This window comes from Rhinoraja longicauda, chromosome 15 (genome assembly GCF_053455715.1).
Source record: "Rhinoraja longicauda isolate Sanriku21f chromosome 15, sRhiLon1.1, whole genome shotgun sequence".
NCBI lineage: Eukaryota > Metazoa > Chordata > Chondrichthyes > Rajiformes > Arhynchobatidae > Rhinoraja > Rhinoraja longicauda.
The window spans coordinates 30,984,319-31,561,034 of NC_135967.1; the positions used below are offsets into that span (position 1 = coordinate 30,984,319).

At 41.6% G+C, this 576,716-nt stretch overlaps 11 protein-coding genes and 2 long non-coding RNA genes across 28 annotated transcripts in view; 6 read left to right on the forward strand and 7 right to left on the reverse strand.

The window, feature by feature from the left end:
- The first annotated feature begins 52,572 nt into the window (after positions 1 to 52,572).
- Positions 52,573 to 112,492, forward strand: ocrl (OCRL inositol polyphosphate-5-phosphatase). 4 transcript variants are annotated; one of them, XM_078412414.1, is made up of 24 exons: positions 52,573 to 52,736; positions 57,284 to 57,364; positions 74,137 to 74,228; positions 75,546 to 75,584; positions 77,620 to 77,727; positions 78,239 to 78,355; positions 80,158 to 80,266; positions 81,071 to 81,235; positions 86,610 to 86,711; positions 86,839 to 86,953; positions 87,770 to 87,886; positions 88,186 to 88,373; positions 89,669 to 89,780; positions 90,633 to 90,742; positions 93,389 to 93,524; positions 95,081 to 95,191; positions 95,575 to 95,740; positions 98,257 to 98,387; positions 98,929 to 98,952; positions 102,937 to 103,053; positions 104,234 to 104,318; positions 105,065 to 105,192; positions 106,098 to 106,209; positions 107,638 to 112,492. In XM_078412414.1, the coding sequence occupies exons 1-24, from the start codon at positions 52,687 to 52,689 to the stop codon at positions 107,754 to 107,756; spliced, it is 2,634 nt and encodes an 877-aa protein (XP_078268540.1). In that variant the 5' UTR covers positions 52,573 to 52,686; the 3' UTR covers positions 107,757 to 112,492. The 4 variants fall into 4 exon arrangements, with proteins under 4 accessions (XP_078268540.1, XP_078268537.1, XP_078268538.1 ...); XM_078412411.1 differs by having other exon boundaries at positions 98,152 to 98,387; positions 107,638 to 112,491; XM_078412412.1 differs by having other exon boundaries at positions 78,239 to 78,346; positions 98,152 to 98,387; positions 107,638 to 112,491.
- Positions 112,493 to 115,375: 2,883 nt separating this feature from the next.
- Positions 115,376 to 142,947, reverse strand: LOC144600615 (protein eva-1 homolog C). Of its 4 annotated transcripts, XM_078412415.1 has the most exons (8): positions 142,665 to 142,934; positions 131,765 to 131,964; positions 130,022 to 130,145; positions 126,448 to 126,600; positions 120,411 to 120,554; positions 120,248 to 120,319; positions 119,759 to 119,851; positions 117,270 to 118,391 (listed from the first exon to the last, which is right to left on the reverse strand). In XM_078412415.1, exons 1-8 carry the CDS (start codon positions 142,765 to 142,767, stop codon positions 118,024 to 118,026), a joined length of 1,257 nt encoding a protein of 418 aa, XP_078268541.1. In that variant the 5' UTR covers positions 142,768 to 142,934; the 3' UTR covers positions 117,270 to 118,023. The 4 variants fall into 4 exon arrangements, with proteins under 4 accessions (XP_078268543.1, XP_078268544.1, XP_078268541.1 ...); XM_078412417.1 differs by lacking the exon at positions 120,411 to 120,554 and having other exon boundaries at positions 115,376 to 118,391; positions 142,665 to 142,947; XM_078412416.1 differs by lacking the exon at positions 119,759 to 119,851 and having other exon boundaries at positions 117,272 to 118,391; positions 142,665 to 142,929.
- Positions 142,948 to 146,280: 3,333 nt separating this feature from the next.
- rab33a (RAB33A, member RAS oncogene family) lies at positions 146,281 to 157,685 on the reverse strand. The gene is made up of 2 exons (XM_078412419.1): positions 156,740 to 157,685; positions 146,281 to 148,450 (listed from the first exon to the last, which is right to left on the reverse strand). Exons 1-2 carry the CDS (start codon positions 156,992 to 156,994, stop codon positions 148,007 to 148,009), a joined length of 699 nt encoding a protein of 232 aa, XP_078268545.1. The 5' UTR covers positions 156,995 to 157,685; the 3' UTR covers positions 146,281 to 148,006.
- Positions 157,686 to 161,639: 3,954 nt separating this feature from the next.
- mars2 (methionyl-tRNA synthetase 2, mitochondrial) lies at positions 161,640 to 174,653 on the reverse strand. Its single transcript, XM_078412421.1, has 4 exons — positions 174,301 to 174,653; positions 169,384 to 169,718; positions 165,854 to 167,110; positions 161,640 to 165,756 (listed from the first exon to the last, which is right to left on the reverse strand). Exons 1-3 carry the CDS (start codon positions 174,626 to 174,628, stop codon positions 165,908 to 165,910), a joined length of 1,866 nt encoding a protein of 621 aa, XP_078268547.1. The 5' UTR covers positions 174,629 to 174,653; the 3' UTR covers positions 161,640 to 165,756; positions 165,854 to 165,907.
- Positions 174,654 to 179,354: 4,701 nt separating this feature from the next.
- Positions 179,355 to 266,759, reverse strand: ccnb3 (cyclin B3). Of its 2 annotated transcripts, XM_078412423.1 has the most exons (13): positions 266,598 to 266,759; positions 205,071 to 205,166; positions 196,198 to 196,292; positions 193,839 to 193,922; positions 193,585 to 193,706; positions 189,858 to 189,972; positions 188,594 to 188,692; positions 187,030 to 187,122; positions 184,901 to 185,038; positions 183,383 to 183,538; positions 182,154 to 182,303; positions 180,903 to 181,033; positions 179,355 to 179,649 (listed from the first exon to the last, which is right to left on the reverse strand). In XM_078412423.1, the coding sequence occupies exons 3-13, from the start codon at positions 196,267 to 196,269 to the stop codon at positions 179,571 to 179,573; spliced, it is 1,239 nt and encodes a 412-aa protein (XP_078268549.1). In that variant the 5' UTR covers positions 196,270 to 196,292; positions 205,071 to 205,166; positions 266,598 to 266,759; the 3' UTR covers positions 179,355 to 179,570. The 2 variants fall into 2 exon arrangements, with proteins under 2 accessions (XP_078268549.1, XP_078268548.1); XM_078412422.1 differs by lacking the exons at positions 205,071 to 205,166; positions 266,598 to 266,759 and adding an exon at positions 197,266 to 197,480.
- On the forward strand, positions 229,707 to 240,280 carry LOC144600398 (uncharacterized). The gene is made up of 2 exons (XM_078411983.1): positions 229,707 to 231,004; positions 235,819 to 240,280. Exons 1-2 carry the CDS (start codon positions 229,829 to 229,831, stop codon positions 235,984 to 235,986), a joined length of 1,344 nt encoding a protein of 447 aa, XP_078268109.1. The 5' UTR covers positions 229,707 to 229,828; the 3' UTR covers positions 235,987 to 240,280.
- On the forward strand, positions 256,235 to 271,555 carry tnfsf10l (TNF superfamily member 10, like). Its single transcript, XM_078412424.1, has 5 exons — positions 256,235 to 256,506; positions 264,243 to 264,398; positions 266,110 to 266,146; positions 266,229 to 266,339; positions 270,171 to 271,555. Exons 1-5 carry the CDS (start codon positions 256,321 to 256,323, stop codon positions 270,620 to 270,622), a joined length of 942 nt encoding a protein of 313 aa, XP_078268550.1. The 5' UTR covers positions 256,235 to 256,320; the 3' UTR covers positions 270,623 to 271,555.
- A 1,201-nt stretch (positions 271,556 to 272,756) lies between these two features.
- LOC144600621 (H(+)/Cl(-) exchange transporter 5-like) lies at positions 272,757 to 344,660 on the reverse strand. Of its 8 annotated transcripts, none has more exons than XM_078412426.1 (14): positions 344,451 to 344,660; positions 328,115 to 328,189; positions 315,544 to 315,697; positions 308,222 to 308,373; positions 302,952 to 303,051; positions 299,805 to 299,992; positions 298,701 to 298,823; positions 294,259 to 294,465; positions 290,961 to 291,041; positions 289,029 to 289,574; positions 281,975 to 282,161; positions 278,071 to 278,469; positions 276,611 to 276,827; positions 272,757 to 275,691 (listed from the first exon to the last, which is right to left on the reverse strand). In XM_078412426.1, exons 3-14 carry the CDS (start codon positions 315,689 to 315,691, stop codon positions 275,601 to 275,603), a joined length of 2,439 nt encoding a protein of 812 aa, XP_078268552.1. In that variant the 5' UTR covers positions 315,692 to 315,697; positions 328,115 to 328,189; positions 344,451 to 344,660; the 3' UTR covers positions 272,757 to 275,600. The 8 variants fall into 8 exon arrangements, with proteins under 8 accessions (XP_078268552.1, XP_078268557.1, XP_078268554.1 ...); XM_078412431.1 differs by having other exon boundaries at positions 315,544 to 315,705; positions 328,113 to 328,189; XM_078412428.1 differs by lacking the exon at positions 344,451 to 344,660 and adding an exon at positions 344,317 to 344,354.
- An 18,831-nt stretch (positions 344,661 to 363,491) lies between these two features.
- Positions 363,492 to 450,616, reverse strand: LOC144600620 (protein Shroom4-like). Its single transcript, XM_078412425.1, has 10 exons — positions 450,491 to 450,616; positions 428,171 to 428,322; positions 393,711 to 393,842; positions 386,176 to 388,606; positions 380,104 to 380,168; positions 376,792 to 378,759; positions 372,316 to 372,834; positions 366,921 to 367,098; positions 366,447 to 366,719; positions 363,492 to 363,857 (listed from the first exon to the last, which is right to left on the reverse strand). Exons 1-10 carry the CDS (start codon positions 450,614 to 450,616, stop codon positions 363,582 to 363,584), a joined length of 6,120 nt encoding a protein of 2,039 aa, XP_078268551.1. The 3' UTR covers positions 363,492 to 363,581.
- Positions 450,617 to 475,948: 25,332 nt separating this feature from the next.
- Positions 475,949 to 477,344, forward strand: bmp15 (bone morphogenetic protein 15). The gene is made up of 2 exons (XM_078411848.1): positions 475,949 to 476,069; positions 476,479 to 477,344. The coding sequence occupies exons 1-2, from the start codon at positions 475,949 to 475,951 to the stop codon at positions 477,342 to 477,344; spliced, it is 987 nt and encodes a 328-aa protein (XP_078267974.1).
- Positions 477,345 to 484,247: 6,903 nt separating this feature from the next.
- On the forward strand, positions 484,248 to 496,003 carry nek12 (NIMA-related kinase 12). Of its 2 annotated transcripts, none has more exons than XM_078411984.1 (4): positions 484,248 to 484,326; positions 487,240 to 488,409; positions 490,402 to 490,599; positions 494,346 to 496,003. In XM_078411984.1, the coding sequence occupies exons 1-4, from the start codon at positions 484,311 to 484,313 to the stop codon at positions 494,498 to 494,500; spliced, it is 1,539 nt and encodes a 512-aa protein (XP_078268110.1). In that variant the 5' UTR covers positions 484,248 to 484,310; the 3' UTR covers positions 494,501 to 496,003. The 2 variants fall into 2 exon arrangements, with proteins under 2 accessions (XP_078268110.1, XP_078268111.1); XM_078411985.1 differs by having other exon boundaries at positions 490,402 to 490,533.
- A 42,381-nt stretch (positions 496,004 to 538,384) lies between these two features.
- LOC144600625 (uncharacterized) lies at positions 538,385 to 555,265 on the reverse strand. The gene is made up of 3 exons (XR_013548162.1): positions 555,121 to 555,265; positions 542,634 to 542,814; positions 538,385 to 538,768 (listed from the first exon to the last, which is right to left on the reverse strand). It is a non-coding gene; the product is annotated as an uncharacterized LOC144600625 (long non-coding RNA).
- Positions 554,916 to 576,716, forward strand: part of LOC144600624 (uncharacterized) — a 68,833-nt gene continuing 47,032 nt past the window's right edge. Inside the window, exons 1-2 of the long non-coding RNA XR_013548161.1 lie at positions 554,916 to 554,958; positions 560,209 to 560,299. This is a non-coding gene — a long non-coding RNA (uncharacterized LOC144600624). The remainder of the gene's footprint in view (positions 554,959 to 560,208; positions 560,300 to 576,716) is intronic.

Here is a 576,716-nt window from a genome sequence, read left to right on the forward strand (position 1 = left end):
CTAGGAGAACATTAGAATAGCCAGGGCTAGATATAACAATGACTGGATGCTGTTTGCATTCCTCCCTGTGACTGGGTTTTCCCAGGGTGCTTTGGTTCCTACCATGTCCCAAAGATTGGCAAGTTAGCTGGCTGCTGTAAATTCCTCCTCAGGTATGTTAGTGGCAGGAGAGCTGAGTGAAGCCATGCGTTTATGAGAGAGGATAGGTTACAGGGAGTGGGACTGAAGGGCCTCTACAGCTCCTCTATTTGGACCCAAATTTCCTGTTCTAAATTATGTCTTCCAAAGGCATTGGAATTCCTTACCCGACAATGACCTCTCAACCTCCATTGAAGGATAGATTTAAGAACTTTTTCTTGACTACAACTTCACTGATAATTAATAAAGCATCAAGCGTCAGTTCTCACTCTGTGCCCTGAAAGTAATTTTAGAGCTGGTTTAATTTGCAGCAATGTCATGAATTTTATGATTCTAATATAACTGTTACATTCCCCTGGTGTTCTCATTACAGATTTATGCTTTACCTGCTCTTTCACTGATCTGACTTCATGGCTATGAGATTTTCCTCTAAGCTATTGTGCTAAACATGGAGGATTAATGAAAAGGCCTATAGCTCCTTTGGAATCTTTCAAATTAGTCATAGTATCCATCTCACCTTATGCACCGTATAAATCCAGGTTTAGATTTTTACAGATCCAGTTCTTGATATTACTGAGTCTCAAATTCCCTCTGTTGTACTGTATTCCCTGTGTGGGCATTAATGCCTGTACACATCCTCTAACTTCATGGGACCTCAAAAGATTTGAGTTGATTTCAGGTATTTGTTGTTGGACTGACGGGGCTGTGCAGTTCAGTTTGTGTTACCATCTGGGATCATAAAAAGTATACACATGGAGGATCATTTTGTGTTTAGAAATGGCATTAAATGGCACTAAACATACAATTTTGGAATTAACTGTGATTTATTCTTCCCTCTTTGCAGAAGTGGTGCCACAAATCCCTCTGATAGCCTGCAATAATGAACAATTGATGATAGCTATGAATTTACCTCAGCAATATATGTTATTAATCAATGCACTGAAGCACTGGAGTTGGAGCATATGACTATGTTTCATTGAACTGTGATAAATACGTGCACATGAACTAATCTACAGGACTATTTTAAGTACTGGCATATCACTGTCAAGAAACAAATCAAGGATTTGAGCACAAGAAGTGAGGAGGATTGATGGAATAACTGCCATACAGCAGCAGTTTAGGATTGAAGACAAGGAACTGCAGATGTTGGTTTACAAAAAAAGACACAAAATGCAGCAGTTAAGACATCACTGGATATTATGGTAGGCGACATTTCGGTCCTGGACCCTTCTTCAGATTGATTGTGGTGGAGGGTGAAGAGAAAATTGGAAGGAAGATTGGGGCAGAACAAAGCCTGGCAAGTGGATGCAGGTGAGAGGGGTTTCTGATTAACATTTGGCAATATCACCAATTTAAAATTACCTGGTTCATACTCATAAAGACATGAAGAACAGATGGAAATTGGCAGCATTAGGATGATCATGGAGTTCTTACTGTGGGATTGGCAAGGAAAGGCCCAGATATATCTGTGCTAAAGAAGCTGATTTCAGCCAAAGTGAAAGAAGTGATATACTTAAATGCTGCATTCCTGGGGAAAGGAAGTAAATAAACAAACAGAATGTCCTTATTGTAGCCAGAAAACTAAGCTGAAAATAAGGACGTCAGGTGAGGACAGGATTAGCCTAGTCCAAACTCACAATAATACGGATGTTGTAAATCTGAAATAATGCAGAAAATTATTGAAACACGCAACAGGTCATGGAACAGCTGTGTCGAGTTAACACTCTAGGTTGATGACCATTCATCAGAGCTTCTCTGAGGCTCTGATTTAAGGTCATTGACCTGAAACCGAAATATTTTTTGGTTTCACCGCAGCAAACTTCAGTAGTGCCACTCGAACTGCTGTTACAGGTTTTCCTTTGTGATGGGGTGTCAGCCCCTAGATCAATCAAGAACTCAAGAGTTGGAACTGGGGTGATCACAGGGTCGATGGTCATAACCCAGGACTGTTAAGAGGCTGAGGCTAAAACAAATAGCACCGGTATCATGGGAGGGGTTTAGAAAGCTTGGAAAGTAAATATGTTTTTTTGGATTAATGGGGTGTAAGCCTGGAGTAGAGCTATTAAAAACTGGTTGTGACATGAATGTCCAGGTATGGCAGCTCGCCTGTTCACAATGTTTATAATGGTCTCGGTTTGGTTTACCAGGGAAGTCAGACTGCTTCTGGGAATTTGCCTTGGAGAAATGCCCGGGCAACATCATGAACTATTCAATTTCTTTCATAGTTTAGGAACGTTTCAATTGGATTGCAGAATATAGTAGTCTTTCCCTGGGAAGGTAGTCTCATTGTAGTATAGTGCAGTCATCAATGTTACCTTTATAATAAAAAATTTACCATTTTGTGGCCGAGGAAATCTGTTCTTTCTCTTTAATTTCTTGTTAAGTTGTTCATATATTAGATTAGATGCATTTCTCAATGTCAAATTTGTTCAACAGAAAGATTTCAGAATAGGGAGACGCGGTGGCACAGCGGTAGAATTGCTGCCTTACAGCACTTGCAGTGTCGAAGACCCGGGTTCGATCCCGACCACGGATGCGGTCTGTACGGATTTTGTACCTTCTCCCCGTGACCGCATAGATTTTCTCCGAGATTTTCGGTTTCCTCCCGCAATCCAAAGACGTACAGGTTTGTCGGTTAATTGGCTTGGTAAATGTAAAAAATTGGCCCTAGTGTGTGTAGGATAGTGTTAATGTGCGGGGATCGCTGGTCAGTGCAGACCTAGTGGGCCGAACGGCCTGTTTTCACACTGTATCTCTAAAAAAAACTAATAATACTTTCAGCTGGGACCCAAATTCCTGCTGATGCAACAAATTGGTTGAATTTGACAACGGGTGAGTATTGCATTTTGCAGCTAAGTCGTGTCAATAAAAAATAAATCGAAACAGTGCATAAAACCAGTTTTCCACTCCAAGTACTGCCAATTGATGTTTTGCATCCTAAAAAAAGATTTGTCAACACATTCCAGAATATTTCTGGAATTTCCTGCCACCTGCTGAAGGCACGAAGCTGAGAAATCTTATGGCTAATATGTCACAAACAAAATCTGGTTATCAGCTTATTAACTCTTTCCATGTTTTATTGTCACTTTGTGAGGACAAGTAAACATTTTTTCATCATCAAAGTGACAAATGTATTAATATTCATTCTATTACAATCATGCAGATTGCTAGCTAAATATTGATTAACTCAACTATAGCCAAATTACATAATTCCAAGTATTTGCATTAAAAGAGAGAAAAATAATAGATACAATGGTCAAAATGCAGCTCATCAATGTACAATTATGTAAATTGTATAGTCAATGCCAAATTAGAAAGTACTTAGCCACACGTGAATAATAATAACTATGCATTGTGTGGGTCACAGTGACACTTTGTGCTTAAAAAGTGATAGCTTCAACTGGTGGTCCATAAAACAGCACTGCCTAGTTTCCCTTTGTGATGGCAGGCAGAAATTCTTCAGCACAGTCTTCCCATTCGAGGTGTTGCAAGTTCTCACAGCCCTCCAGGTTCGATCTGTATGGCCAGCTCCTGAAGACAAATACCACAGTGCACACAAAACTCTTCCAGATACAGGGATGCATGGATGTTGCAATCATAGGTGGGGGTGGAAGCGTGCTGCTGGGGAAGTCTGAGGGACCTGGTCAGGCTGGCAGAGAGAATGACCTGTCAGAAGTCTGCAACCACACTGACTCATTATAGAATAATTTTAAAGATTATTCTTTTATTAGAATTTTTTTTTTAAATAAATTAATTCACACGAATACAATAGAAACAGCATTGTGCTGTGAAAAATCAGCTCATTCTGAAGTAATGCAATTTTGCATATATTTCTGCCATTCATGATATTTATCTCTTCATTCTTCACTGGGATTTTCATTCTTTGGGATTTTTTCATGGCATAAAACCCCCTCAAAGCAACATCAACTGCCAGGAACACTAGTCAAAAATTTGCAAAGGTGACAAACGAGTGCAGTCTTTGAATGTCTGCATGTTCTAGAAGCCTGCAACGGATTCACTCTGCCTGCTCCTATGGACTGGGGAAACAGTAGGTAAACTCCCGTTTCCCCAAGTATAGAATTTGATAACCTCCCCAATGTGGCAGTAAGCAGAAAGCTATGAGATGCGGCAAACATCAGCAGCCTGGTCGGAACCAAGCAAAGATAGCAAGCCAAGAATGATGGTGACCCTATCCTCAATGGGAAATGCTTTAAAGCACATGTGTGAGGTTGTATTTGAAATTATAGGAGATATGGATCTCAGTGAAGATAGAAAATACTGTCTGAGTATTGACTCTGAGTAAACTCTGGTTGTTCTGTAAGTAAATAAAAAGTAGCATTTTTCCGAGGAATGTGATTGTTTTTTTTTACAAAACACACTGACAATTGATTTGCACATATATTGAGGTCTTTGGGGGAGTTTCATGCAGGAAAATATAGTGTTTGGAAGAATGAAAATCCCAATGAGAAATTAAAAAATCAATTTCATATTTGTCAATAAGATACACAGAAATATATAAAATATTGCCTCTTTTCAATGGCTCTATGCAGTGCCTCTGCATTCCTGGATGAGAGTGAAGGAATTTCCAGACTGAAACATTTCTCTTTTGTATCTCCTCCCAATATTATCCTTTCATGATATATTCACGCCCAGATCAAAGTCGTCATCATTTCTACATTGAAGAATTAAATAATTATAAAATATTATTAACTTTAACCTTCTTTTGCTAAAAACGCAGATGCTAATATATCAGCACCTAAGGCTGATTATGGGTGTTATTAATGGTGGCACCATGAAGTCGAAGCATTATCAGCAGAAATACAAAGATTTGTCTTTACTTGTGTGATAATCCCAGGACCAGTCTCACAATGAAAGAAAATGCAGATTTCAGAACTAGGAATCTTTTGGGTGGAATTACTGGCATGCTAAGATTTTTAAGGATTAAAGCTGTTGAATTTAAATCTTATTAAGCATATTGAAGAGGGAAAACATTTACAAAAGCAGATTTGCCAATTTAAAACATTATTAACTCCACCAGACACGTACCTTCAATTGCAACAGGTTTTACATTTGTAGCATGAAGAATGTTCACAAAATATGCCTGTTGCATTTAAACATTGTAATTTAAAGTATATGTCTGTAAATGTTGCCCATTTTTTCTTACCTTTGGGGTAGTAGGATAGAATCTTAACTTGTACTTCTCATTCGAACAGGAAGGAAACCTGATTGAAAAATATCCCCAATTAAGTATAGTGACTTTCAAGAGCTATTGGCCCTAGAATACAAGTGTTCTTGTTAACTGAGCACTTAGTTCTTTCTGCTATATTCAGCACTCAGAATTTTCTAGACAAACCAAATAATTTTATAGATCTATGGAAACTTTGCAAAATAAATAAATCCCAATATGCCAACATCGTCAATTAGTTTATCCATTGATTGACCATACTAATTAGCATAATGAGAAAATTCAATATGAAGAGAATTACATATCATTTCTTGTTATTATCTGCAACAATTATATTCATAAAATTAATAGACAAGATGAATGACAATCTATGTATTTTAGCACTTCCATTAGAAATGTCTATAATCTAAGCTCATGGTACTCAATTGTTGCATAAATATTTCCAAGATCTATGTATTCCACTCTACTTCCTTAGGAAACGAAGGAAGTCCCTGTGTCATCACAGGTCCATCATAGAAAACATACCATTGGGATGCATCACAGCTATTAGTGGTGATAAATTCCTGGGCAATCAGATTAACTAAATAAAAAATCACCAAGCCTTTGGAAATATTGAAAAGAATTTGAGAGGAAAATACAACAGGGACTACTCAGAACCTCGAGTGATAGCGATGATGTTAACTAGGTAGGGTAGTTTTGTGTATGTGCAAGGCAAGACATAAAATGCTGGAGTATCTCAGCGGGTTAGGCAGCATCCCTGGAGAGCATGGATAGGTGACATCACAGGTCGAGACCTTTCTTCAGATCTGAAATGTCACCGATCCATGCTCTCAGGGTTGCAGCCTGACCTGCTGAATTACGCCAGCATTTTGTGTCTTTCCTTGGTAAACCAGCTTCTGCAGTTCCTTGTTTCTACACTTTGTGCGTGTGCATGTGTTTGTGGTGGAGAGTTTACAGAGTGGAAGGTACAGGATGAAGGGTAAAAATGGATGGAGAGACCCATTGTTACAAAGGAAAATGAAATATTATGTCTAGAAATTATAAACCATTAGATCCTGTCTTGCTTCTGTCAAATTACAGGAGTAAATTATCTTTGGGATTAACTGTTGGTAAAATCCCTTTCTAATCAATAATCAATCATTCACGTGACTCCAATCTCAGAATTGAAATCATTCCAGTTTCATTTCTTATAGTTAACAACTTATATGCAAATGATGAAGCCCATTTGTGTCATCTCAATTTATCTTTCCAGGAGACAGTCAGCAGCCCTCCTCTCACATCTGAATGTCCTTCAGAACCCCCCAACCCACTAAATAAGTGTTACATATAATATAACAATATCTGACTCCCCATGGATGCTTCTTTTCTCCTATGATTGGTTTGGATATGGTTTAGTCTTCATTACTTCACACAGAAGACCATTTTGTGCAATAATTATTCAGGTAAAGAAAAAGTACATCTGATCAAACTTCAATTTTCCTACAGATTATTAATCTGAATAGACTGAAAGTGTAAATTCCTGCAATTCAAGAGTAATTAAAATCATAATGAAATGCTGACTCTAAAAACCTGAAACAAGGGGCACCACAGTGGTGCCGTGTTAGAGTTGCTGCCTTACAGCATCGGAGACTCATGTTTAATTCTGTCTACGGGTGCTGTTTGTACGGAGTTTGGACATTCTCCGTGTGACCGAATTAGACAATAGACAATAGACAATAGGTACAGGAGTAGGCCATTCGGCCCTTCGAGCCAGCACCGCCATTCAATGTGATCATGGCTGATCATTCTCAATCAGTACCCCGTTCCTGCTTTCTCCCCATACCCCCTGACTCCGCTATCCTTAAGAGCTCTATCTAGCTCTCTCTTGAATGTATTCAGAGAATTGGCCTCCACTGCCCTCTGAGGCAGAGAATTCCACAGATTCACAACTCTCTGACTAAAAAAGCTTTTCCTCATCTCTGTTCTAAATGGCCTACCACTTATTCTTAAACTGTGGCCCCTGGTTCTGGACTCCCCCAACATTGGGAACATGTTTCCTGCCTCTAACATGTCCAACCCCTTAATAATCTTATACGTTTCGATAAGATCCCCTCTCATCCTTCTAAATTCCAGTGTATACAAACCTAGTCGCTCCAGTCTTTCAACATATGACAGTCCCGCCATTCCGGGAATTAACCTAGTAAACCTACGCTGCACGCCCTCAATAGCAAGAATATCCTTCCTCAAATTTGGAGACCAAAACTGCACACAGTACTCCAGGTGCGGTCTCACTAGGGCCCTGTACAACTGCAGAAGGACCTCTTTGCTCCTGTACTCAACTCCTCTTGTTATGAAGGCCAACATTCCATTGGCTTTCTTCACTGCCTGCTGTACCTGCATGCTTCCTTTCAGTCACTGATGCACTAAGACACACAGATCACGTTGTACGTCCCCTTTTCCTAACTTGACACCATTCAAATAATAATCTGCCTTCCTATTCTTACCACCAAAGTGGATAACCTCACACTTATCTACATTAAACTGCATCTGCCATGCATCCGCCCACTCACACAACCTGTCCAAGTCACCCTGCAACCTCATAGCATCTTCCTCACAGTTCACACTGCCACCTAGCTTTGTATCATCGGCAAATTTGCTAATGGTACTTTTAATCCCTTCATCCAAGTCATTGATGTATATTGTAAATAGCTGCGGTCCCAACACCGAGCCTTGCGGTACCCCACTAGTCACTGCCTGCCATTCTGAAAGGGACCCATTTATCCCCACTCTTTGCTATCTGTCTGTCAACCAACTTTCTATCCATGTCAGTACCCTACCTCCAATACCATGTGCTCTAATTTTGCCCACCAATCTCCTATGTGCGACCTTGTCGAAGGCTTTCTGAAAGTTGAGGTACACCACATCCACCGGCTCTCCCCTGTCAATTTTCCTAGTTACATCCTCAAAAAATTCCAGTAGATTAGTCAAGCATGATTTCTCCTTCGTAAATCCATGCTGACTCGGAACGATCCTGTTACTGCGATCCAAATGCTCCGCAATTTCGTCTTTTATAATTGACTCCAGCATCTTCCCCACCACTGATGTCAGACTAACTGGTCTATAATTTCCCGTTTTCTCTCTCCCTCCTTTCTTGAAAAGTGGGATAACATTAGCTACCCTCCAGGTGCTTTGGTTCCCTCCCACATTCCAAAGTCCTGCAGGTTTAGAAAATTACATCTGTAAATTGTGCCCAGTGTGTAGGATAGAACTAGTGTACGGGTGATCACTTTTTCGGCGCGGACTTGGTGGGCCGAAGGGTCTGTTTTCGCGCTATATCTCAAAAATAAATCTAAACCACAGTAAGAGAGAAAATGCTGGAATCAGTGGGCAAGTTAAGAAGCATCCATGAAAAATAGAGACGAAACTGAAGCTCTAACAATTTATGTTTTTCACAAATGTTTATCTTTTCTTAGCCTGGCCTGTTGAGTGGTTCCAGAATTCAGTTTGTTTTCAGATTATTACAGAATGAATGGAGCTCAAGGAAATTGTGAGTCTGAATTTGCAATTAACTGCAGTATGCCACTTGTGGGTTTAAAGAATTTGCTAGTCCTCAGTGAATTATAACTTCAATTATCTTGGTTCATTCCATCCAGTCAGGGGTCTGCCCCAGTGAGAGCAGTGAAGTGACTCACTCATGACATCCCTCCTGAACCTTCTCAGTCTACCTGCAGCCCGTTGACCCAATATATTATATTCAGCTACTCCGTTATATGCCTCACAAAAAATGAAGCAAGTTATTTTTCTTCCGCAGCTGTGATTCAAGTAACAGACATGATACATGCGTCACTATAAACTTCCTGTTTTTGTTTGTACACAGGTGAATCCGTAAACCGCTAAAGTGTACGTTCCCTTCTAATTCCGACATTGGGGGGTTGTTTAACTGAACAATAAAACTTCTGCTGCAGTTGCTGACAAAGCTATGTGACTACAGTATTGGTGATACAATTTTTTATGTACCGCATTAAACCAGTTGTATCCAACATTAGGAATAAAGAGTTAAAGACCTTGATATTTCCAGAATGACTGATTCATCTTTCATCTTATAGTTAATAATATGCCAACAACTTCCAAACACCAAAGTACTTGTTTATTATATCTTATAAATTCATTGAAAATTTTAGGAAATAATTGATATTGCATGGTACCACAGCTAGGGGTATTAATTTTAAGAATATCACTAGACCAAGTGGACCCGTTGGGCCCAAACCACTCCCCCACTCCTCCCTCCCTTCTCCCCCCCACTCCCCCCTCCCACTCCCCTCTCCCCTCCTCCCCCTCCCCTCCCTTCCCCCTCCCTCTCTCCCCCCCTACCTCCCTCTCTCTCTGCCCCCAGCTCCCCCTCCCTTCTCCCCTTCCTCGCCCCCCCTCCCTTCCCCTTCCCTCTCCTCCCTCCCCCCTCCCTCCCCCCAGCCCCCTCCCCCCTACCGCTCAGCTCCCTCCCTCCCCTCCCAACCCCCAGCTCCCTTCCCCCTCCCTCCCCCCTCCCTCCCCCCAATGCCCTCCTTCCCCTCCCTCCCCTCCCCCCTCTATCCCCCTCCCCCCTTCCTCTCCCCCTCCTCTCCTCCCCCCTCCCTTGGGTTGCAGATTGCCCCACTCTCAGCCCGAGTCTGTTTCTGTCCCAGTTTCAGTGAGAGGTCACTGCCCCACCCCACACTGTAGAGTGAAAGAGCAGCCAGTGGACACACACCGCGGGTGGGCATGGTTCCCCACGGCACAGCTCTCGGCGCCGCTCACCCGCACTTCACTGTCCCCACACCCATAGACAGCACCCGTGTGACTGACTGACTGACCGGCTCACAGGAGCCCTGACATGGAGCGACAATCTGGTGGCATTCCACGCTCTGCGCACACAGCTTCCTGGCTCACCCACGCTCTTAAGTCGTATCTCACCAACACAGCACTCCACAACACCCCCCCTCCTCCCTCCCCCATCCATTCCACTTCTGGCCAGCACGCGTTAATCGATACAGGCAGCTGTTTAACTCACAGTGGTGCTCGCTCACTTCAAAATTCCCTTTAAACATTTACAACCAAAGCTCCAAATAACAAACATGGATAGAATAACTGACATGGATAGAAAATTGGTTGGCAGACAGAAAGCAAAGAGTGGGGATAAATGGGTCCCTTTCAGAATGGCAGGCAATAACTAGTGGGGTACCGCAAGGCTCGGTGCTGGGACCGCAGCTATTTACAATATACATTAATGACTTAGATGAAGGGATTAAAAGTACCATTAGCAAATTTGCAGATGATACAAAGCTGGGTGGTAGTGTGAACTGTGAGGAAGATGCTATGAGGTTGCAGGGTGACTTGGACAGGTTGTGTGAGTGGGCGGATGCATGGCAGATGCAGTTTAATGTGGATAAGTGTGAGGTTATCCACTTTGGTGGTAAGAATAGGAAGGCAGATTATTATCTGAATGGTGTCAAGTTAGGAAAAGGGGACGTACAATGAGATCTGGGTGTCCTAGTGCATCAGTCACTGAAAGGAAGCATGCAGGTACAGTAGGCAGTGAAGAAAGCCAATGGAATGTTGACCTTCATAACAAGAGGAGTTGAGTATAGGAGCAAAGAGGTCCTTCTGAAGTTGTATAGGGCCCTAGTGAGACCGCACCTGGAGTACTCTGGGCAGTTTTGGTCTCCAAATTTGAGAAAGGATATTCTTGCTATTGAGGGCATGTAGCGTAGGTTTACTAGGTTAATTCCCGAAATGGCGGGACTGTCATATGTTGAAAGACTGGAGCGACTAGGATTGTATACACTGGAATTTAGAAGGATGCGAAGGGATCTTATCGAAACGTATAAGATTATTATGGGGTTGGACACGTTAGAGGCAGGAAACATGTTCAGGGGCCACAGTTTAAGAATAAGGCAGAAGGCAGTGGAGGCCAGTTCTCCGAATGCATTCAAGAGAGAGCTAGATAGAGCTCTTAAGGATAGCGGAGTCAGGGGGTATGGGGAGAAGGCAGGAACGGGGTACTGATTGAGAATGATCAGCCATGATCACATTGAATGGTGGTGCTGGCTCGAAGGGCCGAATGGCCTACTCCAGCATCTATTGTCTATTGTCTATTGTCTAAACCCATCAACCCACAATCTCCGTGCTTGAAACTCTTGTGCGCGCCCATCTCACGTATCAGATCGCATGTGCGTTTTTTTAAACTTTAAAATGTGAATGACTTTAAAAATATAACACCGATTTCAGTGAAACTTCTTCCATTAGGACCATGGGACGACGGTGAGTAAGGTGGGTCTAAAATTGTCACGCTATCGTGTACCGTTTTGGCTGTAGTTCAGGAACAAGCAAACAAACGAGAGTTTTAGTATATAGATTACCCAACATATGCCACCAGGGCTTTATTAATATAATTGCATTGGTGTATCCAGCAGTTGTAATGTTATTTCTCAACAAGATCTTAATTGGGTGACACGTCATCAATGGTATCTGTGAAATATTTATCCCAGCAACATTACCAGTAGGCCAGGATGTTTTGTCTTGCTCTAGAATTTAGAACAGGAGCTTTTAAAGGCCCTGTCCCAGTTAGGCGTTTTTTAAGGCGACTGTCGGCGACTGTCATAGTTGTAGCAAGTCGCCGAAAAAATGGTGACTGGACCCCCCCTACGACAATGTCTACGACAAGCTACAACAACCGACCACCTAGTCGACGTCAAGCTACGGCAAGCTACCGAAAACCGGCAACCCAATCAACCCAATTGTAAATTTCCCCGGTGTGGGACGAATAAAGGAATATATTATTATTATTATTATTATTATTATTAAAAGGGGGTGTACGGTAGGGTTTCCAATCATTCTGCATCATGACTATTTGAAAGTGATGCCATGAGAAACTACTCTGAAATACAATAACTTCATACATCAATTTTCCTTCAAAATGTCAAGAATTTCCTTTTTTGATATTCAAACAAATTTTTTTTAAAGGTTGATAAGAACATACAAAAATATTGTAATAAACTTCAATAAATTTCAATAAACTTCAAACTTCAAACTTTAAAATTCAAACTTTAAACAGAATACAAGTGCAAACACATACAAAACCTAACATCCTTTATGGACACATTACACTGAAGGATGATCAGATCAAGTCCACACTTGGAATTAGCCGAAGTCAGCACCAGCGACAACCTTAATCACCTGGCGACAACCTGGTGACAACCTGGCGACAACCTACGACAGCGCCCACGTCAGGAGAAGTCAAGCTACGCTCATTGGCATCAAACCAACAGTCGCCGAAAAATTTCAAGCCTTCACAAAATCCAGCGATGACCAGAAAAACGCTACGACTCTTTGGAGACGACTCACGACCATGCACCCCACACCCCGGCGACCGTGTGGTGACAGCCTAGTCGCCTGTAGTCGCCTAAAAAATCGCCGAACTGGGACAGGACCTCAAGACAGAGATGAAGAGGATTGTTTTTCTCTCTCTGAGGAGTGTGAATCTTTGCAATTATCTAGCCAGAGAGCTGTGGAGATTGGAGATTGAATTATTCAAAGCCAACGTAGATTTTTGGCCTGAAGCATAATCAAGGTTTAGAGGATTTGGAAGGAAAGAGGAGTAGAGGCTAAAATTGGTTCAGCCGGGGTCTTACTGAATGGCACAGCAAGTTTGAGGAAACATTTTTGCCTTTTCTTCTTCCTATGAGTTATTTTCTTGAATTTACAGTAGGAATGGATAATTCGAACAATCTTTATATGTGCTATTGTAACAAAATTAGGCCTGTATTGACAATGTGCTCAAAATAATCTATTTGGTGTGATATGGGATTATTCATCTCAGCAAATCTTTTATTACAGGATATGTTCAAGTTACCTGATATGAAAGCATGATACAAAGTAAGAAATAACATAATGGAGAAACCCATTAACCTGAAGTGACTGTTGAAATAAATAATCATGTAGGGAAGATGGGCTGGGAACAGCTAAATGTACAACTCCAACTTAAAGAGCAATTCACAGGAGTGCCCTCTGGAGGTAGCAGCAAGGGTCAGTTTTGTCTGTATTTTGGAATACAGTGGTTTAACAATCCAGATATCATTCAGTGGTTTAACATTCCTAGATTGGTAGACCACATTCGGTCACCTTGCATCGCGTTCTCCCTTGGTCATACATTAGGAGCAGCACAAACTCAATTTGCTCTATGGCAAGTATGCCAGTGAGTAATTGGTTGAAAATTACTACATCCTAATTAATCGACAAGCATGAAATTAATTCAGTCACTGTAACCTCGTCCTCTGTTCCCATATTGCATTGATATGCTGTTAAGTAATTAATTTTTTTGCATGAACACACATTTGAACACATTACAAAGCCTCGTTATTAAAAAAAATCTACTTCAAAGTTTGTAAGAATCAAGAAAGGGCCAAGAAAACTAATGAAAATCTTGCCAATGTACTAAACTTGATTTCAGTTTTTCAGTAAATAAATTGTAAGCTTCTGCTGCATTGGAACATCATCCTCCAAATACAAGTTGATGGGGAAATACATTAACTATCAACAATAGGCAATTATTGAAGTACATTAACTATCAACAATAGGCAAAACATGTCTTGGAACTCGTTGGGTTTGACCAGGAATTTCCATTGATTTCTGAAAATTACAACTTCTCCAGAGATATCAGACAAGGCACCCAATCAGCTAAACTCAGGCATATGTATTTGCAATTAAACTCACCCAAATTTGAGCCTGGACTTCCGCGGCTGAACGCTGTTTTTCAGATCATGGACTTGGGAGTCCGCATCACAGAGGATCTGACGTGGGCAACGCACATTTCCGCACTGGTGGGTAAGGCAAAGCAGCGCCTTTACCACCTTAGACAACTGAGGAAATTCAGAGTGTCTCTGAGGATCCTTCATTGCTTCTACTCTGGGGCTGTAGAGAGCATCCTGTCCGGCAACATTACAGTCTGGTTTGGGAACAGCTCTGCCCAGGACAGGATGGCCCTGCAGAGAGTAGTGCGTTCGACAGAACGCACCATGGGAACTACACTCGTCCCCCTGCAGGACCTATACATCAGGAGGTGCAGATCCAGAGCAAGCAAGATCATGAGGGACCCCTGCCACCCCAGTAACGGACTGTTCCAGATGCTACGATCAGGCAAACGCCTCCGCTGTCACGCTGTGAAAACGAAGGGGATGAGACGGAGTTTCTTCCCACAGGCCATCAGGACTGTCAACTTTTATAACCCCAGAGACTAAAGTTTTGTCTACACTATAGTAACTTATTAACTTTATTTATATGCTGTAACTGTAATTCTTTTTTGTGCACAATCCGCAGGCATTGCCACTTTCATTTCACTGCACATCATGTATGTGTATGTGACAAATAAATTTGACTTGACTTGACTTGGACAAACACTCAACAAGGAGGGTGGAACTGGCCAATTGCAGCCTGAAAGAAGCACAACTCCCAGGAAATTTTCGTTTAGTTTAGAGATACAACGCGAAAACAGGCCCTTCGTTCCACCGAGTCCACGCCGACCAGCGATCGCCACACATTAACACTATCCTGCACACTCTAGGGACAATTTTACATTTATACCAAGCCAATTAACCTACACACCTGTACATCTTTGGAGTGTGGGAGGAAACCGAAGATCTCGGAGAAAACCCACGCAGGTCACGGGGAGAACATACAAACTCCATACAGACAAGCACCCGTAGTCAAGATTGAACACGGAACTCTGGTGCTGTATGGAAGTAGCCCTGCTGCTATGCCACAGTGCCACCCAGTATTTTTTTATCCACCACCATCCCCCACTCCACCGACTCCCACACTCTCTGTTGTATGAAATGGTGTAGCTGTTCGTCAAAGCTGATCTCGCTGGTAGGCTGAGCCTGGGATGGCAGGCACCCCATTAACAGGAGAGTCAAATGTACCATCCAACCAAAACTCACTGCCCATCTGAGGGCCAGAGTTATGGATTAACTTTTGAGTCATCTACTGCCCCAACAGAAAGACTTGCTGGCTCTCCACTCTCTGCTGGACCAGATGGACAACAAGAAGACGTATGATGAAGGGTCTCGACCTGAAATGTCACCCATTCCTTCTCTCCAGAGATGCTGCCTGTCTCGCTGAGTTACTCCAGCATTTTGTGTCTACCTTCGATTTAAACCAGCATTTGCAGTTCTTTCCTACACAAGAAGACATATGTCAGGTGGTTGTGCATTGACAATAGTTTAGCATTCAACATCATCCCTTCGAAACTCACCATCAATCTCAAGGAACTTGGTCTCTTTTCCTCCCTGGATCCTTGACTTCCTGATCCGTCCACCTCAGTTATTTTGGATTGGCAACTACTCCTCTTCCTTACTGACCATTAAGTTAAGGTTGCGTGTTCAGTCCCCTGTTCTACGTTCTCTATACCTATGACTGTGAAGCCAGATACAGCTCCATCTCTGATGATCCATTCTGAGACCAGCACATTGATGTAATCACAAAGGAAACTCCCCATCGATTCTATTTCCTCAGAAGTTTGAGGAAACTCAGCATGTCATCAAATAATCTATAGAACTTCTACGTGTATGCGGTGGAGAGCATTATGACTCGTTCCACCACAGCTTAGTTTGACAATTCAAATGCTCAAGAACGAAGGAAGCTGCAGAAAGTGATGGGCATTGCCCAGTCCATCACAGGTATTAACTTCCCCACACCATCAAAGGGATCCATAGGAAGCACTGCCTCAAGAAGGTAACTAATATTGAAATCCCATACCACCCAGCCCACATTCTCAACTCACTGCTGCCATCAGGAAGACAGTACTGGATCCCAAGAACTGTTACCTCCAGCTTCTTCCCGTGAACAATCAGATTCTTGAACCTCCCTGCACAGCCCAGACCACAACCCCACCTCAATCCTACTGAACCATTACATGTTCCATGTAATAAGGTATTTGCACTATGGTCTAGTTTACTTAGAATTACTGATAATTTATTGCATATTGATTATTGCCATATATGCCTGCAACACTGTAGCAAATAAGAATTTCATTTTTCCAGTTCATATCTGTGGCAGACAAGCAATTTTCCTCTTGGTTACACCAGGCCAGGGATCACACCAGGCCCAGGAACATGAGCAGGAACATAAGGATTATGTTTTGTTTATGGAGTTTCCTGGGACATACAAATGCCTCAGGAGAAGGAAAAACTAGGACACGCACCTCCTCACAGGTGCAGTATATCACGTGGGCGATGCACCAGTCTTTGTTTTTAAAATGTAGAATCCTGTTAAGTGCTGATATTCATGCCTACAGCCATAAAAGTAACACTGGCATCTGCTCAGCTAAATTACAGCACCATAATGTGTGAAATGCAAATGATATGAAATATACCCAGTGACCCAAAATGCTTACATTTCCCTTTGGTTGTTTTTAATTGTATTCAGCTAATTTTGAATTTAATACCTCTTGATTTTTATGAAAAATTAGAAAATAAATCTGCAAGTAAATCCATTTATGCAGAAGAGTGAAACAGGCACAACACAGTACTCTGTGAGAACAGCATTACATGTGTGAAAAGCCGTCATTCAAGACTATATCTAAAAGCTGATTGGGTTTATTTATAATTGCTTAGCTACTTATACAGTTACATACATGAAGCACTGTTGTGAAATTATCTCTTTATCTTATTGGAAACAATGTCCTCTTTATTTGTTATTCTTTCCCTTCTATCTTAGCATTAACTACCAACTCAGCTACTTTAACAAATATGAAAGATTAACTCGACCATTGAGAGTGCAGGAATTTCAGGAATTCTTAGCTGTGAATGTGTGAATTTGTCAAATCAAGCGCATTTTGAAATGTGAAAAACATTGAACAGACAAATTATATTAGCTATTGCTATGTCTGGATCACATTTGAGCTATTTAACACTTGGGGATAATACAGCTATGTACTGTTCTGCTACTGTTATGTTGGAGGCTGGATACATTTTATGGCCAACATGGTGTTTGATAGATTTACAAAACCATTATCATAGATAAATCTTAAAAACAAATAACTAAATAAACACAGCACAGTCACCCTTTCCCCCCCCCCACATTTTTTCCCATGTTCTCAGGATGTACTGAACAGCACAGGTATTTATTGTGCATTCCTTGTGATCCTAAAATAATATTAGCACTTTATCCTTAACGTGCTGCATATGGTGGTTAAAGAGGGAGTTCCAGAAGTTTCCCTCAAATGATAAAGAAATAGTTCAATGGAATAAATGCTATCAATAACAAGCGCATTGGATACTGATGTTAATAGACTTTTCTAATCTCAATGACACCAGAGACCTGCATTTTCATGAGTCCTGGAATCAGCCAACAAACCACTCCTAACTCCCACCACTTTAACTCTGAGAGAAATAAAAGTGAATCCCATTGCTGTTCAACGAGCCATTGTAGGTCTCTTGCCTCGAATTGCTTTTGATTTATCACAGCAGATGGAAAGAACATGAAGGGAGGAAATGACAGTGTGAGGTTGTTGGACACCATTTGAAAAGTATTCTTGTGACACCTTAATCCAAATTGGGATATGTTAATATTTTATAACGATTAATTTTAAACTGAGGTGTTCTGTGTGGATTGTGACACCCTGTAAAGATACAAATAAGCCCACAAAGCTATTAATAACATTAATTCATTGAAGACTATGGAGTAACCTACGCATTAAAAAGACCAAAGCAAAATTAAGTGATTTGTCATTTCATGCCAATGAGCTTTCAACAGCTAATTTTGATGCAAAATCATATGCATTAACTCAATTTCTCTCTCTGCTTGACGAGAGTTAGGGAAGTATTTTTAGCAGTTTTTGTTTTTATATTTCAGATTTCCAAACTTCTGCGTATTGTATATTTGTCTGAAATATATAAATTCAGATTCAGTCTTATGTATTGTTACATGCTGTTGGGTATTTAATCTACATAGGGCAGTACAGTGGCCCAGTGGTAGAGTTGCTGCCTTACAGCGCTGGAGACCCGGGTTCAATCCTGAATAAGGATTCTGTCAGTACGTTCTCACGGTGACCGCGTGGGTTTTCTTCAGGTGCTCCGGTTTCCTTCCACACTCCAAAGAAGTACAGGTTTGTAAGTTAATATGCTTCTGTAAGTTGTAAATTGTCCCTAGTGCGTAGGACAGGCCTAGTGTACAGGGTGATCACAGGTCGGTGGGGACACAGTTGGTCGAACGGCCTGATTCCACGCAATATGTCTAAAGTCTAAGGTCTAATATAAAGTCTACATAGAATTGTTCTTCTACCAGATTATCTAGTATGTATATTTCAATTTCCAGAAATTAACACGTATGAAATTCTCAATGCCTTATAAAAGCTTCCTTGTCACCAAGTACAATCTTAATTTCAATTTATTCAATGATTTATTTGAGAGCTACAGTAATCCCTTGAATTATAAATATTCAATTTATGAATTTTCATTATACATCCTTGGAATCTTTGGAGTATGTATCTTTTTCAAATCTATTTTTTGCTTAAACAAAGAGAGAACCAGTCTCCACCTGTCGGAATGCAGTGTACCAAAATATTCAAAAAGGACTTTGCTCAGCCTGAACAATTTATTGAACAAAATGTTTTCCAGGAACATATTTTTTTCATAAATCAAGGTATTCTGCCCATATTATACAGACAACCTGGAATGTGTCCGTCTATTTCCCTCCGCAGATGCTGCCTGACCTCCAGATATCCTTCAGTGCATTATTTTTTCATCATTGCACTCTCTTGTGTCTTTATATAATTTACCTCTACTACTTATTCAATTGTATGCTTTTATTCTTATTTAATTAGTATTAGTTGTCCTTGTTTATTTAATAGCTTCTAACCACTTATATAGGATTTAGCTCTTACATATGCTAAACACCATATTAAATGAAGTGGGCCCAGGGCCGGATTAACATAGTAGCAAAAGTAGCATTTGCTACGGGCCCCGCGCTTTCGAGGGCCCCGTGCTGTGTTGTGCGTGCCGCTCCCCAACCGGCGCGGTTAGAATGTGTTACCAACGCCACGATTATAATGTGTTGGCGGCGGGGCTGCGTGGACCAATGGACAGCCAACGAGTCACCGCCCAATCGCCAACCCCGAGCCACAGACCGTCACCCCACCTCCCCCTCTCCCCATCAGGGGTGCGGTGCTGCCGGCACTCACCTGAGCACCGCTCCGGCACCTCTGGTTTGAAGAAAGGTCTCGAACCAAAACATCACCCATTCCTTCGCTCCAGAGATCCCGCTGAGTTACTCCAGCATTCTGTGTCTATCTTCGGTGTAAATCAGGACATATGACAATAAAGCACTTTTGACTCTTAACTCTTGAAATAAGCTCCTCAAACTCTTAGATGGACACCAAATGCTGCAGTAACTCAGCGGAACAGGCAGCATCTTTGGAGAGAAGAAATGGGTGACTTTTCAGGTTGAGACCCTTCTTCAGACCCGAAACGTCACCCATTCCTTCTATCCAGAGATGCTGCCTGTCCCGCTGAGTTACTCCAGCATTTTTCGTCTGTCTTCGGTTTAAACCAGCATCTGCAGTTCCTTCCTACACCGCAAACTCTTACATGGTTACATGGATAGGAAAGGTTTAGAGGGATATGTAACAAACACGGGCAAATGGGACTAGCTTAGATGGGGCATCTTGGTCAACTTCATCAGTATGGAGAAGTTGGGACAATAGACCTGTTTCTTTGCTGAATGACTCTACAACTCCATTATTCAATGACATTCTAATTTTTAATCCCTGTCCTGGGACCCAGGGTTCCTTCCTCTGGCAGTCATTTTGGTGACTCCCAGATGTGATACACATTTCAGAAAGAACAACATTTGTTTGGCTGACCTACGCTTACTGACCTGGGTCCATTCGTGAACCAGTTTTTGGTCCATTTGTGAACAATGGACATTTCAGAGTGTGCTGGAGGGTTATGGTCCATCAACCAGTACAAGAAAGAGGGGAGATGGAAAATAGGGGGACATTTTATAAAAAAATATGTTAATTGGCTTTTCCTACCATTTTCAAATTGACCATATATCTGTTAAACTGAAATGTTTTTACAGTATATTTACTCCTTATGTACGTTTGTTCCTCTTGGGTTAAAATTATTTATTCATTCGGAGCCTGTGTGTGTCTCTGTCAAGGCCAGTATCTATTATCTATTTTTAATTACACTGCTTCGTAAACTGCCTCAGGCCTTGTGATGAAGATATTCTCTCAATGCTGTTAACAGGAGTTACGGTATTTTGACCCAGTAACGATGCATCTGCAATCTTTTTCCAAGTCCAATGCTGTGTGAATTGCTAGGGTGGTGAGGGAACGTAGTCTGTGGATTACCCATGTGTTTGCTGCCATTGTCCTTGGTATTAGAAATTGCTTTGTGTGAAGACTGCTAATTTTGAGGTCACTTCGCAGCTCTTCCATGAACTACAAGGCACAATTCAGAACACAATGGAATAATTTCCACGGGAGATTTTGTCAAAGAAACCTTGGTGAAATGTTACAGTGCATTTTGCAGAGTATGCATACTTCAGCCACAGTGAAGAGAGCAAATGAAGGAGTTGGTGGAATGGAAACCAATAAATTTGGTTACTCTGTCCCACATGACGTCAAGATGATGTTGGAGCTGCTTGTCATTATTACATTATGTTCTGAATTGTGCCTTGTAAATAATGGAAGGGTTGCAAAGAAATCTCAAAATTAGCAGTCTTCACACAAAGCAAACCACTTTCACGAGAGAGTTATTGGTGCTAATTGATAGCACTGTGGACAATCCATCCTTCAGCCTAGGATGTAACTAGGAAAATTGACAGGGGAGAGTCAGTGGATGTGGTGTACCTCGACTTTCAGAAAGCCTTCGACAAGATCCCACATAGGAGATTAGTGGGCAAAATTAGGGCACATGGTATTGGGGGTAGGGTACTGACATGGATAGAAAATTGGTTGACAGACAGAAAGCAAAGAGTGGGGATAAATGGGGCCCTTTCGGAATGGCAGGCAGTGACCAGTGGGGTACCGCAAGGTTCGGTGCTGGGACCCCAGCTATTTACGATATACATTAATGACTTAGACGAAGGGATTAAAAGTACCATTAGCAAATTTGCAGATGATACTAAGCTGGGGGGTAGTGTGAATTGTGAGGAAGATGCAATAAGGCTGCAGGGTGACTTGGACAGGTTGTGTGAGTGGGCGGATACATGGCAGATGCAGTTTAATGTAGATAAGTGTGAGGTTATTCATTTTGGAAGTAAGAATAGAAAGGCAGATTATTATCTGAATGGTGTCAAGTTAGGAGGAGGGGGAGTTCAACGAGATCTGGGTGTCCTAGTGCATCAGTCAATGAAAGGAAGCATGCAGGTACAGCAGGCAGTGAAGAAAGCCAATGGAATGTTGGCCTTCGTAACAAGAGGAGTTGAGTATAGGAGCAAAGAGGTCCTTCTACAGTTGTACCGGGCCCTGGTGAGACCGCACCTGGAGTACTGTGTGCAGTTTTGGTCTCCAAATTTGAGGAAGGATATTCTTGCTATGGAGGGCGTGCAGCGTAGGTTCACTAGGTTAATTCCCGGAATGGCGGGACTGTCGTATGTTGAAAGGCTGGAGCGATTGGGCTTGTATACACTGGAATTTAGAAGGATGAGGGGGTATCTTATTGAAACATATAAGATAATTAGGGGATTGGACACATTAGAGGCAGGAAACATGTTCCCAATGTTGGGGGAGTCCAGAACAAGGGGCCACAGTTTAAGAATAAGGGGTAGGCCATTTAGAACGGAGATGAGGAAGAACTTTTTCAGTCAGAGAGTGGTGAAGGTGTGGAATTCTCTGCCTCAGAAGGCAGTGGAGGCCAGTTCGTTGGATGCTTTCAAGAGAGAGCTGGATAGAGCTCTTAAGGATAGCGGAGTGAGGGGGTATGGGGAGAAGGCAGGAACGGGGTACTGATTGAGAGTGATCAGCCATGATCGCATTGAATGGCGGTGCTGGCTCGAAGGGCTGAATGGCCTACTCCTGCACCTATTGTCTATTGTCTATTGAAACTAGACTGAAGGATGGAAATCATCCACATTGGATTAATTTAGCTATTTTGTGAGTACGTCCTACTTTGGCATTGTTTCTTCTTTGTTGAGTATATGCCATTGTCAAAGCTTTGATTGTCGTGTTGGATAAATCTGGAGCAATACTTCAGTAATGCGGTAATGTATTCAACACATTCAGATGTGTATGGATATCACCTGGAGTGAATCAAATTAGCTGAAAACTGGCTTTGGTGATGGTGCAACTTTAGAAGGCCAAGATAAATACTTTCACTTGGTATTTGAGGCTGAAGAGGATTGAAAACATTTCAGATTTGACTTTAACTGTCATGTGTTGGGCTCTGGTATTATTCAGGACAGCACCTGCTCTCATTAGCAGTTTACATTTCCACCAACATTCACAGTTGGATATGGTTGGACTGCAAAGCTTTGATTTGATCCATTCGTTGCGGGATTGCTTAATTATGTTCAAGGCATGCTATTCCACATAGCTTGCATAATAGTAGCAGCAGTTTTGGACACTTAAAGCTGCCTTTGAGTCAGTTGTGCCCTAGTTTGTACAGAGAATTCAGTGGATGTTCTCCAGTCAAAGTTGCTATGGTTACCCTTGGTTGCCTGTTGCTAGGCACTAGTGCACAGCAGCTTGATGCTGATTGTCAAACTGCAGTGGTTTGTGGCAAATCAGTTGCTTTGGGTGGTTGATAAAAAAACAAAATGGATTCCACAGGGCTTATAATAGCTATTTATCGCGAAGCTTTTTATTACTTTTATTTGAAATTAGTATCACTTTATATACTATAACAGCTTGACACAAACCACTTGAGTAAAAGGTTTCTGTTGCTCTTTACAGTTGAAATATGGAGTAATGTAAATCTGCAATTCACCTAAACACATCCTTTGCCTTAAATAGAATATTTTGAGGTCTTCCTTATGGAGGACATTTTTGCATTTGAACTTTACATAAGAATATAAGGAGTAGGAGCAGAGGTAATTTGTGCCCCTCGTGCCTGCTCTACCATTCAGTAATGGCTGATCAAAACTTGGCCTTGGCTCCACATTCCCGCTTGTCCCTCAAAACTCTTGACTCCCCTCCAGTCCAAAAATCTGTCCATCATAGACTTCAGCTCTCTGGGAGGGAAAATTCCAAAGAATTCACAGTTCTCTGAAAAAATAAGTTCCTCCTCACCTTCAGCTGAAATAGACGATTCCTTATTCTGAAATTATGGTTAGAACATATTTCTAGGTTACACTGCAGGGAAATATCCTCCCAAGGAACTGCAGATGCTGGTTTAAACCAAAGATAGACACAATATCCTCCCAATATCTGCCCTGTCCAGTTCCTTGGGAAGCTTATGTTTCAATAAGATCACTCTGAATTGCCTTCAATAGGAGAATGTCCACCCTTAACGAGGAGACTAAAAGTCAAGGTATCACAAAATGCTGGAATAACTCAGCAGGTCAGGCAGCATCTAGGAGAGAGGGAATGGGTGACGTTTCGGGTCGAGACCCTTCTTCAGACTGAAGAATACTCCAGCATTTTGTGATACCTTCGATTTGTTCCAGCATCTGCAGTTATTTTCCTAAACTAAAAGTCAATGCATTTTCCAGCTGAGTTCTTAACATTGACATATAAAATTGTAGCAAGATTTCCCTTCCTTTGTACTCAGTCCGCCTTACAATAAAAGCCACAGGATTCTGCAGTCCCTTTCAAATAACGCTCTGCTTTTTTATTCATTTTGCTAAAGTTGTTGATTTCCCCACATTACGCCCATGTTTGCTCTGTTATTTAGCGCATCTGTTCCCTTTGCAGACTTTTTCCTCATAGTTTGCTATCCCAACTATCTTTGCATCATCGACATATTTGACTATAATATTGTTGGTCACTTCAGCCAAGCCATCATTGTAAATTGTAAATAGGTGAGACTTCATCACTGACCTCTGTGGCGTCTCATTGGCCAATGGGAAAACAATCTATTTATCCTGGGTTTCGGTTTTCTATTAGTTAGTTTGCAGACCTGACTTTCTCCAAACTAATATACTACACTAATTATTTGCAATGCCATGAGCTCTACATCTACAGACGCTCCTTTATCCACCCTGCTTTTTTAATCTTTAGAGCTCTGATATATATATATATATATATATATATATTGGAATTCATTAGAGTAAAAATAGAAACAGGACATTGCGAAAACTGTAATTCAACAGAGACAACATGGTTTAAGGTAGTCTATTTCATATATATATATATATATATATATACATTGTGACATTGTGGAGAAGGGAAGTTGAAAGTAGGAGCTGTTTGTGTCACATTTGCCTATAGGAAACTATTGGAATTCATTAGAGTGAACATAGAAACCGGACATTGTGAAAACTAACTCAACAGAGACAACGTTTAAGTAGTCTATTTCATATATATATATATATATATATACAGTTTTCACAATGTCCGGTTTCTATGTTCACTCTAATGAATTCCAACAGTTTCCTATAGGCAAATGTGACACAAACAGCTCCTGCTTTCAATCTCCCTTCTTTCTTAAATAGAATATGGTGGGATATTGTGTGAGCATGAATGCCACAAGAATCACCCTGACATGCAACCCTGTTACCATTGCAATGAGAATCAATCAATACAATATTTCAGTTCAGAGCAAAATTAAAGTGCAATTGTAGAAAGTAGAATCGGACTCTGTTTGCACAACTAAAGGGCACAGCAAGCAATCAGATATTATTCCAGTAGAGGAGTTAAAAATAAAGGTAGAAAACCACCGAAGAGGTTGTTTATAAAACATTGAAGAGTACGACCAAAGAGAAAAGCATATATGAAAATGAAACTTTCGATTTTCAAATCAAAGATTAATAATCGAGACCTGAATATGGATATTGACTGCTCAGTCATGGGAAAAGATGCATATTGCCAAGAATCCAAGAAGGTGGCATTAGCAGGAAGCGCATTAAAGCTGAAAACATAATCTGGCAAGATCCTGAGAAAGGGCAAATGGAATGTACAAAAGGCTCTGCTACTGATTACAGTGGCTGCTAGGTAGAGATTAGATGAAAGTGTTGAGAATGGATTGGAAAAATGCATTGAGCATGAAAACATCACAACCATGGGCTTTGAAGAACACAAATTGCACACAATTTCAAGACTAACACCAAACTGATCTGTTGTAAATCTAGACAGGTATCATATGCACTAAAAGCACTGGTAGGAAAAGAGCTGAACAAAGTGGAGGGATATAGTATATTGGAGAAAGTATAACAGTATAGTCAATAGTCAATTTATTTGTCACATAAATGTGCAGTGAAATGAAAAATTACCCGCAGTTCAACAATAAGACCAATAAAAATAAGCAATAAAAATGCAATAACACATACAATCATAAACCAACACCAAACAAAAGAAACATCCATCACAGTGAGCCTCCTCCAGTCACCTCCTCACTGTGATGAAAGGCCAGAATGTCTTTTTCTCTTCCCCTGCCATCTTCTCCCGCGGTCAGGCTGTTGGAGTTGCCACATCGGGGCGGTCGGGGCTCCCGACATTGAAGCGCCGCGCCGGACGGTGAAAGGTCCGCGGCGGGCCGACCCAAGCCCCGCGATTCGGGGCGGGCAAAGACGCTGTCGCTGCCGCTGCAGGAGCTCCCGATGTTGGCCCCCACCCAGGGCAGGGCCTGCGGGCTTCCGACGTCATTGGTGATCTGTGGAAATTATTAAATGATCATGCTGGATGATCAACATTTCCCTCTCCCCACTTCTCAACATTCGTACGCCAATTCATACCTGCCTCCATCTGCACCAAGCTTAGTGCAGATCTATATTAACAAGCCTACTCCCATAAGGATGCTCTGTGCTGTACCATTTCTGAGGATGATCCAATACCACATCAGATTTCTGTTGGACCTTGCCGCACTATTGATTTCACTTCACCAACAATTAAATTAACATAGAAACATAGAAAATAGGTGCAGGAGGAGACCATTTGGCCCTTCGAGACAGCACCGCCATTCATTGTGATCATGGCTGATCATCTACAATCAGTAACATGTGCCTGCCTTTTCCCCATATTCCTTGATTCCACTAGCCACTAGAGCTCTATCTAACTCTCTTTTAAATTCATCCAATGAATTGGCCTCCACTGCCTTCTGTGGCAGAGAATTCCACAAATTCACAACTCTCTGGGTGAAAAAGTTCCTTCTCACCTCCGTTTTAAATGGTCTCCCCTTTATTCTTAGACTGTGTCCCCTGGTTCTGGACTCCCCCAACATTGGGAATTTTTTTCCTGCATCTAGCTTGTCTAATCCTTTTATAATTTTATACGTCTCTATAAGATCCCCTCTCATCCTTCTAAACTACAGTGAATACAAGCCTAGTCTTTCCAATCTTTCCTCATATGACAGTCCCTCCATCCCAGGGATTAACCTCGTGAACCTACGCTGCACTGCCTCAATAGCAAGGACGTCCTTCCTCAAATTAGGAGACCAAAACTGCACACAATACTCCAGATGTGGTCTCACCAGGGCTCTATACAACTGCAGAAGGACTTCTTTGCTCCTGTACTCATATCCTCTCGTTATGAAGACCAACATGCCATTAGCTTTGTTCACTGCCTGCTGTACCTGCACGGCCCAAGAGTCAAGAGAATCAAGAGTGTTTAATTGTCATGTACACCAAAACAGAACAATGACATTCTTACATGCAGCAGCATAACAGGTCTGTAAACACAGTACTCAATAGGTTACATTATAAAAAAAAATTAAATTAAGGTTTAAATTAAAAAATTATATATATTAGAGCAAAACAAAACAAAACCCCAAAGTCCCTAGTGCAACCAGGATAGTTTGTAATTCAAAGTTAAGCTGGTATTTGTAATGTTCAATGGCCTGATGGTTGTTGGGAATAAGCTGTTTCTGAAAGTGGAGGTCAGTTTTCAGACCCCTATATCTTCTTCCCGATGGCAGGAATGAAATGAGAACGTGGCTAGGGTGGTGTAGCTCCTTGATGATGATGGCTGGTCCATTGCGTGAGGATAAGATCAGCAAAATATTGTTACTATAAGACTGTTCATCCTCCATGCAATGTGTCATGTTACTAATTGCACTCTGGGCTTCAAGAATATTCAAAGGAAGCTCCAGAGATAGTCTATGAAGACCTTTTGAATAGTGTCTAGTGTTGCTTCAGATACCCATGCCTCACATCAGTTAGTCTGTAGACTCCAATGGACGATGCTCACAGTTATGAATTCATTCAATATGCATTCTTTACAATGAGGAAGATGACTGAATACTGTACACATGAACCAAGCTTTGCACTTTTCAGGAGCAATCCAATTTCTAGACATTTGCTTTTATTTAACGCTTTTCAGTGATGTAACTTTCAGCAGCAAATTATCAAATGTGAGAAGTAGGATAATAACTGCAGATGCTGGTACAAATCGAAGGTATCACAAAATGCTGGAGTAACTCAGCAGGTCAGGCAGCATCTCTGGAGAGAAGGAATGGGTGACGTTTCGGGTCGAGACCCTTCTTCAGACTGATGACGGGGGGGCGGGACAAAGAAAGGATATAGGTGGAGACAGGCAGACAGTGGGAGAAATGGGAAGGGGAGGGGGGGACTCTCTTCCCCCCCCCTTGATGGTTTAACCATCCGCAGTCGCCGCTGCCGACGATCCGATGTCCAAGCCCTCACGTCGGGATGATCGAAACTCCGGCGTTGGGACAGATTGAAACTCCAAGGAAGATCTGAGTGCTTGTTCTTATTGTTTACCTTGGAAAACCATTGGAATGTACCTCCCTTTTCAATGGAATTCAACACATCTACTTTACGTGCTTAATCTCTGACTGAACACTAACTGAAATCCCCTAATTACTCTTCCAAATTATTCCTTTGGAAAAAAACAAGTTGCCTCTGGAATGTTCCTTTTTTATTCCATTTTCCATAGGTCAGTTGGTTATAACTGTAATAATTTTGAAACTCTGCAGCAAATATCAGTGCATGTCCTGCTGTCAAAGTGAAACATCAGGGTGAATTTCTCCTGTCAAAATCCTGAGCTGAAATGTGCCTAAAAACTAGGTTTCATCACGGCAATAGATAACTGAAATTCAAAATTTCTCTCAAGCCTGTAAACGATTCTGCTTATCTTCGTCACATTTTGGATGTGTTTCTAGCGTAAGGCAGTATCAAAATTAAATTTCATTAAAATCCATGAAACAGCAGCATTTTGAGATCATTCTGTCACTGCACTGCACCGCTGGTAGGAGACTAGTTACTGAGAAGCACAAAGTGCAGACATCAGTATTACACTTGGCATTGTGCCAACTCCAATCGCTATATGGATCAGAAGGGCCTGGCATTTTTCTGAAGTGGCGATGGCGGTAGTGGTGGGGGGGTAGGGGAGGTGGGGGGGCAGTGACTTACAAACTATTGCTGCACTTTATCCAACTCATGTAGAGTTGGAATTCCTATCAGGAAGCCTATTGAAACAGTTTAAAAAAAATAAAGCTGGTAAAGTCTTCCTGAATGCAGGAATCTATGAATAGAATGCTATTCCCAGGAGATGAGGGGTATGCTAGGACTGAAAAAGGGTGGAGGATATTGGGGTTGGTAGCTGGTATAGGGGTTTCCAGCATGGAATAGACCCTGTGGAGATTCAGTGGTTGCAGCCAATTTTACACAGTATTATTTTACACAGTAAAATCAGCTAGGCTTTGGTTGAGTAGGAAGGAACTGCAGTTGCTGGTTTAAACCAAAGATAGACACAAAAAGCTGGAGTAATTCAGTGGGTCAGGCAGCATCTCTGGAGAAAAGGAATGGGTGACATTTCGGGTCGAGACCCTCCTTCAGACTGCTTTCCAGTTCATACCTGAACAGCCTACATTCAGATTTTATTGCTATCCTGCAATGCATTTATATCTGCATTTCTATAAAAGACAGGTTTAACATCGCCAAGGAAAAAACCCTGCTGTTGTTGGGGCAGCACAATGTCACAGCTATTGGTGCCTCAGACCTCCAGGGACTGGTTTGGGATCTTGACCTTGGTGCATGTTCTTCCTACGATTCTGTGGGTTCCCTCCAACTGGTCCAATTTATGCCCACAACCCAAAGTAACACTCGTTGGTAGGTTAATGGACCCGACATGGGGTGACCAACGTGAGCGAGGGGGAAGAACAATGAACAATGGAGGGGTTCTTTGTAAATTTGTCAGTGCCGATGATGTGGTGGCTATTTGCATACCTTGGGTATGAAAGCAAAGAATTTCAGTGTGCCTTGTCACATCTGACAAAAAAAAGTACTCCATTCCATTCCATTCTTATTGTAAATGCCTTTCGTGTGTTGGCAAGTGGTAGAATCCAGAGGGAGTTTGGGAGTGAAGAGAGGATAAGTTACAAGGAAAATTAATAGGACAGGATTGCTTTCTGAGCCGGCATTGACTCAATGGACCAAAATAGCCTCCTTCCATGTAGTAAGAAAATATGATTGGTTTTCAAGGCTAAAACAATCAATCTAGATAGCTAACATACTTCTTTTGAACAAAGAGCCTCCTGTCTGAAAAATGATGAATAGATTAGGAGACAGGAAGTGAAGGTTAGGAAGTTAAGAGATTCCACCTGCATAAAAATGTGACTTGGTGATAGAGGGAAAATGAGAAGATATAAAGAAAACAATTGTCACAGAAATGCTATTGATTAAGCATCAATTTATTAAACATTGGCCACACCACAGCTGGAATATTGAATGCAAGTTCATCAACAAAGAAAGGGAGGTCAACTGCAAAAAACAAAGCGCTGGAGGAACTCAACAGGTCAGGCAGCATCTATGGAAGGGTAGGCTGTGTATAAATATATTCATATTGCACAGAAACACGTCCTTTGACCCACCAACCAAGTCTGTACCAACCATCAAGTACCTATCTCATACTAATCCAACTTACCTGTTGGTCTATAGCCTTCTATGCCTTGGTGATTCAAATACTCATCAAGATACTTCTTAAACTTTCTGAGAGTACCTGCCCTCACCACTTTCTCAGACGAGCGTACCAGACTTCATCCATTCTCTGGGTAAAAGAATTCTTCTTCAAATTCCACCCAAAATTCACCTTCAACCTATGATCTCTAAATTGGACAATTCTGGCGTTAAGGGCAGCACGGTGGCGCAGCGGTAGAGTTGCTGCCTTACAGCACTGGCAGCGCTGGAGACCCGGGTTCACCACGACTATGGGTGCTGTCTGTACAGAGTTTGTATGTTCTACCCGTGACCGTGTGGGTTTTCTCTGAGATCTTCGGTTCAGAATCAGAATCAGAATAACCTTTATTGTCATCCAAAAAAACAAGTCTTTTGGACGAAATTCCGTTACCCACAGTCCAACAATAAGAGCAATAAAAATAAGCAATAACACACACAATCACAAACCAACACAAAACAAAAAAAAAAAATATCCATCACAGTGAGTCTCCTCCAGTCACCACCTCACTGTGATGGAAGGCCAGAATGTATTTTCTCTTCCCCTGCCATCTTCTCCCGCGGTCAGGCTGTTGAAGTTGCCACGTTCCAGGCCGCGCCGGACGGTGAAAGGTCCGCAGCGGGCCAACCCAAGCCCCGCGATTTGGGGCAGGCGAAGACGCTGCCGCTGCATGTCGGGGCGGTCGTGGCTCCCGACATTGAAGCCCCGGCCGGGCAATGAAAAATCCCACGGCCTATTCCAGGCCGCGCCGGACGGTGAAAGGTCCTCCCACACTCCAAAGACGTACAGGTATGTAGGTTAATTGTCTTGGTGTATGTGTAAATTGTCCCTCATGTGTGTTGGGTAGTGTTAATATGCAGGGTGATAGCTGATCGGTGGACTGAGGGGCCTGTTTCCACGCGGTATCTCTAAAACTAAAAAAAACTAAAACTCTACCACAGAGGAAGAGTTTCTCATTAACTATCCTATCTATACGTGTCATAATTTTGTATGCCACAATCAGGTCGCCCAATCAGCCACCTCTGCTCAAAGGTAAACAAACCCAGCCTATCCAGTCCCCCCCTCATAACTTCCCAGGCAACATCCTGGTGAACCTCCTCTCCAGTGTAATCATGTCCTTCCTATAACGTGGTCATCAGAATTGCATACAATATTCCAGCAGTGGTGTGGCCAATGTTTAATAAATTGATACTTAATCAATATCTCCCTATTCTTATATTCCATGCCCTGCTAATGAAGGCCAAGCATCCAGTAGGCCTCTTTCACCATCCTTCCTATCTGTGCAGCCACCTTCATGGATCTTTGAATTTGTTCACTCCTGGAGCCTTACTGCTCATGATATATGTCCTACACATTTGATAACTCCCCACCCCATCCCCACATACAGCACCTCGCACTTATCAGGATTAAAATCCTTCTGCAGTTACTCCAAAGAATATTCTACTCGCTATCAACTCCACCATCATTTTTTGTGTCCCTTACATCAGAACTACAAATAGTTAGAAGGCCAAAGTCGAGGCTGGTAGATTGTTGGTTGGGATGCAAGCAGGGAGATAGATAGATCGGTTTATGTGGGACAGTGACAATTCCAGGTGTAGGGTTCTTTGTAAAAGTGTGATCATTGACAAATGATTCGAATTGAAGGCAATAAGTGTTTTATTCCCAGCCTCAGCTCTGCTGCGAAAGGGAGTGTCTCCTCCTTCCAAACATTCCCAGCCTCAGCTCTGCTGCGAAAGGGAGTGTCTCCTCCTTCCAAACATTCCCAGCCTCAGCTCTGCTGCGAAAGGGAGTGTCTCCTCCTTCCAAACATTTATCCTGTATTGCCACCTGGTGAATTTTAGGAGAACTGCTTAACTTTAAATAATTACTATAAAAATTAAGATAGAGACACAAGAAACTACAGATGCTAGAATCTTGAGCAACAAAAGTTGAGCTGGTGGGTCAGGAGCAATCAGTGCAGGGAATGGACTGACGGCATTTCGGGTCGGAAATTAGTTTGGTGATAAGATCAAGTGGCAGGCTCTTTAACTTGCAACGTGATGGAGTAACTCCGTGGGTTAGGCAGCCTCAGGAGAACACGAATCGGTGATAGGTGTGTTTCTACATTTTGACAGTTCTCCAACGTTACAAGTTTCCCCCACGTTACATGGGTTCTTCCTTAAAAATGGTCCACATCACGATTTTCCAGAACGCAAAGGCAAGTCATCTGTCCATTATCAAAAACTGTCATAGCACAGGGGTCAAATTATTGTGGGGATGGGGAGAAGGCAGGAACGGGGTACTGATTGAGACTGATCAGCCATGATCAAATTGAATGGCGGTGCTGGCTCGAAGAGCCGAATGGCCTACTCCTGCACCTATTGTCTATTGTCTATTGTCTATCAATAAATATCAATTGTAGCATCTGTGGGTAATTTTTTTTTTAAAGGGTATATTAATTGATGTCGCCTGAAATGGTTATCAGCATTTTTCAAGAAAGAAATTTCTGACCCACCCAACATTCTTATTATATTATAGATTGCGCAATGCTATTTAACAAAATAAATCCACCTCTTTCCCTTTACTGGTGATCCTTTTCAAGGTATTCCTTATTTGCACAGGGAATTTATGCTTTTGTTTTCCAGTTAATCATTCCTTGTGTTGAATCAATTCAACCACACAGGATGCACATTTAGCAATAGACAATAGACAATAGGTGCAGGAGTAGGCCATTCGTCCCTTCGAGCCAGCACCACCATTCAATGTGATCATGGCTGGTCATTCTCAATCAGCAACCTGCCATCAAGTGGGAATAAACTGCAGGAACCCTCGTCAATTCATCTTTTCCTTTTCCCTCCCTTATACCAACAAAGGAGCACAGTTTGGTATCATTGTTGTTAAAGAAGGAATGTAATGTAACAATGTAATGTAAAAAATCATAGACAGCTAGTTTGAAACAAAGAAAAACTATATTTAGCTTCTCCACAACTATATTTAGCTTCTCCACAGCTTAAGACAAAATATTTCAAGAAATTATCCTGATTCAATCACGCTTTGCTCAGTTTATTAAAATATTATAATTCTTAATTTCCATAGATTTGTAATGGCGGCACAGTGGCGCAGCAGTAGAGTTGCTGCCTTTCAGCGCCAGAGACCCGGGTTTGATCCCGACCGCGGGTGCTGTCTGTACAGAGGTTGTTCGTTCTCCCTGTGACCGCATGGGTTTTGTCCGTGTGCTCCAGATTCCTCCAACACTCCAAAGCCGTAAAGGATTATAGGTTAATTGGCTTTAGTAAATTGTCCCCAGTGTGTAGGATGGTACTAGTGTACATCGGCTAGTGGCCAGGGTGATCACCAGTCGGCGTGGACTCGGTGGGTCGAAGGGCCTGTTTCCACATTGTATCTCTAAACTAAACAAAACTAAACTAAACTAAACCTGTTCTAAAGCCAATTGCACTTGCTTATTATAACACTGTGCATTACAGATATAGTTATTTCAAACTCTGCTGAAAACATGGGATTGCATGGTTTGTAACCAAGTGGGTAGCTGTTACTTACATTACTGGAAAGAAGGCAGAGGGGGATTGTTTCACCAAACCTCCCTGCAATCCCATCTCCTACTTTCCTCAGTCTCTCCTGAACATCTGCACCTGGTTCTTCAGTTTCTTCACATTTTTGGATTGTTCCTAAATACATTGGTCCTGCAATTATCCCACTTTGATGAAAACAAAATATAACATTTCCATCTTAAAACAAACAAAGTCACATCTTGGTTGCATTCCAATACCTCAATGCTCTATTTTAGGAAAATGGATTTAATATTTAAAATATATAAAATTAATATGAAACCATTCCATTCTCAGGAGATTCAATGACTTTTAATATTTCCAAATATTGTTGAACCCTTCCTGAGTACTAATACCATAGAATAGAACTAAATACATAGTCCCGAGAGAACTGACTTTCACTTAACAGCACTTTGCACACACGCACATATACACAGACTGAATGCTCGCCCACACACACACAATTGCACACATTCACCCACGCACTCACAGACTAAGACACTGTGACTCCAATAATATATTGATATGCAGACAGAAATGTAAACAGATATTCCTTTAAGGAGCTGAATACCCAAATGCAATCAAATGAACATCAAATGTCTCTAAACATCTTCTGATGGTCTAGGGGTGTAATGTTGAGGCTCTATAAGGCGCTGGTAAGGTTGCATTTGGAATATTGTGAGCAATTTTGGGCACCATATTTGAGGAAGGATATGCTGGCTCTGGAGAGGGTTCAGAGGAGGTTTACAGGAATTATCACAGGAATGAGTAGGTTAACCGATGATGAGTGTTTGTCGGTACTGGGTCTGTACTCGCATGAGGTTAGAAGAGTGAGGGGGGACCTCATTAAAATATACAGAATAGTGAAAGGCTTGGCTAGAGTGGATGTGGAGAGGATGTTTCCACTAGTGGGAGAGTCTATGACTAGAGGTCATAGCCTCAGAATTAAAGTACATTCTTTTAGGAAGGAGATGAGGAAAAATTATTTAGTCAGAGGGTGGTGAATCTATGGAATTCTTTGCTACAAAAGGCTGTGGAGGCCAAGTCAGTGGATATTCTTATGGCAGAGTTAAATAGATTCTTGATTAGTATAGGTGTCAGAGGTTATGGGGAGAAGGCAGGAGAATGGGGCTAGGAGGGAGAGATAGATCAGCCATGATTGAATGGCGGAGTGGACATGGGCCGAATGGCTTAATTCTACTCCTATTCATTACGACCTGATGACCTTATGAACACATATATAGGCTGTTGGTGTGTGTACTGTAGCTCATAATTATAAAGACTTTACACCATAACTATCAGAAGTCACATGTTTTATGTTTCAAAAAAGTTCAAACAATTGAATTTCGAAAGTAAAATGCATCTCTGCACAAAATTCATTGTAAATTAATTACAATAGCATTTTCCAACATTTTGGCCTGAATGTATTTCTAAATTGTCAATTGAACTGCATTAAATAGCTAATTTGTTCTCAAATGGAAAAATTGCAGTCTGTTAATACCTGTCTCTGTGTCCCATGATATAGATAGTGTAATTCTGTTTGTAATAGATAGTACTGACCACTATTTGTGTGATCCACTGTTTGGATATTTAGTTTCATGCTAGTTGAGTGGTCTAGGTGTGAATTCAATTCCAACTCTCCACAATCAGTTTATGGAAAGAATTCAGAAAGGAGTACTGGAGCAATACGTCATAGAACTAACACGAGAATAAGCTGTTTTGGGGCTTATCTTGTGAAACAAGACAGGATTAATTAGTAATTGCAGGAGACCTCTCGGGAAAAATGATCAGAATGCGATAAAGCATGATTAGGCAAAGTTAACATTATTTTATGAAAGGAAATTCATGCCTTGCAAATCTATTCATTTTTTAAAATATATTGTAACTGATAGTGTATGGAAGAAGGGTCAAAGTGTGCAGAATAATCATTTTCACAAAAGGCTTTTGGTATGTTACATGGATAGAGGAGGATTGGTTACTAGATAGAAAGCAGATAGCAAGAAAATTGGTCATTTTTGTCAGAGGGCTAAGTGCTGGGCCCTTTACTGATCAGTTTGGGTTAAAGGTTCAGAGGAAAAGGTTATGTGTACAGAACGAGGCTTGAAAGTGATATACGAGGAATTAGCAACAAAAAAAATCGATAGGGAGTGACCAAGCAAGTGTACAGGGAAATGGGAACTGAAGAATAAAATGAGGAAACTGATGTTACTTACTTTAAATGGAAGATCTAAAAAAGGAGCAAGTTTTGAGATGGTGAGAAACTATTAACTATGACTTGGATGACGGGATTAAAAGTACCATTAGCAAATTTGCAGATGATACAAAGCTGGGTGGTAGTGTGAACTGTGAGGAAGATGCTATGAGGTTGCAGGGTGACTTGGACAGGTTGTGTGAGTGGGCGGATGCATGGCAGATGCAGTTTAATGTGGATAAGTGTGAGGTTATCCACTTTGGTAGTAAGAATAGGAAGGCAGAGTATTATCTGAATGGTGTCAAGTTAGGAAAAGGGGATGTACAACGAGATCTGGGTGTCCTAGTGCATCAGTCACTGAAAGGAAGCATGCAGGTACAGCAGGCAGTGAAGAAAGCCAATGGAATGTTGGCCTTCATAACAAGAGGAGTTGAGTATAGGAGCAAAGAGGTCCTTCTGCAGTTGTACAGGGCCCTAGTGAGACCGCATCTGGAGTACTGTGTGCAGTTTTGGTCTCCAAATTTGAGGAAGGATATTCTTGCTATTGAGGGCGTGCAGCGTAGCTTTACTAGGTTAATTCCCGGAATGGTGGGTCTGTCATATGTTGAAAGACTGGAGCGACTAGGCTTGTATACACTGCAATTTAAAAGGATGAGAGGAGATCATAAGGTTATTAAGGGGTTGGACACGTTAGAGGCAGGAAACATGTTCCCAATGTTGGGTGACTCCAGAACCAGGGGCCACAGTTTAAGAATATGGGGTAGGCCATTTAGAACTGAGATGAAGAAAAACTTTTTCAGTCAGAGAGTTGTGAATCTGTGGAATTCTCTGCCTCAGAAGGCAGTGGAGGCCAATTATCTGAGGCCATTCAAGAGAGAGCTAGATAGAGCTCTTAAGGATAGCGGAGTCAGGGGGTATGGGGAGAAGGCAGGAACGGGGTACTGATTGAGAATGATCAGCCATGATCACATTGAATGGCGGTGCTGCCTCGAAGGGCTGAATGGCCTCCTCCTGCACCTATTGTCTATTGTCTATTGTCAATTAAGTATTGGTGCATTGAGGGATCTGGGTGTGCTGGTTCTTAAGATTTAAAAATAAACATGTAGTAAGGAAGACACCCGAAACTACAGATGTTGAAATCTTGAACATAACACAAAGTGTTGGAAGAATATAGCGGGTCATCCAGCATCTGGGGAAAGAATGGACTTGAGACGTTTCAGGTCTGAACCCTTCTTCCGAACCCCATATTCCAAGGAAAGATGTGCTGGCACTGGAGAGGGTCCAGAGGAGGATTATGAGAATGATCCCAGGAATGAGTGGGCATTTGGGAGGATGGGGACCTCATTGAAATTTACCAAATAGTGAAAGGCCTGGATAGAGTGGATGTGGAGAAAATGTTTCCACTAGTGGGAGATTCCCAGATCAGAGGTCATAGCCTCAAAATTAAAGGACGTTCTTTTAGGAAGATGATGAGGAGAAATTTCTTTAGTTAGAGGGTGATGAATCTGTGGAATTCATTGCCACAGAAGGCTGTGGAGGCTGTCAATGGATATTTTTAAGGCAGAGATAGATAGATTCTTGATTGACCGAATGGCCTAATTCTATTCCTATCACTTATGAACGTACGAATTTATGAACCCAAAATGTTGCCTGTCCATTCCCTCTTCAGATGCTACCTGTCCCACTGAGTTCCTCCAGCACTTTGTGTGCAGTAAAGGAATTCTTGCTGCAAATGTAGACTATTGGCGAGTCCCGCACAAGTTGCTCATGATATTTACTCCTAGGAACCTGAAGCTTTCAACCATCTCTACTTTCACACCATCAATGTATACCAGGGTGTGTGTACCTCTACGCTTCCTGAAGTTATTCAATATCTCCTTTGTCTTGCTGACATTGAGAGATTGACTGGGGAAGGATCCCATCCCAAAATATCACCCATCCTTTTCTCCAGAGATGCTGCCTGACCTGTTCTTTGTTTCTACATTTTGTTCATTTTCCTCCATAGATGCTGCCTGACCCACTGTGTCGCCAACACTTTATTTCTTTTGCTCAAGATTCCAGCATCTGTGTCTCAGAATTATCTTGTTTAGTCACACATATATGAATGGTGATGTTGCACAATGTGGGATTTCTGAGAGCTGAAGGTGCAAATTCAACAGCCTCATTTCCAGAAGGTAGTGAAATTTTATAACAGCTGTCAGTATTTCATTTGTGCTGACAAACACCCAGCAGAATTAATTCCAAGGTTAGGTAGCTCAACCCACTCTATATTGGAAACAGCTGAAGAAACATCATTAAAACACCATAATGGTTTTGCCATGCACTAATTATGAAAATTATTGCTTTCATTGCAATATTCAATTCCCACCTGGTAACAACCAAGTTGTAAGGTTTGAAATGGCAAATATTGCCTCAATAGCACAATGAATATGTGTAGACACAAAATGCTGGAGTAACTCAGCGGGTCAGGCAGCTAATTGAGCCATCAGCTGATTCCCTTGCAAAAGCATGCACAGTCCTTTATGGGGCACAGAGTAGGCCGGGCATAAGATACTTCTCTCTTCAACTATCAATGTACTTTTAAAAATGTAGACAAGCATAAAAGAGATGCAGCTTCCTAATAGGAGTAAGAGGAAGGGGAAGTACTGGTGAGTTTTATGATAATAAAGATCCAAGCTACTTTGATAATCTGAGATCATGGATATCCCTGCTGCAATCAAAGTCACATGTGGTGCAAAGGATGAGCAGCTAGAATCTAGAGAAGTGTCTCACAATGAGATTGCAGTGTCTTACAGCTAGATAGACAGGCCGAGGATTGGTAAATGGCATTCAATTCAGTAAGTGTGAGGTGTAGCATTTTGAGAAGTCACTCTATAGCAATAATGTCCTTCCTCAAATTAAGAGACCAAAATGGCACACAATACTCAAGGTGCGGTCTCACCAGGGCCCTGTACAACTGCAGTATGACCTCCTTGCTCTTAAACCCAACCTATCCAAGTCACCCTGCAGCCTCATAGCATCCTCCTCACAGCTCACAATGTCACCCAGCTTTGTGTCATCCGCAAACTTGGAGATGTCAAGTTTAATTCCTTCATCTAAATTGTTAATATATATTGTAAATAGCTGGGGTCCCATCACCGAGCCAAAAGATGATGGTGATATCCTGTAAATAGATTATGTTTAACACTTCTCAAAGCCTGTAGACCTTCAGTGCAGTTTTGCCTTTCTCTAAATTAAACCATCCACTTCACTCAATACATTTCTGTACTCAGTTTGAATAGCAAAGTGTTATAAGGGGCTCAACAATATCTGTACACAAGAAATGTCCTTTACTCCAATATGCACAGAATATCCTTGTTTGAACAAATAACTGTGAATTTTCTTTTAAATGACTTGGAAATGTTGGTATAATATGACAAAGAAAAGATTTTTTTAATTTCCAAAAATAGACATTTCTACGCAAGTCCTCTTGCCAACCAGAAGATAGCACCTGGCAATATTTCAAAAGGTATAGCCAAGCCTCCATGTCTCGACGTACTTGGCAGGTTATTTTATCAAGGGTATAAACAGAAAATTCCACAACACTGTTGCCTTGTTCCTTTAATTAACCCTGCATTCTATCAAAAATGGTGAGGCTTTGCTTATTTTCAGAATGTAGCATTTAGTTTCGTTTAGTTCAGAGATACAGGGCGGAAATAGGCCCTTCGGCCCATCGAGTCCGCGCCAACTGGTGAACCCGCATATTAACACTATTCTACACGCACTAGGGACAATTTACAATTATACCATGCCAATTAACCTATAAATCTAAATGCCTTTGGAGTGTGGGAGGAAAGCAGGGGAATTATAGACCAGTTAGTTTTACATCAGAAGTGGGGAAGATGTTTGAGTCGATTATTAAAGTTGTTATAACAGTGCATTTTGAAAGCAGTGACAGGACCGATCAAAATCATCATGGATTTATGAAGGGGAAATCATGCTTGACTAATCTTCTGAATTTTTTTAAGGATGTAACAAGTAGAATGGATAAGGAAGAGGCAGTGGATGTGGTGTATCTGGACTTTCAAAAAGCCTTTGACAAAGTCCCACACAAGAGATTGGTGTGCAAAATTAGAGCATCTGGTATTGGGGGTAGGGTATTTACATGGATAGAGAACTGGTTGGTAGACAGGAAGCAAAGAGTAGGAATTGACAGGTCCTTTTCAGAGTGTGACTAGTGAGGTGCGGCAAGGTTCGATGCTGGGACCCCAGTTATTTACAATATATATTAACGATTTAGACGAGGGAATTAAATGTAACATCACCAAGTTTGCGGATGACACAAAGCTGGGTAGCAGTGTGAGCTGCGATGACAATAGACAATAGGTGCAGGAGTGGGCCATTCGGCCCTTCGAGCCAGCACCGCCATTCAATGTGATCATGGCTGATTATTCTCAATCAGTACCCCGTTCCTGCTTTCTCCCCATACCCACTGACTCCGCTATCCTTAAGAGCTCTATCTAGCTCTCTCTTGAATGTATTCAGAGAATTGGCCTCCACTGCCCTCTGAGGTAGAGAATTCCACAGACTCACAACGCTGACTAAAAAAGTTTTTCCTCATCTCTGTTCTAAATGGCCTACCCCTTATTCTTAAACTGTGGCCCCTGGTTCTGGACTCCCCCAACATTGGGAACATGTTTCCTGCCTCTAATATGTCCAACCCCTTAATAATCTTATATGTTTCGATAAGATCCCCTCTCATCCTTCTAAATTCCAGTGTATACAAACCTAGTCGCTCTAGTCTTTCAACATATGACAGTCCCGCCATTCCGGGAATTAGCCTAGTAAACCTACGCTGCACGCCCTCAATAGCAAGAATATCCAACCTCAAATTTGGAGACCAAAACTGCACACAGTACTCCAGGTGCGTCTCATTAGGGCCCTGTACAACTGCAGAAGGACCTCTTTGCTCCTATACTCAACTCCTCTCGTTATGAATGCCAACATTCCATTGGCTTTCTTCACTGCCAGCTGTACCTGCATGCTTCCTTTCAGTGACTGATGCACTAAGACACCCAGATCCCGTTGTACGTCCCCTTTTCCTAACTTGACACCATTCAAATAATAATCTGCCTTCCTATTCTTACCACCAAAGTGGATAACCTCACACTTATCCACATTAAACTGCATCTGCCATGCATCCGCCCACTCACACAACCTGTCCTGCAACCTCACAGCATCTTCCTCACAGTTCACACTGCCACCTAGCTTTGTATCATCGGCAAATTTGCTAATGGTACTTTTAATCCCTTCATCCAAGTCATTGATGTATATTGTAAATAGCTGCAGTCCCAACACCGAGCCTTGCGGTACCCCACTAGTCACTGCCTGCCATTCTGAAAGGGACCCATTTATCCCCACTCTTTGCTTTCTGTCTGTCAACCAACTTTCTATCCATGTCAGTACCCTACCTCCAATACCATGTGCTCTAATTTTGCCCACCAATCTCCTATGTGGGACCTTGTCGAAGGCTTTCTGAAAGTCAAGGTACACCACATCCACCGGCTCTCCCCTGTCAATTTTCCTAGTTACATCCTCAAAAAATTCCAGTAGATTAGTCAAGCACGATTTCCCCTTCGTAAATCCATGCTGACTCGGAACGATCCTGTTACTGCGATCCAAATGCTCCGCAATTTCTTCTTTTATAATTGACTCCAGCATTTTCCCCACCACTGATGTCAGACTAACTGGTCTATAATTTCTTGTTTTCTCTCTCCCTCCTTTCTTGAAAAGTGGGATAACATTAGCTACCCTCCAATCCACAGGAACTGACCCGGAATCTATAGAACATTGGAAAATAATCACTAATGCGTCCACAATTTCTAGAACCACCTCCTTAAGCACCCTGGGATGCAGACCATCAGGCCCTGGGGATTTATCAGCCTCGAGTGTCATCAGTCTACCCAAAACTTTTTCCTGCCTAATGTGGATTTCCTCCAGTTCCTCTGTCACCCTAGGATCTCTGGCCACTAGAACATCTGGGAGATTGTTTGTATCCTCCTCAGTGAAGACAGATCCAAAGTACCGGTTCAACTCTTCTGCCATTTCCTTGTTCCCCATAATAAATTCCCCTGCTTCTGTCTTCAAGGGACCCACATTTGCCTTGACTATTTTTTTCCTCTTCACATACCTAAAAAAGCTTTTACTATCCTCCTTTATATTATTGGCTAGTTTACCCTCGTGCCTCATCTTTTCTCCCCGTATTGCCTTTTTAGTTATCTTCTGTTGCTCTTTAAAAGAGTCCCAATCCTCTGGCTTCCCACTCTTCTTTGCTATGTTATACTTCTTCCCTTTTATTTTTATGTTGTCCTTGACTTCCCTTGTCAGCCACAGGTGCCTCTTACTCCCCTTAGAACCTTTCCTCCTCTTTGGGATAAATTGATCCTGCAACTTCTGCATTATTCCCAGGAATACCTGCCATTGCTGTTCCACAGTCTTCCCTGCTAGGGCCTCCTTCCAGTCAATTTTGGCCAACTCCTGCCTCTGTAATCCCCTTTGCTATACTGTAATACTGACATCTCCGATTTTCCCTTCTCCCTCTCCATTTGTAGAGTAAAACTTATCATATTGCGGTCACTGCCTCCTAATGGCTCATTTACCTCGAGTCCCCTTATCAGGTCAGGTTCATTATATAACACTAAATCCAGAATTGCCTTCTTCCTGGTGGGCTCCAGTACAAACTGTTCTAAGAATCCATCTCGGAGGCACTCCACAAACTCTCTTTCCTGGGGTCCATTACCAACCTGATTTTCCCAGTCTACCTGCAAGTTGAAATCTCCCATGACCACCACAGCATTACATTTGTGACATGCCAATTTTAGCTCCTGATTCAACTTGCACCCTATGTCGAGGCTACTGTTTGGGGGCCTGTAGATGACTCCCATTAGGGTCTTTTTACCCTTACAATTCCTCATCTCTATCCATACTGATTCTACATCTCCTGATTCTATGTCACTCCTTGCAAGGGAGTGAATATCATTCCTTACCAACAGAGCTACCCCGCCCCCTCTCCCCACCTGCCTGTTTTTTCTGTACGTTGTGTACCCCTGAATAGTCAGCTCCCAGCCCTGGTCCTCTTGTAGCCATGTCTCCGTGATTCCCACAACATCATACTTGCCAATGTCTAACTGAGCCTCAAGCTCATCCACTTTATTTCTTATACTTCGCGCATTTAAATACAACACTTTAACTTCGGTATTTACCTCCCCTCTCACACCGGTCACCATTGGCCCTGACCTTACTCTCATATCCCTTCTAGAACTTCCCTTCCCATTCATACAAGAGTCCTTTACAGTTTCTCCTGTATTCGCTTCCCCTTTAACTCCATCTCCATATTCCCAATTTGTCAACCCCTCCCCCCCACTACTTAGTTTAAAGCCACACTTGTAGCATTAGCAAACCTGCCTGCCAGAACGTTGGTCCCCCTGCTGTTAAGGTGCAACCCGTCCCTTTTGTACAGGTCACCCCTACCCCAGAAGAGATCCCAGTGGTCCAGAAATCTAAATCCCTGTTCCCTGCACCAGCCCCTCAGCCATACATTCATATCCCCGATCTCTCTGTTCCTGCCTTCACCAGCACGAGGTACAGGTAATCTACTGTCCAGAGATAACCAACCTGGACGTCCTACTTCTCAGTCTTCTTCCTAACTCCCTAAACTCACGCTGCAGTATCTCCTTCCTCTTCCTCCCGACGTCGTTTGTGCCCACATGCACAACTACTTCCGGTTGATCACCTTCCCTCGCTAGGATGTTCTGAAGCCGCTCCGTGATGTCTTGAACCCTGGCACCAGGGAGGCAACAAACCATCCTCGACTCCCGCCTGTCGCCACAGAATCTCCTGTCCGTACCTCGGACAATGGAGTCACCGACTACTATGGCTCTTCCTGACTTCGGTCTCCCCGGTCGAGTTTCCTTGCCTGGGATAGAACCGCCAACGCGACTGCCGCTCGGACTGGAAGCGTCTTCTGCCCCAACAGTTCCCAATAGGGTGTACCTGTTTGCAATAGGCACAGCCCCCAGGGTCTCCTGTAGTCCACGTTCGCTCCCCCCTGAAACGGTCTCCCACCTTCGCTCGACCTGGACCCTTGGCGTGACAGCCTCACAGTAGGTCCTGTCCAGGAAACTCTCACATTCCCGGATGGCCCCGAGGTCAACCAGCTGCTTTTCCAACTCTGCCACACGTCCAGTCAGGAGATGCACCTGGACACAGTTCTTGCAGGTGTAGCTCCCAGAAGCTCCAGCAGTGTCTCTACCTTCCCACATCCTGCAGGAAACACATTGCACCAACTTGTGCGCCATCACTTCGGTGTCAAAAACAATTCCGGCTCAAAAAACAAGCGTAACCTCCTCACCTCAGCCTCCTCACCGCAGACTCGCAGCCAAAGACTGGCACTTTTCTCGCAGCCAAAGACTGGCACTTTTCTCGCAGCCAAAGACTGGCACTTTTCTCGCAGCCAAAGACTGGCACTTTTCTCGCAGCCAAAGACTGGCACTTTTCTCGCAGCCAAAGACTGGCACTTTTCTCGCAGCCAAAGACTGGCACTTTTCTCGCAGCCAAAGACTGGCACTTTTCTCGCAGCCAAAGACTGGCACTTTTCTCGCAGCCAAAGACTGGCACTTCCCTCGCAGCCAAAGACGGGCACTTCCCTCGCAGCCAAAGACGGGCACTTCCCTCGACAGGGCTGCACCCCTTGTGCAAGCCTTGCTTATATCAGTCACTAAATTACTTAAATGGCCAATTTACCAATTGTCTGCTTTAATTGATCAACCAATTTCACTTCTCTGCTGCCTTCCTGACCAGCTTGGAGTAATGCTCTCTTATTAATCTGCCTTTTCCACTGCAATTGCCACTTACTTTTCTTCTCAGCCAACGGGCGTCCTTGCTCTGCTCCCGGACTTTTCAAACTGACTACTAGCGTCCTCTTGGCGCTCTTTTTAAACTGCCTTTTCCACTGCAATTAACACTTACTTTTCTTCTCAGCCAACGGGCGTCCCGTTGAGGATGCTATGAGGCTGCAGGGTGACTTGGATAGGTTGGGTGAGTGAGCAGATGCATGGCAGATGCAATAAAATGTGGATAAATGTGAGGATATCCACTTTGGTAGCAAGAACAGGAAGGCAGATTATTATCTGAATGGTGTCAGATTAGGAAAAGGGGCGGTGCAACGAGACCTGGGCGTGCTTGTACATCAGTCAATGAAAGTAAGCATGCAGGTACAACAGGCAGTGAAGAAAGCTAATGGTATGTTGGCCTTCATTGCAAGAGGATTTGAGTTTAGGAGCAAGGAGGTCCTACTGCAGTTGTACAGGGCTCTAATGAGACCGCACCTGAAGTATTGTGTGCAATTTTGGTCTCCTAATTTAAGGAAGGACATTATTGCCATTGAGGGAATGCAGCGTAGGTTCACCAGGTTAATTCCCGGGATGGCGGGACTGACATATGATGAAAGAATGGGTCAACTGGGCTTGTATTGACTGGAATTTAGAAGGATGAGTGGGGTTCTTATAGAAACATATACAATTCTTAAAGGATTGGACAGGCTAGGTGCAGGAAGAATGTTCCTGATGTTGGGGGAATACAGAATTCCTCCAAAATCAGGGGTCACGAATAAGGGGTAGGTCATTTAGGACTGAGATGAAGAAAAGCTTTTTCACCTAGAGAGTTGTGAATCTGTGGAACTCTGCCACAGAAGGCAGTGGAGGCCAATTCACTGGATGTTTTCAAGAGAGAGTTAGATTTAGCTCAGGGCTAATGGAATCAAGGGATATGGGGAAAAAGGCAGGAATGGTGTACTGATTTTAGATGATCAGCCATGATCATATTGAATGGCAGTGCTGGCTCAAAGGGGCGAATGGCCTACTCCTGCACCTATTTTCCTATGTTTCTATAGTTTTCTAAAAGTACCTTATTACCAAGACCAAAGAGATTCCTTGTCCTTTGGCTGTATAATTCTTGGCCAGGATGCAAAATGATTTGAATTTATAATACTTTGTTTGTAATGAAGTGTAACATCATGTCAAAAAATATTTATTTTAATGATTCTCTGCTTTTATCGTTAGCTGTTGCAATCTCTTTTGTAACAGTTGGTTGAACAGCTGCATTGGCAGCATTAATTTTAGCTCTTTTATCTCATGGCCAGAAAAAAACAAGTTACTACCAAAACTGTTATGGTAGTAGCCAAACAATGTATTAAAGAACGTCTGAAAATGGAAATCTTAGGCTTTTCTAAGTTTGGCTATAGTCAGCAATATAATCAAACCTTGCTTTTCCAAAGAAATATTTATTTTGAGCTTGTTCAATATTGTCAGAAATTTGATTCCTTTTAGTTTAGTGTGGAAACCACTTCACTTTTTTACTAATGGTTGCTTCATAACATGGGCAGGAGGACAGCCAAATAGCTGAGTCCCAGTTCTTTGCCAAAGTTTTCCTGCACCTGTACACTGAGAAGTGTACATTAACTTGAAATGGCTTCATTATCCCTCGCTGATTTAAAATGCCCTCGGACTCAGCAATGCCCATGAAGGCTTCACAAGTTTGATAGATATTATGACCTTAAATCTGCACGCCAGTTGTACTCGGTTCTTCGTGATGCTCACATAATCACAGCAGAGATTGCTCTGTAAAACCCATGCAACTTCCAGAGAGATTTCCACGTCCCCAGATTCACAGAATGGTTGTGGCATGGAACAAGATACTTGTGCATGTGATGATAAACTTGGACTTGACAGCAAGGGAGTGCATTCCTCGTACATGGAGAGGCTACATATTTAAAGGGCTGAATGATCTCATTCCCTGCTATACCAGGAAGTAATTGAGGTAGGTAGTAGGAGGTAGTTGAGGCAGATAGTATCGCAATATTTAAGACATTTTCAGATGGGTATATGGATAGGACAGGTTTAGTGGGGTATGGGCCAAATGCAGACAGGTGGGACTTGTGTAGATGGGAAATGTTGATTGGTGTGGATAAGTTGGGCCGAAGGGCCTATTTCCACACTAGATCACTCTATGCCTCTACGACCAAAGTCATGACGATTCTTGCATTTCAGATACATAGCCAGCTCCTTTATAAATGTTACAACTGAATATACCTCCACTGCTACTCAACAGAGCATTCCAGATCCTAATCACATACACATTTATTTCAGATCTCTCTATTCTTGTCACTTTTTTGAACTGTGCCCACCAGTTTGTATTATTTCTTCTCATTCTTCCTTTCATAACCTCCTCTCTCTCCCCTCTTCCCCCCCCCCCCAACCCCCCTTCCCTCCCTCCCTCCCCTACCCTAGTTGTCCGATTAGTTCCTCTGTTCGCGTCCTTGTATCCCTTTGTTAATCACCTCTTCCCCAGCCAACAATGGGCCATTTCAGCCTCCACCCTTTCTTGGTCATCTGTTGCCGGCCCTGCTTTGTTTTTGCCTTTTCCTACCTCCAGTTCCCTCCTCTCTTTTTCAGTCTGAAGAAGGGTCCCGACCTGAATTGTCACCCATCCTTTTCTCCAGAGATGGTGCATCACAGGGATTTATTTGTTTGACAAATCTGTTAGAATTTTTTTGAGGTAGTATTTAGTAGGATTAAAAAGGGGAACAGATGAATGTGGTTCATTTGGACTTTCAGAGGGCCTTTGATATGATGCCTAGTAAGAAATTATTAAGAAAATGCAGGGCACATGCGATTGGGGGTTACCATCTTTTATAAGATGAACATTAATTAACAGATAGAAAACAGGATAAGAAAAAAACAATTTTTCTGGTTGGAAACTGCAACCAAAGTGGCGTCTCAGGGTTGACAGATGGGCTTTTAGCTCTATGCAATCTATAGCAATGATTTGTATAAAAAGACCAAGTGTAAAATGTCCAAATTTGCTGATGTTAAAGAGCTGTTAAAGAGATATGAGTATCAAAAGGATACAGAAAATGTTCTGGAGGCTATAGACAAGGTTAGTGAATGGAAGTGAATGTCGTTGATAAAATATAGTGTTGAATCTGAAGTAAATAACATCAGATGCAGGTGGCATATTGCCACAGACATAGTGTGAATTCAGTGATGAAGCAAAAAAACAACATAATCAACACACTGATGCATCAGTCAACATACCAAAAGAATAGTTTACTTGAGGCACAGATTGCAAAGGAATAGTTGAAACATTTCAACTAAACAAGAAATGCTGCATTTTTGGAAGTGTGGCCTTCAGATGAGATATTAATCCAAGGTCATGTCTACATGTTTTGCTATTCTGGTATATATTCAAAGAAGAACAGGGAGTCCAGAGTGATTAATTGGTAATGCACTCCATTGTTGTTTGTCAAGTCCTGCTGCACACAAAAAAAAGATGCAAAAATTGTTACTTTATGTGAGTCACTTCAATATATTTAAAGATGTGCGATAAGGAGCTTGAGAAACTTAACCTAATTTTGCTTCAGTGACCAATCTTTCAAAATGTAACCATTCAGTTTAACCCACAAAATACATCACCACATAATTTTAAAAAATAATTTGAGAAAATCAAAATGGTTTGAAAATGAATGAATCCATTTTGAAAAATCATTCGAAGGATGAAGACCAATGTGAAGAATTTATTTATGTAATAAAAAGGAACTGCAAATGCTGGTTTCTTCAATAGATAGACACAAAATGCTGGAGTAACTCAGCGGATCAGGCAGCATCTCGGGAGAGAATGGATATGTGATGCTTTGAGTTCATGAAGCATTTCTGTGATACTACTGGTCCTTCAATAATGACCGGTTACAAACCTGGCAGCTCTTCTCTGGACCTTCTCAAGGTTGTTAATGTGGGTCGCTTGGTAGGGATCCCAAATGGCACTACAGTATTCCAGTCTTGGACGTACTAGCATTTTGTAAGCAATGTCCTTTGTGGATTTTGTACAGTTCCAGAAATTTCGTCGCAGGAAACCAAGGATTTTGTTTGAGCTTGAGATAGTTTGGTTAATATGTTTTGCCCAACTGAGGTTGTCTAACAGTTCGATACCCAAATAGGGGTGATGTTTTACCTCCTGGAGTGCAGAGTTTCCCATGAAGTACTGATAATGATGAAAATTCTTCTTGTGTGTCATTCTCATGACATAGCACTTGGATTTGTTGAATTTCATCTGCCAAGAAGATTCCCACTTGCGGAGTGAATTGATAATAATAATAATAATAATAATGCATTACATTTATATAGCGCTTTTCAAACACTCAAAGACGCTTTACAGGGATTACTAGAACATAGAGAAGAAAATAAATAGATAAATAAGTAAGCGAACAGAAAAAGGAGACAGAAGGTGAGGTGACGGTCAGTGGTTGAAGGCAGTGCTGAACAGGTGAGACTTCAGTGATGTTTTGAATGTGGTGAGTGAGGAGGAGTCTCTGACGGTTTGCGGTAGTGAGTTCCAGAGGGTGGGAGCAGCGATGGAGAAAGCCCTGTCCCCCCAGGATCTGAGTTTGGTCCGGATGGGGGGGGACAGAAGGTTGGCAGCAGCAGAGCGGAGCGTGCAGGTGGGAGTGCGCCTGAGGATGTCTTGAGGAATGTCTTGTTGAAGGAATGTGAGGATGTCTTGTTGAAGGGTATCACAGCCATTTAGAGAGTGTATGGGTCTGTAGAGAATCAGATCATCTGCGAATAATCTGACCTCAGATGTTACACAAGTTGAAAGGTCATTTAAGTAGGTTAGAAAGAGCAGGGGGCACAGGACAGTACCCTGGGCTACTACTGAAGACACTGGATGAAGATTGACCGTCGACTAATATCTTCTGGTGTTGTTTGGTTAGAAGGTTTTCGATCCATTTCTTGATAGGACCTCGGATGCCAAGATGGTCGTTTTGCTAACAGGTGTTGGTGGGGCACCACATCAAAAGCTTTACTAAAATCCATAATGCAAAGGTCGATTTGACCCTTTGCATCCAATACTTGGGCTAGGTCATTAACCAGTCCAGCTAGCTGAGTTTCACAAGATCGTCCTCTCCTAAATCCGTGCTGTCTGTCACAGAGAAGTGAGAATCTCTCCAGATGCCCCATAATGTTGCTGTGCATAATATGTTCCAATTGCTTGCTCGCAATACAAGTAAGTGACACTGGACGGTAGTTAGATGGTGAAGACCTGTCCTCTTTCTTAAAGATTGGGGTGACATTTGCATAGAGCCAGTCTTTAGGTAAGGTTCCAGTAATTAACGTCTTGTGGTAGATCTTTTGGAGTGTTGGAGCAGCACTAGTAGCACATTCTTTGAGGCCACGAGCCGGCACATTATCAGGTCCCGTGGATTTATGAGCTTGGAGGTTTTTCAATAATTTATCGACACCTGCTGTGGTAACATTGATGCTCGGTATATCTGGAACATTGCAATGTCCCAAGTCCGGTACTGACGAAATGTCTTCTTTCGTAAAGACAGAACAGAAATGTTGGTTGAGTGCTTCTGCTTTATTCTTCGCAACAGACACAATCTTGCTCATTGATAATAATGGAGATACACCAAACACTTCTCGACATATAGCTTTCATGTAGTTCCAGAAAGGTTTGGCGTTTTCACTCTGAAGGCTTTTACCAATATCATGCGCATAATCACGATGAAGATTTCTCATTTACCTGTCGATCTGGCGCCAGAGAGTTTTAAACTCGTCCCACATAGAAAAATCACCTGTGCTTCTTGCCCGGTCATATGCTTGCGTTTCTTCCTATTCCTCCTCCTAAGCGAAACATTAACCCATGGTAAGCTTGGTTTGGATAGAGGTAATTTTGTGAGGAATATTGGCCTTCGTAGATTTTGGTATTGTGCTGGTAAATTTTGTCCATAAACTGTCAATGTCAGAGGTCAAAACAACGTCATCAGTGAGTTGACTATTGAGGATGTTGAGGTCCTCAGATATATTCTATTCATTGTTGCCGGAGGGCGGGGTCATGTTGCCGGAGGGCGGAGTCATGTTGCCGAAGGGCGAGGTCATGTTGCCGGAGGGCGGGGTCATGTTGCCGGAGGGCGGGGTCATGTTGCTGGAGGGCGGGGTCATGCTGCCAGAGGGCAGGGCCATGTTGCCGGAGGGCGGGGCCATGTTGCCGGAGGGTGGGGTCATGTTGCCGCGCCGTCAACAAAGGAGACCCGGTGGGGCGGGACCATGATGCCGGGGGGTGGGGCTACGCTGCCAACAGAGGAAAGCTGGTGGGGCGGGATCGTTTTGCCAGAGGGTGGGGCCACACTGCCGACAAGGGGGTGGGGCTATGGCGTGAGGGCCGTGGATGTGTTGCCGAGGGGCAGGGCCGCGTTGCAGTCAACGGAGGAGGGGCGATGCTGCCGACATAGGGGGCGGGGTTGTGTAAGAAAATAACTGCAGATGCTGGTACAAATCAAAGGTATTTATTCACAAAATGCTGGAGTAACTCAGCAGGTCAGGCAGCATCTTGGAGAGAAGGAATGGGTGACATTTCGGTCGCGACCCTTCTTCAGACTGATGTCAGGGGGCGGGACAAAGGAAGGATATAGGTGGAGACAGGAAGACAGTGGGAGATCTGGGAAGGGGAGGGCTAGAGAGGGACAGAGGAACTATCTAAAGTTGGAGAAGTCGATGTTCATACCGCTGGGCTGCAAGCTGAGGTGCTGTTCCTCCAATTTCCAGTGGGCCTCACTATGGCACTGTAGGAGCCCCATGACAGAAAGGTCAGACTGGGAGTGGGAGGGGGAGTTGAAGTTTCTTGGCCACCGGGAGATCAGTTTGGTTAAGGCGGACTGAGCAAAAGTGTTGAGCGAAACGATCGCCGAGCCTGCGTTTGGTTTCGCCGATGTAAAGAAGTTGACATCTAGAGCAGCGGATAAAATAGATGAGGTTGGAGGAGGTGCAGGTGAACCTCTGTCTCACCTGGAAAGACTGTTTGGGTCCTTGGATGGAGTTGAGGGGGCGGTAAAGGGACAGGTGTTGCATCTCCTGCGGTTGCAGGGGAAAGTGCCCAGAGATGGGGTGCTTTGGGTAGGAAGGGACGAGTGGACCAGGGAGTTACGGAGGAGACGGTCTCTGCGGAACGCAGAAAGGGGAGGGGATGGGAAGATGTGGCCAGTGGTGGGGTCGTTGTAGGTGACGGAAATGTTGGAGGATGATTTATTGGATCCGCTGGCTGATGGAGTGGAAGGTGAGAACGAGGGGGATTCTGTCCTTGTTACGAATGGGGGGAGGGGGAGCAAGAGCGGAGCTGCGGGATGTAGAAGAGATTTATTCACAAAATGCTGGAGTAACTCAGCAGGTCAGGCAGCATCTCGGGAGAGAAGGAATGGGTGACGTTTCGGGTCGAGACCCTTCTTCAGACGTAGATGTAGAAGAGACCCTAGTGAGAGCCTCATCTACAAATGGGCGGAGCTATGTGGCCGGAGCGGGGCTGCGTTGCCGTCAAAGGGGCGGGGTTCCGCAAAGAGGCGACGCGACGTTGCCGGGGGCGGGGCAATGCTCGTTACGTTACGCTGCGGTGGGCGGGGCGACCTCGATGACGTCGGGCCGAGCGGAGTGATGGCGCCGAGGTGAAGGTAGGGCGCTCCGTTGTACACAGTAACAGAGGTAGTAGGAGTTCAGCAGTGGTTCGCGCTGTCGCCAGCATGGACAATACGGCTGAGATCGCGAAGGGCATCGAGGAGAAGTCTACGATAATATCCTTTTAACCCGGAGGGAGGAAGCAAACTGACAAGCGGGTGTAGGATGGGGCTGGGATCCTGACCTGGCAACCGAGGATCACAGCACAGCAGCACACCCGGGGCAGAGCCGGGATGGGCCGGTTAGTCCGCTGGCTAAAGTCCGACCCGGCCCAGCCAGGGATCTCCTGCCGCTCGACTGCGCGGAGCCCCGAACAGGCCCTAGACCTACACTTGCCCCCACTCCCCGCCTTGTGAGACGTGCCGAGACGGTCCCTTCTTGTCGCTCTTGGTCTTTTTTTTTGTTCTCTGCTTGTTTAAGCAACATCTAGATTTGCTGAACCGACTTATTGCAAGCTTGTTATTACAGGGAGTGCTAAGCTTGCAGATTATGTAAAAAACATTTATTATAAACGGGTGTTTTATTTCAGTTGGAGTCTGCCCTTTTCAGGGAGTTGATGTTAATTAACTTGATGTTGATTAACTTGTGTTGATTGTAATAACATGCATGTAGCAATCTGCCCAAGATGAAACAGATATTTCCTAGCTCGATTTCTAAACATAGCTCGATCTCGATAACCAATTTGTGTTGTGTACATCAATGTGAATTTGCATACTATGTACAAAACAAATGTGCGGGATTCCACTCCTGTCACAATTATTTATTTGTGCACAAGGGGTAGATCAGCTCCGATGCAGGACCAGATGACAATTCTCTATGCGTCCCAAAGTAAATAGCCCATTGGCCTGTAGTGGGCATCAGTTAGAACGTGTTTTCGCTTGATGTTAGCATGTATATTTGGATGCAGTGGAAAGGAAACATCATTGGGATTCCCTTCGCGTTCTTTTTCCGCCCTTTCCACAATAACAAAAGTGTTGAGACCGATTATACTCGTCTAAATACTGTGTCACCTTAGAGCAGAACATGAATGGGTACATGGAATATCACACGGTGCATTTGTTCAGTGATACATAAAATGAACTGGAATGCTTATTTACTGCTTGCTGTTGGAGATATTGATAAGAAATCTAGGTCAGGAGTTTATGCATTCCATCTTAATGTAATTTTGTCAAAATGTTCAGATCAAATATTTCTAAATAATTCTGATAATTAAGATTTTGTTATACAGTTCTTACAGGGGTAAACTGAATATTTTAAATGGTTTCAGGCTTTGAAACCATTCCATTTTACAAATTAAAATATTGGAAATGTATTAAATGCTTTTGAAACAACATTTTTGCGCTCAAAAGCAAAAATATTTTCAATTACTGAAGGTGCAAATAAGTTGTTATGTAGCTACCATGTATTTCACAACTTTTGCACATTTGTGCATCTCCCATAAAATTATAAGCAGCATCGTTATTTGAGGCATAAAATCACAGAAGGAACTGTAAGTCAGTAAACTGGAGCTAGCAGTGTCATTGAAAGTGGTTACATAATCAGTAGATCGCATTATGATATCCCATTGTTTCTTGGGTGTTTGAACTTTTTTTGTAGACGTTTTGTTTGTTTTGGTTTTGATTGTGCAGTGTTATAGCTGCTCTTTACCACATGTCCTTAAATGCTGCAAAGTTATTTGAAAGTCAAAAAACTTCCCTGTTGTATTAAATGCAGATGGAGCAAATCAAGCAGATGTTTGAAATCTGAAACACAAATGTTTGAAAATACTCAATGGGTCAAATGGAAGAGAAAGTATTGACTCCCAAACTTACATTAGACATAAGCATATGCACAAGAACAGGAGTACTCTGCCATTACAATGGTAGACACATTTTTTCAGCCTTGTCTTGTCCGAAGAATCAATTCTTCCAAACTTGTCTATTTTCTCCCCCTTTGACCAGTACCTTCCAACATACATTTGAACTCGTCTGATGTCCTACACCACAACACAAACATCACCCATCCTTTTTCTTCAGAGATGCTGCCTGGCCCACTTGGTTACTCCAAAACCTTGTGCCTATCTACCATTACAGGTGTTGCTTATAGTTCTTTGGGAAGCCATAGAAAAGTTCCTCTGCTTTTTGTAAGGAACCTATTCCTTTCTTCTAGTTTCTCCACCTCCATCATATCTGCTCTAATGAAACTTTCCACACCAATGCTTTTTAAAATGTCTGCAGTTTTCCTTAGCAATGGCTTCATACGTTCATAAATTCGAGGAGCAGAATTAGGCCTTTTGGCCAATCAAGTCTACTCCGCCCATTCAATCATGGCTGATCTATCTTTCTCTCTCAACCCCATTCTCCTGCCTTCTCCCCATAACCCCTGACACTTTCACTAATCATTACTAATCAAGAATCTGTCAATCTGTCCGCTTCCCCCTGCAATAGTTCCCAAGGAACAATAATAGAATTCTCCTTGTTTTCAACATCTACTTTTACTAGGAATATGTGTATCATAAGCATCAAACTGTTCATAAATTCTGCCACCTCCATTGGGATTGCACCAGAAGGAACATCTTCCCTTTCCCACTTCCTTGAGCATTGCAAAGAGACCATTACTTCTACTACTTGATTTAATCTTCACGTCTAACAACCATTTCCTGTGCAGACACGAGAGATGTAACCTACCCTTTTACCTCTTTCTTTTCCCATTGTCCAAGGACCCAAACAGTCCTTGCAGGTGGAGCAGCAAGTCATTTGCACTACTACCAATTCATTGTATTACCTTCGGTCCTCTTAAAATAATCTCCCCAATATTGAAGAAATTATTTGGGTGACTACATTGCCGAGCACCTCAGCTTAGTGCGCAAAGCAAAATCGTCATCTGTCACTTTAATTCTCTATCCCACTCTCACTCTCACAGATCTTCGGATGCCTTTGATCTCCTACACTGGTCAAACGATACCTGATATAAGCTTGAACAGACAGTAGTGTTCATAGTCTCCAGATTCAATTTACAAATAATGTAGGGGAAAAAAACTGCAGGTGCTGGTTTAAATTGAAGGTAGACACAAAATGCTGGCGTAACTCAGCGGATCAGGCAGCATCTTGGGAGAGAAGGAATGGGTGACGTCACCCATTCCTTCTCTCCCGAGATGCTTCCTGACCTGCTGAGTTACTCCATCATTTTGTGTCTACCTGGTGAGTCTTTAGCTTGATTTCTACCATAGATCATAGAAAAGAGCAGCTGGAATGGGCCCTTTGGTCCACAATGTCTGTGCTGAGCATGCTGCTAAAATGAACTAACCTGCACATGATCCATTCCCCGCATATCCCTATGCCTTTTTGAAAACCTCTTAACCAGCACTATTGCATCTGCCTCAACATCCATCCCTGGCAGTGCGTTCTAGGCACCCACCACCCTCTGTGGGAGAGAAACCTGCCCAGCATATCTTCTTTAATCTTTGCCACTCATGCCAAAGCTAAACTCAGTAATCCTTGGCATTGCCACCCTGAGGAAAAGATTCTATCTATGCCTCTCATTTTTTATACTTTTACTTCTCCCCATAATCTTTCTGTAACCCCCTGATCCAGACACATTGTGGCAAACCACTTCTGCACCTTCTCTAAAACCTCCACATCCTTCTTGTAATGAGGTGACCAGGGCTGCATACACACACTAAATATGGTTAGCTAAAGTCTTATGTTCCTTTCACACCTTACATACCCTTTAAAGTCTGCATAAAGTTAGACTACAAACTAAAGATCCAATCAGAGACCACTGTGCACTTTTTCTTTTTGTCCTGTTACAATTTTCATGATCGCACAAATTAGTATTGCTGTCTATGCCATTATCAGATATACTTTCACTGCTTAATATATGATAAAGTTGCTTTAAAGTTACAACTATATTGTTAGTGATTCTGTATCCATTGCCAGTCTCCTTTTAATTGAGATAAGAAATCGATAGAGGATGTACTGGAAAGGCAAACAGCACTTCGTCATTGATCAAGTGGGAATATCCAAGTTTGTTTTGAGAATAAGGGGCAAAATTGTAGAAGTGATGACTGTGATATTCCAAACATCTATATAATCTTGTATGGTGTCTTTGAGAACTTGAAAATTGATAAAATATCACATGGGCAAACTTGTTGGAATAAATCTAGTAACCACACCAGCCAGTTTAACATTGGTGGGGAAAGTTCTAGAAACAGTAATTGGGATGGAATTAACAGTTACTTGGACAAGTGTGGATTGATTAGAAAAGCTAGTGTGGATTTGTTGCAAATAATGTCTGTTTAACTTGAAAGCCAATCTCCCTAATGTATGTGTGGGTTGTACTGAAGTTGGATTAGCTGGGGAGGACTTGCACCACTGCTTTAATATATCAATAATTTGGACTTGGGTATGAAGAGTATAATTTCCATCATTGCAGGTGATGGAAACTATGGAGATGTTTAAAAATCTAAAGAGAACATTTAAAATAGACTTCGGTAACTAAAAAGAACAGCCATTGTAGTCTTCGGGTATTTGCTGGTGCGATTGATGGGGAAGTGCAATTATAAACAGGTGAACCCTTCATTCAAAAGGCTGTTAATCAAGGATTGTTCCCCAGTTACAAACAATTATGTCAATGTTTATGTTTACCTTTACCTTTGTCATTTTGTTCCTTAACAATTTGAAAAGCTGTCAAAGGCTCTGCATTAAAAGATGGACAGAAAGTGCCAATAGTTTTGTACCTCAATGAAAACCATGGTGACTATAAGTAAGTATTGTGTGCTTTTATTTGTTTTTGTGTGTTTGCTGAAACATTGACATTTGTTTTGTTTGGACAGAAGCATCTCCTGCTGAGATGTGATTATAAAGAGAAATGTATTTTCAACAGTGAGTTTAACATTTGGAGTTAGTGTTTGAATCCTATTGTCACTGAATTTCCTATTTTAATTCCTTTCAAGCAAAGGATGTGACATTGGTCTCTCTTCAAGCATTCTGATCAGGTAGACTGGATTCTACTTGCATTTGTATTGTTGGAAAGTCACCAAAGTGTAACAGACTACCCCCAACAGGAGGCATTGGGCACTTTCCATATCCCATGATAGACCAAAGGCTGCCTCAGGAGGAAATTTGACTGATTATAGCTGCTCGCATGAGATGAAAATTTTAACTGATTGTATGCCACAAAACAATTGCCTCAACAGTTGTCTATCTGCAGTTATGTGTTACATTTTGTATTGCACTTATTTTCTTTTAGTCATACCTAACATTTTGTCCATTGAAAGTAATTATTTTTAAATAATAATGGTTTTATAACACACAATGTAGCCAATAGAATGTTAGTGATTTAAGGATTTCTACTACAGCGTATATTGGAATAAGAATTCCCATCTGCTTCAGAATGATCACTTTTAAAATTTACCAATTAAAAAATTCCATATGATTTTGTGACCAGTACTAATCTTGAACATAATTTTTCTGAAATCAACCATCACATAATTCTTCCATTATGGTCAAATACTAACAAGCAAAAGGAAAAATGAAATTTTGGTTTAACAGTAATAAAGTTGCGTAAAAACAAATTGTACTTTATATTAACAAATGCTGGGCTTTATTGTTAGCCTAATTGTAACACCATTTTCTCATAAATGTATTATTCATCTTTAGGGACATGGATAGTGCTGGCAAAGCCAGCATTTATTTCCCTGCCCTAATTATCCCTAAATGTGGTGAGCCACCTTGCTGGCACTCCACAATGCTGTTCAATGAGGAGTTCCAGGATTTGGATGTGAAGGAACAGTGGTATTGTGTCCAATTCTAGACTTCACATTCAACAAAGAATGTCCTAATCTTGTGGGAGGTGCAGTGGAGACTTGGTTTTGACATTAATGTATTAGAAACCTCAGTGCAGTCATATCACCGTACAATCCAGAATGGCTAAACATTCCACATCTTATTCTTCTTATTTCCAGTAGGCATTGGTCAAATTTAGTCTTTTCGTAGAATAGCTCTCATCACCTTGGTATTAATGTGGTGAGTACAAATCAAGCATATTCTCCAAGCAAGAGAACCAAACATCACTGTGTCCCACATTAGGTCTTGTCAATTAGATCTTGGCTACGTTTGTATTGCATTAACCCTCCCTCATAATAGAGGCTAATATAATATTTGACATATTAAATGCTCACCTGCATACTTCCTTTTCTAATGAACCACAGAACAAAATCCATTCATTCACCAACATTTGATAGTTGCAAACCATTTAAATTGCTATTCAAAGTGTATAATCTCAGATTTTTCCCTCATTTTGTTCGTTGGATACTTGTTCATTCGCTTAACTATCTATATCATTTCACAAACTCTGTGCATTACTTTCAATTTGGTTTTCCATTTAGTTTTATCATCAATTAACTTGGATGCATTACATACTTTTCATGTAAATCATTCATTTAGATTGTAAATGGAAGAGGAAGCAGGGTTGATGCCAATGGCAAAAGCACAACAGGCCATCAATCTTTCCAGCTTTTTGTCTTTTAGCTAATCCTCTGACTATACTAATGTTCACGCTGGCCTATATTATTAAGCTCTAATTGTACATGGCAATCGTTTGCATAATACCTTTATCAATTGCCCTTTGAAAATCCACATATACCATATTCACTTATTTAGCCTTCAACTTCCTTGTTATTTACATCTGTAGAAAATCTATGAAATTTATTAAATGCAGTCTTACCTTCGAGAAACCAAGTTGGCTTTGCTCAAATATGTAGTGTGATATTTTTTTATTTAATGCTCTATTACCATCCTTATTAAAGGATTGCAACTTTTCTCAACAATCAGGTTAAATAGCATATCGGTCTATTTTTTTACCCCTCTTCTGTCTTACATTTGCTTCCCTTCAGAATCGACAGTGTTTTGTAAGATTGTTACTAATGACTAATGCCTGGTTTGTTTTTCTCTCCAAATACCGAGATAAAATTCAGTCATGTTATTTATGGTTACTTTTTGCAACATGCTTTCTTCAGATTGTTACAGTACTAATGTAATTCATTATGGTTTGTTTCTTTAATTTACTTTTAAAACATTGAAAACTAATTACATTTTACAAATTAATCAACACTTGAGCTGTTCTTTTAGTTGCAGTATGAAAATTGAAGGCTAACGATGACCATTAAGTAATTTGGCCAATAGTTTTTTCTGTTTGTTCCAGTTCAATGAAAATGATTTTCAAATAATAATTGACCTTGCTGTAAGGAAAAAAGTTAAGATTAGCTATATTTAATGCAGGACAACATACAGCAAGTGGTGGCAATCCAAAATAAAAACAGGAAATGGAGATCTGTGAAGAGAAACAGAGTTGATGTTTCCAGTTTATATCTTTCTTTGAAAATGGTAAAAGTTAGAAATAAAACAATTCCTCAATTGCAGCAAGAATTAAAATAAAATATTAGAGACCGAGAGATTGAAGGGTACAATTTCTGGTAGGAAAGCCTAAATGAAGGAACAAATTAAATTGAATATACAAAAGGAGAGGTGTATTTGGAGACAGGGGTTAGGTATGTGTGAAGGTGGGTGTGTCTGAATGACTGAATGAAATTTGATTGTAGATTGGATGATTACCTGAAGAATTCATTGTTGAATTGTGACGGCTATGATGTAGAAATTTAGAGCAGGAGTAAGCCACTGTGTGGCCCCTCAAGCCTGCTCCGCCATTTACAAAAGTCATGGCTGATCTGATTTTAATCTTAACTCCACATTCCTGACCACCTGCAGCTGTTTTTTGTCCCATTGTTTATCAAGTAGACATGTCTAAAATATTTGTAGATTCTATTTCCACCATCCTCGGAGGAAGAGAATTCCAAAGGCTCCCAACCTGGGGGAAAATTTCACCTTGCCTGTCCAAATTCAGGTAGATACAAACCTAGCCTATACAAGCTTCTCTCCCATTTCAGACACGAGTCTACCAAACCTCCTCTGAATTGCTTCAAACACATCAACATTTATGCTTAAATGAAGGGATCCTTGCTTTACCAAGTACTCCAGATGTGGTTTTATTGATTCCCTATATAAATGCACAACCTTCTGTCTTTTGATTGCAGTTCCCCTAGCAATAAATGCAAGTATTCTACTAGCTTTCCTAATTGCTTGCTGTACTTGAAAATGAGCACTTTGTGAAACATGCACTAAGGCTCACATACACACATCTCAGAGTTCTGTAATCACTTCCCATCTGGATAATGTGCTTTTTTCATTCTTCCTCCCAAAATGGACAATTAAAGATGTTCATATTTCACTTCATATATCACATCTTTGCCGATTTACTTAATCTGTCTTCATCTGCGTTAGATGAGATATTATAACCTGTTAGACAAGGCAATACTATTTCACAAGGTCATGTTGAGATTTGTTGGAATAATGTAGGAGCACAATGATGCAAATCACTGTGGGATGGACAGTTCAAGGCAGGTGGAAGCTCGGGATCACCGTTGTATATGAATAGAGATGTTTTGCAAAACAGTTATGCGATCTGTATTAGAAGGGATTGTATGATGAGCATCAAACTCAAAAACTCAATGAGATGGAGAAAAAGAAAATCACTGCTATACCTGAAAGTGTCCCTGAATGACTGGAAGGGACAAAGTATTGTGATGTACAGAGTGATCTTGAGGTGCAAATTGGCAGCCTCCTGAAAGTGGCAATGTAAGTGGATGGGGTGGTAAAGAAAGTGTATGACATGCTTGCTTTCATCAATCAGGACATAGAGGATAAAAGTCCGCAAGTTGCATTACAACTGAATAAAACTTTAATTAGGCCACATTTGGAGTTTTGTATGCAGGTGTGGCCACCATATGGTGGAAAGGACGTAGAGGCTTTGGAGATGCTGCAAAGGAGTTTCATCAGGATGTTGCCTGGACTGGAGAGTGTTAACTAGAAGGAGAGATTGGACAAACGTGGACTATATTTTTCTGGAGCCTCGGATGGGTTAGTTAGATTGGCATCATGGTGTCGATGGGATGGGATGTGCTGCACTCTTCTATATATTATTGTATCTTGTGGTTGACAATAGACAATAGGTGCAGGAGTAGGCCATTCAGCCCTTCGTGCCAGCACCGCCATTCAATGCGATCATGGCTGATCACTCTCAATCAGTACCCCGTTCCTGCCTTCTCCCCATACCCCCTCACTCCGCTATCCTTAAGAGCTCTATCCAGCTCTCTCTTGAAAGCATCCAACGAACTGGCCTCCACTGCCTTCTGAGGCAGAGAATTCCACACCTTCACCACTCTCTGACTGAAAAAGTTATTCCTCATCTCTGTTCTAAATGGCCTACCCCTTATTCTTAAACTGTGGCCCCTTGTTCTGGACTCCCCCAACATTGGGAACATGTTTCCTGCCTCTAATGTGTCCAATCCCCTAATTATCTTATACGTTTCAATAAGATCCCCCCTCATCCTTCTAAATTCCAGTGTATACAAGCCTAATTGCTCCAGCCTTTCAACATACGACAGTCCCGCCATTCCGGGAATCAACCTAGTGAACCTACGCTGCACGCCACAAGAAGGTGCCACTAGAAGAGGATTGGGTATTGGTGCAGAGTGAACGAGACCATCACAATGTCTGGACTAGGCTGCCAAGGTGCATTTCAAGTATTTTGTGTTTTTTAGATAGTTTAATGTGTGCACTGTTACTGATGTTACAGTAGTTTACTAAAAACAAACAAAGGAACTTAAAAATATTTTAAAACTCTGCAATTTGCATTTAAATTGTGGAATAACCACCTGGATTGCTTTGGATTACAAATTATTAGAAATAGTAGATTACTTCAGATCTCCCAAAATGGACATTTTTTTTTCATCTTGGTTTTGCACTCAATTGAAAACATTGAAGGGAAGATTTGATCTTGCTGTAATAGTTGCACTGATGTTGATGTACATTATTGAGTATCATTTAATTTCCCAACTCTAGATAAGTGTCTTTTATTTCAATCTCATTTTAAATTTCTAATATAAGTTTTGGGTATTTTTCCATTCTGTTTTCAAGTACTAATTTCTTAAATTATGTTAAAATGTTACCTAGAATATGCAAAGAGTTCATTGTAAAGATTATAAACTGCTGTCCTCCAATCAACTAACTTGTATGAAGTGATTATAATAAAGCTGTTATGGGCCGACCGGCATTAATTAGTAGCTATGTAACACAAAGTGGCTTCTGCCTGCCATGATATTTCAGGAGACAGCAATAAAATATTGAAAATAGAATGAAGCTGATTTGTGGTGTATTTTTGCCGAGATTCTGAGGAGTATTTTTCATGACCTGAGCCATTTCTCAAATTAAGTTAGGAAGTCTCAGTTGAGTTCCTCATCAATGTATCATAGCAAGAAAGTTTTGTTTTTAACATAGTATAGGCAAAGATTGCCTAGATGAGGAATTTGTAGTGCTTTGGGAATTTTCTTAGAATGGCAAGTTCGCAAGCCAAGAATGTAACAGGATTTAAGAGACCTGGTATTGTGCAGTTTGTTAGGATTAATTAATGACCACATTATGGAAACGCAGCGAAAGCTGCTTTGGAGGAAGAAAAGAATTGAATTGTGTCTAATATTTTTCAAACCTGTTGCTGAGTATGAAAGCATTAAAATAGAACTACTTGAAGTAATCTGACAAGTAAGATTAAAGGATTGATGATGCAAGGCTGACATTTAAGGGAATCCTTCAGAATACACTGAGTAGTCGTGCACCAATGAGATATAAAATAATTACAATGGGAAACTTTACTGTAATAACAGTGGGAGTTTTGAGAAGTAAAATGTGAGTCCCTCTGAGACTGTCTGCTCAGTCTAAATACAACAAGGCAGGGTGGCTGTTCAGAAAGATTGTACAGAGTATTAACAGAAAAATCACGACTAAAAATTTAAAGGGAAGGAAAATTGAGTACGACAAAGTTAGACAAATGTAAAAACAGATGGTAAGAGTCTCTAAAGATATTTTTTAAATAACGAATTTCAGCATTGGTCCTTCAACATGTTTAGTAAATTAATATTGAAAAATAATGGGATGCTAGATGAGTGAAGCATGTATTTTTACATTAATCTTCACTGCAGAGAATACAAATGACATCGCAGATGTAGATATAAAATAGGAATTTGGAAAAAGGAGGTGATTAAGAGAACTATTGGTTGAAGTTGTGGTGTAATGTACCTGGGTCCTGATAAAACATTGAGTTCTTGAGCCAAACACACCGTAGGCCTTACAAGACCTGGTTTGTGCAGAGATGGAATTAATTAATGATCTCGTAGTGAAAGCTATCCTGGAAGGAGAGAAGAATGTGTTCAAGTCTAGTATTTTAAATGTAAGTCTAGTGTGATGGTTAATATGTTGGTTTGAATTTTCTAAAATTATCTTGATTTGTGGAAGGTTCCATTAGATTGAAAAAAAGCAAATGTAACTAGTTGAAAAAGGAGGGAGATTAAAATGTAGGAAGCCACAGAGGCTACTATTGAAGGCTAATTTGATGGGCATTTAGAAGAATTCGCATTAATTAGGCACGGTCATTGTGGTTTTGTCATTTCCTTCCTCAATTCTCCGGTCAACAATTTTTGCAAGCTAATTTACATTTACCTAATAACTGCCAACTTCTGTGGAATGTGGAAGGAAACCGGAGCATTCGGGGAAAAGCCACATGGTCCCAGGGACAACACGCAAATGTCACACATCCGAGGTGAAACCTGGGTTGCAAGAGTTGTGAGGTAACAACACTGCCTGCCGCACCACCGTGCCACCCATCTATCAATATGATCTGAATAAAAAGGATCCAGTGGATGTCCTATGCGTATTTTCAGAAGGCATTTGATATGTGATATCTCAAAAGTAATTGGGCAAAAATTGAAGCTATTATCCGTTCAATGCAGTTGTTATGATGCAACTGCGAGCCCTTTGCTAAGCCATTTCAGAAATCAATTTAAAGTTGACACATTGGAGTTGCATGTGAACTCAGGATAGCACATTTCCTCCTCTTGAAGGAAATTAGTGATGCAAATGTTTTATGGAATCCACTCTATTTTTGCAGCCACTTGTAAGTCAAGTATGATTTTGTCCATTATACTTGAAGAAAATAGTTTGTTGGTTCAATGGTACCTTATTGTGATATGTACCCAGATACAGTGATATTCCTTGTTTTGCATACAATTTAGTAAAAATAATACTATACATAAGTAGAGTCGTGTACAAGAGTGCAACATTGGAAGTGTAAGAATAGTAGGTTTTACTGAGGCAGTATGCAAAGAATTGGCATGTTTCTGACGTCATCTTGTACCCTTCTAGCTTGAAATTCTTAAATCTATAGTGTCATATATATATATATATTATATATATATATATATTATATATATATATGGTCTTAAAGGCCATAGTCTAGGTGGGTTGTTGTTGCAGAGGCCAGCCTGGTCTGGCAATGCTGTCAATGTGCTCTGCTGCTATAGAGTATTCAGAGCCACATCACCTCCCGGCTGCTGTAGGGCATCCAGGAGCCAACACCGACCCTGGTCCCACTCGGCCAGCGCTCCAACTCTGTGCGCTGTGGCCCCTCCCACAACCTACCTTGGAATCCCCACAGCACCTCTGAGGACACGGGCAACAATGATACTTTAAATACCGGGAATTATGGCTGAGAATTTGGACTGAGGAATTAATTCTTTTTTCTGATCAATGAGAAACGATGATTAAGCTTTGAACATTCATGTGAACATTCATTATAGTAGAAAGATAAAATCTTGATTATTTTTCCTTTTCACTTCACTTCTCTTTAAAAGCTGATTTATGTTTAGCTGCTGTATTCAACCCTGCTTAACTTGAACATGGTTTGAATTTTCAGATCCATTTTATTTGCGATTTTGCTTAAATGGTCTGGACATTGCTGGCAATGCTGATAAGTATTGTACATAAAAATACAGTTTTGTAGTTTGAAATGTCGACTATTCCCTTTGCCTCCACAGTTGCTGCTCAACCCGCTGAGTTTCTCTTACAATTTTATTGTTCCAGATACCAACGGTTTCTGCCTCTTGTCTACTTATTGTCTAACCCTAATTATCCCTATTTCGAGGAGATGATTATGAGTCTGTCATATTGGTGGGTCTATAAAACAGATGAGATTAAGAAGGACATCAGTGAACGAGATGACATTTAAAAATTTACCTAGTGATTTCACAATTATTATCGAGACTGGCTTTTTAAATTCTTATTTAATTCATTCAATTTAAATTCCACAGGTGAAATGGTGGGATTCACATTCATGCCTCTATCATTAGTTCAGACCTCTGATTGATAATGGATATTTAGGATGTAATTTTAATATTCAGGTTCACATGTTTAGGTATTAGTGTTAAAAATATGACTATTTTTGCCAGTGGCAATGTTTTGATTTTGTAGAAATTTGTGCTGCAATAATTCTAGCTCAAGAGGAAAATAATGCATTCTTAATATGACAGGAACCGGGCAAAGCAGGAGGCAGCTAACATGCTTGATGTAATCCTCATTCTTCAGAGGTTATAGATTCGGTAGGAAGAGGGGTAGGTGACTTAGTGGTAACACATCTATACACTTCAATTGTTACTGGCATGAAGTTGTCCCTCAACTGTTCCTGTATTTCTAGATTTTATGGGTCCTGTGAGTTAGATGCAATGTTCCCTATTTCATTCAAGTCCTGGATGTTGCATATTAGAATAGAAAAATGTGTGGGTTCTAAATATGTGTATATGCATTTTCTGCAAATGCTCAAAATGTGCAGTTCGTTCACCAGGGTTAACGAACTACATATTTTGAGCATTTGTAGAAAAATGCATTGCTTAATATGGTAAGCAGGTATTTGTGCATCTGGAATTGTCATGCAGCTGGACACAGTTTCTAAGATAGTAAACTGTTTTTATTTAACATTTTCAGAATCTTAAATTTGAATTTGGTAAGCTGGCGTCCGATGCAATTTTGTTCATTTGCTGGTTCCCATTAGCCTTTGACACAGCAGTGCACTGTTAGTCTGTCGCATGTGTTTACATGTGGCGATTGGTTCCAGTTGTGTTCCAGCAACTGTTGCATTTTTACCACCTATGCACAATGTTGGTAAGAATACTCAAGGCAGAAGTGCAAAGCAGAAACGTGTTCTAATGTTGAAACAGAAAATGGAAATATAAAAAAACTAGAAAAGAGTGAAAATCATAATGTTCTTATAAAAGAATTTAACATAGGTTCCTCAATAATTTACAACATTATATTCCAATGTGCAAAGCTTAACAGATCGTCCTGAACTCTGAAAGCAAATGTTGAAAAGTGCCATAAATGCAGACTGTATTTTCTGTAATACTGTTTAGCCTTAAAATGTAGAATTGCAGTGTAAATTATTATTAAAAGAGCAAATTTATTAAATAAAGTTCGGCAATCAATTTAAAGATTTTTGCACAAAATGTAAGAGTGATGTGCAAAAATGTTTGTTTCATGAATTCTCTTACCACCAGCACCCCTTTCCCATTCCTCATGGATCCTGATGGCCAGGAATATGCTATAAATAGTTGAAATAAAGGAACATTTGGCAAAGCGGCAAATAAAGCATAGTTTTCAACCTGCATTCCATGAACTTTATCAGTGTTTAATTGGATCTTCCTGAGATGAAACATCTTCTTTCATCTGTTGGTTATCCATGAAAGACAGTATATATAGAGGAAAGATTCTGGTGATGGACTTTTGAGAAGGCAGTAGAACATGAGCTACATTGTCCTGGGATTGACCATGATTGGACACGCCTTTTAAATTAAGATACTTAGTGTTAACTATTTTGTGTTTCAAATGTAGAGTTGCATAAGATATATGGCACATTGGGTTCAGCTAGCCTATGCTGGTATGTATGCTCCATTCAAGCCTTCTCTAATCCTTCCTCATTTGAATCTATCAATTGAATCCTCTCTTCCCTTCTCCTTCATAACTTCTTTAGCCTCTCCTTAAAGGTGTCTTCAGGATTTGTTTTAACCACTCTCATTGATAGCATGTTTCATATTCTCACCTCTCTGGGTAAGGAGGTTTCCTCTGAGTTTCCTGTTGGATTTCTTGGTGACTGTCCTATATAAATGGCCTTTAGTTATGCTCCTCAATAATATTCTCTCTATATCTAACAATGTCATAATTGTAAATGCCTTGATAAGATCTTGTTTCAAAAGAAGTGATCCAGCATTTTCAGTGGCCTGGTAAGTTTATTGTGTAAAAGTAAAAAACATGGCTATCATGACTGGAATCTGATTTTATATTCATTTATAATTGTATAACTTCAGTAGTATGAAGCATGATGTACCTAAATGCATGAAATTTATAGAACAAGGGATTAAACATGTGTACCCTTTTATTCTATATGCTGTGGAAAATGTTTGCTTTCTGAAACAAGAGGGGGAACTGTACATTTTATGATCTTTGTTTCACAAAGCATTTGTACTATGTTGAGGCAGTTGTGCCAAAGGAACCTTTGTATGGCAAGAATAGCCAATTGAACCTTTGTTTGACATCATTAGTGAAAGAAGCCCCAGAAATGTTGAAAAAATGAAATTTATAGCAACTTCCCGAGCCCCACCATTAATACTACTCGACCGATGAAAGTGTTTTAAACTGTTATAACAAAGGAAAAAACAGCTGTCAAATAACCTATATTGTTTTATTATTTAACAGCATGTGGAAATTACCATCAATCATTGCCCATCCCAAATTGCCTGAGAGCTTTTAAATGATAACCACATTAGTGGGCTCGAGTCTCACAAAGGCCAAACAGAAAAGCATGATAGATTTAATTCCGTGAAAACATTAACTAGTTTGTGATATTTTCATAATTTTGTGGCTACCTTTAATATTTTTCTTAATTCAGAATTTATTTTAACTGATATTTATTGAGGGATAAATGTTGCCCCTGACAATTCTCTTGATCTTCAGTGCTTATCAGAAGATAAATATGGTTCAATTTAATCTCTTGTCCAAAGATTCCTGGTGCTAGCATCTTCCTTGCTCCTCTCCAGTTGATGATGATGTCTACCTCACTTTCCCATTGAGCAACACCATGCCCCAATACCAAATTTCAGAATGACATTGTTCTCCCCATTCATCCTCCACTTCAACATATTGTCAACATACTTTATCCCATTTATTTACTATTAAAGTTCTAAAAGAGTTTTTATACATGAATAAGATTGACGAATATCAAAATATTTTTAGGAAAAAAATACAAGTAAATGTTTTTCTTTCAGGTTTGTATTCTGACTAGTTGCATTTGTTTTTTGACAAAAGTCCTGTTGTAAGACCTGCCCGTTTTTAAAACTTTTTTTGCCCTCGGAGGAAGTGGTGGAGACCGACCGATACAAGTACAATGTTTAAAAGTTATTTGGATAGGTACTTTGATAGGAAAGGCATTTTGGAACATGAGCTTCTTGTAGGCAAATGAAATTAGTGCAGATTTGCATCACAGTCGACGTGAATGAGTTGGACCAAAATTCTGTTTCTGTGCTTTACGTTTTTATGATTATATTAAGATGGCAGATGACCACCACTGTAACCCCCTAGTAACACATCACAAATCACATTGTTCACGCAATTATTTTTCCAATTATTCTGGTTTGTGGTTCCACACTAAACTGCAATTCTTTTTTTTCTGATTTTCTCTTTCACCTGTCTCTCACTCTTTCTCTCTTCCCACCCCTCCCTGTCTTTTTCTGCAGGATCTAGAACTTTCTGGCCCCTTCTGTCTGCTTGTCATAGTTGCAAGGTACAGACAATTGCCTTGTTACATTTCATTCAAGCATCTGGATTCTCTGGCAACAAGTGACTTTCCCAGCTTGGGTTGGTGGCTGCTAAGTCTGCCTTTCTGAGGAAACCTAGTAAAGATTTCTAACATTAACCCACCGACTCCATGGGTAAGGTATAGTGACTTTTTTCATGCGAGTTAAATGTTATTTCTTTATCTCCATAGTTAACTTGGTGAAAAAGAAATATTCAACCAAACTTAGATATTTTGTAGGCTTTGTTGTATCTCCTACTTGGATAAACGTTAGTGTTTTAATCATAAATTTTGCATAATCATTTCATTCTGCTGATTAGCAAATGAATCAAATCTCTTTAGAGGTAATCTGTTAAGTATTGTACTTCAACATTATCAATCATTAATTTTCATGCAATAGACAATTGACATGCTTAAATTTAAGAGTTCCAAATCAAAATACTGCAGATATGAGAAATCTGAAATGAAACAAGTTGCTGGATGATAATAAGAAAGAAAGTAATAAAATCATAGTCTTGTAATGTAAATGATAAATAAGGCTCAATCTAGAGATAGTAATGCATTTGGGTATTAGGCCGTGTTCCCTTTAAGCTTAGACTTGGAATGAGATCATAATGGAAATACAGTGTAATTTAAAGAATACGGAATACACTTCTGGTCAGTGCTTACAAAAAAGGGGTTTTCACGAAAATTGTAAGAATATTGCCAGGGAGGTCTTCTAAGAATAAGTATTGGCGATTTCCTGCAGAAAGGAGACCGAGGGGAGTTTAAAACAATAAATAAATGCTTTGTTTAGGTCAGGCGGATCGAAGCGGCCTTTATTTCCTTTGGGGGCATAGATTTAAGATAATTGGAGCAGGGATCAATGCTTGGGCCCTAGCGGCTAGTGATCTATGACAATAGTTGAGTGAGGGGATCAAGTATCGAGTTTTCACATTTGCTGATGATGTAAGACTTCATAGGGGCAGGATGTAAAGAGGCATCATGGCAATGTAGACATGCTGAGTTAATGATCTGGAACATGATAAATGCAATATAATGTGAAAAATAAGTTATCCACTTTGGCACAAAAAGTAAAAAATGGTGAGAGATTGGGAATGCTGATATTCAAAATGAACAGATAACTTATTTAACCAGTATGGATGTTGTGGGGCAAATGGCTTTCTCCTCCGCCTCAAATATCTATGATAATCCTGGAAGGTGATAGGTAAATTACAAATAGGTCAATGGCAATCCATGCTGTTGGTTGTAAACATTTCAAGGTTGAAATTGTTTCTAACAATTTCTGTAGCTCAAAAAAAAGTTTTGCAGTGAAAATTGATGCTCTCCAATTGGATGTTCACTATTTGATTGGGGCCAAATAATGTTACAAAACAACTTTACATTGAAATGCTGACTTTACTGGTAGCTACATTTTATCCTCGTCTTTTCTTTAAGTATCATCCACATTGCTTACTTTGAGCTTTAATTTGGTTGTATTTAGGAACACAGGAGTAGTTAATAAAACAAAAAATAGTGTTTGTCAAAAATGGTTGAAGTAGCCCATGTTGTTTGTACTGACCATGATGCCAATCTAAACTAATCCGACCCATCTGCACTCGGTCAACATCCTTCCATTGCCTGCCTGTTCATGTGCCATTCAAACATTGCTGATGTATCTGTTTTCGCCACCTCCCCTGGCAAAACTTTCCAGGCAGCCACCACTCGCTGTAAAAACAAAAATTATCCTTCTATACTCTCCTTTAAACCTTCCCTCTCTCGTTTTAAATCTATGACTTCTACTATTTAACATTTCAACCCTGGGGAAATAGACTGGCTAGGCTATCCATGCCTCTCATAATTTTATGCTACTTTCTATCGAGTCCCCCCTCAGTCTCTGATGCTCTAGAGAAAACTATCCAAATTTGTCCATTCTCTGTTGATAGCTAATACTCTTTAATCCAGGAAACGTCGTGGTGAACCTAATCTGCACCCTCTTCAAAGTCGGCACATCTTTAAAGTGGTATCATTCTCCTTGACAGTACAAAATAAGGGAAAAGACATCTTAATAAGCTCTTCCATCCATTTTTTTCTGTTCATTATATAAACAAGACATATTTCTAATTATTTCCTGATACCCTTGTCCTTAGTAGTTATTCAATTTGACAAGCTTGATGTGTTGACAAATACCGATGACTATAACTATGGAGGTCATTTGATTCCCTTTGTCCCAGGTTTGGGACAAACTGGAATTGGTGCTTTAAGAAGCAAAAGTCGCTGATTCAAGTCAATTTTGACAAATAGCACAGAAGAAACAAAATTGCTGGTTGCCAGTTTACATTTTCTGTAGATTACCATATTAGATCACCTCACTTATTATGCATGCTGCACATTCCACATGTGATCCAGTCCGGATCTTCATCCCTACCTAGACTATGTAAGCTGCCTGACGCTGTCTCACACAAGACTAGATGCTGACTACGGAGATGATAGCATGTAATGTTTCCTCCGCTTGGGTTACAATAAAACTATGAGTTGTTACTCCTGTGTATGGGTTTGATTCCAACAACAATTTGTAAAGCTTTGTCCACCATCACTAGAAGCGAACAAAGTCAATTGGTAATTCTGCTACTGTGTGTTTCTGTGACGCTAATTGGATGCAATGTGAGGAGCGAATTTAGGAAGGCTCTCTGCATTAAGAGGGCTGAATTGGTTATACCATAATTTCCTTAAGGAATTGGAGAATCACCTAAAAGTTGCTTTGAAAATTGACATACAAAAAAACTGTCAATGTTTCCACGTAACTTCCCCACAACGATTGGAAACCATTGTTTCATAAGCTGCAATTTGGTTACGGCTATTGAAATTTGCAAGCAATCTCCTCTGACACTTGTTAAACAGTGTAAAATGCAGCCTTTAGTATATTTAACTTGCAATAATACATTTATAGCTATTGAAAAGACTTGTTTTTGACAATAGTGCAGATACATAACTTTATGCTTGTGAGTTTGAAATCTCTAGCCCTGAAGCCTCTTTCTGCCATTGGTGTAAATGTTTCTATAACACAATTTTCTATAATTCTTAGAAACGTATCTATCATATTATTGAATTACTTGTATGCAAAGCTTCACAACCGATCTAACATGCAGCAATTGTATGTTCAATGTAATTGGTATGGGAAAGCACTCTATTCTCTTCCATTTGGGTATATGCTCTCAAGACACTCTCCTTTGAACATGAATTGCTTGAAGATCATTGTTCCATTTTTTTATTGTACAATTTAATCTTATCGATAAGGAATATCTATAATAATTTTGAGTGCGCTTGGATATCACAATATAAAAACCAAATTGCTGAAGTGTAATGCCAATTTATTTTGTGATACATTATCAAGATATTATAAATGTTACTGTACTGTGAAGAATGGCTCCGTTTCAAGAAATTTAAACTCCACTGATAAATATATTTGGAAATGGCAAACAATATTAGACCTCTATTTGCAGCAAACAAAGTTATAGGTCATCTATGGCCAATCTGGTTCTATCACATGAGAATAATTTACTCTTCAGTATTCTAATGGACTGCAGGCTGAATATGTTTCAGTGGAGCAGAAGATGAATGAAAACTATTTCTCAATGCAAGACGATGCAAGAGCACTTCCAACTGAGGTTTCAGGTTAGAGCGCCAGTCTGCAGGGCTGGTGCATTGATCGCTTTGCTTAATAGTTGAATTTCCCACCTGACTTGCAATTATATTAGATGTTTTTCTATTTGTAGTTCTGTTTAAACTATTTCTTCTGAAAGGTTTTCCATGTCATTCCAAAATAGAAAACTCAAGATAGTTTCATTATGTAATTAGCCTATGCTGCTATTTTCATAATTATTTAGGCTGCAGATTTATTATGCTAGTTCAGAAACCTTAAATAGTTTCAAATCAAATAGTAAATATATATCATCTAAGAAACAATGTGTAGACTCTATTCACCCGTTGGTACTTTAATACTCGTCAATACCCTGAAAATTAATCTTTAGTTGCAACTTGGTACTCGCGTATATTTTAAATCTTAATATTAAACTTGGTCTGACAGACAGATACATTAACTACATCCTATCCACCTAAATGACTGTTCTACAATTCCTCTTGCATTTCTCCTTTTGCATTGGGTGAAGTTCTGGATTTATTTCAAATCTAACTTTTTTGAGAAATTGTTCCACAACAGCTGCTCAGCGATCAGTTATGAATAAAACTGTCTTGACCCAGAGTGCGAACATTGAGTTTTAGTGGTTATCAATGGCATTTATATGCCAGAACACTTTGGTGATTTTCAAAGTAAATAAATGAAGTCTACTAATGCCAGAGTCCTGCTGTGGTCAATTTCTATAAGTGATTGTAAGATGATATAGCATCATCTTCATCAACAAACAGTCCATTTGTTTTCTCCTATAAACTAGTTGTAGTTATTAATAAATAGTTAAATAATGTTTTTCTGCCAAGAGTCTAAATCAAAGATCTTTTCCTTGCCATCTTTGAAATGATGAGAACAGGTCCCTATCTATACATCTCTATCGTTAAATAATTGACCGTATGTTTTACAATATTTTACTTTTTCATTTTATGTTTGTAGAAAATGGTAATGAATGCATTTAAGAGGGCGATCAATAGATATTCTGGTATTGCAGATTAAAAACTTGTTTTATGATGCTGTATGTTTGTTTTCTCTTATAATTGGAATTATTAAATGGTTTATTTAGTGGTGAATGTTGTTATTACAGTTTATGCATCTCTACAATTCCGGAAGCAAATGCTGGAACAACCGGTTGCCAGACTGTGATCCCCATTAATAACCAGTTCTGCATTATTCAAGGTATAAGAAATAGAAACCGTGAGATCTCTTTATACTGCATGTTCCTTTTACATTTGGATATTTATGCAATTTATATCTCTAATAATTTTGATGAGCTTGACTCTCTATATATTCTATAACATTCTAAATTGTTAAATTATTGGGAAATTATGTTATTTGTATGATGCTGTGTACCATGATGTGGAGAATACAAAATGAGCTATCTTGGCTTCAGCTAAGTTGTTGAGTAGCTGTGGCACAAAAACCAAACCCTGACTTCATCAGTAAAAAGGATTTTTATTTTTTTTAAATCACGGTTGGCATCGGACCACTAGTTTAGATCCTACAAGTATCATAACACTTCAGCTGAAAGGGAGAATTATTTGAGTACAGCAAACACCTTTCCTTTTAAAACAACTCTGTCTTGGCTCACTACAGAAAATCTAATTTAATCCTTTTTGTTCACTTTGACCATCAGCCCAAATCTAATCTTTTGACATTTCCAAGCTCTCTCAAAGTATTATGTTCACTTTCTTGCTTTCTGCTGTACCTGATTGTGTCCATGGTTAATTGTCTTTTATTTTCCTTGCTGTTTTCTTCCATTGTTCTTGAGCTGCATCTATGTAATTCAACTTGTATAAACTAGTATGCAGTTGGCATGGTGACTTTTCTTAATCTCGTTGTCTCCAGGCTACCTCTTTCATGCATCCGGGAATCAAGTTGATAATATGAACTTTACTCTTAACCCAAGCATTGTATTTATTAATAGACTACTTGTTATGAATTTTTTATGTGACTTTTATAAATGAGTCAAAAGGTCTTGAACTGGAAATTAGGAAGATTAACACACAGCTTTCGCTACCTAGCATAACATCTGTTCTTTTGTTATTCAATTGTTTTGTCCTACCATATCCACTTCTCCCTTGTTGCGCTCCACACACCGATACCTCAATTAACTACAGGAAACTCCACTGCCTCTCTTCCTTCAATTCTCCCAAGACATATTTGCTCATTGACTTGCGTTGACTCCTCGTCCTCCAGTACATTGAGTATAAACATTCTGTCCCTGCCACATTTCTTCATGGTCATTGATGGCCTATCCCTCTAATCTCTTTCATCCTCTCCAGCATTGATTAACTTTCCAGCTATGGTCTTTTATGCAACACCTCTTCCGATTGATGGAAATGACCTGAGATACCTTGTATCAGTGATATCCTTCCTTCAGCACTTTTTTAGTTTAAACAGTTGTCACTGTACATTACTATAATATAAGAATTTGAGTCCAATGCTGCAAACTTTCAGATTCTTCTCCATAACCTGAGAATATTTCACTTTCAGAGGCAGAAGAGGCTCTTTTGATTGATGATCCTTTTACACGTGAGTACCTAATTTTTGTTTCATTGTAAGAATGGAAGTATGGCCATTGGTTGAATGAATAATCCTTGCAATTTCTAACAAGTAAAATTTCTAGAGGATTTCATGGTTTTTGTTTATCTATCAACCTACCAGTGCGAGCTCCCTCTTGCACCTTCTGTATGTGTTTATATTCCTGTCAAGGTTAAAGAGCATTGATACATGAAAGCTCAATTCTTTAAGTTTCTTCTAGGTTAATTCTTCTGCTTGTATACTCTGGAATTTAGAAGGATGAGAGGCGATGTTATTGAAACATAAGATTATTAAGGGATTGGACATTAGAGGCAGGAAACATGTTCCCGATGTTGGGGGTGTCCCGAACCAGGGGTCACAGTTTAAGATAAGGGGTAGGCCATTTAGAATGTAGATGAGGAAAAACTATTTCACTCAGAGTTGTGAAGCTGTGGAAGTCTCTGCCTCAGAAGGAAGGTTGTGGAGGCCAATTCTCTGGCTGCTTTCAAGAGAGATTTAGATAGAGCTCTTAATGATAGCGGAGTCAATGGATATGGGGAGAAGGCAGGAACGGGTTCTGATTGTGGATGATCAGCCATGATCACGATGAATGGCGGTGCTGGCTCGAAGGGCTGAATGGCTTACTCCTACACCTATTGTCTATTGTTTAGAAGCTTCTCTGAATTCTCAGCTTCCCATTATTTTAATAAATTTAAGTTGAAGATAATGTAGTACAACCTCTTTTTCTGTCAGGGATTACCGTGGCTGGTTCTCAAAATCAGTATATCTGAATGCTTGCCTTAGTCATTCTTGGCAACTTTGGTTTAGCTTTACCAAAATAGTGAAAATTCAGCCACGCTGAAGTATTCAAGGCATCTTCTTTCCTCTGGAGAAGAAGATGTTGTTTTGAAGATTTTTGTCAATCTGAACGCTGAATTGCTCCTATCTGTGGGGAAAGGAGATGGTTTCCAACTGAGGTGGATTGACTTTCCACAAGTTAGAAGATTTTTTTTTTTTCCATTTACCTGTAAGCATGCTGCTAAATCAGCTGATTCATTTATATCAATGTCTGAAGAAGGGTCTCAACCTGAAAAGTCACCCATTCCTTCTCTCCAGAGATGATGCCTGTCCCGGAGTTACTCCAGCATTTTGTGTCTACCTTCCATTTAATATCAATTTTTTCTACCATTAATGTTTTGCCCGTTTTCCTAGGACAAAGCACTTGATTGCAATTTCATGGGGAATTCTTGCCATGTAATTCATCACAGAGTCAGCTTGCTTTCTTGGGTAGTGTAGTTCGGTTGTGAGTTGCAGTTGATGACTTAAATGTGTAATTAAGTTTGAGGGTCCAAGGCGCAAGAAGAGCCTTTACACATTTGTGCTTAGAAGAGCCTTTACACATTTAATTGCTAGTTCAGTGAAAAATTGAATATTACCGAAGGATAACTTGCAGCAGAACTGACCAGTTACGATACCAACAGAGAAAATTAATTAACTGAAATTGTTGCTTTCGAGGTTTGGACCCAAGGAACAGAATGTCTTAGAACAGTGCAGGAAGCCACATGTCAGATTGAGAATGGTATGGAGAATTAAAATAATGGGCAAGTGGACTAAATGGGTTGCCCCTGCAGACAGTGCAGGTGCTCTGCAAAGATATCACTCAATCTGCATTTGGTTTCTACGGGGTAGAGTAGATCATTTAAAAGTTCTGAATGCAATATACTAGATTGGAATAAATGCAAGTGCATCGCCAGAAAGTCCCTGGATGGGTGGGAAGCAATGAAGTCAGTGGGCAGGTGCTGTATCTCCTGCATTTACACCAAAGTAATTTAGTTTCCTTTTGTAGATTACATCAGACCTTTGTACAAAAGAGCTTATTGCAAAACCTCTCCCTATTTTACTGCCATTACAGCCACAACGTGCTTTTTGTTATCTACAAATCTAATTTTGAAATGCTAACTTTGTTAGCCTCGCAAGTTTCAATCTCTTTAAAGTTCTATTATACTGTGTCAAATATGCCTAATATTATTGCATTGTATTGTTTTAGGCTTATGTAGGATCCGTGTACAAGGTGATCAGGCTAATTGCAACTTTGAACTACCAGATGACGAGCTCTGCCTCAACTTCCTCACTGAAGTAAAAAGGATTCAGCAAGGTAGACGAGCTTTGAATTTAAAATCAAAGAAAGGGAAAAATATATATATTTTTTGCAAATTAAGACCCTCCCCCCCCCCCCCCCCCCCAACAGTGAACAGTCCAGTAAAATGCTCCAAAAAGCACTGTTTAAATGTAAGATATAATTGTCAAGAAGATACTATAATGACTTGCTTGGAGTTCTTCCACCAGTTTGTTTTTTGCTCTATTATAATGGTCCTAACTTGTGAGTGATAGAAATTAAATTGCCTTTGTTCTATAAATAAGATATTCTATCCCTCGAGCCTCCCTACTGATGTACTTTGACCACCCTGCTGTTTATAACTTCCCTGCAGTTAGGTGATCTTCAAAGTGGATATCAGTTGAATTAATTCAATTGCATGAAGTTAACTTACAGCTCTTGCCCATTATAATCTTTATGTGATTGATGTCACACTGCATATTTATTTTGTGCACTGTAACATCTTGGTAATCCTAGTACTTCCCTGTTGGTCTTTGTTATTCAAAAACAGCTACATTTAAAAACACTGGTGTTGATAAAGTAACGATGGATCCATTTGGCGTGGAATCAGCCGACTGGCCCCAGATTGGCATGCTAAATAGCAAAGGCAGCGGAGCAGGTAAATCAGGTAAAGTCCAAGTTTCTATGAGGTAAATGTCTAGAAAATGAAGGGTTGGTTAAGTACCAGTGCGGAATCTGAATTTATCTTCTCAGAATAATTGGGGGGGAGGGGGGAGCTTAAATAGCTGGATGTTCTCATTTGACTTAAGAATTGTTTGTTGTTTTGTTGCTAAACCCAAACGGAAGTTAAATATTTTACCTACCTGCACGTATGCTTTTCAGTCACCTTCATGTAGATATTCAAATTGGAGGTTAATGTTCAAAAATAAATAAGGCAAATGCCCCATGTTGGTTGACCATGTATTGAACAGTGAAATGGGGAAGTTCCACCTTCAAAGCACCCTTTGTGAGCAACTGAAATATCTCGGGCTTCCAGAAAGATTTGAAAACTGCTGAAAATGAAATTAACGCTTTTTCACTGAAATGAATTAAAACACTTAAATAATTAAATGTATCAAACCAAAGAAATAATTTGTGAAAACAGATTTGCAGCCATACTTTTCTTCCTGCAACTCTGTCAAATTGCACTATCCCACCCTCCCCATTTAACATTAGTGGGGTCCTAACGTTATGTGGGATCCATGAGATGATCAACAGGATCCTGTTCTATTGATGAACTGCATGGGAAGTCCAGCAACAGAGACATATGGTCCAACTAATGGAAAGTAATTTTTGGACTTCAGTGACTACTGTATGTACTGCTATTTGAAAATACCAGCTGTTCCAACCAGCAGAATCAGGGCCATTGTTAGGGAGAGTGACTGAGTGGAAGACAAATGAGATGTCATAAGTCAAAATAAAAGGAATCTGAAGAGCTACAAATAGGTTTTGCACATTTTACCATTACTAACTCCCTTCCCATACCCATACTAAGCTTTATGTCCTTGGTCTCCTCCATTTCCAGAGTGAGGCCACACACAAACTGGAGGAACAGCACATCATATCTGTGTGGTTAACTTACAACCCAATGGTTTGAACATTGAATTCTCCAATTTCCAAGTAATACCTCCCCTAACTGCAATGTACAGACTTTTCTCCCATCCTCCTAGTCATCCTGCTCCTTCCTCCGCCTCCCAGTGCTGGTCCCGCATGTCCGAGACCCCCAATTCCCCTCTATACGACCTCTTTCTTTCCCCTTCCTGCACTCCTATCCACTTTCATCTCTATCCTTCCCTCTCGCTTTATGCTGCACTCCCCCTCTTCTCCATATGCCCTTTTGTCTCCTTTTCACCTCCAGCCTATGTCACTTATTCTTCCCATCTGTCAAACAACTCCCTCTCACCTGCATCTATTACTTGCCAAACTTTGCCCAGCTTTGCCTCTTTTCTAGCTTTCTCCTCACTAATCCAATCAGTCTGAAGAAGTCTCCCGACCCGAAATGTCATCTGTCTATTTCCACCATAGATGCTACCTGACCTGCAGAGTTCCTCCAGCCCTTTGTGGTTTGCTCGTGAGTTTTACACCATTCTCCAACCTGCTGTACCCTAATCTTCTTTGGCGATTAACTCCACTGCAGCTGTCTGATGCTTATTGCCTCTGCAGTCAACCAGCCTCTCAGTTGCCAGACATAAAACAGAATAATATCAGGTTCCAATTGAATTCTTTTAAAATCTGCAGTGATTTTGTGTTTTGGCATTTCCAGGTTTCCTAGCTATAATTATGATCTCTTGCTTGCTCAACATATGGTCATTAACCATCTTGGTTAAATCTGCCGGATTCTCACAGCCTTCTAGAAACATTGGTAAACATGCGTGAGTGTTTAAGGAAAACTTTGAAAATAGTTTACATTGCAATTTTCTTCTCCATTAGAGTTTGGGTTTGATGATGATTTCATTGATGTTTTAAATCTGGAAAAGAAGAATCAACAGAATCAAGCTGGAAGCAAAGTTGCACCTGCGGCAATCTCTTCTCGTACCAAGTAAATAACTCATTTATTAATTGACCACTGAGATTGGAGCAATAGTTGACCTACTGTTGGTCTTGGCATAATTGGACTAGGGTGAGAAAAGAAATCAACTAAGATTTCATGCTGTTGTCCTGTTGGTGTAAGAGAATTAAATCAAATTCAACCGCAATAATTTTTATTGTTAGGAATTTACAAAATCAAGCAAATTTCCTCCTCGACACCTGAAATTCTTGGCTCCTTGCAGCTGATCAGCATATGATGTCTTGCTCTAGTCAGCTATTCGTGCCTGAGCAGAAAATGTGATTGTTATGGTCAACTGACAACAAGAAAAGATATAAACAGTTCGATACACTTTCAATAGACAATAGGTGCAGGAGGAGGCCATTCGGCCCTTCGAGCCAGCACCGCCATTCAATGTGATCATGGCTGATCATTCTCAAAAAGACTTGATATATTTTTCCAGGATTTGTAGGTTATTGGAGTTTTTATCAGCTCTTGCATCATAAGCTATCTGCAGCAAAAAGGGACTGTAAGCAGTCATAACACTTTCTTTGCCATCCAACAGAAATTGAGTGAAGAAGTGGGTGAGGGGTCTTTGATCCATCATGTCGGTTCTGGATTCAGGATTAGTTTTGTCAGATTTTCTTGGCATGCCGACACTATCAAAAAGCCATTTGCAGTATTTTTTAGACAATTTTCTTTTACACAGAGGGTGGTGGGGGTTGTTATGGAGGTAGATATAATAGTGACGTTAAAGAGACTTTGGTTTTTCCCATCTGCACTTTAAAACAGCACTTATCTTTTTTTTTATTGTAGCAAACCATTAACTGAAAAAGACGGGTCATGGAATGGACAGCCAAGAGTATCCAACACAATGCGGAAGCTATTTGAACCAAGTAATCAGTCGTTAGCCAGAGAAGGTCTGATTAAACATTGTCTAGCAAAACGTGAAAAAGACTTTGTCGACTTTCAGGATTTTAGGTCTGTACAAATCACCTTATCATATGGAATTGTATGGTTGTAACGCATAAGTTCAGAGTTGGTTAGATAATTTCAATCAATTTCCCTAATGTTCATTGTGGTGTGTAGATTTTTATCCCTCTAGTTTTGTTTTCTTTTGAGAACTCAAGCAAATGTAATGTTTCATGTTTATTATCTTGGGAAGTGAGAAATCACAGTTAAACAACTTTGATTTGAAGGAAAACATTCAACCAAATGTTGCTAAAGAGGACTTTTTGGTCTTGTTGATATTCATTGATTTCTTTCTATGGCACCGTTCCTGTTAATTCAGCCATTGAATAAAAACAGTTTTGTACTTTCATAAGGATTTAGGACCTTTATAGAAATCTTAATCCTTCATAGATCAGTATTTTAATTCCTTTTTTAAGACAATTCTATATTTTATCAGCTGTAGGCTCTTGATCCTTAATTTGTTCTAAATTTTGCAGTACCTTTCTCTAAGTAGAAACTACCTATAGTCCAGTAATGTACTAGCTCATTGTCTATAATGTTTAATGCTTTTATTCAAAAAAAAAGTTCTATTGTTTGGTCTTCCTATCTATCCTAACCTTAAAGTTTGAAATGGATGAATTTGGCACAACACTTATAGAGCTATTGTAGCGACCATAGAGAGTGGTCCTAGATGTCGAACCCTCAGATTGGCCAGCGAGGTCACGTGTGGGTGCGACCGAAGGGATTGGTCCAGGGAGTGAGATCGCTGATTGGACAGCGTGGTCACATGCGGCTTTGGCGCCTAAAGGAGTCAGTTGAGAGACTTCTTCGAAGAGAACAGTTAGTTTTAATGGTTGTCTGTAATCTTGTTATGTAAACTTTGTGATCGAATATTGCTGTCGCAATAAACTTCTTCAACAAAGAACGAGCCTCCAGACTCGCCATATTGGTGACCCCGACGTGATCCAGCCGATCACCGACCATGAGTGAACACGACGCCTCGTTTTTGGCTTCTATGCCCGGCGCACCGGAGCTAAGCGCGGTCAGCGTTCACCTGTCATTTTGGACACATCAACCACAATCTTGGTTTGTCCATACCGAAGCCCAGTTTCACTTAAGAAACATCTCGGCAGATGCGACGAAATACCACTACCTCGTCAGCGCTCTACCGCCGGAGACGACCACACGGGTGATGCGGTTCATCATCAACCCTCCCGCAGAAGACAAGTACGAGGCCATGAAGGCCATGTTACTACGAACCTTCGGGTTCAGTAAGCATGACCGAGCTAAGAGGCTTATGCACCTGCAGGATCTCGGAGATCGGCTGCCGTCAGTTCTCATGGCTGAAATGTTAACGCTAGTAGGTGAACACACGGATTGCCTCATGTTCGAGCAGGCATTCCGAGAGAAGCTTCCCGAAGATGTCAAACTCATGCTCACGGATTGTTCTTTTAAGGACCCCGTGGCATATGCAGAAAAAGCTGATGCGCTCATGGCGTCCAAATCAAAAAGAAGCAGTTCGATCAGCAATGTCTCGACATCAGCGGCCGCGCCACAGCGGCATAAAGATGGCGCCGTGTCTCCCGCCAATTCTCCAAAAGCCCGTCAAAAGGATCTGCACAAGCGCGGTTGGTGCTATTACCATCTACGATGGGGTGGAGAATCCCGCAACTGCCGCTCACCTTGTACCTTCTCGGGAAATGCCTCGGCCGATCGTACATAGAGGCGGTTGCGATTGGCCAGAACCGACGTCTCTACGTCCGAGACTGATTCACGGACACAGAATTTTTGGTGGACACGGGAGCCATAGTCAGTATCGTACCGCCGACCGGCCTCGAGACCAGATCGGGTAAGACAGGTCCTACCCTCATCGCGGTAAACGGCAGCCCCATCCGCACGTACGGTACGCGGACAATGTCCCTGGTTTTAGGCATCCGCACGTACGAATGGCCATTCATTATCGCGGACGTCGGCCAGGCGATCCTAGGTGCAGATTTCCTCTGGGCCTTTTCACTAGTCCCTGATATCCGTGGTAACGACCTCCGACCATCCGCCAGCAGCGATGAGCCCGCCGCTCCGCCGGCAGCCACCCCGCCCAGCCCGACTGTCCAGGCCGTCATCGCGGCCCCCGACCCGTATGCTGAGGTCCTGGCGGAGTTTCCAGAGCTGCTCGTCCAACGGTTCGACGCCCCTTCGGCCAGGCACGGCGTGGTCCACCACATCCGCACCGAGGGCCCACCCGTTTTCGCTCGGGCCCGGAGGTTACCGCCCGACAAGCTGGTGGTGGCGCGGGCAGAATTCAGGAAGATGGAAGAAATGGGCATTGTCCGTCAGTCCGACAGCCCGTGGGCCTCGCCATTGCATATGGTCTCCAAAGCATCTGGGGGGTGGAGACCATGCGGCGATTACCGACGCCTCAATGCCGTCACCACGGCCGACCGCTACCCCATACCGCACCTCCAGGATTTCTCGTCTGGGCTGGAAGGTGCCGTGGTGTTCTCCAAGATCGATTTGGTGCGAGGCTACCACCAGATCTCTGTGCGTCCGAGAGACATACCAAAAATTGCCACGATTACTCCGTTCGGGTTGTTCGAATGGTTGCGTATGCCTTTCGGTTTAAAGAATGCGGCACAGGCCTTCCAGCGACTCATGGACCGTGTTGGTCGAGGTTTGCCTTTTGTGTTCATTTATTTAGATGATATCCTGGTCGCCAGCCCCTCGGAGCAGGAACATCTGGTCCACTTGCGGACTGTATTCCAGCGGCTCCAAGACCATGGGCTCATCATCCAACCCTCCAAGTGTCAATTTGGCCTCCCTTCTCTCGATTTTTCAGGGCACAGAATCACCCCTGCCGGCGCCACCCCTTTGCCCGAGAAGGTGGAGGCTATCCGTGCATTCCCGCGGCCCACCACTGTGAAGGGTCTGCAAGAGTTCGTGGGCATAGTAAACTTCTACCATAGGTTCGTCCCGGCAGCTGCACGGGTCATGCGCCCGCTCTTCCAGTGCCTCGCGTGTAAACCTGTAGAGCTGGTATGGTCCTCGGCCGCGGAGTCGGCTTTTACAGCAGCTAAGGCGGCTTTGGCAGACGCCACCATGCTGGTCCACCCAAGCCCCTCCGCCCCCACGTCCCTGACAGTTGATGCGTCTGACGTGGCGGTGGGCGGTGTTTTGGAACAGCAAGTCGGTGGCCTTTGGCAGCCCTTGGTGTTTTTCAGCCGGCAACTGAGTTTGGCTGAGCTGAAATATAGCGCCTTTGACCGAGAGCTTCTGGATCTCTACTTAGCTGTCCGTCACTTTAGGTATTTCCTAGAAGGCCGCCCGTTTGTGGCCTTTACGGACCATAAACCGTTAACTTTTGCTTTTTCCAAATTGTCCGACCCATGGTCGGCCCGCCAGCAGCGGCACCTGACTGCCATCTCGGAGTTTACAACCGACGTCCGTCATGTTGCGGGTAAGCTTAATGCCGTTGCTGACGCCCTGTCTCGGCCTGCTGTCCCCCCATTTCAGCGGTGGACTGCGAGGTGGATCCCCAGGAACTTGCGGAGGCACAGCTCCTGGCGGACACCGCCTCGGCATACCAGTCCGCCACTTCAGGGTTGAAGTTGGCTCAGGTGGCCTGCGGGCCGGCGGGCACAAAAGTCTGGTGTGAATGTTCCCTCCCCCGTCCCAGGCCGGTGGTGCCGCCCTCCCTTCAGCGCCATTCACGGGCTGGCGCACCCATCCATTCGCTCCACCTCTGCCTTAGTGGCCGCTCGGTTTGTGTGGCATGGCCTGCGAAAGCAGGTAGCTGCTTGGGCCCGTTCCTGCATTCCCTGCCAGACCGCTAAAGTCCAACGCCATGTCCAGCCTCCAGTACAAGAGTTCGAGGTCCCAGCGGTCCGTTTTTTCCACATTCATGTGGATTTAGTCGGGCCTTTGCCTTCCTCCTGGGGCTACACCCATCTGCTCACGGTGGTGGATAGGTTCACCCGGTGGCCGGAAGCTTTCCCATTGTCAGATACCTCCGCTACCTCTTGTGCCAGGGTCTTGGCCCTCCAGGGGGTGGCCCGTTTTGGGGTTCCGTCTGTTATCACCACCGACAGGGGGCCACAGTTCACCTCTACCCTCTGGGCCACGCTAGCAGAGCTGTACGGCTCCCGGTTGCAACACACCATGGCGTACCACCCTCAGGCTAATGGGCTCGTGGAGAGGTTCCACCGACAACTCAAGGCGGCCCTCAGTGCGCGGCTGGAGGGCCCGGACTGGGTAGACCAACTTCCCTGGGTCCTTTTGGGCATCCGGACCGCTCCTAAGCAGGATCTCGGTGCTTCGTCCGCGGAGCTAATATATGGCTCGCCACTTCGAGTACCCAGAGATTTGCCGCCGGAGTCCTCTGGCCAGCTGCCCTCAGTTCCCTCAGTGTTAGCATCACTCCGGGCACGCGTAGGTTCCCTGGCCCCGGTTCCGACTTCGCGTCACGGGTGTCTCATGGTGCATGAACCCCCTGCCTTGAAGGACTGTGAGTTTGTACTTCTGCGTAGGGATGCCCATCGTGCCCCGTTGCAGAGGGTCTATGAAGGGCCGTTCTGGGTTTTGCGTAAAGGGACGGTCACCTTCACCTTAGACGTGGGTGGCAGAAGTGAACTCGTCTCGGTGTCCAGGTTTAAACCTGCGCACTTGGATCCGGACAGCCCTGTCCTGGTCGGTCAACCACCTCGGCGAGGCTGTCCTCCTGCAGCTCCACCCGGTCCCGGACCCCCCGCTCCTGCATTTCCACCCAGTCCAGGACCCCCTGCTCCTGTGGTTCCGGCTGCCCCTCTCCTTACTCGTTCTGGTCGCGAAATCCGGCTCCCTGCTAGGTTCCGTACCTCGGGTTCTGGGGGAGGTCATGTAGCGACCATAGAGAGTGGTCCTAGATGTCGAACCCTCAGATTGGCCAGCGAGGTCACGTGTGGGTGCGACCGAAGGGATTGGTCCAGGAGTGAGATCGCTGATTGGACAGCGTGGTCACGTGCGGCTTTGGCGCCTAAAGGAGTCAGTTGAGAGACTTCTTCGAAGAGAACAGTTAGTTTTAATGGTTGTCTGTAATCTCGTTATGTAAACTTTGTGATCAAATATTGATGTCGCAATAAACTTCTTCAACAAAGAACGAGCCTCCAGACTCGCCGTACTATAGTATATTTTTGCAAATCTCACCGTAGTAACCTTTTAACCGGTTTAGTAAAAATGTTTTAAGACTTATTAGGCTTTAACATAATTCAGAATCTTAGTATCTTAGCCATATTTAAAACTTGAGGATTTAATTATCACAAGCTTCGGTATGGTGAAAGAATTGTTTATTTTGAAACAAAACATCAAATTCCTATTTGGGAAGTTCACTTGTACATTTTAACTGAGAATGGTATGAATGGTTATCTGACTGCAGGTTTTTTGTTGGTACCTGGAATGTAAATGGACAGTCTCCAGATTGTAGTTTGGATCCCTGGTTATCTGCTGATGCACATGCACCTGATGTGTACTGCCTGGGGTAAGAGATGTCTTAACTAAATTATTACAATCCTTCTTGCAACTTCTAAATAAAAACACAAGTTACTATAACTTGATTGATTTTGATTGGGTTGTTAACTTGAATTACTATTTAAATTGATGTTCAGCTTTCAGGAATTGGATCTCAGTACTGAAGCCTTCTTTTACATGGATTCTGGGAAGGAGAATGAATGGTTGAGTGCAGCAGAAAAAAGTTTGCATCGTAAATCTAAATATAGCAAAGTAAGTTAATATCTTCACAAAATTAGATAAAGTTTGATGCCTGTTTAAGTTTCAAATGGGAGTACAGTAAAACTCTGATTATCCACTATCAGACTATTTGTAAATCTGAATCTTTGGGGTATGGCTGACATTTGGGGAGAAACAGGTGTCTGTTATTGTCTGTTGACCCATTGTTAACAAATAAGTTGTAAAGAGCAGCCTTGAAAGTCAATCTGCAGTAAAGTTGCTTTAAATTATTAATGTCAAAACGTTTTTTAAATAAGTACGTTTTTTTTCCCACAATGGAAAGTGGGTGTGTGGAATAAGCTACCGGAGGAGGTAGTTGAGGCAGGTACTATTGCAACGTTTAAGAAACATTTAGACAGGTACATGGATAGGGTAGGTTTAGAGGGATACGGGCCAAAAGCGGTCAGGTGGGACTAGTTTAGATATAGCATTTTGGCCGGTGGGCAAGTTGGGCCATCGGGCCTGTTTCCATGCTGTATTACTGAGAATCTCAATGTGCAGAGCTTTTTAAAGCATTTTATGACTGATTTTAAAAATTGAATTGATATATAAGTAAGAGAATTACACACATCAGCATGGTAAGAAAACTGTAGAAATATTGCAGCATGAATTGATGCTGTTTGGCCTGTCAAGATCCTGTAGTTCTAGAGAAAAGCAATTCACATGGTCCCACTGCCTTACCTTTTTGATTATCCCTGCAATTCTTTTAGATACTTCTCCTGTTGACTTTGCATTTCAGATCATACAACTATTGGTTGTATAAAGTTTTAACTCTTTTGGGTCTTTTGTTGATATTCCCTCTCTTTTTAGGTAAAGCTGATTCGATTAGTTGGAATGATGTTGATCGTGTTCGTGAAAAAGGAACACGAAAGGCACTTAAAAGATGTGGCAGCAGAGTCTGTAGGAACAGGAATTATGGGAAAGATGGTAAGAACAAAGTTGACAGTATCCGAGAGGATACACAGGCTGTCTTTTCTCCAGCTATAATAGTCTATCTGTCTGCACTCCAATGAAAAAAATTCTGTTTGTAAAGAGCAACCATCCACAATTTTTTTAATTTTATCATTTAGAGAAGACGTATTGGACGGAGTTTAATGGACTAACTGCTTCATCAAAAGGAATGCAAGGCATACTACCGGTTTATAAAAGATTTCATAACATGGCCAAAAGGATTTCCTTGTGGTTTCAAGCTCTGAACAAAGCATTATTTGTGTCCAAATTCTCAGGGTAATAAAGGCGGAGTAGCAGTCCGGTTTGTCTTTCACCACACAAGTTTCTGCATTGTGAACTCTCACCTTGCTGCTCACGTGGAAGATTTTGAGAGAAGGAATCAAGATTATAAAGATATATGTGCTCGCATGAGTTTCCAAGGATCTGAACATAATCAGCCTTCAATAAACATTAGTAAACACGAGTGAGTATGGAAGAGGGCTTGGGGAATGTGGGCCAAGTGTTGGGGTTGATTAATCCTATGCTGTCTGGTAGTGTAAAAACAGTCTGTGTCTGTCTGAGCTGTATGGGATATGCACACTCGATTACCTCCATCACATTTATTGCACCAATTTATACTGTTTCCACTGAACTGGAATGACACTGCCCAAAGCTGGTTTTATTTTAGGACCAGAGGATTTTTAAAGAGGTTTTTTTTTTTTGTCACTTTAGAATGAACAGTTGAAAATATTGTATATTTTGCATTTTAACTACTTAAATTGTTGTTGATTATTTTAATTAGATTGTTTTTGTGTTTAGCGCAATAATTTTGCTTCCATAATAACTCACTTAAATATACTTTATAATGTTCATAGAATGCAGACAACTGAAAAAAACAAACATTTACTTTTTGGGTTTCCAGTCTTTCTGCAATGTTCGGTCTTAGGAAGTGCTATTCACAATTTCACATGCACTGAAGCAGTCTGATTGCTGGAAGCTAAACATTAAATGTGTTTAAGATTCTCATTCAGATGCCATCATGTCAAATGCCCACTATCAACGTCTCAGTTCACCATTCATCAGAAACATAGCCACCAATTGCTGCCTAAAATTATGACTCAAAGAGCAGATTGGAGACGTGGGGAGTAACTGATCCATGTTTACTCAAAATTTATCATCAAGGTTTTCCATCAAAGCACATTGCTAGTGATGGAATCCTCTCTATTAATAATGCAGGTCAGACCACCCTTAAGTTCTGTGCTAACATCATAAAGCTTGTGTCCAGGTGCCACACTATTCACCATCGTAAATCTTCAATACCCACTATGGACCATGTACAAGATGTGTTGCAGCAACTTGCCAAGGCTTCTTTGGTACTTACTAAACTGTGACCTCTGCAGTCCAAAATGACATATTAGGCAACTATGTGAAACACTACCACCTGTTAATTCCCCTCAAAGTCAGACACAGAAATACTTCTTGAGTACTAAATCAAAATCCTGCTGTTACCTGTCACCTAGAACTTTCAGTGCTTTCACCTTGGGATGCTATCTTCTCAATACCATTTTGAATGGACAATAAATGCTGAGCTTGCTGGTGATTGCTATATCCCCATAATTAATAAAAACAAGTTTTGTCTTTGAATCTAACACTCTTTTTATGGTGGTTATAAGGTTACCCTGTGCATTAAGGAAAGTTTTTATAGGTAAAGTTTCCACATCTTCCGAAAGCAGTTGCAGCATTTTCTAACCTTTCTCACTTTGTTCACATTTCTGTTAGTGTTGTTCTTTGGCTTGGAGACCTGAATTACAGACTCTGCCTCCCAGATGCCAGTGAAGTGAAGGCATTGATAGAAAAGCAAGATTTAAGGAAACTATTGGAATATGACCAGGTTGGAAAATACTTGTGCTTGCAATTCATTATGTGAAAACAAGTTGAATGCTTTCCTTCAAATCTGATTTCAGTGAATCAATAAACCTATAATTTTGTGGTATTTTAATAGGTTCTGATTTTGGTTGGTACCAATAATATTACATATACGAACTACAAAAATAACATGGTATGGGGGGGTGGGGGCTGCACTACAACCAATCTCAATGTTTAAATGAAGTATTGGGAGTATAAATAGAAAAGTTAAAGTTTGGCAGTTAAATTAATTTCAAATTTGTGTATGATTACCATATTCAGTCAATTGAAGTTATTATATTTTTGCCTCCTGAGTATTTCAATGTTAATCTTTTTGGGTTTAAGAAATTTGTTTTATGTCAGCTTTGAGAACTATCCGGCTGTAGATATATGATATGATATGATATGATAAGAGATGAATTTGGAACTTTAATTCAAGATAGCATTTTGGTCTAATAAGAATAAGAACAAGGGAAAACTTTTGATGAAACGATGGGAAGAACTAAAATTTAGTTCTATGTGTTATGAAAATTTAAAATTTTTAATACTTTGTGTAATTGCCTAATTGGTGTCTCGGTTGCTCCAAGAACCTGTGTACATTTTTAAGGGTTTAAGGGAGAAGCTCATTCGACAAAGCACTATTAAATCTTTATCATTTCCCTGAACAGAAACCCTAGATTTGTTTCTTGGCAAATAGTTGTGAAGTTCAATATTTTACCATATCAGTAATGTACAGCGTGTTACATGCCTAACTCATTTTGGCTTTCTCCAGAAATGTGACTTTTAAAATATGGATAATATTTGATTATTATACAATTGGTTTCTATCTTATTTTCAGCTGAATATTCAACGCATGACTAAAAGATCCTTTGCAGACTTTAATGAGGGGGAAATTCATTTCAAACCCACTTACAAATATGATACTAAATCAGACCGATGGGACTCGAGGTAAATAACCTTGATAAATGAATTTATTAATGGAAATATGTACAAATGGTGTATTTCTTATACAAAACTTTATGGAGCATTGATTAATTGTAGCCTGCAATTTTCACCTTGCTTTCAGGATCTGAATGCAAATTGAGTTAATTTTACAAAGTACATTGGTTGTTTCTGCTCTCATACATGTTTTTTACAACTGGCACTGACCTTCTGTAAACCAGTCCAATTGGGTAGATTTTTATAACATTTTAAAATGCAAAATTTACTAAACAAAAATAGTATTTACTACAGTTTGATTACTGGAGCTGAAGATTAGTTTACCACTGTGTCACTTTTTCTAAAGAAAGCTTTGTTTATTATTGTCACGTTTACCAAAGTAGAGTGAAATTTTTTGTTGTTGCGTACTATCCAGTCAATGAAAACACTATACATGATTACAATCAAGCCACCCACAGATACAGGATTAAGGGTATAACATTTAGTGCAAGATAAAATCCAATTAAAGATAGTTCAAAGGTCTCCAATGAAGTAGATGGGTGGTCAAGACTGCACTCTGGTTGGAGTTGTTCCCAAACAATTCTGTGATTCATCCTGATAAAATGCTTTTTATGGTGCATCTGTAGAAGTTGGTAAAGGTTGTTGGGGTCATGCCGGTTGCTTGGTAGGCTGGATTTAATGTATGCCATAACCAATGCCTCTAAGCACTTCATGATGGTGGATGTCAAGGGCGCTGGACAATAGTCATTCAGGCATAATTTCTTGCCTTTCACTTGAATTGAAATGATATGAGTTTTAACCCCATGGCTCCGGGATGATAGTGTTCTTCTTGAAGCAGGAGGGTACCTCCGAACAGAATAGGGAGAGATTAAAGATGTCCGTGAACATTCTCACGAGTGCAGCTCTCAGGAACGCGGCCAGGGACTCCGTCCAGACGAGTTGGTTTCCATAAATTCACCCTCTGGAAGGCCAATCTAACTTCTGCAACAGACCCTGTGAAAATCCACACACAAATCTGATGGGATGGATGTCACCTCCCTGTTGGTCTTCTGCTCAAAGCGACCATAGAATGCTTTAATTTGATCAGGGCGTGCTGCGTTATCACCAGCGATGCTGCCTGACTTCGCTTTGCAGTCATTTACAGTATTCAGGCCTTGCCACAGTCGTCGGATGTCAAAGTGATTCTACTGGGACTCAAGTTTGGCCTGGTACTATCTCTTGGTGGAATTTCTGATGGAATAAAGAATGGAGAGGAGGGAACTAAACTAGACAGAATAATGTACAATCATCTGCTTTGGTTAATTCACAATCTTTAAAAAGCTTTAAAACAAGCTTAATTGAGCCCATGATGTTCCAATCCAATGATCACTGTTGTGGAAACTTGCCTTGGTTTTTAATCTGGTAGTATTAATTTCATAGTTAAGGCCTTCTGTTTGAACATTTTTTTAAACTAGTCAGAAGGTTACAGGAATTGCTTGAAATTCATTGCCACCAAACAATGCCATTTTCCCTTTTGCAATTCGAGTTGGGATTATTGGCTTGTCATAAGTCTATCGCCCTGATAATATCCTGCACTCTCATTACTGATATTTTCATTCCGAACTACTACTATAGAAATAGAATTGAAATGATATGAGTTTTAACCCAAGTCCTAAAACGAGCTATTAATTAAAAGTTAGTTATTTTTTCTCACTTTGAGAGGATAAAAAGCAAGAGGATGAAACAATTCTCAAAAGGATATAACTTCCAGAATTCTCAGGTAATGTTTCTTAGCTTTAACTTTGTATTGCTTTGTATTATCCATACATAGAAGTAGTGGATTTTACTTTAGACTTTACAGAAGCTGGTCCTTTGGCCCACCAGGTCTGCACCGACCAGTGATCACCTTGTACACTAGCATTATCCTATGCAATTTTAACGGCCAATTAACCTACAAACCTGTATGTCTTTGGAGTGTGGGAGTAAACTGGACGCCCGGAGAAAACACACCTGGTCACAGGGATAACGTACAAACTCCGTACAGACAGCAGGATTAAATCTGGGTCTCTGTAAGGCAGCAATTCTACCACTGTGCCACCTATGGATAGTGCCATTTTGTGCTATTGTGTGCTCATTGAAGCAAATATATCACATTTAATGCAAATCTCAGCAGATATTCTATTTAACAAAAAAATAATTGTACATAGGTTTTGCAAATGCATATAACTTACCTTTTCGTTCTATTCCTGTTTAATTACCTGTTTCCACTACCTTTGTCGGAGTCCTCCACTAAAAGGAAAATGAAATTGAATAATTCCTAATTACGGTTGATCTCCATTCAGGTGTTTTTCCCTCAGCTGACCAGAGACCCTGCAGTTTATGTGGAGTTAATTGTGCCATAACTAGGTTTTGCCAATTTTAGAAAAGCTTTTAAATCTTTAAATTGATCTTTCCGCACTTTGCTGATAAATTAGCATTCTATTTATTCATCTCTTCATAAATTGCACCACATGCAAAAAAATACAAAAAACTGTGGGCAGCAGAATCATCAAAGTGTAATGAAACAGATAGGTAAAGGTAATCACTTTGAATGTTCCCTTTGATTAGTCTATCTTATATTTTATTACATGATTGCTATTACACAGCCCTATCATGTTCATTGTTTCTTCCTGGCAGTGGCAAATGCCGTGTCCCAGCATGGTGTGATCGAGTTCTCTGGAGAGGTGAAAGTGTTCAGCAAAAATGTTATCGAAGTCATATGGAGCTTCGAACCAGTGATCACAAACCTGTCAGCTCGCTCTTGGATATTGGGGTATGACCTCTCTTTCTTACAGTACTTAACATAGAACATGCACAGGCCATTTGGCCCCCAATGGCCGTGCTGAATATGATGACAACTAAAACTAATCCTTTTTGCCTGAATTATGTTCCGTACCCCTCCATTCTCTACATTTTTGCCTACCTTAAACCATCTAAAAATTCTCTTGGATGCCACTGTTGTATCTGCTTTCATCACCAGTACCAGTGTGCTCATTGCACTTACCGATCTGCATGGTTTTTTTAAAGTTTCCTTCTCACTTTAAACCTATGTCCTCCACTGTCGGGAATAGATTCTAACTGTCTACTCAATTCTATGCATCTCATAATTTTATAAACTTCTGTTGAGTCTCTCCTTGGACTCTGTTCGAGAGAAAGTAATCCAAGTTTGTTCAACCTCTCCTCCGAACTGATGCACACCAATCCAGCATCCTGCACCACTTCCGCACCCTCTCCAAAGCTTTCTTGTAATGGGCTGACTAGAACTGCACACAGTACTCCAAAAATTGAATCACAGGTGATTGCAGATTATGGAACGAGCAAAAATCCAACTGCTGGAGGAATTTGGTGGATCAAGCAAGTAGTTGTAGAGGGAAATGAATGGAATAAGGGGTAGGCCATTTAGAACGGAGATGAGGAAGAACTTTTTCAGTCAGAGAGTGGTGAAGGTGTGGAATTCTCTGCCTCAGAAGGCAGTGGAGGCCAGTTTGTTGGATGCTTTCAAGAGAGAGCTGGATAGAGCTCTTAAGGATAGCGGAGTGAGGGGGTATGGGGAGAAGGCAGGAACGGGGAGAGTGATCAGCCATGATCGCATTGAATGGCGGTGCTGGCTCGAAGGGCTGAATGGCCTACTCCTGCACCTATTGTCTATTGTCTATTGACAATACCTTGGTTGGGACTTTCTTCAGACTGCACAAGTGATGTTTGAGTCTGGATCCTTCAGATTGAAGAAGAGTCCTGAATCAACATGCTATCTTCCATTTCCCTCCACAGATGTTGACTGACTTGCTGTGTTCTTCCTCCAACAGGTTTTTTGGCACAATATGCTAAATATGGCCTAACCAAACTTTTATGTCTGTTTTTCTCTCTAAAATGATTGCACATTTGCTTGCACATGCATATTATGGCATCCTTTTAAATTTACTGAATGTGATCCCAACACCTATATGGTGATTATTATTATTAAAAACTGGAGCACCAGTTCCAACACAGATCTATCTATAGCTGCTTTCTGCTTCCCACGCAGTTCTCAGTCTAATTCTGTATATTGCTCTACACTGGAAGTTTTGATCTTGTGAAGATGAGACATCTGTCCAATCGGGAATCTTGCTTTTGAAGAACAAGAGAGATCTCCCTGTGATTTATATTTATGTATAGTCATCTCTGTGGATGTAAAATATTGCTGTAAACCAGATCATGTTTTAATTGTATTGGATTGACTGCAAAATATTGAGATTGAAAAGGAGAGTTTGTTCTTCATGATTAATATATAATGCATATAGATTTTGTTTCCAAATGAAAGATGAAATTGTTAATTTCTTTCTCCAATAGGTGAAAATTGTAGATGAGCGTAGGTACAAGAAGGTATTTGAAGATATTGTTCGGGTGATGGATCGAATGGAAAATGAGTTCTTGCCTTCTTTATCTCTTAGTGGGAGAGATGTAAGTGCATTGTGACTTCTCTGATTTGGCATTTCCTTAAAAATACAATATTGCAATTGACAATGTTTTATCCTAACACTTGATTTTTGTCACATGATTTTTGCCTTTCCTTTATAATAGTATATGCATACACTCTTAAGCTGGTTATCAGAGTGCTGCAACAAAAGAGCGTTAGTTTTAGATTATTAACAGTTAGCCACTTCATAAAATACCGAAATAGTTATGTGAAAGCAAATAAGACAATTAGGTGATGAGCCTACAATGCAATTTATACAGTATCTTTGAGCTAATTAATATTGTTGTTCCAAGTTTAATTTTTAAGAATGCTCCAGAATAATTGTATGAAAATGAAGAATAAACAATCTGCTCCTATTTACTTACAGTTCACATTTGAGGATGTTAAGTTCCGACAGCTACAAAAGAAATGGTTTCAGATTACGAATGATGGACAGGTTCCATGTCATTTCTCCTTTATCCCAAAATTGAATGATAGCCATTACAGCAAGCAGTGGCTACGGGCAGAACCTTGTGAAGGATATCTCGAACCTGGTAAGTAAATTAAAGTTAACATACCATGTACTATATTAATGGTGTTGTCACAGATCACTGACTTGATTTTTGCCTCAAGGTCATTGTGCTTTTGTCCTTGGATTCTTCACCCGACATTGCATTATTTTTGTTATCTATATACTATTAAAACTCAGATCTTGTTTGTATATATATATATTCCACTGATGTCGGCTGAATACGGCAATTCCGGCAAAACGGTGAACCGTAGCGCCACGATTTTTGTACCGCCTTAATCAGCACGCGGTTCGCTGCTGGAAAATGATATTTTTATTTAATTCGGACGCATATTTTTTAAGTTACAGAGGTTTAAAAGTGCTGCCCCCCCTCATTTATCGAAGTTTTGACAGAAGGGGCGCTGCGGTGCGGCAGTGCTCAGTACGCATGCGCGGAATCTCCTCACTCTGTACTCAGCACGCATGCGCGGCATCTCCTCACTTGCACCAAAACAATGGACGCCGTTAGCGGCGCCAGCCCGCGATCACCGGCTCACCTCTCCTCTCTCCCCTTGCTTCTCTCCTCTCTCCCACACCCGGGAGAACATCTCCCCGCTATCCCCCCCCCCCCCCCCCCCCCGGGCCTTTGAATGATGCGATCTCCCGAAGCCCCCCCCCACCGGACTTTTCACCCCCCCCCCCGGGCCTTTAACTGATGCTAAGAGTGTGTCTGGGGGAGAGAAAATGGGGGGGGGGGGGCTGAGAATGGGGAATGGGACAACAGGGGTAGTGCGGAGGGGAATTGGTGGTGGGGGAAAGAGGGGTACTGGGAAAAGGGGAGGTCCATATCCCTCCCCTCCCCCCCATCCCTCTCTCCCCCCCCCTCCCTCCCTCCACAAATACCACCCCATCTCTCATCACCCTCCCCCCCTCCCTCCACCCTCCATCCTCATCACATCCCTCCCTCCACCACTCCCTCCCCCTCGATCACTCCACACCTCCCTCCCCCAAACCTCACTCTCCCTCCCTCCCCCCTTCACTCCCTCACCCCCTCCCGGATACAATGGACGGGCCAAAGGGGAGAGTGTGGGGAGAGTAAGAGTGGGGATGGGGGACGAGAGAATGGGGGAGTGGGGAATGGGCCCAACGGGCCCACTTTGTCTAGTATATATATATATATATATATATATATATATTAGACCAAGTGGACCCATTGGGCTCCTGCATTGGTGCAGCACCCTCTCCTCCCACCCTCCCTCCCTCTCCTCTCTCCCCTCCCTCCCCCTCCCATCTCACCCCCGTCCTCCCCCACTCCATCCTCCTCAATCCCCCTTATCCTCCCTGCTCCCCCCTCCCTCCCTAGGAGTTAGATTTAAACTTTAAAATGTGAATAACTTTAAAAATATAACACCGATTTCAATGAAATTTCCATTGGCACCAAAGGGACGACGGTGGGCCTAAGATTGTCGTGCTATCGTGTACCATTTTGGCTGCAGTTCAGGGACAAACAAACAAACAAGAGTTTTAGTATATAGATATATGATGTATATGTGTCCTCATTTCAGATGTCTTTTGTTTCCAGGTTTTAATTATATAGTTACATTTGTCACATTGTGTGAGTTGAGACCAAATACTGTACAGTTTTCCCATGGCCATGCCTGTTTTCCCTTCATTAATATTTTAGCACTGATCTAAAAAAACATTTACTCCCTTTATTTTTCCAATGTATGCTACAATGAAGAGCCTTGATTTTTCTTTCATTGTCCTCTATTTTCAGCACAACGCCCTTCACATTCAATTAATTATTTCCACTATTTCGAGCACCTCCAAAGTAATCCCACCACCAGGTAGATCACCTCTTCAGCATTCTAGAGGAACCCAATGCTGTATGTTGTTTTGGTTCACTCATTTACCTCCACAAATATCCATATCAGTTGCATGCAACATCTCCACATTTGATCTTTGCCCTCCACCCTCCAGAACCAGGGTTTCAGACAGATTTTACATGTTCTACCTCCTCCACCATTTTGCAGTTCTGCAAGACTTGTTTTATCTCCGAGCAATCTGAATTCTGATGAAAAAAATATGATGAATGAATAAGTTTATTGGCCAAGTATGTGCATATACAAGGAATGTGCCTTGGTGCTCTGCTCACAAATGACAACACAAACATACAGTTAACAATTAAGAATAAAGCATAAACACATAAACATATAAGCTTGGAATGTCGATGCTATGCACAGAAACTACCTGGCCTGATTTTTGTTCTGATTTTATTTTAAATGCTGTTTTCAGATGTCATGCCACATTCTGATTGCCTACTGAACATATTGAATTTTTCAACCTTGGAAATATTGCCTTTGGGGATTAAAAAAAAGAAAGGCACCACAATTAATGCTGCATTTTCTATCTGACTGTTTCTATTTTAAAGGTTTGAAAATACTCTTTCCCTTTCAGATGAGTCTGTGGATATTGCACTGGAAGTTTATGTTAGCAAGGGCAGTGTGACATTATTAAACTCTGCCGAAGACAAGATTGAAGATATCTTGGTTTTGCATCTAGATCGAGGAAAGGACTATTTTCTTACAATCGGGGGGAATTACCTGCCAAGCTGCTTTGGGACATCACTTGACACACTCTGTCGAATGAAAAAGCCAATCAGGGATGTGCCTATCACTAAACTCATTGACCTGGTAAGAATTTGACCAGCTGTTCCTGTATAGTTTAGATATGGAAAGTAGAGTGACACAGTGAGAATGTGCTTTATGTGCCAAAGACATTTTCAAATTTGTCACTTTGATTAACATACGAAAGTTAACATATGAAAGTTAAAGATATCGTAATCTTCATTATATTTGCACAAGATTTTAGATAATCGATCTTAGAGTTGGCAGTTGGTAACTCTTCTAATTTCCATAATGGTGCAAGAGAAAATATTTTCTCGACTGGAGCTAATTTTTTTTGGAAAATAGAAAAAAAATCATCTATCACACTTGAGGGGTGCTTGAATTTTCTGTTTCTGAATGCACATTTCTTTTTTAATTAATTGCATCTTGTAGTTACCAAATTGCACTGGTTCTTTTCCAATTTCAAAAAGGGCATGTTTTGAAACAAGGGATGGAAATAATTATTGTCAATGATCTTGATTCTGTCGTTTCTGCATGTGACTTATTTTTCACAAATCTTTCTCTGATGCTTTTTTCCCATTTCTTTCTCCTCTTCTGCTCTGTTCAGGATGATGACTGCTTGTTTACAAAGGTAATAGTGCATTTGGAAAGTTAGACTAACAATATCTGACTACCTTTTAATCCCTTAAATCACATATTGTGATGTTTAGGAGTGTTTAGCGTTTACCTTATGCATAAAGTCACTGGTGTTGTGATTAATTAAATCAGGGGTGGGCAACCTTTTTGTTACTGCGGGCCACATCATGAATTAATGAACAAGCAGCGGGCCGGTTAGAGGAGAGGGAGACGCTGCCTGGCCCATGGAGTTACACCAGCATATTGAGTCTATCTGCTCTGTTTACATATTCTGTATGCTGCTGCAAGTCAGAATTTCATTGTTCTATCTGGGACATATGAGAATAAAACACTCTTGACTTGACCCTTTTTCATTGTTGGCTGAGAGGAAGATGGCAACGAAGCATACAAAATCAGTAAAATTAATCAGGAGGACAATGAAACGTGGGAGAACTTGGGTGGAGGAGGGACGGAGATAGAGGGAAAGCAAGTGTTATTTGAAGATAGAGAAATCAATATTGATACCACTAGGTTGTAAGCTGCCTAAGCAAAGTATGAGGTGCTGTTCCTCCTCAGACTGGTTTCACTGTCCTGATTAATTTTACAGTTTGTATACCTCGTTGTTAACTTCCCTTCAGCCAACAATGAACCATTCTACATTTCCTTGAGCAGTGATTGGTTTGATCTGTCGTTTTCACACCTTACCCTTCCATATCTCTGGTCTCCCTCTCCCCTGACTCTGAGTCTGAAGAAGGGTCTCGTCTTGGAAGCGTCACTCATTCCTTCTCTCCAGAGATGCTGCCTGTCCCGCTGAGTTACTCCAGCATTTTGTGTCTAGTCGGAGAGCTAGGGAGGGAGGGACAGGCAGAGGGAAAGCAAGGGTTACTGGAGGATGGTTGGGTGTGAGTGGCTGTGATCATGCAGGATGGACCTGGAGGGCCCGGAGCAACAGATGGGCAGGAGCGAGCGAGCGGGCACCTATCACGCAGCCGGGTTTGAATCTTCCACAAGGAGTGTGGCTGCGAGTGTAAGCAGTCGGCGGTTAATGCGCCTCCACTTTCCCACTTGGAGCCCCGCTACAAACGAGCAGGAAGCAATCCCCCCACCCCGCCGTCACAAGCCATCTTGTACTTGGATTGCCGGTGCTTCTCCGGGCAGGCTGACTGCCGGGCCCGGCACTGTTGCTAGGGCTGCTCGGCTTCACCCGACCGTGTAGACTCCACGCAAAAAATCATTATTAACTCACGGGCCGTACAAAAACAGGCGACGGGCCGGATTAGGCGCGTTAACCGCCGACTGCTTACACTCGCGGCCACCACTCCTTGTGGAAGATTCAAACACGGCTGTGTGAGTAGGTTGCTGACCCCTGAATTAAATGATGCAAAGAAAACACCAGTCTTGATTACTAACTTACTGAGTTGGTTCACTCCACTCGCTACCCTGCTGTCGTTCTTAGATTTCACTTCTAAGTTGAGGGTGATTTCCTTCCACTCTGGCTTAAGGGCACAGGCTGCCTCTGTGTGCATTCATTTGACAGTGAGTGGCTCTTCTGTATGCTTGATTAATGGTTTCAAGGCAGCTGCAATTCTTGGTCCATATTACTCTGATTTCTGTTGAAGAGTGCATCTATAGAAAGTTTATCTCCAATATATCAACATCATCATCATCTCTCTTCTCCAGTTGAATTCAGCACTTCCTTTCTCAGGCCTTAATGTACTTTGATTGCTGTGGTGTAATGATCTAACTCAATTTTTCTACTTATCCTTGGATTTAAATGACTCTCATATATTTGCCTGAAAGAGTAATCGGTTGCAATCTGTTAACGGCATGGTTTTTTGCCTTCTAGATTTCTCAAGGAGCTTCATAGGCGTTGCAGTGCACAATAAGGTGCAATAAAGGTCCTTAGTAAAATATAGTTAGAGTACATGAACTGAATTCAGTTCACCAGTAATGAGCAAATAATACTGCTGTAGTCTTACCTTGTGAAATTTTAAAATAGAATATTTCTATTTTGAATCCATGGGAGGCAGATGAATTTTTAGTTTATCATCCAATAGTATCAGCTAATAAGTGTGTATTTATGGCTTAATGTTGCTATTTCACAAAAGATGATCTAATTCATCATCTGAAATATCACAGGTTGGTTGACTAAGTGCTGTTACCATTTGTTCTAACAATTTAACACCGCGCAGAACTCTTTGTTCTCTAATATGATACTCTGTTAACAAATCCCTTTAAGTGTTCACATTTATATTATTTCTCATGGTTTGTTGTGTTTAATCATTCGCTCTAATTAAGAGCCAGCAAACCTAGCTGTCTGCCTCAAAATACCCCAAGATCATCCTCTATCCAGGATCCACTCCATAGAATAAGATGAAACAGGCTTGCCTTTCCACTTCCAAAAGCTTCTCGGGGGGAAGCTTTATGGTTGGCAGCCTTAAGAGGACGACACAGTTTTAAGAATATGGAAATTCTTCCATTCTGGGCTGTCTCGTTTGAATGCCACAAACCGCACAACTTCCCAAAACACTCCATTGCAGGGCTTGGAGGTTTAACTTTTTCATTTTAGTTTACAGTGCGGAAACAGGCCCTTCGGCCCACCGAGTCAGCACCAACCAGCGATCACCCCATACACTAGCACCATCCTATGCACACTAGGGACAATTTACAATTTTTACTGAAGCCATTGAACCTATAAACCTGTACGTCTTTGGAGTGTGGGAGGAAACCGGAGCACCCTGAGAACCCATGCAGGTCACGGGGAGAATGTACAAACTCCGTACAGACAGCACCCATAGTCGGGATCAAACCCGGGTCTCCAACGCTAAAAGCGCTGTAAGGCAGCAACTCTACTGCTGTGCCGCCTAATTAGTTTAAGAAGTGGGAGAATCTGGACCAGCCATTGACGAGCTGACAAGGTTTTTCCATTAAGACAAATTAAACTCCCAGAAGTGATGTTTTGTTGACTTGGCTTTGTGGGACAGGATCAGCCGAGATCTGCTGGAACTGTATAGCCCCACTCTTCTAGCAGGCAGCATGTCAGGATCGAAGGGGATGGGCAGCATTATTCTCCTGCAAAAGTAGAAGGGAATAAGACAAGATCAGAAATTGGCAATCCATCTCAACTGTAAAATGCTAGTTAGATGATTCTATTCGAGGACATTGCTAATTGTGTCGAGTCTGCTCTGGGACAGGTCATTCATCTGGATCGGACCTGCACCATACCTGGTACAAATATCTCTGACAACCTTGTAGTACCTGTGGAATATGGTTCCCTTGGTGTGGGAGTGCTGATGAGCATTTGCCCTATGAGTTTTGGGCAGGATAAGGCCATTTGATAGAATATTCTAAACATATGTGATGAAAGTCCTCTCCAAAACGAGGGACTCTATAATTCGATACAGCTGCTCTGCACAGGTGGCATTAGTGCTGCCCAAATAATCAGGTGAAGAATGGGGACTTTTCCAAGCAGATCTGGCATCGGGCAACTCTTGTTGTAATGTAGAACTGAGCTTTTGTTGAGTCCTCGATGCTGGGTAGTGAAAGCACTCAGATCAAAGTCTTCCTATGAATATCCAAAATACGGATCTTCTGCTTGGATACACTGTCGCTCTACAGGTTGATCCGCATCTGGCCCTAGTGCCAGGGACAGTTGGAAGAGATGAAGTGCTTTATCAAAGCCTTTTACAGACAATAACTTTTTGCACAATTTCTGAAAATGGCATTCTGCCAAAGATTGCCATTATCTTCCAGTATCAGAAACTTGGCTTTGGAGTTTGTTTACTTCAGTTACTCTGCTTTTCTCTAAAATTAAACCACTCCTTTTCCCAAACATTTGAATTTCGAGCAAATCATTGTTATAATTGCTTCAAAAAAATAAACTGATGCACTGTATTTTATCAATAGATGTTAAGTACCTGGTTTGGGCTTTGAGTTGTCCAATTATGAACGATGTAATAAAATCTTTCTGATTCGGCTCATTTCTCAATATGTTCAACAGGAGAAATCACGGTTAGATCTTGTCGTGGATAATATAGGAAGTGACAAACAACCTCTGCAAATTCCAAAGGAAATTTGGTTGTTAGTTGATCATCTCTTTAAAAATGCAAGTCATCAGGTAATTGTACTAAATTTTCTTTTGTTTCACCTGCTAAATGCGAATCACATAATTCTTCCTTAATTTCACAGCACTCAACTAATGAGAGTTAAGAAAGTGACCTTGCAGATTGCATCGATGAAGTGCAAAGAATATGAATGCTTATTTTGGCCAATAAGAAGAATTCTATATTAAAAACTGATTTGGCAAAACTGATTATGGCAATGTTAACCATTGATTGCTGTGATGCGATTCCATGCACCGCTAATCAATCTTAGGAACCAATGCACTATTGTCAGGAAATAAGACTGCAAAGGATCCCATAGTCATCCTTCATCTTTATCCCATTTGCACACATCAGAAGGGAAAACAGGAGGGAGTCAGAATTGAGAATCTGTTACAGATTTTTCATTCCAACATCAAGCCCCATTTTCTAACTCTACTAAGTGGGCGGGGAATTGAATCTAGTACCTACTAATCCATATACCTTGCTCACCATGGTTGCAAACGTATGATTCAGTGACTACCCAATATCACAGACACACAAAACAGGCCCTTCAGCCAACTGAATCTGCACTCACCATTAGGCCCCTTTTACACTAATCCTTCCCTAACCCATTGCATTCTCTCCCATATTCCCATTAACTCACCCCTAGATTCTACCTGTCATCCCCACACTAGGAGCAATTTACAGCGATCAATTAACCTGCCAACCCGCATGTTTTTGGGATATGGGGGGGAAACTGGAGCACCCAAGGGGCCCATGTAGTCACAGAAAGACTGCAAATCCTGAACAGATTGCATTAGCGGTCAGGATTGAAGGGTTGCTGGAGATCTGTGGCAGCAACTGCACCACTATGTCAGTCCTGCAGATAATCCACTTTAAGAGGCCTGAAGTGAAATATTATTGCTTTCACTTAACAAGTAATGTTTGAGTAACTGGGTACTGTACTTCTGAGGATAGGCTCCAGTGACATTGAACCTTGGAATCCGTATAATGCATAGCTGCTGTTGTGGATTTGGAACATGGGCAGATTACACTGTAAAATCTTGTGACATCCTTTTTTATTCTCAATAAGTAATTCTGATCCAATTTCTAAGCAGTGGTACCTAATGTTAAATAGAAAAGTGAATTCCCATTACTGCTGAGAAAATAACATTTCGAGGAGGTCTTCATTTCATCCTTTTGATCTTTTTGAAGGAGGACCTATTTCAGACTCCTGGCATGCAAGAAGAACTTCAACAGATTTTTGACAGCTTGGACACAAGTATACCACAAACTATTCGTATCCTTTGCATTATAAATGGAGCCAAAACAAATTGCACTTTGGTTTCACAGGCAGAGAACAGAACTCGCTCAAAAATATGAGCATCTCTAGTTTGAGATGCATCGCTGTCAGGTAACAGTAGGTTTAAGGAGCTTGGTACTTTGGAAGGCATGGCATCCAAGTGTAGATTATTTTTAAATGCACAATCAAATGCTTATGCTGCTTTTATGAAGTTTGAGAGCTAATTGGAAATTAAGCAAGTCAGTAATATGAATTCCTAAAGTAATTTTGCAGCTTTTCCTGAAAATATCATTATTTTCCATTCATCAAGAGTCAGAGACCATAGATCAGGGTTATCTGGCAGCACAAGGACCAGGCACTGCAGTCCCCAGCAATGCCCAACTTGTCATGCCAGCCAGAGTACAGCTGAACAAATGCACCGCTCATTCCAGCTGGTGTCAGATTCCCAGCATAGCAGTGATATCAACAATGCATCTACATTCAAATATATATAACTTTGTAATGATTCCTAGTGGTGATACAATGAACTTTTTTATTCCTGGGAATATATCCTGAGCGCTGCGCAAGATGCAAGAATGTAAATGTAAAATCAGGTACTGCACATGTTGCAATATTGGTCATATTACATGAATGAATCGGTGTACCTCAACTGTACAAGTGGAAATCAGCTGGGTACATGTAAAGTCAAAGGGCCACCTATTGTTTTATACTCCATTTGACATTTTCCTGATTATGTGTACTAGCTGGCAGTAATCATTCAGTGGCTGAAGCTCTACTCATCTTCCTTGAAGCCCTCCCAGAGCCTGTGATATGTTATGAGCTTCATCAACGGTGTTTAGAAACATCATACGATCACCGCAACTGTCAACATGTAAGAATTGCTTGTCAATTCATTAATCATACACATTGTGTCTGAAGAAGGGTTTCGACTCAAAACGTCACCCATTCCTTCTCTCTAAAGATGCTGCCTGATCTGCTGAGTTACTCCAGCTTTTTGTGTCAATCCATACACATGATCCTGTTCCACACAGTTGTGCTATGCATCACACCAAAATAATTTGATATTGTGGGAAAGGTCAGTGCAATTTTGGGGGCAAATTACAGGAAAACTCTATGTAGTTAAAATCCCAAAGATCATTCCGACCCTAAATTTTCCAAATCTTGCATAAGGGAAGTCTGTCTAATCGCAAACAGATTCAGCTCTTGCTTAAAAGGGTTTAGCAAATTCAAATACATTGCACAAGATACCAACCTGTTCCAGAGGTGTACCATTCTCTGAGCAAAGAGCGTCTGGCACCTGGTCTAGATATGGCTGGACCAACTCAAAAATGTGATCCTCTTTAACCCCCATTCCCATTTGGCCTTCTGAGTCCATACTGACCATTGATCATCCATTCACACTACTACAATGTTATCCCACTTTCGCATCTACTCCCTACACAGTAGGGACAATTTACAGAAGCCTATTATCCTACAAACCCACACGTCTTTGGGATGTGGGTGAAAACCAGAGCACCCGGAGAAAACCAACATGGTCACTGGGAGAACGTGCAAACTCCACGGAAAAAAGCACCCAAGATCTCGATTGAACCCAGATCTCTGGCTCTGAGGCAGCAGCCTTATTCAAGATTGCAGGATCTGCAATTCCTTGTGTCTCTGATGTACAATGTTTCATTGTTTTTGTGATTTGCACTATACCACGCCACACGGCCTCTACACAATCAAGTAATCACATTGAACGATCTTTGACCAAAACATTTCTTTCTTTCTCACTAGTTGATATCCCAACTGCCTCGGAATCACAAAAATGTGTTTCGGTACTTGATGTCATTTCTGCGAGAATTGCTGAAGTATTCGGAAGACAACAAGCTTGATGCCAAGATGTTAGGTAAGAACGTTTGCATCATTTTGTTTCAAAACTTCCTCCTTATTAATATCATAGATCATTCAGTGATCTTATTCTCCTGTAAAGGGCTTTTATTTGGATATCCTGAATGCATTTCCCTCAACCGGATGAAACTACATATTAAGAAAATTCTTTACTTTGAGGTTGTTGCATCTGTTTTAACAGAATTTTAAAGATTGTATTCTAGGTGAAGATAACTGCAATCTTTTGGTATATTTAAACTGCAGTTGATCTAACTGGAAATGTTTTCATTAATTTATGTATTTTAATTCATGTGTGTTTCAGGTAGTTTTGTTTTAACAAGTATTTCCTTAACGCAAATTGGATATTACGCGATTGATAAATTAGGGGAAAGTATCTGTATTGCACAGGCCGAATTGGTTGTAGCGCAACTTTGATTTGGAACTAGAGAACCACATTGGAAATATGCAAACATCATAATTGCCTGGGGGGCTGCTTCTATGTAACTTCCCCACAGTAATTTGACACTGTTGTCTCAAGAACACAGCCTCTACTTTAACTGTGGGTGACCATAGAAAATGACAAGCAATAGCTTCTATTGACACGTGCAATTATGCCTCCATTAAACAATGTAAAATGTAGCCTTTAGTATTTTTAATTTGCAATAACAAAAATAAGGTTACAGCTATTAAAAAGACATTTTTGAAAATCTTGCGGGTAAAATAACTAATGTTTAATAACTTCTTGCGTTTGAGGCAGCAGAAATTATGTAACACCCTCCAGGCGCTGTAGCCAGTGCAATGTGCTGTTGTCAAGGGCCGTGAGGTCTACCCCTCCACCAGGGGGACGGAGGACAGTGCAGTCGAAAATGACGTGCTGCACTATTTGGAGGTCTGCTCCACGCACGCAGGCTGCTGATGGACACAACCCCCAACGATGTATGTTGGCATTGAACCGGCCGACCCCTTTGCGGAGAGCCAGTTCAGGGCGACCCACTCTTTGCGGGGCATGTCCGAGCCGGGTGGGGCAGTGGTGTTCGGTGCAACAGTGAATTGAGGAGGTCTGAATAACTAAAGAACAGGATGGAATTGACTGTAGTTTGAAATGGTAAAGGGCAGTGGGGTGACCACTTGTATGTCATGGGGCTGCTTCCACTGACTGCTTTATATCTAGAGATCCTAATTGATTGTTAACTCTAAATGAGAATGTAGAAGATTTTTATTTTTAAAATTGATTTGATTTTTTCTGCAGAAAGTTACAAAGCGTTATCATTTTTCCAAAGTAGAAGAGCATTCTAATGTGTGAACTTAATTATTTATTTAACTTTGATGATTGTTACTACTAGTATGTTTACAGACCTGGTTTTTAACTAATTGAAGCAAACGTGTCTTGAGAAATTGGCATTTCATTTCTGTTGTATGCATAAATCTTTTTTTCTGTAATCCACAGCTACTCTCTTTGCAAGTCTACTTTTGAGACCACCACCAAACCTAGTTGGGCGGCAAACCCAGAACGATAGACAACGTGCTGTGAACTTTATCTATGGCTTCCTATTAGAAGACAACTAATTTTTGGACATACTTCTGATAATATCTTTGCTGCACTGACTGTATTGCAAATGCTACATCAAAACAGTGATCGATAGGAACAGATACTTGAGCCTTTTTCCAGTATTTGTTAGTATCCACTTGAATAATAGTAGGTCTCAAAGCCTTTCTTGCCAAGTAGCTCAGAATGCTTGTCACAGACTGGCTCCATGTGACCATATGCACTTCCATCCCTTGTACAAGTGTTTTTGATCCAAATTTGCATTATCCAATTATTGCATGACATTTTTCAGCAAAGTACGCAAAGTCTGTTTTCATTACCAGATTGGTGTAGGTTGGACTCGTTTAATACGTATATTTATGCATGACAGGTTGATACTGAGAGGGTACTTTCATCAAATTGAATAGAAAATCCAATGATTTATCACAGAATGGAATGTCCACAAATCTCTCTCAATGCCCTACCATTTAAGCAAATTTATAAATTATAATTGAAATAACTGAACAGAAATTAGTGGAGTAAATGAGCAGTGACTTGTTTTCTATTCAGTAGATGTATTTTCAGGTCCTACAATTGTGATGGAACGTGTTTACTCAAGCCAGTTGAGTTTTCCGGCTAGTTTTAGGAAAGGGCATCACTTATAAGTATTCTACTTCTGAAATTTGTTTGCCAAGATTACCAATGAAAATAGGAGAGACAGTGGATTTGACTGTAGTGTCGCACGGTGCAATGGGTTAATGTTCAGAGAGACACAAATTTAATGGATGCGTCGAAACAAAATTACAAGCTATCTGAAATATTATGACTGTAAACTTCAAAATTGCTATAGTTCTAGATGATCAAAACATAATTAGATCACCAATTTAGTCTGTGTACTGAATTCATTCATATTATATTGTACATGTTGCAAAATTCTATTCACATGATGCTACAAAGTTTTTGAATTTCTTGTATTTATTAAAGATTAGATTTGTTCTACAAACCATTTTATTATACATGTATGCTATTGCTGTACATTCTGGTTTATGTGATAACGTACAAGTTAATGTTATGTAAAAGGAAAAGCGCCAGTGCTAATGCAATAATAAGCTCCAATTGTGGAGCCCATACGTTTTCTCCAGTGCATTGGGATTCGATTGAGTTCTGTCTTGCTTTGCTGTGGTGCTGCAGCTAACTGCCTTTCCAGAAATGCTACCCATCAGCCAGTTGTGTTACAGTATAAGGGGTGAATGGTGTCCATTATTGACGATTGTTATAACAGAGTACGGTATTATCATTGTATGTAGTTGAAACAAAGAACTGCAGATGATGGTTAATACATAAGAGACACAAAGCGCTGGAGTAACTCAGCGGGTCATGCAATATCGCTGGAGAACACAGGTAAATGATGTTGGGACCCTCCTTCAGACTGATTCAGTCCTTATTCACCAGCTGTTGCGGCTCATGTTCTAGCCCCCGAAAGGACTCTTCCTTCAGAGCCAATGACAGGGCGAGCTCGGTCACTGAGGCTCCCTCCCCTCACCTGCTACTGATTCCAAGGTGGAGGATGTCGCCGAATCCGGGAAAGACAGTGGTAGCGGTGGGGGGAAGAGGGAAAGAGGCCGAGTGGACAGCGCAACGGGAAGAGGAGGCAGTGGAGTAGGGAGATGACAAAGCAGCCACCGACTGCAAGAAGCAGCAACTGGTGAGAAGGGAGGGAGCCCCACGATGCCTGAGCGAGTCCTGTCGCTGGCAATGGCCCAAATAAAGCACTGTCCCTAGGGGCTATATCGTGAGCCGCAAAAACAGCCATTGCAGTGGATGAAGAAGAACTGGCTGGTGTACCTAATAAGTCGTGAGTGGGATCGGAAACTGGGGTTCTAAATGGTTAGAGAGACGGTGTGATCTGTTCATCCGTTATATCTGAAATCCATTATAATGGGTTCCGTTAAAACAAGTGTTTCCTGTATTGCAGCACCGCAGAAAGAGCCTGTAGTTCAATCAGTATTGCACAAATTACAAGATAGGTAAGCGGATGAGAAATTTCACTTTAATGTTTTTATTCTACTGGAATTCTTGGGTTGAATTCTTGTATTTTTTGATCATTACTAAAAGCCATGTGATCAGTTTTGTATGATTTATTCTTGCCACATCCCAGCCCTGGGGAGACGTATGTGCGTGTAAATATATTTAAAAGAAAACTATGACATTGAATTAGTGTAGAACAGAGTATTTTCAATATAATGTATGCTCCTAGGTAGGGTACAGAAATCATTTTTACATAAACCACAGCCTCTCCTGATATGACATGCTTCTAAATGTCTGTAAAAGCATCTTGTATTGAACATCCTCACTTAGCAACTCCAACACTAAAGATCTTTTGGCAATTTTAAATGATGTGTTCCCTTCGGGTCAGACTGCCCAAATGAGTAAAATAATGTACTTTTACACATTTTTTAATACAATTTAGCATAAATTGAACAGTTAAAATTAGTTAAATAATCCAGATTACACACAATTTAAAGATAAATATATAAATCAAGCAGTTTGATTTAGAAATTCACTGGTACCAAGAAAGGCAGAAACAGCTGTTGGGTGAACATTTTTTAATCAGCCAGTGCTGATCAATGAATATCCATTGAAACCAGGAAGAAAATGAAAATAATAAGTTCCTGTCCAAGAATGTGTTGATTGATTGAAATGCCTTCTGTTATTTAAAGTTTTTATCTTCATTGTTTTATCAGTTATGCCAGCTGTAACTCAAATAACATGATACGTTTCTTAAAGATATCATTTAAAGGACCTGATACAAGAATTATTCAATGTCATTGATGTGGTAAGAAATTAAAACGATTAGATACCAGACTATGGTTCATAATTGCTGTCCAATACACTACAATGTATATTTCGGTCTCTGGTTTATTTCATTATCTTACTAGTTACTTTTTTCAATTAAATCCATTTAATTCTATCCACATTTCATTGTCATTTATTTTTAAATGTATTATTTTTGGGTTCTTGGGGCATCTGAGTTTGCATAATCTTTTTGGTTGTGAAAATTAAGCTTCTGTCAGATTGTGATTCAGATCTATTCCTGTATTGTGCCATAGCTATTGTGTGTATTTATATGAAATGTTGGTGTTTGTGTAGCCATTTTAGTTTGGGCGGCACAGTGGTGTAGCGGTAGAGTTGCTGCCTTGCAGCGCCGGAGACCCGGATTTGATCTCAACTACAGGTGTTGTCTGTACGGAGTTTGCACGTTCTCCCTGTGACCTGCATGGGTTTTCTCCGAGATCTTCGTTTTTTCCCCCACACTCCAAAGAATTACAGGTTTGTAAGATAATTGGCTTGGGTTTGTATATTTGGTATAAGTGTAAATTGTCCCTAGTGTGTGTGGGCATGTGTTAATGTGCGGGGATCGCTGGTCGGTGCGGACTCGGTGGGCTGAAGAGCCTATTTCCACACAGTATCTCAAAAGTAAACTACAGTAAAACTCCGACTTGGAAATGCTGATGGTTTGGCATCAGGCTCACCAGCTCCTGGTTCCTGTGCACTCTTGAAACCTCACTTGAAACTTCTCTAATTGAATTGCGGTGGGATATAGTCTAGATAATTTGCCAGTCTGGCACCATCATATTGTTCAGGTTAGCCTGTTTTGTTACCAGCAGCTAGTTCATTATACAAATCCTGTATGTGTGGTCTCTTCAATTTTAAGATTGGACCATAAGAAATGTTACTTATATAATACTTTAACACGTTTAAAAAGCCTTGATTATTTTTTGGGTGGGATTTAATTGGATTCTATGATATTGCAGCTGTTCAAAACATTTCATGTTAGCTTTATTGCCAAATGCAACTCCTACTGACTGACTGTGGTTTAGGCAATAAAAGAGGCTTCTGTTCACTTCTGATATTTGATCATTGAAATGGTGTTGATTTTTTGTTTTCATTGGTCCACATTTAAGAAGCTTTTAATTGCATGTTAAAATCAGAATTATTTATTCCTGATAATGGCCCATCTGGCAGTGACGTCTTGATTCTGTACTTAACTAGCTGTCCTGAGTCTTTGCAGTACCAGTGGGTCACCATTTAGTTGTCTAGTATGTATTGTGGAATTTCAGAGCTGTGTTGAGAGAGATTTGTTTCATGTTTTAAACTGAAATATCTACTATAGATGGAAGTTTGCAGTGTGCTTTAAACTTGACATTAATTATCCTTAAATCTAAAGACATCCAATATTTCATTTTCAGAATGTATATTTTTCACAATATCTGGCCTGCTGAATGCAGAGGATTTCCCTTGATTCACAGTATAACAATTGGTTAAGATGCAAATGGGTGCAGCTGTGTTTTGCAGTCGTAGTTTTGGCTTGACTTTTATTTTAATTGGTGGAGACAGTTGCTTTCAGTTTGTTCTACACTTGGTAAATTATTAAAACTCTGCCTTTTTCATTGGAAAGGCATGATCAGTGGCCAGCCATCAGTTGTTTGCCGAATGCTTTCATTGACACCCAAATGTATCACCCTTCCATGTCATTATCCCTTCCCCTTTGCACTCTCTGCTAACTTTACAACCTCTGCTAACTTAGAAATGCACAGAGCTGAGAACCAAATTTGCATACTTCTAGGCATTGTGAGCTACAGTTCCAATGTCAGATATTATTGTGGAGGCTGCCTTCAGGACTTTGTTCAAAATTTGTGCTTGGCTTTGTTCAGTCTGGAGCTTATTGTAAATGGGTTATGTCCGTATTATTAGTGAGCTGCATTGATAATAAATTATTTTGCTTTAAATGTTTTAAAAGTTTACTGATTTTTTTTAAAAATGCAGTTCCACTGTCGCTGAATTTATTTTGGTCTTTCTAGAAAATGTGTACATTTAAGTCAATAAGTCAGTTACCCAAGCGGAATGTGAGGTGCTGTTCCTCCAGTTTGCGTGTGGCTTCACTCTGGTAATGAAAGAGGCTCTGGACAGGAAAATCTGTATGGGAAGGGAAGTTCAAATGGTTTGCAGCAGATCCAGCAGGCCTTGGAAGACATTTTGTAGTTGTTTGGCAAAACAGTCATCCAGTCTACCCTTTGTCTCATCAATGTAAAGGAGGCCACAATAGTTTGAGTATCACTGTACCTTAATTGGTACACGTGACAATAAACTGACCTTTGAATAGTTGAGGGTAGACTCCTCTAACTCAAGTCTCATCTACTACATTCTGTGCTCTCAATGTGGCCTCCTTTATATCTTCTTCCCATTCCCATACTGACCTTTGTCTTGTGCTTCCTCCATTGCCAGAGTGAGTCCACACACAAACTGGAGGAACGGCACCTCGCATTCCATTTTGGCAGGTTACAGCCCAACAGTCTGAATGCTAAATTCTTCAATTTTTTACCTCTTCTCTCCTAGTATCACTACCCTTTTTGTCTTTTCATCTCTGGCATTTGTCCAGCTATATGCCAATTAAACTCCTCCCTCAACTGCAGCCACCGGCCAGGCTTTGTCCCACCCCCACCTCTCCCAGCTTTCTCCCCCCTACTACACTCGGTCTGAAGAAGAGTCCCGAGTCAAAACGTCACTTATCCACATTCTCCAGACATGCTGCCTGACCTGCTGAGTAACTTCAGCACGTTTGAGTCTACTTCTGAAGTGTCTTCCATCACTAATTGCAGCAGCAGTACAATTTCCCTTTGAGAGTCTTGCAGTGTTTTTAAATAGCACTTGGCCCTTGCGGTACATGCAGCCAAAGAGTGCACACTACAATTGGGGAAAAATAGCAGGCAACGCATGTTTATTTTTCTGCAATGCAATGAACAGGCATGGGTTAATTGTGCCTATGCTTTCTCCCAAATTTGAAGAGGCATCTTAACAAATTGGTTTCCTTGCCTACATGACAACCAATTGGCGTTTATCCAGTAGAGCCTTTTAATTGACTGATCTGTTGTGTTCTCACCAAGGGGGAAGTAAAGAGACACAATGTTTTTTGATACGATGAGGGCTTTGACAGAAAGTGTTATTGTACATAAGAGTGTAATTCAAAGGACAAACAGCAGTTAACAATGGAAAGCAGATTTTTTCAAAGTGACAAACACCACCCAGGTGATAACATTGAATGAATTAATGTTTGCTGAGAAAATTCATCACGATGATGCTTTGTACAAAGCATAATAGAATAATAAAATGTGTGCTGCTGAATGATGGAGCAATTCATTATTATGACTGTATTTACAAATTGAATTTTGCTCTACATATATAAAATAGAGCAGAGGAACAAGCCCTTTGGTCTACAATGTTGTGCTGAACATGATGTCAAGTTAAATTAATCTCATCTACCTGTATATGATCCATACCCCTCCATTCCCTGCATGTCCATGTGTCCATCTTAAAGCCTCTTAAATGCCAGTTGTGGGTGTGCATCAATTCACCATCCTCGGCAGCAAGTTTCAGGCACCCACTACCCTATGTGTTGGTAGGTAGGAAATAAAAACTTGCCCTGCACATCTTCCTTTAAACTGCCCTTTTCACCTTAAAGTTATGCCCTCTAGTCTTTGACATTTCCACCCTGGGCTAAAAATACTGATTGTCTACCCAATCTGTGCCTCATAATTTTATACTCCTCTCAGCCTCCGACGCTACAAAGAAAACAATCCAAGTTTGTTCTATCCTTTTCGCTAATGCCCTCTAATTTGTGGAACATTCTGGTAAGCCTCTTCTGCACCCTTTCCAAAGCCTCCACATCCTTCCTGTAATGGGGTGAACAGAACTGTCCACAATATTCCAAATATGTTCTAACTGCAGTCCTATAAAAATGCATCTTGACTTCCTGACTCTGACCCCAAAAATGAAGGAATGCATACCATATGCTTCTTTACCACTCTATCTACTTGTGTTGCCACTTTCAGGGCACATTTGCTTGGACCCGCAAAGATCCCTCGTAACATCAATGCTGTGAAGGGTCTTTTGACCTGCCAAAGTGCAACACTTCACACTTGCTCCATCTTTAAACTCCATCTTCCATTTCTTCACCCATTTCTGTAGCTGATCTATATCCCGCTCCTCACTTTGACATCCTTCTTAACAGTACACAACTCTACCAATCTTGGTATTGTCTGCAAACTCACTAACCACCCCGTCTATATACATGTACAATGTATATGTCTAATATACATTGATGTCTACTACAAACCTAACAACTCCCATAGTTATCTTGACTACATTTTCTCCCACCCTGCCTCTTGCAAAGATGCTATTCTCTATCTCAATTCCTCCGTCTCCACGGCATCTGCTCTCAAGATGAAGCTTTCAATACAAGAACACCCTAGATATCTTCATTCTTTAGTGAACATGCTGTCATAGATGGATCCCTCAACCACGTCCCTTCTGTGTCATAGAGGATGCTGCCTGTCCCGCTGAGTTACTCCTGCATTTTGTGTCTACCTTTGCAGTTCTTTGCTACATACTTCATTTGGGAAGAATCAGTCCAGCAAATAAATGATATTTTTTCCTCTTATCAGAGACATCAGAAACTTACAAATTGTGGGGTGTAAATTTTCATTCTTGTTTAAATAAACCCGAACTTGGCTGTTCATTGACAATATCAGACAGAAATGTTTTATTATTTAAAAGAGAAAGAATTTATGCAATGTTTCACAAAAATGTGTCCAAACATGCAACACAAATCATGATTGCCAGTAGAACAAACATCAGTACGGTGAGTGAATAGGTTAATTTATTTTGGCCAAGATGAATATTGGAGCACATGGCATATCTCCCAGAGTTGCTAGGCAGGGTTTTTAACTTGATCACTTCATCCTAAGGTAGCTCACTTTAATTACTGTTATTTGTTTTTATACATGCATTTTGGAAGTGCAGCTTGAACCACTTTTGGCTCTAAAGCAAGTATAATAAATTGAACCAAGTTGACACAAAGTTAAAATATGGTTCCATATTATAATGCACAGACTACAATTAATTCTGTATCATATACCCTAGTGAATATATACTCGAGAAGTACTTGGCACTGAGGCTTGACATGTTTGGTCATCATGATAAGGCTAAAGTGCTGGATGTAACACTAAAAATAATGCATAAAACAAGTGTTATGTTCAAACTTTGTGATACCTCTTGACATTCCTAGTTAAAGATTTTGCTGGGAAAAGGTCTTTACAATACCAATGATTTAGAATCTGTAACCCCCTCGGGTATTAGCCATATATTAATGAAGTTTATAACACATTTTGTTTTGCAGGAAGGAGAGGCTGGTTTAGAAACATTGATTTCAGTCTGAGCCGGGTGCTCATTGAGCTCAATATAAAGTGCTGACCTATACCCCTGTCACAATGTGAGATGGAGTCGGCCTTTCACGCTTGAAGAGTTATCGAGAGTGAAGACTTAGCCCGTGCATTAAGAATAGAAAGAGTAAAGCCATATTTAATATTGATTTAGCGACATTTAATCTGAGAACCTGTGAATTATCTCAAACTCAGCACATGTGCTTGGAAAAAAAGTCCAGTAAACCGTGTAATGAGATGTGTCTATGTAATGAGTCATTCAGAAGGTCATGATTAAGATTTATCGAAAACCTTTCGTGTGTTTTCAGAATGCATTGGCATAAATTACAGGGAATATTACCAAGGTGCGATTTAAATTTTAAATCATACCTTATGCATTTGATACTGTATATAATTAATATTAACTGTATTCATGACTGGATGTCTCGACTCCAAAGCAGGTAACAGACACTTTATTATATTATAGAATGCTAGAATGAAGAATCAAATAGGATTTTACCCACTAAATGTGCAAGGCAGGCCCCATGCTTGAAAGCGCATTCATTAGCCACAGAGATCTCCAGATCCAGACATAATTTTGCACCAGATTTAGTCCTGCATCCCTTTAAACAGACTGATTTTAATAGCCCAGTGAATCCTAAACAAAAATCGTCAAAATGCTGCATCCTTAACAATCACTAGATGGAGAAAGTACCATCACTTTTTTCCTTATCCAAATGCTACTTACAAAAGGCAATTAGCAGATTTGACTCAATCAATAAATTGTTTGTCTTCACTCCATGTAAAAGGGGAGATTTTTTTACAAAACAATATGATGACCATTTTTAGTTTAATATCCAATGCCGTTCATTCAGGCGATGCATAGACTATTAATGCTTCTAGTTCTGTTCTTGCCACTAGCTCCACTTTCTGCATTATTCCCATGTTACTCAATTGCATTTGTATTGGTAAAAGTGATTTCAGCCAAGTATTACCTTCCATTTAAATGACCCCTGACATTTCAATGTTACAACATGCTTGTAAGAGTTACATTTTGATGTAGGATTCTGATGCCAAGGATATTAATGCTGCACTGAATCAATGCAGGGCCCGTCATTGTGTTCAATTCTCCAGTGGGAGAGTAATGGGTGCATTTGGGGATAAATTATTGTAAAAGTATAATTGCAACAAATATAGCCACTCTGCGACTGGGTTTCCTGCTCTTCAGGGTTCTTCTGGTGTGACCTGAAATTAAAGATTAACCAGCAGAACACAACGTAGGCAACTCTGCAATAAAAAAATTATAAAGCTGGGGTTTTATCAATTTTCTTTTTACACCTGCTTTATTAAGCAGAAAAAAATATCTGATAAGAAGGTAGAGGCTGTCTAACTGGCTATGCCAGTCAGACGTGAGTTGGGAGTTGATTGTATAACACTCCAAGAATATTTTCAATCTTAGCTTAAAATTCTGCTGCAGAAAGAGAGGGTTGAAAATTAGCTTTGGACAGGCAGAAATGACACATAACCAAAGGATCCTTGCACCCATGAAAGAAACTGACAGCAGTAAAGAGCAACGCAGTTTAGTTTAATTTAATTTACAATGTGGAATCTGGCTCTTCGGCCCACTGAGTTCACACTGACCAACGATCACCCGTACACTAATTTATTCTACACATTAGGAACAATTTACAGAAGCCATTTAACCTGCAAAACGGCATGTCTTTGGAGTGTAGGAGGAAACCAGGGCACCTGGAGAAATCCCACACGGTCACAATGAGAACGTACAAACTCCGTACAAACAGCACCCGCAATCAGAATCTGGTTGGCAGCTGCCTCCGCTGCAGATGTCCTGATGTGGTTTCTTTGCTTCTATTCCCAGTGAATTCATTCCTGTTTTACAGGCAACAGGAATTTTCCCTTGGGGTTTTTTATATTGTATTTTCCATATACCCTCATCATTCAACCCATTTCCTTTGTATAGTGCACTCAAGCTTTACTTATCAATTTGACTTCAACCTTTTAATCTTTTTATTTTGTTACTCTGACCTTATTACTGATGAGGATTCAGGTTCTGGATTGCATAGGGGCTGGGCTCCTTGTTCAGCCACATTTCCCTGTCTCTTAGATCATTCTGTTCCCCTCTGTCTACCATCACAGCTGCCATCTCTGGGCTGAAGATATTGTCTGACACCCTATACTGTCTGGTCAACTGTCGAAATGAGATGTCAGAGGAGCCATCGTCCTCATCGTCTGAAATCTTGATGTGCCCATTTTCACTTTCTTGGTTGTCTTCTGCCTCACTTTGAAGCTTGCTGATGTCTTGTCTCAGTAACATGTGAAATCCAAAAGTGCAGAGGATAAACACTAAGCCAGAACATACGCCAGACAAGAAGAACAGGGCTACTTTCTCTGGGAGACCTGAGAGGGAACAGATCAGACACAAATTTAATGATGACCACCCAGCCTGTTTTGTGTGGCTTTATTGCAATTTTCTGAGACATAAACCATAGAGCAAGCTGAGGTCTAGGGAAGGAGTAGATTTTAATCCCCACGCCCAACCCACCAACAAATTTATGGATATCTCCAGGATATGATATTAAAATGATAACCCCACCTCAAAATGTCTCACATATGCTCATTTTCTCATTTAACGTAGTGCAGGGAATGGTTGAAGCATTTAAATGAAGAAGCAACTTGCCTCACAGCCAGCTGGCTTTCCTCAACACTGGAAAACCTGGCATAAATAAGATCCGACTGCTGCAAGCCTTTCCTGTCTAGGGGTGCCAAGGCCAAGTTGCCAGCACACCACAGTCCAAATTGCAACTCCTGCCTTCAACTAAGATCCTCCACCTACTCGGTCTACAATATTCCTGGTTCCTGTCTCTCCCTGCTCTGCTATCCTCCATTGCAACCCCCTGATTTCTACCCACCCTTCCAACATCTTACTGTCCCCACACATTCCTAGCAGCAACCTCTCCTCTTTTGGCATTTTCCTCCCTCCTCTCCACTTCCCAACTTGAGCTTGCCACTGATGGTGTTATAGCTCAATGAGGGCAGCCAGCCTCTTGGTCTGCAACTGTGGGGGATGGACACCATCCACAAGATGTGGATGTCACTGGTAATACCAGCATGTAATGTCTCTCTCTAACTGCCCACAATTCAGGTGACAGGTAAGAGTCAACTGGTGGTTTGCAATCACATGTGGACCAGATTGGTAAAGGTAGTAGTTTCTTCCCAAAAAGAACATTTGTGCACCAAACGTTCTTCAGGTCCTGCAGTTACAAGGGACCAAGAGGATCTTTGCAAGTTAAAATATCCCAAAATGCTTCCCATCTCTCGAATAATAGAGATTAAAATGTCATTAATAATTACGATTCTTGCTTCACCCAGCAAAAAGAAAACAATGAAAATCAAAGCAAATCCAATGCATTATTACTAGGAGGCATGTACTGTAGCTATTATGTTCTCTTAGCTCATGAGAGTAAAAATTCAAACAGCAAAGTTTATCCCAAAGAGATTACAAACTAGTTAGTTGCTTCAAATGTTACCTTTTGTATTGAGACATGAGTTTAATGAGACAGCAGCAAAACAGTTGTGATTATTGTGGGAAAGGATTTTTTTAATGAAATAAGTGATGTGTGAGTTGAACCAAGTTAGTGTGAAACATGTTAGTGTGAGTTGAACCACTCAAATTGTTAACAAATTATACTTATTGAATATGTTTAGTCTATTTTTTTTCATTTACAACAATATTAGAGGCACATTGGCAGCATGCAGAGACATACCCCTAATGTGGGCAAGAGTGGCCAGGGAACTGCTAATAATTGCGACATCTTTGGCGTAAAGCATAGATATTCTTGGGCCATTATACCAGCCACCTGCAGCAAATAAGGACAAACTAACTGAGTTCTTTCAAAACTGTCTCTATTTTCCTGTACTGTACAAAGCCTCAAGAGAGAGCCTCAGGCAATTTTTTTAATGAAGATTCTGAAAAATGGTAGAAGAAAATGCATGAAATTATGCTTTCCATAAAGATGTTAGTATATGCATCCGCTAGGTAAAAAAGCATTATAATAAATATAATAGGAATGGGTTCGTTTGTTCTTTCCGGAGGACATTACTAGCATATGTGCCTTAATTTTAAGGTGGAAGCATTTTAAAGGTAATGGGTTAACAGAATTTGGCCATTTCTTCCAAAAGCAACAACTAAGTTAGTTAGTAAACCCTTTCCTTTGCTCAGTTGTGTTGACAAAGACAAATGTTAGAAACCCTACCGTGAGTATAATCTGATATTAAGAAGGGCTTTACTGGTCCTTGACCAGCCTCCTCAAAGAGCTTCTTGGGAACTGAAATTTAAAAAAAGACACATTATTATAGAAATTTGAAATCTTTTACTCAGTGTCACTAATTAAAATGATCAGTCTGTGATTTAGTTACCACATGTATACGAGACATTGAGTTGTTTACGGACTCCAGGGATGCAGGGGTCACCAAAGCTCAAAACACTGGCAGTGATCGAACAGTTTGCTTTGCTGTGGCAGCTTGAGGAGACTATCCTTAGAGTTGTGGGCGATAAACACTCTGAAAGGAAAGGAAGTTATTCAAAGCATTGTGCCACCTGTTCTATCTGCCCCATTTCCACACCTCCTTCCTCCTTGTCATCTCTCGCCATGACATTCCACAAGTACCAGCCAAGTCCCACTTTTTGCACTCAGCAACTATTCTTCACATGTGAATGTTACAAAGTGATATTTGCAAGCTGCGTGGTGATAGTGATTAAGTAGAAATTCTACACCCATCTGCAACATCCACGGATCACTATATTTAAAATATTTCCTGCAGTATCTCAAACTACGCTCGCAGATTAATTCTACCTCCCTATAAAATTTAGCCTTTTGATATACAGCGCGGAAACAGGCCCTTCAGTCCACCGAGTCGGTGCCGACCAGCGATCATCCCATACACCAGCATCATCTGACACACCAGGGACAATTTACAATTTTACCAAAACCAATTAACCTACAAACCTGCACATCTTTGGACTGTGGGAGGAAACCAGAGCACCCAGAGAAAACCCACGCAGTCAGGGAGATCGTGCAAACTCCATACAGACAGCACCCGTTGTCAGGATCGAACCTGGGTTTCTGGCGCTGTAAGGCAGCAACTCTATCTTGTCCAGTATATCACTGACAAAGCCATTGCCTAGAAAATTTTATTACATGGTCTGTGAATGAAGGAACTGCAGATACTGGTTTAAACCGAAGACAGACATAAAATGCTGGAGTAACTCAGCGGGACAGGCATCATCTCTGGAGAGAAGGAATGAGTGAAGTTTCGAGTCGAGACCCTTCAGAATGATTACATGCTCTGTCCAGTATCATTAATTCTTCAGAAATCGAGAAGCCTTCAAAGGCTACCGAAGACATGAATTGGTTTTAAAAGTGCAAGCCAACAACCTCCTCTCAAACAATTGTCAGGGCTTTGTAAATTTACACAGTTCACTGTTGACCAAACACAGATCTGAAGCAGCACATTTGTGGTTGAGTTGGATAGTTTACTTTCTTACCAACATTAATTGCCTGAGGATACAATATTTCATCACTGAGACATTGCATTCGATCTCTACTATGATCACTGTGTGAATCTATATATTTTTTGAGTTTTTCCAACTAGATTAAAGGAACATGAATCAAGCCAAAATAAAGACAAAAATGATTTGCGTTATTCTCAAGCAAAATCCAGACAAGTAGATTTTGCAGCAAAGATCACTGGATAATAGAAATAAGATTTTTTGTTGTTTCTTTAGTTATTCCTTAGCCTTGGATATTAGAAACATAGAAAATAGGTGTAGGAGTAGGCCATTCGGCCCTTCGAGTCAGCACCGCTGTTCAATATGATCATGGCTGATCATCCAAAATCAGTACCCCGTTCCTGCTTTTTCCCCATATCCCTTGATTCCATTAATCCCAATGGCTATATATAACTCTCTCTTGGAAACATCCAGTGAATTGGCCTCCACCGCCTTCTGTGGCAGAGATTTCCACAGATTCACAACTCTCTGGGTGAAAAGGTTTTTCCTTATCTCAGTATTAATGGCCTACCCCTTAGTCTTAAACTGTGATATTGAGTTTAGTCTGAGTTTATTGATTCAGTATGAACTATTTATAATCCTTAATTCTACATGGTGTTGAAGTTCAAATGTATCAGCCACAGTATTGGAGAAAACTAAGAAATGGCTGCAAGCTATAAATGACAAAAGAATGGCAAAAATAATATATGAAAATAGACTGTGCCAAAAAGGCTTATATTGACTAGAGTTTAGATGAGAGAGAATCTTATGAAAATCAATAAAATTCCAAAGGGACTTGACAGTTGAAACAGAAAGGATAGTGGGGGAATCTAGGACTAGAAGCACAGTGTACGAATAAACCTTATTAGGTTTACCTTGAGATTAGAAGAAATTTCTTCTTCAGTGGTTGGTGAGCCTGCTGATTTTTTTACCACAGAAAGCAGCTGAAACAAAATCATTAAATATATTCAAGAAGGAGTTAGGTGTTGCTCTTTGAGCTAGTGGGATCAGGGAATATGGGGAGAAAGTTGGGAAAAGGTATTACATTTGGGTATAAGAAGGAACTGCAGATGTTGGTTTAAACCAAAGATGATAACACAAAAAGTTGGAGCAACTCAGTGGGACAGGCAGCATCTCTGGAGAGAAGGAATGGATGACTTTTCGGGTCGAGACCCTTCTTCAGACTAGTTAGGGAAAAGGAAACGAGAAATACAGACAATGATCTACAGAGATATAGAACAATGAATGAAAGATATGCAAAAAAGTAACAATGATAAAGGAAACAGGCCATTGTTATGTGTTTGTTGGGCGAAAACGAGAAGCTGGGGTAACATGGGTGGGGGGGGGGATAGATAGAGGGAATGCCAGGTTACTTGAAGTTGGAGAAATCAATACTCATAGCACTGGGCTGTAAACTGCCCAAGCAAAATATGAAACTTGAATTTGCTGTTACTCCAATTTACGTTCGGCATCACACTGACAATAGAGGAGACCTAGGACAGAAAGGTCAATGTGGGAATGGGAAGGAGAATTAAAGTGGCCAGCAACCGGGAGATCAGGTTGGTTCAGGCGGGCTGAAAAAAGGTGTTCAGCAAAACAATCACCCAGTCTACGTTTGTTCTCACCGATGTATAAGAATCCACATCTTGAACAACGGATGCAGTAGATGAAGTTGGAGGAGGTGCAAGTGAACCTCTGCCTAACCTGAAAGGACTGTCGGGGTCCCTGAACAGAGTTGAGGAAGAAGGTATAGGGAAAGGTGTTGCATCTCCTGCAGTTGCTGGGGAAGGAACCTGGGGAGGGGCTGGTGTGGTGGGGAGGGATGAGTTAACCAGGAAGTTGGAGAGGGAACGGTCTGTGCGGACGGCGCAAGGGGTGGAGATGGGAAAATGTGGCTGGTGGTGGGATCCCATTGGAGGTGGCGAAAATGTTGGAGGATTATGTGTTGTGTGCGACGGCTGGTGGGGTGGAAGGTAAGGACAAGGGGGACTCTGTCCCTGTGCGATTTGGGGGAAGGGGAGCAAGGAGGGCCTCGTCTATGATGGGAGAGAGAAACTGTCGTTCCTTAAAGAATGAGGACATCTCAGGTGTTGGTATGGAACACCTCATCTTGGGCGCAGATGTGGCGTAGATGGAGGAATTGGGAGTAGGGGATAGAGTCTTTGCATGAAGTAGGGTGGGAAGAAGTGTAGGCAATATAGTTGTGGGAGTCAGTGGGTTTGTAAATTTGGGTGATCGGCCATGATCATATTGAGCAGCAGAGCAGGCTTAAAGGACTAAATGGCCTGCTCTTGGTCCTCTTTTCTATGTTTCTGTGGATCTCCACTCTCTGACTGGACAGGCTGAATGTCGTAGCAATACTGAATTAGCAGATTATCTCACTGGCAATGATGTGTAAACAGCTTGCTCATTTTCACAGAATATTATACACTCACCTAGTCTGACACACTCTTTTTAACTACTGTACATGTCAGTGGGAGACCCTCTGTTTAATTGAACATCTATTTAATTGCCCCGACATTACAGCCACCAGCTATGATATGATGCAACAAAAGAATTAAAGAATGAATTTTAAATAAAACTAGCCGGGCATGGACCCATTGGCCCCAAACCTCTCCTGCAGGCCCAGCAACCCCCATTGGGCCCAAACCTCTCCTGCAGGCCCGGCAACCCTCCGTGTAAATCTCTCCTGTGGGCCCGGCAACTTTCCCCCAACTGACGACCTGTGGACCCTTTGCCGACGGGGGACTCTCCCCCAGGGCCGGGGGCGGGCGAAGGGGAAAAGGAAACGGGAGGGTCCAGGTCCCATGGTCCAGGTCGCCCAGGTCCCATGCGGCCAGCAGCAGGAGAGCTCTCCTCACCACAACCCCCCACATTGGCCACAACTCCCATAACTCGGGCGGGTCCTGCCCCTCTCCGAGTGGCAACCCTCCCCCAAATGTGCACGCGCGGATCCGGCGGCCATCTTACGTAAGTATTAGATCAATGGGCCCCAACTGCGCAGGTGTGGACCCGTTTGTTCTGCGCACGCACGGATCCAGTGGCCATCTTACATAAGTATTAGATGAACAGGCCCCAACTGCACAGGCACAGAGCCGTTGGGTTCCCATTGTGACGTCGAACACGCGGACCTGTTGGGTTCCCATTGTGACATCGAACACGGCTGACGGGCAGGGTAAGTGGAAAAGGGATTTAATTAAAGTTTAAAAAGTGATTTATTAAAGTTTAAAAAGTAAAAAACTTTTAAAATATAACAGCCATTTGAACCACAGGACAATGGTGAGTAAGGAGGTTCTAACATTGTTACGCTATCGTGTACCGTTTTGGCTGTATTTCGACCATGTACAAACATGCAATATATATATACGCACAAATATATATACAAGATGAGAGTTTTAGTAATATACTAGACAAAGTGGGCCCATTCCTCATAGGGAGGGGGGGGGAGGGAAGGGGAGAGGGTGTGACTGAGGAGGCCACTCTCTCCTCCCCCACCCCCTCTCTAACTCTCCCCCACCTCCCCTTTCCCCATGACCCCCCCATTTCCCCCACTCTCTCTTCCCCCCCACCCCCCACCCCCCATTCTCTCCTCCCCAGCCCCACTCTTACTCTCCCCCACCCCCTTTCCCCACCACCCCACTTTCCCCCACTCTCTCTTCCTCCCACCACCAACCCCCCTCCCCCCCACCCCCGCTTTCCCCCTCCCCAGTCGCACTCTTCCCCCCCCCCCCACCCCAACTCTCTCCTCCTCCCACCCTCCCTGTCCCCTCCACTTTTACTCTCCTGGAGCAGCGGACCACTGGACACGGGCAGTGCGGCGGCGGCTGTGGCCTAGCCGAGCTGTGATTACTCGCGGCGGTTATGGGGGAGAGAGGAGAGGGGAGAGAGAAGCTAGGGGAGAGAGGAGAGGGGAGCTTCTGATTGCGGGCGGGCGGCTCCGCTAAAGGCATCCATCTTGTTTGTGCGAGTGAAGAGAGAGGCTGTGCGTGACCTATGGTGACGTCATACGCACAGCAGCCCTTGGAGAAATGTGTTTAGAAATGAGATTTTTGAAATTTAATATGTCTGTAACTTAAAAAATACGAGACCAATTTAAATAAAACTTGTTATAAAGAGTTGCCGCGAGAGTGGTGATGAAAGTGGCGCAAAACATTGTGGCGCTATGGTTAACCGTTTTGGCAAAATCACAGAAAAACATATATTTACATACGGATATATATACAAGATCTGAGTTTTAGTAGTAAAATAAATATATATATATATAGATAAGATATATATATATATAGATAAGAATATAGATATCGTAGTATATATATATAGATGATTAATTGCTCTTCTAAAAATCGATGAACTCTCCAATGACCCTGTGGGTAAATATGGGCAATGGATCAGAAGAACTCCGAGACTCTGCCCTCCAAGCTTGTTGTGATAACATGTCTTAGTAAGGTGGTGCAGCAGTAGAGTTGCTGCCTTACAGCGCCAGAGACCCAGGTGCTGTCTGTACAGAGTTTGTACCTTCTCCCTATGATCGTGTGGGTTTTGTCCAGGTGCTCTGGTTTCCTCCCTCACTCCAAAGTAGTACAGGTTTGTAGGTTTTTTTGCTTCTGTAAATTGTAAAATGTCCCTAGAGTGTGTGATGGTGCTGGTGTACCAGGTGATTGCTGATCGGCATGGACTCCGTGGGCCGAAGAGCCTGTTTCCACATTGTGTATCTAAAGTCGAAAGTAAGGATGGCAACAGAGCCAAATAATCCTGATGAACATTAAGTAATTTTTCTACTAGAAAGTGATTGTGATCAACTAAACTGAAATAAAACTAAAATTCTGCACAAGATGGGAATCAGAAACAGAAACCATTGATGCTGGGAAGTAGTTGTTGAATTTCATCTTCTGTCTGTAGACTCACCAATATCTGGTGTCGAGCTGTTCGTTGAGGGGCACTCCATATTCCCATAAAGGGCTCGTCCATAACTTGCAGTGTAAATGACAAGGACAGTTTGGTTTTTACACTGGAGGTGTAACGTCTCATTCTCACATACTAGATTGCTCTGGTGTCCGTCTGAAAAATAAACATACTAAACAACATTAGGATCTGAAAATGTTCTGCAAGTGATCCAAGCTCATTTTTCAGTAGCAGAAGTAGTGGGTCTGTCGGCCAGATGCACCGAAACAATTTTGAGAATGTTAAAAGGACTGCATCTCCATGGATTGAAAAGGTTTAGAGGGATAAGGGCCAAATTGTTTCCCGGTTCTGTTCTGAAACAGAGGAAGGAGGTTCCACCAGTCCTCAACCAAAAAACATTAAATCAGGACTTTTTTTGTTATAATTAGCTGACAATATGGTTGTCATGTTTTCCACAATACTGCATTCATTGTGAAATACCGTGAAGGTGCAAATAAACCCAAGTCTTTCTTATCAGGCAAGAAGAGCAGGTCCTCAGGATTAAATGAATCCAGTCAATCTCAATGGAAAATGGTTTTCAGGCGTCCTGTGAAAGAATTACACATAACTGTCAAATGGCTTCACCTCATTCCATAGTTTCCTTATTAACTCTAAAACCGTGCAAGTCGCAGCAGTGATGAAGGAGCTGGTGAATTTATCCATCCTGTCATTGCTAGGAAATAACAGTGAATGGGCTCCTTTATCGACCAACTTTGCAATATTTCTCCCATAAACTGTAAATACATTTTCAAGATAATAATAATAATAATAATAATAATAATAATAATAATAATAATAATAATAATAATAATAATAATAATAATAATAATAATAATAATAATAATAATAATAATAATAATAATAATAATAATAATAATAATAATAATTAAAAAAAAATGTTTTGTGGTATTTATTTTTAAAACTGAATACAACATATATCCCATAGTTTAATTATGAGTAGTCTTAGGGTGAATATTCAATGAAATTAGTATTTTTGGATGTGCATGCAGAGTAATTTGACATGGTAGACTATGAAAAATGGATGTTAGAACTTTACAGAAAAATTGACTAACAGACAGTTCTCAGGAATGAACCCCTTGTATCCCCCTTGGAGCATCTGCATTGGCTCCTCTTCCCAGGCAATAATTACCTTTGGTATCCTCTCATTCATCCCTGCCAGTTTCTCATCTACATGCTGTGTGCCAGCACATGTGCATTGATGACAACGAGCCACCACACCATTACAGTTCATCCTTATAAATAGCAAATTTGGTTGATTTGGCATTCATTGCAGGATGAGCAGTAATTTTTGTCTATTAAATATTGGGTGACCAACCAAGCCATTGACTTTAGCCCAATTATTATCTCTGATACCCAGTCACTGATGACCAATGGAAAATCAACCAGTATGTTCACAGTCAATAACATTGCACAAATGCAGTCTTTTAAATTTTTTTAGAGATACTCGCCCACCGAGTCCACGCTGACCAACAATCACCCATACACTAGTTCAATCCTACATTCGAGGGATAATTTATAGAAGCCAATTAACCTCCTAACAGAAAACTCCTGAATTTAATAAGTCCACATTAGCAGCTAAGCCTTTGATTTTCAAGGTCTTATGTTTGAGAAGTATCTCTCAAAACATCCACCTCTCTTCTTTAATTTAAGATACCTGCATTTTTTACCTTTAAATCTTTCACCAGCTACACAAATGGAATATCATTTATTTTTGTAGCCCTCCAGAAAAATACCTTCACAGAGTTGGATTGAACTATACTAATAGCAATTGCTGTTGCTAAATTTCATCTTTCATCCCCTGAGTGAGACACAGCATCAAGAAGGGAAAAAAACACGTGTACGAAAAGCCAAACATGATATCCCTCAAATGTAAATAATTTAAATTGTGCTCAAGTGGACTAGCTAAAGCTGGTCCTGTCACTGGCCCAGCTACGTTCATCTCATCCACTCCATGAATACCCAATGTCCCCTTCATCAAACTCTGTTTATAAAAATGATTTTCCAATCCACATAAACAGGGCTTTAAAAATACATCTACTTCTGTGGCCTTCCGCAGTGCTTGCAACATCTAAGCAACCATGGCAATACTTTACCGGTTCTAACTTTGGTATCAAACTTCACCACATGTACTTGACTCTAGCCTTTGTCTCCTACTCTGCCGATCACCCCCCCCCCCCCCATCTCTTACCACCTATCACTCGCGAGGCTTTATCCCACTCACATCTCTTTCTTTCACCTTTCTCCCCTCTTACCCCATCAGTGTGAAATAGGATCCCAACCAGAAGTGACGTCTGTCCATTCCCTCCACAGATCACCTGCTCTTCCTCCAGCAATTTGTATTTCCCAGAATCTGCAGTTTCTCATGTCTCCACAAATAATCTAACTTCTGGCAAGCAAGTCCATCAAAATTGCAAAATTGCAACTATTTGCTAACAATCTGTTACGAAACTACCTACTCTCAGTTAACTGTAATAAAAATGGTAACGTTCAACTGTTCCATTTCTAGGCTCATTGCAACACATTTGTGATGCATCTGGTGTCTTCTCCGGGATCTCAACAGAAAGTTTTACGGTGAGGTATAATTCCTCCCTTTGTGATCCGGAAGATTCCATTACTTTTATCAAAATCGTGTTTGTCTACTCTGGCCTATCTTCCAAAGCGAAGTCATGTACAGTGTGGACTCTGCGCTCTCTCCTGTTCTTTTGATGGGATATCTTTATTCGCAAAATCATTAACTCTCAATCTCTCGGTGCATGTCCACATATTATGAAGGTATTCACATTGAATGGCGGTGCTGGCTCGAAGGGCCGAATGGCCTACTCCTGCACCTATTGTCTATTGTCTATTGTCTATTGCAAAATCATTAACTCTCAATCTCTCGGTGCATGTCCACATATTATCTTAGTTGGCAGAAACCACACCCAGTTTTCATTATTGCCGTTCCAAACCCAGTATTTAAATATTAATTTTTCCTCAAGCAACACTCAGAATTTCTCAGTACCTCTATAAGATACTGGATAATACCTGTAGCTGGTTGTGTAAATTAACAAAGATACTTAAATACAGTAGATAGACACAAAATGCTGGAGCAACTCAGCGGGCCAGGCAGCATCTCTGGAGAAAACGGATGGGTGATGTTTCGGGTTGGGCCCCTTCTTCATACATGTCCACATACCAGACACGTCACCCATCCTTTTTCTCCAGAGATGCTGCCTGACCCGTTGAGTTATGCCAGCACTTTGTGTCTATCTTTGGTATAAACAAGCATCTGCAATTCTTTGTTTCTACTCTAATACAGTGCTTGACAACTACTAGTGTGGCTTAATCCCATATAGACTGTCCAGAATTTTCTACAGACACTTGCCACAGAACATTTGCACACATTTTGTAAACTGATGACAGTATTGCAGTAATTATCACTAACCAATGTTACATACAGTATGACACAATGAATCCGAGGATGGATCTATGTGAAATCAGACAGAATCATCCACCCACACATTGGTTATCCACTCACCAGGTTTGCACTTGAATGAAACAATTAGATATTTACTGGTCCCAGGGCAAGGATCAGGACCAAAAACCCGCCTGTTGACTGAAAACTGGCAGGAGTGCTGTTCTTGACACTCATCATATACTTTCTGTTAAAAAAATATATAGAGTTAATGTTGGAAAACAAATCTGATCCTCATGCACTGAGCTCCAATTGGAATGTTATAAATAGATATTTCTCAAGTTCTCTTTTTCCTAAGTTCTCTGCTGCAGTAAATCAGACCACATTAGCAAAGCATATGAATCCTTGTCTTTCCCTGTTAGATTATGTTGTCTGAGTCCTCAGGAGTATCCTGCACATTCTGAGATATCTTCGCAAGTTGGTAAGACGGAGCTAATGCATTAGATTTTTTTAACGTAATACTCCTTATAATAACTCTAACTTGTGCGCCTGAGATTATAATGTTTGTTAATGGCCAAATATTGCTGCAAAAGTATTGGTTTCTCCAAGCATTGAACTCATACTCAGGGGCACCTTGCATCCCAACACATGGGACTATCCTAGTTGGGGCATCTTGGTTGGTCAACGTGGACCATGAGTTGGGACCAAGGGCCTGTTTATATGCTATGTGACTTTGTGACTTTATGACTCTCTGACATGCCATTAATGAGACATGGCGTCAGGGCCAAGTAAAGAATAAAGGAGATTTAGCACCGTTTTGCAGACTTGAAAGGAACATGAGAACCCCCCAGAAATAGAACCGAGCAGAGCCCGGCGGGTGGCACGGTGGCGCAGCGGTAGAGTTGCTGCCTTACAGTGCTTGCAGCGCCAGAGATCCGGGTTTGATCCTGACTACGGGTTCTGTTTGTACGGAGTTTGTACATTCTCCCCGTGACCTGCTTGGGGATTCTCCGAGATCTTCGGTCTCCTCCCACACTCCAAAGACGTACAGGTTTGCAGGTTAATAGGCTTGGTGTATGTGTAAATTGTACCTGGTGTTGGTAGGATAATGTTAGTGTGCAGGGATCGCTGGTCGGTGCAGACTCAGTGGGCCGAAGGGCCTGTTTCTGCGCTGTATGTCTACAACTAAAACAGAGCCAGTTTGCACAATCCCTGTGACCATATCCTACCCCCCCCCCCCTCCCCTCCCCTCCCCACACTCCCCCACCCCTCCCTTCCACCTCTCCACCTCCTGGCACCTGACTCAGTGTGAGCACGTCAAACCTGGAGCCAGACAGCCTGGCAAATATAATTCCATCTACCTGCCCTGTAATTGAGGTCCAGCTGCAAACAAATAAAAATAGAAAAAAGGAACTGCTGATTTACAAAAAAATAAATCAAGTGCTGGAGTAACTCAGCGGGTCAGGCAGCATCTCTGGAGAACATGGATATGTACCGTTTCGGGTCAGAGGGCCTGTTTACATGTTATTTGACTCTATGGCTCTACAACATGCCATTAATCAGGTGCTGATTATCCCAACCTGAAATTTCACCAAACCATTTTCTCCAGAGATGTTGCCTGTCCTGCTGAGTTACTCCAGCTTTTTGTGTCTATCTTCGGATTAAACCAGCACCTGCAGTTCCTTCTCACACAACAACTACATTTGGCCTTTTTAAACCTTTGTCACAGTGCAAATCCCTTTCCACTGTGTAAAAGGTAGCCGTGCTCGGACACAGCACAATATAACTCAGTAACCGCGTTGCGTAAATTGTACTGAGGCATCCTTTTGATCCGCCGCATCGCCACACAGGGTGGGACTCACGCACCGGTACAGCGGTGACAGCCGCACAGTTGATGCTCTCAGCTGACGTATTCACCCCACTTGGGCATAAATGTTCACTGGGAACGCGGCGACCGTAGAAGGCTGACAGAATGCTGATGGATGTCTGAGGTGGACAGCTTATTGAGAACCGATCCCCGTCACAGGCGTGCACTGTGTGGTTTTGCAGAATCTTCAGGAGGTAACCTGGTCAATGGAAGCATAATCACTGAAGGATTGGGAGCATGTCTTACCTTTGAACCTGTGAAAAGCCTGGCATATATACTATTCTTCAACAAAAGTCATCTTTCAGTGTATAACGACCTCAACCTGAGTTTCCCCAAACATCACCCAACTGTACCTCTGACACATTTGTACATGCATCAAATAAGTTATAATTTTGAACAACCCTATGTCCCTCGTAAACTAACACTTGCTGTAAGTTATGGAAGTGTTTTTCAATTATTACAGTCACGGATGGATCTGTTTTTCATACCCACGCAGATATATGTTTATTTAACAGGCCAAAGACTGCTAAGCAATGGTCTTTACAAAGCAAACATAGAGGATAGAACCTAGATATAGAACAATAAACATAGAACAGTGCAGCTCAGCATCAGGCCCTTTGGCCAACAATGTTTGCGCCGAACATGATGCTAAGTTAAACTGATCGCATCTGTCTGTGCGCGATCAATATCCCTCTATTCTTGCATCTCCATGTGCTTTTTTAAAAGCCTCTTAAACACCTCTATCATATCTGCCTCCACGACAATGTGCTCCAGGCTCACACTTAATGCACATCTCCTCTCACCTTATAGCTATGCCCTCTAGTGTTGTACATTTTAACTCCGGAGAAAAAAAAAGTTCTGACTGTCAACGTACGAATTTAAACCGTATATGAACTTAATTACTGTACTTAGTTAGCAGACCTTGAACTTTTAATTCCCCTGCCCCTAGCTTGAGATTTGCAAAATGTTAATATTTTTATATCAACAGGGTATGGAAATGTCGTTAAATGAGTGCCAAGCACATTTGCAGTTGTCCTACTAAAGCCAGCAGATTACAGGAGAAGGCTCTCATCCTTTGCCACACAATGTTTGCCTTTCATTCCCTGAGCAGCTGCAGCTGCAGCTGCCTCGTGTTGTGCCCAGGCAAACACACTCTACTGTGCCAGCCTCCTGGTGACAATGGACTTTTGTGCCTCTCGTGTGACCTACTGGTGGGTAGGTGGCAGCAATCTGATATTTGCCCAGGACAGTTACTTTCTTTTTAATTTCCTTCTTGGTGATCCATCTACCAAAAATGTTACTATAGGAAGATCATCTATCCTCTGTCTGTTCTCCTCTTACTAGTTCTGTCACAAATTCTTTAACATATTTTCTTAAAAACTATTAACTTACTTTCCATGGTTGTATTGCTCTCTACATTCCCCTTAAGTCTCACACATGTAAGATTTGAGAAGTTTTCCCTCATTTGGAAAGCAACACCAAACCAAAGAGCTGCAGTTTGGACATTTTAAACGGGAGACTGGGGCTGATAGCGGAGAAAGGCTGCGGTCAGATTAACAAAGGATGTCACAATCCGTGGGTCCTAAAATGGCCGCAGGACCTCGTGACCAGCCACAAAAAGTAAAAACCTTACATCCCAGTCTCTAGGTTTTCTGCAAAATCATGGCCAGAACAAAGGATGGGTATTGGCCATGCAGAAACCTACGAAACCAGGTCGGAGTCCAGACACTGGGGCGCTGACATCAGCATACTCACAATGCCCCAAGCCGACTTAAACAGTTCATCTCAGTGAGGGGGCACAATAGCCCATAGAAAACTACCTGGTAGGTGATGGGAAACCAGTTAACACCCATCACCTCACAACTAAATCCCAATTAACACCGTCTGGCCATCCCCGGTATCCCCGAACATAAGCGCAGATCAGAAGAAAACCTCATACATATCTTTTTGAACAAAGAGATTCCAAGATCTGGCGGGAGATAGGACGGGTCAGAAACAGTATAACTGGCCACTACTTTTGGGTGAAGAAGTTAAGTCAACTCAAGAAGAAAACCTGCAAGGAACGCAAGCAGGCAAGTCAACTGAAGTCTAGCACAGTCAAGAAGCGCAGAGAAAACCGAGTTCGAAGTCAACTGAAGTCAAGAAGAGAGTCGGAAGGAAGTCAAACGAATACAGGAGGAAGAAACGACAGGCAAGAAGAACGGATGCAAGAGAAAGGAACGGGCACGCAACTCGAGAAGAAATACTACAAAACGAACAGCCAGTAACCCCAGTAATAGTCCCATGGTGAGCATGTACTCCAAATCCTACATATCCTGGACATAGTTTAGTGTAGAGGGGAGGGTGGTTGTGAATAAACGTTGGGTGTGTATTAAAATATGTGTTGGTCAAGGTTGCGATGCGTCGTACGTTCCCCATCTTACAGTCGTGTGTATGTCTTGTAGAACTGTGTGTCTAAGAATTCATAAGTAAAAGGGTATTCGTGTATATGTTTTGTGGAACTGTGTGTTTCAAGAAATCAGCGAAAAGGCATTCGGGTATCTGTCCTGTGGAACTGTGTGTGTTTAATGATTCATAGGTATAAGTATTCGTGTGATTCGGTACGTATTTATTAAGTATGTCATACAGCAATGTATAAATATTCGTGGACAATAGTCCCAAGCACTGAATAAAAGCCTTTTCATTTAAACCCTGGTTTTCAAATCTGGTCTGGTTGAATTTTTCTGCACTATAAGAGCTCCTGCATCTAAGTCCAGTGTCTAGAACCGTAAGGGGTGAGTGGGTCGAACCACTCACGGGGAACCAGTGTGCACGGCCTGGTCAAGGGATCAGAGCAAGGCACGGGGACCTTAGGTCGGGCGAAAGCTCGGCGCAGAAACCCCCCAGAAACCCCTTACAGATAATGGCGACCACTAAGGGATACTGGCAGCAGGATGATAGTGTGCCGGAAAAGGATTTGAAAACTAGGGACATAATGGACGAGCGCATTGCGGACTATGTGTTTAGTAAGGTGAATATCACCAGTAAAGCCCACAAGAAATCTGTAGAGAAGGCGGTCTGGCTGACCTGCTATAAAAAGCAGGTCCAGCTTTTGGACCGCGTGGTTGTGGCACAGGCAGCCCAGATCAGGGACCTTCAGGAGGAGGTAGAGGAGAATGCTGCGGGTGGGAACCAGTTGATTGAGGCTTTGGACTCTTTAAACAAGGAGCGCCGGGTCGTGACCAACTGCCACGAAGCCAGGGTAGAGCTGATGGAGTGTCAGGCTACTGAGGCTATGCGCAGTAAGGGCAAGCTCAGGGAGCAGTGCGCTTCCCTGAGCCACCAGCTGGAGACCCAGGAAGAGAACCTTAAGGGAGTTAGGGCAGCATATAAGATGGTTTTAGAGGACAGGTCGGAAGGGGCCGACCACGGGGCCTGCCTGCAGGAGATAAAGGGTCTGCGGGGTGCTTTAAATAAAGCAAGCGGGCTGGTCTGTTTGATGAACCCCCCCGCGGGCCAGTCACTAGCGGGAGCGAAGGTCCCGGTTCCGATCCCTAGAAAGACCATGGTGGCTTCAACCCCCAGACTCCACAATTCCCCTAGCTACGAGGCATCCTGGAAAAGGGGTAGTGTAGGGGAGAGAGAGAGAGAGGAGCTCCCGGTCGAGGACTCGGCACCGGCGCCCATGTGCCCGGTCCTGGAAACCAGACGGGGACCCACCATGCAGAATGGGGATGCCGGACCCATTCAGAGCGAGATCGTGGTGCCCCACAGCTCCCAGCAGTTAAGAGCTATGATCGGGCATGTAATGAAATTGTCCGAATCAGGGGACCCTTCGCTGCATTTTAGGGAGATAGAACAGACCGCCGCAATCAACGGTTGCGACGAGGGAGAACGGGCAAAAATGTTGCTGTTCTCCCTGGACAGCTCGATCCTCCAATGCCTCTCAGATGAGAGTAAAAGAGGGACCAGGACCTACGATCTCCTACGGGATGAGGTCCTGGACGTCTTGGGGATGGGCGATGAGGGTCCATTTGCCCGATTGGAGAGGACCCTCCAGATGGAGGGAGAACCCCCAAGGGTTTTTGCGGCGCGACTGTGGACAGTATACCAGAGCAGTTGCCCACACGTCCCCGCGCGGGATGACCTGGCCGGGAATGGGAGAGCCCAGTGACTCCGATGCTTGGTGTCAAACAGCCTGGCAGCCGTCAGGGAACAGGCGAAAGCCTGGTTTGATCCCACAAATAGCACAGAGGGGGCAGTTTTAGACCGACTCACGGTAGGGTATAGAAACACCCAGAGCACGTCTACCCGACTCGTAACAGGGAAGGTGCACGTAGCGGAGGCTACTGCACTGGCCCAAAAGGAGTGGCGACAGGAGGGTAACCCTACCACACAGTCCAAGTGTTTTAAGTGCGGTAAGGTGGGGCACTGGCGGAAGGATTGCAGGGCCCACACCAAGGAAGATAGGGTTGGCACCACCCTGCGCGCCGATATCCCAGTTAAGCCCGAGATCATCGAAACGATGATCGAGGTGATGCGGTCCCTCATGGCCGCACAGGGGAAGGTGGCAGTCGCTACCGGCTCCCCGGGTGCGGGGGGGGCACTGGACATTCCCCAATGACATCAGCCCGTGCAGCCTGCCTATCTGTGTCCTCTGCGCTACGATGCGTGGAAGAGGCCGCTTGTGGAGATGGTAGTGGAGAGGCAAAGGGGCAATTATCTGTCGGACATGGGGGCTTCATGCACCGTGGTCCACACAGAGGAACCCTTTGACTCTCCCCGGGGGTCCCTTTCGCACTGGCGGGGTTCACAGGGAAGGAACAGGCTGGCGCGCGTTCACAGCCAAGGATGAGGCAGGTCACGCAGACAGGCAAGGTTGCCTGCGTGAGGGGGGAGGACATTCTCCAGGAATGGAGAGTCTCGCGTTTTGGGTGGGATTCGGACGAGGAAGAGCCTGATCAGCCCGACCAGGGGCTGGATCCCATTATGGAGGAAGAGGAGTCGGAGGGGGACGACAGTAACGTCCCCGACTCAAGCACCAGGAAGGCGGGGGTAGCGGGCGGAGGCTCACCACCTGTAGGTACAGGCAGGGTGAGGCCGGATGCCGCGGGTATACCCAGCACCAAGGGGGCAGAGCTGGATGAGGAGGGGCCAGGGTCGGCAGCTGCGGGGGGTACCCGAGCTGCGGCACGGCAGGAACCGGTCCTCAGCCAGGCTGTCCAGGGGGCAGTGCCTAAGGTAATCCTCCGTAGGTCCAGCAGGAAACCCCAACTTAGAAAGTTTTGGCCAGAGGTCAATCACGCCCCGAGGTACGGGAGCCAAGTAGGGAGGAGGGAGCTTACGTCCCGGAGGGGACCTAGCCCCCGCCAGGCAGCGACAGGCTGCGGAGGATCAAAGGTGGGAGACAGCGTGGTGCAGCCGCAGGAGACGACCCGCTGCAGCCCTGACAGGGATTAGATGAGCCGCCCGGGGAAGGCGGCACTGTATTATATTTTAGATAATATAAATAAGGATAGGTATTTTAGATAAGGATAAGCTATTTTAGATAAGGATAAGCTATTTAAGATATTTTAGGTAATATAGATAAAGATAGGTATTTTAGATAAGGATAAGCTATTTTTGATAAGTTTTGTGGGGATAGTTAGCGTTTAAATAAAGTTGATGCGTCCAGGATGTGTGGGTGTGGGGTGCAGGCTGGGGGTCAAGAGACCCGCCCGCAGAGGCGTTTAACAAAGCCAAGCGCTCCCCAAGAGGCTGGCTATACCATTCTTCTTTATCTGTTTTCTGGAGTGGAAGGAGGCACTCGTATGGTGGATCTTTGCCACGGCGATCGGATGTGGGTGGACCTATCGGGGCCACACCAAGGACATCATCGTCTACGGCTGCTCCGGGGACACGGCTCCCATCGCGACCGATGGGACTGGAAGGAGAGAAGCGGAGGAGACCGCAGTTTACTTCCATGAAGGCCGGTGGCCGGGGTGGCTGGGATCGAACTCTTCAGAGTATTCCAGCGCCCCAGGTTTTGCTTATCGGGACCCTTCATTATTGTGCCCGAGAATCAAGATCATCGCCCAAAAGATCAGCGCCACCGTTGGCAAAAGGATCTGCCTGGTATGCACGGGGAAGGTCCCCGCGAGCAGGCGGTGGTGGCTGAGGAAAACGAGCAGGACAATGTCCAACTCCACTGTTGAGTGGGAGAGACTTAACAACAACACTCACAGAACTATTTCTGGAACTAAAGAACAGTTGAGTGTGTGTTGGGACAAATAGTGGGAACCGGATGAGGGGATTTATATGTGTATGTGGGGTTCGAGGTATCGTTGCCCCACGGGCAACAGCATATTTTTCCAGAGACAGTGGCAGGATGACGGTAAGGGGATGAGGTGGAATGTTAGCTCGCGGGCTTGTGGGGTCCCCCTTTTCCCCGATCCCGGTAAACGCCACTGAACTCATCACCAGACCACGCATAACACCTCCCACAGTTCCACTGGCAGTAGCACAGGAGGGTGAGTGCCCACAAACCACTAAGGGGCCCGGGAATGGCCTGGTACTGATACCGACTGACCAGGTATTGTACCAGGGGGTGCACTACGCGGTAGCCTCGGTGATCTTAAACCTCACCGAGGTGCGGTTGCCGGGGTGGTGCCCCAAGGAAACTGAAAGATTGTACCAGGTGCTACTGACCAACATGTTCCGGCAATTTTACGAGTTCGACCTTGCCAGTGTGGACAAGGAGAGCTTGTATAGCCAAGAGCTGGAGGACTGGGGTCAGACGGGGAGGCATAGGAGAGGTGTAGTAAATGATGTATTTATATCAAGGAGAATGGAGAGACCATTACGTGCGGGTGGGCGAGCAGGACCCAGCCGCAAGCTGCTTGGAGGACGTGCCCCCCTCCACACCGAGTAGACTGTGTTTTATATTGTCCCCTTTAAAATTTGTATAAACTGTGTTTTTGTATTGTCTTCTTCAAATTTGTATCAAGAGTGATTGTGAAGAAATGTACAAAATGTATCGTTTTGCTGTTGTGTTGTTTTCATGTCCTACATTACAGCTGACACCAGTAGGAGGATGGCGGAGGCATCGGCCTGGGACAAGGTGTAGGTATATATGTCCGACATGAAAATGTACATACTTGTAATATAGTTTTGCCCGGGACACGGGCAGTAAAGGTCAGCCTAAGAGATGGGGACTGTACGTTCGCAATGAAACACTAGTTTAGTTAAAACCTCAGGGGTCTGGATATGGAGAATCGGGAAAACATTGCTCAACCACATTATTTAATTGATTCGATAAGCTGGGGTTATGCAAATCAACAGGAGGGACTGTAAGATTTGAGAAGTTTTCCCTCGTTTGGAAAGCAACACCAAACCAAAGAGCTGCAGTTTGGACATTTTAAACGGGAGACTGGGGCTGATAGCGGAGAAAGGCTGCGGTCAGATTAACAAAGGATGTCACAATCCGTGGGTCCTAAAATGGCCGCAGGACCTCGTGACCAGCCACAAAAAGTAAAAACCTTACATCCCAGTCTCTAGGTTTTCTGCAAAATCATGGCCAGAACAAAGGATGGGTATTGGCCATGCAGAAACCTACGAAACCAGGTCGGAGTCCAGACACTGGGGCGCTGACATCAGCATACTCACAATGCCCCAAGCCGACCTAAACAGTTCATCTCAGTGAGGGGGCACAATAGCCCATAGAAAACTACCTGGTAGGTGATGGGAAACCAGTTAACACCCATCACCTCACAACTAAATCCCAATTAACACCGTCTGGCCATCCCCGGTATCCCCGAACATAAGCGCAGATCAGAAGAAAACCTCATACATATCTTTTTGAACAAAGAGATTCCAAGATCTGGCGGGAGATAGGACGGGTCAGAAACAGTATAACTGGCCACTACTTTTGGGTGAAGAAGTTAAGTCAACTCGAGAAGAAAACCTGCAAGGAACGCAAGCAGGCAAGTCAACTGAAGTCTAGCACAGTCAAGAAGCGCAGAGAAAACCGGGTTCGAAGTCAACTGAAGTCAAGAAGAGAGTCGGAAGGAAGTCAAACGAATACAGGAGGAAGAAACGACAGGCAAGAAGAACGGATGCAAGAGAGAGGAGCGGGCACGCAACTCGAGAAGAAATACTACAAAACGAACAGCCAGTAACCCCAGTAATAGTCCCATGGTGAGCATGTACTCCAAATCCTACATATCCTGGACATAGTTTAGTGTAGAGGGGAGGGTGGTTGTGAATAAACGTTGGGTGTGTATTAAAATATGTGTTGGTCAAGGTTGCGATGCGTCGTACGTTCCCCATCTTACAGTCGTGTGTATGTCTTGTAGAACTGTGTGTCTAAGAATTCATAAGTAAAAGGGTATTCGTGTATATGTTTTGTGGAACTGTGTGTTTCAAGAAATCAGCGAAAAGGCATTCGGGTATCTGTCCTGTGGAACTGTGTGTGTTTAATGATTCATAGGTATAAGTATTCGTGTGATTCGGTACGTATTTAATAAGTATGTCATACAGCAATGTATAAATATTCGTGGACAATAGTCCCAAGCGCTGAATAAAAGCCTTTTCATTTAAACCCTGGTTTTCAAATCTGGTCTGGTTGAATTTTTCTGCACTATAAGAGCTCCTGCATCTAAGTCCAGTGTCTAGAACCGTAAGGGGTGAGTGGGTCGAACCACTCACGGGGAACCAGTGTGCACGGCCTGGTCAAGGGATCAGAGCAAGGCACGGGGACCTTAGGTCGGGCGAAAGCTCAGCGCAGAAACCCCTTACACACATGAAATCCCTTCTAACTTTGCTTTTGGTCCTAACCCTACAGTGATGCCTCCTTATTGTGTAGGAACTAAATGTAGATGCTGGTTTATAATGAATGTTGGACATAAAATGCTGGAGTAACTCAGCGGGTCAGGCAGCATCTCTGGAGAACATGGATACAGAGTGCTGGAGTAACTCAGCAGGTCAGGCAGCATCTCTGGAGAAAAGGATTAGGCGATGTTTTGGGTTGGAAACCTTGTACCACTTTATTTAGGTTTGATCACCTGTGAAAATAATGTCTCTATTTTATTCTCCCAAAGCCTTTCAAGGATTTGAACAGGTATTTTAGGTCCACATGCTGCATAAAAGTATATGAATTAGGAACAGGAATTGCTCATTTGGCGACTAAACCATTCCCTGCATTTAATAAGATCATGGCAGATCAGGTTGTAACCTTAGCTCTCTATTCCATTGTGAGAGTAATGAATAAATGTATTCATCATACAGCATGAAAATAGGCCCTTTGGCACAACATGTCCATGCTGACAAAGAAGCTCCACCTACGCTAGTTCCACCTGCCCGTGTATGGCCCATAGCCATCTAAACCTTTCCTATTCATGTGAAAACGTTGTACCTCAGGTTCCTATTAAATCTTTTCCCTCTCACCTAAAACTGTGTCCTCTAGTTTAGCTTAGAGATACAGCATGGAAGCAGACCCTTTGGCCCATTGAGTCCGCACCGACCAGTGATTCCTGTCCATTAACACTATCCTACACACACTAGGGACAATTTACACTTATACCAAGCCAATTTACCTACATACCTGTAAGTCTTCGGATGAAACTGAAAACCCACATGGTCACGGGGAGAACTTACAAACTCCGTACAGACAGCACCCGAAGTCAGGATCGAACCCGGGTCTCTGGCATGGTAAGTGCTGTAAGGCTGCAACTCTTCCGCTATGCCACATCTTTAGTTCTTAAAAGACCTTGTGCATTCGCCCTATCTATTCCCCCCATGATTTTAAATGGCTCTGTAAGATCACGTGGCAGCCTCACGAACTCCAAGGAATGAAATCCTAGTCAGTCCAATCTCTCCCTATAGCTCAGGCCCTCTAGTCCTGCTAACATCCTCTATAAGGTGCTGGTAAGACCGCATTTGGAAAATCCTGAGCAATTTTGGGCACCATATCTGAGGAAGGATGTGCTGGCTCTGGAGAGGGTCCAGAGGAGGTTAACAAGAATTATCCCAGGAATGAGTAGGTTAACCTATGATGAGCATTTGTTGGCACTGGGCCTGCACTCGCTGGTGATTAGAAGAATGAGGGGAGACTTCATTGAAACACGCGGAATAGTGAAAGGCTTGGATAGAGTGGATGTGGAGACGATGTTTCCACTAGAGGGTGAGTCTAGGACTAGAGGTCATAGCCTCAGAATTAAAGGGCGTTCTTTTAGGAAGGAGATGAGGAGAACTTTCTTTAGTCAGAGGGCGGTGACTACAGGTGTCAGAGGTTATGGGGAAAAGGCAGGAGAATGGGGTTAGGAGGGAGAGATAGACCAGCTATGATTGAATACTACTCCTATTCCTTATGACCTTATGAACTTCCCATATTAATCTCAGGGATATGCACAGCCAGGCATGTGCCACCCCTGCACTTTCCCCTCCCCATCCCAATAATTATTAAGCACATTCAGGACAAAGGCAAACGTGCATGTGGACCAAGTTTCTGCTTAAAGTGTCCCTCCACAAGCTGTCACATTTATGCTGTAAATTCTAATGGCATTCCAAGGATTGGAAACAAACTACAAAATTGATCAATGTTTCAGATGCAAGCATTTCAGCTCATTGCCTCATTACAGCAACGACTCCAGTGTTCTGATGTCAACGATCTTTTCAAGAGCCTTTTCCAACTATTGTTAACCCTTTTACATGAAGTCTGGGAATCCAGTCACTGACCAGGAACTTTCCTTTCTCATCCACGAACTAGGCTGACCTTTCGGGAAGTACTGGATTTGCCTGCACTATCATTTTAACCATGTCATTCACCTCTGAGACGTCTTTCTTCAAAGATGCAGATAACTACCTTACCTGGTATAAAATCTAAACAGAAATATCCACAATCAAACATAATTGTAATGTTCATATGTCCAAGCAAACACTTACCTGAGAAATCTGGAGCAGCTTCAAACTGGGCCCAAAGGTAAAACCAAACCACTGTGGCAAATGAAAATCCCACGTCACATCTAAACCATTTCAATGCAACCATACCGAAGGCTTGATCAGAGAGAGCTTGTAAATGCTCATTCTGACTGGTGAATAATCATTCCAGTTTTTCTATCACATTTGGTGTCAGGCTCCCAGCAGATGAGATGTGATCACGGGTAAACTGATGAGTTGGCAGCCTTCTATTGCATTCTATATACATTAGATTCAACAACGACTTTTTGTTAGATATTAGATAATGACAGCTGTTGGTAAACACTGTCACAAGGCAGTTGTGCAAACACATTCGGTGCAGCCCTTTCCTGAAGGCACTCCTTCTCCCTGAGACAGAGTACATTGGACAAAGGCAATCCTCGTGTACGCAGTCTGAGCTTCTGTCTGTGTGACCGTCAGCATTAGCTGCTACTCAATCATAAAGAGCAACAACTGAGCCTTGGTCCCTCACTATTCACATTCCCCACCACCATCCCTCCCCTCCCCTCCTAAATGTTCATATGCATTTTTTAAGCATCTGTAACCACAGCTAATTTAATGTGATGAGAATGTGTGTCTTGATGAATAACATGGAACTCTATGAGTACAGGAGCCACTATTTTCTATTTTTGTGATTTTTCTTTTCTTTTTGTCGCATGTTCTTGGAGTTTTCTTCTAATTCATGTGCCCACAATTGTGACGGATTTCAAACTATCCTAGATTCCCAATCTGTTGCAAATGCTCCTGAGGCTCTGAGCTGAATGAAGGTCAAGTAATAGTTCCTTGCAAGCCCAGGTAAGCTGGGAATGTAGCTGAGCTCAGAAATCCTGGTCAATCCAAGGAAAGAGACTAAAGCAGAACAAATTTCAGTGACTCGTTATTAACAATAGATCAAATTGTTGGAGGAACAGTGGGTCAGTCAGCATCAGGGGAGGGAAATGGATAGACAACGTTTCAGATTGGGACCCTTCTTCATACTGATAGAGTACAGTAGAGACAACTGATAGAAAGAGGTGAGGGAATGGATGGGGGAACTGCTTGTGATAGGTGGAATTATTTTCTTAAGCCTCTAAATATTTTGAAGGGTTTTCTCATGTTAAAATTCCTTTTGTGAATCTGAAACCCATGTCCAGATTTGATTCACAGTATATTTACGTGGTATGATTCTTATGTATAAATTGGTTTTGAACTAAGTTCAGCTTCCACAAAATGAATCTCCCTGGGGGGGGGGGAATGCAGCAATATTTTAAAATTGTTTCGTGACATCCAATACTTATTACGACAATATCCTGTGCTCAAAAGGAAATGAACAACGAGAAAGCTTGGTTATATTGTGGACACAATCTCCCAAGAGGAATCTCCTGCAAATTATTTTTTTACAAACTAATATGCTGATCAAGCATCATGTAATGACTTACAACAGGCATTTATTGATCTGGATCCTGGATAGGAGGTCGGCTACTTTAAACCATTAAGCCTTTTACCCAACAGCAATTTTGAGAAGTCAGAAAATTGATAGATTTACCGAGGAATAATTGCATATTACATTTTATGTTGATACGAGGTGCTGACCGTTGAATTCCCACTCTACCCCAATCCCCATCCTCATTCTGTTTAGTACATTACTGCGTTTAGGGATGTGCCCAGCTAAATCCCTAATCAGCCATGTAAGCGCCCTAGCACTGCTATATCGTCCTTCAGCCTCAAACATCTGTATTTAGGCCAGCAAAAGGAGGCGTGTAATTTAGAAAAGGGGAATTTGGAAAAAGATAATTCACCTATCGCATACCCGGCTTTGTCCCACCCCACTTTACTTTTCTAGCTCCTGCCCCCAGTCCATCAGTCTGAGGAAGGACTCTGCCTCGGAGAGTTGTCTGTCCATTCCGTCCACAGATGCTACCTGACCTGCTGAGTTCCTCCAGCACTTTGTGATTTGCTCAGGAGCCAAAGAACATGGCTTTACAGTAAATACCAAAGAGTCAGCATTGACACGAGGAGAAAATAAGCAGCATGTTATGTTCTGGAATGATCTTCCTGAATGATGATGAAAGAACATTCAGAAGTAATTTACTGAAAACTTGGATAAATATAGGGAAGTTTAAAAAAAAATAGCAGCAGTGCAGTGGTTTTAGACTAGATGTGAAATTAATTGGATAGCCCTCTCAAATAATTAGCAAAAACATGACAATGTCCCACTGCATTATAAGGTTCATTGATTGTACCAAGACTGGGCACTAAATCCTTAAATCAAAGCTATAATTCTTTGTTACTAACTTTCAATTGATGTCTGCATGTATGATGTCTGAAGAAGGGTCTCGACCCGAAACGTCACCCATTCCTTCTCTCCTGAGATGCTGCCTGACCTGCTGAGTTACTCCAGCATTTTGTGATATCTGCACGTATGATGATTGACACCAGGGAATTCCACCTTCAGACCAGTGCATAGGAAGGAACTGCAGATGCTGGTTTAAACCGAAGATAGACACAAAAAGTTGGAGTAACTCAGCGGGCCAGGCAGCATCTCTGGAGAGAAGGAATGGGTGACGATTCGGGTCCAGATCCTTCTTCAGACTAGTTACGGATAAGGGAAATGAGAGATATTGACGATGATGTAGAGAGATAAAGCACAATGAATGAAAGATATGCAAAAATGTAACGATGATAAAAGAAACAGGCCATTGTTAGCTGTTTGTTGGGTGAAAACGAGAACAAGTGCAACATATTGATCTAACATTGACACAAAGTGCTGGAGTAACTCAGTGGGTCAGGCAGAATCTCTGGAGAAAAAGGACGGGTGACGTTTCGGGTCGAGACCCTTCTTCAGATTGCTATTGATCTAACAAGTGAACACACGGGATTGCCACACATATGGAGATTCCATTTTCAATCATGCCATGTGGATAATTCTTGAAATAAAGATATTCTTTGCCACACAAAAATAACTTTAAGATGTAATGTCTTACCATTTAAGAGTATCGTTACAATAGTTAAACGGAGACCACCCTCTAGGCATCCTTCTGTCTTCTTTCCCCATTTAGCAAAAGAGGGAAGGTAAAATGGTGACTCCTAACAATCAATATCAAAACAATGTAGTATTTTTGCAAGGATACAGTTGAAGCGTTGTGTGTAATGTTGCCCTCATATTGTGGGGTGGATGTAAACCAATGAAGAAACTGTGCAGCGTTGGTTTATGAAATGTCAGTATCTATGCATCATTTGCAAAAAGAAATTGAATAGCCCGCCTCTTAGATGCTTACTCTGAATGCCGTTGACAAGGTCAGCATCTAATGTTTGTCCTAATTGTCTTTGAGAATGTGAGATGCTTTCTCAACCTACTGGAGTGAAAATATTTCCACTGTGTTGATAAATGGTGTCTTTCAGGGTTTTGACACAATAATGGCAATGGATCTGCAATATATTTCCACTTACAGATAGTATGTGACAGAGTGGAACCTGTAAGTGGGGAATTTCCCATCTGGGAACACTTTCCATTACAACTCTTACCATGATTATTTCCTCATCCCCAAGACCGAAGAAGAATGGTTTTCAAATTGATTGTATTATATTTTATTTTCTTAATTCTTAATTTTCTTTTAAATTAGAAACAGATTACATTGTATTAAGTTACAAGATTTACACACTGGTTTCACAGTGCATATCAGTAATAAAGAATTTCCACAAACTACAGTACAATACTTTCATCAGCACAACATCCCCTAACATATACTTTAGATTCAGTTCCAGCACCATCGTCTGTGCCAAATATTCAGTAAATAGCAGTCCTGTTTGGTCTAATCCATGTACAGTCTAATGCAAATTCTTGACATGTTGCCAAATATTGGTAGCACTGAAATGTAAAGATATATTTCATACCAGAGGTTGAAATAGTCTGCAAGCATGCATGGGTCTTGGGGAAAAGAGGACTAGAGAAGAGAAAAACTTCCACTGCTCTTCTAAATTCGCCAGTCATTTGTTTGTTCCCAGAATAGATTAGTGGTGCGTTATGCTTTTCGGAGATTTAACGCTTGATTCTCAAGAGAAAAGTAACTGCTGGATTAAATCCTGCCAATATTAAGTAACTGCTGGATTAAAACTGCAAATATTACAGTTTAACACATAAGAAGGGGAAGGGAAGCTTGTGACACATGCAAAGGTGTTGAGTCCAGGCCTTTGTTAAGAGAACTCGGTACCATGCTTTTAAATTTCTTGAATTTTATAAAAAGCTGGAATCAAATTGTTCTTGGATAATTTTTCCCCTTCCTTATGCTCCATCCCGTTTTCTGTGACAGAAGCTTAGTTTTGGAATTCCCAACAAAGCTAAAACGTGAGACGTTCTTTTGTAATGTCTCATTCAGTCAAAGCTCGGATTACCGTGAATTGCTATCACCAGTAATAATCTGATCACTGCCTTTCAGTCAAATATTATGGAAAAGCATTTGCGTTTCTTGAAATTATAATTAATTTTCTAAAAGGTTTGTCAAATTCAAGATTAGACCAATGAAATACCTCCTTCATTATCATGTCTATCTTTAGTTGCTTTTGCTTCACCCATGGTTTATTCGAATTTTCCTATGCTTTTGGACCAGGCTTCTACCAAATCAATAGAAGACGCTTAATCTGAGAGATTGAAAAGAACTCAAAGTTAGAAATCTCACCAGAGATCCATTGAGGGACCTCATCAGATAAAATACTCTCGTGTAAAAGCATTTTAACATAAAATGAAAAAATGATCAACTGATTGCAACATTTATCCACTTATAAATTGAGAAAGAATCAAGAATCCCTGTTCTTCGAACAGCATGCTTCAAAACTCTAACCATTGGCAACATGAAAGCATAGACTTGCACTAATTCCACAATACAATGCACCTGACTGGGAGCACAGATTGAAACTCCAGGGCTGCAATGCTATTGCCTTATCTCTAACCTGTATACCTGTATTAAATGTAGTATTCCATAGATAGCTTACAATTATGGGAATAGCCCTTATATTTCATGCATCCAGAACTTTAACAATACATTTGTGAAGGCAATCTATCAACTTGCACATCACTGCATATTTACAAACTTGGCAGTGTTTCACAAGATATATTTTTCAAATGGCAATGTTTATTTGAAAATTAGCTTAAATCATTGAAAGGTTATAGATATGTTATAAAACAAATTTACTTAATTGAAATCTTTTGGTCTTAGGAAATCCAAATTTGTTGTCTCAAATGTTGTATACATTAAAGTACAAGCAAATAGTTTTAACAAACTGACACAGGCACAGTCCAATAGCTTCCATTCTCACCACTGCACGCTAAACACTCAACATGGACACGTACTCCGAGCACTTGACTGTGAAACTTGAACTTTACTATCTTTTTTCTGCACCGCTTGGAACGTCAATGTTTTTTGTGCCTTCAGCTTGCATGCAAGAGACATAAAAATGGATTCCACGTGGTCGCTTTCTTTTGGATCTTTTGCTGACGTCTCAAACAAAAGCATGTTGTTGGCATCTGCAAAGCGGAGCGCGACATTGGAAGATACCTGGATCTCGTTGGTGAGATCGCATTTGTTGCCGACCAGCACCCGTGGCACACTGGGTGAGACTGAGTGGTTGTTGCATTCTTGAATCCAAGCTTTCAGGTTTTCAAAGGAGTTCTGTTTTGTTACATCGTACACAAATACCACAGCGTGTACATTTCTGTAGTAGTGTTGAACCATACTTTTCCTGAATCGTTCTTGTCCAGCGGTATCCCAGACTTGAATCTGAACAGAAGAAGAAATACGTTATAGGACATGATGGTGGGAGTAATGCTACAACGTTCTCTCCTCTTTTGAAAGAAGTGTTTCATTTCCACAGAAACCTTCTAGTAGTAGATGTGAATGTGTGGAAGAAGATGCTAGTGGGGTCAGTTCATAAGTTCATAAGTTACAGGAACAGAATTAGGCCATTCGCCCCAGCAAGTCTACTCCGCCATTCAATCATGGCTGATCTATCTTTCCCTCTCAACCCCATTCCCTGCCTTCTCTCCATAACCCCTGACAGCCATACTAATGAAGAATCAGTCAATCTCCACCTTAAAAATAAATGATGTGTAGCACAAAGAGATGGACCCTATAAATGCACAACACTTTTACTGATATCTCCTTACTGGCCGTGGTGAGAGAGATGAAATGTAACAAATACCATGTCAATGGAAACCAAAAAATCAAAGTCTAAATGCTTTTCCAAAGCTGCCCAAAGAATGTAAACTCAAATGATTTTGAAAGTTAATGGTGGTTAAGTAAGAAAAGATAGCAATTATTTTACACTTCATAAAGACTCTACAAAAGAGCAATGAGGTGACATTAAGATAGATGATGCTGAAAATAATGGGCAAGTCAGTCAGCATTTGCAAAAAAAGAAACAGAATTAACATTGTATATCAATAGAAGATAGACACAAAATGGTGGAGTAACTCAGCGAGACAGGCAGCATCTCTGGAGAGAAGGAATGGGTGATGTTTCGGGTTGAGACCCCACACATTGCATATCAATAACCTGGCATCAGAACTTGAAGATGTTGCGGAAAACCGCTTTTAAGCAAATGTTGAGCCAATAAATGAAAGAAATAACCGGCTTTTATTGGTACTGGCTTAGAAACAGCTAGTGGATAAACCAATAAGAAACCCTATTGTTTGTCAACCTCCATCAAAATAATAAACATAGCACAGAGAGAAGTTCAAAATGTGACCTTCCCTATATTATGTGAATTTTTTGTTTGTTGTTGTTTCAAAGCAACGATTATGAACTTCCTAAAGCTGGAAACCATACTGTCTTAACTGGAAATCCTTGAAGATTAGCACTTTAAAAGCAATAAAATCTAATATATATAGATTGTAAAAGCAATGATACATTACTTTTAGAGTGTTTTGTACAGTTTTTACTCTCCAATATAGCAAGGTATTAAAGCAATTGAGTACCTGACAAAAAATTACCAGAGTGACATCAATAGGAAACATAAATATATAAGGAATGACTAAAGATATGAGAATACAGGGGGATAAAAAAAGTATATTTAATGAAAAAAGAAGTGTGGCTGGATTTAATGGAGAATGGGTGTTACGTCTTCTGAGAGCACCAGTGATGAGCAATCATTAACTTAATACAATTAGAGAGCATAGAAGTTGGTACAAGCTTCATTGAAGAATTGTCAAATCAAAATCCGAATACCCTGTCATGCTGCAAGACAGTATTGAGTAATATGAATGATTATCTTTAAGAGATCCCGCAAGATGAAGAATCCAATGACAGGTTCACCAATGACATTTATGGAGGGTGAACACATTAATTGTTCAGCATCATCCATGATATTTACATATTGAGTAATGAGGAGCATCGTATCTTAAAAGCCTTATATTTTTTCAAAAGGGTAAATGAAAGATCCCCATGTTTAATTCAAGGGTTTTGATGCAACAACACAAAAACACCACAATACCGCTATTCTCTAGGTTACTGAATTAACTATATAGAGTTTTTTGATCACTTGGCTTAAATGACTGCATCAACTTATTTCTCTGAGAGATGGCAGGGTGCCTGTAATAGTGAGAGGGAAGATATCCAAAAGACAAAAATGTGAAGTGCTGTCCAAAGTGGAAGCAATATGTCGCCATTTTGTAGTGACAAATCTGCAGTAACAGCAGTTAGCTTTTGGCTTTGTCAGAATGCACTTCTTGGCTCTGCTTTGGTTCGAAGAGTTGTTATATAACGTTCTAGTATCCTCATCATTCCCATGTCCTTTTCTGGATTCTCCAAATACAATTGAACTTGTAGACATTTATAAAAGATAAAATGATTTACTGCACAATTCTCTCCCTTCAGTAATCAAGGCAAGGAACTGCTTGCATGGTCTGAAGATACAAACTGGAATATTACTGTCTCTTACCACAGTTTCCAGTGCAAGGCTGGATGCATTCCATCACTGAGCTTTTGGATGAGATCAACGTGTTAATTTTCTACTGAAAATTGTGTTATGTTTTAATTTTGTTTTGAAAAGTCAACAAATCAGTAAATGGTTATGGCGATAAAATTATTCTTAAATTTAAATTTAAGATATAACATAAATTTAAACATAAATACATACTCTATATACACATAAATACATAAATACACAAAAACATAAATTTAAATATCATTTAAACAGTTGTATGAATAGTCGAATACTAGATACTAGAATGAAATACTAGATGGGAAGGTTTTAAGGTGAGAGGGGCAAAGTTTAAAGGATATGTGCAGGGTATTTTTGTAAACAGTGGGTGGTGAGTGCCTGGAACATGTTGCCAGGGAAGATGGTTGAAGCAGATATGTTATTTGCATTGCTTTTGGATAGGCATATGGTTATGCGGTGAATGGAGGAATATGGGTTGTGTGCATGTAGTTAAGAGATGATGTTTGACACAGACATTGTGGGCCAAAAGGCCTGTTCTTGTGTTGTACTGTTCTATGTTTTATGCTTTAAGGCATATCTTAGTCAAACACATGGTTAACATTCTGGTTTCCTATGTCCGGGATTTTATTCCTCACTAAATAACAGTGCATGGTACAACAAACCTGGCACAATATTCTAGTGGCTAGGCTATTGATACAACTGCTTAAATAATATTTAAATTTAAGAATAATTGTATCACCACAATTAATTATTGATTTGTTGACTTAAAAAAAAAAGTTAACTTAACACCAGTATCAGTAGAAAATTAGCAAGCTGATCTCGTCCAAATATTTAGTGATGGAATGAATCACATCTACTGCAGTGAAGCTACTGTATCACACAGTTGAAAAGCAATAAATTGCAGAAATCTGGAATAATCATGGCAAACGTTGATGAGGTAGCAAATGTGGTGAGGGAAATATTTCAAGTTGATGACCCTCCTTCAGAACTCAGTAACATTTTAAAAACAGCCATGCATAAAGGCCCAGGGTAAGGGGTTGTGGGAGGGTATGTGGATATGGACATATGGATATGCAGAGAATGGAGGGATATGTAGTATGTGCAGGCAGATAGAATTTGGTCTAGGCATCATGTTCAGCACAGACATTGTGAGCTGAAGTGTTTGTTCCTGTGCTGTACTATTTCATGTTCTATGTTCTATTGCCATGTGTTTAAGCTGCATCAGCAAGTGGCAGAGAAACCATTTTTTTCCTGCTGGTTCTTGAATTCTCTGCCACCTTGTACTGTGCTTAGTGATCATCCTTGCCCAATGCTGCACATATGCAGGATCTCAGGAGGTTGTTTTATGTTAAATATGCAAAGTAAATGCTTTGTGTAATAATGCACAGACTTTTGACCAAAATACAAATTGTGTTGTTCGAATTATCCCAGGTAAATTTAACACAGACACAAGGTGATCTCAACAATAACCATGCCTTCCCCTGTCCACAAAAGAGATCACCTTCATTCAAAATAAACAATAGTTGAATTGTTCCCACATTTGTTTGGTAATACAGCCCATAAGAATAGTTGAGAAGACACGAAGTGCTGGAGTAACTCAGTGGCCCAGGCAGCACCACAGGAGAACATGGAACAAATCCATGATGCTGCCTGACCTGCTGAGTGCTGCCTGACCAGCACTTTGTGACTTATTTTGTAAACCAGCATCTGCAGTTCCTTGTTTCTCCAAAAAAAAATAGCTGTTGCTGAGACTAGCCAATACTTTTAAATCAAAACAAAATCATAGCAAACGAGTCTTTAACGATTCAAAGTTATAAATCTCAGCAGAATTCGGCAGGTCCATGTACTCTAAAGCAGCTGCCAGGTTTAGTTAGCCAGTCCTCTCACTAATGATAGAGAAAGCTCTATGCGCAAAAACATAGGAAATTACATTTCAAATGATGAGCATTTTCTGTTAGTAATTGAATCTAACAGATGGTTAATGCTATTGAGCCTCCAGGGGATACAGCACATGAGGGTGGTCTGGCAAAGATCTCGCTCAACCAGCACGTGCAGCATCCATTCAAACGCAGGTGACCTGTAACTAACCCAGAGGGAGATTGGTTGTTCGGTCACCAGGGACGCCGGGAAAACAACTCTTCATTCCACAAGCGCTATTTCTTTCATCAGACCTTGTGCTGGTCTGCCAGCTCCATTAACACCAGCCTCAAGAGTCAAGGATAACGAATGCTGACAACACAAAAGGCAGCCTTCCCTGCAGCAGCAGCAGCTTCGGCAGGAGTGCTATGTGATTAATTAAGGTGGTTGAAAGGGTAAAAATGGGTGTAAAAATGGTTTAAATTCTTTCTTATAAGATAATACAATCTCATTAAATAAATTGATTTTAATTTTGTTTAATTTAGTTTATTATTATCACGGTATAGTGAAAAACTTTTGTTCGCCTGCTTTCCAGTCAAAAAGACTATAAGAATACAATCAAGCCGTCTAAACTGTACTGATAAAGGATAAAAGGTACAATATTTAGTGCAAAATAAAGTCCGATAAAGTCCGAGTTAAGATATTTCAAAGGCCTCCAATGAGAGATGAAAAGGCCAGGACCATATTGTAGCTGATGGGAGGACCATTCAGTTGTCTGATAACAACTGGGAAGAAACTGTCCCTAAATCCGGAGGTATGCGTTTTCAAACCTCTGTTCCTCTTGCCTGATGGGAGAGAGGAGAAGAGGGAGTGACCAATAGGAGACTGGTCCTCTGTTACGCTGGACCAGTAACAGCATTACTGAGGCAGTGTGGTGTAGATGGAGTTTACTCTTAATGATGGTCATTCAACATCATATGACTGGGGTTACAACCATCAATCTTTCAAATCAACGTTTCTTTAACTCTATTCTGTCTGTGCAGCTGGCAATCTGGGGGAAGAAAGCTTTGTGCTCAAGCTGTATGGGCACTCGTGTACTTTCTTCAACTGTTCACGGTCAGGATTTTCTGCATGGAACCTACTAACACACAACCAGGAGTAAAGACAGTCAACCACAAGGGTTCATATTTATAAGGCAAACTCAACAGTGGCCATATTTCATGTAACTGTACACCATGTGAACGATTCTCCAATAAGAGAGAGCTGCCAAGCAGACAATTGGCTTTCTTGTTTCTTGTTTCAGTATTGCTGAGAGGTGTTGAAAAAAAATCTTTTATTTTGCTTTCAATTTTCCACCTAACTACCATCCAAGATCTCATCACACTTTTTCTCAGCACAGTTCATCGCAAAACAATTCTGCATATTTTAGTTTCATTGGAGCATGATTTCAATAAAATCATTCTGTTGTTTGGCCTCTACCTAATCGCTGTCTACTACTATTGCTATCTGGTCTGTTAGCAAACAGTGATTCCTGGCAAACTCCAGCTTCTCCCCAAGACGGCAACCAACTATTTACTCTGTCCCCCCAGGAAGCACATCACAGAGTGCTGAAGAGCACAAATCCATGCTATAACCAAACAGTACAGCATGTAATCACATCAAACCTCTCTTTATGTGATGTTAAAACTGAAAATCTCTGCCTCAGTAGGTGGAATTCTGCCTCAGAAGGTGGAATTCTCTGCCTCAGAAGGCAGTGGAGGCCAATTCTCTGAATGCATTCAAGAGAGAGCTAGATAGAGCTCTTAAGGATAGCGGAGTCAGGGGGTATGGGAAAAAGGCAGGAACGGGGTACTGAGTGAGAATGATCAGCCATGATCACATTGAATGGCGGTGCTGGCTCGAAGGGCCGAATGGCCTCCTCCTGCACCTATTGTCTATAAAATCGAATAAAACAGAACAGCAAAGGGAACTATTTATGGAGAACATTGCGCACGTGCAAATAATCTAATTTACTGATTCCAGCATTCCAGTGTTGTAAACAATATCTTTAAGGAACCTTTATAATAGTTGCCATTGAGGGAAAAATGAAGGACTCAAAATTCTGCACACAAATTAAGTTATTGTCGATACTTTTTATTTATCCAAAGGGAAATTCAGTACTATATGCTGGAATTCTGAAATAGAAAACAGAAAAATTGGAAACACTCAGCCGATCATGTAGCGTATGTAGACAAAGAAAAAGAGTTAATACTTCATGCAAAGAAGGTCGTCAATCTGAAATGATCAATCTGTTTGTCCCTCCACAGATGCTGCCTGACCTACTGAGCAGCAGTTTGGACATTTCCTATCTTTATGCTACATCTACTGATATTTATAACTGTGAAGAAATTGCTAGTTGAGTCTACAATGTTGTGCCCTATGTGCACAACGTCATTGGTGTGTTTGGTTACTTACCTGTCACATGAGAAACTTCTTAACAATAGAATTACAACCAGGACCTCATGTCCTGCTGCTATGGAATGTATAATAATTGGTATCTAGTATTCTGTTTCATATTTTTCCTTACCTTAAAATATCTTTGATTCCTCACGTCTCATTTTTCTTCAGAACTCAAGACTCTGAAACCATAAATCAGGCCTTGTCTGCTCTGTTGCCTAGCTGTAAATATCCCTTATTTATCTCAGTAAACAAACACTTGCCAAAGAATGCAACATGTAACTTCACCAGAAGGCAAGGTAGTTTCAGTGTGGACACAAAGTGCTGGAGTAACTCAGTGGGTCAGGCAGCATCTTTTGAGAACATGGATAGTTGACGTTTTGGATCAGGACCCTTCTTACAAAAGGACACAAAGTGCTGGAGTAACTCAGTGGGTCAGGCAGCATCTCTGGAGAACATGAATAGGTGATGCTTCGGGTATGGACCCTTCTTCTACCTCTAGTTTCAGTGTGGCATTCTTTGACGCACTCTACCGACTTACAGTACATTTCAGCATTGCGTTTAATCAAAATCTGTAGAAAATACATTTTGAGTTGAATCAACCCAGATATTATTTTCAAGTTTTACTTGATATTTAGATCATGCTGCCCCTGTGAAGCACATTGAGGAAAATATTATCTTTCCTCTGGTGAATTCCTATTACACTGATGAGGATTGGATGAATCCCTGAGCATGGCTCCAACAGCAATCGCTTATTTTCTGAAAACACTGGCTGACCATTTATTATTATTGTGCACATTCAGGATTGATTTATTCAATCAAATGAGAAATAAAAATCCCTCTATGTTATCTTGAAGTGTCACCTTCTTAACTATTTTTTTTTCCAAATGCTACCACTTAACCTATTTACCTCAAAGTAAAATGAAATCTTTTGGAGTCTGAAGTTCCTCATCAGTTAAACGAATGGGTAATGGTATGGTTCGGTGCAGCAATATGCCAGCCACACCAGTAAATTATTGGGCTATAGGGGTGCAGTGTTGCCCGAGCTAGCCGGAGCGCCGCTTCGGCACCTCTGTGAGAAAAAAAAGCCAAAATAAACAACAGGGAATTTTAACTAGCGGGGAATTTAACAGCGGCCGCTCCGGTAACAGTGACAGCTCCAGCACCTAAAAATTAGCACTGCAACACTGGCTATAGTTAGTTCTTTCTGGTTTGAGAGGGGCAGTCTGAAGTGGAAGAGAAAAAGAGAGATGACCCCCAAAATTCACATCCACGAATTAGATGATCAGATTATAAATATCGAACATAAATTCATCATGTTTAACATTATGTTGATCACAAATCTGGATTAGTTAAGGGATCTCAGGGATTAACTTGCGCAGAGTATTAATTACTGATCTGAACAATGTAAAAGGATCCAACGCTGGAAATTGGCCTGGGGCCTCTCAGCAGAGCATTATCCTGAGAAGCCTTGTGGAAAATTGGAAACGTAGGCAAGGTTGCCATAATCTCCACGGTTCAGCAGACTGTCGACACCTGCCAGCATAACATGTTGGAGCATTTACACAGACTGGGGCCAGGCCTCCAGTCTCAGCGTGGACATGCCAAATGGGTTCTCATTTTGGGAGAGGGTTGGAATGAAGATATCCCTGGGGAAAGCTGGCATGCCTCCTTGTGACTGCTCCCAGAAAGATGGGAATCGACACAAATGCAGGAATACTGGGCTGGGTGGTTATTTTTTTCCATTTTAGAGTATCAACTGGCAGATGCAAGGGACGGCATTAATCGATTCATATCACGACCGACCTTGGACAATCTATTACATTGATGGTTACCTTGATCGTTTCTCCTTCGATAGTCACGGGCTTCTCTCGGAAATCCACCCCGATGGTGGCCTCGGTCTTGTCGGGAAACGTTCCCCCGCAGAATCTGAAGGTCAGGCACGTCTTACCGACATTGGAGTCCCCGATTACAATGATTTTAAATATCCGCGTTTGCACGGACAGTTCCAAAGACGATTCGTAGTCCCTGGTCGCCTTCTTGGATGTGAAGCCCCGGGTCTCGCCATTCACCGCCACTTGATTTGCCATATTGGAATCTTCTTTGTGTTAACGAAAGTGCAACCAATCTTCAGGGGGAAAAAAAAATCTTGCTTCAGGGTAAAAGGGAGCTCACATCCATCGATATAAACAGAATTGACCGTCAAAAGAATGGTCGTTAAAAACTAAACACATAACATTTGGATTGTTTCCATTAGCATCCTTACAATCGGGGCGATCCTTGTGTATTTTTTTCTTCTTCAGTTTGTGTGGACAGAATAGGGTTGAGGATAAAACTAGGAACAATTTCCGAAAGCTGCTCCTTTATCCCTCCTCTCGCTCCCGGCGCGTTGTGTTTTTTTTGTGGTGCTGATTAATGTGGCCACGCAGTAATTGATCAGGTGAAACTGACGCAGTGATGGGAGCAGAGCGCTGGCAATAAGACAAAGCACAGCCTGTACAGCAAGCAGACACCCGGTCACTTACAGCAGACTTTAAAGCTAGCCGTGCATTGACTGCAGCTCCGACGCTCTGTTAAATCTCTCTGTACCTAAAGCAATCAGAATTAATTGCTGAAGTGCATATTCGATACTTGGTTTTCAAATGTAAATAGCAATTGGCCCTGTCACAGGAAAACAGTATGTCTACTGATCCTCGGAGTTGCCTGTTCTGGATGAGCAATCATGCGTCGCTCACGTCTCGAACTCTGTATGCTGTAACCTCTGCTCTGCTCGCCTCTACCCTCATCACTAACCCGAGTCGCCTCTACCCTCATCACTAACCCGAGAAGGGCAGATATTAAAAAGGAAGTCCGATGGCAAAATGACCATCCAATCCCGACAGATGATAAGACATGCCCCGGGAGATTCTGACTCTTGGGTGTCTTTAAGGTGTCTGATGTGCTTTGTCCAAAAATGCACCTCGCATATTCTGGGCAATGAGAAAGTGGCTTCAATTGTATTAACCAACCAAGTTATTTGTAAATTGAATCTGGAGACCATGAACATTACTTAAATCATAATGACACCAGGAGTTAAAAATACACGAAAATTGTATTACATTTTAAATGTAGTTTTCTAATGAAAGGAATGGCAGATGACCGGACGTAGATCCACCGAATACTCGGATGACTTGAAAAATTGGAGGTGATGTAAGCTTGAGCTATGAATAAAGCTATGTATCATTCTAGGGCCGCACTCCCTCCACCCCTTTCCGTCCTTTCATTTAAATTTGTAAGATGGCAGGGCTGAAGGCAAATAAAGTTAAAACAAATAACTAATATTGATTTTAGTTCCCTAATGAAAACACCAATTGGTGTTGGGATGCAATTCTAAGTCCAGTCAGTTCATGTACATCGTGTAGGCTGATAAACTAGCCTTCTTCTGCAAGACTTTGGCAATTATAGGTTTATTTTCCAGAATTAACTTTAATCTTACATGGCTTGTTTGCAATTATAACAAAACACTGCCTATCCGGGTATATTAAATTAATTATATTTAGTACAAAGAAATAGTGATTATAATCGCATTGTGTTCTTTGAGATTTCATGAGTGACCCTCCAATCCAATGCGGTGCACGCTCTTTTCCTCTTGCGTTTCCGTGTGGTTTCTCTTCCCCTTGGTCCTGCTGTGTGTTTATAAGATTTTTCTCTTTGACTTCACATGGCAGCTAACAGCCAGAGTTATCTTACCCGTTGTCATTTCAAATTCTCGACAACACGTTTAACTTGTTATCAGTGAAATTCCTTTTTGTTTTCAAACTGTGCCATTCCTTAGGATCTTTGATATTTCTTACGCAGACTGAACTGTTCTTTTCACTGTTTTTTTCACATAACCAACCTTGTACTCTCACAATTATTTAGCTGTAGCGGTAAGGGTACCATTGTTTGCATTCTCCCATTTCACTTGCTTCGGGCACCATATTCCATTAACACATTATTTGTACCTAACAGAAGATAGACACAAAATGCTGGACCTGAAGCAGTGCCTCGAACCGAAACGCCACCCATTCCTTCTCCCCAGAGATGCTGCCTGTCCGGCTGAGTTACTCCAGCATTTTGTGTCAATCATCGGTGTAAACCAGCATCTGCAGTTCCGTCCTACACATTTGCACCTAACGTTCTGTCTCTAGTTAATTGTTGCTTGAAGTACATCGTCGCTTTGATACTTTATTTTGTGGCCTGGTCGTCACGTAATGCAAGTTTTAAATGTACTCATACAACAAGCGTTATCAGGGGTAGTGTATTCGCTGATTTCCCTGGCATTTACTCCCTCCACAAGGAACCAAATGCAAAATAAATTGATAAAGTCTAAATAATGAATATACTACAAAAATGTTAAAGTTTCAGATAGTCAGATAGTGGGAGATCTTAGGATTGGTTAGATATTTTCACGACAATGTTTACATGAAGGGGTTTGTGGTTAAACAGCAGTTAAACTGCACAGCCAGTAGTTCAAGTAATCCTGCAGAGGAATGAAGAGCAGCTTGTTTAGTCAGGCTACATTAGGCTTGAAGAGTATTATAAACTGGATGGATGGCTGCTGTTTAGATGAGCAGACCCACGGAGATACCTTGTTACTATAAGGTATTTATTCACAAAATGCTGGAGTAACGCAGCAGGTCAGGCAGCATCTCAGGAGAGAAGGAATGGGTGACGTTTCGGGTCGAGACCCTTCTTCAGACTGATGTCAGGGAAGCGGGACAAAGGAAGGATATAGGTGGAGACAGGAAGATAGAGGGAGAACTGGGAAGGGGGAGAGGAAGAGAGGGAGAAACTTCTAAAGTTGGAGAAGTCAATGTTCATACTGCTGGGCTGCAAGCTGCCCAAGCGAAATATGAGGTGCTGTTCCTCCAATTTCCAATTGCCACTATGGCACTGGAAGAGGCCCATGACAGAAAGGTCAGACTGGGAGTGGGAGAGGGAGTTGAAGTGCTCAGCCACCGGAAGATCAGGTTGGTTAAGGCGGACTGAGCGAAGGTGTTGAGCGAAACGATCGCCGAACCTGGGTTTGGTTTGGCTGATGTAAAGAAGTTGACATCTAGAGCAGCGGATGCAATAGATGAGGTTGGAGGAGGTGCAGGTGAACCTCTGTCTCACCTGGAAACACTGTTTGGATCCTTGGATGGAGTTGAGGGGGGAGGTAAAGGGACAGGTGTTGCATCTCCAGCGGTTGCAGGGGAAAGTGCCCGGGGAATGGGGTGGTTTGGGTAGGAAGGGACGAGTGGACCAGGGAGTTACGGAGGGAGCGGTCTCTGCGGAACGCAGAAAGGGGAAAGGATGGGAAGATATGGCCAGTGGTGGGGTCCCGTTGTAGGTGGCGGAAATGTTGGCGGATGATTTGTTGGATACACTGGCTGGTGGGGTGGAAGGTGAGAACGAGGGGGATTCTGTCCTTGTTACGAATAGGGGGAGGGGGAGCAAGACCGATGCTGCGGGATGTAGAAGAGACCCTAGTGAGAGCCTCATCTATAATGGGAAGCCCCGTTTCCTGAAGAATGAGGACATCTCTGATGCCCTAGTGCAGGCGCAGATGCGGCATAGACGGAGGAATTGGGAGTAGGGGATAGACTTTTTGCAGGACACAGGGTGGGAAGAAGTGTCGTCCAGATAGCTGTGCGAGTCAGTGGGTTTATAGTAGATGTCAGTCACTAGTCTGTCTCCTGTGATGGAGATGGTGAGGTCCAGAATCGGGAGGGAGATGTCGGAGATAGTCCAAGTATATTTAAGGGCAGGATCGAAATTGGAAGTGAAGTGTATGAAGTCAGTGAGTTCTGCATGGGTACAAGAGGTAGCACCAATGCAGTCATCGATGTAACGGAGGTAGAGTTCAGGGATGGGGCCAGTGTACGTCCAGAACAGGGATTGTTCGACGTACCTGACAAAGAGGCAGGCATAGCTAGGGCCCATAGCTACGCCTCTGGTTTGGAGGAAAGTGGGGGGAGTCAAAGGAGTTGTTAAGGGTAAGAACCAGCTCTGCTCGGCGGAGGAGGATGTTAGTAGATGGGGATTGGCTGGTTCTACGGTCGAGGAAGAAACGGAGGGCTTCGAGACCATCCTTGTGGGGGATGGAAGTGTAGGGTGACTGGACACTTCGAGCAGGCCCTTGTTACTATAAAGCGCTCCAGAGAAACCAGTAAACTGCTTAACTGGAGATCGACTCCTTGAGTGCCTAAAGAATCCAGTCAGTCAGGAGTCATGGAATACTCGGCCATCGCTAATGTCTCCTCGTCAATTATTCCTCTAATCAGTTATTTTATGGGTGTTGATTCACTCATAAGTCATAGAGCACGGAAACAGGCCCTTTGGCCCAACTTGCCTATGCTGACCAACATGTCTCTACGCTACTCCCTCCTGCCTGCTTTTGACCCATATCTAAACCTTTCTTATCCTTGTACCTCTTCAAATGTCTTTTAAATGTTGCCACAGTACCTGCCTCAACTACCTCCTCTGGCAGCTTGTTCCATGTACCCAACCACCCTCTGAGTGGAAAAAGTCGTTCCTCGAGTTCCTATGAAATATTTACCCTCACCTTAAACCTATGTCTTCTAGTTCTTGATTCCGCTACTTTGGGTAAAAATACTGTGTGTTCACCCTGTCTATTCCCCTCATGATCTTACACACCTCTGTAAGATCACCTCTTATCCTCCTGTGCTCCAAGGAATAACTCCCTCCCGGTACAATCATGTAATCCATGGATACAACACACATTGGCCTGAGATCTGAACTAAATACTTGTCTTATTTGTTTAAAACAATGACATATTTCTGAACGTACAGCATACATCATCTTAAATGAGAATAAAGGCTGATATGATCTACAATAAACGAGACATTCAGTCATTATGGCTGGATTGAATTATTTCAAATAGTATAACTTGATAACGTGATTTACATAACTTCAGAAAGACAATATGTGGAAAGAGAAAAGAACAATAATGTCCCACAATGAACTTGCATTGCAATGATTCCACTCAATGTCAAATCACAAGGTGAATGCTTAGAAAGCTATTCCATCAGTATCGGTTCACTTGTTCAAAAATATCATGTTTTACTGCTCAGCATTCAGCAGGAGTTCTAAATATAACTAAATCATTTGTTTTAAGAAATCTTAGTTTTAATACAATTATACTTCATGTCTCTTTAAATATGAGAAATAAATTTACAGCCTTAAATTTCCATTGTGTTTGAACCTGGGTTTGTTTCATTTTCATGCTTACTTTTCAGTACCTTTCTCTATTTACTTTTATCAGGCCACTTCGGCATTGCTAAGGTTCTACATGAAGGTTAGAATTCAAACATTATTCCAAATGAGCAAGAAGTCCTCCTCTTCTATATTTGCTTAACATTGTATCAATTTGGTGTTGGATCATATAAAATTCTGAAGGGACTTGAGATCATCGATAATGGGAGAATGTTTCCCCCTTGTGTGTGAATCTGGAATTGGGATCAGAATATGGTGTCATCCATTTAGGAGGGAGATGAAGAGGGATTTCTCTCAAGAGGTCCGAGACTGAGCAACTGAATGCATTTATAAAGTAATAGCCACATTTTAGGTTTATAACGAAGTCAATAATTAAGGGATCCAAGAAAGAAAGTGCATTTTTTATCAAGATAATACCACCATCAAACTTACTGAATGACAGATCAGACCTTCTCAAACTTTAACTCAATCTGTACCAAACCGTTCACAACTTCATAGCCCTATTTTACCTTGATTTACCTTGATTGACCGTGACATTGTGATAACATTGATGAATCTAGACTGCCAACATTTTCAGGCTTTTATCTGTATCTCTCTTAACACTGCATCTATTAAAACAAGTCACAGGAGAAAATGTTTGTCCTGTGGCCAGGTTTGTTACTTTACTTGAAAGCTATTCAACAGTTCAGGAAACAGTAATGGAGTCAAACGCAGAATTATTTCAGTACGATGACTTTGCACCAGAACTGTGAAGAACTGAAGATATGACATTTTTAAATAGTTTCCTCATGACTCTAATTCCCTCACATTTCCTATTTTTAATTGGTGAAACCAAAAATGAGTGAATACTCATAACATTGGCAGCTGATTTAATTTTAAACAATTAGGATCTAAAAATTACATTGATTGTACATGACCACAAATTCCTTTGGGATGGCACCGTAGCACTAGTGGTGCCACCATCTCATGGCACTGGAGACCTATGTTCAAACCTGACTTTAGGTAGTGTGTTTAGTTTGCAAGTGATGTATGAGTTTCCTCTGGGTGCTCTATTTTCCTCCCAACATGTAGATTGGCAGATTACTTGACCATTGTTATGTAGTGTGTTGTCTGTGTACAAAGGGGAAATTGGTGAGGAGTAATCCAGAATTAGGATTTTGTAGAATTAGTGCAAATTGGACTGGACTCAGTGGGCTGAAGGGCCTGTTTCTGTGCTGTATATTTGTATGACTTTAGTAAACATTTTGACAATGCACCCATGATAGGCTGGTCGTGAAGACAAAGATATGGGATCTAGGATGACCAGCCATCTGGATACAAAATTGGCCTGGTGGTAGGAGGCAGAGTGGTAGAAGAGGGATATTTTCACACTGATGCCTGTGACCAGCCGCAGTGGTGGGTCCAAGATCCTTTGTTATTTGTTATTTATATCAAAGATTCAGATGAGAATGAAGCTAGCACGATCAGTAACTTTGCAACTGATACCAAAATAGCGGACAGTGAAGAAGGTTGTCCAAGTTATTGACCAACTGGAAAAGCTGGCAAAAGAAGCTTAACACATTTTGGGAAATTAACCCAGAGCAGGACATACATGATCAGGGGTAATGACTTGGGAAGTGCTGCTGACAGCAGATCTAGCGATGCAAGCATCCAAGCATAAGGGATGCAAGGTCACAACCCTTTCTCAGACTCCTTTTTAGTGGCGGTCAAGTAAGTGAAGAAGCAGTGATTGAAGAAGGGTCCCAATTCAAACTGTCACCTATCCATTGTTCTCCAGAGATGCTGCCTGACTCGTTGAGATATTCCAGCAGTCTTTTTTTGGATTGATAAAATCTGTATTCCATGGCTGTCATGTCCAAAATGATCGGGCATAGGCTTAGGGTGAAAGGGAGCAGGTTTAAAGGATATCCGAGGACTTCTACAGATGCGTCGTAGAAAGCATTTTATCGGGATGCATCGCAGCTTAGTTTGGGAACAGCTCCATCCGAGACCCCTAGAAATTGCAGCAAATTGTGAACGCAGCCCAGACCATCACACAAACCAACCTCCCTTCCATTTACTCAATTTATACCTCATGCTGCCTCGGCAAGGCCAGCAGCATAATCAAGGACGAGTCACACCCTCGCCACTCTCTCTTCTCCCTCTCCCATCGTGCAAAAGGTCCAGATTCAGGGACAGTTTCTTCCCAGTTGTTATCAGGCAATTGAAGCATCCCATTGCAACCAGAGAGTAGTAACTACTAACTACCTCATCGGGGACCCTTGGACTATCTTTGATTGGACTTTCCTGGCTTTACCTTGCACTAAACGCTATTCCCTTATCATGTATCTGTACACTGCGAATAGCTTGATTGTAGTCATATATTGTCTTTCTGTTGGTTGGTTAGAATGCAACAAAAGCTTTTCACTGTACCACTTTTCATGTGCCAATAAACTAAATTAAACGAAATGAGCTGTCAGAGGTGGTGGTGGAGGCACAAACATTAGCAACATTTACGAGGCCTCTGGACAGATACTTGAATGAGCAAGGCATAGAGATGAAATTAATGCAAGAAAACAGGATTAATATAGATAGACATAAAGTGGGCATACATGCAGGGTGCTGAAGGACTTGCTTATTTTATGCTGTACCATTTGACTGTATAATTCAGTGCACATAGGCAGAAATCATTTAATTCTTGATTAAACTGCAGGATCTATAATATTCCTCTTCTTATTGACCTTAATTTTTATCATTCTAAAGATAAAAATGATCATAATTTGAGTATAATTTTCACAATTCCAGCTATTGGTTTGAAGCCTTTTCCTTCTAGAATAGTAAATCGTCAACTTGAAGCAATCAAAAAGAATGAGGCATCAAAAGAGGGGGAAATATATTTCCATCAGCTCCAGTTATAGAACCTTTTACACTTTATGCTGCACACATGACCTGCAAATACCAAATTTAGGCCAATAATGTGGCTGAGAAACTGCACATATTGTGGTATTTTCAGCCTTTCTGAATCAAGATATTTTTTCAATTTACAATTTAAATGGCAAACAGAATTAATACCCTAAAGTATACATAATATATTGAAAATCAAACGTTCTGTACCTTTGATTGAATACCGGGTTTTATTTTATTCCATTTGTCTAGTGTGTTATGGTATATTTGATAAAACTGGAAAATTTATGGCAGCATTATAAAGATGTGTCATAACCAAGGGTGAGTGTAGCTTTGAAGCAAATCAATTTCCAAAATGAACCATACTAAGCTGGCAGAGACAGATTCATAAGACTGTTTGAATAAAAACCTGCAAATACTTGACCATACTGAGGGAAGCAAAAGCAGAAAAGAACGAGTTTTCCATACAACATACGAGTTATTCTGACATAAGAGAATAAATTAACCCGAAAACCTAAAATGCTGCCCAAAGAGTATGAATTTGGTTTAGAACTAAATTCAATTCTGTACAAAAATACATTACTGCTCTTGGTGGTTAGATATTAAGAACAATTTGTAAATTAAATTATATCAGACTTAAAGGTGAATTCGTACAGGTCAGTTACATGTAGCTTGTAGCAGTCATAAACCAATGTTCATAAATTTTTCCAGTCAGAGCTGACATCATTACCTAAAAAAGAGGAAAAACGCATTTATAATGCAAGTTGAAATAACATACGAACAAATGAAAAAATATTAATCTACTGTTCAATAACTTTAATACGTACAATATCTTCAGGATTCATTATTCACACAGGACTGAGTGACTCAACATCTCAGATTTACTTCAGAATATGGTGCATCTTTATCTCCTGATTGCCTTGAGATTTGCTTGGTGCTTTATGTATCCTCTCCAATCTGTTAAACAAGAGTCCTGTATCTGGCCCTAACTTTCTTCCTTCAAATATGCAAATATTATTGTGGTATCTGGCCAAGAAGTTCAAATGTTCCCAGTCTCGTTCATGTGGGCCAACAGCTAACCGTGAAAGCAGTTGATTTGCAATTGTTGGGACCACTGGTTGCAATAGGATCCCATAAACACGTAGGCACTCTAAAGTAATGTGAAGTACTGTTTCCAGCCAGCAGCAATCCTCAGCAATTTTTCGATCAAGTTTCCAGGGAGCGTGTCTTTGGAAAAAGCCATTTGTTAATCGAACACAAAAATTAATGGCTTCTAAGGCCTTATAAATTTGTAGATTTTCGAAGCTGTCCTTGACATTCATCGGTAGCTGCTCAACCGACTGAATCATTTTATAATCTTCAGTTGTTGCTCTGCCTTTCAGGGGCCTGTTGTCTTCAGGTCGTCTTTCAGGAAAGCAGTGATTGGAAAATGTGGTGTAAATTTGATCAGGATTTATGCTTGTGCCTGTACAACGGTTAAGGAGACCTCCCAAGGAATCTGCAAGGTCTGCATTTAAAACTTTCACCACTTTATCATCATAATAGTTACAGTCTGCATCTGGCACACCTTGCCGCAGCAAAAAATATCTGAAGCCATCAACAGTGTATACAGAAAATCTTTCCATTGGGTCAACAACATTTCCAAGGCTCTTGGACATCTTTTGGCCATTGACTGTCCAATGGGAGTGAACATAGATTTGCTTTGGTAGCTGCAAACCGGCTGCCAACAGGAAAGCAGGCCAATAGATAGCATGGAACTTGAGAATATCCTTCCCAATAATGTGATGTAGGCCAGGCAGATTTTGATCCTCTGGATAACCTGCTACAGTCAAGTAATTAACTAAAGCATCTAACCACACATAAATAGTTTGTGTTGAATCTGCAGGCACTGGAATGCCCCACTTTAAACGGCTCCTTGGTCGTGACACAGATATATCTGGTATTTCTTCCTGAAGCCAGTGGAGAACAATGTGATAGAATTTTTCAGGGATTATTACTTCTGGGTTCTTCTTTAACCACTCTAACAACTTGGGTTTAAACTCAGACAATTTGAACATGTAATTTTCTTCTTTAGTCCATTCTACCTGTTGGTTAAAAGTAAAAGTTAGAATAAACCAAAGTAAAGGTAAAGCATCAATTTTCTCCAGGTGAAAACATGTGTGCAACTAGAGCATACTTACTGAAACACGAAGTGCAACATAATTGCATAAGTGAGAAATACTAAAAAAGTGAAGCTATTATCAGGAAATACTCAGTGCCAAATAGGATTGACAATATGTTACGTAGAAACATAGAAAATAGGTGCAGGAGGAGGACATTCGGCTCTTCGAGCCACCACCGCCATTCATTGTGATCATGGCTGATCATCCACAATCAATACCCCGTGTCTGCCTTCTCCCCATATCCCTTGATTCCACTAGCCCCTAGAGCTCTATCTAACTCTCTCTTAAATCCACCCAGTGATTTGGCTTCCACTGCCCTCTGTGGCAGAGAATTCCACAAATTCACAACTCTCTGGGTGAAAAAGTTCCTTCTCACCTCAGTTTTAAATGGCCTCCCCTTTATTCTAAGACTGTGGCCCCTGGTTCTGGACTCGTCCAATATTGGGAACATTTTTCCTGCATCTAGCTTGTCCAGTCCTTTTATAATTTTATATGTTTCTATAAGATCCCCTCTCATCCTTCTAAACTCCAGTAAATACAAGCCTAGTCTTTTCAATCTTTCCTCATATGTCAGTCCCGCCACCCCAGGGATCAATCTCGTGAACCTACACTGCACTGCCTCAATTACAAGGATGTCCTTCCTCAAATTAGGAGACCAAAACTGTACATAATACTCCAGATGTGGTCTTACCAGGGCCCTATACAACTGCAGAAGAACCTCTTTACTCCTATACTGAAATCCTCTTGTTATGAAGGCCAACATTCCATTAGCTTTCTTCACTCCCTGCTGTACCTGCACGCCAACTTTCAGTGACTGGTGTACAAGGACACCCAGGTCTTGCTGCACCTCCCCCTTACCTAACCTAACTCCATTGAGATAATAGTGAATACAGCAGCTGGTGATCTTTTGAGGTTGAATCAAGCTACAGTAGACGGAAAGGTTCGACAAGGTCACTTTCAGCAGGGCTAATGTGCAAACCACATTACATTGAGCTATGTGCTAATGGAAAACAAAATTTCATTTTTTCCAACCTTTAGTCCACACAAAAAAAAAAACTAATGAATGTTAAACTCCACCCCCTTCTCTTCACCCCTACTTGATGAGAATTTAAAAAAAGGAAAATGCTGGAATTACAGACAGAACAAGTGGAGAAAACAGAGTTAATGTGTCAGTTTACTGCACTATATGCTCTGATGAAAGACCAATAATCTGAAACATTAACTTTCTCCATATCTGCTGCTTGACTGGAGTACTACCAACATTTTCTTTTTTTTGTCACAAGCAAACAAATCTTTCCACCATGGAAAAATTCAGATCATGCACACAGCAGCGTGATGAGCAATCATATCTATTGCTCTTTTCAATTATCGTGAAAATTAACTCAAGGTACTAATCACATTTAATGCTCCTGATCAATATTGTATATAAACATAGCACAAAAAGTAAGGAAATTTGTGTTTGGTAGATTATTTCTTTGTTGTAACAATGCTTCTTGGCAATAAATCTTATACGGTTGGAAAGCCTGTTTATTTCCCTTTTAAATGGTGCCACATTTGTAAGGAACATGCATTTGTGGGATGAGCAGCAGAGCTGAGTATATGGGATGCGCCCATGAAAAATTTGCCAAATCTCTGCCAATGCCAAACAGCTTATTCTGCTGTTGCTATTGACTCTTGTTTTGAGCTTCTGGTACCCCCAGGTGCTGACAAGAATGGGATGCCATCCCACAACAGTGTGTGACCAGGCTGGTGACCAGCATGAGGAGGAGGTGCCAGGCTGTTGTGGCTGTGTATGGTTCTTCCACACGCTACTGTGGCTCCTGTTTATTAAATGAATAAATTGTTAAATTGCCAATATGTCTTGTTTCTTCAGACCAATCATCCAATCCACCAAACAACACCGAACAAGAGTCAATGGCAGAATAAGCTGTTTGGCATTGGCAGAGAAGATTTGGCAAATTTTTCATGGGTGCATCCCATATACTCAGCTCTGCTGCTCATCCCACAAATGCATGTTCCTTACAAATGTGGCACCATTTAAAAGGGAAATAAACAGGCTTTCCAACGGTATAAGATTTATTGCCAAGAAGCATTGTTACAACAAAGAAATAATCTACCAAACACAAATTTCCTTACTTTTTGTGCTATGTTTAGTATAAATGCACTCCCCAACACAGTTTCAGGCGCAGGCTTACCTTGTGACCACTTTCCAAAGATACTTTAATAATGTTCCCATTTTCGTCTTTTCTTTCTGAAACTTGTGAATCAGAAAGGAAAGTCTCATCTGGAGTGGAATACCAGCCCTCATATGCTGCTTGGTAGAGGTAGCCCTTTTGACGCAGAACACACCAAAAATATTGTACTGCAGTTTTGTGACGCTCCTCTGTAGTTCGAATGTAATCTGTATATGAAACCAGGGACTTGTGGAACAATTTCTTGAACTTCTCAGACACACTGGCACAGAACTCCAATGGGTTCTTAGCTGCTGCATCTGCAGCTTGTTGAATCTTCAGGCCATGTTCATCTGTCCCTGAGATGAATGAAACAGCTGTGTTATAGAATGAAATCTGACAACAAAAATATAAATATTTCAATCAAATGAGAAAATGAGTAGACATAGTTGAAACGAGAGTAGAAATGAGCAAGTGACATAGTTGACTGCAGTAACAACAATGACTCCAGGATAGATGATCAGAGGACACACAAGTGCATAGCTCTTCAGCTCAACCATGGTAGGTTATGTAAAATACAAAGTGCTGGAGGCACTCAGCGGGTCAGGCAACATTTGTGGAAGAAATGGATAGACAATGTTTCGAGTCGTATAAGCCATGATAAATTATTAACCAAAAATAGTAAATATTGAAAACACCGAGTACGACTGACCTGAAGCAAAGATCAATTAACTTTCCACATATATAGCCAGGCCTGCTAAGTGCATCCAGCATTTTCCATTATTCTTTCATATTTCCAACACCTGCAGTTTGTTCTGATTTTCTGTTGCTTTGTCATTGGTATGAAACATGGCAAAATGACAATCACCATGGGGAGAGGAGGATGCAAGCATGCTTTGTTAAAAAAACTATGCTATACTTAAACTGTAAGGAAACGAGAGTATACAAACATTGTTGACCCACATGTGGAGGGAAAAGGTGGAGATTTGTAATTTCCAATTTCACTTGCATTTATTAAAATGAGATGACTTTGATTTGTTAAAAAGGCCTGATGAGCTTTTTAATTTTAATTATACTTGTGATTAATCTTCCAATGCTCCTCCACTAAAGGCACCATGCAGGTCATGTCTACATGATTGTGTCTCAGTGGCATGGTAGGCTAATTGGCTTTTATACATTTCCCCTATTGTACCAGATGAATGATAGGAAGATGGTAAGGGGTGGGGGGGAATAATGTGAATACAATATGGAGGAATGGGATAGAGAAAATGGGTGCAGAATTGGAAGTAATAGGATTACTCTGTGAGCCAACAATGGCCGGGCCAAATGTGTGCTCCTATGTTTCAAGGAGCATAATATAATGTGGGTATTAAAAAGTGAAATGCTTTTACTGCTTTTGCAAAATGTTAAATAAATAGCTGTAGCAACTCAAATATACCTTGGAGTAACATAACAGCACATTTCTTAGAAGTTAACTGTTTTCTCCTTGCAATCCCAACAAGATTTAAGAGAAAATATTTTCACACAGAGGGTGGTGGATATATGGAACGAGCTGCCAGAAATAGTTGAGGCAGTACTATAACAACATTTAAAATACATTTGGACAGGTACATGGATAGAAAAGAGGAGATAGGGGAGATGGGCCAAACATAAGTTGGGCCGAAGGGCCTGTTTCCATGCTGCATGACTGGCTCTGTAATCACAGAAGAAAGTTTGATTTACTCTATCTTCAGGAACCAGCCGAGAGCATTGGATGTTGCAACAGTCAAGGGAGCAAATAACAGCCTGATGTTAATGGAAAACCTGCATTTGAGAACCAGCTGTGACTTTGGTCAAATCAATAACAAATTAATAATACAGGCATCTACCCACCAAACTGGAAAATCAGCCAGGTATGTTTTGTCTTCAAAATCCAGGAGAAATCCAATCTGCTAATTACCATTCTCAATCAGCAGTGATGGAAATATCAGAAGCAGTACCAACATTTATTCACCAATAACTGTATTCTACAAGCAGTACAGTAAACCCTTGTCTATGGACCTCTTTATAATGGATTTTGGTTATAGTGGACTGACCTACTGACATTCACTGCCACAGTGGGCTGCCGCCACTACCACGGCCCGTGCCGCCTCTCTGGCTGGGCTGCTCCCGTCACCCCTGCCTCCCGCAGGAGCCACTACCACCTCCGACAACACTATCATCACAGCCGCCTCTGTCACCACCAGTCGCCGCATCCATCACAATCACCACCACCACCGATCCTTACCTGCACTCCAGCCACCTGTGAGTGACGACCAACAAATGCGCGAATCCTCGTCTCTCCCCCGGCCACCAACTCACCTGGATTCCAGGACCAGTTCTAACCAAGAGTTTGAAGAAGAGTCTGGACCCGAGACATCACCAATTCATGTTCTCCAGAGATGCTGCCTGACCAGCTGAGTTACTCCAGCACATTGTGTCCTTTTGTGTATTAACCCACAACTGGAGTTGTTTGTTCCAACTATTTATACAATAATCCCTTACACGGTTTTAGCGGAAAATCGGCAATAAAAGACACCCCCCACATGGTTCGTTATAACATGCGTTTACTGTAATTAGTTTGTATGGTATTCAGTCCATTGGCAAATACACAGAATTCTCTTGAAACTGCATTTATCTACATGCTTAAAAATTATAAAAACTTACACTCCAAGACAGCCCTAGTCTGCCCAACCACTCCGTTGCTCAGACCCTCAACTCTTGGCAACATTCACGTAAATCTTCTCTGCACTCTTTCCAGCTTAGCAACATCTTTCCTATAGCAAGGTGACCAAAATTGAACACAATACTCCAACTGTGGCCTCACCAATGTCTTGTATGACTGTAACATGACCTCCCAACTTCTATACTCAATACCCAGACTGATGAAGGCCAATGTGCCGAAAGCTTTCTTGAGCATCCTATCTATCTGTGAATTTAAAGTGTACTCATTTCAATTACAAGAGCGTTCAATCCTGTCTTGTTATTTTTCAAGGAACTATATACCTGTACTCATAGACCCTCCACTCTTCAACGCTCCCCAGAGACCTGCCATTCACTGTGAAGATCACTGGGCAGCACGGTAGCGCAGCGGTAGAGTTGCTGCTTTACAGCGCCGGAGACTCAGGTTCGATCCTGACTACGGGCGCTGCACTGTAAGGAGTTTGTACGTTCTCCCCGTGACCTGCGTGGGTTTTCTCCGAGATCTTCGGTTTCCTCCCACACTCCAAAGACGTACAGGTATGTAGGTTAATTGGCTGGGTAAAGGTAAAAATTGTCCCTAGTGGGTGTAGGATAGTGTTAATGTGCGGGGATCGCTGGGCGGCACGGACTTGGTGGGCCGAAAAGGCCTGTTTCCGGCTGTATATATATGATATGATATGATCCTGTCCTGATTAGTCTTCCCAAACTGCAACACCTCAGGTTTATCCACATTAAACTGCATTAACCATTCCTTAACTAGTCTGAAGAAGGGTCTCGACCACAAATGTCACCCATTCCTTCTCTCCTGAGATGCTGCCTGACCCGCTGAGTTACTCCAGCATTTTGTGATACCTTCGATTAACCATTCCTCTGCCCAATTGATCAAGATCTTGCTGTAACCATTGATAACTATCTTCGCTATCTGCAATACCATGCACTTTAGTGTCATCCACAAACTCGCTAATCCTGCCTTGTACGTTCTCAGCCAAATCTGCGATGCTAACCACAAACAGCCATGGGTCATTTGTCTTTGTGTAACTCTAGGATAAGGAACTATTGGACACTGATTTGACTGTATAAAGTTCAGATAGAGTACTGGTAGGGAAAGATCGCTCTCTCCTTATCACTGCTCCCAGAGGGCCGCCGCGGAAGATACTTCCCGGACAGCTGCAGAGAAAGGCGGGCCGGGTCTCGCGTGTTGCGTCGACGGAGCCGCGCAAGTCGACGGTTGGCGGAGCCCAAGATTGGGGCCTGAGTCGGCGTCACGGCAGGGATAGTGGAGAGGTTGGTCTACGGACGGACCACGTGGCAGTAAGGACGCCGCTGCCAGGGGGAGGAACAAAGTAAAACCCGGCATGGGGGGGGGGGACCAGTGAGAGAGGGGGAAAAGCAATGGGGACCTGGTATGGGGGGACCGCCGTGAGGGAGAGGGAAGGGCAATGGGGTCCCAGTGTGGGGGGATCACCGTGATGGAGGGGGAAAGAGGAATGGGGACCCAGCGTGGGAGGACCACCGTGAGGAAGGGGGGAGAGCAATGGGGATCCGGCATGGGGGGACCACCGTCAGGGAGGGGGGAGAGCAATGGGGTCCCGGCATGGGGGGACCGTCGTGAGGGAGGGGGAAAGAGGAATGGGGACCCAGCGTGGGGGGACCACCGTGAAGGAGGGGGAAGGGCAATGGGGTCCCAGTGTGGGGGGATCGCCGTGATGGAGGGGGAAAGAGGAATGGGGACCCAGCGTGGGAGGACCACCGTGAGGAAGGGGGTAGAGCAATGGGGATCCGGCATGGGGGGACCACCGTCAGGGAGGGGGGAGAGCAATGGGGTCCCGGCATGGGGGGACCACCGTCAGGGAGGGGGAAAGAGGAATGGGGACCCAGCGTGGGAGGACCACCGTGAGGGGGGGGGGGGTGGAGTAGAAGAACAATGGCGGACCTGGCACAGATACTTTGTAACTTTGTCAGAACCCTTTATGTGGCGACTATTTATACCAAGCAAAGAATTTCACTGTGACTTGTCACATGTGACAATATAGCATTCATTCATTCTGGTAATTTTGTGGTCAGATTCCTTTCCTTTCCTACAATTTCATGACTCACTTCACTCAGCCCCTCCGCCATACACAGAGTGATTCCCTTTCCAGGGGAAGGTTTTGGACCCGACACATGAACTCTCCCCACAGGCAGCTGCTGCCTGCCTGACCTACAGCCGCCAGTCAGTACCTGTTGTGAACTTTGCGTCGGTCCCCAGTAAGACCTTGAGCCGATACATGGCGTCGGCCAGCACCGCCGAGTACAGGTGGCCGATGTGAGGGGCCGCGTTCACGTAGAAAATGGGAGTGGTGATGAAGAAGGGGCCGGGAGCGGGAGCGGGAGCTGGAGCTCGAGCGGCCGCCGGGCCTGCTGAGGCTGAGCGGGGACGGTGTCCACACGCCTTACCCGCGGCCAAGCGGCATCCGAAGGCCCGACCACTCCGGGCCGCCAGCCGGAGGGAGCCGGTGCCCAAAGACGGGAGGTGGCGGGACAGGTGCGGTCTGACGAAGCCCCACATTGACGGAGCGGCCTCCTGCAGCGCCGCTCACCGCGCCTGCGCACTCACCTTCCCCCCTCCCGTGCCCTCGGAGTACGCGTGCGCGTGATGTCAGGGGGGGGGGGGGGGGGAAGGAGGGGGCCACGGTGGCGCCGCGGGAGAGTTGCTGCCTCACAGGGCTCACAGCATGGGAGACTCGAGTTCGATCCCGACCAAAGATAATAGAGCAGAGCAAGATAGACCACTCGACCCGGGTTTGTAGATGAATTGGCCGAGAGTCATACAGTGATACAATGTGGAAACAGGCCCTTCGGCCCAACTTGCCCACAACAGCCAACATGTCCCAGCTACACCAGACCCATCTGCCTCCGCTTTGTGCATATCCCTCCAAACCTATCCTAAACATGTACCTGTCTAACTGTTTCTTAAATGATGGGATAGTCCCAGTCTCAACTACCTCCTTTGGCAGCTTGTTCCATACACCCAGCACCCTTTGTGTGAAAAAGTTACCCCTTGAATTCCTATTAAATCTTTTCCCCTTCATCTTGAACTTTTGTCGTTTGGTCCTCTGGGCAAGAGACTTTCTGCATCTACCCGATCTATTCCTCTCATGATTTTGGACACCTCTATAAGATCACTCCTCATCCCCTTGCGCTCCAAGGAATAGAGAACCAGCCTACTCAACCTCTCCCTATAGCTCACACCCTCTAGTCCTGGCAACATCCTCGTAAATCTTTTCTGAACCCTTTCAAGCTTGACAATATCTTTCCTATAACATGGAACCCAGATCTGAACACAATATTCTAAATAAAGTCTCACCAACGTCTTATACAACTGCAACATGACCTCCCAATTTCTACACTCAGTACTCTGACTGATGAAGGCCAATGCGCCAAAAGCCTTTTTGACCACCTTATCTATCTGTGACTTAACCTTCAAGGAACCTGCACTCCCAGATCCCTCCCCATCACTCCCCAGAGGCCTGCCATTCACTGTGCAGGTCCTGCCCTTGCTAGACGTCCCAAAATAGTCCCTGGTCAACTTGTCCCTTCCTACCCAAACCACCCCCTCCCCAGGTACTTTCTGTTGCATCCACAGGAGATGCAACACCTGTCCCTTTACCTCCCCCCTTGACTCCATCCAAGGACCCAAACAGTCTTTCTAGGTGAGGCAGAGGTTCACTTGCAACTCTATCAACCTCATCTACTGTATCCGCTGTTCCAGGTGCCAACTTCTCTACATCGGGGAGACTAAGCGCAGGCTCGCTGATCGTTTCGCTGAACACTTCCGCTCTGTCCGTCTTAACCTACCTGATCTCTCAGTGGCTCAGCACTTCAACTCCCCCTCCCATTCCCAATCTGACCTTTCTGTCCTGGGTCTCCTCCATTGTCAGAATGAGGCCCAGCACAAATTGGAGAAAGCACGTCATATTTTGCTTGGGTAGTTTACACCCCAGCGGTATGAACATTGACTTCTCCAACTTCAGATAGCTCTTGCTTTCTCTCTCCATCCCCTCCTCCTTCGCAGTTCTCCCACTAGTCCACTGTCTCCGACTACATTCTATCTCTATCCCACCCACTCCCCTGACATCAGACTGAAGAGTCTCGACTCGAAACGTCACCCATTCCTTCTCTCCAACCCATTCCTTTGCTTCAGAGATGCTGCCTGAACCGCTGAGTTACTCTAGCAATGTCTACCTTTGATTTGACTCCACAATCAAAAAGACCCAACGGAGGATGTACTTCCTGTGGCAGATGAGGAAACACAATTTGCCACAGGCTATGATGGTCCAATTATATACTGCCATCATAGAGTCTGTCCTCACCTTCTCCATCATGCTCAGCCATCAAGCACGACATCCAGATGCTGCAACAAATCATTCGATCAGCTGAGAAGGTTGTTGGCTGCAACCTTCCCCCCATAGACAAACTGTACATTACAAGGGCCAGGAAGCTAGCGGGCAAGATCATCTCTGACCCCTCTCACCCTGGCCAGAAACTCTTTGAAGCACTTCCCTCTGGAAGGCGACTCCGGACTGTCAAAGCCGCCACAGCCAGACATAAAAACAGCATTTTTCCACGAGTAGTAGCTCTACTCAATAAGCAAAAGTCTGTTGCCTCTTTCTGCTCTGGTTTATTTCACTCACATGTTTAAACTAATGTTTTACTCTTAATGTTTTAATGTTTTATGCTTTATTCTTACTTGTTTACTGTATGTTCATGTTGTTATTGTGAGCAGAGCACCAAGTCACATTCCTGTACATGTACATACTTGGCCAATAAACTTATTCAATTCAATTTAATCTCCAATCACCGACTCTTCAAAAATTGTAATCATGTTTTAGATTCAAATTTGGATTATGGATTTAGTCATACAGCATGGAATCTGTCCCTTCAGCCCAACTTCCCCACGCCGACCAAGAAGCTCCATCTACATTAGTTCTACCTGCCTTCATTTGGCACATCTATATACTCTTGTTTGTTTGTTCCTGAACTACAGCCAAAACGGTACACGATAGCGCGACAATTTTAGGCCCACCTTACTCACCGTAAGGAAGGGGCGGGGGGGGGGGGGGGGAGGGAGGGGACTGCACCAATGCAAGAAAGGTTTGGGCCCAACGGGTCCACTTGGTCTAGTATCCTTCTAAACCTTTCCTATCCATGTACCTGTACAAATGTATTTTAAATGCTGAGATACCTCTGGCAACTTGTTCCATATAGCCATCACCCTTTGCATGAAAAGTTGCCCCTCAGTCAGATTGCTATTACATATTTCCCTTTGCACCTTAACCCTATGTCCTCTGGCCCTATTCCAGGTAAAAGACTGCAATTACTTTATCTATTCCTTGATATTCATATTAAGCACCCAAACAATACAAATTTTTGTTTGAGTCTGTCTGAAAGTCAGCATTCAATTTAGAGTACATCCTGCACCTGCTTCACATTAACAATGATTTCAGAAAATAAAATTATTAGGAGAGACTAGGATTTCTATTTTAGATTTGCTGTGCCAGATTAGAGTTCTCTGGGTGGTTTATGCCTGCCACCAACACCAGGAAGCTGTTCAACCTTGATATCCTCAAATTTCAACAAAATCCATTACATAACAACCAAATCCACTGGGCAAAGTATCTTTAACTCTTCTGCTTAAATCATTTTCAGATTACAGGTGGCTCTGCTATAACAAAAAAGATGAATTACATGAATAGGTGACGTTTTGGGTCTGGACCCTTCTTGACATGTTTCCATGACACATATTGGATATAATGTAAGTGTTGAATTAGGGAACATTTGCATTACACAGGGCAGATTGGTTATAATGCAATTTTGACCAGGAATTGGAAAAACACTTATTTACTTTGGACATTGGCAAGAAAAAAACTGTTTTGGATTAAAGCAGTATTTATGACAAACTCAAAACCTGAAGACCTCACCCCTTTTTCCCCATTGACACAATCATCTTTACAAACATAATTTATAAAAGATTGGTATCTTAGGAATACTACTATCGCGTTACAACACAACTACCGACAATGATCAGTTTTTAAAAAAGACCAATTTTTAAACGTGATAGAAAGTGAAATTTATTACAAATAAAATCTACCACAATAGTACATTTAATTTATTTTACAAGAGAAGTTAGACACACTTGGACATGAAAATAGAGAGGACTCAAAGTGTGGATCAAAAAAGTACTCAAACATATATATTTATACACATCATATTCTTTTTTTTCCGTGACAAAATCTTTAAACACATTTAAATACTTGACAAATAGCTTCCAAAGCATAATTTAAATTGTTTCAAATACACATAATATATACATTCTTACAATTGGTAATTAACAGCAACATTGAAAAACTGTATGATCAATAAGTTCCTGTACATTAATAACAGTAGTTTCTAAAACATCAGGTCATTGTTTATAATTAAGATTTTAAAAACTAACCAATAGTCATAGAATTAGCTATTATAGTACACTTCCCTCCCACCACCCCCAAAAGTAGCAAAGCAATATTTTCTTTCCCCTCTTAACAAAAGTCATGACATTTAGCATATATCAGGTGTATCTTAAATAAAAAGTCATATGCAATTGGCAAAATACACAAGCTCCTGGATCTGTTCGACAGGATAGTGGAACAACTGAGCTGCATTAAAGCAGTGGTAAGGCCACTTTCACAGCAGCAGAGATAACTACAAACGGGAGGATTGGGTAATATCTGAAGAAATTAAAATGGGTTTATATTAGTTTGCGCCAATCTTCAACATTTTTTTGCCAATTGAGAAAAAAAGTTCAGCTGTTTTTGCAAGTTGGGATTTTTTTAACCAAATAAACAAGAATCAGTGGGGGAAGCAAAACAAAAAGAATCAGGGTTGCCTAGGAGAATGGATTTTTTCTTTCACTGCAGTATTGCTACATAATGCTATATAATGGGATTTCTGGGAAAGACTTAAAACAAGCAAAGTTCCCCAATAGCCTATTTTAACAAAACAATATTTTTTTTGTAATAACAATATGCTCTTTTAGTCTGCAAATTTAGGAATAATTATTTTATCTCCAAAAATATTCAGATGTGAAAGATAAGGAATCAATTTTGTGGTAATTAATTCTTGCTTCTGATCTTGTGGTAAAAATACATAGTTGCTTTTCATGGTATATTTGCAATTTAAGATTATAAAATGTTTACAACCCCAGCTCTCCCCCCCCCCCTCCCCCCCACCCACCCTACTATAATTTAAAATGGCCCATTCTACTCTTAATTTAAGAATTCAGATACTGTATTTCAATGTTTGCAGTATTCGAGTTACCAGATCATCCACAATTATTTCTGCTTAGCAGAGATATCATCGTGAAGAAATATTAAGCAAATGCTACAAGTATTTACACCTACAAACACAGCAAGCCACACACACAAGTGCAATGAAATACAATATCATTTCCCCCAATAGCCAGGATCTCTGATTTAGATGGTGTTCAATTTCAGTTGTTCTTCAAGCTTCAGAACATCTAAGGGTGGAATTTTTGCCACTTCAAAGAACACCCTAATTTTAAAAAAAATCAAAATGCAATTAAAAACACTCAAGGACAATGCATTTATAGGAAAAGATTATAGATCTTATGAAGACTCAGAAATGCCTGAACAATTTACAATTCAGTGTCCCACTTGCTCTCACAACATAGTTCTTAAGCTAGGGCCACAAATCAGGCAGGTCTTGTGAACAGGTTTTCGACTTTTTCTGTGTCAGATTTTAGTTACAATGCAAAGGACTCAGATGCCATCTTCCGATTACCTATTTTTTATTGGTATCACCATCAAAGCCAAAAAAAGACAGTGCTGGAGTAACTCAGCGGGTCAAACAGCATCTCCGGAGAACATGGATAAGTGACTTTTCAGGTCAGGACCCATCTTCAGGCCCAAACCCAAAATGTCACCTATCCATCCTCGCTAGAGATACTGTCTGACCCACTCAGTTATTCTAGCACTGTCTTTTTTGTAAACCAGCATCTGCAGTTTCTTGTAGCCACCAATAAAGACAAAGTGGAACATCAAAAAAGATGAGAAAATTAGGATTAAGATTTGGATGCCCAAATTCACAAAAAGGCGATGGGTGGATATAAAATGCAAAATGACCAGCGACACATTGACACTGACTGTTGAATCTTGTATTCAGCATTGTTGCCAATTATGTGTCCTCCTGACCTATTCGACACTTAAAGCAGTTTTCTGGAAATTCACTTTGTCCTTGTACAAGGCCAAAATATGGAAGGTATATTTCCACAATACAGTCGTTATCTGCTCCATCTAGCATAGGGTGTTGGGCATTCAAGCTCAAAAAGGATATTGGTTTTAAAGAAGGCGCAATACAGCATCATGAGAATATGGGGGAAGTGGGGATGAGAGCAGAAGGAGATATAATTTAATTAAGGTCTTTAAAATACAGAGGTACATATTTTATCAGAGCACAGCCATGCAGACAAGAGTTTGAGAACCTTTTATAATGCAAAGGGCAGTGCAGATCTGAACCTGTGTGCAGGCTAGGTCAATAGTCTGGTTCAGGCTAGGTCAATAGTCTGGTTCTGAATAAGGTCCCAAAATATACCAATGATCCACAATCTAATTGACCCAGGGAGCTTATTGGCTTCCTTCTGTAGCTATAAAACTAGAAATCATAATAACCTTTTATTAATTGAAAGAGTTAGCAATGCCTTGATCTTCGACTATCACCAGGTGAGATGCTTCATTTCCACCACGAAATATATTGGGAGGAATACTTATAGACAGTTAGATTCTTACTTGTGAGCATACTTGTACTGCACAGCCTTCAGCCTTTCATCGTGCTTATTGTAAAGTAAAAGGTTCAGTCTCCTCATCAGCGAGTGCAGATCAGTGAACTGGTATCCGGTGTAATGTTGCAGTGTTGGAGTCTGAAACACAAAGCCACATTTCCCAAATTCACTGTTTTTTAAAAACTGCAGCAGATTTTGTGAATTTATTACCTTATCTTGTCCTCAAATGCATACTTCAAAACTAAATGGCAAGTCAGATACATAGGAATCATAGCACATCTGTTGTTGAATCTGATCTTTTCAACAGTACTAATTATAGAAAAATATTAGATAGAAGCCAACTGCACTTCCCGAAAGGGAAGGAAAAAAATGAAATTGGGAATTTTAATCCAGCAAGCTCATAGCTCCAATGACAGACCACCACGAGAGTTTTGGAAGCACAGAGGAGATCATGGTGCACCAGTCATTGAAAGCAAGCATGCAGGTGCAGCAGGCAGTGAAGAAAGCGAATGGTATGTTGGCATTCATAGCAAGAGGATTTGAGTTTAGGAGCAGGGAGGTTCTGCTGCAGTTGTACAGGGCCTTGGTGAGACCGCACCTGGAGTATTGTGTGCAGTTTTGGTCTCCTAACCTGAGGAAAGACGTTCTTGCCTTAGAGGGAGTACAGAGAAGGTTCACCAGATTGATCCCTGGGATGGCGGGACTTACATATGAGGAAAGACTAGATAGACTGGGCTTGTACTCGCTGGAATTTAGAAGACTGAGGGGGGATCTTATAGAAACATATAAAATTCTTAAGGGGTTGGAGAGGCTAGATGCGGGAAAATTGTTCCCGATGTTGGGGGAGTCCAGAACCAGGGGTCACAGCTTAAGGATAAGGGGGAAGTCTTTTAGGACCGAGATGAGAAAACATTTCTTCACACAGAGAGTGGTGAGTCTGTGGAATTCTCTGCCACAGAAGGTAGTTGAGGCCAGTTCATTGGCTATATTTAAGAGGGAGTTAGATGTGGCCCTTTTTGCTAAAGGGATCAGGGGGTATGGAGAGAAGGCAGGTACAGGCTACTGAGCTGAATGATCAGCCATGATCATATTGAATGGCGGTGCAGGCTCGAAGGGCCGAATGGCCTACTCCTGCACCTATTTTCTATGTTTCTATGTTTCTATCTATGTATTTGGTCGAAGATGACAACAAAAAATATGTTGAGAAATAGAAAGTTACACCGTCTGTGACTAATAATATACAGTAACCACCACTTACCCATCCTCCAAGATCTTTCATTTTGAGGGCCAATAGCAGGCAGGATGAGGCCAGTTTGGAAGCACTTTCCCAAATAAACTCATATTCCTGCAGAGTTAACTCACAGATGTAGCGGGCAAGAGTCAGTGTCTCAAGGTTGGCTCTGGCACACTGCAAACATCAATATTCAGATTGTGAGATGGTATACATAGATTAGTCCAATAAAGTATAACAAACTAAGTACAAGCAGCTGTGCAGATCCTTTGACAACAAAAAAGGAGTATGGAAGGAAGCCCATTTGCCCAAATGATGCTGCTTAGATTTGCTTTGTGTCAAAGTCAGAGATGTACAGACCAAATAGATCTGGAAACAGGCTCTTTGACCCACCTTTTCACGCTGACCAAGTGGGCATTCTGATCTAGTTCCATTTGACCCGTGGCCCTCAAAACCCTCCCTATCCATGTAACTGTGCAAATGTCTTTTAGAAGTCACAATTGTAAATGCGTGGGAAGGAAATGCAGATGCTGGTTTAAACCAAAGAGACACACAATCCTGGAGTAACTCTGCGGGACAGGCAGCATCTCTGAAGAGAAGGAATAAGAGACGTGTCAGGACGAGACCCATCTCCAGTCTGAAGAAGGGTCTCAACCCAAAACATCACCCATTGCTTCTCTCCAGAGATGCTGCCTGCCCCGCTGAGTTACTCCAGCATGGTGTGCCTACCACAATTGTAAATGCTTCTTTAGCTTCCTCTGGCAGCTCATTGCAGATTTGTGCAACCTTCTGAGTGATAAGTTTGCTCCCAACATCCCTCTCAAATCTGATTAAATCTTTATGTAAACCATCTACATTTATGTCCAAGTTTTTATTTATATAGACCCCATATCCCCAAGGAACTCCAATGATCACAATAGTATTTTCAGACTATATATATTTATTTTGTATAATATATTTTGTGACCAGTCAAGTTCTTCAGGGATATATAGTATCCTCAGGAATGGTCTTCATACACCAAAGTGTCAGCTGGAGCTCAATCTATTAGACCTACATTGAGTCTCTACTCTTCACATCTGCCATTCTTCTCAAAATAATTACATCTTATCTCCCCAACCATGGAAATAGAAATAGTTTTGACAAGATAACTGGACAATCACATCCCAGAAGCAGCCAGTTCTTCAAGAAGGGGATAAGTAAACAATAATATCGTATTTAGGGTCAAATAACATTCTCATTGATATGAAGCAATCAACCTTTGCATATCTCCTCAAGAATCGATAGGCCACTGGAACATTGATGTCAAACTTCAGTGTTCGCAGAATGTTCACTTCCATTGAAAGCAGCTCTTCTCTTTGGTATGCATCATCACAAATGTATAGGAAGTCATCCACGCAGGGAGGGCAACGCTCCTAAAAGAATTACACCATTTAAAGAGCACAGAACCAGTTCACAGTAGCTAATGTTGTAGGAAGGAACTGCAGATGCTTGTTTCAACCGAAGATAAGACACAAAATGCTGGAGTAATTCAGTGGGGCAGGCAGGATCTCTGGATGGATGCTATGGGTGATGTTTCGGGTCGAGACCCTTCTTCAGACTGAATCAGGAGATAGGGAGATACAGAGATAAGGAAAGTTCAGGTGTGAAAACGAATCAAAGGAGATGAGGATTCAAGGAAAATGTATAATAGATCATTGTTAGCTAGGAGAAGGTAACAACAAAGCAAACAGCGATAAGATGTAAACAAGGACAGTCAGAAAATTAGGAAAGGGGAGGGATGGAGAGAGAGGCAGTAGCTAATGTTCCACCAAGCCTCCTTCAGTCTTTCTTCATTCTAATCTATCAGCGTAACCCTCCAATTCCCTCATTTCTTGAGCTTGTCCAGGCTCCCCTGAAACACACTTACATTATTTACTTCAACCTCCCAGTAGTAATTTCGTACCACTCTTTAGGTAAATGGGTTCTCATTGATTTTTTCTTTCTAAAATTCCATTCAGCTACTTTGGTTCAGCCCCTCCCCAACTCCACATTCACCCTTCATATTTAAGAGTTCAAGCATATCTATCATTGTGTACCTCAGTCAAAGGCCTTTTGGAAATCTAAATAAAGTAAAATTGTATTATTATTTGTCTATTGTTATCTTAGAAAATAATAGCTTTAATCCAGTAAAGCCTCTTGAAATACATGCCAACTGCTCATCGTTCATTCCCTCCACAAATACTGCCTGACCCTACAGTTACTCCAGCACCTTATTTTTGTTCAAGATCCCAGCAATTTCCTGTGTCACATTTGTACTCCAAACTCTAGAATATGGGTCAAGAATTCTTCATCGCTCTTCAACGGGCAACTCTTCCACCCCCATCCAAGGAATCACCTGGTGAACAATATTTTTTGCATATACTCTTATCCCAAATAGTGAACCGTGGCAACCTGAGCATTGATCCCTACAATATGCAGTCACAGTCTCCCAATCCAAACAAAAAATCCTAGTTTTCTGTCAGTTAATCAATTCTGAAACCACACCAATACACAGCCTTTGACGAGCTTGAAAGTGAACTGAAAATCCAAATACACCACATTAACCGATTCCCATTGTCCATGCTGCTTGGTACATCCTCAGAAAAGCTAGCAGATTTGTTACACATTTCCCTGTCATTAAGTGGTGCCCTGCTACCTGTTTCTTAACAATTAGCATTTTCTCCCAAGCTCCATGCAGGATAGGGAAAAGGATCAGGAAGAACAAAATCCGTACAAAAATGAAGTAGTATGCTTACGTCGAACTTTGCAGCAATCAGGATTGCTGTAGAACCAAGCAACTGTAACGTTTCCCTCATACACACCACCTTGGACAAGAAATGATCCACCAGCTTCACTGCCAGGTACAGAGTCTCATGATTCAACTCAAAATTTTCCTAAACAGAAAGAAGGGCTTCACATCAATGAATTATTTTGGGAGATAATCAACATAATGCAAAATTATACAGTTTGCCACAGCATGGCCTGGTATACGATAGTAAAGAGCCTCTTAAAATGACCTTCAGATGTACTATTTTAAGAAAGGAGCTGACCACAATACCGTTACCACAGCAACTGAATTGTCTGTTCAGATCTAAATAAAATCACTGGTACATGTGCCAGAGAAACCAGCAATAGACATCTGTTGGTTTAACATGGTTCAAAACCTCTTGGAATCCATAGATATTGAGTATAGAACTTGGGAGATCATGTTATAGTTGTACAACACATTGGTGAAGCCATATTCAAAGTACTGCGTTCAATTTTGGTCACCCTGTTATAGGAAAGCTGGAAAAGGTGCAGACAGGATTTACGAGGATGTTGCCAGGACTTGTGGGCCTGACATGGCGAGGACTTTCTTGCTTGGGGCACGGGAGGAAGACAGGTGCTCTCACAGAGGTATACAAGATCATGAGGGGAATAGATTGGGTAAATGCACAGAATCTTTAACCCAGAGTAGGGGAAATCGAGAAACAGGGGGCAGAGATTTAAGATGAGGGGGAAAGATTTTAATAGGAACCTGTGGGGCAACTCTTTTTTTTTAAAATCACAAAGAGTGATAGGTGTATGGAATGATCTGCCAGAGGAGGTAGTTACTATCACACGCATAAGACACATTTAGACAGGTGCATGAAAGGATAGATTTTGGAGGCATATTGACCAAATGCAGGCAGGTGCGACTAATGTTGATGGGGCATGTTGGTCGGCATGGGAAAGTTGGGCCAAAGGGTCTGTTTTTACATGGTTTAACTGTTTATGACAATATATGGATGCGATATGGATGAGCCAATCTGGTGTTTGTGTTTACATACATACAGGTCATGTCAAGAAAACCAATTCAACAAGGAATGTCAATTGGCATTGCTTCTTTGGACTACTAAAAGGCATTTAACAAGGTTCCATACTAGTAAATTAAAGTTAAATTTCAGGGGATTAACTAATTTTTACGATTGTTGAGGCAGTGGAAAACATTAGGGTTATTGGATATAAAGAAATCGGAAAGGGGGCAACTGGCGGTGACTCCCACGGATCTGCCCAGAGGCATCAAATTACCTAAATGGCAATGTTGCGTCAGGGTAAAGGGTATTGAATGTCCCAGGTTACGAAAGCGTTCAGTTCCTCACAACTGTTCTTAACCCAAACAGTCATAAATTCAGCTGCCCAGCAATATATTTAAATAAAAATGTAGCCCATTCAAGAGCTACACATAGTCAAACCAGGACGTGTAGCTCAGGCATTCAAATATTGCCATGAACCAAGTCACGCACGGCAGACTATGCCTGCAGCCCCAGCAACCGGCAAATTCATCCTACCGGGCATCCAAATGTTTACTTGTATCTATGGGCTGTACACAAATCAGACATTCATAACCTTGGAAAGTCCCATACCTCTCCGATCACACGACTAACTTTAGCCCCTCTTTTTCACCATATACAAATTTGTGAATGAATAGAGATTCATTTTGCTGTGCACCATTCATGATCCCCAGATGTCCCGTACTTTAAAGCTGCATTTATCAGTAATGTGACCTCATTACAGTCAAATGCAAATAAAGGAGTCCACAAACTGCAGTGATCTGATGTGTTTTTCTTGGTAGTCCGTGTGTGGATTGAGAGGTAAATATTGGACAGGACACTGGAGAACACTGTGAGAAAGAGTTATCATTGGATGTTTTAAATTTACCCGAGAGAACAATTGCTGCAGTCTTTTATTTGAAAGACTGCAGCATGTCATCAGTTTGGCACTGGAGTCTTAGTCCAAAGGTGCGTCTTCATTATAGGGCTGTGGGCCAAATGTGGGATATCTTCGTCAGCATGGACTTTGGGATAAAGGGACTGTTTCTGTGCTGTATGACTCTATGACTAGTGAATGTGAATACCATACCAACCTGTATTTCAACCATCCAGTCCACCAAAATGGCTCTCATCTCAATATTCAGGTCAGGCTGCTTTTCCATGTAGCCTTTCAGAACAAATTTCTTCTGCCAGGCCCAAAAATAATATTGTCATGAAATGGATCACAGCAATGATTAATTTTAAACACACACACACGCAACCAAATTCTTACAAGATGTAAATAAAAGTGAACCTAGCACCATTTCTTGTACAACTCAATAAGATCACCCCCTGGCCTTCTACACTAAAAAAAAAGGCTCCTGCCTATTCAACCTCTCCAACTGAAGCCCACGTTGCATCCAGGTGAATGTCTTTTGCATCCATCTGTCCTGTAGCTGGGTGACCGGGACTACAAATTGTACTCCCAAGTGTGGTCTCGCCACCAACCTGCACAGCTGCATAACGACGTCCCAACTTTTATACTCAATATCTTTCCCAATGAAGCAAGTGTGGCAGACTGAAGGGTTGCAAACCCAAAACACCACCTTTCCATGTATACCAGAGATGCTGTCTGACCAGCTGAGTTATTCCAGCATTTTATCTTTTTGTGCCAAATGCCTTCTTCACCACAATGTCCCAATGAACTGCCACATTCAGGGAACCATTCTCAGATCTCTGTGGTGCAACACTCTCCAGAGCTCTGACTGTGCAAGTCCTGCCCTGGGGGTTTGACATGCCAAAGTGCAACATCTCACACTTGTCAGAGTTAAAATCCAATTGCCATACCTTGATCCACTTTGCCAACTAATCTTGACTTTGACGTAAACTCAGATAAGGATAAAAAAAGAAAAACATATTCCAGCTTCCCTTATCGCCATCTCCTACTGCTTGACTGATAGGTGATAACAGAATCTATTATTTCTTTCCTCCCAACAAACCTCAATCCCGGCTAGCACTTCGCAGTACCAGCTTGGATTACATAAGTGCCATGCATAGGAGCATTTGCCCCGTCTATCAAACAGTCACAAACTCAATCAAATCCATTTATTCATCCCAAAAATAAGTTGCCAGCATATATATTTTTTTAATCAGCAAACACCAGTTTTCAACTATTTAAATCTAGTACGACAAATTTTCCATGTTCGCAGCAAGTCACCAACAGAAGCTTAGATTATTATCATAATTTACAGCACCAGCAGCCATATTGCAATCCAGTTATTTACCAGGATTGTATTTATTTTTTTAAAAGACCAAATGTTAAAACAAAAAGCACACAACGTTTGATCACTAAACCCGAGGGGCACAAGAGCTTTTGAGTGGAGGCTATAGCGTGCTTCTGTCACATATTTCCAAATTCAAAATGATCGTTCAATGATAAAATAACAGCAATGAGCTTTATCATGTAATTGTACACTATGGATGATGGCACGATTATAATCATGCATGGTCTTTCCGCCGATTGGTTAGCATGCACCAAAAACTTTTCACTGCACTTGGCACACGTGACAATAAACTAAACACTACATGCATAATCAGGAACCTAACATTCTTGCTGCAAAATCTAAAATATTAATAGTTTTTGAAACAGGAAGTTATAAATATTACCAGAAAACCTACCTCCCGCTCTTTCATGTAATCAAATATATCCTTTGCATAGATTGCATTTAGGAACGGGTCCATCAGATTCTCCTCATCAACGTCTTCATAAGGAGAAGACTACAAAATAAATCCAGATTAGCAAAAGATAGCACTCATGAACTCGGCAAGAGCATAACACTGTAGTTGTTCCCCCCAATTAGCCATCAAAATAAACAATATTCAATAAACCCAGGCATTGGTTATGTTAGAAATTATTATGAACTATCTAATTCAATGGGTACTGAACGCATTTGTCAACTCCAATAAACTTCACAGACATGGGTTATCATGTTCGATTACAATAAAGAGTAACCCTATTGTGACAATATGCTTTGTTTTAAAAATTCAGCTGGCTGCTTGTGTTTTTAAAAATAAATCCCATATTTTATAAAGCTGCATCGTGACTTCCTGACTCTTATACTCAATGCCCTAAATGATGAAGGCAAATATACCATATGGTTTATTTATTACTCTGTCTACTTGTGCTACTACTTTCAGAGAACTAAAGACATTGATCCTAATAAAATCATGAGGAATTGTTAGCAGATGTGAAAGCCCAGTAAGCTGGTGGCCAGTCAGAATTTCAGAATGTAAGAACATCCAAGAGAGTTTTAAAAATGTCAATATCTTTGGCATTAAAAGGTATTTGGCTCTTCAGTTTGATTACTAGAATTTCCGAGGCAAGAAACTGGTCCTATGCTTCAATATTATCTAGATATCATTAATACCCAGCAATGGTGCGTAAGATACAGAATTTATTCAAAGCGTTCAGGTCAAATAAAAAATTAAGCAGAACTTCAAGATTAAATCGGTTTTTTTGCTCTTTATCGACAACACAACTTCTTTTGTTCTGGGGCCTGAAGAGCATACTTAAAAGTAATCTAATGTTGAACAAAAGCACACAATGACAGTATGAATAAAATTTAAATGTGTAGAACATGTGCCACACATCACAAACATTGCCCTTTTAGTATTCAGTCTGAAGAAAGGTGCCGACCCTAAATGCCACCTGGTCCATGTCCTCCAGAGATGCTGCCTGACCCGCTGAGTTACTCCAGCACTGCGTTCTTTTATTTTACTCTCCTTTTTACCGAGCCTGTTTGAGAAGTCTCTGGTGCAGAATGGTCAGTGTGTGAATTCCACATGGCCCATCACTTCACTTAAATTTACTGGGGCCAATAATTTGTAATGTGGCAGTGGCCTCTGCCATTAGATTCTCTGGAAAAATGTGCATCATGATTACCTGTACTTCTGCTGATTTAGCAACATCATCTGCTTTTTCCACAGGTGCTTCTGGTGTCTTGGGCGATTTCTCTTTTGCGCTGTCAAGACGTTCCTGAGAAGCTTTAAACCCTGTGCTAAAAGGAGAAAGGGAAAATGAAAGATGTATTTAGCACCATCAGGGCTTTGCCATTAATTATACAGCCTGTCTGACATAGTCTGGAAAGGAAGTCATTAGTGCTAGAAGGACTGCACCCACAGCTTCCCTTCAAGCACAAAATTCCACCATTCAACTCCTTTTACAAGTAATTACATCACAATTATATCACATACAAGATCCTTTATGCAATGAGTTTAGCTTAGTTTAGAGAGAGACAGCATTGAAACTGGCCCTTCGGCCCACCGACCATTGAACACCCATCCACACTAGTTGTAGGTTATCCCATTTTCGCGATTACTCCCTGCACACTAGGGACAATTCAGAGGTCAATTAACCCACAAACCTGCAGGTCGTCAGGATATGGAGGCACGGTGGCGCAGAGGACATGGTGCTGCCCTACAGTGCCAGAGACCAGGTTCGATCCCGACCATGGGTGCTGCCTGTATGGAGTTTGTACGTTCTCCCTGTGACCGCATGGGTTTTCTCAGAGATCTTTGATTTCCACCCACACCAAAGACGTACAGGTTTATAGGTTAATTGGCTTGGTATAAATGTAAATTGTCCCTAGTGTGTATAGGATAGTGTTGATGTACAGGGATCGCTGGTCGGTGCGGACTTGGTGGGCCGAAGAGACTGTTTCCGCACTGTATCTCTAAACTAAACTTCAGCACCCAGAGGAAACATATGTGGTCATAGGGAGAATGTGAAAACTCCACACAGACGTCAGGATGAAACCAATGAGAGCCAAAGTTTAAGAGTTACTCAACTAAACAAAAACAATTTTAGAAAGCAATCCTCAGATACAAACTGTATTAGCATTTGCAAATAAGGACTAATAGAATTTATAGTGGATATTTTTATGCAATGGATAGAGTACAGTATACATTCTCAATATACTGTGCATTCAGATTGAGAGGAAAAGGATAGAGTAATCTACTTTCACTGAGATATTTAACAAAAGGCAATTTGTAATTATTGCATCTCAATTATTGTTTAGCAACAAATTATTGGAGGCAATTTAACAATGGACCCAAACTTGATGTCAGCAGCAAGCCATCCAGAGTAGCCGCTAACAAATGTGGCATGTACGAACTTGCCTTCCAGCAATCTGTTGTCAGCCTAAGGACGGGGCTGGCTTGAGAGCTGAAGGCCCTGAATGGCAGCAAGATCTCTTCACAAGGAACCGGGCAAAATCCCCACAGCACCCACCTCACCTCCAGACCAGCTTGTCAAAAATGGCATGGAATCTAATGTCAGGAACTCAATTTAAAATCCAAAACATTCACAATCACCAAGAACCCAAATATTTAACTAAAATCGATAAATAAGGTCAGCACGGTGGCATAGAGCTACTTCCTTACAGCGCCAGCGATCCGGGTTCAATCTTGACTACTGGTGTTGTCAGTACATTCTCCCCGTGACCTGCATGGGTTTTCTCAGAGACCTTTGGTCTCCCCCCACACTCTAAAGATGTACAGGTTTGTGGGTTAATTGGCTTGGCATAAAAAATGTGAATCATCGCTAGTGTGTGCAGGATGCCGTTAATGTGCGGGGATCGCTGGTTGGTTTCCGCACTGTATCTTTAAACTAAACTAAATAGAAAAACACTCATACTTTTCTTGCAGATCCTGTATGATGTCCATTTGGGACAGGTTCAATGGACTGATTCCCAAGCAGAAGTGTTGGAAACTGGACTGTTTGGCACTGCGATTGGAGGAATGCAATCTCAGAGCAGCAAGTTTTCAACTTTTACATTTTCACCGGAATCAGAATCTGGGAGGTAGTTACCTAGAGAAATGCTCATGGTTCCAAGATAGAATTGCTGATATTTCCTTACAAGGTCTAGCAATGAATGGAATAAAGTCCTAGCCTGCCCAACTTCTCCCTGGTGAGTATTGTGGAAGTGTATCTGGGAGTATATAGTTCCCTGAAAGTGGCATCACAGCTAGATAGGTTGGTGAAAAAAGCTTTTGGCATATTGCCCCCCATGAGTCAGAGAAATTAGTACAGAAGTTGGAATGTTATGTTACAGCTATACAAGACATTGGCCAGTGGTATTGTGTTGAGTTTTGGTCATCTTGCTATGTGAAAGATGCTAGTCAGCTGGAATGGGTGCAGAAAAGATTTACGCGAATGTTGCCAGGTCTCAAGGTCCTGAGCTAGAGAGTGAGGTTGGGCAGGCTATAACATCATTCCTTGGAGGGCAGGAGGGAATGGGATAATCTTATAGAGATGTATAAAACTATACGGGGAATAGATAGAGATATTTGTCAGCTCCACCCATGTAGCCTCCACCTGCCTTGCTATTGCATTGGATCCCGTCCACCTGCCATTCTAGTTGAAACATTCCCGAGCAGCACTAGCAAACTTGCCCACCAGGATATTGGTTCTACTCCAGTTAAATGCAACCCATCCCTCTTGTACAGGTCACCTCTGCCCCAGATAGGTTATAGGTAAGTTGGGGCACAGTGAACTATCAAAATGGATGCTTCCTAAATTTGGAGGGTTATGTGTGTTTGCAGGAAAGTTACTCAATTCATTTTTAGTGCACAGTTTTCAAAGAACCTAGGAACTAGTTAACATTAAGGAAAAACTGCAAAGACATAAAATACTTTCACAAGATAAATAAAGTTACTTAAACCAAGAGAAATAACTGTGGAAAACTCGGTTGAAATAACACTTTTGGATCAGAAGCCTGTTGATTTGAACACATTTGAGTGCTGAAGAAGGGTCTTGACCTGAAACGTCACCCATTCCTTCTCTCCAGAGGTGTTGCCTGTCCCACTCAGTTACTCCAGCTTTTTGTGTCCCTCTTCAGTTTAAACCAGCATCTGCAGTTCCTTCTTCCACATTAGAGTGCATCACTATGTAATTGAAGCATTCAGGTTGAAGCAGCAAGACCCCAAACAACTGCTGTGGTGAAGCATGCCAATATTAAAACAACATACTGTATTTCAAAAGGGGAAACAAATTTCCCCCAGTCAAACCACTCGGAGGAAACATAACCAACCACAGGTCCATTCAATACCGCAAGAAATTGCTGAGACTTGTGGATGCAGTCCAGTCCATCACGCAAACCAACCACCCTTCGATTGAGTCCATCAACCCTTCATGCTGCCTCGGCAAGATCACCAGCATAATCAAGGACTAGTAACACCCTTTCTTCTCCCCTCTGGCAAGAGGTACAGAAGTTTGAAAACGCATACCTCCAGATTCAGGGACAATTTCTTCCTAGCTGTTATCAGGCCACCAAACCATCCTCTCACTAACTAGAGAGCAGTCCGGACCTCCCATCTACCCCACTGGGGACCTTCAAACTGTCTTTAATCGGACTTTACCTAAATGTTATACACTGTATCTGTACACCGTGGACCGCTTGATAGTAATCATGTATGGTCCTTTAGTGCACAAAAAAGCTTTTCACTGTACCTCAGTACACATGACAAAAGTAAAAATAAACACATTCCTGTTATTGCAGCAACTAATTAGTTAAAAAACAAATCATTGAGAAATTTTTTAAAGAACTTTCATCATGATATACAATTGCAAGCAGACACGTATGAACACAAATACACAGAAGAATATTCACCTTTTTAGATTCTCATTGTTTTGCAGTGCTTCTTGTCCACCGCCACCCTTTTGAGTTTTCTTACTCACCACCTTCCCACCTTTTCTCTTTGTAATCAGGATTTGTGCTTGGCTTTGCTTAGCCTATGACGGGTGCAAAGGAAAAGATCAGGTTTAAACAGAACTTTCAGTTTTTCAAATTTCCAGAAGCTTTTTGGTTAAAGAAGGGATGCCATTCATTTATTTTGTGACAGAAGAACATGGTTGCAAACATACATTTGTGAGGTCTTCAAAAGCTGATCTTTTTTTAGGACCACCTTGGGGTGATGAGGGAGATCTTTTGATTTGAAGATCGCCATCCTAAAGAGGAACAAAGCCAAAATTATGCATTTCAAAGCATTAGCTATGATGATTATTCAAATATTCCACATGAATTATACAGCAGGAAATATCAAGATATTAATAAAGCGTTTATTACAGCCAAGTTATTCAATTTGCATGGTTATTAATTCTGCCGTGGCTTACCTCAGGTTCCTCAGACTGATTTTGCAGTGGCAGCAGTCAAAATGTAGTAACAAGGAATCCTTCTGAAGGGTCCAGACCTGAAATGCCACCTATCCATGTTCTCCAGAGTTGCTACCTGACCCACTGAGTTACTCCAGCATTTTGTGTCTTTCTTTGGTGAACTAGCATCAGCAGTTTCTTGTTACTAGTCTTTGAAGCGACATCCATAATATCAGTGCCCAAGAAAACCAAGGCGGCAAGCTTCAGTGACTACCGACTGGTGGCACTAATGTCTATGGTAATTAAGTGCTTTGAGAGGTTGGTTAAGAGACACATCAACTTCTGCCCTAGCAAGGACCTGGAGCCAATTCAATTTGCCTACCATCAAAACAAATCAACTAGGGATGTGATTTGTAGGAAAGAACTGCAGATGCTGGTTTAAATCGAAGGTAGACACAAAATGTTGGAGTAACTCGGCAGAACAGGCAGCATCTCTGGAGAGAAGGAATGGGTGACGTTTTGGGTCAAGACCCTTCTTCAGACTGATGTCAGGGGAGGGGGCGGGACAGAGACAGAATGTAGTTGGAGACAGCAAGACTAGTGGGAGAACTGGGAAGGGGGAGGGGATGGAAAGCAAGGGCTATCTGAAGTTAGACATGTGATGTCACTGGCCTCTACTCAGAACTGGTTCTCTTGTACAAGAAGTATAAGAAAATAATTGCAGATGCTGGTACAAATCGATTTATTCACAAAATGCTGGAGTAACTCAGCAGGTCAGGCAGCATCTCGGGAGAGAAGGAATAGGTGACGTTTCGGGTCGAGACCCTTCTTCAGACTGACCTGCTGAGTTACTCCAGCATTTTGTGAATAAATCTCTTGTACAAGAACATGTACGACAGGCTGTGATCAGCGACCACAGCTGTGCTCAATACCATCATCCACTCCAAACTCATTGTCAACTCAGGGGACCAGGACTTTTTGTTTCTCTTCTTTTTTTCCTTCTCTCTCGTTTATCATATTGTTTAGTGTACTATGTTTACATATTCTGTTGTGCTGCAGCAAGTAAAAATCTCATTGTACTATCTGGAACATATGACAATAAAACACTCATGACTCTTCTTATCCCTATGCAATTGGATCCTTGACTCCCTCATCAGCAGATCACAGCACGTACAAACGGGCAACACTTCCTCCTCACTGACAATTAACTCAGGGGCACCTCAAGGCGGCATGCTCAGTTCCCTCCTCTACTCTCTTAATAGCCATGACTGCTTATCCAGACACAGCTCCAATGCCACCTTTAAATCCGATGACAATACTACCGCGATTGGACAAATAAAAGGTAATGATGAGCGATAACAGATGACTGGATGGTGCCAGAACAACAATCTTGCTCTCAATGTTGCAAGACCAAGGAGCTGATTGCCGAGTTCAGGAAGGGAAAACCGAGCTCCCCAAGCCCATCTTCATCAGTGGAAGGGCGATGAAAAATCAATAGCCTCAAGTAGTACTTCTCTACTACTTTGGACGTATGAAGAGATTTGGCATGCTGCCAAATATTACATTGAAAGTCTACAGATGCAAGGTGAAGAGTATTATTTGTTGAATCACAGTCTGGTTTGTTAAGTTGTGCCCAGGAACGAGAGATTTTGGAAAATGGTAGAGATTGCCCTGTCCATCTTGGGAATATTGAACTCCCTGACATCGAAGGGATCTACAAGAAGTGCAGCCTCAAGAAGGCAACTAAAATCATCAAAGGCTCACACATTCTGGCCATGCTCTCATCTTGCTGCTACAACTGGGAATGAGGCACAGGAGCTTGTAAACCGTTACCTTCAGGTTCAAGAACTGCTTCTTCCGATCAACCATCAGGCTTTTGAACCACACTGCATAGTTCTAACCACAACCCTATCTCAGCAATGGACGTCTTATGGGTTGCACAATGTATTTTAGCTTACTCTCTTCTGGTCTGATAACCCAGTATGTGTTGTTTCGTTGCATCCATGAGCTTGTAAACCTGCAGCAAGCAAGAATTTCATTGCTCCATTCCATGCATATGACAATTAAACACTTGACTTGTATGTTCACTATATTAAATGTAAGGGCATCTTCACTATATTATTCACCTTACCTTTTCTATTATAGATGGCTCCTTTCCAAATGTTTCATGTAGAAGGCTCTTTGATTTTGAAACTGGAGGCATTGCTTGGACAACCTGAATTGTCTCTATGAAAGGAGGGGCGAAGATAGAAAGCAGAGCAGGTAAACACATAGATGAACTAGAGCAAGAGATCCAATGTGCCATTAAGAACACAAGAGCATCATCGTGCCAAAGAACTCCAGTCAGCTAATCAAACACAACTTTTGTTGCAAAATTCATGTTGACTGTGCTCAATTATATGACTCTTTCCAAGGTGTTCCATTATTTCATTCTTGACCTCAGACCAGTATTTCCCAATTACTGTCATCAGGTCAGGAATTCCTCTTTCTCTTTCCCTCCATTCTCACCAGGGTTACATTTTCTATAGTCCAATCGATATCCAGAATCTAGAGAACATTGGAAATCAATGACTGTGCATTTGCTCTACTTCTCCCTCAAAGTTCTCGGCCCATCCCACATACTCCTTCTCCCTTAGCAACAGCTTTAGTAATGGACCAGAGATTGCAGGAATCAGAACTCCATTTCAAGGAGGTTTTGAGCACATCCTTGATTGTCTTCCCATGTCCACCAAGCATTCTCTTCTCATGATAGAGATCAAATAAGAATGTCTATTTTGGGAATTTGGTGTCAGGCAAGTACATGATATGGCCCTTAGCTAAGATCTTAAACCAGATATTGGTTGACCTGAGACAGGATACTTGCATAGGGTCACCGATATTCCAAAGAACGTGAAGGATTTTGCGGAGACAGCAATGATGGTATTTTCCCAGTGCTTCGAAGTAACCGCTGTTGGCAATCTTGGTCTCAGCCACAAAGGAGAGCAGGGATGGGCTCTTTTTTAAAAAACGTTACGTGTCGCGGCACCAGACACAAAACGTCATTAATGTTGCAGCTCCTCCAGTGCGCCCCCTCACTCATTGTGATTTAACGCCCCACTATCGCACGCACTGGTGGAAGCTGAGCTCACTCCACATCTTCCAAGTAAATGCATCTTCACGAATGCAATAAAATCGAGAGGAATTTAAACAATTTACGAACCTGGCAAGCTTCAGGGAACGACGGAGAAACGCTTTAAAGCAGGGGTTCAATGTTCAGACTAGAGGGGAAGGGGGGGTTAGCAACTTAGCACCGCTCTCCGGCGGGCCGTGCTCGGGGTGAAAGGGAGCACAGGGCAGAGCCTGGGGATGTGGGCTCTTGACTTCGGCTCGAATGCCCGTACTGGTCTAGTGTGGTCCGCTCTCCACTGCTGGCAGGCGACGCGCACTCAAACCTCTCATCCGGACGCGGGCCCCGCAGCAGATTGATTTTTGAAAAGTGCGGCTAGCGCGCTGCCCCCTCCGCCATTGGCCGAGGCGTTCGCCAATCAGCGCGCCCTCCATCCGCCGTCAGCCGTGGCCTACACCAATCAACGCCATTGGCTGTGAACGCCGAGGCGCTGGCCAATCAACGCGCCCCCCTCCGCCATTGGCTGGGAGCGCCAAAGCGCTGGCCAATCGGCGTGACCCCCTTCGCCATTGGCTGGGAGCGCCAAAGCGCTGGCCAATCGGCGTGCCGCCAGGAATGCGTTGCGAACCCGCAGTTGCTATGGGAGGGGCCTATTCGAATTGAACCCGCCAGGCCAATGGGGAGGAGGTGGGCGGGGTCAGGCCCGGTGACGCCTATTTAAAGAGAAACTCAGGAGACAATGGGGAATGTGTCGGTGGCAACTGCAGATTCCAAGCAGGGAAGGGTGAACAGGTCCCCCAAGTAACGAGAAAACGGGATAAAGTGCCAAATGATATTTCTTAAAACTGCAACAATTGCATTCACTAATTTAGTTTATTATTGTCACGAGTACCGAGGTACAGTGAAAAACTGCTATTTGGCCTCATTTGCTATCCAATCAATAGACAATAGACAATAGACAATAGGTGCAGGAGTAGGCCATTCAGCCCTTCGAGTCAGCACCGCCATTCAATGCGATCATGGCTGATCACTCTCAATCAGTACCCCGTTCCTGCCCTCTCCCCATACCCCCCCACTCCGCTATCCTTAAGAGCTCTATCCAGCTCTCTCTTGAAAGCATCCAACGAACTGGCCTCCACTGCCTTCTGAGGCAGAGAATTCCACACCTTCAACACTCGCTGACTGAAAAAGTTCTTCCTCATCTCCGTTCTAAATGGCCTACCCCTTATTCTTAAACTGTGGGCCCTTGTTCTGGACTCCCCCAACATTGGGAACATGTTTCCTGCCTCTAATGTGTCCAATCCCCTAATTATCTTATATGTTTCAATAAGATCCCCCCTCATCCTTCTAAATTCCAGTGTATACAAGCCTAATTGCTCCAGCCTTTCAACATACGACAGTCCCGCCATTCCGGGAATTAACCTAGTGAACCTACGCTGCACGCCCTCAATAGCAAGAATATCCTTCCTCAAATTTGGAGACCAAAACTGCACACAGTACTCCAGGTGCGGTCTCACCAGGGCCCGGTACAACTGTAGAAGGACCTCTTTGCTCCTAAACTCAACTCCTCTTGTTACGAAGGCCAACATTCCATTGGCTTTCTTCACTGCCTGCTGTACCTGCATGCTTCCTTTCAGTGACTGATGCACTAGGACACCCAGATCTCGTTGAACATCCCCTCTTCCTAACTTGACACCATTCAGATAATAATCTGCCTTTCCATTCTTACTTCCAAAGTGAATAACCTGACACTTATCTACATTAAACTGCATCTGCCATGTATCCGCCCACCCACACAACCTGTCCAAGTCACCCTGCAGCCTTATTGCATCTTCCTCACAATTCACACTACCCCCCAGCTTAGTATCATCTGCAAATTTGCTAATGGTACTTTTAATCCCTTCATCTAAGTCATTAATGTATATCGTAAATAGCTGGGGTCCCAGCACCGAACCTTGCGGTACCCCACTGGTCACTGCCTGCCATTCCGAAAGGGACCCATTTATCCCCACTCTTTGCTTTCTGTCTGTCAACCAATTTTCTATCCATGTCAGTACCCTACCCCCAATACCATGTGCTCTAATTTTGCCCACTAATCTCCTATGTGGGACCTTGTCGAAGGCTTTCTGAAAGTCGAGGTACACCACATCCACCGACTCTCCCCTGTCAATTTTCCTAGTTACATCCTCAAAAAATTCCAGTAGATTTGTCAAGCATGATTTCCCCTTCGTAAATCCATGCTGACTCAGAATGATCCTGTTACTGCTATCCAAATGCTCAGCAATTTCGTCTTTTATAATTGACTCCAGCATCTTCCCCACCACTGATGTCAGACTAACTGGTCTATAATTACCCGTTTTCTCTCTCCCTCCTTTCTTAAAAAGTGGGATAACATTTGCTATCCTCCAATCCACAGGAACTGATCCTGAATCTATAGAACATTGAAAAATGATCTCCAATGCTTCCACTATTTCTAGATCCACCTCCTTAAGTACCCTGGGATGCAGACCATCAGGCCCTGGGGATTTATCAGCCTTCAGTCCCATCAGTCTACCCAAAACCATTTCTTGCCTAATGTGGATTTCCTTCAGTTCCTCCATCACCCTAGGTTCTCCGGCCCCTAGAACATTTGGGAGATTGTGTGTATCTTCCTCAGTGAAGACAGATCCAAAGTAATGGTTTAACTCGTCTGCCATTTCTTTGTTCCCCATAATAAATTCCCCTGCTTCTGTCTTCAAGGGACCCACATTTGCCTTGACTATTTTTTTCCTCTTCACGTACCTAAAAAAACTTTTGCTATCCTCCTTTATATTATTGGCTAGTTTACCCTCGTACCTCATCTTTTCTCCCCGTATTGCCTTTTTAGTTAACTTTTGTTGCTCTTTAAAAGAGTCCCAATCCTCTGTCTTCCCACTCTTCTTTGCTATGTTATACTTCCTCTCCTTAATTTTTATGCTGTCCTTGACTTCCCTTGTCAGCCACAGGTGTCTCTTACTCCCCTTAGAGTCTTTCCGCCTCTTTGGGATAAATTGATCCTGCAACCTCTGCATTAATAATAATAATAATACATTTTATTTATATAGCGCTTTTCATATACTCAAAGACGCTTTACAGAGATTTTGAGAACATAGGGAAATGAATAAATAGATAAATAAGTAAATAAATAAATGAACAGAGAAAGGAGACAGAAGGTGAGGTGACCTTCAGTGGTTGAAGGCAATACTGAACAGGTGAGACTTCAGCGATGTTTTGAATGTGGTGAGTGTGGGGGAGTCTCTAACGGTTTGGGGTAGTGAGTTCCATAGGGTGGGAGCAGCGATGGAGAAAGCCCTGTCCCCCCAGGATCTGAGTTTAGTCCGGATGTGGGGGGATAGGAGATTGGCAGCGGCAGAGCGGAGGGTGCAGGTGGGAGTGTGCCTGTGGAGGAGGTCGGTCAGGTAGGATGGGGCCAGGTTATGGAGGGCTTTGTAGGTTATGAGGAGGATTTTGTACTGGATTCTCTGGGGGATGGGGAGCCAGTGGAGTTTATAAAGGACGGGGGTGATATGGAAGGAATTATTATTCCCAGGAATTATTCCCATTCCCAGGAATACCTGCCATTGCTGTTCTACCGTCTTCCCTGCAAGGGCCTCCTTCCAGTCAATTTTGGCCAGCTCCCGCCTCATGCCTCTGTAATTCCCTTTGCTATACTGTAATACTGACACTTCCGATTTTCCCTTCTGCCTTTCCATTTGCAGAGTAAAACTTATCATGTTGTGATCACTGCCTCCTAATGGCTCTTTTACCTCTAGTCACCTTATCAGATCAGGATCATTACACAACACTAAATCCAGAATTGCCTTCTCCCTGGTAGGCTCCAGTACAAGCTGTTCTAAGAATCCATCTCGAAGGCACTCTACAAACTCTCTTTCCTGGGGTCCATTTCCAACCTGATTTTCCCAGTCTACCTGCATGTTGAAATCTCCCATAACCACCGTAGCATTACATTTGTGACACGCCAATTTTATCTCCTGGTTCAACTTGCACCCTATGTCGAGGCTACTGTTTGGGGGCCTATAGATAACTCCCATTAGGGTCTTTTTACCCTTACAATTCCTCATTTCTATCCATACTGATTCAACATCTCCTGATTCTATGTCACCCCTTGCAAGGGAATGAATATCATTCCTTACCAGCAGAGCAACCCCACCCCCTCTGCCCACCTGTCTGTCTTTTCTATACGTTGTGTACCCGTCAAAGAAAAGACTGCATGAATACAATCATGCAGTCCACGCTACACAAATAAAGGATAAAGGGTGCAATAATCAGTGCAAGATAGTTTAGTTAGTTTATTGTCATGTGTCCAGAGGTACAGTGAAAAGGTATCACTGAAAGATCAATTTCCCTCCTGGGGTAAATAAAGTTCTATTGGATCGTATAATATTGAAGTCTGATAAATTCTATTTGCAAACTACAAAATATATATCATGTAAAAATCACGAAGATTCCATAGATGGTAGATAGATAAGATTTGTTTTAGAGACATAATGAAAGTGAAAATTCAAGGTTCAATGTTTGTTTCTTGTCAAATGTACCAATTAAGGTACAGTGAAGTTTCTGTTCTTAAGAAAATATTTTAAATATTCAGTTTTGATCATGGAGTTATACAGCTTGGAAACAGGCCTTTTGGCATGTTGCCAAAAAAAAAACAGGCCTTTTGGCATGTTGCCAAAAAAAACAGGCCTTTTGGCATGTTGCCAAAAAAAACAGGCCTTTTGGCATGTTGCCAAAAAAACCAGGCCAAGGTGCCCCATCTATAATAGCTCCATTCAACTACCAACACCTGCCCCATGTCCCTCTAAATCCTTGCTTTCCATGTCCCTTTCCAAATGTCTTTTAAACATTGTTTTAGTTCCCTCCTCAACTATCTCCTCTGGCATCTTGTTCTGTATACCAACCATCTTCTGTGTGGAAATGTTGCCCCTCAGCTTTCCCCTCTCACCTTAAACCTATGAACCCTGGTTTTTGATTCCACTACTCTGGGTAAAATACTCTGCATTTATTGTGTATTTACAACATCCTTGTAAATCTTCTCTGCACTCTTTCCTGTATAACAACATCCTTCCTGTAGCAGGGTGACCAAAACTGAATACAATACTCCAAATGCAATCTCACCAATATCTTATGCAATATTTTTTTATTCTTAATTATTAGATATTATAGATATATTGATGTCTGGGCTCTTAATTCACAGAAATGAGAGTCAGCTGTAATTTTATTTTTGGGTACATGATAAGATGAAGCAATTTCATAAAACTATATGGATGCATATAGTTTGTTTTAGTATATGTAAACATTCTAACAGCATACTTTTCAGTGTTGCTACTAAATGTGTCTGTTTTAATAATGAAAGGAGTGAACTGTATGGAAATAGAGAGAAGCAGGTGTGAGAGTGGTTGCAGAGAGGTCTGAATGTTTAATAGCTGATAGTTTCATAGTTTAGAAAGGAACTGCAGATGCTGGTTTAAACCAAAGACAGACACAAAAAGCTGGAGTAACTTAGCAGGACAGACAGCTTCTCTGGAGAGAAGGAATGGGTGACATTTTGGGTCGAGACCCTTCTTCAGAACCTTTTACAGTCCGAAGATGGGTTTCGACCCGAAACGTCACCCATTCCTTCTCTCCAGTTATGCTGCCTGTCCCGCTGAGTTACTCCAGCTTATTGTGTCTATCTTCAGTTTGATGGTTTAGTTTATTGTCATGTGTATGGTACGGTGAAAAGCTTTTTGTTGCGTGCTATACATTCAGCGAAAATACTATACATGATTACAATCAGGACGTCACAGGGTGCAGATACAGGTTAAAGGATAGAGGCCCTTGTTAGGAGTTCCTTGTTAGGATCGAGTTCCTTGTTTGTGGTAACAAGCACCTCAATAATTCTTAATCCTGCTCTGCGGGAAGATAGATATCCTGGTATTTAATGCAATTCTATTCTGGTGCAACCTCCCTCCCTCCAGTTAACTTATTTTCTTTGGTTGGAACCTTATGTAACTGGTCAGAGGTATTTAGAGAATCATTTATTAGAGCATCCCAAAGACATTTTCGCACAATGGGCCTTGGTTTAGTTTTCTTCTTCACATGTACCTTATGAACCACAATTTGCTGATCCTTTGAGTGAGGATCTCACTCTCTCCTGCACTCTCTATCTCATCAGTGGTGTGTGGTTGCCACCAGAGTGTGGCTTCAAGGGTTCGTGCCTTTATTAGATGTTGTGTAGCAAAGTGATGGGGGATGTATCAGATTACACAAGATCCCTTTATGAATGCTTGCCTCCCTTTTTAACACTTGTTTCCGGGTGCAAACCACTTTCACCCATTTCCAACTGGCTATGGGTCAATCTTGTGATTTCCTTTTATCAATGATGTAATTGAGCATTCACAGTAAATTAACTACAATGCATCCTATTTCTCACCTGTGATTTCTTCAGCAGATATAAACAAAGGTGGAAAATGCTCAGGGGTTAAATGGTTCACCCCCATGTCTGAAGGAAGTTGCAGAAGGGTCTAATGATTGGGCAAGAAGATGGCAAATGGAGTAAGTACACTATAAGGAAATGTGAAACTATGCACTTTTATGTGAAGCATAACATGTGGAGCATAGTGTGATGGAATGGGAGATTATTCATGTGGCCAGGAAGAATAGAAAGTAGCAATAAATGAATATAAATAATGCTGGAAATCTGGAACATAACCAAAATATGTTGAAAACACTCAGCATGCAGTCAGCATCTATGGAAAAAGAAACAGATTTAATGTTTCAACAAAATGAGTCCTTGGCCTGAAACATTAACTCTGTTTCTCTTTCCAGAGATGCTCCTGACCAGCTGAGTGTTTCCGACACTTTTTGTGTTTGTGTTTCAGAATTGGAAGCAGTATTTTTTTTAATGAGTCAAGAGTCAAGAATGTTTTATTGGCATGTGTTCCGAAACAGAACAATGAAATTTTTAATTGCTGCAGCACAACAGATATGTAAACATAGTACTCTGTAAAACCGGTAATAAACAACAAAGAAAGTTCAGTATCTAAATAAGATTTAATTGAAGTACCTATGGAGTTTTTGAAGACTGAGAAAGCAGAGTTACTTTGAATTGAGGTGGATTGTTTCTGAAACAGTGCATTGCCTCAAACTAGGGACCATATTATCATATTGGACTTAGATGAGAAACATTTCTTGATTCTACATTATGGCGTGGGTCTCCTCCAGAAGCTCTGGCTTCCTCTCACACCCCAAAGGCAATCCAGTAGTTTATTGGTACGTAAATTATCCCTTAGTGTAGGTTATTGGAACAGAGATCAATACGCGTTAGAGTGATATTAAGTTTCAGGTGGAGATGGAAATAAACAGAGGGCAGGGAGGGGCACCGCCCATGGACTAGCATGGACCCTATATGTTTAATGGCCACCTCCTGTATTATTATCAGTTAAGATATACATGCCTGATATTGAGAGATTTTTGGACAAAAGGAATCGAGATTTGGAAGATAAGCACAAAAGCTGGAGCAACTCTGCGGGACAGGCAGCAACTCTGGAGAGAAGAAATTAGAGAAATTTCAGGTTGAGAGCCTTCATCAGTCTCGATCCAAAATGTCATCCATTCCTTCTCTCCAGAGCTGTTGCCTGTCCCGCTGAGTTACTCTAACATTCTGTGCCTATCTTTGGTGTAAGCCAGCATCTGCAGTTCCTTCCAACATAAGAGATATGAAGTTGGAATGCAAAGTGGACAAATTAGGTCATCAGCCTTGATGTATTGAAAGGGCAGGCTTCAGAGACTTAGGATCTTTGCTTCTCAGTGTAAGGGCATGTAGGTGTTACGACAAAACGTTTTCATTCAGAGCAATGCAAAACTTCAGAATACTCTACCACAATATTCTTGAGTGAGATCAGTTGATCTTGAGGCAATTGAGATATTGAGGTGCAAGTTCAGCCATGGTGAATCGAGCCTCGCGGGCTTGTGTCCTGTTAATTAAAGCAGATCTATAAATAAGGTTGTGTTCTTTCTCCAATTGCCAACATATTATGAATAATTTCACCATTTCCTTTACTTGGGTCTCTGTAAAGATAAGGTTCTGCATTAACGAACGAAGCATTAAGAACAGACAGGAAACGTGATAATCCTATAAAGGCAGATGAGCGCAGTGCAGATCTCTAGAGTATTCTGAAGCACAACACATCCAACATTTGCACTCGACTCCAACCGACCAGTTCCGTTTTGATACCACAGATGTTAGTTTGAAGGAGGGCGGTTCCAATGCTGTTTGTCCCACCTCAGCACCACTCCCATTGGTGAGCGTGTCTGCCACAGCCCCAGTCGCCAATTGTCCAGCAGTCAATCTCGGTGTGAACCCAGGAACCGGGTGTCAATCAGCATTGAAGAAACGCCGAAGATTCAGCGGTACTGCAGAGCAGCCTCATACCATCTATAACCCCTCAGCAAAAGTTTAGCCAACAGTTAGAATCTAACTTGAAAGCACCAGTGCTACAGAGGTAAGCGGCACCTGCCTGTTGTAAGCACACTCAATGTGTATTGATGCTAATTTCAAAGGTGAATTTCAGATTTTTGTGGTTCATATCCCGCGGTTGTGTAAATGCAGTTTTACCTTAATAATCTAAGGTTATCATTTATAAGCTACAATGTTAATATTATTTTATAAAAAAATTCGGACACAGTTACTGCCTTGTCAGGCTTACCCCGACATTACATTAACAGCGTGCGCCAACTCCCACCATACCCAATATGCAGGTGCTGAAAGTAACTTCTGCTACTCTGAGATGGCGGTTTGTTAAATATGTGTCTTAGGACGTGAGTCACAATCTTGTATCTTCCTTCACTGTTTACATCAAAGGCTCATTAGTAAATCATTTCCTTTTTCTCTTCCAAAAATCATTTTGATTAAACTTTCCTTCCCACGCCCATTCCGAGTTCACATTTGTGGCTTATCATTTGTTGAGGACAATTGACTAATTTACTAAATCAATAAAAGTCTTGAAGTAAATCATGTTATCACTAAATATGTAACTGGTTGTATGAAGGAAATATGTGCACGATGTCCAAACTGTTAACTCATTAGCTGGGTAACTGTATTAAGTGTAGCAGGTTGCTTTATCTCTCCATTGAGAAAGAGAGAATTGCTGTTACTGTCAGTAATAAAATGCTAAAGAACAATCTTTTTAAATACTTGCATTGCATGTGACATCTGGTATTGTTTTTTTACCACTTATTCCACTTTTAATTTTTTTATTTTAAATTTTTAACTTAAATGTATTTGTCTTAAAATGACAAACTCTAATCAGGTTTCACAGTTTAAATTCGGATTGAAAGTCACTCATAATTTTGAAGAGCGACACAGGAAGGAAATCATCTTAAAAATGAGAGACTACTTATTATGAATGTCATTTGTATAAGCTTTGTTGTTTCGTCTCAGGCAAGACCAAATATTTTAATGGAGCAAAATTAAATTTAATGTGCTATTATAATAGAGAATTTATAACCTTAATATACCCATGAGTTAACAGCATAATAACAGTATAACATATAACGGTATAACAGTAATGGAAGTTGACCTTAATTTTCATAGTAATTGCATAATGTACCATTTCAACCAAGAACATGGAGGATTTTGAAATATTTGGCAGATACAGTTACAAAAGCTACTCTATGTAGAGTACCAATAGGCATTTAGAGAATTGAGAGCTGGAACTGCCATACTCGCTGCTGTTCCTCCAAATAAACCCTGGTGGTCAAAATTGCGTGGTTTTACACTGTGGAAATAATCACGGAGATAAATTATCTCAGCCTTCAGTAAGTGACGAACAGGCATTAACATCTATAAAATGATTGCTGAGTTGACAAAATGCCGACAGTTGTGGGTATAATTGGAATTTTGAACATCTTTCAAACGACCGCTCTTAAAATGTTAACTCTTAAAAAGAAACCCCTGCACTATTCTTTATACCATCCTTTTGGCTGACAATGGTTAATATCAATCGATGGTTAATATGATTTTTTTTAAATTAGGTTGCAAAGGAACGAAGTACAAAGCTGTTAATAAAACTAGGGTAGAATTTATACATACCAACATTGTATATGTGGTTACACATATTCTGCCATTTTAATATTGCTATGAAAGTACAAGCAGGATTTTGCAATGTCTCTGGAAATGTTGAAGATCATATACTTTAGAATAAAGTTGTAATGTCAGAAAACATATCCAAACATTTCACCTCTTATGGATAGCAATTTAAGATATTGAATATTTGTAATTATCAATTTGCAATATTGTTATTTTAATGTTTTACAGAGGAAGTAGTAGCATTAGAATTCTCCACCACAGAGGTGCAGCCCAGACAATGAATTAATTCTTAACAGAGATTCATAGATTTCTGGATTTTATGGAAATCAGTGGATACAGGGATAGTGCAGGAAAATAGCACTGAGGTAGAAAATAGCTACGGACTAGATGAATGATGGATTAAGCTCAAAGGCCCAAATCACCTGCCCTTCCTCCTATTTTCAGTGTTCCTATATGTATGCGGTCATACATGTACTTGTATTTTTTTAATGAATGTCATGTATGTATTATGTAGGTAGTTTGTGTAGGTTGCATCTTATGACTGAATCTGTTGTATTTGCAACGCTTCAATTTGAAAAGCAGAAGTTCTGCAATGTATTGTTGAAAGTGACGATTCAGACATTTTAATCAGTCTGGGTAACCAACAGTTAAAAGTTGAAATTCTAATTATTGTTGGTCATTGTCCTCTGAATATATTGTTAACAAAGGAGGAAAGGGCTACATGCTTGAAAATTAAATACAGAGTGATCTTGATACCACATATTATAGTTATCTGTATCTCCTTTGACTGCAGGCAGTTGCTGTACTTTCCAACTGCTTATTCAACACTGAACTGCTCTTGACTCTTAACATTCTACGTTTAAAAGTGTCAAAGTCAATGATCAGCGGAATCCACGGACTTCAGGCGATGAGGGCATGAATCTTCCCAACGGATAGCTTAGGGTTCGGTCCGTGTAAATTAGTTCAGTTCAGCCTTAAACTGAGCTTTCTTCCCACTTCTGGTCCTTCTTGTCTACTATGTGGTGCACTCCTGCCTCAATGTACTGCTGAAACTTGTATGCATGGCTTTATTATTTCAAGGATCATATGCTTCTTACTAAAGAAGGGTCCCGAACTGAAACATCACCCATCCTTTTTCTCCAGAGATGCTATCTGACCCGCTAAGTTACTTCAGCACTTTGTGTCTATCTTCAGTATAAACTAGCATCTGCAGTTCCTTTCTACACACATATGCTTATAGTCCAGCTTTCCTGTTCTTTACAAATTCCAGCTGATCTAAAAATCTACAAGCTTCCTGAGGATTAGCTATTCTTGCACTGACATAACTTTCAAATCAGTTTCGTAATATATCTAAAATATTTCTTGTTTAATATCTCATCTTTCTGAAATTTTGAGTATAGTTTAGTTTAGGAATACACATGGAAACTGGCCCATTGGCCCATCAAATCGGCCTATCGATCACTCGTTCACTCTAATTCTATGTTATCCCATTTGCTCATTCATTCCCTATACACCAGGGACAATTTACTGAGGCCAATTAACCCACAAACCTACATTGTGGTTTAATTTCTCCTTCCTCCCTACCTATTCCATCTTTGTACCCAGATTGAGAATGATAAGATGTGTTGGCATAATCATTCAATTAGTTTTCCATTATGATATTAAATAGTAAATTTAGAACACGGGGAATTATGTGGTAGAATAACACAATTAAGGTCATAACAACTTGGCAGATTCAACTATATTAAGCCTCCATTGCAATGGGCTGGATCATTTCACCTGGTCTGGCTTCTAAAATCACTGGGGTCCAGCCCAATTGCTCTCTTCTCATCTGATCTGGGAGCTTGTGGTCTGCCCACCCAATCCAAGACGGCTGTATCTGCTGCAAACCTCACCCTGGATGGTGCAATGAACTGCAGTATGGCAAATGAAATGTATGTGAAAGGATTGTAGCTGCAGTACAATATTTGACTAACATGAATTGAATGTTTTTAGAAAAGTGTCTATGTAGTTTAAACTGTATCTTCTCCCAGAAATGAACATACCCAGTTAACATTATCAATAAAAGTATTATTCTTCTGCAGTTTGGTTTATCTTGTCTGCAACTCAGCAAGGATATTTTGAACTTCATCTCACAATTTAAGTAGGACCTTGAGTATAATTTTAACATCCAGAATCCAAAATGGGTGTTTTACAATTTAAAATTATTAAAAGTTCCAGGTTCACAAAACCAGATTAAGCTGGATATTCTCTTAATTGCCTACTTCACTCTTCAGTATGAAGGAAATGTGTTGATGTACTGTGATGTACTGAGAGCAGAATAGTTGAGTATTCAGTCAAGTGATTTTCCCCTGTTACAGGTGGGCTAAAATGGCACCAGATCCCAAACCCGATTGAGACTCCTTGTCCTTTCCCCACTTTTCTATATGTCCTCACCAGAAATACTTTGGCCTCAGAGGTTGCCTACCTGACGCATCCTTTCATTTATAAGTTAGGATGGTGAAATCTGCTTTTCATGGTGTTACCAGTTAACTCAAATCTTGTTTGGGATCATTTTTCTGTAATTGAAACTGGAAATGTAAGATGGTAAAACATTTGCCCTTTCACAGTTCCTTGCAGAAAAATCCCCTAACCTTAAGCCAAGCCCTTGAAGAAACTGTTGATGAGTGTTCTGAAATCAATTTTTGGAAAGGACCCAAGAGCTCATTAAACTTTGTATGACTTTAATTCAAAGGGTTCCAGTTCAAAGGTCCAACTGTGAAGACAAACCCAAACCCAGTTTCTGAGCTGGCAAAGAGACTACCTGGGTGCAATGCACTAGGCAAGGCTGCTCCATTTTTCCTGTTTGCATCCTTTCCACGCCCACTCGGAGCATGTTTGACCAACTATTCAACAGAATGGAGCATAACACCAAAATCGTTCCCTGGAAATTTTGTATTAAGCACTCTGTGAGCAAGACCGTGGGCTCTACTTGAATTTCCTGCATGATCCTTCATGTGGTTATTGCTTTACTGTCAGAAGATGTGGAGCATCTGAGGCACTGCCTTACTCCCGTTTTACAGTCACAATCTGCACCGGATACAGAAGCTTTCACTGGCAAGTTATCACCCAGCCCCCAGAACCAACAGTATTCTCTGACTATAATTAGCTGTGGAACTTCTTCCCAATTACAGCGTGCTTTTGCTGATATGGTGTGGAGGTTGAACAGAGAGGCATTTAACTTACAATTATAAATACAGCTTTACTAAAATAATAAAGTGGCAACAACTATTTTCCATTCCTGTGAAAATCTTTTGAGAATAAAAATGAGCCATTTGTTGTGGATTGGCTGAAGGTGGAAGTGAACTAAAATGAATTTACTCGCAGCAACATAATGAGAAGTGAAGCATAAAATAAAAGCCAGCAGCAGCAAAGCAGAGCCCACAGAATGGAGACACACGCAACTGCATATGCTGGAATCTTGAGTAATCAGGAGTTGAGCAATCTTGGAACCAGAGCCCATGGAAATGATGTGAGAAATAAAGTAGTGGAAAAAGAAAGGGAGAAAAAAACCTAACTTGCTTTTGCCTCTTATTTATCCTGATAGGGTACAAAGTAGGCTATTCAACTAAAACACTGAAGGCAAGATCTTACTGGCATTGGGCCAACATCCCTGGTCATTGACAGCTGCCTCTACTGAGGATAGTTTAGAGATGCGGTGTGGAAGCAGGCCCTTCGGCCCACCAAGTCCATGCCGACCATCTATCACCCGTACACTAGTTCGAAATTATCCCACTTTCACCGCCCACACACTAGGGGCAATTTACAGAGGCCAATTAACCTACAAACCTGGACATATTCAGAATGTGGAAGGAAACCAGAGCACCCAGAGCAAACCAGAGAAAACCCATGACCTCATGGGGAGAATGTGCAAACTCCGCACAGACAGCACCCATGGTCAGGATCGAACCCGGGTCTCTGGCGCTGTGATGCAGCAACTCTACCGCTGTGCCACCGTATCGCTCTTGTACTTGTACTTGTTGAATACAATACAATACAATACAATATATATTTAGTACCCCTGTACAATGACAATAAAGATGTATTGTATTGTATTGTATTGAAACTGTCAGAGCTTTTGGATGTTTTTAAATGACTCTGACATAAAACATCATCAAAAATTCAATAAATAATATTTTAAACAAAAATGAGCTAAAATAGGCCTAGATATTCTTCCACGCTACATTGATAATATGGCATTGGCCACATGAAAGTCCCATTAACAAGGCATCAACTGATTTTATGCATGTTTCTGGAAGATACACCGCCAATTGTTTGTTTCATGCGCTTTTCTTTTATGTGTGTGATTTTTGTGCCCCAGCACTGTTCTTTCAGTATCCAGCTCATGTGAATGTTTAGTTTAGTTTACTATTGTCACATCTACTAAGGTACAGTGAAAAGCTTTTTTGTTGCGTGTTATCCAGGCAACAGAAAGACTATACATGATTACAATCAAGCCGTTCACTGTACAGAAAAAGGATAAAAGGTATATCATTTAGTGCAAGATGAAGTCAGTTTAAAGATAGTTCAATGGTCTCCAATGAGGTAGTCGAGGAGCAATATCACAGGCTCTGCTGCCACAAAATAGCTGTTAATGACAAAAAGACACAAATTGCTGGAGTAACTCTGGGTCACGCAGCATCTCTGGAGAACATGGATACTACAGTTACTTGTGTAGTAATTACTGATATCTATGAATTCATAAAACCTTGAAACAAGTTCACACTTTCTCGTGCTGATCTCATTGTCAAAGTCAAGCAGGAGATAGATACTTTTTGGAAAGTTTGGAGAATTCAGGGTCATGAGGAACTGACATGGAAATGGAGTTTATCCTGGGGCAGATCAGCATGATTATATTTAATGATGGTGCAAGTTTGAAGAACAAGATAGCCTATTCCTGTTCACATTTTCTGATATTCTACGAAGAGCTTAGTGGAGATGAGAACCTGGCTTCTTAAAATGTGATGGATGCCACCCCACATTACATTCGTTCTACAAAGTTATTTAGCTTCAATTGGATGTAAACTCTCTTGTCAGGCTGATGCTATCTCTTAGTCTTGACCAGATATTTCAATAACAGCTTTCTCAGGGAAAAATAAATTTATAGGACAAGGCACATTGTCATCATGGAACCACCTTGCAAGAATATGAATCTAATTCATCATAGCACACCCTGCGTTCACACTTTAAACATAATGCCACATGAATCTAGATTTAATCTCAACTAAGTTGTCTGATAGCAAGCAATGTTTCCCATTTCCAAATATTTCAGGCCTTCCTCGACTCTCCCACTTTAGGACTAGATCACAGCAAAGTTCCAGGACTAATTCATGAGGTGAGAAGGCACTTAATTACATCTTGTGTAATTATATCAATGAACTACTGAGGTCATAAGGTCATAAAGACAAATTTTCATTTTCTAATTTCTTCAAGATACCTTCAGCAATCTGATGATTTCACATGAAATTGTGGCCAAGTCTCTCACAAAGCAGCTCATATGAGATTTTTTTTTTAAATGCAGCAAATGGTATGGTTCTGGAATGTACTGGAAAGTTCTGGAAGGGGTAGTAGTGGTAGAAGTATATTCAATTGTAAATTCAAAACGAAACTGAAAGAATTTGGAGGGCTATGGGAGAGGATGGGAACGTAAGATTGTCTAGATTGCTCTTACATTGAGTCAGTGTAGATTCAAGAAATTGAATGGCTTCTTTCCATGCTGTAGCCTTTTGTCAACCTCTAAGTGCTCCCATTAGGATCAGCAAACACAAAAAGTTATTTATCTCTCAGGTAGACATAAAAAGCAGGATTGACTCAGTGGGTCACACAGCATGTCTGGAGAAAAGGAATAAGTGACGTTTCTGGTCACCTATTCCTTTTCTCCAGAGATGCTGCCTGACCCGCTGAGTTATTCCAGCTTTTTCTGTCTATCTTCGGTTTAAAAGCATAGAAACATAGAAAATAGGTGCAGGAGTAGGCCATTCTACCATTCAAGGCCATTTAAAAGCATAGAAACAGAAAATAGGTGCAGGAGTAGGCCATTCTACCATTCAAGGCCATTCAGACGTGGAGAATGTGCAAACTCCATACCTAAAGCACTGGAGGTTGGATTGAATCTAGACACTGGGGCTGTGAGGCAGGGCTCAACTAACTCTGCCACTGTGCCACCCTTCCTCCTTTAGAAAAGCGCAAGAGGAAAATTAATGTTTTTGGCTGGCCCTGCAGCCAGGGTGACACACTATTATACAATCTCATTATAAACCATGCTTCCTGCTTTTAGATGCAGTTCCTACTGCAAGAGACACCTGTTTAGATGAATGGGTGTGTACAAAGTTTGAATGAATGCACTCTGCACATTGCAATCAAACTGAACATCTCCTGGTGCCTTGGGCTATTTGTCACATCCAGGAGAGTTCAAGCACTCTCTGCTCCAGAGCTGTTAAGCCTAGCACTGGATGATCCCCACCCAGTTTGTAGAGCTTAATGCTGGTTACTGGTTATTTTGCCAACAGTTGTGAGAGGTTGTTCTGTAAATGTGACGTGCCCATGAGCGCTTGTGTGGAATGGCCATGGGACTGAATTGACGGCTTATGGGTGATGGGGGAATTAATGGAGTGAGGGACAAGATGCTGAAGTAATGCCGGAGGGCTGGTGCTTCAATGGATTTGTGGAGAGGAGAGAGACAGAGACATGGCAAGGGAGATAGTCAGAGGACAACTGGGGGAGAGGGGAGAAAGCCAGCAGAAACTGATGTGTTTGTTTTGGTATCGGAGTGAAAGATGCTAGCCCCATTTGAATGGAAATGACACCAAGAGCTGTAATGAAGAAGTCTCAAACTATGACTTGCGGGTGTCAGAGGTTCTGGGGAGAAGGCAGGAGAATGGGGTTAGGAGGGAGAGATAGATCAGCCATGATTGAATGGCGGAGTAGACTTGATGGCCTAATTCTACTCCTATCACTTCCGATCTTATAATCTTACCTTGGGTGTTCATGATATTTCTTGCAGCACCATTCAGTATGGAGAATATTGCTCATGCAAGAAACCTCCCTAGTGGTAACTTTACAACAATGCCTGCCTGCACAGTGTCCTGGTGTATCTCTGTTGTCCCCTCACACAGAGCTTGTTGTCGTTTCAGTAAAATGGTCTAACTGTCTCTCCAGTTCCCAGTCAGTGAATCTGGTACAATGCTTCCTGCCCTCCAGTACACCAACAGCAGCCATGACTTAAAGTATGTGGAGGAATGTTCATGGTGTTGTGAAGGTCTTACTTTAGGGGCTGGCTTTACTTTAGATGAGTTCAAAGCTCTTCCGAAGAACTAAAAACCAAAATAATTCAATTAAAAAGCTCCAACCACATGCTCCTGAAACCAGAGAGAAACCTCTAACACTGTTTTGTAAATGGTAGTAACACATTCTTTTGCCATCTTTTTAAAGATTTCCAGGACAGAATTTGGGAGGATGCTAAAATGTTTTAATATTGAAAAAAAAAACATGATAATTTCAAGGCCATTATATAAAAACAGTAAACATATCCCCCCCCCCCCCCCCCCAAATTCTTCCTCCTTTCTCTGCTGCAGCCTTAAAATCACCCGCCTTTTTCCCTGGGTCGGGGAGTCTAAACCTAGAGGGCAGGGATGTGAGGTCAGAGGGGGAATATTTTTTTTTAAAAACCTGGGAGGCAACTTTTCATGCACAGGGCAATGGTTCTGTGGAATGAGTTGTTAGAGGAACCTATCGAGGTAGATACAATTATAATGTATAAAAGTTATTTGTGCAAGTGTATGGAGAGGAAAGGTTTAGAGCGATGTAGGCCAAATGCATGGACAATTGGGACCAATTGCCCTGTTTCCACGCTGTGTGACTCCGAGTCAGATCAATTGGATTTCAGATCATGAGCTGGGTCTAACATATTTTCTTTACTCCTGTGTAAGTAGCCAAAGAAGCTCAGCAAGGTTGGGCTCAACTGTTGTTCTCCACCACGTTTAGTGATGGAGTGCAGTGAACCATCCATTAGCCACTTCGCTTGATTTAATGTAGAAAGAAATTCCAGTATCACTAGCATTTAATTATGTAAATACTGGTAGACACATGGGTAACACTGACATTTATTCCCAAAATATGGGTCATCTTAATGAGGGGAGAGGACTTGGTTGATTTTTAACCAACAGATGAACTAATTGGAAACTTAAGGGATCTAATGTAGAGATAACCTTTTATGTTGTCTGCGTTTCCGAGGCAGCATAAAGTGTAGACAGAGTCTGTAGTGGGAGTCTGGTCTCTGTGATGGACTGGGCTGTCACCATCTCTCTGCAATTTTAGCAGTCTTAGGCACAGCTGCTCCTAAATGGATTGGTCAACAAGTACTAGTCTTCCTAGTAGCATCCACCTCCCTTGAATACATTTGTTTTTTTTAAAAGATGCATTCCAATGTTATTATTACACTGGGAAGTATAGAGCTATGATCCAAAATCGCTACTGATTGGTCATCACCACTTTCCCTTCATTAAATTTCTCACTCTTAGGGAAATAGACAGGATAAATGCATCAAGGCTTTTACCCAGAGTAGAGAAATCAAGAGCGAGAAGACATAGATTTAAGGTGAGCGGGAAAAGATTTAATAGGAATGTGAGGGGCAACGTTTTCACTCAGAGGATGGTGGGAATATGGAATGAGCTGCCAGCAGAGGTAGTTGAGGCAGGTACTATAACAACATTTAAAAGATATTTGGACACGTACATGAATAGGAAAGGTTTAGAGGGATATGGGCCAAATGTGGGCAGGTGAGACTAGCACAGATGGGGCATTGTGATCAGCATGGACGAGTTGGGCAAAATGGCCTGTTTCCCTGCTGCATAACCAAGACTTTACTCTAGTAAATATCACATGTACTACATCAATTTTTTTGTGGTGGATTTGATGGGAGTTCTTGATAAGATCAAAATAACCATGGCATGTGCCGCTTACTGCAACTTTATCAGCATTGCTGAAGTATGGAAATGTGAAGAGAGAGAGAGAGAGAGAGAGAGAGAGAGAGAGAGAGAGAGAGAGAGAGAGAGAGAGAGAGAGAGAGAGAGAGAGAGAGAGAGAGAGAGAGAGAGAGAGAGAGAGAGAGAGAGAGAGAGAGAGAGAGAGAGAGAGAGAGAGAGAGAGAGAGAGAGAGAGAGAGAGAGAGAGAGAGAGAGAGAGAGAGAGAGAGAGAGAGAGAGAGAGAGATTGAGATTAAGATTATTATCACATTGCAGATAGTTGGTGAGGATTAGTCCTGTTCACATGAAGTGGTTTTTTTTTTTTTACAGAGAATATCCTTTACATGTGAATTTAGTCTTCCAAAGTGAGAATGTTTGATAAGTTATGTTATGTAGTTTTCCTTACTGTGTTTTTTTTTCTGCTGTATTTTCATACTTTACTGGCTGTCCAGAGAAGGGAAATAAATTGATCAAGATTTGAACATGCATCACCTATCTGAATGATGCAAACTGGGTAATCAAACTTTATTTTTGCTGAGCGTGTTAATCAGAAATTCCCTTTAAGTACTACAGCACTTCCTGTCTGCAGAGGGGTTTATGGTGCAGCACTGTTATCTCTTTTCCTGTTACGGGCCACAGTGTACTTTACAGATTGAAATCAAACTTTCTGACCGCAAGATCACGAGAACCATTACTGCCCTTGTCACAGTCTTTACACGAAGTCCAGAACATTTGAAAAAATCCAACAGCTTCACTGTTCAAATGAGCTTTTATGGTGGGCTGAGTGGGGTGCAGGTTTGTTACTCTCAACTGCTTTAATGTGAACTTAACGTTAATTATATCTGCTGATATGTGGACTGGTCTGTGTACGTTTGCGCTCATTAGCACTTATGTTTTACAACTGATGATGGCAGTGGATTTAACAGAGCTAGATGTAAAAAATCTGCCAATTGCTTTATTTCTAATTTTTTCTTCTCTCCCATGGTGGAGTTGCTTGATATTACAGCATGGATCCGTGGCCAGACTGGCATTTGGATCATTGGGCCACACTTGTTGGACTTTAGACTTTACAGCGTGGAAACACGGAGTCCACGCCGACCAACGATTACCCCACACACTAGCCCTATCCCACACACACTAGGGATAATTTACAATTTTATAGAAGCCAATTAACCGACAAACTTGTGAGTCTTTGGAGTGTGGGAAGAAACCGGATCACCTGGAGAAAACCCACACAGTCACATGGTGAACGTACAAACTCCGTACAGAAAGCACCCCTAGTCAGGATTGAACCCAGGTCTCTGGCACTGTAAGACAGCAACTCTACTGCTGCGCCACCGTGATGCCTACTTCTTGTTCAGTGTGAATCGGCGGACTCATCGGCTCTAGTATAGCTGGGATGGGAGAGGGTTCAGAGATCAACGCAAACTTGTCCTGCATACCACCTGTGATTCCAGTAAGATTCCACACATTATGATTGGAAATAGGAATCCAGTCAAATTGTTCTACCCTTCCCACCCACCCGACACCCAAGCGTGACTGTGGCATGAACAGGAGAAGCCGGCGAGACAGTAAATGACTGCAATCTGGAGATTGAACCCAACATCTTCTTGCTCTCTGCAGCTCAGCTTCAGACAATGCATTTTCCCAGGAAACTATTACAAATTGCTTCCTAGGCTTGAGTACAAGAGTCTTATACATAGGACATATATATCAACGAGACCAAATGTAGACTGCGCAATCGTTTTGCTGAAGACCTTCACTCAGTCCACCTGGACCCACTTGATCTCCCGGTTGCTAAACACTTTAATTCCCCTTCCCATTCCCACACTGACCTTTCTGTCCTAGGCCTCCTCCATTGTCAGTGTGGCTAAATGCAAATTGGAAGAACAGCATCTCATATTTCGCTTGGGCAACTTACAACCCAGGGGTATGAATTATGATTTCTCTAACTTCAAGTAACCCCTGCATTCCCTCTCTCTCCATCCCTCCCCCGCCCAAGTCACACCAGCTTTTTGTTCTCACCTAGCAAACAGCTAACAATGGCCTGTTTCCTTTATCATTGTTACTTTTTTGCATATCTTTCATTCATTTCTATATCTCTCTACATCATTGTCTATATTTCTTGTTTCCTTTTTCCATGACTTTCAGTCTGAAGAAGGGTCTCGACCTCAAACGTCACCCATTCCTTCTCTCCAGAGATGCTGCCTGTTCCGCTGAGTTACTCCAACATTTTGTGTCTATCTTCGGTTTAAACCAGCATTTGCAGTTCCTTCCTACAGATATAAGAGATACCATCTTTGAAAGAAACACCGTAAATGTTTTTCTTTTGGTTAGAGAGAAAACCAGAACCAAAAAATAATTGTATGACAATGTCACATGCATCCTGATGACAATAGTTGTTTCTGTTATTTTTTTGCCCGATTTCAACAAAAAAACAACTTGCGTAACATGTTGAAATTATGTTGGTTCTGAGTGTAGACACAAGGAACTGCAGGTGCAGGTTTACCAGAAAAGACAAAGTACTGGAGTAGCACAGAGTGTCAGGCAGTATCTCTGGAGAACATTTATAGGAGATGGGTACTGGGGGAAGAAAGCTAGCTGAGAGGTTGGGGTGAGACAAAGCCTGGCAAGTGATGGGTGGATGCAGGTGAGGGGGATTTGTGATTGGCACGTGACTCGACAGAAGCCAGAGATGAAAAGACCAAAAGGATGAGATAAGAATAGAAGAGGCATGAAATGTGAAGCCAGAGGAAGGAATATTGGTAAAATGGAATGAAGGGGGAATTCAAAGGTCTGTCTATTATCACGTGTACCAATTAAGGTACAGTGAAACTCGAATTGAGGGGAAAGGGAGGAATGAGTGTGCATCCAGGTGAGGAACGGGGAAGAGAGGGGGGGAAATGGGAAAGTGGGGGTGAGGGCGAAGGATTATTTACCCAAAATTGGAGGCTTCAATGTTCGTACTATTGGGATGCAAGTTCCCCACATGGAATATGAGGTGCTGTTCCTCCAGTTTGGATGTAGCCTCACTCTGGCAATAGAGGTGTCCCAGGACAGAAAAGTCAGAATGGGAATGGGAAGAGGAGTAAAAATGGTTAGCAAACGGGAGATACAGCAAAGCTTGGCAGAACGAGTGCGAGTGTTCGGCAAAATAGCACGTAGTCTATTTCTCTCATCTCTCAACTTTTGTCTTTGCATCTCTAGTGTTTGTCCAACCATCTGATTATCACCCCCCCCCCCCCCCACCCCCTCACCTGTAACCACCTTTCACTTACTTTGTCTCACCTCACCTCTTTCCTAGCTTTCTTCTCCATAATCAATCAGATTGAAGAAGGGTCCAGACTTGAAACATTATTTATCCATGTTCTCCGGAGATGTTGCCTAACCACTGAGTTACTCCAACACTCTGCCTTTTTTTGAAATCCTGAGTGTTTGGTAACATGGCTATTGTTTGTGGCTAGAGGTCTGCTTTGCAAGTGTGTAAATGATGGATCTAGAGTCCGATAGGAAAGGCTATTGGAATGCTGGAGGAAACTGGCCTAGTATTGTTGTTGAATTATATGGATATTCTGCAACGATTAATAACTTAATTAACTGTTTTTGTACAGGCAGCAGCAAAATAAGATGAATACTGACAGACTATGTTTATTTTTTAGTTATTTCCAGATGATTTAACCCCACTAACCCCACTTAAGGATAGCGGAGTCAGGGGGTATGGGGAGAAAGCAGGAACGGGGTACTGATTGAGAATGATCAGCCATGATCACATTGAATGGCGGTGCTGGCTCGAAGGGCCGAATGGCCTACTCCTGCGTCTATTGTCTATTGTCTATTGTCTAATTGGACAATTTAGCAAGATACTAATAACTAATGTCCCAGGGCAAATTTGCTGTCATAATTATTGGCCGAAACCCTCTTTATTCCTCAAATACATTGGGATAAATTGGCTGTCATGATTCAGTGGCTAAGTAAGTAGCAGCCAGTGCCCTAAATTAGTGTTCCAGAGATCACATCCACTATGGCATCTGGAGAATTTAAATTGAACTATTTAAGGAAAGCCTGGAATTTAAAAATAAAAGCAAGTTACAAACACAAGTCTGTAAATTGGCTTGGTAAATGTAAAAATTGTCCCTAGTGGGTGTAGGGTGGTGTTAAAATGCGGGGATCGCTGGTCAGCGTGAGCCCAGTGGGCCGAAGGGCCTGTTTCAGCGCTGTATCTCTAAACTAAACTAAAGTCGTGGAGCTACTGCAAAAATCCATCTGGTTGACTAATATTTTTTTAGGGAAGGAAATCTGCAATCTTAACCCTTTCTGACCTACATGTGTCTCTGGACACACCAATGTGAATGTCTCTCAACTATTTCTGCAGTTTGGGGGTCAATAAGCGATGGACAATGAAATACCAGTGATATCTACATCCAAATAACTTTAAGTTTGAGATACTTTTTCTGTTCATCTGACATTTTTTCTTTCATGTACCTTTTCCCTCAGATGTCAGATCCAACCAACTGGCTGCAAAGCACCAAGAAACTATGTCAGGTGGTGATTGAAAACCGTGAGCAAAGAATTGCAGTACCTGTCAAGGAAGTAAGTGACCAGGACACCAAGAACTCATCACTACTGAGTGCAGCACCCCTAAAAACAGCCTGTGGACGTGTGCTGCATGATTAGAGTTACATCTGGGAAGTATTGCCCAGACAGGGAAACAAGGAACTGATAGGAAAGATTTGTATTTATAGTGTCATCCACATACTTTCCTAAGGTTTTCCAAAGTGCTTTCTGTCTTTTGAAATATTTCCGAAGTGTAATCCTTGTAAAGGAACAACTGCCGCACGCAATTCGAACTGGGTAATTGGACGAAAAGCTGACATATTTTCGGTAGACATTGATTGTGGAATAGATATTGGCCAAGTGACTAAGAGTGGCTCCACTACTTTGAACTAATGCCGTGAAATATTTTATGTCCACCAGAAAGAGGACATGTGATCAGAAAGCGATCTCCTCCAACGTGGCAGCTTTCCCTCCTTGCATCCATACTTTTCCTGGGCTGGTGCCTTTCCCCACTCCGTTGTTGGACTCGCTTAGGAGGATTTGTTTGTTTCTCTCTGGGATGTGGAGCAGGGTTTATTTCCCCCAAGGCCTGAGTACAAGTCCTTGTTGGCCTCATCCATAACTTCCAGCATTGGGGCACAAGCACTGATGACCAGAGTTTATTGTTTCCGTGTTAGAATGAGCCAAAGGATCATAGGCATTCTAGTCTGAAGAAGGGTCTCGACCTGAAGCGTCACCCATTCCTTCCATTCAGAGATGCTGCCTGTCCCGCTGAGTTACTCCAGCTTTTTGTGTCTTTCATGGGCATTCTCTAACCACACTAGAGACACAACTCCTGCTCATTCTTAATGATGAAGCACATTTATGAAGACTACATTCTTCTTCCAGATTGTGCTGGAAGAGGAATCCAGAAAGCATGCCCACTGCCTTGTTCTTCGATTTGGCTAGCTCCTCTCCATTGCGACTACTTCAAATGTCAATCTAAAATCTTCTGAGCTCCTGAGCAATGATGGTGGAGCAGCATTCAGATCTGTCACTGAATGTTGAGATTGCCCATGAAGACAAAGTTTCCCCAGTGCTATCCAAACAACCTACATCCAAAGCTCCTCTCCACAGCTGAGCATGGAGGTGAATTTATCAAGGACAAAGACACAGCCAATAAACATAAGCGAACCAGTCAGCTATTTGTGGGACTTGGCTATTTACAGATTAGTTGGCATGTTTCCCACAGTATACATAGGTTAACTATACTTCAAAACGACATCATTGGCTATGAAGGAAAATAACTGCAGATGCTGGTTCAAATCGGAGGTAGACACAAAATGCTGGAGTAACTCAGCGGGTCAGGCAGCATCTCGGGACTGAAGAAGGGTCTCACCCTGAAACGTCACCCATTCCTTCTCTCCTGAGATGCTGCCTGACCCGCTGAGTTACTCCAGCATTTTGTGTCTACCTTCATTGGCTGTGATACATTTTGGACTGTTGGAATTTTATATGGAAAGAGGTTGAAAAGTGAGAGTTCTCTCAACGTTCAGCTTTTCAATTATGAAATAGGAATCAAAATGAAATTGAAAACCAAATTCCTATCCCAGTCTTTCCAATCAATTTTGACTATGATTGTAATTTCATAATTGTTTCCGTCATTTCTTTGGTGCACAGACCGGGTTATCTTGCTTGTACTTTTAGGAAGTGGCAACCACTTACCCTGAACTTCACGGCCTGATGGAATCTATCCAAATGCGTCACCTAAAAGAAGATGATGTAATTTTAATCAAAGGCTTACAGCAGCATTCTGAGACCATGGAGGATGAGTTACAGGTAAAGCACAAAGTCATTGTTATGCTTCCCTCCTTACAGAAGTGTCAAATTATGTAGCTATTTGTGATGTGATTTTCTCCAATTAGGGGATGGGCAGTTTTCCAATTTGTTGTTCCTCAGCAAAACTACTTAGAGTTATATGGTGTGGAAACAGGCCTTTTGGTTCAACACCCCACTGACCAACATGTTCCATCCATACTTCGAGATCAGAAGAAATCAGAAAACCCCTCTCGTTTGGAATTTCTTCTGTTCCTGTAAGAGCACGTTGGATTTGTGGCTTGTGATGGGACAATGAATGTTTCTTTCAAAGAGATTATGAAAAATGGAATTGTGCGAGAATAAATCACCTCCCATTAATGTTCTGAGTGGTTACTATTGACCAGAAATGTAAATTGATTTACCAGAGTAATCTGACTAAATTATGGCACAAACCAGGTGTGTGACAGAAAACCTTCCACTTCTTTAGATGAATGTTGCTCCAGCAACACTCAAGAAATTCAACACAATCCAGGAGTGATCATCTCACTTATTTGTTACCTATTGCATCATCCTAAATTTTAGTTCTGCCCCTCCCTTAACCATCTAGTTTGACTCTAGTGGATACCATTTACAAAATGTGCTGCTGTATCTTGCCAAGACTCACTTGATAGCACTTTCCAAACCCACAACTTCAGCCACCAAGAAAGGTCAAATGAAGACACTGCTGACAACCCAGAATGTATTGCCCATCCCTACTAGCCTTTAAGAACTGCACCATTCTATGGAACCTCTGCGAATGATAATGTAATTGCTCTCCCATCACTGTTGGAGAGTCTAACTGTTGAGTATCAGTGGTGGAAGTTTGGAAATATCCCATGAATATCTTCACAACAAGGATTGTAGCAGGTCAAGAGGATGGCAAGCTATTATGTTCTGGAGGACAATTAGGGATAAGCAAAAAATGCTGATATACGTAGTGGTACACACACCCAATGTGTATATAGGAACATTAAAATTAATGGTAGTCATAAATGTGCTACATTTTAGTGTCTTCATGGTACAACCACTAACCATTCAAAATATTTTGCAGCCAATTCAAACCAAATTGTTCTACTGGTCATTAAAATTCTAAGTCATTTGCAATACATTTTTGTAATACTATTAAAGATCCATTTTGAAATTGGATCTTGTATCATATTCTTTCTCGGAAATGTTAAAGAAACCAGCTGAACTGGTTTAGCTGAATTAGCTCCTTCAAAATAGACTCAGGAAAGCCAATGGCAGGATAGGTGCCACTGACTGTTTCCGTCTCCCTTTACTGAAAAAGCACTCAAAAATTAGATTGACTCAATAAATGCTCATAGTTAAGTTTGTAAACTTCCACAATGCTTCACTGGTTTAAGCAGCAACTGGGGAAACCAATTTCACTCCTGACCCTGACAGTGAAATAATTAAATTGCAGCTTAGAACTAGATCAGGTTGGGGGTGGTTTACATGGTTGGAATCTAATCAGGTGAGTCAAAAATTCAAATATTTGGAAACATGTAATCCAAACTCATTGATTAAATATCAGAGACTCAAAAATCTGCAGATGCAGGAATCTTGAGCAAAGAAAACCAAAAGGTTGGAGGAACTCAGCAGTTTGGACAGCATCTGTAGAGGAAAAGGATAGGTGGCATTTCAGGTCAGGACCCTTCTTCAGATTGATGGGAGTAGGGGGAGAAAGCTAAAAGAGAGGTGAGGGTGGAGCAAAGCCTGGCAAGTGATAGGTGGATAAAGGTGAGGGAGGGGAGGGTGAATGGTGAATGTGCAGTGTACGTGTCAAAGGCTAGAGGTGAAAAGGAGGGAAAGGGGTGTCAGATGAGGGAAGGAAAAATGAAATGTAAAGCCACAGGGACGGAATGGGGATGGAAGAGGGAAAAGAGGGTGGGGAATGAATAAAATGGATATGGGACTGACAATGGGATATCTGGGTAAAGCGATGGGGAATGGAGCAGGTTGTCTAGGTGGTGGGGAGGTGGAAGGAGAAGTTTGTGCACTGGAGTAGTAAGCAGGATAAGAGAAGAGGGTTAGGAGGTATTACTTGAACTTGGAGAATTCACTGATCATAGTGATGGGTTGCCAGCTGTCCAAGTGGAATCTAAGATGCTGTTCTTCCAGTTTGCATGTGGTCTCACTTTGGCAATGACGGAGGCCCAAGCTATCTAGATACCAGCATCTGCATTTTCCTGTGTGACCCCCTTTTGTCTCCTCACCTGCAGCCATTGTCACTTGCTCTATCCATCTGCCAGTCATATCTGTCTTGCATGTATCAACCTATCACTTGCTAGAGTTTGCCGTACCCCCACCTTTATATTCCAGTGTTACCCCCCCCCCCCCCCGCCCACACAACCCTGAAGAGAAGGGTCCTGACCCAAATTGTTGTCTCTCCATTCCCTCCACAGATGCTGCCTGATCCTCCAGCAATGTGTCTTTGAGTCCTTTGTTTTTAATCACACCAGACTTCCTACCCCCACCTCTCTTTTCCAGTTTTCGTATACGCCTCCCCCCTCAGTCTGAAGAAGGGTCCTAACCCAAATCGTCTGTCTATTCCCTCCACAGATGCTGCTTGACAGTTTATCATTTTGTCTTTTTTTAAATCACTTGCCAGACTTTGTCCACCCTACCTCTCTTTTCCAGCTTTCTCCCCAATCTCCATTAGTCTGAAGAAGAGTACTGATCTGAAACATCGTCTGTCCATTCCTACCACTGACTGATGCCACCTGACCCGTTGAGTTACTCCAGCCATTTGGTTTTTTTTGTTCAGTCATTTTGTGTCCCTTTGAGTCACACTTTGTGATTGCTGAACATCATATCCAAGAGAGACACAAAATACTGGAGTAACTCAGCAGGACAGACAGGCAGCATCTCTGGAGAGAAGGAATGGGTGACTTTTTGGGTTGAGACCCTTCTTGAAGGCTTTTTGTGTCTCGACCTGAAACGTCACCCATTCCTTCTCTCCAGAGATGCTGCCTGCCCCCCCGCTGAGTTACTCCAGCATTTCGTGTCTATCTTCGATTTAAACCAGCATCTGCAGTTTTTTTCCTGCACATCATATCCAAGATGATGCCATCTACAGAGTTTGTATGGCATGTGCAAGCAGCAATGCTTCTCTTTAAACAATAGGATTGAGAACGCTGACAACGGAGACTGCGGGAATCGTAAGCAAAACACAAACTGCTGGAGGAAGTCAGCAGTTCAGGCAGCATTAATAGAGAGAAATGGACAGGCGACTTCAGAGTCTGAAGAAGAGTCCCAACCTGAAACAATGACCATGTATTTCCCTGCACAGATGCTACCTGACCCACTGTGATGCAGAATGCTCTCTGACACCAGTTGTCCTAACCAGGAAGTCAGTGTTAGAATATTTAATTTATCTACATAAATAATAAAGAAGAAAGGAAAATAATAATTCACATATTAAACAAAAAGAGGAAAATCAAGGTGAATTTTTGGAGAAAAGAGACAGAAAGGATAGCACAGTGGTAGAGTTGCTGCCTTACACCATCAGAGACCCGGGTCCAATCCTGACTACGTTGCTGTCTTTACGGAGTTTGTATGTTCTTCCCGTGACCGCATGGGTTTTCCCCAGGTGCTCCGGTTTCCTCCCACACTCCAAAGGTTTGTAGGTTTTTGTTTTTGCTTCAGTAAAAATTGTAAATTGTCCTTTGTGCATAGGATAGTACCAGTGTATGGGGGTCGATGGTCGGCGTGGACTTGGTGGGCCAAAGGACTTGTTTCCACGCTGTATCTCTAACTAAACTAGAGCTTCTAAAGCTTTAACCTTTAATGATAATCACATTTTAAAAGAATAAGATTTCTTATTTGTGAGAATACTTTTGTTGGACCAGAGAAAATGTTTGGTAGTCTTTACATATTTTCACGGTTGTGTAAACGCATTCGTATAGCACAATTTTTTGACTGGGGTTAGGTGGATTAATACAGCTACTTTGCAATCTTCCATGGATTTTCATGCTGAATTTATAGGGAAGGAATAGTTTGAGGCAAACCAAACAACTTTGGTAGTTCCACAGTTTAGCTACACAGGAGTAGCCTTTGGGAGTAGTCGTCTAATTTGCCCCTCAATAACCGTCACCTTTCTCCTTCTCCTCCCCTACCACTTTCCTCTCCTCTCTTCCCCATGCCCAACCAGGATTCAGAGACATTTCTTCCCATCACCTTCCTCCCTCCCCTTTCACGTCTTTGCCTTCCACTGACTTTACAATGCGTACCTCTTCTATTCTTAACGTCGCACTTTTTGTCTTTTCACCTCTGGCCTTTGTTCAATCATCTGCCTATTAACCCCTCTACTTATCACTTTCCAGGCTTTGTCCTGCCCCCGCCTCTCTTACAGCTTACTCCCCATCACCACAATCAGTCTGAAGAAGGGTCCTGACCTAAAACGTTACCTATCCATGTTCTTCAGAAATGTTGCCTGACCCACCGAGTTACTTCAGCACCATGTCTTTTTTTTAGAAATCAGCATCCCTTGTGTCTCCATTGAACTCTCCCTGTTATTGTTAAAGCAAAATCTTGTCCTGTGATCATACATCAAACAATTTTACTTCCTTAGCAAGTCAGTCATTAGGTTTCAGTTGAAATTTGCAGAGAAGTTACACCAGCAGAACTGGAGCACGTCCAAGGACCAACGTATATATTACTCTTGAAACAAGGAACTACAGATGCTGATTTACAAAAGATTAAGAGTGCGGGAGTAGCCCAGGTGTATTATTGCAATATATAGCACTGTTATAAGTTTGATCAAAGATACACACACAATGCTGGAGTAACTCATCGGGTCAGGCAATATCTCTGGAGAAAATGGGTAGGTCTGAAGTAGGGTCCCGACCTAAAACGTCGTCTATCCACTTTCTCCAGAGATGCTGCGTGACCAGCTGAGTTACTTCAACATTTTGTGTTTATATTTGGTATAACCCAACATCTGCAGTTCCTTTTTATACTATAAGTTTGATCAATATGTATACAATGATTTAATTTTTTTTAACTGGTCCTTGTTGTTATCTTTTGAAACCAGAGTTCATCGGAAGGAGTGATGTGTCTCTCACCTTCTCCCCACTCCAGCGGCAGCTCCATGTTCTCCAGCCTCAGGAAATATGCCCTGGGATTCCAGCATGCAATCCATGCCATCACCAAAAATGTCACCGACATCAGCATTCAGAGTGAGCCTAAACCTGAGTGCATTCCCACCGCTGATGTTTCTCTTCCTGATGCTTTATATGCTCAAGCAACAAACCTGTCCACTCCAGAAGATGAACCTTGTCTTCATGGTGTGCCAGTTCTTGCTGTTGATGTTCCACCCCTTCTGATGTCAGAGCTGCAGTACCATCAGCATTTACTTCAAAGTATCTCTGCTTCTGTACAGCCTGCAGCAGATTATCCTCCAGAGGGCATTCAGTCATCATGCCATGCAACAGACATGGATGTGGAAACACCTTCTAATCTTCTTCCCCCCACTGGATCACAATTCTCGGAGAAGTTATCCACTTTTGCTGGGTGGTTGTCAAATGAGATACTCAGTGCAGCGAACAAGGATAGTGTTCATCAGGAAAGTGATCCTACTTTTTTATATCTGGAGCAGCCGGAGATCTGGACCTCCAGTGAAGGCCAATCTTCTTCAGAGATGTTTTCTCATGATATTATCCCTGACTCCCAACTGAATCAAACTCTTGCAAATTCCGAAGAGTCTCTTATGTCATCACAAGATGAATTAATAGCAAGCAAATCAACAGAATGGGAAAGGAACTATGAAGTATCAGAATGTGGGAGTGAAAATGCCTCTGTGCGTGGCATAGCCAATCTGGCAAGCAGAGAGGCTTCCAATATTCTTCAGAGGTCCTTCCAAGAGATTGGGTATGGAAGGGAAACACCTCTTGCTGATTATGTTTCAAAGACAACAAACACCAACTCTTCAAGGGAACCATTTGCTATAATGCATCCTGTCATAGAGAATTTTGCACTGGGACTGACCCAGGACATAATTTCTGACATCACCAGGAGAGCAAGCTCAGAGTGGAAGGTGATAAGTAGTCACGGAGAGGCACTTGAAGGGGAAAGCAAGGATTCACACCTTGCTCACTTGGAACAAGATACACCTCTGGACCTCTCGGAAATGCAGTGGTCACCATCTCACGTTGGCACACATGAACATAATCATCGTGTAAGAACCACACCAAGGTCATTGTGTGTAGAAGTAATAGCCAGTGAACGGGTTGAAGGTTTAACGAAAGGAACACAATGGTCTTTTGATGATACACTTTCAGAAAGAGAAAGGCATTTGTCAGCATCATACAAAGAGCAAGCTGATGATCAGGACTATGAGAAACTAGTGTATGATAAATTTGGGCTGACCATGAAGGGGTCCTTGGACTACCCAGATGCACCACCGCCAACGCCACTGAAGCCACAGCTTGCAGGCAGTCAGAGGAGTTTTACTAGAAAGCTCAAGGGAGGATTGGCCAAAGAATTCCTTCCTTCACCCCCTCCACCGACCCCAAAGGAAACCATCAATTTTTGCCTGTCTAGCGAAGGGAGTGAGGAAAAGGCGGAATTTATGAGAAAGCTGCTGCGATCTCTGTCTCAAGAGTTTAGAGCAGGAACTTCTGAGGTGCCAGAGGACGAGAAGCTGCAAAATGTGCCACAGGAATGTCCATCCTCGGCAGGTGAAGTAACAGGAGGTTTGTGCACAGATGAGAAAAATGTGCAAGACTATTTCAGTGATTTGGTGTCTCGTATTGTCTTTTCATCTGCACAGGTTATTTGTGGTATTACGAGAGAGCGAATTGATCCGAAAGGACATAATGAGCAGAGGTGTCACGATGCTGTGTTTAACAGTGAATGCCAGCTGAACATTCAGACCTGGGAAAAGCCGAAGCCACATCCTTCTGATCTAGTCATTTTGGAAACAGAAAGAATTCCAAGCGAAAACAATGGGCATAAGCACACAGCCAGTTTTCCTCTCATAACAGAAAGCAAATCGTGTGAATATATCGACAGACTAACACAGGAAATCATCAGTTCTGTCTTCAGTTTTCTGACTCAAATTGAATCACTTGAACATGGAAAACATGAAGGAGAGAGAAAAGGAAATGGAGACAAAGATTGTAGGCATTCATGTTACATCAGGCAGTTAAATTCCATGTCTGAAGACTTGGTAAAAAGAATGGTGCAGTCTGCTCTCCAAGTGTATCAAACTCAGTATCAGTTGCAGCCAGCCAGCACTGTGAAACTTTCGCAGGATAAAGTACATCCTGTGACGGCAACAGAACTACTTCAGAACATGGATCCTGCAACCAGCAATGTTGAGGAGATTTTTCTCTCTGGTAACAATGAAGAGCAGCAGTTTATCAGACCATCATTAGAAGCAATCAAACCTGTGGCACACAGCCAAGCTGTGGCTCTGGACAATGATCCTGAGTATAAACAAATGGCAAAAACTCAAGGGTCTAGAAATGACATCAGAAACATTGCAAGCCCCCATGAAGGAACATATGGTAAGGGTGACAACTACGCAAGTTTTTTCAGTCCATGCCCATACAAGCAGCCAGTTGTAAAGGGGAAGGATGTGGAACTCACTGGATGGAATACAAGTAGTTTTGTTCAAGCAGGAACAAAAGTGGGCTTGCATGAGCAAACAAAGGAAGGGTCACGTCAACATAAAGATCTGGATGCATTTCCAGACCTCGACTCCGAGCCCATTATTAATGATGAAAAAAAATCTTCCATCTTGGAATTGTTTGAAGTGATAATGAAGGATCCAGACTGCAAAAAGCTACACAAAACATATGCTGAAAGTTTAGCAGAAACTATACTGAATTCATCCTTGGCTGAGGTTTACAGGCATTGCAGATCTGGACTAGAGGTACTAGCACATTCCCTAAAAACTGATGAATCGCACTTTGCTCTTTCAGTTTCTAGCAGCTCAGGAGAAGAGAGTCTTGTGGTCCAACAGAAAATACAGACAGAAGAATTATGCAAGGGCAAGGAAGAACATGTTCCCTTCATTCTGAACACTAAATTTCAAGGACTCAACGTAATTGAATATCTAGGTGACTCATCAACGGAACAGCCACAAGAGAATGCAAATGAGTCCATCGTTGCTTTAAAGCAGTGCAGTAAAGAACAAGAAAACTTTGAAGAAATGGAGTACTGCAACTTCTTGGCTCCAGAGGCAATTGAACTTTTGTTGGTGAATTTTAACTCTGCATCCACCACTGTTGATGCCCAGATACAAGCAATGCTGCAATGGGCAACAGCTTCTCAGCTCAACGTCTCCAAGATTCATATAAAGAATTCAAGTGAGGACTTTGTACAGGTGAGTTCTGCAAACAGGGAATTATTAGAATGCATTCCCTTGATTCCATAATTATGTAACCTAATTAAGAGTATTTAGTTTTAGTTTAGTTTTGTGATACAGCTCGGAAACAGGCCAGTCGGCCCACCGAGTCCGTGCCGACCTGCGATTCCCCGCAAGCTAACACTATCATACACACTACATTTATCCTACACATTACATTTATACCAAGCCAATTAACCTACAAACCTGCACGTCTTTGGAATGTGGGAGGAAACCGGAGCTTTCCGGAGAAAACCCACGCAGGTCACACGGAGAACTTACAAACTCCATACAGCCAGCATCCATAGCCAGGATCAAAACCGGCTCTCTGGCGCTGTAAGGCAGCAACTCTACTGCTGCACCACTAGAGCATTAATTATCTGAACTTAATACAATGTCTGAGCAAAGCTGGAAAGAATATTTTCAAGAAAAATCCAAAAGCAAAATACTGTAGATGCTGGAAATATGAAGTACAGAGAAAACGCAGGTTTAATGAAAAGTTATTAAATGGGAACAATCATCCATATTCTATCTAGTTAGATGCTTCCTGAACCACTAAGTAGTTACACTATTGCTTCTTTTATTGATTCACAGTCAACTGTAACTGTACAGTTAACTGTAAGGTTAAAAGGATATTTAGTTGAAATCATTTTAATTTTGCCCTTCAACTGTTTAAAATGTCTGAACCCACCAGTGAATCTAATTGCAAAAGATCAATATTTTTTCTTAATATTTTGAAGAGACCAAAACCTGGCAACTTTGCTAAAAATAGGGAAAGTTTGTTACTTAGGAGGTTTACAAGTTGAGAACATATATGTTTATTTCAGCACTAGATCGTTCGACATGGACCTCTCCCAGCGTGAGGTTTGCATATGATCATTGGCAGGTTATTTTGTATCAATCCAGAAGTTGAACCACGGACCTCGAAGTGATTTGCACCTGATACCAAATAATGATGTCTGTGATGACACATCCACCAATAAATTCCTGTTGCTGAGGAAGTTAGACCACGTTGTTCCTCATTGATCACTTCCAAAACAATTTCCGGTCTGAAGAAGAGTTTTCTTCAGAGATGTGTAGGAAAGAACTGCAGATGCTGGTTTAAACCGGATAGACACAAAAAGCTGGAGTAACTCAGTGGGACAGGCAGCAACTCTGGAGGAAAGGAATAGATGACATTTTGGGTCAAGACCCTTCATGTCTCCAGGTTTTTCTGTCTTTCACCAGAGATGCTGCCTGACCCACTGAGTTACTCCAGTACTTAGTGTCTATCTTTGATATAAACCAGCATCTGTAGTTCTTTGTTCTGCTTCACTGTACTGTGCTGGTATGGGACACACTAAAAATAATTCATTTTTGTACCTTCTACCTTCTGGTGTTCCCCTCCCCCACCATCCACAAATCTCTATTACAAATATGTAGACAGTGATGTCTTGCCTGTCTTGTTCCAGCAACAACAACTTTTTACCAATCATGTATAATCTCAGATAAGAAATAGGATACATGCACAGACACATGTACATTTTTACCTTTTTTTCTTTTTGTTGAATGATCTTCATTAATGTGGATTAAGACTTCATCCAGACCCAGTAAATTTGACCAAGCCAGAAATATCAATTAGAATTTCAATTTGATTTGCACCCTTCGAAGTGATGAAATGTCTCCTTTTCTTACTCATTGAGCCGATCGAGACATATGTCCATATGTGAGAAGGGGCAGTGTTGGACCTCCTGTTAGGAAATGAGATGGGTCAGGTGACGGAGGTATGTGTTGAGGAGCACTTTGGGTCTAGTGATCATAATGCCATTAGTTTCAATATCATTATGGAGAAGGTCAAATCTGGACCAAGGGTTGAGATTTTGGATTGGAGAAAGGCTAATTTTGAGGAGATGAGAAAGGATTTAAAAGGAGTGAAATGGAAATTGTTGTTTTATGAAAAGGATATAATAGAGAAATGGAGGATATTTAAAGGTGAAATTTTGAGAGTACAGAGTCTTTATGTCCCTGTTCGGTGGAAAGGAAAGAATAATAATTTGAAAGAGCCGTGGTTTTCCAGGGAAATTGGACACTTGGTTCGGAAAAAGAGGGAGATATACAATAAATATAAGCGGCAGGGAGTAAATGAGGTTCTTGAGGAATATAAAGAATGTAAAAGGAATCTTAAAAAGGAAATTAGAAAAGCGAAAAAAAGATATGAGGCTGCTTTGGCAAGTAATGTAAAAGTAAACCCCAAGGGGTTCTACAGATATGTCAATAGCAAAAGGATAGTGAGGGATAAAATTGGTCCATTAGAGAGTCAGAGTGGACAGCTATGTGCTGAGCCGGAAGAAATGGGGGAGATATTAAACAATTTCTTTTCTTCGGTATTTACCGAGGAGAAGGATATTGAATTATGTGAGGTAAGCGAAACAAGTAGAGTAGTGATGGAAATTAGGATGATTAAAGAAGAGGAGTTACGGACACTTTTGAAGAATATAAAAGTGGATAAGTCTCCAGGTCCTGATAGGATATTCCCTAGGACATTGAGGGAAGTTAGTGCAGAAATAGCAGGGGCTATGACGGAAATATTTCAAACGTCATTAGAAACAGGGATGGTGCCGGAAGATTGGCGCATTGCGCATGTTGTGCCTTTGTTTAAAAAAGGTTCTAAAAGTAAACCTAGCAATTATAGACCTATTAGTTTGACGTCTGTGGTGGGAAAATTAATGGAAAAGATACTTAGGGACAATATATATAATTATTTGGATAATCAAGGCCTGATTAGAAACAGTCAACATGGATTTGTGCCTGGAAGGTCATGTTTGACTAATCTTCTTGAATTTTTTGAAGAGGTTACCAGGGAAATTGATAAGGGCAAGGCTGTGGATGTTGTCTATATGGACTTCAGTAAGGCATTTGACAAGGTTCCACATGGAAGGTTGATTAAGAAGGTTAAATCGTTGGGTATTAATAGTGAGGTTGCAAGATGGATTCAACAATGGCTGAATGGGAGATACCAGAGGGTAACGGTTGACAATTGTATGTCAGGTTGGAGGCCAGTGTCTAGTGGAGTGCCCCAAGGATCTGTGTTGGGTCCACTGTTGTTTGTCATTTACATTAATGATCTGGATGATGGTGTGGCAAATTGGATTAGTAAATATGCAGATGATACTAAGATAGGTGGAGTAGTTGATAGTGAGGTAGATTTTCAAAGTCTACAGAGAGACTTGGGCCTTTTGGAAGGGTGGGCTGAAAGATGGCAGATGGAGTTTAATGCTGATAAGTGTGAGGTGCTGCATTTTGGTAGGACAAATCAAAATAGGACGTACAGGGTAAATGGTAGGGAATTGAGGAATGCAGTGGAACAGAGGGATCTGGGAATAACTGTGCATTGTTCCCTGAAGGTGGAATCTCATGTGGATAGGGTGGTGAAGAAGGCGTTTGGTATGCTTGCCTTTATAAATCAGAGCATCGAGTATAGAAGTTGGGATGTAATGTTGAAATTGTACAGGGCATTGGTGAGGCCGAATCTGGAGTATGGTGTGCAGTTCTGGTCGCCAAATTATAGGAAGGATGTCGACAAAATGGAGAGGGTACAGAGGAGATTTACTAGAATGTTGCCTGGGTTTCAGCACTTAGGCTACAGAGAGAGGTTGAACAGGTTGTGTCTTTATTCTTTGGAGCGTAGAAGGTTGAGGGGGGACTTGATAGAGGTTTTTAAAATTATGAGAGGGACGGACAGAGTTGACGTGGGTAGGCTTTTCCCTTTGAGAGTGGGGAAGATTCCAACAAGGGGACATAGCTTCAGAATTGAGGGACAAAGGTTTAGGGGTAACATGAGGGGAAACTTCTTTACTCAGAGGGTTGTGGCTGTATGGAATGGGCTTCCGGTGGAAGTGGTGGAGGCTGGCTCGATTTTATTATTTAAGAGTAAATTGGATAGGTATATGGATAGGAGGGGATTGGAGGGTTATGGTCTGAGTGCAGGTAGATGAGACTAGGTCAGGGAGAATGGTCGGCGTGGACTGGTAGGGCCGGACAGGCCTGTTTCCATGCTGTAGTTGTTATATGTTATATGTTATATGTTATATGTCCATGATCAAAGCTGCCTAGATTTCCTTGTGCCATTCTGCGTTTGCGAATGCATATTTACTGAAACATTTCAAGCAACTGCATCCTTAACCCAGATAGTTTCTATAACAAGCAGCATATGGAAGCCAAATTCAGTATTTATGAACAAACAGTATAAATGAATTAATTTGCTTTCGGACTTTCACTTTTAATGGGAAATCACTGTGCAAACAGCAAAAGTGAAGGACGGATTCTTTGGAGCAGAATTTCTCCCGTCGGAGATGCCAACAAAATAGCCAACATCAATTAAATGTGATTATTTCCAACCAAATAGATCTGTTCCAAAAATATTGTGGATTATTAACAAGGTGATGAATTATAAATCACAGTCAGTGAAATTCCATTTCAGAGTTAAAGGTTATTTAATACATTCCAATCCAGTGTTTACTTTTGAGGTTATGTGAACATTTAATATTTTCCTTTTCCTTCCAATCTCCTGAGTTGGTCAGGCAGCATCCCTGAAGAACATGGATAGGAAGGCGTATTGGGTCGGAAGAAGGGTTCTGACTCGATGCATCAATGTTCTCCAGGGATGCTGCCTGACCCACTGACTTATCCCAGTGTTTTGTGTCTATCTTTGGTATAAACCAACATCTGCAGTTCCTTGATATTATGTTTTAAGCAGTTTATTGGTAAACCACTTGTCTATGAACTAATGCCAGTTATTTCTTTCTCTGTTCCAGTTCCCCACTCTATTTACTCTAGCTGAAGAAGAGGAATGGACAGTGGGAGACCTCCTCTGTACTGTGCTAACTTTCTGTGAAAGTAACCAGACAACAGCTGGCCCGACACTCTTTGATTACCTCCTTGAACCATTGGATTGTATCCAGGCTGACTGGCCCGATAGTTAAAGCTTGGTTGTTAGCGAGAACATTATGCACAATTGCCTTTGGTGGTGTTTCTTCTAAAGTAGGATGCAGTGTGTTTTACACATTCATGTGGCCAAATTTGTAGTCAGAAGGCATAAAGAGGAAATAATCTATGTCTTTCATTCCTTCCCAATCCTCTGATCAACGATGTTATATTGAAAGAAAGTGTAATATTTTTATAACAGTTTAAATTATTATGGTGGAATCAGTTTATGTGTTTATGTATTTGATCTGATCCTAGACCAACTCTACCAGATGCTATTCTGTAGCAAGAGATGGGGAGGTCTGAGAGCAGACCAAGTTACTGTGCCACTGTCCCTGATCTGATCATTTCCTCAGCCCTCAGTTGATCATCCAATCAACTCCTCACTGAAGAAGGGTCTCGACCCGAAATGTCGCCCATTCCTTCTCGCCTGACCTGCTGAGTTACTCCAGCATTTTGTGAATAAATACCTTCGATTTGTACCAGCATCTGCAGTTATTTTCTTACAACTCCTCACTTCCTCTCAACCCAACCAATTCACTTCACCCATCATCTTTTCCTTTCATTGCTTCCACACCCCTATCCAACCACACCATGGCCAGCTCTCGTCTAAACTGCAAACCATTTTTCTTGGATCTTCACTCTTTACAATGGAAGGATGTTGCCAAGTGAATAACTTTATCGACAATTGCCCATATGCTTTTATATTCCTATTGCCGATATTTATGCTTTCTATGGAATACAGGACAGAAAGAGACTATTCCCTTCACCATGTCTATGCCAACTCCTACAGGAGCAAACCTCGTCCTATTCCTCTGTATTTTCCCTACAGCCTTACAACTATTATCTCTAAATGCTTATCCAGTTCCCTTTTATCCAGTCCCAGGCACGGACTGAATCTAGAACTCGTACAGTGGGTTTTAGATTCTCACCTCTTTCTGAGTGGAAAAGAAACCCTCATATCCTCCTGGTATCTTCTGCTCAAAAATCTTTGCCCACTGGTATGGGAAACTGCTTTACTCTGTTTGCCACGTCCAAGCCACTCATATGCGATAGAGTGCCCGTATCAAATCTCACCTCAATCTCCTGATCCAAGGAGAACAACCCCAATTCTTCATTGTAATCTTTTCCATTACTGATCTTATATCTTCATCCTCCAAACCTTTCTAATAAATATTTTCTGCATCCTTTGTGGGACCTTCATATACTTTCTAAAGTGTGGCAACCAGAATTGAACACAATGCTGCATTTGTGATCTGATTCGTATTTTGTACAGGTTCAGTGTCACTTCACTGCTTACGTTCACTATGCCTTTATGAAACCAAAGGTCTGAAGAAGTGACCCGACCCAAAACATCATTTATCCATTTTCTCCAGAGGTGCTGCCTGATCTACTGAATTATTCCAGCATTTTGTGTCTATCTAGTATACACCACTAGCCACTGCCTCCACATGGATTTCAAGGATTTAGAAATTTGTATATCCAAATTGTTCTTCAATTGTTCTTTATAATGGAGAATTTTAAAGTTTTAAATTTTTTATTATACATTTTGTCTATATTATACCCCTATAATTTATGCAACTTCATCCCTCTCTGAATTGATTTTAATATGCCACTTGTTTGGCACTTCACTCATCCATTTGTGTTTTCTTCTAGACTTTACTGCCCTCCTCACTTGCGCTTCCAAGATTTGAATCATCCTTAAGTTTGCAATATTTACTCTGCACATTCATGTTTCTGGCGAGAACATCTCGAAATGAAAGGTCCTGCTCTGAGCCCTAGAGAACACCAAACACAATGAATTGGTATTCTATCAACTTTAACTCTTGGCCATCTTGTTGGTTGTTAATTCACGGAGGAATGTTCTGATAGCAGTATATATGTATAGCTATTCCAGGATCAATAGACAAGAGACACAGGAGTAGGCCTTCCTATTCTTACCACCAAAGTGGATAACCTCACACTTATCCACATTAAACTGCATCTGACATGCATCCGCCCACTCACACAACCTGTCCAAGTCACCCTGCAACCTCATAGCATCTTCCTCACAGTTCACACTACCACCCAGCTTTCTATCATCTGCAAATTTGCTAATGGTACTTTTAATCCCTTCATCCAAGTCATTAATGTATATTGTAAATAGCTACAGTCCCAGCACCGAGCCTTGCAGTACCCCACTAGTCACTGCCTGCCATTCTGAAAGGGATCCATTTATCCCCACTCTTTGCTTTCTGTCTGTCAACCAATTTTCTATCCATGTCAGTACCCTACCTCCAATACCATGTGCTCTAATTTTGCCCACTAATCTCCTATGTGGGACCTTGTCGGCTTTCTGAAAGATGAGGTACATCACATCCACCGGCTCTCCCCTGTCAATTTTCCTAGTTACATCCTCATAAAATTCCAGAAGATTAGTCAAGCATGATTTCCCCTTCGTAAATCCATGCTGACTCGGAACGATTCTGTTACTGCTATCCAAATGCTCCGCAATTTTGTCTTTTATAATTGACTCCAGCATCTTCCCCACCACTGATGTCACACTAACTGGTCTATAATTTCCCATTTTCTCTCTCTCTCCTTTCTTAAAAAGTGGGATAACATTAGCTACCCCCCAATCCACAGGAACTGATCCTGAATCCATTGACATGCCAATTTTAGCTCTTGATTCAACTTGCACCCTATGTCGAGGCTACTGTTTGGGGGCCTGTAGATAACTCCCATTAGGGTCTTTTTACCCTTACAATTCCTCATTTCTATCCATACTGATTCGACATCTCCTGATTCTATGTCACCCCTTGCAAGGGAGTGAATATCATTCCTTACCAACAGAGCAGGCACAATACAAGTGCAAAGTATATATGTTTTCATTGGATCTGGAAGATTCACCTATTGATTGTGCTTTGGCATCTACCTTGAAGAGATCTTGTCTAGGTTAGTGGTAAACATGACATTTGCCTTCATACCAATTGATTTTGGAAACAAATTATTCAATCACTCAACAAAGCTCCCTCCAGTGAATAAGTGCATGAAGGACTTATAAACTGATCCGATAAAACCCTAAATTGAACTGCAAGACTTTACCATGTTAGTGGGAACAAGGTGTTGTTACATTCGCCCCACTATTCTCAGGTTATGCAGGAACAAGCATTCCTCATTATCTATGACTTTCTCTCGAGAAATCGTAAGTTCATGAACCTCAGACGAAGACCGGTGTCTGGATGTTTATTCCTCGTCAGTAGCACCAGTGTGTTGTATTTTGCCATTGAAGTCAATGGAATAATATTCATAGACAGAGTACCACGTGTCGGTAATATTATATCACAATTTCTAGGCACAGATCTTAAATGCCTCTCATGCTCTCATTTACATCTGTTCTTAATACTTTTGGAACTGTGCCTTGCTTTATGTCAACGTATTAGCAGAGGGGATAAAATTGAACAGGAAAATCAGTTCATCTGAAGGAGACATGGTACTGGGATTGCTGAAGAGGCAAAATGCTCTGGATGTTGGTTTAACCTGCAAATGGAAAAATTAAATGTTTCCACATGATTTCGGAATAACAACAAAAATCCTCTGCTCATGGACATTTTCAGTGGTGGGCACATAAGATGTGATGAAACTTTTAAGGAATACTCATGTAAGGCTGTACCCACTTGACTATAAGAAAACCAGGGATCTTAGACCAGAAGGTCTAATGAAAGCTCTTAACTGCAAGACAATTTGTTCCATGCTACATTAAATGCACTGTGTGGGGTTCTCCTTTTCAGTCAAATCTTCCGAGTTTAAAGTTCTGAGCTATTCAATGTTGAGCCTGACATGTTCCAGTGTTGTGAACCAGTGCTTATTTCATCTCGGGCCAGGCAGGGAACAATCAGTTGGGAATCCTGTCAGATCGCGCATAGAATTTCCCAGCCAGATTTTGAAATGTGGCTGAGAACCAGAGGGAGACTGGATTCTGTACAATGATTAGAAGGTTTTGTTTATTTTGGATTTACCTTGGTTTGCTCTGCATATTTCCACATCCTCAATAATATTTGTTTTAGTTGAAGCCTTGCATGTGCATTTCTGCTGTAATGTTAAAGCAGTGGGAGGATGAACACAATCCAATCATTCCTTTCTGTCTAAAAAGATGCACTTTGTCTCAGAGAAAGAATTGCTCTACCATGATGTCGATTGGAACATCTAGTTGCTCATTTCACGAGATTGTAAAATAGAGCTGTATTTTTTTATATTTTTATCTATGAATGCAAAAGATTTTCCAACATAAACTGTATTAAAAATTTGAAATCATGCTCTGCAATGTCTAAATAAAAAGTAAATTTATTTTGTATATGGAATTCTAATTTATATTCAAAGCCAGAAAATGGCCATTTGATTTGCCAATCTGTATTGGAACCAAACCGATAATGCTACAGAAAGTCAACAAGTCAGATTGTTTCAGGTTTCCTGCATCTACAGCTATTTAAAAAAATGATTGTCAATATAAATTGGAATATATGTTCCAAGTGAACTGTACTCTTGGACTCTCATGTGCTCCCTCTCACATTTATCACGTTCTGCCCACTTGCTACAGAATATGCTGGATGTCAGAAAAACAGAAAAAGCTAGAAAGAGATTGGATGCCAGTTTGTGTAGCATGTCTTCAGTCATGATCCTTCTGATTGTCTTCTACATCCTGGCTTCCGATTGTCTTCTACATCCTGCTTCCACTCTGACCTTTCCCTCTGTGCCCCCTGCACTGCTACAATAAGGCCCAATCCAAGAACACCTCATCTTCCGCCTGGGTACGCTGCAGACTTCCAGACTCTATCCAATTGTCAATATCACCTAACTCGCTCTCTTTTTCTGCCCTGACCGAACCCACCATTCCTGACAGTCATCCATAAATGATTTGGCTCAATTTTTCTCTATTCTTCAGACCTTACATTAGACTTTAGGGATACAGCAGGTCCTTCGATCCACTGTGCGCCGATCAGCGGTCACCCCATACATTAGCAGTATCCTACACACTAGGGACAATTTTACAATTTTGTTTTTACCAAAGCCAATTAACCTACAACCCTGTCTGTCGTAGAGTGATACAATGTGGAAACAAGCTCTTTGGTCCAACTTGCCCACAACGACCAACATGTCCCAGCTACACTAGTCCCAGCTGCCCACGTTTGGTCCATATCCCTCTAAACCTTTCCTATCCATGTTCTTGTCTGTTTCTTAAACGTCGGAATAGACCCAGCCTCAACTATCTCCTCTGGCAGCTTGTTCCATACACTCACCACCCTTTGTGTTAAAAGGTTACCCCTCATATTCCTATTAAATATTTTCCACTTCAGCTTAAACCTATGTCTTCTGGTCCTTGATTTACCTACTCTGGGCAAGAGACTTTGGAGTGTGGGAGGAAACCGGAACACCCAGAGGAAACCCACGCAGTCCCAGAGGGAAAGTAAAAATCCGAACAGACAGGATCGAACCAGGGTCTCTGGCACTGTTTGGCAGCAATTCGTTAGTACAGCCTGACCTGCTGTGCATGCCCTTCAGTTCTGCTATTAACAACACGTAACACAAAGACGCACATTCTGTCCCTAACTGCCACTTGAACCCAGGATAGACACAAAAGGCTGGAGTAACTCAGCGGGACAGGCAGCATCTCTGGAGAGAAGGAATGGGTGATATTTTGGGTCAAGACCCTTCTTCAGACTGGCCCCTGACCTCCCCCTTTCCAATACGGAACGGTCTGTCCTCAACAGAGGCCTCACCTTCGTTCTTTTTTAATAGCCCAGACTGCCACTTTAACTCATTTGATCTCACCCTCCCTCCTTCCCTCTCTCTTTACAAACTGCAGTACATTGCACCCCTCTATAGTTAGAAAACCTCTGAATTTTCCTTCCTTCTCCTTCATCATTCCAAATCTCTCTGTTTTGGTCCACAATATGGAAATACCAGGATGACTCATGTACAACAACAATCCTCCATTTAAGACAATGTGGGAATAGCCATGAAAAGTTTTTCATTAGCCTGCAATTTTTTTACATGCCTGAAAAATGAATGATTTGTTTTGCAAATTAGACAACTGGAGCACCGACTCCACTTTGCTACTGCATGGGGCTTACCAGAAGCCATTTTCAGACAGGTCAACTTATCAGCAAACAGTCCACCCACCTGGTTTGGACATTAAGAAGACTACCATTAAAATAGAAACAATTTTTTCTATTTATTGTAAAAAAAGCCTCCCAAGCACTTTATAGAAGCACTATCAAGTAAAAGCAAATATCGAGCCAAATGAAAATGGTGCTGGTGGTAATACAAGAAAAAAAGATGTTGTTAAATCTAATGGGAGAAAAGAGAGCTGGAGTTGTTTTGTGAAGGAGTTTGGTTTAGTTTACTGCACCATAAGTGTACCAAGGTATAGTGACAAACATTGTTCTAGGGCATTGACAGATGAACTACCAACAGTGGAGCAAGTTGCATTTGGAGACGAGCAAGAAACCACTCCACGAGTTACAAGTTTTCTGCCTCATTCAGGGAGGAAGGGTGCACCAAAGAGTGTTTCTTGGATCATTTTTTAATGCTTAATTTACAATATGTGTTCATGAATTGGTGGAGGAAACAGAGTGTCTGGAATACCAGTTTGCCATTGACACAAAAATAGGATGTAATGAGAATATTTGGAATGTGAAGCAGGATGCAGACTGGTGAGTGGGCAAAAACTTGGCAAATGGAGTTCAATGCAGAAAGTGTCAAGTCATTCACTAAGGTAGCAGGAACCAAAACTCAGACTACTAGCTAAATGGAGAGAGACTGCAAATGCGGGGAGTACAGAGGGATCCGGTTCTTTCGCATAATGCTGAAAGTTTGGAGAATTGTGGAAGCTAAATCACTAGAGGCATTCAAAGAGGAGACAGGTAAATATTTAAAAGATTGGAAAATTGAGGTTGAAGAAAACGAAGCCGGAGATAGATCGGCCAGGTTCATATTGAATGGTGGGGCAGGATCATTTTGAATGGACTGATCCTTGTATTCTTGCATTAAAGACCATAAATTCTAATTTGTACGGCTGGAGAAAAGTACAGAAATGTGGGGAATGGGGGTTGGGAGAAGGTAAGATTGTTGTTGGAAAAAAAACAACGAGAATGCTTTATTTTCCTCATGTAATGATCAGTAGTGAAACTCTACATTATTAATTACTGCTTGTTATCCAACATTAGTAGTATTTTTCAGAATTTTGTTTTATTGGCTCAGGGCAACATGTTTATCTCCCTCCACCTCATTTGGCATCCACTTGAGATCCTATTGGCTATTTGGCTTACGTTTTAAACATCTGAGTCTTCTGTTTTCCTCTCCATCAAAGAGAGTGGGTCACTTGTCTTCACCCACTCTTCCTCAAAGAGGATCTGAAGCCATTATTATTCCTTCGCTTGGCCACTGTGTTGCTCCACTGGAACTGACCACAGTGTCTGGTTATCTAGATTACTGACTTTTTTTTTCTCCTAACCTACCGAATCCTCAAGTGTTGATTCAAACTCGGGGGTAAAATTCAACCAGTTAATATGTAAAATATGATTCACAGCTGGAGATCAAAACTCAGATTTTCTTTTCAGCCTGAATAGTTTTATGAAATAAACTGAAAACATCTGTTAAAATAGTTCCAATTAAATAAACAGTGTTGCTCAATACATCCTGTGCTTTGCAGCCAAAACAGGAAATCTTCTCCACTCACTGGTTTGTAAACAGTACAATTGAATTTCCCAGTGCGACATGCAGGAAGATAGATTCCAAAACATACCCACAAAACACTGTTAATAATCTCTGTGCTAATGTAGTTCAGTATTAGGCCTGCTCTATCTGCCCTTACATTTATATCTGGAAAAGTTCCCCTTTCCCCCTGGTTCTATCTTGAATGTCCCTATACATTCTATCCTCATCCACCACTCAGCATTTTGGGAGAACAGCATAAAAGCATGTGAAAAGTCTCACCTATCTAACACAGGGCAACTGAGCAATGCTGTAGCAACATTTGTTTATTATTGGCCCTTTCAGCACTAACATAAATATTGCACAGTGGCGCATCTGGTAGAGCTGTTGCCTCATAGTGCCAAAGAGCTGGGTTCGATTTTGTATCTCATGTTCTATCTTTGTGGAGTCTGCATGTTCTCCCTATGATTGCATAGGTTTCCTCATGGGTCTTCTGGTTTCCTCCCACATTCCAAAGAGGTGAGGATCTGTAGGATGATTGACTTTGGAAATTTGCCCCTACTGTGCAAGGTGTGGATGGGAAGGTGGGATAACATAGAACGAGCCGCAGTGGTCGGTGACTCCATCGTCCGAGGGACGGACAGAAGATTCTGTGGCAGCAGGAGGGACTTGAGGATGGTCTGTTGCCTCCCTGGTGCCAGGGTTCAACACATCACAGACCGGCTTCAGAAAATCCTAGTGAGGGAAGGCGATCAACCTGAAGTCGTTGTGCACGTGGGCACGAATGACGTCGGGTGGAAGAGGAAGGAGGTGCTACAGCGGGAGTTTAGAGAGTTGGGAAAAACACTGAGAAGTAGGACGTCGAAGGTGGTTATCTCTGGCATGCTACCGGTACCTCGTGCTGGTGAGGCCAGGAACAGAGAGATAGAGGGTATGAATTTATGGCTGAGGGGCTGGTGCAGAGAGCAGGGATTTCGATTTCTGGACCACTGGGATCTCTTCTGGGCTAGGGGTGACTTGTACAAAAGGGACGGGTTACATCTTAACAGCAGGGGGACAAACATTCTGGCAGGCAGGTTTGCTAGTGTGACACCGGTGGCTTTAAACTAAGTAGTGGGGGGGAGGGGTTAACAAATTGTGAATATGAAGATGAGGTAAAAGGGAATACAGGAGATATTGCAAAAGACTCTCGGAAGAATGGGAACAGAAGTTCTAGAGGGGAAAAGAAATTAAGGGCAGGGACAATTGTGACCGATGTGAGAGAGGAGGTAAATACAGAAGTTAAAGTGTTGTACTTAAATGCGCGTAGTATAAAAAATAAAGTGGATGAGCTTGAGGCTCAGTTAGTCATGGGCAAGTATGATGTTGTAGGGATCACTGAGACATGGCTACAAGAGGACCAGGGCTGGGAACTGAATATTCAGGGGTACACAACGTATAGAAAAGACAGACAGGTGGACAGAGGGGGTGGGGTTGCTCTGATGGTAAGGAATGATATTCATTCCCTTGCAAGGGGTGACATAGAATCAGGAGATGTTGAATCAGTATGGATAGAAATGAGAAATTGTAAGGGTAAAAAGACCCTAATGGGAGTTATCTATAGGCCCCCAAACAGTAGCCTCGACATAGGGTGCAAGTTGAATCAGGAGATAAAATTGGCGTGTCAAAAATGTAATGCTACAGTGGTTATGGGAGATTTCAACATGCAGGTAGACTGGGAAAATCAGGTTGGAAATGGACCCCAGGAAAGAGAGTTTGTAGAGTGCCTTCGAGATGGATTCTTAGAACAGCTTGTACTGGAGCCTACCAGGGAGAAGGCAATTCTGGATTTAGTGTTGTGTAATGATCCTGATCTGATAAGGGGACTAGAGGTAAAAGAGCCATTAGGAGGCAGTGATCACAACATGATAAGTTTTACTCTGCAAATGGAAAGTCAGAAGGGAAAATCGGAAGTGTCGGTATTACAGTATAGCAAAGGGGATTACAGAGGCATGAGGCAGGAGCTGGCCAAAATTGACTGGAAGGAGGTCCTAGCAGGGAAGATGGTAGAACAGCAATGGCAGGTATTCCTGGGAATAATGCAGAGGTTGCAGGATCAATTTATTCCAAAGAGGCGGAAAGACTCTAAGGGGAGTAAGAGACACCTGTGGCTGACAAGGGAAGTCAGGGACAGCATAAAAATTAAGGAGAGGAAGTATAACATAGCAAAGAAGAGTGGGAAGACAGAGGATTGGGACTCTTTTAAAGAGCAACAAAAGTTAACTAAAAAGGCAATACGGGGAGAAAAGATGAGGTACGAGGGTAAACTAGCCAATAATATAAAGGAGGATAGCAAAAGTTTTTTTAGGTATGTGAAGAGGAAAAAAATAGTCAAGGCAAATGTGGGTCCCTTGAAGACAGAAGCAGGGGAATTTATTATGGGGAACAAAGAAATGGCAGACGAGTTAAACCGTTACTTTGGATCTGTCTTCACTGAGGAAGATACACACAATCTCCCAAATGTTCTAGGGGCCGGAGAACCTAGGGTGATCGAGGAACTGAAGGAAATCCACATTAGGCAGGAAATGGTTTTGGGTAGACTGATGGGACTGAAGGCTGATAAATCCCCAGGGCCTGATGGTCTGCATCCCAGGGTACTTAAGGAGGTGGCTCTAGAAATAGTGGAAGCATTGGAGATCATATTTCAATGTTCTATAGATTCAGGATCAGTTCCTGTGGATTGGAGGATAGCAAATGTTATCCCACTTTTTAAGAAAGGAGGGAGAGAGAAAACGGGTAATTATAGACCAGTTAGTCTGACATCAGTGGTGGGGAAGATGCTGGAGTCAATTATAAAAGACGAAATTGCTGAGCATTTGGATAGCAGTAACAGGATCATTCCGAGTCAGCATGGATTTACGAAGGGGAAATCATGCTTGACAAATCTACTGGAATTTTTTGAGGATGTAACTAGGAAAATTGACAGGGGAGAGTCAGTGGATGTGGTGTACCTCGACTTTCAGAAAGCCTTCGACAAGGTCCCACATAGGAGATTAGTGGGCAAAATTAGGGCACATGGTATTGGGGGTAGGGTACTGACATGGATAGAAAATTGGTTGACAGAGAAAGCAAAGAGTGGGGATAAATGGGTCCCTTTCGGAATGGCAGGCAGTGACCAGTGGGGTACCGCAAGGTTCGGTACTGGGACCCCAGCTATTTACGATATACATTAATGACTTAGACGAAGGGATTAAAAGTACCATTAGCAAATTTGCAGATGATACTAAGCTGGGGGGTAGTGTGAATTGTGAGGAAGATGCAATAAGGCTGCAGGGTGACTTGGACAGGTTGTGTGAGTGGGCGGATACATGGCAGATGCAGTTTAATGTAGATAAGTGTGAGGTTATTCACTTTGGAAGTAAGAATAGAAAGGCAGATTATTATCTGAATGGTGTCAAGTTAGGAGGAGGGGGAGTTCAACGAGATCTGGGTGTCCTAGTGCATCAGTCAATGAAAGGAAGCATGCAGGTACAGCAGGCAGTGAAGAAAGCCAATGGAATGTTGGCCTTCATAACAAGAGGAGTTGAGTATAGGAGCAAAGAGATCCTTCTACAGTTGTACCGGGCCCTGGTGAGACCGCACCTGGAGTACTGTGTGCAGTTTTGGTCTCCAAATTTGAGGAAGGATATTCTTGCTATGGAGGGCGTGCAGCGTAGGTTCACTAGGTTAATTCCCGGAATGGCGGGACTGTCGTATGTTGAAAGGCTGGAGCGATTGGGCTTGTATACACTGGAATTTAGAAGGATGAGGGGGGATCTTATTGAAACATATAAGATAATTAGGGGATTGGACACATTAGAGGCAGGAAACATGTTCCCAATGTTGGGGGAGTCCAGAACAAGGGGCCACAGTTTAAGAATAAGGGGTAGGCCATTTAGAACGGAGATGAGGAAGAACTTTTTCAGTCAGAGAGTGGTGAAGGTGTGGAATTCTCTGCCTCAGAAGGCAGTGGAGGCCAGTTCGTTGGATGCTTTCAAGAGAGAGCTGGATAGAGCTCTTAAGGATAGCGGAGTGAGGGGGTATGGGGAGAAGGCAGGAACGGGGTACTGATTGAGAGTGATCAGCCATGATCGCATTGAATGGCGGTGCTGGCTCGAAGGGCTGAATGGCCTACTCCTGCACCTATTGTCTATAACGAATGTGAATGGGTCATCCATGGTTGGCATGGACTTGGTGAGCTGAATGGCCTGTTTCCATGTTGTATCTCTAAACTAAATTAAACTGAACCCATTGTAATCCCTTCCTTTTTTACTCAGTCGTGGTTATGTCTCGAAGGAACAACACTTCACATTTCGCTTGGGCACCTTTCCCCCAGCCGCTTGAATATTGACTTCTCTAACTTCAAGTAACCCTTGCTTTCCCTCTCTCTCCATTCCTCCCCCTTCCCAGCTCTCTGACCAATCAAGGTAAAGATGCTTTTATAGCATCATACGGCAAGAAACTTGCCCTTTGGCCCACTCCATCCGTTGTAACTATCAAGTAGCCATCTCTACTAACTCCATTTAACCGCACAGTTTTATATAAACAAAAATATTAATGCAATTATTAGGAGATCTGCAATAAAGACTGAGCTGAGAGATTCATTATTGGTTGACAATGGATGATAATATGCTTCAAGTTAGGAAGCAGAGGGTGGTGGTGGAAGGTTGTTTTTCAGACTGGAGGACTATGACTAATGGTGTGCCTCAGGAATCGGTTGCTGTTATCATCTGGGTCAATGATTTGGACAAGAATGTACAAGGCACAATTAGTAAGTTTGCAGATAAGACTAAAATAGATTGTATTATAGGCAGTGAAAATAGTTATCAAGAATTACAGCAGAATCTTGATCGGCTGGGCATGGGCGGAGGAATGACTAATGGTGGTGAACGTGTGGTGCATTTTGGAAAATTGAACCAGGGCAGAACCTTCACGGTGAATGGTAGGGCCCTTAGGAGTGTTGTAGAACAGGGGGATCTAAGAGCGTAAGTCCATAGTTCCCTGAAAGTGGCATCGCAGGTAGATGGGGTGGTGAAGAAGGCTTTTGGCATGATGGCCATCATCAGTCAAAGAAATCAGTATAGAAATTGGGATGTTATGTATTGATGAGGTCACACTTGCTGTATTGTGTTGATTGGATTACCCTGCTATGGGAAAGATGCCATGAAGCTGAAAAGGATCCAGAGAAGATTTACGAGGATCTTGCCTAGTCTCTGGGGCCTGAGAGGGAGAGGATGAGCAGGCTAGGACTTTATTTCTTGGAGTGCAGAAGGCTGATGGGTGATCTTATAGAGGTGTATAAAATCATGAAGGGAATAGATAGAGTGAATGTGTGGAGTCTTTTACCCAGAGTTGGAGAAACAAGAACTAGAGGGCATAGGTTTACAGCAAGATGGGAAAGTTGTAATGCGAACATAAGGGGCAACTTCTTCACACCAAAGTTGGTGGATATATGGTACAAGCTGCCAGAGGGGGTAGTTGAGGCAGGTACAATAATAACATTTAAAAGACATTTGGACAGGTGCATCGATAAGAAAGGTTTAGAGGGATATGCACTAAATGTGGGGAAAATGGGACTAGCTTAGATGGAACATCTTGGATGGCATGGGAGAGTTGGGCTGAAGGCCTGTTTCTGTGCTGTACGTCGATATGATCTAATTGTTCAATTATGAGCATAATGGATCTTTATGAACGGGCCATTGATCTGGGGATAGCAGTTCCATTCCAACCATGGCAGCCAAGGAATTTGAACTCCATGTAATTTAATAAATGAATTAGGGTCTGAAGAAGGGTCCCAACCTGAAATGTCACCTATCCATGTCCAAAGATGCTGACTGACTTGCTGAGTTACTCCAGCACTTTGTGTTGTAAGCGAGATTCCAGCATCTGCAGTTCCTTAAATCTAATTTTTAAAAAGCTGAATTTTGTTTAAAAATGAAATAAAACAACCAAATTTCATAAATATTTATTGCATGTCAAGGAAGGAGATTGCCAGCCATAGCTGGTCTGGCCTATGCCTGACCCACCAGAATTACCTCCGGTTCATGGCAATTAGAGAGAGGCAGTAAGTGCGGCATTGTCAGCAATGTATACTTTACATCAACAAATAAAAATGACATAAACAAAAACTGCAATTACCTGAAGAATGTGTTGAGGTAATGGAACTGGATTAGTACTCCAGTCACTCAAATCTAGAAAGTACAAGTTAAAACTCCAGTTGTGTTCAAGAATTTCAATTCAGTTTTTAAGAGATCTGAAAACAAACATAACATTGAAGCTTCAATAACCTGTCAATTCCTAGCTCCCCATCCGGAAAGAGAACTTGTTATTTTTACTACTTAATTTCTTCCTAAAATCCATGACACAGAAGGAAGCTATATGGCCCATCACTTCTCTGCTAGTGAACAAAGAGTTCCCCAGTCCAATACACCTTCCCAATGCAAAACTAATCCGGTGCACTTCAAGAAATCATTGACTGTGACCAGGTTTCTGCCTCCATTGCTTTTTCAAACAGCATGTTCCAAATATTTACCAAAGAAAGACACAAAATGCCAGTGTAACTCAGCAGGTCAGGCAGAATCTCTGGAGAACATTGATAGGTATTGTAGATTAATACTTCACAAACTCTTAAAGCGTACAACATCTTTTAATGATAGCACAGCGTATTACATACATCTTCAAGCACTGGCTACGTTCCTCTACTGAACTGTACCCAGGAAGGGAAGGCGTTATGATTGATGTTAACTAGGCGGGGTTAATGGTACTGAGGTAACTATGTTATTGGTTGCATATAAACCATCTACATCCTTCCCCCTAGAAAATTAAACAGATTGTTGTCACAACAACAGAATTAATAACAGAATTAAGCAAAATCGCCATAGCGCACAGGTGGCTTACTAATCCGGCCCGAGCGCGTACGAATGTCTCCCCCTCCCCCCGAAAGAGCAGAAGAAACCGGAGGACACGAGGCAGCAGGGGAACCAGGGAAGGGAGTTGCGGTGGTAGAACCGGGAGAGTGGGAACCGGCAACAGTGGACCCGCGCAGAGGGGAACCGGGCGCGCGATATGGGGACCGAGGCATACAAGGAACGCTGGCCGGGACGGCAGCCGGCTGCTGGTATGAGAGCGGCGGGGCATAGGGTCCCGGGGGCTGCGGCTTTGGCTCATTAACCGCAAGCAGGTGTTGTCGGCTTCTTCGGTAGATGGTGCCCTCATGGTCCACCAGGTACGAACGAGGTGAGTCGGCCACCCCAACCACGGTGGCCAGACGGGAGTGACCGCCGGCGGTCTGCAACCGAACAACCTGTCCAGGCAAAAGAGGATCGAGTGGTCTGCACGACCGATCGTGGGAACGCCGCTGGCTGTCATGCTTCTCTTGAATACGCCTCTGCACGGAGGCAGGCTCCAGCACCCGAGGTTGCAGCTGGCGCTGGGCAATCGGGATAGTAGATCTGGTATTCCTTGACATCAGACGCTGAGCAGGTGACCCCATGGCCGGATCCCTGGAAACATTCCTGAGGTTTAGGAGATCCAAGTACAAATCAGTGTTGGAAAGTCTCGCCTGTTCCATCAGATGCTTGGCGCTGCGGACGGCCCGTTCTGCAAGTCCGTTGCTCTGTGGGTACTCAGGGCTGCTGGTGAAATGCACAAAATTCCACTTGTCCGCAAAACTTTTGAATTCTCGGCTGGTAAACTGCCTGCCGTTGTCAGTCTGCAGCCTGACAGGGGACCCAAAAGTGGAGAAGTGTTTCCGCAGCTTTCGGATCACCATCTCCGACGTGAGGGATGTCAGTAAATCCACCTCGAACCAGTTTGAGTATGAGTCGACCAGGACAAGGTAGTGGTTACCACGCCACTCGAAGATGTCAGCAGCCAACGAGGACCAGGCCAAGGCAGGGGCAGGCTGTTGCAGCAGGGGCTGTCGCTGCTGGTGTGGAGCAAGACTGTTGCACGTGGAGCAGGCAGAAACTCGGTCTCGGATATATTTGGCCATTCCGGGCCAGTAGAATTGGCACTGAGCGTGGGCGAGTGTTGCATCGACCCCAGGGTGTCCGCTATGGGCTGCGCAATAGTAAGAGTCAAACAGGGAGGACGGGACCACAACTTTATGTCCCTTGACGATGACGCCATTCTGGAGCACCAATTCGTCGCGGACCAGGAAGAAAGGCTGTGTTTCAGATGGCGCAGCGGAGCGCTTTGTTGGCCACCCTGCTTTAATCACAGTGGCAAGCCGCTGCAAAACTGGATCGGCAGCGGTGTGCTCGGCCAACACCTGTAGCTGCTTGGTGGGAATGAAATTAACGCCCAGTACAAGCAAGTCCTCTGTTTCGTAGGGGTGGCGATCACAGGAGGTCCGCGGGGCGCGCGATAGGGTGTCCGCAATGTGCATCTCGGTGCCCTTCTTGTAGATGATGTCGAATTCGAAACGCTGGAGCTGTAGCATCATACGCTGCAGCCTGGCGGGGGCAGCGTGAATTGGCTTGTTTAGGATGGTCACCAGTGGCTGGTGGTCGGTTTCGACCGTAAATCTGCTGCCGAACAGGAAATCTCTGAACTTGGAGCAGGCGAACACCACCGCGAGCAGCTCTTTCTCGATCTGAGCGTACCGCTGCTCGGTGTCCGTCATGGTGCGGGAGGCATAGGAGACAGGATGTAACGATCCATCGACAGACTGAAGGCAAGCCGCACCCAGACCGAACTTGGAAGCGTCACAGGTGACGGTGATGGGGCGACGTACATCGAAGTACCGCAACGTCGGGGTGTCAATCAATTTCGACTTGAGGCAGTCAAAGGCCTGCTGGTGATGTTGGAGCCAGGCCCAGGCAATATCCTTTTTTGTCAATTGCCGCAGGGGAGCACTCAGCTCACTGAGGTTTTGTATAAACTTCCCCAGGTAGTTCACCATGCCTAAGAATCGTTGTAGACCTGGCACGTCGGTGGGGGCTGCCATCTCGGAGATGGCAGCTGCCTTCAAGGGGTCGGGTTTTAGTCCGTTAGAGGTGAAGACGTGTCCCACATACGTGACTTCTGGGACGCGGAACCGGCATTTCTTGGGATTCAGCTTCAGATTGACCTTCCGCGCCCGATCCAGGATGCTGCGGAGGTTCAGGTCGTGCTCCGCAATGTCTTTCCCATAAACCAGGATATCATCCACGATGATGGCACATGTCAGCATCAAAGACAAGCTGCGCGGGCTTTCTGCAAGAGGACGCCATGGTCAGAGAGATTAAGCACAAAAAGGCACAAATCAAAAAAAAGAAATAAAACCCGACAGACAGGAGACGCAAGTGTCTTCCACTTCTGACACCATGTAGATTAATACTTCACAAACTCTTAAAGCGTACAACATCTTTTAATGATAGCACAGCGTATTACATACATCTTCAAGCACTGGCTACGTTCCTCTACTGAACTGTACCCAGGAAGGGAAGGCGTTATGATTGATGTTAACTAGGCGGGGTTAATGGTACTGAGGTAACTATGTTATTGGTTGCATATAAACCATCTACAGGTATCTTATATAATCTATCAATTTTCTCCAAAGATGCCGCTTTGCCCACTGGGTTACTTCAGCATGTTGTGTCTTTCTTTGGTACAAACCAGCATCTGCAGTTCCTTGTTTTTATATTCCAGATATTTACCACTTTGTTGGGGAAAACCATTTCTATAACCATGGCTATAATTTTCCAGTTTTGGCAACTAAACTTTGTTAACTCTTAACTGTCTGGCCATCTCCGTGCAATCACAACTTTCCCGTAACGTGGCAACCATAATTGTATGTCTTATTTAAGCCGTGGGTTATTGCACATTACTTCCTTGCTCTCATTTTCTTTGGTGCATCTGATAAAGGGAGGTTTCTCGTCTGTCCTTTTAAATTACTTCTTGAAGAATGTTTGGATTTTATCTTGCCTTTTGAACATTCGCCAATCTTAGCTGGTTCTGGGGGTTTCTTTTAAAGCCTCGCATTTGAGTTAAACTGCCACAGGTGGAAAATAAGTGATGAAATGCCCTTTGAAAGAAGTTTGCGATCCTTGCTTAACTATCTGAAATATTGAAGTCTTGGATAAACTATCTGCTCGCAGGCAATTTCCCATTAGCAGACAATTTCCTCCCGATATCGAAAAATTCTATGCTTTGTTAAAGGCCGATTTGAATACCACCGTTTTATCATTGGAGAGGTGAAAAACAGTGGGTGCCGACAGTTACACTGCCCTCCATAATGTTTGGGACAAAGACCCATCGTTTATTTATTTGTCTCTGTAGTCCACAATTTGAGATTTGTAATAGAAAAAATCACATGTGGTCAAAGTGCACATTGTCAGATTTTAATAAAGGCCATTTTGATACATTTTGGTTACACCATGTAGAAATTACAGTAGTGTTTATACATAGTCCCCCCCATTTCAGGGGACCATAATGTTTGGGACACATGGCTTCACAGGTTTTTGTAATTGCTCAGGTGCGTTTGATTGCAGGGATAAGAGAGCTCTCAGCACCTAGTCTTTCCTCCAGTCTTTCCATCACCTTTGGAAACTATTATTGCTGTTTATCAACATGAGACCAAAGTTGTGCCAATGAAAGTCAAAGAAGCTATTATGAGACTGAGAAACACGAATAAAACTGTTAGAGACATCAGCCAAACCTTAGGCTTACCAAAATCAACTGTTTGGAACATCATTAAGAAGTGGTGAGCTTACTAATCGCAAAGGGGCTGGCAGGCCAAGGAAGACCTCCACAGCTGATGACAAAGAAAAATCCCGAAACACCTGTCCAACCGATCAGAAACACTCTTCAGGAGTCAGGTGCGGATTTGTCAATGACCACTGTCCGCAGACTTCATGAACAGAAATACAGAGGCTACACTGCAAAACGCAAACCACTGGTTAGCCGCAAAAGTAGGATGGCCAGGTTACAGTTTGCAAAGAAGTACTTAAAAGAGCAACCACAGTTCTGGAAAAAAGGTCTTGTGGACAGATGAGATGAAGATTAACTTATATCAGAGTGATGGCAAGAGAAAAGTATGGAGGAGAGAAGGAACTGCTCAAGATCCAAAGCATACCACCTCATCTGTGAAACACAGTGGTGGGGGTGTTATGGCCTGGGAATATATGGCTGCTGAAGGTACTGTCGTGGTTACCAGTGTTCGAAATGAAGCAGATGACACGGAGAATTCTTCAAGAAGTTAAAAGCCTTTATTTGCAAACAACGGCTGGAACAATCAGGATGTCAACCATCTGACTGCCCACTTAGTACACCGGGCAGCCTATTTTTATAGGATTATTCTAAACCTTATCTCCTTTGCATTACCTCATACCCACACTCCTTTCTTCAGTCCTTCATTTCTTTGTAGTACCCATTTGTCCCGCCACCATTAAATCCCTTTTAGTAATATATCCTTATCTCAATGCTCACATCCCTTCATACTTCGCCTCCCTTATTTCCTGCTAGTCCATCCCTCACATCCATCCATCACCCCAAGGCCTATGTTTTTCCTTATCTCTTCTCTTGCCACCATTAAATCCTACTCATTGGTGAATGTCTGCATCTCTTCACTATTCTGCCACCCTTATCATCTAGGCTAAAGCAAAGGTAAAGGCTAAAGCAAAGGAGTGTTATGTTACAGAGACGTGTCAAGGGTAAGGAATGTCTAGAGCGCCTTAATTAGTTACAGAGAGGCGCCTAATGCCTAAGTAGTTACAAACCTTAAACAACAATGTATAAAATAATACCGTAACAATGTCTAATGTATAAAATAATATCATGTATAAAATAATATCGTATTATCTCCCATAGTACTGGCTCATTTACCTTCATTGATGATACAACTGCTGATGGCAGTAGCATAATTAATTCTGAAGTGAATCCTATCTGCTCAAGTTCAAACAAATGCCTCAAAACTCATTGGCCGGCGGTTTATTCTACAGCAAGACAATGATTCCAAACATATTGCTAAAGCAACAGGTTTTCAAAGCTAAAAAATGGTCAATTCTTTGGTGGCCAAGTCAATCACCCGATCTGAACCCAATTGAGCATGCCATTTATATGCTGAAGAGAAAACTGAAGGGGACTAGCCCTGAAAACAAGCATAACCTAAAGATGGCTGCAATACAGGTCTGGCAGATCATCACCAGAGAAGACACCCAGCAACTGGTGATGTCCATGAATTGCAGACTTCAAGCAGTCATTGCATGCAAAGGATATGCAACAAAATACTAAACATGACTACTTTCATTTACATGACATTGCTGTGTCCCAAACATTATGGTGCCCTGAAATGGGGGGGGGGGGGACTATGTATAAACACTGCTGTAATTCCTACATGATGAAACCAAAATGTATAAAAATGGCCTTTATTAAAATCTGACAATGTGCACTTTAACCACATGTGATTTTTTTCTATTGCAAATCTCAAATTGTGGAGTACAGAGGCAAATAAACAAACGGTGGTTCTTTGTCCCAAACATTATGGAGGGCACTGTATATTGGCTCGGTTTAACAGCAGTGATTTTCAACAGCCGGGAGCGGGCGGTGAACTTGTTCCTCCTGCTTAGACCCTCCCACAACAACTCGCGGAAGATTTTTCGTCAGACAGATAACTCGCGTTTACTAATCAGTGGGATGCGATGGCCGGACAGTACTCTCGATCGTGTAGCTCAGAGTCTGCGGCTCCGATGTTCTCGCCGACCCCACCGACCCCCGTCAAATCCAAGCTGATTCTGGGCGTAGTGATCGGCGGCGTTGCGTTGCTTATGGTGCAAGTTTGTACGACTGCGGGATTGTTTATATATTTCACAAGAGAAATCTCAAAGGTAAACTCTGCTGCATGGATAAATCAATCTGCAGAACGAATCGGTTGATGTTAACAAGTATTTTTATTTCCTAGAGAGTCTGGGCTAAATTGGATTTGGGAAGTAATCGCAACAAAAAAAAACCCCTCTGTCTTTCGAGATGCAACAGAAAGGGAAATGGCATGTGACAGAAACTAACTGCAAAACCGCTGTGGTTTTTACTGGTTAGGTCACCATCTGTGTGTTTTATATAATTGGCGGATATTTGCAAAAGAAGTTTTAAACTCCAGCACTTTGTGTAAAACTTAGTTCATGTCGGCTGAAGGAGCCAAAATACGAATTCTGGTAATGGGCAAACATTAAAGTGAGATGAAAGCGAAAATGAAACACACTAGTGTGCCGAGCCTGCAAAACGTTGATGAGTTGAAAGCCCACCGTGTGCGGAGGTGCTTGTGTTGAAATGCGTTTGCAATCCAGGTGCACCCAGACAGGTTTCGGAAGGAATTCAAACAATCTTCCCCAGTCAACCCCCACCCACCCTCGCCCCCCTCACACTCCACACCCGTACGGGCATTTTAAAACCACAATTCGTTTGATGGATAAATATTAAAGGGGGGAGTGTGCAAGTTTACAAACTTTCACTCGGGAAAGGGAGAAGAGTGAAATGGTAACATTTGCGGTTACAGGTGCAGTGATTTGTTTTGACTCAATAAGTGGTGTTTGCAAACAAAACACTTTAAACGTTGTTCCAGGGAGGCGTGCTGCTTTAATTTCTGAAAGCGCACCTACCATATGCCAGCAGAAGAGCTTCAGTGCAGATTTAATTCGACCTACTTTTGGTCACCATGGATATTTAATACAGAGCCGGAGGCTAGAAACAAGCCCGCGCCATCCGTTGTATTTATTGGGAGCAACAACTTGGCAGCGATGCAACCACGGAGAAAGCCTGGTGGTGCAGAGGTCTTGGAACTACAAGTGTAATATCCGCCAGAGTAGAAACATCTTTAGCGTTTATGTCACTTAGTTTGTTAGACTAGGACTGAGTGTGGAGAGACGCACTGGACATCACAGAAGGGTAGATGCTGGGAATCTGAAATAAAAACAGAAAACGGTGGAAAAACTTAGTATAGATTCAAAAAGCTGGAGTAACTCAGTGGGTCAGACAGCATCTCTGCAGAAAAGCAATAGGTGACGTTTCGGGTCGAGACCCTTCTTCAGGCTCCTAGTAGTTAGCAAATGTGGAAGGTGAAACAGCTACCATTTTGGGTACAGGGACCATCATCAGTAATGAGAAAAAAACAAGTTTAGTCTGGGCGATTGGGATGGTGGAGGTGGGTAGGAGATGGAACAAAATGGACAGATGGATCAATGACGAGCGCATACACCTTCAGTCCGCAAGAGTGACCATGAGCTGCTACTTTAATTGACCACCTCATTCCCACTCTGACCTCTCCGTCTGTATCCTCCATTGTCGCAACAAGGCCCAAATGCATGTTTGAGGATCAACAGCGTGACTCATGACAGGGCATGCAGGACTCTGTCGAATTCTCTAAACATGAGATAACTCGCTCTTTCTTTATGTGAACTGACCACTTTTACCTGTCATTCTCGTTTTTTTTGTAGTCAGACTAAATAACATTGCACAGATAAAGAAGTTTAATTTTAACTCTCCCATTATTTTACCATAGCATAGAAATTCCCTTCACTCCATCTACCATTCTCCCCACCTTCTCTGCTAAACTAACTTGAATCTCTTTTTCTCAATTCCGATAAAGCGTTCTGGATGTGACATATTAACAGTTTCGCTTTCCACAGATACTAACTGATCTGCTGAGCTTTTCCATCATTTGCGAACTACTAGCCGCGATCCAGATGGGTTGCTGAGAAAGCGGCAGCCGAAGAGAAAGAGCAGAAATACCCATTTTGATCCCCAGATTGCACTAGGTTAAAACGTGATCGCAACACGAATGCTAGTAAAAGTATTCAGCCCAAGAAGGAGGAAATCCAACAGAAATTCCACTCTTTGTGACTCCTAAAAACAAATGGTATAGAAATAGTTTTAATGGTCAGACTAAACACAGGCTGGTCTGCCACATAGTGTGAAAACAGGCCACCAGCATTCGAATATTGCAATTATAGACTGAGTACACACACCAGGTGTTTGAACATATCCTCAATGTCACAGTGCACAGAGCAGAAAACAGAAAGTAGGACAAAGATACACTTGTTGTAGTTTGTCGCTCATTTAACAATGACAGCAAAATATCACCATCCTCTGACGGAATTTGAGGAAGGGCATTCTTGCTATTGAGGGAGCGCAGCATAGGTTCACCAGGTTAATTCCCGGGATGGCGGGACTGTCATATGATGAAAGAATGGAGCGACTGGGCTTGTATTCACTGGAAGTTAGAAGGATGAGAGGGGATCTTATAGAAACATATACAATTATTAAGGGATTGGACACGCCAGATGCAGGAGACATGTTTCCGATGTTGGGGGAGTCCAGAACCAGGGGCCACAGTTTTAAGAATAAGGGGTAGGCCATTTAGAACTGAGATGCGGAAAAACCTTTTTACACAGAGAGTTGTGAATTTGTGGAATTCTCTGCCTGAGAAGGCAGTGGAGGTCGATCCACTTGATGCATTCAAAAGAGAGTCAGCCATGATCACATTGAATGGCGGTGCTGGCTCGAAGGGCCGAATGGCCTACTCCTGCACCTATTGTCTCTGTATCTATGGAATATGGCCCACCAATAAACAGTTCTCTCTGTGTGTAAGTGTTAACCTTTCACCCCGGACAACATTATTGCGGAATGTAATAATAGTGTCGTGTCACAACAACTACTTGATCTGATCAGTGTGGAAGGAGACTGCCCTAACAAGCATTTTATTTCTCAGTTTACTTCCGGTATTGGCACTTGCTGGGACTTGTCATTTAGCTGATTACAAGTCTGTATGGACTATCAACCTGCTTGAATATTAGAAACAAATCATTGATTCTGCTCCAGATTCAATGCAGGGAATTTTAGTGAGATATTGATGGGGGGGGGGGGGGGGGGGTGTGAAACCATTGGAAACAGAGTAAAATGGATTAATTCTTGTTATGTAACCTGTTCAGTGCCACCCCCGAGCATAGTTGGGTCATGACCAACAGTGAAAATAAAACTTGGCAGTGAACAGGTTAAAGACAACAGTAACATCAACAATCATATCCTTATTGCTACCTCTGGGATCTGTTAACTCATAAATAGACAATAGACAATGGATGCAGGAGTAGGCCATTCGGCCCTTCGAGCCAGCACCACCATTCAATGTGATCATAGAAACATAGAAAATAGGTGCAGGAGTAGGCCTTTCGGCCCTTCGAGCCTGCACCGCCATTCAGTATCCTGTACCTGCCTTCTCTCCATACCCCCTGATCCCTTTAGCCACAAGGGCCACATCTAACTCCCTCTTAAATATAGCCAATGAACTGGCGTCAACTACCCTCTGTGGCAGAGAATTCCACAGATTCACCACTCTGTGTGAAAAAAAACTTTCTCATCTCGGTCCTAAAAGACTTCCCCCTTATCCTTAAACTGTGACCCCTTGTTCTGGAATGATCATGGCTGATCATTCTCAAGTAGACAACAAACTGAAATGTTGTAGTTTACTTTGCTACACACACTATGTGGTGCATTTCTTCACCAATCCTTTCATTTCCAGCTTTATTTAATAATCATTTCTAAACTGCTTTAACTACACTTGTCATTTAATAAATTAGAGGTGCTTGCATGTATAAAGCACCGTTCCTGTCCCTTTCAAAACACTCCAAAAAGCTTTACAACCAGTGAATAACTTATAAAGTGCAGTTATTGGAAGAAGCATAGCAACTAATTTGTACACAAGAAACTGAAGAAGGAACAATGTGACATTAAGATTCCCTGTCCTGATACTATTGACTAAGGATCACAAGGAATTAACTTCTGTGCTCTTCAAATTACTGTCATTCAGTGTTATACTTCTTTCTATGTGATATACCTTACTTGAACAGCACTACACATTTTCAGTGTTGTGTGCACACAAATATTGGCGTAAATTGCAAGTGTTTAAGTCCCTGGTGTGAAACTGGATACTTCTGAGGATCAACAACTGAGCCCTGAGTAACAATAATTGAATCAAGATAAACTATTGGCTTGCACATGTTAAAGTCACATTTTTGCTCAGTTAGACATTAGCTTTAAAACAATGACATATTGCAATTAACTATCTTCACAGCAATCAATTAAGATGCTGATTAAATGGTTAACAGCCACTACTAAACCAGTTTTGCCTGAACAGATGAAATCAGAAATCTTATTCCAGCACAGAGGCATTAGAAGAATGTTGAATCGATAACATGGTACAGTCTTAGACAATAGACAATAGGTACAGGAGTAGGCCATTTGGCCCTTTGAGCCAGCACCACCATTCAATGTGATCATGGCTGATCATTCTCAATCAGTACCCCGTTCCTGCCTTCTCCCCATATCCCCTGACTCCGCTATCCTTAAGAGCTCTATCTTGCTCTCTCTTGAATGCATTCAGAGAATTGGCCTCCACTGCCTTCTGAGGCAGCGAATTCCACAGATTTACAACTCTCTGACTGAAAAAGTTTTTCCTCATCTCCATTCTAAATGGCCTACCCCTTATTCTTAAATTGTGGCCCCTGGTTCTGGACTCCCCCAACATTGGGAACATGTTTCCTGCCTCTAACGTGTCCAACCCCTTAATAATCTTATATGTTTCGATAAGATCCCCTCTCATCCTTCTAAATTCCAGTGTATACAAGCTTAGTCGCTCCAGTCTTTCAACATACGACAGTCCCGCCATTCCGAGAATTAACCTAGTAAACTTACGCTGCACGCCCTCAATAGCAAGAATATCCTTCCTCAAATTTGGAGACCAAAACTGCACACAGTCTTGGTAAAGATTAAAAAATCTGTAGTGCACTACTACAGTACTACTTTTCAGAGAACAAAGTAATTTGACAATGAGCTTGAGGTAGCGCTATCCAACTAGAAAGCAAAAAGCAATGGGCGCTGAAAATCTGAAAGAAAAAAAATACTGGAATACTCACCCGGCAGACGGCAGTTATGGACCAAGGAATAGAAATGACATTTCAGGTCAATGATCTTTCATCAAATTAATCACAAAACATTGACTGTATATTTGTTTCTACATCTGCTACTTGATCCACTGACTCTTCCAGAGTTAGTTGATTTTGTTCCCGACAGCCCCAAGCTCTCCTCCCTCCAAAAGTCATTGAGTTATAGACCACAGAAACAAGCCCTGAGGCCCTGCACAGACTCCTGTCCCACCAAACCTTTCCTGCCCATGTATTTATTTGAAAGTCTTTTCAATGTTGTAATTGTACCCAACACCACCACTTCCTCTGGCAGCTCATTCCATATTTGCACCATCCTCTGTGTGATAAACTTAAAATCTTTCCCCTCTCAACTTGAACCTCTGTTCTCTAGTTCTCAAATGCCCTACCCTGGTAAAAAGACTGCGACTATCCATGCTCCTCACGATTTTATGTACCTCAAAAAGATCACCCCATAGTCTCCAGAGAAAAATGACCCAGCTTATCCAGTAACAACTCAGGCCATCCAGTCTGTGTCAATTTGTGTTCTCCTTCCCAGTTTCTAACCTGTTACCTAATGTGCTTAGGCTTTTAAGGTATCTTATTTTACATACAAAAGGTAAATATAAATGTTATAAAACTATCATTTTAAGAATCTGCTAGACTTTAAAAAAAATTCTGAGCTACGATATTAAAGAGATTGTGGTAGAAAAGCCCAATGGAGGTAGTGAAGGTCAACATGCATCAGATTGGTAGAACACTGATAACTATTTGTCCTCGTATGTTGAGCTTATGAATGATTCCTATTCATGTTAATAATTTGCAAGTAAGAGTAACAACATCAAAACCCTGCTGAAGACATCAAACCAAGAATGCAGGAGTGTAGAAAGTTTACTGGAAGGGGATACTGGTAGCAGATGACAGATGAAGGAAGGTGAATACAGAGTCGTCACCTGGGGCAAAAAGTCGAAGATAATTCCTGAACAGCAAGACTCTTACCAGAGCGATGGAATGGAGAATTAGGGTTGTAGCTACAGGATAATTAATGAAAACATGAGGCATTGAGCATGTAATGCAGGATCATTTTGCAGCAAAGTACTGTTTTTTGGAAAAGACTTAAAAACAAAAAAAGTTTCATGTACAAATGAAAATAAGTTACGAAAACAAAATTCCGATGGGTGTGTTCAGAGAAGCTGATCTATTTCTTACATAATCAGTGCTTCAATTGTTGTGAGGAGGTTTGCTTTAAAACGTGTTGAGCATAGGTTCAAGTCTTTTTCTACAATGGAGAGAAATCTTCCAGGAATTTTCAGCATTGATTAATCTTTAACATATCATCATAAATCATGGATTCAATCAGTCTATCATCTCCTCCCCTGGTTCCACCCATCACCTACCAGTCCCTCCACACAGCTACATCTTGACAATCTTTCCTGTTCACTTTCAATTTTGACACGGGGTCTTGACCCAAAACTTCAACTAAAACTTTTTTAACTCAATAGACGCTGATTGTCCCACTGAGTTCTTTCAGCATTGCGTTTTAGTGCTAGATTCCAGCAGTCCCTTTTGTCTTTTTTTTTCTTCTCCTCTCCCTGTTCTCCTGCCTCAGACTGGCATTTCAGAGTGAGCAGATTTATTGTAGGGCTTGGGATATTTTTCTAACCATTCAGAACATTAACAGACTAATTTCCTATGCTCAATTATTTGCTAAAAAAGCCAGGATTTAGCAGGGAAAGCTTACTGAAAGTAAGCATGCAGGTACAGCAGGCAGTGAAGAAAGCTAATGGCATGTTGGCCTTCATGAGGAGTTGAGTATAGAAGCAAAGAGGTCCTTCTGCAGTTGTACAGGGCCCTAGTGAGACCACATCTGGAGTACTGTGTGCAGTTTTGGTCTCCAAATTTGAGGAAGGACATTCTTGCTATTGAGGGCGTGCAGCGTAGGTTCACTAGGTTAATTCCCGGAATGGCGGGACTGTCATATGTTGAAAGACTGGAGCAACTGGACTTATATACACTGGAATTTAGAAGATGAGAGGGGATCTTATTGAAACATATAAGATTATTAAGGGATTGGGAACACTAGAGGCAGGAAACATGTTCCCGATGTTGGGGGAGTCCAGAACCAGGGGCCACAATTTAAGAATAAGGGGTAGGCCATTTAGAACAGAGATGAGGAAAAACTTTTTCACTCAGAGAGTTGTAAATCTGTGGAATTCTCTGCCTCAGAAGGCAGTGGAGGCCAATTCTCTGGATGCTTTCAAGAGAGAGTTAAATAGAGCTCTTAATGATAGCGGAGTCAGGGGAAATGGGGAGAGGGCAGGAACAGGGTACTGATTGTGAATGATCAGCCATGATCGCATTGAACGGTTGTGCTGGCTCGAAGGGCCGAATGGCCTACTCCTGCACCTATTGTCTATTGAAATGGCCACTGCCATTTGTGAGATCTTGTTATACATAATGACTGCTGCAGTTTATTAATAATTGCACTTCAAAGTAATTCATTGTATGTGAGAGTATTGAAGTGCTTCAGGAGCAGCAATAATGCTACTGAGTAGTTGAGTAACTTCATTTCTAAGTCTGTAAAATTATAACTCATGAATGCCAATCTTTTCTACATCCAGCCTTACAAATTCCATGCTCTCTATTCTGTGTAGATAAAAAATCAGACAGCTTCCCAGGAATTATGGTGTCTGGCTAGTCCCGGCAAACTTCAACAACTAATCAGTAAGGAGACTGAAGACATAAATGGCCAGATCAGAGAAGATCCCTGTTGGATGCTGGCTAACAAAATTAAATTACTTGCAAACAAGGTAATTGAACAGACTACAATGTTAATTCTCTCCATTTTCTGTCATATTGTACTCCAGCTGCAATTTCTGCATCAATGTGTTGGCTCCATTTTCTTGAGGCTACAGAATCACCTAATGGAAATTTTAATTATTTTTAGTTTAGTCTAGAGGTAGAGCCCAGAAACAGGCCCTTTGGGCCACTGAGTCTGCACCGACCAGCGATCCCCGTACACTAGCAATATCCTACACACTAGGGACAATTTACAATTTTTACCAAAGCCATTTAAACTACAAACCTATACGTCTCTTGAATGTGGTAGAAAACCGGAGCAACCAGAGAAAACCCACGAGGACACAGGAAGAACATATAAATTCATACAGACAGCACCCGTAGTCAGGATCGCACCTGGGTCTCTGGTGCTGTAAGGCAGCAACTCTACCGCTGCGCCACCGTGCTGTCCATAATGATAGATCCAAAACTCTCCCCCTTACCTCCCCTCCTCTCCAATCCCTGACTTCAGAGGGATTGATCACATTAGATAAATACATCTTTGATAGTGGTCTGCTCGCATTCCCTGTCACCCCCCACATCCCTTCTGCCAGGAATGACCAACTATGCTTCTCCTGAGCCCACACTCATCTGGGTCAAATGCAGAGGGCCAATCTCACTGGCTTTAAGTGCCCAGGCCTCCAGAGGTGGAGTGCAGAGGTCCCACCCATGAAATGGTCCTGTAAAGGTTGCAAGGGATTTTATTTTTTTAAATCTTTAGTTAAATAACAGTTAAAGTAATTCAAATTCCATTAATAACTTTAAATATTATTAAAAATAAAAACAAAGTTGATTTTATACTTTTAATTAAGGGGCTTTGTTCCAAGTGCTAAATCCAAGAAGTTGCTCACTGGTAGCGCTGGAAAGTCTCAGCAAGACTGGCCTCCACCATTAGGCCCTCATGAGGAGGACAGTGGTAGTGAACCAATGTGCATATCTGCAGAACTTAAACATCTAACAGTGCCGTTGTTTAAATCTTACTGTTTGAACTTACTGTTGCTTATATCAATACATTGTGACCAGGTAGAAACCTAATTGATTCAAACAGGTAAGCAAAGCTCTTGGAGACAGGACTTTGAAGTTTAGATTTTACTTTACCTTAGACTTTAACAATACAGCATGGAAACAAAAAACCTGTATGTCTTTGGAGTAAGGGAGGAAACCAGAGCACCAGGAGAAAATGCATGCTGTCTCAGGGAGAATGTACAAACTCCATACAGACAGCACCCATAGCCAGGATCGAACCAGAGTCTCTGATGCTGTAAGGCAGCAACACTACGGCTGTGCCACTGTGCCGCCTTTGATAAGGAAAGTAATGTTTTAAATGTGCAGTTATTACGACCTATGGATAAAAGAACAAGCATCCAAATCTTGGCAAGATGCTTTCAATTTGAATATGGGTCTTTTGACTCATAGAACACCAAAAATATATAATTTGCTACTTAATATGTTCACTTGTGGTTTTTAAGTCTGAGATTGTTTGACTGAAAAATATCACACTACATTGCAAACTATTTCAATTGTCAGAAAAACAACAATTGATATGCTGGAGTGCTTTGTTGGGATTGTTGCATTAAGGGGGAGAGTTTTGAAATAACATGCACATATTATGAATGTTTACATTATATTTGAGCCGATTGCACAAATTTACTCTCACAATTTTCTTCCCAATAAATTGTTCAGGTAACAGAAACAGCTAGCAAGCAACGTATCAGTAAAGGTGAGCTTGTTTCACATCCTTACACATTGACGATCTCATCTCAACAAAGTTAGATAAATGACACAACTGTTTTCCTTTCCAGATATAATAAACAACTTACCTCCAGAGGTTTTCAAGTCTGCAGTGCAGTTGGATGACCAAACAACATACCGTCCCTCTGCTCATCTCACTGTACGGGCTGGCTCCCTACCTGGTTAGTGCAGCCCTCTTCATTGGATTAACTATACTTAATTTATTGGATTAGATTGGATTAACTAACTAATACAATTACTTTGTATTACAATTACTAATTAACTTTGACACAATACAAAAGCGTGGTCAGTTTGCTTGCCGCACATCACCTTGACTTGGAAATATGTCAGTGTTCTTTTATTCTTAGTGAATCCCCATCCAACAGCATCAAAGAAGTACCTAAATAATAAAATTGCAGTAATTCAAGAAAGTAGCTCACTTTTCAAGGGCGACGAAAGGTGGACAATTGATACTCATCTTCTCAAGCACTACTCACATTATAAAGCTAATAAATCAAAGTACTATTAAGATGTCAGAAAATACTAGTGAAGGGCAGCATTGTGATAAAATGCATTAAGGGATGCAATAGTATGATACTGCAATGATGGGTTATGAACGTATGAAATGAAATAGAGCTTTTAAAAAAACCCAGTTTTGCACAAATTATCCATGGGTTCTGTTAAACATCTTTCATTGGTTTGTTTCAGTGCAGCAATATAAAAAATTATGCAAAATCATCCACTCTCCCAGTAGCATAACGAATGCAGAGCTTAAGAGGAAACAACAAACAAGTTCCTACAAATGAAAATATGATTGCAAATATGGGAGTCACATCAGGAAAAGAAGAATTAACTGTTTAATTTGTTACATTAAAGCCAGGCTAAAGATACATATTTTGTAATGGCATTGTTAAATCAAATTCTTTACCTTCAGTCTGAATAATCACACGTGATACTGGATTAGCACATCAGATTTATTCCACCATGGGGTTCTTCCCGAGAAGATCTCCAGACACAACACTAGTGTCTGAAGAGACCTCAACTCAGGGGAGGGGAAGAACAACTTCTCCACCATTGTTTACTTTTTTATACAGAAAAAGAGAGGTGTGACAAAAAGAAATCAAGGACCAATTACACATCTAATACAATGACCAATTACACATCTAATACAATTTCCATAGTTACAGAGAAGACAAAATCATTGATACAGGTCACATGCTCAAAAACCAAACCATTAATATAAGTCACATGTATTTAGAGAAACGCATCAATTTACCTAGCGTGGATTCAAACTTCTCCTACTTTCACACGCACCCAAATAAGGAGTTGCTAATAAGAAAGAAACTTTCTTATCTCTATAGACGAGCAATCTCGCAGCTGCATGACCTTGCTTTACTGTTTCAATACACAGTACTCGCAGTCAGACAGAGTGGGAGAGGACAATAGCCCATCTCTTCTGTACACTCCTTATCACTCGTAAAGGGACAAACACATTCTGTTCCCAAGGATAACATTTCTGCCACAAGCATCCATCTTACTGCTTTCCACTAAAATAAGCATCCATTTTATATTAGCTAAAACAACAAAAGAAACCATCTTTACTACAACAAAATATAATATCTCTAATTGACTATACCAGCTAATAGCATAGATTCTCAGCATCAATAGTGTAAATTTGAGAATCTTTTATTTTGCAAACCTTTGGGGGCAACCTCCTTCCTCTCATTCTCATTTCATCTGATCCTAAAAAGACATGTAACATGTCTCTCATGCAGCTGTCCAAAGCAACTCTAACATCAGAAACTCATCAATACCCGACAGTGGGTTTAGCAACCTTTCCCCACCACATCCTCTTACAATGCATCAGCTGAGTGTCTATTTTGCTGGTCCAATGGCTGCTCTGTTGGCTCAATTTCCCAGAAGATCTTCTTATCATCTTTCACAACAAACATTGTGTGAGTGTGAAGTAACTACAGATGTGAAAAACAATTGACAAAGCTGAACTCCAGCTTTGATTATTGCACTTCACTCATCATTCAATGACGATCTTGGAATTATTCTCTTGTTCAATGTTAAGCAGAACTTCTAAATCTCCTTCACTGCGTTCTCCTCGCAACTCGTGCAGTCCTGCACAGCATAAAAGAAGATGATTTTTTTCCCTTGCCATTATTTTAATGATAGTTATTTCCTTTTTGGATTATTGCTTGAGCTAAAATATTACATTGAAGTAGGCCATTCAGCCCTTCGAGCCAGCATCGCCATTCAATATGATCACGGCTGATCATCCCGTTCCTGCTTTCTCCCCATATCCCTTGATTCCGTTCGCCCTAAGAGCTATATCCAACTCTATCTTGAATACATCCAGCGAATTGGCCTACACTGCCTTCTGTGGCAGAGAATTCCAGAAATTCACAACTCTCTGGGAGAAAATGTTTTTCCTCATCCCGGTCCTAAATGGCCTATCCCTTATTCTTAAACTATGACCCCTGGTTCTGGACTCCCCCAACATCGGGAATGTTTTTCCTGCCTCTAGCCTGTCCAATCCCTTAATAATTTTATATATTTCTATAAGATCCCCTCTCATCCTTCTAAATTCCAGTGAATATAAGTCCAGTCAATCTATTCTTTCATCATATGTCAGTCCCGCCATCCTGGGAATTAACCTACGCTGCACTCCCTCAGTAGCAAGAATGTCCTTCCACTAATTAGGAGACCAAAACTGACACAATACTCCAGGTGTGGTATCACCAAGGCCCTGTACAACTGCAGTAGGACCTCCTTGCTCCTTTACTCAAATCGTCTAGCAATGAAGGCCAACATGCCATTAGCTTTCTTCACTGCCTGTTGTACCTGCATTCTTACTTTCAGTGAGTGATGTACAAGGACACCCAAGTGTCGTTGCACTTCCCCTTTTCCTAATCCGACACCATTCAGATAATAATCTGCCTTCTTGTTCTTACCATCAAAGTGGATAACCTCACATTTATCCACATTATACTGCATCTGCCATGCTTCTGCCCACTCACCCAACCTATCCAAGTCACCCTGCAGCCTCATAGCATCCTCCTTGCAGCTCCCACTGCCACCCAGCTTTGTGTCATCCGCAAACTTGGAAATGTTACATTTAATTCCTACGTCTAAATTGTTAATATATATTGTAAATAACTGGGGTCCCAGTACTTAGCCTTGCGGCACCCCACTAGTTACTGCCTGCCATTCTGAAAAGGACCCGTTAATTCCTACTCTTTGCTTCCTGTCTGCCAACCAGTTCGCTATCCATGTCAATGCCCTACCCCCAATAATTTTGCTCTAATGTTGCCCACTAATCTCTCGTGTGGGACCTTGTCAAAGGCTTTTTGAAAGTCCAGATACACCACATTCACTGGCTCTCCCTTATTCCTTCTGCTTGTTACATCCTCAAAAAATTCCAGAAGATTAGTTAAGTATGATTTCCCCATCATAAATCCATGCTGACTTTGACCGATCCTGTCACTGCCTCCCAAATGCGCTGCTATTAAATCTTTAATAATCGACTCAAACATCTTCCCCACTACCGATGTCAGGCTAACTGGTCTACAATTCTGTTTTCTCTCTCCCTCCTTTCTTAAAAAGTGGGGTTATATTAGCTACCCTCCAATCCACAGGAACAGATCCAGAGTCTATAGAACATTGGAAAATGTTCACCAATGCATCCACGATTTCTAGGGCCACCTCCTTGAGTACTCTGGGATGCAGACCATCAGGCCCTGGGGATTTATCTGCTTTCAGTCCCAACAATTTACCTAACACCATTTCCTGACTAACGTGAATTTCCTTCGGTTCCTCCCTCACGCTAGATCCATGGTCCCCTAGTATTTCTGGGAGATTGGTTCTGTCTTCACTAAGGACGACACAAACAAAGTACTTGTTTAACTGGTCTGCTATTTCCTTGTTTCATTAAAATAAACTATGTTGGATTATAGAAAAAGCAAGAAATTGAAACTGCATCCTTCAAATTATTATTTCTTTGACAGGTTTACCCAACTTTCTAGACACATCATGCCGCCACATTGTGAAATGGGGTATTAGAGATGGGTTATCTTACATCCGCAACATGACAATCAACCACGGAAAATTGCAAGCCAGTCAAATGGGCAGATATTACATTTATTCCCAGACTTACTTCAGATATTCCCAGGATGCATCTGATCTTGAGGACCAACCTGCCAAACCTAATGAGCAACCACTTGTACAATGCATATACAAGATGTCTGCATCCTACCCATCGCCGATTCTCCTCATGAAAAGTGTGGGAACAAAATGTTGGGCCGCGAATGCAGAGTATGGTTTGAATTCCATCTACCAAGGAGGACTTTTTGCATTAGATGCTGATGATGAAATATTTGTAGCCGTCTCTGACAGAAAGTTGCTACATCAGAATAATGCGCAATCTAGCTATTTTGGATCCTTCAGACTAGATGTGTGAGATAGAATGAGTAGTAAGTAGTTTTATAAAGAGATACTGTATCAAACAATTACTATTCAATCAGTTTTATTGGCCTTACTCCTCCTAACATTTAGCTAGCTTTAGAATTGCCCAAAAGATTTTTACTTCATCAGTTGAATAAAACCTGTTAAATGCTATGCCTCAGCAGAGAAAGATGCTTGCTATCTACAGCACACAGCTGGTAGTTTTCAGTTGTAGCAATTAGAAAGCTGAATGAGCCTTCCGTCGCTTTTATGGAAAAGCCAAGACTCCTGATATGCGTCTGAACTATCACTCTTAAAAAAAACAAGCGTATATGGTGTGGTAAATTGGGATAATTCCCACTGCAAATGAGCCAGAGGTATTATCAGTTGATAGTAGGGAAAAAGGGAAACTCCCCATTGAGAATACAACATGGAGCAACGGTCCTTGGGATCGATGAGGCCGGACAGTGGCGCAGTGGGTAGAGCTGCTGCTTCACAGTGCCAGAGACCCGGGATTGACACTAACCTTGGGTGCTCTCTGTCTGGAGTTTACATGTTCTCCGTGACTGTGGGGGTTTCCTCCCACATCCCAAAGACATGCAGGTGTATAGGTTAATTGGTCACTGGAAATTGCCCCAAGTGCATAGGGAGTGGATGTGAAAGTGGGATAACATTGAGCTCATGTGAACCTGTGATTGATGGATGGCGTGGACTCAGTGGGCCGTAGGGAGTTTCCATGCTGTATCGCTAAACTCCTCTGAAGGTTCAAAACATACTTCAAAACATAGTTGCAACTGCTGGAAGATGAAAAGGATATGACTAAAAATAAGAGAATTGCACTATTAAAGATTTTTGACATAAATATGCCAAATTGCAGTAACTGTAGAGATAGCAACAGGAAGCTTTCCCTTCCAAACCTTTGTACATATGTATGCTACTATTAAAAAAAAAATCATTTACAGTGTCCAGCAACGATTTATTTATTTTCTCCATTCTGCTTGTTGGAACGCAGCACACTACAATGAGAGCCAAATATTGTACTTAAATCAATCTAAACTAGTCTCCAGCCACCACCAACATTCTGTCTGAATATTTACAATTCTTTTCAGATGACCTACTCATTCTCAACCATCAATTAAGGGGTATTGTTGTGTAGGTCCCATCTTTGCTTGCTTTTTCATGGGATAGATGAAACTTTTTTTTTGGTTCACTTCCCCTCCTCCCCCGATATTGTCAGAACTGTTAGTGGTTCCTGTTTTCCACTTCAAATGGAAGATTTGTCCAACCTTAGCTTTCAATTTTTGCTCTTGCTTTTCCTTCATGTGGTCCCTTCCAGTCCTTTCACCCACCTAATTCTGCAAAAGGACTATGGAAAAATATCTTTGCCCACCAACCTTCTCAACTTGCTTTTACATCACTCTGTTCCATTTCCCCAGTATCCATCTCTGTACATTTGCTTGCCATCTGGCAAAACTTTTCCATAATTGAGGATTTCCTCTCCCCCATCCAATTTCATGACTTCTGTCCTACTGATCTGATTTAGTCTACAGTCTGAAAAAGCTACCATACCAACTTCTTCCAGTTCTGACAAAAATAAGAGTGATTTAACATTTTGATATGGGGTCTCTTTCAATTGACGATGCCTGATTCTACTAAGTATTTCTGGTATTTTGTGTTTATTATATCAATATAGGACCAGGGAATTATATTTTTTTAGTTTGATTCACAACGATTTAGCATGTTCAAGTCAAGGTTTCTGAGTGTGTCAAAATAATTATTACATTCCCTTTGAAAATCATATCTGTATGTCTTTGCAAGGTGAGAAATATGAAGTTAATTGCTTATCACTCACATGGCGCTGTCTGAATCAGCTCATGTGTACAGACCCAACACTTCCACTGATGAATGTTAGCAATGTATGAATGTATGTTAGAATGTTAATATGTTAGAATGTATGAATGTCAGTTTCATTGTGTAAGAAGGAACTGCAAATGCTGGTTTAAACCGAAAATAGACACAAAAAGCTGGCGTAACTCAGCGGGTCAGGCAGCATCTCTGGAGAAGGAACGGGTGACGTTTCGGGTCTCGACCCAAAACATCACCCATCAATTTCATTGTGCAAGTTTAGGAAAAAAAAGTATTGAACAAAATACAAGAATAATTTTTATTCAATTATATAACCAGTACAAGAAATTACTTCAATTTGATTTGAAAAGGTGAAAAAGACAAATGTAATAAATTACTTCAGCGAACCAATGTTACAATTACCAGCATTTAAGTCTTGCGCGATTCTCAGCAATGGCAATACATTTTAATGCAAATAAGATTAAACAGAATAGTTACTAGTTATATGACCATTTCCAACTGGCTGCATTTAATGACCATGGTACATATTTATCAGTTTTGGATTTAACTGGTGGTGCTGGAAAACAATTGGCTAGGTTTGAGTGGAAAACTAAATGGTGATAAACGTCATTAAATATTGAATTCATGTTTACGTTCTGACATATAATTATCAGCAAAACCTGACTGGTGGTGCTGGAAAACAGTTTGCTAATTTGAGACAGGTCAGCGGCTGAACTGCATTGCTTTTTGGATTAAATATTGCACAGCGTTATTTACGTGGGAAAGCAGAGTTTAATCTCTCATCCCAAGCTTGACATCTGTAACAGCATACAATTCCCATGGTACTGGCACTCAAGTCCCGGGTAAGACCGAGCTTAAATCTTCAGAATGGGACTTGACTCCATGACTTACTGACTCAGAGAAAAAAAGTGCTACTATTATACCAAACCTACCATTTAGAGATTTGGATTCATATTGTAATGTCGACATCAAAGGCTAAAAATAATCTCCATTTGCACCACGTCTCCTATGGAAAATAATCTTTTAATTGACAGAATCTGAACATCAGGTTTAAATATACATTTGTAGAGTGACAAAAATCAACCAAGCAAACTACCTTTGTATGCTGTTCATCGTGTTCCTGTGATTTTGAATCCTCCAGAAGTACACTCCAATTTAAACTACTGTCAAACCCTACTGCAGCAACACAGCGCCTCAAATGCATCCACTAGAAATCTGGATGATCACTTGAATTAACAATTTGGACAATTACTGCCAAATCATGGATAGTCTTAACCTGTGTACTCTTGCAAGTTGTCACTAACTATATCCTGCCTTCTACCTCCCTCGCTAAAACTCATCCCGTCAAATTTACTTCCAGCTTTCTTCAATTGGTAACTTTACATTGAAAACGTTGAAAATCATCTTCCAATGATTACCATTCTGGGAGGTGGAAAATGATTACCCTGAAATAATCAGTTTAGTGGCACAGATATTTCAAAGCACATGGGTTTCAATTTCCTTGCTGAGAAAGATATAAAGAATATCACACCAGCAGATGCTGCGGAGATATATGATTCTCGATTCATTTCAATTGAAGAAATCCTGGATATTAACAGCGCCATAATCAGATTGTTTTTGGTGTTGGAGGATGCTCTATATGGGATGAGCACGTTCTGAGATTTACTTCAATTAAACATTTCTTTCTTAGAAGTAAACATAACAGCCTAGAATTATACAACAAAAAACCCGTGTTAAGTGAAGCAAATCCTAAAAGAAAAAGTAAAATTGTTTCTGTAAAACAGGTTGGTAATTTTTATCAACTATTCTGAAAAAGTGATCAGTTTCCATCAAACCTGGTAAATTGATACGTGAAGAAATGACAAGTGATCTGCAAGACACAAAGATATCAGACAAAGATATCTGTCCCATGTTAGATGTGTGGAAAAACACTTAATTCCTCCCAGTTTACTAAAATTCATCTTAGCTGCAGTATCCGTGGGGGAAAGGCCAGCCACATAGAGAAAAGGGACATTGGGGAGGGGGTTACCTTATAATGGAGAACTGAATGTTCATGCTGTCAAATAAATCAAGACAGGTGGCTCAAAGTCAAATAAATAAAGACAGGTGCACCCAAAGTCAACATTGTCCCGAAGCAAGCATCAATGAGAACTGACTGGGGTATAAAGAACCATTGCATTTCAATGTAAACCTAACAGTTCAGCACTATTTTGGTTAGGACAGGGAGAATATAGGTGTGGTATCCCACTCCATCAGCTACATGGCAAAGCAAAGAGTTGCTTTCCTCCAAACAAAACAATTCTATTTTCTGCAATATTCAGATTGTTTTGTGGAGATCAGTGTTTTTTTCCCCCATACACAAATCAGTCCCTTAAAACAAGTGCAGTGAGATACTGATCTGTTTATTTTAATACGAAAAGATTATTAGAGAAATTTCCCATATAACACCCTGCAGATTACTGTATGGGATAAGACTATTCCCATTTTGTAGCCATGTAAACATATAAGGTAGAACAGAGATAGATGACATGTGGATGCCACATGACTGCTGCCATGATTACCTTATTGCACTGGGGGCGAGGGGTGGTGGGCAATAATAACGTGCAATTATTTTATTGGTGATTCATTTCAATGCCATTTAAAAGGTACTTGCTTTTCAGACAATTTCAAAGGGGATAAATGGTTTGTATTAATCTCACAGTACAGGGTTCGTCAAAATACTCATACTTCATTACAATACGAGACAAAGTTGAGATAGTCTAATCTCAGACACATCCAACAATTCGTCATCTTGGTTTTCTGCTGGTAAAGCCCAAACAATTCATGCACCTTGTGCATGACATTACCCTCGTTACAATAAATTTAATTAAAAACTGCAGAAGTGAAACAACCATTAATCCAATTCTTCATTCAATTACCACGTATTTCCACAGTGCTGATCAAAAAAAAACTCCAGAGACAATTTCTGTAGAGCATGTAGTGCAATTGAAAGTCAGGTGCTCATTGTATATGTGCTATGACCATCTCCAGACTGAAATTAAGGTAAGATGCCAAAACCAGTCATAGCATGTTACCACAAATAAAAATGTTCTCTCTGTAATCCCCATTAGTATGAACAGAGTTTTATTTTAATTAAACATAATGGAGTCAGGATCTTGGTTTGCCATCTGAGCAATATGCTTCAATATATCTTTTTTGGTGATAATACCAAGGAGTCGTCTGTAATAGAAGAGAAGCAGTTAGTACTGTTTCCTGAAAATGATAGATTGCTGCATTTAATGTTGCTATTATAATATGTCAAAAGAAGGTGTCAACAGTGACGGGGAGATGGCAGAAGAATGGGGTTGAGAGGGAAAAATAGATCAACCATGATTGAATGATGGAATAGACTCAATGGGTTGAATGGCCTAATTCTTTTCCTATGTTTCATGGTCTTATAATGATAGCTACAATGATAAAATAATGATAGCAATTAGATAGACAAATGGATATGCAGGAAATGGAGGACAATGGATTGTGTGCAGGTAGATAAGAGATAGTCTTGGCATTGTGTTTCGCGTAGACAATGTGGGCTGATGGGCTTGTTCTTGTGCTGTACTGTTCTAAAACATGTTGAGACCTTCAAGTTCCTAGGCATAAATATAACCAACAATTTATCCTGGTCTAACCACATTGATTATTCCCAAGAAAGCACATTAATGCCTCTACTTTCTCAGATGACTAAGGAAATCGATATGTCTCGAATGACTCTTACCTAGTTCTACAGATACACTGTACAATGTAAGCTATCAGAATGCATCACAATTTGTGATAATGCAGTGGGTAGATATATTTTCTGATATATTTTCACCAAAAGCAAAAACATTAAAACAAATCCAAAATATTCTTGATAACAATTCATGGAAGTGTTGGTTTAACATGAGAATTAATGCAATTTGCTGAAGTAATTTTATATACTCACAGCAATTGTTTAAAGAAATTATTTAATTTTGATTGAAGGCAATTTATTGAAGTGTGTTCAAAAAACACAAAAATGCTTTTCTTTTTAATACAAATTGAAGACCTCTGTTAGAGATAGATTTAACAGTGGAATGCTTATGTGCTTTGTTCTTTTTGATAAAATAAATGTAACACTTACCCATTGTGGGAAACAAGACACTGTCTTAAGCCCAATTTGCGAAATATATCAATCACTATTTCCATAGGTGTATGGTCCGTCACTGCAAATGGACTCAAATCTAGTATGGCACGAAGTTTGAGTACAGCAGGATTGTCTGGAAGTTGCACAGGAGGGTGTTCAGTAAAATAAATAATGGAAGTGCTAACAATCCCATCTTGTCGCTGCCTTCCATTTTCTGTAACCAGATGTACAACCAAAACATGTTAAGACATTTTTCCTGTTTCTTCTGTATCAATTGCCAGTTACAATTACAACATCTGGATATGCAATGACTAGATAATCTAAAAGTTTTAGTTTTGTAGCATGCTGAATATGGACATATCTTTAGTGCACTTAATAAAATAACACCAGAAACATATTTAAATTACCAAAATAAAAAGGGGCAGAGTATTACCTAAGACATTATAAGCCTGATTTTTCTTTATAAATCAACTGTCATTTATCTGTATTTTCATGCAAGTGGCAAACATTTTTTAATGAAAATGATCTCAGACAGTGAGAGTTATTATATTTCATATTAACTACAAAATAATAACGTCTTTTCCCTTAAAATATAGAATTGCAATGTAAAAGAGTTATTTAAAAGGGTAAGGCTATGACTTATAGTTTGGCAATTTATTTGAAAAAGCTAATACATAGAATACCAGTGTAGTGTAATTTTTGAGCAATTCTCATGTAACTGGCATATTCCTGCAACTGGCAGCCCCATTCCTGTGGATGCCGAATGGTGGAGAATTTCCCATAGTGCATTTTGACTATTGCCCTTTTGAATAAAAATAAGCACACCCCATCCCCACTAATCAATAATACAGTGGGTAAACATGACTGCTGTTAAAAATGTGCTTGGCTATTGCCCTTCAATAGTCGATGCAATGCCACGTATCTCCGTTTTATCAATGCCTGATAATACACATACAATGTAGTTCCACCATGGCGTTATCTGATACTCTGATGTACTACAGCAAATTACTGCCTCACTGAATACCCTGTATGAGGAGGGTGCCCTTCATCAATACTTGATAACTGTTCAAAAGGCATTGCGCAATATTTTGTAAACAATACTTTGGGGAAAATTTATGATAGGTAAAATGATAGATCGATCATTCCCTATCTGATATTGATTTGTTAAAGTTAAAATGTCATCCTTCCCTCTGAATTCACCATACCTGGTGTTAGTAGACAAGGTGAACTGAAGTACTTCCTTTAAAAATAAGATATTGCACCTTCAGGAAATCTGAAATAAAACTGCATGGTGGAAATCGGGAGATCTGGCAGCGTCTAGACATACTGTTTCATTCAATTACCTTTCATTAGTAAGGTCATTGATCAGAAACTTTTACTCATTTACCGCTTTTAAATTTGAACATTTATTAGAACCTACAAATATTGCAATGTTTTGTACAAGTCTAAATTCTCACCAATTGAAATGATTAAATCTCTTCTGAGGACAAAACCAACAAGTCGCTGAGATACTTTTGACACTATGACAGGAAATCCACTGTAGGTTGTTTCATTAATAATTGCCTCCACGTCCTCCACCTTCATTCCATCCTGAGTTAGACTTGTCAAAGGAGGGTCATTGCGCCGAGGTCTCATAACATCCATTGCTAATGTCTTATGCGTAAATTCTTCTTTTGCCTCCAGGAATGGATAACCATTCAGTCGAATATGTGCTTCATAGATGCCCTCTTTCCCAATTGCATCGGACACCCATTTACTGGTCATTGCAGCAGCCATTAATGGGACAATATACTCCAATCCACCCGTTAGTTCAAACATTATAACCACCAAGGATACAGTCATCCTGGTCACACCACCTGCAAAAACAGAATTCTAGATATTAAACAGGATACTTAAAAATCAACTTCAGCATTTTCTTCCTTAGTGGTTTTTCAGGATTGCTAGCATTATGATTCTGTTGGTCATTCTTTACACCAATTTGAATTCAGATGGTATAACGTGCTGAATGGGTATGTAATTTGATCCCTCCAATATACTGTCATACACCCCCAATTTTTATTGCTATCAGTCTTTATTATCCTTCATTAAATATATTCTACATAAACTTAAAAGATGCCAGAATTGTTTGTAATGCAAACATTAAGCAAAACATTCACATTAAATGTACTCTGTCTGAAGAAATGTCCCGACCCAAAACGCCACCTATCCATGTTCTCCGGAGCTGTTGAGTTACTCTAGCACTGTGTCATTAAAAAAAAAAAGAGCAACATTTTTAATCTGTGACTTTATATACCACAACTGACATGTCATTCTTGGACATCACATCTTATTAGTAGATGCACCAAGGTACGTCTCAAAACTAAAATAAAGTTGCTTCTTTCTATATTCAAGATCCATATTTGATTCTTTCCCATTCCTTATATGTTTTCCACTGGCAGTCAACTCTTTCTACATTCCGTAAATTGTCAATCAACGCTCATATTAGTTATCCACTTCCATACTTTTACCTTGCTCTTTTTCTTCGTTTTCCTATAGTCCTCCTTTTCCAATGTCTGCCACACATTGCATGTCTCACTGATGTTCATTTAATTATTAATTGAATTTTCACTGCTTTTACATGATGATACAGGTTTGATCAGACAAGCAATTACAAGTAAAAATTGTTATTATTGCCAAGTACATAGGAAATAATTTCCTCTTTTAGACTTTAGAAATACAGCTTGGAAACAGGCCCTTAGGTCTACTAAATCGGTGGTGACGAGTAATTTCTCCATACACACGTACTATCCTATTATTAGGGGCACCATACAGAATTTTACCTATGCCAATTAACCTACAAACTTGTACGTCTTTAGAATGTGGGAGGAAATCGGAGCCCCAAGAGAAAACTCGCATGGTCACAGAGTGAACGTACAAACACCAGACAGACAGCACCGTAGGCAGGATCGAATCCGGTTCTTTGGCACTGTAAGTCAGCAACTCTACCACGGAGCCACTGTGCCACCCCTAGCGCCACTGTGCCCCCCTCTTTTCATATCTGAACTTTTCAGAACACTCCATGTAATGAATTATGTTTTAGTTTGCACATTGTTATGCAGGAAAATGTAGAGTTAACCTGTTCCACACTGATGGTACACCGAGATCCTTAACTGATCCTTGATGTTACTCTACCTCTGAATTATACACTTATGAATTGAGCCTCAAATGATTATTTAAACAATTTCATGTACTGATCTTCTGGTCATGGTCCAAAAGAGCCTAGGTACTGTTGTCAGAAATTTGGAAATTATAAGGAAGATGAGTAGGTTTTAGTCTGTTTAAACCTGGAGCTCACATGCTGGGGAAGCAGGATGAAAAAAATGGCAATTTAACATAGGATGTTAGGTGGGTAATAACTAGATGTGTCAATGTATTTATCTTTCATGGCACAGCTAGTTTAGTTAGGGTAACTATTGGGGTTGTAAATAGTTTAAGGTAATAAAACTAATACACTCTGCTGAACAGTAGGCTTCCTTATTGCTTGATGGGGAATAGTTGTTCATAATTCAGTTGAGGTTTTTATCCCAGAAACCCTGAGATTCCAGCTGATTGACACCTATGGTTTCTATGGGAGATAGATTTTCAAGGTAACAGGAAGTGTGGGGTTAGAGATAATTCTTGGGAAAGACAAAAATGAATGATAACGAAGACATTGATGAATTGTGACGAATTTCTAATCCGTAAGTAACCATTGTGTCATGAGAATATAAAATACTTTAGATACTGTGAATCTTTGAAACACTTTGGGTTCTCTCAGAGTGTTTATCAGTGCGCACTGTTAAGACCTTCGAAAAACCGACTTGTTAAATAGACTCACCACTGATCTAACAAGCGGTTTTATTTTGTGTCTGTGCCTGTCTATGTCAAGCCAAATATAGGGTACGGGTGTAGCACAAAAATCCCTCCTACAGCTACTTTTCAATAACATATCAAATAAGATCCAGGCTACACGTGATGATATATATTTAAGTTCCCTAACCATTTTTATTAGAGTACAGTATCCTCCTTGTATCTTCAAATTAAACAAAAGAATATCACCACTGTGTATAGGATGGTAGAAGCAGCTTTACTTTGCATTTATCCAGTACGCAAACTGGTATGTGTAAAGGTAAGATTCAGGATAGTACAAGTTGGCTGCCCAGTTTTAGAAAGTAAAACGTGGGAAGACATTCCAAAGAACTGGTATCAGCAAAAAGCAGATTCTTAGACAGTCCTAATTAATTTGTGAGGTTAAACACACAAGAGACACACCAAAGCCACAAACCCTGATATATCATGAACTATGGACAACCATCCAATGTCCTTTTACAATTTAATACATAGCACCATGTCACTTGAAAGTTGCACTATCTGAAGTGTTCATCCAGCTGAGATGACTGGTACTTCCATCATGCAGCTCATTTGCTTTCTGTTCAAAAACTGTCCTCAGATCAGCGATGCATGATGCAGGTCATTGTGAAATGGGAGGACATTGTGTGTAAGAAACCACTTTGGTGGGGTTGATGGTTCAATCCAGAATGCAGAGCACAGAGAGAAATTGTTTTTCCCCCTCTAGGACTGAATGCTTGCGTGTTCTTGTTACAAGTATTCCCCACCATTTATGAGTGCGTGAGTGAAGAACCATTTTTTTCCCCAAAAGAAAAAGGACAGATCATGCTAACCCGAAAGGCAGCATTAATTCATTACCTTCATATTGTAAGAAAGACCTCATGTAGAAGGTATAAACTACATCCACCAATGGATCCTACACTCTAGATATGGAACTCTCAGAGGAAACCTTAAGCACTAAACCAACAGGTTAGGTCAATTTAATTAGCTGTAAGTGAGAAAGATTGGTAAGGGCTGAGAGGAACCAAAAGAGTAACACCAGAATGATGTTAACAATTATGGATAATGTGATTTAGTCCATAATTGCAGTTAGACAATTACTGCTGTCATATACACAAGGTGTGTTGTGGGTCTTTAACAGTGTTAAATTTTGAAACTGATCCGAGCTTAAGTGTGGTGTTTAAAAACGATCTTTTGTAAATTGCTTATTGAAAGACCCCCAATTAAGTCAAATTTTGAACTTGAAATTGCTGCAATATCCACAGCACTATACCATGATAAAGAACATAATAACTACACACTTACAACCTACAGGCCAGAAGTAATAAATAATGAGACATTTTGCACTGAGATGAACAACAATTAATTTTACCGTACTTAAGGAAAAAAAAATCAGCCATTCTACCGGGAAAGTGGGTACATTATTATGCTATGGAAGCAAAGAACTATAATCGTTTAACTACAAAATATCAACTTCAAAACTCTTTTTCTTACCTAGACAAGCAGCAGCACCAACCATGGCGTACAATCCAGGAGTGATGCAGTCAGCTCCAGGATTACACCACCCTTTAAAGATGACCCAGTCACGGTGATAATAGGCCAGTTGTTCCATTCCCACTCCTAGAAGTCTTCCAGCTATCGCACCTACTGCCATGCTCGGTATAAAGAGTCCTGAGGGAACCTGATTAAAAATTAGATAAGAAGTCATGATATACAGAATTAACACATCAAACTCTTGCTTTTATATTTTCAGACTCAACTGAGTATTGAAACTCATTTTGCAATCATACAGCAGATTTCCAGTTGGGCGCAGCAACCTTTCTTTCCATCAGATCAAAGCAAATAGGTGTTGATAGCACCAGTGAAGCTTGTAATTTATTTTAATGGTAGTCTCTTTCTTTTACAACCTAAACTCACTTAATTACCTTTGCTTTTTTTCTATTCCAGCACATTATTCCTGTTCTCAGTGGATTCAATGCATGGAAAGCTCAATTCATGAAATATAAATGAACTGTATTGCATTTATAAATACATTATAAATGGGAATATATTAAGTGCAGAAGCTGATTTCCAGATGGGAAAAAGTAAGGCTTTTGAAATAGGATTTGATTTATTTATTATCTTTGTATGTCTCAGCTGTATATGTAAATCACATTCTCAGCAAATAGCCTTTCCATTCATTTAACAAGCAATAATTGCTTCTATTTAATTTGATCTCCTTTGCTTATGTAACAATACATTGATCATACATGATCATATTACCTTAATTTGCAAACTCACGCCCTATTTTGACCACCTATCTCAAATACTGCAAATGAACACACTTAATTTAGTTAGAGCAAGATTTTAAAACCTATGGAACAAACTGACATTAAATCACCCATCACAATATTATATCTGTGAAAACATGCAGCCCAAAAGACTACAAATCATGCCACCAAAATTAAATGCACTCATATTGGCTTCAGATGATTTGTGTGAAGAGTGGAGCTGGAAGATGAGACGAAAGGGTGGCACAGTAATTCAAGAACCCTCAAAGACAAAACAGATTTTAATGAGACTAAAGTAATATATGAGCTTTAGACACAGTCTTCAAAATGATGTGCACTGAACTCCTGATTGATCGACAGCATGGGAAAAATAATCAAAGTTTTATCCAGCATGCTACGAGAGATCATGGAAACTTTTTTTAAATAACTATTTTTAAGAAAACGGCCTGAACATGGAAGAAGAAAGCTGGAAAGAAAAGTCCTTTTCAATCACAAACAAGTTTTAATCAAAGACAATTTACATTATTTGTTTTGTCCACAGTCTGACTATCTAATGAATGTCTTTATGGTTGGTACTTCAGGTACAGATGAGCTCAGCACTCTCCTCCACCGCAATAATAATATTTCAGTAAAAATTGAAGACATTAGACCAACTGCATTAGGGTTCATGATTTATAAGGAATAAACTGAGCATACAATTGACAATCATAAAAGTATAGGTCTGCATCACATAATTGTCATGGGCGCCATTCCCTTCTATTATAAACCCTATGTAGTGGTTGGAAAATAAACCTAGGTCTGACCGACCCATTACAGGTCACGTCAACACCAGGCCGAATAACATCCAAAATCAGACTTAAAATTAATTACATCGGAGTTGAAATTAGTTTGTTAGAAGTTCAGACCTGTGTAAGATTTTGAGTACAAAAGCTAGAGTGTTGAATGGTATTTTATGATTGTAACATTTATCATATTGTGGCGGATCAGGCCACTCCTCGGGTCAGCCCCCTCGTTACGTGACGGACAGGTGAAAGGAGTTAAAAGCCAGACCAAGGGAAGGCGTGGATCATCCCTTGGAGAACTACGCTGTGGGCACCAGCTCACAGCCTAATAAAGAATCTATTAAACACTGCCTGGCGTCTTGCCTTTTCTCTGGCCTCCGCCAGGCCACTACATTGGTGACCCCGACGGACATCACACGTAGTGATGTCGAACAATGGACAACCCGGTCCTGCCGCCCTCGCGCAACCCGGCCCTGCCGACCTCGAGGCCGTCTCCCTCAAACTCCCGACCCTGTGGACCGAAGAGCCTGAGGTCTGGTTTCAGCAGGCAGAGGCACAGTTTGCTGTGCGAGGGGTAACCGTCGACTTGACGAAGTACTTTTACGTCGTCGGCGCCCTGGACCAGACGACAGCAAGGCGAGTAAAGCCTTACCTTAATGACCCCCCCGCGGATGACAAATATAAGGGCCTTAAAGACCTCCTTATCAGGAGGTTCGGCCTCAGCGACGCCGAGAGGGCAACTCGCGTTATGAGCCAGGGGGGGCTCGGGGACCGACGGCCGTCGGCCCTTCTGGAGGACATGCTCGCCCTTATGGGCAACCACCCGCCCTGTTTTTTATTCAAGCAGGCCTACCTGCGGCAGCTCCCCGTCGACCTCCGTTCTCAGCTCGCAGAGGACCCCTTCACCGACACGCAGCGGCTGGGCGAGCGCGCTGACCAAATTTGGATGTCCCGTCGGGAGGACCTGGCAGCCCTAGCCGTCTTTTCCGCGGCGTCGGAAGGCCAACAGCAAGCTGGGGCCGCCGTCGACCCCGTTTCAGGACGACCCCCGCGGCGAAATCCGGCCGCCATCGGGAACCCCGGTGCCGGCACGTCCTTCTCGCACGGCCCGCCGACAATTCAGCCAGACGCCACCAGAGGTCGCTGGTGGTCGGCCCAAGCAGCACCACCTCCAATACCGCTGGAGACCACCGGAGGTCGCTGGTGGGCATCCCAGTCTGCACCACCACCGGACACCAGCAAAAGCTGGTGCTATTATCACCGTCGTTGGGGACCGAACGCCAAGCAATGTCGCCTACCCTGTGCCTTTCCGGGAAACGCGAGGGCCGGCCGTCAGTGATCCCTTCGGCGGCCGGCCAGATCCATCGCGTGTTCGCTCGGGATCGCCGCACCGGGGGTCGGTTCCTCGTCGACACTGGAGCGGAGGTGAGCGTCCTACCTCCTTCCACCGCCGATATCCATACGGGCAAACACGGCCCCCTCCTCACTGCGGCGAACGGTAGCCCCATCAACACTTACGGGGTCTGCCAGCTCGCCCTTAACTTCGGCGACAGCTGGTTCACGTGGCAGTTCATCATTGCCGATGTTTCCCAGCCGCTGCTGGGCGCCGACTTCCTGCGGGCGCATTCCATGCTCGTGGATGTCGGGCGGCAGCGCCTGGTGCACTCCAGCACGCTGAGGCCGGTCTCCCCCAACGTCGGACACCTGTCGTCCGTGGATGCGACGTACGCGCGCATCCTGGCGGACTTCCCGGACATTGTGGAAACCCACTTCTCCTCCTCCACTCCCAAGCACGGGGTGCAACATCACATCCCCACCACCGGGCCACCCGTGCACGCCCGAGCGCGGCGTCTCGCTCCAGACAAGCTCCGTCTAGCTCGGGAGGAGTTTCATCAGATGGAGTCAATGGGCATCGTGCGCCCTTCCGATAGCCCGTGGGCGTCACCACTCCACTTGGTCCCTAAGGCGGACGGGGGTTGGCGACCGTGCAGGGACTATCGGCGCTTAAATGACGCGACCGTTCCCGACAGGTACCCGGTTCCGCACATCCAGGACTTTAATGCCCACCTGGCCGGAGCATCCGTGTTCTCCAAGGTGGACCTTGTGCGCGGATATAATCAAATCCCGGTCCACCCCGATGACATCCCCAAGACTGCCATCATCACCCCGTTCGGCCTATTCGAGTTCCTACGGATGCCGTTCGGGTTGAAGAACGCCGCACAGGCCTTCCAACGGCTTATGGACTGTGTGTGACGTGGCCTAGAATTCGTCTTTGTCTACTTGGACGACGTACTCGTGGCCAGCCGCTCGAAGCAGGAGCACTGCACCCACCTCCGCCAGCTGTGTAAACGCCTCAGCAAGTACGGTTTGTCCATCAACACTTCCAAGTGCCGTTTTGGGGTGACGGCCATCGATTTCCTCGGCCATCGGGTGACCCCACAAGGGGTGGTACCTCTTCCGGACAGGGTCGAAGCTGTCCGCCGTTTCCCCCGACCGACCACTGTCAAGGGCCTGCAGGAATTCGCTGGGATGGTCTCGTTCTATCACCGCTTCCTGCCGTCGGTAGCCCGAACTATGCGCCCACTCTTCCACCTCATGGCTAGTCGCCGCAAGGAGGTCGAGTGGGACGACGAAGCAGGAGCGGCCTTTGAGCAGGCTAAGGAGGCCCTGGCCAGGGCCACGATGCTCGTCCATCCTAAGGAGGATGCCCCAACCGCCCTGACCGTGGACGCTTCGGAGGTGGCGGTCGGCGCGGTGCTAGAGCAGCACATCGACGGGTGTTGGCGGCCACTCGCCTTCTTTAGCAGGCACCTCAGCGGGGCCCAACGGCATTACAGCGCGTTCGACCGGGAGCTCCTCGCCCTCTACCTCGCGGTACGCCACTTTCGGTACTTCCTAGAAGGGAGACCCTTTACCGCGTTCACAGACCACAAGCCACTCACATTTGCGTTCGCCAAGGTTTCGGATCCGTGGTCTGCGCGGCAACAGAGACAATTGGCTTATGTGTCGGAATATACCACCTCAATTCGGTTCGTGGAGGGAAAAAACAACAGGGTGGCCGACGCCCTGTCTCGACCCGCGATCCACGCCGTCCTACAAATGGCCGGGGGGATCGACTATTCCGCCCTAGCAGCCGCACAGCTGGGGGACGAGGAGATGGCTGCCTATCGTACAGCCGTGTCCGGCCTGCAGCTGGAGGACATTGTCTGTGGCCCCGGGGATACAACACCGTTGTGCGACACCTCCACTGGCCTGCCGCGGCCTATCGTCCCTGTCGTCTGGCGTCGCAGGGTATTCGAGGTGCTCCACGAGCTGTCTCACCCCTCCATTCGGGCGACGGTGGCCCTTGTATCCTCCCGTTTCATGTGGCACGGGCTGCGTAAGCAGGTCGCACACTGGCCACGTACCTGCATCCCGTGCCAAACTTCAAAAATCCAGCGACACGTGCGTGCGCCTCTGCAAGAGTTTCGTGTCCCTCGGCAGCGCTTCGACCACATTCATGTAGACATCGTGGGGCCGCTGCCGCCGTCCCGGGGCATGACCCACCTCTTCACTGTGGTAGATCGCTTCACGCGGTGGCCGGAGGCCATTCCGCTGGCAGACACCTCGACGGCCACCTGCGCGCGGGCCTTGGCGGCGCACTGGATCGCCCGGTTCGGGGTGCCACTGGACATTACATCCGATCGGGGGCCACAGTTCACTTCGGAACTGTGGTCGGCCATGGCAAGGCTCTTGGGTGTCAGCCTACACCACACTACGGCGTACCATCCACAGTCGAACGGGTTGGTGGAACGCTTTCACCGCCAGCTGAAAGCTGCCCTGAAGGCTCGGCTCACGGGCCCTGACTGGGTGGACGCCCTGCCGTGGGTTTTGCTGGGGATCCGCACCGCACCCAAGGAGGACTTGGCCTCCTCCTCCGCCGAGTTGGTGTACGGGGCCCCCTTGACGGTTCCCGGGGAGTTCATCCCACCAGCGCACGGTCGAGTGGAGCAGCCTTCTGACGCCCTGCAACGTCTTCGGCAGACGGTGGGCAGGCTGGCACCTGTGCCCACATCACGTCATGGGACATTCCAGCCACACGTCCCTGCCGCTCTGGAGGACTGCCAGTTTGTGTTCCTGCGCAGGGACGCACACCGATCACTTCTCCAGCGGCCGTACGAGGGCCCCTTCCGGGTCCTACAACACGGCTCGGCCACATTCGTTCTGGACATGGGGGGTCGCAGAGAGACTGTTTCGATCGCACGGCTGAAGCCGGCACACGTGGACATTGATCGGCCGGTGCCGGTTGCACAGCCCCGCCCGCGCGGTCGCCCCCCGTCCAAGCTACCCCCTCCAGTGTCTGCTACGACCCCTCCACCTGTCGGTCAGTCGCCGGTCCCTGCGCCGGTCATGGTGCGCACCCGGGCTGGTCGCCTCGTGCGCCCTCCTGTCCGTTTTGTACCTCCGGTTCTTGGGGGGGGGGTCCTGTGGCGGATCAGGCCACTCCTCGGGTCAGCCCCCTCGTTACGTGACGGACAGGTGAAAGGAGTTAAAAGCCAGACCAAGGGAAGGCGTGGATCATCCCTTGGAGAACTACGCTGTGGGCACCAGCTCACAGCCTAATAAAGAATCTATTAAACACTGCCTGGCGTCTTGCCTTTTCTCTGGCCTCCGCCAGGCCACTACAATATAATCCTATATTATGCAATATTTTACAATTAATATCCTGTTATGTTCTTTGTACAATTTACATTAGTAATAATATTACATAATCTTAATAAAGATTTGTAGAGAGTTTGGGTAATGCTGCTCTATGAGTTTTGATAACATTATCCCACCCTGGGTCAAACATAGACAACAGGTATCAGGAAGCACTAGGTACAGTGAAGAACACTGACCCAGTGGCCATCAATAATATGGAGGGATTTCCCATTGTGTGCCCAACATATGCAGAGGGGGTCTGCATGCAACATTAATGACATTATCAGAGAGGTGGGCTTTGCTGGTTAATATTGGAATAGACACCAGGAAGGCTCTCCTTCTCTTTGTCAAATAGTACCATGTTATCTTCAATATCTAGCAAGCATTGAAAACAGCCTTGATTCCAGAGAGAGAGCTGGACCACTTGAATGTACAATTGGCTGAACTCGGTTTACTGAATACCCATAAATTGGAAAACGGGGTTGGGGAGAGAGAAGGAATATCCAGTGGAGCCACAAATATCCAGTGGAACTGTTTCGGATTGCTGCCTTGTAACTTCTTCCAAAATTGTACTGATACAGCTCTGTCGGGTTGTAGCAAAATTGGGTCCTGTAAAAGTCTGTTCAATAAATGAATAAACAGCAATTCACACTGAAGCAGTGCATTCACTGGATGCAATCACCAAAACTCTTTCCATCCTTCATATTCTGTACATGCTGATGTACACAATGAAGCATTTTCAAAACACAGGAGAAAATAATTTGATTGCCATTACTTCCTCAGTATCTTAAGAACATTGCAAAAATATTTCCGTACCTTCATACCAAATGTGAATATTGTGATGAAGAATTTAAACAGCAGTGCCAGAGCCAGCTGCCATATTGTTGCGTAGACACCTTTACCTGCCGCACGATCTGGCAGATTATCAATTGTTTTTGTGCTGTTGGCTTCATTAACATAATCACAGAGTGGTGAAGAGTCTAGTAGTCCACAGTCATTGAATAGTTCTGAAATGAGGCCACTGGTACTCATTTTAGTGAAGTTATTAGGAAAAGCAATGATACCTGTGATGGCCGTCACAACAAGGACCTCGAGAACGGGATACTTCCCTAACACAGTGGTCTTGCGCCTTTTGCACCAGGCAATATTAGCACGTATAAAAAATGCTCCCCACAGTCCTCCAAAGATTCCCAAAAGTATGAACGGAATTAATTCCAACAAATGCCAGGGTCTGTGGAATTCGACAAAGAATAGCACAAGGCGGCTATTACGAAATGGATTTATTGAACGTAATGTGAAGGCTGCGACCAGTGCAGCAAAAAACGACCTCCATAAAGTCTTCAGAGGGAAGTAATAGCTGACCTAGAAAAATAAAATAAACAATGTGAAAGGGGGGAGGGATTATTTCATTATACATACTAAAATATTCTGTAATAACCACTTCATGCTACACAACTACGAGTACAGGATGGAACTCTCTAGTCCAATATTCTGTGGTCCAGCAACCCTGTGTAGTTTAATTAGGTTGTTTTGCAGCAATAAGAAAGACACATATTGGGATGGCAGGACTTTCATATGAAGAAAGACTGGATAGACTCGGCTTGTACTCGCTGGAATTTAGAAGATTGAGGGGGGATCTTATAGAAATGTACAAAATTCTTAAGGGGTTGGACAGGCTAGATGCAGGAAGATTGTTTCCGATGTTGGGGAAGTCCAGAACAAGGGGTCACAGTTTTAGGATAAGGGGGAAGTCTTTTAGGACCGAGATGAGAAAGTTTTTTTTCACAGAGAGTGGTGAATCTGTGGAATTCTCTGCCACAGAAGGTAGTTGAGGCCAGTTCATTGGCTATATTTAAGAGGGAGTTAGATGTGGCCCTTGTGGCTACAGGGATCAGGGGGTATGGAGAGAAGGCAGGTACGGGATACTGAGTTGGATGATCAGCCATGATCATATTGAATGGCAGTGCAGGCTCGAAGGGCTGAATGGCCTACTCCTGCACCTATTTTCTATGTTTCTATGTTTCTATATTCTTGGTGACAATGAATATGTTCAGTGGACACATTTGTGTGGTGATCAGTGTTCTTTAAAGTTGTACAAGCTGTTGCGGGGCCGCACTTGGAATGTTCAGTTTTGGCCACCCTGCTAAAGGAAAGATGCCATTAAGCTGGAAAAGGTGCAGAGAAGACTTTTGAGAACATTGCCACAATTCAAGGCTATGAACTGTAGGGAGAGACTGGGCAGGCTAGGACTTCATTGTTTGGAGCACAGAAAGGCATGGGGTGATCTTACAGATGTACAAGAAATCATGAGGGGAATACACAAAGTCTTTGTCCTAGCGGAAATCAAGAACGAGAGGGCATAGGTTTAAGATGGAAGATTTAATAGGAACTGAGCAGCAACTTTATCGCACAGAGGGTGATGGCATGTGGAAAGAGCTCTGAGAGGAAGTAGTTGGGGTAGGAAGGATAACAACATTTGAAAGACATTTGGATAGGTACATGGATAGTAAGGCTTAGAGGAAGAAGGGCCAATTGCAGCCAAATGGGACAAACTTAGATTGGGCATCTTGGTTGGCATGAATTGGTTGGGCCGAAGGGTCTGTTTCCATGCTGCATGACTCCATAACATTGTTGAATTATGCCCTAATTGTGGTACAAATGTACTTTGCCTGACTGTTACAAGTTCTTTGTTAATGAAAGATTATTAAGACCCAATAATTACAATGACGGTCCAACAAAATCTCCTACCTCTTCAAGGCTAAATAAAACTCCTCCAATGGGGGCACCAAAAGCTACAGAGACACCTGCTGCTGCAGCTGCTGATAGTACCTAGAAAACAAAGTCAAAACATGTTAACTGTGTGGGAAAAATGGAACACACTCATTCTCATAAATGCAAATGTATATATTGGGGTATGAAAAGCCATTTGATGTGTTGCATGGTTGATGTTTTAACTGAAATGAAAAGAGTTGTGGCCGAGTTGGTAGAAAATTGGCTGCCAAAAAGACAGCAGATAGTAGAGCGAATAGCTGATTTATGAAAAGCAACTGTAACTGGTGATCTGGAGTTTCTGATTCTATTGTCATTTTACAGCCATCTCATTCTTTGTCATTGATTTTGTACACAATCCTATTTAAACTTAACAGACATTTAGGCTACAGCAGTTAGGTTACATTCCAGTGGTACATTGCAGCTTACAAAACTCTACACTGAATTGTACAATTCCAGATTAATGAAATTAGTCATTCGAGTCTTGTAACTTACATTTTTGTCATTCACTACTTCTTTAGTCATTTCAGATTTCTACTACATATCCCTCCTCTGGACATACCTTTACCACTCTCCTACAACAGACAGGTTTATGTCATTCAATCTCTCCTAGTTTCCACAATATCACACATCTACTCTTTTATTCTTTCCACATCTCAGAATCATAGAGTGATACAGTGTGGAAACAAGTCCTTCGGCTCAACTTGCCCACACCGGCCAACAATGTCCCAGCTACACTAGTCCCGCTTGCCTGCGCTTGGTCCATGTCCCTCCAAACCTGTCCTATCCATGTACCTGTCAAACTGTTTCTTAAACGATGGGATAGTTCCAGCCTCAACTACCTCTTCTGGCAGCTTGTTCCACATACCCACCACCCTTTGTGTGAAAGACTTACCCCTCGGATTCCTATTAAATCTTTTCCCCTTCACCTTGACCCTATGTCCTCTGGTCCTCGATTCCCCTATGCTGGACAAGAGACTCTGGGCATCTGCCTGATCTATTCCTCTCATGATGTTGAACACCTCTATTAGATCACCCCTCATCCTCCTGCGCTCCATGGAATAGAGACCCAGCCTACTCAACCTCTCCCTATAGCTCACACCCTCTAGTCCTGGCAACATCCTCTTAAATCCTTTCCGAATCCTTTCAAGATTGACAATATCTTTCCTATAACTGAACACAATATTCTAAATGCGGTCTCACCAATGTCTTACACAACTGCAACATGACCTCCTAACTCCTATACTCTGACTGATGAAGGCCAAAATGCCAAAAGCCTTTTTGACCACCTTATCATCCTGCAACTCGACCTTCAAAGAACCGTGCACCTGTACTCCTAGATCCCTCTGCTCTACAACACTACCCAGAGGCCTACCATTTGCTGTGTAGGTCCTGCCCTTGTTCGACGTTGCAAAATGCAACACCTCACCTCTAGCTTTTCTATGCTGAATTGGATTTCATTTTTAACTTTTCTTAAGTCTGATAAAATGTCATTAACCTGCAGCATTAACTCTATTTCTTGCTGCACAAGCTTACTTGCTGAGTAGCACCAGCATTTTCTATTTTCATTTCCGATTCCAGTATCTGCTTTTGGATATATATACAATTATTGGGGCATGTTAGACACACGCTTTTTTTGAACAAATATTAGTGACCAGGCCTTGAAAGTACAGAACAAAATGTTGAAATGTTTCAATGACACAAAACATTGCAACATAGCAAACAGTGAGGTGAATAGCAGCAGAGTTTGGGTTGCTGTAGGCGTGAAATGGGAAAACGCCCAGCTGACGACATTTCATGAAGTGATAAACAATCTATTACGGATGAAGGCATTAAGAATTAAACCTGCAAGCACAAAGGGGTGCTCATACAGAGAGGCTAATATACACTTATCTTTCGAAGTGGCGGAACAAATTGAGAAGTTGGTTGATAAAAAAATTATATGCGTCCTTGGCATTAAATCACGTCATTCAATTCAAATTCAATGGTTTTATACTAAAAGTTCAGGAAAACAATGGATCTTAACTATAGCACTGTAATCAGTTCCAACAAGTAGATGATAAAGAATGTCATAGTTTTGGCAGAGTTCACAGCCAACTTACTAGAATGGTACTGTAGACAAAATGCTTCAATAATCTGGAGATGCTACAGATGCTAAGGTTGTTCTCTATTGAACAGAGAAGGTAAACTTAAAGTTTTCAAAATTATGAGCAGGGTTGTCAGGATAAATGGGGAGAAAGTATTTTCCTTAATATGACCATCAAGCAGCAAAAGACACATATTAAAGACAAATCAGTAAAAGCCATGAAGACTATGAGCAAACTTTTTTTATTCAGTGAACTGTTATTATTTAGAATGTGTTGGCTGAAAGCATGGCCAAACAGATTCTATAACAGCAATCAAAAGGAAATTGAATCACAAAAGGGGAAAATTGTCGGGCTATTGGTGAAGAGCACAACAGGGAGATTAATTGGAAGCTCTTTGGGAGAGCTTTTGTTGGCTCCTTTTTCACCGTCCTTAACATTCATAAAATGTGATTTAATATCCAGTAAATATAACATAACCGGTTTTATTTAATGTATATCTATGACGTCATGTGCTCAAAAGGTAAACAAATCTGAAAATGCCGTAAACATTAAATAAAATCACAAAATGGCATAAAAACTCAACAGGTCAGGCAGAAATGAAGAGAGAAAAACTAATTTAATTATCATTCATCACATGGCTTACAACCAAGTCATCTGATATTATAATTACTTCTATATCAAGATGGGCCTATTTTATTAACAGTTCACACCATGCACATTTCTTTTTGATTTTCTTTGAAAAGTAAAATTTTATCCAACTGGTCTCAACTATTTTCATTGTTTTGTACAAGGGCTTGCAACACTTTGTTGGAAAAATTCACTGGCGAATTAAAAAGCAATCTCCCAATTTGCCTCAATCCTAAATAATCTCCAGCTAATTTGAAAACTTATTATCCATTTTCTGCCCTGAAACACCTGTCATTAAGGCATCATTCTTATTACATTGACTTAAACTGCCCCACTGCTCCTGAACGAGTGAAATTTACAGCCTCACATTTAAATCCTTTAGGAGCTCTTCCTCAACTTGCTCCCCACATCCCCTTTTCCTCTAAATTTCTTTCAACTTGTTTTGTTTTTTAAATCACTTCTCTGTCATTGTTACCATTTTATGGTTCCATGTTAAGGCAGCAATGATGAACACTAGAACAACACCGCTGAAACAATTCCAATTACAAACAAAATCTGCTTACCTCTCTCCTCTTGGCTTCATTTTTCCGATATTTCGTAAAGAGATGACAGACAATATTGCCACAGCAGCAGGCCACATGTACAAGAGGACCTTCTTTCCCAAGGCTGAGGCCTGATGACACAGCCAAAACCAGGGTTATAGTTTTAATAATCAAGGTCCACTTTCCTAGGTAGCCTCTAATGATAAAACCACTTAATATGGTTTTAATCTGAAAGTGAATGTAAATGACAGAATAATTGCATTCATTATGAAAAATTCAAATACAAAAAGATTCAGCTTAATTTAGTTTATTACTGTCACAGGTATTGAGTGAGGTACAGCAAAATGCTTTTTTGCTGCATGCCATCTGGTCAACAAAAATACGGTATATGATTACAATCAAACCATTCACAATGTAAAGGGAATAAAAGAGTGGAGTGATTGTAATGATCGCAGATCCACTTCCAGAACCAGCACACAAAGAATCACCTGGGTTCGGCACCATCTTGGAAATCAATAATCAGAAATGTTTGTGTGTCCATGGTACTAAATTCAGTGCCCATCTCTTTTCAAATTAGTCCATAGAACACGCATTAAGAAATTCAAAATTATGAAACAATAGCACTGCCTTTTAGAACTTGGGTGAGAATTTCATCTGCAGTGTGCAGCGTGACATTTGCAGTGTAAATGTGGCTGGCTGCATGTTGAATTTCTTGGAATTTTTTTTCATTTCTGATTGAGTGCATACGAAACAAACGATGAAAAGCTTTAGATTCAAAACCCTGAAAATAATGGCAAAGTTGAAACAATTCAAGACACAGAAGAAACAGAACCACAATTTATGGTACTCTATATCAACAATAATGTTAAGTGCAAATGCAAACACGTGAAAGAGAAAGTGGAAATTTCAAACAGATATTTATTTACAGGCACAAAGATGTGGGCGATTTTATTCTTGAGAAACCTTCTTTATCTTTTTGCTTATTCCAGGTTTAATGAAAATATTTGCCATAACTCTTGGATTTAATGCATACTCAAATGGTGCAATAATGTAACCCACGTCAAGTCTTTTCAAATCTCTTGGAAAAACTTTAAAGTACAATTGCCGCGAAACCACAGGAAGTTAGGATTGCTAAAGGACTGAATATCTCACAGCAGGTGGCAGAAGGAGGAAGCCAACCGCAGCTGGAGTGCATGAGTGGGTGGACAGTGTTTGGGAAGTTCTTGCCTCATTGATCTGTGTTAAAGAATTCATAAAAAGTGCAGAGAAAAATTTCCCAAAACAGTTAAATGCATTGTCTGTTGCTTTTCAGTAGTGGACCGATTCAATCAGCAGCTGCACTATTCGATACCTTACGTACAGATAAATGTTGTGGCTGCATATTCTGTCCAGGAGTAAACCCTGCAACGCTTGCTGTTACAGGCTTTGAGACACAAAGATTCCCTGAGGAAAGAAATTCTGCTAGATGGCTGACCTCCATAATTTCTGCCAGCTGAAATCAATGAACAGCACACAGCAAGTCTGTTTCAAGTTTTAGTTTCACACTAGCTGATTCTTGGTTTTCTAACCAAACCCACAACTCATTATTGGCCTGTAATGGAGGATCTTGTCAAAGACCCTCAATCACAATCACAATAATACTTTATTAGCCAAATACGTTTTGCAACAAACGAGGAACTCCATTTGCCATACAGTCGTAACAATAAAAAGCAACAGGACGCACAAAATACATTTTACCATGAACATCCACCACAGTGACTCCTCCACATTCCTCACTGTAATGGAAAGCGTTAAAAAGTTCAATCTCTCCTTTCTTTGTCCTGCAGCGGTTGGGGGCCTCTAACCTTCCGTTGATGGGACGATCTTGACTCCCGTAGCTGGCGGCGGGCCTTCCTCATCGGGGCGATCCAGCTCCTGCATCCCGGGGGGGGGGGGGGGGGGGGGGAGAATGATCTCAGCTCCCCCACGCCGGGCGATCTACCCCGTGTCGGGACCAGTCGAATGTCGTGCGGCTTTTGGAGCTCCCGACCAGTCTCAACCCAAACCTGCGAGCTCCGCGATGTTCAAGTCCGCAGACCGCGGTTGGAGCGCGATCCCAGGCAAGGGATCGCACGCTCAGAAGGTAGGTCCACGGCCTCACGGTGGGGCTCAAAGTCAGTCCCAGGGAAGGCCTCCAACTCCATGATGTTAGGCCGTAGAGCGACTGGAGATAAGACCCGCAAAATAATCGCATCTCCGGCAAGGTAAGAGATTGAAAAAAAGTTTCCCCCAACCCCCTCCCCCTCATAGAACAAACCAGAGAACATTTACACAAACCTTTCAAACTTACCAAAAATAACCAAAACAGTTCGAAAAGGGCAGACAAACTGTAGGCGAGGTAGCCATCGTGCGGCGCCCCCTGGTGATTATTACCTTAATGAAATTCACACTGCAGATATGGTATCTTTACTGAAGAGGGGCAGCTGGGATAAGCCTGGTATTACAGTGCAATGACTAACAGAAGAGGTAGGCATGTTATTGGAAAAAAACTGAGGGAGAGGATTAGTCTAAAGTTGGAAAGAAAGGAAACAATCAAGAACATTCAACATGACTTTGTTAGGGGGAAGATCTCATTTGACCAAGTGACTGAACTTTTTGAACCGGTAACAAAATGTATTGATGAGGGAGGGTAATGTTGTTTATTCACAAAATGCTGGAGTAACTCAGCAGGTCAGGCAGCATCTCAGGAGAGAAGGAATGGGTGACGTTTTGGGTCGAGACCCTTCACAGGGTAATGTTGTTGATACAGTCCATGTGGATTTCATTAAGGTCCTTGACAAGATCCTGCATGGTATCTGGCCCAAAAGGAAAGAGCCCATGAAATGCAAGGCAAGTTGGCAAAATGCATCCAAATTAGCTTAATACATAGAGGGATAGAATGATGGTGGAGGATTGTTGGAAGCCTGTATGACAGGAATCAATGTCAGAGGTTTACTGTTTGGTATATCCATTAATGATCTTGATATGAACAAAGGAGGTATGATTAGCAAGTTTACAGATGGCACGAAGTCTGAAGAAGGGTCTCGACCCGAAACGTCACCCATTCCTTCTCTCCCGAGATGCTGCCTGACCTGCTGAGTTACTCCAGCATTTTGTGAATAGCACGAAACTTAGCGACGCTGTTGACAATGAGGAGGATAGTCTTAAGGTTTTAGGGCGACGTTGATCAGTTAGGAAGATGAACAGACCAATTTCAGAAGAAATTTAAGGCTACAAAGTGCTTATTTAAGTATTTTGGAAGGAATCGTAAAGAAGACATGCACAATGAAGACTACAGCCTTGTTGAGGAGCAGAGGGCCCGACACATATATGTGGTGAAGAAGGAAAAACTTTAATTGCCTTCATTAGCTGGGACACATAATGTAACAATTTTATAAAACCACTGGCTATGCCTCAGCTAGATTACTGTATGCAGTCCTGGTCACAGGAAGGATATAACTGCAATGGGTGCAGAGGAAATTCACCAGGATGTTGCCTAGGAGGAACATTTCAGTTATGGGGATAGAACTGATAGGCTGGGTTTGTGTTTCTTGGAGCAGAGATGGCCGATGGAAGACATGATAGAAGTATGCCAAATTATGAGGGGCATTGATAGGGTGAAAATAAGAAAAAATATCCATTGCAGAGATGCTTAAAATGAGAGGGCATAAGTTTAGAGTAAGGGGCATGACATTTTGAGGGGATTTGAGGAAGAATATTTGCCAGAGAATGATTTCATCTGGAGTGCACTGCTTGAATCAGTGGTGGAGCCAAGGATTCTTGCAACATTTAAGATATATTTAGACAAGGACTGGATTTAGACAAGGATTCAGCATGGACGGATCAAAATTTGGCAAATGGGATTTGTATAGATGGGTATTTGATGGTCGATATGGTGAGCTGAAGGCACGGTTTCTGAGGTAGAAGATTCAATAAATTCTCTAAGTCAACATATAATTTTGTGTTCTCTTGTATTAAGTAGGTTGATAATATAATTTCCTCTGTCATGCATCAATAACTTTTTATAGTGCTGCAATGTGCATTAAACTGTCTGACTACTCACCAGTTTATTATCCTTTATGGTAAAAGATTGTAAACCAATGCACATGCCCTACATTTTAAATGCTGTAAGCACTTTGCATTGAACATTTGTATTTTATCAAATTTCCCATTAATTGAGAGATCTAGTAGCTCTCTCCAACTGTAAAGATATCTTGGGGTTTTATTTTTCCCTAAAATAAAAGAATCAACAAGAATATCAACAAGGAATAAAAGAGGAAGTGTTGACATTTTAAAGAGGGTTGCTCACTCGATCATGAAGAACCCATGAAATTCACAAGGGGGCGACAAACTGCATCATAATGTTAAATATGCTTTTTAGTTGTGAGCTGTATAACTGTGGTAAAGGTCACATTTTTTTCTGAAAGTAAACTTTTCAGACCTACCTCTGGAATTCCAGAACCACAGGCATAAGGTGCAAATACCCGCACCAAGGACACAGCCAGGAAAGCGAATGCTAGGGCCCAACTGACATACAAGAAGTAGTTTAATATATAGGCACCAGCCCCCTAGAACAGACAAATTAATGTAAGTTATACATTTCTCATGCATTTGTTCAATAGGATCAGCAAAATTTAATTTCAAAATCAGTTAACTCAGTGTCAATGATGATCAAATTTAACGTATTTCCATAACCTTTTAATTATGTGAAAATATAAACACTAATATCATATCATATCATATATATACAGCCGGAAACAGGCCTTTTCGGCCCACCAAGTCCGTGCCGCCCAGCGATCCCCGCACATTAACTCATATCCTACACCCACTAGGGACAATTTTTACATTTACCCAGCCAATTAACCTACATACCTGTATATTACACATAAGTATTTGTTTAAGTCAATTATGATGTTTTCCATTCACAGTTAATTAAAAAGCCACATCGTTTTTTTGAAATATGTTTGATTATTACAACCTCCTTGGCATTCACCCAAAGATCATGCAGATTTATTAGGATAATGGGACATACGGTTCCTGCCAATTAACCAATCAGAAAATGTTTCCATATTATATTTCAATTATTATAATTTATTTCACTGAGGTATCACTTATAACAGAGGCTGACATCATGAAAGAGTAAAAGTTTGATCTCACGGTGGTCTAGTAGGGAATTAATTTTGAGAATGAGTTGACCCAACTCTATTATGGTACAGCACTGCCAACTAGGGTTACTTGAAAGCTCCAGAAACACTATTTTAGTTTTCATTGCCCATTCATTTGTAATATTGTAAGGATTGCCTTTGTGTATAGAAAAAGTGGCTGTTTCAGAAAATGTGATAACCAAATCACCTTTTAGTCTGCAGGAAAGAGATCATCAAAACCAACCACAAGTCTAGTTCCTCAAAACCCACAAAGAAACGTTGAGTATTTGTTAAAGGGATTTTGAAAGAAATGTTAAAAATACTCAAACTTATTAGATGGTGAAATAATCTTTGGATAGCAGTCAAAGGATGACTTAATAGTAAAAAAAGGGAATATCTATTTACATCAGACTGGTTAAGGAACAGTTCAGACCATGACTTCCACTCTGGACATTTATCTCGGTGTTCAAAAGTGATCTCATCAGATGTCCAACAACAATGTTCATGATTATACCAGAATCCTACTAGGCAGACCCCTTCTTTTAGATCTGTCATCCAGTGAGAAGCCATATCGATCAAACCGGCAATGGCACCTGGAAAGAAAAAGGAGAACATGATCACCTTTAAGGGAACGGCTAATATTAGCTCTTTAATCAGTCTCTTCCCCCCCCCCACCATACAGTTCCAAAGAATTTCGTTTGAAAGAAAACTATATTTGACTGGAAAAGCTTTAAATGGATTTTTAAAAAAAAGATTTAATGGAGCAAAAAGGAGGAAAAAAAATCATGCAACAGCAATTGAAATATCTAATCATCAAATGAAGCAAGTCTAGAATATGCTACTGAAAAAGCAAGCATATTAATGGGAAAAATACACAACTGCTGGAGGAACTCAGTAGGTCAAGCAACATCTGTGGAGGGAAATGTTGTTTTGGGTCGGAACCTTACAATAGAATGATGAGTAGAGGGGATATTGCTGGTAGAAAGAGAGGAAGGGGTTGGACAAGAGCTGAATTTAGGTGGATTCAAGAAGGAAGAGTTGATTCATGTTAGGAGGGAATGATTGGCAGCTGAGTCAGGTGGTGGTGAGATAGTAACTGAGGCCGGAGATGATAAGTGGAGAAGACAAAAGGGTGCAAATGGTAAAATCTGGTAAGAACGCAAAGCGGGGAGTGAAATGTAGAACTGGGGAGAGTGATGGTGGTTAAAAGGGAATGGGAAGGTTGAGGAAAAATAGGGGACTTAGAGTAGTGAGGGGTGGGTGATATGAAGATAGAGGAGGGGGTAGGAACAGTATGACAGAGGTGTAGGAAAGAAAACTGCAGATGCTAGTTTAAATCGAAGGTAGCACAAAATGCTGGAGTAACTCAGTGGGTAAGGCAGCATCTTCAGACGAAGTCCAGCATTTTGTGTGACAGAGGTGACAGAGGTACGAAAAAAAGTGATCACGGGTCTGGGGAGATATATGGCTAGATGAGGACAGTGTAGGTGGTTTACCTGAATCAGGAGAATTCAATGTCCATGACATTAGATAGTAGGCCACCCAAATGGAATAAAAGGTGCTGTGCTTCCTGTTTGCATATGGCCTCAATCTGCTAATGGAGGAGGCATAGAACTGAGCGGTAGGGAGGGGAATGGGAAGGGGAAATTAAGTGATGAACAATCAGGTGTACTAGTTGGCATTGGCAGAAAGAGTGCAAGTATTTGGTGGTCAATTGCATTTGGTGCTCTTGATATAGCTTCCTCTACATTGGCAAGACCAGGCGTAGACTAATAATCTGTTGGCCGATCACCTGCACTCTATCCACTGGGCCTGCTCGAGCTCCTGGTTGCTGGCAACATTAATTCCTCATTAATTCCTGTCTGTCCAAAGCTTCCCCCACAGCCAGAATGAGGCCGTGCACAAACCTCGTATTCTTCATAGGTAACCTACAATCCAACACGAATATTGAATTCTCTAATATCAGGAGAATATGTCCATCCCAATCTTCTCACCTACCCAGCATGGATCCCACACCCTCATATGCATGCACACCTTTGTTTCTACTCGCTCACCTCTGTTACCAAGTTACTTCCCCCTCCTCAGTTCGCACATTGCTTGTCACCCACCCCTCCCTACTCCGCGTCCCTCATTTTTTTTCCTCATCACCAACCTCCACCTGTTTTCTGCAAACTCACCAACCCTTCAGTTCTACATTTCAGTCCCCACTTATCCAATTCCACCATTTGCACCCTTTCGTCCTATCTACTTATCACCTCCAGCCTTGGTAATCAAGTTTAGCTCCGTGCCTGACTCATCCACCCTTCTTACTTGGATCCATCTATTGCCCCACTCAGACCTCTCACTTCTTTCTATCAGCTACCTCCCTTCTACTCCGTCAGTCTGAAAAAGGGACCTGACACAAAAAAAGTTCCGCCAATTTCCCTCTACAGGAGCTGCCTGACCCTCTGAGTTCCTCCAGCAGTATGTTCTTTCGTTCAAAATTTCAGTATCTGCAATGTCTTGGGTCTCCAAGTATTTTAAAGGCTAACATTTTACAGATAAATGGAGAAACAAGTTTTAAATTACATTTTGAAAAATGTGATTTTTATGGGGGAAGTAACATAAAAATTCAGAAGTACATACAATGTTCAGGAAAAAAATGTAGCTAAAAGAGAAAAATGGATAAAAAGAAATAAAAGAGCTTCCTGCAACATTTGTAAAAGTTGTCAATAATGTTAATCAAAATAAAGATAGAAATAAATTAACAAAATGTTGATGTATCAAGGCAAACGGTCCAACATTATTTCATTCACATGTTCATTCTTTAGATAGAATTCCTACCCTTTCTGTCAATAATATGCCTAGAGATATTTCATATTCTTACATGTTATGTTCAGAAGGGCTTATTGTTATGCCACGTCTTTAGTGGATGATTTAATACATTTTATGGAAGTTTGTAAGTAAGCTTTTGTAGTTGCTATTACTACTTATATCACCGACCCCCCCCATTACTGTCAGAAATACAGATTTAATAACTGATAATTGCTTGAAGTGTTTGTAGGTTTATATAAAATAGCAATATTGAAGCAGCTTTTTTTAATGGTGCTGGGACACTAGCAGATACTTTGGAATTAGCAGAACTAGCTTGGGAATCTGGAATTTAGCTTCATTTAATGATATGAAAGTAATTGCAACTTATGATCCTTTTATTATGCTACTCTAAGGCATTTGTATCGCAATGGTGAGTATGAGCACTACTGCATCAGGAGTAGCTCAAAATGGAAGCTCAATGATTATCAATGCAAGGGAAGTGAATTTTACAACTGTCAATTTACACCATCATTTAAATGCTCTGGTTGCGTCAATATTTTTACATTACTTTCATTATTTTGCATCAGCAGGATAGATAGCGTATCCACCAACTAACATCTGATGCATTAAACTAATTGTCTTTTAATTAGAACTAGTGATCCCGTCTCCATCGAGTAAAAGGAAAGCAAAGGATCCCATAATCAAAGCCTCTTGATGTAATTATTTGAAAAGAAAAAAAAATTGCATTCTTCTTTATACCTGCCATAAGCCCAACCAGAAGCATTACCAGCCAACCGGAGAAAGCATCACTCAAACCCTTAATGAGTGCACACAATGATTCCTTACTCTTGCTTGCAATCTAGAAAGAAAAGCAGAAAAATTAAAAGTAATTGTTTTCTTAAAGCTTCCTACCCACGTTAATCATGACACTGCATGTGAATGAATGTTGTCCCTGCTTACTATTGTAATTTTGTTTTGTAAATTTAACACAAATGGGAGGAGGCATAATCAACTGTCGAAATCTGTTAATATGAAAGATAACTCATGGCTTGTTGTTATCAGGTTGAAATTGCAGTGCTTGGCTGTGATAGTGCATTTCTGAATTCACTAAGTCTCTTGCTTTTCTTTTGAGACAACATCTCAAGGTCACAAGGTCATAAGTGATAGGAGCAGAATTAGGCATTCCGCCCATCACATTTACTCCACCATTCTATCCTGGCTGATCTATCTCTACCTCCTAACCCTATTCTCCTGCCTTCTCCCCATAATCTCTGACATCCGTACTAGAATCTATCCATCTCTGCTTTAAAAATATCCATTGACTTGCCTTCACAGCCTTCTGTGGCAATGAATTCCACAGATTCACCACCCTCTGACTAAAGAAATTCTTCCTCATTTCCTTCCAAAAGGAAGGTCTTTTAATTCTGAGGCTATGACCTCCTGTCCTAGACTCTCCCACCAGTGGAAACATCCTCTCCACATCCACTCACTATTCGGTAAGTTCCAATGAGGTCCCCCTCATCCTTCTAAATTCCAGCGGGTACAGGCCCAGTGTCATTAAATGCTCATCACATGTTAGCCCACTCATTCCTGGGATCATTCTTGTAAACCTCCTCTGGATCCTCTCTCGAGCCAGCACATCCTTCCTCAGATATGGTGCCTAAAGTTGCACACAATACTCCAAATGCAGCTTGACAATAGACAATAGGTGCAGGAGTAAGCCATTCGGCCCTTCGAGCCAGCACCACCATTCAATGTGATCATGGCTGATCATTCTCAATCAGTACCCCGTTCCTGCCTTCTCCCCGTACCCCCTGACTCCGCTATCCTTAAGAGCTCTATCTAGCTCTCTCTTGAATGCATTCAGAAAATTGGCCTCCACTGCCTTCTGAGGCAGAGAATTCCACAGATTTACAACTCTCTGACTGAAAAGGTTTTTCCTCATCTCCGTTCTAAATGGCCTATCCCTTATTCTTAAACTGTGACCACTGGTTCTGGACTCCCTCAATATTGGGAACATGTTTCCTGCCTCTAACGTGTCCAACCCCTTAATAATCTTATATGTTTCGATAAGATCCCCCTCTCATCCTTCTAAATTCCAATGTATACAAGCCTAGTCGCTCCAGTCTTTCAACATACGACAGTCCCGCCATTCTGGGAATTAACCTAGTAAACCTACGCTGCACGCCCTCAATCGCAAGAATATCCTTCCTCAAATTTGGAGACCAAAACTGCACACAGTACTCCAGGTGCAGTCTCACTAGGGCCCTGTACAACTGCAGAAGGACCTCTTTGCTCCTATACTCAACTCCTCTTGTTATGAAGGCCAACACTCCATTGGCTTTCTTCACTGCCTGCTGTACCTGCATGCTTCCTTTCAGTGACTGATGCACTAGGACACCCAGATCTCGTTGTACGTCCTCTTTTCCTAACTTGACACTATTCAGATAATAATCTGCCTTCCTATTCTTACCACCAAAGTGGATAACCTCACATTAAACTGCATCTGCCATGCATTCACCCACTCACACAACCTGTCCAAGTCACCCTGCAACCTCATAGCATCTTCCTCACTGTTCACACTACCACCCAGCTTTGTATCATCTGAAATTTGCTAATGGTACTTTTAATCTCTTCATCCAAGTCATTAATGTATATTGTAAATAGCTGCGGTCCCAGCATCGAGCCTTGCGGTGCCCCACTAGTCACTGCCTGCCATTCTGAAAGGGACCCATTTATCCCCACTCTTTGCTTTCTGTCTGCCAACCAATTTTCTATCCATGTCAGTACCCTACCCCCAATACCATGTGCTCTAATTTTGCCCACTAATCTCCTATGTGGGACCTTGTCGAAGGCTTTCTGAAAGTCGAGGTACACCACAACCACCAGCTCTCCCCTGTCAATTTTCCTAGTTAAATCCTCAAAAAATTCCAGAAGATTAGTCAAGCATGATTTCCCCTTTGTAAATCCATGCTGACTCGGAACAATCCTGTTACTGCTATCCAAATGCTCCGCAATTTCGTCTTTTATAATTGACTCCAGCATCTTCCCCACCACTGATGTCAGACTAACTGGTCTATAATTTCCCGTTTTCTCTCTCCCTCCTTTCTTAAAAAGTGGGATAACATTAGCTACCCTCCAATCCACAGGAACTGATCCTAAATCTATAGAACATTGGAAAATGATTACCAATGCGTCCACAATTTCTAGAACCACCTCCTTAAGTACTCTGGGATGCAGACCATCAGGCCCTAGGGATTTATTAGCCTTCAGTCCCATCAGTCTACCTAACACCATTTCCTGCCTATTGTGGATTTCCTTCAGTTCCTCCGTCACCCTAGGATCTCTGGCCACTAGAACATCTGGGAGATTGTTTGTATCTTCCTTAGTGAAGACAGATCCAAAGTACCGGTTCAACTCGTCTGCCATTTCCTGACCAGCCTCAGCATGAAACCCCTGTTTTTGTATTCTAACCCTCTTGAAATAAATCCTAGCATTGCGTTTGCCTTCCTTACTACCGATTCAATTTGCAAATTAACTTTTGGGGAATCCTGCACCAACACTCCCAAGTCCCTTTGCACCTCCGAATATGGATTATCTCCCCAATTAGAAAATAGTCTATGCCTTTATTCCTACTTCCAAAATGCATAACTCCACTCTTTGCTATACTATATTCCTTCTAACATCTATATAACATAACATCCATATAACATCTACATTTAATTCATTTCATCCTCTTGGCTGGGAAGTGTTAGGATTATGATTTACTGCAATGCTGTTCAATGTACGAGGACTTCAGCACAGAAAGAATTCTTCAACTGATTAATTAAGCCTCAGTTCCAAAAAATTATATTTATTGTTTAAAGTTACTATCAAATCTATGGAGAAGAACAGGATTCAATATATGCATACAAACGTGGTCAGTAGAGATGAGACATCAATTTATCTGGTCCATTGCCACTTAGATTAATTGCTAAAATTACATTTTCTTACCTTAACAATAAACAAGTTGTGTTTTTACTCCTTGTGATTAATTAAATACCTAGCTGGATAAAACAGGCATTTATCTAATGCTTTAAAGATTTTTTGGAAGGCTAGACAATAAAATCATAATACTCAAATGGCATTGATATTCTGGATTTACGCGCCGAAAAATAGAAGTGTGACCATCCTAAAAATGAGACATTTGACTCCCTAATTTAGGAGTTTTAAAGTCCATGTTACATTATGCAAGAATGCCATAAACAATTAACAGATTTATAACAAATGAATATGTTTTGAATTATACACCCTCAATGAGACTTATTCTATGCTGTTTCTATTATTGAACACTGTATTTACTCTGTCTTCCTCTCCATGTTTTTGTTTACATTAGTCCTTCTCTATCTCACCCTCATAATCACACTTCATCTGTCACATTCCACGTATTTTATTCCTTAGCCCTCTACCTTTCCCTCCTGTACAGTTATTGGAACTGTTATCCGATTTATAAGAAACACATTGCCTTCTTTGTATCATAAACCTCTGGAGCTGGAATTAATTCTGACAATGTTACATCTTCACCCCAGTGCTCATGAACTTCAAACAGCATACTGATTTTGCACTTTTTCTCGGCTTCATACTAGTTTTATCTCTGGAATGCGGAAAATTTCCCCACTCTAAAATATACTTGGGTCAGCACTAAAATAATGTAATCAAATTGTTAGTGCAAACAGAAACTCTGCTCTGATTTGCATTTATGGTATTTAGCTTTTCTTAAATCAAGGAAAGCACTATATGAATTTTTACCTTACGAGAAAACAAAACAGGTATCCATTGGCTACCCCAGCCTAACCCAAGCAATGAGTCTGAAGAAAGGTCCTGACCCAAGACATCATCCATCGATTCCCTCCATGGATGCTGCCTGACCCGCTGAGTTTCTCCAGCACCTTGTTTTGATCAAGATCCCAGCATCTGAAGTTCCTTGTGTCTCCTAGTAAAATGTGTTCTAGAAGGAAAGTTCATCCCTGTTTCTAAAATGTTCATGTCTAGACAGATTATTTTGCCTTAAGAAATAATTATTGGAACTGCAATGTGTTTCATTCTTGTCTCCTCATTGCTACTGGCTGGCGAGAAGCTTTGGCAAGCTCTTTGGCAGTCAACAATTAGCAAGAGAAAACTAGGAGAAAGGTCTCATATATAATAAGAGCCAAATCAATCACTTATTCAGTAAAAACTACATATCATTGCTACTCTTCAAATCATGGTTCATTTGTTTACGATCTAATTCTATCCGCATTGATATCCCATCACAATAATTCAAACAGTGCTGATAAGATTATACATTATGCATTAGACAGTGATGAATTGTTTTCATAATAAAGAAAACTCACAGGAATTTTTTAGGTGCAGAAATAATTTTCTATCTCAAGGTTCACAGAAATAAGGAATTTTGCCATTTACAAACAAGTCCAGTTGTGAGATCTGAGCTAAACTGCTGGCTTCAGCAGTATGAGGCAATAAAGAAAAAATTCCAGCATTTTCAGCAATGGCAAAATTGTGGATAATGATTGTGGTGGGAGGAAAGAAGTGCAAGGGGGAACAGATTACCTTAAGGGGTAGAGTTTTTAAAAAAAGGGTTAAATATATAATTCTCAAAGTCCTTGCTGTTCCTTTACAAAACTAATACTGGACTAAATAAGCCCGTACAAATATGGGCTGATGGCTGATACTTTACATTCCGGTTATATAAATCTTTAAATTCACGTTTTGTGCAAATTTCTCGAGTGGGAACAAATAATTTCCCTAAGCTAACCAAGTCATAAAACATGAAATATTAATTACTCAAACAGAATATCAGCTTGCATCCTAATTACTGACTGCACAGCACTACATGGCAGAAGTCCAAAAAGATATTGTCTTCTGATTGGGAAGAACTCAAAGAACGGATTAAGGGAGATACTGCTTTAAATATATATAAATTCTGATAGTATTTCTAAATGTAATACATCTCATTATAAGCAACTGTTGAAGAAGAGATTTTAACTTACCTCTCTGTGTCTGTCTCTGTCTCTGGATTTCTCACGGACCCAGTCGATCGTATTGAAATCTTCATATGTTCCCACACCAGGAACTGGTTCATCAAAAAAATCCATTATCTTACTTGCACCATTCATTCCAGCTCCATTATAGACTGTGGGTTCTGTGCAGGAACAAATGAATATAAAATGTGTACATTATTAAAACCGTGGCAGAAAGAATCTTGTCATTTGAAGATAGATTCCACATTTCACAGCCTGGCCAGACCACTATACTGATTCAGTGCTTGGTGCTGGCTCATGTCACTGTGCTGAGCCACCTGGAAAGAAGGGGCCTACGCTAATTACAGATGTGCAGTCAGTGTGCACAGATATGCGCACAGTTAAAATTTACAAGACTGCAGAGCCAAGATTAGGAACATATGTCACAAATGTTGAGCAAGGAAAGGAACTAAGGGTGTGACTCTGATCAAAGTTCCTAAAACGTGAACTTTGCCTCTCTACTTAAATACTGCTCATCTGCAGAGTATTTCTGACGTTCTTTTTGTGTTACTTCAGATTCCCAGCAACAGCAGCTTTTTGCTTTTGAATATGTGCAGGCTTAATACATTTCTAGTTCACTGTGCTTGAATAAAATCCTCATTGCAAATTACTGACAGACAAATAGAAATAAATAGTGACTGGCCACAACACAAACAAGAATGCCTGTATTCTCATCCAAGTGCTTACAAACGTGAAACATTCCAGAGTTTAGACTTTCTTGATTCCTAAGATAATGGGTTTCTTAGAACAGCCCTTGCTCGTTAAAGCAAAAGTGGGGTTGGGGGAGAGGGTGGCGACTGGTGTCAGATGGAAGCAGGATTCTCGAGAAAGTAATTGTATATCTGTGGTAACTCATTGAAAAAATATTGAAACAGTGTGCTGCCTTAGCATTTTCATAATAAATATTGTTTATGGATAATCAATAACACAAACAACACCAAATGGATACTTCAGCCCCAATGCTTTAAACTTCCTCCACCTAAAGAATCTTATGTCTGTAACACATCATTACGGAGGTTGATGGCATGAAATAGTTTTGTTGGGCAGAAGACACCGAATGTGTGCCTTGCATGTGTGTTCACAGAAAAGGATAACATTAAAGTCGTACATGGAAGTGGCGGCTAAATGAACAGGCAGATAAAAATAGACAGGTGCTAAATAGGTTACCAGTTAACAAGTTACCCGATCCAGATGGAATACATTCTTGTTTGCTGAAAAGATCCTGCCTGAAAATGGAAGAATCTTTCAGATAATTTTGAGATGTGACTGACGCCAGAAGTCAGAAATATTGATTCTCTCACCCAAATAAATCAGAAACCAGAGGCTATGGATTTAAATTAAATGGTCAAAGAACAGTAGGAAACAGAGATAAATTTCTTTGGGCAGAGAGCTGTTAAAATCTGGAACACACAAACTGAAGGCTTGATGGAATCAAGTTCCATTGTAACTTTCAAAACTGGAGAGGCATCTGAAGTAATTTCCTCTGTAATTGCAAGAGATCTACAGCCCATTACCTCCATCCAAGGACGCCATCAGTCCATCCAGGTTAGATAGAGGTTCATGTGCACCTCCTCTAGCCTCATCTTCTACGTCTGGGGTTCCTGATGTGGGCTGCTGTACATCGGTGAGACTAAGCATAGTCTCGGTGACCGTTTCGCCAAACACATGCGCTCGGTCTGTTAAGGCTACTTGACCTCCTGGTGGCTAACCATATTAACTCCCCTTCCCATTCCCATGCTGATCTTTCTATCTTGGGCATTGTCAGTGTGAGGCCACATGCAAACTGGAGGAACACATCTTATATACCGTTTGGGTAGCTTACAACTCAACGCTATGAACATTGAATTCTCCAATTTTAAGTAACTACATAACCCTCCCCCTCCCCCTCCTCCCCATTGCACCACCCTCCCCTATGCTCCACTTATTTCTCTCACATTGACTCTTTTGTCTCCCACATTGCCTTTTCATCTCTGTTTACCATCTGCCTATGACAAATCTCCCTCACCTGTATCAATCTATTACCTGCCAGGCTTTGCCCTGTCCCTCCTCCCTCCCTGCAATCAGTCTAAAGAAGGATCCCAACCCAAAATATCACCTATCCATGTTCGCCAGAGAAGCTGCCTGACCTGCTAAGTTACTCCAGCACTTTGTGTCTTGCAGACAGTATCCAGATTTCACTGTCTTTGCATTCAATGTCATGTTTAAAAAAAACTCTAATTCTCTGCATTTCTCCATAACTAACATTTTGGCCATTTCACCTTTGTCTGGCTGGGAATTTGAACTATATAAACTTTTTTTTGTGCAATTCTTTCAGTTTAAGACAGATACCGAATACTTTACTAATCCTATGTTTGGACACCCAAACAGTCTTTCCAGGTGAGACAGAGGTTCACCTGCACCTCCTCCAACCTCATCTATTGCATCGGCTGCTCCAGATGTCAACTTATTTGCATCGGCGAAACCAAACGCAGGCTCGGCGATCGCTTCGCTCAACACTTGCGCTCGGTCCGTGTTCGCCAATCTGATCTCCCGGTGGCTGAGCACTTCAACTCCCCCTCCCATTCCCAGTCTGACCTTTCTGTCATGGGCCTCCTCCAGTGCCATAATGAGGCCCACTGGAAATTGGAGGAACAGCACCTCATATTTCGCCTGGGCTGCTTGCAGCCCAGTGGTATGAACATTGACTTCTCCAACTTTAGATAGTTCCTCTGTCCCTCTCTTCCCCTCCCCCTTCCCAGTTCTCCCTCTATCTTCCTGTCTCCACCTATATCCTTCCTTTGTCCCGCCCCCCTGACATCAGTCTGAAGAAGGGTCTCGAACCGAATCGACACCCATTCCTTCTCTCCTGAGATGCTGCCTGACCTGCTGAGTTACCCCAGCATTTTGTGAATAAATACCTTCGATTTGTACCAGCGTCTGCAGTTATTTTCTCATACTCTCTCACTTTACTAATCCTGAGCTGTTTATGGAAGCATTGCTCGATTCAATTATTTTCCACAATCACATGCCATTTTGATTTGCGAATACTTTTTCTGCGAGAAGGCAGCTATGATTCTGTCATTTTCACGTTATCTTGTAAATTTTAAATTACATTACTGCGTTTGATTTTTCATCAGAAAAAGTTTTGGTGATTAAACTAATTAGTTGTTTTCCATAAAATGTAAAATCTGTTAAGTACTGTATAAAGGGTTTCAATATGTTCTGGTTCAATTATTGAAAGCTATGTAATACTTCCTTGATTGCTGAGTTTATGTGAAACAGCAAAAACGTTAGCAATTTGAAAATAGTCTTAAATTTCCTCTTGAAATTTATATGTTGTATCATGCTCACATTCTAATTATGTAGTCTCAGAAAACAGGGAGACAAATGAATATATGAAACTATTTTGGCCAGTGAATTAATTGCAGATACATCTTATTTTATAAAATCAAATGTGTTTCTTAACTCTAGCCCTTGGAAAAGACAATTTTGCAAGCCAAAAGCATGGCACGAAAAGATCCTTAATTACGAGCAGTTGGAAACAAAGTACATGGGATGTTTTAATTTATACCATTCTTCTGGAAACTAGGCATGATTTTAATTAAATCCTTAAACCAGTGGAGTTCCTGTTTAAATCTTGTTCCTGCAACTTACAAGTTCAAAATTATTATGAAAGCATACATTAATTAAGTAAATTACATAACTTACCAATAGTTCTGTTAATAAATCAGAATTACTCCCCTGCTTGTACATCGAGCTTCCATAATCCCTTCACAGTCATTGAATTGATCTAAACCTCTCGTTGTTAATCCAACAAAATTACTCCCCTTTCAGTGAAATAAGCAAAGGCATTCCTAGTAATTGAAACATCTTGTTGGGAACTGAAGATGGAATGGAATTTAGTGATACAAAAAATATCATGAAGAATAAGGAGTGGGGGGATGGGAGGGGGGATGATGAGAGGCAAATATCCACCTCTCCCTTTTACCTACGCACGCACGCACACACACACACACAAATCTGGAACGCATCATCTAAATAGATGGTGGCAGATTATCTGAGCACATCTAAAAAAAATCAAGGTGAATACTTCAATTTCCAAGGCATTGAAGGCAATGGACTTATATGCGTATTTGGGATACGTGTAGATAGGTTCTCTGGATGGACAGACATGGTTGGCCAGTGGATCTATTGCTGTGCTGCATGATTCTGTGATTCCAAGTTCAATAGTCATAATCATACAGCATGTAAACAGGCCCTTCGGCCCAACTTGCCCAAGCTGACCAACATGCCCCATCTGCATGGGACACTAGTCTCACCTATCTGCATTTGGCCCATATCCCTCTAAATCTATCCTATCCATGTACCTTTCCAAACGTATTTTAAATGTTGTGATAGTACCTGCCTCAACTGCCTCCTCTGACAGTTCGTTCCATATACCTACCACCCTTAGTGTAAAAAAATTGCCCCTCAAGTTCCAATTAATTCTTTCCATCCCTCACCTTAAACCTATGTTCTCTGGTTCTTGATTCCCCTACTCTCGGTAAAAGACGGTGCATTTACCTATCTATTCCACTCATGATTTTTTCACCTCCATAAATTCATCCCTCATCCTCCTGTGCTTATGAATAAGCCTGGCATTTTCTTGTTTCCTGAGAAAGTATTGCAATGTTATTAAAACTGTAATTTCTTTTGATTTGCAATTTATAAAACATACTTAATAAAAGTTTAGTTATATCCTGCATGTATCATTACATAAATCCACATTTTTGTATAGGGTCACTGAAAACTAATTGGAAAGGATCGACATGCTTTGGTACAAGTTTAGAAACTGGTTCACATGCCACTGTTCTGCTCAACCCTATGTTATCCGATCTCAATTTTACGCAGGGTAAATTGCATAAACAGTCTTTTTCAGCTAAAACTGTAGGTACATGGATAGGAAAGGTTAAGAGGGATATGGGCCAAATGTCAGGATGTCGAACTTGTTTAGATGGGGCATCTTGTTTGTCAGGGATAGTTTGGGCTGACGGCCTGTTTCTGTTGTCTGACTCTACAGTGAAAAAAAATCCTGACGGCTTAATGAGACGGCAAATATGCAGCAGGTCAGGCAAAAGCAGTGGAGGCAGAAATAGAGTTAAAGTTCATGAACTTGAAACATGAGGCAAGAGGTGGGCAGGAGGAGGGAGAACAGAGAGGGAGGGAAGGTGGAAGACACAAAGAGACAAAACGGGTAGGAGTAAGAGACCCAGCAGGGGGCACTTGTTCATTTACCTCACCAGTCGGCGGCATGAAATGAAGCAAGAAATAATGTCCGTGCTCTAAGCTGGAGCCTGTGTCTTTTGGCAGGTTTAGATGCCAGCGCCAGTAATAATGCACATATGCAAATATATCCAAATATGCCCTCACTAGTTGCTAACACCCTTAAGGCACAGGCAGAAAGTAACAGGATCAGATCCAACTTCAGATTTGAGCACAAAGCTCTGGGTGCAAACTCAAGTGCAGTCCACCCAATTTTTGATGGCCTACCTGATGTTTGCATGGCTCCAACAGAGGTCATTCATCAGAGACACTTGGAAAACCCACTTAAACAGGTTCCAGGCTGGCAGCACAAACATAAGGTAGGGTTCTTTTAAAATTACTTACTTACCAGCTTTGCTTCTGGTACCCCTCCCCTCCCTCCCTCTTTTCAGGTGATATAATTTGCAGTTCTTGTTGAAATCTTTGTGGTGCCACTCTGTCTTTGCTTCATTAATTTCATGTGGGGATCACCTTTCAGCTACACCTATTCCACTTAATAGTACAGTGCATAATACCGAGACTGAAGTTTGCCATTAAAGGAGTATGCAGATAAACCTGGTTAAAAATTAAATTCAGTATTACCAAATGAAGCATGCCTTTGAATACTGGACAATGTTTTTACTGATTCATACAGGTCATCAACCATCTGTTCTCAAACATTCCCTGAAGGTGACCCAGAGAAAAAACATTAGTTATTAACTATAGACTATTATAAATACAAATGACTGATAAGGACTTTTGGTAACTGATTAGTTCCGAGACTTTTTCTAACGTCATTCACAAGCAGTTACTTCAGTATGTGCTGAGGCAGTTTTACAGTGTTGCTCATCAGCTATTCCTGACTATTTGCCAGTTGCTCTCAGTGTTTCAAATGCATACTTTTGCAAGCATGCCCTAATCAGGAACAGCTTCTTGCCCTTTGTTATCTGACTTAACAGTCCTTTCATAAGCTAGGGCACAGTCCCGATTTTCCAACCTATCTCATTGCGGACATTGGACTTTATCTGTGGAACTGTTATGCTGTAATGCTGAGAACCATATTCTGCACTCTGGTATCTTTCGCTTTGCTCTACCTTTTGTACATGTGTTTGGGTTGATTGCATTCATGTATAGTATTATCTGATTTGATTGGATAGCATGCAAACAAAAACATTTCACTGTACCTTGGTACACGTGACATTACAAACTTAAACCTAAACTCAATAAGAAAAGGTATAACTTATAAATATTAACAGAAAGTACTGGAACCACACAGCAAGTCACACAACATACACGAAACGAGAAGGGAGGGCAGAAATTGGAAAAAGCTACTTTCTTCACTTCTCCAAAGATATCCACAACCTGCACGACAGGCTTTTGCAGAAATTACATACTTTTCTAAGAGTAGTGCATGGTCAAATGCAGCCATAAGACATATGAGCAGAATTAAGTTATTTAGCTCGTTGAATCTGCTTAGCCACTTCATCATTGAAGATCACTCATCTTAATATTTATGTGAAGTGGAAAGGCCAACATTCGTTCAATGTGCCGCTGGTCTGTGCTAATTTCTAACACACCATGGTGTTATGTTCCAGATTAGAAAACTGTTGTCACTGGGTTTATTGTTCATTCGAAACACTAATTCTGCTCCAGTGAAAGTATTCAAGAGTGGCTACTTGAGCAAAATCATTTTCTCCTCTAGGTATGGCTAATGGCACCAATACACTGGAAAGATTAGATGCAATTTGGCGCAAAAAACAGAATGCTGGAAAAAAGCAGTAGTCAAGCAGAAGGTAGACAAAAACTGCTGAGTTAACCCTGCACGTCAGGCAGTATCTCTGGAGGAAAGGATGGGTGACGTTTCAGGTTGGGACCCTTTTTCAGACTTGAGAAGGGTCCTGACCCAAAATGTCACCTATCCTTTTTCTCCAGAAATGCTGCCTGTCCTGCTAAATTACTCCAGCACTTTGTGTCTATCTTTGCCTCCAACACACATCATCACTGAAATATCTGCAGGTTTCATAGTTTAATACCTTTTTCTGGCTCCCTGTCCAGTGGAGGAACATCATCTGCCAAAGAAAAGTCCAGAGGTGCCCCTGCGATCTCCACCATATCTTCATCACTTGTGTTGCTCTGGAGGCTATTAATACTCCCCCTTCGGTTAAATCGTTCACTGGCCATTTTTGTCTGTTAAAACCGACAAAGCAAAAGACAAATGATTTGAAAACAATTAGGGCCACTTCAGCACACAATTTCAAAACTACTTTCCAAACATCATCTTCCCATTTTTGCGACCAAAGTGGATGATCCACATCCTTGTTTCACATTTCTCCACCAGGCAAAATATGTTATAGTACCCAAGAGCTAGAATTGGTAGGCCCGGCCTGTGACATGTCTTCTCTGTGTCCTGTAGTTCTGCTCTCACTCCACCTCCCCCCAGGAGAAACAAGGATATAGTTCCCCTTGTCCTTACTCTTCGGCCTCACTAGTTTCCGCATCCAACATATCAATCTCTGACATGCCGCCACATTCAACATGATCCACACCTGTCACATCTTCCCATCCCTACCCTTTCTGCCTTCTGCAGAGACTGCTCCCTCTGCAACTCCTTAGTTCACTCATCCCTATTCACCCAAACCACCCTCTCCCCAAGTAAATCCCCATGCAGCTGCAGGAGATGTAATACCCGCCTATTATACCTCCTCCCTCGCCTTCATCCAGGGACTCCAGCAGTTCTTTCAGGTGAAGCAGAGGTTTACATGCACCTTCTCTACTGCATTTGATGTTCCCAATGTGACCTCCTTTACATTGGTGATACCAAACATAGGCTCAATGACTGTTTCACCATACACTTGCACTCAGTCTGCCAAGGCCTGCTGGATCTCCTGGTTACTAATCAATGTAACCCCTTGCCATTTCCATATCAACCTTTCTGTCCTGCACCTGCTCCTTTGCCAAAGAGAGGCAACATGCAAACTGAAGGAACAGCACCTCACATTCCATTTGTGTAGTTTTCAAATTCACCAAGTTTAGGTAACTCGCCCACAAACAACAACCACCTTCTCCTCCACCTCCTCAATCACACCCAACCTCTCTTCCCTGAGCCCCAACTAGATTCACACCAATTTCTCCTCATTCCTTCTACCTGCATTTCTTCCTCCGGCTGTACAATTTGCACCTCGTCTATCCTTATTCACACCTTTGGTCCTTTCACCTCTGGCCTTTGTCACTGACTTCTCAAACTTCAGATAGTTCCTCTGTCCCTCTCTTTCCCCTCTCCCTTCCCAGTTCTCCCACTCTCTTCCTGTCTCCTACTACATCCTATCTTTGTCCTGCCCCCTCCCCTGACATCAGTCTGAAGAAGGGTCTCGACCCGAAATGTCACCCATTCCTTCTCTCCCGAGATGCTGCCTGACCCACTGAGCCAGCATTTTGTGTCTACCTTTGTCCAACCATGTGCCTATTAAAAACCTCCCTCATCTGTATCCACATGTAACTCTCAAGGCTTTGACCTGCCCCATCTCTTTTCCAACTGTCTTCCTCCCTCCCCCCCCTCACCACAATCAGTCTGAAGAAGGGCCCCAACCTGAAACATCACTTGTCCATGCCATCCAGAGATGTTGCCAGATCTGATGAGTTACTCCAGCACTTGTCCTTATGGTCTCTAATCAGTTTTGTCTCCTCATAATCTTGAATATTTCATGAAGATCATCTCTCCTTCGAAACTCGAAGCTTAGTTCTGAATTTACTCCATGTTTGGTCGAAAGACAACTTTGTCAAAGGAATTGACTGACTGAATCTTTTCGGCAAGGCTTTTAAGGTAATGTGTACCATCCTTAATTAATGCATACATTATTTTCATCTGAAACTGCTGTAACAAATCTGTAGTGTACCTATAATTTCAGTGGTAAAATCTGCAATAATCATTTTTACATTTGAAAATATAAACAGGAGAGCATAAAAATCATGACAGAATGGTTTAATAAAAGAGCTCCAAAGCGCGAGAACACAGAAAATGAATGATCTATTATTGAGGGAAAATAGATGCGCAAGATATCAGAGCTGAACAATCAAAATATGGGAAAGAGGCTGCAGAGACAGAAGCATCTCATGAGAGTAAAGATGTTAAAATCTTTCAATTGAAACTCAGAGTCACCACAACAGAAAGTCAAAGAGACCATGCTTAAGGGTAGGACAAAGGCATGAAAGATGCCACGCAATGCCTCCAAGGCTCACTACAATATGAGGCATCACATTAGGTTATGTAGACCCAAAAAATTCTGGGATCAGTCCTTTCAGCCTGACCGCGGGAGAAGATGACAGGGAAGAGTAAAAGACATTCTGGCCTTCCATCACAGTGAGGAGGGGACTGGAGGAGACTCACTGTGATGGATGTTTCTTTTTTTTGGTGTTAGTTTATGATTGTATGTGTTATTGCATTTTTATTGGTTATTCTTATTGGTCTTATTGTTGAACTGCGGTTAATTTTTCATTTCACTACACATTTATGTGTATGTGACAAATAAATGACTATTGACTATATATTGACTATTGATTGTTTAATGATTCGTGTGTTGGCAGAAAAATGGCAATAATCACTACAATTAGCCCAGATATTCCTAAACTGCGTAGACAGCAGGACTTTGCAGCAATATGTTTGAAAGAGTTTCAATTCAGAGGTTATGCTTAGCTGTGGTACTCTCCCGCATTAGAGCAGCAGCTGTAATTCAATGCAGTGCATATATTTAAAGAATGATTTCACTGGTTTTGAACCTGAATCAGCCTATTCTAGCACTCCGGGAAAGGGAAGCAAGTTGAGGTAAACAGAAACATATCTTTTCTTATGTCTTGGAAAATCGCTCAAACTAAAATAAGTGATGACTGCATTAAATGTTTTGGCACATTTTAAAATTAAGAACAGAACTTTTAATTCAATTTAAAATTAAAAATCTAAAATCCTACAGACCACAAATTTTCAGGATATCCTTTCAGATATGATGGTATCAAATTCTTTAACCACTCCTTTCTCATACCTAGAGTGGATCATTTTCTTCTGACGGCGCACATCAAAATCATACAATGAGTCACATCTATGAGACTTCAATACGCAGCAAAACTAAATCAGGTCAACTCCAAGAAATTTATAAAAGTTAAGAGGCAGCTGGAATAATCAAGTTTACTGTCCAGTTTTCCCATAGCCAGATTGTGTTTTCTATAAAACCTATATTATATTAAGAAATCCACTCCAGGTAAACATTTAAAACATGGATGTGCCTCTGGCAGAACTTTACGTTCCTGAAACAAAGTACATGCAGTGAAATACAATCATGTTGAAGAATAGTCGGTTTGGTTTCCAGTAACTAAAGTCCCAAAGCACTTTACAAGTAAACAAACCTTTCAAAATGTAATTACTTTGACATAATGGGGCATTTCTATTGTGTTACAAGGACATGGATCAATGTTTGTTATCGATTTTTCCTGCAAGATCAATCTTCCACTCTCTTTTATCTTGATAGTGTTCCAACCATTAATAATAGATTATTTACCTTGGAATATTTGGAATTTTAGTTACATTTATGCATAGACAGACAGCATTTTGCTTAGATTTAGTCATGGAATCAGAGGTATAGAGCACAAAAACAGGCACTTCAATCTGACTTGTCCATGCCAACCAAGTGCCTCGACGTGCCTCCTCTGGCAGCGTATTTCATATAACCACCATCTTCTGAGTGAAAAGGTTGCCATGCAGGTTCCTATTAAATCTTTTCCCTTAAACCTTTGTCCTCTGGTTCTTGATACCTCTAATCTGGTGAATAGACTGCATCCACTATCTATTCCTCTCATGATCTTATACGCATCTATAAGATCACCACTCAGACCTCATGCGTGCGGAGGAATAAAGTCCTAGCCTGCTCAACCTCCCCCTACAGCTCAGGCCCATGAGTGCTGGCAACATCCTTGTAAATCGTCTCTGTACTCGTTTCAGCTTATTGACATCCTTCCTGTAGCAAGGTGACCAAAACTGAACACAATACTCCAAATGCGCCCTCACCCATGTGTTGTACAACTATAACATAACATCCCAACTTCTTTGCTCAACACCCTGACTGATGATGGCCAATGTACTGAAAGTCTTCTTGACAACCCTATCTCCAAAGACGTACAGGAATGTAGGTTAATTGGCTGGGTAAATGTAAACATTGTCCCTAGTGGGTGTAGGATAGTGTTAATGTACGGGGATCGCTGGGCGGCACGGACTTGGTGGGCCGAAAAGGCCTGTTTCCGGCTGTATATATATGATATGATATATGATATCTGTGACGCCACTGTCGGGGAACTATGTACCTGCGCTCCTAGATCCCTCTGCTCTACAATACTTCCCATGGTCCTGCCATTAACTATGAAGGTCCTGCTCTGCTTTGACTTCCCAGAATGCAACATGCCACACTCATCTGCATTAAACTCCATTAGCCATTCCTCAGTGAACTTGGCCGGCTCATCAAGATCTTGATGTAATTTTTGATAACCATCTTCATTATCTATGATACCATCCACTTCAGTGTTAACTGCAAACTTATAAATCATGCCTTGTACATTCTCAGTAAATTCTCATCACGATCTGCAATGGCCTAGCACCAACCCTGAGGCACATCACTAGGTACAGGCCTCCACTCTGAACCATTCCCTCTGCTTCATTCCATAAAGCAAATTCTATATCCAGTTGGCGAGCTCTCCTTGGATCCCATGCAATGTGACCGTCCAGGGCAGCCTACCTTGAGGAACCTGAAAGGTCTCACTGAAGTTCAGAAAGCCAACCTCGACAGCTTTGCCCTTGTCATCCTTTTTCGTTACTTCTTTAAAAAGCACAGATTTATACGACACAATCTCCCACGCACAAAATCATGCTGACTATCCCTAATCAGTCTGTATGTCCAAATGCATTTCTCTTATGTGCGATTATAATGTACATTTGAACTGATAATGCAAATTCAGTGATGAGGTAGCTGAAAATAATTGGGCAAAACTCAGAATCTCCAAATCTGATACAGTACAGTGTAGCAAGAAAAGTCCACAGTGCTTGAGAAATGTCAACACTGTTGCAATCTTTATATGAAATGATCACAGCAAACAACAGCAAAAATCATCACATGTGGAGCTCCTGCAGTGCTATCCTGAGGCTGGATGACCAACAATCACGGTTATATTTATTTGCAATAAGATACGACTCCCACCTTTGGAGTGATTTATCCTTGGTCCCCATTGACAACCAACTTTTCAGAGCTCTTTGATGCCACACATGGTCAAGTTCTGCTTTGATCTCTAGGATGTGGTGAGGTCCAATCTTAGCAAAACCTCCAACTGTGTGCATGTTATTGTCTGTGCCATTTGGTATCATTTAAATAAAGCTGGACCAAAAGGATGAAAGCTATTTCTGAAACCCCAGCAATTGTCACAGATGGTACTTCTGAATGCATTCCCCGACAGTCTGGGAGGATAACCTCTTGTTGCACAAGTTCCTCAGGCTCTCCATATCTGGTACATTGTAACAAGAAATGCCAACATTGTAACAATCTTTAAGAAAGGAGTAAAGAGAGATATGAAATTATCACGGCAAAACAATAGGAAACCCCATCGCTTATGTCCTCTTAAATTGACTACTTTCTCTTCCCATGGAACTCCAACAAGAATCTCAGTTTAATATTCGACCAAATGACAGGGATATGATCTTCATTACTTGCCAAATATAAAAAAACACTTTTCAAAAGAGAAAAAAAATTCAATGACACGGGCTCAAACCTGGCCTTTAGTACAGTACAGGGGGCTGAATTCGCATGTTCTCCCTGTGAATGTGGGTTCCCATTCCCACATTCCCTCTAGAACAAGCATTCAACGCAGAATGTACAGATGGTTCTTTAATCTTCATGAGGGATAAAGGCAGAATGAGATAAGGAAAATTTACTTGAAAATTACAGAAATGTGCAATAGCTCAGAGTGCTGATAGTGGTCAATTTCAATTAATATTGAAGTGAGGGGTATACTATCTCAAATAAATTCGAGAAAGTTCCCTCGATCATTAACTTCCTGACCCAACTGGAAAGGAAGCATTGTTGCATTTGATTTTGTGGACTGAGGTGAACTAAATGGACCGCATATTAACGGGAGATAATATGGGGAGCAGTGATCATCAAATCATGAGTTAGATGTGGCCCTTGTGGCTAAAGGGATCAGGGGGTATGGAGAGAAGGCAGGCACGGGATACTGAGTTGGATGATCAGCCATGATCATATTGAATGGCGGTGCAGGCTCGAAGGGCTGAATGGCCTACTCGTGCACCTATTTTCTATGTTTCTATAACGTCGTGATTAATTACAGAGAAGGGAAAGGAGAAATAAGATTAAAAATGGTCGGCAAAACTGTACAAAACAACTATAACCTTTAAGGCGTATTCGTTTCAGGACAGGCTAGGTACTTTCCACATGGGGTGCAAAGGTAAGAAAATCAAAGCCGAAGGTCCCTGAATGATGATGGAAATGGAGCAGCCAATGAAGGAGGAAAAAAAGAAGTGCGAGTTGCCTATTGGATAAACAGCACCAATCAAAACCAGGTTGAATATAGCATCCTCATAAGAGACCAAAAAGGAATATATGAGCAAAATGAAAATGAGAAATGAATTGCAGCTAATGTAAAAAAGAAATCTAGATCTTCCACAAGAATGTAAATAATAAATGGGTAACGAGAGAGGTGTTTGGATCAATTACGGATAAAGGAAGTTATCTCGGCATAGAGACAGAAGGCATAGCAGCAATACTACATAATATTTTGTATTTCTTATTACATACAATGCCCTCCATAATGTTTGGGACAAAGCATCATCATTTATTTATTTGCCTCTGTATGTACCCCACAATTTGTGATTAGTAATAGAAAAAATCACATGTGGTTAAAGTGCACGTTGTCAGATTTTAATGAAGGTTATTTTAATACATTTTGGTTTCACCATGTAGAAATTACAGCTGTGCTTATACATAGTCCCCCCCATAGGAAAGATATTGTCAAGCTGCAAATGGTGCAGAGAAAATTTGTGAGGACGTTGCAAGAATCCTGAGCTAAAGGGGAGATTGAGCAGGCTAAGACTCTATTCCTTGGAGCACACGAGGATGAGGGGTGATCTTATAGAGGTGTATAAAATCAGTAGAGGAATAGATCGGGTACATGTACAGAATCTCTTGCCCAGAGGAGGGAAATTAGAATCAGAGGACATAGGTTTAAGGTGAGGGAGGGAAAGATTTAATAGAAATCACATGTGGTTAAACTTTTTCACACAAAAGGTGGTCGGTGTATGGAAGGAGCTGGCAGACGAGGTAGTTGAGGCAGGTACTATCACAATGTTTATGAAACATTGAGACAGCTACATGGATAGGACAGGTTTAGAGGGATATGGGCCAAACACAGGCAGGTGGGACTGGTGTAGATGGGACTTGTTGGCCGGTGTGGGCAGGTCGGGCCAATTTTCACGCTGTAATACTCTGTGACTACATGACAGATAGTTCAAGAACAGGGGACAAATATTAACACTTTTGACCAAAGATATAATAAGAAAACAAGGTAATGGTGACAGAAACAGAATTGATCAGTGCCTTCAAAAAAGAAATGAAAAATCTGAATAAATTACAAAGTTACAAGGAAAGAGTGTGACGTGATAGATCTATTAGAGTCAGCAGTTACTCCAAAGGCCAAATAGACTTCTGCTGTCTTTGTACAATTCTATGAAACCATTATGATCACGAAAATCTGGAAGTTCTCATATGCAGACTGCTGACCATTTCCATTTTTTAGGTCCAGCAATACATCCGCTCTGGCTGGACTTCTTGAGTATGAAAACTTCCACTATTCATCCTTGCTGTAATATTATTTGTAGAGTCTTGAAATCCTTCATGATTGTGGCTAATTTTTCTTCATATATATATATATATATTATATACATTTATGTCTACATTGTTACGAGTCCATTATTTGATGTTCTGTAATGTGATGGAGCCTTTCCTACTCCTAACATTAAATCATATAGAATGTGCAGGAAGGAACTGCAGATGATGGTTTAAATCGAAGATAAATCACATGGATTTTGTTTCTCTGTTAGTCATGTCATTTCTTACTGCGGGTATTGTTCTTTTCTAACCAATAGCTAATCCAATCAATCATTATTAGTTTACCTGTCTCTGACTACATCCTATCTTCCTGTCTCCGACTACATCATATCTTTGTCCCGCCCCCTCCCCTGACATCAGTCTGAAGGGTCTCGACCCGAAACGTTACCCATTCCTTCTCTCCTGAGATGCTGTTTGATGCGCTGTTACTCCAGCAATTTGTGTCTACCTTTGATTTAAACCAGCATCTGCAGTTTTTTTCCCTGCATTCTTCCTTCCATAATATTTACACACTAAAGCTTGTCGAACTGTATCTCATCTCCTATCGAGAAAAAAATCCAGCCTTTTCAACTTTGAATTAAACTATTTTGAATAACGTGTTTTTCTATGAGAAATAGATGAGAATAGGATTCTTAAAGAGAGGCAGTGAATACAAAAGCAAGTAACGTTGAACCAACGTAAAGCATTGGAAAGGTGTCAAGTGGGGTATATGTTCAATACAGCTTACTGCACTTTAGAAGAATGTGAAGGCACAAGTGTGCAGAAGAGATTTACTGAATGATTTCAGAAATGTTAGAATAGAGAAGTTACGATGTTTGTTCTGCTGGAATGTTATCCATCTATAATATTAACAGTTCTAGATTTAGGGTTATTACTGTTATGTGTACCGAGATATATTGAAAAGTTCTATCCCCATGGATGCTATCCAATCTGCTGAGTATTTTCAGCATTTTCCATTTGGTTTCAGCAACAGTCAGTACTTGAATTTCACATCTCTAACAACCTGTGCCTCTCTGTACTAGAGTAACTCAGCGGGTCAGGCAGCATTTGTGGAGGGAAAGGATAGGTGACGTTTCCGACTAGGGCCCTTCTTTGGATTTACTTTGATAACTTTCATAGTTCTGATGAAGAATCTTTGGAGCTCAAATGTCAGCTGCTGCACTATCTATAGACCTGCTGTGGTGTTTCCACCTATTTCACTTTCTATTCCAGGTTCCTTTTATGACTATTTCCTCACCTCTTGTAACGGTTCCCCATGCTATTAAAATGAACAAGCTACTGGAAGGTACAACAAATGTTGCTTATTCATACAGGAAAAGGCCCATCAAGTCAAGCCATATTAAAATACTAATGCAAAACATATTTTACTATTCAGCAAAAACCTCAGAGCTAAGTGTCTTTTAAACACATTAATCTGGAGTAAATGTCGCATCAACAGAATTTAAGGAGAGATTGCAGATAAAATTCAAATACAATTAAAATGCAAAGTGTTAATATCATATCCTGCATTGGTGTATTTAAATACTGTAATATCTAAAAGGGCAAGAGCTTTGAATCAGAAACATACGAAACAATCAGTAGGAGAGGAATTAGAATAAGCAATTATTCATTCAGATCTCTCCAGAAGTTGGTTCCTTACAGTTTATTTTTAACCAATGATTTGGCCAAAATTATTTCTCAATCTGCAATGTGCTTGCTCCATGTCCTTTGTTAGGCAATTGCTCACAAACAAACAAAGTAAAATAATGGTCATGAGACTGAACTACAACAGAACCAGTGAGTAATTGCTTGGATATTGCATTAGGCAGGCACATGACCCTCATTTGTGTACTCATTTCAAGAAAAGCTGAAAGAAATGCTCACGTCAGAGACAAAATGTTCCTTTGAAGTAATTATACTTTTAACAGAAAAGCTAACGAATATAGTAATCTACCAGTTCTAAAGCAACATGTTTCATTTACATTTCAACAATTTTTAAACAAATTAATCCTCAGAGGGAACAAAACCAAAATAAAAATGTCTATATACAAAAACTCAAGTTTGTTTGTTCCTGAACTACAGCCAAAATGGTACACAATAGCGCGACAATTTTAGGCCCACCTTACTCACCGTCGTCCCTTTGGTGCTAATGGAAGAGGTTTCATTGAAATCGGTGTTATATTTTTAAAGTTATTCACATTTTAAAGTTTAAATCTATCTCCTAAGGAGGGAGGGGGAGGATAACGAGATCTGGGTGTCCTCGTGCATCAGTCATTGAAAGGAAGCATGCAGGTACAGCAGGCAGTGAAGAAAGCCAATGGAGTTGTGAATCTGTGGAATTCTCTGCCTCAGAAGGCAGTGGAGGCCAATTCTCTGAATGCATTCAAGAGAGCTAGATAGAGCTCTTAAGGATAGCAGAGTCAGGGGGGAATGGGGAGAAGGCAGGAACGGGGTGCTGATTGAGAATGATCAGCCATGATCACATTGAATGGCGGTGCTTGCTCGAAGGGCCGAATGGCCTCCACCTGCACCTATTGTCTATTGAATGTTGGCCTTCATAACATGAGGAGTTGAGTATAGGAGCAAAGAGGTCCTTCTACAGTTATACAGGGCCCTAGTGGTACCGCACCTGGAGTACTGTGTGCAGCTTTGGTCTCCAAATTTGAGGAAGGATATTCTTGCTATTGAGGGCATGTAGCGTAGGTTTACTAGGTTAATTCCCGGAATGGCGGGACTGTCGTATGTTGAAAGACTGGAGCGACTATGCTTATATTCACTGGAATTTAGAAGGATGAGAGGGGATCTTATTGAAACGTATAAGATTATTAAGGGGTTGGACACGTTAGAGGCAGGAAACATGTTCCCAATGTTGGGAGAGTCCAGAACCAGGGGCCCCAGTTTAAGAATAAGGGGTAGGCCATTTAGAACGGAGATGCGGAAAAACTTTTTCAGTCAGAGTGTTGTAAATCTGTGGAATTCTCTGCCTCAGAAGGCAGTGGAGGCCAGTTCTCTGAATGCTTTCAAGAGAGAGCTAGATAGTGCTCTTAAGGATAGCGGAGTCAGGGGGTATGGGGAGAAGGCAGGAACGGGATACTGATTGAGAATGATCAGCCAAGGTCACATTGAATGGTGGTGCTGGCTCGAAGGGCCGAATGGCCTACTTCTGCACCTATTGTCTATAAGGGCGGTTGAGGGCGGTGGTGTGGGGGGGGGAGGGGAAGGGGGTGGAGGGAGGGGGGAGGGGAGGAGGGGGGAGGAGAGAGGGGGAGGGGAGAGGGGGGGGGGGGAAGACGGGAGGGGGAGGAGAGGGTGCTGCACCAATGCAGGAGAGGTTTGGGGCCAACAGGTCCACTTGGTCTAGTAATGTCTATTAACTGTGTTTTCAATAGCCGTAACAAATTGTTAAAACTTATTAGTAATTTAAAGTTGCTATAGTTAGTATATCTCAACAATATTCATTTCCCACTCATAGTAAAAAAACTCTTCTCAAAAGGGAAATGCAGACCGATAAAGAAATTAACCTTCACCTATTTAGATACTTGAAAATGAAGTATTTTTATACTGTGCAAAAACCAAAGTGCTGGAGGAACTCAACAGATCAGGCAGCGTCTACGGAGGGAATGGACAGACAGTTTGGGTTGGAACCTTTCTTCATACTGATTCATCGGTCCCGACCCGAAATGTCATCGAATCAGTCTGAAGAGACCCCATCATTGTGTGAACTCTCCCTCCACAGATTCAGCCTCACATGATGAGTTCCTCTTGCACTTTGTTTTTTGCTCATGATTCTAACATCTGCAGTTTCTTGTGTCTCCTTTTTAATGGGCTCTCTTTCAAACCTACTTTTTGTTACGCTATTCCCCACAAAAGAATCTATCAATTCCAAGAAAAAATGTAACTTTTTCAGGGATGTAGTAATGCATCTGTGGGGGGAAAAGGACTTGTGGTGTTTATGTCGTACTTATTCAGACCTGACTCAAAACATCGCCTGTCCATTCCTTCCACAGATGCTGCCTGACTTGCCAAGTTCCTCCATCTCTTTGCGCTTTGCTGAAGCTTCCAGCATCTGCAGTTCCTTTAGTCTTTGTAATTTGAGTTCATTGTTGCATATTATAGGGAAAAAATAAAGTTACTTAAAGCTAATTCACCCACTGGGATTATCATGGAAACTCATCTTGTGCCAAGTCTTTAACATTAACTTCATGCTTTTTCTCTTTCTCAATTTTAAGCAAAGAGCATGCACAGTAACATTTTGTTGACATAAAAATACTTGGTTACAATTTCAACAATACTTTGGACATAAAGTATTTTGTTTTACTTCTTCCAAGTGATCAATTATATGAAACCAAGCTGGAGTTCAAAATAACAGTGAAACATATACAATGTAAAATTCCAAAATCAGTTTGATGTATATTTTTCATTCAAATATGTACTAAAGTTCATATATTTATACTATAGCTATCAGTGAAAGAAAATAACTTGTATTTGCTTATCTCCTTCCATGATCACAGGACGGCCTGAACTATTTACTCGTACTGTTGGGGTACTGTTGTCAAGTGGGGAATTTCCATTTTCTGACCACGAACTTCCGCATTGCACCATTGCTCATGATCAAAAATACCAATGCAATGACTTACTTCTGAAAATTATTTAATTAGTTTTACACAAGGACAATTACTAACTTAGGTGTACTTACTACTTTGTTCGAGGAAACCTCTTCTTTTGCCTTTTCTATCCACGATGAATTACTTCCACATCTTTGTCACTGTTGCTGTAAAATTGCCAGGGACAATGATTCAGAAAATGTTCAATAAATATTTCTTCTCATTTTCTTCGGTAAATCCTTGAAAAAAACTTAATATACAGTTGTTGCCTTCCTCAAGCCACGTGATTAACATTATTCACTCAACATGTAGATGATTAATAAACTAATTTCTATAATTTTGGAAGTGCGGCATGCAACCTTGCAAGTACTCGCACTTCAAGCTTGTGTGCTAGACTGACATAAAAGTTAACCGTTTCATTTTCCGGTTTAGGATCACGTTAACACAGAGCGAGTTCACTATAGGATAATCTAATGATCTGCCAGTATTGTCACAACCCTGAAACAATAACATCACAATCTGCTCCTTTAACAGGGTGCTTGTCATTATTCAACAAATGAAGTAAGTGCCCAAACGTATAATGCTTCAGATACCAAGAAAGTGGGGGTAGGGAAATCTTACAATTTGCAAAGGAAATGGCATGTATGAGTGATTATAATAAAAAAATAAATTCTTGTTCCAAGAGTTAACAAGATCAAGCTTTGCTCTGTATATTTTGATCTCTGATCTACTGATTTCCCTCATACCCCAGGCATGTTATCATTGTAACCAACAGGCCCTTTGGTGCTCAAAGTCCACACTGAACATGATGCTAAGTTAAACTAATCTTCTCTGCCTGCAGGAGATCCATATCCCTCCATTCCCTGCACATCCATGTGCCTATCCAAACGTTTCTTATGTGACACTATTAAATCTGCCTCCATCACCACCCCTGGCAGCGTATTCCTGGCATCCACCATTCTCTATGTAATAAAACTTGTCCGACACAGCTCCTTTAAACTTCTCTCACCTTAAAGCTAAGTTCTCTCATCTTTTTCATTTCAACCTTGAGAAAAAGGTTCTGACTGTCTACCTGATCTATGCCTCTCAATTTTATATGCTTTTGGTCACCCCCCAGCCTGCGATGTTCCAGATAAAACAATCTGAGTTTGTCCACCATCTTCTTTCGCTAATACATTTTATTCCCTCCAAAATAAATATTCTATTCATAACATATACAACACAGGAGATTGCATTATCTTTATTTCCTTACCCAAGCATGTCCTTATGTTTGCTTACTATATTCATATTTTAACATGGCATCATTTTTTTTTCAGTCCCAGTCACTTTCCAGGCCCCAGCTCCTCAGTAGTGAGACCCAATACTGTAGCCTTTCCACATGCAGCCTTTACAATTGCTCAACTAAACATCATTGTGTCCCTTAGCACAGGACCTTGCATCTCAGAATATGACAGTTGTATTATTTATTTGCAGATAAATCATTGTGCTAGAAGTCAGGCAAAATGCATCTTTTACTGAATAGATGATGGTTTGGATGGTCACCTATCCAATCAGCTTAGACTGGGAGACCATAACAAAGTATTATAAATATACATATTAGATGTGCTGTCCAAATGGAGTTTGGAGAGGGAATCCATGATTGGATACAACTACTCTATAAGTTGTATCCAATTATGGCACAATCCAAATTCATGCATGGCAAATTGAAAGCTTCCCAATCACAACTGGAGTCAGCAAGGCTGCTTTCCTTACTCCATGTTGTTTGCGCATTGTAAAAGGGCAGTTACTGCATCTCTTGCTATTATAATGGAAAGCACTATAAGAACAAGAGTGGTTGCTAGATATGGAAGGTGGAACCAGTCACTGAGGGAACAGTTCCATTGCAATGCTGAAAATGAGTGAGGAAGGGAGGACTGCGCCCTGTTGTAATTATGGAGGATGATTCATTGAATATGGAGACTAATGAGCAAAGTGACAGGCACCTTATTCTTGGTCTGACTGGGAGAATAGTTGATAACAAAAGTGCAGGAAAAGGAGGGGGTCACAGTCAAGATCTTTTTACTTAGAGTTGAGGGAAAGCCACAGATATGATATACGAACATCTTAAAGACAACATTGTGGAAAGTAATTGTCAGGACAGATACAAAAGAGGTGGAGAAACTGGGAGAATAGATTGGACTACTTGCAGAAAACAGGATGGGATAAAAAAGTGTTGGGAGAATGCTATGAGAGTTAGTAGTCATTATGGTAGTTAATCTATCTTAAGATGGAGATAAGGATGTCAAGAAAGGAAAGGGAAGAGTCAAAAATGGACTATGAATGAGAGAGCAAGGTGGAAACTGCCTTGGAATGGCGGGACTGTCGTATGTTGAAAGGCTGGAGCGATTGGGCTTGTATACACTGGAATTTAGAAGGATGAGGGGGGATCTTATTGAAACATATAAGATAATTAGGGGATTGGACACATTAGAGGCAGGAAACATGTTCCCAATGTTGGGGGAGTCCAGAACAAGGGTCCACAGTTTATGAATAAGGGGTAGGCCATTTAGAACGGAGATGAGGAAGAACTTTTTCAGTCAGAGAGTGGTGAAGGTGTGGAATTCTCTGCCTCAGAAGGCAGTGGAGGCCAGTTCGTTGGATGCTTTCAAGAGAGAGCTGGATAGAGCTCTTAAGGATAGCGGAGTGAGGGGGTATGGGGAGAAGGCAGGAACGGGGTACTGATTGAGAGTGATCAGCCATGATCGCATTGAATGGCGGTGCTGGCTCGAAGGGCTGAATGGCCTACTCCTGCACCTATTGTCTATTGTCTATTGTCTAAAAGCAGTGAGATTATTGAGCATCAAACAAGTGCAGAAAGCAGCACCAATCCAGTCACCAATATAATGGAAAAATAAAGTTGAGCAGAAGGTTGGAATGGGTCTGAAGGTTGGAATGTTCCGTGTTCAAAGCAACAGGCATAACTAAGACACTTGCAAGTTCCCGTAGCATCTCCCTTAACTTGAAAAATTAAATGGAGTTGAAGGAGAGCTTATTCGAGCTGAGGACAAGTTCCACCTGGTGAACGAAGGAAATGAAAAGGGACTAATTCGACATAGTTCAAAAGATGAAGTAAAGGGCCCTGATTTGAAGCTATGTCGAGACTGTGTGTCTATTGTGAAGATGGTCACCTTTGTTTGTGGCGTCTGTACATCAAGCTATGCGTGGACCCTAAAAATGCAGAAAACACTGTACTAAATTATGGTTAACTTCCAGAAACCATTAACGAGATAGAAATTAATTGGCAATGGGGAACCATTTTTTTTAACTCGAGCATTGCGACAACATCTTGAAAGTTTATTCTTAATTATCCAAGACTAATTTAAAGGAAAACAACTAAAATCTGAGTCTGTTAGTAAAATAAAGCATCCTACCAATCCTAAAGCACTCCCTCCAATTTTACTGTGTGCTTGATAATTCTTTGCACCTGTTTGAATATTATACCAGTGATACTGAGTTAGAGTCAAAGAGTGATACAGTGTGGAAACAGGCCTGTCGTTCCAACTTGCCTATACCGGCCAACAATGTCCCAGCTACACTAGTTCCACTTGCCTGAGCTTGGTCCATATATCCTCCAAACCTGTCCTATCCATGTACCTGTCTAACTGTCTCTTAAACAATGGGATAGTCCCAGCCTCAACTACCTCCTCTGGCAGCTTGTTCCATACACCCTTTGTGTGAAAAGGTTACCACTCGGATTCCTATTAAATCTTTCACCTTGAACTTATGTCATCTGGTCCTCGATTCCCCTACTCTGGGCAAGAGACTCTGTGCATCTATCTGATCTATTCCTCTCATGATTTTGTACACCTCTATAAGATCCCCCCTCATCCTCCTACGCTCCATGGAATAGAGACACAGCCTACTCAACCTCTCCCAATAGCTCACACCCTCTAGTCCTGGAAACATCCTCGTAAATCTTCTCTGACCCCTTTCAAGCTTGACAATATCTTTCCTATAACATGGTACCCAGAACTGAACACAACAATATTCTAAATGAGGTCTCACTAACGTCGTATACAACTGCAACATGACCTCCCAACTTCTATACAACAGGACCCCACCACTGGCCATATCTTCCCATCCCCTCCCCTCTCAACGTTCCGCAGAGACCGTTCCCTCCGCAACTCCCTGGTCCACTCGTCCCTTCCTACCCAAACCACCCTAACCCCGGGCACTTTCCCTTGCAACCGCACGAGATGCAACACCTGTCCCTTTACCTCCCCCCTCAACTCCATCAAAGGACCCAAACATTCTTTCCAGGTGAGACAGAGGTTCACCTGCACCTCCTCCAACCTCATCTATTGCATCCGCTGCTCTAGATGTCAACTTATCTATATCGGCGAAACCAAGCGCAGGCTCGGCGATCGCTTCGCTGAACACCTGCGCTCGGTCCGCATTAACGCAACTGATCTCCCGGTGGCCCAGCACTTTAACTCCCCCTCCCATTCCCAGTCTGACCTCTCTGTCATGGGCCTCCTCCAGTGCCATGGTGAGGCCCGCCGGAAGTTGGAGGAGCAGCACCTCATATTTCGCCTGGGCAGTTTGCGGCCCGGTGGTATGAACGTCGACTTCTCCAACTTCAGATAGCTCCTCTGTCCCTCCCTTCCCCTCCTCCTTCCCAGATCTCCCTCTATCTTCCTGTCTCCACCTATATCCTTCCTTTGTCCCACCCCCGACATCAGTCTGAAGAAGGGTCTCGACCCGAAACGTCAACCATTCCTTCTCTCCCGAGATGCTGCCTGACCTGCTGAGTTACTCCAGCATTTTGTGAATAAATCGATTTGTACCAGCATCTGCAGTTATTTTCTTATACTTCTATACTCAATACTCTGACTGATGAAGGCCAAAGTGCCAAAAGCCTTTTTGACCACCTTATCATCCTGCGACTCGACCTTCAAGGAACCATGCACCTGTACTCCTAGATCCCTCTGCTCTGCAACATTAACCAGAGGCCTACCATTTACTGTGTAGGTTCTGCCCATGTTCGACGTCCCAAAATGCAACTCCTCACCTCAGTTATTTTTTAACAATGCAGGAAATGCAACTTTAAAGCTGGAAATTCAAGTTTATCAATGCACCTGATACAACTCCCCTTTCATGCATACCTTTCTATTTCCATTTTTATCTCAGCTTAGAAAGTCCCAGCCCTACTGAAATCTTACATACCAGCTCTTTAAACGTAACTAGGAAATCTAAAAATTTCCACTGGACAGGCTGTGTCATCAGATAAATACTTTCGAATAATGAGTCAGCCATTGTCAGTGTGGCTTCTGTGGGCCGAAGGGCCCGTTTCCATGCTGTATCTTTCAATCAAATCATGCGTGTGGAAATTGATTTTACGAGACGTAGTTATTTCAATATAGCTTTTGTGCATTTTTCTTCAGCCATGACAAGAAAATAGTCCTGTTAATAGTTCAGCAGTCACTGCTGCTTCATTCTGCCCAGCAGATTAAAATGCTCTCTCCAAAACTAACCAAAATGTAGAAGGACAGATCTGAAGAGATACAGTGAGAATTTTTTTTAAGTTTTAAAGATCTGCTACTATTTATTATAATAATGCAAAATATTTTGTTTCAATAAATTCTTACAGTTTCCAGAAGTTTAGTCTGTCTCATTTCCACCTTTGAAGATTATATGGATTATCCTTGTCCTTGGATAATAATTTTCTTCCTTATTGAAAAGAGCCCACTATGTACATTCCATATATTACTGTAATGCTCCATACGTAACATTAATAGCACAGTAGGTGAAGTCAGGATATACAACCGAGAGTGGGCAATGTAGATTGTGGTGTTCCGAGTTCTTCCACGCTCTTCCTTATTAGGACTTTGTGTCGGTGATTCAGTCATCAGTTCCATCATGGTTCTCCCAACACAGCAACCCGTCAGTCCCATCCCACCACACTTTATTTTCCCTGTAACTCTGCAATTTATTCTTTCTCACATGTGCACTAATTTGTTTGCACCTTACCCATCGTAACCCATTATGTGTCTTTTGAATATAGGACAAAACTGGTGGAAACCTATGCAATCGTGGGGAAAACATGCAACCCGCACAGCAGCGCTTAAGGTCAGGATCAAACTCGGATCTCTGGAATTATGAGGCAGTAGTGCTAACACGGTACCATAGAAAATGAAAAATATGCAAAACACTGGGGATATATTTCGATCTAGTTTATGCATTTCGATCTAGGATAACTGGTCACATATCCCAGTGTTTGCATCATTGATGTAGGTTATGGGCATTTTAAAACCAATTTAAAGTAAACAACACAAATTCATTTGTCGCAGGTGCATGTAACAATGATGCAACAAGTATTTAAATAGTAAACACTAAGGCTTGGCATTGCAAAGCATATTTTCAATGTGATGAGGATATTTTCAGAAATGGCAAACTGTTCAAATCGTTCCCACCATCAAACAAGCTAAAGCCTCCAGCTTAAAGTTTTACTCCTCACACTTTCCGCAGACAGAGTTCAATTGGGGAGGTTCTGAATCAATAATTGAACTGTTATCTACTTCTTATAATTCAAGTGTGCACCATACAAGAATATATTTTAAAAATATATGATCACACTACATTTCATTGAAATGCTGGTAAAAATGGCTAAAATAATTCTTGCATCTATTTTTATTTATTTAAATCTGTTAGCAATGGCAATAGGGTTGACCCATTTAAGAAGAGATAAATTTATTCTTCGCTGAGTGTTGTGACTAGGGAGGCTTTTGGTTGGAGAGGTTGCTTATGGCTTAAATCGACTCATCACACTTCCATTTGCCCAACGCCACAAAAGGTCAACAGCTTTTGCTGTCTCACTTGCTCTCCACTCTGTTCTGGACCATCTGAATAAGAGGTACATATATATCAGCTGCTGTTTGACCACAGTTTGGTATTCAACACATCATCCTCTCCAAACTTATTACCAAGTTCCTACTTCCCTTTGCAACTGGAACCTTTACTTCCTCATCAGCAGACGCCAATCACTGCAGATTGGTAACAACATCCCCTCACCATTAACACAAGAACATCTCAATGCTGCTGCTTTTCTCCCACTCTACTCCCTTTATATCCATGACTGTATGGCTAAGCTAACCCCAATGCCTGTCAGTCTGAAGCAGGTCTCGACCTGAAACGTCACCCATTCCTTCTCTCCAGAGATGCTGCCTGTCCTGCTGAGACTCCAGCTTTTTGTGTCTATCTCCAATGCCACCTCTATGTTCACTGACTATACTGATGTTGTTGGCTGAATCACGGGGGCGATGAACAGCGTACAGGAGTGAGATAGAGTAGTGCTGCAATATCAATCTCTCATCCAGAGTAATCTCTGGATTACTACCAGTGCCACGTGCTAGTCAGAGTAGGAATAGGAGGATATTTCAGATGAATAAGTGGCTTGAAAAATGGTGCAAGGGGGAGGGATTCAAATTTCTGGGACATTGGAACCAGTTCTGGGAGAGGTGGGACCAGTACAAACAGGACGGTCTGCACCTGAGCTGGAATGGAACCAATGTCCTTGGGGGAGTGTTTGCTAGTGCTGTCGAGGAGGATTTAAACTAATGTGGCAGGGGGATAGGAGCATGAGCAGAGAGGTGTAAAATGAGGGTAGAAGCAATAGGTAGCAAGGTGAAAAGTAAAAGTGGAAGGCAGACAAATCCAGGGCAAAAATCAAAAAGGGCCACTTCTCAACATAATTGTATAAGGGGTAAGAGAGTTGTAAAAACAAGCCTGAAGGCTTTGTGTCTCAATGCAAGGAGTATACGTAATAAGGTGGATGAATTAAATGTGGAGATAGTTATTAATGATTATGATACAGTTGGGATTACGGAGACATGGCTCCAGGGTGACCAAGGCTGGGAGCTCAACATCCAGGGATATTCTATATTCAGGCGGGATAGACAGAAAGGAAAAGGAGGTGGGGTAGAGTTGCTGGTTAGAGAGGAGATTAAAGCAGTGGAAAGGAAGGACATTAGCTTGGAGGATGTGGAATCGATATGGGTAGAGCTGCGAAACACTAAGGGGCAGAAAATGCTAGTGGGAGTTGTGTACAGGCCACCTAACAGCAGTAGTGAGGTTGGGGATGGCATCAAACAGGAAATTAGAAATGCGTGCACTAAAGGTGCAGCAGTTATAATGGGTGACTTCAATCTACATATAGATTGGGTGAACCAAATTGGCAGGGGTGCTGAGGAGGATTTCTTGGAATGTTTGCGAGATGGTTTTCTAAACCAACATGTCGAGGAACCAACGAGAGAGCAGGCCATTCTAGACTGGGTATTGAGTAATGAGGAAGGGTTAGTTAGCAGTCTTGTTGTGCGAGGCCCCTTGGGCAAGAGTGATCATAATATGGTGGAGTTCTTCATTAGGATGGAGAGTGACAAAGTCAATACAGAAACAAGTGTTCTGAACTTAAAGAAAGGTAACTTTGAGGGTATGAGGCGTGAATTGTCCAAGATAGACTGGCAATTGATGCTGAAAGGGTTGACGGTGGACATGCAATGGAAGGCATTTAAAGGTCGCATGGATGAACTACAGCAAGTGTTCATCCCAGTTTGGCAAAAGAACAAACCAGGAAAGGTAGTGCATCCGTGGCTAACAAGGGAAATCAAGGATAGTATTAAAACAAAAGATGAAGCATACAGATTAGCCAGAAAAAGTGGCATACCAGAGGACTGGGAGAAATTCAGAGTCCAGCAAAGGAGGACAAAGGGCTTAAATAGGAAAGGGAAAATAGATTATGAGGGAAAACTGGCAAGGAACATAAAAACTGACTGCAAAAGCTTTTATAGATATGTGAAGAGCAAAAGATTAGTTAAGACAAATGTAGGTCCCTTGCAGTCGGAAACAGGTGAATTGATTATAGGGAACAAGGAGATGGCAGGCCAATTGAACAACTACTTTGGTTCTGTCTTCACTAAGGAAGACATAAACAGTCTGCCGGAAATAGCGGGGGACCGGGGGTCTAATGAGATGGAGGAACTGAGGGAAATCCAGGTTAGTCGGGAAGTGGTGTTAGGTAAATTAAATGGATTAAAGGCAGATAAATCCCCAGGGCCAGATAGGCTGCATCCCAGAGTGCTTAAGGAAGTAGCCTCAGAAATAGTGGATGCATTAGTGATAATTTTTCAAAACTCTTTAGATTCTGGAGTAGTTCCTGAGGACTGGAGGGTAGCTAATGTAACCCCACTTTTTAAAAAGGGAGGGAGAGAGAAAACGGGGAATTATAGACCAGTTAGCCTAACATCGGTAGTGGGGAAAATGCTAGAGTCAGTTATTAAAGATGTGATAGCATCACATTTGGAAAGTGGTGAAATCATCGGACAAAGTCAGCATGGATTTATAAAAGGCAAATCATGTCTGACGAATCTTATAGAATTTTTCGAGGATGTAACTAGTAGAGTGGATAAGGGAGAACCAGTCGATGTGTTGTATTTGGACTTTCAGAAGGCCTTCGACAAGGTCCCACATAGGAGATTGGTGTACAAACTTAAAGCACACGGTATTGAGGGTTCAGTGTTGAGGTGGATAGAAAATTGGTTGGCGGACAGGAAGCAAAGAGTAGGAATAAATGGGTCCTTTTCGGAATGGCAGGCAGTGACTAGTGGGGTACCGCAAGGCTCGGTGCTGGGACCCCAGTTATTTACAGTGTATATTAATGATTTGGACGAGGGAATTGAATGCAACATCTCTAAGTTTGCGGATGACACGAAGCTGGGTGGCAGTGTTAGCTGCGAGGAGGATGCTAGGAAGCTGCAGAGTGACTTGGATAGATTAGGCGAGTGGGCAAATGCATGGCAGATGCAATATAATGTGGATAAATGTAAAGTTATCCACTTTGGCGGCAAGAACAGGAAAGCAGAGTATTACCTGAATGGTGACCGATTAGGAGAAGGGGAGATGCAACGTGACCTGGGTGTCATGGTGCACCAGTCATTGAAAGCAAGCGTGCAGGTGCAGCAGGCAGTGAAGCAAGCGAATGGTATGCTGGCATTCATAGCAAGAGGATTTGAGTTTAGGAGCAGGGAGGTTCTACTGCAGTTGTACAGGGCATTGGTGAGACCGCACCTGGAGTATTGTGTGCAGTTTTGGTCTCCTAATCTGAGGAAAGACGTTCTTGCCTTAGAGGGAGTACAGAGAAGGTTCACCAGATTGATCCCTGGGATGGCAGGACTTTCATATGAAGAAAGACTGGATAGACTAGGCTTGTACTCGCTGGAATTTAGAAGACTGAGGGGGGATCTTATAGAAACATATAAAATTCTTTAAGGGGTTGGGGAGGCTAGATGCGGGAAGATTGTTCCCGATGTTGGGGGAGTCCAGAACCAGGGGTCACAGTTTAAGGATAAGGGGGAAGTCTTTTAGGACCGAGATGAGAAAATATTTCTTCACACAGAGAGTGGTGAGGCTGTGGAATTCTCTGCCACAGAAGGTAGTTGAGGCCAGTTCATTGGCTATATTTAAGAGGGAGTTAGATGTGGCCCTTGTGGCTAAAGGGATCAGGGGTATGGAGAGAAGGCAGGTACAGGTTACTGAGCTGGATGATCAGCCATGATCATATTGAATCGCGGTGCAGGCTCGAAGGGCCGAATGGCCTACTCCTGCACCGATTTTCTATGTTTCTATGTTTCTATCAACAAAACCAAGTTACCAATTGTTGACTTCAGAAAGAGGAATTTGGGAGTACATGGGCCAGTTTTCATCTGTGGTAGTGGAGAGAGCTAGCAGCTTCAAATTCCAGGGTAGGGGTTAACATCTTGGATGACCCTATCCTGGACCCAGCACACAGATGTAAACATGAAGGTGGTGTGCCATGTCTCTATTTTATCAGCTGCAAGAGATTTGACATGACATCAAATGTTTACAAATGCCCCGTGGGTATCCTGACTGGTTGCATCATGGCCTGGTACGACAATTCCAACACACAGGAATGCAAGAGGCCGCAGAGAATGAAGGACTAAGCCTGGCCCATCACCACCAAAGCATCCACACGAGGAAATGTTTCAAGCCAGCTGCATCTATCGTCAAGGGACCGCACCATCCAGGCCAAGCTCTCTTCACAATGCTATTTTCAGGCAATAGATACAGAACCCTGCAGTCCCACTCCACCAAGTACAGGAACATCTACTTTCCTATAACTGTCAGGTTCTTGAAATAACCTGCACAAACCTCATCCTACCTCAGCTGTTGACCACCATGGACTTGTTTTCCAATTGTGTTTTTTTTTTTACACTGGTTTTTTCTTTTCAGTCTTGTACAATTTATATACAATATACATTCTGTGCGCTATCAACATCCATGTGCCTGCAATGCTGCTGCTTGCAAGATTTGCATTGTATGTGTACCTCACTGTACTTGTGCATATGACAATAATCTCAACTGACTGGACTTGACCTGGTTCCAAATTCCATTATACAGAACATGGTTATAAATCATGACAAAACTGCATCATAGTTTGGAAGTTAGTATTTCATGATTTTTATCCTTAGGTTACCAGTCGGTTTATGAGATTCCACAATCCCTGCAGTTTTGTACGAACAAGAGCTTTACATGATGCCCATGGACACTAACTTTCTGGAATGCTCAGGAGAGAGATGCATACTAAATGTCTCCTTTCCAGCTCTTGAATAGACAAAGAACACTACCATTTTCAGAGGGTAAAAGTATTATACCCAAGAATTTTGAAAGCAGCTATTCGCTAAGGAACTATTTCCTTACAAAAGGGCACAAGGACTTGTTTAAAAGGGAAACGACCAATGTTCATCTAGTTATTTCTTCTATTTACGAAGCACACAGTACACATATAATAGAGCTATTGACAAATCACAGCAATCCGTCAACCACAGAAGACCGTAGAATGACTGGAAAAAAACCTCCATTGGTTGAAAGCTTTGAGAACTTTGACAGCCCCTACCAATTATGCAAATCTCAGTTTTGCAATAGCATCAAATAGTTCATATTGGCAAGGACCTAACAGTGTTGAAACTGAACCTTTCAACTCTACATGCAGTTGGGTTGGAAAGACAGGGGCTGATTAGAGATAGTCAGCGTGGTTTTGTACGTGGATATCAAGTCTCACAAATTTTACCCATGGTATTGGGGGTAGGGTACTGACATGGATAGAAAATTGGTTGACAGACAGAAAGCAAAGAGTGGGGATAAATGGGGCCCTTTCGGAATGGCAGGCAGTGACCAGTGGGGTACCGCAAGGTTCGGTGCTGGGACCCCAGCTATTTACAATATACATTAATGACTTAGACGAAGGGATTAAAAGTACCATTAGCAAATTTGCAGATGATACTAAGCTGGGGGGTAGTGTGAATTGTGAGGAAGATGCAATAAGGCTGCAGGGTGACTTGGACAGGTTGTGTGAGTGGGCGGATACATGGCAGATGCAGTTTAATGTAGATAAGTGTGAGGTTATTCACTTTGGAAGTAAGAATAGAAAGGTAGATTATTATCTGAATGGTGTCAAGTTAGGAGGAGGGGGAGTTCAACGAGATCTGGGTGTCCTAGTGCATCAGTCAATGAAAGGAAGCATGCAGGTACAGCAGGCTGTAAAGAAAGCCAATGGAATGTTGGCCTTCCTAACAAGAGGAGTTGAGTATAGGAGCAAAGAGGTCCTTCTGCAGTTGTACCGGGCCCTGGTGAGACCGCACCTGGAGTACTGTGTGCAGTTTTGGTCTCCAAATTTGAGGAAGGATATTCTTGCTATGGAGGGCGTGCAGCGTAGGTTCACTAGGTTAATTCCCGGAATGGCGGGACTGTTGTATGTTGAAAGGCTGGAGCGATTGGGCTTGTATACACTGGAATTTAGAAGGATGAGGGGGGATCTTATTGAAACATATAAGATAATTAGGGAATTGGACACATTAGAGGCAGGAAACATGTTCCCAATGTTGGGGGAGTCCAGAACAAGGGGCCACAGTTTAAGAATAAGGGGTAGGCCATTTAGAACGGAGATGAGGAAGAACTTTTTCAGTCAGAGAGTGGTGAAGGTGTGGAATTCTCTGCCTCAGAAGGCAGTGGAGGCCAGTTGGTTGGATGCTTTCAAGAGAGAGCTGGATAGAGCTCTTAAGGATAGCGGAGTGAGGGGGTATGGGGAGAAGGCAGGAACGGGGTACTGATTGAGAGTGATCAGCCATGATCGCATTGAATGGCGGTGCTGGCTCGAAGGGCTGAATGGCCTACTCCTGCACCTATTGTCTATTGTCTATTGTCTTAAGTAATATAAAAGGTTGACAAGGGCAAAGCCATATATAGATTCCAGCAAAGCCTTTGCTAAGGTTCCACATGGTACGCTGCTTTGGAAGTTTAAATCGCATGAAATCGAGGGAGAGCTAGCTAATTGGATACAGAATTGGCCTCATGGAAGGAAGCAAATGGTGATCGCAGAAGATTGTTTTACAGACTGAAGGTCTGTGACTTGTAGAAACAAGGAACTGCAGATTCTGGTTTACCAAAGAAATACACAAAATGCTGGAGTAACTCAGTGGGCCAGACAACAACCCTGGAGAACACGAATAGGTGATGTTTCGGGTGGGGACCCATCTTACGATTAGTGGTGTGCCCCAGGGATCAGTGGTGGGCCCATTGCTGTTTGTCATCCATATCAATGATCTAGGTGAGAATTTTCAGTGCATGATTAATACATTTGCACAGAGCACTAAAATAGGTGGTATTGCAAACAATGTAAAATGGTTATTAAGAATTACAACACAACCTTGATCAGCTGGGGAAGTGGGCCGTAGGATGAATAATGGAGTTCAATTCAGTTAAGTGTGATGCCTTGCATTTAGGAAGTCAAATCCTAGGCAGGTATCACTGTGAATGGGAGGGCTCTGGGGAATGTTTTATCGCAGAGCGAGCTAGGAGTACAAATACATATTTCCTTGAAAGTGGTGCCACAGGCTGGTACTGTTGTGAAAAGACTTTGGTACATTGATTTTCATCAATTAGAGAATTGAGTATAGAATTGAGTATAGAATTGAGTATAGAAGCTTGCAGCCCAGTGGTATGAACATCGACTTCTCCAACTTTAGATAGTTCCCCTCCTCCTTCCCAGATCTCCCTCTATCTTCCTGTCTCCACCTATATCCTTCCTTTGTCCCACCCCCGACATCAGTCTGAAGAAGGGTCTCAACCCGAAACGTCACCCACTCCTTCTCTCCCGAGATGCTGCCTGACCTGCTGAGTTACTCCAGCATTTTGTGAATAAATACCTTCGATTTGTACCAGCATCTGCAGTTATTTTCTTATAGAAGTTGGGACATTGCATCGCAGTTGGACAAGACATTAGTGAGGCCGCACTTGGAGTATTGTGTTCAGTATTGTTTACCTTGCCCTAGGAAAGGTGCTTTAAGCCGGAAATGATAGAGAAGATTTACGAGGCTGTTGCCAGGATTCGAGGATCTTAGCTATAGGGAGAGGTGGGGTAGGCTAGCACTTTATTCCTTGGAGCACAGGAGGCCGAGGGGTGATCTTATACAGGTATATAAAATCATGAGGGAAATAGATCTTTTTTCCCAAGTTAGGGGATCAAGAACTAGAAGATATTGGTGTAAGACAAGGGGAAAGATTTACGAGGAATCTGAGGGTTCATTTTTTTTCTCCACACAGGTGTTGGTGGGTATATGGAGCAGGTGCCAGAGGTAGTAATTGAAACAGGTACAATAACAACATTTAAAATACATGTGAACAGATACATGGATAGAAAGGGTGCAAGATGTTCCTCATTCAGGCCAAAGGAAGATTTGCATCACACCACTTTCGAATGAATTAAATTGATATAGCAGAGAAACATAACCTTGGCCTACAAGTGGAATTGTTCCTTTTTCCTGTTTAAGTGGCTTCCCTTTAAATACTTTTACACTGTTTGTCTCAACTAATCCTTGTAATGTAATCATATTCTACCATTCTCTGGATAAAAAATATTTTAAAACAGAATTTATTGCAGATTTAAATTTACACATCTGAATTTGAAATGTTTCTCTTTGTCCACCCAACCAATCCTTCTTATAATTCAAATTGTTTTATATATATTTATAGAGGTGAGTTTACTGTTTAAGTTAATTAATATATACTTTATATAATCACCAATTATACGTTGGTGAGGTAAAACTACCAAGGAAAGAAAATAATTGTTCTAATTTTTAAATCAGTTTAATTATTCTTTGAATGAGTAATAGGAAAAAAATATTATTTGAATTCCTGGACAAATTCATCTGATGTTAAATAATTCATATTGGAAAGAGGCTATTGCCTTGACATGGAAACATTATGAAAGTATTAAAAGAAAAATTGCTCAAATCATTTAGGCTCACTCCCACTAAAAATAATCCTGTGTCGGTAGGATTTGGTCAGTGCATCGGCAGTCCTACAACAAGGAACAGATGACACATATACTCTAATTTATGTTTAGTGATTAAAACATGCAAGATGCTAGGATTGTCAAGCCTGGTTTGTGCTGCAATGCCTCCTCCATATTGACACCAAAATAGCTACCATAATCATAATTGTTACCAAACATGTTCACCATAAAATTGAGTTAAAATTATCAGGTTCTTTTAATGTCTCATCGGGAACACTTTCAAATTTGTGTCATAATGCTTACTTGGTAAAAATGGAAATCCTTCAACATTTGGCAATCACATAAAATCTATATTCCATCAGTGGCAGATTCAACTCAGTAGGGAATCAAAATAAATACTTATCCCAAGTCCTGTTGGGGGTGAGCCTCCTAATAACCTACAGGAAAATTTCCACAATTTTCCCAGCAGTTTTATCCAAATCAAAAACAGAAATCTTGTGTTTCCTCCTCAAATGTAAGTACATCAAGAGTCCCAATAAGAGCCAAACACGCCATTCTGTACGATACAGCAGCAATACGATCGCTGAACCAAAACGTCCAAACCGAGTTCTTGCAAGTATTATAAATCAAATCGCAAAACCGTTCAAAAATAACTTGAAACGAACATTCACATGTGACACGACCTGAACTCACCGGGTCACTGCCGTCAAAAACGCAGCTTATGGATCAACAAAATGCCCCATGTAAATCAGGAGGAAAAAAATCACATGATAAGTGTTGAGCAAGCCTTCTAACGGCTCAAATAACACGCTCAAACATGAGACCTGCACTTCAAAGACTGATGCGTTGCACAAATGTTTGTTCTCGGTGAGAACATCGATTTTTAAAAGGCTTTGCAAAATAAGACTTAAAGTTTTTTTTAAAAGACAACAATATAACTAGCCACTACACCTTTATTGAAACAGACTCAGGCGCATTAAAAGCAACTCGGGGCACGTCAACAGGTGACTGGAATCGAACCGTTAAATGAAAAAAAAAAGGTAAATGCGCAAATATGGGCGGTGAGACAGAAGTGAGTCACCCACCTGTCAGCTGAGCCGGAGCCGGAGCCTCTGCCTCCGTACCTGTTCTGCCCTGTTGCCCCGGGATCGGGCTGGGGCTGCGTTCAGAGGCCGGCGTCAACGGGCCAGGAGGATGGGTCGAGCGGATGCATTGCGGCCCGATCAGCGGTCGCAGGCCGAGACTCCGCGTCTGCCACTCTGCCACTCAGCCCCTCCGCCGGCTTCAGGCGCTGACACTTCTGCCCCGGAAGTGATAGCGCACCCGGAATCACCATGGTTACTGGGCCGAGTAAAACCAGGCAAACTGGAGGAACATCGCCTCATATTTCGCATGGGCAGCAAGCAACCCAACTATTGATTTCTCCAACTTCAAGTAACCCTTGCATTCCTTCTCTCTGCGTCCCTCCCCCACGGTAGTTCGACTAGTTTCACTGCCCTGATTCATTTTACTGATTGTATGCATTGTCATTGTTGCATTCCCCTCGGCCAACAATGGACCATTCTACATTTCTTTGAAATGCCGGAGTAACTCAGTGGGACAGGCAGCATCCCTGAAGAGAAGGAGTGGGTGATGTTTCAGGTCCTGATCCGGCTTGAGACTTCCTTGACCAATGTCTGCTTCGATCTGTCATGTTCACACCTTGCGCTTCCATATCTCTATTTCCCTCCCACCTGCTGACCTCATACAGAGATACAAGGAATGCTGTTTTACAAGAAAAGATACACAATGCTGGAGCATCTCTGGAGTCTCAGATTCTGAAGAAGGGTCCCAACCCAAAACGTCACCTATTTATGTTCTCCAGGAATGTCGCCTGACTCGCTGAGTTACTCCAGCACTATGTGCCTTTTTAGCTAATTTCACATTGTCTTGGAGAAGTGTATGCTTTAGAAGTCAAGGATTAGGCATGCCAGTGAGTTGTGGATTTGCTTGGGAATGGCCTCTAATATTGAGTTTAAAAATCCCACGAGCATTGGATGGATCCCTATCGATGCTTGATATAGATAGTCACAATTTTGTGATTATTTTGTACTTGAAAAGTAATCCATGGCTTCTTTAATGTAAATATTTTTTAAATTCTTCTTCCTTGCCCCTAATACTCCTACCTCCATAATGTGTGCAAGAAACTCATCAAATTTTTTTTGTCACTGTGATTGAAACTATCCAATGCACTGCCTCTGCCACTTCCCACCCTCCCACTAGGCCGGCTAATTCCTGCATTTAGTCCTACACTTGATACCCATCAATATCTCCTATTTTCCTCATTTCCTGCAAATTAATCTTGATCCACAAGACCCGCCTCATATTACTAAAACAACAGATACTTTTTTTTCTGGTAATCTATATTTTTTGTCTGCTTTCTCACATATTGTGTTCTTCAAATGTGGTTATTTATCCTCTGGGGAAAGTAAACACGTTTCACCCTTCTAGTAAACTATCTAGTATAACTACTTTCAAACTCTGCTCACTCCATGATCTTTAACTAGGTTACAGTCTCCCTAATCCATATTTATCTTTTCCAGGACTCTTTTTGTGAATCCTTTGTTGGCTTAATTTCCCACTCTCCGTCTCCCTCCTTTCTCAAATAGGGGTGCTTTTGCAATCCACAGGGACCTTTTTAGAACCTATAGAATTTTGATAGATCATGAACAAAGTATCCACCATCTCACAGCCACTTATTTTAAGAACCTGAGATGCGGACCATCATGTCTCGGAATTGTCAGCCTTTAGTCCCATTATATCCAAGTGTCTTTTCTTCAGTGGTAGCGTTAGGTTCCTCCATCCCATTCACTCTCAGATTTGTCTTGGTATTATTGGGATTCTTCCTGTTTCTCATGTGAAGACAGATTGAAAATATTTGGTCAGAGCCTGCTATTTCCTCATTTCCCATTATTAATTTCTTTATCTCACCCTCAAAGGCACAAACATCAATTTAAGCTACTCACTTCCTGTTTTTCTCCCTTCTTTCCTCAATATACGCAGAGCCTCTTACTGCCATTTAAGATCTTTCATTAACTTGTTCTGTCTACTTCCTCTTTATTTTTTTTGTTATTCTTTACTAATTTCTCTAATGTTCCCAATTTTCTGCTCTGCTAATTACATAGCATTTCTTTCAATCTATTGCTTCCATATTATCCATGCAGAGATCATTCTTCATGTAAAGTCTTTATTTCTTAAAAACATATCTTTATTGTAAATTATGAAGCATCACCTTAAATGCCTATCAATGCATTCATCTTTAAACCTTTGGTAAATGGGGTTTGTAAGATTTGAGAAGTTTTCCCTCATTCTGCAAGCAACACCTAACCAAAGAGCTGCAGTTTGGACATTTTAAACGGGAGACTGGGGCTGATAGCGGAGAAAGGCTGTGGTCAGTTTACCAAGGGATGTCACAATCCATGGGTCCTAAGATGGCCGCAGGACCTCGTGACCAGCCACAAAAGCAAAAACCTTACAGCCCAGTCTCTAGGTTTCTTCAAAGCCACGGCCAGAACAATGGATGGATATTGGCCATGCAGAAACCTGCGAAACCAGATCGAAGTCCAGACACTGGGGCGCAACATCAGCATACTCACAATGCCCCAAGCCGACCTACACAGTTAATCTCGTTAAGGGGGCACAATAGCCCATAGAAAACTACCTGGTAGGTGATGGGAAACCAGTTAAACCCATCACTTCGCAACGAAATACCAATTAACACCGTCTGGCCATCCCCGGTACCCCCGGACATAAGCGCAGATCAGAGAGAAAACTCATACATATCTTTTAAACAAAGAGATCCCAAGATCTGGCGGGAGATAGGACGGGTCAGAATAGTATAACTGGCCACGACTTTTGGGATTTAAACTCAAGTCAAACGGATGCAGGAGGAAGAAAAGACAGGCAAGAAGAAGCGAAGTGCAAGAGAGAGGAACAGGCACGCAACTCGAGAAGAAATACTGCAAGGAACGCAAGAAACGGAAGGAAGAAACTCACGGGACAAGCACGACCCTCACGGAAAGCAGCGGAGAAGCAGCACGAACAGCCAGTAACCCCAGTAATAGCCCCATGGTGAGCATGTACCCCGATCCTGCATATCCTGGACATAGTTTAGTGTAGAGGGGAGGGTGGTTTGAATAAACGTGGGTGTGTAAATGAATATGTGTTGGTCAAGTTTGCGATGTGTCGTACGTTCCCCATCTTACAGTCATGCATATGTCATTTAGAACTGTGTCTAAGTATTCGTGTAGTAATGCATATGTCGTTTAGAACTGTGTCTAAGTATTCGTGTAAGTGATGCATATGTCGTTTAGAACTGTGTCTAAGTATTCGTGTAGTGGTGCATATGTCGTTTGGAACTGTGTCTAAGTATTCATGGACAATAGTCCCAAGCGTTCAATAAAAGCCTTTTCCATTTAAACCCTGGTCTTCAAATTTGGTCTGGTTGAGTTTTTTTCTGCACTATCAACGCTCCTGCATCTAAGTCCAGTGTCTAGAACCGTAGGGGGTGAGTGGGTCGAACCACTCACGGGGAACCAGTGTGCGCGGCCTGGTCAAAGGATCAGAGCAAGGCACGGGGACCTTAGGTCGGGCGAAAGCTCGGCGCAGAAACCCCTTACAGGTTAAGATAGATGGGTCAGTACATGGTGAACATAGACATGGTGGAGCTAAAGGCTTTGTGGCATAGAAGACCGCCATCCATTTAAAAAAAAAAAAATTATATCAAAAAATACTTTATTCCAGTAATAAATATTTACAAAACATTTTCTTTTCAAAAACTCCATCCGACATTCCCAGAGGTTATACATTCAATACAGATTTACATTGCCAGATTTACACAGAATCCCTTCCCTTATTTGGAGGGGCGTCTCCACCACACCCTGCCCCCCATGTCCAGCAGCGGAAGGACCCTAGACTGTGGTCCTCCCCCACAGAGCCTTGGCGTTGGCTGCACCAAGCTTCAGTGCGTCCCTCAGCATGTACGTCTGCAGCGGGCCAGTCGGCAACATTCCCCGACGGACAGCTCGCTCCGCTGGGAGGTCAACAAAGCTCGGGCAGACCAAAGAGTGTCTTTCACCGAGTTGATGACCTTCCAGCAGCACTCGATGTCAGTCTCTGAATGCGTCCCTGGGAACAGTCCGTAGATCACAGAGTCCTCTGTGATGGAGCTGCTCGGAATAAATCGTGACAGGGACCCCTGCAAACCTCTCCAGACTCTCTTAGCAAATCCACACTCTGTAAAGAGGTGGGCAACCGTCTCCTCTCCATAGCAGCTGTCCCGAGGGCAGCGTGTGCTGGTAGTGAGGCTCCGGCGGTGCAGGAAGGATCTGACTGGGAGGGCTCCCCTCACTGCCAGCCTGGTCTTGGTGCTTGTTGATGAGTTCTGGTGATGAGGCATTTTGCCAGATAAGCTGGGCAGTCTGCTCTGGGAACCACGCCACATGAATCCATGGAGTCATTCTCCTGCAGTGCCTGCAGGACGTTCCGTGCTGACCACTGCCCGATGGACTTGTGGTCAAAGATGTTGGTCCAGAAGAACCTTTCCACGAGCGACAGATGGTGCGGCAATGTCCAGCTGACTGGCACATTGCGTGGCATCTGCGCCAGGCCCATCCTTCGCAACGCCGGGGACAGGTAGAACCTCAGCAGGTAGTGGCACTTGGTGCCCATGTGCCTTGGCTCTACGCTCCGCCTGATGCAGCCACACACGAAGGTGGCCATCAGGATGAGGGCGACGTTGGGCACGCTTTTACCCCCGTTGTATGCCGACTTGTGGACTGTGGCCCGTTGCACCCGGTCCATCGTCGATGCCCAGATGAAGCGGAAGACAGCCCGGGTGATCCCCGTGGCGTAGGAGGGAGGGACGGGCCACACTTGCGCCAAGTACAGCAGCCCCGAGAGCACCTCACACCTCATGACCAGAGTTTTCCCTGTGAAGGAGAGGGAGCGCTGCTTCCACAGCTCCAGCTTCTTCCCCACTTTGGCTATCTGCCATCCATTGTACAAAGGTGACTCCGAACTTCCAGTTGCCTATCACTTCATTGTCCTTCTCAATCCAACCACTTGCATTGTTTCAACAAACCACAAAGTAAACTTGAGTGCTGTATCTCATCTTACAATTTACCCATCTGCATCCCTTGGGGCTCAACATTGAATTCAACAATTTTCGGCATCCAGCCTAACCTGCTTGCTTAAAAACTCTAGAGGTCTGTTGCAAAAGAATGGAATGCTGGAATTGATCAACAGATGGAGGGGGGAGGGCAAGGACAGCATTTTGTGTCAATGACCCAAAAAGGAGTTATTGATCTGAGGTGTCAGTAACTTGGTTTCAGAGAAACTCTTTCTCTCAATATTTGTGTGAGTGCTGTCTGGCACTTTGAGAGTTTTCACATTTTCTGTTTCAGTTTCATATTCCAAGCACCTGCGGTTTTTTGTTTTGCCTGATCTGATGCAAGTTTTTCTTGCCCCGTAGGTGCTGCCTATCCAGCCGGACTACCCTGCATCTCCTTTCTTTGAGTTTTCCAGCAATTACTATGCTCTGGATGTCATATGTATGGCATTTGTTTTCTTTCTTCTCGGTTGTCGCTTGTGCAGAGAGATTAGCTGCCATTACTGGAACTCCAACAGTCTTATCATTTATTTTCTCTTAGTCTTCACTCCATCATAACCATTCCCTTTATTTTCCCTACCCCTTTGCTCTGCATACTAAAAATACATTTTTTTAGAAATGTTACCAATTCTGGCAAAGGGTCATCATACTGAAACATTAACTGTTTCATTCTGTCTAACAGGTGAGGTTTTTATATATTTCCTGATTTCAGATTTTCTGGGGTTTTTTTGCTTTTTAATTAATAACAATACCCAAGTTGAGTTTTCTCAATATGAATTTTCCAATGACAAGTAGTTGGTTCCTTTCCCAAAATCTGGAACAAGATTACCAAGTGACTGGCTGCTTTTATACAGTAGTTATAACATAGGCGTATCAAATCAGAGAACGAGTAAATTAAAAAAAATAATAATCTAAAAAAACTCACAACTTCGTGGCAGCCATTAGTTGTGAAAACTTGTGAAAGGTTTTGTAACTAAAGCAGTAAGATTTTTATATTATTAACATACAAGAGAAATATTTGTACATGAAAACCCAAAAATGAAATACAAACATGAAAAACAAAATTGGTATATTTCTTGGGGAGACTATATTCCCAGAACAGTTTTAGACAATAGACAATAGACAATAGGTGCAGGAGTAGGCCATTCAGCCCTTCGAGCCAGCACCGCCATTCAATGCGATCATGGCTGATCACTCTCAATCAGTACCCCGTTCCTGCCTTCTCCCCATACCCCCTCACTCCGCTATCCTTAAGAGCTCTATCCAGCTCTCTCTTGAAAGCATCCAACGAACTGGCCGCCACTGCCTTCTGAGGCAGAGAATTCCACACCTTCACCACTCTCTGACTGAAAAAGTTCTTCCTCATCTCCGTTCTAAATGGCCTACCCCTTATTCTTAAACTGTGGCCCCTTGTTCTGGACTCCCCCAATATTGGGAACATGTTTCCTGCCTCTAATGTGTCCAATCCCCTAATTATCTTATATGTTTCAATAAGATCCCCCCTCATCCTTCTAAATTCCAGTGTATACAAGCCCAATCGCTCCAGCCTTTCAACATACGACAGTCCCGCCATTCCTGGAATTAACCTAGTGAACCTACGCTGCACGCCCTCCATAGCAAGAATATCCTTCCTCAAATTTGGAGACCAAAACTGCACACAGTACTCCAGGTGCGGTCTCACCAGGGCCCGGTACAACTGTAGAAGGACCTCTTTGCTCCTATACTCAACTCCTCTTGTTACGAAGGCCAACATTCCATTGGCTTTCTTCACTGCCTGCTGTACCTGCATGCTTCCTTTCATTGACTGATGCACTAGGACACCCAGATCTCGTTGAACTCCCCCTCCTCCTAACTTGACACCATTCAGATAATAATCTGCCTTTCTATTCTTACTTCCAAAGTGAATAACCTCACACTTATCTAAAACATAGCACAAAAAGTAAGGAAATTTGTGTTTGGTAGATTATTTCTTTGTTGTAACAATGCTTCTTGGCAATAAATCTTATACCGTTGGAAAGCCTGTTTATTTCCCTTTTAAATGGTGCCACATTTGTAAGGAACATGCATTTGTGGGATGAGCAGCAGAGCTGAGTATATGGGTTGCGCCCATGAAAAATTTGCCAAATCTTCTCTGCCAATGCCAAACAGCTTATTCTGCTGTTGCTATTGACTCTTGTTTTGAGCTTCTGGTACCCCCAGGTGCTGACAAGAATGGGATGCCATCCCACAACAGTGTGTGACCAGGCTGGTGACCAGCATGAGGAGGAGGTGCCAGGCTGTTATGGCTGTGTTTGGTTCTTCCACACGCTACTGTGGCTCCTGTTTATTAAATGAATAAATTGTTAAATTGCCAATATGTCTTGTTTCTTCAGACTTCAATCATCCAATCCACCAAACAACACCGAACAAGAGTCAATGGCAGAATAAGCTGTTTGGCATTGGCAGAGAAGATTTGGCAAATTTTTCATGGGCGCAACCCATATACTCAGCTCTGCTGCTCATCCCACAAATGCATGTTCCTTACAAATGTGGCACCATTTAAAAGGGAAATAAACAGGCTTTCCAACGGTATAAGATTTATTGCCAAGAAACATTGTTACAACAAAGAAATAATCTACCAAACACAAATTTCCTTACTTTTTGTGTTATGTTTACATTAAACTGCATCTGCCATGTATCCGCCCACTCACACAACCTGTCCAAGTCACCCTGCAGCCTTATTGCATCTTCCTCACAATTCACACTACCCCCCAGCTTAGTATCATCTGCAAATTTGCTAATGGTACTTTTAATTCCTTCGTCTAAGTCATTAATGTATATCGTAAATAGCTGGGGTCCCAGCACCGAACCTTGCGGTACCCCACTGGTCACTGCCTCCCATTCCAAAAGGGACCCATTTATCCCCACTCTTTGCTTTCTGTCTGTCAACCAATTTTCTATCCATGTCAGTATCCTACCCCCAATACCATGTGCCCTAATTTTGCCCACTAATCTCCTATGTGGGACCTTGTCGAAGGCTTTCTGAAAGTCGAGGTACACCACATCCACTGACTCTCCCCTGTCAATTTTCCTAGTTACATCCTCAAAAAATTCCAGTAGATTTGTCAAGCATGATTTCCCCTTCGTAAATCCATGCTGACTCGGAATGATCCCGTTACTGCTATCCAAATGCTCAGCAATTTCGTCTTTTATAATTGACTCCAGCATCTTCCCCACCACTGATGTCAGACTAACTGGTCTATAATTGCCCGTTTTCTCTCTCCCTCCTTTCTTAAAAAGTGGGATAACATTTGCTATCCTCCAATCCACAGGAACTGATCCTGAATCTATAGAACATTGAAAAATGATCTCCAATGCTTCCACTATTTCTAGAGCCACCTCCTTAAGTACCTGGGATGCAGACCATCAGGCCCTGGGGATTTATCAGCCTTCAGTCCCATCAGTCTACCCAAAACCATTCTAAAAGAGATTATAATAAGAGGTTGATAAAAACATATTTCTAGTCTACTTAAAAGAAAATTAATCTATCATTTGCACAGAAAGTTTTCGTGATGGTCATTCTCCCAAACAGAAAATCCCATCAACTTGGCTAATAAAGACACAACACGTTCAATTCCATTTAATTCAAAACCGCACATTTTCATAGTGACACTCTCATTCCTACCTTTACTCTTTCATCCTGTTGTTCATTCGTCTCCTGTATAGGTTGGGAATGTTGCAAATAAGTTGTATAATTGAAGCTTAATACTGAAGAATAAACATATGGATATAGTTACTGGGTTCAGAGTATCTTGGAAGATTATAGTAACAAGGAGTTACACGGAAACATAGAAAATAGGTGCAGGAGAAGGCCATTTGAGCCAGCACCGCCATTCATTGTGATCAGGGCTGATCATCTACAATCAATAACCTGTGCCTGCCTTCTCCCCATATCCCTTGATTCCACTAGTCCCAAGAGCTCTATCTAACCCTCTTTTAAATTCATCCAGTGAATTGGCCTCCACTGCCTTCTGTGGCAGAGAATTCCACAAATTCACAACCCTCTGGGTGGAAAGGTTTCTTCTCACCTCAGTTTTAAATGGCCTCCCCTTTATTTTTTTACTGTGTCCCCTGGTTCTGGACTCCACCAACATTGGGAACATTTTTCCTACATCTAGCTTGCCTAGTCCTTTGGTACTTGCAAGGTGGAAATGTCCAGATTTTGGGCTGGTATGTTGTTAAAATGGTTAGTTACAGAAGGCAATAAAAAAAACAGATGGTAGGGAGTGGGTGCTGGATTGTGGAATTTGCTGTGGATCAGGAGTTTCCATTCAGCATTACACACTGCTGCTCATTTTAACTGATTGTGCTTGACTGCCTTTAAAGGAAATAGTTTTCATTGCAGTAGGTGTTGCCAGCTGTTGTTCTAATCATGATCAAGTAATTGGAAACATAACAATTACAAAACCTGGGATCCACTTGTCTGCAGAATCAATCTGCCAATTGCTGATTAGTGAAACAAGGTTGAAAGTGCCAGTGCCTTGAGCAAGACACTGACATTTTCAACCCTCCATTTCAGTAATCATCCCGCCCAACTCAGTCAGGTAACACATTGGTGGGATGCAATCCAAGGTAATCTAATTGTGAGATACAGTCGTAACACCCGTATTGAGTTGATGAAGTGCGATTGGGATATGTGGCATGAGTTGTGCCGAGTTTTATTACACAAGTAGAGGGAGTGTGGTAATACTCCAAATCTTTCCTGCCCTGATTGGCTTGACTGTAATTTTGAATTACATACACCCAAGATGTTCACCCGAGCTGATTGTAAGAAAATAGCTGCAGATGCTGGTACAAATCGAAGGTATTTATTCACAAAATGCTGGAGTAACTCAGCAGGTCAGGCAGCATCTCAGGAGAGAAGGAATGGGTGACGTTTCGGGTCGAGACTCTTCTTCAGACTGATGCCAGGGGGGCGGGACAAAGGAAGGATATAGGTGGAGACAGGAAGATAGAGGGAGAACTGGGAAGGGGAAGAGAGGGGCAGAGGAACTATCTAAAGTTGGAGAAGTCAATGTTCATACCGCTGGGCTGCAAGCTGCCCAAGCGAAATATGAGGTGATGTTCCTCCAATTTCCGGTGGGCCTCACTATGGCACTGGAGGAGGCCCATGACAGAAAAGTCAGACTGGGAGTGGGAGGGGGAGTTGAAGTGCTCAGCTGATTGAGTCATTTAGATATATGAAGGTAGTGCTCAGATGACATCATCAATAATCTGCTCACAGTTTGGGCTTTGCCAAATCTAGTTAGCTCCTGACCTCTTCAAGGCCTTGTTCCAAATATGGAACAAAATAACTGAACTTAAGGGGTGTGACATCAAGAACCTTGACATCAAGGTATGACTTAATGACTTTTGCATCTTACCCAAGGTAGATGCAAAATGCTGGAGTAACTCAGCGGGACAGGCAGCATCTCTGGAGAGAAGGACTGGGTGACGTTTTGGGTCAAGACCCTTCTTCAGACTGATGTTGGGAGTGGGCGAGACAGAGATATTCAGCTTCAATCCTGAGGATATAATTGCCAATTTCCCCTCCCCTCCAGCTCGAGCCTTGTGCCAGAGTGGCACATTTTGAAACAAAGAAAAATGCCTTGGGTCCTAATGAAATAGTCATAGAGTTATAGTGTGGAAACAGGCCCTTCGGCTCAACTTGCCCACACCGGCGAACATATCCCGGCTACACTAGTCCCACCTGCCTGTGCTTGGTCCATATCCCTCCAAACCTGTCCAATCCATGTCCCTGTCTAACGGGTTCTTAAATGCCTCAACTACCTCATCTGGCAGCTTGTTCCATGCACCCACCACCCTTTGTGTGAAACAGTTACCCCTCAGATTCCTATTAATTTTTTTCCCCTTTACCTTGAACCTATGTCCTTGATTCTCCTACTCTGGGCAAGAGACTCTGTGCATCTACCCAGTCTATTCCTCTCATGATTTTATACCTCTATAAAATCACCCCTCATCCTCCTGCACTCCAAGGAATAGAGACCCAGCCTGCTCAACCTCTCCCTATAGATCACACCCTCTAGTCCTGGCAACATCCCCGTAAATAGTTGCAAAGTCTGCTGTATTGATTGGTAGATTACATATCATGCCCATTAGGATGTTCTAGAAGGTCTTGGCCCTTCTGCCTTGTTAATATTTTGAAAACCTGATGGAAAATAGTCAGCAGATCAGGCAGCTACAGTCAAATTGGTTACATTGCCCTGAGTGAAAGATTCATATTATTATCCAAGTCACTAAAATAATTGATATACGAATTCTAGTGCAGATTTCAATTTTTTAAAACCCACAATATTCCCTAAGAGAAAGATAATCTCCAAAAGTAATGCAGTTTATTTGAAAAATCATAATTCATCTGGTGGTATATTGCCACCTAGTGGTTTCCATGATTTTCTGACATTGATGCCTCATGGATAAAGATCTACAGAGGGGATTACACTGAAGGTATAGGATAGTAAACTACAAGTATTATGTATACGAACTGAAAATAGATACGATGTTACAATGGTGACAACCTGTGGACCAAATTTATATATATATATATATAAACAAAATAAGAGAAACTATTGTTACAATTCAGACAGGTTTTGATGCCGGGTTTATTATTCTTGTTCATCAAGCCAAATGTACAATCCAATTGCATTTGGTAAACTTCAGACATCAAAGATATTTTTGGATTTGGGGTTGCATTTTCTACATGCTAGTCTTATTACTTTGTTAAAGAAACTATATGTGAAAGAAATAAATGCATTTAAAATGCTTTGATGCATTCTAAAGAATACGAACAAGTGTGTCAACACAGGCTTAACAATGTAGCAGAATTTTATTGGTATTTAGGAAACATCCACAAATTACAGAGCTCATTCCAAGGTGTTCCACTAAATTTTACAATATGAGAATTTAATCTTCCATGGGACAGCTTATACATGTACATTATTTACTATATATTCATAATGTTCCTTTGTCTTATACCTATCAAGATTGGCAGATATCTTGAAATTTACTTTGAAAGAAATGTTCTAAAGAAACTAATTACAAAACTAAAATACATAAATTTGCATATTAAAGAATTCATTTGGTTAAAGTGTCAAAACAAAACCAAATGTTTGAAGAAACATACTTCAGATGATATTCTGTAATGATGCTCTCAGTCACTTCTGACCAAAGATTTAAATGTAGTGAGCCATGAAGTAAACCTTGCTGACATCGTCGATTACAGAAATCAGTTTATGGCAATACATTTGTTCAAAGATCTCCAAACTGAAGATACAATGTTGTACTTAACAGTATGGTCGCCAGTGTTCATTTGATTTCCAAGCACTTTCTCTCCATTTATTATGTACATGGCAAGACAATGTAACATTGAACTTAATTAGATAGGGAAATTAGGCATTGATTGAGAAATTTATTAGTCAGTGAATTGATCGTAATTGAAATTAGGAGAACCTTTTTAAACAAGGGTGGATTCATTTATTGAAACTCAAGTTCTGAGCCAGCAAGGTTAAGATACACAAGTCTCTTCATGTCTAAATATTTTATAGATTTGGCTACATAAATGCAGGAATGAAATAAACAGAAATGATCTAAAACCACTAGGGGGAAGCAATTTTATAGTTATGAATTACATTTAAAGATTCAAAATCTAACTTTTCAAATGAATAGTTCAATCTTAACAGGATCACAGAAAAAGAACATGATTTGGGCTTTTCCTTTAAATAAGACTACAAGAATATCTTCATCCTGCTGACATTTGCATTTTCCCTCCATGAGGACCAATATTCTACTGAGTTGCTTTAAAAGTTTAAACACAATTCACAATGAATCATAATATATACAATAAAGCTGTTTAATCAGGTGTTTATATAAAATAGATATTACAATTGCATTTAGATATTCTTAAGCTAAATATCGCACAAAGATTAAATCAATTTGCATCACATTTGACTCTTGTGAATTTATAGCCAATAGCCAATATGTGTAATAAAGAGGCAGAGACCATCAATTTACTGTTGTTACTAATATTTCAAATATCTACATTTTTGATTTTTGTTTTTCAAAGCAATACAAAGAAACAAAATGTTTGGATTGCAGATCTGTTCAAACATTTCTCATCAAATTGGGATCTGTTATGTACAGTAAAAAAAATAAATTATTCACAGTTTTTATACATTCTTCAGTTAAACCGTTATATTTTTTTTTAGTAGATTCCAACATCACTGCACTGCGTTCTCCTTTTGGATGATGTGCAATCTTCAGCTTTAATTTGGTAAACGCTTCATGTGCTTTGGATTTGTGCAAAGGTTCAGCTTCATGATGCAGTGCTGCACATTCATGAAACTGTATTTTGTTGCCTCATAATTAATACTGGATATCAGACTGGGATAAATTACAAGGAAATGTCATGAACAAATTTTCCAAAATAATCTCTTTTCATGGCTTTAATCTGTAGCATTTGGGCAATCTATAAGCACCAAATATTTCTTCCACCTTTAATTTAGTATATTCCTCTCCTTCTCGGCACCCACACATTGTATCGAGCCCTGACAACCCAATAGTCTTGATCTGAAACCTAATGGTTTACCTCTGATTTTTATCTGTTGCAACTTCCTCCCCACACAAGATGTAATATTTCTACTTTACAACATCTCAGACATTGCACAGCCACTGCCGGCACCCCAGTAACATCAATCTCAATCCGTATTCCAGAATTCTGAATCCCCTTACAGTCCTAACACTATCAAATCAACTTTCTCAGAAGTGGTTAAAGGCATCATAATGACACTAAGACAACAGCACCAAAACACAAATTGAAAGAGCAGCAAGAAGGTGCACAGTGTACAAAAATCTATTTTCAATACCAAGATTACTCAGCATTTCCCCCCAAAGAAGATGGTTGTGGGGATAATTTTGCCCAGATATAATTACATTTTTAGAGGTCCTCACTTTTTGAAATGTCTGGGATTAGCTGCCACAATTTATGGTTCTAGTTCCAAGGTGTGATGGAAAGTTCTGCAAATGTACAGATGTACAATTGAAGGATTTCCTTTAATATTTTTTAGCACCATCAAACTCCATCCATAGCAAATCCAAAGCATGGAAGGATGTGGGATTGTAAATTATGTATTATGAAATTGGTAAAACCTATCTAGTCAGGAATAGTGTGCCACAAAGTGGACAGCATCTTTTAATCACACTTTATTCAGAAAGAAAGTGGGATGTGTAGATTTTCGTTTCTGTACTGGCAGATTGCAATTTCAGCCCTTTTTCATTCTATCACAGCCTGACGAGTGCAATGTTCAAAATTCAGTTTGCAAATCTTTAAATATTGGTCCACTGGCTATAACTAAGTGGCTTGGGGGTCTGCCCAAGCTGAATGATTTCACTGTCCATTTGGCAGATGACATTTGTGTCTAAATCTTTGATTCTTTAGGATTCAAAATCTCCATGGCAAGTTTAATGGCTCTAATGAATATGGTTTCTAAATTCAAAATAGATACTTGTAATTTGAAAAATGCAAAGCTAAGAGTCATAAAATAGTTTTTTAGAGACATTTTGGAGGAAGAATTAAGTTAGATGTTTACGATGAAACAAGACAAGAATAAAATGAAAGAAAAAGAATAAATTGGGGAATTATTGAAACGGGGTGGAAATAATGTTTTATTTTAAGTTATCACTTAATCATAGTTTTAGTATTTTAGGATTTAAATTACATTTGAGGTATCAAGATCGAGTATCACGATTTAATGGGGGACATGTCGCAATAAGCAGCTCGCTTTCCAAAAGAAACCCAAAGAAAATATTCCCAACTTTAGAAATCTGTTACACTAATCCCACGCTATGCTAAATTCTGGATTGCAGAGATCTCCAGCAGTCCAAGAAATGTGTGAATGCAGGAAATATGTATGAACCCATTCTTTTTGCACGAGGGTGCAGCTTTTAGAATAAGTAATTAAGTGTTTTGTAAGAATACACAATCAAGGGAATTTACATATTGTAAAACTAAATTGTTTGCACATCAGCTTTCATAGGGTTAGCACTGCAGCAACACAGCAGGTAGTTTATGTCTCAGCTCCAACAACTCTCAAAATCAGAGTTGAAGGCAGGTTCAATCTTGACCTCTGGAGCTGTGTTGAGCTTTTGCATTCTTCCTGTGAATGTGTGAGTTTGCACTTGGTTTTCCAGTTTCCTCCCAAATGCCAAAATGTGCTAATTGATTACTGTAAATGACCCCTGGTGAAGAGTGTAGGAGAATTAGGGAGGAGTTGATAGGCATGTGAAAGTGAAACAAGTGGAGAAATAGGATTGATGGGCTAAATCCAAGAGCTGATATTGATGCAATGGGTCAAATCGTTTCCATCTATGTCTTAAGAGAATATGAATAGTGTAAGGATTCTTGTAGTTACATTGGAAAGTTCTGCAACATTGAGTCATCTTTGGTAAATCAGTAAAAGGACACACTTCTGAGTTATGATTTAAAAAATGAAAAGGACATTATAATGTGTAATTTTCCTATGTGGTAGATCCAAATTTTCCCCACAGACCTCTCACAAACATGGTGTTGAAATGCTCTTGCAAAACATTTGTACTCTCAAGGGGGAATGTACATTTGTAGTTTGCTACTTAAAAAGAGCAGTGTCGCCACCTGGTGGACTAGAGATGTTATGTTATTCTGGGATGGGTTGGGTAGGTTACAGACATCTTCAGTTTTCAACTGCAGCATCTCCATGGACTCTCCGGTTGGTGCACAACAGAACATCTGTTGCAGGGAACCCCCACATATGCCAAATGAGATTTCCAATATCCAGCCTCTTCAGTTTCTCCCATCCTTAATTGCGACCAAATAGAAGAGAGAAAGTGAGGGAAAATTGGAAGAGAACGATAGAGCAGAGTTGGTTAATTTAATGTTTGTATGGTATTCTCATACATCATTTTAATTAGGGGGGATTAACATCTTTAAATTGGTGACATTCTGAATTAGAAGTCAAGACGTAAAAAATTATACTTAAAATATTAAGCACTGGCCTTGTAATATTGCCTGTGATTTCTAATCTGTAATCAGTGGCACGGGATTAGATAAATTATTTTTCTGCTTTTTGATATCTTTAAGGCTAGACAGGACAGAAATCCCACACATTACTCAAAACAAAATGCTGAAAATAAAGAAAGTGGTTAAATGAAAATATTGATGAACAGCATACAATTCAAATGTTTTTTTATCCGATAGTAACAGGAAATGGTCGTTCAGCTTCTCATAGCGTGTAAAGACTTTCATCAATCTGGCTTCAGTTCTGGTTTAATGAATACTGAGTGGTGGCCAGGGTAATCAATGTGATCTTGGGCAGTGGTTGAGTACTTACATATTTTTTAAGGACACCATGAGGCTCCATTTTTATCCAAATTATTTTTAAGATGGGCAGATCAGATTTCTGGACCCAGATAGAAGACATAAAACTTTCATCAGGTTAATTTTGTGTGGGTGAAGAGAATAGGAATGTTTTCTCCCATCCCCACATAAACCTCACCACAATAATTCATCCGCTGCCACCCATATGCCCTTCCATGCATCTTGCTCCCACAATTAACTTTCTAATCATCACTTATTAATGCATACTTCAATTCCCTGACTATCTGTCCTAATTTCCTCTAAATACGACATTCCTAATGATCAAGGTCCTTCCAATTACAGATCCTTAAGCTATGGCGTGGAGCCATGGTCTGACATGTCTTTTGGTCTGGTAGACTTATGTTGGCGAAAACATGAAATAATAAAAATCAGACTTTAGGAATACACTTAGCAGATCTCTGGCAAATCTGTACCTTCTGCCTTGATTATCTATCAGGGCCCATTGGTTCAGGCAAGAAATTTGCTTCAATGCCAAATTTCAAATGAACTTAAAACATTCAATCTGCACCTTCACAATACTGAAGAAAGATTTATCTAATGCACTATATACTGATTGCAATACCCTGATAATAAGTCTCATGGACTACTGTGGACTGCAGTCAAAAGTACAAAAAATTGTATATATTTTTAAGTAGAAATTCAACAAATTCCATTTTTTTAATACGCTTCATACTAATGTTAACATGATAACCACTATCCACCACTATTATTTAAATAGAGTTTGTACTACTTCTTTATTCCAACGTGCCTATCAAGCATCCATCTCCACATACTTTTTACCCCATCTTCAAATCCTGCTGCAAATGGAATGAATATCTTGATATTTATTGTGACAGAAATTTATAACGATGATAAGTAACTGCTAGTCTGATATCTGTACAGTCTACTCCGCATCTGCTGAACTCAACCACAACTCAATTCACAGACCTGATCATTTCTAGTCACCACATTTAATCATTTACTGAAAGAACTTAAGTTTAGTTATTATGGGAATGAAAACAATTATTAATGTAATGCTAACATACTGACCTATGGATGCCACAAGCACACTGTTCTATTATATTTCTAAAGTATGTTATTGACATTTGGGATTAGCCAATCGTGTGCCCATACTATTTTAACCTCTGAATCTGCCAATGAACTTCAAAATTGACAATGATTTTCTAGATAAATCATGCCTCTGCTACCTGAGATCAATTAGCAATTTCACTCAAATTTTAACCTAGAAGTGTCATTTTTAATCAGAAGCTTCACTTTGCTCATTTCCTATGCCCTCTGGGTACGAGTTGCCCACAGTATTTTGACCAAATGCCACTGTTTCTACAGGCTTCATTACCGTGGAAAATTAATGGAATAGAACCCAATCCTGTCCCTAGCTAATGTGCACACCTTTCAGCAAAGCTGACTGCTTAATAGAACGTAGATGCTTTTCCGCTTTGACATCCTGCTGAAGCCAAAGGTTCCATTGTTTGTCTTACTCATTTGTGGACCGGATACTGGCTTTACTAATAAGCCATGTGAAGAAATTAAAAACATTTTTATTTGATAGTTATATATTTAACTTATTGCCTTTAAGCAGCAACACAAAGCTTTGGGTGCAATTTGCATATAGCAATATTATAATGCTTCTGTCTGTGAAACTGAGCACTTTAATTCTAAATACTTTATGGGCAACCTGGATTATTCCCCTCACCAAAAAATGGCATCAATTCCCCTTCAAATATAATAACAAGTATAAATCCCAATAAATAAGTTGACTCCATGATTGGTTTTTATCAAGCATTTGCTAAGTGACCCATGCAATGTTAACTGGAGCAGCTTATAGTGGATACTGAACCAGAAAATAAATTTAAACAACTACAAAAGTGGAATTTGTAAAAAAAATGGATTTACAAATACCATCCACTGTAATAGTAACCAAGAACGAATATTCTTTGTATGCAATTTTCAGCATACACAGTACTACTGAACTCCAGAAAATGATTAAAAACTTGAACTATGAGTCATTTTGAATTATCCCAAATTCAAATCAATTTACTGTCAAAATTATTATGATCCCTTTCTAATTTTCTTCTGAAGGCACAGCTTCTTAACATTGCACTGACAGCCCTAGAGTGCTTTGCTCAATTCACCACTTTACATACACGAGTCCAAATATTAAACAGTCAAACTAACTGAAAAAGCCTTCATACTCAAGCTCGGTATGATTCTCAGCCAACAATGACTTTTTTTTTTCAGAACCCATACTGGATAATAATCAGAATCAGGAATCCAAGGTGACATTCTCCCTAACAACTGAACTCTAGGCTATTTGGGGTTTTTAAGGTGCCCTATCTAAATACATCATTCAATACCAAATGCTAAATTAAAATGGCACCATCCTAAATCCCTGTGATCCAGGGTTGCACTTATGACCAACTGTGTGAACGTTAACACTTCCTTACTTTCACACGTTATTTGCACCAAATATGATAAGTAAGGCTGAAGTTCACAATCATCAATCACAAAGAAATTCTGCATTTTAAGCCACTGGTTATTAACACATTTGAATAATGAATCCATTGCTTTGGAATATGACAGGTTTGCGGTTAGTTATGGGCCAAATTTTATTTTGGGATCTATATTTCAGATGTTCTCTTTGCATGCTCCAAGAGATAAGCTTTCTCTCAGACATTTGAGCTGCTCTTCACCAAGCTTGATTTTATCTTCCAGCTCTCGCTGCTCAATGATGAGAGCAGATTTCATCTTTACAAAATGAGTGTAATCCTGGAGCTCATCTTCTGACAAATGCTTGACCAGAATATCGTGGACGACTCGTTCCCTGTGATCCACATGTTCTTTCAGCTCTTTGGCCTCTTCAAGTTGTGCTGTGAGTTGTTTTTTCTTTTCATTCAGTGCATGCTGCAAGTTAAAAGGAATTGTGCTGGTCAGTTAAAATTGTCTCATCTTCATTTTATTTTTGCATTTCTCTTTATTGTTACATAGTCACTTCATCGTGCTAGAAAACACATTCACAGAAATTAGCAATCCTTCAGCATTTTCCCGTCTCATAGTTATTTGTGTGTGCATGCACAGTGAATGCCAGCAAACTGTGCGTTTATAACATACATCACAACTGAGCTCTAATCAGTTATTACGCAATGTCTACACAAGTTTGTTTTTGCTTTGTTTACTTGGTAACAAAACATATACAGAGGCAAAGGTGTAAAATCAGGGGCTGGTTAAACAATTTTTTTGTTCCCTCATATGGGGAACTGAACTGGTTGTTCTGATGGAAGGATCTAAGGTGAGAAGGGAAAGATTTAATAGGAAATGAGGGTCAACTTTTTCACTTAAAGGTTAGTACTTATATATGGAATGAGCTGCCAAAGGAGATAGTTGAGACAGATACTATTACAGCGTTAAAATTCACGAACATGTACATGGAGTGGAAAAGTTTAGAAGGATGAGCCAAATGTGTGCAAATGGGACTAGCTTAGGTGGGGAATCTTGATCTGCATGGATGAGCTGGGCCAAAGGGTCCATTTCCATGCTGTATGGCTCTAAGACTCGATGACCAGAAACATTGACCGTTTCTCTTCCCACAGATGCCGCCTGATCAGCTGAACCTTTCCAGCAATTTTGGTTTCTAATGAGCAAATCATGACTGATTCATCTGATGGCATTTTTTTTCACGAGGAAAGATAAAATGAATGTAATGAATCTCATCTACCTGAATTTTCACACAGATGACATTTTCTCAGGTCCACATAAAAAAAATGATTAGTAAAACTGAAATCCATGGAATTAAATGGTAGTGACTTAAATAAAGAAAGCAGAGTCATGGCAAATGATTGATTTTAAGACGAGACCATGGTAAACATTGATGATCAGCAAGGATCAATGTTCGTACTGCCTTTATTGATATATACTTCAACGTAGGCGAGGAAGATAGAAGTTAACTGCAAGAAGGCAAAGTGCACAAACAGAGGAATTTTATTGAATGTTTATATTATAAAAAATGGATACGCCACAACATTCCAATTCTGGCCAGCAAATTTGGGACGGTGTGAAGGGCATTGAGAGGTTGGAGGAAATATTCCATGGATAAGGTATTCCAGAACCAAGTTAGACGAGAGAAGCTTTGTTTGTTTGTTGGGAGATTGAGGAAAGACAGCTTGATGGTTGTGTATAACATCCTGATGAGTTTTGTTAAGGTGAATGTAGAGAAACTGTATTCATTTGTGGATGGTTCATGGACCAGTGGACACGAATGTAAAGATAGAATGAGGAAACAAAGAAAAACTTAAATATGCAGACTGGGCGAATTAAAGTGAAAATTATTTAGAGATACAGAAAAGACGTGGGGACATGGGATGGATTGAATTGTTCCAAAGTAGCTCGCCTGCATCTGAGGGGATAAATGACTACCTTCTCTGTCAGAGTTCCATGACTCAATTTGATTATGATGATGGGATCTTTGACAACCACCCAAGACAACTGATGATGCCTAGGTTTATTATCTCATCAAAGATGAGTGCAACCTCTGTTAGTGTAAACTTCCAAAAGGAGTGAGGGGGAGAAACAGGAAAACACACCCAAAATATTGTGTAGTTTTACCATTTAAGGAGAAATCTAATAGACTAAGCAATCTCATTGGAACGTACAGTAATTTTACAGTACTCAACCGTCTGGATACAAGAAAGGTGTTTCCCTGGCTGAGGAGTGTCGAACCAGTGGTCACATTTTCAGAATAAGGGGGATGCCATTAAGGAACGAAAAGAAATTAAATTCTTCACTCAGAATGTGGAGAATCTTTGAAATTCTCCACATTAGTGCTGTGCAGTTTGAATAATCTTGTTTATTTAAAACAGAGATCATTAGATTTCAGGACATTAAGGAATATGGGGAAAGTGCAGAAAAATTGCAGATGGGTGGAAGATCAGCCAAAATTGTAATTAGATGGTCTACTTTTGCCCTTAATTCTTATGCAATATTGCAGTGGACATCAGCTGGACTAACTGGTCATGGCTATAAAATTAGACGAACATGGGGATGGATGCAAATTGGTGCCGAGCTGTAATGCAAACGTAACTTTTCTACAAATAATATTTTGAATATCCACAAAGGCACGGTAGCGCAGCGGTAGAGTTGCTGCTTTACAGCGAATGCAGCGCCGGAGACTCAGGTTCGATCCTGACTACGGGTGCTGCACTGTAAGGAGTTTGTACGTTCTCCCCGTGACCTGCGTGGGTTTTCTCCGAGATCTTCGGTTTCCTCCCACACTCCAAAGACGTACAGGTATGTAGGTTAATTGGCTGGGTAAATGTAAAAATTGGCCCTAGTGGGTGTAGGATAGTGTTAATGTACGGGGATCGCTGGGCGGCACGGACTTGGAGGGCCGAATAGGCCTGTTTCCGGCTGTATAGATATGATATATGATATATGATATGATATGATAAAGAGACCAACGAACACAACTGTTAACTGATATTTACTGAAACCACGTACCCGCTCTTCCTCATTTGTCTCAGGATCCAAATTATTTAAGGCATTTTCTACTCTTGCAAGTCGACCCGAGAGCGACAGTAACAGATTCACCACCTTATCCAGATCCCCAATGAACATTCGGTACTTATCAAACTCATTGGGTTTGCAGACATTGTTCACCATTCTTTCAGCTTCTGCCCCCAGTGCACAGTTTGCACTGATGTCTTCCAAGAGGCTCTTCTGGGCTTCGTGCAACACACTGATTTTTCTGCTCAGACTGCAGATTAATTGTTGCTGTGAAAATAGAGGAGAAAAAATATTGAGTGGAAAAGTGCATCCAAGTGGCAAATGCTGTTCCTTAGAAAAGCAGCAAAAATACAGACCTGAAGCAACATAAAACAGTTCACTATATTAGATGATTTCAGACAGAGCTTGTATTGGATCTACTTCGCCTCAATATCCGAGACAAATTCAAATCAAGGAAAAGTGTATTACCTTCTTTTCTATCAACTTATTATCTTCTTCCTCTTCCTCCTCCAAACACTCTTCAGCCATTTTAGGAAGGTCCTTCATCTTATTCAACAGCTCAGCCTTAGCAGTCGATGTGCTATAGTAGGTGGAGCAAGTCGTTGAGCAGACTGTTGCAGTTGGAGAAGTAGCCCGCACTGAAACCCTGTAAAGAATACAGAACCAGTTACCACTTTCCTCTTCGCAATGAGCAAATTAGAAATTAAATTCTGAATTAAATGCCTCAAAAGCTATGAATACATAACATTACATAGTATAAATAGTGCATGAAAAAGTTCAACAGTCCAAATTGATCTATGACGGGATTTAAATTATGCATATTTCATCCCATACCATCCAACTCACTTCATTTTATCAACACAACTTCTGTTCCCACATATAATTCCTACTTTTTAAAATTCCCAAGCTATTTGTTTTCTATGGTCGCTAACTCTATATTTTAAGCACACGCATCTGGTTTTAAACTCCTACATTTAAATTCTGCCAAAAGCTGAAATGTTTCACATTTACTCTGACCAACATATTCATAAACTTCAAACACATGTCAGGTTTCCAATCTTCCTCTTTTGTTTTTTCATTTGAATTCCTGAAAGTTGTAATCCCAAAATCCCAGTACCTTGTGAAATGCTTTTGTGCCTTCCTCAGGGATTCCATGTTTATAGAATGCAAACGTAAAATCAACTATGCCTGAACAAGGCCCTAACTAGCTTCAGCATAACATCATTACTTTTGAATTCTGTAGCTCTAGAAATATATCTCAGTGCTTTGTGGGCATTTGTGAGGATGTTACAAGGTCTAGAGAGCTTGAGTTATAACGAGAGTCTGGATAAGGTTGGACTGTTTTCCTTGGAGCATAGGAGGTTGCAGGGTGAACTTGAATAGGGTATAGGCAAGGTGGATGGTCCCAGTTTTTAGGTAAGGGCATCTAACACTAGAGGGCATACATTTATAATGAGATGGGAAGGATGGTGGGATAATGGAGTGAGTTGCCAGAGAAAGCTGGGGAAGTGTGTACAATTACAATATTTAAAAGTCACCTTGGTATATAGCATGAAACAGGCCCTAGCCATGCATAAGTCAGTGACTCTATGATCTTTACCAGTTCACCACATGTAGGTGTCCAATTAAGAATGGTAAAAAAATACACCCCCTATCAGCTCAGGATTTCGAATTATACCAATTTTGTCTTCAGCTAAGAAAAGACTACCAATAACACCAGTGCCACATGTTTGTTACTAGCTTGTAGTGTGTGTACAAGCTTACCAGTCCACCTTGAATGCTTCTGGTATGTTTGACCTGGGATGGCTCACATTTACCACCTGGCAGAAAACAGGACATCAGGAAGTGTTTAAAAATTGGTTTCTGAAAACTATTAAGTACGCAGAGAAATAAATTAAATGTTACAAATTAATAATAATTTGTATAAAGGAAACATTTTTCCTTTATACAAATTAAAGGAAACATTTCTCCAGGATCCAGAAAAGCTTCTGTTGTGGGCTTAGTGTTTACTAACAACTTTCTCATGCTATTTCTGGCAAATGTAGTAATCTCCAATTGATTTAGGCTCCTCCTGTTCTTACACAATATGTGCAGACAAGAACAGGAAATGTATTTAGAATTTAGTTTAAAATGATGAAGATTATGATTACCAATCCCTTCAGCTGCACGGAGTTGCTGACCTTAGCAGACATTATGATAGTGACCCAGTACAACCAACATGGCTACCAGGGCAGTACCGTTCTCAAGTGTTGTCAAATTTGTTATATTCTAGTGTTTGCTTGCCATCATTAGATGTCAAATGCACATTTTTAGCCATATCCTTCTGGGTGTGGCCGGAGTTTTAGATTTGACTTCCTCGTCTGTCTAGTTCTGAATAACGTGGGAAGCAGTACGACTGCTCTTTGAAGGTGCACTTAGTGAACCCAAGGCAAATTTAACAATGTGTATTTAGGTACAAATATCCAATAGTGTGGAATGTTAGTGATTTTGAAAGGGCTTGAGATTCAAAGTTATCCCCTTACCTTCTGGGTGTAAAAAAGATGTGCACTAAGCCAGTACATTATCCAATTCTTCAATAATTCCCATAATTATCCAAGTAGATACACAATTAGAGCAACACTTTAATGGATAATGCAGGACTGAATGCATTTCCCAATCATGCTTCAAGGCCGGTATTCATTGAGTTTAGTTTAGTTTAGAGATTCAATGTGGAAACAGACACTTTGGCCCCCTGGGTCCATGCTGCCCATCAATCCCCCTTGCACACTAGTTTTATGCCCTATTACACACTAGGGGCAATTTACAGAAGCCAATTAACCTGCAAATCTTTGGAATGTGGGAGGAAAGCGGAGCACCCGGAGAAAACTCTACACAGACAGGACCCATGGTCGGGATCGAACCCAAGTCTGACGCTGCGAGGCAGCAGCTCTACCACTGTGCCACCATCCCACGTGGACATGGTTTTTCACACATTCAAAAATTAATAAAGTTCTATTAACTATATTAAAATAAAAACAAGCCCATACTGGCCATTATATTCCTTTTACATATCTATAAAGGACATTATTATGTATCATTGAAGATCATCAAATGACAAATTACATTTGTAGTCTTAACATGAAATATGGGATCCTAATAAAATAGTTGTCAAATTCTCTGTGCTTTTTCCAGTTTTTGTGTTTCTTGAAGAACATCAGATAGATGTCGAAGGCCTGACGTGGCTTATGCTATGTTATTGAGAAAGCAAGAGAGGAGGTAGACACAAAATGCTGGAGTAACTCAGCGGGTCAGGCAGCATCTTGGGAGAGAAGGAATGGGTGACGTTTCGGGTCGAGACCCTCCTTCAGACTGAAGTTTTTGTTTTACACAGAGCATGGTCAGTGTCTAGAATGAGCTGCTAAAGGTGTTGGTGGAAATGCAATAGCGAAGTTGGCATTTAGACAGACACATGAACAGGCAGGGAATCGGGTGGGGAACATGAGCAGGCAGATGTGCTGTTTAAATTGGCAACATATTCGGCACAGACATTGTGGGCCTGAGGGCCTGTTCTTGTGCTGCACTGTTTTGGGTTCTATATTTACATAGAAACATAGAAAATAGGTGCAGGAGGAGGCCATTTGGCCCCATGCCAGCACCGCTATTCTTTGGGATCATGGCTGATCATCCACAATCAGTAACCTGTGCCTGCCTTCTCCCCATATCCTTGATTCCACTAGCCCCAAGAGCTCTATCTAACTCTCTTTTAAATTCATCCAGAATTGGGCTCCACTGCCTTCTGTGGCTGAGAATTCCACAAATTCACAACTCTCTGGGTGAAAAAGTTTCTTCTCACCTCAGTTTAAAATGGTCTCTCCTTTATTCTTAGACTGTGGCCCCTGGTTCTAGACTCTCCCAACATTGGGAACATTTTTCCTGTATCTCGCTCTTCCAGTCCTTTATTAATTTTTAACATCTCTATAAGATCCCTCTCATCCTTCTAAACTCCAGTGAATACAAGCCCAGTCTTTCCAATCTTTCCTCATATGACAGTACCGCCATCCCAGGGATTAACCCCGCGAACCTACACTGCACTGCCTCAATAGCAAGGATACCCATCCTCAAATTAGGAGACTAAAACGGCACACAATACTCCAAATGTGGTATCAGCAGGGGCCTATATAACTGCAGAAAGACCTCTTCGCTCCTGTACTCAAATCCTCTCATTATGAAGGCAAACATGCCATTAGCTTTCTTCACTGCCCGCTGTATCTCCACACTTACTTTCAGTGACTGGTGTACAAGGACACCCAGGTCTCCTTGCACTTCCCCTTTACCTAATCTGACACCATTGAGATAATAATCTCCCTCCTTGTTTTTGCCGCCAAAGTGGATAACCTCACATTTATCTACATTATACTGCATCTGCCATGCATCTGCCCACTCATTCAACCTGTCCAATTAGGAGACTAATTTCTTTGCTTTCTGGAAAGATTCCACCCATCATGTGACGGTGGCGCAGTGGTAGTGTTGCTGCCTTACAGCGAATGCAGCGCCGGAGACTCAGGTTCGATCCTGACTATGGGCGCTGTCTGTACGGAGTTTGTACGTTCTCCCCGTGACCTGCGTGGGTTTTCTCCGAGATCTTCGGTTTCCTCCCACACTCCAAAGACGTACAGGTATGTAGGTTAATTGACTGGGTAAATGTAAAAAAAAAAAATCCCTAGTGTGTGTAGGATAGTGTTGGTGTGCGGGGATCGCTGGGCGGCGCCGACACGGTGGATCGAAGGGCCTGTTTCCGCGCTGTATCTCTAAATAAAAAAAAGTCGCCCTGCAACCTCCTAACATCCTCTTCGCAGTTCACACTGCCACCCAGCTTTGTATAGTCTGCAAACTTGTTAGTGTTACTTCTAATTCCATCATCCATATCATTAATATATATTGTAAATAGTTGCAACCCTAGCACCGAGCCTTGCGGCACTCCACACGCCACTGCCTGCCATTCTGAAAAGGACCCACTTATTCCTACTCTTTGCATCCTGCCTGCCAACCAATTCTCTATCCATGTAAATACCCTACCCCCAATACCATGTGCTCTAATTTTGCTCACCAATCTCCCGTGTGGGACCTTATCAAAGGCTTTCTGAAAGTCTAGATACACTACATCCACTGGCAAGTTGTGTAGGAAAATAACTGCAGATGCTGGTACAAATCGAAGGTATCGCAAAATGCTGGAGTAACTCAGCAGGTCAAGCAGCATCTCTGCAGATGCTGCCTGACCTGCTGAGTTACTCCAGCATTTTGTGATACCTACATCCACTGGCTCTCCTTCATCCATTTTACTTGTCACATCCTCAAAAAATTCCAGAAGATTAGTCAAGCAGGATATCCCCTTCATAAATCCATGCTGACTTGGAACAATCCTTTTACTGCTATCCAAATGCGCTATTATTACCTCTTTAATAATTGACTCCAGCATCTTCCCCACCACCGATGTGAAGCTAACTGGTCTATAATTCCCTGTTTTCTCTCTTGCTCCTTTCTTGAAAGGTGGGATAACATTAGCTACCCGCCAATCCACAGGAACTGATCCTGAATCTATTGAAGGAGAAATCACCTGAATCTATTGTACATTGGAAAATGATCACCAATGTGTCCACTATTTCTAGAGCCACCTCCTTGAGTACCCTGGGATGCAGACCATCAGGCCCTCACCTACTATTCATAAGCTTGATATTCTTCCTAATTACCCAGTTTCATAGAACTGTTGTGCGCAAAGAGCAATTTCGAGTAGGATGAGCTAACTCACCAGACGGAATATTGGCTCAGAATCTTAGCAAGTTCGAAGGAAAGCACATGGAATCAACAAGATCAGGAAGGCACTCACCTCTCGGAGTTAACATTCAGGCTCAGCTGTAGTGGATTCCGTTTCTTGCGCTCACGTGCCCATGACAGCTCGTCTTTGCTTTCTGGAAAGATTCCACCCATCATGTCCACAGCACTCTTCCTCTTCGAGTTTGGATCCAGAATATCTGCCAGAGATTGGTCTTTCCCGGCAATATCTCTCAGTAACTCCTCAGAAGTCAACTCAGTGGGAGGCCTGCACTTCATATCCGGACAGCACCTCACAGTCTCAATTCCCTCACCAGGATCCCAAGAGGGGGTTTGGATAATGTTTCTTTGTGATTGGGCGACAGGTTTTACGTAAATTTCTGAATCTTCCCACCTTTCGTCTTGCCTGCTGATAATACTGGCGTATGACTCCCCACATCGTTGACAGCCTAGATCCACCTCGTTCTTTGCAGATGGCATGTTGTCTGGGTGGTAGAGTGGTTCTCCTTCAAATGGCCAGTTTCTTCCTCCTCTGGATGTCCCCACTCCCGCTGAATCCATTAATTTTTGCGTTCTAAAGGAAGAAAAAAACACCATTTAAGACCTAACTGAAGAAGCAGGAGCAAGTGAAATCATTTGGTTTCTCAAACATGCTCTACTATTAAACAAAAATTCATGTCTGATCTTCTATCTCAAGATGATTTTTGCCAATTGCTATCCCTCAATTCCTCAAATAACAAGATTGACATCCGTTTTATTGCAAGCAATGACTAAGTTACCACAGCTCGATGATTATTATTTTTTTAAATCCTCTTTTCAGTCCTACATAGTTTATCCTGTTATTTTAAATCTGTGATGCCAAGTTCGACACTACTCTGCCAGGGGAAACATCGCACTACATCTGGCCTGTCAACTACATGACTTTTTTATGCTTCAATGAGGTTGCTTTTCATTCTCCTAAACTTTAGAGAATAGAGTCCTAGCCAACTCAGTATTTCTTCATATGATAGAATTGTTATCCCATAAAGCTATGGACTAAATCTAACACTTATCTAACAAGATTTTGTTGAGCTGCTTTAGCAGACTGTGGGCAAATGCGTTAGGAAATCTTGAAGCTAATTTGTCCCCAAAGGGAATCCCATTTTACTTCCCCTTGCCATTTTCCTTTCTTTACCACCCACTTCGCCTACACTTGAAGTTGCCTATTACTTGGTCACTGGACATCCAACAGTGTGTCAGTGGCCATTCCTCATGCAACTTTTCAAAGCACTTGCAAGGACAACTTCCACACAGCAGCCTCAGTTCCAGGATGGAGTACTGTAACAGCAAAAGGACTTATGTTCAAATCTCATTCTGGGAACCAAGTCCTGAGACCAGGCCAACATGCGTGGGAATGTGCTGCACATACCTTCTTTCAGGCAAGGGCTCCAATACCCTCTCCTCCCATGTCTTCTCCATTGAAAAATAATGACCTAATTTTCTATCCAGTATGGTATGTTCAAGCAGCACTAAAACAGATTATATCAGTAATGGGAGGTAGACACAAAATACTGGAGTAACTCAGCGGGACAGGCAACATCTCCCACTGAGTTACTCCAGCATTTTGTGTTTACCTTCGATTTAAACTAGCATCTGCAGTTCTTTCCTACACATATCAGTAATGGGATTGTGCACTTCATTGCAGTCAGTGGCACCCATTCTCTCTCTAGTCACATGACTCCAGTCCCTAGCCCTCACGTTCTGAGCATAAAACTGGAATTCCAGCTACAGCATCTCCTCAGTGACCATTATTAAATGAGTTTGGACACTCCTATCGGAGATGACAAATGACACTACCAATAATGCTTTTTCATGCAATGCATTTTAAACTATCACAACGCACCAGGATTTTGGACACTTCAACTAAATGTCCTCTTAATACCCACTAAAGGGAGCTGAATATTTATAGCATTTTCCTTTGTGTGTTAAATAAGCACTTCGCTGGAGAATAATATTAGTTTTCTACTTTTAGATATGCCATATGAAATACACCAGGTCCAATACAGCATAATTATTACACTAAAAAACCTCACAGGAGGCCATTTTGTCCATTGGGTCCACGCTGGCTTCCTGGGGAATAATTTAATTAGATCTCCTAATTTCCCTGCACTTTATTCTCTCACACACATCCATCAACACCCCTTTGAGATGTTTTGCCATTAAAATACACTCGGGGTTAATTGATAGTAATTCTTTAAGAGGGGAGGAAGAACAGTGGAGGAAACCCACAGTTAGAGTGAATGTGAAAACTCTATACAGAAAACATCCAAGGTCAAGAATAACACTTGGACACCAACTACTATACCACTGCTGCCACAAGAACAGCTCCCTCTGCTGTAGCCCATTTATGAAGAATGGCAGTCAATCTAGTTGTCTGTCTCATTGATACTCTGGGAGCTAGATTCATGATACTGGAGCTGAAGAAACTCCAAGTTTCCTAAGTTTTAGGAAAAATTTGTTTTCAGTTCTACAAAGAGACTTTATCACAATGTAAAAACAGGAAATGTTGAAAATTTTCGACGGGCCAGACTGCATCTCTGGAAAGGAAAACAGTGCTAAAGTTGCGTCAGAAGCAGAAAAACACTGGAGTAAATCAAGTTGTTGGATGCAGAGAATATGTGTGGCATGTGTGCTTGCTGGAGGTGAGGGACCTACTGACGGGGAAGCTCAGACGAAAAAAAGATCTGTGAATCATCCATCAGTTGAAGAAGGTTCAATTTGAAATGTTTACTTTGCTTCTCTAACCAAGCATGTCTCCTGACATACAGCATTTCCAGCTTCCACAGTGGCTTGTTTAAGTTTAAAAACAAGTGCATTTCAATTTAGGAGGCCAGGAACTTCATTTTTCTCAAACTATCAAAGATATTTTAATTGCAGCAGCTCTCAATATTAAACTACTCCTCAAACACAGATCTTGGTCTTGCGTTTAAATGGTTTTAAAATCCAGTTCTTTGTGGTATAATCGCAAAATGGCCTTTCAAATGAAACAAACAGACCAGCTCATCTATTTAAAATCTCCCCATCCAAAAGCAACACTATTAAATTGTGCACTTTTACATCATGTGCCTTATTGCTTGCATTACCTTCTGTGCCTCATGATGCATGTTCATTTTAAGACCGTATCAGCCGCAGAATTGCTAAGACAATGTCCTACTTCACAGCATCATTTAAGGCCAATCTAATTCATGTCTCTTGATAGCTCAGAATGAGTCAATGTACATGTGGTGTGGCACTGGGCCAAACAAACCATAAGAATCCCCAAGTTAACTAATCTCTGCCAAGGAAGCAGTTGGAATGCTACAGTTGGCCCGCGCATCCATGGGAGCAGGAAAAACAAGTGGAAAATAACCAGGGGTGCAGTGCTGCTTAATTGCTGATTCCCTTCATGAAATGTGCATGTGAACAGGATCAAGTGCAGCAGTTTTATGTTCCAGGCTTGAACAGACTATACACAAGCTTCATAAATGAATACTGGAAATTTGGACAAGGTGTCACTATGCAGCTGGCAGCTGGCATCTGGCAGACCACACCCATCAGCAACCAATGGCTTTGGACGAGCAGAGAAAACTGGATTTAAAAAAGGGAAATCCCCAGTGCATTTACTTTGCTCCAAACTGAATAACAAATACAGTAATTTTGCTTAAAGTTTTGCTTGTTCCTGAAAGTGAGGCTTTTGCTCTTCAGAAATCAAAAGTTACGAGTTACAAAGGTGTACATTAAAAGCCCCCATTCTGGGAACGCCGCCCTTCCCTTATTACATTGATTACATAGGCCCATGTGGTTTTCAACAAATAGTAAAACTTGCCATGTACTGATAAATAGCATCCCTGCTCACCAAAGAAATATGGACTTTTAAAGTAGGACAGATGCTTTCTCTTTTTAACCATTTTCACTCACTTAAAATTGACTCACTAGGGCATAACTATTTGTTCTAATGTTGGTCAGTGAGGTGCCAAAGTCAAGCATAGTGTTGTTTTCACTGGATGTCTGTACCAGAATGTTTTTTCAATACAAGTTGAGATCATACCCTCCAATTTTTACTTCCAGTGAAATTCAAATCTGGATACCTATTCAACTTCTGCAGAAGTGAAATATGTGCACTATTAGTTTGTCTGTAAATCAAAAAACCTGCACGACAATTAACTGTCAGCCTCTTAAAGCATGGGAACATGCACATTTTTCTTATGGAGGGCCACATGGTTGCATGGGACTACAATTTAGCAATTTCCCACTTTTGACCTTAACAAAGAATAGAAATGGGCAGTAGAGGCTAAAGCTTGCAATGCGAATGGGATTTACTGATGCATATGTCGGAATGTTATCGTTACAATAAGATGAATTTAGTGGAAATAATAGACATCTGACAATATCCTGACAAGTAATGTTGCAATATCCTGATATAAAATAATCATCTTATCCTTCTGTGGCAAAACTTCCACTTTAGTTTTAAACTGTTTTCCGCAATGTTCATCATTAGATGTTATGAAATTACCTTGGTGCGACATCACTGTCCACGGGCACTGCCAATTTCATCGCTGACCTATTTGACTTATAATTATATAAGGAAGAGATCATATGTTCGCCTGAAACAGGAACTAAAGAGGAAGGTACTAAACATCTTGGATTAATGAAATTGGATCCTGGATACCTGTATTCAAAGCCCATTGAGTAATCTGCACACATTTGTGATGGATGAGAATATCGTGTTGCAATGTTCCCAGCAGATCCAGTGTTTGGAGATAGGTCTGAATAAGTCCATGTTTCCCTCTCAGTGACTGGTTCAGACTTTTTCCAAATCATAGATGTGGGCTGTGAGATTAACACAGGATCCAATTCATACTGAGCACCTCTCTGTAACCGATATTTATCCACGTCTGGCAATTCATGCAGAGATAGTTTTCGAAACTGGTACTTTTCCACATCTGGCAATTCATGCAGAGACAGCTTCCGGGGCTGGTATTTGTGTAAATTTTGCAATTCGTGTGTTGACAGCTTTCGGCTCTGATATTTGTCCATATCTGGCAAAGCATGTTGGCACAGTTCCCTGGGTGGAATCTGGCCCACGTTTGATAATTCATATTGGCACAATTTCCGGGTTGGATGCCTGTCCATATCCGGTAATTCATGATGGGACAATTTTCGAGGTGGATACCTGTCCATATCCGGTAATTCGTGCTGAGATAGTTTCCTGGCTGGATACCTGTCCACATCTGGCAATTCGTGCTGAGAAAGTTTCCGGGGTGGATATCTGTCCATATCCGGCAATTCGTGCTGAGATAGTTTCCGGAATTGATATCTGTCTATATCCGGCAATTCATGGTGGGACAGTTTCCGGGGTGGATATCTATCTATGTCTTGCAACTCGTGCTGGGGCAGTTTCCGGGGTGGGTACCTGTCTATATCCGGCAAATCATGGTGGGATAGTTTCGGGGGTAGGAAACTGTTTATATCCGGCAATTCATGGTGGGACAGTTTCCGGGGTGGGTACCTGTCTACATCTGGCAATTCATGGTGCGATAGTTTCCGGGGTGGGTAACTGTCCATGTATGTTAACTCGTGCTGGGACAGTTTTCTGGGCGGATAGCTCTCCATATCTATCAATCCGTGCTGGGACAATTTCCGGGGTGGATACCTGCTCACATCTGATAATTCGTGCTGGGACAGTTTTTGTGGTAGGCAATTCGTATCAGGCAATTCGTGTTGGCCCAGACTCCGAGATCGGTACCTATTCACATTTGGCAATTCACGTGCAGGTGATTTCCGGGGCTGTAACACATCCAAATCTGGCACTTTTTGGAACTGGTACTTTTCCAAATCCTCCAATTCATGATAGGATAGTTTCCTGGTCTGGGATTTTTCCAAATCTGGTAATTCACATTGTGATATTTTCTGGGCCTTTTCAAAATTCTCCAATTCACATCGAGGTGGTTTCTTGAGTTGGAACTTGTCTGAAACTGGCAGTTCATGCTGAGACAAGTTCTTAGATTGGTGCGATTCCAAATCTGATGAGCTATGTTGCAATTGTGTCTGGGACTGTTGTTTTCCCAAATCTATTGTTTCATGCTGAGACAGTTTCTGCAATCTGTATTTCTCCAAGTCAGGTGGTGGAGGTCTCCGTGGTGGAGGTTTTTTCTTTGTTTTGTTGGTGGATAAATCATCATGCCTACATGCTTCAAAATCATGTGAGGCACATTTATCTCCTTCAAACTTTCTCAATACAGATGGCGATTCGCAACTAATGTCCTGGCCGGTACAATTGCAGCCAACTTCACTTTGGGGAGCGTGTGCGGAGTATGCAGGATAAGGCAAAGGCAATGCAGTAGATGGGCTGGGTGCCTCCAAAGAGGTTTCCTTTTTTGGTTTCCTTGGCAATTTATTCCACTCATCCTCGAGATTCCTTTTTGACTTTGATTCAGAAGGTGCTTCTTGCACATTGCTTACACACTGTGTCTTTGTTTCTCTGAAACATACCAAATATTAATGTGATTTGTTCAAATATTTTCTTAAGAGTTACATACAATGCGTATTTTGTGTTGGTTTTCCATGCTTTTATTTAACATGCATGCTCAATAATCGGTAATATATATCTAGAGGGGTGTATGAGTGAGTGAGCGAAGGCAGTAGGGCAGAAGACATAAGGAGGCAGTGGAAAGTATGAACCCAACATCAGTGATTGGCAATATTCTACATCCTTATTAAATGGGGTGCAGTTACAGGACACTTTAGTATAATATAACTAGGTTATATTCATTGTGGTCCCTCATTTTATTCCCATCTAATATTGTGCTGCTTCCTTCTTTATTATCATCTTTAACTTGAACTCTGTGCATTTTATTTTATCAATTACAATAAGCTAGATATTAACCCTGCTGCCAATTTGATTGGAAAGTGTTTACAGTTAATTGGAAAAGGCTATGCGCACAACCATATGAGCAACAGATAAGAGAAAGAGTGTAACTAAGGAGTGGCTATGGGATAGTAATTGTGCAAGTGGTAGCGCAGTAGCAAGTGGGAGAAAGAAGCAAATAGCATTCTAGTAATGGGAACAGCTAAAGAAAGGGCTTGTCACTGGCTCAGCCGTCAGTGCTGCTGTTAAACAGTTCTAGCGACTGGGTCAATCCTGACCTTGTATGCTGTCTGTGTGAATTTTGCAGAGTCTTCCTGTGACTGCCTGGGTCTTCTCCAATTTCCTCTCACATCTCAAAAGATGTGATGGTTGGTAGGTTAATTGACTGCTGAAAATTGCCCCTGGTATAAATATGGGACAGGTGATTCAGGGAACATTATGCGAGTGAGAATTGGTTACAGGAAATAATTGGGCTAATGGATCTGATGGGAAAGGTCAGTTGGCACAGACATGATAGGTCGACTGGCAAATGCAAAAGAAGAAATGCTTTGAAGGACACCAAAGATGGTATACAGTGCAATTTTCAAAGCACAAAGTGCGCTGGACACTACATTTACAAATAACAATGTGAGCTTATGATACAGTTGTGATAAATGAAATATAAAATTCCCTGGATTAGTAGATAGTTTTGTGTCTGCTTTATCAGTTGGCTAATTGCTTATTACCAGTAGTCATTAGCCTCAGTGCTGGGTCTTTGATGATGGACACTTAAACCAGGAGGGTGCATGAGTCAAACAATTTGATTATTAAACTATGTCTGTCTTGAGGAAGGGGACATTCAGCAACACGCCTGAAAATCTAACGTCGCAAACACGGTGTGTATAACTGGTCAAATTAAGCTCTGTGCTAAGCAAGGAAGAATGAAGACATTCCGTGGAATTAGTCACTAACTCCTACCTTTCTGGTGAAGAAAACTTCCTGTTTATTATCTCAGTTGGATTCAGTTTTTCCACCGGATATCCCTGCAATGAAGAGTGTCAATCAGTACAAAGAAACATCCGCACTCCTATTTACAGCACAGTTGGAAAACACATCAGCAAATTCTTGGATTTACTCTTGGTAGCTCAAGTGGAGCCAGTTTCCTTAATTAGCAACTAAAGTAAATACCTCACAATGAATGACTAGGTTGGGTTTGTGGAATTTGGAAAAAAGAATCATTGCGGTGCAGAACTAAATGGTGGACTGTATTAAAAATATACTCCAACATGTCATTTCATGACTTGTGCCCTGTTGAAAAGCATCGCAGTTCCAGCACTGTCACCCTCTACTGATTGGACTCAAGTTCTTTATTGCAGTTTTATTTATTTTACCCTGACTCAGATGCACATGGACAAATAGGTTCGCAAAATGTAGATTAAAAAATATAATGTCTTTGATAATGTTTTTTTTCTTAATATTTCCCTTCTTAATGCTGGTGGCTGAGATTGTAGTGACATTTCATAAACATTGATGCTCTTGGCCATTTATCAGATAATCCAGATAGGGTTTTCTGAGGTGGAAGGGAAAATAAGCAACGTTTTTGACATCTGAAGACATACCTACAGCAGAAAACCTGTGACCAAAAAAAAACAGATGGTAGGTATAAAACAACAGTATCAGCAGCTTCTTGGCAGCCACAATATGCACTGGTTCTTCAGCACTGCTAAAGCCATTCACAGTCCAAACATGCAATGTCACAGCCCATTGAGAGCCAAGAAGTTGAGGGGAGGGGGGGGGGGGGGGGGGAGGGGGAAAGAGGAGGGGGAGAACTCTTCAGGTTCAGAGAGGCATCAAGACCTAGTGGAAGGAACACCTCCTCAACAGTGACACTGTGCTGGAGGTACTCACAAGACTTCATCCCCAGTAGCCCATTTGGTCCAGCCTTGCTGTCGCCTCACCACAAGTCAAGTTGACCATAAACCACTTAGAAATAACAAGCCCGTGGAGCAGACAGTACCACTGCTGAAATCTTAAAACTCAGCAGTGAAAAGCTTCATTACAAATCTAAAATCACATCGCCAATATCTGGAAAGAGGAAAATATTTCTCAGGACCTTAGAGTTTCTGTTATTTCTGAAAAGGATAATCTGTACTTGCATCTGACTGGCAAGTACAAAAGGGTCTACCTGCTGTTTTCATACAAAGAACATCAGTCATTGCCAGGGTCCTCCTCAACTACCGCTTCCCAGTGGTCGAAGAGCTGTTCCTTAAATCACAGTGTGGATTCTGTCCATTGACACCACTAAGAAAAGTACAGAGAGCAGCACCAGCCACCAAACATGTCCTTTTTTTGAAGTCACTAAAGCCCTCTATTCCATGATTCACAAGGGACTATGAAATATCCTTGTCAGATTTGGCTGTCCAAAGAAATTCATCTTCATCTTATATTTCCTTCACAATAAAATGCAAGTCAAAATACTAATAGGTCTACAATAGAAAGACAAAGAACTATAGATACTGATTAAGACATAAAAAGACACAAAGTGCTGAAGTAACTCAGCAGGTCAGGCAGCATCTCTGGAGAACATGGATAGGTGATATTTTGATCTGACACCCTTCTTCAGATGCTGAAGAGTCTGAGGAGGGTCTCGTATCCATCCATCCGTTCTCCAGAGAAGCTGCCTGACATCTCCAGCACGTGTTACTCCAGCTGTGTTACTCCAGTAGGTCAACTACAGAACCAATCCACGTGAGATTGGACTCAAACAAGACCAAGTCATCCTACACTTTTCTCAAATTTTCTCGCTGCAATGTTGCACCACTCTTCCAACAATCCTTCCCTGGGCGAGGAGCTGATCTCCAGCACCAATGTGAAGCTGATGGCAAATACATTCCAGAACCAAGGTCATCTGATTCTCAGCCACGTCATGTGTGGCTGCGCCTAACGGCTGCGGCTCTCTGGCAGTCTGTCTGTACTTTTTCCTTTTTTTGTTGTTGTTTGTGTGTCGGTGTTGGGTTGGTTTTTGTTTCTGTTTTTGGCTGTGTATGTGTGGGGGGGGCGGTGGAAACCTTTCTTTTATTAGGTCTCTTCCCCGGGGCGCAGCGTGCCCGCGGGGCCTTCCATCGCCCGGCATGGCTCGGCCGCTGGACCTAACAGTGCCCGGCGCGGCTCGGCCACGGGGCCTTCCATCGCCCGGTACGGCCGCGGGACGTCTCAGCGCTCGGTGCGGCTCGGCCGCAGGGCCTTCCATCGCCCGGCGCGGCTCGGCCGCGGAACGGTTCAGCGCCCGGCGCGGCCGCGGGGCCTTCCATCGCCCGGCACGGCTTGGCCGCTGGACATAACATCGCCGGCACGGCTCGGCCGCGGGACTTGGCAGCGGCCGGTGCGGCTCGGCCGCAGGGCCTTCCATCGCCCGGCACGGCTCGGCCGCTGGACTTAACATCGCCGGCGCGGCCGCGGAACTTAGCAGCGCCCGGGGCGGCTCGGCCGCGGGGCCTTCCATCGCGGCTCGGCCGCTGGACTTAACATCGCCGGTGCGGCTCGGCCGCGGGACGTTTCAGTGCCCGGTGCGGCTTGGCCGCGGGGGCTGTGCGTGTCGGTCGCCTCGTTAGGGGTCGAGCTGCCTGTCCGTGGGCGGAAGAGAGTGGAAGTTTTGTTGCCTTCCATCACAGTGAGGGGGTGTTTGGACTCACTGTGATGGCTGTTTGTCTTGGGGTCGTGTATCCTGTGTACTTTTTTTCTTTTTTTTGTTGTGTTTTGTGACTGCTGTACCGAATGACAATAAAGTTCTATACTAGCCATGTAGATACAGGATGCAGACAATGCCTTTTACACTTGGGAGAACAAGCTCCAAAACATCACTGATTGGTTCACCAAAGCAAATGAGGGGATGGGCCTTGTATTCAATATTCACAAGACTAGGATCCTCTACCAATCTGCTCTGATTACATGACACAGACCTGTGACAGAAGGCTCATAGCTACACTCTGGAAAACAAGACTACTTCACATTTCTTGGGTGCCATCTCTCAGTGAAGGCAAACATTGAAGTGCCAATGCAGTCTGTGGTCAACTGAGGAAAAGGGTCCTTGAAGATGAAGACCTCAGAGAAGGTACAAAACTCAACATTTACTGGCAATGTCCCCCCAGATCAGAGATTGGAATAAAATGACTGTGTTGGTGCTGAAGATGTTGGCCATGATCACTGCCCTCCTCTGTGTTTCACACCTCCACCACCTAAAGCAGGCATTTCAAGGCACCGAAAAAATAACACCAAAAAATCTACCAAGTTCACGAAAAAGATCAACAAACCAATGTCAATATCCTCTTCTGGACCATCATCCTCTGCAACAAGGTCCAAATTATTTTTGATTGACAACACCAAGATGGCACATTGTTCCATGGCCAACACTGGACTCTATCAAGCTCAGATATGGGAGGATGCTACCAGTGAACTGAGAAAATAATTTAAGCCTCTTTGAAGACATTCAATATTCCACAATACCTCAGATTCACATCAGAGTCTGAAGAAGGGTCTCGACTCGAAACGTCACCCATTCCTTCTCTCCCTAGATGTTGCCTGACCTGCTGAGTTACTCCAGCATTTTGTGTCTACCTTCGATTTAAACCAGCATCTGCAGTTTTTTTCCTACACCTCGGATTCACATCTGTATGAAGAGTAAAGGGTGGCTGAGAAGAGAATGGGTCCTACTAAAGATCAGCATGGCTGTTTATGTGTTAGGCCACAGGAGGAGGAGAGATGTTAAATGAATATTTTCATCTGTTTTTACCATGGAGAAGTTTATAGAAGCCAAGAAATTGCGGCAAACAAGTTTTGAAGTATGGATCATATGAATTGCCAAGATCCTTGAAGGGCAACGAAAAACAAATATATATTTTTCTTTTTTTTGGCTACAAATGCATCAAAATTTGACTCATTTCTCACTCAGTTAACATGCAGCATGTTGTTTGAGTTCCCAGGGAGAAGCGAGTTATGTTGGATCCCATGGAACAATGTAGCGAAAGAGTGATGTAAATCTACACTTCTGCAAAAGTAAACAATCAAGGGAAGAGAAAAGTAACATTTTACCCTTATGTAGTCTAGTATAGATGGCACTGTGCAATGAGTGATACCACACAACTATTATATTAACCAGAGATCCTCACAGCAACTTTAAAGCAATAGTTTTGTTCAAGTACTTTCAACATACTCCAAAGACGTGTACTCCAAAGACGTACAGGTATGTAGGTTAATTGGCTGGGTAAATATTAAAAAAAATAGAAAATTGTCCCTAGTGGGTGTAGGATAGTGTTAGTGTACGGGGATCGCTGGGCGGCACGGACTTGGTGGGCCGAAAAGGCCTGTTTCCGGCTGTATATATATGATATGATATGATATTCAACTGAGTTACTGCCTCAAACCCTATTTCTCTGTTTCTTAGAATCCATGCAATCCATTGCAAGACTTCAGCATGACAGTCATAGCTTCCATTCCGTATTTTACTTTATTTGGGCCCAATAGTTGCATTCCATTGCTAGGAGTTACTGGAAAAGGAAATGATTCAAATTCAGACACAGAATTGAACAAAGTGTACATGGAATTATGTACTAACAATTGTAATTTGTAAAGGAAGTTACAATACACTCATCCATTTTGATTCAGCATCTATGAATTTTAAGGACATCTTAATAAACAGTTCACCTTCTGGGATGCTGTTGTATGCAACCAAGAGAGGTCAAGAAACTCAGGAGAGGCAGCAAAATTTCGAGCAAGGCTAGCTGAATTGTCTGGTCCGAGGTATTTCTCTCTGTAGCTTTGCTGTATGAACCTATTTATTTGAGCCAAACTAGCTTTGAGGAGGTTGAAAACAGTAAAAGCTGGAAGCAATCAGCAAATCAAGCAGCATCAGAAATAGAGCTATTGTTTATGGTTGAAGACTCTTGATCAGATGCTGTCTGACAAAGGATGACTGACCTGAATGTTAATTGTGTGTTAATTTTGTGTTTCCCTCAAGATACTGCATGAGCTGCTGATTGATTCCAGCATTTGGGGATTATTGCATATGGTTACTAAAGCAATAAAATGGCAAATCAACATTGAAAATAAAGTGGATGCAATAAGAGGAGCAAAAAAAGGGACTGTTAATGGAAGAAAGTCTCAATTAAAAATTAATATTTTATCAAGACAAAAGACTTGAGTAATATAAACAGCATCAATTTTAAAAATCTTGTTCAAGATGTGATTTAGGGTGCTCATTCCACAGCAGCTCAGTGGGTGGCCTGTATGTTGCCTTTACATTCTTAGAAGTCTGAGGACAATTAGTATGTCACTGAATATACTATCGAACTTCTGCACGTGTCGAGTAGAGAGTACTGACTGGTTGCATCACGGCCTGCATCTAAACCCCTCCCTCCTCCCTAGTTGCACAAGTAATATTACTCTATCTATTGGGATACGGAAACTAATTAGAATAATAGTGGACACTGAACCAAAAGATGTTATGAAAGTCTTTTAAAAGAACTGAAATATGCAGTCACACATATGCCATCCATGCAGTTTCTTTGAAAGACTTCATCAATATGTACCAAACTCAGTACCATGTTTAAAATTGAAAGTCTATCAACAACATATATGCTAACATATGTGCGATATCTTGTTTGTGTTAACCAGGCTGGCATCAATATATTCCAGGTTTCATCTGTATTGATTACATCATAATTCTGCCCTTTAATCTTAGCTGCCCAAGTTAAAAATATAACAACTATATCAACCAGGAAGTCGAATAGGTTCCTGGATATACAAATGCATCTTGTTCTTTTCTCATGTCCACAGTTTTACAGCCAACAAGCTCTGATTCAACACGAAATGAACCAGATTGAACAGCAGAATGCTTTTCATACAAAAAGTTAAAAAAAGGATATATTTGTTTCTTCAACATGCTCAATAACATTTTTATCATTATTAACAAAACCAGATAGTTGACACAATGGGAAAATAAAATTCAGGGAGAAAAACTGGCACTGAAATGAATAATTCATATAAATGGCCTACCTTGGGTAAAGTGGGTGGCACCTGATTGAATCTTGCGGTAGATCGAGGTTCTTCAAGGTGACCATCATCTGAATGACAATCCTGATAACATATTGATGGACCTTTGGTGAGGGGTTGTATCTGTTGAATATGAGACATACAATGGTCTTTCAAAGTGCTTAATATATTTGGTTTGAGTGGCTCTAAATGTTCACATGTCTGTTCACGTTGTTTCTCTCCTTGAGTGTAGTGTTTTTGTTGTTCTGAGTCTTGAGATGAACAAGCTGGATGTTTCTCAGAGCGTTGGCTGACACTGCCTGTAGAGACTTGGAAGGTTTCCTCACGAGACTGCATCAGATCATTACATGGAAGCATGTGCAACTTACTGTGTAAATGCTGACCTTTCGACCTTCCAATGGAATTTGATTTATTCTTCAGAGCTATAAAATTGCAAGAATCAGATCCAGAGTAGATTTTACTAGTTTCTTCAAAGAATTTCCTCCTCTCTGCAAAGGGCATTAATGGAGAGGTATCTGGTTCCTGCAACGATGCCATTGTACACTCTTTCATCTCATCTGCCCCACTTGCCTTCATCACCTTACTTTGAGACTCCAGCTTATTTTCAGATGTCCAACTCCTGAGGTCACCTCCCCAAGATTCCTGTGCAGTCTTCTGTTCAAAGCTTTGGGATACTGAATCTATTTCTGTTTTGCATTTGTCCGGTGAAATATTGGAATTGCTGGTCAATGAACAGAAATGCATACTTCCAGTTTTATGATCTTCTGCCACGTTATCCAGGTTTTTACTGGAACTGGTTGTCTGTGGCTTCATACTGGTAGTTTCCTTTGCTATGTCGTTGGCCTCAGACTCATCTATTATAGAAGTATAGAAAGTGGCTGGCTTCTCACTTAGCTCACCCATTTCTTCAGAAGCTTCCTCCATCTGCAGTAGTGCAGCACCACATTTCTTATGGAGCTGAGCTTTCTTCATTTGTATCTCATTACGCAAATTTGTGGCAAAGCGATCACTTTTGCGCCGCATTCTGGCTGCTCTGGAACTTGATACCCGGGCATTACGGACAGTTTCGTTCTTGATTTCTTCCAAATCTGCCTCAGTTTCTACAATACGACTACTTGAGGAAGCACTTGCAATTTCACTCATTTGATCAGATGGTCTCGATGGTACCTGCTGATGGGCTACCATTTCAACAGAAGCACCTTTGCCACTTGTTCGACTGAGTTGAGTCTTGCAAGAAGAAAGGTCTTGACTATCTAAACAGTGACTGCAGGTCGAGCCACCAATGTCGTGTTGATTTCCCTTTAGTTTGCATTCAGACTTTGAAGGATTCTCTTTTATCCGCTTTTCAAATGTTGAATCAATTTTGTTCGAACCTTTATAAGGAAGCCCAACATTGGACTGATATCCATCCTGAGGTGATGGCAAACTATTGGGCAATTCACCTCTTTCCTGACTACACTGTATTCCCAAACCATTTTTATTACCGTCCAAAATCATTGGTGAATGCAGTTGCACTGACAATAACTTCTCAGGTGCACTGTGTCTATGCAAATTCAAAGTCAATCTTTCACACTGATCCGTTTGATTTAGGTTCTGGTATTGACTGGCAACAAATGACGGATCAATTAAGTTGCATAATTCCAACTGCCCCATTAAATACCGATTGGATTTTCCAGGATATATTGCATTTTCATGAGAAATAATTTCTTCACCTTGCCTGTGAGAATGACAGTAGTGCCTTGGTTGTTCCCTCAACAAACAGCAACATTCTACTGGACAATGACTTGACACGGATTTACTACAGTGCTGGGAAGAGCCAGTAGAGTTATTAGGAACACCACAGTCTCCCACAGAATCTCTATTCCTTGTTGATAACAAGGTTTCAGAAGTCCACCTACCACGATGAAGCAGCAAGTTTGTTGTTCTAAATGCCTCAGAATTCGTCACACACACAGATGCAGAGCGAGCTTTAGTTGCCACAAAACTTTCCCTGCGAACAGGTGGTGGTGGAGGGGCTGAGCTGGTAGAACCTGGCGCATTCGCTTCGCGTACACGGGATGGTGGTAGGTTGTCTCTTTCAGATGACCCCTTCCCACAGTGTGAACATAGCTGTTCTTCAGCTGGTGGTTCCCCACCCTCACTTCCACTTTGCAGGTACTGGGTGTCACCATACCTTGTAGGTAGCCATGGTCCCAAACCGTGCAGTATACTGTCCATGGAAGCAGACTCATCTGTCTTAACTGATGATGAGACAGTGTAGTCAGAGGTGTTAGAACTTGCAGAAAATGAGCTGTAGGCAGAATCTCTTTTGTTCGGACATGTGCTTTGATCACAACTTTGGTTAGGTTGGTCAAGGCTGTCCATACTTCCGAATGAGCTCCTTTGATCCAAGCTGTGGCGGAGGGCTAGTTGATCCCACTGCATAGGAAAGTCACTGGAAGATAGAAGAAAATGTACTTCTTATAAATGCCACAATATTCTATTTTGATTTGTAACAAGCATTTTGTACCGGCCCCATTTTGTATGCTTGCATCAACATTTCTGCTCCATGGCTGCAGATACAAAGTTTATCCCTCTTGCATTCCTTCACCTATAATGAGTTAAACTCCAATTTCATGCTGAGGCAGAACCACTGTATACGAATGTTCATGGGATATGTAACTATAAACCTCATCAAAACCAAGAAATGTTAATCCAGGACAGTCAGCATGGATTTTTTTTAAAAAAAGAGGAATAATAGAAAGCATAGTATAATCAGGACATTAAAGGCACGTGTAATAAAAGTAACTAAATAATCATGGGCCACTCAAACGTAATTTAATTGGCAAACCACGTTACCAGGAAACCATAGAGTGCACACAAGCTGGTTTGGCAGATCAGCACGTTGAGGAGCGCGTGGCTGAAGGTTCCCAGGATGCCACGGCCCTTGAAAAGTCGAACTCAAGGCCTGGATTTCAGGGGGGGCCGCCGAGCCGAGCCGGTCCCCCCGCAGCGGAAGGGAAGACCTGATGTTGCAGCTTCAGGGGGAGCCCGCTGAGCTGCTCCCCTGCTCATTGAACCTGGCCAACTGCTCGCCTGGAATGGGGAGGCAACTGAGCTGGCTGCTGCACATCCCATGAAGACCATAGACCAGGAGGAGACAGACGGAAACGACGATGATAGGCGAGGAGCAAGGCCGGTAGGATAGGAGAGGGAACCAAGGTTGGGCCTACCGGCAGGCTGCGAGAAGAAATCCCGGGGAACAAAGGTGGACAGGCAAGGGGAGGGACATGGCGTATTGGGAAGGAGATGGCCGAGGTCCGTAACAGCCTGGGACTTGCCTGGAACTGGCACCACTCATAAGAACTGGACTTTGAAAACATGGTGCCTCTTGCATGCGGGTTAGTGAACTATTTTTGTACACTTGCTAATCAAGGATTGGGGTTATGGCAATACTAGACTGTTTGAAAGAATAAAGAATTTCGTTGTGTTAGCACTTCGCACTTGAGACAATAAAAGCATCCTTGAACCCAATGAACAGGCTAGTTTTGACCCAGTGTTGTGCAGTGAGAAGGAACAAACATTCTTGTAGTTAATAGGAAGAAAGATAATCATGTGAAAGTGTTCCCTATTAAGTTAGAAGTCATTCAATTAAATGTTAATAAAAGCAAACTGTAGAGTTGAAATGCAAGTAGGTTGGTGATTTGGTTACATTAGGAAGTATGACATTCGACAAGCAATGGCTAATATGTAAAATTAATACATAGTTTCAACAAATAGATGTTTGCTAGAGCTCAAAAATGAGAAAGATTCAGAATGAACTTTAGCTCCACAAAACTTTCCTTCCAAACAGGTGGTGGGGGAGGGAATGTGTCAGTACAATCTGAAGCATTTCCTTTCTGCACATGGGATCTAATTTTGTTCAGATGACCAGTTTCCATTGCGAACAAGTTGTTCAAGTTATACAGATGAACATCAATAGTACAAAAGTGTTTATTTCTCAGAAACACCGGACAGGAACTGGAACAATGAAATTCTTACTTGCTGCAGTGCTACATACACACCAGGTTCAATAACAAAAATAAATATGCAATAAATTATCAGTTGATCCATGTACCATATGAATTAGGAGCAGGAGCGAGCATATAGCCTCTGCCATTCAATATGGTCATGACTGAACCGATTGTAAGCAACTTCTCCACCTCTTCGCCACAGCGTATCAAGAATTTATCTACTTCGGCCTTAAAAATCTCCCAGATCTTTACTTTCACTGGCCATTGCGAAGAGAGTTCCAAAGACCTATTTCCCCAAGAGAAAACTGAATCAGCTGTGTTTTAAATGGACAACTCTTTATTTGCATTCTTTCACTGAAAAACGTGTGATGTAAGAATATGTCCTATAAGACCAATAACTCTTTGCGACATATGTCATTGATTTACAAAGATACTTTTTGCCATATGAATAGCACAAGATTACAATGTACAAACATTTTCAGTGGATTTAACCCTGCCTTTTCAATGTACAAAGTTTTGTTTAACAAGAAGCGGCACGGTGGCGCAGCGGTAGAGTTGCTGCCTTACAGCTCCAGGGTTCGATTCTGACTACAGGTACTGTCTGTATGGAATTTGTACGTTCTCCCTGTGACCTATGTGGATATTCTCCGGGATCTCTGGTTTCCTCCCACACTCCAATGACGTACAGGTTTGTAGGTTAATTGGCTTGGTATAATTGTAAATTGTCCCTAGGGTGTGTAAAATAGTGTTAATATGCGGGGTTAGCTGATTAGCGCAGACTCAGTGGGCCGAAGAACCTGTTTCCGTGCTATATTTCGAAAGTCTAAAGAAGCGAAAACTGAGGAAGGAAGGTAGACAAAAGATATAGGGAGAATAAGAGAGGGAATCAAAGGGAGGATACATTTGCTGACAACACCATAGTCACTGGACGAATAATGGGTAATGACAAGTCAGAATACAGGAGGAAGATTGACAACTTAGTGGAATGGTGCCAGAACAAACAATCTTAGCCTCAATGATAGCAAAACCTAGGAGCTGATTGCTGACTTCAGGAAGGGAAAGTTGAGAGACAATACACCAGTGTTCATTGGCAGGATGATGGTGGATAAAGTCAACATATTCCCAGGCATACACATTTCTGATGAAGAGATCACAATGGGCTATGATAAAGAAAGCTCACCATTGCCTCTACTTCCTCAGAGGTTTGTGGAGTTTTGGCATGTAGTTGAATATTCTATTGAACTTGTAGAAGTGTATGGTGGAGAACATACTGACTCTTTGCATCATGACCTGGTTTGGAAATTCAAAAGCTCAAGAATGAAGGAAGCTGCAGAAAGTGGTGGACTTTGCCTGGTCCATCCAAAGTACTGACCTCTCCACCATTGAAGGAATCTACAGGAAGCGCAGCCTCAAGGCGTCAGCTAATATCATCAAAGCCCTGGCCACACTCTCTTCTTACTGCCACCATTGGGTAGGTGGTACAGGAGCCTGAGAACTATCAGCTCCAGATGGTTGATGGGAAGAATAGCTTCCTCCCATCAACCATCAAGTTCTTGACCTACCTTGCATAGTCCTACTTAAGACACTGAACCACTACAGAATTTGTACGTTTAGTTGCTTGATGATATATGCTTTGGTTTTTGCACTTTCATGGCGTGTTTACTTGGAATAACTGACAGTTTATTGTATATTTATTTCTGTTACTGTTGTGGCTAACATGCCTGTAATGCTGCAGCAAGTAAGGATTTCATTGTTCCAGTCCATATCTGGTGCATATGCCAAATAAACACTCTCTCTATAAACATTTTAAAATAACCAGGAACAAATCCAATGAGGAAATAAATGTGTTTATTTATTTAGAGCGTAAGAGATGCAAGCCATTGCAGTGGTGCATAATTTAGATAGCTTTAAGCCTTAAAGTTTAAGGGGAATCCAAGTAAGTACATAAATGAGCAATGATTATGTCAATGTAGTTATGTTGAAGCAGCATTTGAGCGATGCCACCTTCTTGCAGGAGGTACAGAAGTCGAAAATCCCATCACTGCAGGTTCAGAACCATTAGGTTATTGAATCAATCTGCACAGCTCTAATGTGCAGGAAGGAACAGTTTATACCGAAGATAGACACAAAATGGAGTAACTCAGAGTTGTGAAGGACAGGCAGCATCTCCGGAGAGAAGGAATGGGTAATGTTTTGGGTCGAGATCCAAAACGTCGCCCATTCCTTTTCTCCAGAGATGCTGCCTGTTCTTCACAACTCTAATCTTACTTCAGCAACTGAACACCATGGACCACCTCTTGAACTTGTTTCCACTAATTATTTTTAGCACTGCATTAATACTTTGTTTTTACAGATTTTTTTCTTTTTGCTCTCGTGTAATAATTTATGTTTTTTTTTCCATTTTGTCAGGGTCTAAGTGGCAATGATGCTGCTGCAAGATTTTTATTGTACCTGTTCCTCACCGTACTTGTGCATATGACAGTAGACTCAACTAGCTGGACTAAGTGGTCTATTCTGTGCGTGGAATCCTATTTACCTCTATGTCTTTGGCCTTAGGATAATCAGAATTCAATTTTATCTCTTCCTCTGTGAGCTGGAACGTTGATAGTTCTGATTATGTTTTATCATTGCTGAAAGAGATATACGAGGGACCAGCTGGTGATTTCTTCTGTCCTTGTGTATGTTTATAGTATGTTACCACACCAAAAACAGAGCAATATCTTGCCAGCGCAAAAGAAAATAGTACAGGAAGAAATTTATACCTCAACAAAACCATAAAATTCTTTAAGGAACTGTACAATAAATATTTATCCACCATGGGGGAATGAAATTAAACAATTAAATTTACTTTGCTCATATTTATATTAAAGAATAGCACTGTCAATTCAAAATGCTTAATGTAGTTTACAAGCCTAAAACCAGAAGCATTAACAGAGGGCCATCAACATCCATTCCAGCAAAATACTTTTCTAGACTGACATTGCAGATGCCAGGGGCCCAGTATAATTACAACAAATACAATGATTCCTGTCAGGTCAGCAATTGTGACAAAGAACAAATCACAAACATACAAACAAAAGAACAGAATGCAATTTTCAGCACTTCCAAACTTGCTGTTTTAATATTTACTCTACTTTCTCTTCTCTATTGCAAAATATGTTTCATACTAGCATTTGACTTTACAAGTACTGTCCACTCCCAGTACCACACCCAAGTCACGTTCTTCATCCAAGCAGATGTCATCATAGTCAAATTTAATCTGACCTTAAAACAACATTCTCATGGGCACGCTTAACATAGGTCTCCGAAGATCAATCACAAATAGAAGTTCAGAATGACTTTACCCATACAAGCCCAGAGGCACTTAGGTTTTCTAGTCCTTCAATAAACATGCTAGCATGGATTAGCCAAATTGACCCTGATCGGATTTAAAGATTTTCCTATGTCTGGAGACAAAAATGAGCTTGACTGGTAATTTTCACACATCTTGTTCCTATCGTATTAGTAATGCTAACTGTCACATGCAATAACAGTCCAGAAACTCACCTGGAGTCATATCCCGAATGCCACGACAGACTTAAAGACCCTGATGAATAGGGCATCATAGTAGCCTCAGGTTGCGTCTCTGATAACTTGGCCAGGTGCCATGTGTAAGGTCTTATCCCTGGACCACTTCTCCTAAAAGAAATAAAAGACATAAGTGTAAGCTGTAGCTGCAAGATAATGGAACAGTCAATAGTTTTTGTAGACCTATCTGCATAAAAAACAATGATGTTACCACTAGTGGGAGAGTCTAGGATTAGAGGTCATAGCCTCAGAATTAAAGGGTGTTCTTTTAGGAAAGAGATGAGGAGAAATTTCTGTAGTCAGAGGGTGGTGAATCTGTGGAATTCTATGCCACAGGTCAGTGGAGGCCAAGTCAGAGATAGATAGATTTTTGATTAGTACAGGTGTAATGGGTTATGGGTAGGAGGTAGAAGAATGGGGTTAGGAGGGAGAGATAGATCATCCATGATTGAATGGTGGTGTAGACTTGATGGACCGAATGGCCTAATTCTACTCCTATCACTTATGACCTTATTGCATGTTAAAGATACGTAAATTTGCTGTGAACCATTTGCAGCATTCTGAAAACAAGAAAGATGCTTTACTAATGGAAACACATTCTGTTTACCAAGTGTCGTATGTAACAGAAGCTGGATTACACTAAACAGGCAACAAGTATTTTGATAATATCTACACATCTTAAAGTTACATTCAAAATGTATTAATGCCGTTTCCTTAACTAACTTTTTAGTCCACTGCAATTTCAACACCTTCCCAAAAAACCCTCGCAACTGAAAATTCTCTGAATGCTCTGGCACTTCTTTGACACATCACCCAGATTCATTATTCATGTGCAATTTAGTGGTTTTTCTAGAGTTGAATGTAATGGACCTCAACTTTTCATTGATAGTCACTGGACTGAGTGTTAGAGAAAGGAACCCGTGATTTTGCCTCTCCTCTCCAATGTCTACTGAAGTTAATTGTCCCATACACAAGAGCCAAATAGGACTGTCACTGAGATCATGCAACTTTATGTGTAGGAAAATAACTGCAGATGCTGGTACAAATCGAAGGTATTTATTCACAAAATGCTGGAGTAACTCAGCAGGTTAGGCAGCATCTCAGGAGAGAAGGAATGGGTGACTTTTCGGGTCGAGACCCTTCTTCAACTTTATGATCGTAACTCAGTACCATATGTGACAACACATTGATTCAATGAATCAGGAATAGGGCTCGTATACGCAATGTTTCATATATACACAGCCCTTCAGTTCAAAATCTCCTTGACAAACAAAGAAAATTTGTTACATATCTTTGCCAGCCAAAAGAGATATGTGAAAAAGTAGATTGTCAAACTTCTATTTAGAAGCACAGAATAATGAATGTCTGACCAGGATAGTTTTCTGGAGTGTGTAGGAAGGTATTGCAGAGGCTGGTTTAAACCGAAGATGGACACAAAATGCTGGAGTAACTCAGCGGGACAGGCAGCATCTCTGGAGAGAAGGAATGGGTGACGTTTCGGGTCGAGACCCTTCATCAGCCGACACCAGTTTTCTGGAGTGATGTTTCTAGTCCAACAAGAAATGCTAGATCGATTCTAGGGAATAGGGTGTGTCAAGCACACCATCTTGTTAGAGGAACACTTGGGAGATAATGGTCATAACATCACAAGATTTAGGTTAGCTTTAGAAAAGGAAAAGCACTATTTGGAGGAAAGGCAGTTTCAAAAGGACAAGAGTGGATCTGACCCAGGTCAACTGGAACCAGTAATTGACCAGCAAAACACTAGCAAAGAAATGGATTGCCTTGAAAGAAGGGTGTTCTGGTACAATTGATACACAGTCCTATGAGGAGCAAAGGACAACAAACAAATCCAGTTCTTTGGGCGATCAAAGAGATACAGAGGTAGATAAAGCAAAACAAAAGCCTACTTATAACAAGTGTCAGCTTTTAAATACCAGTGGGAACCAGACTAATTGCAAGAGAATTGGAGTGGAAGTGAAAGTTAAGAGGCAAAGGGTGTATATTAGAAAAAAATTAAAAGATTAGCTGACAAGACAAATGGGAACCCAAAGTTATATTGGCATACAAATAATAAAGTGTGCTATAAAGATTAAATGTCAAACATGTATTTTCCATTTGATGTTACCATTAAATGTATCTCCAAATTAGTAATGCAGGACATAATTGAGACATAGATAATTTACAATAGGCATTTGAAAAATTGTCTGAACACCCAAAGGCAAAGAAGTTTGTGTTCTTGAAGATAAATGTGAACAAGTAACAGAGGTGATGCTTACTAGTTGTTACTGAGCTAGGCAGCACATGTCAAAATGCTTCAAAGTTATTTGTAGCAACAATCGCAAGCCATTAAAAAAGGGTCAACTGTTTGATGTACATTACTTCAAAAAATACATTTCACAAAGTTCAAAGAATCTACAATCAATTTCGCTATTTATTGTGAAACACAGTTGTAATGTTTTCTCTGTGCTTAAAGCTTGTAATTCAAGGAACCAAAGATGACATCTGTACAATGCAGCAGAAAACATGGCCCCGGATGGAGAGAATTGTTGGGCCAGATATCGCAAATAAACTGCATTGTTCATTTCTATATATGCCTCAGGGCAGATTTCACCCACGTTTCAGCAGCAACTCAGGAATCAGTTTGAACTATTCCTTATGTAAAAGCTTTTCCTCTTGATACCCTATATCTTCTACTGATTACGATCATCATCTTTGCTCAGAAAACAGCATTAAATGTCAATAACCCGAACTTTGTTTTGGTTGCACTGTGGTTTTACACTGTTATGGTCTGGTTACCTGGCATTATTAATTCATTGTATTACTAATTATTGTACATTAATTTGCCTGTTATTACATTAACGGGACTGTAAAGCCGTATCAAGCAAGAATTTCATTTTGTTGTTGTCAATATATATGACAATTAAACACGCTTGACTGTTATCTCCAAGACCTTCACTTTCTTTGTAAAGTAGGATAAATAGAATTGCATGCCATGTCCTAGTGCAGCCTATCCACTGTTTTAAAAATGTTCAACATCACCTCCCCACTTTTAGTGCTCCATTCCTCTTACTGAACTAAATGCTTTCTCAAAAAACCCTGCCACTTTCAACGGTTATATGCAGCAACAGCGAGAATTAAGGAATTCTCCTCTCTGCCAGATTATAGAAAAACTGTGCCCATGCACATCCTAAACATGTTTTCATTGTGTATTGGATTTAGTAATATCTGCAATCGTCTTTGTATTCCAATGACAGAATAATAGATCCTCATTCATATGCAATGATCCCACAGCTAAGAAGAGAAGATGGTTATATTATCAGTATTGTTAGATATGCTGGAGATATTTTCATCTGCTCAGGTTAACCCTATTCTCATCATTCCAAACTGGAATATTTTAAGATAAAATTTCTCAATCCAATCATCAGGTCTCATTTAAAATTGAAATTGTTTAACGGAACAGTAAAAAAAAAACATGTGCAACATTAATATGTTATTTAAGACAAAACCTTGGAAGAAAATTTCACTCCAAGCTGGGGAAAGGATTGCGTGAGTTTGGAAGTTCCATGTTAAGTTTAAGTTTAAGAAAACAGTGGTTTTCTGGCCTCTTTCAAACGTTACGCACAGGATATCTCAGCTGCCCAACTCAAACTATTTCCTGCAATTCTCCTATCCATAAAAAGAAGAAACACATTGTTTTGTTTTGTGATCAATGTTGAAATAGCAGCATAACAAGAATTCTTAAACTCCCCCAGGGAGTGTGCACAAAAACATTTGCCCTGCAGTTTACATTTTGAACACAGAAGACAGATTGCACTGATTTAATCAGTGTTATTTGTCAATCGTTTAACTGTTATGAAGAACAAAAATTGACATGGTATTTTCCACCTTATTCCCAAGAACATCCAATCTTACTTTTCTTTAGTAATTTTCTCATTGCCTGTAAGGTTTCTACTCCATTCTGACTTATGGCACCAACTTGTTGTTCATCGAGACTAAACAAGCTTCTTCAATTTAGCCTTAAGGACCCTTTCATTGGTAACTGGGATAGGAGGTGGGAATTAAGTTGGGAGAGAGGCTGAATAGGCCAAGATTACTCATCCTACAATGTGGCACTTTCCTTTTTATGGTGCATTGGAGTTACTAAATCAAGAGAATCAACTGGACTGAGTTTGGGGCTGTCAGCATTCACAGGCCCAAGGCCAAGCAGCTTCAGGAGGACAGGAACGATAAAAATAGTTATAAAGTCATTTGACGTCAAATAATTAGTCTTGCTTCCCACTATTTCTCCCACCACCCTGGAAACCCTGCTCCTTTCCTCTCCTCGGTGTGTTCACCTACCATCTCCGAATCCTTTTCTCACTTTTATCCCCCCCCTCTTTTCCCTGCCCCCTATCCCATTCTACTCATATCCCTCTATCTGGCTTTACATTTTATTCCTCTTCTCTTAGCCGACATTCCTTTGCCTCTTTTTAAATTCTAGACTTTGTCACTTATACAATACAATACAATACAATATATCTTTATTGTCATTGTACCCAGGGGTACAACGAGATTGGGAATGCGCCTCCCATACGATGCAATAATTTAAGTGATTTAGACAGCAGCAACCCAACGAAACGAAACAGTTGTAACAGTTTTGGAGAGGGTAAAGTGCAAGTTGATCTATGCGTTGTGGCCATCCGGCTCAGCAGGACCGGTTCATAGCAGCTATGGCCCTGGGGATGAAGCTGTTCCTGAGTCTGGAGGTGCGGGCGTAGAAGGCCTTGTATCGTCTGCCCGATGGAAGGAGTTCGAACAGACTGTTGCAAGGGTGTGAAGAGTCTTTGTGGATGCTGGTGGCTTTTCTGAGGCATCGTGTGTTGTAGATGCCCTCTAAGTCTGGTAGCTGTGTTCCGATGGCCCTCTGAGCTCTATGGACTACCCGCTGTAGAGCTTTCCTTTCTGCCTCCGTGCAGCTGAGGTACCACACAGGGATGCCATGCGTTAGGATGCTCTCTATGGTGCAGCGGTAGAAGGTCGTCAGCAGCTGTTGGGTTAGACCAGACTTTTTCAGTGTTCTTAAGTAGAACAGTCTTTGTTGTGCCTTCTTGACCAGCGCAGCAGTGTTATTGGACCATGTTAGGTCCTCCGAAATGTGAGTGCCCAGAAACTTGAAGCTGGACACTCTCTCCACACTGTCCCCGTTGATAGAGATCGGGGCATATTCCCCGTTATGTGACCTACGGAAGTTGATGATCAGCTCCTTGGTCTTGGTGGTATTTAGGGACAGGTTGTCCCTATTCCTTCCATCCGTCAATCACCCCCTTATCTGTATCACTTGCCAGGCTTTGCCCCAGCCCAAGGATAGCGGAGTGAGGGGGTATGGGGAGAAGGCAGGAACGGGGTACTGATTGAGAATGATCAGCCATGATCGCATTGAATGGCGGTGCTGGCTCGAAGGGCTGAATGGCCTACTCCTGCACCTATTGTCTATTGTCTATTGTCTATTGTCTAACCTCTCTTTTCCTACTTTTTCCACCCTACTCCACCAGTCTGAAGGGTAGGCTGACCCGCTGAGATCCCACAGGAGTTCCTTTTATTGCTCAAAATCCCAGCATCGCTAGTTTCTCGTGTCTCCAATTGGTCACACTATTTGCGAACAGATTATTGCCCAATTCTATTTTGCGGTAATGAAAAGTGAAAGAAAATGAAACATGGTAAGTTAAAAACCTCAGTCAGCACAACTTTTCACAATAGATATTAATCCATGATAAGTTAGAAAATCATCCACAGAAATTTCAAACATACCCAAAAATAGAAGTCACTAAATTGTGAAAATAAGGAATTGGCCTGAGCAAAGAAAAATCACAAGATGGGACCCGAGAAGATTCCATCATTGGCTGCAAACAAAACAGATAGATTTCAATAGTAAAAACAAACCAAGGGAATTATAGACAGAGCCACAAAAAAATGTTACATCAGTAATCTTGAGCAGCAGAGCAGGTTCAATGGGCAGAATGGACTATTTCTACTCTTCTTCACATTTCTTATGTGCCTATGTAAAAAGAAATGTCAAGACCACCATTCAATGCCCATTCCCAAAAGCCTTTGAGAAAGTAGTTAAGACCCATCATCTTCCACCTCTACAGTCCTTGTGCTAATGGTACAGAGCCATCACAAAGGGATTTCCAAGATTTTCAACCAAAGATTAAGGGAAAATTACACTCCTAGGTCAGGGAGATATTGATCTGAAGAAGAACATAATGGTGGTTCTACTAAACATCTGCTACCCTTATCCTGTTAGACCATGGATTTGATGACTCCATTTGAAGCAGTTTTGATAAGTAGCTGTGCCTTTTTTAATGGCTGGCACAAGTAGTGGCTAGAGTGGGCTGGCGGTAAAGGGAATGAATGTTTAAGGAAGTGAAGGGGACATTGATCGTGAGCTACTTTGATCTGATTATCATCAAGCTTCTTGTCTGTTTTTCGAGATTAATCCTCCAAGAAGAGTCACTATTAGTTTGCATCTTGCAAATTGTAAAGAGGCCCAGAGGGGCGAGGTGCCCACTAACTTCAATCAATGTCCCCTAGTTCACCACTTCACTGTCACGTTTAATAGGTCCTTTCTGTTTGACCTGCTTAATTACGAGAGACATTCCAATTAAAATCCTTATGCGCCCAAAGAAAATAATTCCAACTTCTTCCCACCCTGCTTCCTGTAAAGACTATCCCCTACTCCCAATTCCTCCGTCTACGCCGCATCTGCGCCCAGGATGAGGTTTTCCATGCCAGGTCATCGGAGAAGTCCTCATTCTTTAGGAAACGGTTCCCCTCTTCCATTATAGATGAGGCTCTCCTCGATATCCCGCAGCTCCGCTCTTGCACCCCTCCCTCCATTCGTAACAAGGACAGAGTCCCCCTTGTCCTCACCTTCCACCCCATCAGCCACCGCATACAGCATATAATCCTACGACATTTTCACCACCTCCAAGGGGATCCCACTATTGGCCACATCTTCCCAATCTCTACCCCTTCCTAATTACCACACAGACAGTTCCCTCCGCAACTTCCTGGTCAACTCGTCCCTTCCCACCCAAACCACCCCCTTCCCAGGTACTTTCCCCTGCAATTGCAGGAGATGCAACACCTGTCCCTTTACCTCCCCCCTCGACTCCGTCCAAGGACCCTGACAGTCTTTTCAGGTGAGGCAGAGGATCACTTGCACCTCCTCTAACCTCATTTGCTGTATCCGCTGTTCCAGCTGTCAACTCCTGTATATGGGCAAGACCAAGTGCAGGCTCGGCGATCGTTTCGCTGAACACCTCCGCTCAGTCCACTTTAACTAACCTGATCTCCCGGTGGCTCAGCACTTTAACTCCATCTCCCATTCCCAATCTGACCTTTCTGTCCTGGGCCTCCTCCATCTAGAGTTGCCAACTGTCCCGTATTAGCTGGGACGTCCCTTATTTTGGGCTAAATTGATTTGTCCCATACGGGACCGCCCTCCCAGATTAGGCCCGGGGGGGCGCTGTAGGCCCGGACCCCGGAAGGGTGTAGGGATAAAAAAAAACTGCAGATGCTGGTTAAAATCGAAGGTAGACACAAAATGTTAGAGTAACTCAGCGGGTCAGGCAGCATATCGGGAGAGAAGGAATGGATGACATTTCGGGTCGACACCCTTCCTCAGACTGAAGAATTTTCTTTTGAACTAAAATACTTTATTTCTGAGTGTTGTTTTGCACAAGCCAACCTTACCCTTCCCTCCCCACCCTCTCCCCAGCCCCATAACAGTCCCGACTGAGATTAAATGGCCCCTGTAATGCACGGCTCAGTTTGGGGACGGCGATCTGTGGGTGCGTCTTGCTCCCTGGCGCTGAGCGGGCTGCTCTGCCCCACCGGTCGCTCCGCACTCCGTCCCGGCTCAGTGACACTTCCGGTCCGGGCTCCGGCTTCTTCTGCGGCCACTCCGCCTCTCGGTCCTAGGGGGCCCCCTGACAAAGCCCCAGTCCATGCTGATGGGCTGCCTGGACAGCGCCGACCCGTTCAAACCCTCCATGGCTGCCCGCGCCTCCTTGTAGGTCTCGTAGCCCTTGAGGTAGCTGGTGCGCCAGTCCAGGATGAGGTGCAGGTTCCTGATCTCACCGTACTCGGCAAACTTGTCATGGGTGTCCTCCGCGGTGGCTTCCTCGTGGACTCCGGTCACAAACAGAATCTACCCCTCCACCGAGCATTGAGGGCCTGGCTCATCGCAGTCTTGCTCCACGGAGTTGTAGTCTTCTCGCAGCCTTGATTGAGCACCTTCCTCGGAGCCAAATCCTTGCTCCTTCCTCTTTTTCGCCTTCTCCTTCAGTTTGTGGATACTTTCGTCGCCCTCGTCATCTATGGCGAAGTCATCGCCGCCCGCCTCATGGAGGTCCAGCAGAAGATGGGTGATGTTTCGGATGGAGTCCCTTCTTCAGACTGAGGATGACATTTCGGGTCTGAGGTAAGCTCTTCTTCAGACTGAGGAAGGGCCTCGACCCGAAAAGTCATCCATTCCCTCTCTCCCGAGATGCTGCCTGACCAGCTGAGTTACTCCAGCATTTTGTGTCTACTTCTGGACAGTGTAGGCCCTGGTGCTGCCTAATAGAGGTTGCGTAGCAACGCACCTCCCGGCCCGGGTGGCCGACATTGGTGGAGCAGGAGCACGTGGCCGCTGGCTGGGTGAGGTCATGTGGGGCGGTGATGTCACCTTGTCCAATATTTGGGAGTGAGAAAGTTGGCAACCCTACCTCCATTGTCAGAGTGAGGCCCAGCACAAATTGGAGGAACAGCACCTCATTTTGCTTGGGTAGCTTACACCCCAGAGTGAACATGGTATGACCATTGACTTCTCTAACTTTAAGTAGCCCTTGCTTTCTGTCTCCATCCTGTCCCCTTCCCAATTCTCCCACCAGTCTTACTGTCTCCGACTGCATTCTATCTCTGTACCGCCCACTCCCCTGACATCAGTCTGAAGGGTTGACCCGAAATGTCACCCATTCCTCTCCAGAGATACTGCCTGTCCCACTGAGTTTCTCCAGCATTTGGTGTCTACCTTTGAAAATAATTCCAACCTGGATGGTCTTTCATCCTAATAATAATTCTCCAGCCCTGCTACATTATAGAACAGCACAGCATAACAACAGACCCTTTGGCCCACAATGTCTGTGCCGAATATGATGTTGAGATCAACTCTTATCTGCCTGCACATAATCCATATCCCTCTATTCCTTGCATATCCATGTGCCTATCATAAATATTATCATAAATATTCTTCTTCAATCCCAACCGGGCTAGTGACATTGACATCATCAGCAAACTCCTTCAACTGTGGTCCTAACATTTGAGTTAAATAGTTATATTCATACAGCACATATAGGTCCTTCAGCCCACCATATCCATGTTGACCCTTTTGCCCATCTACACTACTCCCATTTGCCCGCATTAGGACCATAGCCTTCTTTGCCTGTAAAATCATTTACATAGAGCACAAGAAACAATGGGCGTGGTACTTAAGAGATGCATTATACATAGGTTTCCATTTACTTAAATTCCCATTAACCATTGTACTTTCCTTTCTGTTACCAAGCCAATTTTTAATTGAAATTTGCCTTTAAAAACTTCATTAATTAAACTGCCATGTGCCTTGCTAGAGACATATATATATTTCATCAAATATTCTACCCTCATCAACAATCCATCGTCTGTGCGCAATAAATACATTTAATTTAGTCCAATAAAGTTCCTTTATCTTGATTACCTTGAAGATGATTACCTTGATTATTTTGATTACCTTGAATATCCTTACTTTATGCCATCCCGCAATTTTCTTTTTATCAACTTGTCTAGCTTGGAGATTGTTGCGGTTTAAAAAATTACAGATATTTGAAAAGATGACATTAAATCCTACTATAAAGATTTAATTATTATTTTATAGGTCCCAGACTGATATTTTTGTGGATTGAAATCTTTCACAACACGATGCCACAATAATCCCAAATAGCAGTACAATCAATCTACACTGACAACACAGAAATGATCATATCCCATGTGTGGGGAACAAGGTCTGTGACTTTCTTGTGGCAGCTAACTGCAGCCGTAAATTACAAGTTACACAGGTTTTTTCTGACTTAACTACTTTGGCTAATTTGCTATTCTTTTATATAGCTTTAGCAGAAATAGGAAAAATCAATAAATCACTGAAACAAAATCTGTGAAAAAGGAATGGATGGAATGCCTATCCAAACATCTATCTTTTAATTTTCTTTCGATGAATTAACCTCCTGTGTACTTCAAACACTTTCTAACACAGGGCCAGAGACTGCTGGTGGCAATGATAATGAACGAATGTGCGCCTTATTTGAATGATGTTCATTAGAGTGTAGAGAGTGCAGCATGGAAACGGCCCTTTGGCCCATGTGCTCTCTGCAGACCATTAACCATCCATTTACCCAAACTCTACATTAATCCAATTTTTTTAATTCTCTCCACATTTTCATCACCTTCTTCAGATCCTGCCACACATCTTTAAATTTGGGGGCAATTTACAATAGCTGATTAACTTAGCTACCTGCACAACTTTGGATGTGGAAGGTAATTAGAACACTCAGTGGAAACCGCCGAGTCAAACAAAAACGTGCAAACTCCACACACGCAGCGCCTGAGGTCGGGACTGAACCCTGGACTCTGGCGCTATGAGGCAGTGGCTCGTCTAAACATTCCACTCTACAATCCTTGATAAAGATGTGAAATTGCTGGAAACCCAATACTGTTCTGAGGTGATGGAATTCATTTTGAATATTTTCTAATACAGTTACTGGCTTACAGGCTTCTGTCGGGTACAGTTAGGAGTCAAATACTTCATTTTATTCACAAAATGCTGGAGTAACTCAGCAGGTCAGGCAGCATCTCGGGAGAGAAGGAATGGGTGACGTTTCGGGTCGAAACCCTTCTTCAGACTACTTCATATTGGATTGGCATCGCAGATGGACCAGACTAGTATAGTAAGCTTTTTTCTCCAAAGAACACTGTTAATAAAAAGGTTTAACTAACTAGGTTAATATATTTCATTATAATAATAGCATTGACCAACTATGATCAATTCTTATCAACAGTATTTTCTGCTCTTTCTGAGCAAGGAATTGTGGAGCAAACTGGAGCACAAAATACCATAATTGGGTTGAAAGTTAAAACTAACACACACTTCATCTGTTAAAGAAGTAGAACGTACAAAAATCATAATTGTTGGAATGGATTACTCAATGTTGAGTAATCTATTCAGCATTTATAACTGACTCTCCAGCATTTATAACTTTTTCAAATATATTGACTATTTTTCCTATGATTCTTGACTAGTTCAGCACAGACGAATTCAATGCTCTTGACAAACATAACTGGTCATGTTAACCACTTATCCGAAAGAATGCTAAAATAATTTAAAGTATCTGTACAATGAGAAATCACGCATAAACCAATAGACCTCAGTGTTGTGCACATTTGTGAGTGATACCCTTAATTTATCACTTCAAATAACATCACCTTGTTACCACAAGAACACTGCCTTAATGTACATCAGAAAAAGGCTCCCTCGGGCTGCAACCCAAGGCTTGTAGTACGATGTGTACAATTATACCTGTAGATGGTTAACAATGTCAGAAAAAGTAGTACATAACCCAACCGTTACAAACACACAGATGACAGCAATCATTTAACTTGAAGTAATTCAGGCATATAACTCATTAAACATGCTTTGCGAAGCTTTTTAAAGTGAGTAAAACATTTTGTTTTAGATTTATCAATTAGAAAAAAATGATCTTTTCACACAATTGACAATCCAGATGGAAGTACAGTTGATATTTTGTGTTGATACCTGGACTTGCATTTAGCACTAACATTCTCTGGTGTTTTTACTCTACTTACAGTGGCAATGCAGCAAATTTCCATTAAGACTCCAGCTTGTTCCTTGCTGTTTCACCCACACACACGCCTCTTAAATCGTAGACGCCATTATCTCTTGCATTTTTCCACTGAAACGTATTGAATTTCACACCCCGACAGCTATTGTATTATATTGATAGGATTTCCACGAGGATGTGTGATCTGATGCTGAGAAATTCAGGAGATAACTGTTCAACCACTCGCCAGACAGGATTAATAAAAACAGCAAAATAATGCAGCAACAATTGGAGTGGGTAACTGTGGTCTTTCAATTTGAACAACATCGGGCAGCAAACGGGAAACTTGCAGAACAATCAACGTTTTTTTTGCAAGCTTGTTTCAGCCAATCATTGTGTATACAACAAAAGAGTTTCCCCCACTGTTTTTAAATTGAGCCCATTTCACCCTTTCATCGCATTTGGTTCCAAATCAGATAATGATCGGTTTGGAGGCTTTTTTTTGTGTGCAAATTCCTATTGTAATACAGGAACCAAGCTAGAAAAAGCAAGGAAACAATGTCCGGAAAAGATTTTTTTTTTTAAAGTGTGAAAAGTTTTATAAATGCAACGCCTTCCTGTCGCCCAGAAGAATGTAAGAAATGAAGAGGGCTGCTGTCATCAGAGTCAAAAGGAACTGAGGCTCAAGTTCAATTAGGCTGTGGCCCCAGGCCAGCAGTCCTAGTCTGGATCTAACGAAAAGAACATTTAAAAATAGCTAAAATGCACAAATCATGGGGGGAGGGGGGGGGGGGGGGGGTGGGCTGGCTGCCTTTAGACTAACATTTGCAATCTTGCATATTTCTGATTTATTCATGTCACTCATTATAGTCCATCATTCCAACATTATTTCCATTCAATGAATGGAATCTGCAAAATTACTTTCAAAGATACAGACAACAGCTGTACTATAACTCAAATCACTTTAAATCATACCATCATCAAATATGGGGATCTCAGTGTAATACTCTGCTTTCATTCCACGCTTCTGTTCCACTGCATTTACAAAGCCTGATAATTCCCCAAGTGTCGCGACATGAACACAAGTTAAACCAGTTAATACGTTCACTTCAGGAAACATCATCTTACCTCAAAATGTTATAGCAACCATCCAGATGAACAGAACCCTTAATATGAGATAACTTTTAAACACAATGGATATGAAGAAATAAAGACACATTTTGGATGTTTCATTTACTTCTTTAATCACTGCAACTCCAAAATACAAAATGGTACTAACTATAAACTCTCAAGTTTAACCCTTTGTGTCTATCGTTGGTGTAAACCAGCATCTACAGTTCTTTCCTACACGTTTAACCCTAATCTGTTAGCTGCCTTATCTTCAGTGCAAGAGTCAGGAAAAGATTGTTTAAAATAGCCTAAAGTATCATTCCTTGTCATAATTCATCCATTGAATTGGCCTCGACTGCCTTCTGTGGCAGAGAATTCCACAAATTCACAATTCTGGGTGAAAACGTTTTTTCTCATCTCTGTTTTAAATGGCCTCCCCTTTATTCTTAGACTGTGGCCCCTGGTTCTGGACTCCCCCAACATTGGGAACATTTTTCCTGCATCTCGCTTGTCCAGTCCTTTTATAATTTTATATGTTTCTATAAGATCCCCTCTCATCATTCTAAATTCCAGTGAATACAAGCCCAGTCTTTCCAATCTTTCCTCATATGACAGTCCCGCCATCCCGGGAAGTAATCTCCGGAACCTACGCTGCACTGCCTCCACAGCACGGATGTCCTTCCTCAAATCTGCACACAATACTCCAGATGTGGTTCTACAACTGCAGAAGGACCTCTTTACACCTATACTCAAATCCTGTTGCTATGAAGCCCAACATGCCATTAGCTTTCTTCACTGCCTGCTGTACCTGCATGTTTACTTTCAGTGACTGATGTACAAGGACACCCAGGTCTCGTTGTATTTTCCTTTTTCATAATCTGACACCATTGAGATAATAATCTGCCTCTTTGTTCTTGCCGCCAAAGTGGATAACCTCACATTTAATCTACATTATACTGCATCTGCCATGCATTTGCCCAATCACGCAACCTGTCCAAGTCACCCTGCAACCTCCGAGCATCCTCTTTGCAGTTCACACTACCACCCAGCTTTGTGTCATCTGCAAATTTGCAAGTGTTACTTGCATATTGTATAAAGTTGTCACCCCAGCACCGAGCCTTGCAGCACTCCATTCGCCACTGCCTGCCATTCTGACAGGGACCCATTTATTCCTACTCTTTGTTTCCTGTTTGCCAACCAACTCTATCCATGTCAATACCATGTGCTCTAATTTTCTTCACTAATCTCCTGTGTGGGACCTTAAAGGCTTTCTGAAAGTCTAGATACACTACATCCACTGGCTCTCCTTCATCCATTTTACTTGTCACATCCTCAAAAAATTCCAGAAGATTAGTCAAGCAGGATTTCCCCATCATAAATCCATGCTGACTTGGACCAATTCTTTTACCGCTATACAAATGCGCCGTTATTATCTCTTTAATAATTGACTCCAGCATCTTCCCCACCACCGATGTCAGGCTAACTGGTCTATAATTCCACGTTTTCTCTCTCGCTCCTTTCTTGAAACGTGGGATAACCTTAGCTACCCTCCAATCCACAGGAACGGATCCTGAATCTGTAGACCATTGGAAAATGATCACCAATGCGTCCACGGTTTCTAGAACCACCTCTTTGAGTACCCTGGGATGCAGACCATCAGGCCCTGGGGATTTATCACTCAGCCTTCAGTTCCATCAGTCTACCCAATACTATTTCTCACCTAATGTAAATTTCTTTCAGTTCCTCTGTCTCCTTAGATTCTCTGTCCGCTTGTATATCTTCCTTCGTGAAGACAGAACCAAAGTATCTGTTCAACTCTTCTGCCAATTCCTTGTTCCACAATAATAATTTCAACTGTTTCTGCCTTCAAGGAACCCACATTTGTCTTTACAAATCTTTTTCTCTTGACATACTTAAAGAAGCTTTTAGTATTATCCTTCTTTATATTCTTGGCCAGCTTACCCTCATACTTTTCACCCTGTATTGCCCTTTGTTACCTTCTGTTGTCCTTTGAAAGTTTCCCAATCCTCTGGCTTCCCGCTATTCTTTGCTATATTATACACCTTTTCTTTTAGTTTTATTCTATCCCTAACTTCTCTTGTCGGCATGATATCCAAGAATTTCGGCTTCATTAAATGGGGAAGGTGGATGAGGAACTTTTTCAGTCAGAGAGTTGTGAATCTGTGGAATTCTCTGCCTCAGAAAGCAGTGGAGGCCAATTCTCTGAATGCATTCAAGAGAGAGCTAGATAGAGCTCTTAAGGATAGCGGAGTCAGGGGGTATGGGGAGAAGGCAGGAACGGGGTACTGATTGAGAACGATCAGCCATGATCACATTGAATGGCGGTGCTGGCTCGAAGGCCGAATGGCCTCCTCCTGCACCTATCGTCTATTGAATACCTTCCACATCTTCAATGGTAAAAACAGGCCATAGGGAATATAAAACGTGCTGGAAAGGATACTTTTTGCTAAATCAGGATGTTAGAGTAATGAATACAGCAAATAAGATTAGAACAGGCAGAAAGTTAACCACTGAAACAATGGCTTTCCAATGAGCTGACCAGCTGCAAAGCAGAAAGGCAGCAAGGCTGCCCCCCACATGGCAGAGTTGAGTCAAAAGACTGGAAAATGAGAATCAGTTGCATAAAATACCATTCATCAGGACTTTAGTAGTGGCTGAATGGCAGATTTTCAGACTATTGGATGTTATTAATTGATTAGTCACCTAATTAATTACTTCAATAAATTAATTACTCTTAAAAATCTTGGGCGGCAGAGTGGTGCATTGGTAGAACTGCTGCCTCACAGAGCCAGAAACCAGAGTTCGATCCTTACCTTGGGTGCTCTCTGTGCAAAGTTGCACGTTCTCTGTGTGAGCTTCCTTCAGGTGCTCTGGTTTCCTCCTACGTCCCAAAGACGTGCGGCTTGGTAGGTTAATTGGCCCCTAGTGTGCAGGATGCAAAAGTGGGACAGCATGGAACTAGTGTACGGGTAATCAATGGCTGGCGTGGAGTCAGTAGGCCGAAGGGCCTGTTTCCACATTATATCTCTATTAAATTAAATTAATTGTAGTATAATAAATATTCTGGTGAATACAGGAGGTTTTAAGGGAGCATGGAAAATGAGAGAGTGTCTCAGGAATGCAGGAACCAGGGTCCCAATGAGTTTCAAAGCTTTGAGCACCATCAATTGTGGGGAATTACCAACCATCAAACGAACTGACGATCAATAAGCAATAAAAATTATGGGCCGTAGGATGTGCAAGCAAGCCAGAATGAAACATCTGAGCTTCACAGATAAATAAACCAAATAGCAACCTGCGTCTCTTTCCTAACCCTGAACAGAGCCCCAAGAAAAGGCAGGAATTCAGTTTCCTCTTTCTCCCAAGAGTATGAAAATCAAACTCAACCCAAAATTAAATGAAAATCCAAACAACCATGGAGAATACATTCTTGAACTCTGTTCAAACAGGGGCTTTCCTCGGTACAAGGACTTAGCAGTTAATAGACACAGCTGTTCACTAAACCAAAGATCTAGGTTGCAAAGTACTAAACAGAGTCCAAATTTCAATGGTCTCAGACAGTTAAACATATCCAAAAGGAATACATTTGTGCAATTCCTTATAAATGTTTATATTGAGCATTTTCCCACTTATTTCAGCTGGGTAAAATTGCCAAGCCAAAGCTCTGTGATACAGATCCACCAAACAGCCAGAGAATAAAACAGCACAGCCCCATTGAATAATCACCTTTCATCTTGCCCCTGGAATCTGGGGCAAAATCAAGTCCTGATGAGCGAAGTAAATTAAATGCCTGCCTTCTCAGCGCATACGACCTAATTTTGGTTATCAATAAACAGAAGTCCTTAGTTCACTGTATTCCTCATTCTAGCATTACTATTAATTCAGATGATTGACCTGGCAAAAAGGTAAGTCAGAAGCAGAACAAGATACAAGGTGAGGCAGGGCAAGAATTGCTACCTTTGACATCAAGGCAGTATTTGACCGAGTGTTGCTTTAAGGTAAATTTAAAATTGATGGGCAAAGGGAAAACACTCCGGCAGTTGGAAATATACCCCTCACAAAGAAAGCTGTTGTCTGTCATCATAGCTCGTGGGCACCAGTGCAAGAGCTCCTCAGGCTGTGTCCTAGGCCCAGCCTTCTTGAGCAACTTCATCAATGGCATTCCATCATAACAGAAGAGGTGGGAATGTTCCCTAATGATTGCACAATACTCAATTTCATTTTTGTCTCCTTTGCTAATGTAGCAGTCCATACCTGCACACATTTTGACAACATTTAGACACAGGCTGATAAATGGCAAATAACATTCACATCACAGATACTCCATGCAATGGCCATTTTCTACATTCAGTGATTATTATCATCACCAAGACCCCATCATTTAAGGGTGGCATGGTGGTGCAGTGGTAGAGTTGTTGCCTTACACGCCAGAGACCCTGACTACAGGTGCTTGTCTGTACATTTTCCCCGTGACCCACTTGGATTTTCTCTGGTTTCCTCCCACACTCAAAAGGCATACAGGTTTGTAGGTTAATTGGCTTGATGCAATTGTAAATCGTCCATAGTGTGTATAGGATATTGTTAGTGTGTGGGGATCACTGGTCAGCGCGAACTCGGTGGGCCAAAGGGCCCGTTTCCACACTGTATCTCTGCACTTAAAAACAAAATCAATTTTATGGGGCTTATGCCTGATCAAAACTCAACTGGTTCAGCCACATGAATAACATTGTGATAAGAGCAGATCAAAGGCTGGGTACCTTTGCAAGCGACTCAACCCTTAAAACCAAAGCTTTGCCACTTTGCCTCAAAGGCAAAAATCAGTGTGTGCATGTGTACGACAGATTGCACATTAGAAGGAAGGAAACAGAGTGCAGAATGGTGTGTTATAGCTAAAGAGAAAGTGCTGGTGAAAAAGTGCAAGGGCCACAACAACAGAGATTGGGAGCTCGTGAACACATCCTTAGCATTTGAGATGGGGAGAAGACAGAATGACCAGGGTACGATTGGTCCTTGATTATGTTGGCTGCTTTCCTAAGGAAATGTGAAGTGTGGATGGAGTCAATGGGAGTGGAAGGAAAAGCTGGTTTGAGTGATGGTTTGAGTTGCAATTTCTTGTGATCTTGGGCAGAGCAGTTTGCCATACCAAGCTGCGATGCATCCCGGTGGATGCCTTCCGTGGTATATTGATAGAAATTGCTAAGAATCATTGGCAGCATGTTGCATTTCCTATGTTGTCTACGGAAGTAGAGGCATTAGAACACAGAACAGTACCGGAATAGGCCATACAGTCTACTATGTCTGTGTCAAACATGATGCCAGGTTAAACTAATTTCTGTGTGCACATGATCCAAATCCCTCCATTCCAGCATACCCCCATTTTATTAAATTTTGTTAATTGCACATCGGAATTGAAAACCAGTCAGCTATGTCCTTTCTTTTCTGTCAGTGTTCTTATCACTAGATGCAGTTCAGAAAAGGATCACAAAGGTACTTCAAATGAGGAAGGATTATCTCAGGAGGAAAGGCTCAACAGATCAGTTCTGCACTCAGTGGAATTTAGAAGATTGGGAGACAATCGTACTGAAACACAAGATTCTTAGGACATTGTTTTTCCCAGCCACGAGGACATTTCTCCTCATGGGAGAGTATGTCAGTCTGTGTCGTCATAGAATTAGCAAATGCATATTAAAATCAGAGAGAAAAAAATAATTGTAAAGGGATGAGAGTCTTTGGAATACCTTGTCCAAAAAGCAATGGAAGTTGAATCTTATAACTTATTCAAAACTGATCAAATTTTTTTTTCATCAGGGAAGAAATCAATTGGCATGGGCTTTGGGTAGGAAAATGGGCTTCAGTAAAGTTTGGTCAGTCTTGATTTTATTTAAAGGGTCGAACAGGCTTGAAAATTGGAATGACTTGCTCCTGTTCCAATTTCCTGTGAGCTTCTGTTTTTCCAGAGTTTAAACAATATTATACAATGTCAATGCTTATGGCAAACTAATCAGATTACCACTAACCCACCTACAGGAAGTGGGGATTTTGTAAAGTAATAACATAGGACTATGGAAGGAATTTTGCCAATCCATTGGCTAATTAGATCTTACCACAACATTTGCCACAGTTAAGAGTGATGGTAAACCAACAACCATCCTCATTCTTAAGACATGCTATTTCTACAGACAAATGCAGGAGTCAATGTTGGGAGGTTTGCAGCCTCTTCAATCGATCGGTACCACATGAATGTTGTTAAATCAGTGCAGTGCTCTGGCATTAAAGTGGCTAAATGCATTGAACATGGTGAGCACTACAGCACAGCCATTCTCACATCATTGTCTAGATCTCGTTTCCCTAATCCCTAACCAGTCTGAAGAAGGGTCTCGACCCAAACGACACCCATTCCTTCTCTCCAGCGATGCTGCCTGTCCCGCTGAGTTACTCCAGCTTTTTGTGTCTCTCTGCCAGAACGTTCCTTTCTTCAAGCCCACAAAGATTTCTCTCAGCCCCAGTAGAATTTACAACTCCCTCTTTCTTTTCTGTAATCACACCTCATGCCCTCCTAGTTCTATTTTCTGTTCCTACTAAACTGCTGACTTATTCTGTGGAATTCTTTGCCACAGAACGCTGTGGATATTTTCATGGCAGAGATAGATAGATTCTTGATTAGTATGGGTGTCATGGGTTATGGGGAGAAGGCAGGAGAATGGGGTTAGGAGGGAGAGATAGATCAGCCATGATTGAATGGCGGAGTAGACTTGATGGGCCGAATGGCTTAATTCTGCTCTGATCATTTATGACCTTATTTGCCCATCGTCTCTACCTCTGCAAGAGAAAAACGCTTCCCTTCCATCTCTACAAATTACGAGAAAAAATTCTGCCTCCCCTAGATATTGATTATATTCTTGCATGCCAAGTTCACACTTTTTCCACAACTCTATCTATTGTCTTCTAATTATTACCCCACCACAGTGCTGATGATCCTTCCAGAAATTTCCATCTCTCTAACCATGAGTTTTCTTAAAGAAAGAGCCAGGCATCCAATTAACCACTCCCAAGCATCTTTAGTGTGACGATCATTCCTTTATCTCTTTGATGACTATTTCATTACTCCTGCACTCCTTGCAATTCACCCCCACCATCCTATCTCTCACTGGGGCATTTTCTAAAGAGGCCATATAAATGCACACATGTAGTTTTCCCCCATTACTGATGAATCAGATCAGATGGAAACCAGTCAGACAATTACCATGTTTAGTTCCTAGCCAAAAGATAATAGCCCACACTATGCTGTTTATCATATTCACATCATGCTTTTGGAACTAGATTTTTGACAATTATTGCACGGCATTGATCATAAATGCGACAACATATCCAGAACTCGAACAATAAAATTGCTCGAGTTCGAAGTTAATGGCATTTTACTCATACAAGTCCAGTTACCAAATTCACCAGTTTGACTTGGTGTATACTCAATTATATTAATAGTTTAACATACAGAATGGGGCATGAAAGAGACATCTGACTTGTTAGCATATTTTGTTTTACATTCAGGAAGCTAATCATTTATTATGGTGTTGCTTTGGGGTAAACTTAACTTTTTGAAATGCAGACCAGTACCAGGACAAATCTTTATTCGATGGTTAATGCAGTTGGTCTTGTGACCTTGACAATTGACACTCATGATGACAACGACAGAAGCCAATGTAGTACAGTGCGACTTGGTGTTAAACAAAATAGAACAGCCGAGTTTTAAACATGTGGAGTAGCAAAGACGATAAGCTGAAGGTTAATGTTGGGTTGGGGCAGGCATCAAGGAGAGCAAAATGGGCCATGGGTGAAATAAAGAAAAAGCTGAGGCAATGGCTAGGTTTAGGCCTTTTTTTGTCATATGTTCTGCGGTACAGTGAAAAGCTTTGTTTTGCATACTATCCAATCAAATAATACACAAATACAATCAAGCCAAACCCAAGTACATTAGGCAGTGAAGGAAAATATACAGAGTGCAGAATATAGTTCGCAGAGTCAAATGACAACATTATGTTGATCTGATGAAATTACCCTTTTTTTCCTTCACACTACTTGTCATGATATTTTTAATTAATTAAAATAATTGATCAAAATTACAATAATTTTATTAATCACAAATCAACCAAATCTCATAAGACTAAAACTAGATAAGAATACCAGATGAAATTAATACTTTCAGATCCACAATCCAAATTGTTTTGGGAATTATTTAGAATCTATTATTTCTTTACATTTTTCATAACCTTAGATGTGAAGGCATGAAAAAAGACAACAGACAATAGTGAAACAAATGATAATCGAAAGAGCAACGAGCAAAAATAATCAAACATTTAAACTGTTCCAAAAAAAATCCGCATGCAAAATAATGCTGCAAATAATTTTCAGTTGTACTTGTTGAAGAATGGAATAGGAAACAGAACTCCATTAAAAGCTGTGAAAACACACCAAGTGGAGGAAAGGGAAGAACTCTCCTTTCCTCAAAGCCCTCAGGAACAATCTAAAGCAGCAGGCTGGAGTTCTAACATTCTCCAAATCAAAAGAAAACAAAATCAAACTTAAAACATATTCTTGCAGCTGTTTTAGATATCATTAATTACACTGAAAGTACTCAAAACAACCCTACAAAAGGAACTAGTCAGCTTACATAATCAGCACAATAAACTGGCTACAGATAACAAAAGAAAGACATGTATTTCTATTGTGGTTTTTCCTCACCTTGGGACATTACAAATCAAGTTACAACTCAAGACTACAGGGTTGTGACACAAGAAAGTGGCCAATTTACATACCACAGGGTCCCACAAATAGAAATGTAATCATCTCTTTCAAAGATGTTGATTGAGGCATTAATATTGACTGCAAGCAAGGATAACGGCCTGATGAAGGATCTCAACCCGCAAAGTCACCTATTCCTTTTCTCCAGAGATGCTGTCTGACCCGCTGAGTTACTCCAGCTTTTTATGTCTATCTTCGGTTTAAACCAGCATCTGCAGTTCCTTCCTACACGCCCCCCCCCCCATCTCATCTTTGGAATAGACCCAAGAGATCGTTTAGGTCCACCTGACCAAAGAGTTAGGGCCATAATGGGGCATCTTATTCAAGAAACCTTGCCGCTCACAGTGGAACCACAATAAATACTTAAAATTACAACAAAAACAAAAAGCAGCAGCCAAATAATTTCAAGTAAACGGGAAACAGCTACAAAATGGATCAAGGGTCACGTGTTAATATTAGAAAAATTAAATATCTTGACAATACTTCAATATATTGCGAGCCCAATGATTGCTGCAGACTCACAATGAATTGAAGAATGCAATGTCCAATAATCCCTTCAAGAATAATTACACATTCAACTATTTACAGAAATACTGTGCCAAACCTCTGTTACTGGGACCAAGGATAAATTATGTGATGCATAACTTATCAGAGCTAAGTAATTGACTGAAATTTTAAACTGATAATTTTGCCATTTACTGGTTTACCAAGAGGGAAAGAAGTTCCCGACCAACTTGAAAGACAGGAAATCGTACACGCACTGCAAAATGGTTAAACTTGAAGATAAAGTTAACAAACTAGGGACAGTCTATTACAGGTGAAATGCAATAAAGCCAAGTGCAGGGCACTGAATATGGATGATCGTGGAACTCCATGAAAAAAACATTGTGTACATTATATCAACGGTTAAAGACACAGATTGTAATCAGCAAGGCAACACAATCCTCAACAGACATTGCCAGGTTAAAATAGTACAAATTAGAGAATATCATAGCAACAGTATGGTCACCAAAGATACAAACTCTGGAGGACAGAGTCGTGATGAAGTTTGGATGACCTCAGAACTTCAATTTCAAAGAGCTCGGCCTTGAAAAATGCTTTAGGTTAAATCTTAACAGTACAAAACTGTGCATTTAGACTGGTGAATAACAAATTTTAAAAATCAATGTCAGATGAACTTCTAAATGCAGTTGAGGATGTGAATGCCTTGAAGTTATCTAAACACCAGCTGTGACTTGTGGTGAGATTTTTCTCAATGTACAAATTAAAATAAATGGTCCTCTTCTATATTTATCTGCAAGACCTTCTGGTAATTTTTATCTGAAACTGGATGCAATCATCTGCAAGCTAAATAATTTTCATCCCAAGAACAAGTAGTGTTCTATCAAAAGAAACAGTTGGAGTCTAATGTTATTCTTGCTTAGATATCCTACTGTTAATCACAAAATTTAAAAACCAATTATAGCAGTATTTATTCACAAAATGCTGGAGTAACTCAGCAGGTCAGGCAGCATCCCAGGAGAGAAGGAATGGGTGACGTTTCGGGTCGAGACCCTTCTTCAGACTTATAGCAGTATGTTCTCTTCCCCTAAAAAAACTCAACTTCGGTCAACTAATATATTTCACTGTACTGTCTAAATGGTTCTTCTTGTCAATGAAATTAGAAGACTGAAAACTGGCTGTGTTGTTCATGTCTTCTTGAAGGTGATCATTCAGTATTTTCCCATTCACTCTTTATATTCAGTTACAGTATTATTAAAGGGTTTATCCACACAAAAAGTTATCATTTTTAGAATTTAGAAAGAAGACAACACTATATTTGCTTGCATAATTTGCCATTCCATTAAACAATTGTTTCCCTGCAAGGTAATACTGAGAGTCCGTAAAATACTTTTAGAACATAGAACAGTACAACACAGGAACGAGCACTTTAAGTCCATTGTTTGTGCCAAAACATGATGCATGGTTAAACTGAAAGCTTCTGTCTGAACATGATCCATATCCCTCTATTCCCTGCCCTTCCATGCACTGACATCTTCAACGAGTTATGAACCCGGACTCCAAGATCCTTCTGACCATCAATGCTGTTATGAATCTTGCCATCAACTGTATACTCTCTCCTTACATTCAATCTCTGAAAGTGCAACACCTCACACTTGCTTGGGTTAAACTCCATCTGTCATTTCTCTGCTCATTTCTGCGGCTGATCTATATCCCGCTGCATCTTCTGACACCATTCCTCACTGAGTTGAGTTTTATTGAGGAGGTTACAAAGAAGATTGATGAAGGTAGGGCTATAGATGATGTATACATGGATTTTAGTGAGGTATTCGATAAGGTCCTTCATGATCAGCTGATCCAGAAGATTAAGATGTACGTACTAAGATTCACGATGACTTGGTCAGATGAATTCAGAGCTGGCTTATTCATAGAAATCAGAGGATTGTGGTGGAAGGTAGATATTTTGGCAGGAGGTATGTGACCAATATTTTTCATCCCTTTTTTATCCTCGTGAATGGACTGAGGTGCTGGTTTACTGCATATCTCAACCAGGTGCCAGAGAGTGAAGGCAGAAGCTTTAGAGCATCTCAGCCAAGCCCAAATCAGAAGTTCAGGTGCAGTTACTTAAAAAAAAAACAAAGACTGCAAATGGATTGGGAACAGAATCGAAAGAATGGACTGACATTTGCACCTTCCTAACTCAGGGACGATAGTCAACTGCTGTGTACCAGCCTGACTCAGCAGACCCAAAGAGCTGAAGCCGGATGTTTGCCAGCTTAACAAACTCAGTACCACAGTGATCACTACGTTCATTCACTGAGCTATTGGAAAGTTGAGCTTTTGAGTTCTGATGTTTGCAAGCATTGGATAAAAGATGCAAAGAGACACAGATTTTTTTATTGAACAAAAGATCAGTGAGTACAAATTGGAAAGTTGTCCTGGCTACATGTCCTTCCATGGAGAAACTGCAAAGTACCATATAAGCTCCTGTGTAAGAGACATTCACTGCTGTCAGCCAATTGAATCATTTGATGAAAGATATCTGGCATGTCCACTTTGTTCAAACAGCCAAGTCTAATCTGGCAGCAAAGAATCATATATACTGTATATTACATTGAAATTTCTGTTCTAGGTCGAAATACCGTTGTCATTTTTTCCCTGTGCTAATTTGCAGGGGTAATCCCATCTATCTTGGGGTTATTTTGGAGTAGATGGTTTCCAATGGCCAGTCTTTGATGAGGTTGATTTCATGAGTAAACACAGGAACTGCGACATTGGTGAACAAAAAAAAGCCACAAAGTGCTGGAGTAACTCAGCAGATCAGGCCACATCTCTGGAGAACCTGGATAAGCAACACTTTGCACTTGGATCCATTTCAAAATCAATAGTCTGAAACACCATTCTTAATGTCGTTATTTATTCACAGTGCAAATAAAGATTTTACTGCCCCATATTCCTGATGTCAAAACCACTAACACTAAATACATTGTTTGCCATCTACAATCTGCAAAGGTAAATACAGCCTCATACTCGTGCAATTTGAGCTGTGCCCCTGGAGGCCACAGTCATGGGCACTCTCAGTTTTCTGGCCTCAATATAATTCTCAATAACTGCTGCCAATCTCTGCCTTGCTGTTCATTGCTACCTATTTATTTAGTAGCAAAGGTTGAATTTATTTTTCTTTCAGCTGGTTGCACAGTGGTGCAGCGGTAGAGTTGCTGCCTTACAGCGAATGCAGCGCCGGAGACTCGGGTTCGATCCTGACTACGGGTTCTGTACTGTACGGAGCATGTACGTTCTCGCCGCGATCTGCGTGGGTTTTCTCCGAGATCTTCGGTTTCCTCCCACACTCCAAAGACGTACAAGTATGTAGGTTAATTGGCTGGGCAAATGTTTTAAAAAAATTGTCCCTAGTGGGTGTAGGATAGTGTTAATGTGCGGGGATCGCTGGGTGGCGCAGACCCGGTGGGCCGAAGGGCCTGTTTCTGCGCTGTATCTCTAAAACTAAAAAAATCTAAAAAAGCTGAGAGGAATTGAGGAAGTGGAAGGGCTCCTTGACATCACTCATATTCTATTCCCTGGCAAGTTCTTCACAAGAGCACCCTGGTTGTTGCCCATGGTCTCTGTAAACCCCAATGCATACACCTCCTCTCGGCACTGTTTTTCACCAAAAATAGGCATAAAGTGCTGGAGTACCTCAGTGAACCAGGCAGCATCTTTGGAGAACATGGATCGGCGAGGTCACCTTCCCTGTAATCTCCTCAGGATAGTTTGTCTATCCCCGTCAGGATAGTTTGTCTGTTTGTTTCATCTAGAATGTAGCCGCTCTTTGGAATTGTCTGTCCAAGACGTGTGTCGATGCTTACTTGCTGATTATATTGAAAACTGATAGCGATTTGAAGATTAAGGAAATAGAAGCATTTGTGGGGAATGCAACAATGTGGTGGTCGGATGAAAGACCATCCATAATCTAAATGAATGCTGAAGCAGGCTGAGGAGCTGAATGACATCTCTGTGCTTCTTGGTGGGGCAAATTTAAATATCACTGCTTTGAAAATAAGGGTTAGCAGGTGCCATTAATAACTTCATAGATGGAGCCAATTCAAACAGAACTGCAAGAACAAAGAGCTTGGAGTGGCAGCAGAGCACCTGTAAAATGGTTCTGATTTAAATCACGTTGATGAAAAGGACGAATTATTTGATTATTAACAACAATGGGAAGTCAAAGAATATGAATTAATTTCTGTCATTAATATCAAATTTTCTCGCAAAATAGGTTATCCTGGATATTTTAGACATTTGTGTGCCTCCTTTGTTAAAAGGATATATCACTGGTTTATCTGATTTTCCCCACAGTTCTTTCCTACCTGCCTGGTTTCCCAAACCCTGTACTTATTTGAAAAAAAACCCTTTACATAAAACTTTATCGAATTCTAGGTGAAAAGCTGAAGAGTTAAGATTTAAACTGTATATCCCCTCTCCAAAACAATGCATGATATGCTAAATATTTCCCGGATTTTGTGGTTTCACACTCGGATGTACCAATTGAGGGCATAATCACAATGTTGCTTGTGCCTTAATACTTTTTTAAAGGTTGTTTTACATCGTTTATAACAGGAACTGACTGATACAGAAAATATTGGTTAATCTGATAGTGTTTAAAATTGTGAAGAGAGAGAACTACCCTCAACCGTTCGATTTCAATTGGGAATCGAAGTAGCAAAAGTATAAAAGCAGAATCCAAGCTCCTTCAGACTGAACTCCCCAAAAAAAAATCCAATTGCGGATTCAAATTCCACTCTTTCAACACATTCCAATTCATAAAGTCATAAGGTGATGTGTGTGGTGGGGATTGAAGACAGGATTGGGGGCTGGGGAGGAAAGGGAATAAAACTAGTTCCAAACATGTTAGAGACTAAATTAATAACTTATTATAGCGTAACTCAGTGTTTAAATAGCATGCATTTCTCCTCCCCCCCCCTCCTGTGGCTGACTCACGTTACATATATCCCTCAGACGTTCGATACTCCCCGGTATTTCACTGAATGAGAGGATCTTCTCACAACTCTTCAGTCTGGGCATTGAGCAGTACAGTTTATTTTCCTAAAATCTAGTTCACTCACCCCACAGTGCTGTGTGATTCAACCAAGCTATTCTCCACCCCAAAATGCCATCATTTCTTTATGTTTAAAATCATATTTTTAAATACACCTCCATGTGCTCATTTTGAACATTAAGGTTCTAAATACCGTTACCTCAAGGGTGAACAATGCTCATTGAAAGGTTAATGAAACTCACTAACCATACACTGCAACTTCAAACAGATTAAACTCACCTGAGACACCTTTGCTCGGGTTTAGTGCCTCTCGAGCACAAATCCAAGCTTCCAAATAAATCACAAACTTAGAAAAACTTTTCCCCTGCAAAATGCTTCTTAATCTGAAGCAGCCAAACTCAATTAGCTGATTGTTTAATGGGTGTAACTGTTCTGGACTTCCTGCTGGTGCATTACTCTCGTTTACGGTTATTGCAATTACTACCACAGGAAAGTCTCTATATAGCAATTCTTCAACAATCACACTCTTATTATTTACAATGAAAGAGTCACCATTACCCAAAGGGGTGTCCATTAAAAATTCACGCAAGAACAAATATTGATATGGCTCTGGTAACAAAATGCTTTAAGAAAGATGGAAGTCCAGCAACAAGCAAAGACATTGAGGAAAATGTTGATAAGGAGGCACAGAAAAATGTCAAACCTGGTCTTTGGGATGTTGCAAAAGCAAAGGATATAATCAACAAAATACTGCAGAAATCAGACTCTCCAATAAAGACACAATACTGGAAATATTCAGCAGGTCAGGCAGCATAACTGGAGAAATAACTAAAGTCAATATCTTGGGTTGGTAGCCTTCTGAGTTTTAATGACAGGCTTTTGAGCTGAAACATTAAGTCTTTGTCCCTCTGTAGGTGCTGCCTGACTGCTGAGTCTTTCAAGCATTAGTATTTTTATGTAAAAGCATACTATCCAAATTGCTTTCACTGCATAGATCGTAACTTTATATCTGGATACTGCTGAATGACATCCAGGAATCTCATCTATTTAAACACTGTGCGAAAGAAAATCAGCATTTTTCCCAATGAAATGAAAACAACAATTATTCCAAGAAACCATTGCGGGAGGAAAGAAGTGAAAAAACGAGTGGCTAGGGAGGAGAGGTGGAGAAAGAAGAGGATAAAAAAAAGTGGCAGGAACACTTTGTCATAAGTTCGTTATTAATAATCAATTACAAACTGCCAGGCCGACTTTGAGCCAAAGCCACAATTTCATCTAATCTTCATTTTTGATGCATATATTTTTTAATGGTTTCAATTCTATTTCAAAGCATTACAGAATAGGATTTACAGCATAAAACAGGCCATTTGGCCCGACCAACCCATGTTAACGCTTTGCTACACTTCATCTTCCTCCTGCCTTTCCTGATCAAAATCAAAGATTTCAAGCTCTGGCCTCCTGAAGCAGAGTTTAAAGCCAAGCATGCCGTGCTTAAAATCTTCCAACATCCAATTCCATTTTGTGGAACTTCAAAGTGAAGCTGGCAGTTTGTTTGAATCAAAAGTTGTATTAAAGAGGTAAAGATCCAATTTTGTTTCAATCTTAGTGGGATGACAGGCTAAGAGTGAAAACACATCTGCCATAAGATTATGGTCCATATTAAAAAACAACAAAAAATGGAATATTAGTTTGGAACACTGCTCTGATGTCAAATCTTCCAGATGTGTCCACAGAAAAATAAAGCACTCTTTCCAGATTTTGAACTCCAACAATAACTTGCATTTACATAGCACCTTACTTAATATAACAAAATTTCAATGCGGCTTCACAGATATATGAACAAGTAAAAAAAGTCCAAGTCACATATCAAGATATTAAGGAGGGGAGGCCCAAAAATGTAGTCAAAGAAGATAGACTCAAGGTCAATCTTACAGAAGGAAAGAGAGGCATAGAGGCGGAAATATAGAGGTAGATTAAGCTGCCAATGATGGAATGATTACATTTGGGAATTAGCAAGAGAGCAGAATTAAAGGTTCACCGATATTATTGAGGGTTTCACAGCTGGATGCCGCCATTGCTAAAACTGAAGTGCACTTAACTGGGAGTTAGTGCATGACAACAAATAATGGACTGACAGGTGAATGGACAAAGTTAAAATGAAAACTCGAGCAGAGCTTTGTTTCAGATTAGTTTATTGTCAAATACAGCAAAGTCCAGTGAAATTCCTTGTTTGCATGATGCTCATGAAGTAAACTGTATATGTGCAATGATAGATATGACATAAGTACAACAACAAATGGGAAACAGCTGAATGCTGCGAAGATTGTTGTGCAATGTGCAGTGACACACCATAGTGCAATGTTTGGTTGTTGTGTCATTGCACTATGGTGTGTTACTGCACATTGCACAACAATCTTTGCACCATTCTGTCCTTTCCCATTTGGGCTGCACGGTGGTGCAGCGGTAGAGTTGCAGCCTTACTGCACCAGAGACCTGGGTTCTGTATGGAGTTTGTGCATTCTCCCCGTGACTGCATGGGTTTTCCCTGGGTGCTCTAATTTTCTCCCACGCTCCAAAGATGTACAGGTTTGTAGGTTAATTGGCTTTGGTAAAAATGGTACATTGTCCCTAGTGTGTAGGATAGTGCTAGTGTACTGGGATCGCTGGTGGGCATGGACTTGGTGGGCCAAAGCGATTGTTTCCACACGGTCTCTAAACGAAACTGAGTCTGAAGAAGGGTCTCGACCTGAAACCTCACCCATTCCTTCTCTCCAGAGATGCTGCCTGTCCCGCAGAGTTAGTCCAGCTTTTTGTGTCTATCTTAAGTTTAGAGGATTGGCATGTTACCAAACTTCTACAGATGCACAGTGGAAGGTATCCTGACAACAGTGGAAGGTATCCTGAATGGTATGACAATTCCAACATACAAGAATGCCAGAGACTCGGTGGGTGGTGGACCCGGCATGGTTCATCATGGGCACAGTCCTCCCCACTATAGAAAGCATCTACTGGAGGCGCTGTCTCATGAAGAATCCCCCACCATCCGGGCAATACCCACTTCTCGCTGCAAGAGGTACAGAAGCCAGAGGTCCCACACCAGCAGTTTCAGGAACTGCTACTCTCTAACAACTATCAGGTCTTGAACCAACCTGCACAATCCTAATCCTACCTCAGCAATGGGACACCACAGATCACCTCTTGCACTACCACAGCCCTCTTTTTTAAAATGATGTATTTTTGCAAAAATCCAAAGTAAGTACTGTACAGGGTAGATGAGAGCACATGTCTTCCAGTTTGCATGTGGCCCCACATTGACAATGGAAGAGGGCCCAGGCCAGAAAGGTCAGTATGGAAATGGGAATGAGATCCTCCAGTTTGCATGTGGTAATGGAGGCCCAGGACTGCAAGGTTTGTATGTGAATGGGATTCTCCAGTCTATGTGCGGTCCCATTTTGGCAGTGGAGGCCTGAGACAGAAAGGTCAGTATTGGAATGGGAATCTAAATGGCAATTCATCTTCAGCCTCCACTCAGTCAAATCTAGGCTATTATCACTTCAATTTACATCATATCTGTGTTTAAGTGGTAACATTACCAGCCTCTCTTCATTCTTTACAGATGTTAGTTTTCCCAAGAAAGATTTGCAGACATTTACAACAGAGAAATAAGCCACATGACCCTTCAACTCCAGACCAGTATTTTTCCACAAAATCCCTTCGTCCCCATCGTCAGCACACACCCCACAGATGTTAATGTTCCTCTTTTTTCAAGGAACTAATTTGCCTCCTGAAAGCTCACCATCACTGTGGCAACCGGCACAGCGCACATGGATGAAATATGACAAATCTTCGGGCTGGGCTACGCAAGCAGCCAAGTAACTTGTGAGCCACGCTTTCAAAAGATCGCCTCTCCTCAAAGTGCTGTGTGTAATTCCACAGCCACAACTTGCCATCCTTCATCCGAGAGCCTCGACAAGGAGTGTAAACAGTTTTTCCAACTGCAAAAGATCATCTCAACTGAGTACAATCGAGTTTTAGCCCACCATGCAATAAAGCAGGCTGGATTACTGGATAAATTCCAGGAATGAGAAACCTGACTAAGTCCTCTCGCTGGGAGAGTGAAGTCAGCTGTAACAGCCAAAATCTGTTTTTGACCATAATCAGTTGATTCAGCAGAGGAAAAGAACCATACCTCGAGGCGATTCTTTTACCTACCAGCTCACAGTGGGAATGACCGTGTAACTATTAACAGAACTCTTTAAAAAGCATAGAGTTAGTTAAGAGCTGCTGCAGAACACGATTAAAACACCAACAAATGCCAAGACTGAGCATCAAGGCTGGGCCCTGCACAATATGGGTCTCTCACCAACTTACCAGCTCAAGTTGTGATAGGTTGCCCCCTGCTGAGCATTCTGCACCATCACCAGGGGCGTTTAAAGTATCAAATGGCATTTTTTTGTAGTGGCCAGCTGAGCTGACAATAAAGTATCAAACTCATCCCAAGTGCTGGTTTACGAGCTAATTAGACTTTAAGTTTCTCGTTGGCAATTTACCATTAAAGACGAGCAGGAGATCTCTTGATGATTATGTGCAAAAGCCAAGATACTAACAATTAACTCGTCACGCATAAAATGTGCTAATCATTGCTGTAGTAACTTCATGCTCACAAGTTCATAAGTCATAGGAGCAGATTAGGCCATTCGGCCCATCGAGTCTACTCTGTCATTCAATCATGGCTGAATTATCTTTCCCTCTGAACCCCATTCTCCTGCCTTCTCCCCATAACCTTTGACACCCTTACTAATCAATTTCCTACTGCGTAACTCGTCCATGCACAGCACCAGGCAGGCTGATAGATAATAGCTTCACACATTGCCAGGCAGTATATCCCAAAACCGGCTTGTTAGCAGCTCAATGCATCTCATTACTTATACATCTGCTTTTATATTGCACAAAACCAAATGCACTTTGAAAGTGATCAAAGTACAAAGAACTCAAAGTAGGGGAGAGGATAACAAATAAGCCATACAGCAAAGTTCAGAAACGCTGTCTGCATTTTGCAGCTGATTTCCCATTCGAGTGGGCAAGGAACTGCAACGCAAGCCAGATTCAGCAGAACAGAGGCTGCTAACAGGGCCGCACAGCTGGAGAAAATTACAGAAGTAGAATTGGGAGAGGCCATGCTGGGAACTCATGTTCGCAATGAGTTAGTGCATTGTAAACATTATTTATTGGCAAATTCATGTCACATATCATCTGTGAGGAAGCAGATGCAGGACTCTCTTCCAAACATCTAGTTTACCATCTTCTCATGGCAAAGAGCAGGTAAGGGAGAGATCACTGGAGCAAACCCTCACGCGCCACAACATGAAAAGTTACCTTCCGCCTCAAAGATGTTACACATCTTAAAGACTAGATTAATTCCCCCAGCCCCGATATAAACTAATCTTTACACCTTCACACAATTCAGTTAAAATTATTAGAACAAAATAACCGACAACTGAAGTCATGAGTAGAAATCTTGGCATAGTAGAGCAAAATCGTCATGGATTTTCATAAATAACAGTCCATTCCTACGAACACAAATTATTTTCTCTGGCCAATTTCTCCACTTACCCTACCAGACACACCAAGGTTAACTCCAACAGTGCACACACACTGCCACCTTCACAGTCTACAGACAGGGCTATTGATTACTCATTACTTAAACTTGCACTATTTCACCAGGTTCTCATTGATGCACAGCATTTTTCAGGCACTGTTAGATACTCAATATATGCTCCATAACTCAATCCTCACAGGAGATATTCAGAAATGCTCCATAACTCAATCCTCACAGTCAAGCAAAAGCTTTTGTCCACACTTCTTCAGTGTTGATTGAATTGCTCTAATCCAAGCATGTGGAGAGCATTCCATCATACAGCCTACTTTCATTTTGTGGGTGATGGTGTGTTGCTCACCACAGGATATCCAGTCTCTGATCTGTTATTGTGACAGAATATTTGCCCGAATGGTTTAGTTACATTTCTGGTCAATAATTTACACCATGATATTATTATGACAGGCACTTTGACAAAGGTAGTAATGCCTTTGAATATCAAGACTGGCAGATTTTCTCTCTCACACAACATTGATTTTCTCTCCCACTCAACAGTGAATTTTTAAATCACAATCTTCTATTTTCTTGGCCATCATTATCAAGACTAATTGGTTCTCTCCTTCATCTAACATGCCCATCAGGCTCCTGCCGAGGACAATTCAGTACTGGCATGTCAGAAGAAAATATCAGACTGACCCATCATGAAGATCTCATATTAGTTAATGCCAAGCAACCACATATACAACGGTAATTTCACAGAATGCATGATGGATGGGTGGGGCTGCCTGGAATAGGAACGCATGCAAAGTTGTTGGCCACATCAGAGGAATGAGACTTAAAAAAGAACTGCAAACAAAATGAAAACCTCAAAATAAAATTTAGACCAGTAAGCACACATATATCTATTTATTTTTATGCTTTATAACACAGACAAGCAAACTTCCTCATTAAAGGGTGACACAATGGTGCAGCGGCAGAGTTGCTGCCAGAGACCCGGGTTCAATCCTGGGTACGGGTGCTGTCTGTACGGTGTTAGTGTGTACTCTCTGTGACCGCGTGGGTTTTCTCTGGTGCTCTGGTTTCCAGCCACATTCCAAAGACGTACAGGTTTGTACGTTAATGGGCTTCTGTAAAATTGCCCCTCGTCTGCACAATAGCTCCTGAATGGGGATCAAAGGCAGACTTGATGGGTCAAAGCCAGGGGTACAGTGCTACCGGAGCACACCGGAGCGCCACTCTGGCACCTCTGTAAAAAAGGCAAAACAAACAGTGGGGAATTTAACAGTGGCCGCTCCGACACCAGTGACAGCTCCGGCACCTAAAAAATTAGCACTGCAACACTGGCCAAAGGGCCTGTTTCAACGCTGTATCTCTAAAAAACTAAACTCAAACTTTGCAAGTTAAGTGAACAGGATTGCAGATATCAATCAGATTTCTAATTTAATGGAATGATTCCAACCTTTTCACCACCATCTTCAGTGCTCTGAAAGATCCTTTAATAAGGATGAGTGCCTCCTGCCTTGAGCCATATAGTGGGGAGCCACTGATGTTTATAATTTCATCGCCGACCTGTAGCTTCTTCGACAAAGCAGCTTTCCCTCCATCTTCAATCTAAAAAGTAGATTATAAAATTCCAAATAAGTGTGGTAAATTTCAAAAATACAAAAATTGGCAGAGTGCAGTAATCCCTGTACAACTGGGTACAGACACTCCTCGATTAACGCAATTTATGTAAACTCGCATCTACGTAAACAATTCTGTGCTCAGTCCCTAGTGCAATCAAGGCAGCTCTTAATAGCCACAATTATGATCGCTCAAGTTTACATCGGCATCAACCCAACAATGGCAGCGTGCTTACCCAGAAGGCCGCATGCCGCAGAAAGTGCCCCAACGGCAAGACGGAACTCAAGCCAACAATGGTTACTCAGAAGGGCCCCGGATGTAGCTAGACGCCTCTGAGGCAGTTAATATGTTCAGTAAGTTATTTTGGGCAAGAGATGGGGATGGTGATTTAGACTCATGCAAAATCTGATTTACGCAAAGGATCACGGAACGTAACCCTAGCACAAGTCGGGAAGTGCCTGTAATTTTAAAACATTTGCAACACGAGTAGTTAGTATATTGAACTAAACAATAACTTCTAAAGGAGTTTACAACCATGGTACTGACCCCGTAATATTGGAGAACCAGATTTAATCTTGGAAGTAAAGAGAGACACAAAGTGCTGGAGTAACTCAGCGAGCCAGGCAGCATCTCTGGAGATAAAGGATAGGTGACTTTTCAGCTCAAAATACCATATCTCCAGCGATGCTGCCTGTCCCACTGAGTTACTCCAGCATTTTGTGTCTAACTTCGATTTAAGCCAGCATCTGCAGTTTTTTCCCACACATCTTTAGTTCTTTGTTTTTTAATCTTGGAACTTGCAGATTTCAGATGACTAGGTTATTTTCTAATGTTGTCCAACCAATCGCATACTATCTCTGTTATTCTGTTTCTCCCCTCAGCCAGCTTTACGACCTTAACAACATTTCTACTTTGAGATTCTTTTTTGTCCCTTTCAGACTGGCTAGTTGCCACTGTTGCTGCTCTCTTCTAAGGGGAGACTGCATGTGCTCCATCCATTTTCTAGTTCTCTTTGCATGAAAGGCTGTTGCAATGCCAATAACCATCTCTGCTGTACACAGTTAACTGCCATTTCTAGCAACACTGACCCTTTCTCGCATCTGTTCCCCTAATTCAACCTGAATAATTACAGTCTGGCTTAGAGCTCTTTACTCGTCACCTTCACCTCCATTATTTTTTGTTAGGTCGTTTTATAAATCGAGCTATTATTTTTAATTTATTTCAGTGTTCGGTTACTATTGTGACCAACTCCAGGGCTCACAATTCGCAATCCTTCAATCCTTTCGTATCACATCTTCTGATTTTTCATCTCTAGCCTTTGTCCAATTTGGCTGTCAAATTGCCCCTCAGCCATTACCTACTACACTTTGCCCTGCTCCTCCACTCTTCCAGCTTTCCTCCCTCCCCTACCCCACGCAACAGTCTGAAGAAGATTCCCGACATGAAAGGTCACCTATTCACATTGTCCAGCACTTTGTGTCTTCTGTTATGTGCAATACTCTGGGACTCCTTTCATTGACCTATTCCTTGGAATTATTCAACTGAGTTTCCTCAATATGCTCTCTTTCATTGATATAGTGCTATCTAAATCTGTGGATTTCCCTTTTCTATTCTAATCCTGATGTTGTCATTAAATCCTGCTGATAACAGCGGGACTGCTATTTACCCACGACAACATTAGCTAACCAACTCCTTTCATCGTTCACTGGACCATGACACTGCAATCCAATGTCACTTCACAGATCATCACCCACCACAAGGCTTTGACCCCTCAACCTCTCTCAACGTGGAACATTGTTTTCATACGTAATGTGATAGAAATTTATCAAAAAGCTGATCAGGTTGTTCCAGATTTTTGCTCACAGTTGTGCAGTGTATAGAAAGCACACAGGCATGGTGATCCCTACCCCTGTGTGCTGATGTCAAATAATGTTCTATGCTTGATTGTCACCACTAACACTATCATCTAGTGTACACAATGCCTGCAAACTGGACAGGTCTTAGTCATTGCAGCAGGTCTTGACTGGAAGGTTGTACCCTCGTCCAACTTTAATTCAAGAGCCCAACAAAACCTGCACCCACTGGCAGGTGGTCCATGACGTCCTCCTCTGCCAGGCACGTCTGAGGCATTTCCCCCAACTTTTCAGAAGGTAATGCCCATGCCCGCTTCCTCTCCATCAATATCCACAATATCCATCTTTCTCCATCCCTCCTCACAACCTCCTATCTTCTCCAATGATCAAATCCCTCAACTTTACTGGATCCATGCTCATCTGCAATTCTAGCAGTTTCCAAAGCCATAATAAAATGTAGTAGCACCCAACTGAGTGATGGTCTTGTGAATTGTCTATCATATATTCTGCTTTTTTTGTAAAATTAAACATCAGACATCAATAATTCTCAACTCATAAACTGCCTTACGTATTCCATCGCAACCACTGACACCTTGATAAGTGAAACACAAATATACATCTAAACATAAACTGGAGGGGAAAGTATAGAAAAACTGAACTTGTATAAAATATATTGGCTGAAAAAAACCTTACTCTTACATCTAGAGCATAATTTTCATTCGTGGCTTTCATTAGGATGCAAGTCTTGAAAGCAAGTAATATCTTTCAAAACTGTATTTAGTTCAGTGTGTAATATTAAATTGAAATCTGGAGCTGTGGAATCTTGGAAGGAAAGTGGGTTCAAGGCCAAAGATCAGATCTTTGGATTTATAGAGCAGCCTTGAAAAGCTATATTGGCTGCTCCTGCTTTTAATTATTATGACTTTAATGCCCAATAATATTGGTTAGCAAATCAGTGATCAAAACTCATTAATACAATACTTTCATTAACTGAATGACGTCATTTCTACATTGGAATATTGGACAGTAAAATTATTTGCAGTAGGAATTGTTAACAGATCTGTGGACATAATAGAAAAGTGGATAAACATTTGAAATAGAGGGTAGATGATAAATTTTCGATTGCTCAGCATGGAGTTGCCACGAGCAGATCTGCTGACAGTCCTGTGCTATGACATAATGTTAATCGATCTTTGCTATGTACTCAACCCACACGAAGGGAAAAAAATGTCTGGTATAGCCATGATTTGAAAAGGTATGTATTCAAGAATAGGCACTATCAACTAAACCACACAAACATAACTTAATCCAAATTTATAACCATCCTTTCTTCACTTTCTGGGACATAATACTTAGATTACTTATCATAATAAATGGCAACGTGCACAATTTGGAAAGCAAAGGAGTAAACAGATATTTCACCATTTCAGGGTAAATAATTGGAAACTCTAGTCATCACACAGCATGGTCGTATCCAGAAATCAGGACTATGGATCCAGATTCAGGTTGAATCCCAGCTGGGAATAATTAAATGTACAAACCTGGACCTTGAGCACACTGTTGAACACCATGCGATTGTCTCCCTCTCAGTGACCTCATCTCCTCAAGAGATCTTACCTTTATAATCTCACAGTCCCGAACCTGCTGCTATATCCTCCCCAAGAACCACAAGCACGATTTTCCTGTTAGGTTCACTGCTTCATCCTGATCATGGCCCTTTGTTAGGCATAATGCTTTGTCTTTATAATTTGATTTATTTAAAAGCAATCAGAATTCTAACGGCAAACAAGTTTCCGCTGATGGAAGCAAGAGAAGTGAACAGGCTGGAAACAATGAGGGAAAGAATGGTCTGATTCTTGACATACCCAGTGGGTAAACAAGGCATGTACGAAGACCCGAATATCATTAAGGAGGTTAATATATTTCCAGGCACAAAAGACACCAAGGTGATATGGAGAAAGTGTGGGAATATTGTATTGTGATGGAGGAGCAGGCACAACCAAGCACCACCCTGGTCATGCTCTCATTTCACTACTACTGTCGGGAAGAAGGTACAGGAGTCCAAAAACTATGACCACCAGGTTCAAGGACAGCTTCTTCCCAGTGACCATCATGTAAGAATTTTATTGTTCCATTGTTGATACATATGCAAATTAAATACTCATGACTCTCTCTGATCATACTGAATGGTATAGCAGGCTCTTGGGGCCAAATGGTCTACCCCTGCTCCTTTTTCCTATGTTTCTATAAGTGGGTGCACCTTAACCACTAAGAGCAAGTTGAACTGTAGAGACAAAAGCCCAAATGGCTTTTATGTCATTTCTTATGTCACAATCTCTTATGTCACAAGCTACTTTAGAGAACATAGAATACAGACACAAATTGTTGGACTAACTCAGTAGAGCACAGGAACAGGCTCTTCGGTTCATAGTATCTAAGCCGAATGCTTTTAACTGTCTACTCTATCTATGCCTCTCACAATTTAATATACTTCTATCAGATCTGCCCATAACCTCTGGCAATACAAAGAAAACAATCTAAGTCTGTCCAACCTCTCCATCTAGCTAATATCCCTTAATCCAGGCATCAAATTCTGGTAAACCTCCTCTGCACCTTTTCCAAATCCTCCACATCCTTCCTGTAATGGGGTGACCAAAATGGTCATTCTGTTATTTGTGCACCACTAACTACTAGGCCAAGGCAAAAGAACTAGATGAACTGAATAAATAACCTGCAAAATGGTAGTTGCCATTTAAGTAGCAATCATAATTACTTACCCCAAAAATCTAGACCCATCAATGATCCAAATGACTGATAATACAATGAAAAATGTAAAGAGATATATAGATACACGTGTGTAAAAGAGTGGGCGTGGCTGTGTTCTGCAGCTGCGGCTCACCGGCAGTCTCTCTGTTTTTTTGTTGTTTTTTTTGTCATTGTCGTTGTTAAATGTACGTTTTGTTTTATTTTTAAATTCTGTGTATGTAGGGGGGTGGTGGGGGGGTTGGGGGAAACCTTTTTTCAAATCTCCTCCTCAACGGAGATGCGACCTTTACCGTGTCGTATCTCTGTCAGCGGCCTCCAGCTGGGATCGACCTTGAAGACTCCGGTCGCAGGGCCTGGACTTACCATCTCGGAGGCTTCGGCCGTGGGCCCTGCAGACCGCAACATCGGGAGTTCGCAGGTCCCTGGCTGGTGACCGGTTTTTGGGAGCTCCAGCCGTAGCAGCTTCGACCGCCCCGAAGCGCGAGGTACGATCAACCCGCCCGCAGGCCCTTCATCGCCCTGCGTGGCCCGGCCGCAGCACTTTCCATCGCCCGGTGGGGGCTCAGGGCTTTCATCGGCCTGCTCGGCTCGGCCCTGGGACTTTCCATCGCCCGGTGGGGGCTCAGGACTTTCATCGGTCTGCTCGGCTCGGCCCTGGGACTTTCCATCGCCCGGTGGGGGCTTCAAAAAGTTGGGAGCCTCGATCACCTCGTGGCACCACGGGAGAAGAACGAGGAGGAGATAAGACTTTGCCTTCCATCACAGTGAGGGTGTGCCTAGAGCAATCACTGTGATGGCTGTTTTATGTAAAAAAAAAATTATCTGTGTGTCTTGTGCTCTTTAATGTCTACTGCCGGACCCTGACGTGAGAGGACGCTGGCGTTGAGTATTCGCCGCTTTTCCGTCAGGATAGTTTGTCTGTTTGTTTCTATGTTAATTGTTTTTGTAAAGCGCTTTGAGCATGTGATAAGGCGCTATATAAAATAAATGGATTATTATTATTATTATTATAAAATCAAACATACGCTTTCCACAAAAAAGGCATTTTTGGCCAGAAATTGCATTATTTCACCTCACAAAGGAAGGTTGCACTATTGTTTAAAAAGGCTTTTTTTCCCCCCACAGCTTTTAATTAGGCACCTGAAAATGATTCTGCTGAGCAACTAACAATTTTCACTACATAGTTTAATGAAACACTTCATAAGTTTGAAAAAATTAAGGTTTGATATTTTGAATTTTTTTATTAACCGTTCAATCTCCAAGGACATTGAACTGTTGCGAGTGGGGCAACGAGGTGCAATCTAACTCTGATTCACCCAAACTTGATCATTAGATCTCTACTTCTGCCAAATTCAGGTGAATCAGAATTAGAAGCTAAGAATATAACCCGACCAAAAAAAAGCAAATATTTCAATAAACTTTCACTTGAAAGTAATAAATAGTATACAAGGCAGCAGCAGCATAATAAAACACACAGTTGTGCTCATTTATATACAAACACACTTCAAAATTAAGAAGGGTTTGTTTCTGAAGGGAGGAAAATAAAAGCACGAGAATCATTTTGCAAGACTAATTCTCTTCAGAATGTCACAGACTCCATCCACAACCATATTATGAACAGTATTGAAAACTTAGCTTGAACAAATTTATAGAAGGAAAGATCGAACAAAATATCTGGTACTTCAACAAAACCTTTGCTCCTGTGGTACCTTCTCTTCCCTTGTCTCAAGATCTTAAATCTCTATGAACTTCCTCATCATTTATCACTTGGTGCCCAACAACAATCCTTGTCTCTTATCACAACAACAATATTCTAACTCTGCATTTTCAATGACATCTATTTCCATCACAGCTCTCCATTTTCTTAGCTTTGTCAATATATTCTTTAGACTGAAGAAGGGTCTCTAACCGAAACGTCACCCATTCCTTCTCTCCAGAGACACTGCCTGTCCCGTTGAGTTACTCCAGCTTTTTGTGTCTATCTTCTATGCTTTACAACAGACGCGCCATTATTTGCTTCATGAGACCGAAAGAATTCTTGGCTTCTTCAGCGGGGATAGTCTGAACAAAGACTGAGATATATAAACAAAAAAGATTCCATCCTTGGGCTAAATTGAGTTTGTTGATCTGAGGGTGGAATAGGCTTGCTATAATTGTTTTTGATACCGAAAATAGGAATATAAATGACAAAATTCTCATTCCTGCTGTCTGTAAAATGTATGCACATACACATAGCAGTGATTACCTCCATTGCACAACAGATGTGATCCTGGTCATTTTTGAAGCCAAATACTTGATGGTTCCTGATCCCTTGGAAACATATCCAAACACGAGTCAGTGCATTGATTGACACCGCATTCGCATCAGAATCAACTTTTACTCAAGTTTTGCAGAATGATAAATGACAAAAAGGAAGGCAGCAGCCTGCAATTCAATCTCTACCGACCTCTCTCCGCACTTCCCCATACCACAGGGAAGCTGTCAGTTGTCCTTTCATTTCTTCCCTTCCCACCATTTGGGCTCAAACAATCCTTCCAGGTGAAGCAGCAATCCCTGCTGCCTGCTACCTTACTGCTCAAGCCCACTGGCACTCTGTCCAATATAGCTGTGCCCTCTTACACTGTTATAATGAAGCCCAACAAAAGCTTGAGGAGCAGCACTTGATCTTCCTTTAAGGGCAGCCTAATGGACTTGGTACCAAGTTCTGCAAACTTTATATAACTCGCTCTCTCTGTTTTAACAGAACCAGTCAATTCTGCTGCAGGTCATCCATGCACAATCTTTGCTCAGATTTTCTCCCTCCATTAGAAAGCTGTAACCTGCTGGGTATATTCTTTACCTCTGAATCTCAATCAGGTAACTTCATCAATTGCTTATTCCATCAGCATTCCCAGCCTCTCCCCATCAAACATATTTCTTCCACCTTCTATGTAACTCAAAACTAACTTGGTTTCTCTCCTTCCTCGCTCTGATGAACCTTTGAGCCTGGAAACATTAGCTCTTTCTCTCTCTATAGACGTTGAATGACCTACTGAGTATTTCTGGCAATGTTTGGTTTTAATTTGGGCATTAAATCCAACTTGGCTCTTCTGAAAGGAAAACCCACCTAGTTAAAGTCTCCGACTGTTCAGCAGAACTCCAGTCCTCTCATTCTCCAATAATTTATCTTATTCTCTTCTAGAATATGCCGCTGAACTGGTTTTCATCATCCTGTCAGGTTTCCTATTCCTGAATTGTTTGACCCACAAAAGTTAGTTTGCAGATAGACACTAAAAGCTGGAATAACTCAGCGGGTCAGGCAGCATTTCTGGAGAAAAGGAATAGGTGACACTTCGGGCCGGAAACCCGGTAATTGGCAAATCTCTGTACCTTAATTGGTACACTTGACAATAAAAGACCTTTGAAACCTATTCCTTTTTTCCAGAGATGCTGTCTGAGCTACGGAATTACTCAAGCATTTTGTGTCTATCTTCAATATAAACCCGTATCTACAGATCATCACTACTCAAAGAAAGTCTGTATGCTCAGAAATTGTTGCCAATTTTTGCCATCATCTTTCACCCATGTCCTCCATTTATCCAGCCACTGGAAACTGGATTAGCTCATTTTTATGTAATTCATTTAAATCGTTTTGGACTTTAAAACACCTCATTCAAATCTTCTCAGCTCCAAGTAGAACAGCTGATGCACTGCATGCAGAGAAGGAACGGCAAGGTATGCAGGCTTACCAGTTGCAGCCATCACTCAGTTGGTTGCACGCTTACCTCCCAGTTGGACAGTTATCAGTGCAGGTTTCACTCCAGAGACTTGGGAAGAAAATGCTTTGGTTGATGACACGACAGCATTAAGAAACGTCAGAATTGCTCCTTTCAATTGAGACCAGTCTAGCCCATCAGGTAGATTGAGAATATCTTGCGACTGTCCTTTAAAAAGCAGCGGGGAATAATTCTCAATGTCTTACATTATTATTGTCTCTCAAGCATAACCAACATAAGTTATGATCTTGAGAATTATTCCCTATTGGGTGTTTTTCAAATCAGATTACCAGATTGTCAGGTTGCTCGTCATGCTAGTTTTCTGTACTCAATATGGAGCTACATTCCTACATTACAAATGTACTTTGAATATCCCATAGTTGTGAAAAATGCACATTTTTCTCATTGCCTCTTTCCTTTTTATCTTCTCTTGCATCCTAGAATGTTAACTCGGATTCCTTTAAATCATCACGGTGATTTTTTTGCCACAATTTCATAAGCTCCGTGTGAATATTTGAATTTACAGATCATTTGGCTCATTTGCAACACTATGTACATTCACACAATCACACCCAATCTGTCTGATCTCTTGTATATAAATAGAGAGAATGTATTCTGGCATTAAGGTGTAGGTGTTACTTGGCCCTCCTCAGGTCAAGCAGACCTCAGAACCAACAGTAAATCACAGGCTTTTTTCTTCTTTGTACATTTTTGTTTTAATGGAATAAAATGGAAATTGCCACATTAAAGTAAATGAGATGGGTGCACTGTTCACTGTGATCCATAGTGTTCCAAGGCTAGAGGGAAAGGGGGATTGACATCTGTATTGTATGAATTTGAAAGAAGACACAAGCGGATGTTCCCCATTGGCAATGAGGACTTTTATGGGTCCTGTGATTAATCAGAACTTTCAACTCAAGCATTCAGATTTTTGTGCTCAAATCTCTGGAGTGAGACTTGAATTTCCAACCAACCAGCTCCAAGTTGAAAGTGCCACCAGCTGAACAGTAAGGAGGGACAGTATTGATCAAAGATACCATCAAGGCACTGGAGGGAAATCCTGCATTTTAAAAAAAAGCAAAACGATGGATAAACAGGAAACACTGACTGAAGAAGGGTCTTGACCCGAAACGTCACCCATTCCTTCTCTCCTGAGATGCTGCCTGACCTGCTGAGTTACTCCAGCATTTTGTGAATTCAAAACGGTTTACATTTTTCTGAATTTCAGGGGCATTTAAAAGCAATCAAAAGCAATCAATCCACGTTCTAAGGATGGTGAGGATGGTGACTTCCTCATGGCAGACCACAATCAGGACAAATTGGCAACAATACCTCCTCATCGATAACCACAGGAGCAATTCAGATACCCATGACTGTGTAGCCAAAACCAGTTCCAACATCCTCTTTAAATTCACTGACGATACCACCTTTGTTGAACGAATAACCGGTAATGATGAGTCAGACTGCAGGCGGGAGAGTGATAATCTGATTGAAGGGTGCCAGAACAACAACCTTGCTCTCAACGTCAGCAAGACCAAGTTGCTGATTGATGACTTAAGAAGCAGAAAGCAGAGGATCCAGAAACCTGTCTTCATCAATGGGTAGGTGATGGAAAGAGTTAAGAACTTCAAATTCTCATGGGGGGGGGGGGGGGGGGGGGGGGCACATCTCTGAAAATATGCGATAAGAAGGCAGCACAGAGACTTAATGGAAGAATTGCTGCCTGACAGTGCCAGAGACCTGGGTTCAATCCTGACTACGGATGCTGTCTATACGGAGTTTGTACGTTCTCCCTGTGACTGCGTGGGTTTTCGCCGGGTGCTCCGGTTTCTACCCACACTCCAAAATGTAGGTTAATTGGTAAAAATTACAAGTTGTCCCTAGTGCGTAGGGTAGTGTTGGTGTACGGGATTATCGCTGGTTATCACAGACTCGGTGGGCCGAAGGGCCTGTTTCCAAGCAACATCTCTGAAGTCCAAAAAACTGTCCTGGGTCATGCACATTCGTGCAATCATAAAGAAAGCTCATCAAAAGCTCTAGTTCGTTTGAAGATTAAGGAAATTCAGTAAGTCAACAAACATTTTCTTGAACTGTTAGGTGTACAGTCGAGAGCATATTGACTGGTTGCATCACAGCTTGGTTTACCAACTGGAGCGCCCAGCAACAAAGGAGGTGATAAAGGGTGATAGACACCATCCGATCAATCACAGGTACTGACCTCCTCACCATTGATGGGATCGATAGGAGGCGCTGCCTCAAAAGATGCCCAATATTATCAATAAACCCCCACTGGCCATGCCCTTATTTCACCCTACATCGGGAAGGTATAAAAACTGTGACCATAAGGTTCAAGAATAGCTTCTTCTCACCAACCATCAGGCACTAACCTCAACTTTGAACCAAGGAATGTCTTTGGTTGTACTGAGGACTTGAAGGGTTTTTTGTACTAATATTGGGGTTATTAAATAATTGCATTTTTGTTATTATATATTATCTCTGTGTATTGTGTTTACAGACCTGCTATGCTGCTGCAAGTAAAAAAAAATGTTCCACTGTCAGTAGATGTGACAATTAAACATTTAACTCTTTTGACTCTTGAATGATTCTCCCCTTTGCCTTTCTCATGTGACATCATTATATTATGCAATAGCTGTGCACAATCTTCCAACTCACCGCTTTAAATTAGGATAACACTTACCACAAAGCCACCATTGGCAGTTCAGAAAAACACAAGTATATTTTTGGTATGTTTGTCAGTGGTAACTGTGGGCAAAAAAAAATCAGGCTTTAAACGGAGTTACAGATCACAAAAATAAGGATGCTTTGCTAACATCTAGCTGGCCAAATGTGGGCACAACATTTCAGAAAGAATGTCATAACCTTAGAGAAGCTATCCTGAAGATTTAAGAGAAAGGTACCAAAGATAAAGGACATTTATTAAGGATCTATTTTTCCCCTCTCAACTACATTCTCTGCCTTCTCCCTGTAACCTGTGACACCCTCACTAATCAAGAACATATCATACTCTGCTTTAAAAATACTTTGGCCTCCAGAGCTGTCTGTGGCAATGAATTCCACACCACTGTCTGACTAAAGAAATTTCTCCTATTGCCTATCCAAAAGTACACCCTTTTATTCTGAGGTTGTGTCCTCTGGTCCAAGCCTCTCCCACTACTGGAAACATCCGCAACACATCCACTCTATCTAGGTCTTTGTAAAGAAGTTTTAGATCCAAGATTACATACATCAGTTTAACCATATGACACTCAATCGATGAAACCTGGACTCATTTAATCACCCAGGCGATCAAGTAAACCAACCGCCCTTCCATTGACACCATCTAAACCTCACACTACTTCGGCAAGGCCACCAATACAATCAAGGAAGAGACTCACCCCCAATCACTCCCTCTTCTCCTCGCCCATCAGGCAAGAGGTGTAGAAGTGTGAAAACATATACCTCCAGATTTATGCGTGTAGGAAGGAACTGCAGATACTGGTTTACACCGAAGATAGACACAAAATGCTGGAGTAACTCAGTGCGACAGGCAGTGTCTCTGGAGAGAAGGAATGGGTGATGTTTTGGGTCTTCTCTCCAGAGATGCTGCCTGTCCCACTGAGTTACTTCAGCAATTTGTATCTACCGCCAGATTCAGGGAGTTTCTTTCCAGCTGTCATCAGACAACTGAACCATCCGATCAATAATTAGAGAGCAGTCCTGAGCTATTATCTACTTCATTGGAGACCCTTGAATTATCTTTCATTGGACTTTACCTTGCACTGAACATTATTCCCTTTATTGTGTAACTGTATACTGTGGATGGCTTGATTGTAATCATGTTTGGTCTTTTCACTGACTGGTTAGCATGCAACAAAAAGCTTTTTACTGTACCTTGGTTCACGTGACAAGAAACTGAACTAAACTACTGAACATGCTTGGTGAACTCACCATTTCAGGAACAGTGAAACTGAATATTTGCTGCATTTCTAAATCTATGCTTAACTTGCATAGAAGATGACAAAAATAGGAAATATTTGTCTGTGGCAGTATATTATGTGAAAAAAACTGGAGAACTGGCTAATTATTTTAAAGTGCAAATAAATAAGCTGTAAATAACTTTGGGATCAACCAGATAAACCACCTGAAATGTTCTCCTCCATTACTTTGCCTTGTACAGAGATTTCATGTTTTTAAATACGTTTAAAGTTGAATGTAAAGGCCTTGGGCAAGATCATTACCTGCTTATACTTTCAACATGTAATTTCACCTGCAATAATTTATCTCAGAGCATGATTAATCCACCAGGATATTCAACACTGCGAGTTTCCATTCTTTAGCTGAAAACCCAAATATATTTTTGGAAAAGGCTATAACAAAATGGAAATTGGCAGAGAAAAAGCTAACAATAGCAAGACGTAGACCTGTGGGATCAACAATCATTAAACTGAGCGTGTCAATGGTTCACTATAATGGTTCACAGAGAGATATTACATAATTTAAATAGGCATTTTTTGGCACATTTGGTATTGTATTTTACTCATTGTTTATCAAAAGTTAACATTATCAGTGGTGAAATTGCCATCTATGATTCACTTTTAGTGGATAATTCAGCACCATCCCCATCTAACCACAATCTCTGCTCCTTGCCTCCAAATCAACAGGCCCAATACTTTCTTCCTTTCTTAAATCTTTTTGTTGTGAAAATTCTCTTTTAAAAGGTTAATTGAATGAGTCCAGTTTGCATATTTTTCACAATACAAGAGGGCATTAGGCCAATTTAGTCTGCCAAATCTCCGAGCAATCCTATCAATTCCCCCATTTATTAACTTCTACCCTAATATTTTTCACATGCTCATCAGTTTCACAGTACTCCAGGGGTCATTTACATCAATCAGTGCATACTTCAACTAGCAAGCGTTTGGGATGTTTGAGGAAACAGAACTGTGGGGAATACCCGCACAGACACCGGGAGAACATGCAGACTCCACACAGTCAACAGTGGATGTCTAGAGCAGTAGGCAGCAGCACTACCCGCTACACCACTGTGCTGCCTTACTTGGTGAATAACGTTTTTCTATCCTCCTGTTTAACTCTTCTAGTTGTCATCATAATCTTGTGCCACGTCATTTTGTTATCCTGCTAGACCACATTTACTTTCTCAAACTTTTCATAGTATTGAGGAACTTAACATTTACTCTCCCCAGCACTACCTTCTAATTTTCCTTTAAATCCATTGACTCCAGCTCAGTGAATAGCACTCTCACCCCCGAGTTAAGTGGTTATAGATTCAGGTTTATCTGCAGAAACCTCTTTTCTGCCATTTTAATGCTGTACTGAAGAAATGCTGCATTATTAGAAGTGCCATGTTTTTGGTCCAACTTTTAGGGGAGACATTAAACCACAGCTATGTTAGTTCTCTCAGCTGTTCGGGGCCATTGTGGGTGTTCAACAAACATCACTAAAACATAAAATCTTGCCATTATCGCACAGATGTTTGTGGAAGCTTGCTGGGTCAAAATTGCCTGTCATTTCCCGCATTATAACAGTGACAACTGCTGAAAGTATTTCATTTCATCTGGGGAATCCAGTTATTGGAAAAGACTTTAAGACTCTCCTCTATCCATGGTACACATCAGCTTGATCTAAACTGCACCTTTGCCATGTTCCAAATCGTTCCCACAAAAGTAGCCAAAACTATACACAGTGTTTCAACAGCACCCAGTTATTTGTGTCCTCATACACAGTGTTTGTGTAAATTCAGGAATTCCACTTGTCTTTTTGATGGCATGCCTGCTCTGCTGTTTAGCTGCTCAACCAGATGTGTTTTTTTCCCCAACTCCATTTTACAGTTTAGGATGTTATTTCTTTTCCCACCCTTGAAAAGAAGGTATATTTTTTCCTTTCATTCATTCATAGTATTTCAAATATTTTAAAAAAGACACGCAGCCTTATAACCAATGGTTCTCGAAGCCAATATTTGATCAGCAAAATTAAATTGTGTAGGAAAATAACTGCAGATGCTGGTACAAAGCGAAGGTACCTCAAAATGCTGGAGTAACTCAACGGGTCAGGCAGCATCTCTGGAGAGAAGGAATGGGTGACTTTTCGGGTCGAGACCCTTGCAAAATTAAATGATCATCTTACTGTGGGGATAAGTCAATGTCCTTAATTACATCACATTTTCATTGTAAAATCTTCCACAAAGTATCCTGCTGGTAGATTGCTCGCTTCTTTGCTTATGCTTTTGGAAATAATTGCATCAGATTCTCATAATTTATCTTGAGAATCGAGCCATACTATGAATCCAACTAGCATTTATTTCACTGTTTAAAAAAAAAAGTGAAATGTCTGGAGAAACAGTGCTGATTAATAACATGCGGGATATTTGAGGGCAGGATACCAAGTTTTGATCAAAGGAACTAAATATTAAGAGTATCTGGTGTTTGGGCTGAGTCAGCCAAAGAAATGGCTTCTCGTGATGGAACAAAGAAAATTGGGTCAGTAAAAAGCATTATTTCAAATTTCTCAGTTCACAAAGCTTGGCCTAATGAAATCCATTTATTCTTTACTAATATCTATGTTATGGTTTCAATAAGCACAATTCATAGGCAGCAGTCCAAACTATTAAATATTATTGGGGATATTCAAAGCCTATGAAGGTACAAGAGGGTTCGCATCAATAACAAGGAGAAAGATTATTAAGAAGATTTATTCAATCCTTGGTGGTGCTCACCAACATCTGTCTTATTGACCTCTGCTCTCAAAAATTTTAGTTTTCATAATTCTCATCTGTTTTTTCAAGTCCCTTCCTGGTCTTGGACCTCCCTATCTCTATAACCTTCTCCTATCCCCGAGATCTCTGTAATCCTCCAATCAAGTCTGGCACCGCTCCAATTTCCTCCATTCCACCACTGGTGGCCAGAACTGTCTGGGTTCCCTAGTTCCCATCAAAAGATTCCGTTCTTTACCATTCTAAGCAAATTTCACATCTAATATATTTTATATTTTAACTGCAAGTAGTTGTTGATGCATTGAAATAGCAATATACCTGGCAAAGCTCTTAAATGGGGACAAAGAAATCCAAACTCATCACTTGACTTTTCCTCATCTACAGCTCAATCAAACCTTGACAAGCAGTGGGCTATGTGTCCCCTGTGACATTTTGCACAAGCTCAGGTTTACATGAAGTGCAATATAAGAGGCTGTTCAAGAGATCACTGTCAGAGCTATGTGTGGAGGCAACAAAGGAGTGGATGAATACAGCCAGATGGGGAAGAAATGCTGATGGAGCGAATTAAGGAGGCAATAGCTGAATTCAAGTTCAAATAGGACATCAAAGGTGCAAATCATTTCATTCATCCTCTGGCCATCAAAAGCAACCCGAGCTCTGGTACAGTCTGCATGAAGTTAACACCTTGCTCCATAGACATGCAGAACGTTAATTGTCCACAGTGAAACCCCTGTGAAGTGAGTCATAGCATTCAAACGTTTGTGGAATTGTGGGAAATGGGTTTAGTATCAGTATAGGTTAACAGAAATGTTTACCTAATGGCTGGGGTGGACTTGGTGGCCAAAGTGTCTGTTTCTGTGCTGTATGACTGTCGTGTTTTTATAGCTCCAATTGTCAGTCATTGAGTCATGCAGCTTGTAAACAAGCACTTTAGCCAAATAGTCCATGCCGATTTAAGATGTCCTATATAACCGAGTCCCATTTGGCCTATATCACTCTGAACCTTTCCTATCCGTTTACCTCTCCAAGTGTCTTTTAAATCTTATTATATTGTACCTGCCTCAACCACCTCCCCAGGCAGGTCATACCCTGCGGCACAGTGGCGCAGCGGTAGAGTTGCTGCCTTACAGCGAATGCAGCGGCGGAGACTCAGGTTCGATCCTGACTACGGGCGCCGTCTGTACGGAGTTCGTACGTTCTCCCCGTGACCTGCGTGGTTTTTCTCCGAGATCTTCGGTTTCCTCCCGCACTCCAAAGACGTACAGGTATGTAGGTTAATTGACTCGGTAAATGTAAACATTGTCCCTAGTGTGTGTAGGATAGTGTTAATGTGCGGGGAGCACTGGGCGGCACGGACTCGGCGGGTCGAAGGGCCTGTTTCCGCGCTGATTCTATAAATCTAAAAAAAATCTAAATCTAAAAAATACCCACCACCCTCTGAGTGAAAAAGTTGCCCCTCAGGTTCCTATTAAATCTTTCCTTTCCCAACTGAAACCCATGTCCTCTGGGTCCACCAGTCTCCTCATCCTGGTCCTCACGTTTCACCCTACCAGTCTTCGCATCGAACACATTATTCTCCGACATTTCCATCACCACCAGCATGATTCCACCTCCAGTCACATATTCCCATCCCCACCCCTTTCTGCCTTCTACAGAGACCACTCCCTCCACCACTCCTTGGTTCATGCACCCCTTCCCACCCAAACCACCTCCTCCGCAGGTACTTACCCCTGCAACTAAACAAGATGTAACACCTGTACCTATACCTCCTCCCTCGCCTCCATCTAGGGACCCCAGGAGTCCTTCCAGGTGAGATGAAACTCCAAATGCACCTCATCTACTGCATCCAATGTTCCTGATGTGGCCTCCTGTATATCGGCAAGACCAAGCGTAGACTTGGCGACCATTTTGCCAAACAAGCGCTGGATCCGCCAAGGCCTACCTCATCTCCCGGTTATTAAACATTCTAGACGGATAGGAAAGGTTCAGAATGATATAGGCCAAATGTGGGTAAATGGGACTAGCTTATATAGGGCATCTTAAATCGGCATGGACGATTTGGCTAAAGTGCTTGTTTACAAGCTGCATGGCTCAATGACCGATAATTGGAGCTATAAAACACGATAGTCATACATCCTATTCCATACTGACATTTCTGTCCTGGGCCTGCTCCAGTGGAATGAGGCTACACACAAACTGTAGGAATAGCACCTCATATTCCACTTGGGTAGCCTACAAACCAAATGGTATGAACATTGAATTCTCCAATATTAGGTAACTACATTCCCCTCCCCCAAAGAAAAACCCTGTGCTCCAGTTATTTCTCACCTTCCCCCTCCCCCCCCACTACATTCCTTCCTCTAGTTTCACAATTCTTCAATCCTTTTGCCTCACGCCTTCTGTTTTTTTAGTCTCCGCCTTTGCCCAACCATCTGCCTATCAAACCCCCCCCCCCCCCTCACCTGTTTCCACCTATCACCTGTCAGGCCTTGTCCTGCCCTTCCTCACTCCCAGCCCCCCTACAACCAGCCTGACCCGAAACATCACCAATCCACGTTCTCCAGAGGTGCTGTCTGATCCGCTGAGTTACTCCAGCACCTTGTATCAGCACCGTAGGTGGCTGCTATTTGTATACATTGGGTATGCAGCAAAGAATTTCACTGTGCCTAGTCACGTGACAATAAAGTATTCCATTCCATGTACCTTCCTCTGGTTCTTGATTCCCCAACCTTGGTTAAAAGACTCTGTAAGATCACCCGTTAGCCTCTTGTACTCCTGGGAATAAAGTTGCGGTTTGCCAAATCTCTCCACATAGCTCAGGCTCTCCAGTCCTGACAAAACATTCTCGTAAATCATCTCTGCACTCTCTAGATTAACAACATCCTTCCGATAGCAGTGTGAAAAAAACTGAACACTATACTCCAAATGCAGCCTCACCAACGTCTCATACAACTGCAACATGACCTCCCAACTTCTATATTCAATACTGACTGATGAAAGCCAATGTACCAAAAGTCTTTTTGACCACCCTATCTACCTGAGACTCCACTTTCAAGGAACCATGCACCTGCACTCCTAGAATCCTCTGCTCTACAACACTTCCCAGAGCCCTACCATTCACTATGTAGGTCCTGCCCACGTTAGAGCTCCCAAAATGCAACACCTCACACTTTTCTGTGTTAAACTCCATCAAGCCCACCTGGCCAATCAATCACGATCCTGCTGCAATTTTTCACAGCCAGCTTCACTATCTGCAAAACCACCCACTTCTGTTTCATCTGCAAACTTGCTAAACTTGCCGTGTGTGTTCTCATCCAAATCATTGATATAGATGACAAACAGTAACGAGCCCAGCACCGAACCCTGAGGCACACCACCAGTCACAGGCCTGCAGTCCAAGAAGCAACCTTCCACCATTACCCTCTGCTTCCTTCCATGGAGCCAATTTGCTATCCATTTAGCTATCTATCCCATGCGATCTAATCTTCCAGAGCAGCCTGCCATGCGGAACCTCGTCGAATGCTTTGCTGAAATCCATTTATACATCATCTACAGCTCTGCCCTTATCAACCTTTTGGTCTTCAAAAAACTCCGATTTGTGAGATGCAACCTCCCACGTACAAAACCATGCTGACTATCCCTAACCAGCCCTTGTCCCTCCAAATGTCTGTATATCCCATCCCTCAGAATACTCTCTAGCAACTTTCCAACTCCAGATGTTAAGGTCACTGGGCTACAGTTCCCAGCAATTTCCCTGCAGCCCTTCTTGAATAGAGTACAACATTTGCCATCCTCCAGTCTTCCGACACCTCTCCTGCATTTAAAGACGACTCATAAATTTCAATCAGGGCTTCCACAATTTCTGCTCTGGTTCCCCACAATGTCCTCGGATATATCTGCTCAGGCCCTGGGGATCTGTCTACCTTCTTCATACACGATAGTACCTTCAGAACCTCTTTGACCGTAACGCTGACTGCTCTCAAGACACTTCCATTGACTGCCCCAAGTTCCTGCGTCCTCCTGTCTTTCTTCTCGGTAAATACAGGGGAGAAATACTTATTGAGAACCTTGCCCATCTCCTGTGGCTCCACACAGAGTTGATCGCTTTGATTCCTGAGGGGTCCTACCCTCGCTCTAGTTACCCTTATCCCCCTTAAGCATTTATAACATTTCTTGGGATTGCCCTTAATGTTATCTGCCAGAGCCATCTCCTGGTCCCTTTTTGCCCTTCTGATTTCCTTTTTTACTTTGTTCCTTAGTTCCCGAAACTCCTCCAGCGATACACTTGATCCCAGCTTCCAGTACTCGCATGCCAGCTCTGGGTATTCTTGGAACCTTCTCACCTCCAATTGTTTCCTTGTTACAAGCATCCTTGGCATGGCAGGACTGCAGAGCTTTGATCTGATCCACTGGTTATGAAGTCACAGAGCTGTCTACTGCACACTCTGATTACTGTTTTGCATTTTGTCTTGTGCTACATTTTCACCAGTTGACACCTCACTTTTAGTTAAGTCTGGTGCTGCACCTAACTTGCGTTCTGCACTCATTGTTTCCGGGTTCATTCTCCTGGCTTGATAGTAATAGTAGGAGATCGAGAATCTCTCCAAGACAAGAATGTCTCTATTACATTTGTACAGCTATATCTTTGTCACATGCCATCACATCCAAGGTCACCACTGACCAAAGACCTAACAAGATCTACTCTGCTTTAAAAGGTCAGAGACTGGAGATTCCGCAATCATTTGACGTTACAAACCATTTCCAACAAAACAAACCAGAGTGTGGTGGAATACTCTCAACTTGCCTAAATGACCAAAAGCCAGTATACTCAACAGCACATTGACAAAACAGTCTTCTTGATTGGTACGCCATCCACTGCACTGAACATTCACTCCCTCCTTCTGTAGAATGCCATGACTGCAGTGTACATCGTCTCCACGATACAGTACATCTCTTTAATGTTTGTTTGTTACAGTATCTCCCAAGTACAGAATCTTTACTACACAGAGAATGGTAGATGTATGTATACCAACATAGAGAATGGTAGATGTATGTATACCAACATAGAGAATGGTAGATGTATGCATGCACCACAATCTGCAGGTTCCTTTCCAAGTCACAGACCAACTTGATTGGGAACCATAATCTCCTTCGGTCATCAGATTCAGGTTAGTTTATTGTCATACACACCAGTGGGGGGGGAGGGGTGGGGGTGGAATTGAATTCCTTGTTCACATGATGCTCAGAGTAAACTGGTGATGACAAATACAGCAAATGCAAACCAGCAGAATGGTGCAAAGACTGTTGTGCCATCTGAAGTGGTTCAAATACAATTAAAGTGCAATAATGGAATAACCGAATGAATTAGAGTTAGGGCGGCACTGTGACACAGCTGGTAGAGCTGCGGCCTCATAGCACCAAGGACCTAGGTTCGATCCTGATCTCGGTTGCTGTCTGTGTGGAGTTTGCACGTTCTTCACATGGATTTCCACAAGGTGCTCCGATCTCCCCCGACATGCGGGTTTGTAGATTAATTGTCCTCTGTACAATTTGCTCCTAATGCGCAGGGAATAGATGCAAAAGAGATAACATCGAACTAGCTTAAATGCGTGACTGATGGTTGGCATAGGCTCGATGGGCCGAAGGGCATGTTTCCTTTCTGAATCTCGAAAGAATGAAAGTACAAGGCAGCATATAGATGTGACTGGTTCAGGAGTTTGAAGTTTTCACTGGGTCAAAATCTTGGAATCTCTGCACTATGGGGATTCATTCACCACATGATCTTTCTGCAGTCGAAAAGTTGGCACACCACCAATTTTTTCCAATGGTATTTGGAGGTGGGCATTAAATGCAGGTCTGGCTAAGAATGGACAAATCTCATGAAAAAAAATGTAAAGAAAAAGTTATTGGCCGACGAAAAGGTCCAGCAGGCATTTCGAATTCGCGGGGGGGAGGGGACGGACACGTCAAAAAATCAGCCAGCCAAAAGTTCTGAACAAGTCGCAACTTTAATTGAAATCCTCTTTGGCCCCTGATAATCAGTGGTTGTAAAGTGGGTTTTTTTCCCCCCTCACTAAATTGTCTCTCGTTAATTCGAGATGGAGCGATGTTATCTCTCCCATATAGAGCCATGTTATCTCTCCCTTTACACAGCATTGGGTTTTGTCTTCTGGGGATGTTAACTCAAACAGCTTGCAAAGGCGAGATGAAATCACCGCACATCAGGCAGGGACTGAACTTCAACTGGAACTGCACGGCGATGGGGGAGGGGCGAAGGGGTTAATCGGTAACAATGTAGCAGAAAGTGTAACTAGAAGGGAATTATAACGTATCCCTCATGTATTAGGCGAAGTAGTGTCCCGGCTGCTCTGTGAACCACAGTCGTTGTTTGCTTACTTACTGACTGTTTTAGTTGTGAAGGAACTGCGGGGAGTTTCAATGGAGAAGGATCGTTAATCATTTACACAGTAAAACATCAGCCGTCTGGCACCAGCCCCTGCCCCTCTGCTCCCCAAGCTGAGCAATAAACCTTATAGGAAGTTTACCAAGATGGTAAACAATCCCATTGCAATACCACAGCAATGCACACATTTAGAATGAACAAAACCTGCAATTACAACAACAAAAAACGGAAACATACCCTTCACCACCTCCAGAAATACACCTCAGAAAAGGCAGTTATGCAGCCTGCTGTTAGTTTTTAAAACATACCTCCTAGCTGCTCCTTTTAAACAAGCGAACTTTCTACAGAAATTAGATTACTTTTCCTTTCCAAAGCAATTTAAAGCGCATTCCCCAAATTCCCTTCCAACAGCAGGCTGTTGAGAACAGCCATGTATGCATGTATGCCGAACACTAACGCATAGTTTGCACTCCGATGTAAAGTATTCCCCACTCTCAACTCGCCATCCCCTCCCCCGAACTCCACTACCCCAGACAAGTCAAAACGTGGTCGAACAACACAGGAGTGAACTCCTTGCACGGTTTCAACAAGGAGCTAAATCATGAACACTTGGTTTAACGGGAGCAAAGACTCAAAGTTTTGTCTTTACCTTTGAGATGGTGAGGGGCTCTCCATGTTCCAGTCCCCCTTTTAGGGTAAAGCCCCATGGAGCTCCACCTTGTAACTGAACATGAATGTGTTGGTAGATGCTAACCGCCTCCCTGCTGCGCTCCATAATCTGAGATTGCTCGGAGTTCCATCACATTCCCATTGATTTTTTTTGGTTCGTTTTTCCCCTACTAACTGCTATATTACATCCATTACGGAAATGACATTGAAACACAACTCGCCCTCTCCTCCAACTGCCTGCTCCGGAATTGACAACCAGCTCAGCAAATCACCAGCTTCTCTCCTGCGGGAGGCGAGCCAATGTAGCAGAAGGCCGGGTCTGGGATTCCAGTGCAAGCCCTTCTCCACTTTACCGCTTTAACCCGTTTGTCGTGTCACCCGTCCCTAGGAAATCTGGAAGTAATCGGATTCATAAAATTGCTTAATTCTTCGACCGAAAAGCACGTGCCTTCACTCTCATAACAAATTTGAAAATGTTTAAAAGTTTTTTTTTGTCTCTTTAAATACGCAGAGTTGGTTTCTCACTTTGAATTTTCCTTTGTTCCAGTTTTACCGTTGTTTTATTTTCATGAAACCGTGCGCCACACAATGGGGCCAGTCGGCCCATCAAGTCTGTTCTATCCTTTGAAAGGCCACCAGGTCCACTGCCTAGCATTTAAAAAATGTTAATTCCTATTCTGAAATTGATGTCTTGTGTTGAATGGGCACAACAATCTTTACTTTATCATAATGTTCATGTTGCAAGAACCTCAAGTCTGGACGAGGGAGAGCCATAGCTAATCTAGATTTGGTTTTCATCCAAGATTTACCCCAGCTAAAAAAATCACCAAAACCTTTCAGAGTTGAGGATGTTGGCTGTTATTCACTCCTTTTTTTGGAAGCAATCTGTGCAGACTAAAATTTACACTTATCTGATGGACCTTTGTGGAGGATAAAATATAAAGAGCCTCCAGCAGAACCAAGCGACAATAAATTAAACTCAAACTAAACTCAAGCTCAGACGAAATGTGACACCATGCAGTGGAGATAGCCAACCTTCAATTTTTCTCTGTGGCTGAAGATTGTGTTTGATCTTGCTTACACAATAGTGACGTGTACTTTCAAAGAAATGTACTGTTACTTTTTAAGTGCTTGGCATTGTGAAAACGTATATGAAAGTACACATATTGTTACTGGCCAGACAATGTTTGGCTCTGGTTTTAAAACAGATTTGCAACTTAATCTCTGTCATATGATTATCTGTGTGCTTCTCCAGTATTGATTTGTAAATAAATCTGTTCATTCTATTTCACACAGAGATGTGATTTTTTTTTGCAGTTTGCATTAAAAGATGAAGACCCTTCATCAGGAAACCCATTGTCTGCTTCTCTCTCCACAAATGATTCCAGATTTGCTGAGTATTTTCAGCATTTTTTGTTTTTTCAGATTTTAATTTTAGTTTGTATTTCAGATTTTCAGCATCTGCACTTTTTTGTTATGCGTGCTGGAAACATAGAAGGGTCTCGACCCGAAACATCACTCATTCCTTCTCTCCCGAGATGCTGCCTGACCTGCTGAGTTACTCCAGCATTTTGTGAAATAAATACCTTCGATTTGTACCAGCATCTGCAGTTATTTTCTTACACTGCTGGAAACATAGGTTCACTTAGGTAAACATAGGCTACTTACCCTCTCACAAAATACATAAGGGCTTAGAATTCAGCGCTCACTAGGAAAACTCTAGAAAAACACTTTATTGTTGCAAACCAATTTAGTTATTGTGAGAAAGTGTGAAACATTACAAATATGCCCATGTAGTTTTTAGTCATACTAGTTTGGGGTAATGGGGATCTACATTCATATGAAATCATATAACCATCTTAGCACTGTTCTGTAAATTCCATAAGAAATTCATTTTTTGATAGTAAAAGAAAACTTACACCCCCCCCAGCCCACACCTCCATGGTCAGTCAGAGCTTCACATTACCATGCTATTCAGTAATATCCAATTACTCAAGCAGACATTTGGATTTCTGTCGTTTTGGTAAATAGGTTTCTGAACTCAAAAATTATAATTGCCCCTTGCATTGTCTAGCAGTGTTAGAATGTTTATGTATAAACTGTGTAAGTCACATAATATGTTACCGAGCTCTTGGTGCCAGGTTTACAAGTCTGCACTGAATCACTTTCTCCCAGCTTGCATAACCACTATCATAATATGATTTAACCTTGGCACAGGTAGAGAGGAATGGGAAAATCAGCCAGGATTCTTGTTCCTAGCCCGTATTTAGTTCTCATATTTGAAAATTTTGCTTTGGTGATATCAGGTGAAGATCAGATTGGCTTCAGCAGTGAAATTCTATGTGGCCACAAAACCAGTACATGTTCATTGTATGCATAAGACCACAGGACAAAGGAGTAGAATTAGGCCATTCAGCCCATTGAGTCTATTTCACTGTTCAAACATGGGTGATCTATTTTTTCCTCTCAACCACATGTACAATTTTTTTTAAAATGCAGATGCTGTACACCTGAATTAAAAAAATCGAAAATATTGGTAGCACTCAGCTGGTCAGGTAGCATTCTTGGAAAGACAGTGGACACGTGAGACACTGAAGTGTTCTGGACTTGAATTATAAATTATTTTTTCTTTCCACAGATACTTCCTGACCTGCTGAGTAAATATCAAACATTAATTCATTCTAATAAGTTGAAAAATGGAAAATAAATCCAACATATATTTTCTACATTTTACAACATACTTATAACTATGCTGGACAAGGAACTGAAGATTCTGGAATCTTGATCTACACACAAACTGAGAAACTCAAAGGATCAAGCAGCATCTGTGGAGGAAATGGACAGATGCCATTTCGGGTTGGGATCCTACTTCAGATTGATGATGGGAGAGAAAACTGTAATAGAGAGGATGGGTTAGGGCAAAGACTGGCAAATGATAGGTGGGTACAGATCAGGGGACTGGTTAGCAGATGCGTGGAGATCGACACAAAGGCTCAAGGTGAAAAGGAGGCAAAAGGGTGTCAGGTCTGGAAAGGGGAGGTGAAATATTAACCAGAGGGAGGGATAGGAGTGAGAGGAAAGGGGATAAAAGGAAGTATGACATAAGGGGATGGGTGATGAGTGATGGGGGGAAGGGGGAGCAGGGTGATTGGGGTTGCGGGTGATGGTGGGGAAGATGGGTGGGCACTGGAGTGAGGGAGGCATGGGAAAGAGAGGGGGTGATAGGGGTATTAATGTTCATAAAACTCAATGTCCATACCATTGGGTTGTAAGTTACCCAAGCGGAATATGAGGTGCTGTTCTTCCAGTTTGTGTGTGGTTTCACACCGGCAATGAAGGAGGCCAAGGACAAAAAGATCAGTATGGGAATGGAAAGGGAAGTTAAGGGATCTAGCCCTTAGATTAATAAGGGATCTGGCAGGCCTTTGTGGACAGAGCACAAGTGTTCGGTGAAATAGTCGCCTCATCCAGACTTGGTCCCGCCAATGTAAAGCAGGCCAGATCGGGAGCACCAAATGCAAGACAGGGTTGGAGAAGGTGCACATGACACTCTGTCTCATGAAGGGCTCCTGGGGACTTTGGATGAAAGTGAGAGAGGAAGTGTAGCAGCGGTAGAGTTGCTGCTTTACAGCGAATGCAGCGCCGGAGACTCAGGTTCGATCCTGACTACGGGTGCTGCACTGTAAGGAGTTTGTACGTTCTCCCCGTGACCTGCGTGGGTTTTCTCCGAGATCTTCGGTTTCCTCTCACACTCCAAAGACGTACAGGTATGTAGGTTAATTGGCTGGGTAAATGTAAAAATTGTCCCTAGTGGGTGTAGGATAGTGTTGGTGTACGGGGATTGCTGGGCGGCACGGACTTGGTGGGCCGAAAAGGCCTGTTTCCGGCTGTATATATATGATATGATATGATATGATATGAAGGGGGCAGGTTGGGTGAAAAAGGATGAATACAGGACAATGAATCTCATATGGACAACATGAAGAAGCATTGCTGTGTATATCCTGTTCAAACCAGAGTTGCCACATGGAAGGCTTTGAAGAAACTTTGAATAGAAATTATTCCCTGATTTTGAGGAAACCAAAAGCATTAATGAGCTCTGAATGAAATTGGTTGATGGCATGGGTCAGGGAATGAAACTGGGAAGATCCTTGAGTGAGCAAATTGACTGGTTGCATCATGGCTTGGTCCATAACTCGAATGCCCAGGAACGAAGGAGATTATAAAATGTGGTGAACACTGCCCAGTCCAACATCAAGGTCCAACATGAAGGAGGTGCTGTCTCAAAAAGGCAGCCAACATCAATCATCAAGGACCCACACCATTCTGGCCATGCTCTCATTTCACTCCTGCCATGAGGAAGAAGTTATGAGTCTGAAAGCTGTAACATTCAGGTTCAGGAACAGCCTCTTCCCAATGATGACAAATTGCCTTTGTTGCACTAGGGACTGGGGTTTGTTTTGTTTTTTTTGCACTATGTTAGTTTTTAAATTTATTTAACTTTATAATGTTTAGTTTCTTATATTATCTATTAAGTACTGTGTTTACAAACCTGTAAACCTGACACTTTGGTCAACGTGGGTTGTTTTTAAATGTGCTATACAAATAAAATTGACTTGACTTGACTTGACTTGACTGTTGTGCTACTGCGCATAGGAATTTCATTGTTCTGTTTCGGTACATAGGACAATAAAGCACTCTTGACTCTGTGATTTGTAGATACCCTGAGTTACTCAGCATTACACTTGGGAGCACCGCCAAGAACATAAAGGGACCCGCGTGGGTGAGCTGCCGAGAATGAAGAGGGACCTGGTGTGGGGAGGCCGTCAAGAACGAAGAGGGACCATTGTGACTACATTGAACGCTTTGTAGCTTTGTCGACGCCCTTTTTGCATACTCTTTGCATACTTTGTGTATGGTATCCAAAACAAAGAATTTCACTAGGATATGTCACGTGATATTAAAGTATCATTCATAATACGAAGCAGAACTTTTCCGACTCACAATTCTGCTTTTCCTGCCGTCAAGGAGTGGGGCTGATGGAGATAAGATAACAAACACGATTGAGAGATTTACATGAGTTGTCACAAAGATACCAAGCCATCAGGTTTGGTCTTCCAGAGGACATCATCCTCGACTGCCAGCTGTGGACAAAAGGGCTGTAAGTCCTCTGGAAGTTTCACTATCCAAACAAAGATTGTTGATGTTGTAATTTAATTAAAAACTAGTCGTTTTTTTGCTGGAGTTCTTGTTATTTTTTAATTTTCTCATTCATGGGATGTGATATTGTTGGCATTTGTTTTCCATCTTTAATTGCCCTTAAACTCAGGGGAAACTTTTTTTGCTCAGTGGTTAGTCCGTATCTGGAACAAGTTGCAAGAGGAAGCTACAGAAGCAGATACAATTGTGACTTTCTGAAGACATTTGGACAAATTTATGGATTGGATGGGTTAGAGTGAAATGGGACAAATACAAGCAAATGGGACTAGCCCTGAATGCATGTTGGTCATCAGGAAGAAGCTGGGTCAAAGGGCCTGTCTAGCTCTTTCATCCTCCGGCGCACTTCTTTCCCTGAAAAAGAGAGAATATTAAAATGGAAACAAATTGTCTGGAAATTGAGCAACATAACCTAAGTCCTTAGGAGCACTCTTCCTCCTGTTCCCCCTCGTTCACCTCCAACATGAATTCAGTTGCAAAACTCCCTAGTAGCTGGAAGAGTGTTGTTTGTATTGTGATGCCCTTAAGAGGTGGCTGCAAAGATCACCCCTGCTGATCTGACATCTGCAAAAATTTACAATATAGTCCTGTCATACAGCATGCAAACACTCCCGTTGGCCCAACCTAACCATGCCGACCAAGATACCCCATCCAAGCTAGTCCCATTTGCCCGCAGTTGGCCCATAATCCCTCTATATCTTTCAAATCCATGTAGCTGTCCAAATGTCTTTTAAATGGTGTTATTGTATGTACCTCAACTACTTCATCTGGCAGCTCAGTCCATATACCCACCGTCCTCTGGATTTATTAACAGATCAATGGGCAACACTGTGTTGAAACCACAAGTCAGTTTCAGTGTGACGTTACACAAGGAAAACCCACAACGTTGCATGAACTCTATAGTTGAAGTAATTGGTTTTTCTGCAACTTTCACAAAAAACATTTGGGTGACCTCAACCCCATTTCAATGGCAAAGTAAAAGAAAACACCACAGAACTATTTACAGGCCCAGAGATGTTATATGTATCACTTTGGTACAGATTATTATAAATGTGGAATATTCCTTCGGGCAACTTTAAAAATGCTATTTTAAGTTACATTAAAAAAATATTTCCTTTCAACCTTTTTCTCTATCTTCCTTAATCCAATTGTTCTTTCCTAGGATTTATCTTCCTGGACCTCATTTGACCTTGAATGAATCCATTCAAGTTGCCAATTCTTCCTTCTACACCTGTTAAGTTCATTATTGTTCATAATAAGGCTCATTATTATCATTATAAGGGTGTCAGGGGTCACAGGGAGAAGGCAGGATAATGGGAGATAGGCACCAAAAGCAGGACTACCTCAGCGGGTCAGACAGCATCCCTGGAGAAAAGGAATTGGTGGCATTTTGGGTCGGGACCCTTTTTCAGATATATTCAGGCAGGATAATGAGGTTGAGTGGGAAAGATAGATCAGCCATGATTGAATGGCGGAGTAGACTTGATGGGCTGAATGGTCTAATTCTGCTCCAAGAACTAGAACATATTCAGCTTGATCAAGATATGTGTTATTTCTAACTCTGGATACCTATTTCACCCACCATGATCAAACTACACCTTATTTACACATAAAAATGGTCCAGAAAGGGTTATTAAAGTTAACAGTTTCTCTCTCCACAGATGTTGCTTGACCTGCTAAGTATTTTCAGCCTTCAGCATTATCTTTTTTTACATCAAATGGTTCAGCCTTTGGTTGAGTTTATTGAGAACAGGGGCATGCACAGGACTAAGGAAGAGTAGCAACTGCACAGTGCCCCCTCCAATGTTATTAAATGTGCCAAGAACATGTATGCGTAGAGATGTGTGTACCCCTTACAATTAGTAAAGTTAAATTCCTGATCCTGGCTAAGAGAGAGTCATACACAAGGACAGCCTCATTGATCTGTTTTAAGCTGATAACCACTTGTATTTAAACTACAAAGCAAAATCCTGCAGAAGTTAGAAATTTGAAATAAACATTGAAAGTGCTAGAAATACTTAACAAATCAGGCAGCATCTGTGGAAAGAGAAAGAGCTTTTCTCATTCTCAATGAAAGTCATCAATCTTATGACCAAGGTTGATCTTTGTTCTTCTCTCTCTGCTGCTGCTTTCTTTTGGAGTCTTTTAGAACAATAAAAAGTAATTTCATTTCAAACATAAAATGTGGTGATCCAGGAAACATCACATATTTGTCACATGATCACCACAAGCTTTCTGTGACTCAAGGACAGTGCAAGAATTCAAGTACACATTTCGTCCAAATTTAGAAACTGTATTATGAATTGTCATAAAGGAGACATGAAAAAGGAAACCAATCAACATATGAGACATTAACTCTTCTCCAGAGATGCTGTCCAACCACTGAATATTTCCAGCATTTGCCATTTTTATTTTTGATCTCCAACTTACACAGTATATTGCTTTTGAAGAACCATCCCATTTCTGTGGGAGTTGTCCAATTAATCATGCTTCCCTGCTCCTTTGGCAATGATGGTCAAAAAATGTCCTTTATTTACATGTCCAATTCTTTATTATTAGTTTTGATTCATGCAGATTGCCTCATTCAGTCTGTTACTGAAGCTAGTCTGGACAGTTTTTACATTTCCTTTCATTAATGAAGCAATCAAACTCATCTTGGAGGTCGACAATGCTTAAAGTTGTTCTGGTGAGTTGGGCTTCAGCCAAAGCCTTGCAGCATATGTCTGAATAAACAGCTTGCATGCCTACAAATGATAGCATTCCTACATCTGATTCACAGTCTGAAATTCACAAAAGCAATTTCCAATTTCCTTCAGAGTGCCAACAATTTGGTTGCAGCAAGAGCCAAGAGCTTGCATTCAAGGCAATCAACATATCAAACAATACCGTAACGTTGAATGCAGCATTCTCTGTTTTCTCTGTTTATTTGAAAAGAACATAAACCATCTTACTTCTAGCTATTCCTGAAACACATTAAATATAAAAGAAATCAGTCACATAATATATTACCACAATTTTATAAATAGAAAGGAAACTCTAATTTTAATGTTCTGAATCACATTTAAAACCTGTTCACAGATTATGTAATCATGTTCTGTTCACCTCACACCATATAATCGATAATTGTTTCTTATGCTTATCCTCTAACTGTTGAACCCATCCCTTAGGTTCACAGAGTAACGCAAACTAGAATTCTTTTTAAAGTGCTACAAATTAACTAATAAACAAACAGGCACTACAAATAAGTATAACAAGATATTATAAAATGCTCCTGATTATTATAATGTAAAGTAATACAAAATACCAAGCACCAAGATAATCTTTGAACAGGAACAATCTTAAATAGCTTTAACCCTCAACTGCCATGTACTTCTCTGTAACTCTGAACCTGCTCACTCTGTGATTATTCAAACCAGCTTATTCCGATCTGAAAGGGTAATCACCCCTGTCTGCAGATCTCCTGCAAGCTGCCTTTTAACTTTAAGTTTCACTCATATGAACCCCAGTTTGAGTTGATCCATAACTCATCCTGGTAATAACTCAGAGAGGAGTGTATTCTTGTGTCTAGAGACCTACCTGCACCTCCTTGCTAGTTGCCAATATTAACTCTGAATCCTCATTTTGAAATACAAAAAGCACACCCATAACACGTTGATTGGTCCCACATTATTATAAGTTCACACATTGGTCAACTTGGTGAATTGCAATTGTGATTAAGGAAATGTAATTTTGTCTTCCATTTGACCATCATCACAACAACAATGCTTTAACGGGGAAGAACTGAGTTTATCAAAACTCTGAATGGTTGGTGAATAGGTTTTACTCTAAAATGATTGTGTTGTTAGAAATTCTTAAAGATTATTGATAAATCCAGATTAAGTGGAGCCATGGCTGGTTATTTACTCCCAGTCACATCTGTCCAATTTTGGTGTTTCTGCCTTTGTCCTCCTACACTCTTCCAATAAAGCCAAATACAAGCTTGAGTAACAGTACTTCATTCTGATCTAAGACATTTTACCTATATCATTAAGTCACTATTTTTCTCTCTCCACAGAAGCCAGCTAATCTGCTGAGTATTTCCAATATTATTTTTTTAATTTCCCAAGAACTGCTATGTTTTGCACCTCACAATTTGTTGTTTGTTCTTCTCACATTCTCATTTCTCACATTCACTTTCCTATTCTCTACAGATTCCGCTCTTGAACACAATGTTCATGAGGGAACTGCAGGTGCTGGGCTTAGACACTCTTAGAAACCACTGAAACGCATTGAGTGATGTAAACAACTTTCTGATGGAAGGTCATCAAAGTGAAAAGTTAAGTTTGGTTTTCTCTCCACAGCTGCTACCTGACCTGCAGAGTATCACCAGCACTTTCCATTGTTACTTATGTGTTAGCTTGTGAATTTTATTGACAACTAGACCAAATGGGTTGAGAGAAGAAACAGAATAATAATTTCAAATTCATGCGAATGAAGTCCTGGCTCCTCAGAGAATAAATCACTTTTAAACAGGTGAAACCCTGGAAGAAAGTACGAGAAAATGAGGCTCAGCCATTACTTTAGGTTTTCTATTCTTTGATGCAGAATTACATAATGACACTATCTTTTCAGAAATGTATGTCTTCCTGAATGCCAATTGTGTATATGTAACCCTCTTGGATGAGGCTCAAGATTTTTCACTTGTGAGCAAGGATGGAATGGGCAATCAATCTTAAAATTTGCCATGCTCAACGCCAATAATTTTCTCACAACCTCTCATGTTTGTCTTAATTTTATTCTACCACAGACCAACGCATGCTCACAAACTACTCTGCAGAATGATTTCTTTTACTTCACCAAATCTAGTAACCAATTCATATTTTGGCTCAGTCAAATATTTAATTGGTACTTGGCAGAAATACTCATTTAAATTTCCATCCTATGACACAAAGGCAATTCCTAATTATAATTGAATCAAAAGAGAATGTGCTTTTTGTAAAGGAACTAATTCTTTGTGATTGAAACTAGTTTCTGGAATATACTCTCTTAATTCCTTACACGGTAAAACTTTTAACACACATGCAAGAGGACATAGGAAAAGTGGAAAAGTAGGTGGAGCCTGCCATAGCTTTTGTCGTCATAACGTTTTTATAGAGACACTTCCTCTTAAAATTTAAGACTTTACTTCGCATTAAACATCACAGAACAATTCTCTTAACCGCATCTCATTCCACAGTGCTTAAATAGCTTAGATAGAACATTGGTTTAATTAAAATATTCCCTCGGCTCTGATTTAACACAGCAGCATTCTTTAACTCATGCTTTACCCATGCACACCCTCTCTATGTATATCAAGAGGAACACCCAAGTAGGAATGTGTAAGAAGGAACTGCAGATGCTGGTTTAAACCGAAGATAGACACAAAATGCTGGAGTAACTCAGCAGGGCAGGCAGCACCTCTGGATAGAAGGAATGGGTGATGTTTCAGGTAGAGACCCTTCTTCAGACTGAAGTCAGTGGAGAGGGAGATACAGGGATAAGGACGTGTAAGATGTGAAACTGAGCCAAAGGTGATAGAGATCAAGGCAAATGTAGAACAGATCATTGTTAGCTGGGAGAAGGTAACAACAAAATTAACAGAGATAAAATGTAATCGGAGACAGTCAGACTGGTCGGAGAACTGGGAAGGGGAAGGGTTGGAGAGAGAGGGAAAGCAAGGGTAACAAAGTTAGAGAAGTCAATATTCATACCTGGAGTGTAAGCTGCCCAAGTGAAATATGAGATGCTGTTCCACCCATTTGCATTGGGCCTCTGACAATGGAGAAGGCCCAGGACAGAAAGGTCACATTGGAAATGGGAGGGGGAGTTAAAGTGTTTTGCAACTGGGAGATCAGGTAGATTTAGGCGGACTGAGTGGAGGTGTTCAGCGAAATGATCGCCGAGCCTACGCTTGGTCTTGCCAATATATAGGAGTCCACACCTGGAACAGCAGATACAGTAGATGAGGTTGGATGAGGCGCAAGTGAAACTCTGCCTCACCTGAAAAGACTGTCGGAGTCCTTGAACAGAGTCAAGGGGGGAGGTATCGCGGCAAGTGTTGCATCTCCTGTGGTTGCTGGGGAAAGTACCTGCGGAGGGGGTGGTTTCGGTGGGAAGGGACAAGATAACCAGGGAGCTGTGGAGGGAACGGTCTCTGCGGAAAGCAGAAAGGGGTGGAGATGGGAAGATGTGGCAAGTGGTGGGATCCGGTTGGAGGTGGCGAAAATGTCGGAAAATGTGCTGTATGCGACGGCTGATGGGATGGAAGGTGAGGACTAGGGGGACTCTGTCCCTGTTGTGACTGAGGGAGATGGAGTAAGAGCGGAGCTGCGAGATATCGAGGAGACCCTAGTGAGGGGCTCGTTTATGATGGAAGAGGGGATCCCCCATTCCCAAAAGAATGAGAACATCTTCGATGTCCTGGTATGGAACACCTCATCTTGGGCGCAGATGAGGCGTAAATGGAGGAATTGGGAGTAGGGGTAGGAATGTCATTCAAAGTCTTTGAACTCACAGACCACTTCACACAACCTCAATGTTTGAAACAGGCTGTGGCTGCTTGAATATAAATGTACATATTAGAACTAGACCTTTAAACGTCAAAGGTATACCATGCAAACACAAACATTCAAACATCCCATATTCAATAAAGTTCTAGCCCCCACCAACTTCTCACATTCAAATCTTTGATCTCCTAACGCCACTCAGATTTTAAGAGTAGCTTGCTGCCAACCCTGAGCATGATGCCTCATCTTGCCACAATAAAGAAACACTTTCTTCCAAGGGCACCATTCAGCTGAGATCATTCTTGCTTCTGTTTATGTATGAGGCAAGTGTTTGACCTCTTCCTTACGGACTTAACTTCCCAGCCCACCACCTGCAGGACCACATCTCTGATTCTGTTAATGGTGAGACTTGTCCTGTTTGTTATCCCTCCATCGCAGCACCCTCAATCCAGATCCAACCTCGTTAACAATTGTGCCTTGGTCATGCCTGGATTGGCCTAATCAAACTCTGGCTGGCTGCATTAGCAACGCGTTCTGAGCAAGCTGTAAGAGTTGTCAGTCATCAGCTGACCTTGTCTCCTTGTAATTGATTCCAATGCAATTATTCCTCCTTGTATGTCCTTATGATCAGGTCTCAAGCAGCTCACAAATGCCTATGAGTGCTCTTCCTTCTCCCGGATATCCGTTGCCTATCCGTTACTTCTCTTGAGCAGGTGATGGTGATCCACCTTCCTGAACCGCTGCAGAACTGTTGGGTAGGGGAGTTCCAGGATTTTTGACCCAGTGGTAATAAGGTACCAGTGATTTCAACCCAGGATGGTGTGTGACAGGATAGTGTGTAACTTGTAGGTTTTGGTGTTCTATTCATCTGCTGCTCACTTCCCTCTGGCTGACAGACGTCAAGAGTTTGGGCAGTGCCGTCGAAGGAGCCTTGGTACATAATTGCAGTGCATTCTGTAGATGGCGGACACTGCAGCCACTGTGCACTGGTGCAAGCAGAGAGTATTCTATCAAGTTCCCAATATATCTTGCCAATGTTGGAAAGGACTTGAGGTGTCAAATTGACTCATCACTGTTGGAGAAGAGCAGATACTTCTGTGGTGTAAATGCTATTGGTCACTTATCAGCCCGTGCCTGAATGTTGCCTTACTGCATGCAAGCATTTGCTGAGGTGATGCAAATACAATTGAGCATTGTGCAATCATTGATCAACAATGTCACTTCTGACCTTACAGTGGAATGAAGTAGTTGAAGATGGTTGGGATGAGAGCATTGGCCTGAGAAATTCCTGCAGTGATGTGTAAGAAGGAACTATAGATCCTGGTTTACACCGAAGATAGACACAAAATGCTGGAGTAAATCAGCGGGTCAGGCTGCATCTCTGAATAAAATAGGTGACGTTTGGGTGGAGACCCTTCATCAGACCGATCAGACTACTCGACCCGAAATGTCACCTATTCCATTTCTTGAGAGATGCTGCCAGACCTTGACCATGAGTTATCCAGCATTTTGTGTCTATCTTCCTGCAGTGATGTTTTGGGATTAGTATGATTGAACTCTGGCAATCATAACAATCTGTCTTTGTGCATGGGAGGACTCCAACCTCTGGAGTATTTTCCCTTTGGTGCCTTTGACCAGTTGTACCAAGACCCACTAATTCCACACTTGATGAAATGCTGCCTTTATTTCAAAGGCAATCACTTTGCCTTCACATCTGGAATTCAGTTCTTTGGCCCATGTTTGGACTAGGCTGTGATGAGATCTGGAGCCAAGTGGTCCTAGCAAAACCCAAAAAGGGCATCAGTTTAATTTAGTTTAGTTTTAGTATAGTTTATTGTCACGTGTACCGAGGTACAGTGAAAATCTTTTTTGTTGCATGCTATGCAGTCAGCGGAGAGACTATACCTGATTACAATCACACTACCCACAGTGTACAGGTACAGGATAAAGGGAATAATGTTTAGTGCAAGATAAAATCCAGTAAAGTCCGATTATAGGTAGTACAGGACTCCATCTATATACTAAAACTCTCGTTTGTTTGTTTGTTTGTTTGTTTGTTTGTTCCTGAACTACAGCCAAAAAGGTACACGATAGCGTGACAATTTTAGGTCCACCTTACTCACCTTCGTCCCTTTGGTGCTAATGGAAAAAGTTTCATTGAAATCGGTGTTATATTTTTTAAGTTATTCACATTTTAAAGTTTAAATCTATCTCCTGGGGAGGGACGGAGGGAGGGAGGGAAGGGGTGGAGGGAGGGAAGGGGGAGGGGGTGGAGGGAGGGGGAGGGGAGGGGGGGAGGGGGGAGTGGGGAGGGGGCAGAGAGGGGAGGAGGGAGGGGGAGGAGAGGGTGCTGCACCAATGCAGGTTTGGGCCCAATGGGTCCACTTGGTCTAGTATTAGTTAAATATTAGTCAGTATGTGGCACTTGATAACACTGTCAATGACTGCTTTCTTCACTTTGCTGATGATTGAGAGTAGACTGATTGAGCTGTAATTAGTTTGACAGGACTTGTCCTGCTTAATGTGAACAAGACATTTGAAGGTCATTTTTCACATAGTCAGTTAACCAACGCTGTAACTGCACGGAATTAGCTTTGGAGTGAACATCCTCAGTATTGTAGCTGTGATGTGGTACGGTGACCTTTGCTGAAGCGGCTAATCTCAGTGTTTTCTTGTTATCGCATGGAGTGAAACAAATGGCTGGAGCCTGATTTCTAGTTTCTGTGATGGACTGAAATCTTGGGAGAAAGCTGGGATGAATCATCTATTCATGTTCACCATCATTCATTCCTGGACTTCAGGGCTTCTTCCAAGTCTTGTTCGGCATGGAGAAGTGCAGAATCATCACCTCAGAGAACAGTGTGTGGATAGGCAAGAGGAGGTTTCCTTACCCATGTGTGACGTGATATTGGACTTATCTGCCTAAGCTTTTAAACAGCTGTGACTCTGCTCCATTCTCTTGCTTTCTTCTTCTTTCCCCTGTTTGTCATCTTGCAATTCTTGCACCTCACCCTCACTTTGACCAATTTATCACGGGTGTTGACTTCCCACAATTGAACGGATCTACAGGATAATGCTGCCTTAAGAAGATCGCATCACCCTGGCAAATCTCTCATCTTGCTGTTACCATTGGGAAGGTATAGGAACCTGAGAACCATTACCTCCAGGTTCAAGCATAGCTTCTACCCATCAACTATCAATCTCTTGAGTTATCCTTCACAACCCTAACCACCACCCTCCTACAGCACAAAACTACATGGACTTTGTATAGATTGTACTATGTACTTAGGTTTGCACTATTATGGTCTTGTTACCAAATATAACAGATAATTTATTGATTATTGTTTATTGATGTTTATTTATTGTGTTGTGTTGAATGTCAAGCGGCAGTTAGTGAGAATTTTACCATTCCATTCCCAGTGCACAAGACAATTGAATACTCTTGACTCTTGATCAATGGTGTCTGACATTACTCCAAGGAAACCCATTGGGGAACTGTACCTCATCTTCCATCTCAGCATGAAGCAGCCTTTGGGGGTATGCGAGGGATCAGATGGCCTTCTCCTAGTCCTATGTTCTTCTATACATTCAATATTGAATTCAACAATTTCAGTTAACTTATTTTTCCTGTTGGCACCTCTAGTTTTGTTATAAGGTTGTTCATCTCTGATATCAACTCTGTCTCTTTATTTTTTTGCTCTGCACAGACTCTGTCAATGCTCCTGGGGATGTCCAACAATTTTTTTAAATTTCAGATTTCGAGAAAAAGCTGGGACTTGTATTTCACAGCTTTTACATGTTTCTTTGTTTGGCTTCTCCCGCTCCGACTGCCCTCATTAATCAAATAACCCGACAGCTCCATAAACATTGGGATCACCTGGTTAGCCCTGGTCTCACCCTGTCAGAGGGCAGAAATGGGGCCCTTAGTCTAGGAATTCACTTAAGTTCATGGGAACATATCCTATCTTGGACTGTGTGCAAACTTTGTTAATCAAACAGACCAGGAATGAATGTTATCTTAAATGGTATTACTAATTAAGTACAATAACAAAATATGTACTAGGAGGCAGCAGAACAAGGCACGAAGGTCAGACAAGTACACATAAATGGATGATGAGGCAGGAACAAACAAAGCAAGGAGGGAAGAGAGGTTGAAGAAATTGCCACAAAATCATCTGATATGTTAGCGAGGCACGGTCATGCAGCATTATCTTAAGACCAAAATGACAGGAAGCAGAGAAAAACTTTTGTTAATCAGGTGATCACGAATTAGTAAAAAAATAGTAGACATGATAACAAGAATGTAGATTAGGAGTAAGGTATGATCCACACAATTCAGTTTTTGAAGGAGATGACCTAGGAATACACAAAACAAGTATTGATAATAATGGGTATAGCCCAGAGTAACACCATACCTGTGTGAGCTTTGGAGCTTGAGAGCACGATTTGACAAAAATCTAAGATAGGGTATATAAACAGAGATTCTTTTAGCTGATTCAGTAATGTGATCCTACATCGAGTGTATCAAAGCAGGGCTCTCAGAACTCTTTTAAAAGTTTACAAAGCAAATGTTATAAATTAAATAAAATGAAGAAAAAACACAAATTAATCATTCATTTAAAAACTCAAAGAATGTTCCAAAATGCTATAAAATATAACACTGCACTTTAACAACCTTGGACAGCTTTAGTTCTTAACAGTAACTATAACTTCATCATATATGGTCTTTTTACTCTGACTCTAAACCAACTCACCCTGGTGATTGCTTGAAGGAGCTTCCTTCCATCTAAACAGGCCTTGTCTTTCATTCCCTTGCAATCTGCCCTTTAAAACTATAGATATTAATCCTGTACTGTTTTCTGCAGGGGGTTAGGTTGATTTCAAATGTAACTCCTTCTGCTGTGCACTTAGAGGAATGTGTTCTCATGTGCAAAGAACCAGCCCTGTCTGTTGCTCCCTGATGTTACTAAAGTTTGCCCTGAAACAGCATAATACTAAAAAAAAGCACACCTCTGACAATTTGACTGATGCTTTTCCACCTTTTCCTGAAACATTAGCATCCTGTTGCTGTAAGTTTGTAAATTGGTAGATTTTGTAAACCAGTGAACTTTCTTTAAGGAAATGTCTTTTTTTAAATTCTCAGCCATTATCAAAATAAACAATTTCTTATATTGAACACCTTCAAATGGTGCTGGGGCCAAATTCATGGTAGCACCATGGTTGCTACTTCTGTATAAGGATAAATCTTTGTTGACAGCCAGATCACAGGGGTTCATAGAAGGAAACGGATAGAAAATGACCAACTGCATCCTATTTGTTTCTGCATTTACTGCTTCTTAAACATTTCCCTCATATCCGGTTTAATAAGTTAATTAGAAGCTTTTGGTTCTCCATGGTATGCTACGATAAGAAGCTTGTCAATATTTAGCCAGTGTTGGATTTTCATGAGTTAAATGCAGGTTTGACAGTGCCACCAAATCTAAAGCTACCCTTTGAGAGGTGGAAAGCATATCTGACCAGAAACCAGACTGAGCTGATAGACAAGTTATTCTTAGTACATTACAAACACTTTTCAGTCATCAAAGATACTTTCACCATGACTAAAACACAACAGTTTCAGTAATGACTACTCAGATTGAGGAGCTTCAGGATGATATTAAAGTACTCTTTGGAAATGCAAAGCTGTAAGGTTGAAATGCTGGCTAGGTCACAGTTAGAACATTATGTGAATTTCTGAATATCACACTTTGGTAAAGATGAGGGGAGAAAAGGTTCACTTTAAAGGTTCCAGCAATGTGAGATTTTGGTTTTGCGGATATAGTTGAGTATTTGAGAGGAATGGCACAGTGTTACTGCAGTAGTGTGGCTGCCTTACAGTGCCAGAGACCCGGGTTGGATCCAGACTATGGTGCTGTCTTTACAGAGCATCCATGTTCTCCCCGTGCCTGCGTTGTTTTTTTCCGGGTGCTCCCGTTTCCTCCCACATTCCAAAGAGGTGCAGGTTTGTAGGTTAATTGGCTTTTGTAAATAATGTGTAGGATAGAACTAGTGCACGGGTGAATGTTGGTCGAGGTTGACTCGGTGGGCTGAAGGGTCTGTTTTTACGCTATATCTCCAAACCAACCTAATCTGGGTTGTTCTTCTTGGACTGGAAAATATTGAGCGTAAATTTGATGGAGCTACATAAAGTTGGTAAGATAAACAGAGATAAACCAATTATATTAACGGAGAGATCAATGATAGTAAGACACACGTTAAAGTAATCAAGTAAAGTAAAGTACAAGTAAAAAGAGGAAAACACTTCTTTTGGAAATAAATAGTCATGTTGCATTGCCAGGGGCCACAGGAATGAGACTGGATTTCTTTACAATAGCTGAAACAGATTTAATGAGCTAAATGACTTGTATTATAGCCACAGCTATGCAGAACAGAAACAGGCCCTTCGGCCTAACTCGTCCATGCCAACCAAGTTGCCAAACCAAGCTAGTCTTACTGCCTTTATCCCTCGAGATTATCCCTCATCCCTTTTAAAGCTTTCTTCTTTCACCTTCAAGCTTTGCCCTTTAGTTTAGATTACTCTAGCCTGGTGAAAAGGCACTGGTTTTTATCTTATCAACATCTCTCATGATTTTATATACATTTATAAGATCACCCCTCAGCCTCCCACAGTTCAGGGAAAAAAGACCCAGCCTATCCAGCCTCCCCTGATAACTCAAACCCTCCAGATCCAGAACATCCTCCTAAATATTTTTTTGCACCATTCTCTCCTGTGTCCTGACCTGTGTCTTGTATGGCACGAACATGACTTCCCAACTTCTGCACTCAGTAACCTGACCAATAAAGGCAAGCATGCCAAACGCCTTCTTCACCACCCCGTCTAAATCACCATAATCTTTATCTTTCAGTGTTGGGCACTGATCAGCACTTGAGCAAATTACTTTCACTACTCCTCGTCAGCAGTCTCAGTAACCCACATTTTTCAGAGTTGGTATAAAAGTCTTATTTAAATGAACTGAAAATCTAACATATAAGCTGCATTCACTGATACCATTATTGTTCAGAATACAATAGAAAATATAACAGTGCCTCAGTAGATAAGTAAGAATTATAACCCTTCATTAAACACATATGCCCATATTTGTGAACTAAAATTGCCAATGACAGAAGCATTCTTGGTAAATACTCAAGGTTCCTCTATAAATGTTTATTACTCTAATTCATATAAAATATCCACTTCTTCAAAAATCCCTTGAATAAATGTTGATCTGGTTCCTGAGATTATTTCTTGTGACACTCTCATGAAATTACTAAATCGTGATCACAGTGTTTTTATTCTGGAGAAAGTTGGAGTTACACTTTATCCAAGTTTTGTTGACCTATGATCAAGTTAAATCACCAGATCTTGTTTTTCTTCATGACTTGGTAATGCAGTGAAATTCAGGTTGACTTGGTTAGAGTCCAAATGAATGTTGAGTAAATAAACTTGCTCTGCATGTTACATTTCAATGTTCAATAATACTTTATTGTCATGTATGTACCTAGGTACAGTGACATTCTTTGTTTTTGCATACAATAGACAAAGTAAGCAGAGTCACCAAGTATCTGGTGCCAACAAAGTTACAAAAGTACTCATTAGAGTCTCGATGGGCCCTCTTAGTTCTTGATACTCCCTCCCCCCCCACCAGCCCCCACCCGATGGGTCCCTCCTTGTTCTTGGCGCCCCCCTCCACTCCCAGCGGGTTCCTCTTTGTTCTTGGTGGCCCGATCGTCTTTCCTTGCGGCCCGCTCTTGGTGCACTGTCTCCCCACAGCCCGACCACCTCTCCCCCTCATACAGTTCACCAGCGAGCCGTCCCTCTCCAGTCCTTCAGCCTTTGTGCCCCGGGGGGCATCTCCCACAGCCAACCTTGAAGGTGCGAGAGGTTAGATGCCTTGAGAGTATTTCCCAGGAATGGGAATTGGGTAGTCTGTGGAGTGAAGTAGGGGTAATGTTTTATATTATTGATTCTTAATGGAATCGGGAGACACGATTAAAGATGTGTAGATAGAGGGGAAGTGTAGAAAAATGTCAAAGGAAGGTCTTTGGCAGATTGGAAAGATTAAATGGCAAAAAGGTGCTTGAGTTGATCTCATAGAGGAGTATAAAATCATGAGAGGAACAGATTGGGTAGACGCACAGGTCTCTTGCCCAGAGTAGGGGAATCGAAAACCAGAGGACATAGGTTTAAGATGAGGGGGGAAAGATTTAATTAGCAATCTGAGGGGTAACCTTTTCACACAAAGGGTGGTAGTTGTATAGAACGAGCTGCCAGGGGAGGTAGTTGAGGCAGGTATTATTGCAACATTTTAAAAACATTTAGACAGGTACATGGATAGGACAGGTGTAGATATGGGCCAAACACAGGCAGGTGGGACTAGTGCAGATGGGACCTATTGGCCGGTATGGGCAAGTTGGGCCGGAGGGCCTGTTTCCATGCTGTAGGACTCTATGACTCCATGACTCTTGAGGGAATGAGGGTGGTGAAGAACTAGGTGGTAAAGGAAGAAAAAAAGGCATGGAGGAGGTGTAACTAGAGGTATTGAATAAATATCTGAAATTTACCAGATTACAAAAATGGTAAATGTTGAAAATGTGAAATGAAAGGGAACTGAAATTGTAGATCTCGGTGTGAAGTCCTGAAGGTTGTCATACGACACATTCCCATGACTAGATCCTGCACTGCCTTGTTTCTTGCTGCACTAGAAAGCTTTGCGATTTGTACATTGCTACATTTCATTGTCCATATTAGGAAAAATCAACTCCACAACTTCCATTTCTCTAACATTCTTGCAATTTGTTTGTAGTTTCTCTCACTTATCTTTGCACCATTTACAGCCTTCAGAATATACCCTGCACCATTATAACTTTGCCATTTTTCCAAGAACATTTTTCTTGTGTTTGAGCACACATGTAAACATCCTTTTCTTTTGCTTAGTCGTAACTTTGATTAATACTGCCACATCGACCATTTTTTAACCTTCTATTTCATAGCCTGGAATATGGAGTATCTCACATTTCTCTCATTTCAGTGACCCCATACAGTTCTGATGTTCAATAAAGTTAGCTTTAAAAAATAGATAAATGAGATTCGGAGTTACAGGTTATTTAGCTGGAGGCAGACATCTCCTGACCAATGCTCTAAAATATTTGTCTCCTCAACTTCACTGAGAGAGAATTTTCACTCATGCCTTACATCTGCCTGAATTATATCCTTCAGCTTGCCCTCTAAAGTCAAAGTGCCAGAGACGCAGAAGTTATGTTAATAATGTTGTCATATTTTTGCGGAATCTGGGCATCACTGGCAAGGTCGGTATTTATTGCCTCAAATTTATCAATTCTATCGAGTTGGCTGAGTCTAAATAAGCCTGAATAAGGTGTCTGTAATGTCCGTAATCTAACACTGATATGATGACTGTGACAAGAGGCTGCATAGAAATGCTTGACGTATAAAGGTGATGCGTCACTTTCATATTCAGAAATGGAGGGTCAAGAGTGTCAAGCGTGTTTAATTGTAGGTGTATCAAACAGAACAATGAACTTTGGTGAAAGTAGATTGCAAATCAAATTCGGAAAGGTTGCACATTTCCCATTCCAAAGTAATGAAGTTGGTCTTCCAATGTCTATATATTCTGTGATGTGGGCGTTTGACTATGTGCAAAATTCATTGCACATCTGGCTTCCATTCTTTCAGTCTCTTTGTCATTCACCTCTTTAAAACACTGGAATGGAATTCCACTCTGCAGAGGTCACGTTATATTCCTAGCAGATTGAACCAATTGCCAATTTATATGCTCATAAAATCAATGGAACAAGTTCAATGGAACAAGAATGACACAAACCAGAAGAGTGTTGTAGATTCACGCTCCGAGGCAGCCTCTCATCTGCTCTTCCTTAGCTCTTCTTTACTGCAGGACACTAGGACTTAACATGATCATCATCAATGATTCTGAAGTGAAAAGAAACATGGGCTGGCTTGTGGTATCAAGGAAAGACTATTTGTAGATGCAAGGTTTCAGCTGAGGTCTTCTTGATATCATTTAATTTGCTGACCTGGTTACTTTCTAGTCTGAAAACATAGTAATTCAAAGATGATACGTCTGCAAGTTAGATTAACTAATGGGGCACACGTCAAGATTTATCAAAAGAAAACGTACATTTAAGCAAGACGGAGCTTGATCATCTTTGGCTTGCAGCTTTTGTTCCATCTCACTCATCCCAAGCACACTGCCATCGAGCACACAAGCACACATTCAAACACACTGCCATCTAGTGCTCAGAGAGTGCTTTTCGTTCAACTCTTGAATTTTCCTCAAGCATTTTAAGGATAGCGCATATTGAAATTCTGTAAAATGTGCCAGGGACTAAGTCAATAAACATGTTCATAAAGCCTCCAGGAAAATGTATTATTTTCATTCATATGTATGCAATCTCTCAGCAGAAAGGGACTATACTTTGTATAATGCCTGGTATAATCTTGGGCTGAAGTATAAAATTGGTGAAAGTGGACTAACTGCCCACTCTAATCTTCTTTCTCTTCCAATGCTTTACCTATTTTGTTCTACTGCTTAAATCCTGTTTCATGCTGCGAGATGTATTTATTCCATTAGTCGACTGATATCACTGCTCACAACAAAGCTTTTATCATGCCAAGTCCAGTTAATTTTCGGTTCCACACATTATGAATCATGGTCACAGCATGTTACAGCACAACAGGCCCCTTTTGCCAAACAAGTCAAAACACCCATTGTAAAAGTGACGAAACTTCGGAAGAATTAGATTGGCTCTATAGTGCTTTCGAACATCCTGAAGATGATTTGTAAATGCAAGGCTTGATTTAGTTTTGGTTTGTGGTGCAACGTTACACAAATTAGACAAAGACAAGACACAGGAAATTGACCTGATTTTAACATAGTCATCTATTTTCATTCAGGGGATAAAGAGAAATAGAGCTTGCAGTGATTTGTAAATAAGGGTGAATACTTTCATATCAGAGTGTTCCTTAATTAGAAGCCAATGTAGATCACGCGGTGATGAGTGAACACAACAGAGCACGTTGGGAGCAGAGTTTTGGGATGGCCTCAAAATCTCAACAAAGGCATGGATGAGCATTTCAGAAACAGAAAAGATAGACAGGGGTGGAGTTGACTGTTGCTGAACACCTTCGTTCAGTCTGCCTTAACCTACCTGATCTCCCGGTTACTCAGCACTTTAAATCCCCCTCCCATTCCCAATCTGACCTTTTTGTCCTGGGTCTCTTCCTTTGTCAGTGCGGCCCAGTGCAAATTGGAGGAACAGCAACTCATATTTCGCTTAGGTATGAATATTGACTTCTCTAACTTCATGTAGCCCTTGCTTTCCCTCTCTCTCCATCCCCTCCCCATCCCAGTTCTCCCACCAGTCTTACTGTCTCCGACTACATTCTATCTGTCGTGCCCACTCCCCTGACATCAGTCTGAAGAAGGGTCTCAACCCGAAACATCTCTCTAGAGATGCTGCCAGTCCCGCTGAGTTACTCCAGCATTTTGTGTCTACCAAGAGATACAGCTGGGTATATTAAGTGACGTTAGAAATGATTTTGTTTCTCTCTCCTTACATACTGTTTGACTTGCTGAGGAATTCCAACACTTTCTACTTTTATTTCAGATTTCCAGCATCTGCAGATTTTGCTATTAGACTGTAACACCTTTTTTTGGATTGCTGATGGTGAGGGGCAGCATGTGGAAGTGTAAAAGGAGATAGCCAAAAAAATCTTTGGTCAAAATCCTGAAATCTCTCCTCTTCCATTGTTATAGACAATAGACAATAGATGCAGGAGGAGGCCATTCGGCCCTTTGAGCCAGCACCGCCATTCAATGTGATCATGGCTGATCATTCTCAATCAGTACCCCGTTCCTGCCTTCTCCCCATACCCCCTGAGTCCGTTATACAATCATCTTTCAATGAAAGACTATTATTTGCCTGTGATTGATTCTTTATTTGCAACCTAATAAAATTTCAGTATGCCCTTCTCATGAAAATCATATCATTTTATTCTCAGGTCTCTATTTACTTATAATAAATTTGTCAAAATATATGGCATCAGAAATACTCTGAACCAATGTAACATATTAATAAGGATATCAAGAAGCTGTCAGTTTACATCAGTGATCTGAGATGACAAATCACTGCAAGCCCTATTGCTCCCTATCTCTGCATGAGAATAGATCTCAACCAATGACAACGGGAGAGGATGAAGGAGTGAGGAAGAGTCACAATTCCCACAATCCAGGAAGAGGAAAATTCACTTCTACATACAGTCAAATGCAACAGTCCACTCACTGATAATGGTCCCCTTCGCTTATACAGGTTATTAATATTCTTTATTTGGATTTGTACAAGGGATGTTGGGCCACACAGTGTAGGAAAGAACTGCAGATGCTGGTTTAAATCAAAGGTAGACACAAAATGCTGGAGTAACTCAGCGGGACAGGCAACATCTTTGGAGGGAAGGAATGGGTGACGTTTCAGGTCGAGACCTTTCTTCACACTGCTGCAATGGAAATATTGCACACTGATGCAATGGAAATTTGACCCAGCATCAGTCAATGCCTCAAGTAGTACTTTGAGAAATAGTAGACTTTCTAATATTAGCAAATACATACAAAGGATAATAAATATGTAAAAAGGAATTTTCCACAAATCTTTTGTAATACATTACAAACAAAAATATTTTTCTTACATCTTTCGTTTGTTTAGTCTGCTGTGCAATATGCTGATATAAAAAATAAATTTCCTATTAATGTTCTTAAACTCCCTGTTCAGAGCACAAGAATTACCAACTGGGACCCTGTCCTCATATTTCATTCTTTTCTTGGGGAAAAAAAACTCTCCTTGTCCATTGCCATCTTTCTTTGAAATGCATGACAAAGGGCTAATATTTTACCTAAAATAAATATACTCTCATGTTACAAACCACAAAGTCTTCACTGCCCACACCCAACTCCAGTTTGTCAATGAAACACAGAATCTCTTAGTGCACTTTGTCTCATAAGGGGGAAGTACATTATATTAGCGTTGGTGTTGAAATATATAGGAATACCAGACACTGGTGGAAATTACATTTGAGATAATTAAGAATCCAATTCGGCCTCAATCTGATATTTTCCGAAGTTTGGGCACGTGGAAGTATAAAAAGTACATCAATGGATATTTCAATTCCATCCAAACGATGCCTCAGATTCAACTAATTGCCATGAAACAACCAATCTGACCCAACCGTCCGCCAGGAAACACTGATTGATTTAGTGACATCACGTGAAGGTACCATTAATTAAGAGATAATTTGCCCAAGCTGTTTAATGGCGCATTCAGAGGAACGCTTTTGAGTTTATCAGTGCATTGGAGCTATGGTCCCACCTGTGGTCTGCAGGTACCTGTACGGCAGTACTAGCTTTGAAACCAACATGTGCAGTATTAGGATTTGGAGTCGCACCGTATTCCGCATTTTGATCTGTTTGTTGGAGCTTGTAGCATTACATGGAAGTGCCGGGATGAGTGCAGAGCCTGGTGGTAAGGAAGTGGCGGACTTGGGTCCTTTAATCGAGATGTTGTCTGGGAAGGTCAGCCCCCGCCCTCCACTGCTCTCCCGACAGAGAGAAGATGACCAACACATGGAATACATGGCTAGCCTCTACATGCAGTCGGCGGATCAGAACGGGAATCCTAAAGCCAACCGAACCACTAAGACGAACACCATTCGCCTGGTGAAGCCCAGTTCCAGTGTCTTAATCGCCAACGCAGGTAGAGTTATTACTTCGAAAAACTTAAAATCCTAGTTAAAAATTACTCGAGTTACTTTTTTATTGACGAACTACGCATAGATAAAGGGGCTCTCTGACTAATGATTGACATTGCAACATGTCGTTACCTATCCATGTTCTCCAGAGATGCTGTCTGACCTGAGGGTACTCCAGCACCTTTGTGTACTGACCAACCCAACGTCAGAATACAATTCAAAGGGGGAAAAAAGGCTGTTCTTAATTCTTCAGAAATGGACGTCTGTCCTCCATTCGTGGTCTTTGCTTAAGCAAATCACATTTAGTATTGTTGACATCTGACTGACATGAGAACTTGATATGGGACAATATGGGTAGTTGTGTTTGGTTGTAAAATGTTGAAGTGTTGATTTCTACTCTACTTTCCTTCATAGGTCACTGGCATGTCCATCACATTGAATACAATCTGCAGTATATTCCAGAGCTGGAACACTTGATTAAAGTTGCAGTTATTTATTTGCACAGTGCTCTTCCTAATCACTTCAAGGTTTCTTGTGAGATCAAATGCCTCCGTGCAAATCATGTTGATGTGAATTTCCTACAGAATGCCACTTCCACAGAAATACCCATCAAATTTGTGTTAAAGATGCATGACCAATGGGCAGAAGCTGATGTAACCCCGTGTGTGTATTTCCCAACTGGCAGTTCTGTGAAGAATGTTGATCTGAACATCAGTTACAAGTGTACTGATCTAGGAAACATTGGTCAAGGACCTCTGGACAAGAGTGCCATCCATCTCCAAGTACCTTCACTGCTGTTGTACTTAAATGATACTGATGAGACTGCTCATCAAAGGAGGGAGAAACAGAAGAAGCAAATTCTAGAGAAGCCCTCCAGATCACGTACACTATCCAGGAAGCCGCGACAAATAAGTAACATTGGCTCAGACATTCCTAACTTACTCCATAAAAAAAACTCTCCTCGGAACAACTGCAAACTCCATTCGTTCTGGGTAAGCTTTGAGCAATTGGGATGGGATCACTGGATTGTGGCTCCTCATAAGTACAATCCCAAATTTTGCAGGGGTGACTGCCCTAGAATTCTCCATTATGGTTACCACTCTCCAAACCATGCAATTGTCCAAAATTTCATCAATGAAATTGTTGATAAAAATGTTCCCCGTCCATCTTGTGTTCCCTCAAAATACAGCCCCATTAGCGTTCTTATGAAGGAACAAAATGATCACATTGTGTACAAAGAATATGAGGACATGATTGCTGTTTCTTGTACGTGCAAATAGTATTGCCATTTTGCGCCACATGTTTAGAATTCAGGAAATTATTAGTGCACTTTGGTTAGTTACTTGAGTTGGTTGTTACAATGTTCAATGCTATCCTACAACATCTATTCAAGGAAAGTCATTCCATGACTGGCTCTTGGGTGTAATTTATTTGTCCTACCGCCAATTATCAGTAACTTGCCTAATTCATAGTGCAATTGTTCATCCACAGTATTAACACTATCCCCTCAAAGTAAAAGGATCTTGAAGCGTGATCTTGCAGTGATTGACCCACTTTTGCGGCTGGGGGAAAGAATGTCCTAAGCGTGTAGAATATTCTGCAAAAAAAATGAGACCAAGATTTGATTAAAACTTGATTTAATGAGTTTAACAATTTTGTAGTATCTTATTTATAGTGCTTTGTAAATATTGCTGAGAATTTCCAGTCAAAAGAGTCCATCTTTTATATATTGTCAAGTCTGCTGTTTTTGATCCATTCAAATAGGAATAATTCAACCTGAATGTAAATAGTTTCAAGTTTTAATGTCAGAATTAGGATGATCCAATAAAGTTGATTAGCCTGACTTGCAGTAACCTTTTTAATTCATACCATTACTTCAATAGCTGCTTCACTTGAGTAATCCACAAGGTAGATCAGGGTGCCTCCCCAGAAAAGTGCACACTTGTCTTCACCTTAAATAACTTGCAAAACACAATACGCAGGAGTTGGGAGGGGGGTGGGGGAGTGGATGGGGAAGAGGTAATCACAGGGAGGAAGTGGCTGGGGGCTCTCACTAAATGAGCCCTGGTTTTGTTCATTAGTTCACTGGGAATAATTTGTAACTCAATGGAACAAACTTGAATCATTTTTAATATCTAATGCACTTTGGTTTTTAAACCCCTAACTTTTCTTTTAAATAACTGGACCATATAAATCTTGGCTACTGCAGTCCAAGGATTAATGTAATCTAAAGTATGCAGGTAGAAGTTATTATAAAGCTAGAATCCGAAGAGTCCATCACTTTTGGTTTATCTACTGCTCTGAATTAATTTCACTTTTGCTACTTGTCCAGATTTATCTCTCTTGTATCACTTTTTGTTTCTTTAAGCTATGGATCTGTGGCTAATAAATTTAGAGATATAAATGTTGCCCCATTTACTTTGGCTGTTGTACTTGCTCTATTTATTCAGTGATATTTCTCCATGCAATTTTAGCTTGGGTATAGAAATCTTCAGTGACCCAATAGCCTGTTTTTTTATGTACTTTGTAATCAGCCTTTCCATTTTTGAATTTGTATAAGGGGTTGCATATACATGTTGATTGTCAAAACAATGCTTTGATCTAAATACTTGTGTATGTGATACTGTATCTATTAGCACCTGAAGATTCTATAAAGTAACCCTGGTGTTTGTATTATTATCAAACTTGCATACTTAATAAAGAAATGGCTTGACCTTGAATGCAGAATTGATCATCAATTTCTTGGACTTCCATTTGAGCTGCTGTAAGATTTAATGCAATGTTTAATTCAATTTTGCAATCAACAAAGTGGTGTGATCAAAAAGCCTTGCATGTCTATGCACTGATGAGTGATTGGGTTGCTTGACTAATTCAAAATAGTAGGCCTTTGTCAGGAGTTTCATCATGCTAAAAATGGATTTGCAAACGCAACATAATTTAAACAGGGTTTTGAAGATGATTCTTCCTTGGATTATTTTAAAACAAAACTTGTCGTTGAAAGGATAAGGTAATTTAACCTCTCGCTGAGCAAGCAGATGATGCAGTTAATTGAAATTTGGTGGATCCTGAAAGCTTGGTAAAGCCATAAAGTACAACACTAGACTTGTGCCTAATTTTAAACTCTTGTAAAATGGTCATTTTTGCAAACAAATTTCCATAAGTCATAAAACTTGAATCTGAGAAATAAATACCTCGGCATCACAAGTAAAGAATTCCTTTGAGCTTAATGGTGATCTAAATGGGGAGAGAATTCAGAAATCGGAGGTGCAAAGGGACCTGGGAGTGCTGGTGCAGGATTACCAGAAAGTCAATTTGCAAGCTGAATTAATAGGTAGGCAATGTTAGCATTTATTGAGAGGACTAGAATATAAAGGAATGCTTTGGTCAGGCACTGGTTAGACTGAATTTAGAGTATTGTGAGCAGTTTTGGGCCCCATATCTGAGGATGTGTTGGAGAGGGTCCAGAGGAGGTTTATGAGAACTATCCTGGAATGATTGGGTTAATGTATGATAGGCATATGATAATACCAACATTACATTAACTAGAAGATGAAAAATAGAATGGAGCAGGGAATGAAAGACATACTTTATGCAAGAAGAGTTTGGGGAAATATTTTTAAACTTGCTATAATACAATGTTGAAATTTGTATTGTGCTTTGATTTTTAGAAAAGCTGCCTGGAACACCAGTAAAACCAAATGCCTTTGCACTAAGCGCTTACTAATGAGGTAAACCAATGTTCAACTTTGTCTTTGAAGTGAGTTTCATCAATTATTGAGCAGGCTGTGGTCAGAGGCCATAAGCATTTTGTTAGCAATTCCTGGTTCCAAGTTGGCAGCACAGACAGGCTGTCTTAAGAAAACAGCCCACATTTGCATTCTGATTTAAATGACCAAAATTTTGAACACGTGTTGGTGAGGGTCCAGAGGAGATTTGAGAATGATCCCTGGAATTATCAGCTCAACATATGATAAGCGTTTGACGGCACTGAGCCTGTACTTGCTGGAGTTGAGTAAGATGAGGAACCTCAGTGAAACTTACTGAATGGTGAAAGGCCTGAATAGGATGGATGTGGGATAGTCTAGGACCAGGGGGAATAGCCTCAGAATAAAAGGACGTACCTTTAGTAAAGAGTTGAGGAGGAATTTCTTTAGTCAGAGGATGGTGAATCTGTGGAATTCATTGCCATAGACTGCTTTGGAGGCAAAATAATTGGGTCTTTTTAAGGTGGAGATTGACAGATTCTTGATTAGTAAGGGTGTTGCAGGTTATGGGGAGAAGGCAGGAGAATGGGTTTGAGGGAAAGATTGATCAGCCATGATTGAGTGATGAAGTAAACTCGATGGGCCAAATGGCCTAATTCTGTTCCTATGACTTATGAACTTGGTCCTTTGACTTGGTTTTCTACATTTACCCAAACTTGGTTTGTCTGCAGCATGGATTTTTGTGCTAAACCTGGCTTAAATCCAAACCAGGCTAATTTGGAACTGAGTTGCACATGAATTGTTCCTTTCCGAACTGTAAACCTTTAACTAAAGCTCCTGTGAGCGTTTCTATACGCAAGATGCGACTAATGTCAAAATTATGCAGGCACTTTGTGCATACTACTTGAGCAACTGCCTTGATATTAACTGGTAATGGGTGGGGTGATGGTTTGCAGGAGTATCATAGTTTTGTGTGTAGTACTTTAGTTTCAAACATTTGAAGGATGGCTTCCAAAACGGTTTGTGTTCTGGCCATCTAAATAGAATTTTGAGGAAATATGTTCCAGATTCTTGTTGACTTCCAGAGCAATAATCTGCTCGTCTTGAACTAAATTTTGATGTATCTCAATTTCCAATGTTTAATGCAGAATGGACAGCAAAGAAAGCAGCTATCACGATTGATTGCAAAGGTATAATCACAATTGGTGTTTCATTGTTTTCCTTAGATTTAAGAAAAACTATTTCTCATGGTTTAATGCAAAGGGTTTTAAGGGCCAAGAAAACTAAAATGTTTAAGACTGGAGTTTTATTCAATGTACAAAGGAAGAACATGGTAATTGTTCAGTATGCATAGTTCATTAATTCCTAGATCTGAGTCAAGTGTTTTATTGTAGTGTACCAAAATGAACACTTCATACTTGCAGCAGCATGACAGGTTTGCACAGTACTGAACTCAATAGGTAAAATAATAAATTCAATAAATAGAATACCCAATATAGTACAAAATAAAGCCTGAGGTTCCTAGTGCAAACTAGTTTGTAGTTTGATTGGAATTTATAATGCTCAATATCCTGATGCTTATTGGGAAGAAGCTGTTGCTGGACATCAGTTTTCAGACTCCTATACTACTACCTGATGGTAGGAGTGAAATGAGCATGGCCAGGGTGGTGTGGGTCTTCTGATGTTGGCTGCCTAACTGAGTGCCTCCTATAGAACCCTTCAATGGTGAAGTAAGTACCTGTAATGAACCAGGCAGTGTTTGCCACTTTTTGTAATCTCCTCTGATCCTGGGTGTATGAGTTGCTGAACCAGGCTGTGATGGCAACTTGTCAATATGCTCTCTATTGTACACCTGTAGTTCAAGAGTGTTCATCAACATACTGAATCTCCTCAATCTTCTAAGGAAGTAGAGGTATTGATGTGCTTTCTTTATGATTGTATCAATGTGATGGATCAGGATAGATCTTGAGATATGCACACCCAAAAACTTGAAATTGTTAACTCTACCCAGCACTAACCTGCTGGGACGACAGATCTTCTCCCTCCTATCCTGACTCGACCTGAAATTCATCCAAAACGGTGTTGGGGGCAAATTTAAAGATGGAGTTGGATTGTGTCTGGCAATGCAGCCATGAGCATAATGAGTAGAGCAGGGTACCAAGCACAGAGCCTATAATCTTGGTATTTAAATGAGCATTCCGTTTAAACCATGAATCAAAGGGTTGTGGGCATCTAGAACAGTTGTGAAATGGCAATAATACGATTGTACATGTAGTGTACAATTCACATGTTTTAGTGGTTTTTGCAATTAAATCATATTTTAGCCACACACGCAGTTGTAAAAACACCCTTCATTTAAAATATTTTAAACACTTAGTCCGAGGCGTTGCAAGAAATGACCAAGTACATTTGTTTAAGCCGTTGCTGGGTCACCAAAGCCAGTGTTTAAGATACTGCTGGTGTTGCAGAGTATATTGATGGCAAACCTTTGAGTATGTGAAAATACTGGTCAAAACTCCGAAAGATGAATAGTGCCAGAAGGGTTCCTGAGAGTGGTTTCTCTTGTGAATTGAGCCTCTGCAGATCAAGAGCAGCTGGTGGGGCAATTTCCAGTATACCCAGACCATCAGGAAAACTGGTCTAACAGCATAGGGATTGCATTAAAAGAACTTCGTTTTATGAGTTGGATAAGGCAATTAAATTGAAATGGCACCAATCTTTTGACTACTCTGCTGTGACGTCACTTTTGGACAAGGACAACTGCTGCAGACTGCTGGTTGTATTGGAGTATAGGAACAAGAGGCTGGCATTGAGGTGATTGGCTGAAGGGCCCACTTCTGTGCTGCATGAATCTGACTAAATGACCTCTTAATTTCCAGAATGCACAGATTAGTTAGAGCAAATATGTAGAAATTGGAATGGTGGGGTGATCGTATAGAGGAGTACAAGAAACCTATTGTCATCTTGCATTGATTGGAATATTAGTACATCCAACTGAACAAAAAGATTTTGTCGATGAATCCGTGGAAAATCTGCAGGATAATTTCAATAGTAAAACCTCATCATGGAGAACGCCAAGACTTGTAATTGCAAAGTCAAGTAAGAGTGATAACAAATCTCATGCTCAGTTGAATGTCATCAATATTACAAAAATATTTGGCCTTAATTTTCCATTTTTGTATTTGCAAATACATCTCCAAAGATATTTCATGTTCATGTTAACCAAGGCACCTAATGTGGATCATTGTGCAGTCATGATTTATGAATAGCCACAACTATTGCAGTAGAAATCATAAACCTCAAGTCAAGGTGTTTTTTGCAATTCACCTTGGGCTAAAGATAAGTACAAATTGGATTGTAATCAAAGGAAAGACAAAGTGCAAGGAAATCTAACAGTATTGACATATTTGGATTATTCTGAGCAGTGGCAGATTGCCACATGCTTGATGGAGCAAGGGGTGGTGAATTTAACTTGAGGTCTACTTGCAATATGGGCCCACCAACATTAATTTTAGAGCTCTGGATTCCATGATCCTGCTTGAGATTCCTATGTGGAGAATGACATGGCACAGAAATGTTTTTGGAGGTCTTGTATAATACCAACATCATTACATTAATTAGAAGATAAAAATAGAATGGAGAAGTCAACAAAAGACATACTTAATGCAAAAAGACTTTGAGAAATCTTTTTTTTAAACTTGCTATGATACAATGTTGAAATTTGTGTGATGCTTTGAATTTTAGAAAAGAAGCCGTTAGTCTGGAACACCAGTGAAGAGAAACCAAGTGTCTTTGCACTAAGCACTTAAACGAGGGAAACCAATGTTTAACTGTCGTTGGAGTGAGTTTCATCAGAAAATGGCCCACATTTGCATTCTGATTTTAATGTTCAAAAATTTGGATACAAACTTGATTACATGAATTGATAAATATGTAATTTGACAATTTGGAAATAGACAACGAAAATAGTTCTAGTAAAGGAGGTAGTTGAGGAAACAAAGATGTTCTCAAATGGATTAAAGAAAACTTTTTGGGATGGGTCTGAATTTCACAAATGCTCATGAAAACAAGCAATATTATTCAAACGGAGTAGTTTTGTGAATAGCTCCCAAACACCAGTTTTTTGTCATACTTACCCCCCCCCCCCCCATGTACTTCTATATTATCTCCCATCTTCCATTTCAGTAGAAATCCTGCTCCTTACCCCTCCTTTGTGCACCCATCTCCCATTTATTCCCCCCCCCCCCATGTCTTTCCCACATCAGCTCAACATTTCACTCCTCTCTTCGTCATTCTTTGCATATTTTCACCTCCAGCCTGTTACCTATTCCACTCCTCGCTCTGCCCCGCCCGTCACCTGCAGCCACCTATCACTTCCCAGGCTCTCTCTTTTCCAGCTTTCACTTCCTTCACCACCTCCTCAGTCTGAGGAAGAATCCCGACCCCAAGCATCGTCCCTCCACAGATGCTGACTGACCCGCTCCCTCCACCACCGACAGGGACTTCTGGTTGATTGAGTTCATCTATAGGAAATACTTGTAAATGATCTTCATCCAATGTGCGCCGTTCATAAAACCACAGGTTTAGTTGTGAAAGCATAAACCGCGAGCAATTTCGTCTTTGGAAGAACAACAAGCGCCCGCGGCGTGAGGGGCGCGGACAGCGTGAGGGGCGCGGACAGCGTGAGGGGCGCGGACAGCGTGAGGGGCGCGGACAGCGTGAGGGGCGCGGACAGCGTGAGGGGCGCGGACAGCGTGAGGGGCGCGGACAGCGTGAGGGGCGCGGACAGCGTGAGGGGCGCGGACAGCGTGAGGGGCGCGGACAGCGTGAGGGGCGCGGACAGCGTGAGGGGCGCGGACAGCGTGAGGGGCGCGGACAGCGTGAGGGGCGCGGACAGCGTGAGGGGCGCGGACAGCGTGAGGGGCGCGGAGCCCGACCGCGCCGGAAGCAGGTCGCTGCGCCGCTGCTGATTGGTTGCCGGGCGGGTGCCCCGCTGGTGTGCTACGTCACTTCCCCAGAGACGGGACGCCGCGGCTGTTTAGGTGTTAAGGAGGTGGGTGGGTGTGTGTGCGGGGGGACTGGGTGGGGGTCGTGGGGGGCTGAGCGGGTCCGGGGGAGGTCAGGGACAGGTGGGAGGGTCGGAGGGAAAGGAAGGAATCGTGTGTGGGATCGTGAGTGGATCACGGGAGGGGACAGAGGGAGGTGAAGAGGGTCGGTCCGGGAGGAAAGAGGATCAGGAGGGAAGGAAGGTCGGGGAGGGAGAGTAGAGGAGGGAAGCTCAGCCAGGGAGGGAGGAGCGGGGAAGGGATAGTCATGGAGGGAGGGACGGGGAGGGAGGGGGAGGATTGGGGAGGGAGGACTAGGATTGGGGAGGGAGGACGAGTGGGCAGACGGGGAGGTGGCGGCTGCTCTGGTGTCCAGCCGGGGGTTGGACTCGGCGGGGTCCACAACTGGGGAAGGAGAGGTTGAATGTGCCGCCTCAGACTCTGCTCTTCCCGCTTCCTCGAATCCACCTCGATCAAAGCCATGTCAACAATTCCGCTTCTTCACCTCTCAGGTCCTATGCAGATCAGCCCGATCTGGACACTTGACATGTTGTCAAAAACATATTGACATCCTTCTCTTCCTCTTAAATCTCTAACTTCCCGAGTGCCCTGCACGAATCCTTAGACAACAACTCGTTTCCTACCTTTTCTATATCCCAATCACTATCATCCCTAATGGGCAGAAAGTTTCCCACTCTAATAATTCCTCATAATATCTGAAAACTTCCATGAAACATGTTAATAACAATCGAGCATTTAGGGGTGTACAATAAATGCCAGGATTTGCCGCCTGCACCCTTGTCCCCAGATTGCTTTGAATGTCTGAAGCACAATGTCGATATCCTTCCCTGACCACTTCAACGTCCGAAGCAGAATATTGACAATCATCTGAATACTGCTGCAAACCTGAAATATTGAAATAATCCCTTTACTGTTTCCACAAGCTGAAATGGAATAATGTTTTCTCCCCCACCATCAGAGCTTTATTCTTCCTATCATTAGGATTACTATTTCTCAGATTCAGAGTAGTTTATTGTCATATATACCAGGGTGTAATGAAATGCATTGTTCTCATGAAGCCCACAGAATAAAAGTATACATGGTAATGACATTCACAAAAATAAATGCAACTAATTATCTTGGGAACATAATATACTCGTGCTGGCATAGATGGTTGTGGTGTCATGAATACTAAGCAATTTGCCACTTTGTACATTTTTCTTTGCTTCTAAAATTATGAATAATCTTGCCTTTACATTGAAGTGCAAAGTCTAATTTAAGAGTACTGGAGGAGGAGAAAGGCATCTATTCCCTTGACCCTATGTTGCCATTCTGATCTTCCCAGCTGTTATCAGTCAACGGAACCATCCTACCGCAACTAAAGAACAGTATTGAACTATTATCTACTTCATTGGTGACCCTCGGACTATCTTTGATCGGACTTTATTGGCTTTATCTTGCACTAAACATTATTTTGCACTGAACATTATTCCCTTATCATGTATCTGTACACTGTATGGCTCAATTGTAATCATGTATTGTCTTTTCTCTGACTGGTTAGCACACAACAAAAGCTTTTCACTGTACCTCGGTACATGTGACAATAAATTAAAACTGAATTGAACTGCAAAAGCTGTTCCATTCTGCAACTCTATTCAGCCTCCTTATAATACAAACCATCCAGACCAAGAAACACCCCCATAAATGCAAAACCGGGCTGCCAACCATTTTAACTCCCCTTCCAATTCCCACATTGATTTTTTTGTTCTGGACCTCCGCTATTGCAAGAGCGAGGCCACATGCAAATTGGAGAAACCGTGCCACATATTCCGCTTGGGTAGCTTACAACCCAAGGGTATGAATACTGAATTTTCCAATTTTAAGTCATAACCTCCCTGGTTCCTTCCCCCACCTTCTCTTCCATGTCCACTAGAGCGAGCACCCACTTCTCCCACTATCCTTCCCCCCTGTCCCCTTCCACCTACATCCCTCCCTCTAGCTTTACACTTCATTCCTCGTCTCTACTTATCTGCCACCCTATGATCTTTTCTTCTTTAGCCTTTGTCTACCCATCTGCCAATCAAACCCTCCTCACCTATATCCACCTATCACTTATCAGGTCCGGCTCACCTCCTTTCCAGATTTCTCCTCCCTACTTCGTCTGAAGAAGGGTCACAACCCGAAACACCACCTGTCAATTCCCTCCACCTGTTGAGTGACTGCAGCATTTTGTGGTTCACTCAAGATTCCAGCATCTGCAGGTCCTTGAGTCTCCATAAACTGTTGAGATGACTCTTATATGTACATAAAGTGCAAAACTGCTGAAGAATTGTTTCATTAAAAATCATTTAAAATGTTTTTTTTCACTCTGGTTATATAAATTAAGCATAAATCACCTTTACTTTCATTTATTTTTATGTGTAAAGTGCAAGCCCCAGAGCTCTCAACAACAAATGAACCGAACAAAATGGAGAAATACGAGAAGGTTATGACAATAGGGAGAGGCGCAAGTGCAGAGGTCTACTTAATGAATAACTTGGAAACCAAAAAACTGCATGCTGTCAAAAGAATAAAGATTGATTCATCACTCAAGATGAGAAGCAAGGAAGCTGTAATGCAAGAAGCAACCATTTTGACCAGACTCAAGCACCCCCATGTTGTCACTTGTCATGAATACTTCATTGACCCAGGAGAAGAGTATCTCTTCATTGTCCAAGATTATTGTGATGGAGGTACTTTGGATGACTTGATCCAGTCTGAAAAAGAGAAGGGGTCTTTTGCTGAGAAGGATGTTATGCGGTGGTTTGTTCAGTTAGTTATGGCTATTCAGTATATTCATTCTATGAAGATTCTCCATCGAGATATTAAAACATCCAATATTTTTCTTACAAAGAAGGGCACAGTTAAGCTGGGCGATTTTGGAATTTCAAAAGTAATGACCCACACTTTGGATATGGCAAATACCTGTGTTGGCACACCATGCTATTTAAGCCCTGAACTCTGTCAAGACATTCCCTACAGCTCTAAATCTGATATTTGGGCCCTTGGTTGCCTTTTATATGAACTCTGTGCTTTGAAACCTGCATTTCTTGCAAAGAACCTCTTAAGCTTGTTTTATAAAATCGTTAAGGGTGAGTATGCTTGTGTACCCGAGAACTGCTCTGAAAATCTGCACAACTTGATCAAAACTCTTCTCTGCAAGTATCCTGAAGAAAGACCCAGTGCCAGCACTATCCTGAAGATACCTTATGTCCAGGAACACCTCAAGCTGTTCATTAGAGACCAGGAATTTCAGCTTACAAAATATAATTCTGTGAAGTATGCACACTCTGGGAAAAGGGACGGTAATGAGATCACGGATCACCCCTGTCGGTCTTTGGATCCTGGTGAAGAAGACACTTGTTCACCACATGGTCAAAATGATGAAAATGCAACGGTGATGCCCTCCGAGGTGTGTGAGAACATTGGACTCCATGAAGAAGAAGATAATTATTCTGATGACTTTGATCAGGACAGTTTGTCCTCGGCGGGGGAGCATGTTGAGGATGAGATGACAGTACCAGCTTCAAGTGCTGAAACCTCAGCGGTTACAGAAGGTAGTTTGATGTGTAGAAACACTTTTGATGCTATTTTTACTTCCAACGTAACTATATTTCCAGCGTTGTCACCAGGCGGTTATATCATATTTTTGTCTTGATGCTAAAGCAAATAATGCACCTTGGCAACTATTAAATTTTAATTTATGGTAATCTACTTAATTGATTATCTTGGGTCATTCTTACCTTGACTCTTCTCCATTTAACTTGAATATTTCACACATATGCATTATTGAAATCCTGGTGATACTTTTACTGAAGCTTTTCATGCTGCTTCATAAAAATCCAGAATTTGTGATAATTGCTGTCTCTAGCTTTGATAGAGTCACACAGCATGAATGGGCCCTTTGGCCCACCAAATCAATGCTGACCATCAATCATCCATTTACACCAATCTCATTTTATTCTCCCCAGATTCCCTTCAAGACCCTGCCAGCTCTTCAACTCAGTACACATTTGGGGTAATTTACAGTGGTTAATTGACCCACCAAACTGCAGGTCTTTGGTATAAGAAAATAACTGCAGATGCTGGTACAAATCGATTTATTCACAAAATGCTGGAGTAACTCAGCAGGTCAGGCAGCATCTCGGGAGAGAAGGAATGGGTGACGTTTCGGGTCGAGTTGCAGGTCTTTGGGATGTGGGAAGAAATTGGAGCACCCTGAGGAAACCCACAAGGTCATTGGGAGAACATGCACACACCCATTACAGAGTATTGATGGTCAGTATTGTACCGAAGTACTGGAGCTGTGAGGTATGATTCTATTAACTGTGCCATTGTTTCACTGGTTCTTAGCCCTCTTTACCCTTAAGCAACAGCAACATATGGACATTTGGAATTGTTAGCCCATTTTATTGAACTACTTTTTGTCCACACAAAAGGACCAGAGAAAGTTCTTGAAGAGCTGTGGGAAGTTATGAACGTTATAATTTACATGGAAGCATTCTATTTAAAGTTAACATACTTCCCCAAAAGATAGAAGTGCTGCTCCGTGGCAAATGTCAGGGTGCTAGACTTAAATCGAATATGCTTGACCTGAATATTTAATGCATGTACAGAACATTTGAGGCTCGACATTGTGGGAACAATAATATACAAGCTTTTGTTTTGCAAAGTAACGTAATTTCAGCCTGCTAGGCTTCATACAATCTTAGTTGGAATTTCCAATTTCATGTTTCATTCAATGACTTCACTCCCTTCTTTAAAGGGGTCTAACAAACAAAAAATGTGATTGTAATTTACCAATGGTAATATCACTAGATTAGTTTATGAGCATAAAGATTCAGAGCATTATAATCTTTGATGGAATATACTTCAGAACTTGTATGGTAGACATAATGTGTCTCGTGCCTGATTGTTCTCTCTCACTACACCCTTTGTCTACCATCAAAAAAAAAGTTCTTAAAATGTGGTAGTTAATGGGAAAGTCAAAGTGAAAATTAATTATGCAGCAATTAAGCAGATATTAGTTGCAAAATGTTCCATTAGTTATCTTCAGGGTAAGAACTCTTATTACTCTTTATTGGAGGTATGGGTACTGATAGATGTGAATATCAACTGATAAAGAACACATTATTGGATCATTAATCCCTTGTTCAGCCAAATGAAAAAACAGCAATGCAACAGCTTTGCCCTCACTTTCTCAGCATTGCCATTACAAAGCAATAAAAGACTCCTTGCCTGAGGACAATCAGAATCATGTTTTATCAAACCAAATTATAATGGAAGCCACTCTAATCTTTAAGCTGCTGCAAACTCTGCAATTAGTTTTTATATTGGGTGCAATAAACCATTTCTATATGAGTGTACATAGTGACTGAGATAGGCATCATTTGCTTTTTCAAAATGTAGAATTTATTGATTTTGGAGCTAACTGCTATTAAGATGATGTTGCACTGAATAACGAGTTAAGTGTTGCAACAGTGAATGAATGACCTATGAGCAAATATAACCATGTTCTAAACTTTGTATGTCAAATTTGTCATTGGCAGCCACTGACGAGGTGGACTATACAGACTACCCAGATGATTTTGAAGAAGAAGATGATGTGGCAGAAATAGTATGTAACGCTCGATCAGCTATGGAAGTTGAAGCCAACAATGATTCATTTCGAGAAGAAAGAGGTGGGCAAGAAGAAACTGCTGTCAACCTGTGCAGTACCATTAAGTCTCTGAAAGAAAAATGTGTCGGTAGGAAGAAATATATTTTAATCCCACAATGGAATTACATGAAATTCTGGCTTGCTGTCCTGCTGCCTATCAATTAGAACATGAATATTGTGATATAATATGCATGCATCACCATGTTGTGTGGCTTAACGAAAATCCTGCTGACCTTGATCAGAGGCTTTTTAAAAGATTTTTTTAATGTTTCTGAAAATCAGGGATGTTTAAAAATTCAAATAGATTTAGACAGTTAAAATAAACAAAAACTATTCACAAAATAGTTATTCAACATATCCTAAACAACTCAAATTAAATAAAAAGACCATGAGAACGTCAATATGGAATTAGGTTTCAATGGAAACACGTGTTCCTTTTTCTTCAGGGCTATTTTAATTTTGCAACAAAGAGCATATAGCAACATTCAGTCAATATTAATTTTCAATTAACTCCAGTACCAGACCTTCCCTGTTACTAAAAGTCACAAAATGGTGCATAGTATAATTGTCCTCTCTCTAGCCTCTGTTTGGTCTACATATCTTTATAGCCGAGTTGGGGTCTTGCAATGTGAATTTAATATATTTACTTTATCAGTTCATTAATTTTTTTAAAGATATTTTAAATACGTTTATTTTATGACTTTTTAAAAATGTTTATGGCTTACTAGTCTAGGACAAATTTTCGACAGGACTAACCATGAAAAAGATTTGTTCAGTGATTTGGTAAATAATCACTATTGGTAAATAATAGCAAAATGAAGACTCTAAGAAGGGAATTACAGAGAATTGCAATAGCCTGACTGATGACTCCAACATCCATCATTACAATTGTACGCTGGCTGATGAGGTTAGGTGGTGTGAGCACTGGGACAGGGAGGAATGGGAATTCTTGGACTGCAGCTATTGGACAGAGCAGAATTTTTGTTTTGATATATTTCTTTTAAACAGAGAACCTTTTCAACATTTAAATATTTTTTCTCCCTCTTTCTGATGTTAATATTCTGATACCGTTCTAACAGACTACAGTGGAATAACATTATCATCAGCTTTTTATAGTGATTAAATAATGACTTAAACAATGAGTAATTACGAGAATGGGCTAATTAGGGACAGTTAGCGAGTCTGGGGTAGGTCAAGATCTCACAAATGTAATATAGTTTTTTAGAGGAGGTAACATAGGTGACTAATGAGGATAGGGCAGTGGCTGTTATTTACATGGACTTTAGTAAAGCATATGATGAAATCCCTCAATCCAGGCTGATCCAAAAAATTAAGATGCATGGAATCCATGGTGACTGTAGTTTAGATTCAGAACTGTCTTACCCCTAGAAGTAAGACAATGGTGGAAAAGTATAATTCTGGCTGGAGTTCTATGGCAAGTGGTACTTCACAGGGATCAGTGCTGGGACCTCTGTTGTTTTACACACATGCATGCACGCACGCACACACACAAATTGACAATGGGCTTGGATAAGAGATGAAAGGTTAGATAAACTTAGATTGTTTTCTCTCGAACATCAGAGACTGAGAGTAGATCTTATAGAAGTCTATAAACTAATGAGAGGCATAGATAGGGTCGACTGAATCTTTAGCCAGGTGGAAATAGCAAATATTGGAGGGCATAGCTTTAAGGTGAGAGGGCGTCATTTAATATACAGAGAGTGGTGGGTGCCTGAAACGCACTGCCAGGGATGGTGGTGGAAGTAAAATGAATATGTAGGCTATGGAGGGATATGGATTGTGTACAGGCACAAGGAATTAGTTTAATTTGGCATCATATTGGGCACAGACACTGTGGGCCGAAGGACCTGTTCTTATGCAGTACTGTTGTACATTCCGTATACTATTTATACTTGTATTGATTAAGCACTTGTATTGAATAAGCACTCGTATTGACTTTTTCTTCCACTTTGGTTAATATTTGGCTTGTTCATTCTCTGGTGTCTTGCTTCTCCATGTAAAAGATGTGTTCTTGACCTCTGCATAATAGATAGGCTTTGATTGGTTTCTTTTAACATTGGTTCCTGTGAGTCATAACTATCATACGTCCAAACTTGTGAAGGTTATAGTGATCAATTGGTCCATATTCTGATACCGTACTGAAAGTATTTCAGTTTTTTAATATGTGAAAACTAGACCATTATCCGAAGGACTTTATTTATTCTTCCACCTTTATTTCAACACAATCTGATGCAGAAATCTGAGAGCACATAAAGCATTTTGACTTTTGAAGTATTTTTTATGAACTGTAAAATAGGTCTATCATCTTAATGGAGGTGCAAAGCCTTTTTAATCAATTCATATTAGTCTTTTGAGACATATTTCAGTTATACGTTACATATATGCTGCATAAATTAATTTTGCAAGATAATTGAACTGGGAGTAGATTGTTGTAGGTTCATGAACATTTCACGAAACAATTCCATGGTAATCAGGTTTGGTGTTGAGAAAATACCATTAAATTGTTTTCTCTTGTTTGACTTTTGGTAGGATCTTTGCTCATTCACAGGATCTTTTGCTCATTCAATATGTAAGAGTTGTATATCTGGGGTTTTCCCAGTCTGCACTCTTGCAACTTTACAAGGCATTGGTATGTTGGTACTGGCAGAGAGTTCTCCCAAGGATCCTATTTGATTAAACATTTATTAAGGGTAAGAGACTGTTTTTGAAGGAATCAATTACCTTTTCCAAAAGTCTTTTCAGTTTCAATAGATAATAGACAATAGGTGCAGGAGTAGGCCATTCGGCCCTTCGAGCCAGCACCGTCATTCAATGTGATCATGGCTGATCATTCTCAATCAGTACCCCGTTCCTGCTTTCTCCCCATACCCCCTGACTCCGCAATCCTTAAGAGCTCTATCTAGCTCTCTCTTGAATGTATTCAGAGAATTGGCCTCCACTGCCCTCTGAGGCAGAGAATTCCACAGATTCACAACTCTCTGACTGAAAAAGTTTTTCCTCATCTCTGTTCTAAATGGCCTACCCCTTATTCTTAAACTGTGGCCTCTGGTTCTGGACCCCCAACATTGGGAACATGTTTCCTGCCTCTAACGTGTCCAACCCCTTAATAATATTATACGTTTCGATAAGATCCCCTCTCATCCTTCTAAATTCCAGTGTATACAAGCCTAGACGCTCCAGTCTTTCAACATATGACAGTCCCGCCATTCTGGGAATTAACCTAGTAAACCTACGCTGCACGCCCTCAATAGCAACAATATCCTTCCTCAAATTTGGAGACCAAAACTGCACACAGTACTCCAGGTGCGGTCTCACTAGGGCCCTGTACAACTGCTGAAGGACCTCTTTGCTCCTATACTCAACTCCTCTTGTTATGAAGGCCAACATTCCATTGGCTTTCTTCACTGCCTGCTGTACCTGCATGCTTCCTTTCAGTGACTGATGCACTAGGACACCCAGATCACGTTGTACGTCCCCTTTTCCGAACAAAGTTTTCATCTTTGAGTGAAGAAAACTTTTTAAAGCGGTGTCTTTGCCAGTGCTCATTACCATCAGATTCATCATTAATATTCTGGTGGATGCTTCGATGTGAATGATTATTTTCAAAATGGTGGCTAGGGTCCATGTATTTGATCACGGAGAGAGGGCTTTGGTATGTTAGTGGAGTGGACCTCAGCATTTTTAAGACTAATTCATCTAAGATAAAACTTTGAATACTATTGTTGAATTGATATTGGATGAATTTGCATTCATCTTTAAGAGGTCTCGGTCCACTTTGAAACCAAATTACTGACATTTTTTCTCTGTTTACAGATGATGTTGGTCAGACCCTTTTCCATGAAATTGCTTCTCAATTTCTCAAAGGTTTGACTCCTGATGACCTTAAACCTCAGTTTGAGCATCGGTTGGGCCCAGATCACTTGGAAACATGCTACATTATCTTCAACATGAATCAAGAAGATGTTTGATTCAATATGCTGCTGCAATTCAAACATTGCTGATCTTTGTTTCTGGTAATCAAGAGAGTTGCGTGGAATTAATTTTGTGCAAATGCAGCTGACTGAAAGGATTCTACTATGCACATTGTTTTGGGGTTTCAGGAATATCTGTCACAATATTTTATCCCATAACATTGAACACCAGGATCTGAAGCCTACCACTGTTGCATGGCTAGTGATTTACCGTGCAGTTAAAAATGCTGTGAACTTTCTAAATTTATGAGAAAAAGTACTTAGATACTTTCCTGGTTCTTTTCTTGTTATCTCAAAAGTTGTTTGATATTATCTTGTTTTTGCCTCATTGAACATATTTATCCTAAATGTTGAAAAGTGGCATGTAAAGACATGGATCTATAATGGAAACAGGCTCTTCGTTCCAACTCGTCCATGCTGACATGAATCGAAAGCTTTGCCTTTAGCAGCAAGAATTTGGCACATTAGGAATCCTTAAGATGCATTGCCAATTTTATTTTCCCTCTCTCATTGAGAAATATATCTCTTAATATACCTCAGCGCTTAATACATCTCAGTTTTGACTGCAAACTTACTTTGCAGGCATTGTAAGGCAATAAAAACAGAATACTAGGTTATTTGATGGCACAAGAGAGTGTAATGAGAAGCAGATAGAATAATGTTCCTGAAGGGTGAGATCAAATAGATTCTGCATTCTAATTTATTTAAATTATAGATAGGGTTATATTTTTTTATTTACTCCCTATTTTTATAGGAAAACATATCTTGATATTTCTGTAGCTAATTTGTAATAAGGCATACATTTTTACAAGGTGCATGGTGGAAGGATATACTTCCCTGATAAGCTGCTCATATATCTCAAGAATGTCCTTTAGAACATCTTGATGGCAGTTTTATAGTTATCCCATTATTAAATCATGAAGCAGACTGGGAATTAGATTTCCAGCTTATGTGGTTTCTTAAGAATAGGCAAGGGAGTAGGTGGGGACTGGAGGTGTGGAGGAGGGTGATTTATGTAGTTTGTAATCATGCTCTGTAATTAGTATCACTAGAGCAACCAAACAGGTTTGGGGAGTTTGTATGTATGTTTTTAAAATAAAGTTAAATACGTCTTCTAAGACTATTTTAAATAAAGAGATTAAATATCTCAAATTGTCCAGTCCATTCCCTGCACTTAAAAAAAAATAATTGTATAGTAGTGCAGAGGATTAACCGATCCTTGATCTCGAATTTAGATGCAAATTCGATGCATACTGAAATATTTACTTTCTCTATCCTACATTTAATGAACAGGGACTTTCTGGTATTTAGAGATTGCTGCCTCACTGGACTTTAACTCTTATAGAAATTGTATTTTAAAAATATTCTTAGCACTTGATGAAAGAATCTCAAATACAGATGGTAGTATACTTTTAAAAGCCCAGTTGCAATAAAAAAACATATTGGAAGCTTGTGTTTTCATTGTCAATTTATTTTTCAAATGTATTCATTCGCGGAACAGCAGCGCTAATGTAGACATTTTGTGTTCACCCTAATTGCCCTTAAGAAGGTAGTTAAGACTCAACTCAGTGGCAGGTCTGGAGTCGCACACCGGCCAGATCAAGTTTATATGAACTATTTTTCATCTATCATATGCCCAAAGTGTTTGCATCTACTAATTTAGAAGTAACGAACATGATGGTTTTTGAAGAAATCAGATAGTTTGAATGCCATAAAGTATAGGTTTTACAAGTGGACAGCCGCCTTTGGTTCCAGAATTTGATGAATTAAAAAGCAATCATACTCTGAACCCTGTGGACAGCTTTACTCATGTTTAATAGTTTAGTTTAGTTTAGAGATACAATGTGGAAACAGGGCCTTCGGCCTACCGAGTCCGCGCCGACCAATGATCCCCGCACATTAACACTATCCTACACACGCTAGGGACAGTCTGAAGAAGGGTCTCGACCCGAAACGTTACCCATTCCTTCTCTCCAGAGATGCTGCCTGTCCTGCTGAGTTACTCCAGCATTTTGTGTCTAGGGACAATTTACACATACACCAAGCCAATTAACCTACATACCTGTATGTCTTTGGAGTGTGTGAGGAAACCGAAGATCTCAGAGAAAACCCACGTGGTCACGGGGAGAATGTACAAACTCTGTACAGGCAGCACCTGTAGTCTTGATTAAATCAGAGTCTGTGGTGCTGCAAGCGCTGTAAGGCAGCAACTCTACCGCTGCACCACCGTGCTGGTTTTGAGCAGCATTTAATGTTCATCCATAATAGTGTCCTTGAGAAGATAGCAGAGAGCCACTTTCTTGGTGTTCCCATGTGCATGAAGCTCATGTCTTTTTTGGTACTAAAGGATCAGGATTTGCAAAGTGCTTTGTAAATCAACTAGCAGTGCACTTCAGCCACTGCAGTGATGGAGTTTAGGATGGTGAATAGGGTACAAATTAAGATGTTTGCTTTGATCTTGCCAATGCTGTTGAATATTGCGGGTGAACTGCTTTGCTACGAAGTTGAAAATAGATTTGTGCATTGTGTAACCATGAAACTCAACATTTTCCTGCACGTAATTTGTTGGTAATTTTTTTTTAGAGTAATATGTATAAGTTGCCGTTTAATACATCCCTTATTTGTTTAAAGAGATAGATAATTGGTTCTGTAATTCACCATGATTCTGTTGACTATGCGGTGCTCATTTTACTTAGTATATTCAGCAATTGTGATCCAAAATTAATTCAATTTTGAAATGTTGTTGAGAATAACAAACGGATGGTGCCTACTGCAAAGCTACTGTTCCATCCAATTCTGGCTGATGGAGCTGAACAGAAAACCCTTTCCCTCTCTACTGCATATTTGAAAGCTTATGAAGGATTAGTTAGTTAAGCATAAGTTATGTTATCAGTACAAAATTTAATTTCAGGCAAGTTGGAATATTGAAATTATGTAATGTGATTACATTAATGCATGGCCAAAGATGGCAGGAAAGATTCACTTTTTTACCCACCATCTACCGGCTTTTTGTTAATTTATTTTTCAAATGTATAAAATCTTTCAGATCCTCTGAGTTACAAGGTTTAAATTAATGCACCATTGACTATCTTTGTGTTAAATTAATATATTGATTATCTGAGCAAATATTAGATTATACACTTGACCTGGCTTTGAAGTAAAATTGCTAAGATAATTTGTTACATAATTCAATTTAAAATGAGAATGTGTAAACATTATTCAATCCTTGTTCACAGAGAAGCTTCCATTATTTGCCATTTTGTTTATCCTTTGGAATCTCTGCAGTTAATGATATACAGTTTCCCTTCCTATTTCTAATCTCTCTCTTTTGATGTATTGTATAATAGTACTTCACGTTATAGGAGTAAAATTAGGCCATTCAGCCATTGAGTCCACTCCGCCATTCAATCATGGCTGATCTCTGCCTCCTAATCTCATTTTCCTGCCTTTTCCCCATAACCCTTGACACCCGTTCTAATCATGAATTTGTCTATCACTGTCATAAAAATATCCACTGACTTGGCCTCCACAGCTCTCTGTGACAATGAGTTCCACAAATTAACTACCCTCTGACTAGTCAAGTCAAGTCAAGTCAATTTTATTTGTATAGCACATTTAAAAACAACCCACGTAGACCAAAGTGCTGTACATCTGATTAGGTACTAAGGAAAAAAAATGAAACATACAGTAGCACGCAAACAGTTCACAGCGCCTCCTCAATGAGCCTCAAACGCTAGGGAGTAGAAATAGGTTTTGAGCCTGGACTTAAAGGAGTCGATGGAGGGGGCAGTTCTGATGGGGAGAGGGATGCTGTTCCTCCTCACCTCCTTTCTAAAAGAGTGCCCTTTAATTCTGAGGTTATGACCACTGGTCCTAGAATCTCTCACCAGTGGAAACATCCTTTCCACATCCACTCTATCGATGCCTATAATTTTTCTGTAAGTTACAATGAGGTCCCCCCTCAACCTTCTGAACTCCAGCGAGTAAAGACCCAGTGGTATCAAGTGCTCATCATATGCTGACCCACTCATTCCTGGAATCATTCTTGTAAACCTTCTCTCGACCCTCTCCAGAGCCAGCACATCCTCAGATATGGGGCCCAAATTTGCTCACAGTACTCCAAATGTGGCCTGACCAGTGCCTTATAGAGCCTTATTTTGAATTTGTTTTCATTTTTGTGTCTAGAATATGCTGCTCTATGAGTACCCATAAACAATTCCCACTCATACACCTCCATCCAAGTCATCCAAGGAAGAACAACCTGCCCTTAAACTTTTTATTACCTTCTAAATTTCTGATATTGTCACTATACTTTCATAATACACCATTAGCTGTAAAGCAACAAGCTGTAAAGGTCATTTTTACCTTTAAACTTGTATGACTTTTGTTTGTTAAAATTCAACTTATTGTGAGAGTACTGAGGACAATTGTTTCTTACCTTCAATTAGTCTCTTTACATCCTACATTCAAGCCATAATATTGTCTGTATTGTTATGTAGGAATATTGGAATAGGAAAAGGCCATTAGAACCTGGAGGCAGTCCACCATTTAATGTGTTTGTCTGATTTATGACATGGTTCTATCTATTCAATGTTATGAAGACTTGTTTGAATAAAAATCTTGTCAGTTTCAGATTTTATATTAAAAATTGATGCAGCATCATTTGGCATTTTCTAGTTTTTATTAGCTTGTGTCTGGAGGTATTTGATAACTTCTGAAAGGGTTTGGTATATTTTTTTCTTGATGATGAATACCTGGTCTTGGACTCCTCAACCAAAGAAAATATATATTTTTTCTCTATTCCACCAGATCATCTTTGACATTTGGATAACGTTGATTGAATTGCCATCTCAAATTCAAATTCCAAAAACTAAATAAGGCCTGTCCCTTTATTGTTGTGCCACTGCTTGAGTCAAACCTCCATGCTTGTGTCTGAATTTTGAACATTATAAATATCATTAATTTACAAACTCCACCTGCCCCATGAACTTTGTTTCAATTTACCTATGACGTTGAGAACTTATCCCCTCTCTTGTCTCACTAAACACACCCTGAAATCCCCCTCATAACTTTAACAAATAAAACTAAAATTGTCACATTATGCTATAATTACACGATCAATGCAACAATTAAATTATTGAATATTCAAGGATTATCATTGATTGTTAGAAAATTGGGGAACATGCCTTATTGTGGTAATTTTCACAATCTGGGATGTTTGAAAACACTTTTTAGAAAGTAATTTTCATGTGCGGTCATGCAGGAAACATGGCAGAGAATTATTCATAATGTTCCACAACATTGCTCTGTGATTATTATGTCTAATTATTTAGTGATGTTAATTTATTGTACACTAGAAAAAACATTCCTCATTCTATCAGAAAATTGTGACATGGGGTCTTTTAGTCCTCCTGTCAGTTTAATCTTTACTGCCTTATGGCACAGTTTTCTTACAGCACTGCACAAGAGTATCAAATAGATAAGGAGCTCAAACAGTTGAAGTATAAGTTTGACTTACAATTTCTAACTCTGAGACAAGAATACTATCACTCATCTGCAGCTACCATATATATTTCCTTTCACAGTTTGTTTCTATTTAGCATTTTCACTAACTACCAGGATTGGGTGTATAACAAGTGGCCTTTTACAACTGTCTGTTACTTTAGATTATTGTTATATTGCCTAATAAAAGTGACAGCCTCTTCAAAATAACTGCTTCTGTCTTTCGTGGGCTATTGACTCACAGCTACTTCAGTTGCCACAGATCTACACTAGATGGCAAAAGAGGATTAAAGAACATTCAAGTTGATTGTAAATGCAATCCACAAGGTAAAGGATAAGCAAAATAAAGTAGAATGATGCATTAATAATAACCTCACTGGGCATTCCAGCAGTAATAGGCACCATTAGCCCTGGGCCCTCAACATTGACTCCAGACCACTGGAGTCTGAAGACGGGTCTCGACCCAAAATGTCAGCCATCCCGTTCCTTCTCTCCAGAGATGCTGCCTGTCCTACTGGGTTACTCCACTTTTGTGTATATCTTCGGTTTAAACCAGCATCTGCAGTTCCTTCCTACACAGGAAGTCTCTTGTCAGCAGGGCAAATATAATCCTCCTGAATAGCACTAATCATCACAATCTCCCACTTCCTCAATCCCATCTGATTAACAGTGCTACTCCACATTGAAGAAGCACTGAAAGGAGCAAGGGAATTAAATGTACTTCCTGTAGGGGACATTAACGTCCATCACCAAGAATGCTTTGGAAGCATCACCCACTGAGCTGTCTGAGCACTGAAGATGGAGCTGCCAATTGGTTCCATGACCTTATCCTCACAAACCTACTGTGGCAGATGTATCTATCCATGATAGCACAGATAGAAATAATAATGCTTGTGGAGGCAAATCCTACATTCACACTGAGGCCACCCTCCGTTGTATTGTGTGTGTGGCGCTACAATGGTGCTAAATGGGATAATTCAGAACAAATTTGATGGCTCAAGCCTAGACATTTATAATGCGCTGTGGAGCACCAACAACAGCAGAAATATACATTGTTACAATGTGTAAACTCATGGCCTATCCGATCTTTGATTTTAGCATTGCAATAAAACGAGGGAAACGCACAGTTCAGTAAGGGGTGCTGAAGGGTTTACAGGAGCAGCATCAGGCATGCTTAAAAGGTGCCGATCTAGTGAAGCAGGACATAATATATTGCTAAATAACAAAATTACATTATAAAATGCAGAGCTTGTGATCCCACAACCAACAGATCAAAGCTGACCAGTCATGCCCCAACTTGTGTGAATAGGGGTGAAGAATTTAAATAAAATTTAAATGGCCATTGCCCTAATATCATGGACATAACAAAAATGTTTGTTAAAATCACTTATTGTGGAGCTCATGGACCAATTTGAGGGAAACAAGAAAGAAATGAAATAAAAAAGAAAGGAAAATCATCACAAATCACTGCAAATATTTCCACAGGAGTCTGCAATGTACTATCTTCCAAAGTATCGTCTTGTGCACTCGCATTATACAGTTGGATGCATGATTGAGTACTGTAATGGTACTAACAATAGAAACTGCTTGGACATACAAAAAAAATCACAGGTGTAATTTGAACATAATGAATTCATAGCTAGTTGTTTCTTTTAATTATTAAACCCGACTGGAAAATTAGATAGGTAAATGGACAGAAGCCTATCATAATAATGGGATTTCTGCCCATTTTACATTCACTTTATGCCAATTAATCTGAGATTGCTTCTTGGAAAATCTGCTGTAATATGTTGGACAATTTGTAAAATTATAGAGTTTATAAAATGGAACTGTTTGAAAGAAGACATTTATTATTAGTTTATATTAGTGCTTCTTGTGTGTGAAGCAGGTGTTTAATTTGTTCTTCAGATTCCTCCCCATTGCAATGAACTAATTATATTAGAACCATGTAGACTAAAACAGAAAATGCCAGAAACAGTCAATAGGATTGGCAACATTTCTGAGTGTTTACAGCATTCTTATGTTTTTATTCCAGATTTCCAGAATCGTTAGATTTCTGAATTTGACAAACATAAGGACCAAAGGGTCTCGACCCGAAACGTCACCCACTCCTTCTCTCCAGAGATGCTGCCTGATCTGCTAAGTTACTCCAGCATTTTGTGTCTATATAAGGACACCAATAATGTCTTGTGGAAGAGAATGGAACATTCTAATTTCCCTCAGTGTATAGACTAAAGACCATAGGACATAGGAGCAGAATTAGGCCATTCGGCACATCGAGTCTACTCTGCCATTCAATCATTGCTGTATTGTGAAAATGTTAAAATTTGAGATTAGATCGCTAACTGTTTTGTCCTAAAATTCTTTAATGCATTCAGATTTGAATTATTTTGGATGAATATTTCAAAATACTGTACAATGGATTTTTAAATAAGATAAATTTTATTTATTTTTAAATAGGTCTGCTTTACAAATTGGTTAGCCTTTCTTAATATGATGACTCTGTTTCAGTCTTGGTTTGCACTATTTCAAATATTTAAAATAATAACTACAGTTTGTATACTGCTTCTTGGCTTGTTGTCTGTGCCTTGCTATGGCAGGACAGCTGCATGATTTTTCAGTGTCTATGCTGCAGGAAGATTTTGTCCCTGATGTGTTCAAACATGTCAAAGGTGGAGGCAAGTACAAGGGACGCCCTGGTCCTCCAGATGAACTGTTGGGCAATTGACTGTCGATACTATCTTGTAAAAAAATTGATTATAGAAATAGAGGTGGAGATCTCAACCACTACAGTGTGTGATGGACTTTAGGAACAACACTTCATATTCCACTTGGGTAGATATTATTGCCAGTGGGGGAAGCTGAAAGGAAACTATTGGCCTAAAGCCAAATCAAAATTACCCAGACAATATCCAAAACAGGAAAGATGGACATAAAATGCTGGAGTAATTCAGCGGGTCAGACAGCATCTCTGGTGAAATGGGTGACGATTCAGGTTGAGACCTGTCTTCAGACTGATTGTGGTGGTAGGGGATGGGAGAAAGCTGGAAGAGATGGGGAGCAGGACAAAGCCTGGCAAGTGATAGATAGATGGATGCATATGGGGGTGGGGGGAGGGGAGGGCGGGGAGGAGAGGGTTAATAGGCAGATGATTGGACAAAGGCCAGAGATGAAAAGGCAAAAGGTGTGAGATAAATATAGAGGAGGTACGAATTATGAAGCAAGAGGAAGAAATATAGGTGGAATGGCAGGGAGACGGAGACAAATTGGCGTGTGTTCAGGTGGGGCACAGGGAAGAGAGATGGGGGAGAAAGAAGAAGATGGGGGGTGGATGTTTGTAGTTTAGTTACCTAAAATTGGAGAATTCAATGTTCATGCCATTAGGTTGTAAGCTACCCAAGTGGAATATGAAGTGATGTTCCTCTAGTTTGCGAATAGCACCTCATATTCCACTTGGGTAACATACAACCTAATAGTATGAACATTCAATTCTCCAATTTTAGATCACTACCTACAAACAACCCCGCCTGCCATCTCCCCCATTTCCCCACCACCCTCTCTTCCCTATGCCCCAACTGGACAACTAATTTTGCACCCATTTTTCCCCGTCCACCTATAATTCCATCCTCTGGCTTCACAATTTGCACCTCTTCTTTCTTTATCTCCCTTCTTTTGTCTTATCATCTCTGGCCTTTGTCCAACCATCTGCCTATGAAAACCCCCTCTTCACCTGTATCCATTTATCACTCACCAGGCTTTGTCCTGCCCCTCTGCTCTTCCAGCTATCTCCTCCCCCCAACACCACAATCAGTCTGAAGATGGGTCCCAACCTGAAAAGTCACCTTTCCATGTTCTCCAGAGATGCTGCCTGATGCTGCTGAGTTACTCCAAGCCCAGTGTCGCTTCATCGTTATGGTATATGTGAATGACAAATTCGACAAAGGCAACACAATTAATAACATAATAATGGAAAGCCATGGGTGAGGCACTACGAATAAAAATGGAGAGAAACTTGCCGAACTCTGCCAAATGAGCAATCTAATTATTGCCAAAACTCAATTTGATTCAAGCTGATATGGTGTTCTCCAAATAGCAGAGATAAGAACCACATATGACCATATTATGGTCAATGATACAGTACATGGCGATGTTGACTGACATATGCAAAAGTGAGAGGGAGAACTGATGTTGGCAGATGATCAGCACTTTATAGCCTTCATTAAATCGAAGATATATGTGCCCATCAAATAAGAGGCATTGACATTATGACATTGATATGTTGAAGTCCTGTAAAATACAAGATGCCTTTAATTCTCCACGAGAGAAAGATAAATAATCTCCATACCTTTTTAGCCCAGAACAATATTAAATCAAGAGCTTTGTATGCAATGAAGCCACTAATATTACCAGAAGGCATTGGTGATGGATTGGCCATGTCCATCAGTCCATTTGATGGATGCTGGTTCCATTATTAGTCAAGCAATAAGACGGATACCCGGAAGCAAGCAAGATTGAAGCCATCTGAACGCAAATGATGAAGAACTGTGGAAACAGAGTTGAAAAGCCTGGGAATCAGCTGGAGATCCCCTGGCAGACTTGGCAGAAACGAACAGGGGTGGACGAGCTTTGTCACTGCCGTGCCCGAAACGCCAGAGGCATAATGGAGAGAAAGTTGCTGTAGTCTGTGAGAAAAAGGTTCAGTGATTGACTGCTCAGCCAGCTTGATGAAATTATGACTGCTGCCTGACTGCTGCCAATGCCTGTAACGGAGAAAAATGAATGTGGTTTTTGGGGCTGTCTTCTTTGATGAAAATTAATAACTGCAGAATCTATATATTACGTATATTGACGATACAATAAACTGCAGACACTGGAATCTTCAGCAAAGGGTCTGAAGGAGGGTCTCGATCCATAACATCATCAGTCCATTCCCTCCACATATGCTGCCTGACTCTCTGAGTTCCTCCAGCACTTTGTGTTTTGCTTGCACATATTGTGCTTCTTCTGCACTGCTGGAAAATATTCGCTAACCTCCCTATTTTCAGGGAAGCCCCCCCTTACCTCTATTTATTTTCTGCATTAGCCTTCTTTGCTTCCTTAACCAGCATGTGCCAAATCCTTTTTGCTTTGTATTTGATTCAGCCCATTTAATATCCGTATCAGTGATAGCAAATTCTATATTTGACTATCCTGGAGTCATTTTCCAAATCCCAGAAGCAAAGAAATATATAATATCTAATGCCACAAAATTGTCTCTTTTTTTCAAATGCTGACAATGCAAGGTTGCAGAATTTTCTACTTTATAATTAGGTAGGACCTTTTGTGAGAAGAGAAGGGAGAATTATTTAGGCTCTAGCATTTTAATAAAAACTGCAACATCACATTAAAAAAATTCACAATGCTTGCATTCTGAAATGAAAATAGGAGATACTGAAGTTGAAGAGCAGGTCAGTCTGCGAAAACACCAATATTGATATTTTGACATTTTCAATCTTCTTGGTTACCGTTGGAATCTTGAACTGACTATGCATAACCTTGGGGTCATACTTCATTTGGCCATGAGGGTTTGTTCATAGACCCACTTCCACCATAACTTATTGTATCTCTGCTCTGTCTCAGCTAATCTGCTGCAGGAACTGTCATCCATGCTTTTGTAAGTTCTGTTACTGACAGTTCTAATATTCTCCTGGCCTTCCATTAACTCGAATCCTCCAATATTCTCCATTAATTAATCTTAAACTGCAAACTCCTGCCCACCTTTCACCTTTATGCTCACTGACTGACACTGGTTGCAAGCTCAGCGATGTATTGATTTAAAAAATGCCAATCAAGTTTTTAAGTCACTTCATCATCTCATGCTGCTTTATCTCTGTTTTACAGTCTTTGAAACCTCAGAGACATCCACGCCGTACCAGTTCCATCCTCTTGGGCATTTCCCTTCAACTGCCTGGCTTTAGCCTCAGGATTTCCTCCTTTTCTTTTCTTTCAGGTAAATTACCTCTTCCTCTGATCCAAATTTCTTCTGACATGTATTAATGTTAAACTTTGTTTGATCACACAACTCTGAAATGTTTTGGAACATTGAATAGTGCAGCTCACGAATAGCCCCGGCAATCCGCAAATGTCTGTGCCTAATATGATGTTGAGATAATCGCCTCTGCCCTGCTTGAGATCCAAGTCCCTCCATTCCCTGCATATCCATATGCCTATTGTGACAGCAATCCTCCCTTGGATGCTGCTGTGATCCCTATCATTGGCTGACTGGCCAGGAGAGGGCCACCACCGTTGGCGACAATTGAGTCCAATTAGCTGATATTGGTTTGGCCGCCTGAACCTTGTCAGCCTGCTCCCTACAAAACCCAGGCATTCGAGCCAGTGGGGAAAGAGGACTGAGAGAAACTGGAGACCACTTGGCCCACCATGTGGTCAAGACTGAGCTGCTGTGAAGAAGCACTAGGCAGCCAGTGCCTCTACTGAGGCTAAGACTGAGTGACTGGGGAAAGCCTTGGATGCCAGTGCCTCTTTGTGCCTGTGGACAATGAGGGACTATGCCCACACAGAGGCAAGGACTGAGCTGCCAGGGTAATGTAGAGACAGCAAGAGCTGTCTCTTCAAGCCCGAAGCTGAGCTGCCAGCGTAAACCTGGGACTGCCAGGTCACCTGTGGGTGAATTGCAGGGAGAAGCCTGAGATCTCTTGAAATTTATTGATTAGTACAGGTGTCAGAGGTTATGGGGAGAAGGCAGGAGAATGGGGTTGGGCGGGGTAGACTTGATGGGCTGAATGGCCTAATTCTACTCCTATTCCTTATGATCTTATGATCACCATGCCTTCTCCTTTGAGACCAGGATTGAGCTGCTGGGACAAACCTGAGGACAAACCTGAGATTGCCAGTGACACTGGTCTGAGATTTCTCTGTCATTTATAAAATATTTAAATAATTAATCAAAGTTATGAGAAAAAAGAAACAATAAATTTAATTGAAATACCAACAATGTTAACAAATAATTAACAAATATTAAGATAAGTTAATACTTGACATCATTGACCTTAGATAGACATAAAAGGCTGAAGTAATTCAGCAGGACAGGCAGCATCTCTAGAGAGATGGAATGGGTGATGTTTTGGGTCGAGACCCTTCTTCAGATTGGGTGAGGTTAGAGTAGGTAAGGGAAAGAGTCTTGACCCAAAACATCACCCATTCCTTCTTTCCAGCGATGCTGCCTGTCCCGCTGAGTTACTCCAGCTTTTTGTGCCTATCTTCAATTTAAACCAGCATTTGCAGTTCCTTCCTACACCATCATTTACTTATCTCCTTGGGTTCATTTTAATGGGTTTACATTCCTCTGGCGGTCTCCCTAGAATAAAGCAGAGGCTGCATGAGGTACATCTGGTCACCACTGTAGCATAGTCAGTAGAGACACTGTCTCTCAGCTCCTGTGCACTTGGATCATTCCTGACCACTGGTGTGTTTGTGTGTGGGGATTCTCTGTGTACATTCTCATTGTGAACATGTGGATTTGCTCAGGGTGCTCTGGTTTCCTCAGTTTGGTAGATTAATTGGCCACCTTAAACTGCCCCTAGTATGTAGAAACTAGAGCAGATTGATTTATTATTGTCATGTGCACCAAAGTACATTGAAAAGCTTTCTGTTGCATGCTATCCAGCTAGCGAAAAGACTATACATGGTTACAATCAAGCTGTCCACAGTGCACAGATACAACATAAAGGGTATATTATTTAGTGAAATGCTGCTGTTGAAATAAAGATTGAAAAGAGTGGAGTGATTGTAACGCATGGTAGCAGATCCATTTCTAGGACCAGCACACAGTCGCCTGGTTTCGGCACCATCTTGGGTGTATCATTTGGGGAGTTGTTGGCCATATGGGAGGAATAAAATGAATATAAATCATTGGTTGGTAGTTGGCATCGCAATCGTGGGCTAAAGAACATGTTTCTGTTCTACTGTATATGATTCTGTGACTCCATATTGGGCTCTGTAGTAAGTCCATTGGTGATGTGGGAAGTCACATGCAAATGCCACAGATAGCTGTGGAGTCCAATTCAATGGATATTTTTAAGGCAGAGATTGATTAAATTCTTGATTAGTATGGGTGTCAGGGGCTATGGGGCAAAGGCAGGAGAATGGGGTTGAGAAGGAAATACATATCAGCCATGATTGAAAGGCAAGTAGACTTGGTGGGCTGAATGGCCTAATTCTGCTTGTGGAACTTATGGATTTATGAACATCTGACTTGTACCTTGCCTTTGGCTGAGCGTTACAGAATCTGAGATGAACTGAGACGTGAACATTGAACAGTCCCTCCTGGTTTTCCCCGATTGAATCATTGGCTGTCAATCGGCTGGACACAGCCTCATGACTTTTCTTTTCTATTTCCTGTATATTGAATTTCAAGCAATCCCATTTTTTATGAACCATGCCTTTTGTTTCCATTCCAGCATGATCTATTTTAGACAAAAACTCTGTTGCAAATCTTAGCATTGATTATTGGCCAAAGGCATGACTGACTGAGACTGTCTGGTCAGGGTGACCTACTTATAAAGGGGTTTAAATTGAATTTATTGATTATCCAGCATCTCAAACTAATTCATAGTATCTGAGGAATAGAGTTTATGATTTAATCAGATTCGTTGGCAGTTAATGGCCTTGAGATTATTGGCTGTGATGCTGAATGACACAACCACAGTTCACTTAACTGCTTCTGCTGGTCACAGACATGATTACACAATAGACAGATGTTTGCAGTAACTGATATTTGATGACCTTTCGCCCCTCTCTCTACTCCGCCAACACAAAATTGATTTGGAGTCACAATATGCCACGTTTGCTGGAAATCTGCACTGAACCCTTGAACTCGTATCCGATCCCATGCGGGAGCAGGTTGAGGAAACAAGATTTAATACTTGCATACTCTGTTGTTTGTCCAGTGCCAAAAGCCCGCCGTGTCCTGAAGAAGGATGCAGATCTGTGCCTGTGAGTAGCCACGCCAAGAGTTGCTTACTGCAATTAAGTTTGGCTAGTTACCAAGCGGAAGGCAGAGAAAAACGACAAATTATAATCACAAACCTGTGAGCTTACACATGATGTAGGACAAGGAACAAACTGCTCCGCCCCTCAAGCATGCCCTGCCATTAAAAATAGCCTTTTGCTCAACTTATCAAGCATCTCTGCCTTAAACATATTCTGTTTAAAGGCTCTGCTTCCATTGTCTTTTGCAGAAGAGAGTTTCAAAGACACACAATCCCCTTGGGGGGGGGGAAAATACCCTGCCTCTGTCTTAAATGGGTGACACATAATATTTAAGCATTGACCAGTAAGATTCAATTTTTCTCTGCCAAAGAACGTCTCATGACTACCATCCAGTGGCTTTGACATGCACCAATCATGAAGTGCTTCGAGAAATTGATGATGGCGCCCATTAGCTCCAGCCTCCCAGCCAGCCTTGATCCATGCAGTTTGTTATAGCAGCAGACTCCATGTCCCTGCCCCTAAACTCATCTGTGGAACAACTAGACAACAAAGACTTCTATGTGAAACTCCTATTTATCGACCTTAGCTCCATCTTCAACACCATAATCCCAACTAAACTCAACTTCAAACTCCTAGACCTGCGAATTATCTCCTCTCTCTAGCACTGGATCCTCAACTTTCTGACCCACAGACCATAATCAGTGAGGATAGGTGACAACGCCTCCTTCAAAATAATTCTCAACACTGGTGCCCTGAAAGGATACGTTCTCAGTCCCATACTATATACCCTATACACACATGACTGTATGGCCAAATTCAACTCTAACTCCAACTACAAGTTTGCAGATAACATCACTATGTGGCCAGAACACGAACAATGACAAAAGAAGTATAGAAAGAAGATAAAGAACTAATTAAAATGGTGTCAAGACAATAATCTCTCCCTCAATGTCAGGAAGATGAAAGGAGCTGGTTATCGACTTCAGGAAGTGTGATGGAGAACTTGCCTCAATCAGTATCAGGGTTCTGAAAATCCTTGACAGGGTGGGTGTGTAGAGAATGTTTAGAATTATGTTTAAATTTATTCTAGTCACGTGTATCGAGGTATAATGAAAGCTTTGTGCTAATGTGGAAATGGTTGAGAGCTTTTAGTTCTTTGGCGTTAATATTACCGAAGATCTGTTGTGGACCAATCACACTGAAGCAACAGCCAAGAAGACACATCTACACCTCTACTTCCATAGGAAACGGGGGAAATTTGGCATGTCTCCAATGACTCTTACAAACTTCCTCTGATGCATCAGAGAAAGCAAACTGTTGGGTTGCATTACAGCTTGATGTGGGATTAGTTCTGCCCGAGACCACAAGAAATTGCATTGCTTTGGACATAGACCAGACTCCCCACCATTGACCCCATCTACACTTCATGCTGTCTTAGAAAAGCAGCTATTATAATCAGACTTGCCCTACCCCACTCAATCTTTCTTCTCCCTGCTCCCATTGGGCAGAAGATACAGAATTTTGGAAGCCCACACCACCAAACTCCTGATCAGCTTCTTCCCCTCTGTCATCAAACTTCTGAATGATCCTTCCATAAGTTAGGGCACCTCTAACATATTGTGGACATTGCACTTTGTCGGTGGAACTGGTCCACTACAATACTGAGAACTATATTCTGTAATCTGTATCTTTCCATTTGCCTTACCTATTTATTGTACTTGAGTTTGACTTGCATGTATTTATGTATAGTATTATCTGATCTGATTGAATAGCACACAAAACAAAGCTTTCATTCTACCTCAATACACCTGACAATAATAAACCTAACATAAACCTAAACATCCACTACACATCCAACCTGTCACGGCAGCTCAGGACCTTAAAAGTTTCAAACAAATCCTCTCTCGCTCTTCTAGTCTTTCGTGAGATAATCCTGACTTCCAATATTTCCCCAGAAGACAAGTCACCCATTCCAGGTATTAGATTAGTAAACCATTCCTGAACTGCTCCCAGCCAAAGCACCATTATGTTTATAGTCTGTTTCAATTTTAATGAAGTTCCCTGACGGTTTTCAGCATCTCCTAACGTTCTTTTATTTTTATCTTCTGAATAGCAAGCAATTGAGACCAGATGCTGAATCCTGGGCTGGTCAGAATCATGAATCTAGCCTGGAAATGTTTATTTGCCCAGAAGCTTGTGGATGTATTAGCCCAAACAGAATAGTAGTAAGATTGGAGAGCGGGAACAATCACCTTCAATGATCATGAGTACTGATATAGAGAAGTTTACATTTGTTTCAAAGGCCTTCAATGCGTGGGTGCAAAATATTAATCATTTTGTACTATCATGTAGTGTGGCCTCAGTGAATATATTTGTGTATGTAAGGGATACATTGGGCAAGATAAACAATTCAGTGTGCATTTCTTAGTGTCAGCTTATTCATTGAGACTCCAGATAAAAATTGAATAATTCACCTATAAATTTTACTGTGCTGCACAGCCTAAATAACTCAGCAGCAATTCTTGCGCACGTACTGAAAGGATAAAAGGGAACAATTCACTTTTTGCTGCCTCTGTATGGCATGTGTCTTAATGTCAGCGTCTGTGCATTCACACTACCCATTATGTGACAATTCATTCCTTTCCAGTACATTTTATCCTCATTCAGAAGTCTGTGGGTTCAAGCTCTCCTTCAGACTGATAAGTCAGTGTAGGTTAGAGAGAATAAGTTACTGTTGGCAATGCTAGTGCAGGTGATATGTTAAATTAATGCCTTGTGTACTTTATCTGGAAGTGAAGCTGGAGTTTAAATGCTTAAACTCCGAGAGGGCGGCACGGTGGCGCAGCAGTAGAGTTGCTGCCTTACAGCGCTTGCAATACCGAAGACCTGCATTCGATCTGGACTACGGGTGCTGTCTGCATGGAGTTTGTACGTTCTCCCCGTGACCGCATGGGCTTTCTCCCGAGATCTTCGGTTTCCTCCCACACTGTATCTGCTCTACGCTGTATCTCTAAACTAAACTAAACTAAACTTAAAAAGCAGACAGGTTTTTCCTGGTTTCCTGGCCAGCACCCATTCCTCAATCAACACCACTAAGAATGCTTTGCTGAACCAGCCACACTCTCATTGTCATTTCTTGGCACCCGTATGTTTAAAGTTATTTCCATGCACAAATAGTTTTTGTAATTCAAGTTTCTTTTCCGAAAAGCCTTGGTGACTTCTCTGAGAGAAGACAATTAATTGCCAGTGCTTTCAACTTCTGCATATATGTAACGAATGATGGAATAATTCATTTGAATCTGATAACATTTTGTTCCCATTTGTCTCCGTATTAATTACTGTTCATCTGTTGCACAATTTAGTTCTATCAATTAATGAACAACTGGATAAAAGTATCTCCTCAATAACACCTCTGGTTTTGCCTCTGGTGTTCTGAGCGTACTACAGTGATGTACTGAGTAAGGTATGTACTGGTTTACATGTATCTTGGCATCAGGTTCAGCACTAAAAAAGGCAATCTTCTTACATGGAACATTCCCACCTCTTTGACAAATGACCTGATTATTTCAGAGAAAGTCACAGGAGTAAACCCTGTAATGATTTGGCACAAGAAGTAAACTTGATGATATCAAATGTAATAATTCAGTTATTACTATATTATATCTATATTAAAATATATGGCTATCTGAAATATTCAGAGAAGGGATATCAAAAATATTTATGGAGCCAGATGAGATTTTATTACTTCCTGAGGACTCTCTTCAAAATGTATTAGCAATTTTGGATTGCAAGAAGCCCTGTAATGTGGACAAATAAAATGGTCAATTTGAACAAAACAAGGCCTTCCTCAGGATTCAACCTTAATAATCAGTTAGCCTGTTCTTTGCAGATTACTGAGAGAATATTAACCATTGTGCTCGAATAATTAATTGCTCCTCATACATCAACATGGGAACTTTTTACCTCTGCTGGAAGATGCAGATGGAAACTTGGTTTCATTTCCTGCTAAGGGTAGCTTTTTCCAACAATACAGTATTCATTAATCTGTCAGCCTAGATTATATGATCATGAACCTATTTTTCTCTGTTTGATGTGCAGGCATAAGAAATGAGAATAATATTGCCCATCTGAATCAACTTTCAGAGGAATAATAGTATCTTATCCCATGACAACGATGACAATCCAGAAATCATATTTTGCAATAGATTGTTTAACAGCTCAACATTCATGGAAAATTGAGTTTCCAGCACCCGACAGTTATTCCATAATTGCTCAGTGCCATAGAAATTATACTCCCATCTGTCAGTTACGTATGTTAACATCTTTATGTCTATTCTCCAGCCATCAAATAAATCATTTTATGAGCTCTCTATTTTTTGCAGAGTGCTTGTCTTCTGCTCTTGAACATGGTTAAGAGAAGGCAGTGCCAATTTTGACATAATTTTTTTTAAAATCACATAAAATGAAGAGGGAACCCGTTCCACTCCAGGGAGAAGAACGTGAATTTCTCTAATGTCATCTAACACATCCAGGTCTTGAATAGTCCTTAAGCAGATGCAGATCCAATCAAAATAGCATCAGTGTATTGCCAGAGCAGTTGACAGTTTATATTTATGATTGTAAGTAATGGCAATAGATCAATGTATCTACCATTGGCTGTTACTTCATAACACAAAACTTGATAAATGGGTAAGGAAAACATAGCTCACATAGCTTCTGTTGATATACCACCTTATGTATCTCCTGAGAGATGCTAACACATTCATTAAAATACTTTTAATGGGAGTTCACAACTTCATAGCACAAATTCCACATTATCCAAAATGGGGTTGATGAAATATTTTGTTTTCATCAGTTTTAATGTTGCAAAGTGGCAGCAAATGGTAAATATACCTTTCTGTTACAAATGTAAATGTGCACTGAGCAACACATCAGACGAAAAACACAAAGTGCTGGAGGAACTAAGCAGATCAGGCAGTATCTATGGAGGGAATAGATAGATGATGATTTGGATCAGGACCTTTCTTCAGACTAATTCAAGTGGTGAGAGGAAAGCTGAAAAAGTAAGGTGGGGTGGGGCAAGTGATAGGTGGATAAAGGTGAGTTGGGGGGGAGGGGGTGGGTTGATTGGCAGATAGGTGAAGGTAGCAACAAAGCTAGAGATGAAAAGGAGAAATGCATTGGCGAATCCAAGCATAGATTTGGCACACATCAGAAAGACCAAGGGCTGATTATACATGCATCAGCAAGACCAAGCTTAGACTAGACATTTGTTGATACGACCAAGCGTAGACTGGGTGTACATTGGCAAGACTAAGCATAAATCAGGCAACCATTTTGCAAAACACTTGCACTCTGCCAAGGCCTGCTAGAGCTTCCAGTTCCTAACCATTTTAACTCCCCTTCCTGTTGCCAACCAAGCTTTCTGCCCCAGGCTACAAAACAAACTGGCAGAACAGCAGCTCATTTTGCTTGGTTACCAACATCCCAACAGGATGAACACTGATTTCTCCTATTTCAAGTGATACAACCTCTAATTTTCTCCCTCCCGATCTGCCCCCTACCCTGCTCACACACTCCTCCCACCATCTCCCACCACCCTGATCACCCGGCTCCTTTCACCTCATCCGTATGCTCATCTCCTACTCCTCCCATCCGCGAGCTGCCTATTTCTGTTTTATCTCCCCTTCTTTTGCTCTCTCTGTCCCATTCCAACTATATCCCTCTCTCAGCGGTTACATTTCACACCCCTCATCTTTCCTTATGTGACCCCTTTTGTCTCCTCACCTCTCGGCTTTGTCACTATCAATACCCATCTGCCAATCACTCCCACCCCTCACCTGTATCTACTCATCACTTGCCAGACTTTGCCCCACCCCCACTTCTCTTTCAGTCTGAAGAAGGGTCCTGACCCAAAATACCGTTTGTCCATTCTTCCGCAGATGATGCCTGACCAGCTGAGTTCCTCCAGCACTTTGCTTTTTGCCCAATATTCCAGCATCTGCAGTCTCTTGTGTCTCTACAATATTCCAATATGCTTATGTTCCTCTGGCTATGATTATTGATGAAATCAGACACAGAAAAGCAAATCTCAAGTATAAAGCCACATGTATTTTTTTCTGAGGCTTTCCGGATTTTGCATGGAGTGGAGGATTTCTTTTTAACAGAAATACAACATTTATTGATACTCATGGATTGTGGATTCTTTCTGTAAAATGAGGAAAAATACACATGCCAGGTGTGTAACACTAAAACTAGATTGGTTACAAAGGGCAACCCTGTTGATTAATTGATATTGAGCTTTGTTTTTAAAATTAGTTAGCTCCACAACGTAACAACCAATCAGAAAAATTGTCAGTTCAATCTGCATTGACACCTCTTCAAATATTGCAGTCTGCTGTCACACATTTGTACCATTAAAATGGAGCAAGAAGAAGGGGAGGGTAACTGCCCATGACAAGTTGCTTTTCCTGTCAATACTGCTTCACCCAAATTGACTGTATGAACTCCTCTGTTGGACGATGTGCAACATCAGGGAGGAACGGATGCCTCTGAATAATACTGATGTGCTCCAGAGTAAATCCATGATTGGTATTCAGTTCCATTCTAGCTTGTTGAAACAGATTTTTAACCTGATGGATCTTCTCACATTTTCCCTTAGTTTCATTTATTTGCATTCAAAGGATTCCCTTTACTGGAAACTCAAGTTTTTGCCTTAATAAGTAAAACACAGACACACAACTTGCAATGCAGCATTTATGCAGAGAGGTTGACAGTGTTAATATGGACACAAGAAACTGCACATGCTGGTTTACAAAATAGACACTGTTAATATCTTGTCACATCACCTCCATATATGTCAATCCCTTATAATTTTCTCTTATACACACTGATCCAAAAGTGGCTGTCACAAGATTTACCCGCATCTTCTGCTACTTCACAAATTAAAACAGGGTGATCTGTTCCATTCACTTACTCGCTGAGACTCAGCAGACATAGTAAGATCTAGTAACTAACCAGATTAATTCTTAGTTATTGCAAGGTCAAGTGAAAATATTGTTCTTCTTTAAAGAACAAATTGCCTCTATGTCTAACTACTTTGTGGATGAAACCATTTATTTTTGAGCCATATGGAATGTTAAGTAGCATTAAGTAGAACGGTAGCGCAGCGGTAGAGTTGCTGCTTTACAGCGAATGCAGCGCCGGAGACTCAGGTTCGATCCTGACTACGGGTGCTGCACTGTAAGGAGTTTGTACGTTCTCCCCGTGACCTGCGTGGGTTTTCTCCGAGATCTTCGGTTTCCTCCCACACTCCAAAGACGTACAGGTATGTAGGTTAATTGGCTGGGTAAATGTAAAAAAAAATTGTCCCTAGTGGGTGTAGGATAGTGTTAATGTACGGGGATCGCTGGGCGGCACGGACTTGGAGGGCCGAAAAGGCCTGTTTCCGGCTGTATATATATGATATGATATGATAATTGTTGCAGGAATAAAATGGTCCATCTCTGGAATGTTTGACAGTGGTGCGGCACAGTGACGCAGTGGTAGATTTACTGCCTTACAGCTCCCATCGATCCTGACTATGTGTGCTGTCTGTACGGTGTTTGTATGTTTTTCCTGTCAGCATGTAGGGTTTCTTTGGGTGCTCCAGTCTCCTCCCACACTCCAAAGATGTACAGGTTTATAGGTTAATTGACTTTGGTAAAAAACAAAATTGTAAATTGTCCCTAGTGTGTAGGATAGTGTTCGTTTATGGGGGTGATCGGTAGTCATTGCAGACTCGATGGGCTGAAGGGCCTTTTTCTGTACTGTAAAAGTCTGAAAGTCTAAAAAAGAAGAGATTCACAAAATCAAAGAGTAAATAATTTTGGGCTCTTCATTTAACTTCAAAGCCAGATGCAGGTCATGGTGAAATTGGAAAGGTGCTCATTTGTGAGAAGAGATCTCAGAAAATTCAATGAGCATGTGGCATGAAACTTTAGGAAAGTTTTAGTGGAAAGAAAAAAGAGCCTCCGGAGAAATGGAGTCAACTGGATAGGTGTTGGAGATTAAATGGACTTTGTATCTTTTTAGAGTAGCGGGCCTGACTGAGTTTGTGTTGCTATTTTATTTGTCAATAATGTATGCACCAGTTGGATGAACATATTATTGAAGAGGAAATATAGTTCAAGCCAGCATTACTATTCAGGATTCAGATGAATAGTGATCAGCACATTTGGGATAAAGTCCAAATTAATATGATGATGGACAAGGTGGGAGACTGACTGGGTAGCTGCTGGGTAGTGCTCTAACAGTGTGCTAGCACCCCAGAACCTAGTGCAGCATGCCCATCTCTCCCACTGCATTAACATCCCAGGTGAGAAATTAAAGTATGCCATTCAGGCACGCTAGATGGCTGATGCACTGTCTGTCATCGTCTGCCTCAGATGCAGATCCAACACCCCAATCATCCGTTGAATCTGACGCTCAACCAATACAAAACACCTGCAACAATAGAAGCGGAAAATATGTGATATATAAGAACACAATTGCAGAGTGATTGGAGTTCATCTCAAGCATGCCTTCATGATTATGTTTTTGTCCTTGGAATAAATTACCTACAGGCTTCAGGGTTGTAGTATAAAATGCAGCCCTCAATTGAGTCCGTGTAGGCCACGGTCAATGGATTTTACTCCATGATCACCACCTTAAATCAGATACAAACTACTTCAGCCTTGGCCGCCCCAGTCTTCCAATGATTTGCCACAAGATGTTCATTAATTCATTGCTAACAGAACTGTGTGGGAAGAGGGTGCCATGTGATTGATGACTGTGAAAGGGAACATGGAATTGCTAGCTCTAATCAAAGCATTTCCACTTCTCACTTGTTGCCCGATCAAATTTGATTGAATGTTTTGTGAGTTTCCTCACAAATTTGATAGAATGTTTTGAGGAAGTGACAAAACTGATAGATATGTGTAGGGCAGTGTGTTATCTACAAGGACTTTATTAAAGCATTTGACAAGATCCCTCACAGTAAGCTGGTGCAGAAGATTAAATCACATGAGGTGGTGGTGGGGTTGGATGAAAACTGGTGGAGTTGTGTATAACGAGGAAAGTTGTCAAAGGATGTAGCAGGGTATGGATCAGTTTGGATATTGGGCAGAGGAATGACAGACAGAGTTTAATCCAGACAACTGCGAGGTGATTTATTTTGGGAGGTCAAATGCAAGAGGAAAGTAACAATAAATTTCAGGGCACTTCATGTCAACATATGTGGATGGGAAGGCAAAGCAGGCATACAGCAGGCTTGACTTTATTGATCAGGGGCATTGGGAAGTCATGTTGCAACTGTATAAAATTTTGGTTAGGCCACATTTGGAGTATTGTGTGTAGTTCTGTTCACCACACTCTCAGAAGGCTGTGGAGCCTTTGGAGAGAATGGCAAAGAGGTTCACTGGGATGTTGCCTGATTGAAATGTATTAGCTATAAAGAGAGATTGGACAAACTTGCATTGTTTTCTCTGGTGTATCAGAGGCTGATCGAATGATATAAGTGAGACGTTGATAGGGTAGATAGTCAAAATCTTTTTTTTTGGGATGGAAATGCCAACTTCTGGAGGGCATCAGAGGTTTAAAAAAAGAGGGGAAAATTTATCGCAAATTGACAAAGCATGTTTTTTACGGTGAGAGTGGTAGATGTCTGGAACAAGCTGCCAAAGGAATATCAACACTTAAGAGGCATTTAGACAGACACACGAACAGGCAGGCGGTAGAGGGACAATGTGCAGTCAAACGGGGTTAGTCTCTACCGGCATAAACACTGGTGCAAACATGTGGGGCTAAAGAGTTTGTTCCTTGTGCGGTACTGTTCTCTGTTCTGTGATGGAGCAAAAGAACATTTCAGAAAGATAATTTTTAAGTTTCTAGGATGTAGTTAGATATAGGATGAGCTATGAATTTAGATTTAGATTTAGAGATACAGCGCGGAAACAGGCCCTTCGGCCCACCAGGTCCGCGCCGCCCAGCGATCCCCGCACATTAACACTATCCTACACCCTAGGGACAATTTTTACATTTGCCCAGCCAATTAACCTACTTACCTGTACGTCTTTGGAGTGTGGGAGGAAACCGACGATCTCGGAGAAAACCCACGCAGGTCACGGGGAGAACGTACAAACTCCGTGCAGACGGCGCCCATAGTCAGGATCGAACCTGAGTCTCCGGCACTGCATTCGCTGTAAGGCAGCAACTCTACCGCTGCGCCACCATGCCACCCTATTAATAGGGAGAATGTGAGGATTTATACAACATTAACTTGCAGATCAGATAAAGCTCTCTGTCGGAGTTGCCTCATGTCCAATGATGTTCTTCACAGGGATATTCATATTACTGTTGAAGAGATCTTGGAGTGACATTTACGAACTGAAAGACTGACAGTTTGCAAACCTATTTTGCTGTGTTAGTCTTCACGAGTGACATATATCAAAAGCAGTCTTAGTTTCAAACTAAAATAAGTTATTCTTGGTTGTAACAAATGACCCTTGGTAGATCGGCCTTGGAGGTATCTTGCCCATCTAGTCTGACCATGTTAAACAGTACATGTTGTGCATGTCTCTGGGTATTTATATTTATATCTATGTGCAATTCAGGTGAAGCTTCCTGCCTGAATGATCGGCGGCCAAGGAACATACCCTGAGGAAGCTCCTGTCAGGCAGATCTGACCATGCCACATAACCTTAAATCACTTCTCTTCAAACCCAGTTCAGAGAAGTGCAGTGATATATAAAAAGTATGTTTCTTATACACTTCTCTGCCACTCTGGTAGCATAATTGGCAGAAACAAACCTGCAAGCAATCCTCGAGCGTTCTGTCCTGTCATCTAAAGTATCTGTTCGGTGGAACATTCCCATTCTTTAATTTGCATTGGATTCTGCACAATTTCAGATGCTCCATTTTTCTGGCTTACAAATATAGTTCTTCAAAGGCTCAGTTTGCATACAGTTGCACTCAATTGCAAATAGGATACCTTTAATCTCTCTTCCACTGATAGTTGAAATGCAGAGCAACTTCAATTAATGAGAGATTGGAATTGGCTGTTGTCGTGATTTGCTTTGCCACATGTCTGCAGTCATCTGGACTTGCACCTCCCTACTTCTGACAAGATGAGATTACCAGTTAATGTTATTCCTCTCCGATTCCTCCCCGATCCCTCTTCTCTGTAATCACTGAGAGTTTCTCAATCTGTTTTCAAGGGGAAAAACATCAAGTCGACCCATTGGGCCCAAACCTCTCCTGCATTGGTGCAGCACCCTCTTCTCCCCCCTCGCCTCTCCCCCCTCCCCCCTCGCCTCCCCCCTCTCCCCCATCCACCCCTCCCTCCCTCCTCCCCTCCTCCCTCCCCTCCCCCTCCCTTCCCTCCCCCCTCCGCTCCACCTCCCCCCTTCCCCTCCCCTCCATTCCATCCCCCTCCCCTTATCCTTCCACCGATTTCAATGAAACTTCTTCCATTAGCACCAAAGGGACGACGGTGAGTAAAAAATTGTCACACTATTGTGTACCGTTTTGGCTGTAGTTCAGGAACAAACAAACAAACAAACAAACGAGAGTTTTAGTATATAGATAATATAGATAATGAGCTTCAGGTGCAGCTGGATTGACCCAATTGGTGTGCTCTCATATATATTTGACATTGGCCATTGAGTGAACAATTGTCTTGTGGACACATTTTCACGATCATTCAATTATGCTACAGATACTGAGAGCAAAGACTGACCAGGCAGCCAAGACTGGGCAGGCTGCCTGCGGCCATGTGCAGTGGAAAGACTGGTTTACCGCCGCGAAGAAGGACACGGAGGGTCTTTGCCTGCAGGGAAAGCTCGTAAACCATCAAGCTCTGCTCTGAAGACCAGAGAGTCAAGGAGGAGGGAGCTGCTGCACTGATGGATGCAAGGAGTGGGGTGGAGGAGAGGGACCGGTGCCTACCTCCAGCAGCTGTATGGTTGGGTGGTTGGGCGAGGAGAGGGATGTTGCTTGGTGGGCCAAGCTGGGTCTCAGCCCAACTTGCCCACACTGGCCACCATCTACACTAACCCCACCTGCCTGTGTTTGGCCCATATCCATGTAAGCCTGTCCTATCCATGTACCTGTCCAAATGTTTCTGAACCATTGAGATAGTACCTGCCTCAACTACTTCCTCAGCAGCTCGTTCCATACACCCACCACCATTGTGTGAAAATGTTATCCATCAAGTTTCTATTAAATCTTTTCCCCCCTCACCTGTCCTCTGGTTCTCAATTTCCTTACCCTAGGCAAAAGACACTGAGAGTTTACCCATTCTATTACTCTCATGATTTTGTACACCTCTATAAGATCACCCCTCATCCTCCCGCGCTCCAAGGAAGAGAGTCCTAGCCTGCTCACCTCTCCCTATAGTTCAGGCTCTTGAGTCCTGGGAACATCCTCGTAAATCTTCTTTGCATCCTTCCCAGCTTGACAATATCTTTCCTATAACATGGTGCCCAGAACTGAACGCAATACTCTAAATGCGGCCTCCCAAGCATCTTGTATGACTGTAACATGATCTTCCTGCTTCTATACTGAATACTGACTGCTGAAGGCCAATGTGCCAAAAGCCTTTTTGTCCACCCTATCTACCAGAATTCATCAACAATGGAAGGTAGAAACTATCTTGTCTTTTGTAGTACAGCAATGCACAGCAAAGTGTCACATGTGGTTTACCTCAGCAGAGACAGGCTGAAATTATCCCGAGACAAGGTCTCTGAGAGTTACTGTGAGAGCTATACTGGTACTTGTGTTTGCCAGGTGAATCTCTGTATGATTATTAATTCCTCAACCAACAAGGTTTGATAAATGAAAGGCAATACAGATTTGTCACAAGACAAATTGTGTTTGACTAACTTTACTGAGTCCTTTGATGAGGCAGCAATGAAGATGGATGAGATCAGTTACTTAATATTTATTTATTTGGACCTTTGAAATATGTTTAATAAAATAACACATAATACGTCTGTCAGTAAAATTGAAGCAGAAAGGATTAGCAAGTTTTTGCCTAAATTAAATCTTGCCAGTACCAATTTAGCCAAGTAGAATCCAATGAAGAATTACCACTGAATAGACTGGAGGGAAGTTTATAGTGAAGATTCACTGGAGAATTGCGTTGGGACCACTGGGTCTTATGATGTACATTATAGAACTGGGCATAATTTCAGGTCACAACTTCAAGGTTTGGAACTAATGTTTAAAAATATTGCAGATGCTAAAGAAAACCCAACAACCTGGAATGTTAATTCTTGCAATCTCTTCGCACTTACTGCCTGCTGCGTATTTGAGTATTCAATTTGAGTATTCTGTGTATATTACAGATTAAAAAAATATTAAAGTGATTTTATTAAAGGGCAGGCAAGTGGGACTCATCTCGATGGGACATGTTAGTCGGTGTGGGCAAGTTGGACCAAAGGGCCTGTTTCCATGCTGTATGACTCTATGACTCTATCATGTAAAATCAGTTCATGGAAGTTTCTCCTCAGAAATTCATTTGCATGACACACATAAACAAACTTCTAGCGAATAGAGTTTCCAGCACTGGGCCTTTTAATGGGATGCAAGTGTTTTTTAAGTATAGTTTTCAAAAAGGCATTGTTGGACTGTTTTCCTGCATTCTGACTGTCTTTCTTTGACAGAAATATCTGGAAATTGGTTCAGACCTGCATATTTCTATGACATTTAGGATTAAGCAATAATAATGTGCTTTCCCTCTTTTCAAAGCAGAGTCGATGGAATTGATTGAACCACTATTGGCGAAAAATATCCAAACCTTGTTTATTTTCACCAAGGGTGTGAGTTTTCAAGGCTGACACTAAGTTCTAATGCATAATTTATTTTGGTCAATATAGCTTTATAAATCTCTCAGAAAATGTACAAGTCTTATGTAAATGAGATTCATGTAGTACTTGGAATTGAAGCAGAATTGTACCTATACAATGTTTTTCCACTGAAGACCCAAGGGAGGCAGCTAATGTATTCTACAGACACTATGTGGATATCTCTATGTCTCTGTCCCTTTTGGTTCATTAAACCTGTATAACTGTCCTAAAGCAAATATTCATAAATATTGTAAGGAACATAATAGCTATCATCAAACTGAAGCTGTATGCTAAATGAAAAATAAATCTCACTCATGGCAACACTGGATATTAAAAAAGGATGAAATGGAGATTTGAGTTTAGCTCTCCATTTAATTCCCATATCATTTGAATTATTTTCTATAACCTCGGTGCAAACAACGTGGATTCAGTTATCCTCAAGCATATTCAAAGAGATAACTTGTTACATTTCCAGTGAATGAATGACAATAGCACGAGTTCTAAATTTCCAGCTATTGCAGTAGGAACTGAGCTTAATCACAAAGAGGGCACACCAGCACCTTTACTTTATTTGAACTTAGAGATTTGGCATGTCACCAAATACTCAAACAAAGTTCCACAGCTGCACTGTAGGAAACACCCTGACTGGTCGCATCAAGGTCTGGCATGGCAATTTCAAGGCACAGGAATGCAAGGTGCTGCAGAGTGGTGGACTCAGCCCAGTCCATCAACAACACAGACCTCCCCACCATTGAAAGCATCTATATGAGTCAATGCCTCAAGAAGACGACATCCACCATTAAGGATCTCCTCCATCTGGGCCATGCGCCCTTCTCGCGGGTATCAATAGGCAGGAGGTATAGAAGCCTGAATTTCCACACCACCAGCTACTTTCCCACAACCATCAGGTTCTTGAACTGACCTGCACAGGCCCAATGCACAGGCGGCACGGTGGCGCAGCGGTAGAGTTGCTGCTTTACAGCGAATGCAGCGCCGGAGACTCAGGTTCGATCCTGACTACGGGTGCTGCACTGTAAGGAGTTTGTACGTTCTCCCCGTGACCTGCGTGGGTTTTCTCCGAGATCTTCGGTTTCCTCCCACACTCCAAAGACGTACAGGTATGTAGGTTAATTGACTGGGTAAAATGTAAAAATTGTCCCTAGTGGGTGTAGGATAGTGTTAATGTGCGGGGATCGCTGGGCGGCACGGACTTGGTGGGCCGAAAAGGCCTGTTTCCGGCTATATATATATGATATGATAATGTTACCTCAGCAACGGAACACCATGGACCAACTCTTGCACTACCATGGACTTGTTTTCTAATTGTCTTTTGCACTAATGGTTGTTTCTTGCAGACTTTCCTTTTCACTGTCTTGTAGAACTCATGTGTGATTTATGCATTTATGCCTGTGTTAGCCCCATATCCCTCTAATGCTTTCCTATCCACATGGCTGTCCCAAAATGTCTTTAATGGTGTTATAGTACCTGTCTTGACTACCTCCTCTGGCAGCTCATTCCATATACCCAGCACCCTTAGTGTGACAAAGTTGCCCCTCAGATTCGACTGAAATCTTTCCTTCCTCACCTTAAACCTATAGTATGCCCTTTGGTTCTTGATTCCCCTACTCTGGGTAACAAAATGTCTATTCACTTTGTCTATTCCCCTCATGATTTTACACACCTCTATAAAATCACCCCTCGGTTCCAGCGCATAAATTCCTAGCCTGCCGAACGTCTACTTATAGCTCAGGCCCTCAAGTCTTGGCAACATCCTTGTGATTCATCTCTGCACTCTTTCCAGCTGAGCAACATCGTTCCTATAGCAGGGTGACCAAAACGGAACATAATACTCCAAAGGTGGCCTCACCAATGTCTTGTGCAACTGTAACATAACATCCCAACTTCTATACTCCGTACCATGACTGATAAAGGCCATTGTGCCAAAAGCCTTCTTCACCACTCTACCTGTGGGCGCAATTTTCAGGGATCTATGTACCTGCACTCCTAGATCCCTCTCCCCAGGAGCCTTGCCATTCACTATGAAAGTCCTGCCCTGGTTTGACTTCCCAAAATGCAATACCTTGCACTTATCTGCATTATGCTCCTTAATCATTCCTCAGCCCACTTGCTCTGCTAATCAAGATCCTGCTGTAACTTTTGATATCTTTGCTTTCTACAATACCATCCACTTTCGTGATATCTGCAAACTTTCTAATCATGCCTTTTACATTCTTATCCAAATAGCTGATATACTGTAAACATAAAGAGCGATGGGTTCAGCACTGATTCCTGAGGCACATCACTAGTATAGGCAACTTTTTTTGGAAACAACCTTCCATAGTTATTATCTGTTTTCTTCCACAAAGCCAACCTAGTTGGCTACCTCTCCCTTGCTCGCAAGCAATCCAGCCTTCCAAAGCATCCTATCATGCAGAACCTCATCAAACGCCTTGCTGAAGTTCATATAGACAAAATTTATGGCTTTGCTCCCGTTTATTTGATATTTCTTCAAAAAACTTAGATTTATAAATCACAATCTCCCATCTACAAAACCATGCTGACTATCCCTTGTTGGCCCCTGTCTATCCAAATGCTTGGATATCTGATCCCAAATAATCTTTTCCAGTAACTTGCCAACCAAAGATGTTCGGCTCACTGGCCTATAGCTCCTAGGCTTTTCCTCACAGCCCTTATTAAATAGAGAAACATTAGTTACCCTCCAGTCTTCCGGCACTGTGCCCATGTCTAAAGATGATTCATATATCTCAACCAGGGTTCCTGCAATTTCCTCTCTTTCCACAGTGACCTTGGATATATCCTAAATATATGTGCAAGCAGTGGATTATTTGGATTTTGTTATCTACAATACCATTGGATTCTTGTCCTGAGATCTCTCAGCATTGGCATTACTTATGCAAGGGGTTTGTTGGGCATGCAAACTGTGAACAACACATGCTTTGATGTCCCTTATGCAACAGTGTTCTGTGCAAAAGACACAGGACACATTTCATTAAAAGAGATCTTAACCGGTTTCATGAAGGATGCCTGACCTTACCTGGCCCACTGCCGGCTGCTGCAGGCATCAATCTTCTTCCAGCTCGTTTTCCCTTTAGTTTCTTTATTAGCAATTGTTCTCATCCTTCCCCATCCCCCAATATTCAATAATATCCCCTCATTTTCTAACACTGCACTGCCAGTATTTTCGTGACCACTGGTCATCTTCTTAACTGGTCCTAACCCATCAGGACCGTGCCTTCTCCATTGTTTCCCAAGGTGATACTGCTCCACTGCCGTGACCACTCCTCATTCCAGCTGATAACCCTCACACCCTTGCCCACTCTCCTGACTGATCTCTATACCTATTGCTAACAGCTCCATATTTTTGGCCCGATCCCCTCATTCTCTTTATTCCCCATCCTTATCCCTTCCTCTCCCCTCGCACCCTCTACTGCCCGAAAGAATCCGGACCTCCCATATGGTAGGAAATTATGGACGAGTGACCTTTTGTGGGGCCATAAGAAAGCAGGAGCAGGAGTCGGCCACCTGACCCCTCAAGCCAGCCCCGCCATTCAATATTGAGGCGTTATCTCTTCTGTGGTAGTTCCCTAAACCTTTCAATTCCTTGAACTTTCAAAAAGTAATCTACTTTCCCTTTAAATACTCCCAATGATTCAGACTCCTCGCCCTGGGCAGCAGAAAATTCTAGAGGTTCACCACCCTCTGAAAGAAATTCCTATGGACTTCAGTGGCCTGGATGGCCAACCACCCCCCACTAAACACCCTTGTTCAATTTTTCCTGCCAGTGGAAATATCTCAACATTCACCCTAAAATGCCCTCTCAGGATAAGATTATCTTCGATAAGATCATCTTTCATTCTTCTATACCTAAAAGAACGTTGATCTATTTTATTTAGTCACTTGTAATAAAAAAAAAACTCTCATTCTAGGAATTAGTCTAGTGAATCCCCTTTGGAATATGTCCAATGCTAGTATTTCCTTTATTTGATAAAGGAGTCAAAACTGTGTACAGTACTCCAGGTACAACCTCACCAGTACTCTGTACAATTGTAACAATAACACCTGATTTCTAAACTCCAATCCTCTTATGTGTTATAAAATATTTCTGTCAGGTTGCTCTCCCATAAAACCAACACTACAGCTGTGCTTCAATGTACATGCCCTTTCAGGGAGGTTCAATTTGTTTCTCAGCATCGAAAATCCCAACAATATTACAATACAGCAGTCAAATGTCAGCTTACGTACTTGAACTCAAAAGAAAATCTCCACTTAACTGAGCTAGATTTCCAGTTCATCCAATGCTTTGCGTGCTACACGAGTGTGGAAAACAATGTTCAAAACATATGGTACCTGCTAGAGACGCCATCACCCTTATCGGGCCAGATGTCTGAGTACTTCAAAGTTTGCAGTTCATCTTTGTGCTCTGAGGGCATTTGTTGTGGAGTTTACTTATTAGAGATCACAGCAACAGCTTCTCCCCGGGAATATCGCAGGTTGTAAGACCTTGAGCTAGAATATTTATGACCCCATTTTCTCCTGCACCCAAGGGTCGGGCTGTGGAATCATCTGGAGAGTAGCAATAAGCAAGAATACAACATGCGTAGAGCTCCTCTACAATAGCCTACAATAGTTAGCAGGACTTTATAAGGAACAGGCAAGCAGTAAGGGGAACATATGACAAGGTATGGAGTATTACACGGAGCAATCTCTGTCCAGGCTGCCTCACCATCCAGGTCAATAGATACACACAAAGCCAAGAATCAGGCTGCCATTGAGGATGATTCTATCTTTTATAAGGATATTTTAGAATGCCATGGAGGAAGTATAGTGCTGATGTTATCTAACTTAGGAATACCTCAGCAATATCCAGCATTCAGCCATCTTATTATCTGCTTGAGTGAAGGCAGAATGTCGAAGGAATCTCACAGAGCACTGTCCATTCGAGCTCTCAGAGCCCTGAGGGAAATCACTTTTACTCAAAAAAAGAAAACATTAAAAATAATTTAAAAGCTGATCAAACTAGTGGTTTAACAGGGCTCCAACATTTGCTAAGAGTAGTCCCAGTTAATAAAATTCATAGCCTATGCTTTTATGCACTGGGGTTGGGAGAGGGAGGGGTGGGGTTTGCACAGGAGAGCACCATTTGGAAAGACGGCGGCAGTTGGCTCCAGAGGTGAGTGTCCTCAGACAGTGGCAAAATATCACAGGAAATATCATGACCTTACCAGATATTCATGCAATCTGGCATTCAATTCATTGACCTCATCCTCTGTTACAGCAATCCTCTCCACGTCACACTCCTGTTGACATTCTACCCCCTCACCCCTTCCACCCCCACAAAGAGGTTAAGCCTTCCGCTGTAGGATAATGACGCCCAATGTCTTTCATCATCATTTGAGACGAGACAGCGTGAATTTGGAGGAGAATCACACGCATAGGATTAGATCTTAGTTTAGGCATACAGCGCGGAAACAGGCCCTTTTGGCCCACCGCGTCCGCGCCAACCAGCAATCCCCGCACATTAACACCACCCAACACCAACTAGGGACAATTTTTACATTTACCAAGCCAATTAACCTACAAACTTGTACGTCTTTGGAGTGTGGGAAGAAACTGAAGATCTCGGAGAAAACCCACGCAGGTCACGGGGAGAACGTACAACCTCCATGCAGACAGCACCCGTAGTCGGGATCGAACCCGGGTCTCCGGTGCTGCATTTGCTGTTTGGCAGCAACTCTACCGCTGCGCCACCGTGATCTATGTGAGTCCAAAGGCTATGCGTAATTTGACAGGTACTAAAATTAAATTGATTAACAGTGAGCACTCTCAATATCATCGGTACTGTTGTCATATTAGAAACAATGGTGTAGAAAGTCCTGTCATTATAAAAGATAGAAAAGAAATGGAACACTGGGGGAATGGATTAGAAGCCTTACAGGAAGCCAGGCAGATGTGCACTCATGATAGCTGTGGGATTGCAATGGAAGGACAGTAAGATATGTCCTTTCAATAACCTTGCATGTTCTGACAGGTCTAAAGCTTAGAGCTTAGAGATATAGTGTGGAAACAGGCCCTTCATAACACTGAGTCTGTGCTAACCAGTACGCTAACACCATCCTACACACTAGGGACAATTTACAATTTTACCGAAGCCAATTAACATACAAACCTGCACGTCTTTGGAGTGTGGGAAGAACCTGGAGCACCTGGAGAAAACCCACGTGGTCGCAGGGAGAACATTCAAACTCCATTCAGAATGAACCCGGGTCTCTGGCACTGTAAGACAGCAACTCTATCGCTGTGCCACTGTGCCGCCCTAAAGATAAATGATGGGTGTGATTCCAGACTGTTTGTCAGAGGATTATTTGTTGAAGGCAATATTTGTTGAATCAGATATTTTATAAAGCTAAATAAGTTGCAGATCTATCAGTTCGAGATGTTCTTTATAATTTTTTATCTTCACTTGCACTGTGCATCTTAATGATGTGCAGTGAAGGAATGCTTGAGAGATAATAACAGAATATTATGCGGCCACGTAAGAAATTGGGAAAAGTCGTGAAAAAGCAACGAAGATATAAAAGTAAGTGAAAAAAAAGATGAAGTGATAAAATTGAAAGCTTTTTCTTTTAGACATTATCTTGCAGTACTCATTCAGGAATGGAATAAAGATGACTGAACAGTAATGGCAAAATGTTTATCTTGCAAACTCATGTGCAGGCACAGAGATTTATCTATATGTTTACATGTATAAAATCTGTGCGCATACAAGCATGTGTATGCCTATCAGTGCTCTTATGATGATATGTGAACAGACATAACTGTAGCAAGGTCAAACGTCTCATGAGGTTTATCATGAATGCTGTTATGGGTACAGAAAGACTGAGAACAACTGATTGAAGAAAGCACCAGGAACATATCATTGATTTCCCACTGCAGCTGATGCATATTCATCACTGAATTCTGGTGGAAAATGAGCGATTCTTGAATTCAAGGAAAGAATTCCTGTTGGCTGCAAAAACTCTTAAGACAGAACAAGAAGTGGCATGTTGTTCTGCAAACATATTTTGGATTATTGGGAATATTATGGTGCATTTACAGAAAGACACACTCTTAGTGAAAGTAAGGCTGTATATCTTAAGTAATAGCTCATTGTGCTAATTTAGTCATGATGTTGTTGAGGGCTTTCTGGCTGGCGATTTAGAGAATTCTTATATGTATTACACCTCGCTGGGTTACACTGTACAAGAAATGTATTCTCATTGCATCGTGGCGTCATCAGAGTGGTGTAACGAGTTGAACTGCTGCATTGCAGTTCCAGCAACCAGGTTTCAATTCTGGTTAATTGGTCACTATAATTTGCCCCCAGAGTGTGATAGAATCTGGGGACGATGGTCATAAGATCATAAGAGATAGGAGTAGAATGAGGCCATTCGGCCCTTCAAGTCTACTCTGCCATTCAATCGTGGCTGATCTATCTCTCCCTCCTAACCCCATTCTCCTGCCTTCTCCCCATAACCTCTGACATTCGTGCTAATCAAGAATCTATCTATCTCTGCCTTAAATATATCCACTGACTTTGCCTCCACAGCCTTGCGTGGCAAAGAATTCCACAGATTCATCACCCTCTGGCTAAAGAAATTCCTCCTCATCTCCTTCCTAAAAGAACATCCTTTAATTCTGAGGCTACGATGAGAACGGTGAAAATAAAATGGGATTAGTGTAAAATTAGTCTCAATGGATGCCTGATTCTTCCAATCGGATGCATACAACTGCATTGCTCTCTTCCTAATAAAGACCATTCAAGTTGTCCTTTCTCTCCCTGGATATCAGCGGCATACTTCCAGATGACAAAGAGCAACGTTTTAATTGAGTTTGCCTGAATCGGCACAAAGGGACCAAGACTTTGCAAGGCTTCTGCCTATGTCTATACCTCTGTGGCTCATGGACAACAGCTGCTGCACAATGAGCTTTCCTGCAAAGGTGTGCTTGCCACCTCTCAAGTGGAAGTCATGCCATTCCAATTCCAATCATCTTCCTGTGAGAAAATGGAAATTAATTCCTCGACCTCCCTTGCCACGCCTGCACTCACCTAGGTTGGCCTGTTTACGTGTCGACTCTCTTCGCATGCATCACCATGAACCTTCGTTCAAATGTTTTCATTTCGGAGTCCTCGTTCAAGTCTTTCGTGGTAATAGTACTGGGTAATAGCGACCATTTCCACTTGTCGGCTGTGGTGTCAAGGTCAACACTGACTACACCAACACACTTGTGGTGGGGTGAACTCATGTGAAGAGGTTTATGCACAGATAGATAGGAGATGGTTCGCAACTGTTATGAGTCCATGCGGAGATGCAGTCCTGCGTCATCTGTGGGCAGGTGAGGAGCGGCTTTTTTTTAAAACAAAAATAATTTATTCAATTATTTACAATAATATATACAGTATGAAATAAATCAAAAACAAAGCCCACCACCATAATACATGTCAAACAAATGTAATAAATAAACTACTATACAACTACATCACCATCCTTACTGAGGATGCATTCCACCCCCCCCCCCCCCCCCCCCAGCGGTGCCCAGCGGTCCCGGAAATCCTCCAGGGCACCCGTGGACAGTGCGTATCACCCGGGAGTGGGCGTAACCCCAGAAAAGGGGCAGGCAGCCGGCTCGGGCAGAGCCCTCTTCCGCGGATGCAGGTGTCTTCCACTCGTCCCTTCCCACCCAAACCACCCCCTCCCCAGGTACTTTCCCCTGCAACCACAGGAGATGCAACAGCTGTCCCTTTACCATCCCCCTCGACTCCGTCCAAGGACCCAAACAGTCTTTCCAGGTGAGGCAGAGGTTAACCTGCACCTCCTCCAACCTCATCTACTGTATCCGCTGTTCCAGGTGTCAGCTTCTCTACATCGGCGAGACCAAGCACAGGCTCAGCGATCGTTTCACTGAACACCTCCGCTCAGTCCCTCTTAACCTACCTGATCTCCCGGTGGCTCAGCACTTCAACTCCCCCTCCCATTCCCAATCTGACCTTTCTGTCCTGGGCCTCCTCCATTATCAGAGTGAGGCCCCGCGCAAATTGGAGGAACAGCAACTCATATTTGGCCTAGGTAGTTTACACCACAGCGGTATGAACATTTTCTAACTTCAGATAGTCCCTGCTTTCCCTCTCTATCCCGTCCCCCTTCCCAGTTCTCCCACTAGTCTTCCTGTCTCCGACTACATATCTTTGTCCCGGCCCCTCCCCTGACATCAGTCTGACGAAGGGTCTCGTCCCGAAATGTCACCCATTCCTTCTCTTCAGAGATGCTGCCTGACCCGCTGAGTTACTCCAGCATTTTGTCTATTTCTACAGACACATTGTTACCTCTTTTGTTCCATTCCTTTTTCATAATTCTGCATTCTGCACAATAAAAATAAACATGAAAGTAGAACTCAGAATTTTAAATTATTTATTTGAATATTTTCTACATCTACACATGTCCTGTGCAGCTTATGAATGCCCAACTTATTTATAGGCCGTACATATGAACATTTGGAGCATCGGCTATTGCGGGATGGAGTTGCTGACTGTCACTGTGCTCCAGGCATCTCCTGCCACGTGGGATCTCGGTTCACAAGTGCATTCCTAAGTTGTGAACTGCTCGGGTTACGAACAGTTCTCAGGATTAGAATCGTGCTGTAATTTAGGGACTACCTGCACTTCCCTTTGTGACTGTCTAAAGTGTGCTTGATCTATTGAATCACTGCTGGAGTGTAACCTGTGTGGCGGGTGGGAGAAGAAACATGAGGTAAATTGTATTGTAATCCTCCTGGGATGAATACACCTCCAAACATTGGAGACCTATGTGGTAATGGTGGTGCAGCGGTAGAGTTGCTGCCTTACAGTACCAGAGATCCGGGTTCGATCCTGTCTACAAGTGCTGTCTGCATGGAGTTTGTATGTTCTTCCCGTGACCTGCGTGGGTTTTCTCTGGGATCTCCGGTTTCCTCCCACACTCCCAAAGATGTACATGTTTGCAGGCTAATTGGCTTGGTAAAAATTGTAAATTGTCCTGACTGTGTGTAGGATAGTGCTCGAGTGCAGGGATCGCTGGCCGGGGTGGACTCAGAGCTGAAGGGCCTGTTTCCGCACTGTATCTCTAAACTAAACTAAACAATGCTGAAACTACTAGAACTATCTGCATCTCTTCAATGTTTGTTTGGAATGATAGGACGTTAACTTTTTTTCACTGGAGCTAAACACCTGGCTAATTAACACAAAGGAGCGCTTAATGTCAGCAGAAGCATTAAGAACATTAATGCTCTTTAAATGCAACCAGTAATGATTCCAAGTCAGGAGTGCATGTCTCCTGGAGTGCATGGTTACGCTCTTCATGTCTGTTTGTGTAATGATCCTGAGAGGATACAATGATGTGTTTGATTCCATATGGCCATGGGGCCCTGCTGCAGATGGCCATGAAGTGCCACCTGATGATACACAATATTTCCGGCATTCATTGGATTGCAGTTATACTCAGGGATTAGCATACATATTTTATATGTTAGGTAACTGCTGTATGTCGCTCTTTGCAAATGGTAATGATTATCCTAACACCTTCTGTTACTTCATTATTGGCTCCAGAACATTTCTGAATTTCAAGAGCCAGGGTTTTATTTCCCAGCTGTCACATGAGGAATGTTGGAAGGGCTCTTCAGTGAGAGGGAGAGTCCGGGTGACACTGAGTTGGTAGAACTGAGTGAGGTAGCTTAGGGTGAAAGGTATGGGTCAGGAATGGCAGAGGGGTACATCCACAAAATCCATTGCCTTAAATAAGGTGCACTCAGTTAACATTGTTTCTGGAATGAATGCATTCTGCCAATCGCAATATGGATGGGCTCCAGTTTTACAAAAATCAGGAATTTAAAGAACCATATGTGTAAGGCTTTAATACCTGTGCTGGTGACCTGTGCTATTACTGGTTTCTACTCCCAAAACATAGAGGGAAAGTTCGTCAGTGCATGTAATTGACCTTTACCTGCTGAATCTCATGCGGAAAGTGCTGACAACTATCGAGATTCTTTTCTCAACCCCTGAGAGATTGATTAGATCTAGGACAGCTTTTTAACAGTATAATGCGATGTCTGGCAGAACTGTCTTTCAGAAGAAGAATTTTAAAGGTCTGTGCCTCAGCAATGCTTTGGTAAATTTACAGCACCTGGGAGTTAAGGAATGTGATAAAGCACACATGCAAACTGAAGAAAACAACCATGGTGTTCAATAAACCTTCTGTTCAGCACCTGCCATGTTGCCAACAATGACAGATATGAATCATGGGCTAAAATTTTAATTGCAAAATGCATGTTTTTCGCATGCTTTGTTTTGTCACTTGGCATAGTAAACTGTGGGAAGATTTGTTTTGTCCTACAGACAAAACATGTCTAAAGCAGGCAGGGGTTTTGCCCATTGCTGTGTGACACACATTTGATCCCTACCCTATCAAATTAGTTGACACGTGGGCCATGCACAAGGAATCCTAAGTACTAATGCATGTTAAAGGGATTACAAATTGATTTAAGGGTGGATGGAGAGCACCTTGCCATGGTGACTTGGGTGGTATTTTGTATCTGCAATAGCTGGGTGTTTTTACTTCTGCTGGGCTGAAGTTATTTATTTTTCTTTCCAAAATCAGAGTGCTTTAATAGTGGAACAAATCAGAAAATGCTGAAATCCTTGCTTCTCGGGCAGTATTTATGGAGACAGAAAAACAGTCAATCCTTCAGGTCCATGAATTGGGAAAAGTTCAATGTGAAATGGTTTTGAGGTTTAGGGAAAGAGGGAAGGGGGAAGGGGGAAGAGAGAACAAAATGGAGGATCTGGGAGTGGGGTAGAGGCCAAGAGATAGAATGGGACAAGTTGTGATGGTGCTAGCTGAAAGAGAATGGAAAAGATGCATCCAGAGGTGATACTGACAAGAAAGTTTAAATGACCACGAGAAGTGAGAAAAGTACTTTAAGTTGTCAATATGAGATATAGGAAGGATGTGTTTGTACTGCAGAGAGTGCAGATGCCATTCACCAGCATGTTGCCTGGAAGGAGGACTTAGTATGGAGAAAGATAGATTAGTTGAGCTTGTTTTCCCTGGAGCAAAGGAGGCAGAGGGGTGACCTGGTAGAGGTTGTTAAGTTTGTAAGAGGCATAGATAGGGTAAGTAGTCAGAATCTTGTTCCTATGGTAAGTGTATCAAAAAATTCCCCATGAATCAATGCACAAGATTGGGAGTATGCATCATCAGCCAAGCCTAGAAATGGGAACAGGAAAATGACATCCAGCACCTGAAGCCTGCTCCACCATTCATTCAGGTCATGGATAATCTATCTTGGCATCATTTAGGGAGGACCATAGTCTAGGGTCCTTCTGCTGCTGGACATGGGGGGCAGGGTGTGGTGGAGACACCTCTCAAAATGAGGGAAGGGATTCTATGCCAGTGGGCCACATGAATGGCAAGGGTGGGGGGGTAATTTTATGTAATTGGTATATTGAATGTATTTATTAAATGTATATATAGCTTCTGAGCATGTCGGATGGAGTTTTGTGAGGAACATGTTTTGTATATATTTATTTCTCGAATAAAGTATATTTTGAAATAAAAATTTAAAAAAATTTAGGTCTGAGAAGAGGAACAATTCCTTCACTCAGTGGGTAATGAACACTTTGGTTTCTCCAAATTGTCATGCTATTTATTCTAAACAGAGACTGAAACATTTTTAGACAATTCCATTGATTAAGGGATGTGCTGCAAAACGGTGCTGAGATAGAAGATCATCCATGACCTTCATGAATGGTGGAGCAGGCTTCAAGTGCTTACTTTCCTATGTGGCTGAAGATGCATCTTCCTAATCTTGTGCATTGGATCATGGGGAATTCTGTGGCTGCCTGTGCAAAAATGCCAAAGGAACTGCCGTGAATCAGGGAGGTCACTTTCCCAATCGCGCGGGACTTTGAATAAAGAGAAATATGATGGCCCATAATGGTGCAGATTTATTAGTTATCATTTCTGCCCTATCTGCTTCTGAGACTCGGATTACCTGGATAAGGCACTTCAAAGCACTGGAAAGATATCATCAAGGTGGTCTTTAGAAAAGCACCAATGAAATGAGAAGATATTTGGTTGGAGTAAGAAATAACATGGTAAGTTTTCTTTTGTGCGAATCAGAAACCTGCTTAGAATTTGAAGATTTTTGACTGATTAAATGTGACACCACTATGATGTGCTGAACGAGAGACAGTGACAGGAATGCACACAAATGTGCTGTTTTTATAATCTTGGCAGATATTATGATACATTGCTCATGACACATTGGATGATGTAATGCATAATTTATCTTTAAGCAACTAAGGTGAATCAAGATTCCCTTAATGCTATGAAGACTATTTTTTGTTAATAGTGATAGCTTTCAGGGAATCTTTAGATCTAGTCTTCTAATGAACCCTTGAGTCAATTCCAATGGCATTTGGACCATTCCCCAACCTAGTTTTCACAGTCTTCACCTTGCTGAATCGTTGCTTCCATTTCACCAGGGATCACCTGTTTCTGCATGCTCTGTTGATTACTTACAGATATCTCTCTCTATTTGTAGCTATGTTGCATCTGGCAATACTAATGACCTCCGTTTGCATATGTAGAATGATCCAAGGTGCATCACAGTAGAATGATCCAAGGTGCTTCAGAGAAGCATTTTCAGACTATTGTTGACATCAAGGCACAATGAGAGGTTATGTCTGGTTACAGAGATGGGTTTGAGGAAGTAACCCAAAGGAAAAAAAAAATTGATAATGCTGAGAGATTCAGGGGGAGAATCCCAGGACAGCCCTGTTACTTGCAGCCGGTAACAGTAATGTTTGGCAGCTGCTTAGACATAGAAACATAGAAAATAGGGGCAGGAGTAGGCCATTCAGCCCTTCGAGCCAGCACCGCCTTTCAATATGATCATGGCTGATCATCTAATATCAGTACCCTGTTGCTGCTTTCTCCAGATATCCCTTGATTCCGTTAGCCCTAAGAGCTATATCTAATTCTCTCTTGAATACATCATGAGAGGTGATGTAGACTCAGCCGGTTATATCTTTTCATGCAGCAATCTTCTGGAACTTTATTATGGAGTAGCTTTCCGCCCCCACGTAGATTGGTTCACCTTTTGGTTGCCTCCAGCCAAGGTGGCTTTAAAAAAAAATTCTTGAATCTGTTCCTCTGTCCACTTGGGAAACCTTTTCTGTGACAGAGCTCAGAAAATGTTCGCGTGATCACTTCCTTCTGTATTTCCTAGAAACACAGAACTGCGGTTGCTGGGTTTATAGAAAAAAAAGGCAAAAAAACATTTCACTGGACACCATGCTCAGGCTGCCAAGGCCTACTGCATCTCCCAATTACTGACCATTTAATCCCATTCCCGTACTGACCTTTCCATCCTGGGCTTCCTCCATTGCCAGAGTGAGGCCATATGCAAACTGGAGGAACAGCACCTTATATTCTGCTTGGGCAGCTTCCAACCCCACGGTATGAACATTGAATTCTCCAATTTTGGGTAACTACCAAACCTCCCATTTCCCTGTGTTCCACCTGGACTTGCACCTACTTCTCCGATCCCCACCCCTTCCACCGACATTCCTTTCTCTTGCTGCACAATTCACAACACTACAATCCTTTTATCTCACAACTTCTGTCTTTTTATCTCTGGCTTTTGTCTCACTATCTGCCTATCAAACCCCCCCCTCACCTGTTTCCATTTGCCAGGCTTTGTTCTGCCCCTCCTCTCTTTCAGCTTTTTCCTCACCAAAATCAGTCTGAAAAAGTGCCCCGACACAAAACGATGCTGCCTGACCAGCTGAGTTACTCCAGCACTTTGTGTCTTCTTCTGTATTTCCTGTCCAGTGTGGAGTATTTCATCCTTGACTCAGGTATTCGCACCTCCAATCAACCAAAATAAGAAACACATTTCTGTTATTTTGTTAACAATGTTGTCTAATAGTTATTTATTTTTACTTCAGTTAGAGCCATCCTATTATTTAATCTTTGAGGAAAGATGTCTTACAAAATTTTACTGCTGTTACTTGCTGAGGTAACTGCAACAGCACTTCACAAACTTGTGACCGTTACATGAAGAAGGACAAAAGAAACAAGTGCATGAATAGCAGCAGCTGTAGGTTCCCCCCCTTATCCCAGTGCCTTGGAGATGCATCAATGTGGCACCATCTACTTGCGTGTGTCCCCTAACTACCAACCCAGCAGCAATGTGCCATTGCTCCACCAGGGTTGCAGCCTCTGAAGAAGGCAGCTCACCACTACCTTGTTAAGTGCAATTAGAGATTGGCAATAAATTGGCAATAAATGCTGGACTTGCTGGCATTGCCCAGCAGAACAAAATGAATAAATAGAGCACACAATGACTAGTGATTTTAGACCTAATATATCAGCTGCTAAACACAATGTTGATGCTAGAATAAAAACTACATCAATTTAAAGGCACTAAGTCATTACATTGTATTATTGGTTAAAAATACCATGTCAGGTCATGCAGAATTTAATTTATTTTTAAGCCATGTCCTTGTATGATTTTTATTCCTTCTACAATAGCACAAAAATGAATTAAACAGCTACAGAGATTCATATACTGCGAATTTTCTACTGTTGGAGAATTTCCCTGTATTTCCAAAATGATCACTTTTATTTCTTTACGCTTCTTTCGACGTACGACATCGACACAGAAGGTTGATAGATAGGAAGAGACAAGTGTGACTGATAAGAAATGTGCACAAGATGTACCATCCTTCATATAATATACGTAGATAGATATAAATGATCTCTCAGAGGTTTTGGTTTCCTTTGATTTTTGTTCAGTGTTTCATCTCGGCCTGAAAACACAGTAGGGGAAAAAAAAGAAACTGCTGAGTAAGTCAGATTTGACCCAACTTTACTTGCATATTCACTCCAGGGATCATTAATATTTCACAGGAAAAAATAAAAAAGTGACATGAGGAGCAAATGGTCCTCAGTCAGCAAACTACAAAGTGCTAACCTTGATAACTTGAACATTTTTATCTGCAAACTCTCTGAGCTAATCCCCAGCCAATTCCATATCTACACGATCACATTACATTCTTGATGGGCTTTGGTAACTATCTGACCTTGTTACAAATAGTGAGTCAAAATTTACTTCAGTTATTATCTGTTGGATTTGATGAATTGATTAGATGATATTCACCACCCATGCAGACAGAGGGCAGCTCAACCAGTAGACAATGTTTTCCCTCTTTTTACCATCCCGATGGTGTGGGTGCAAACGACCTCTCACAAGGCTTGCTTGTCGACAGGAGATGTGTTCTCCCAGTCGAGAGCAGATTTTCATGTTGCTAGGTTCCTCCGCTGCCTTATTTCTTTGATGTTTTTAAAATTTGATGTTGCTGTTCTCAATTCCTTAGCAAGATCAGTAAAACTACTCATTTTTGTTTTTCACAATAGATGAAATTTAAGAGTGTAAGGGAGTTGTGCGGTACAGACTGCACCATAATTGTGCACCAGTCTACTGTATTGCATTCATCATTGAGTTTTTTTGTTATATTTATCATTACTATATGTATGCTGTTTATTCTGTGAGCTTTATGTGAGTAAAGATTTTCATCGCATCCTGGTGTGTGTGACAATAAACTAATCTGAATCTGAATGGCCTCTTCTCAAGTTAAGAATACAGTTGAGGAACCCCTTTTATCTGCTTTCTATGTAAAATGTAGAACAGATTTGACTCTGTCGTGACCCATGAAATAGGCCCTACATAATGGAGAAAAATCATGAATTCATCTTTACTGATGGAAGTAGGACATCTGCAGTCTGAAGCACTTATTTAACATGTTCTCCTGACCGATCCACGCTAGAAAAGACAGGAATGTAGTTCAAAAAATAGGAGCTCATTTGTAAAGAAATGCTCATCTTAGACATCCCTGGTTCATTGGACACTTGGGACATGGAGCATATGTAGACTTGTTAACCAACTCCATAATAAGCATGTAGCAAGAGGCTCTGAGATCAACCATATTCAGAGCTTTCTAAAATAAATATATAACTTGTGAGAATACTGCCAGCTTCTATTCAATTTGAATTAACACAGTTTATATTGATGAGACAGGAGCCATTTATTTTTCAGGAGAGATGAAGATTGTTTGTGAAATTATCATCATGATGGATTATTTTATTTGGTAGGAACTTTAAAGTGTCGGCCAGGGGGATTTCACCAGTCCACAAAAAGTATTTTGTGTACAGATGGGCCAGCAATGTCAAAAAAGTGCCTTTCTTCAACCAGCATGATATTTCAATTTTAGACAGCAACCATCCATCTGCATCCTGAAGAAATACAAGGAGAACGTACAAACTCTGTACAGACAGCACCCGTAGTCAGGATTGAACCCGGGTCTCCGGCGCTGCGCTGCAACTCTACTGCTGCACCACCATGCCGCCCTCTGGATGAACTCAGTGGGTCAGGCAGTATCTCGGGAAGGAATGAACAGGCAACGTTTTGGGTCAGGAGCCTTCTGCAGACAATTGTGTGCCTAGGTTAATTCAACACTCTTAGTAATGGTGTTCCATTGATGCTATTTTAATAAGGATTGGGGGAGAGAATCCTTCATTTGCGTTGATAAAATTATTTCTTTTACCTCTGATATCAGTATAATTACACTTGATTTAGCAGTATGACAACTGAACCCAGCCATCCATCAGTGCTGTCCTGGATTCTGACCTTAAACAATGCCATTGTAAAAGTGCTTCAACTTGCACATTTGAAAATTATTTCATTTTGCATCCTTCAGTTTCAGACAAATGGGTAAGTTTAAGTGTTATGATGGCTGTGAGAAATAGGTAGAGACGGGTGATTGACAAATAAAAGTAAAATATAAAAGCTAAAACACCAAGCAATTAAATCAGTGGGAACACAGTCACTTGGATAAATTAATCAGTTAGATCAATATAACACCAGATTCAAAAGAAGAATTTTTAACAATGGTGGCAGAAATATTTCTGGCAAATTGTGCAGACTTGAAAACGTGGCTTCCCATTAAACTCTGCTAACAAGGGGATTATTACTGAGAGGAGCTATGAATCTGGAGCTGTGCTGGGTCTCGAGGTTACGTCACTGCATCAAAAGCTAGCTTTGATGTGGAGATCAGCTTGACATTTTATTCACATTACTGGCGAGGAATCATTAATGCACGATCAAGCATCTGAGGCATGTTCAAAAATGTATCAGTCAGAAATTAAACAGATTGATTCATTCCAGGGTACAATTATTACTTGATTAAACTGCCAACTGTAGAGCTTTGCATGTAATCTTCTTAAAGTGACACCACTGATTTTACCAAAACATGGACCTTGGAATTCATTTCTGCCTTTAATGATTGCATTCAGTGCAGAAACAGGCCATTCAGCCCAACATGTTTATACTCCATTTGAGCCTCCCTCTGTAATTTCACGTCTAAATCTCTCAGCATAACTCTCCATTCCTTTCTCCCTCATGCACTCATCTAAAAACAGAACATGATGGAAGTGATAAAATATTTCCATGCCCTGGATGCAGAGAGAACATTTTCAGCTGAGCAAGAGTGTAACAATGTTCCATCAATATTGATGGTCACCAAGAAATCCTACAGGAATTTTAAAAATACACTTACCCAAAAATTGGTGCTCATACAGAACATGCCACCACAGTGAAGCATATGATATAAATGCATTAGAGATCAGGTCACTTGGCAGGTCAGGCAGCATCAGAGCGGAGCAGTTAGGGTTGTTGCTTAACAGCGTCAGAGATCCGGATTTGATCCTGACTACAGGTGCTATCTGTACGGAGTTTGTACGTTCTCCCTGTGACCGTGTGAGTTATCTCTGGTGCTCCGGTTTCCTCTCACAGTCCAAAGACGTGCAAGTTTGTACGTTAATTCACTTTGGTAAAAAATGTAAATTGTCCCTCGTCTGTAGGATGGTGTTAGTGTACGGGGATCGCTGGTCGGCAGGGACTTAGTGGGCCGAAGGGCCTGCTCCGCCCTGCATCTCTAAAATAAAGTAAAGTGAAGTAAAGTTAATGTCTCGGGTCTGCAACCCACTGACCCAGTGCAGTTTCTGGTTTTATTTCAGATTCCAGCATCTGCAGGACTATCGATTTTTATTTGATCCTTATATGCTGGTTGAGTCTGATCTCCAATGCATTTATATAATTTGTTTCACCACTCTCAGTGATGGGATTTTCCACAATCTCACCATTCTTTGGGTAACTATGTATCTTTTGAATTCCTTGTTGGATTTCTTGGTGACTATCGATATTGATGCAACATGGTTATGCTTTTGCTCAGCTGGAAATGTTCTCTCTGCATCCAGGACATGAAAATATTTTATCACTTTAAAGACTTCCTTGGGTGAAACCTCAGCTGTCTTTCCTCAAGTGCGTGGGATGACATGACCATTTCAATACTGGGCTTGATGCTGCAAAATTGTGTGGCATCTGAGGCCTAAGGCTTTTGGGGCTGCTGCGTATACTTTGCACAGCTTCCTTCATGTGTTAAGGTAAGTCCAGGACTGGTTCTGGCAGTGTGAGAGAGGGCTTTTGGTTTGAAGCTCAGTTGGGGCTTTGTGTGGCGAATGAGATGGCAGATGGCTAGGGATAATGCCCTCCTGTGGAGTGTCTGAAGTTCAGGCCTTGAGGAGTGGGGAACGGAGATGTTTGTGCAAGATGCTGACCTGGAAGGATTATCAGGAGGTCGGTGCTTGCGGATAGGCATAGTGTGGGCTGAATGAGGTGGTATTTCCATCGCTTGCTTCGGGCCTTCCTCAGGAAGTCCTGTTTAAGTAGTGCTGGCACCAGAGTGGAAACATTGTCATCCAGTGATGGGTGCTTCTCAAAACAATATGACACAAATTCCTGGATGTGGGAAACAACATCAAGAGGTGTGCAGCTGAAACAGAAATCGCTTCATATGAGCAAAAGTGAGTTAGACTCAAAGGTAGTTGTGACTGCATCTTGCTTTGGAATTGAATGATTTTGAGACACAAAACACTGACAAAAACAGCACTGCATGCCTGAATTAGTCATCAACATGTTTTGCATGATTAATCAAAGGTTCCGCGTGATTTTGTTCTTCTAAAATGGACCAATTCTCCCTCCATTTTGCAGATCATTAGTGCCAATTCCTCCTTATTTCGATAGCATGGAGCTCCAAAACCAAACTTCAACTCATTTACATTTAATAATGAGAACTAGTGTGACTAAACGTCCTGTCACTGTAGCAGTGTGATGGGAATACACGTCCCTTCCTTTCTGTTATTCAGATTTCTCAATCTTTATTTCAAAGGAAAAATGCTAATCCAGCAATATCCCTCCGTGATTTGCGCTTAAATGCTTAGTGCACGAATGTAGTTAGTCCATTATTATATTTCACTTAAAAGGGTTTCTTTTTGAAAACCATTCACTTTGATGTAAAATCTGTTTTTTTCAGGATTTTTGTTTTGTATTTTCTGCATTACCCAATGATTGAATAAATGAATCAAAGACTTCCAAGGCGCCATTTGTATCTGGGCTTCAGAAGCACACAATCTAACCATGCTGTTATCCAAACAGGAAAATTATTGTTCTAATGGTTTCACTGTCATGATTCAACAAGGGATGTTACAACAGAAGCAAAAGATAAACAAGATTAATCATCCCAAAGGGCTTTGAGAGAATGTGGCAGTTTGGGTTTCTACTCAAAAGTAGGGCAATCAATTTCTCATTCTCTTATCAGGTTTCAGCAGTAAACAGTTATTTTTTTATTGGTAATGATAGCTTTGGTTCAAAGATATTTCAGGGCATTCACAATGACTTTAGTACCAGAATGGCATACACATGAATGATTTGCATCTTAATCTGCATTCTAGCCAACAAAGCAATTAGTAGATTTATTTTAATTTGTTTACAAATTTATCTTCTTATCCTCCAACTGAACCTATTTATGCAACCAAACCTTATTATATTACTTAACTCAATTGTTGATTTTCCAATGTTGGCTACCTGTAGACAATTTAAAACAGTAAAAATAGAACACAGCACAACAAGATCGACACAAGGAGCATGTTCATGAATATATGTTCAAGTGCTCCATGTAATTGGAAGTTTTTACTATTCATTTTCACTTTAATAATTCACTCTTATGGAACTTATGAGGAAAATATAACTAAATAAACACAAACATGTGTACAGAGAACTGAACTAGTTTACCAAGTAGGGGACAGAGGGAGTGTGGGCTGGAAACTGAAAAGGCAATGTCTTCTTTTGATACTTCTGCAATGATACTTTGCCAAACATTGTTACACCCATTTCTAATTAAAACAATATTACTTTCCCTCATTACACTATATCATCAGGATTCTGTTGATAAAAACAGACAAAGTGCTGGAGTGACTCAACGAGTCAGACAGCATCTCTGGAGACCATGGATAGGTGACGTTTTGGGTCAGAACCCTTCTTCAATCTGTTGGGGGAGAGAAAGCTGGAAGAGACAAGGGGCAGGGCAAGACTTGGTAAGTGAAGGTGGGTAAAGGTGAGGGGTGGGTGGTTGATAGGCAGATGGTTGGACAAAGGCCAGAGATGGAAAGACAAAAGATAAGGATAGAAGAGTTGTGAATTGTGCAGCTAGAGGAAGGAATGTACAGGAAAGAACTGCAGATGCTGGTTTAAATCGAAGGTAGATACAAAATGCTAGAGTAACTCAGCTGGACAGGCAGCATCCCTGGAGAGAAGGAATGGGTGATGTTTCGGGTCAAGTCCCTTCTTCAGATTGATGTCAGGGGATTGGGCGGAACGGAGATGGAATGTAGTCGGAGACAGTAAAACCGGTGGGAGAACTGGGAAGGGGGAGGGGATGGAGAGAGAGGAAAAGCAAGGGCTATTTGAAGTTAGAGAAGTCAATGTTCATACCGCTGGGGTGTAAGGTACCCAAGCGAAATATGAGGTGCTGTTCCTCCAATTTGCACTGGGCCTCACTCTGACAATGGAGGAGGCCCAGGGCAGAAAGGTCAGATTGGGAATGGGAGGGCGAAGTTAAAGGGCTGAACAACCGGGAGATCAGGTAGGTTAAGGCGGACTGAGTGGAGGTGTTCAGCGAAATGATCGACGAGCCTGCGCTTGGTCTCACCGATATACAGATGTACAGAAGGAAAGTAGGTGGAAGGGAAGGGAGAGGGAAAAGCAGCACATTCTGAATCAGTCTGAAGAAGGATCCTGACCCAAAACATCACCTGTCCATTTTCTCCTGAGATGCAGCCTGACCTGCTGAGCTTCTGCAGCACTCTGGTTTTTTTCCAGCACTTTGTGTTCTTTTTTGTAAACCGACATCTGCGGTTTCTATACGGGACTTTGGAATAGTCGGGATTCTGAAAATGATCCAATGACAAGTAACTGGGCAACATTTAATAACAAAGCTGCAAGAATAAATAGATATTTACAAGTTTTCATTGAATTCAATTATCTGTGCATTTCTGCAAGACCATAAGTCTCAGTAACTGCTTTGAGCTATGTTTCCCATGTTAACATTAACTGAAGTTAATTCAATTGTTTTGAACTTTGAGGCCCAGTAATTCCCGCATGTCATTTTTCTCCAGTGGTTTTACAATATACATCAATGACTTGGATGAAGGGATTAAAAATACCATTAGCAAATTTGCAGATGATACAAAGCTGGGTGGCAGGGTGAACTGTGAGGAAGACGCTATGAGGTTGCAGGGTGACTTGGACAGGTTGTGTGAGTGGGTGGATGCATGGCAGGTGCAGTTTAATGTGGATAAGTGGGCTTCCTCCATTGCCAGAGTGAGGCCATATGCAAACTGGAGGAACAGCACCTTACATTCTGCTTGGGCAGCTTCCAACCCCACGGTATGAACATTGAATTCTCCAATTTTGGGTAACTACCAAACCCACCACCCCTCCCACTTCCCTGTGTTCCACCTGGACTTACACCTACTTCTCCGCTCCCCATCCCTTCCACCTACATTCCTTTCTCTTGCTTCACAATTCACAGCACTAGAATCCTTTTGTCTCACACCTTCTGTCTTTTTATCTCTGGCTTTTGTCTCACTATCTGCCTATCAAACCCCCGCCTCACCTGTATCCATTTGCCAGGCTTTGTTCTGCCCCTCCTCTCTTTCAGCTTTTTCCTCACCAAAATCAGTCTGAAAAAGTGCCCTGACCCAAAACAATGCTGCCTGACCAGCTGAGTTACTCCAGCACTTTGTGTCTTTTTCTGTATTTCCTGTCCAGTGTAGAACATTTCATCCCTGGAATTACACTGGAATTTAGAAGGATGAGAGGGAATCTTATCGAAACATATAAGATTATTAAGGGGTTGGACACGTTAGAGGCAGAAAACATGTTCCCAATGTTGGGGGAGTCCAGAACCAGGGGCCACAGTTTAAGAATAAGGGGTAGGCCATTTAGAACGGAGATGAGGAAAAACTTTTTCAGTCAGAGAGTTGTGAATCTGTGGAATTCTCTGCGTTAGAAGGCAGTGGAGGCCAATTCTCTGAATGAATTCAAGAGAGAGCTAGATAGAGCTCTTAAGGATAGCGGAGTCAGGGGGTATGGGGAGAAGGCAGGAACGGGGTACTGATTGAGAATGATCAGCCATGATCACATTGAATGGCGGTGCTGGCTCGAAGGGCCGAATGGCCTACTCCTGCACCTATTGTCTATTGTCTATTGTTTCATTAATCCTACAATTATGAATTATTGTGCAAAATATCAAGAGTAAATGACAGAACAAAGCAGGGAAATATGGAAAAGTAAATCTGCATTGATTTGGATACTGGTTTCATTAATCGCACTTCCATTAAATTATTTTACCAACGGAGATAAATATAACATTAGTCAGTAGCCTGAATCTTCAACAATGAGCATATTCATGAACTAATATACCTAGTCTAGATAAAGAAAATTAAAGATCTTAAGAACCCAAGGTGCCTTTTTATTTCTGTGATATAAAAGGACCAATTAGCCGTACGGTCTGCTCTTAATCATTATACCGTGACAATTTCTGGAAGGTGTACCTGTATCAGTGAATGATTACAGCTTGAGGTTTAATTAAATGCCCTCAACAATCAAATGGATAAATGGATGACATTTTTCTATCCCCTTAAAGGGGAAACAATTCTGATCTAAAGCTAAAAAAAGATTTGCCTGCACATTTAACTCACCGTCTCACGATATTTCCTGTTTAATATTGTGCGCAACATAAATGGAAAATGGTGCAATATTTGTGCAACAGTCATGATGCAAAGTTAAACAGTCTTTGCAGATTGTCAGTAGCAATAGGAGTGGATGGAAGGCATAACTCCTCAGAATGACGACATCTGTGCAGAGCTAATCTAATAACGGTGACAACAAACGAGAGTGTCAGGATTGAGGATGTCTATTCACACTAATAAAAGAGGGCGGGTGGTGCTGCACTGGGATGAGCGTTGGGACAAATTATACTCATAATTTGTTTTGATGATTCATGACTTGGAGAAGGAAATCAGAAGAAATTTGGGACAACACCACATTTTGAAAGTGTAGTTAATATAAAAAGGAAAAGGGAAATGGATTTCAAAATAGCTAAGTATCAGCTGGACTGCTTTGATGGAATGAATAAGGAGGCTTGGTACTGTTGTGCGAATGATATCCTGATATTAATTCTGTGGCGCGCGGTGAACAGGGTTCACACTTGTGCTCAGGGGACCCAGAAGGAAGTGCAGCAGATTTGGCAGTTTTTCAAACTGAGCAGCCTCATTATAACTTTACTTTAGGGGTTTCTACACAATAATTAGCACCAACGTGGAGTTGAATAAATGAATCTCAACTTCAGCCTTGAAAGGTGCACTTTTTAATGAGTTTGGGGGAGGGGAAACAAGAATAAGAATCGAAGCTTTGTTCCTTTCTGTAAAGTCTGTTGGGGACTGTGCAGTGTGGAGGGAAATGCTGTTCCTCAGCAAAGAGCAGAAGGGCTTGCAGTAGGGCTGCTGCAGGCAATGGGGAAAGTCTTTAGACTTTAGACTTCAGACTTCAGACTTTATACCTGAGAGATACAGCGTGGAAACAAGTCCATTGGCCCACCGAGCCCGCGCCGACCAGCAATCCCCCACTGTACTAGCACTATCCTGCACATAAGGAACAATTTAGAAGTTTTACCGAAGCCAGTTAACCTGCAATCCTGTACATCTTTGGAGTGTGGGAGGAAATCGGAGCACCCGGAGAAAACCCATGCAGTCACAGGAAGAATGTACAAACTCCGTACAGAAGGTCCATGTCTCACATGCTATGCCCAGTCACAATATGGTCTGAATCGCATTTATAAACTTGGCAGCCATAGTGCACAAACAATTGGTGTTTTGAAACTGAATTTTTACGAATTCAGTTGGAAGATCTGTGTAGTTTGTTACAAATTCTGTTTCCAGCAAAGCTGTAAAGAGTTCTTCTGGAATATTTTTTAAGTTTTTGCTTGAATTGTTGAAGAGAAAACCTTCATTTCCTATGTGGTCAAAATTCCACAAATAATCTGCTAGACTCCTGCTTTAACATTGTCAGAAACTGCCAGAAATGAGTGTAATCTCAGCTGGGTCCCAGATACACCGAGACTCAGCTGTCGGATATGACTTCCCGAGGTGGGTACACAGCTTTCTGTATTAACATTTCTGAGTTGATAATTCCCATATCACATACGCATGACAATCATCACATTGACAATTATGGATACGATGCGTTTTGGCTTCTTTCAAAAAATAACTGAATAATATTTTGGTAGAAAGAATTTTGAATTCTTTCAAAAGCTATTTTAATCTGCTATGGACATAATAATTTATGTTTTTCATTAGCAGTTATATTTTCGAGCTGCGATGATGATTTTCTTTGATCTACAAACTCTGATTAAATTCTAGTATCAACACAGCAAGTAAGGTAAGCTTTAGAGAATATCTATTGTATACCCCTTGGAGAACATAAGCAAACAAAAATCACAATTTTCTTAATATAGTTCTAGATTTCCATATACTTGGCATTAACTACAGCCTACTCCCCTTTGCACGTGCTAAATGAAAGGTTGAATATGTTATAGATTAAAAAATCAGGAAATGCTCAGCAGGTCAGGTGGCACCTGTGGAGGGAAGCCCGAGTTAATATTTCAGGTCAATGAGCTGATAGGACTTTGTGCAGATTAGCTTGGGAAAGTCCAAGTACAGTGGATGCACAAACCCCCTGTAAAATTCAAACTCACGGTCACTTCTGCAGGGCCAGGCAACCTATAATTTACTGGAATAGATTTTTTTTAGATTTAGGGATACAGCGTAGAAACAGGCCCTTCGGCCCACCGTGTCCGCGCCGCCCCAGCGATCCCCGCACACTAACACTATCCTACACTCACTAGGGACAATTTTTACATTTGCCCAGCCAATTAACCTACAGACCTGTACGTCTTTGGACGAATAGAAAGGGAAACTGCTGGAAAAGTGTGGCAGAAAATCCACTGAGAATTATCTAAGAAGTACTGAAGAAACAAATATGACACGATTGATTAACTTTAACATTGAAGCATTGACTAACAAACTTTGTGCTGATCACAGAATGACGTATGCTTAAATCACGAGTTATACTCTTGCTGAGTTTCTTATGCATAGAAGACTCGGAACACAAGTGAGCCTAATCTAGACAAATCACATGGATAAAGAAAGGTTGGGAGGTGATATGTGGTCAAACACACGGCTATAGATACTGAAATCTGAGATGAAAGGAAGGTGAAGAGTGGAAACAGAAAGGGGAGATAGTGGCAGATGGGAACAACAGAGGGACAGCAACAGCCCAGTGCCATCAAACACTCATCTTATATTAACCCAATCATCCCAGGGATCATTCTCGTAAACCTCCTTTGGACCCTCTCCAATGCTAACAAATCCTTCCTCAGATATGGGGCCTAAAACTGTTCACAATACTCCAAATGCAGTCTGAGCAGTGCCTTATAAAGACTCAGCATTACATTCCTGTTTTTATTTTCTAGTCCTCTTGAAATAAATGCTAGCATTGCATTTGTCTTCCTTACTGCCGATTCAACTTGCAAATTACACCTGCACTCCCAAGTCCCTTTGCACCTCTGATTTCTGAATTCTCTCCACGTTTAGAAAATAATCTACGCCTTCATTCCTACTGCCAAAATGCATGACTCCACACTTTGCTACACTATATTCCATCTGCCATTTCTTTGCCCACTCTCCCAACCTGTCCAAGTCCCTCTGCAGAGTCCCTGCTCTCTCTACACTACCTGCCCCTCCACCTACCTTCGTATCATCTGTAAACTTGGCCACAAAGCCGTCAATTCCCTCATCCAAATCATTGATATTTAACATGAAGAGTAGCGGCCCCAGCACCAACACCTGCGGAACACTAGTCGCTGGCAGCCAACCAGTAAAAGCCCCCTTTATTACCCTTTAGTTTAATTGTTAAGCAGTGTAAATTATTTTATTCATAACCATGTGAAATTCTTTGATTTGACCCGATCACTAAAAGTTGAATTTGGATCAGAACATTGCTTCCTGATCTGTAAAACGACATAGATATTTTGCAACTTTTGATCTGCAGAAGCGATTATACTCAAAAATGAATCTTCTTTTATGATCTTTTGTATGACTGTGCCTTTGGCTTCCCCTAATGTCCCCTGGATGCTCACTTACTTTAGAAGGTCTTCAGCCAGCAAGATATATAAAAATCAGGATCAATGTTAATATTATTTCACAATAGTTAAGCTTAGTGCTGAAGCAATGTGCACAATATCCAGGCTAAAAAAATATTATTCTGGCATTGTAAGGGCACATTCTATTGCCAAGATATTTTAAAATTTAACTGAAAACAATCCAAGGGAGAAAAGAAATTACAATAAGAATAATTTGGATGCAGACTAGAAGGAAAGACATAGAAAAAGACAAAACTAGAGATGTGTAAGAAGAGACAGAACAAAAATAAAAGCAAGATTGGAGTAGGTTTAAAGGGAAAGAGAGAATATATGTAAAGTTTATATTTGCTTTTATATATTCTTAAAATTGAAGCAAGGCCAGCATTAATTGCACTTGCACTTCCCTAAGTAATCCTCATTTGATGAAGACCTGCTTTCTTGAATTGCTGTAGGTAAGCACTTTGCCTCCTCATTAGTCAAACCAAAACAAATCTCAAACTCACCTCAGATCCAGAGACTGAATGTCATAATTCTTCCGTCCAAGCAATGAATATCTCTTCACAACATGTTATACATCAAACTCAAAAGGATTCCATAAAATATATCTGATATTTAATCTTTAACGTTCAGAAAGTATTGTAGTAAATGAATATTTAAAGATTAAATCACTCAAATTAAAATACGTTTGATGGCATTTAAAATTTATCTACAACTATATCCAAGGGATGATTTTTTCTTTATCTTAGAACATATGACTACCTCATAATTGAATTCTCTTTTCTGAATTTCTTTCCACAAAACCTTCCTTGTCTCAGGTTGTTGTCTAATTTCAGTTTATTATCTCCCTGCTATACTTCAGCCTCTGTTATTTCCATTAAAGATAAAGGACTCCCTTTAATGCACAGGGAGAGTGAGCAGCATCGTGTCATTGTTGTCACGATCATAAGGTGATTTTAAATGAAGCACAAGGAAGATTAACAGCAGTGTATCTCAAAGTTTAGCAAATCTTAAGTCCTTTTACATTCTAGCCAAGAAATGGAAAGAGAACTGTGGAATAAGATATTCTACCTGTGTTATTCTCTCAATTTTAGGTCCTCAGACATATTGGATCAGCCTTGGAATTAGTTCACTAATGAATAAGTGACTAGATGAATATCATCAAGGAGAAGTAAAGTGAAAAGCCGTAGAATAGAACTGGAAGAGTAAAATCAAAATGGAATGAAACCAGATTGAAAAGCATGTATTCATAAGGTCACAGACTGGTTTTAAATAAGACTTGGTGATTTATAATGGGAAAATATAAATATCTGGATATTTTAATGGGATCCTTCACCTTTAGTGCATTGGGTCCCTAACCGTAAAACTGGCATTCGTGTAAGTGAACAATTGCAGAACAAATTGCAAGTACAGAAAACTTTTCAGCAAAATTGAAGGGATAATAATGAATCAATCGTATCTTCTTACCTTATGAGTCTTTTTCACTGCTCATAACTTTTCCTGACATAAATGGAATAGCAATTCATTACCGCACAATGTAGAGGGCAGAATGGGATATGTTTTCACCCTCATCCCCCACCAAATGCTTGTCGCAAAACATAAACATCAACAAGATTGCAGTTTTCATCAAGATTGCTCACAGCTTTCCGAGATTAACTCTCATACCCGTACCACAAGAATGAATTAAAGACTTAAGATGCATTTATACAATTGGTTTAACACCTACGTTCATTAACTCCCAATCTTTTGTTTTATTGATATGTTTAAAGCAGATTTTGCCTTTTAACTGACTAGAAACATAGAATGATTGGCTAAGCGTGGGAATCAACTTAAATTTGTGCGGCACTTCATAATTATTAATCAAGGCTCACCTTCGTGCTGAATGTAAAGGTTACTAATTACAGCAGATGTCTCAGTTTTGCAGTCCATCTGTGTTTCTACTTTTATGTTAAATGTGGAAAACTTGACTGAAGTTAAAGCAGTGTTCATTCAATTATTCCAATGGCAATCTTCCTAGCTCAATTTCACATCTCTGGAATATAAATAAATGGCACCAAGCGTCTTTATTTGGTTGGCTCAAACTCTCCAATATATGAAATTGATAATTTATGGCATTAATTTCAAGACAGGAAATTTATCTGGCTGACTACCCTTGTGATTTTTCATAGATAAAAAAAGAAAGTAAGAATTATATTTCTGTATACTTGTGGTCAGTTGCAATAGGGCTTGCAAATCATCTTCAAGATGATTCCCCACTATAACGTAGTGATCATTATGGCAAGGAATGCAATTGCAGAACAGATCTTTTCTGGTGTACGGCCAAAAAAACATGGGATTCCACAGCTAGAATGTCATCGTGTAATGTTCCAAACACACAACATCTCTGTGGAGCTGTGGTGTTCATGCATCAAAACCAGCGCTGCACTACAGTTTAGTCCTGCTGTCAAGATTAATGCATCTTGCGCCAATAATGAGCATAGTGTTATAACACCTAAGCGGCTATAGGAAAGAAAAAAGGGAAGAACATGGAGCGCCAGGTAGAGCTGCTGCTTTACAGTGCTAGAGACCCGTGTTCGATCCTGACTCCATTTTGTGGGGGTTTCTTGGATCGTGAAAGGACATGCATCAGGTTAATGTAACAACAACCAGAAAATGCTGGAAATACTCAGTTAGTGGAGGGAAACAGAGTTAATATTTCATGTCAACGAGTTAAGTAAGAACATAATCATGATTATTCTCTGCAAATATTCAACCAAAAGGTAATATCTATTTCAACAAGAATTTAGTTTCAGCTGTTAAATGGAAGTCGCAAGCCAATTAAATGTTACAAAGTAAATAAATAAGGAACAAAATGTGTAAATATAATGCTAAAAAATGATATGGCTCATAAAATTAGTGTAATTGTAAACTATAAAATAGTTCAGAATGTTGTGTAATGTCCCTTCAAGATTATTGATGTGTCTGGGATTTTGTAGGTGACTTTACAAAGGGCAGAAGCTCCATGTATCCTTTACAAGTCCAACCACACTAATGGACAGCCCGGGGATGTTGTTGGGTGTAAATATTGCTATCGGGGTAGTACATGTTCCTTGGTTCAATCGGAATTTAACAGGAAGTCACACTGCTGAGTGAAAAGATTCATACTGATTTTGAAATAAGTATAAAGTGATTTCAACAGGTATGGCTGTGAAAAAATGGTCAATGGATACCTAAAAAAAAGTCTTGATTTAATTGATTGAAAGACAGAGCATGGAAGCAGGCCCTCAGCCCACTGAGTCCACGCCGACCAGCGATGAGTTGTCCACACTGGTTCTATGTTAGCCCACTTTCACATCCACTCCCTTCACACTGGGGACAATTTGCAGAGGCCAACTTGTCTACCAACCCATACATCCTTGGGATGTGGGAGGAAACAGGAGCACCTGAAGGAAACCTACATAGACTGTACCTGAGGTCAGGATCGAACATGGGTCTCTAGCACGGTAAAGCAGCAGCTCTGCCTGGCGCTCCATGTTCTTCCCTTTTTTCTTTCCTATAGCCGCTTAGGTGTTATAACACTATGCTCATTATTGGCGCGAGATGCATTAATCTTGACAGCAGGACTAAACTGTAGTGCAGTGCTGGTTTTGATGCATGAACTTGCTCAGATGTGAATTGAAATGAGATTCTGCTTTTCATTCCAGCCACTGTCAAGTCAGGCTGTGCTTCTGAATTCAGGAGGCATTTGCTCCAAATTCAAAGCCACATATTCCATTCTTACTATTTCAAAATCTTCCATTGAAGAAAATGGCATATTCTGCACAAAAGAAAATGGCAAACATTATTCAGTAATGCAAAATGGATATAAATCTCACTATAACTTCCAGGTTCCCATGCAACGGCAATGGCCCTTTTATAGAATGTTTTAATAATTGGAATTAAATGAATAGAATCAAATCTAATGCATATTTCAAAACATTACTTTCAGTGAGTTAAATTGCTGAAGCTTGTGATCTTTAACAGCAGATGATCATTCTACCCTTTCCTCCTTTGTCCAGACATACCTAGTCCCTATAAATCCTTAGCACTGGTAATTGTATGACTTGTTTGCAAGCAGCAGTTAAAAACAATGTATGGAGAAGATGTATAACTTTTCATTTTCTCCTTGACATACACTAGTGATAAAGTTGATTGCAAGCAGGTGACCTAGGGCATTTTAGTTGGATGTTGAGCTTGTGACTGCTATCTGACCTATTTGCCTTTGAAAGTACACTTATTACATTTAGTAAATCAATAAAATCATTTGTTCCAAATTTAATTTGACTGGAAGAGGTTCAGCTCTGAGCTACAGTTACATCGCAGTCTCGGTACGTATTACACGGTGGTCACCATTTCTGATTTACAACAGTAAAAGCAGTGATTTGCCTTTTGAGTTGCTGGTGCTTTGACTTTCTACTGCAATAGGTCATTTAATAATAAAATGCTGGCTTTGTTTACACAATGCCTCTTTTATTCTGCCAATTACTTACCGTACAGAGAGTTTCAGATCTCAGTTCATTTGTCTTAGGAACGTTGTAAGCAGTAAATAGGGCGAACTTAGGAAAGGTGAAGCAGAGTCTATAGTTGCAGTGTGTATCCAGCTGATAACATCTTGTTGGCCTGCACAGCCATTTGCCCAGGGAATGGTGGTGCAGACTGATTCAACATTCACATTGGAAAAATACTTTCTATTTATTGATTTGGAGAATGAATAATTAACTAGCCTATGATACAACGATCAGAAGTTGACTAATTTTTTGTCAACGTTTTTAGAAAACCCTGTTGTAAGCATAATCCTGATTCAGTGATATGAGTGCAATAGACTTTTGTTTGTTGGGATTCAAAACTAGATTCAGTTAAGATTTATTGCTTGCATTAACACTTAATAAGGTATTGATGGAAATTCAACCACTCTTGCCTTGTTTGAAAAAGCATTAACTTTGTCTCAGGAAATTACTGTGAACAATGTCATTTTATATCGGATTTCTCTGTTACTAATAGAGGCATTTAACCTATTTCAAAACTGATGCTGGCTTCTATTAACCTCAACATAGAAATAAAACAGCTATTCATATTCTGTGTATATATATGGAAACATCTCAGTTTTTATTTCTGCTATTAACATACATATATTAAATCCAATTTATATCCAAGTTACATCACTTAAAGGTATTGCATGACCATTAATTGAGGAGTGTTTACTAATTTTTATGGAGTAATGCCTTTCATCTGGGGTGGGGAACTGATCCTTCCAACTAATATTTAGCTGCTACACAGTACATAATGCAATCACTACATTTAACAACATTTTCAAGGTTGTGTCATGAAGGAAAATCCCAAAAGATTTTTAAGTACATAAAGGGGAAAAGGTAACCAGAGAGAGAGTGGGACCTCTCAGGAATCAAAGCGGCCAACTCTGCATTGTGCCACAATAGATGGGCAAGTCCTCAATGAGTATTTCTCCTCTGTATTTACCTTGGAGAAATACAGGCGGACCAAGAAACTTGGGGCAGTCAATGGAAGTGTCTTAAGAGCAGTCAGTATTATGGTCAAAGAGGTGCTGAAGGTCTTGACGCGTATGAAGGTAGACAAATCTCCTGGGCCGAATCAGATATATCCGAGGACACTGTGGGAAATTAGAGAGGAAAGTGCAGGAGCCCAGACTGAAATGAAATGGTCATTAAATGCCTGAGTTGTCATTAAATACAGGTGAGGTGCCAGAAGACTGGAGGGTGGCAAATGTTGTGCCTCTATTTAAGAAGGGCTGCAGGGAAAGGGCTGGAAACTATAGGCCAGGGAGCTTAACATCTGTAGTTGGAAAGGTAGGTGAATTGTAGTGGGTCTAGGTCATTACTAAGGCATTGACTATTATGTGTCCCAACCAACCACACAAAGCACCATCACCATGGGCATTAATGCCACTTGTTGGTAGTCATTGAGGCATGCCACCTCATACTTCTTGGGCACCACTAACCAGATGTCTATTATGAACCATGCACATAATCAATTATCATCTAAAACTCATCTGAGAATGGCACATAGTGCTGGAGTAACTCAGCAGATCAGGCAGAACCTCTGGAGAACATGGATAGGTGACGTTTTGGTTCAAGACCCTTCGGGCTCAATTCTGAAGAACATGGATAGGTGACATTTCAGGTCAAGATCCTTCTTCAGACTCATTTCTGAAGAAGGGTTTCGACCCAAAACGTCAACTGTGCATGTTCTACAGAGACGCCACCTGACATGCTGAGCTACTCCAGCACTAAGTGTAATTGTGTATTAACCAGCTTCTTCAGTTCCTTGTTTCTACAATACTCATCAGAGTCTCTGCCCAGTAAATTACAAAGATATAAGTAGCGATATAAGTAGTGATCTCCACTATAGTAAATTCTTGGATAATACACAGAGATGGAGAAGCGAAACAGAGATCTCTAACTTGCTTTCCTAGCCTCTCTTGAAGTAACAGAAGAAAGAAAAGAATATTCCCAAAGCACTTAGGAGACAACCATGTGATAATGGTTGTGTGCCTGGGATTTAATAGAGAATTTATGTTTGTAAAACATACATAAGGTCATAAGGTCATAAGTAATAGGAGCCGGATTAGGTGATTTGGCCCATCAAGTCTACTGCACCATTCAATCATGGCTGATCTATCTATCTCTCCATTCTCCTGCCTTCTCCTCATAACCCCTGACACCCGTACTATCTCTGCCTTAAAAATATCCATTGACTTGGCCTCCACACCCTTCTGTGGCAAAGAATTCCACAGGTTCACCACCCTCTGATTAAATAAACTCCTCCTCATCGCCTTCCTAAAGGAACGTCTTTTAATTCTGAGGCTATGACTTCTAGTCCTAGACTCTCGCACTGGTGGAAACATCCACTTCCTTATCTCTCCACCGCCCACTCCCCTGACATCAGTCTGAAGAAGGGTCTCGATCTGAAACGTCATTCATTCCTACTCTCCAGAGAAGCTGCCTGCCCCGCTGAGTTACCCCAGCATTTTGTGTCTCTCCACATTCACTCTATCTAGCCTTTCACTATTTGGTAAGTTTCAATGAAGTCCCCCCTCAGCATTGTAAATTCCAGCGAGTACAAGCCCAGTGCCATCAAATGCTCCATATGTTAACCCACTCATTCCTGGGATCATTCTTGTATACAACCTCTGGACCCAGCACATCCATCCTCAGATATGGTGCTCAAAATTGCTCACAATACTTCAAATGCAGCCTGACTAGTGCCTTATCAAAACATCAGACACAGAATGAAAGGAAAAGTTAAAGTCTTCAAGTGCTGTGGGTACCTCTTCAGGTTCTATTGCACTGTCTCTGTGCAAATACGTGTCAGAGGTTCATGTGACTTATTCAAAATTTCTTGCTATTTATGCGGCTGTAAATGATATCTCTGAAAGAATGATTACGAGCAAAGTCAATGAATAAAAAAGCAGTAACTAAATTACTCAATACCTCAAAAACTTTCAAATCATTTCTGTAACAGTTGGAAGTGATGAATTACTATCATAAAAAAGCCGAAATTATAGCAATCAAATCATTCAAAATGGTTTTCCTTAGCCACCTTAGCCACCTTTTAGATTTTCATATAGATGCTCCTCGACTTACGATGCTTCGACCCAAGATATTATGACCTTACGATGTTGCAAACAGCAGCGACCCGTAGCGAGCCGCAGCTCGCTTCCGACCACGTGATCAGGTGTATTAAATGCATTTCGACTTACGATATTTTCTGTTTCCCGATGGGTTTCTCGGAACGTAATCCATTGTAGATTGAGGAGCACCTGTATTCAAGTATTCACGATATGTCCATTCCTCAAATTAAATAAGATTGTCAAAGTAAGAAAATTTGCAAAAATGATGGCATAGAGATTTAACGGAGCATATGATTGTGAGATGGAAAGGTGTTGTGCAGGAACCTGGATCATCTAGTCCTGGAGCCATTAATTTGTGATTGTTGTGCATATAGCTCATGTGAGCACCTGGACACTTAGAGGGTGGCGATTGCAATGACTAATCGCATCTCCATCGAGGAAAGAGATTAAAGAAGTTTCCCCCACCCCTCCTTCAGCCCCCACGTAATACAAAACTAAAGATACAGTGAAACAACATTTAACTACAGATTTAAAAAGGACAAAGAGAGAAAGGGACGAGACAGATTGTTGGCAAGGCAGCCATTGTATGGTGCCACCCAGTAAGAGGGCCCAATAGGTACAAAAAGGTACAAAACAAATAATTACGTTATATCTTAAGGACTAATGCATTTGTGTAAATGTACAAAATATATGTGTTTAATATGTCCCTTGGAAGGCAGTCTAATGTGATTTTCTGCATATGCCCCTGGCTGGTATTGATTCACATCATGCTTACACCTCTTAGAAGGGGAAATGAACACTGAAGCTAAAGGTTGCTGAGGGTCATTGTACAGCTTGGTCTGATAAGAGGATAGACTAAGAGAAGGTCTCTTGGAGAGGGGTCTCTGTGTGCTGGGGTCACAGGAAGCCTCCACATGCTGAAATGAAACAACAATGTACAGATGGGAGAAACAAAGAGCTGCACATGCTGGTTTACAAAAAAAGACACAAAGCGTGGAGTAACTCAGCAGTCAGTCAGCATCTCTGAACAATATGGATAGGTAACATTGGGGTCTATTTTCAGACTGATTGCGTTGAGGATATGTGAATAGCTGGAAGAGAGCAGAGGTAAGACAAAAGCCTGGTGAGAGAGAGACAGACAGACAGACAGACAGACAGACAGACAGACAGACAGACAGACAGACAGACAGACAGACAGACAGACAGACAGACAGACAGACAGACAGATAGACAGACAGACAGATAGACAGATAGACAGATAGACAGATAGACAGATAGACAGATAGACCGATAGATCGATAGATCGATAGATCGATAGATAGATAGATAGATAGATAGATAGATAGATAGATAGATAGATAGATAGATAGATAGATAGATAGATAGATAGATAGATAGATAGATAGATAGATGGATGGGGAGGTGGTCAGACAAAGGCCAAAGATGAAAAGCCTAAAGGTTTGAGAATAGGATAGAAGAAATGCAATTTGTGAAGCCAGAGGAAGGAAAATAGGTGGAAGGGCAGTGAGAGGGGAGAAATGTCTACATGTCCAGGTGGATGGGGGAAGAGAGGGGAGAAAAGCACAATGGCACAGCAGTAGAGTTGCTGCTTTCCAGCGCCAGGAACCTGGGTTTGATCCTGAGTATGGGTGCTATCTGTACGGAGTTGGTACATTCTTCCTATGATCTGCATTTCTCCCACATTCTAAGGACGTGCAGATTTGTAAGTTAATTGGCTCCTGTAAATTGCCGTTAGTGCGTAGGATGTGAAATTGGGATAACATAGAACTAGTGCATGGATGATTGTTGCATGATGCGCTTAACTGGGCTGAAGGGTCTGTTTCCACCCTGTGTTTCTAAACTAAACACAATTAAAAGGGTGGGGTTGGGGTGGGAGAGGGGGGGGGGGGGGGAATGCGGGGAGGGTTGTAGGTTAGTTTGCTAAAATGAAATTTAATGTTCATACCGTCAGGTTGTAAGCTACCGTGGCAGAATATGAGGCGCTGTTCATCCAGTTTCCGTGTGGCCTCACTCTGGCAATGGTGGAGGCCCAATACAGAAAGGTCAGTATGGGAATGGGAACAGGAGTTAAATTGTTAGCAACCAGGAGATCCAGTAGACCTCGGCAGACCGAGCACAAGTGTTCGTAGAAATGGAGGGGGCCTGAGAGATGCAGTAAATGCCTGGTGATGTCCAGAGGTACTTGGGAGTCAAGAGAGTCAGTGAAAAGGTTGTGCTACAGACGATTTGGACGAGGACTGCGAGGTGGCAGCACGCAGTAAAAGGCTTGAGAGCGTGGACATGGCAATGCTTATCACATTACCGAGCCAGCCACATCTCTGGCTGAGATGAACTGAAAACTTGGAAAACTCAGCCATGATCATATTGAATGGCGGTGCAGGCTCGAAGGGCCGAATGGCCTACTCCTGCACCTATTTTCTATGTTTCTATGTTTCTATTCCACCCATACACAGTCCCTTACGGAGAGCAAGAAGCACATTCCTTCCACCACGGATAAGCAAAGTCCTTATTAAACCTGGCACTGGTCTAGTATGCAACTTATGATGGTTGAGGTCATAGTTTCCACCGTGACACAGGAAGAAGTGACCAAATGTAAGATTGTAGTTTTGAATCTATCCTAGCAAAACTCAGCTCGATAAAATAAAGTCATAGAGTCATACAGAGTGGAAACAGGCCCTCTGGCCCAAGTGTCCTTCACCGACGAACTACACTTTTATTTTATATTTTGTGTACCAATTCTTATGTAGAAATGACATAGAGGAGTGGAAAAATAAAAATAATAAAATAAAAACACTTTTTTTGTATCCCTTTTTTCCTCTTTCAATGATTTCAACAGGAAAACTGAAATATAATCCTATTCCATATAAACAGGATACACAACAGCCCCCTACCAAGTTCTAAACAATTAACATGTACAAAAACTAGGATATTAAAGCAAGTTCTTACTCATTTTGGGTAAATGTCCTTTAGTTTAGTTTAGTTTAGAGATACAGCGCGGAAACAGGCCCTTCGGCCCACCGAGTCCGCATTGACCAGTGATCCCTGCACACTAACACTATCCTACACACACTCGGGACAATTTACATTTATACCGAGCCAATTAGCGTACAAACCTGGATGTCTCTGGAGTGTGGGAGGAAACCAAAGATCTCGGTGAAAACCCACGCAGCTCACTCTGTACAGACAAGCACCTGTAGTCAGGATCAAACCTGGGTCTCTGGTTCTGTAAGACAGCAACTCTACCGCTGAGCTACCGTGCCACCCTTCTCTGCACCAAGTTCACGTATTGTGTTTATTAGGGAAAATCTCGGCCATAAAGAATCCCATTCATTTCCAGACCTTCTTGTTTCCTTCATCCAGAGTTGATCTAATCTTTTGCCTTGTGCTTATTTCTCTTCCCCAGGTGATTAAATGTTAGATAGGGCATAAATCTTCAATTGCACCAAGATTTAAAACATATCAGCACATCACTTCTTCTGTCAGGCCAGAGCAGTAAATTCTACATGCTGTCTTCAAAATACATTACAATCCATAATTCAATTCAACTGTTTCACCTTGGAGCCTTATTTAAAACAAAACTTTGTCTTGCACATTGACAGTTCAAGACTTCTTAATACTGTATATTGTATTAATAGATTGCCTCAGCCCTAAATACATCTATTACTGTATACACTTTATATTTTGGCGTCAAAAAATGAATTATAATTCCATGCTAATTCCATATTAAAAAATATATTTTTCACCCGTGTCCCAGTGGGAATACAAATAGGACCCTTCGCAGTGATGGAAATAAATAATGATAACTTCAGAGTGAATGAATGAGCAGAACCTGGGAGAGCAAATAGCAAATAAATCCATATGCAGTTTGTTTCCCATAATGCAGAGAAAGCCATAATTGCAATGCAGTGCGTTAAATTGGAAGAAATACATATAAGTCACTGCTTCACTTGGATGGGATGTTTGCGTACCTGGACAACAGGAATGGTGAAAATAAGAGGACAGGGGTTGTATTCCCTGTCAGTGCACAGGGAGGAGTAGTAAGAAGGGAACTTTGGACGATGGAGATGGTGGACATGATTAGAGAAATCAGTATTCATACCGCTGGGTTGTAAGCTGCCCAAGCGAAATATGAGATACTGTTCCTCCAATATGCTTGTGGCCACACGCATTCTTTATGGCCGATTCTTTATGGCCGAGTTTTTCCCAGGACAGAAAGGAATACGATAGAACTTTATTTATCCCAGGAGGGAAATTATGCTGCCAATAGTCATAAAACAAAATCCATGAAACATGAAATTAAAGTGATGGGTGGAAAGGATTGGGGATGTACAAAGATTGGGGGGGGGGGGGGGGGGGGGCGGGGGGGGGGGGGGGGCAAGGAGAGTCAGTCTATCCCACGACAAAAGGGGAGGAATTGTACAGTTTGGAAGGGGAGTCAAAATATTTGGCAAAAGAGAATTAAAACAATGTGCAGAATGTACTGTGTCAGCTACAGTGAAAGTCACAGAGTCATACAGCATGGAAGCAGGTCCTTCGGCCCAACTTTCCTGCCTAGACCAACATGCCCCATCTAAGCTTGTGAAGGACAGCTTCTTCTCTGTTATTATCAGACTTTTCTATTTGTATTCCCACTGGGACACAGGTGGAAAAAAAAATCTTAATAGACACAGCATGGAATTCTAATTCATTTTTTGACACCAAAAAGCAATGGCCTGCTTTTGGCCATTGTCCCTCTAAACCAACCATATTAATGTACCTGTCAAAATGTTTCTTAAACATTGTGATGGTACCTGCCTCAACTACCTCCTCCAGCAGCTTGTTCCATACATCCACCACCCTTTGTGTGAAAAAGTTACCTCAGTTTCCCATTAAATCTTTGTCCCCTCACCTTAAACCTATGTCCTCTGGTTCTCGATTCCCAAACTCTGGGCAAAAGACCTGATCTATTCCTCTCATGTGAAATTGTATATAGAAAAATTGCAAGGCTGCAATGAAGTAAATTGGAAATCTGGGAATCCATTCTTAGCTAATGAAAAATCCATTCTAAAGTCTGATAATAGCAGAGAAGAAGCTGTCCTTCAATCTGGTTGCAGAAGATACAAAATTAAGATTTTGCATCTTCTGCCCAATGGGAGAAGTGAGAAGAGTGAATGATGGGGTGTTGAGTGGACATTGACTATGTTGGTTTCTTCCCCGAGGTAGCGTGAGGTGTAGATGGAGTTGATGGGGGGGGGGGAGTGGTGGCAGGGAAACTGTTTTTTTGCGATGGTCTGTGCTGCATCCACAACACTCTGCAATCTCTTATGATCTGGGGGGGGGGCATTGGCAAACCATGCTGTGATGCATCCCAGTAGGATGCTTTCTATGGGGCATCTGTAGAAATTGGTAAGAATCATTGGGGACATACCCAATTTCCTTAGTCTTCTGGGGGCATAGAAGTGTTGATGTGCTTTCTTGGCTGTATCTGGTTGGACCAGGCCAAATTGTTGGTGATACTTACACTTAAGAACTTGAAGCTCCTGACCTGCTGCACTTCAGCACCACTGCTGCAGAATGGAGTATCTAAACCGCCACGCTTCCTGAAATTGATGACCAGCTTATTTCTTTTGCTGACACCGATGGAAAGGTTGTAGTCTTGACATCATGCTACTAAGCTCGCTATCTCCTTCCTGTATTCCGTCTTGTCATTGTTTGAGATCTGGGTCACTATGGTGGTATCATTTGCAAACTGGTAAATGAAGTAAGTCCATAATTTGGCCGCACAGTCGTGAGTGTAAAGGGAGTTTAGGAAGGGGGTGGGAATGCAGCTAGGTGGAGTGCTGATGTTGAGAATTATCGTGGAGCATGTTTTTGTCCCCTATCCTTACTGATTACTGTCTTTGATCAGGAAATGACAGATCCAATTGTAGAGTGGAATATTGAGTCCTCGGTCGAGGAGTTTGGAGATGAGTTCAGTCGTTATTATGCTGTTGAAGGCAGAGCAATAGTCGATAAATAGTAGACTCATTAAGCACAAATTGCATTCCCATGAAAGATGCAGTTTTTAATGTCATATATTAGGCAGCCTTTAACAGACAAACTGCAAATCAATTTTCTTAATAAAATGTCTGTACTACTGAGTACCCCAACAGAATAATATATTAACTGGGCTGCATCCACGACACTCTGCTGTTTATTGTGATCTTGGGCAGAGCAGTTGCCAAACCAAATCGTGACACATTCCTAGAGGACACTGTGTATGGGGCATCTGTAGAAATTATTAAGAGTCATTGTGGATATGACAAATTTCCTTAGAATTCTGACGGTACTTTATTGGCTGTATCCTCAAGGTGGTTATACCAGGACAAATTCTTGGTAATATTTATATCTAGGAACTTGAATATCTTGAGCAGAGATTTACTGTGCAGTACCACACCAAAAAGAATAGCCTGGGAGGTGATTGAGGTGGAACAGGACATGCATCAGAGAGGCTATTATATGACCGAAGAAGCATTGGCCTGTAGCGACCATAGAGAATGGTCCAGGTCGTCGAACCCTCGGATTGGCCAGCGAGGTCACGTGGGAACGCGACCATAGGGATTGGTCCAGAGAGCGACATCGCTGATTGGCCAGCGATGTCATGTGCGCGTTTGGCGCCCGATTGAGTCAGTTCGGCGAAGTCTTCAAGGAAGACAGTAAGTTTGTATTGGTTGTCCTTTACCTTGTTGTTTAACTCTGTATCCGAATATTGCGGCTGCAATAAACTCCTCTTACAACCAACAAGTTTCGGACTCGCCATAGGCCTAGAGATAAGAAAACAGTGAGAGGAGGACCTATATAGAAGTTAATGGAGATTTTGCTTTTTCTGAAAGGGGATCTGATGTCTGGATTCCTTATAAATAATCCTATGGACTTTAGACTTTAGACTTCAGAAATAGAGCGCGGAAACAGCCCTTTTGGCCCACTGAGTCCACACCGACCCTGGTGACACCAGCACTATCCTATACACGAGGGACAACTTACAATTTTACCGAAGCTAATTAACCTGCAAACCTGTACGTTTTTTGGAGTGTGGGTGAAAACTGGAGCACCCGGAGAAAACCCTCGTGGTCACAGGAAAAGTGTACAAACTTTGTACAGTCAGGATCAAACCCGGGTTTCTGGCGCTGCAAGGCAGCAACTCTACTGCTGTGCCACTGTGCCACTCCAATGCTGATGCAGGCTTCAATGCTTCAATGAGGTCATACTTCAGTGTGGGAGTAATGTCCATTTGGAGGTCATGAATGAACAGTAGAATTTTGCTCAAGAGGTATCAAAGTGCCTGTTGCACGCAGTTTCATGGCACTGTGCACTACAGCAGTCTCCATACTTGTGCGCCTCGTGCATTTGGAGAACTCAGAAGAAATTTCCGAGAGTGTGTGACAGACATACAAAATATTCCATTACATTTTGTTGTTTGCATTTTCATGAAGTTACGTTTCATAGCACATACATCCATCATGTGAAGTGACATAAATGCTTTTTGTCAGGAGATTTAACATGGTGTGAAGACACATCTAAAGAAATCGATCGTGACTTGCAACAGATATGGATCATGATGAAACTATGCAATCCCCCAGCTCATCTTCAGTGATTAGTAAAGTTAAGCAATATTATGCGGGTTTGTTACATGGCAATTGATCCTGATTAGAACCTGCGGTTAACCCCCTCAGGGGACGGTGGAAGAATGTGCTTGGCTGGAGTAGAAGATCAAACTGAATGCTGTTTCCAATCAGTTCCAGGATTTTAAAAGATTTGACTTGTAAAACTATAAATACAAGGAACTGCAGATGCTGGTTTACAAAAAACACACAAAACATTGGAGTAACTTGACAGGTTAGGCCACATCTCTGGAGGATATGGATGGGCGATGTTTCTGGTCACAAAAGATATGAAGTCTGAAGAAGGGTCTCGACCCGAAACGTCACCCATTCCTTCGCTCCAGAGATGCTGCCTGTCCCGCTGAGCTACTCCAGCATTTTGCGTCTATCTTCGATTTAAACCAGCATCTGCAGTGCTTTCCTAAATATGAAGTCTTGAAGCTGGTCTCTCTTCAAACATCTCTTCATATCAGACTATCATATATTAGGTCAAAAGCAGAAGCTACAAAACATAGTCTGTCATCTTATTCCACATTAATCTCTTGTTCAGAACAAGACTTCAGATCTCTTGCATACCATGCCTCAGCAGAGTATGCAGCAGAGTACAATGAAAGACTAGTCACACATAATTTTCCCCATGAAATGTTTCCCAATGCCCATTCATCTGTTAATGTTGAAAGATTAAAAAGTGTTACGTGTTTGATTGTGAGGGTGTATCTGCTCTTTTAAACTGAACTCTTCCCACGCATATTGTGTGGAGTAATGGCAGGGGAAAGGGTCATATCCTCCAGGGTCAGACAAGATTATGTACAAAATCTTTCTCATCTTGAGAGAATGCTGCAATATTTCTCATGGAGTGTTTCCTTGATGTTATTCTCGCTATCATTAATTGACCGGGTCCAAATGAAAACATTTATTTGAAATGGTAGATGAAGCTGGGCTCTCTTTGCAATGCAAAATAAGATTATTACAAAACAGACAGCCTTTATGCACTCTATCCAATTTTCTTTTCAATTGATCTCAATGGCATCAAATGACTTTAAATCCCGAATAAAGAACGACATTTCGGAAAAATAATTTTTCTTTAATGAGGATTACACTGTCATATTATTACATTTGCTCGCGTGTCTGCAGCCCTGCCCTGCAATGATGTTGCTGCCATGTTAATCATCCCGAATTTCATAATGCATCTTTAAGCATTTTCCCAACGTAACCATGTAACAATGAATGCATTGAAAAATACAGAAATTAAGAGAAACAGAGAAGCATAAAACGGTGGCACGAATCCTGTCAAATCCCCCTGCCCTTTTCTTGTTTTTGTGTGATGCTCATGACGTATCAATAATTGTGTAATTGTAGACTAATCCAGATAAAGGCCTCATTGCCAAAGGCAAATTTATTCTAACTCCAGCATACTGCAGATTTATTACAGACGTGTATGCTTTTCTCCTTTAAGGCTTGCAATGCCAACTTTATTTACTGTGCCACATTTCACACAGTAGTTAATCTAATAGGCCTACAAGAGCTGATTTTCTTTGTTGCTCATCTATGGCTAAGCTAGGATCACAATGCAAGTATCCAGTTTATTAACTGTATCGGGCTTCCTTGCTTCTCTTGTTTCTGCTGATTCTGTCTAAAGCTCGGATGAAGGTTATTCTTTTTGATATCCCTTGAAACTGGCATCTAAGGAAAACAAACAGCCTTGATCTAAAGTTATGCAGAGATTTGTCTTCTGGGTCAAAGAATTTGATGGGCTGTTTTAAAATGTACATCCAATAGCATCTCCCAAGGAAGCAAGCATTCATCTGTGTAAAATGAAGCTCGATGCAAACAGTCTTCATTCCCATAGCAGAAATATTTTTAACAGTGTGCAAAAAGGTTCATCAAGCCACGTGAATGTAAAGGATACAGAGGCTTCGCCTGGTCTTTTTAGAGTGCTTCTTGAGAGGAAGTGCTTGTCTTGTAGCATTTAGCGCCATTCAGTGATTTTTTTCCCCAAAGTACTTTCAGGGCAAGACTCCTTAGTTAAATATAAATAGAAGTTTCTCTGTGGGTTTTTTTTGCAAATGTCTGGCATTCACTTTGAGTGCAGGTGCCCCAGATTCCCAGTGCTCTGTTTTTTCCCAAGAAAGGAAATTTCCAATGGGACTGTCATTATTCCATCCTTGAATTGGCAGAGGGAGATATGGACATGGCTGGCTGAGATGAAGTGCCCAACTATTATAGCCAGTTGCCTAAAAATCAAGAATTGATCAAATCAAGAAATCACGAATTGATCAAACCAAGAACGCAAAACACAATCAATTGAAAATATAATATATTTACTGCACAATAAGGCTAATTGCTGGTACTTCAAGGTGTTTCCTGCTTTCCTTTGAGCATTATGATCAATGAAAATGAGATGGAAATGACAGAAACTGGTGGTCCAATTGGTGCTCCATGAAACCTACAATCAGCACCAAATCACGTAAAGAATCAATGTTTCAGCAATCCACCTCATTATTTTCTGAATACAACCCCAAATTGGGTGATGGCCAAGGTGACATTCTGTGGGAAGTACAGGGTTGTAGAAGATTTTTTTGATGTTTGTGGTTTCATTTAATTTCTTATAATATTCTGCTTTATGTGGCAATTCATGCATGAGTACTTGAAATGTGGAGGATAAAGTATGACTATAGCAAACTATTTGTCCATAGTTAATTAAATTGAATTGAAAGATACAGCATATAAATAGGCCCTTCAGCCCACTGAATCCATGTCAACCATCGATCACCCATTCACATTAGTCATGTGTTATCCCACTTTTTCATCCACTCCCTACACCCTGGGAGCGACTTCAAAGAGACAAATTAACTTACAAACCCGCACGTCTTTGGGATGTGCGATGAAACCGAACCCCCTGAAGAAACACCATGCGATCACAGGGAGAATGTGCATACTTTACACAGACAGTGTCCAAGGTTCAGGATCGAACCAGGTCCCCGGTGCTGTGAGGCAGCAGCTCTACCAACTGTGCCACTGCGCCACCCCTTATATGGAAAGTCATAACTGATTGTCCAACTCATTGAGTGGTGCAGCGATAGAGTTGCAGCCTTACAGCACCAGAGACCTGGGTTTGATCCTGACTATGGGTACTGTTTGTGCAATGTTTGTACGTTCTCCCTGTGACTGCATGGGTTTCTTCCGGGTGCTCTGGCTTTCTCCCACACTCCAAAGACAAACAGGTTTATAGTTTAATTGGCTTCTGCAAAATTGTAAAGTGTCCCTAGTGTGTGTAGGATAGTAGTAGTGTAGGGGGTGATCGCTGGACAGCGCAGACTCGGTGGGCCAAAGGTCCTGTTTGCACACTGTATATCTAAAGTCTAAACTACTCGTGCCAGACATGGCAGTGCCCGCATGTGTAATATATGCAAAACAAATTTCACTGTGCATATGTGACAAATAAAGCATTATTGACTAGTGAAAGAAATGTATGAAGATAAAAAAAGATAGTCTTTTAAATAGCATAGCGTCCTGTCCTATTTCATTTTTTATTGCATGGAGTAGGGGTGACAATTGAAAACCATGTACTGTCAACATCTTAGCACTGGCAGTATTGTTGTCTTTTGGAGCTTGGTCATGAGATAACCAGCAGAACGAGATGTTTGTCGGGGAATGTTGTCAACTGGCCCGCTGCAGACTATAGACTGAGGGACGCACTGAAGCTCGGTGCAGCCAATGCCAAGGCTCTGTGGGGGAGGGCGACAGACTAGGGTCCTTCCGCTGCTGGACATGGGGGGCAGGGTGTGGTGGAGACGCCCCTCAAAATAAGGGAAGGGATTTCACGGCAGTGGGCCACATAAGTGGAACGGATGTGGGGTAAAATTGTGTTTGGGTAAAATGTATTGAATGTATGTATGGCCTCCGTGAATGTCAGATGGAGTTTTTTTGCAAGGCACATGTACTGTATATATTTATTACCTGAATAAAGTCTATTTTGAAATTGAGCTGTAGATTCTCCTGATCTATGCCCTGATAATAACATGAAGGGCCCCAGACATCGGATATCATAAAATAAGCTACTCGCATCTTTGCGTCATCCTGTTGTGAAGCAAAAGGTGATGAATTGTCTCTTTCTCTCCCCTAGGGGTGCTAGAGATCTGTCAAGTCTATGTCTGAATTAGTCTGTGACTGATGCTGTAGAAATTTCCTGTGGTAGCTGAAATTATCCTTGTTTATTAAAGCTGAATATGTTGTCACTGGGAGAGATACGTAGCCAGATGAAAATGACTTGAGGTCCTTGCGCAGAAAGTTACACAGCTGTACAATTGGTGACATGCAATTTATAAATGCACAGCTCCTAAGATAAATCCCTCTGGGCCTGTATTTCCTGTGTATGCCCTGAGGGTAAACACATCCTCCCTGATTGATGTTTGGCTCCCTTATTCCTTCCTGTTTTACTTTTCCTCTGTGATACCGGCACTCCATTTGTAAGGCTGTTGGAAATAGCAGGGCAGTTCCCGAGAAGCCCTGACTGTGGGGGAGAAGGCTTGAAAGACCGCTGATGTTCTGATAATCTCCGAAGAAAACGCAAGCATTCATGGTCGGAAACCGAGCAGAAAGCTTCCAAATGCGGTGCTGGGATGTAGAATTCATTCTTTAAACTTTCCAGATGCTGCTGGCTCTCCAGCCTCTGCATTGATTCTCTGATCCTGTCAGCTGTTGTATCTCTTCTAACCCTGACTAATGTAGCCAGGGTGCTTCAGTGGTGTGAACTTAGGAAAGTCGCAGCTGCTGTGCCACTGGCTCCCATGCTGACATATGGAAATATGGCCAGTGGGGACGTGGCGGGCAGATTGCGGGGTGAGAAGAAGACAGTACGCAACTCAGAGGAAGTCATAATGACACAAAACACCCAGAAGTGATTTATTTTCGGCTAAATATGTACCAGTGTTCCTTGGTAACTCCCAGTGGGCTGAAATCAATAAGCCCTTTACCCCAAATCCCCCACACTCCTTCATTTTGGAAACAAAGTAGGGACTAAGAACAATTAGGTTATACATCATAATATCTAGCAATCTAGCTGCTGGCAACAGAACATAACATCCTGCCATTTTGCTTCATCTTTCTCCTATTTTTAAGTATTGGCTCATTAGAGGTATTCAGGCATAAATAGATCTTTTTTTTCCACATTCGAAAGTCCAGACTTCAGTATGCCAGCTTGTTATTAGCAGATATCCTGAACTCCCACGATGCTATCCATGAAGAGTCAAGACTGAGTATAGTTTTACAATGCAATGGGGTCGGAGGGCAGGGGAAATCTGGATCACAACAAACAGATGACATTAGTCTGAAGAAGGGTCTCGACCCGAAACGTCACCCATTCCTTCTCTCCCGAGATGCTGCCTGACCTGCTGAGTTACTCCAGCATTTTGTGAATAAATCGATTTGTACCAGCATCTGCAGTTATTTTCTTATACTAAATGTGGTTCGTTTCTGCTTTGGAAGCTGTGCGATTTGCCCATGTTGTGTTATTTCTTCTCCTACATATAAGGGCCATCAATGGTAGTTTGAACATCTGCCTTTAGATAAATGGTAAATGGCATGCCGCTAAACTCCCAATCCAATGAATTTGTTTCCATCCCATCTCTCCACCATGGCTTTTATATTTTGTAGCTCTACATAGGCCACTCCATCCCACATTCCATGTAGGCTGCTGCCTCAGGCCCAATGTGTCAACGCCTCATTCCCCCGAGGAATTCTATCACCTTCTTGTCCTCCGTTTGACCATTGAAGAGTTTCATAAAACTTATTCAGCTAAATATAATTCATTGCAAACACAAGCAATCTTTCTAGTGTATTGAGAATAAATTTGGTGTCGGCATAGGTGGTGTTGATGACTGGAAGATTATCTGCAATTAATGCAGGCAAGTGAGAGCAGCATTGATAGGCATAATGGCCAGCACACACACAATGAGCTGAAGGGCCTGTTTCAATGTTGTTCAACTCCATGACGCTAAGACTCAATCTATTTCCCCTCACAGTTCCAATGGACAAAAACTTGATTGCTGGTTGTTGGTCGATGAGAAGAATGGAACAGAAGAAATTTTAGTGTAGCTCAGAAACAGGCCCTTCAGCCCACCTAGTCCACACCGACCAGCGATCCCCGCGCATTGACACTATCCTACACACACAAGGGACATTTACACTTATACCAAGCCAATTAACCTACAAACCTGTACGTCTTTGGAGTGTGGGAGGAAACCGAAGATCTCGGAGAAAACCCATGTGGTCATGGGGAGAACGTACAAACTCCATACAGACAGCACCCATAGTCAGGATTGAACCTATGTCACTGGTGCTGCAAGCGCTGTAAGGCAGCAACTGTACCTCTGCGCCATCATTCTGCCCAAATGATAAAATAATTGCCATACTAAGGGCTAAAAGATCCTTTGAGCAGGCATTTGATATTCAACTGTGGAGGAAGCATAAAAGTAGGAATCATGAATTAATAGGTGCCATGTCCATGCTGGCATTACAGGGCACTTACCATACTGATTACTTACTGCACTTATGGTGAGCCACATATATTTTATCATTGGTGATGGATGCAGCTGACTGGTAAAATAGCAGCATTGATTCTTTCTGGGGGCTGCTGGACCAAAAATGTATTCTTCGAATGAAGACTGGAGACAAGTATCCCAGCATGACAATATCTCATGCTCCAAATATGCTAAATGCAGACAATTGTTGCAAGTCACCATGGCCTGATGAAAATAAAACCCAAAAAATCTTTTGCACATTTTAGCATGTACAATATGCATATTCTGCAATGCCCATTATGTAATTAACTAAGTGCTGCATCGTCCACCACCTCAACTTCCTGAATAGGTTTTTCTAATAATCTTGCAGCGCTCCAAGAAATGATGGGCTCAACAGTCATGTAAGGAGCAGAGAGACTGTTACTTTTAATTTGTAATCTCAATGTCCATTTTAACTTGTGCAATGTTCTGTGACAGACCTCTCTTTATACAGCTGAGAGAACATTTTGCACATTTACAAGGAGCCTATACAGACAGAAGATAGAGTAATAATAGGGCTCCAAATGTGACTTGTGATTATTTGATTCACCATTTTAAACCATTCACATCACCAATTTTCCTTTGTCAGAAACTGGTTAAGGGCCTGTCCCACTTAGGTGATTTTTTAGGTGACTGCCGGTGACTGTCATAGTCGTAGCAGATCGCCGAAAAATCGGCGACTGGACCCCCCCTATGACAATGTCTACGACAAGCTACAACAACCTATCACCAAGTCGACGTCAAGCTACGGCAAGCTACCGACAACCGGCGACCCAATCATCACGACTTAGGACGTCCGCCTACAACCACACCTACGACAACCTATGACCACACAGGCGACAACCTACGACAACTGAAGTCAACCTACGTCCACCCGTGACAAGCTACGACAAGCTACGACCCTGTCGGTGATAAGTGAAGACAACTGAAGACAATTCACGTCATTTTGGCCTCTGGTTTTGACGCCGGTACCTGTCGCAGGTTGACGTAGGTTGACACAGGTAGTCGCCAATGGAATTCACCGAAGTCAGCACCGGCCACAACCTACGTCACCTGGCGACAACCTGGCGACAACCTAAGACAGCACCTAGGTCAGGAGACGTCAAGCTACGATCATTGGCGCCAAACCAACAGTCGCCAAAAATTTTTAAACATTTCAAAATCCAGCGGCGACCAGAAAAACGCTACGACCCTTTGGAGACTATTCACGACCATACAGGTGACACCCCGGCGACCATGGGGTGACAGCCTAGTCACCTGTAGTCGCCTAAAATATCGCCTAAGTGGGACAGGGGCTTTAACCTTATGGTAACTCATACTATTTTGCATTGACTCTAGCACCAGTCATGGAAATTGTTTTGACAAAACATGGTCTTAGAAACCAAAATCAGCACTTAGTTAAGCATACAAACAAACTGTTGGAGGAACTCTGTGTGTCTGGCAGCATCTATGGAAGGCAATGTGCAGGCGATGCTTCAGGTTAGGACCCTACATCCAGTCTGAAGAAGAGTCCAGACCAACCCATCAGTCTGGAGTAGGATGTCGACCCGAAAAGTCACCCATTCTTTCTCTCCAGAGATGCTGCCTGTCCTGCAGAGTTACTCCAGCATTTTGTGTCTACCTTCTGAAATGTCTTTTGTTCATTTACCTCTACAGATGCTGGCTGACCCATTAAATTCCTACAGTATTTGGGTTTTTGCTCAAGATTCCAACATCTGCAATCTCTTGTGTCTTTATGCTTTAGTTTAGTTTAGTTTATTGTCACATGTACATGAAAAGCTCTTGTTGCGTGCTAACCACAGTGGAAAGACTATACATAATTACGATCGAGCCATCCACAGTGTACAGACATGTGATAAAGGAATAACATTTAGTGCAAGGTAAAAGTCCAGTAAAATCGAATTAAATATAGTCCAAGCATCTCCAATGAGGCAGAAAGTAGTTTAGGACCGCTCTCTGGTTGTTGATTCTTCTTCCCACCTGATGACAACTGTGAAGAAACTGCCCCTGAATCTGCTGGTATGCATTTTCACACTTCTGCACCTCTTGCCTTAAGGGAAAGGGGAGAAGAGTGTGTGTCCAGGGTGAGACTCATCCTTGATTATGTTAGTGGCCTTGCCAAGGCAGCGTGAAGTGTAAATGGAGTCAACGGAAGGGAGGTTGGTATGTGTGATGGTCTGGGCTGCGTTCACAATTCACTGCAATTTCTTGCAGTCTTGGATGAAGCTGTTCCCAAACCAATCATGTTTTAGATTCCTCTTAAATCTCCATTTATTGCTTAGACTATCTTCAGGGAATTTACTCACCCTCAATGCCACTGGCATTCTGCCAATTATTTTGTAGTGGTCAAGCACTGAAAAAATACGTTATTTTACAAACGCTGTACCCATGTTTTCAGACTGCATGGTCCATAAATCATTTTGTTCACGACTTTCCTGTGGGCATTCCCTCACTTGAATGCTAAATATGTCCTGTGTTGTCATTTATGCCAGATTTTGTGAAATTGCACAAAAATACGTTTAAAGGCAGAGCAATGGTGATTTAAATACAGAATTTTATGCTTAAATACGATTAATGGGAGGCTGAAAGAAAAGCTTCCAACTGCCTACGTCAGTGCCTCGTTGTTTGATGGGAAGCAGGCAGATAATAAAGTCCTTATTCCACGGCAGCCACAGAATTACTACGTTAAAATTGCCATGGAGGCAAGAATGGGATTGGGTTATCTCCTGACTGACTGGGCACATACCTCTCACAATGGTCTTCTTCGATCCACTCCAATAGGACATTCAGTCCCATGTCTGTGTAGTCTGCGGCTGGATTCAAGGAACCAATGACTCCGCCAATGGATCAGTGTGATTTGTAGGCAAAAAGACTGTGAGTCCTGAAGAAGCAACCATCGATCACCTTCATTATCTTCATTGTCCTGATAATTAAGAACTGAGGCTGGCAGAAAGATATCAGCAAGGCATTGGCACTACATTGCAAATTCCTTGCCATCTCATTGCAGACCTGTGAGTAACCATCTCCAAAGTTTTCTGTGAGTATTGAGCAAAGATCTTAGGTTGCACCTCAAGGCTTCAACCTAAGTAGTGGAGAAAACATTGGTGGGTTGGTGGCGCAGGGCCAACGAGAATGATGGTGGGAAACAGCAGGGGGGCCTCCGAGAAGGAAGGGGGACCCAGTGGGGGGTGTTGACAATGATGGGGGGACCCGGCAGGGCGCCGCCGAGAACGTAGGGGAACCTGGCGGCCACGTGCGGCAGCGGGCCAGAAATGTGGCGACTCTCGTGTACTGCCTTAGTGAGGCCTGCTTTATGAGTTTACCGGGTTGTATGCAGACCAAAGCGTTTTACTGCACCTAGGTACATCTGACAATAAAGTATCGTTGAAACATTGAATAAAGCATCATTGAATCATTGAATCAATGATGCCAAGGAAATGTCAGACATCCATAAGAGGATCATGCACAGTGACCAGGTCAACTCCTAACGTGTGTGAGAGCACCTGGAACTGATCTCTCACTGAATCTACCTCATGTAAAACTACTTTTATGCGTGTTCTATGGAATAAAGTGCAAATGGATGCAATTTTCTGGTGATTGCATCAACTTTATAGGATGGAGCTAGCAGATGGTAACATTACAAAAGGAAAATAAAAATTTAAAAAGCTTTTAACAACTGCACGGCAACTGAACTCATGAGTATTTTTTGGCAAAGCTGAATGAACACAGGGCGAAGAAATGTCAGATTAAATTGGAGGGAAAGGGAATCTTGCCTGCAAGAGCAAGCAAAGAAACAGCCCAGCACCTAGCTCCTGGTTTAGTTTAGTTTATTGTCACGTGTACTGATGGTTTGATGGTTGCTGAGATCATGATGGTCTGTGTGAGATGTATGAGGAAAGTTGACTCCATGCCACAATATGGTCCAATGGAATAGCAATGCAGTGTATCTGCCATAAATAACAGTCTTGTTTCATGCCAAGCAGGCAATTACGATCTTGATTGCACCACCCCACTGTTACACAGTACCTGCAGGTTTCTTCCAAGCACATAAGATGGCTATTTATCTCACTGTTGGTCCAAAGATGAACAAACCTACAAGGCATTCCTCTGTGGTTTTGTCCCATTCTGGAATGTTTAAGTTATTTTTTTCCCTCTCTAAGATTACATTATATTTGAGTGTGCGTCACGGTGGCGCAGCGGTAGAGTTGCTGCTTTGGCACGGCAGAGACCCAGGTTCGATCCTGACTACAGGTGCTGTCTGTACCAAGTTTGTACGTTCT

Excerpts from the sequence above, each read along its gene's own strand:
- ocrl (XM_078412411.1), top strand. The coding sequence starts at position 52,687 with ATGGACAATACGGCTGAGATCGCGAAGGGCATCGAGGAGAAGTCTACG. Across the intron at positions 86,712-86,838 it reads CCTGATGTGTACTGCCTGGG|CTTTCAGGAATTGGATCTCA; the intron begins GTAAGAGATGTC and ends ATTGATGTTCAG. Across the intron at positions 106,210-107,637 it reads GCTTGATGCCAAGATGTTAG|CTACTCTCTTTGCAAGTCTA; the intron begins GTAAGAACGTTT and ends TGTAATCCACAG.
- LOC144600615 (XM_078412415.1), bottom strand. The coding sequence starts at position 142,767 with ATGGTTGCATTGAAATGGTTTAGATGTGACGTGGGATTTTCATTTGCC. Across the intron at positions 130,146-131,764 it reads CGGCTGTCACCGCTGTACCG|AAAGTATATGATGAGTGTCA; the intron begins GTGCGTGAGTCC and ends TTTTTTTAACAG. Across the intron at positions 120,320-120,410 it reads CAATGTCTCGTATACATGTG|TTCCCAAGAAGCTCTTTGAG; the intron begins GTAACTAAATCA and ends TTTAAATTTCAG.
- rab33a (XM_078412419.1), bottom strand. The coding sequence starts at position 156,994 with ATGGCAAATCAAGTGGCGGTGAATGGCGAGACCCGGGGCTTCACATCC. Across the intron at positions 148,451-156,739 it reads TCGAAGGAGAAACGATCAAG|ATTCAAGTCTGGGATACCGC; the intron begins GTAACCATCAAT and ends TCTTCTGTTCAG.
- mars2 (XM_078412421.1), bottom strand. The coding sequence starts at position 174,628 with ATGTGGGGCTTCGTCAGACCGCACCTGTCCCGCCACCTCCCGTCTTTG. Across the intron at positions 169,719-174,300 it reads CGACGCAAAGTTCACAACAG|GGACAGATGAACATGGCCTG; the intron begins GTACTGACTGGC and ends CATTCATCTCAG. Across the intron at positions 167,111-169,383 it reads CTTTGGAAAGTGGTCACAAG|GTAGAATGGACTAAAGAAGA; the intron begins GTAAGCCTGCGC and ends TTTAACCAACAG.
- ccnb3 (XM_078412423.1), bottom strand. The coding sequence starts at position 196,269 with ATGCCTCCAGTTTCAAAATCAAAGAGCCTTCTACATGAAACATTTGGA. Across the intron at positions 187,123-188,593 it reads ATTACATGAAAGAGCGGGAG|AAGAAATTTGTTCTGAAAGG; the intron begins GTAGGTTTTCTG and ends TGGGCCTGGCAG. Across the intron at positions 182,304-183,382 it reads TCTTGAGGAGATATGCAAAG|TGTGCCAGAGCCAACCTTGA; the intron begins GTTGATTGCTTC and ends TGATGTTTGCAG.
- LOC144600398 (XM_078411983.1), top strand. The coding sequence starts at position 229,829 with ATGTCTGAAGACTTGGTAAAAAGAATGGTGCAGTCTGCTCTCCAAGTG. Across the intron at positions 231,005-235,818 it reads CAAGTGAGGACTTTGTACAG|TTCCCCACTCTATTTACTCT; the intron begins GTGAGTTCTGCA and ends TCTCTGTTCCAG.
- tnfsf10l (XM_078412424.1), top strand. The coding sequence starts at position 256,321 with ATGGCCGGACAGTACTCTCGATCGTGTAGCTCAGAGTCTGCGGCTCCG. Across the intron at positions 264,399-266,109 it reads TTAAATTACTTGCAAACAAG|GTAACAGAAACAGCTAGCAA; the intron begins GTAATTGAACAG and ends TAAATTGTTCAG. Across the intron at positions 266,340-270,170 it reads ACGGGCTGGCTCCCTACCTG|GTTTACCCAACTTTCTAGAC; the intron begins GTTAGTGCAGCC and ends TTTCTTTGACAG.
- LOC144600621 (XM_078412432.1), bottom strand. The coding sequence starts at position 315,691 with ATGGCCAGTGAACGATTTAACCGAAGGGGGAGTATTAATAGCCTCCAG. Across the intron at positions 289,575-290,960 it reads TTTTATTTAGCCTTGAAGAG|GTCAGCTATTACTTCCCTCT; the intron begins GTAGGAGATTTT and ends TTATTTTTCTAG. Across the intron at positions 275,692-276,610 it reads TGTCTTGTTTCCCACAATGG|ACGACTCCTTGGTATTATCA; the intron begins GTAAGTGTTACA and ends CTTCTATTACAG.
- LOC144600620 (XM_078412425.1), bottom strand. The coding sequence starts at position 450,616 with ATGGAGCGCAGCAGGGAGGCGGTTAGCATCTACCAACACATTCATGTT. Across the intron at positions 378,760-380,103 it reads AAGTTTTCTTCACCAGAAAG|AGAAACAAAGACACAGTGTG; the intron begins GTAGGAGTTAGT and ends GGTATGTTTCAG. Across the intron at positions 367,099-372,315 it reads CTGAATGTTAACTCCGAGAG|GGTTTCAGTGCGGGCTACTT; the intron begins GTGAGTGCCTTC and ends TATTCTTTACAG.
- bmp15 (XM_078411848.1), top strand. The coding sequence starts at position 475,949 with ATGGCTAGCCTCTACATGCAGTCGGCGGATCAGAACGGGAATCCTAAA. Across the intron at positions 476,070-476,478 it reads TGTCTTAATCGCCAACGCAG|GTCACTGGCATGTCCATCAC; the intron begins GTAGAGTTATTA and ends TTTCCTTCATAG.
- nek12 (XM_078411984.1), top strand. Across the intron at positions 488,410-490,401 it reads AACCTCAGCGGTTACAGAAG|CCACTGACGAGGTGGACTAT; the intron begins GTAGTTTGATGT and ends TGTCATTGGCAG. Across the intron at positions 490,600-494,345 it reads TCTGAAAGAAAAATGTGTCG|ATGATGTTGGTCAGACCCTT; the intron begins GTAGGAAGAAAT and ends CTCTGTTTACAG.